Genomic DNA, 537,045 nt, shown 5'->3' with positions numbered 1-537,045 from the left:
GACTTCCTGTTTGTCCATATGTGCGGCATATCTTTCGTGTTAACAACAGTAATATCCCACTTTACTACTTCTTAAATCTCAAATGAAATGAATGCCATGCGGAATAGAATATTTGTTGACTGCGTCTCTTCTTGTTTCCATCCCTACTAACATATTTATTAAGACTCGTGGTAATCATGACATTCTATATGTATGCTGCAAAAGATTGCACGTGGACACATTTGACATCGAGGTGCAAAGTGTTTGATATCTTACATTATATTCAATTAAAATAAGCTTTCGATTTATTTTTACTTTGTTTGTATTTTGAGATGATTTTGAACTTTACGGAAAATTATCTCACATGCTTTATGCTGAATGAGAAACACTGAATCATCCGTTTTGCTTTCCCTGCGTTGTAATGATATAATGTCGGCGTCAACAGCCTTCTTCCACGCCGGAATCTGAAACTTAATTAATTCTGGATTAATGATAATTGAATGCCTCAAATGTATACATAGCCCACAAGGTGACGTCAGAAACTATCAGGGGAGAACGCCGCATAAAAACCAAATGTGTGCGCATGTCTCCCCTCTGAAGAACCGTACCAGACAATCACGACAAGCATTTCGCTAAAGAGCTGTCTCGTAAGAGAGTTGAGAATTGGCAGCGTCGTTGCAAGTATTTGTCAACACTGTGAGAGTGCATTTACTTCCGGGTGTAGCCCGGCATTACGTCGCCAAATTCACTTGGAATTCTTTTTTCACATCGAAGACTCATACGATATAATCCACTGTAAGATGAGACACTTACAAAGTATATTTAATTTCTGGACTCCAGGAACGGCATTCTTCACATAAGTAACACCTGTTTGTGTGTTTAATGTTGCGTTTTGAGGCTCAGGCAATATCGCAATGACTATAGTCCGCCTGTTGCCGCCAGTGTGTCGTTAGCTCAGTGATTCCCTTATGCGTTGCGATGCTGGTGCTATATGAAATGGCAGTTCCAATCTTGGTGAAGGCCGGTGAACACAACGTTTTATTTTCCGTTTTAACTAATGGAGTTGCAAACTGCTAAATCTGAAGAATGCCTTTACACACAAATATTCTTGCAATTTCGACTTAGTAAATTATGTTAATATCATGAATGTCTGTTTTGCAAGTGCCAAGGTGCTTCATTGTAAAATAGTCTCCGAAAAGATTCAGACCTAATGTCAACGATTCGAATTTGAGCTTTGTTCGTCATATAGGTCTAACATTTCAAGAGGTTGTTTATGAAGTGAACATGTAGATAAATATAGTTCCTCTCTTCTAAATTTTGCAATAGCATTTAACTGTAGACGTTTGCTGACACCAGCGTTAGTAATTCCTTTCCATTCTATGAAACCTCAAAATCGATAACTTTTTCTGGTTTAAATCTGATGACCTCAACTGTCACTTCCGATCAACGTTAAATACTTCCTGAATCCATACATGGAACTCCAAATGTGCAGTGTTCCTGCACTGCTACAGAGCATGCATTGCAAGGTATTCACACAGTTTATCGCATAGACTTACCATAAGGAATGAAACAAAAACTGTAATACACTTTACACCACAGACGCTCACTCTGGCTTGACGAAAACATCCGAATATTGGCCAAAAGTTGCACAAATAATGGCCTTTGAAAGGAAAAGAAACAGGTATGAAACATTTATATATTCATTGAATGTAGTGAGGTGGTTTAATTTCGTCAAGTCTGTCAAATTAAATTCGGACCATACGCAGCTCTTGCCGATTAATGTAATACAGTCTTGGACTGTGCGGCTGGTCCTGGCGGAAGTTCGAGTCCTCCCTCGGGCATGGGTGTGTGTGTTTGTCCTTCGGATTATTTAGATTACGTAGTGTGTAAGCTTAGGGACTGATGAACTTAGCAGCAAAGTCCCATAAGATTTCACACACATTTGAACATTTTTGTATGTAACACAGTACTCATCTACTAATCACGGCGTCGGTCTATGTTGCTTTCGAGCGTGAATGGAAATCGTAGAAATCTTCTATCGAGCAACATTTAATAATAATAATAATAATAATAAAGCGTTCTAAATTATCAAAAGCGATGAGCGGTAGCAGGCGCTTTCGATAAAGAACGGCGCTAATGACCATAGCAGTTTTGCGCCATAAAAAAAAACGAAAAACGATAAAGAACGGGGGAGTGCTGCGCCGCTGCTGTCACCACGGCCGCTGCCAGTAGCCAGCTAATGGAAACCGGAGCTTTGCCACGTGCGACGTCCAGAGGAGGACACTCTGCAAGAAATCTGCTGCAAAATGGTTACTGGATAAAAGTTTGTTATCGGTGTGATAGAAAGTGAAATAGATTGAATCTGCATTACCATTACATTCATGTCTTCAGCATTCAGTTGGAAGAGGCTATAAAAATTTTTTTGCGCCAACTAGTTTCGATCCACAGGCTTTGTAGACAGAAACAACGCACGGTACCGCTATACCACGGGCGTATACACTGCATGGTTTCTCTTATATGGGACAAGACTTCCTCCAGGAAGTGCCGCAGTCTACAGTGTTGCCAGATTGTGCAGATTGCTGGACTTAGAGAATTAGCGAGTTGGCCAGTTTATTTGTTCCATGTCGCGATCGGCGCGGACTTAGCCTCTGCAGCGGCCGGCCGCCGGTCAAGTTTTATGTCAAAGAGTGTACATAATATAATTAATAGCTAGTAGAGTTTTCAAATGAGTCATTGAGAATGTAAAGAGTTGTACACCTATATACATATATCTGGCAACACTGTAGACTGCGGCACTTCTTGGAGGAAATCTTGTCCCATATAACAGAAACCATGCAGTGTATACGCCCGTGGTATAGCGGTACCGTGCGTTGTTTCTGTCTACAAAGCCTGTGGATCGAAACCAGTTGGCGCATAAAAATCAGATCTGTCCTGCACAATACATTATTATATGTGTCACAGTGGTGGTCATTAATTTTTTTCCTACTTTTTGTAATGTATATAACAAATCTGCAGTTGGCTGATGGACAATAAATCAGTGGTATCTATTGTAAGTGTTACCAGCAATCAATTTTTGCAAGGGAATCATAGATTGGTTTGTATATAACATGGATGGCCCATCTCTAAGCTTCATGGTGCTTCGCCATTTTAATGTAGAATCTGGTGATGTTTAGGCACAGCATTGAGAATTTGAATCACATTCATGACCTTTTGTGAAACTAGCAGCTGTCACCACACTTCATAGCTCAAATGACAACCAGAAAAATGTGCAACAAAGGCTGGTGAGAACATAACAAAGAAGGCTGTGTCTTTTCACTCTTCTTAAATATGGAAAGTATAGGAGCAATTCACTGATTTACATATTTAGGAAACAAGATCACAAACACAATGGCTCCAGCAAAAAGTGTCTTCAATAAATAGATGATTATATTTGACTTCTAAAAGAAACCCAATACAAATCAGGAAATTGAGTATAATGTTTTATGGCTGGAAGACCTCCACTCTGGGCACTGAGGAAAGGAAAAAGACTTAATTTGACGTATGTAGTTAAATGCATTTAAATGCATTCTGAAAATCAAGTGGACTGATAAGAGAACAAATGAAGAGCTCTTTAAAACAGTGAGAGAGGAGCTTACGGAAGACTATCATGAAACACATAATTTCTGATCTGTGCACCCCAGAGAAGGCAATGAAATCTTTGGGGTGGATCTTATAAAAATAATTTGAGCCATGGAGTAGAGATAGGAACAGAGAAAAAAACTTTAGACTTTTTATTGTTCTCCAAGACTTTCCCAGTGTTTCAGTATGCAATGTCTAATTATTAACTAACGTCATTGTTTTTGTACAGCTCAGAATCTTCACATAATTAATTTGAAATACATTAGCTTAATTGTGCAGTTTGATACAATGGTGGTGATAAATTATTTGTGCGCACTTCTCTCCAGTGGTGGAAATGAACTCTAAAAGATGGCTGCACTTTGTCCTCTGTGGAAGACAAAACATAAGAAGGTAGGCAGAGATGTATATTTGATCCTTATCTGTGACTATGTAATCTTGGGTTGAAGCTGCCTGTTGAATTACTGCTTAATATTTTATTAAAACATATGATGTAGTTTCTTGTGTGATGGAAAGCATAAAATAAATCTTATTACAACTACTGTAAAAAATGAAGAGTTATGATCATTGGTCATCTAGTGAGTCAAGAGGGGCTCTGAAAAACAATCGTAGAGGTATGTTTTAATGTTGTAAGAACCAGAGAAACACCATGACTGATATAAATAGATCATATCAAAGTTATGGTTTGTCAGTAAACATCAGTACATGAGCCATTATCAAAGTACACTTCAAAATCAGCAATTTCCTTAGGCATTTATTCACAAAAGTTATATGCAGTTTCTTGTACTATGCATCTTATTTCTATTTGTAGAGCTATTTACATACAGAATATTTATACAGTTATAACCAACATTTTTGACTGCCTTATTCGTTTTGTTGAGGCACTGATATCAGAGGTATCAAGTCATCATCAGGTGAATGGAATTCAAATCTTGGTGAGAGCATCTGTTTATTTACCATGGCCTTCTTATTGGCAACAGTGATACATTTGAACAGTAGCTAAATTCTAAGAAAATGTTTTGCATTTTTCATGGCACAGTGATGTGAATTAATAAAAGTTTGTTGGTGAACTGCTTTAAATTGTTAAAAATCCGTTCTTCTGCCCATGTTGTTCTCACCTTTATAATGCATCGTGATTGTCATTTGCTTATGGAATCGGTACTGGGTAGGTGTACTAAAATTTTTGAAACTAATTTTATTGATAATATCAAAAAGAGAATCCACTTGGGGGAGCTGTAAAATTAAAAGGAAACAGAGTGGCTGGCCAGTACGAGTACCACTGATAGACACATTTAAAGTAGGAGAAAGCTGGGAGGAGACTTTAAAAAGTAAGTTACACATTATTATGGCAGGCCAAGTGACTTCTATTGAATGCTGCACTACACTTCAAAGTACATTGATACATGGCACAACTTTTCATTGTCGTCACCAAGTCCTTGTAAACAACAGTTGTACATTCTGCCAGTCATTCAGTTCTTCAACAATAAAATTCTGCTCTTTGGCTTATAGAGCCATTGGAGAACATTTTGTGAATGTCTTCTTCGTTGGAAATCTCTCTTCCCCCCAGACATTCTTTCAGCTTGACAAAAAGATGGAAATTGCGTGATCTGGGCTTCCTGATCAACAGCGTCCATATCTGTGGGGCCTCGATCAAATTGTTGGCACCATTTCACTGCGGTTGGACAGTACACTGTATTTGTTTCATATACTGCCAATATTTCATGGTGGGTCTGTGTGTTTTTTAAACACTTTATTCAAAAGAATCATACTGTCCTGCGTACTTCAGCTTTGGAGTACATTTCCAGTTGATGTTCCATTTCAAACACCCGCTGTGATGTTATCCGTACTGCAGCTGACCTGTGTCTACACGAAACCCAGAACATGTACACTCTTACTTTCTTCTGACAAACCATTACAATTGTTGTGCAGTGGTCTTAGCATGGGATGACATGCATAATTTACTCTCTGAAGTCCTTATGTATTACATAACTTGTGGAACTGTTAGTTCCTTCTGCATTGAGAGAAGAGGGATCAGTTCGGGAAGGAGGGCCAGATCACTTTTGTTACAGGTTGAGAAGGACCCACCTCTTATGCTAGTGCTAGTCCTGCTGGGCATGCAAGAGAGCTTCTGTGAAGTTTGGATAGTAGGAGAGGGGTATTGACAGAATTGAAGCTATGAAGATGGGTTGTGAGTCATGCCTCAGATGGTAAAAGAGTACAACACTCCCCTTACATTGATAAGTACTGCCATGGCATCTATTTGTAGTAAACTGACTGTACATGTGAGAGCTGTGTTTGGAGATGTACAGATCTGTCACACCTCACCAAGAATGTCTATAGAGGTCTCGTACCTGATGTCATTTGTAGATGATGTCTCTTTCACAGTAGTTGATGGGACCAGACCGTGGACTTGTTGATACATTGAGACATCGGAGTACTATTAAGTGAAAATTGTGGGATAGTGAGGAACATGACTTCAGTACTGAACACTTTAAGTAAATTTTAGGGATGCCAGCTTTAATAACTGGCTGAAGACAGTATTGAAACAATTTTTTTAATCATTGCTACCACAGCACGTAAATCCAAGTGATGTTCTTGGCCTCAAACTATTTGGGCAACCAGGGGCCTACATTTTTCATTTGCTTATATATGTTATGGATGCTTTCAGGCAATAGCTAGAGTGGACATTGTTCCCAGTTGGGTGACACCACGCCACATCAGCAACTGCCATGCTGGAAGCTCCATGTCATCAAAACACCATCTTGTCCTTCTGCCCAGACTGAAGGTCTTGGACAGTATTGCCCCACATAAGAAACCCAATTAACGTAACTGTTAAAGAGAATTTACTGACAAAGGCAATGTTCTGAGTACAAGTTTCAAAATTGTGTACAGACAGCTACAGAGTGACGACTATATCCCTGACGCCTACCCACTATATTCATCACCACATATGTTTTTCCTTTGTTCTCATTATCTAGTTTAGTATGATCCATATCTCACGTACACAACAATTCGTTATGGAGAACAAGTCTGTATTTTACAGATTAAGTATATAAAAATTACATTTCTTAACAGAACATGAACCATGGACCTTGCCGTTGGTGGGGAGGCTTGCGTGCCTCAGCGACACAGATAGCCGTACTGTAGGTGCAACCACAACGGAGGGGTATCTGTTGAGAGGCCAGACAAACGTGTGGTTCCTGAAGAGGGGCAGCAGCCTTTTCAGTAGTTGCAAGGGCAACAGTCTGGATGATTGACTGATCTGGCCTTGTAACAATAACCAAAATGGCTTTGCTGTGCTGGTACTGTGAACGGCTGAAAGCAAGGGGAGACTACAGCCGTAATTTTTCCCGAGGGCATGCAGCTTTACTGTTTGATTAAATGATGATGGCGTCCTCTTGGGTAAAATATTCCGGAGGTAAAATAGTACCCCATTCGGATCTCTGGGCGGGGACTACTCAAGAGGATGTCGTTATCAGGAGGAAGAAAACTGGCGTTCTACGGATCGGAGCGTGGAATGTCAGATCCCTGAATCGGGCAGGTAGGTTAGAAAATTTAAAAAGGGAAATGGATAGGTTAAAGTTAGATATAGTGGGAATTAGTGAAGTTCGGTGGCAGGAGGAACAAGACTTCTGGTCAGGTGACTACAGGGTTATAAACACAAAATCAAATAGGGGTAATGCAGGAGTAGGTTTAATAATGAATAAAAAAAATAGGAGTGCGGGTAAGCTACTACAAACAGCATAGTGAATGCACTATTGTGGCCAAGATAGACACGAAGCCCACACCTACTACAGTAGTACAAGTTTATATGGCAACTAGCTCGGCAGATGACGAAGAAATTGAAGAAATGTATGATGAAATAAAAGAAATTATTCAGATAGTGAAGGGTGACGAAAATTTAATAGTCGTGGGTGACTGGATTTGGTAGTAGGAAAAGGGAGAGGAGGAAACATAGTAGGTGAATATGGATTGGGGCTAAGAAATGAAAGAGAAAGCCGCCTGGTAGAATTTTGCACAGAGCACAACTTAATCATGGCAAACACTTGGTTTAAGAATCATGGAAGAAGGTTGTATACATGGAAGAAACCTGGAGACACTAAAAGGTATCAGATAGATTATATAATGGTAAGACAGAGATTTAGGAACCAGGTTTTAAATTGTAAGACATTTCCAGGGGCAGATGTGGACTCTGACCACAATCTATTGGCTATGACCTGTAGATTAAAACTGAAGAAACTGCAAAAAGGTGGGAATTTAAGGAGATGGGACCTGGATAAACTGAAAGAACCAGAGGTTGTAGAGAGTTTCAGGGAGAGCATAAGGGAACAATTGACAGGAATGGGGGAAAGAAATACAGTAGAAGACGAATGGGTAGCTTTGAGGGATGAAGTAGTGAAGGCAGCAGAGGATCAAGTAGGTAAAAGGACGAGGGCTAGTAGAAATCCTTGGGTAACAGAAGAAATATTAAATTTAATTGATGAAAGGAGAAAATATAAAAATGCAGTAAATGAAGCAGGCAAAAAGGAATACAAACGTCTCAAAAATGAGATCGACAGGAAGTGCAAAATGGCTAAGCAGGGATGGCTAGAGGACAAATGTAAGGATGTAGAGGCTTATCTCACTAGGGGTAAGATAGATACAGCCTACAGGAAAATTAGAGAGACCTTTGGAGATAAGAGAACCACTTGTATGAACATTAAGAGCTCAGATGGAAACCCAGTTCTAAGCAAAGAGGGGAAAGCAGAAAGGTGGAAGGAGTATATAGAGTGTCTATACAAGGGCTATGTACTTGAGGACAATATTATGGAAATGGAAGAGGATGTAGATGAAGATGAAATGGGAGATACGATACTGCGTGAAGAGTTTGACAGAGCACTGAAAGACCTGAGACAAAACAAGGCCCCCAGAGTAGACAACTTTCCATTGGAACTACTGACGGCCTTGGGAGAGCCAGTCATGACAGAACTGTACCATCTGGTGAGCAAGATGTATGAAACAGGCGAAATACCCTCAGACTCAAGAAGAATATAATAATCCCAATCCCAAAGAAAGCAGGTGTTGACAGATGTGAAAATTACCGAACAATCAGTTTAATAAGCTGTAAAATACTAGCACGAATTCTTTACAGACGAATGGAAAAACTAGTAGAAGCCGACCTCGGGGAAGATCAGTTTGGATTCCGTAGAAATACTGGAACACGTGAGACAATACTGACCTTATGACTTATCTTAAAAGAAAGATTAAGGAAAGGCAAACCTACATTTCTAGCATTTGTAGACTTAGAGAAAGCTTTTGACAATGTTGACTGGAATACTCTCTTTCAAATTCTAAAGGTGGCAGGGGTAAAATACAGAGAGCGAAAGGCTATTTACAATTTGTACAGAAACCAGATGGCAGTTATAAGAGTCAAGGGACATGAAAGGGAAGCAGTGGTTGGGAAGGGAGTAAGACAGGGGTGTAGCCTCTCCCCGATGTTATTCAATCTGTATATTGAGCAAGCAGTAAAGGAAACAAAGGAAAAGTTCGGAGTAGGTATTAAAATCCATGGAGAAGAAATAAAAACTTTGAGGTTTGCCGATGACATTGTAATTCTGCCAGAGACAGCAAAGGACTTGGAAGAGCAGTTGAACGGAATGGACAGTGTCTTGAAAGGAGGATATAAGATGAACATCAACAAAAGCGAAACGAGGATAATGGAATGTAGTCGAATGAAGTCGGGTGATGCTGAAGGAATTAGATTGGGAAATGAGACACTTAAAGTAGTAAAGGAGTTTTGCTATTTGGGGAGCAAAATAACTGATGATGGTCGAAGTAGAGAGGATATAAAATGGCAAGGAAAGCGTTTCTGAAGAAGAGAAATTTGTTAACATCGAGTATGCATTTAAGTGTCAGGAAGTCATTTCTGAAAGTATTTGTATGGAGTGTATGTATGGAAGCGAAACATGGACGATAAACAGTTTGGACAAGAAGAGAATAGAAGCTTTCGAAATGTGGTGCTACAGAAGAATGCTGAAGATTAGATGGGTAGATCACATAACTAATGAGGAGGTATTGAATAGGATTGGGGAGAAGAGAAGTTTGTGACACAACTTGACCAGAAGAAGGGATCGGTTGGTAGGACATGTTCTGAGGCCTCAAGGGATTACCAATTTAGTATTGGAGGGCAGCGTGGAGGGTAAAAATCGTAGAGGGAGACCAAGAGATGAATACACTAAGCAGATTCAGAAGGATGTAGGTTGCAGTGGGTACTGGGAGATAAAGAAGCTTGCACAGGATAGAGTAGCATGGAGAGCTGCATCAAACCAGTCTCAGGACTGAAGACCACCACAACAACAACAACAATGATTAATTTGTGCGTCAGGGAAGTGTTATTCCAAAATATTGTGCTGTAGGTTATTAATGAATTGAATTAGACAAACTAAGTTAATGACAGTATTATGAAAAGGATAGATCAAGTAAGCTTTTGGCCAAAAGGCATTCTTCTGAAATGGTCAGCAAACAACACATTCATGGAAACACAACTGGCACACTCATGATCACTGTCTCTGGCCACCTCGACCTTCTCGCAAGTTTCGAGAAGAGCTTCTGTGAAGTTTGAAAGATAGAAGATGAGGTACTGGCAGAAGTAAAGCTGTGAGGGTGGGTCATGAGTCGTGCTTTAGAAGCTCAGTCAGCAGAGCACTTACCTGCGAAAGGCAGAAGTCCCGAATTCAAGTCTCAGTCCAGCACACAGTTTTAATCACCTAGGAAGTTTCATATGATTGCACACTCCGCTGCAGAGTGAAATTTCAGTTTGATTCTTCCTGTTTTGCTCATAGCAAGATAATCATAATAACTAGAAAGTCTGGATGTAAAACACGTAGCTAAGGTTGCTTTGAGTGTTGAAGTCAGTAGTTTCTCTTCAGCAAAAATGTGATAAATGGTCTGAGTGAAAGGAAGTGAAGCATAAAGATAAGGTTTTAGCTGCAAATAAGCTACCATACTTTGCAAAGCATGTAAATTTCCAAATAAAAACTGATATGTTTGACATTCAGATGATTGAACTTACAACAATGGATGGGTGGAAAATGAATGTTCATTATGGAAATAAAGATAGGAAATTGAGACAATTAAATGAAAACTACAATGTGTTTTCCGTAACAGTCAGTCATGGTGGAAAACTGTCTACCATGTTCCAAGAGAGAAATCAAAACATTGAAGTGATGAGAGTGAAGTAACACAGCGTGGGAATTAAAAATGTAGAGTCTGATCTTTGTACAAAAATATTGCAGAAAATGAGCCCAAATATAGTTGTGAAAAAAGGCAAATTTTTGCTTGAAGTTTAGAACAGAATAAACCAAGAAATATAATACTTAAAACAGTGCCTCATAGACACAGTCCACTCTGCCATTTGTGTATCAGTAGGGAAATTTGAGAAATAAGCATTAAAATCAAGAAACTTTGTTCCAAGTATGCAAAATTTGCTTTAGTGGATATAAGTAAGCAGTATCATAATCTACATCCCAAGCATGGGATGCACTCAGAAGCAGATTTAGGTCAGTTGAGGCCCCGAGTGAAGCAAATAGCATGGTGCTCTGCCCTCCTTCAAATAACAGAAGGGACTCTGTGTGTGTGTGTGTGTGTGTGTGTGTGTGTGTGTGTGTGTCATTTCCATTATTGTTGTAAGAAGTAAGAGTACATGTTAACCATATTTCTAGATGAATGAAAAATGCTTTATTTCAATTAAAATTTTAATTTGATGTGTGTAATCTTTCCCTTTCCATTATCTGCCGTACTTTAGAGCAGTCTCCTCCTGTTTGTTCATTATCCCACAATTTTTAGCATCACAGTCTGCAAACCGCCACGAACTGCATGGTAGAAGCTACTCCTCACTGTATCATGTATTAAGGTTTGTTCCTGTTCCATTCATGCATGGAACATAGTGAGAATGACTACATAAATTCTACTATGTATGCTACAATTAGTCTAATCTTGTTTCTACAGTCCCTGCAGGAGTAGTGTGTGAGGTTAGTAGAATGTTTCTAGATTCCTGATGTAATGCTGTTTCTTAAAGAAGCTTTGGTGGAACAGTTGGCATGTATCTTCAAGTGTCTGCCAATTTAGGTTTTCTGCATCTTAATAGCATTGTCCCATGGGTCAAACAAATCTGTGATCCTTTGTGCTGACCTTTCTTGTATCCATAGTGTGTCAAGCCAGCTCTTCCTTAATTAATAATGGCATATTAATAATCAAAACGTTTTGGAGTAACAGTTTAATGTAAAACAGATATCTAAAAATCTGATACATTTTTTATGCAGCTTGAGTTCTTTGCTTGTATGTATAGTTTGTTGTATAGCATGCTTTTGTTGTCAAAATCTGAATTATCCAAGTGTGTGTTTCTACAACTGGAATGTTTGTCAAACATTATTTTATGTAGAGAATTTCACACAGTGGCCTATTGACTGAGCTACCCAAGCATGACTTAAAACCCAGCCCCACAGCCTTACTTCTACCATACCTCATCTCCTACCTTCCAAGTCCGGCAGTGATGGCGGGTTGTGAGTTGTGCTTGGATAGTTCAGTTGGTAGAGCACTTGCTCGTGAAAGACGAAGGTTCCAGGTTTGAGTCCTAGTCTGGCATACAGTTTAATCTATCAAAAAGCTTCAGTTGGTGCGTGCTCTGCTGCAAAGTGAAAATTCATTCTGGATTGTTTATACAATATTTATAAAGTTATGAGTTTGCTGCATGTTCTTTGAAGGTGTTCTGAATGCTGTAGTAGTCTAGTTTTAAACCAATGAGCAACCACCACTGGCAGCAGTACCTAGTACATATGCAGCATTTAGTTTAGTCATTTTCATACATATTTGTGTAAAGACATGAACAGTAACTGTCCATGTATGTTGTGGGACTGTTAATTAATTTTTAGAAGGTTATGTTTAGCTAGTGTCGATGTCGCATGAACTGATTTTGTAGTGCAGTGCTCTAGAGTTTGGGGGGGGGGGGGGGGGGGTTGTAGCCAGAAGTAGAAGTAGCAGCAACAATGCTTAGTTTGTGTAGAGTGCCTAGTTCAGTCATTTTATGAGGGTCTTCTGCTGGGAAATGATCCATAGCTGTTTTATTTGTCTGCTGTGAGCAGTGTTTGTTATTTCTCTAATTGCCTACCTTTTTTGTGAATTATAGTGTAACATTATCAGGAAATAAGGGATCTATCAGTACTTGTCCACTTGACTGTGAGTGGTAGGGCTGGGTGCATGTACAGAGAACATGAAGAACAGGTTGTTACACCATTCCCCTAGTTAACAAGTTTGATTTGCATCACCCACTGAAACCAAAACTGACCCAGTAAGACTCACTTGACCTGTTGAGAAACCTGCTGTGTCCTGTATCAAGAAGAAGCAATCAAAAAAGGTAAGGAGTCTTGCGGTATATTGATAATTTTTACTTTTTGGACTGTCTGACTACAACTGAAAGAAACACAATTTTCGTGCCATATGCATTTCGCCTTTATTCTCTGCAAGGCATCGGGAGCTCTAACTTCAGTTGCATTATGCAGCCCCTTAGAGAAATAGTGTTCTGGGCCAGAAAGAATGCAAGTGTGTACTCGATATGTCTGCTGAAGCCCCTTATCTGAGATGGGGAGGAGGCCTTCCTGCTGCTGTCAAGTATTCAGGGTGCAGTAATCTGCAAGTTGTGGCTCAAACTGGCACTAATGATGGCTTTTGCATGGTTAATATGGCTGTCTTCATTTCATATGAAGAGCTGTTGGAAGTGGTGAAAGCTGCTAGCTTTACACGCGGGTTGCAAACAGAGCTCTCAGTTAGAAGCATTGTTTGATGGTTTGGGTCTCTTGGTTTTGAGGTTAGAGGAGGGTATCATCCAAAGACTTTGTTAACACTGTGATAGTCTTGGCTGCAGATTTCTGAGCCTACATTATAGAGAGGAGAATTGTAAGACTCCCCAGGATAGGTCAGGGGTGCACTACACAAAAGAAGCAGCTGTTCATTTAGCTAAGCACTTGTGGAAGGCACACAGAGTGGATTGAGGTACTCTGATGAACACTCGCCAGCCAACATGCAGATAGTGAAATTGGACTGTGTTCAGAGTAAAGATACTTTGACTGTCAAAATTTTTTCAAAAAAATGATGAATTATTTGTAACAAAGTACCCTAATTTACTGCCGTCCAGGAAATTTCTTACACTCACATTAATATAGTGACTGAAAATGGCCAAAACCTGAAGTACAAAGTTCTGCAATATTTAGAGAGTCATCAAATATCTATCAGAAAGACAGATTAAATGCCATAGGAGAGGGAGTGTTCATTACAGGTGACAAAAATATTGTCTTTATGGAGGTCAAATTTGATTGTGACAATAAATTTATCTGGTCACATATACCAAGTCTAGGTGAAACCGGGTTAATTGTTGGATGGTCTTACCAGCAACCCAATTGTGCTGTGATAGTTTTAGATCATACAAAGAAAGCCTACAGTCAGTAGTGCAGAAATACCCACATCATGCAGTATTAGTTGGAGGCGACAGTAATCTACAGAGTATAGACTGGGATGTCTATAGATTAACTGCAGGGGATATAGACAGACAATCTTGCAAGGTACTTTTGAACATGTTTTCCAAAACCTGTCAGTAGCAGCTATTTCAGACATTGTAGCTACAAACAGGCCTTACCTTACCAATGGTGTCAGTACAGAGACAGAGATTAGTGATAATGATGTCACCATAGTGATGATAGTTACTAAAGTTAATGAATCAGTCAAGAAGGCTAGGAGAGTATTTTCACTGGAAAGAGCAGATAAGCAGCTTTTAGCATCGCACTCGGATGATTAATGGACATCGTTTAGTTCCATTATGATGAACTTAGAAGAATTATGGAAAAAGGTTAAACACATTATAAATCATACCATGAACAAGTGTGTGCAGAGTAATTGGATTAAGGACAGAAAAGATCTCCCATGGTTTATCAACAACATTTGGAAAATGATGAGGTTCAAAAGAGAACATGCAAATGATGACAGGCAAAGTTAGTAGAGATTATTGTGTCAGTAAAAAGACAGATGCATGAAGCATGTAACAACTTCCACTGTTATACCTTAGAAAAAGATCTTGCCAAGAACCCAAGAAAATTATAGTCCTATGTAAAATAGCTAAATGGGTCAAAGGTTTCTATCTAGTCACAAAATGACGAGTGTGGAGTGGCAGCAGAAGATATCAAAAGGAAAGCTGAAGTTTTAAATTTTGCATTTAATAAATGCAAGAGAATCATACAAACATAACATTGTTTGACTTTTTCACAGACTACAGTAAGGAGGACATAGTGAAATGACTGAAAGAGTTGGAAACAAATAAGTCACCAGGTTTATATGGAATCCCAATTCGATTTTACAAAGAGGACTCTGCAGTAATGGCCCCAACTTAGCTGCCATTTTTTACAAATCTCCAACCAGTGCAAAGTAAAGTGACTGGAGAAAAGGCAGGTGATAACTGTATATAAGAATGGTAAAATAATAGATCCACAAAATTACCGACAGATATCCTCCTTAACATTGGTTTGCTGCAGACTTCTTGAACATATTCCCAATTCGAATATAATACACTACTGGCCATTAAAATTGCTACACCACGAAGATGACGTGCTACAGACACAAAATTTAACCGACAGGATGAAGATGCTGTGATATGCGAATGATTAGCTTTTCAGAGCATTCACAAAAGATTGTCGGCGGTGGTGACACCTACAACGTGCTGACATGAGGGAAGTTTCCGACTGATTTCTCATACACAAATAGCAGTTGACTGGCGTTGCCTGGTGAAATGTTGTTGTGATGCCTCGTGTAAGGAGGAGAAATGCATACCATCACGTTTCCGACTTTGATAAAGGTCGGATTATAGCCTATCGCGATTGTGGTTTATCGTATCGTGACATTGCTGCTCACGTTGGTTGAGATCCAATGACTGTTAGCAGGATATAGAATTGGGTTCAGGAGGGTAATACGGAACACTGTGCTGGATCCCAACGGCCTTGTATCAATAGTAGTCAAGATGACGGGCATCTTATCCGCATGGCTGTAACGGATCGTGCAGCCACGTCTCGATCCCTGAGTCAACAGATGGGGACATTTGCAAGACGACAGCCATCTGCATGAACAGTTTGATGACGTTTACAGCAGCATGGACTATCAGCTCGGAGGCCATGGCTGCGGTTACCCTTGACGCTGCATTACAGACAGGAGCACCTGCGACAGTGTACTCAGCGACAAACCTGGGTGCACGAATGGCAAAATGTAATTTTTTCGGATGAATCCAGGTTCTGTTTACAGCACTATGATGGTCGCATCCGTGTTAGGCGACATCGCGGTGAACGCACATTGGAAGCGTGTATTCGTCATCGCCATACTGGCGTATCACCTGGCGTGATAGTATGGGGTGCCATTGTTTAAACGTCTCGGTCACCTCTTGTTCACATTGATGGTACTTTGAACAGTGGCCGTTACATTTCAGATGTGTTACAACTTGTGGCTCTAACCTTCATTTGATCCCTGCGAAACCCTATGTTTCAGCAGGATGATGCACAACCGCACATTACAGGTCTTGTATGGGCCTTTCTGGATGCAGAAAATGTTCGACTGCTGCCCTGGCCAGCACATTCTCCAGATCTGTCACCAATTGAAAATGAAAATGTCTGGTCAATGGTGGCCGAGCAACTGGTTCGTCACAATACACCAGTCACTACTCTTGATGTACTGTGGAATCGTGTTGAAGTTGCATGGGCAGCTGTACCTGTACATGCCATCCAAGCTCTGTTTGACTCAATGCCCAGTCGTATCAAGGCTGTTATTACGGTCAGAGGTGGTTGTTCTGGGTACTGATTTCTCAGGATCTATGCACCCAAATTGCGTGAAAATGTAATCTTATGTCAGTTCTAGTATAATATATTTGTCCAATGAATGCCCGTTTATCATCTGCATTTCTTCTTGGTGCAGCAATTTTAATGGCCAGTGGTGTAAATTTCCTTGAGATAGAAAAGATTCTGTGCACAAATCAGCACGGTTTTAGAAAACATCACGCATGCGAAACTCAGATTGTCCTTCTCTCACATGATATACTGTGAACTATGAATGAGGGGCAACAGGCAAGATTCCAAAATCTTGGATTTCCAAAAAGAATTTGACATGGTGCCCCACTGTTAAATACAGGATGACTTAGACAAAATTTCTAATTGGTGTGATGCGTGACCGCTAGCTCTAAATGTAAAAAAAAAAAAATAAGTTAATGTAGATGAGTTGGAAAAACAATCCCAAAATGTTTGAATATGGGATTAGTAGTGTGCTACTTGACACAATGAAGTCATTTAAATTCTGGGCATAACATTGCAAAGCAATAAGAAATAGAATTAGCATGTAAGGATTGTAGTAGGGAGGCTGAGTGGTTGACTTTGGTTTATTGGGAGAATTTCAGGAAATGTGGTTCATTTGTAAAAGGACACCACATATAGGACACTAGCGTGACTCGTTCTGGAGTATTGCTTGAGTGTTTGAGATCCGCACCAGGTCAAACTGGAGGAAGACATCAAAGCAATTCACAGGCAGGCTGCTAGCTTTGTTACTTGTAGGTTTGAACAACATGCTGGTGTTATGGAGACACTCAAATGGGAATCCTTGGAGGGAAGATGGCTTTCTTCTCGAGGAACACTACTGAGAAAATTTAGTGAACCAGCATTTGAAGCTGACTGAGGAACGATTCTACTGCCGCCAATGTAAATTTCGCATAAAGACTGTGAAGTTAAGATTAGAGAGATTAGGGCTTGTATGGAGGCTTGTAGACTGTCATTCTCCTCTCTCTCTTTGCGAGAGGAACAGGAAAGGAAATGACTAGTAGTGGCACGCGGTACCCTCTGCCACGTACCATACAGTGATTTGCAGAGTATGTATGTAGATGTATAAATAACACAACCAAGCAGCTGTACATCCAGTATGGGTTACAGGAAGACAACACTTAGCAAGTAACCTCCTAGGGAGATACTAGAGGAGATATCACCAGGCTGGTAACTCCAATGAATGTGCATAATTCTATGAATCAGGGTCTGCCAAGAAAAGAATTCATCAGATTGGCAAAGGTCAGTGCTGCTCAGGAGCTACTCCGAATGAGGAATTACGGAGAGGTTGGTACAATTGCCCACCGTAACTTCTGACAATATCTAACTTCTCGGAGTTCATGCACTGGTCTAAGTGCTGCTGAGGGAGAAATTGTCTTGTGCTGGCTGTGGCTCCTGTTGTCAATGGAAATGCCTCCAGACAGTGAGAGTAGCACTTGCAGTAGTGGCATTCTGAGTTCCGGTGATAACTAGTCATGTTGTTGTTGTTGTTGTTGTTGTTGTCATCACTGTCACCGTCATCATAACTGGCTTGGAGAAGCCTCTACTTATAACGGGTGATAAATGAGGCTAAGCCACCCGTGAGACAAGAGCGTGTTTGCGAATGCAGCCCTGTCAGAGAGTAGCAGATACTGCACATGTCACCTTATGTTACGTGGGATTGCCATTTTGCATTACATGGTCTTTTTCTGTGGCACTCATTCAAAGGTGAACACATGAATTGTATTGTGATGTAATTTTAATTGTTAGGTTTAATTTAACTGAATATTGATTGGAAATTCAGTAGTTTGTTGCCATTCAGTATATTAAAAATGTTTTAAACAACCTATGTTTCTGTGTAAACTCCAAAATATTTGTAAAGATGCTCCCCCTAAATTACCCACCTTTTTACAGTTAGGATTTTTGCCACAATCAAGGACATCCTATTGTAAGACATGCCCATAATGCATCCTCTGTGCCTGCCATACCATTGTTACAGATGACTGCAGTCATTGTTTGTGATTCCCAACTCCTGCATGCCACTACAGCCCCTCTGCCCTGGAGTTCCATGGCCCATGTATGGCTCCACCACCCCCAGGAACAATCCACACCAGTTGCACCAAATTTTAAAGAAGAAGGGGAAAAAAGGATTTTTTTGTGACAACCATTGTAAATTTTGCTTAACTGGCTTGAAAATCTCAATACAGATTTTACCCATTAATACCAAACCCCCTTATAAACATTCTTGCATGTAATGTAATGTAATGTTCAGTTCCCATAGTCTTTAAGTTCCCTATCTGGACAACCTGCCTCTCCACAGAATTGTGTGGCACAACTAGACATTCTGGGCACAAGCCACCACCCACTGAACTGATTAACAGGAATTTGTTAGCAGTTTACTGGAAGTTGAGAATTATCTTCCCTGTTCAGTATAAACAACCATACTTGATACATTTTCCATGCTTACATGGCAGAGCCATCCTGTATTTCAGATCAGATCAGATATGATTAGAACCACAGACAGGCTCACTGTGTGAAGGGTGTCTCCAGCAACCAATACGAAGTGTGGTAGAGTGCAGTACTGGGGGTTGCAAACTGGAGGAGCTGCCCTCTCTCTGTCTGCTCACATGTTCCAGACTTGCAGCATGCATTTCTCCTCCCTGCTCCTACCCTACGTTTTGGACTTTGATCCACCTTGTATCAACCTGCAATGGCTCCTCTAGATGGTTTGTGGCATGTACGCCTGTTGCTAGGTTGCACCCCATGGAACCCATTTCAGAAAGTGTATTACAGTCTTACCCACTAAAATGTTTTCTTGTTTAAACAGTATACAGATGCTCCCCTAATTTTCTGCATTCTGGCATTATTATCCTTACTCAGCCTCCTTTTTACTGTACATAAGACTAAACGGGGATATTGAACATTTGCTGCCCTCTGGCAATGCAACAGCCCATCTTTCCCCCCACTGCTCTCCTATTTTTTTCCCTCCACTCCTCCCTGCCCATCAACCTTCTATTGCTGAGGCTGTTGGCAGTCTAGTCCCTTCACCCTGTATACTGCTATCCCTTCCACTTCCCCTACCCTGCCTGCTTCAGACTGCTGCTTCCCCTACCCTGCCTGCTTCAGACTGCTGCTTCCCCTACCCTGCCTGCTTCAGACTGATGCTTCCATTCCACATGATAGTTGCATTCTGGTCCAAGCTGCCAGAGTTGGCAGTAATGTTTGCATGAGGTATGCTTGCTTGTGTGAATGAATGGTGTGTTTTGAAGTCTGCAACCAAAAACTTATGTGTAAGTCTCTTTCAATTGTACCTGTCTGCAACCTAACTTGTCATCTTTACAGTGAGTAGCAACCTGTCTTTTCCTACATTGTGGATATTGAACATATACGGAAAAGGGCAGCACATACAGTCTCGGATTTGTTTCATCCATGGGAGAGTACCATGGAGGTGCTGAAGAAACTTACCTGCAGATACTTCAAGATAGACAAAAAGAAGATGAGACTCAAATGTCTTGAGGAAAATTTAATTATATCCACCTTACAAAGCTTCAAGAACCAGCATTAAATGATGAATCTTGGGATACACTACAATTCCTGATTTATAGGTCCCATAGTGATTGCAGGACAGGATTTGATTAGTTACAACATTCGCAGAGTTGTTCAAACTTTCATTCTCCCCACAGTCCATTTGTGAATGGAACGGGAAGAAGCCCTAATAACTAGTACAATGGGAAGTATGGACGTAGATTAGTTTATCTGACTTTGCAATGTAGTTTGACTCTGACAAAGTGTGCCACATTCATTTGACTCAATTTGAATTGGTGGCCATTCCAGATAGTCAGTATTGCTCCAGTCCTTGATGAGTGACTGATAATCAAAAGCAATGTGTGAATACCACCAGAAGTAGATGGTATATAGTGATTGCTTGAGCTAGAAGTGCATTTCTTGTTGTGTAAATGAACATAGGTAAAGATGGATAGTGATTGCATCTGTTCTGAATGGGTGCAGTGGGAACTGGCTACTGTCTGAAACAGTTGAAAACTGTTATGGTCACAGTGGGCAGACTACAGGCTGCTACTGTAGATTTGCTGATGTGACAACAATTGTGGTACCTCTGGTGCCTGTAGTGTCACTTGGGATACCTGATGTCACAGCACCTTCTGCTACAGCTGACTTGGCCAGTTTACACTCACCAGAGAGCTTACAGCAAACATTGGTGTCGTAAATCTGTAGACAGAAAGCAAAAGTCGGTATTGGCTGCACAGTAGTCACCTTACACCTTCAAACATATCTCAGAGAGGCAACTAGAAATCGGCATGCGCTATTCATGTCTCACGTGACTGAAGCTTTACAAACTCCACGTTTTGCAATTGTTGACATAATACTTATCTTAATACTTGATATTGAACTCCAGGTTATAATTTCCTCCATGCCATTCTTGCATAAAATGGACCTGTCTTGTCATAAATAGAAGCACTGGCCATATAATTCAATTGAAGTCTTTTTTATTTATTAAATCAACCGGTTCACTCTAACTTAGTATGATAAATCATTCACCACAAAGGTACTGTTGTGCAGAAAATCATGTGACATAAACTCATGTTTGCACTGTGTCACATGTGAACCACTACTGTCCCCCTTGCATCTCAGTGACAGACACGGCAGACATAGTCGAAAGCCAAATAAGCAATTACATTTTATGTCCTTATGCAGATGACAAAATGGAAGTCAATATATGTGATAAAACTAAACAAGGATTGGTTTTCTTTTATTGAATAATTCTACATTTATGTAATGAGCATTAATTCTAGAAACATAATTTGTAGTTCCTATGTTTAACTGTGTCATGCATTTTGCAAATATCACTGTCATTATGGTTCATTAAAAACTTCTTTTCTTTGCTAACTGTAAGACTATAATCTGAAAATTATGACATTGTACAAGTAAAGTTATCAAAGATAGTATTCCATGTTTAGCGTAATGTATCATTTTGGTTAAGTGATGGCATTGCACAACTGACTAGTGATGATCGCCTCTATAAAAATTTCATTTTCTTAATGAATTAGCTAATCTACTGTTTGAATGTATATTTTATTTATATATCATGAAATGCTTGGATGTAGTGTATCTGCAGGCCTGGATGATGATAAACATCATGTCAAGTACCACATTTGTGGTACCTGGTGTTTGGGTTATTTATTCCGTGTCATCGGGTCCTGCATTGGAGATATGGTGCATGTGATAGACGAAGAGTGGCCACAACAATGCATATGGCATCGTGGGGACAAGAGAAAACTTAATATTCATTCCCTCAATTGGAATCTGTTAAATAAGACACACTGTCTGTGCACTTAATCCTTATCAATGCAATTGTCGTGTTCAAAATTTGAAACAATTTTGTAAGTAATGGTGAATTGGTGACTGTACACACGAGGACAATGTATGAAATGCTGATTATCAGAAGCAATGTATTTATTTTGAGAATTGGACATTGTATTTGTACTCATAACTTCAAGGAGTAAGTGCAGTACTTTGAGAAGTGAGGTTTGGCCAGAAGAGGTTGGTGAGTGTGCTGAAATAGTAAGGTGAGGAAGATTGAATGATAGGAGCTTTTATCTCCTGATCAGACTTTACTTTGCCATCCAGTATCATGATAAAGAACCAGCAGATAATTGCACAAAGTTTATTATTAAAATTATGAATTTTATAGATTGAGAGCTGAGTGTGGAAAATAAGTAAAGGACCTTATCAATAGCAACAGGTAATGAATGCACTCTTCGATATCTAAGTGGATTCTTTATTGAAATAACTAATACCTACCCTAAAACATTATGGCCTCAAAAACAGATCTGAGGTCAAGAGCATTGCTGTGAGTACATTTGAGGCAGTACAAAACACCTCAGTTGGAGAGGCTGGGACCTATCCCCCTTGAAGGCTCTGGAGAAGTGCAGAGGGTAGGCTTTCTGGTCACTGGGAGCACCTGGTCGGTGACAGCCTGTACAATTATGGCTCATGTTGGTACAAATGAAGCCTCCATTGATAGTCCATCCTTAGTTCCTACAGGTAACAGGCTGAATTGGTGAAGACAGCTGGGCTCACTCACAGGGTCAAAGATAAGTTAGCATTTTGCAGCATTGTTTCCATAACTGAGTGCAGTCATTTGGTTTGGAGCCAGGTGGAGGGCTTAAAACAGGATCAGGCTATACTGTGACAAGTTTGGATGTTTAGTTTTTGACCTCTGCTATTGCATAAAGAATTGGAACCCCATCCCTGTGTGTCCCCCTTTCCTTAATAGGTCAGGTGTACACAAAGTGCAGGAAGTGGCTACTAGTGTAGCAGAGTACACGTGATGAGTACTTTTTTGAGGAAATAGAGAAATGCCCCTATAGATCTAGTAACAAATTGTATATGAATATTGAACTGAGTTGACTACAGAGGGCAGTATATATTATTTAGGTTTAGACTAAGGAAAAAAATGTTGATATACTATCTGTTTACTTCAGAAGCATACATGTAAAACAGTCTGAAGGGAGAAGTGTATAGCGGTAGAATTATTGATGCCAATTGGATTGTGTATTGCACAATTAGGATGGACACCAGTTGTGGATGCATGTTTGTAGCTGTAAATAATACAATAAAATCTGGTGAAGTTAGTACAGAATTTGAATGCAAAGTAATATGGGTGAAGTTAAGTTTTAAAGTTGGATCAAACATTGCCATCGAGTGCCTTTATAGGCTCACTGCCATTTCTAAAACCTGTAGAAGGTTCCGCATAAATTTCCTGTTCATGTTATTATATTGGGGGAGCCTCCAAGTTACCAGCTATAGACTGGGAGATGCAGGTGGTAGAAGTCCGCCTGCTTAGCAGAGTGGTAACATGATTGCCTACCACATAGCGGCCCTGGGTTCAATTCCTGGCCAGGTTGGAGATTTTCCCCACTCATGGACTGGATGTTGTGTTGTCCTCATCATTACCGACATGCAAGTCACCCAATGTGGCGTCACCTGAAATAAGACTTGCAACGCAGTGGCCGAACTTCCCTGGATGGGGCCTCCTGACCATCAGTGCCACATCATGATCATTTCTTCTTCTTCCCTTTTTTTTTTTCCCAGGTGGGAGAGATCAGTAGCGGATACATATGGGGGGGTGTCCCCCCCCCCCGTGTGGGGCTGCCCGCATTGCCACCCGCGCCACCCTCGCCAGTCAGCCCACAACCTATTCGTTCGTTTCTTTCATCAGCAGACAAAGACACAGGGAAAACTGCAATCATAATGATGATGCTATGACATATTGGAAAAGAACTGTTTTTATTCCAACACTGGACCACGTTACGACTGACTTGGGAGAACGTTACACTGAAGAAAATATTTATCATTTAAAATTCAACATACTTTTGCCCTCACAACTACTGAAACATGACTGTAATGATCTAGCACATAAATTGAATCAGTGCTTAACTGAACTACCGTTCATTGAAAAAGTGTCACTCATTGTGATTAAAAAGAGACTAATGGAAGAGATTCTTCAATACAAGCAAACAACCATAAACAGCCTCAGTGATCATGGTTATGTTATGCAAGTATTGTCTGTTTCTCCTAGATCTGACTAACTTACTTTGCACACGCTGTACAAAATATTTGCTTGTAGTAGAAAGAAGTTTTTCAACATTGCAACATACAAAAACATGGCTGAGGTCAACAATGGAGGAGGATCGACATAATGGCTTAGCTCTGTTGAGCACTCACCCTGACACTGATTGTCCTATTGACGATGTAATTAATCAATTGGCCAGGAAGAATAGACACATAGATTTCATCATATAACTGGACATGAATGAGGTGAGACATTGTTACATCAGCTATGAGGTGGGTATGAGATACCCAATACACTGATGACGAATTTTTGATACTTTAACCCTATATTAAGTATCATTTTACTTGGGAAATTAATAATGGTGTCTATTAAACAAGATGAGTATGTAAAATACTGTATTTCAGATATAAAACCTTCTTTTTTGGGTGAAATAATGAAGTGTGTATATTTTCTCAGAAAAAGTACAAGTTTCAGAAGTTTAACAGTTTTCATACAAAATTCGACAAAATTAGTTTCTTTGATTAATTAACATAATGATATTATAATACCTTTTATGCCTGGAGAATTGGTAATAATATTCTCTAAACAAATACAAACACTTTGGCTAGGACAATCCTTCATCCATTTTATACCATCTTTGGCTGTATAAAAAAATCACATGTACCTCAGGTGATCAACTAGGAGCTGCTAACGCACATTGTGGCTCTCTCAAATCATACAAAATATGCTCTTGCACGAAATCACTTTCTTCACCTCCTTGAGAAACTGTGTCAGTCTCTTCTTGGCACTCGGAGTCACAGGAACTAATATTTGAACAGTTTTCTAAAACTACTGCTAGTAGTTCTTGTAGCTGATGTACATTTTCTTCACAAGGCTTCTTGAGAAATATAAACTCTAAAAATAAATGAAAGAATACTATAAATCAGGGCTTCCCAACGTGTGGTCCGCCGACCTCTTAGGGGTCCGCCGGCTCTTTCTAGGGGGTCCGCAGCCACCTTTAACCAAATCGTGTGTAATAATGAGTAAAATTATTGAATAAATATGTGAAAATCAAATTCATCACTACTTTTTTTCGTGTGAAAAACGTGTACTTTTATGTCAGGTCATATTCCCAAGCAGCCTTTGCGGTTCCTAAGTGAGAACGCATACACAGTTTAGTGCCGGAGAATGCGGCTTCTCTGATCGACTGTTTCCCAACAATACGCGTAACGTTTGTGCGCAGGCTCACAGTGCTAGATGCGCTGAAACCTTTTACGCATGCGCGGAGTGAGCTTTGTCGACCAATCACAGCGCTTGTTGGCACGTATGCGGCCCCAGGCATCGTTAAATGTTAAACTTGCTTTGTCAGTGCACTACTTATTTCATAAGTCGATTTTTGACCAGTTTATTACTTCTAACATGGATCGGTGGCTGAAGTCAGGATCATTGAAGAAGGGCACAGTTTCTCCATCGCCTTCACAACAAGGGAAGTTTCCAGTTGTAATGAATGAGGAGGGAGGATGACCAAAGGAAGAACAATCACAAGAAGCTCCACAGCCAGATTTATTATGTGAAATGGCTGCAAGTACTCCTTTGGTTGCAATATCCTGTGGAAGTGGAATAACCAAGAAGCGTAAGTACAATGAAAACTATTTAGAAATGGGCTATGGAGAGAAAGGAGGGTAAAGCTCAGTGTGTAATTTGTGCGCGAGTCCTTCCGAACAGTTCAATGGTTCCAGTTAAATTGTGCCGTCATTTTTAAGGTACTCACCCGGATTTCCAGGCTAAAGAAATCCATTTTTTCAAAAGGAGGGGTGCTGAACTAGCTGCTTTGCAGCATTGCATGACAACTCATGCAAAAACAATTAATGAAAATTCATTAAAAGCTTCTTTCTTGGTTAGTTATTGAGTGGCAAAAACAGGCAAAGTTCATACAGTTGCAGAAAATCTCATAAAGCTGTGTGTTAAAGATATTGTTTCTTGCATGCTAGACGAAAAGGCAGTAAAGCTTGTATCTTCGGTGCTATTATTAAACAGTACTGTCAATAGACGCATTGTTGACATGTCAAATGATGTGAAAGACACTCTTGTTTCTCGCATCCAACACAATTCATTTTCGCTGCAGATAGATGAATCCACTGATGTTGCAGGATTAGCGATTTTATTGGCTTTTGTCCGTTATGAATATTCTGGATGTTTTGAGGAGGATCTCTTATTGTGCAGACCACTACCTGCCAACACAACACATGCTGAAATATTCCGTCTACTGTATGATTTTTTAAGGACTAACGAAGTTTCATGATCTAATTGCATAGATGTGTGCACAGATGGTGCAAGAGCTATGACGGGTCCTACAGTTGGAGCAATAACGAAAATAAAAGAAAACGCCAAGAATTGCAGCAGTAGTCATTGTGCTCTCCACAGATACGCTTTAGCTACGGAACAAATGCCAGTTTCATTCAAGAAAGTTTTAGGCAAATCCATTCAAATCATTAACTACATAAAATCAAGGCCGTTGAAGTCAAGACTTTTCACAATACTGTGTGAAGATATGGGAAGACTTCATCATTCCCTGCTTCTCCACACAGAAGTGAGGTGGCTCTCTCACGTGGGGATGCACTCTCACGGTTGTACGAATTAAGATTGGAAGTCTTAGCTTTCCTTTTGGAGCATAACACCAAAGTAGCAGACTTTATTAATGACGAAAATTGGCAGTGTATACTTGCCTAGTTGTCAGATATTTTCTCCAAAATGAACGAAATGAATATTTCACTCCAAGGGCAAAGTGAAACGAAGGTCACTGCTATCGACGAAGTTCGAGCATTCAAGCGGAAAATCAATTTTTGGGCATAGAGTGTCGAGGAGGGGGAGGTCGAGTGTTTTCCTCTTCTCGAGGAGGTTTTGAAAAACAAAACATTGGCGCTTGGGAAGAATTTGTTTCATCAAATCCTGGAACATCTCCGAAGCTTGATGTCATTGTTGGAGCATTATTTCCCAACAGCTGAAGATGAGAATCTGCAGAAATACAAATGGGTGGTCAAACCATTCACTGTATCCAAAAAGCCGAACATTCTATCATCAAATGAATATGAGTTGTTGATAGAAATTGCCACAGACCCTACCTTGAAATCAAGTTTTGACATTGATGGTTACTCACAATTTTGGATCCTTTTGGATAACAAGAAATACTACCCCCTTGTTGAAAAGGCAAAACGTGTACTTCTTCCGTTTGCCACAACATACATGTGTGAATCTGGATTCTCGATCCATGCTGCCCACAAAACTAAGTACCGAAGCTGTCTAGATGCAGAAGCAGACATCCGTCTCCAGTTGTCAAGAAATGAACCCAACTTTTCAAAATTGTGTCAGCAGAAGCACCCTCAACCATGACATTAGGATTCCATTATTATTCCTACAGACTCATCTATAGTAGGTGCTCAGTGAACATACCTGAAATGTAACTCTGCAGGAATTTTGTTTCTGTCTTCTATCATTTACAAAATAATTATAAATTGAATTCTGTTGGCATTGATATTTTTGTTACGAAAATTTAAATGATCTCTAAAGCTTATTTCTTTTCTTTACAATATATTCCGTCCTCTCAGTTAAAAATATGGCCTGCCTATATTTCAATTACAATTACTTGCTATTACTCTGACACCATATTGTGGCAACTGGCTGCGAGTGTAAACAAATCAAGTCTTATGTTCTGTGAAATACTTTGTCTTCTTATATAGAAATAAGAGAGTCTGTTTGTTTGTTTTCCTAATTCGTTTACAGTTGAGGCTGACTGCCACGATATAGTGTCCAAGTAGTAGTTGAAGTTGTCAGCTGTGGCTAAATTGTTGCCACGCCGCCTGCCAATTGCCAGCTACCAACTGATAGTAGACTGTTGCAACACCGCCTGCTAGCTGCCGGCTGTGGACTGGCAGCTGCTGTTCAGTTGATACGCAGAGACGTAAAAATAACTAGACTTTCCGAGGTGGTTACATGGGCACGAAAATCGATTGTGGAACTGGAAAACGGATTTATAAAAGCAGATTTCCAGAATCGATTTTGAAGTATTTAGCTGACCAACCGAAAGCGGAACTGGGACATTGGCTTATGAAACCTGGTTTTGGAAACGCATGTAAACTGGGTGAATGTATTCCAACACATTGCAAAACAGGTGTCACAGTAGTCCTTTAAAGGCAATTCCTTGGCCTCTTTTCTTCACAGCTGCGAGGAATGGCCGCGCAGACTAAGGCACCATGTCGTCGTGGATTGCGCGGCCGCTCCCACCGGAGGTTTGAGTCCTCCCTCGGGCATGTGCGTGCGTGCGTGCGTGCGTGCGTGCGCACCCGTGTGTGTGTGTGTGTGTGTGTGTGTGTGTGTGTGTGTGTGTGTGTGTGTGTGTGTTGTCCTTAGTGGAAGTTAAACTTAGGTTAATAGTGTGTAAGACTAGGGACTGATGACCTCAGCAGTTAAGTCCCGTAGACTTTACATACATTTGAACATTTTTCTTTGGATTTCACAAAAAACTACACACACACACACACACACACACACACACACACGACTGTTACGAAATATGCATGCTCCTTACACAACAGTAGCCAAACAGTGGAAGTGAACAGACCACAAGCGGCGGCTAGTCAACACCGAACAGTTTGGACGTGACGTTGATTGCTCTTGGAGGAAGGCAACTCCAATGCGTGAAATGTCAATCACCAAGAAATTTTAATCAGGCTATAGTGTTTTGAACAAAGGGAGTAAATCTACTAGTAAGTGTCTGGATATAGTGGGAATTCAAATTCGATCATTAATTTCAAGTTAAGTTGTTTTCATTCATCTCTAAACCAAAGACTATTGCTACTTCGGGGGAAAGGGGGGGGGGGGGGAGAGAGGTTGGGGAGCTGAGGTCATTGGGAACAAGGCACTTGCATTAAGAAGGTTTCAGTTCCCAATGGGTTTCGCTCTGAAATTTAAAGTTACTGTGCTCTTGACTGACTAGGGGTCCGCCATGTATTTTCGACTGAAGAAGGGGTCCAGCAGCTGAAAAGGTTGGGAAGCCCTGCTAAAAATAGATATCATAAACTTGCTGACAGCCAAAAATGTAACACTATGAGGTTGGGTATGACGTACCCTAGCCACCTCTGCACACGTGTATCTCCCTCTGATGCTAGCACAACAATAAACTCAACACTGCATCTTGCCCCCCTCTCCCTTACCTCCAGTTATGGTGACAGCAAGATTTGTGTGGCAACAACGATAGTCAATAATCAGCACTTCAAAACACCTTGGGTATGACATATCTGAACTCACTCACACTGGAAGAGAACCACAATTGTAACTTTTGTTATTTCATAAGATGGCATTGTCTTGTATATGTGAATAATTAGTTTAAATGTCCGCCCTCGGTAGCTGAGTGGTCAGCGTGACAGACTGTCAATCCTAAGGGCCTGGGTTCAATTCCTGGCTGGGTCGAAAATTTTCTCCGCTCAGGGACTGGGTGTTGTGTTGTCCTAATCATCATCATTTCATCCCCATCGACGAGCAGGTCGCCAAAGTGGCGTCAAGTCGAAAGACCTGCACCAGGCAAACGGTCTACCCGACGGGAGGCCCTAGCCACACGACATTTCAGTTCATTTCATTAGTTTAAATAAAACTTTCTTCAACTTTGCATGTGACTTGATTATTTTTTATTATAGTAAAAGTAAAGGTAGCTCAAGATATCTTTAGCACTCCCTCCTTGAGGTTTTCATGTATCCACCAGGTTTCATGTGATATTGTTCTAAATGGTTTATCCAAAAATTACCTTGAGCAATGTTCAAAGAATGACTGCTGGAGACAAAGTCTTGGATCTCAAGGATACACACAGGCCAGAAGTTTTTGATTCACTTAACAAAGCAGGGAATCAGTTATAAGGGGGTTAAAGCATCACTGTGAGTGTCAGTATGAATGTTAAGAAAGGTAGGAAGAAACTTTTGCATAGTGTGACAAGAAACAGATTTCAGGTTACCTAAACAGTCAGCATCAAACATTCTTTTTGAGATTAGAAATGTTGAGTACAGGTGGACAAAATTCAAGAGTACTGTACAATATGCCCCGGACAGGTGCACGTTTACGAAGTTGTGAAGGATGGGAAAGGCCTGCTGTAGTTTTACAGCACTGTTAGAAAGTTGCTCTGAAAACTGGGAGATTTAAACAGCCAAAGAACTGAATTAAGCCAGGATGAGTTCAAGGAGAGATCCATGATTTTTTTTGTTCTACAAATTTGAAAGTAAGACCTAATCTGCTGGTTTGACAAACAATTCTGAGAAGTTTTGGTCTTACTTTAAGTGAGTAAACAGATGTAAACCACATATGCAGTGACTCTTATATTACTGGCACAAGAATGGAGAATGACAGAAGACTGAAACACTAAATTCCTTTTCCCAAAATTGTTTTAGTGAGAAATGTGGTACCACAGTTCCCCCTGTCAGTCATGCATTAACACCAAAATACATATCTCAGAAATTAACAGTGGGATAGAACATGAATTAAAATTGTTCAGCAAAGGAAAGGGGTCTAGATCTGACACAATACCATATGATTCTACATACAGAACACAAATGAAGCTGCTGCCCTTTCAGCAACAGTTGCTGGAGGCTGCTGCCACCTTGTGAAACCCAACTCATTCTTTTCATCCAAGAGACTTTTTTAGTCATCAATCTTCTGACTGGTTCAACATGGTCCACCCCACATTCCTGTCTAGTGGAAACCTCTTCATCTCAGAACAACAAGTGCGTACAACTTCCCCAGTTATTTGTGTGATACGTTTCAGTGTCTGTCTTCCTTTAACATTATTACCCTCTACAGCTTGTTCTCGTTCTGATGTCTTAACACATATCTTACCATCCTGTCCCATCATGTAGTCAGTGTTTTCCACATGGTCCTTTCTTCTGTGATTCGGTGGAGAATCTCCTCATTTCTTATTTTATCAGTTTACCTAATTTTCAACATTCTTCTATAGCACCACATCTTAAACATTCAGATTCTTTTCTTTTTCAACTTTCCCACAGTCCATGTTTCACTACCATACAATGCCGTGCTCCAAGAATACAGTCTCATAGATTTCTTCCTCAGATTAAGGCTAATAATGATATTTGCAGACTTCTCTTCTCCAGGAATGCCCTCTTCACTAGCACTAATCTGTTTTTTACGTCTTCCTTGCTTCGTCCGTCATGTTTTATTTTTCTTTGATGGTAGCAGAATTCCTTTATTTTGTCTACTGCATAGTCCTCAATTTTGATGTTAAGTTTTTATTGGCACTCTCATTTCTGTGCTACCCCTTTCATTAATTTCATATTTCTTGAGTTTACTCACCATATACTGTATTCATTAGACCGTTCATCCTATTCAACACATCCAGTAATTTTTCTTCACTTCAGTGAGGATGTCAATGCCATCAGTGAATCTTATCATTGATATCATTTTACCCTGAATTTTAATCCCACTCTTGAATCTTCCTTTTATATCTGTATTGCTTCTTCAGTGTACAGATTAAGAAATTTACATCCCTATCTTACACCATTTCTCATAAGAGCACATCATTCTTTTTCTCTAATTCTAATTGTTCCCTCTTGTTCTTGTACATATTGTATTTTGTCCATTTCTCCCTGTAGCTTACTGCTGATTTTCAAAGTCTTGCTTTCATTACTAGTTGAAATGTCATCTTCATATGTGGTGCCCTTACCTTTCTGAAAGCCAAACTGATCATCATCTTACAGACCCTCAGTTTTATTTTCCATTATTCTGTATATTATTCTTGTCAGCAACTTGAATGCATGAGTCGTTAACCTGATTGTGCTGTCTTTGGGATTGAGGGGTTGGTATTTTTCTGAAACTCTGATGGGATGTCTGCAGACTGAGATTCTACACACGAACTTGAATAGTTGCTTGATTCCCATTTCCTCCATGCCCCAGGGGGCTCACCACTCTTTGGTGGGTTTGTGCTTGGCTACCAAGGGGCCCAGCCTTTGCAGCATCTTTTCCCTTCCGTGCTGCATGTCTATCCTCTCTTGTTATTCTCCCTCCCCCCCCCCCCTCCCCTCTCACCCCTCCCCCCTCCCTTGGGGAACATGTCTGGAGTGTTATTGGGAATGTTCCGCATTGTCTGTCACTGACATAAGAGCAGTCTCACCACTGTTTTTCGTTCTCTTTTCCTCTCTTTGTTTCCCTAGTCCTCTTGTTCCTCCGCTCCAGTATTTGAGGTTCCTCTTTATCTTCTTTCTCCCTGTGTGCTCCTGATGGCTGGCCCATGCATCTGACATATAAGAGGTGACAGGGTAACGCGTAATTCCCAGTCACGGGTTGACAGGTAAGGTTAGCACACACCCCCTGGTACAGGCCAGGCACAGGGAGGGGTGATTGCCTGAGCTGTTACCTTCCCAAATTGCCGATTGGTCCCTCTGTCAGGAGTTCGGGAGGCGTGACCTGAGGTGTGAAGAAGAAGGGCCCCCCAGTTGGAAGCAGTGCGCCATCAGAGATGCTGGCAATGATGGGGGAGAGCCTTGCAATGAGCCAATCATCTTCCTAATCAACATGTACAAAATGTAAATGGAATGAGGCTAACAATTCAAAGACCCTTCCAGCTGCACCACAGTTCCTCGTGGTTATATTATCCAGAAAGTTGTTTATTCCATTGCTGGCCCTGTGAAATCCTGCTCTCGTTTATGGAATGGCACTTTGCTTTTGGAGACTACTTCTGGTTCTCAAGCACAGCAACTGCTTGCCGTCTGACTTCTCCATGGCTATCCTGTTCGTGTCGAGGCCCATACAACTCAGAATTCTTCCCATGGTGTTATTTACACTAGGTTGCTTGACGGACTGACCAAAGCTGAAATCCAGTCTTACCTCTGTGATCAGGGTGTCATTGCTGTCCATCGGATGATGAAAAAGGTAGATTCCTCCGTAGTGCCCACCCGCACTCTTTTTCTCACCTTTGATAGAGTGGTGCTTCCATCCAAGATCAAAGCAGGCTATGAAATTATCACAGTCTGACCATACATACTGACCTGATGCACTGCTACCTGTGTCATTGTTTCAGTCACACGAGAACGTCTTGACAACACCCAGCCAAATGCAAACCTGTGGTGAGGATGAGCATGAGAGCAATTCTCTGCCTCCTCCTCCCCACTGTATCAATTGCAATGGCAGCCATGCCTCTTCCTCATGGTATTTTTCTACGTGTCTTGATGAGCGCCCTGTCCAGGAGATCTGGGTAAAGGAAAAAGTGCCTTACCCAGTCACTTGCAAGTTATTGGCTAGTCGCAAATCTTGTGTTCTCACATCTGGCACTTGTAGTTCTGTTCTTGTTAACTCTCACTCCATGAAGGACAAGGCCACACTGACATGCAACCTCAAGTTCAGCTCTGACGTTGTGAAATCAACCAGTGTCTCAAGGTAACATCGCCATCCTCCCCTTCCAGCTGTGCACCAAGTCATCAAACTCTCGCCACAAGGGGCGAAGCTACCAGCTACACAACTAGCATGCTGGAAAAGACAGGACGAGCATTCCCCTGAACACTTCCTACATCCCTCCAGCCAAACATCATCTGGGTCCTCCTCTGCTAACTGGAAAGGATGGAAGAAGTCCAGCAGAGGCAAACACTCGTCTTCTTCTTCTTCTCCTTCTCCTTCTCCGCTGACTCGTTGATCCTCTTCGACGGTTTTGCCATGTGATACCTTAGCCTTGTGAGCCTCTGTGTTGCTGGTGTGCACCACCAACCGGTTTTCTGCGTTGGAATCCACAGACTGGCAGCACAAGCAAGCTGATGCTTCTGTGGACCTTCTGCTTCTGTGCCCTGTAGCAGCGAGTCTTCACAGGCTCTCACTCGGCATCCACTGAGGTGACACCCCTTCGTTTCTTCCTCATCATGACTCTCCTCCAATGGGATGTTCGAGGCCTTTGGACCCACAAAGAGAATTTACAGCTGCTTTTAGCATAGCAGCATCCCTTTTTCCCGTTTTATTCTGCCTTCAGGAAACAAAATTGCGTCCTCAGGACCGTTTTGAGCTTCCACATTTCTTCCCGGTTTGCTTTGACTTCCCCCCTGAGATAGGCATTCCCTCTCACGGGGGCATCATGTTGCTCATCAGGATGATGTTCATAGTCAGTCCATCTCCCTGACTATCCATCTTCAGGCAGTTGCAGTTCGTCTTTTCCTTCCTCACCTGATATTTTCCCTCTGTACCATTTATGTCCCTCCATCATTCGATGTCGCCAGAGCAGACCCCCTTCAGCTTATTGGGCAGCTGCCTCCCTCATTTCTGCTACTCTGTGACTTTAATGTGCATCATCCCCTCTGGGGTTCCCCCTAATCCTTTCAGAGAGTGATCTTCTTAATCAATGCAACTCTTCTGCCTTAACACTGGAACACCCACATTCCTTTCTGAGTCCTTGCACACCTATTCCAATTTGGACCTATCCTGCTGCACTGCCCAGCTTGCCCATCGTCTTGAGTGGTCCGTTCTTTCTGACACCTACTCGAGTGACCATTTCCCATGTGCTATCCGGTTGCTGACACTCCTACCCCATCTGCGTGCACTCCCAAATGGCAACTTACGAGGGTAAGTCAATTATTATCTGCAAAGTACTTATAAAATTGTATTGTAATCAAATAGTAAACTTACAAGAACATCATTTTTCGACATAGTCTCCTTGCATTTCAACGCACTCGGTCCACTGTTGGACAAGCTTCATGGTGTCCTCATAAAAGAAGGTTCTTGGTTGAGCTGCGAGCTAGGAATGCACCGCTTCTTTCACTGCTTCGTCCGAGACAAATCGACGGCCCCTTAATGCCTGTTTGAGTGGACCAAACAAGTGATAGTCAGAAGGGGCAAGATCAGGACTATATGGAGGATGATCCAGTACTTAAAATTTGAGTTTCTGGAGCATTTCAGCTGTGTGGGCAGCAGTTGTGGACGGGAATTGTCGTGCAACAACACACCACCTTTTGACAGCAATCCTCAGTGTTTGCTTCGAACAGCAGGCTTTAGCCTGGCAGTAAGCATATCACTGTAAAGTACACTGTTTATTGTTGTGCCCCTTTCCCCATAACATTCCAGTACAGGACCTTGTGCGTCCCAAAAAACCGTATTCTTCAGGATGGTAAAAAAGCTAGCTGGATTTCAGTCACTGGAACTTTTAACAGTTCCACCCCTTCCTCTGTCTTGTGAGCCAACCTCCCATGGCTCTCTGGGACAAAGATCCATTCACCAGTTTCTGGCCTGACAGTAGCAGACGATATCATTGTTGACCCTAATGCTATCCGCAACACCTTGGGCTGCCATTTTGTGGAAATTTCGAGCTCTTCCCACTATCATCCTGCCTTCCTCCATCGGAAACAAGTGGAGGAGGTATGGGCAATACATTTTTCTTCTCAGAATCATGAGTGCTACAATACCGTGTTTACTATGAAGGAACTTGATCAAGCTCTCAGTTTATCCTGATCCTCCACCTGAGAACCAGACACTGTCCACACTCAAATGTTGCAGCACCTTTTTCTTGTGGGCAAGCATTTTTTGCTTAATACGTACAACCGCATCTGGGCAGTCATACCCATACCTAAGCCCAGCAAGGACAAAAACCTTCCTTCTAGCTACCGCCCCATCTCTCTCACCAGCTGTGTTTGCAGGATGATGGAACGTATGATTCATGCCCGGCTGGTATGGTGTCTCTACTCTCGTAATTTACTAATGACTGCACAGTGTGGATTTCAAAGGCACCATTCTGCAGTTGACCATCTTGTTACTTTGTCCACCCATGTCATGAATGGTTTTCTGCAGAAATTCCAGACTGGCCATGTTTTTCAATTTAGAGAAGGCCTACGACACGTGCTGGAGAACTGGTATCCTCTGTACTCTTTACACGTTGGGCTTCTGTGGCTGTCTGCCCTGTTTCCTTCAGGAATTTTTAAAAGACCGAGTTTTCAAGGTGCATGTGGGTTCTGCCTTGTCAGAACACCCAACCGGTGTACCTCATAGTTCCATCCTGAGTGTCATCCTCACCATTAACCCTATAATGGCCTGCCTTCCTCCGGGCATCTCCGGCTCCCTTTTTGTTGATGATTTCACCATCTGTTGCAGTTCTCCACAGACCTGTCTCATTGAGTAGCGTTTTTAGCAGTGTCTCGATCATCTTTACTCCTGGAGCATCGATAATGGTTTTTGTTTTTCAGTTGAGAAAACCATCCGTATGAATTTCTGGTGGCGCAATTGGTTTCTCCTACCATTTTTTAATGCTCTTCCATTTGTTGAAACTACAAAATTCCTGGGGCTCATGCTCAGTAGGAAACTCTCATGGTCCTCCCATGTGTGTTACCTGGCAGCCCACTGTATGCAGTCCCTCAGTGTCCTAAATGTCCTCAATGGTGGGTTCGTGTGTCTACGCATCCTTCCATCTTATACCATCTCAACACAATTTACCATTGTGGCATCTGTTTGGCCACTGGTACCTTTTACACTAGCCCAGTTGAGAATCTGTGTGCTGAAGCTGCTGAACTACCACTGTCCTACCGCCGTGACTTTCTCCTCAGCAGGTATGCATGCTGTTTGTCTGTCATGTGTGACCACTCATCCTATGCCTGCTTCCTTCTTTGATGATTCCTTTGATCACCAGTATGGGGAATATTCTTTTCCTCTGTTACCTTCTGGAGTCCGCTTTTGGCACTTGCTCCAGCAGCTTTACTTACTTCACACTACCTGCAGCTTTCCTGGTGGGTGTGAACTCTTCACCACCTTGGCTTCGTGCAGTGGCCCGTGTTAACCTTAGCCTTCATTCGCTTCCTAAGGTCACTACTCCAGCCTTACCCTATCTCCTTCGGTGTCACAATCTTCATATGGAACTTTGCGATAGTGCCTTTTTTTACACTGATGGCTGTCATATTGACTGTGGTGTCGGGTGTGCCTTTGTAATTGTCGCCCATGTCTTTCAATATCGGCTTCTGGCACACTGCTCAGTATTTACAGCCAAGATCTTCGCCCTGTATCAGGCCATGGAGTACATTCGGCAACACAGGCTTTCCAATTGTGTCCTCTGTTCAGACACTCTGTGTCCTTCAAAGTCTATGTGTACTGTACACTGCCCGTTCCTTAGTGCAACGGGTCCAGGAAAACTGTCACTTGCTCATTCTTGATGGAACCACTGTGAAGTTTATGTGGGTTCCCGGTCATGTCGATATGCCAGGAAACGAGGCCGCTGACGCTGCTGCCAAGGCTGAAGTTCCGTACCTCAGACCACTGTTTCCTATATTCCCTCCCATGATCTCTGTGTTGCCATCTGTTAGGAGGTGGTGTTCCTTTGGCATTGCCATTGGCCCTCCCTTCATGGGAATAAACTCTGCATTATTAAGCCTCTCCCAGCGGCTTGGACAACCTCCTCTCAGCCCTACTGCTGGGAAGAGATCATTTTAACTAGATTGCATATTGGGCACTGCCTTTTTAGCCATTGTCATTTGTTAAGTGGCACTCCCCCGCCACTTTGTACGCATTGCGCCCAAGTTGTAACTGTCTGCCACTTCCTGACGGAATGCCCATTTTTTAACTATTTACTTTCCCTCTTGGGTTTGCCATCTGAGTTATCGACCGTTTTAGCAAATGACGTGGGGGCTGTTGACTGTGTTTTACTTTTTATCTGTCAAAGCAATATAGCAAAGGCCATTTAATTTTTAGTTTTGGATCTCTCTTTTTTTTTATGGTGTCCTCTGTAGCCCTTTCTCCACATCCCTGGTTTTAGCTGTCTACTCTTCTGTCAATTGGGACTGACGCATAGTCGTTTTTGTACTTCTCTCTGTCTTCATGTTCTGTAGTTTTGACTTGGGTGCGTTTGATGACTGCACTTGCTTTTGCGCCCTAAAACAAAACAAACAAACCCACTTTTGCCAGTGATTTTAGAAATTTCACAAGAGTGTTATCTATCCCTTTTGCCTTATTTGGTCGCAAGTCTTCCAGAGCTCTGTTAAAGTCCGACTAATACTGGATCCTGTCTTATGTATTGACTCCCATTTCTTCCTCAGTCACATCACCAAACAAGTCCTCTTCCTCATAGAAGCATTTAATGTACTCTTTTCATCTTTATGCTCCCTCCTCTGCATGTAGCATTGGAATTGCCATTGCACTCTTAATGCAGAATCCCTTGTTTTTAATTTCATGGAAGGTTATTTTGACTTTTAGTATATAAGCTGAATCAGACCTTCCGACAACCATTTCTTTTTAGATTTCTTCACATTTTGGTGCAATCATTTTGCCTTGTTCTCCCTGATCTTCCTATTTATTTCATTACTGAGTGACTCATATTTCTGTATTCCTGAATTTTCTTGAACATATCTGTACTTCTTTTGTTGATGAGTTGAAGTATTTCTTCTTTTACCCAAGGTTTCTTTGCAGTTACCTTCCTTGTACCTATGTTTCTATCCCTGAATTCTGTGCTGGCCCTTTTTAGAGATGTCCATTCCTCTTCACCTGAACAGCCTTTCATAGTATTAATCATTCAGTATCTAACTGCTTAAGAACTTCAGTACCCCACTTCTGTGCACAGTGATTCTTCTGACTTTTGGATGACTTCATCATCTTGAACTATTGTTGCTGGTATTCTTTTGCTGTCTATTTTTATGAAGACAACTCTCTCACTGAACTGTCATATTAACTCAAACTCTGCCCTACCTTCCTGTTAATAAAGAATCACACTTGTGTTATACAATTTACTGCTGCTGCTACTGATGTTGTTGATATTATCCTATATTCATCTCACCAGAAATACTTACTTCTTTCCATTTCAGTTCACTGACCCCGATTATATCTAGACTGAGCCTTTGCATTTCACTTTTAAGATTTTCTAGCTTCCCTAACATGTTCAAACCTGTTACATTCCATGCTCCAACCATTTCATTGGTTGTCCAGTCTTTTTCTTGTGGTTACGTTCCATTGGGAAACCCTTCATGGAGTTCTGAATTGAGGACTCATCCAGAATATTTTGCCAATGGAAAGATCATTGTGACACTTTTCAATTACAAGCTCATTTCCTGTAAATACGTATTATGTATCTTTAATGCAGTGGTTTCCATTGCCTTTTCTATACCTCATGTCATTGACCATTGCTGGTTCTTCCACCTTTTAGGGGCAGTTTCCCATACTAAATGCAAGATTTTACCATGAAACTCTTTCTGCTCCCTCTCTCTCTTTGACAAGGCCCTGGGCAGAATAAGGGTGACTTGTTATACTGGGTTAAGGTCCATTGCTATATATTTTTATTCAAAATTTAAGTAGTGGACGGGTTCAAACCACAGGACCCAAGGTATTTTGATTACTAGTAGAGATGCTGCTGCTACATCATGGATCTTATCCAAATCCAGAAGGCAGTAAATGCCACCACCCACATTGATGCCATGTTCCTTGCCTTCCAGAAGGTGTTTGATAGTTCTGCACTGATACATAATGAATGAGATAAAAGTGTACAGGGTATCAGACCAGCCTTGTGACTGGATTGTAGAATTCATGGTAGATATAGGGTTAGCAAGTTTGTCAGATTTCAAAGCTCTGTTTATTTACAAACATACAATGCACAAAGATGTGTGATATATGAAAAGATAGACACACTTACCAAGTTTCTGATACACTCTACAAATGTTCAATGTGCGCCCTTGGTTACCCGGCATGCATCCAAATAGTAATCCATTTCTGTCCATATATTCACTAGTGTGTTTCTGTCAATGTCTGTCACAACAGCAGTGAGGTGTTCCTGCAGTTCTTGCAACATTGTTGGCACTGGGCATACAAGAATTTTGTCTTTAACATAACCCCACAGGAAGAAATCACATGGCATGACATATGGCAACCTGGAGGACCAAGAGTTTCAACTCTTTGCCTTTACATATGTCTGCTTGTGTCTGTACATGTGCGGATGAATATATATATGTGTGTGTGTGTGTGTGTGTATACGCGTGTGTGTGTGTGTGTGTGTGTGTATACGCGTCCTTTTTTCCCCCTAAGGTAAGTCTTTCCGCTCCCGCGATTGGAATGACTCCTTACCCTCTCCCTTAAAACCCACATCCTTTCATCTTTCCCTCTCCTTCCCTCTTTCCTGATGAAGCAACCATGGGTTGCGAAAGATTGAATTTTGTGTGTGTGTTTGTGTTTGTTTGTGTGTCTATCAACATACCAACGCTTTCGTTTTGTAAGTTACAAAATCTTTGTCATTATATATACAAAGATGATGTAACTTACCAAACGAAAGCATTGGTACGTTGATTGAAACAATAACAAACACAAGCACACATACAAATTTCAATCTTTTGCAACCCATGATTGCTTCATCAGGAAATAGGGGAGGAGAGGGAAAGATGAAAGGATGTGGGTTTGAAGGGAGAGGGTAAGGAGTCATCCCAATCCCGGGAGTGGAAAGACTTACCGTGGGGGGGAAAGAGGGACAGGTATACACCCGCGCGCGCGCACACACACACACACACACACACACACACACACACACACACGCACACACATCCATCCGCACATAACAGACACAACAAGCAAAGGCAAAGAGTTTGGGTCTGCAGACATATGTCTGCCTGTGCCTGTATATGTGCGGATGGATATGTGTGTGTGTGTGTGTGTGTGTGTGTGTGTGTGTGTGTGTGTGTGTGTGTGTGTGTAGAAGACCAACTGGTGAGTGGCGTAGTGGCGCCAGTGACACCAAGGAGTCTGACCACCAGTATCATGTTGTACAGGTGGTGGAGCGCGGCTGCGGAACCTGCTGCACGTGCACGCCTGCGTGGCAGACCTGCTGGTTTGTGGCGTGGTATGTTGATAGAGACACAAACAAACACACACACAAAATTCAAGCTTTTGCAACCCACGGTTGCTTCATCAGGAAAGAGAGGGAAAGACAAAAGGATGTGGGTTTTAAGGGAGAGGGCAAGGAGTCATTCCAATCCCAGGAGCGGAAAGACTTACCTTAGGGGGAAAAAAAGGACAGGTATACACTCTCTCGCGCATGCACCCACACCCACACACACACACACACACACACACACACATCCATGCACATATATACAGACACAAGCAGACATACCTGCTTGTGTCCTAAGGAGAAAACATTAAAACCTAGAACAGAAGTCATTATCTGTGGTGATTGCAGTATAGGAAAGCAGATACTGATGAACGTGTTCCAAGAACATTTTTTCAATCTCACAAGACCATTGAATTTACTGTGTACAAACTGCAGTCCCATGTGGAGTAATGATTGTTCAGATAATATTAATCTTCGAAAGATATGTGTGATGTCAGACTTGCTGGTTGAGCTAGTGCATTTCATGTATCATTACTTTTCACTGTATATTGTGAACAACATTCTGAGTCAGACACATCAGTTAACACTAAACCTAATGTGACATGGATAAGATGGCAGAAGGAAGAATATATTAATTAATTTATTGTCAGAGTAGCAGATGTAATCTGGGATTTCTTTTGTAACATGGAAACTGGGATAGTTGGTGGTGCACACAGTTTTTTTGATAATTTCAATTTATTGCTCATAACATGTAATTTTACACGCATGTGCATTTTAAGCTAAGTATAAAGTTTTTACAATTACAATTTCTTTTAGTTTACATTATTTGTTATTACATTACAATTCATGATAAATTCAGGTTGTTATGGCATTTTTGGATATGCCACTGCTTGACTTGCTTTTTAAAAGTATCCCCTGCCAATATATTAACTTCATTTGGTTGTTGTTGTTGTTGTTGTTGTTGTGGTCTTCAGTCCTGAGACTGGTTTGATGCAGCTCTCCATGCTACTCTATCCTGTGCAAGCTTTTTCATCTCCCAGTACCTACTGCAACCTACATCCTTCTGAATCTGCTTAGTGTATTCATCTCTTTGTCTCCCTCTACGATTTTTACCCTCCACGCTGCCCTCCAATACTAAATTGGTGATCCCTTGATGCCTCAGAACATGTCCTACCAACCAATCCCTTCTTCTGGTCAAGTTGTGCCACAAACTTCTCTTCTCCCCAATCCTATTCAATACTTCCTCATTAGTTATGTGATCTACCCATCTAATCTTCAGCATTCTTCTGTAGCACCACATTTCGAAAGCTTCTATTCTCTTCTTGTCCAAACTGGTTATCATCCATGTTTCACTTCCATACATGGCTACACTCCACACAAATACTTTGAGAAATGACTTACTGACACTTAAATCCATACTCGATGTTAGCAAATTTCTCTTCTTCAGAAACGCTTTCCTTGCCATTTTATATCCTCTCTACTTCGACCATCATCAGTTATTTTGCTCCCCAAATAGCAAAACTCCTTTACTACTTTAAGTGCCTCATTTCCTAATCTAATTCCCTCAGCATCACCCGACTTAATTAGACTACATTCCATTATCCTTGTTTTACTTTTGTTGATGTTCATCTTATACCCTCCTTTCAAGACACGATCCATTCCATTCAACTGCTCTTCCAAGTCCTTTGCTGTCTCTGACAGAATTACAATGTCATCGGCAAACCTCAAAGTTTTTATTTCTTCTCCATGAATTTTAATACCTACTCCGAATTTTTCTTTTGTTTCCTTTACTGCTTGCTCAATATACAGATTGAACAACATCGGGGAGAGGCTACAACCCTGTCTTACTCCCTTCCCAACCACTGCTTCCCTTTCATGTCCCTCGACTCTTATAACTGCCATCTGGTTTCTGTACAAATTGTAAATAGCCTTTCACTCCCTGTATTTTACCCCTGCCACCTTTAGAATTTGAAAGAGAGTATTCCAGTCAACATTGTCAAAAGCTTTCTCTAAGTCTACAAATGCTAGAAATGTAGGTTTGCCTTTCCTTAATCTTTCTTCTAAGGTAAGCTATTAAGCTGATAGTTCGGTAATTTTCACATCTGTCAACACCTGCTTTCTTTGGGATTGGAATTATTATATTCTTCTTGAAGTCTGAGGGTATTTCGCCTGTTTCACACATCTTGCTCACCAGATGGTAGAGTTTTGTCAGGACTGGCTCTCCCAAGGCCGTCAGTAGTTCCAATGGAATGTTGTCTACTCCGGGGGCCTTGTTTCGACTCAGGTCTTTCAGTGCTCTGTCAAACTCTTCACGCAGTATCATATCTCCTATTTCTTCTTCATCTACATCCTCTTCCATTTCCATAATATTGTCCTCAAGTACATCGCCCTTGTATAGACCCTCTATATACTCATTCCACCTTTCTGCTTTCCCTTCTTTGCTCAGAACTGGGTTTCCATCTGAGCTCTTGATATTCATGCAAGTGGTTCTCCTTTCTCCAAAGGTATCTTTAATTTTCCTGTAGGCAGTGTCTATCTTACCCCTAGTGACATAAGCCTCTACATCCTTACATTTGTCCTCTAGCCATGCCTGCTTAGCCATTTTGCACTTCCAGTCGATATCATTTTTGAGACGTTTGTATTCCTTTACTGCATTTTTATATTTTCTCCTTTCATCAATTAAATTCTATATTTCTTCTGTTACCTAAGGATTTCTACTAGCCCTCGTCTTTTTACCTACTTGATCCTCTGCTGCCTTCGCTACTTCGTCCCTCAAAGCTACCCATTCTTCTTCTACTGTATTTCTTTCCCCCATTCCTGTCAATTGCTCCCTTATGCTCTCCCTGAAACTCTGTACAACCTCTGGTTCTTTCAGTTTATCCAGGTCCCATCTCCTTAAATTCCCACCTTTTTGCAGTTTCTTCACTTTTAATCTACAGGTCATAACCAATTGATTGTGGTCAGAGTCCACATCTGCCCCTGGAAATGTCTTACAATTTAAAACCTGGTTCCTAAATCTCTGTCTTACCATTATATAATCTATCTGATACCTTTTAGTATCTCCAGGGTTCTTCCATGTATACAACCTTCTTTCATGATTCTTAAACCAAGTGTTAGTTATGATTATGTTGTGCTTTGTGCAAAATTCTACCTACTGCATTACCCCTATTTGATTTTGTGTTTATAACCCTGTAGTCACCTGACCAGAAGTCTTGTTCCTCCTGCCACCGAACTTCACTAATTCCCACTATATCTAACTTCAACCTATCCATTTCCCTTTTTAAATTTTCTAACCTACCTGCCCGATTAAGGGATCTGACATTCCACGCTCCGATCCGTAGAACGCCAGTTTTCTTTCTTCTGATAACGACATCCTCTTGAGTAGTCCCCGCCCGGAGATCCGAATGGGGTACTATTTTACCTCCGGAATATTTTACCCAAGAGGACACCATCATCATTTAATCATACAGTAAAGCTACATGCCCTCGGGAAAAATTACGGCTGTAGTTTCCCCTTGCTTTCAGCCGTTCGCAGTACCAGCACAGCAAGGCCGTTTTGGTTATTGTTACAAGGCCAGATCAGTCAATCATCCAGACTGTTGCCCTTGCAACTACTGAAAAGGCTGCTGCCCCTCTTCATTTGGTAACAAGTTATTAAAAACAGCTCCTTGTACATAGGGGATTTTCACTGTTAAAATTAACAATCTTTTAATCATTTGAAAGTCTATTCTATGCCTTGTTTCATAGTTGTGAATATTCATGTTTCTTTTTGTGAACTTAGTGTCTTCTTCCAGTAGTATTATAGTTTCTAGTATATAGATGGCACAGATGGTAAGAATAATCCATAATATACAGTCCGTAGGGTTTCAGAATTAAGATTTGGTGATACCCTTCTTAATGCATATAGGCTGGGTGTAATTTTTTTACAGACATAATCAGTTTGCTGGTTCCATGTAAATCAATCATCTATGCATAAACTCAAGAATTTACACTCTGTACAGGTTTTTGGTAGAATTTCATCAATCACAGTATTTTGTCTGTTTGGACCACTTGGTTTAAAATGAAAAGTATTAGTTTTTTTCTATGTTTACTTTTAGGTTGTCTCTTTCAAAGTGAGCTGATGGCTTTTCAATAAAGTTATGTATCTGTTCAACTAGGCTGGGCTGACTTGCTGCATACCAGACACCAGATGTTTCATTTTCATACATAATAATCAATTGCTTACTGTCAAGAGAACTTGGGAGCTCATTTACGTAGCATATGAATAGGACTGGACCTAAAATGGAGCCCTGAGGAACAACAAAATGTATATCTTCTGGTAAACCTTCCGGGATGTAAGGTCGTGGTCCATGAAACTCTTCAGCTCCTAACGTTTTGTCCAGAGCTGCGCTGGACATCTTCAGATAGGTGTATCTCCTCCGGTGAGTCTTGCCGACTTGACAGAGCCAGACGGATTTGCACGCCGGAGTACCTAGATGCCGAATTAAAACATCTGAAGCATGCTTTTGAGAAAAATGGCTACTCAAAGAAAGAAGTAAGCAGAATTCTGCACCCAAACAACAAAAAGCCTAAGGACAAGCCCGAAAAACGATGGAAGAATACAGTCTCTCTCCCTTTTATAAAGAAAGTAACGGATCAGATTGGAAAGATTTTAAGTAAACATGATATTAGACCTGTTTTTAGACCAACGAAGAAAATTTGTCATGTTCCCCGGTCTGTAAAAGTTAAATGCGCTCCTCTATCAGCCAGTGGCGTTTATAAAATTCCGTGTACATGTGGTAAAGTCTATATTGGAACAACAAAAAGAAGCGTAAATACACGGTTGAAGGAACGCAGAAGTCTTTGCCGATTAGGAAAAACAGATAAATCAGCTGTAGCAGAATACGCTTTTCAGTCAGCAATTCATCAAGTGAAGTTTTCCGAAACAAAAATTTTATCTACGACGACGAACTATTACCCACGGCTTTGTAGAGAAGCGATTGAAATATATAAACATAAGGATAATTTTAATCGGAAAGAAGAGACCATAAAACTTAGTGATATTTGGACAGTAGCACTACAGAATTGCTAGACAGTTTTATCCGTGACGAGATTATGATCGATAGTTAAGTTTTATCTCTGACAAAGATTATCTCTGCATATCACATGTAACTCTGGCCGCGCCCACTTTCTACGATATATAAGTCGCTCTCAGACGTCCGATCCGTCAGTCAGCAAGACTTACCGGAGGAGATACACCCATCTGAAGATGTCCAGCGCAGCTCTGGACGAAACGTTAGGAGCTGAAGAGTTTCATGGACCATGACCTTACATCCTGGAAGGTTTACCAGAAGATATGTCATCCGGTCGTGAAAGCCTTCATACTAGTTTATAAATGTTATATATGTACATGTTTTTATCTTGTATTGTATGATCTTTTGACATGAATAAATAAAATAACCTGAAGATACTGAGTGTTGTAAACCTGTATATCTTTACAGCATTACTTTGTGCTGAAAGCAGCTTCAGAGATATTAGTACCAAAGAAAACATACACCATTACAAATTAGAAGCAAACTGGATTTCATCATATCAGAACACAAACCAGCAAAGACTGGAACTCTCACAAAAAAATGTGAAAGTTTTTTTTAATATATAGGGCGAGTCACGAGATTTTTCCCCAGTTGCTGGAGGTTATTCCTTAGGTTATTTGGAACAAAAAGCATACGTACAGTAATGTGATCAGATCCATAATTAAAGAGCTAAAACAGAGTTCCGAAACATGCCACATCATATGGAGTGCTACATTTGTGTTCATAGGACACACGATCAGTCTTAGATAGACGTTCAATAATCTACCACTAAAATTCAAAAATCTTAGCAGTAATCCACATGCTTTCAAATCTAAGCTGAAGAGTTTCCTCATGGGTCACTCCTTCTATTCTGTTGAGGAGTTGCTTGAAAAATTAAGCTGATTATTATTGTATTGTTGATTGTGTTTACTTAAATGTATGAAGTGACTTTTTTTGGTTTCATAAACATTTATTTTTTTATGTGTTACTACTTTTATGTTGCAATTTCATGTACTGACACATCCCATGACCTCAGAGTTTTGCTCCTCAATTTGGTCCTACAGAACTTGACGTGTAAATAAAAAATAAAAAATCAAGTGCAGCGAGTGGTACATTTGCATAACAACCATGTTGTTGATACTGCAGTCAGTGTTTAATGTTATTGTTTCCAGTGTGCAGTACACTTTGCGATGCCGCACAAGTATTCATCATAGCGGTATGGAGAGATGGTAATGTGAAACTGCTGTTGGTATCCTAATTGTAGGATTCCGAGTGCCAAAACATTTAGTGGAATGTATTGAACATTGCTAGAAACTGGTACTCTTCCCAGTATTCATATTCACTTCAAAAGACATTGTGACTGTCAAGAAGAGGAAAACATTCTTAATTCAGTAGAGCACAGTCCTTGTTCAAGTACAAGACACCTAGCTATCCAACTGAACGTTTCACTGTCTAAGGTATGTAGGATTCTTCATGAGCAAGGACTGTATCATTTTCACGTGCAGGAAGTTCACCACTTAGAGCCACATAATTGTGCGAACTGTTTGCACTTTTGTAACAGATTAAATGGAAATAGGCAGCTCTATCACTTCATAGTGTTCAATGATGAGGCAACCGTTACAAGAGATGGTGTCAACAACAGACGTAAATCCCCATGCCACAGTAGTGTCTCAATTTCAATGCAGATTCAGTGTCAATGTCTGGTGTGGTGTGGTGTTGTGTTGTGTGTGACCAATTACTAGGGCCATATATTCTCCCGGGAAATTTAAATGGTCATATGTATGGTAACTTTTTGCAAGAAGACTTACTGCAGCTTCTTGAAGATGTTCCTCTGGAAACAAGACACCACATGTACATCCAACATGACGGGGCACCTGCACACTTCCACCACGTGGTAACAGCTTATCTTAATCAGCAATTCCCTCATCGATGGATAGGTCACTGGGGCACTATCATCTGGCCTGCCAGATCCCCATTTAACACCCCTAGGTTACTGCATCTGGGGGTGGATGAAAGACATCATGTATGAAATTAAGATGGAAACATGAGAAGAATTGATGCTACGCATTTTCGATGTTGCAACGTCAATAAGGAACGAGCATGTGAAATTACGAAATGCTTCTTGCGTGGTTTACTCCCACGTGAATATTTGCCTTCAAAATGCAAGGAGGAAATTTTGAACACTTGCTTTAAATCCACTGTGAATGCAAGAGACTGCTACAAAATGGTTTAAATTCATTATTATGCACATTTTTGAAAGTGAAATCCTACAATAAATTTTTTTTTGCCATTTTCCTGAGACTTTCAATTACTGTAGCTACTTAATTATGGATCTGATCCCATTACTTCATTCACATTTTTTGTTCCAAATAATGTAAGGAATACCCCCAGAAACCAGGGGGGAAGGGGGGGGGGCGGAATCTCATTACTCACCCTGTATCTCACAAAACTGCTTGATCATACCTCTACATTGTTTTTAAAGTTAAGATGCTACAAGGTAACAGATCTTTTTTGAAATGAAACGTCAATTTTAGATTTTATAGATACTGATAAAAATACTTTAAAAATACTTTTGTTATCAATAGTATATTAATGACTAAACTTATTCTGCTGTAAATGGTCTAAGGTTGATACAGAATTGGTTTCATGTTGATAAGTGTCACGGATAGAAAAGATCATATTTTCTTCAATCACTGTAATTACCTATGAAGGGCCTCTGGTAAAGGAAAAGCGAGATACAGTGGTAGACAAATTAATATAAAGCCCACCCTATTTGGCAAACGCTGACATCCAAAACTAGCAAAACAAGACATTCTGCACAAATTTTGGTTGCAAGCCCAGTGATATTTTCAATGTCTTTTTCAAAATTCTGCCCAAAAGTTGATCTTTCATTATCACTGCCAGTTACAGTAGGACAGCCTAACTGACTTTCAAAGGTAGTTAATTTGATATGTTTGTTTGCTTATGCTAACTGCTCAAGATGTTTATGGACCTTCTGTAAGAACAACATGGATCAGCATGTGGAAAAACCACCTATGTTCCATCTAAATTTGTTCTGTTAAGTGCATTTCCTATCCAGTAAAATAGTTCTTGCACTTCCTCTGCAACTTCAATAAAAGTCATTTATCATACTCAATTGCACACAGTATTTGGTAAATTTGTATCAGAATTTAATGTCTTTGAAGGCCAACTAATCATATCTGTCACTGTTCCACATAGCAGTACAAACATATGAGTAGAGAGAATAAGGTGAGAGGAGGAGTTGCCATATATGTCAAAAATTATCACTGTGTAAAAAGCTTAGATACAAAAAAGTTTTGTCTAGAGCAACATATAGAAGCATGTGCCTGTCAACTTAAACTGAAGGAGGGTTCTTTTATAATTGTAACAGTAATAGGTCCCCTTCAGGAATCTTTCATTTATTCCTGGAAAAACTTGGATGCCTTGTTGTGCTGTCTGTCAGATAGGGGAAAGCAAATTATAATTTGTAGGGACTGATTCACTGAAAGAGTGTAATAGGAAGAATGACCTGGAAGTCTTGCTCGGTTCTTTCAATTTGACATCTGTCATTGATTTTCCTACTTGGGTAGTAAAGGACAGGAGCACATTGATAGATAACACTTTTATAGACCAAGATAAGTTTAAAAACAAATTCTTGTCCTGTTGAGAATGGCCTTTCTGATCATGGTGCTCAGCTAGTTACAGTGTATGACCTAGCTCCACTCAGTAATTCAAAATTACCCTCCAAAGTTATGCATTCAATTAATGACTCAACAATTACAAATTTCAGGGAAAATCTTTGGCATTTAGACTGGGATGAGGTGTACAAGGAACACAATTCTAATTTAAAATATAACTTATTTCATGATACACTTGTAAGAGAATTTGAAAACTGTTTCCCGAGAAAGTAGTTAAATCTAATTATAAGAAACCATGCAAAAACCGTGGCTTACTAAAGGAATAAAAATATCTTGTAACCACAAAAGGGAACTGTATCTAACAACAAGAAAGGTTAATGACTCAGAAACAGCCAAATAATATAAAACCTACTGTGCTACATTAAGAAAGGTCCTTAAAAAGTCCAGAAGCATGTGCATCATATCTGAGATTAATACCTCTGACAACAAAATCAAAACAATTTGGAATATTATTACAAGGGAGACAGGGCAACCAAGAGTACAGGACGATGGCATTACCGTCAAAGCAAATGGAAACTTGACGAACAACAAAAGGCGGAAGTCAAAAACATTTTGAATAATCATTTTTGAAATGTTGTAGAGATAATAGGATCTAAATGTTCATTAGAAGAAGCAAGGCAGTTAATGGAAGAGGCCTTACCCACACAATTTGATACGATTGAAATTCCACCCACCTCTCCTTCCGAAATTAGGAAGATAATAAGCTCACATGGAATTGATGGCATTTCCAGCAGGATAATAAAAGCTTGTTCCCAAGAGATAAGTGGGATTCTTAGCCACATATGTAATAGCTCTCTGAAGCAGGGTGTTTCCCAGATAGACTGAAGTATGCCATTGTTAAACCATTGCATAAAAAAGGGGATACACCTGATGTCAACAACTACCACCCAATCTCTTTTCTGACTGCCATATCCAAAATACTTGAAAAAGTAATGTATTGTACAGTAGCTTCACACCTTTGTAAAAATAAAGTTTTAACAAAATGTCAGTTTGGTTTCCAAAAAGGTTTTTCAATGGAAAATGCTATATATACTTTCACTAATGAAATATTAAATGCTCTGAGTAACCGGAAGTCACCCGTAGGGATTTTTTGTGATCTCTCAAAGGCTTTTGATTGTGTAAATCATGGAATACTTCTAGATAAGCTCAAATACTGTGGTATGAATGGGACAGCACTCAAATGGTTTAAATCATACCTAACTGGAAGAGTGCAGAAAGTTGAAATAAGCAGTTCGCATAATATGCAAAAACTGGTGATTTCTCAAACTGGGGAACAATCAAGAATGGGGTGCTGAAAGGTTTGGTCTTGGGTCCTCTGCTGTTCTTAATCTATATTAATGACTTGCTATTCTATATTCATGAAGATGCAAAGCTGGTACTTTTTGCCGATGATACAAGTATAGCTATCACACCAAATCATTAAGTGGTTCTCTGCAAATGGGCTCTCATTAAACTTTGACAAAACACAGTATATACAGCTCCACACAGTAAATGGAATGAAACCATTAATAAATATAGACTTCGATCAGAAATTGGTAGCTAAGGTAGAATATTCAAAATTTCTAGGTGTGTGCACCAATGAGGGGTTGAACTGGAAAAAAACACGCTGAAGATCTGCTGAAACATTTGAGTTCAGCTACTTATGTTATTAGGGTCGAACGGTCTACCCAACGGGAGGCCCACGTCACACGACATTTCATTTCATTTCAAGGTCATTGTAAACTTTGGCGATATACATCTCAGTAAATTAGCTTACCACGCCTATTTTCATTCTCTGCTTTCGTATGGCATCATATTCTGGGGTAACTCATCATTGAGTAAAAGTGTGTTCATTGTACAAAAGTGTGTAATCAGAATAGTTGCTGGAGCTCATCCAAGATCATGCTATGCTTCAGACACTTATTTAAAGAGCTAGGGATCTTCACTGTAGCCTCACTATATATAAAGGAAACATTCCACGTGGGAAAAATTATATATAAAAACAAAGATGAGGTGACTTACCGAACAAAAGCGCTGGCAGGTCGATAGACACACAAACAAACACAAACATACACACAAAATTCAAGCTTTCGCAACAAACTGTTGCCTCATCAGGAAAGAGGGAAGGAGAGGGGAAGACGAAAGGAAGTGGGTTTTAAGGGAGAGGGTAAGGAGTCATTCCAATCCCGGGAGCGGAAAGACTTACCTTAGGGGGAAAAAGGACAGGTATACACTCGCACACACGCACATATCCATACACACATACAGACACAAGCAGACATATTTGTCTGCTTGTGTCTGTATGTGTGGATGGATATGTGCGTGTGTGCGAGTGTATAGGGTTTACTTCAGTAGGCCACAGTAGTTTCACAGCTCTTATGATGGCTATTGTAATTATTAGGATTTATTTATTCACAAGTAGACCTGAGCTTCTCACTCATTCGGTAATTTATAGGAATAAAGTATCCTGGAAATTTTTATACAGGTATTTTTCTGTAGCCTCTTTATTTCTTTTGAAAATTAGTCCTTTTACTCTGAATAGTTTATAGTGAGTGGTAAATGTCTGTTCTACTACCAGCACAAATGTGACAAGAATAATATCTATTGACACAAAATTTCGTTTCTCTTTGTGGGGGGGGGGGGGGGGGGTGTGTGTGATGAACTGCTACACTCTCGTATGAATGAGAGTGCTTTTGAAGTGGAATGCGAAGGACTCCTATCTAGTGAAAGAGAGATCACAAGAATGGGCAAAGACACAAATCCTGTGGATACAACTTACGGGAAAGTATGGAGCTTTTATTAATAAAAACATGGGCCATCACATTTTAAAATATGTGTCTTATGTTTTATAAGTGTTGCATAATGTTAAAATTGTGTTTGCGGGAAACAAACAGAGTTGATATTTTATTGTCCCTAAAATATTTTATTTTTCTGTTTAAAATACAAGCTTGAATATAAAAGTTGTTCACATAATAATGTAGTTTTTTTTTTGTTTACTTCATACACATTTTTATGCTACAATTAGGAACAAGACTGTTTCTGTCTAAAGTAAAAGTTATTGAACTACAATATGTATACCAACACCAGTATATATAATTTGTTTACACTGTCTGCAAAGATGCAGGTAAGTCTTTGACATCTTTCCTCTATTTTCAGTTACTGTTAAGAACCCTTCTCATGTTTCAGTATTTCAATAGTGATTTAAATGATTATTATTTCAGACATTTTACAATATATTCGGTTACAGATTTTATATAGGAGTTCTACTTCTTTGTAGTAACAGAAACAAACATTGAGTCAAATTTACATGGTTTTTGTAAACATCTGGCTCTAAATGGCTCTTTTCTGTAGTTGTAAGCTACAATAAACTAATACTCTCAAATGACAAAATTTTGCAGAAATAGTCTTTAATTAATGAAAAATTTGCCTCACAATAAGAAATAATCAAGACTTTAAAAAACTGATTAAGAATATATATATGAATCATCTTCATGGTTATGCATATTTCATCTCCTCATAACATTAGCTTTTGTGATTTTCATTTTTATCTGATTCCAATACTTTTTGACTTTTATGTTTTGCATACCATATTAGCTTTTAAGTTTACTGGCATGATCAGAATTGGTATTAGTTCTTCACATCCATACACTAAGCACAATTTTGTGTAAGTATATTATTCGTTAACCTCCATATTTACCATACATATTTATCTTTCTCTGTGAATATTAAATTAATCAGATAACTTATTTAAAATTACAGTAATATTCACTGTGGTTCTTATAAACATATACTCATGAAATACATCACCTCAAAACTCTTTCTAAAAGTAGCTGAGATCATTTAAAAAAATAAAATGACTTCGTAATTCAAAGTTGGCAATACTTTGAAATCATTGTGAGAATTTTGTCGAAGCTAGTTTTCATGGTCGAAATAATCATTATGGCACACACATGTTAATTTCACAATCACATTCAAGCTTTAAGCTACTATTACACTTGTCTCAGGTGTATTTTGGTGAGGGTATAGAACAAGGATTTTCATTTTATTACTGGTATTGCCACAGTTGCTTTTGATGAATATCAGGTGTGATACAGTAAATTATTTCTGAAATCATTCTTTCACTCTACATATAGTGAAGAAAAAATAATTAAGTAATTGACCACATTTTAGATTAAACTGCAATAAAGTACAGAGTGAGGACAGTGGCTACTGAATAGACAAGAAAATTTTTTACATATCGAAGACAAAGCAACTATTTGGTTGGTGTGTGTTTAGATTATGGTCCTAAAACACAGTCATACTCTGACTATGGAACAAGAGTCATCTAGCACATTTATTGTGGCTGCTTAGTAATGGTTGCACCCCTGCCAAGGTTTAGTCTGCAGTCTAAGGTTCCTAACTACATATTTAACATGTCAATTACCACCTGTAGATCTGAACATAATTTAACCACAGTATGAATAACTGCATGAATTTTTACAAAAAGGACATTATCTCATATAAATATGACATGTTAGACCAGAAAATGACAAGAAAATATGACAGTTTGAAGAGTCTAAGTTCACAGTCCTTTATATTAAATGTAGCTACAAAACTATGGGCCTATAATTAAACATTTTAATGAAAATATGATTTTACATTATTGGAGGTAATTATTATGTAGGAGCTATATCAGTATGAATCTTATACTGATGTAATTTTGCAGAGCTTGTATTTGTCATTTGTTTTAGTTAATGGATTTACCTGTAGATATTTCTGAATTCTGTTGCTTGAGTGTGTGAAACATTCAGTTTTAATCTAATAAGAATTCCTGCAACAATTTTGACATGTCTGGTCAAAAAAAAAAAAAAAAAAAAAAAAGTATTTTCATGCACCTAATCAAAATTTTTAGCCAATTATTAACAAAAGAATAAATTATGTAAATTATGTTTTACAGATGTACTTGTTATTGAATTGCAGCCTTTTAATATTTTAGTACAGATAAGTTTACATGAGCTTTTAATGACATTTATCGACGCCGTGCCCCGACCTTCCCTGCACTGGTTCTAGCAGCAGGTGCAGGTTTCTTATTATGCTGCATGTTGGCACATCGGGGGATGTGCCGTTCAGCAGCAGCCTCATTAAACCGCCGCTGGCAGTGAGGGCACTGGATGTAGTCAGATGTGTCAAGTGGTGGTGGTGGAGGCAAATCTGACAGCTTCCCTCCAGCTGCCAAATGTGCCTTCATCTCCTTTGCTGCACGAATTGTTGCAATGAATTCCTCATGCTTTTTTCTCCAGTCTGGCTTTTTTGCTTGAGTTTCCTGAAAGAGAGGCATTTCCAAGTTGTTGTAGTCTAAGTAATTTATCATTTATCTGAATGAACCACACTTAAAAGTAAATAGAAAGAAAAGAGCAACCATAGCAAATGTTCAGTTAAGTCATATTGAAGGGGTTAGTCATACTAAAAGTTCATCTAATGGGAGCAGGTAAGACAGTGGCACAAGAAGAATGCATTAAAAGTCCATCCTGTTTGCAAAACATTTGGAGGAGGGATGGTTATAAGGTAACAAAAAAGAAAATTAAAAAAAAAATTAGCATATATACAGGGTAGCAAGAAGCAATGTAGTGCAACACATGGGCAGAAGAGGATGGTTAAAATGTAGGAGTGGTTTACAAAATTCAGAACATCAACAATAAAGAAAGTGTAGTAAGAGAACACTATTTGGAGATGGGATGGTGTGGAGGGAGCAGAAGATAAGAATTGTGACAAGAAACCCTCACTTGTGAACTCCCAAAGCACTGTGAAAACTGATACAAAACTTTTCACTGACACAAAAAAGGGAAACCCCCCATCACACCCCCTCATATTTAGTAGTGAGATTGCCCAGTAGATAGCCCTTAAAAAACTGAACCGAGATCAAGCATTAAAACAGGAAGAATGTGTGCTGAACTGTGAAGAAGAAGCAAAATAGAAACAGAGAATGGTCCACGCTCAAGATATGCAACCTTAAGGGAATAACAAGAACTAGGGCATTGTGGTTGTGTGGTCACTGTGTTGAACTACAAAGCCGGAGATCTGAACATGAATCTCCTTCATGCCCCCCTTTTCCATGTGATCATTGACATATCTGTTCACTGTGTTCAAATTTGCGTGAGTAATGATGTAATGTCTATTTGGAACACCAAGGTGTAACAAAGGGACCTCCAAAAGTATTTACCTCATATTTGTTCTACACAGGTACCACATGTTACGACTCATGTGTTCTGTTTTGGATGTTTTGACTCTTAAATCCCTTTGTTGTAACATAGTTCACACCCGTTTATGTGTTGTTTTCATTTCTGTGAGAGGTCTTGCCTGCTCTCACTTTTCATTACATTTACGTGCAGTGCTAATATATTCTTACCATATAACTCATATTCTATAATCAATTGACTATTGCCAAGATTACAGAAGGAGAGCAGATATGTCAGTGACTGAGTGGACAATTCATAAATTTGTGGGGAAAGGGGGCGGGGAGGGGGGGGGGGGGAGGCATGAATTGGATTTGAACACGGATCTCCCAGTTTGCAGTCCAACACCATGACCACACAACCATGATGACATGGTTCTTGCTATTCTCTCAATGTTGCATATCTTGAGCTTGGACCATTCACTGTATTTTTCTTCTTTTTTCATCATTCAGTACACATTCTTCATGTTTTCATGCTTGATCTGTGTTCAGTTTTTCAGGGCTATCTGCTGGGCCTTTCACCACTAAATCTGAGGGGGTGCAATGGGGAGTTTCCCTTTTAAGTATTCAGGCCATCAACGAAGTGTTGCATAACAAGGTAAACATTTGGAGTTTTAGAATATACAAAAGTAAACCATGACAATAAGAAGCTCAGACAAGAAGAAAATCTTTAGAAATGTGGTGCTATGGAAGAATGGTGAAGATCAAATGATTAGACTGAATAACTAATGATGATATACTGAACTGAATTCGAGAGAAAAGAAATTTATGGCACAGCTTGTCTAAAAGAAGAAATTGGTTGACAGGGTATATCTTGAGGCATCAAGGAATTGTGTTGGATAATGACAGGAATTGTGGGGAGTACAAATTGTAGAGGGAGATTAAGGCCTGACTGCAGTAAGCAAGCAGAAATGGATTTAGGTTGCAATTTAGTCTTGTACGTGTTAAGAGGTCTGCGAAGGATAAATTGCAGTGGAAGGCTATTATTTGGAATGAAAACTATACAAACAACAAATTGATTTTTTCAGTAGTTCAAAGATATTTTATTTAGCAAGAAATTCTACTTTGAATCCTCAACACTCTGGAGACCAAGACTGAGCATAGCTCAGACCACAACTCTGTGTTAAAGAGACCGTGTTGGAGTAAAGGTCGAGCTATGTTGTCTTGACGCACGGGTTACCTAATGCTCGAAAACTGGACTAATTTCATATGAGAATGATGTAGGGACATCTTGCTACCTGTCTCTTGACTGATGCTGTCATCTGTTGTCAATTTCTACAACTATTTTGAAAGAAACATTAGTGAATGTAACAGCTGCTGTTGCGAATGGCTGAGCCAGTATCATTGGATTTCATGTGTGTACTGTAATTCTGCTCCAAATGCATCACATTTGGTTGAGCAAGAAAGGAAGTCAGGAAGCTCAAGAGTAGGAAACTGCTCGACAGCTGATATTGCACTTTTATCTTGGGAAAATACACTCCTGGAAATGGAAAAAAGAACACATTGACACCGGTGTGTCAGACCCACCATACTTGCTCCGGACACTGCGAGAGGGCTGTACAAGCAATGATCACACGCACGGCACAGCGGACACACCAGGAACCGCGGTGTTGGCCGTCGAATGGCGCTAGCTGCGCAGCATTTGTGCACCGCCGCCGTCAGTGTCAGCCAGTTTGCCGTGGCATACGGAGCTCCATCGCAGTCTTTAACACTGGTAGCATGCCGCGACAGCGTGGACGTGAACCGTATGTGCAGTTGACGGACTTTGAGCGAGGGCGTATAGTGGGCATGCGGGAGGCCGGGTGGACGTACCGCCGAATTGCTCAACACGTGGGGCGTGAGGTCTCCACAGTACATCGATGTTGTCGCCAGTGGTCGGCGGAAGGTGCACGTGCCCGTCGACCTGGGACCGGACCGCAGCGACGCACGGATGCACGCCAAGACAGTAGGATCCTACGCAGTGCCGTAGGGGACCGCACCGCCACTTCCCAGCAAATTAGGGACTCTGTTGCTCCTGGGTTATCGGCGAGGACCATTCGCAACCGTCTCCATGAAGCTGGGCTACGGTCCCGCACACCTTTAGGCCGTCTTCCGCTCACGCCCCAACATCGTGCAGCCCGCCTCCAGTGGTGTCGCGACAGGCGTGAATGGAGGGACGAATGGAGACGTGTCGTCTTCAGCGATGAGAGTCGCTTCTGCCTTGGTGCCAATGATGGTCGTATGCGTGTTTGGCGCCGTGCAGGTGAGCACCACAATCAGGACTGCATACGACCGAGGCACACAAGGCCAACACCCGGCATCATGGTGTGGGGAGCGATCTCCTACACTGGCCGTACACCACTGGTGATCATCGAGGGGACACTGAATAGTGCACGGTACATCCAAACCGTCATCGAACCTATCGTTCTACCATTCCTAGACCGGCAAGGGAACTTGCTGTTCCAACAGGACAATGCACGTCCGCATGTATCCCGTGCCACCCAACGTGCTCTAGAAGGTGTAAGTCAACTACCCTGGCCAGCAAGATCTCCGGATCTGTCCCCCATTGAGCATGTTTGGGACTGGATGAAGCGTCGTCTCACGCGGTCTGCACGTCCAGCACGAACGCTGGTCCAACTGAGGTGCCAGGTGGAAATGGCATGGCAAGCCGTTCCACAGGACTACATCCAGCATCTCTACGATCGTCTCCATGGGAGAATAGCAGCCTGCATTGCTGCGAAAGGTGGATATACACTGTACTAGTGCCGACATTGTGCATGCTCTGTTGCCTGTGTCTATGTGCCTGTGGTTCTGTCAGTGTGATCATGTGATGTATCTGACCCCAGGAATGTGTCAATAAAGTTTCCCCTTCCTGGGACAATGAATTCACGGTGTTCTTATTTCAATTTCCAGGAGTGTAATTATACTTTCTGTTATTATTTTAAAATTTGTAATCTATCAAAGCACTAAAGTAAATATGAAAAATAAATCTTGAAGATTTGTCCTTTTTATTATGTATGTCTCTTGAAGATACATCAATTACATATGTGCCAATAATTATTTAAAGAACAGGATAAATGGCTGATTTCCTGGGTTCATTAGTCTTCTAATCGGCTGGTCTTTGAAATGTTAATCCTGCCCACTTCCATAAAACTTGTATGAAGTGCGTCCTATAATATTTAACCAATTTTGCATACAATTTTATTTAAATTAGAGATCTGAAAGAAAGATGCGTGTCAAAAGTAACCTTTTTTCTCTGGTGTGTTGGCTCAAGTATAGAAGACACCAGTACTTTGTGCACGACATTGACAAAAAGTTCACTATAATTTAATAGTTATTGTACCAGACTCAACATTGTTCTCAGTTGGATTTTCATGAATGAGCTTCTTTTACACCCCAAAAACAAAATGATCTGCAGTGTCAAGAAATTTAACAAAGCATATTGACATGCAAGATGGGTTGTCTGAAAGTGTTTGCCTGAAAGGAATGAGGTAAACTAAGCATTGTGTGATAAGATCATTCGATTCATTACTCAGATAAGTTTCTCTGCTCATTCACATTATTCACAGAAGTTTGGTGTGTGACATATCAATTCCTATATATTTTTGGTTGTAGAATCAAAATTGAAACTTAGAAATGTGGTATCATGTAAAGCTTGAGATATTTAAAATTTCATTTTATTTTAACCCTTAAGTAAATTCTGTAATTCTATTTTTTATATATGTAAAGTATAAAAACTGTCACTAGGAAGTGGTTTTTTTTGCATTATGAAGTGTCAGTTTTAAAAAGAGTCCTTAGGTGAAAATTGAATTCTTTCGCCAGAGCATTCTGAGGCAACAATGGCATTTTGTATTGAAAGCTGAATTCAGTGGCTAAGAAAGAAAAATGTGAAAGCGTGTTTTTGGTACTGGAGGCCATGAAATTTAAAGATTTGCTGTGATATAAAAGTTGTTATGTTACATACAGGTTTACAGGCTAGTTTCACAAAATCCTATTGTTTTCTATGCTTGCTGGACAGGTGATACATCAAAATCAGTTTTAATGCCAAGATATAGCATATGAGAAAATGGAGTCATACTGCCTCCACTTCATATTAAGTAAGACCCGAGAAAGTTAAAAAAAGAGTGAAGTTTTCAAATATTTCGAAGAACATGTTTAATGTTGTTGTTTTGTAAAACCTGAGTTGTTGTTAACATAATAGTAATGATTGTTAGGTTAGGACCAACTGTACCCAACTGAATAAAGGCAATCCTTGTTCCATTAACATGGTGAAGTTTGTGTCCTATGCTGAAAAATGTGTGTAATGCTAGAGGTAGAAAAACAGTTTTATCACTAGTACAGCAAGAGCACATATAGAATAATATCTCTCACACAATCACTGATAAAGCCTTAAAAAATGAGATGAAATGTGTCTAGCAAAATAAATACACAAATAAATTGCCTTTATTCAGCTGAGAGTTCTAATCTAAAAATCATTAATATAACATTTTCAAAGAAGCTTTTCCCAAAATCAGCTAGGACATGTTGAAAGAAGATGTGCTTACTAGACCACAAATCAGAAAAACTTTTGAGAGGTGAGACCTTCAATGCTAAACTCATGGATGTTGAGTTATATGTTTGAACTTATTTCAGAGCCTCTGTTCATTGCTTTCTGGACAAGACTATGTTTCTACAGAGACTGATCTGTTGGTAGTGCAGCTGATGTGGCATGGACTCAACAAGTCATTGGAAGCCCCCACTGCCTTCACAGCCATCCATAATCACTAAAGTGTTGCCGGTGCAGGATTTTGTGCATGAAATGACCCCTCTATTATGTCTCATAAAAGTTCAATGGGATTCTTGGCAGGTGATCTGGGTGGCCAAGTCATTCACTTTAATTGCCCAGGCTGTTCTTCAAACTAGTCATGAACAATTTCAGCCTGGTGACATAGTGTACTGTCACTCATAAAAATTCCATCGTTGTTTGGGAACATGAAGTCCTTGAGTGACTGCAAATTGTCTCCAGGTAGCTGAACATATTCATTTCCAGTCAAAGGTTTGTTCAGTTGGACCAGAAGGTCAAGCCCACGCCCATTCCATGTAAACAAGCCCACACCATTATGGAACCACCACCAGCTTGCACAGTGCCTTGTTGACAACTTGGGTCCTTGTCTTCATGGGGGTCTGCACCACACTTCAGCCATACCATCAGCTTGTACCAACTGAAATAAGGATTCATCTGACCAGGGCACGGTTTACCAGTCGTCAAGTGTCCGACCTATAAGGTCACGAGCCCAGGAGAGGTGCTGCAGGCGATGTCATGCTGTTAGCAAAGGCACCCGAGATGGTTGCGTGCTGCCATAGCCTATTAACACCAAATTTCTCCACACTGGCCTAATGGATACATTAGTCTTAAGCCCCACAGTTATTTCTGTGGTTACTTCATGCAGTGTTGTTTGTCTGTTGGCACTTACAACTCTATGCAAATGCCACTGATCTCAGTTGTTTAGTGAAGACTGTTGCCTACTGCATAGTATGTGGTGAGACGTAATGCCTTAAATGCACCCTCTTGACACCGTGGATCTCTGAATACGAATTCCATAATGATTTCAGAAATGGAATGTCTCATACACCTGCCTCCAACTACCATTCCGCATTCGAAGTCTTAATTCCAGTTGTGCAGTCATAATCACTTTGGTAACCTTTTCACATGTATCACCTGAAGACAAATAACAGCTCCACCACTGCACTACTCTCTTACTCTTTGTGTAAATGGTGCTACCACCAACTATATATATGCATATAGCTGTTGCAGGACTTCTGTCACCATAATGTAAATGGGGTGTAGAATTTCTGTAAAATAAACTTTCTACATTTGCACACAGATTTTTTTCCTGCAAACCTTTGTAGCTGTTAGCAATCAACTGAGTTAAAGCTTCAAGCAGACATTCTTACTGTGGAACATTAGAATTTCTTGTTTAGAGAGACTGATGAGATACCTTACGAAAGAAAAGCATCCTCATACCATTTCAGTAAATAAAGTGACATGAAAATGGATTTTAAATATTTTTCAATGTAGTACTCGGATAAAAAGTTCTCAGTTAATGTGTTGCAACAATTTAACCGAGATTTTTTAATCAAAATGAATCAATTTTGTAATGTGTTATCATTTCTTTTATGATTATTGTTTTGATGAAAAAGTAATATGATTATTTTGATATTTGGAGCAAATGTTTGATTAATGTTACAGTGAGGTGAGAAAACTCATGAGACAGTTATAGGCACTTCCACAGGACAGGCAGTAGTACTGCATGCTCAACGTATAAATGGGCAGTGCATTAGTGGAGCTGTCATTTGTACTGAGGTGAGGTTTTCAACGTGACTATGGCCGCATGATGAAAATTAAGGAATGGTAGTTGGAGCTAGACACATAGGACATTCTAGTTTGGAAATTGTTAGGGAATTCAATATTTTGAGATCCACTGGTGAGTGTGCTGTGAACACCAAATTTCAGGCATTACCTCTCACCACAGACAATGCACTGGCTGATGTCCTCCACTTAATGACCGAGAGCACCGGCGTTTTCTTAGAGTGTGGGGCATATGACAAACCTTCTGCTAGCATAGTGCAATGAAATTTGGCATTAACGGGTTACGGCAGCAGACGGCTGATGCAAGTGCTTTGCCAAGAGCACGACATTGCCTGCAGTGCCTCTCCTAGACTCTTGACATATCGATTGGGCTCTAGATGACTGGAAAACCGTGGCCCAGTCAGATGAGTCCCGATGTCAGTTGGTAAGAGCTAATGGTAGGGTTTGAGAGTGGTGCAGACCTCACAAAAACCGTAGACTCAAGTTGTCAAGAGGGTACTGAGCAAACTAGTGGTGGCTCCTTAATGTTCTTTACATGAAATGGACCAAGTCCTCTAATCAAACTGAGCCAATTGTTGGCTGGAAGGGGTTACCTTCAGCTACCTGGAGACTATTTACAGGGATTCGTGGAGTACACGTTCCCAAACTACAATGTTATGTCACCGGGCCACAATTATCTGTGATCGGTTTGAAGAACATTCCAGACAGTTCGAGTGAACAACCAAATCACCCGACACGAATCCCGTCGAACATTTGCGGGGACATAATTGAGAGGTCAGTTCGTGCTCAAAATCTCAGACGTGCAACACTTTCGCAATTACGAATGGCTGCAGAGGCGGCACGGCTCGACATTTCTGCAGGCACTTCTGACGACTTGTCGAGTCTGGGCCTCGCCGAGTTGCAGCACCGTGTCGCGGAAAATGAGGTCAGACACGATGTTAGGATGTTTCGGTTTTATTGATATTCACTACATATTGAAAATAAAATCAGTAAGAGTTTATTATTGTTTTGTATCTCAGAAATGCGACGTGGTAGAGAAAATCTCGTAGCCTCTCTGAATTCGACATCTGAAAATTAGGGAAATCCACGCACTTAGAAGTCTGATTCAGAAAAACGTTAGTTACCTTCTTTGCTGGCGGGCCCTTGAGCAGCATCTTCCTGACGAAAGTCTCTGCCTCGGTGCCCTTGACGCGCTGCTTGACCGGGTCGAACACCTTGCGCTTCTTGGTGGTGGTGCGCCGGCAGATCTCCTCGTGCTTGGCGACACGGTCCGTGGCGAAGTGGCGGCCGCAGTTAGAGCACGCGACCAGGTCGTCCCGCGGCGGCGCCGACGCCACGGCGCGGAGGGACCCGCCGCCGCGCTGGCGGCCGCTGCCCGACGACGACGAGGCGGCCGACGGCGTCGGCGTCGGAGGCTTCTGCCGGCACGACGAACAGGCCACTAGTCATTCGCGCAGGCTTTATTGTTCGAGCAAAGTCGGAATTTTCTGGGAACTGACATCTATAAACGTGTGTTTGCACGGTGGTCACTTCGTTAGTATTAGGTTGGCGCATAAGTTTGCAGCGATTTTGTACTGCATGTTGCTATGGGCTTATTTATCGATTGTCCTTTTTTGTACTTCATAGTTGCTATTTGAATTTGCATATTGTCTCTTAGAGATAGTGAGTTGAGCTAGAAAATGGAGTGCCAAATGGAGAAATCGGAACATTTCCGACATATTCTTCTGTTTGAGTCCAGTAGAGGGGTGACAGCAGCGGAGACAGCCGGAAAGATTTGTGGTGTGTAGCAATAACGCCATTCGACAGAGCACGACAGCAGAATGGTTTTCTCGTTTTAAGGACTCTCCACGTTCAGGAAGATCTACTGGGATTGATGAAGATCCTTTACATGTATTAATCCACAATGATCAACGCCATTGTACTCGAGAGCTGGCAAATGTGATGAACTGTGATCATTCCACCATCGTGCGACATTTTCATGCAGTGGGCAAGATTAAAAAATCAAGTATATGGGTACCGCAAGCTCCAAGCCAAAATCACAAAAATCTCCGAGTGGCCAAATGCGCATCTCAGACTGCTCGTCATCAATTGGCTCGTGGAAAACACTGACCATTCCTATACCATATCGTTACTCATGACGAGAAATGGAGTCTTTATGCTAACTTGAGGAAAAGAAAAGAATGGCTGAGCCCAAACAAAGCAGCAACCCCCCATACAAATACCTGTGCGCATCTACAAAAAAATATATTATGTATCTGGTGGCACAGCGACGGTATGGTGCTTCCGCGAGATGTAGCCATCATTGCTGACATTTATTCTCAACAACTGAGACGTCTTGCAGACCCAGTCCAAGAACAACGACCAGGAGGGCTGCATGAAGTCGCTGCAGCTTAGTCGCATTCAAAACACTTATACCAATGTTTACCAGAGGCAGTTCACCCATAGCACATGCTTGCTACGGGTCTCGTGTTGCCAGGAGCCTTGCATGGTACTGCCTATTTTTTCTGGGGGAACATTAAACCTAAGCAGTTTTAATTTGTATACAATATGTGCGCACAATTGTGCAGTGATCTTTGAAGCACTGGAAACAATAGCCACTCACATGAACTTGCATATTTTCGAGCGTTTAAAGAATGCATTCGGAACAATTTTATTTTATCAAACCACATTTCACATATTACAAACTGACTCTAGAGTTTTATTTACATATTCTGTTCCACCATAATCTGCTGTTCATTATTACGAACTTGTGCCAAAATATTGCCATTACAGATTTTTTGCGTTACACTGTTAATGGACTTAGTCTCAAAATGTTTCTTGATATGTCCTCGCGCCATACTGCCACTCACTGAAACAGTCTCACAGCCAACATACTGTCGAAGTCTGTCAGATTTTCGTTTCAATTACAGATGATAATATAGCTCACGCTGTACTGTTTTTGTGGTCCTGGTTTCATGTCCTTTTCATAAATTCTGAGTTCAGACCGAGTGTCTTTACGGTGACTTTGTTGGTAAGACTTATTACTGGTAAACGGCGAGTTTTCTTATATGTAAGAAAGTAATAAGAGTCAACTGTGACGTGTACTTTTAGTGTCTTCTGTGTTGATCATATTGCTCAGAGAACGGTTCAAAATTGATTGTGCATAAAATCTGTTACTGCTGAATTTAGTAAAATAAAATGTCGTTAGGCTATCCATTTATTCATACACACTATCAGTTCACGTGACATGTTCCCTGGTTATCTGCAACAGGTTTCTTAAACACGTTATAATGATATTACATAAGTATTTGTGATACTATGTTTAGATGGTTCAAATGGCTCTGAGCAATATGCGACTTAACTTCTTAGGTCATCAGTCACCTAGAACTTAGAACTAATTAAACCTAACTAACCTAAGGACATCACACACATCCATGCCCGAGGCAGGATTCCAACCTACGACCGTAGCGGTCGCTCGGTTCCAGATGCAGCGCCTAGAACCTCACGGCCACTCCGGCCGGCACTATGTTTAGAAATTTATGACATTTCAGCTTTGTATACTATACTATACTACTACTACTACTACTACTACTACTACTAATAGTAATAATAATAATAATAATAATAATAATAATAATAATAATACATGAAAAAGGTATAATGACTGGAAGAAAAGATAAGAAATTCCAGCAATTATACGCAAATATAAAGTACAAGTATACTGTGTGTACCTCCTAAGAAGCGTTAGGCGCATTTTCTCCCATATTTCGGCAAATATTTACAACTTTGTTTTTGCAGTGAGTGGTTGGAATCAGTCCAAACAAATACTGCTCATCATGTCTTTCGTGCGACGCACTGTGTCAACGGAAAGCGTCTTGTTTGTTTCCCTTTGCAAAAAGATAAAAAACCGGAATTTTAAGTGTCAATAAAGCGGTCCCAGATTAGTCTAGTGTTATATTCGTTTTATGTTATGTATTAACGGGGACAGTGAAACACGAAGAATAACCAGTACTCTGTTAGCGACAGCACCGCCATGCAGCAGCGCTGCTCAGTGGCTGCTGGACTACTGGTTATTGTTGGTATTTTACAGTCGCTGTTCATACACATCGATAAAACGAATATTGCACTAGATCAAACTGGGTCTGCTCAATCGAATGGACACTTAAAATTTCGTTTAAAAAAATCTTTTTGTAATAGGAAACAAAACGATGCTTTACGTTGAATCTGGGTGTCGCGTGAAAGATTTGATGAGCAGGATTTGTTTGGACTGATTCCAACCACTCACTGCAGAAACAAAGTTGCCGAAATATAAGAGAACATGCGCTTGACGACGCTTAGGAGGGACACGCGGTATACACACATCTTTATCATTTCTCAATAGAATTCTAACTCTAACCGTATTATACATCAGATCCGTTCGGGTCTCAGTAAAACTCTAGCCACAGCACGCTCTGTGCGTGATAACAATTTCAATTTCCACATGAAGTCCTATGCTTTTGTGGGACTCCGTAGGACTCGAGACACCGCCTCGCATGTTGGTTACCAGTTATTTAGTTATATGGTCTACAGCATGAACGAAATTTATGAAGTAAATAGGACTTATTGCGTCTTTTAAGTCTCTCTACAGTAAAAATAAACAACATCTATACGAACTAAAAAACGTAATATAAGATATAAAAGCCTGCTCAGCGTATGTTCTTAATATATTAGGCAATAATAGTAGTTCTTACTGTTATCTGAAAATGTGACTACAGTAACTTTTGAGGTGCTTGACGCTTTAGCTGTATGCATTCTTTATGCCCTGAACCTTGGAAGTTCCCTGTCGGATTTTTGTTTAGAATATTTCTAGTTGCCCAGGAATCAGGGTTTCTTGATACAAGTCCATCTACAGCGATGTTGCCCCCGCTATCACTGTTTAGAAAACTATGTAGTACAATATCAGGTGAACAGATTTCTACATTCGCATCTGATTGAGGTTTGCCTATTCTATGCAGCCAGCCGGGGTATGGTCCACATCCAATTATGAGATGGATAATGCCTCTACTTGGGCTCATACAATGCAGTTTCTTCCTTTCTCGAATGTCATCGAACAGTTGATACATACGACGTCAGTGCCTTGTCCCAGGTCCTCTGCCATGTATTGGTTCTGCAGGTCCTAAGTTGTTGGATTCCCCAGTGATCTGCCTTACTTGTCAAGGTCCACTTTCCGCAACCAGTAGCACGTAGCTCTGTAGCTGATGATTATTTTTGCAAAATATGTTCGCAAAATTACCAAAAGTGCTACTATTGGTGTTATACCAAGGGCTCCCGTAAGTCTTGGTTGCATGCTTTCCTGCATACGTCTTAGGTTTGGTTTCAAACGATGATAGCGTAGCGCACCCGCTGGGCCCACACCCAACAATGCCACAAAGATGGCAATATGATACAGTTTCATTGCTGAGAAAGATAATTACTAAGCCACAGCCCCAAGCCGGGTCAGCTCGTGCACGATTTTGCAGTCTTTCTCGATGACTTTACTGAGATGAGCTGAGAAATTTCGTTTTTCCGTCTAGGTTCGATCCAAAAGATCTACACACATGAGTTCTGTGGATATAATTTGCTCCTAATTTGAGAGTAGCAGCAAAAAAGCTTTCTTGTGGGCAGCTGTTTTGAGTTCTTCGTTAACGCACCATAGCTGCAACCGTGATAGAACTCTTGATTTTGCCTCCGGTTTTGCCCAACTACTAGAACGTCGTCCGCATCGCTACGACACTATCTACATGAGAAGTAGTCAAACTTTTTTTACCTGCAGCTCCTTTTAGCTTCTCCGTTAGCAGTAAAATTTTCTAACCGCTCAATCCTTTCTAATAAGGGGAAATCCCCGTTGCACCCCATCAGATTTAATGGTAAGATGGCCCAGTGGATATCCCGTCAGAAACTGAACATAGATCAAGCATGGAAACAAGGAGGCGGTGTACTGAACTGTGAAAAAAAAGCAAACGGAAACAATGAACCGTCAAGCTCAAGATGTGCAACATCGAACGAAAATGAGTAGCCATGGCGTCGTGGTTATGTGATTAGGCTATTGGACTGCAAAGTGGGAGATCCAGGTTCCGATCTCCTTCGTGAGCCATATATATATTCACAACGTTATTAACTGTCCGTCCGGTTATTGACTTATCTGTTCGCTATGTCCAATTTTGTGTCGTGGTGTAACGTCCGTTTGCAACAGCGACGTGTATCGAAGGGACCTCCATGCGTACGTACCTCCTATTTGTACTACACAAGTACCCCATGTTATGACACTTAACGTTCCGTTTTGAAAGTTTTGACTCTTGAATTGCTTTGTTGTAATATAGTTCACACCCGTTTATTTGTTGTTCGCATCTCGCCTGCTCTCACTATTCATCACATTTACTTGCGACGATAATACACTCTTACGACTTGACTCATTCTATACCGAATATATAGTATGACAACTGTAAAGACTACTATTGCCAGGATAATTTGTAGAAATAAAAAAATATAATAATTCATTACACCTTCTTCCAGTTTTCATTCTTGATCTGTGTTCAGTTTTTGTCGTACTATCCACTTACCATTAAATTTGCGGGGTGTGTGTGTGTGGGAGGGGGGGGGGCGATGGGGGAATTTCCCTTGCAAGTAAAGGTGATTTAGTAAAGTAGGGAAGTAACTTTACCTTTCGAAATTTATGAAGCAGAGTTGCAGCAAATTAAAGCTTATAATAATAATTAGTTACCACATACTTAAAGTCAAATTTTATGAAAACTCAGTGGAAATGTTTTAAAAATCCTACCGTTTGCCGCCCACCATGAAAGCTAGAACGCGCATTAGTGGGCGGTAGTGACCAGGCTGAATACCACTGATCTGCATCATCCTTCCTATCCGTTACGGCTAGCAAGGGCACACTGGTTAGATTTTTAAAAAATTGGGACATTATCTTCACATATTACAAGAAAGTATAATATATTTAAAATCTTACGTGCAATTACAACATATTTAAAACCTCAGTAAATATTGCTAAAATAACGGCTATGGGCCCCACGCGGCCTTAAACTGGCCCTATTGATCACAGAACAGAAGAACACGTTTCGAGTTTCCGTGTTCTGATGGAGGTAGAACAAGTAACCATTTGGTAGCATTTGTACACAGTTGAGCAAGTCACACGCAGTGTTACTGTGAGTACTCCAGCGTGGAATTATTGCTAGAAGGCTGGAGTGGTATTAAGTGATCGGGACAAACAGTTTACGCAAAGACGCAGCCTGGTTGGCAAGTGAGAGTTGTGATGGGACAGGTAAAGGGCTAGAAGTGGACGACTCAAGTAGGGCAAGGTCTTTCGTCCAGCATATTTTGTACAGAGTGTAACGAAAATGATACCGACAATCTTCGAGTAATTGTAGAGGACATCTTGAACAAATTGAAGACAGAAACCCATGTTCAGAAACGTTGCCCAATGACGCCGCACAGCTACTGGGAACCCGTACAAGACATGTCTGAGCTTGTACATTGATGGACGGCAAGCAGTGTCGTCGTTACAGGCGAGGATGCGTTCCAGTCCATCTAATATCCTGAGTGGCATCAGGCCTATCGCTAGGAGGTCAGTACTCAGTCCGTTAGTGCAAAAAATTATGCGTCGTGACCTATCGGCAGGCGCGTACAGGCGCTCGAAGTCCGTCGGCATCGCTTTGTACTATCCTGTGTTGTGACATGAGTCACGAAGGAGATTTGAGCGCGGAACTCCCACTTTGCAGTCCAATAGCGTAATCATATAACCACGAGGCCAGGCGTACTCATTTTCGTTCGATGTTGTACATCTTGAGCTTGACGGTTCATTGTTTTTATTTGCTTCTTTTTTCACAGTTCAGTACACCACCTCCTCGTTTCCATGTTTGATCCATGTTCAGTTTCTGACAGGCTATCCACTGGGCCATCTTACCATTAAATCTGAGAGGGTGCAATGCGGATTTCCCCTTTTTGGAAAGGATTGACCGGTTAGAAAATTTTACTGCTAACGGAGATACTAAAACGAGCAGCAGATTAAAAAGGTTGACTACTCCCCATGTAGACACTGTCGCAGCGATGCTGACGACATTCTGGTAGTTGTCTCAGAAGACACTAGGGCAAAATTGGAGTCCTTAAAGTGCGATATGAAGTCGCGCACGGGCCTGCGACCATGACATGAACTTGAAGAGACTTATGCCGCTGTTGAATAGGTCACTGGAATAACTAGTCACCTGCTTTTCAAAAATTCTTATTTATTGACGCGTTTCTCAACTTGATTTCTGATATTGAAGGCTTATTTATTGACGCGTTTCTCAACTTGATTTCTGATATTGAAGGCTGATACATATAAATATGATCTGAACTAAGACCTTTATGATGCTCTCACAATGGGCTGTGACTGAAACGCATCAATAAATAAGAATTTTTGTATAGCAAGTAACCAGTTATTCTAGCGACTTACTCAACAGTTCCGGCCGTGGTGGCCGAGCGGTTCTAGGCACTTCAGTCTGGAACCGTGCGACTGCTACGGTCGCAGGTTCGAATTCTGCTTCGGGCATGGATGCGTGTGATGTGCTTAGGTTATTTAGGTTTAAGTCGTTCTAAGTTCTAGGGGACTGATGACCTCAGATGTTAAGTCCCATGGTGCTCAGAGCCATTTGAACCATTTTTTTACTCAACAGTGGCGTAAGTCTCCTAACGTGTATGAGTGAGTAGTTTCGGTGAGAATATAAGTCGAATGGATGGCGTGAAAAATTAGGAAAGCAGAGACAAAGAGTGAAATATTAAGAAGGAAATGAAACTGGATAGGACAAATTAAGGAAGATGGAGGGGCTGATAAAACGTGTTAGAGGGGTTTGCGGAAGGGAAGAGGAGACGAGGAAGAATGATATATCAGATCCTTGACGATGTGCCGTAAGGCAGCACATACAGCAGCATTAAGAAGGAAGAGGGAGATAGCCCGAAATTGAGACCGAAAGGACTCGCTAACACAATAGCAAAGTTATTTTTAAGGCCATCGTATTCACCGTTGCCTGTAGAAATTATTTATTCCACACTTTCGGTGTAATCAAGCAATAGCGATAGTTTTTGCTCCAGCAAATGTCAGACTTAAAATCTTCCGACATGTATACATGTCATCGCCTTCGATGAGTGTCGTCTCATACCAGCAGCAGAACTTGACAGTGCCTCATCATGCATGCCCCCCGTTCCCCAACGTCGCATGTGATAAGGAAGCACTTGGGTGAAATTTGAGCCAATTTTGATGGCCTGCTAAAGGAATGTTTATGCAGTACTTACATTAAAAGAAAAAACTCATTTTCACGATCACTAGATTTAATTTTAAGATTCTTGGCAAAAGGGAAGAGTCGGAGGCAAGGGAACTAATGTCCGAGGGAAGCGAGGGGCCGGCCGTGGTGGCCGTGCGGTTCTAGGCGCTCCAGTCCGGAGCCGCGCTGCTGCTACGGTCGCAGGTTCGAATCCTGCCTCGGGCATGGGTGTGTGTGATGTCCTTAGGTTAGTTAGGTTTAAGTAGTTCTAAGTTCTAGGGGACTGATGACCACAGCAGTTGAGTCCCATAGTGCTCAGAGCCATTTGAACCATTTTTGAAGCGAGGGGGGCGGGGGCACCAAATGCAATGCCGCCATTGTGGAAGATATTCTCGAACCGGCCGTGGCGGTGGAAGCTCACCTTGGCTGCGGGCGTAGTCTTGCTGGCGGTGGAGGCGTTGGAGGCGGTGCGGGTGGCGGTGGTCTGGTGCTGGGGGCTGGTGACGCTGCCGCCGCTGGCCCGCGACGTCGAGGAACGCTTCGAGCCCGTCGAAGCGTTGGACGCGGCTGCCGGCGGAGTCGCCTTCACCTGTGCACACCCGCCTCTTTCAGGGAACGTCCACAAAACGTTTTATCATCGCACGTTGCGAGACATTTTGTCGCAATTTGTGTAATTCCGCGAGAGAACTCATTTTCCTGCGTAATCTGTTTCTGTTTTGAATAATCACTTCATTTCACGATTTAGCTATTAGCTAAATTCGTCCTGTGATGCAAGTCACGGAGGTAGCTTGAAAAAGTTGAAAGGAAACGAAATGAGCTAAAAGTTAATCCTGAAATAATGTCATTATTTCAAAATAAAAGCAGCCTTACGCAGGAAAATAATTGCCCTCAAGAAAAGAATTCACAGCAGTTTTGGGCGCATGAATACAAAAGACTACTGATATAAATTCTTAGTGGCGTCTGGCTGGAAGACTGACGTACAATTTCACACGTGCGAGCTCGGCCGCCACTTTTGGCGGTAGCCCAGCCTCCAGAAGTAGGTGGCTTTGGTACAAGTAACAGCTAGTTGAGAGTTTTAGCCTAAGGAATGGAGTCAGCTAGCTTTAACTGAAATTACAATAAACTGTGAGATGGTTTTTCGAAAATTAATGTACTTCTGTTCATGTGATTGTGGGCTCTCTTGTTCCTGAAGATTATCTTGAGACTTCACAATCCAAACATTCAAGGTCGTTGACTGAAGTCAGTTAGCAGTTATCTGAAGTCGAGAAGAGGCATTTAATTCCCTGTCTAATAGTCACATTACAGTGTTTGGGTGCAGTCACACAATAACAGCGCAAAAATCAGAGCTGCAGGTTAACGGGAGGCTGACGAATAATGTGCATACTGGTCATCGTCTAGATAGTGGAGACTGTGGCAACAAGTGCTCTTTGTCGATCACGTGGAAGGAAGTGATATTTCCTACAAAATCGAAGAAATTATCAAATAAACATTTTCAGTTTCATATATATACAGGAACTATCAGACGTGCCACTGTTATAACAGTTTTGTAGCAGTTGTGTGGTACTGCTGGTCACACTGTGGTCAGTATGATCTCCAATGCCGTTACGCACGTGAAGGTCCGATGTTCAATGGGACTGATGTTTCATAAGTCTGGGGGGCACTCACGATGATGAAAACTAAAGCTATATTCTTCGAAGTGTTTCTTCAGAAGACGTTCGCGAGGTGGTTAAATGTATTGTAGTCTTTCAAACTCCCAGTGTGTGTCTGCAAAAGTGCACATTGCCACATGCACCCAGTCTGCAGCCCTTTATTGATGCCAGTTTTGTGCGCAGTACCTTTTGTGAAAATGCGTATCATCTGTGAAGTATTTATAATTAGAATCAAACATCATTTCTGAAATTTAAGGACGGATACTGCCTCTATGTTTGCGAAATTGTTACCGACATAACAAAACAACATACGATAAAGACAGTTTATGCAGCAGAGCAATCGTCACGTGTTGACAACAGAAAGTTTTTTACTCACCCGACTATCACAGTTTACAATAATTACATCACTGTAAGCATTCGGGCTTGCCTTTGCACGCAAATGTTATTGCTACAGCTGCACGATCCTTCCTTCCTTTGCCATTTCAGTCATATTGCAGAATGCTGCATCTGAGATCGCTGTCTGCATTACCTTTGACTCAATATGTAATTTTGCTTGAGGTTTATTCATAATCTTCCACAATCTTGAAAATCAGTAACAACCTAATTTTAGTGACTCAAAATTTTAAACAAAAATAGACTACTGCCTCTGGCGTTGAGATTTTGATCAAAGAGCATTAATATAACACGAATAAAATGAAAGAAATTTACATTTATGCGGATCTTTCACCCAACATCGTTGATTTCCTTTTATTTATATAAATTAACAATTTTATGATGTAATACAATTCATTTGTGTTTTATTTCTGGCAAAGGTTTGGATACTGATTGCATCTACTCAAAAAATCAGAAAAATATCATGCGTCTGTATCTGACAGCACGAATGTAACTGAGAATGGACAAAAAACTAATTTTATTTGGACTGCTGAGGTGGCGATGGGTCAGCTGGTTAACTTTCACTAACAAATGAAATTTCAAGATTCCATAGGCTACCACTAAATACGAAGCTATCAGAAATAAAAATATTGCAATTAGTTTAGAGCACATTCATCCTACGGTGATGGTTCGTTCTGTTAAAAAATATAATTAAAAGTGACTACTTCAAAAAACTGTTACAGGTAAATGTTTTGAATAAGGTAAGGGAAAGATATCATCAAAAAGATGATTAGTTTATCTGTGTTAAATTATAACTCTGTATCAGTTTCTGACTAACTTTTAGCTCTTCCTTGGACAGTTTCACACGTTTGAAGACACTTAAGCCAGAATTAAGGCTAAGCCGTAATCTGCAGAGGCAAAGATTCCGCATGCGCTCTTATTGATTTATCTTCGTTTGAAAGCGCTGTAATGCGCCCAACATTGTTAGCCCACATTAAATATATTCTATTGCCTACTGTGCCATATTCCTTACTGGTGTGTGATCCAAGACGTCGCTCTTAACTTACTATACAGAAAAAACTGTAACTGCTTTCCCAGCTTGATAACTTTGCCGGATGTTCTGTTGGAACTCGAAGCTAACTGATATATTATTTCAGCGGTTCAGTTGGCCGCCATATTTGCCAAATTGATCGGCTCAACAACCTCACCTGAACTTAGCTGTCTGCTGGATCGTTGAAATATTAAGTCAGTTTAATTTTAGGATCCATCTGTAAACCCAACAAAACTAGCCTTTCCCACAGGATAATTGTTCGTGAAGGTAAATATGAACAAACAACTATCGCAATCCGCACAAAGTGTCGCCATGAAGTAAAATAAGAACAAATGACAGTTTTATCGCTTTCTGCTTAGTCGACACCTACTACTGCGTTAAGTACAGAGTGCCCGGTGAAAGTGTGTCTTACTTCACACAACAATCTCGCCTGAACTTAGCTGTCTGCTGGATTGTTGAAATATTAAGTCAGTTTAATTTTAGGATCCATCTGTAAACCCAACAAAACTAGATTTTCCCACAGGATAACTGTTCGTGAAGGTAAATATGAATAAACAACTATCGCAATCCGCACAAAGTGTCGCCATAAAGTAAAATAAGAACAAATGACAGTTTTATCGCTTTCTGCTTAGTCGACACCTACTACTTCGTAAGTACAGAGTGCCCGGTGAAAGAGTGTCTTACTTCAAAATTAAATACCTCGAAAACTAAGATCGAGAGACGAGTGCAACTAACCGTATGTCTATTGCGAAAGCTGTAAAAAAAAAAAAAAAAAAAATTATACAGAAGTTTCGAAATAGTTCGAAAAGATGTTAACAGATAGCGCTGTAATCGCAATACGTATTGCCTATAAATAGTGCGCCGCAGCTCAGGGCTATCAGTACATCGATCACATTTGCAAGACTGCCACCCTCCTGCTTCACCAGACGTATCCGCATATCAAAAGTCATTCTCTCACCATCAGGACTAAAATTTGTATATACGTAGTTTTACTACTCCCCAAAATCACTTACGCCTCCGAAACCTGGTCCCTGGCAGCAAACACTAACTTCAAGAAAATACAAATCATCCGGAACAAATTTCTCTGAACAGCAATTAACGCGCCCCGTTCTCCATCAAACTCAGTCATTCATGTATGCCTTCAAATTCCAAAAACACGTAACATTATTCAACACCAAGTCCAAAAATTTTATGATAAAACTCCTTCTCCGCCCTCTCTTCTCATTCGCTCATTAGGTCAAATCCCCTCCCCCCCACCGATACCTCATTCAAATTTTCCCAGGATGATACTGGACCGACAATTCGACTTCTAATGCTCGCTCATTTCGACTTCTTACGATCCCCTCATTTCAAAGACAAACACTCCCCGGTGCCTAACTTGCTCGCTTCGAAACCCCAGCCTCAGACGTTATTGTTCCGGTCCTTTGACAAACTAGTTCTAGCGCCCTTCACAACGCGGCTCGGTTCGTCTTAGAGCGATCAGTTCTACCGTTGAAACGTGAAGGGAGGTTAGAGTACTGAAAAAGAAAGAGGTTGAAATCACGTATTCCATTGAACAACATGTTTTTCTTGTCTGGAATACCACAGGTCAGAACACAATCCCACGGCAACAAGGAGCAGTTTTCAAACACGATTTAACGTTCTAAAAGGAATCGATGCGAAAACCATTCGCAAGCTCTTTGCCAAATATCAGCAGAAAGGTAGCGTCGCGTACGATCTAGCGGGGAGTGTTGGCTCCAGGCAAACGGTAGTTACTCCTCAAAGTGTCGCCACGGTTTCTGGAATTACTCAGCAAAATCCAAGGAAATCCGTCCGAAGAATTGCAGCAGAGACTGATTTGAAGCGTTCTAGAACGCAGAAAATGCTAATGAGAGCCTACACGTTTCCATTCAAAATGTAAAGCCACCAGGCCACACCTGTACGAACTGTGCGACAGAGTTCTGACTTTGCCGACAAGATTTGAGGTTGGCTTCATCTGGTTCACAGATGAAGCACATTTCCACCTGAATGGATCTGGTTCACAGATGAAGCACATTTCCACCTGAATGGAATCGCGAATAAACAAAACTGGCTGTTTTGGGGTTCCGAAAAGCCCATTTTGTGTGAAACGAAGAGTTGCTGTTTGGGCTGTAGTATGCAGCGTAGGCACTTATTGGTCCTTTTTTCATGCGAGAAACGATCACTAGTGAATGTTAAGTTGCAATTTTGGAACAATTTGTCGTCACACAGTTAGCGTTGGAGGATCGACAAGGCAACGAGTTGTTCATGCAAGATGGGGCCAGATCACATTGCAGAAAACAGGTGCTGGGCATTCTAGATAAATACATCGGGGGCAGAGTATCTGCGTTGGATTATTGCAAATTAAATGGCGCAGGGATGGACTGGCCTTCATATTTGCGCGACGTGACACCTTGTGACTTCTTTTTATGGGGCACATTGAAAGAAACATCTACCGGACCCATCCCCCCCCCCCTCCCACCACGGTTGACAAACTGGAATTGGCGATTTGTATGGTATCTGACCCATGTCCGTTGAGACACTATAGGATGTGATGGAAAACTTCACTGTTCGTTTGTTCCATCTCCGTACTGCCAGTGTCGGACATTTCAAAAAGATTGTGTTGTGATTGAAAAAACTGCTTGCAGAGGATGAATTATGCACGCGGATACAGTACGAGCTGCACAGCTTAGAGCACCATCTGTTAGCAGTTTTTCGAACTATTTCGAAACTTCTGTATAATTTATGTGTAAAATTCTTACAGTTTTCACAATACACATACCTTTCGTTGCACTCGTCTATCGATCTTAGTTTTCTAGATACTTAATTTTGAAATAATTTATAATGAAGCAGCATCAAAATTTTAACCAAAGGGCGTCACTTAACATACACACATCAACAAAAGTTTTTCATTACCCCAGTTCCCAGAACTCCTGAAGATAGTCGTTGACTGTGACACAGTCCCTTTGATTGTTCAGAGATGTAACTAAACCTGCCCGAAGATGTAAACAATCATGCGCAAGCAGCGCCTATTAGACGGAGGGGGTCCGACAGCCCATCAGTTCCAGTCATTCCACCAGGAAGGAGGCACACGGTTCGTGTTGACCGTAGTTCAACCATGCCTAGATGGTCAATACAGCGGTTCGATCGCGTCAGCGTTGTTACTTTGTGCCAGGAAAGGCTCTCAACAAGGGAAGTGTCCAGGCGTCTCGTAGAGAACCAAAACGATGTTGTTCGGAGGTGGAGGAGATACAGAGAGACAGGAACTGTTGATGACATGCCTCGCTCAGGCCGCCCAACGGCTACTACTGCAGTGGATGACAGCTACCTACGGATTACGGCTCGGAGGAACCCTGACAGCAACGCTACCATGTTGAATAATGCTTTTTGTGCAGCCACAGGACGTCGCGTTACGACTAAAACTGTGCGCAATAGGCTGCATGATGCGCAACTTCTCTCCCGACGTCCATGGCGAGGTCCATCTTTGTAACCATGACACCATGCAGCGCGGTACAGATGGGCCCAACAACATGCCGAATGGACCGCTCAGGACTGTCATCACGTTCTCCTCACCGGTAAGTGTCGCATATGTTTTCCACCAGACAATCGTCGGAGACGTGTTTGGAGGCAACCCGGCCAGACTGAACGCCTTAGACACACTGTCCAGCAAGTGCAGCAAGGTGGAGGTTCCCTGATGTTTTGGAGTGGCATTGTGTGGGGCCGACGTACGCTGCTGGTGGTCATGGAAGGCGCCGTAACGGCTGTATGATAGGTGAATGCCATCCTCCGACCGATAGTGCAACCATATCGGCAACATATTGGCGAGGCATTCGTCTTCATGGACGATAAAAATGGTTCAAATGGCTCTGAGCACTATGGGACTCAACATCTGTGGTCATCAGTCCCCTAGAACTTAGTACTACTTAAACCTAACTAGCCTATGGACATCACACACATCCATGCCCGAGGCAGGATTCGAACCTGCGACCGTAGCAGTCCCGCGGTTCCGGACTGAGCGCCTAGAACCGCTAGACCACCGCGGCCGGCCATGGACGATAATTTGCGCCTCCATCGTGCACATCTTGTGAATTACTTCCTTCAGGATGACGACAAAGCTCGACTAAAGTGGCCAGGAACTTTATCGAACAAGTCTGAGATAGACTGAAAAGGGCTATTTATGGACGACGTGACCCACCAACCACTCTGAGGGATCTACGCCGAACGGCCGTTGAGGAGTGGGACAATCTGGACCGTTAGTGCCTTGATGAACTTGTGGATAGTATGCCACGACGAATATAGACACGCATAATGCAAGAGGACGTGCTACTAGGTATTAGAGGTAGCGGTGTGTGCAGCAATCTGGACCACCACCTCTGAAGGTCTCGCTGTATGGTGGTACAACATGCAATGTGTGGTTTTCATGAGCAATAAAATGGGCGGAAATGATATTTATGTTGATCTGTATTCCAATTTTCAATACAGGTTCCGGAACTCTAACCGAGGCGATGCAAAACTTTTTGATGTGTGTAGAATAGTGTTCGATAATGAAGATTTTTGCTTTCCTTAGGCTCTGTGTGTAATATGCAGTTTGCGTATCGAAGCGACACGAATATGCAGCACTAGTGAGAACGGAATCAATATGCGCAAGAGTTAATGAGGGCCAATAACACAGGTCTGCGAGTTTTTTCCGTCATAATGAGCTTATCGCCTTTTCATTTTATAAAAAACACAATGAATGTGTCGGTACACAGACATTTATATTTTGTTACTCCTATAGTGTCAGTTTATTGCATGTTTGCTGAAATTTTCTTTCAGTTTATCATGTAGTGTAATCCGCTGGAACGAGTCCACTTTCTGACTGAACTATCGTTACTCTTATATACAGGCGAACTAGGGCTTGGTTTGTAGGCTACTTTTCACACTCATATGGGTGACTAGCGGGTCATTCCTGACCCCAGCACACAAACGGTTGGTACACAAAAGAAAGAACAGATGGGCAGACTGACAGCGTGCACCTTAGAATAAAATGCGTTGTGCCGAGGAAGGGCATTGGGTCATAGAAACAATTTTCAGATCCACTGCGATTAAAGCAGACCACAAAGTAGTAGTTGTTGTTGTTGTTTACGACAGTTACCGAGAACTTAACTGAAGCAGTGAGGAAGAACTATGACTAACTCTTCTAGATCTGAAACATCTAGATCTAGACATTCAACACAGTCCGAGAAACGACCCGGAACATAGGTGGCGATTGGAGTCTGGCTTTCTATTATTGGTACATGTATAACGTTGGATGACACGAGAGAGAGAGAGAGAGAGAGAATATGAGTGTTTTGTACTTTATAATGGGATTATTAGCATTTAATTGCTCTCTTGAATTATTAACATAGGTAGGGCTGGTGTAAGGCTCAAGCAGCACAAGTCGTCGCTTCAGGCACCAAGCTGAGAGGGGCGCCAGAGACGTCATAACTGTAAGATTTCTATGCAGGACGTTATCACAATAGTCTAATAGTACCGGCCGCTTGGGGACTTAAATGCAGTACATATCACAATTACTAGCGCAAACTGAGGACGATGAAAATGTACGAGGAAAATGGTGGGGGCGGGAGGTGGAGGGGAGGGCGGAGCGCCGCCAAATGATAAGTTGCTTTTGTAGAACCGGTTTTGACCATGACTGTCATTATGTCTCGCAGATAATTTTGTCAGAACACTTAAGCCGTATGTTTTCTATCCCGTGGTCCTATTTAAGAGGTCATATCCACATCAACAGCATGTTTCAGTTATGCGTTGTACATAATTGTAGACTGTTATTAAGATAAGTTTTAGTGTAGCATATCACTGACTTTTCACTGTACGTCTAGGCATTTCCTTTATGATGCAACGCAATTAACAAAAATTTTAAGCATGATTGTGCTATATTCTTTGATGTTACCATGCAAATTTCGTCGTTATATAGTACTAGCTTTCACTGATGTTGTTGGGTGTATTTCGCAATAAATTTTCCTGGACTTCCATTTCCGTTGAATTTTAGGTAACTACTCAACTCTTCACGCGAAATTTTTGTTTGCTCCGGCCGTCAATGGATTGTTTTGGATTTTGTTCAGTACTTTACTGTGAGTGTATATTTTTTGCAACATGGTTCAAATGGCTCTGAGCACTATGCGACTTAACTTCTGAGGTCATCAGTCGCCTAGAACTTAGAACTAATTAAACCTAACTAACCTAAGGACATCACACACATCCATGCCCGAGGCAGGATTCGAACCTGCGACCGTAGCGGTCACGCGGTTCCAGACTGAAGCGCCTTTAACCGCACGGCCACACCGGCCGGCTTTTGCAACATATTAGACAGCTAAGAGACATAATCCAAATTTTAACTATCGCGTAGAAAAAAAGTAAAGTTCTGTTACTAATTAGGGTTCCGTGCCTCAATCTGTGAAAAACAGAAGTCTTCTAGGATCGCTTTGTTGCCCATCTGTTTATCTGTCTGTCTCTGTCTGTCCAGCTGTTAAGAACCCTTCTTCTCAGGAATTGGTATAGGTATCAAGTTCAGATTTATGTCACGTATTAAGGTCCATGGTCCCTTGGCAGTACTGACATTTTAAGCCTCCATGTCAATGTGTTATAGTCGGCGCACGAGCGATGGGACAAAGCATCTTCGCCGGCCGGTGTGGCCGAGCGGTTCTAGACGCTTCAGTGTGGAACCGCGCGACCGCTACGGTCGCAGGTTCGAATCCTGCCTCGGGCATGGATGTGTGTGATGTCCTTAGGTTAGTTAGGTTTACGTAGTTCTAAGTTCTAGGGGACTGATGCCCTGAGATGTTAAGTCCCATAGTGCTCAGAGCCATTTGAACCATTTTGAACAAAGCTGCTTCTAGGTAGCGATGAAGTGAGGACTTTCCCATACGACCATTTCCCGAGTGTGCCGTGAATATCAAGAATCAGGCAAAACATCAAACCCCCAAATCGCTGCGGCCGGATAAAGATCCTGCAAGAACGGGACCAACGACGACTGAAGAGAATCGTTCAACGTGACAGAAGTGCAAACCTTCCGTAAATTGCTGCGGATTTGAATGATGGGCCATCAAAAAGTGTCATCGTGCGAACCATTCAACGAAACATTATCGATATGGACTTTCGGAGGCAAAGTACTTGATGACTGCATGACACAAAGCTTTACGCCTCGCGTGGGTCCGTCAACACCGACATTGGACTGTTGATGACTGGATACATGTTGTCTGGTCGGACGAGTTTCGTTTCAAATTGTGTGGTGCGGATGGACGTGTATGGGTATGGAGACAACCTCATGAACCCATGAACCCTCCATGTCAGCAGTCTGGTGGAGGCTCTGTAATGGTGTGGGCCGTGAGCAGTTTGTATGATATGGGACCTCTGATACGTCTAGATACGACTCTGACAGGTGACACGTACGTAAGCATCCTGTCTTATCAGCTGTATCCATTAATGTCCGTTGTGCATTCCAATGAACTTGGGCAAATCCAGCAGCGCAATGCGACAAGCCACATGTTCAGAATTGCAACAGAGTGGCTTCTGAGTAAACACTTCCGCTGGCCACCGAATTTCCCAGACATAAAAATTTTTGAGCACATCTGGGATGCCTTGCAACGTGCTGTTCAGAAGAGATCTCCACCCGCTCGTACTCTTACTGATTTATTGACAGCCCTGCACGACTCATGGTGTCAGTTCCCTCCAGCACTACTTCAGACATTAGTCGAGTCCATGCCATGTCGTGATGCGGCTCTTCTGCATGCTCGCAGGCGCCCTACGCGATATTAGGTAGATGTACCAGTTTCTTTGGCTCGTACATCTACATCTACATTTATACTCCGCAAGCCACCCAACGGTGAGTGGCGGAGGGCAATTTACGTGCCACCGTCATTACCTTCCTTTCCTGTTCCAGTCGCGTATGGTTCGCGGGAAGAACGACTGCCGGAAAGGCTCTGTGCGCGCTCGAATCTCTCTAATTCTACATTCGTGATCTCCTCGGGAGGTATAAGTAGGGGGAAGCAATATATTCGATACCTCGTCCAGAAACGCACCCTCTCGAAACCTGGACAGCAAGCTACACCGCGATGCAGAGCACCTCTCTTGCAGAGTCTGCCACTTGAGTTTGCTAACCATTTCCGTAACACTATCACGCTAACCAAATAACCCTGTGACGAAACGCGCCGCTCTTCTTTGGATCTTCTCTACCTCCTGTGTCAACCCGACCTAGTACGGATCCTACATTGATGAGCAATACTCAAGTATAGGTCGAACGAGTGTATTGTAAGCCACCTCCTTTGTTGATGGACTTCATTTTCTAAGGACTCTCCCAATGAATCTCAACCTGGCACCCGCCTTACCAACAATTAATTTTATATGATCATTCCACTTCAAATCGTTCCGTACGCATACTTCCAGATATTTTACAGAAGTAACTGCTACCAGTGTTTGTTCCGCTATCATACACTACTGGCCATTAAAAATGCTACACCACGAAGATGGCGTGCTATAGGCGCGAAATTTAACCGACAAGAAGACGATGCTGTGATATGCAAATGATTAGCTTTTCAGAGAATTCAAACAAGGTTGGCGCCGGTGGCGACACCTACAATGTGCTGACATGAGGAAAGTTTCCAACCGATTTCTCATACACAAACACCAGTTGACCGGCGTTGCCTGGTGAAACGTTGTTGTGATGCCTCGTCTAAGGAGGAGAAATGCGCACCATCACGTTTCCGACTTTGGTAAAGGTCGGATTGTAGCCTATCGCGATTGCGGTTTATCGTATTGCGACATTACTGCTCGCGTTGGTCGAGATCCAATGACTGTTAGCAGAATATGGAATCGGTGGGTTCAGGAGGGTAATACGGAACGCCGTGCTGGATCCCAACGGCCTCGTATCACTAGTAGTCGAAATGACAGGCATCTTATCCGCATGGCTGCAACGGATACGTTTGCAAGGCAACAACCACCTGCACGAACAGTTCGACAAGGTTTGCAGCAGCATGGACTATCAGCTCGGAGACCACGGCTGCGGTTACCCTTGACGCTGCATCACAGACAGGAGCTCCTGCGATGGTGTACTCACGAATGTCAAAACGTCATTTTTTCGGACGAATCCAGGTTCTGCTTACAGCATCAGGATGGTCGCGTCCGTGTTTGGCGACATCGCGGTGAACGCACATTGGAAGCGTGTATTCGTCATCACCTTAGTGGCGTATTACCCGGCGTGATGGTATGGGGTGCCATTGGTTACACGTCTCGGTCACCTCCTGTTCGGATTGACGGCACTTTGAACAGTGGACGTTACATTTCAGATGTGTTACGACCCGTGGCTCTACCCTTCATTCGATACATGCGAAACCCTACATTTCAGCAGGATAATGCACGACCGCATGTTGCAGGACTTGTACGGGCCTTTCTGGATACAGAAAATGTTCGACTGCTGCCCTGGCCAGCACGTTCTCCAGATCTCTGACGAATTGAAAACGTCTGGCCGAGCAACTGGCTCGTCACAATACGCGAGTCACTACTCTTGACGAACTGTGGTATCGTTTTGAAGCTGCATGGGAGCTGTACCTGTACACGCCATCCAAGCTCTGTTTGACTCAATGCCCAGGCGTATCAAGGCCGTTATTACGGTCAGAGGTGGTTGTTCTGGGTACTGATTTCTGAGGATCTATGCACCCAAATTGCGTGAAAATGTAATCACATGTCAGTTCTAGTATAATATATTTGTCCAATGAGTACCCGTTTACCATCTGCGTTTCTTCTTTGTGTAGCAATTTTAATGGCCAGGAGTGTATAATCATAAATAAAGGATCCATCTTTCTATGTATTGCGAACAGTGGAAAGCGAGCAGTAGTCAGTGCTTTGGTACAGTGAGAGCCGCGAAGCGACAGAGTGCGTGGTGCATACCGACCTCGGACCTGCGGACGGTGGTCTTGGCCGGCTGCGACCTGCGCGCCGCCGGAGCCGCTGCAGCCGCCCCCTTGGGCCTGGCCCCCGGCGCCGCCCCCGGCTTGCCCGCGGCGTACGTCTTGAAGCGGTCGGGCCGCTCCTCGGCGAGCTGCACCGGCGCGCGCGCCGGGCCGCCCACGTTGGGCAGCTTCTGGAACACGAACGACGTGCTGGCGTCCACGGCGGCGTCCAGCTCCGCCCCGGCCTCGGGCTCTCCCTCGTCCGGCTCGTCGTCGAAGGGCGGCGGCGTCGCCGGCGGCGAGAAGTCGTCCAGGTAGCGCTGCAGCTCGGCGTCCTGCGCCTCCGCCGTGTCTGCGGCCTGTGGCTCCGGCTCCGGTTCTGGCTCTGGCTCTGGAGGGGGGCTGGGCGCCTGCGGCGGCGGCGGGGGCGGCCGCGCCTGGCTCTTGGCCCTGCGCAGCGGCTGGTGCGCCTGCGGGGGCGGCGCCGCGGCTCTGTGGCCCAATCCGGCGCCGGCGCCGTTGCGGTCCAGGCTCACCGCGCCGCGAGACTTGGACACCGTCTTGTGTGCTGCTGCGTTCCTGCCACGCAGTAATAATAATGAAAACCTCCTATTAGGAACACCTCGTACACTTTAATATTACTGTCAAACAAAAAGAGAAATACACCGTGTGTCAGAAATATAGTGTTGCACTGCAATGATGAAGCACCGCAAATAATGAAAATTTACATCCAGTTTAATTCAGGAGGAACATCACACACACTGGTGTCCAAAATTAAAGCGACAGACGGGAATTTTTCAAGGTTGCTTTTATTTTGGCACAAAACAGTATAAACATGTGATAGTAATGTAGAAACAATGTGAAGAACACAGATGTAAGCAACTGCAACATGAAACTCCCTGGCTAATTAAAACTGTGTGCCGTACCGAGACTCGAACTAGAGATCTTTGCCTGTCGCGGGGAAGTCCTCTACCAACTGAGCTACCCAAGCAAGGCAGGAGACGAGGTACCGGCAGAAGTAAAGCTGAGGACGGGGCGTGAGTCATGCTTGGGTATCTCAGTTGGTAGAGCACTTGCCCGCGAAAAGCAGAGTTCGAGTCTCGGTCCGGCACACAGTTTTAATCTGCCAGGAAGTTTCATATCCGTGCACACTCCGCTGCAGAGTGAAAATCTCATTCTGGAAACATCCCCCAGGCTGTGGCTAAGCCATGTCTCCGCAATATCCTTTCTTTCAGGAGTGCTAGTTCTGCAAGGTTCGCAGGAGAGCTTCTGTAAAGTTTGGAAGGTAGGAGACGAGATACTGGCAGAAGTAAAGCTGCGAGGACGGGGCGTGAGTCGTGCTTGGGTAGCTCAGTTGGTGTGTGTTACAGTTGGTGCAGTGGATAGAGTTTTTAGCTACCCTCTGTAATAAAAAAAACTGAACGGATAAAAGAACAACCTGAACGGGTGTCATGAGACGTCCTCCCCGAATATATACAACGAACAAAATAAAACAAAATGAGATCAACAAAAAATTTAAAAAACAAAATTGGTAGAGCACTTGTCCGCGAAAGGCAAAGGTCCCGGGTTCGAGTCTCGGTCCGGCATACAGTTTTAATCTGCCAGGAAGTTTCATATCAACGCGCACTCCGCTGCAGAGTGAAAATCTCATTCTGGAAACTGCAACATGCATAACGGTAGACAGAAACGTTCTTTGTTTTTCTCCAACTTAGCGGCCGCGCGGGATAGCCGCGGGCTTCAAGGCGCCTTGCCACGGTTCGCGCAGCTCCCCCGTCGCAAGTTCAAGTCCTCCCTCGGGCATGGGTATGTGTGTTGTCCTTGGTTTAAGTTAGGTTAAGCAGTGTGTAAACCTAGGGACCAATGACCTCAGCAGTCTGGTTCCACAGGAACTCACCACTACCACCAACTTAACGGATTTGTACACAAATTCTGACAACTGGTGTGTGTACTCATTATGGGTTGTGACCACCTCTGGCAGCAATGGAGACCTGAAGACGACGGGGCATACTGTCAATGATGTCATAAACCTCATGTTGAGGCAATAACGCCCGTCCTTCCTGCAGAACTGCTCGCAACTCTCAGAGAATGGTTGCTGAGTGATGACGTGATGGAACCTGTCTCCGTACTGCATCGCAGACATGCTCTATGGGATTCAAATTGGGAGAGCGAGCAGGCCACGCCATGCGTGCAGCATCTTCCACTTTCAAGAAAACATCAACCAACCGTGCTCATGAGGTCGAGCATTATCGCTCATCAGTACGAAGTCCGGGTCCACAGCACCTCGTGACAACTGCACATCATGTCCGAAGATCTCGTCACAATACCTGACAGCAGTTAAACCTTGCCAACTCGTACAATTTCACGAAGAGGTGATCGACCTGTCAACACAATCCCACAACAAAAATTCAAATGCCTCCAAGCACTATGGGACTTAACATCTGAGGTCATCAGACCTCTAGACTTAGAACTACTTAAACGTAACAACCTAAGGACATCACACACAACCATGCCCGAGGCACGATTCGAACCTGCGACCGTAGCAGCAGCGCGGTTCCGGACTGAAGCGCCTAGAACCGCTCGGCCACCGCGGCCGGCCCAGCCCACAACATTAGGGATTCTTCTCGATATTGGTGTCTTCCACAATGTTTGGGTCCCAAAATCGGGTTCCTTAGGATGTTAATCCGTCGAGAATCACTCTCCAGACGAAATCGGGACTCATCTGTGAAAAAAACATTGGTCCACTGTTCGACCGTTCAGGTGGCATATTGACGACTCCACTCTTAGACGTTCCCTTCTGTGAAGACGCGTCAGAGGTACACATGCAGTACGTCTCCAACAATAAAGGCCACTCTGCCGAAGCCTTCTGTAACTATTTGCCTCGATGCAACACGTCCAGTGAATGCTGCAATCAGACGTCAGTTGCCTTGCAGTACTACGGCGGTACCGTCGTGCTCTTACGGCCAAAGACGGTTCTCTCTTTCTGACGTTACACGTGGTCGACCCTGCCCTGGTCTTCGGGAAACAGCTTCGGTCGCTATAAAATGTCGCCACATCTGAGAAACAACTGCACGATTCACATTAAACCATCGGACACCAGTTTGCGACTGTCCTGTTTCCATTCTCCCTATGGCCTTCCACCGCAGTGTGTCTGGTAGCAGTCTTCTCTGTGCCATACTGCACAGTCTGTGACGGTATACACAGCGATTCCCGATGTGGGACTACCTGGCAAACGTTACCCTGTCTGACAGGTGCCCTGATGTCATCGTTGGCATGGTTCCCCATTGACCAGAACGCAATCTTCCGGACAGAAAACGACCGTACTGACGTCTGTTGAGAGTCTGTATGATTACATCGTGAATTAGACACGGAACGGGGAAATAGCGGTTTGTTGCTTTAATTTAGGACACCAGTGTAATTTGTGAGGTTACACTTCAAGCAAAAATAAACCGAAAAAGTCCTATGAACATATGTCCGATTTTCGATCGTTAAGGAACTGGAGCAGACTGAAGACTACACACATCCATGATTGATTATGAAACCAAATGTTAATATTACTTACCGAAATGCTGCGTAGGCGCTATGGTGGACAGAATGATGGTAGAACAGATGACTGACCCATCCTGCAAGAGGTATTCAAAATGTCCCCCTCCCAACTCAATGCACTTGTCAACGCGTTGGCTGGTGTGTTGTGTTACACATCGATCATCATTTCGGCGGTTCGCCATTAATGCGGGAAACAGTGTCGGGATGCGAGCGACAAGTTCTTCATGTGCAACCACCTTCGTAGCGTACACATCCTCCTTTAACCAGTCCCACGACTAGAAGTGTTGTGGCGTTACGTCGGGTCATCTGACAGACCAGTTAATGGGTCCGCAACGGCCAATCCACTGTTGAGGGAATATGTTATTCAGATTCTGGGATACTTGCTGGTACAGTGAATCGGTGATCTATCATGTTGCTCACAAATTTTCCGTCGTTGCTCTAATGTCACGTCTTACGTAAGTGCGTGTAGGCCTTCTATGAGGAAATGTGTGTATGTTGCAGCTGTCATGCGATTTGGGACGAGCACAGGCCCTAGCATCAAGTCATCAATCATATCACACCAGACGTTCACTGAGAACCTAACGTGGAATCTTGTTTCCTTAGTGTCATGTGGGGTCTCCATCACTCATGTATGATAACTGCGGGTGTTCATAATAGCACTGCATGTAAATGTAGCCTCACCTATAAAAAAAATTGTACCGCACGACGTCTGTGTACAACCAACCATTCACAAAATTGTTGCCTGCTTACTGAGTACCTGGATGCAGATGTTGCACAGGCTACACATGGCATGCGTACAAGCCATCGGAATGTAAAGTAGCCACATTCGCGTTTGTGGATATAGAGTTGACGGCCAGTGCGCCGTGCACTGCTGTGGGACCCCATTGTATTTTTGTAATAATGCCTCTCCTTTGCTTAACTTACTGGACCGCCTCACATTCTGATGTTACGTGTTCACTGGGTAGCTTCCTAGATTTAGGTAATGTCTGAAAAAGCCTGGGAAATACCCTGGCATAGCGGATTCGACAATCAGGGAAACCACTCCGATCACAGCCCCGCATGCACTGCCATTACAATACCCAGCCACAAACATGTCTGCGTATTCTGCATGGATGAACGTATTCTTATTCATAGACACAATGGACTTGTTCAATTAAACAACACTCTAGCACGACACGCACACGACTCACGACTGCTCCAACCCATAATTGTACGTACAATGGATGCGCTTGCCGCTGTTACCTCGGTGCGACCTCACAGCGCTGCTATCTGTTGGAGAACCCCCACACCTCTTGCAGGATGGATCAGTCATCTGTCACCGCACTATTCTGTCCACCACAGCAAAATAGTTCAAATGTCTCTGAGCACTATGGGACTTAACTTCTGAGGTCGTCAGTCCCCTAGAACTCGGAACTACTTAAACCTAACTAACCTAAGGAGATCACACACATCCATGCCCGAGGCAGGATTCGAACCTACGACCGTAGCAGTCGCGCGGTTCCAGATTGTAGCGCCTAGAACCGCTCGGCCACCCCAGCCGGCCCACCACAGCACCTATACAGCATTTCGGTAAGTAATATTCACACTAATCTTCATAATCATTCATGGACGTGTGCAATCTTCAACCTGCTCCAGTTTCATAGTGGTTGAAAATTTGACACATATTCATAGGACTTTTGCGGTTTATTTTTACATGTAGACTCACTTCACAAATTATGGGAGATTCAGGAGGAATCACCCTGTGTTGTGCGTACACAGTATAGTAGGAACAATAGGCCATAATCTTTTCAGGTGGTCGTCAAAGTGCGGCCCGCGAGCCGCATGTGGCCCGAATCGAATATTCTTGCGATCCGCTGCTCTCAGCTGTATTTTATACAAAACATTCATCTAGCAACTGACAGCAGAATCCAAAAACATCAACCAACACTACGAGTTTCTTTTACGTGTGTAGTTTTCCTGCTCATTAACAAACAAAAATACTGAAAGAGACTAATATTTTAAGATGTGCTTAATTTTTAATTGGTGCTAGCGGATTCGACCGTGACCTACGTGTAGTTGGCCGCTCACTTCACCGGCTGAGGGATAAGTAGCGCGGCCATAGCGAGGTTAGACAAGGCGGAATGTCTTAACGTTTGACCTCCAGTACTGACAACTCGTGCGTGCGCGACGCTTACAAATCTGTTCCTATGGTGTAAGTTTTGACACAGAAGCAGCATGGATTCGTGAATGGTTATTATAGAGACGTCTTCCTCAAATGCGGTACATACTTGCAGCATTATGCAACATGAAATTACATTAAATTAAGGCTGTTGTAACACAACGCACAGAGTAGAAGAAAAATGACATTCAAAACATTTATGATCGTGTCTCATTTTGAGTAACCTATTTGAGTATATGTACAGTTACTGCTATTAATCATCTGCTCACACAATCAACAACAACAGCAGCACTTTATCCGTCAGTTACAGTGTCACGGCTTTGGGAACGTTGAGAGTGGCAGCAATACGAAACAGAGAACACTCGACACGAAGTGTTCCGAATGATATCGACTTTTAACGATCAGTCCTTGGGGGCTGGTAGCCAACTTTTCGCGTCCTTGCGACAGCTAATCTATTGTGGACTCATAACATACTACTTTATGTAGATTACCAATGAATAATAAGATCGGTTTAACATCGAGTATAGATTTAAGTGTCAGGAAGTCGTTTCTGAAAGTACACTTCTGGAAATTGAAATAAGAACACCGTGAATTCATTGTCCCAGGAAGGGGAAACTTTATTGACACATTCCTGGGGTCAGATACATCACATGATCACACTGGCAGAACCACAGGCACATAGACACAGGCAACAGAGCATGCACAATGTCGGCACTAGTACAGTGTATATCCACCTTTCGCAGCAATGCAGGCTGCTATTCTCCCATGGAGATGATCGTAGAGATTCTGGATGTAGTCCTGTGGAACGGCTTGCCATGCCATTTCCACCTGGCGCCTCAGTTGGACCAGCGTTCATGCTGGACGTGCAGACCGCGTGAGACGACGCTTCATCCAGTCCCAAACATGCTCAATGGGGGACAGATCCGGAGATCTTGCTGGCCAGGGTAGTTGACTTACACCTTCTAGAGCACGTTGGGTGGCACGGGATACATGCGGATGTGCATTGTCCTGTTGGAACAGCAAGTTCCCTTGCCGGTCTAGGAATGGTAGAACGATGGGTTCGATGACGGTTTGGATGTACCGTGCACTATTCAGTGTCCCCTCGACGATCACCAGTGGTGTACGGCCAGTGTAGGAGATCGCTCCCCACACCATGATGCCGGGTGTTGGCCCTGTGTGCCTCGGTCGTATGCAGTCCTGATTGTGGCGCTCACCTGCACGGCGCCAAACACGCATACGACCGTCATTGGCACCAAGGCAGAAGCGACTCTCATCGCTGAAGACGACACGTCTCCATTCGTCACTCCATTCACGCCTGTCGCGACACCACTGGAGGTGGGCTGCACGATGTTGGGGCGTGAGCGGAAGATGGCCTAACGGTGTGCGGGACCGTAGCCCAGCTTCATGGAGACAGTTGCGAATGGTCCTCGCTGATACCCCAGGAGCAACAGTATCCCTAATTTGCTGGGAAGTGGCGGTGCGGTCCCCTATGGCACTGCGTAGGATCCTACGGTCTTGGCGTGCATCCGTGCGTCGCTGCGGTCCGGTCCCAGGTCGACGGGCACGTGCACCTTCCGCCGACCACTGGCGACAACATCGATGTACTGTGGAGACCTCACGCCCCACGTGTTGAGCAATTCGGCGGTACGTCTACCCGGCCTCCCGCATGCCCACTATACGCCCTCGCTCAAAGTCCGTCAACTGCACATACGGTTCACGTCCACGCTGTCGCGGCATGCTACCAGTGTTAAAGACTGCGATGGAGCTCTGTATGCCACGGCAAACTGGCTGACACTGACGGCGGCGGTGCACAAATGCTGCGCAGCTAGCGCCATTCGACGGCCAACACCGCGGTTCCTGGTGTGTCCGCTGTGCCGTGCATGTGATCATTGCTTGTACAGCCCTCTCGCAGTGTCCGGAGCAAGTATGGTGGGTCTGACACACCGGTGTCAATGTGTTCTTTTTTCCATTTCCAGGAGTGTATTTGTATGGAGTATAGCCATGTATGGAAGTGAAACGTGGACGATATTAGTTTAGACAAGAAGAGAATAGAAGCTTTCGAAATGTAGTGCTACAGAAGAATGCTGAAGATTAGATGGGTAGATCACATAACTGAGGAGGAGGTATTGAACAGAATTGGGGAGAAGGGCAATTTGTGGCACAACTTGACTAGAAGAAGGGATCGGTTGGTAGGACATGTTCTGAGGCATCAAGGGATCACCAATTTAGTATTGGAAGGCACCATGGAGGGTAAAAATCGTAGAGGGAGACAAAAAAGAGATGAATACACTAAACAGATTTAGAAGGATGTAGGTTGCAGTAGGTAAAGGGAGATGAAGCTAACACAGGACAGAGTAGCATGGAGAGCTGCATCAAACCAGTCTCTGGACTGAAGACCACAACAACAACAACAACAATAAGATCGGTACGTATGCGGTCCGAGGGCCTGCCCGACATTTTCGGTACTGCCTCCTGACCCAAAAAATTTGATGATCGCTGCTTTAGAATATACAGGCTGCCCCAGGAGCAGTGGTCAATATTCAGAAATATGACAGGAACGATCATTTGAAGCAAAAAATTTAGTATGGACATATGCCCTATTCAGACTGGTTTCCAATATACAAGACATTTAATAAACATTGTTATTTATTTTCTGTATTATTCAGTACAGTGTCAGCTTTACACATGTACAACAGTAAACATTACAAAGGGATTTTTACAAAGCATCAATTGAAAAACACGTATTTTCAACAGCTTCAGCTCTAAGATTATCGTACGTATCTTATTACAGCTGTTTTACAGTTCAATATAAGTGTTCGAATATCCTACCGTCAACTTCACTGTATTTGTGAGCCCTAGGGTAAACTGAGTCCCTCTTAACGCTTCCTAAAAAGGGAACAACGTCCGTGATGCGACCAAGTAGTTCATCTCGAGCACTCACCTTTCGTTCGTACACCTCAATCTTCATCCAAACCCATAAACAAAAACCTAATGGTGTAAGGTCTGGTGATCTTTGCGGCCAGTAAATTGTATTACCTCGACAAATTCAGCCATTATATCAGTGTGGTCAAGATGTTCCCATCACACGTCCGGGAAAATGTGGAGGGTCTCCGTTATGTAGGAAGTACACTGCAGTCCCCTTGGTCAAAGGAACGTCGTTAAGGTGTTGAACTAGCGAATTTTGCAAAAAAGTGAGTAATTCTCTCCCGTCATTCGTTCTTCTAAAATCACTCGACCTATCAACATGTTACCGATCATGCCGCACCAAATATTGATCGAAAAACCAACTTAGAAACTGATTTCCCTTCGATCATCGCTAATTGTTAGGTGTGTTGTTGATTCCATAACGTGTGAGCGTGGCTTCATCAGTGAATATTATCAATGAGACGGAATGGCGCTTGTCATAGAAGTAGTGACAAAATTTAAGTCCTATGGCATTGGTACCAATGTTAAGCTTGTGGACACGCTGTATCAAATGGGTACAAGCCCTTCGCGCGTAATGTTCGCCATACACGTGTTCGTGGTAGAAGGACTACGCTACATCGTTTCAACAATGAGTTGCTGTTGCTACCCAAGGTTAACTCTCGAATTTCTCGGTGTAAAGAGCACTCCATGTCAAATCAGATCAGCACAGCTTTAACGGAGAAGAAATGTAACGACTCACAAGATCAACAAGAGAAACAGTGAGTCGTTCAAGTCCAGAGCGTTTCTCCCATACGATGGGAATATTTCATCAAAATTAGGCAGAATCTTAAGGAAATATCATGTCAAAGTAATCTTCCTCCCACATACAAAGACTTGTGCTCTTCTCAGTTCGGCAAAGGACGGTCTGTATTTTCAGAGGGCTGGAACGTACAGAATACCTTGCCAGTTTGACAAAGCCTACATCGATCAGACGACGCGCGCAGTGCGTGAAAGATGCGTTGAACGTGATCGGCCGGGAGGAGTGGCCGAGCTGTTCTAGGCGCTACAGTCTGGAACCGCGCCACTGCTACTGTCGCAGGTTCGAATCCTGCCTCGGGCATGGATGTGTGTGATGTCCTTAGGATAGTTAGGTTTAAGTAGTTCTAAGTTCTAGGGGACTGATGACCTCAGAATTTAATCTCATGGTGCTCAGAGCCATTTTTTTTTTTTTTTTTTTTAACGTGGTCGGCACACACTCATTTCGCCGCCCAGTAAGTCAGCCGTAACCGTGCATTTTATCTGCACAGGACATACCATGGGTTATTCTGCCCCTTAAATCTTGGTCTCCACGAGATCCTTCTGGGATTCAGTTACTAAGGAATAGTTGGAAATACATTTGGCGGAAGATCTTATTAATCGTGATGCTGGCTTTCAACTGGATAAGGCTTGGAATCCGGTGATTTCTTTAATTTCTTCAGAAAGCAAACATTTTTGTGACTAATGAGCGAGCGAGGTGGCGCAGTGGCTAGCACACTGGACTCGCATTCGGGAGGACGACGGTTCAATCCCGCGTCCGGCCATCCTGATTTAGGTTTTCCGTGATTTCCCTAAATCGCTCCAGGCAAATGCCGGGATGGTTCCTTTGAAAGGGCACGGCCGACTTCCTTCCCCGTCCCTCCCTAATCCGATGAGACCGATGACCTCGCAGTTTGGTCTCTTCCCCCAAACAACTCAACTCGTGACTAATGACACGTCTAGTGAGTCACTTTGATCTATTTTGACATCTGAATCTTAACTCTGCGAATATCACCATTGCCATATTCGAAGAGGGCGCGAAATTCGACGGAGGTCGTTTATGTAGCGGCTGCCTCCGCGCATGCGTCTCCAAGTCAATATTTGGTATACAGTTAGCGATGTGGACTAGCAATGTCCAGTGCAAAAGACAGCTGGATATGGCTGAATGGCTGTCAGCCGAAACATCGTGGCAAAGAGTCAACTTAATCGGGCTGCAATCCCGAAACTTCATGGAACGCTATACAGGTTGTTGAACTGCACGTTCAGAAAAATATGGCAACTTGAAAAAAATGGCTATGAGCACTATGCGACTTAACTTCTGAGGTCATCAGTCGCCTAGAACTTAGAACTAATTAAACCTAACTAACCTAAGGACATCACACACATCCATGCCCGAGGCAGGATTCGAACCTGCGACCGTAGCGGTCACGCGGTTCCAGACTGAAGCGCCTTTAACCGCACGACCACACCGGCCGGCGGAACTTGAGAGAATACCTGTTTCAGGCAATGTGCTGTAAAGTCTGGTAAAAACTCAACGATCGGGAATTCTACGTATCGGAAAGCACCGACAGTATTCTTCGACAGCAGAAGGAGCACTACCATCGCAGAAGGCGTATTCATACACCATATCTTCATTTTCTTCATTAGTGTGCATGTGTGATATTTTAGCTAGCGAATGTAGACTGCTAGCCGATGCTGCTCTCTGATACACTGTCAGTCCCTCGAACTACTACTCTTACAAAACACCATTGGCAGTTGCGTGTTCAACGGGCTAGGTTAATGGCCCAAAGACATCCCGAGCAAAGAGGTTGAAAACAACGAGGTAGGTTGGGCTAAAAACGTCAGAGATTAGGTGGGTAAGACACATACGTATGTACATAAAACATTCTATCGCTGAAACTATTCGGAGTAAGGCAAATGTCCATATGAAGTGTATTTGCTTCAGATGAGCGTTCCTGTCATATCCCTCAGTACTGATCATTCCTCCTGGATCACGCTGTATAAAGTGCGAAATACAGTACACAGAGCTGCCATCCCTGGGAGCAACAATTCTACTGAGCTTTGGTGGCAGGAGTGCATACGTTATTCCATGCTACTTTGGGTCTTTCCCCTAGTTCATGAACTTGTTGGGTGGCGGATGGTGGTGGTGGTGGTGGTGGTGTGCTAGTCTCTAGACAACGCATGACCAGATGCTTTCAGTGGGTGAATGATCTGAAGGATGTGCTGGCCAGTGCGACAGTTTAACACCCTTTGTATCGAAGTGGCTGGGGACAGCAAAGGTAACGTCCAGTCTCGCCTTTTCTTGCTGAAAGACCTCTAAGACAGGGTGCAGACACTGACCTTGACACATCACAAATTTAACAGTTGCTGTCCAGATTCCTGGTTATGTGAACAAATGTGATCGTGCTGTGTACCCAATGGTACCACACACAATTAAGCGTGGTGCTGGACCTTGATGACATTGGCTAATGCCATTTGGCAACGTTCCTTCCCCTCCGAGTCTCCAGACACGACTATGTCTGTTGCGATCTTGTACGAAGAATCGAGACCTATCTAAGAAGACACCGTGATGCCTGTCCTGTGTCCATTGTTGTCGTTAGGCGCAACATTGTCCTCCCACTTCGCCTTTCCACTGCCTGAAGGGAAGCTGCTGCAATGGTTGCCAGGCTGATAGTCCGTGGTGCTTCAGACGCTGTCGCAGTCTCGTTAAGGATACTCTTCTTGCTGAGAACTTGTCCATTTACTGACACAATGTACGTGACTTGACTGTCGATCCTGCATTTTCAAGCAGACAGTATGTCTGTTCTTCTGGGCGCTACTCACGTGGAACTGTTGAGATCCTGTTGTAAGTAGGCTGTTTAGGTTTTTTTATTGGTAACGCCACCTCTGTATGAAAATCACTGGCTGTGCTGTGGGCAGTCTGTGTCTGCTTTGCATTGTTGTAATACTCGCCATTGTAGTGTTAGGCAGCTGGCTGTGAACAGCGCGTAGCGTTGCGCAGTTGGAGGTGAGCCGCCAGCAGTGGTGGATGTGGGGGGAGAGATGGCGGAGTTTTGAAATTTGTCATGAACTGCTATATTTATATATGATGATATCAAGGTAAATACATTGTTTGTTCTCTATTAATATCTTTCATTTGCTAACTATACCTATCAGTAGTTAGTGCCTTCCATAGTTTGAATCTTTTATTTAGCTGGCAGTAGTGGCGCTCGCTGTATTGCAGTAGCTTGAGCAGCGAAGATTTTTGTGAGGTAAGTGATTTGTGAAAGGTATAGTTTAATGTTAGTCAGGGCCATTCTTTTGTAGGGAATTTTGAAAGTCAGATTGCGTTGCGCTAACAAAATATTGTGTGTCAGTTTAAGCACAGTCATGTATAATTCTTCAAAGGGGACGTTTCACTGTATAATGTTGATAATGCTCGTATTGGTATATTATGCCAGCCTGTCTTCTGACATCTGTCACTTGATGTCTGTCCGTTGACATCTGTATGTTCTTATACGACGAACATAAAATAGTTGTTAAGTTAACGGTACTTCTAAGCGTGCTTACACAAGAAGTATAAAGTGTTAATAATTCGTCAAGAGAAAGTTTACTGTTAAGACAAAGAAATTTTATAATATTAGCGGGAGAATTATTTCAATTTCCGAGTTGCTTTTAGGTCGATAACATATACAAAATGTAAAACAAAATATAAAACAAACATGGAGATAAAAATTTTTATCGTAACGTAAACAAGCTTCAGGGAGATACATAATCCGTTGCCGCTTGCTGTGAAAAGTAGCAATTTTAGAAGAACAACTGAAGGATACTTTTCCCAATCCAGTGTCTTTCTGATATTAAGAATCTACTAATTGAACAAAGAGAGAATTTAACGAGAAAGCAATATTTAGTCCTGGCTGAAAGAAATCCGAACATGGTCGAACTGATTAATTGAAAATTCAAATATCTTAAAACTTGGAACTTCGTAGCCGGACCGCAACGCCGCATTGGGATATCCTGAAGGTTCGGTTCAGCCGCCCAAGTGGAAACGTTTTCTTCCTTAGTGCTCGCTGGAACGTTTCCTTCGAAAAATGAGTGTTGCGCAGTAAGTGCGTCTGTTGAATGTAGGTGTTAAAAATGTGTGTGTGTATATATACCGTGGTGCAATCTCGGTGAAGTATGACAATGAGAGAAGGCAAAAGGATGACACTTGGGGATGGGGGGACACTAAGCGTTCGTCAGAGCTTTACATTCCTCTCAGATGGATCGCCATTAACATTGCCACATCATGCACTCCATGAGGCAGCGTACAGGAGTTTGTGTTTTAACCCAGGACATGGTGTACAGCCTGTGACCGTCACACTTTATTCTCTAACGGCCAGTTAGCAACGATGGAAATTTCGCCCATCGCCAGGATTTGAACTGTCTTCCACGTAGTCGTAGGTGAGTGTTAGTGACCTCTCCTCTCCAAGGCGGGTGCGTTTGTACGTAAAATTCGTCAGCGTAAGTTTGTAACCTATAACTACTTTTCTTTCTGTTAAACTATCGAGTGATGTCTGACGTCTGCTGATTCATTCATTATATCGTCGATGGCGAAGTTTTTCTGTAGAGACGTATTTAATTTGACATTTGTGAACGCTTGACGTTAGCGTACCGTTGCGCGTGTGTAGTAATTGTGAGTTAGCGTGAGAGAACATTCATTTCTTGAACAACAGATACAATTTTTATACACAGCCGCGTAAATGGTAATTGGTGGGACGCTGTACGACTATCAAAACCAGTATCCAGGCAGGAGACACTCGACTCACGCAATCTTTGTTGTATATCGTGATATCTGTAGCACCACGCACGATGGATCGAGGTAGACTACGATTCGCTTGTAACCTAGGACAGGAAGAACACATTTTGTCCTTTGTCATTACAAGCGTAACATGTACATCTCATAGTAGCGCATGGAAAGTACTTTAAGGCCTTTCGTGCATGCGTATTATCTTCAAAGTCTACAGGTTGTTTTGCCCGCCCACCATCGACAGTGGGAGAACTGTAGCTTATTGTTGGTTGCATATCTGCTATTTATATCTTCAGTATTGTTTACAGATGTGTCAGCATTCAGGAGAAATAGAATACAAAATTTCCACAACTGGGGTATGTGGGCAGATGATAATCCTTACGGCACAATACTGGTAAGGTGCCACCTGTAGTATACGATTAATACGAGAGCTGGCATCTTAGACGGCGATCTGGAAAGTTCTTAAGTACTCCTGTTACAGAAAAATTGTGTGTGGTAGCTTGTCACTTAGACAGAAAGTAATAATTGCAGGAAAGCGTGTTCACTCACGCACAGCATGTCTCTTCAAGAAGCTCGACATTTTAACTGCGCCGTCACAATACATATTTTCGCTAATGAAATCCGTCAAAAATATCCATCACGATTTGACACTTACTCATCCATTGTGGATGTGGGACAGCGGTTGGTCAAATATTTAACAAATAAATTCGTCAAACAGCCGTGCAAACTGAGAAGTTATTTTATTGTATTTTCGCTACCAGTTTCTGCAGTTCAATAGGCCATCTTCACGCCCCATATGCAGCTCTCAAAAATTATAGATATTGGCATGCTGGCGCCATCTGTTTCTAGATGATGTGAATTCTCAGTGCTTTATTCGAAAACTTGACTCAAAGAGTGACTCAAGGCACCACCTTGTACAACATGTACAAGAGTGAATCAAATCTTCGAAGGAAACACTTGAGAGTTCACGACATCAGAAACAGATGGTCCCAGTATGGCAATATTGATGATTTTTGAGAAGTGCATATGGGGCCTGAAGATGGCATATTGAATTACCGAAACTGATAGCGAAAATAAAATAACTTCTCAGTTTGCTGGATTGTCTGGCGAATTTCTTTGTTAGATAACACAAAATGTTTGACAGCGAATCAAGTCTTAAGCCCAATTTAAAATCATTTCTCGTGGACAACCCCTTCTATTCCATTGACCAATTTTTACTTAGAAATTGGTATCCAGCAGCACTAACAATGTATACATATCATGTAAACGCTTTCCACATCGTTTCTATAACAGAATCGTTCAAATGTCTATGGAATATTTAACTAATTAACTAACTAGCTATCCCTCTTCAAGGCGCGCAATTTGACCATAACGTCTATTTCCGTACCTTACCGTACTGTAATACTCACTTCCCTAAACCTAGAAGAAAGCTTGTCCAACTTGACAAACAAGAAGACAGAAAAGAAGGGAAGAAGTAGATACTGCAGCCTTCTTCCCGTGATTTACAAGATAGTCAATAAAATCATCATAAAATTGCATAAAAGATATATTGACTTAATCTTGCGAAGGAACAAAGTGACTTTAAAGGTACAGGTAGCACAATGGATCACTTGTAAATTGTGAAAGACATTATAGAAGCGAGAAATGAGTGTCGATTGCCGCTTTGTCTGGCATTCAAAGAGTTCTAGGAAGCTTTTAACTAATCTGCAACAACATGCGTTGTAACAGGCTTAGTGAAACAAGGCCCTGATTCAGCTTACGTAAACATAGTGAAAATGTTTGTTGCCTGACAAAGAAAGTGAACCATCCAGAAGGCGAAGAGGAAACGAAACCAAACTTCACGGCAGAAAGGAAGTATCATGTTATCTAGTCCTTCATTACATACATATGACAGTTGGAAAGATTTGACGTCCGACCTGGTCCCACACACGTTTAATCGGGGACAAATTTCAGTGCCTTGCTGGCCTTCAACATCATGAAGATAGTTCTCACAGAATCGTGATGTGAGCATTGTTATGTTGAAAAATGGCATCACAGTACTGTTGTATGAGATGTAAAACATGGAGAAGAAGGATGCTGGTGATGTCAGAGTTCCCTCGAACACAACCCGCTGTGAGCTGAAGTCATACCCAACTGCTCTCCACACCACGATGCCAGGTGGAAAACGGCTGTGCCCCTTCCAAATTCTGGAAGTATGGGACCCGTCAGCACGTCTCCTCCGTACTCGTCGACGATGGTCATCCAGGGTCGTGCAGAACCACGACTCATCTGAACACAATGTGACGCCATTCATCACCAGTCCACGCTCTCCAGTCACAGTACCACTTCAACCGCAGCCGTTTGCGTTGTTGTGTCATCTGCTGCCTACGCATGGCACAGTAATTCACTGGTCTGGCTGCTACTGATCTCCGACCAGATGGCAAAAAATGTAGCAGGGAGTCCATTAATGTTTCTCATATGGCAGAGACAGATGGGAAGGGGTTACGATGAGCCTGGTGCACAACACGGTGATCCTCCGTTGTGATGGTCAGACGAGGTCGACTGGAACCTTGCCGACGAGAATGCCCGCCCTTACGTTCCCATGCGATCCAACGTTGGGCCACAGTCGCACACGAGTACCCCACAAATTTGGATATTGCACAATTCGACCAGCCGGCGAAACTGGGACCCACAATGAGGACCCATTAAAAATGTCAGCTGCTGATAACGTCTCGTCTCAGTACGCGGCATTCCATGTCCTTCACAGTCATCTGACGCTGGCCGTTATCAGGCCTGGTAACGACAGTAAACTCTAACAGCAATAATGCTGTTCTACTTGTCACAGACAACTGCAACTCTAATCATTTATATACTCGCTGGTGGCGTAAACATTTACGAAGTTAACGTTGACATCTGTCCATGTATTCTCGGTGCTTCACATTTTCTGTCAGGCTGTGTATTTGTCAAAAGCAATTGTTAAAATGTGTGATGTGTGTGATATCTTATGGGACTTAACTGCTAAGGTCATCAGTCCGTAAGCTTACACACTATTTAACCTAAATTATCCGAAGGACAAACATACACACCCATGCCCGAGGGAGGACTCAAACCTCCGCCGGGACCAGCCGCACTGTCCATGACTGCAGCGCAACAGACCGCTCGGCTAATCCCGCGCGGCCAAAAGCAATTTTTTTATCAGATTTCGTCAGGGTTGTGAGTAATTACGGAGTGAGGAGTCATACAAGGAGATTACATATAACCAAAACTATTCTCAACAGCTCTAAAAGCAGTTTTCAGATCCCCAAACTAGAAAAGAAGGTGTATATATATGAATGGAACGTACACCTGGACCACTTTCGTTTTGCTGCTAACGTGCAGAAGAACGAAATAGAGCAAGTTTGAATGTGGGCACAAAAATCAGTTGTTGTGAGACTAGAGTATAAGTGACTAGTAGAGATGAAAGCGATATAAATTAAAAATGAAGTCATAGAATAAATTGACTATTATTGTATCTAGAGCAGCAAAATAAATAAGCAGAGAAGTAATGATGACACTGGATGCTTTTGATTACTTTCTTATGGCTCGTGTTCACAACTGTGTAGAACTTTTTTTAAAGACATTTTCGGCACTGACTGTAGATTGCAATTTCCGCCTTGATGCCATTATCAGGTGGTCCGCTGCAGATGACTGTGCTTCAGAACACGTCAAACTTAATAAAAATGCACCGACATGTACACAAGTCCTGGCTCTCTTATCCTTAGCTATTTGATCTTATACGATGAAACTGCAGCATTGTTACCAGATTCAGATACGATGATGACGTGTGCCTCGGAAAGTTGTCAAACTTAGACGTAGCCGCGCGGTCCAGGGCGCCTTGTCACGGTCCGTGCCGCTCCTCATGTCGGAGGTTCGAGTGCTCCCTCGGGCCTGGGTGTGTGTGTCATCGATAGCGTAACTTAGTTTAAGTTAGATTAAGTAGTGTGTAGGCTTAGGACCCGATGACCTCAGCAGTTTGGTCCCATAAGACCTTACCACAAATATCCTTTGACATGTGATGAAGCACATTCGTTTGTAGCACACCACTTGATAATGCCTCTAAGGCCGAAATTGCATTTGTGAAAATCGTTTCTACAGACAGTGGCGAAAATAATGTCATTAAAAAAAGAGTGCTTTTGTTAAATTTAATTGCGTTGTGGAGAGTCAGCCCCCTCTCATATTTCTATCTTAGTCTGAGTAATTCGATCTTCCTCTCTAATTGCATGCGGTGAAAAGTCGCTATTCCTTCACACGCGGACTTCCCACGCAGCGTCTCTCGTCACCCGGGTGGTCCGGTGACAGGCGGGCTCTGCCGATCTTGAAAGGGTTAAGCCGACGGGTGTGAGGGAGTCGAGTGAATGCTTTCCAGACGCCGACATTGTCAAAAGACACGCCCGCAGAGGCCTGAAGGAGCGGCTGGGCTAGAGATTCCGTTACTTCGCAGAAACTTAGCGAAAATGCTTTATGGCGGGCTACCAGCGAGGCGTGGGAATGACTTGCGTTCCCAGGCAGTTCCCGCGTTTTCTGCAAAATCATAACTGTGATTGGCTTGCTCAGGGCATAGCTCCATGACGTAGCAAAATTGGCGCAGAAATTGGCGCCAAGAATCTCCATTGGTGGAATGGTAGTGCTTCGGCAATAGAGTGGAATTTTCCTCCGGTTTTCGAGTTTCTGATTGGAACGTTTAACCACAGCCACTGCGTGGGGGCGGGAATGTTCTGTGTTCGGTTTGTACGGGTGCTCTTGTGGGAGTCAGCTCTCGCCTTTTGGTCGGAGTAGGTTACAAGACTGAGCTCTCGCTGCTCTGGACAGCCTGCCTTCCGTTGGCTGTCTAATATACTTTTATTTGATTGTAACTGTTTAACGAAGTTGCTGAAGTTTCGACTTCAACGTAACTTTCCGAATACAGTTGGCAATTGAGCGTTCTGTGGACAAGCGGCCTATGTTCTCTGTCTTGGGCAGTTTTGGCTATAGTTGACTGTATCAGAGTTACTGTGTGACTTTGCTTGTTAAAATCAATCACTGTACCGTTAGTGATTGTGTGGCGAGCCTCCTTCATCTCCCTCAGAGGCGCATTTGTGGTGATAGGAAGTCTTTAGTCTGGAACAACCAGACCAGGACAATTTGTTTCGGGCTATACTCGCGACATTATCATCACCACGACGGGACGTCGAAGCAACCAGCCATCGCTTCCGGTACGCCAGATCGTGTCCTTGCAGTTAAGAAGACAGCTTGGTAATGTATGTCCGCAGCACCAGCAGATTAGGGAATTTGCACTGTGATAATCAGAGCTCAGCAGAGCGCGCCTGTTCGTCTTTTTCTAACTTTGTTCTGTCTTGGGTGTTCATTGTCTGAGTTCTCACTACTGTAGCAGCAATTAATGTTGGGTTGGTTGTGTGTTTCTCTTAAGATTTGAGTTGCAAGGGATTGGCTCCACGTATCACTTCGTCATAAATGTCACAATCTAGTTTATGGACAACTTCACCTTCACAGCATTTATTTGAGTATCCAATTTGATCCATTTTGATGTATTGTAAATGTTTCATGTTTTTTGTTGATGATTTTGAGTTTAGTCATAATAAATCAAATTGTTATTTTGGACAGAACTTTCATTCTGTTAATCGGTAGAACAACCCTTTCATTTCTCACTACGTTACTGAAACTTTCCTGTATTTAATTGATGTCTATCAAATTAAATTATTGCAGGTGCCAAACTCTTTTCTACTCCACTTGCAGGGTCGATTACAGTCAGTTCACGTTTCTTCTTAATCCATGTGCAACAGCAAAAGTAGGAGTTAGAAAAGCGGGGGCTTAGAGCATCATTTCCATATGAAGATTCGAGAAGAATTTAGTGTTAAATACACTGCTAGCCCCGGCACCTCGCAAGGTTTACAGTGGACATTACTAATTATGACTCATGAGAGTCAGACTTGAACTTTCAATGGGAAAACCATTACAAAAATTAGGGTTGCCGATAAACACATGCTGAGAATTACTAAAACTGGCAGGAAAACATGTAAATGGATCAGAGAACAAAACGACTGCAGTGAAAATGAAAGTTAGGATGGCAGGGCGTGCAGCAGGAAGGAATGAAGGAGGAAAGGAAGAATGGGAGAAAGAAGGAAAGAATGGAAGAAATAAGGAAAGAATGGAAGAAATAAGGAAAGAATGGAAGAAATAAGGAAAGAATGGAAGAAATAAGGAAAGAATGGAAGAAATAAGGAAAGAATGGAAGAAATAAGGAAAGAATGGAACAAAAAAGAAAAGAATGGAACAAAAAAGAAAAGAATAGAACAAAAAAGGAAAGAATAGAACAAAAAAGGAAAGAATGGAAGAAAAAAGAAAATAATGGAACAAGAAGGAAAGAATGGAAGAAAAAGGAAAGAATGGAAGAAAAAGGAAAGAATGGAGGAAAGAATGGAAGAATGGAGGAAAGAATGGAGGAAAGAAGAAAAGAATGGAAGAAAGACGAAAAGAATGGAAGAAAGACGAAAAGAACAGAAAAAAGACGAAAAGAACAGAAAAAAGAAGGAAAGAACAGAAGAAAGAAGGAAAGAATGGAAGAAAGAAGGAAAGAATGGAAGAAAGAAGGAAAAAATGGAAGAAGGAAGGAAAGAATGGAAGAAGGAACGAATGGAAGAAGGACGGAAAGAATGGAAGGAAGAAGGAAAGAATGGAAGAAAAAAGAAAAGAATGGAACAAGAAGGAAAGAATGCAAGAAAAAAGGAATGAATGGAAGAAAAAAGGAAAGAATGGAGGAAAGAAGAAAAGAATGGAAGAAAGACAAAAAGAACAGAACAAAGAAGGAAAGAATGGAAGAAAGAGGGAAAGAATGGGAGAAAGAGGGAAAGAATGGGAGAAAGGAGGAAAGAATCGAATAAAGAAGGAAAGAATGGAAGAAAGAAGGAAAGAATTGAACAAAAAAGAAAAGAATGGAACAATAAAGGAAAGAATGGAAGAAAAAAGGAAAGAATGGAAGAAAAAAGGAAAGTATGGAAGAAAAAAGGAAAGAATGTAAGAAAAAAGGAAAGAATGGAAGAAAGAAATAAAGAATGGAGGAAAGAAGAAAAGAATGGAAGAAAGACGAACAGAACAGAAGAAAGAAGGAAAGAATGGAAGAAAGAAGGAAAGAATGGGAGAAAGAAGGAAAGAATGGGAGAAAGAAGGAAAGAATGGGAGAAAGAAGGAAAGAATGGGAGAAAGAAGGAAAGAATGGGAGAAAGAAGGAAAGAATGGGAGAAAGAAGGAAAGAATGGGAGAAAGAAGGAAAGAATCGAAGAAAGAAGGAAAGAATGGAACAAAAAATAAAAGAATGGAACAAAAAAGAAAAGAATGGAAGAAAAAAGAAAAGAATGGAAGAAAGAAAGAAACAATGGAGGAAAGAAGAAAAGAATGGAAGAAAGACGAAAAGAACAGAAGAAAGAAGGAAAGAACAGAAGAAAGAAGGAAAGAACAGAAGAAAGATGGAAAGAACAGAAGAAAGAAGGAAAGAACAGAAGAAAGAAGGAAACAATGGAGGTAAGAAGAAAAGAACAGAAGAAAGAAAGAAAGAACGGAAGAAAGAAGGAAAGAATGGAAGAAAGAAGGAAGATTGGAAGAAAAAAAGGAAAGAATGGAAGAAAGAAGGAAACTAAGGAGGAAAGAAGAAAAGAACGGAAGAAAGAAGAAAAGAACGGAAGAAAGAGGAAAAGAACAGAAGAAAGAAGGAAAAAACGGAAGAAAGAAGGAAAGAATGGAAGAAGGAAGGAAAGAATGGAAGAAGGAAGGAAAGAATGGAAGAAGGAAGGAAAGAATGGAAGAAGGAAGGAAAGAATGGAAGAAGGAAGGAAAGAATGGAAGAAGGAAGGAAAGATTGGAAGAAAAAAGGAAAGAATGGAACAAAAAAGGAAAGAATGGAACAAAAAAGGAAAGAATGGAACAAAAAAGGAAAGAATGGAAGAAAGAAGGAAAGAACAGAAGAAAGAAGGAAAGAACGGAAGAAAGAAGGAAAGAACGGAAGAAAGAAGGAAAGAATGGAAGAAAGAAGGAAAGAACAGAAGATAGAAGGAAAGAACGGAAGATAGAAGGAAAGAACGGAAGATAGAAGGAAAGAATGGAAGAAAGAAGGAAAGAATGGAGGAAAGAAGAAAAGAACAGAAGAAAGACGAAAAGAATGGAAGAAAGAAGGAAAGAACGGAAGAAAGAAGGAAAGAATGGAAGAAAGAAGGAAAGAATGGAAGAAAGAAGGAAAGAATGGAAGAAGGAAGGAAAGAATGGAGAAGGAAGGAAAGAATGGAGAAGGAAGGAATGGAAGAAGGAAGGAAAGAAAGAAAAGAAAGAAAAGAATGGAAGAATGGATGAATGTTTGTATTGACCGATTGACGCTGGATGGATGGATATTTTAATCGATTGATGCTGGACGGATATATTAAATGAAGAATGCTGGATGGATAGATGGATGATATGGTTGAATGATGATGGATCGATTGGATGACGGATCCTATAAAAATGGTGACCCTCATTATGTCTTGTAGATACAGAATATCTACAAATGATAGGACTTTTGAGACGTACTTGTTGATGGGTTCCAGCGGGTAGCTGCGGTCCCAGCCGGGAGCGGCGGGCGCCGAGTTGTTCGGCTTGCGGCGCTCGTCGAACATCTGGCGCACGCGGCCGCCGCCAACGGCGCCGTTATTGTTGTTGATGCCGTTGCTGAGGCTGGTGCGTACGCTGTTGTTGTTGGTGGTGGTGAGTGTGCTGAAGGCGGCGGTGCTGAGGCTGGAGCTGAGCGAGGTGGAGCGCGTGACGACGCGGTCGAGGGCGCGCTGCTGCTGGCTCTCGTACAGCTGCAGCAGCTTCTGCTCCTTCTCCTGCAGCTGCCGCTGCTGGATGCGAGCCTGCGAACACAGGGCAGCCGTCGTACAGCGTAATAAGAATCCTCACAAACACACCACGGCTCTAAGCGTTTTATATTTCTTACATTTAAGTGGGATTAGTTGCCGACGACGAGAGAACCAAATATATGATCATCTCACACCGACATGATTTCCCTACCACTATCAATACACATGGACACAGTTTTAACAAAATGTCAGTTTGGTTTCCAGAAGGGTTTTTCAACGGAAAGTGCTATACAGGAAACATTCCTCACACACAAATAAAGAAAAGATGTTATGTGGACATGTGTCCGGAAACGCTTAATTTCCATGTTAGAGCTCATTTTAGTTTCGTCAGTATTTACTGCACTTCCTCGATTCACCGCCAGTTGGCCCAATTGAAGGAAGGTAATGTTGACTTCGGTGCTTGTGTTGACATGCGACTCATTGCTCTACAGTACTAGCATCAAGAACATCAGTACGTAGCATCAAGAGGTTAGTGTTTATCACGAACGTGGTTTTGCAGTCAGTGCAATTTTTACAAATGCGGAGTTGGCAGATGCCCATTTGATGTACGGATTAGCTTGGGCCAATAGCCGTGGTGCGGTGCGTTTGTATCGAGACAGATTTCCAGAACGAAGGTGTCCCGACAGGAAGACGTTCGAACCAATAGATCGTCGTCTTAGGGAGCACGGAACATTCCAGCCTATGACTCGCGACTGGGGAAGACCTAGAACGACGAGGACACCTGCAATGGACGAGGCAATTCTTCGTGCAGTTGACGATAACCCAAATGTAAGCGTCAGAGAAGTTGCTGCTGTACAAGGTAAAGTTGACCACGTCACTGTATGGAGAGTGCTACGGGTGAACCAGTTGTTTCCGTACCATGTACAGCGTGTGCAGGCACCATCAGCAGCTGATTGGCCTCCACGGGTACACTTCTGCGAATGGTTCATCCAACAATGTGTCAATCCTCATTTCAGTGCAAATGTTCTCTTTACGGATGAGGCTTCATTCCAACGTGATCAAATTGTAAATTTTCACAATCAACATGTGTGGGCTGACGAGAATCCGCACGCAATCTGCATCTACATCTAAATCTACATGATTACTCTGCAATTCACATTTAAGTGCTTGGCAGAGGGTTCATCGAACCAAAATCATACTGTCTCTCTACCATTCCACTCCCGAACAAATGGCTCAAATGGCTCTGAGCACTATGCGACTTAACTTCTGAGGTCATCAGTCGCCTAGAACTTAGAACTAATTAAACCTAACTAACCTAAGGACATCACACACATCCATGCCCGAGGCAGGATTCGAACCTGCGACCGTAGCGGTCGCTCGGCTCCAGACTGTACCACCCAGAACCGCACGGTCACTCCGGCCGGCCACTCCCGAACAGCGCGCGGGAAAAACGAACACCTAAACCTTTCTGTTAGAGCTCTGATTTCTCGTATTTTATTTTGATGATCATTCCTACCTATGCAGGTTGGGCTCAACAAAATATTTTCGCATTCGGAAGAGAAAGTTAGTGACTGAAATTTCGTAAATAGATCTCGCCGCGACGAAAAACGTCTTTGCTTTAATGACTTCCATCCCAACTCGCGTATCATATCTGCCACACTCTCTCCCCTATTACGTGATAATACAAAACGAGCTGCCCTTTTCTGCACCCTTTCGATGTCCTCCGTCAATCCCACCTGGTAAGGATCCCACACCGCGCAGCAATATTCTAACAAAGGACGAACGAGTGTAGCGTAAGCTGTCTCTTTAGTGGACTTGTTGCATCTTCTAAGTGTCCTGCCAATGAAACGCAACCTTTGGCTCGCCTTCCCCACAATATTATCTATGTGGTCTTTCCAACTGAAGTTGTTCGTTATTTTAACACCCAGGTACTTAGTTGAATTGACAGCCTTGAGAATTGTACTATTTATCTAGTAATCGAATTCCAACGGATTTCTTTTGGAACTCATGTGGATCACCTTAGACTTTTCGTTATTTAGCGTCAACTGCCACCTGCCACACCATACAGCAATCTTTTCTAACTCGCTTTGCAACTGATACTGGTCTTCGGATGACCCTACTAGACGGTAAATTACAGCATCATCTGCGAACAACCTAAGAGAACTGCTCAGATTGTCACCCAGGTCATTTATATGGATCAGGAACAGCAGAGGTCCCAGAACGCTTCCCTGGGGAGCACCTGATATCACTTCAGTTGTGCAGTCACGTCATCAACACAGATTTTCTGTGAACGTTTGGGCAGGCATTGTTGGTGATGTCTTGATTGGGCCCCATGTTCTTCCACCTACGCTCAATGGAGCACGTTATCATGATTTCATATGGGATACTCTACCTGTGCTGCTAGAACATGTGCCTTCACAAGTACGACACAACATGTGGTTCATGCACGATGGAGCTCCTGCACATTTCAGTCGAAGTGTTCGTACGCTTCTCAACAACAGATTCGGCGACCGATGTATTGGTAGAGGCGGACCAATTCCATGGCCTCCACGCTCTCCTGACCTGAACCCTCTTGACTTTCATTTATGGGGGCATTTGAAAGCTCTTGTCTACGCAACCCCGGTACCAAATGTAGGGACTCTTCGTGCTCGTATTGTGGCGGCTGTGATACAATACGCCATTCTCCAGGGCTGCATCAGCGCATCAGGGATTCCATGCGACGGGGGGTGGATGCATGTATCCTCGCTAACGGAGGACATTTTGAACATTTCCTGTAACAAAGTGTTTGAAGTCACGCTGGTACGTTCTGTTGCTGTGTGTTTCTATTCCATGATTAATGTGATTTGAAGAGAAGTAATAAAATGAGATCTAACATGGAAAGTAAGCGTTTCCGGACACATGTCCACATAACAAATTTTCTTTCTTTGTCTGTGAGGAATGTTTCCTGAAAGTTTGGCCGTACCTTTTTGTAACACCCTGTATATACTTTCACTAATGAAATATTAAATGCTCTCAGTAACCGGAAGTCACCCGTTGGGATTTTTTTGTGATCTATCAATGGCTTTTGATTGTGTAAATCATGGAATACTTCTAGATAACCTCAAGTACTGTGGTATGAATGGGACAGTGCTCAAATGGTTTAAATCATACCTAACTGGAAGAGTGCAGAAAGTTGAAATAAACAGTTCACATAATATGCAAAAAACTGGTGATTTCTCAAACTGGGGAACAATCAAGAATGGGGAGCCGCAAGGTTCGGTCTTGGGTCCTCTGCTGTTCTTAATATACACTCCTGGAAATTGAAATAAGAACACCGTGAATTCATTGTCCCAGGAAGGGGAAACTTTATTGACACATTCCTGGGGTCAGACACATCACATGATCACACTGACAGAACCACAGGCACATAGACACAGGCAACAGAGCATGCACAATGTCGGCACTAGTACAGTGTATATCCACCTTTCGCAGCAATGCAGGCTGCTATTCTCCCATGGAGACGATCGTAGAGATGCTGGATGTAGTCCTGTGGAACGGCTTGCCATGCCATTTCCACCTGGCGCCTCAGTTGGACCAGCGTTCGTGCTGGACGTGCAGACCGCGTGAGACAACGCTTCATCCAGTCCCAAACATGCTCAATGGGGGACAGATCCGGAGATCTTGCTGGCCAGGGTAGTTGACTTACACCTTCTAGAGCACGTTGGGTGGCACGAGATACATGCGGACGTGCATTGTCCTGTTGGAACAGCAAGTTCCCTTGCCGTTCTAGGAATGGTAGAACGATGGGTTCGATGACGGTTTGGATGTACCGTGCACTATTCAGTGTCCCCTCGACGATCACCAGTGGTGTACGGCCAGTGTAGGAGATCACTCCCCACACCATGATGCCGGGTGTTGGCCCTGTGTGCCTCGGTCGTATGCAGTCCTGATTGTGGCGCTCACCTGCACGGCGCCAAACACGCATACGACCATCATTGGCACCAAGGCAGAAGCGACTCTCATCGCTGAAGACGACACGTCTCCATTCGTCCCTCCATTCACGCCTGTCGCGACACCACTGGAGGCGGGCTGCACGATGTTGGGGCGTGAGCGGAAGACGGCCTAACGGTGTGCGCGACCGTAGCCCAGCTTCATGGAGACGGTTGCGAATGGTCCTCGCCGATACCCCAGGAGCAACAGTGTCCCTAATTTGCTGGGAAGTGGCGGTGCGGTCCCCTACGGCACTGCGTAGGATCCTACGGTCTTGGCGTGCATCCGTGCGTCGCTGCGGTCCGGTCCCAGGTCGACGGGCACGTGCACCTTCCGCCGACCACTGGCGACAACATCGATGTACTGTGGAGACCTCACGCCCCACGTGTTGAGCAATTCGGCGGTACGTCCACCCGGCCTCCCGCATGCCCACTATACGCCCTCGCTCAAAGTCCGTCAACTGCACATACGGTTCACGTCCACGCTGTCGCGGCATGCTACCAGTGTTAAAGACTGCGATGGAGCTCCGTATGCCACGGCAAACTGGCTGACACTGACGGCGGCGGTGCACAAATGCTGCGCAGCTAGCGCCATTCGACGGCCAACACCGCGGTTCCTGGTGTGTCCGCTGTGCCGTGCGTGTGATCATTGCTTGTACAGCCCTCTCGCAGTATCCGGAGCAAGTATGGTGGGTCTGACACACCGGTGTCAATGTGTTCTTTTTTCCATTTCCAGGAGTGTATATTAATGACTTGCCATTCTATATTCACGAAGATGCAAAGCTGGTACTTTGCCGATGATACAAGTATAGCTATCACACCCAACAGACAAGAATTAACTGGTGAAATTGTGAAGGATGTTTTTCAGAAAATCAAGTGGTTCTCCGCAAATTGGCTCTCATTAAACTTTGACAAAATACAGTACGTACAGTTCCACACAGTATTGGAATGACACCATTAATAAATATAGACTTCGATCAGAAATCGGTAGCTAAGGTAGAGTATTCAAAATTTCTAGGTGTATGCATTGATGAGGGGTTGAACTGGAAAAAACACACTGAGGATCTGCTGAAACGTTTGAGGTCAGCTACTTATGCTATTAGGGTTCTTGCAAATTTTGGTGATATACATCTGAGGAAATTAGCTTACCACGCCTATTTTCATTCTCTGCTTTCGTATGGCATTATATTCTGGGGTAACTCATCATTCAGTAAAAGAGTAGTCATTGCCCAAAAGCGTCTAATCAGAGTAATTGCTGGAGCTCATCCAAGTCATCCTGCAGACACTTATTTAAAGAGCTAGGGATATTCACTGTAGCCTCACAATATATATATTCACTTATGACATTTGTTATTAAAAATCCGAAAGGATTCAAAAGTAATAGCAGTTATATGGCTACAACACCAGGAGAAAGGATTGTCTTCACTACTCAAGGCTAAATCTAACTTTGGCTCAGAAGGGGGTATATTATGCTGTCACAAAAGTCTTTGATCACTTACCCAATAGCATCAAAAGTCTGACAGATAGCCATATAACATTTAAAAGGAAATTAAAAGAATTACTTAATGGCAACTCCTTCTAGTCATTAGATGAATTGTTGGATATAGTAAGTGGGTAATTTCCCCAACCCCCACGAAAAAAAATAATTAATAAAACTAAGTGTCATGTAATATTTTGTGAAATGTAATATCTTGTATAGACACCTATTATTAACCTGACACGTTCCACATCATTACGAAGTGTCGTATTCATGATCTATGGAACAAGTACTAATCTAATCTGATCTAACGAGTAGAGAAATTTAAGTACCTGGGATCGATTCTTTCTAATAAAAGCGAGGTTGAGAAAGAGATTCAACAGAGACTAATTAATGCCAATCATCCCTTCTTTAGTCTCAATAACTTATTCATGTCACGCTTGGTCTCACAAAACAGCAAGATCGAACCTTACATGGCACTGGTAAAACCGGTTCTGTTATACGGCTGCGAGACATGTGTGACTTCACAAACAATTTAAGAGCGCATTTGCGCATTTGAAATGAAAGTGCTCAGGAAGATCTATGGGCCTACATTCAACAGAGAAAATGGAAAATGGGAAAGGAGGCAAAAAAAGGACTTGTACCAACGCTTTGGGAAATCTGGCGTTTGTACGGCCATCATAGGACGACGACTCCAGTGGTTGGGACATGTCTTTATGAGCTGGAAAATCTATCTCCAACAGAGTGTTCAATCCCAGCTGATTGGAAGACGCCCAAGAGGTCGTCGAAGGACTAGGTGGAAAGACAGGGTGATGAGGACGTTGCAGAAAGCAGAACCAACAGCATCCCTGGAAGATGCAATGGACAGAAGAAAGTGGAACAACATCTGCCGGAAATACCTGCAACTGTGATCAGGACAATGCTCCTTCCTGTGTCACTGATTGTGTTATTGATCTTTGTATAGTGTGTTATTCTGGTTTGTAATATTTCTTTTGCTTTCTGTCATGGGCCTTTATGGCCTGTTATGTGCAATAAATGACGATGATTACATTTAACTTTTAAGTACCCCAATAACTGGCTGGAAATGCAGGCATTTCATTAGCTCTCACTAATAGAACTCTTCAGGAAGGTACACATATAAAATACAGTGTCAGCCAGAAGAGTTATTTCATCCTCTAGACCAGGCACGGACAACCTTGGTGACCTGAGGCCTGATTCACAAACTTACTTAAGCTTGCTGACCACCTGATCACGATGCGACAGGAACACTCTTAGCGATAAAGTCAAAACTGTAGCGTCTGTGGCTTTAATGTTGATGGGGTAGCGCACTGATATGAATGGCAATCCTTTCCTAATTCACGTCAACAAACGATCGCAACCAATTCCGGGCCAGACGCAGCCCGCGAGCTTCAGAGGTGGCGGTCCAGATTGCTGTACACATCGGTACCTCTAAAACCCAGTAGCACGTCGAGACACTGTTGGTCCAGATTGTCCCACTCCTCAACGGCGATTCGGCGTAGATCCTTCAGAGTGGTTGCTGGGACACTTCGTCCATAAACAGCCCTTTTCAATCTATCCTAGTCATGTTCGATAGGGTTCATGTCTGCAGAACACGCTCGCCACTCTAGTCGAGCGATGTCGTTATCCTGAAGAAAGTCATTCACAAGATGTGCACCATGGGAGCGCGAATTGTCGTACATGAAGACGAATGCCTCGCCAATATGCTGCAGATATGGTTGCACTATCGGTCGGAGGATGGCATTCACGTATCGTACAGTTGGTATGGCGCCTTCCATGACCACCAGCGGCGTACGTCGGCCCCACATAATGCCACCCCAAAACAGCAGGGAACCTCCACCTTGCTGCAGTCGCTGGACTGCGTGTCTAAGGCGTTCAACCTGACCAGGTTGCCTCCAAACACGTCTCCGACGACTGTCTGGATGTATGCTAATGCGACATTCATCGGTGAAGAGAGCGTGATGCCAATCGTGAGTGGTCCATTCGGCATGTTGTTGGGCCCATCCTGTGGCTGCACGAAAAGCATTATTCAATATGGTGACGTTGCTGTCAGGGTTCCTCCGAGCCATAAACCGTAGGTAACAGTCATCCATTGCAGTAGTAACCCTTAGCCGGCATGAGCGAGGCATGTCATCGACAGTTCCTCTCTCTCTGTGTCTCCTCCATGTCCTAACAACATCGCTTTGGTTCTCTCCGAGACGCCTGGACACTTCCCTTGTTATGAGCCCTTCCTGGCACAAAGTAAAAATGTGGGCGCGATCGAACCGCGATATTGGCCGTCTAGGCATGGTTGAGCTATAGACAACATGAGCCGTGTACCTCCTTTCTGGTGGAATGACTGGAACTGATCGGCTGTCTTACCTCTTCTGTCTTATAGGCGCTGCTAGTGTATGGTTGTTTACATCTTTTGGCGGATTTAGTGACATCTCTGAACAGTCAAAGGGACTGTGTCTGTGATACAATATCCACAGTCAACGTCTGTCTTCAGGAGTTCTGGGAACCGGGATGATATAAAACTTTTTTCTGATTGTCAATTTAAGTCTGATTGTCAATTTAAGTCTGACGATGGCACTATAAGCTGAAAACCGATAACGAAATAAATTGATACTGTAGAACATCCACAATTTTGTGATTTTCATTTCTGAATATGAAGTAGTAGCGACGAAAGTATCAGTCTCTTCATTAGGAACTCTATCTACCCAAATAATTTTCAGCATTTTTCTGTAGCACCCCATTTCGCAAGCTCCTTATCTGTATTATACTGTTCATCGTTCACGTTTCATTTCCATGTAAGGCTACACAGCAAACACATACTTTCAGACAAGGCTTCCTAACACTAAAATTTATACAAGTTAATCCTCTATAGAAAGTACAACACCCTATCACTCTTAATAAGTAAGCGTAATATGTAAGCATAACATACACAATATAGTCAGAAAAAATAGCGCTTTACGAGGAGCATTCAAGTTCTAAGGCCTCCGATTTTTTTCCTAATTAACTACTCACCCGAAATCGATGAAACTGGCGTTACTTCTCGACGTAATCGCCCTGCAGACGTACACATTTTTCACAACGCTGACGCCATGATTCCATGGCAACGGCGAAGGCTTCTTTAGGAGTCTGTTTTGACCACTGGAAAATCGCTGAGGCAATAGCAGCACGGCTGGTGAATGTGCGGCCACAGAGAGTGTCTTTCATTGTTGGAAAAAGCCAAAAGTCACTAGGAGCCAGGTCAGCTGAGTAGGGAGCATGAGGAATCACTTCAAAGTTGTTATCACGAAGAAACTGTTGCGTAACGTTAGCTCGATGTGCGGGTGCGTTGTCTTGGTGAAACAGCACATGCGCAGCCCTTCCCGGACGTTTTTGTTGCAGTGCAGGAAGGAATTTGTTCTTCAAAACATTTTCGTAGGATGCAACTGTTACCGTAATGCCCTTTGGAACGCAATGGGTAAGGATTACGCCCTCGCTGTCCCAGAACATGGACACCATCATTTTTTCAGCACTGGCGGTTACCCGAAATTTTTTTGGTGGCTGTGAATCTGTGTGCTTCCATTGAGCTGACTGGCGCTTTGTTTCTGGATTGAAAAAATGGCATCCACGTCTCATCCATTGTCACAACTGACGAAAAGAAAGTCCCATTCATGCTGTCGTTGCGTGTCGACATTGCTTGGCAACATGCCACATGGGAAGCCATGTGGTCGTCCGTCAGCATTCGTGGCACCCACCTGGATGACACTTTTCGCATTTTCAGGACGTCATGCAGGATTGTGTGCACAGAACCCGCAGAAATGCCAACTCTGGAGGCGATCTGTTCAACAGTCATTCGGCGATCCCCCAAAACAATTCTCTCCACTTTCTCGATCATGTCGTCAGACCGGCTTGTGCGAGCCCGAGGTTGTTTCGGTTTGTTGTCACACGATGTTCTGCCTTCATTAAACTGTCGCACCCACAAACGCACTTTCGACACATCCATAACTCCATCACCACATGTCTCCTTCAACTGTCGACGAATTTCAATTGGTTTCACACCACGCAAATTCAGAAAACGAATGTTTGCACGCTGTTCAAGTGAGGAAAACGTCGTCATTTTAAGTATTTAAAACAGTTCTCATTCTCGCCGCTGGCGGTAAAATTCCAAATGCCGTACGGTGCTGCCATCTCTGGGACGTATTGACAATGAACGCGGCCTCATTTTAAAACAATGCGCATGTTTCTATCTCTTTCCAGTCCGGAGAAAAAAAATCGGAGGCCTTAGAACTTGAATGCACCTCGTACTGCTTTCGAGGTGTATGAACAGTAGGCCGTTTATTTTTTCCTTTATCGTATGCTGCACAAAAGATGTCCTCGCCTTCCGAATTTATTAGGGGTGGTGGTTCCACTGAAAGTCCTGCCCCCCCCCCCCCCCCGCCCCACCACCACCACCCCAGCAAACTTACCTAGCAAGGTGGTGCAGTGGTTAGCACACTGGACGACGACGATTCGAACCCGCGTCCGCTCATCCAGATTTAGATTTTCCGTGTTTTCGCTAAACAGCTCCAGCAAATGCCGGGATGGCTCCTTTCAAAAGACGCAGCCGATTTCCTTCCCCATCCTCGACACAATCCGAGCTTGTACTCCGTGTCTAATGAGTTCCATGTCGACGGGACAGTAAACCCAGTCTTCCTTCCTTCATTTTCCCAAGAAACTTTCGCCACAACTAGAAACCGCCGATACGTTGGGTGTAACAAATTAAAATTCTCGAAGTAGTTTTACAGTTACATTATTTTCTATTCTTATTTACGTCCGTTTCTTTGCTCCTAGTTTCGGGTAGAAGCTCCATTCTGAACAACCCCATAAAATACAGAACAGTTTGAGCATAAAGACACAAAGTTTGGTAAATTATAACAGCGTTATAGGCTATTCATTTATGTAAAATACAAAAGAAATGTTCAAGAGTGGGATTAGAATTTAGGGTGAAAGGATATCAGTGGTAAGATTCGGTGATGACGTTACTATCCTCAATGAAAGTGAAGAAAAATTACGGGATCCACTGAATGATATGAATCGTATAATGAGTATAGAGTACGGACTAAAATTAAAGAAAGACGAAAGTAGTGAGAAGCAGCAAAATGAGAACAGCGAGAAACTGAGCATCAGAACTGGAGATTGCAAAGTGGACTAAGTAAAGAAATTCCGCTAACTAGACGGCAAAATAACCCATGAAGGACGGAACAAGGAGGACATAAAACGCAGACAAGCACAAACAAAAAGGGGCATTCCTGATCAAAAGAAGTCTGCTCATACGAAACATAGGTCTTAATCTGAGGGAGAAATTTCTGAGAATGTACGTTCGGAGTACAGCGTTGTATGGTAGTGAAACAAGGAGTGCGGGAAAACCGGAACAGAAGAGAATCGAAGCCTTCGAGATGTTATGCTACAGAAGAATACTGAAAATTAGGCGTACTGATAAGGTAACGAATGAGGAGATCCTCCGGAGAATCAGTGAGGAAAGGACATATGGAAGACGCTAACAAGAAGAAGAGACAGGATGGGAGGACATCGGGTAAGACATTACGGCCGGAGTGGCCGAGTGGTTCTAGGCGCTACAGTCTGGAACCGAACGACCGCTACGGTCGCAGGTTCGAATCCTGCCTCGGGATGGATGTGTGTGATGTCCTTAGGTTAGTTAGGTTTAAGTAGTTCTACGTTCTAGGGGATGATGACCTTAGCAGTTAAGTCCCATAGTACTCAGAGCCATTTGAACCAAGACATTACGAAATAACTTCCATGGTAGTAGAGGGTGCAGTAGAGGGAATATACCGTAGAGGAAGACAGAGATTGGAATGCATCCAGCAAATAATTGAGGACGTAGGTTGCAAGTGTTACTCTGAGACGAAGAGGTTGGCACCAGAGAGGAATTCGTCGCGGGCCGCATTTGTTCAAATGGTTCAAATGGCTCTGAGCACTATGGGACTTAACTTCCGAGGTCATCAGTCCCCTAGAACTTAGAACTACTTAAACCTAACTAACCTAAGGACGACACACACATCCATGCCCGAGGCAGGATTTGAACCTGCGACCGTAGCGGTCGCGCGGCTCCAGACTGTAGCGCCTAGAACCGCTCGGCCACGCAGGTTGGCCCGCATTTGTTGTTCAGAGCAGAAATGCCCATGGACTTCTATTTTATACAACTCTAAAAATCGCGGAATACATCGTATGTCCAGGCTTAACATTAATTACAAGAATGTAATGATGGTATGCTTGTGCGGAACCGGTCAAGTAAATCTGCGAATATTGTTTGAGTAATTGGATGACGCAGAATGAAGAGAATGAAAACGAAAAGAATAAAAATACATACTTTATCAGTCACAGATCCACACATAAAAAAATGGAGAAGATAATGGAAAATGAAACAGAATAGTCCTCTGATGATTAAGACGTCTGTTCGAAACCGTTAACGGTGTTATTTGTTTGTAATATATAGCATTATTACAGCGGGTCGTTGCTTGTTTTTCAAAAATGGTTCAAATGGCTCTGAGCACTATGGGACTTAACATCTGTGGTCATCAGTCCCCTAGAACTTAGAACTACTTAAACCTAACTAACCTAAGGACATCACACACATCCATGCCCGAGGCAGGATTCGAACCTGCGACCGTAGCAGTCGCGCAGTTCCGGACTGAGCGCCTAGAACCGCTAGACCACCGCGGCCGGCTTGCTTGTTTTTACTTGTAATAATTAACCCATATCTTTACACAGCTATCGGCTCGCCACAAAATAGCAGTTAAACTCATGTTCACTGTTGACGTATTTTTTTGTTTCATGACAGCTTTTCTTGCCGTTTCCAGTCCGCATTTTTATCTACTATTTTTGCACTGGTTTTCTACTGCAGCAGCAAATCTCACCACCTTGCCACAGCACGAAAACGATCTCGACTATTTTTTTGCGATTACAGATGCCGAATCTGCCCGCGTGTCCACAGCCGTATTCCCGGTACTGCCGCTGCGCTTGACCTATATCGAGTAGTTTGGTTTGTGTCTCCTTGCGTCCCACGGTCGTCCCACACCTGAGACCTGCGCCAATAGGGTTCTCGCAACCGTAACGGGTTTGGCCCGAGACGGAGCAGGCAGCGTGGGCAACTCCAGGACGTGGGACGGAAGCATCACCTTGAATCGACGGCTCCCCGAAATGCAGTCCGAAGCGCTCCTGGAACGCCCGTCTATATTGCTTTATTGCTGTCAGGGGGTCTCGCAGCCGCGAATCGCTTCACAAAACTGTGACCCACTTTCTATGTAGGGCAAGGCCCGACGTACAAATTCCAAATAAAACTCCGGACTGCCCGAATGGTGGTCTGCTGTTTCTCTTACGATTAAACGGAACTGCAAGTCACGAAAGAAACTGATTCATTAGCATCCATTAGCAAGTCAAAACTGAACGAAGAGACCTCCAAAATTAGATTATTTATTTATTTACTTACTACTATTTATGAGACGCTCTTCAGTTACGTCGAGACAATTTCCGTCTTACGACAAAGAGATTTTTCAACGTTTTCTTTCCATAAAGAAGAAGATCAGAGACAGAACTCCTATCATATTCGATTAGGAAGGAAGTCGGAAATGACGCTGTGCGCACAGCTGTTCTGCATTTGATTCTACTATGTGTGCCAAATTTTATTATAATCAACAATCTGTAGGTCACTGAAAACTGTCTGAAAAAGGATGATTTTTATCGTACGACAGGATAATGTTTCCTCTATTTTCATTCGCACATGGACTGGGAAAAGGTGACTGCTTGCATGAATCTGTACTACTTGCTATTAGACTTCGTGTTCTACATAGGGCATACATGTGAGAGTCTTAATAACATAAGTATATTTAATTCAGACAACCGTTTTAGGAGTTCTCTGTGCGAAATTTCTCGAGATATAAGACGTTGTTCTTAAAGTGTCCGCCGGTTCGGATTTTCCACAACCTTTCGCTACACGCCCTCGAGTCAAATTTGTCTAGTCATTTGCACTACGCATCTTCGTACACGCATTACGTTCATCCTTATAACAAGATGATATGTATCGTACATCCTCTAGGTGCAGTCTACGACAACATGTGCCTTCGTGGACGTTCCACTTCACATCCTACCGCCCTCGGCCCTATGAACTGTTATTCGCGAGTACATGTCAAACATGTGTGATTGCAGCTGTAACTTGTTAATCTTGTAGCAGAAGCTGGTAAATCTATCTACAAACTGCATAAGCAACTGCACAGTGCATGCCGAAGGGTATTTTGTACCACTGTAAATCATTCCGTTTCTAGTTGCACAAACAAATGAAGAAACGTAAAAATAATCGCGTGTGTGCCTTTGTGCAAGTCCTAATCCACCTTGTTTGCTCATCGCAGTTCTTAAGCGAAACAAACTCTGGAGCAAATAATATCTTTCAGCAGTCTGTCGGAAACTGTGGTACTCTAAACTTCAATAGTGTTTCGCGAAAAGATTATCTTTTGCCCTCTCTGTTCCCATCCAAGCTCAAGATGCATTTCCGTAACACTTTTTACCAGTTCAACCGACTGGTAACAAATCTAACTGTTGATTTTCTTCGATTTACTCCTTCACTCCGACCTAGTAGCGATCCAAACTATAGTGTAGCGCTCAGTACTGGACCGCACAAAGATTCTGTACGCCGTCTTTTTTTTAGTGTTATTTTTATAAGCGAACAGGTACGGTCCTACCACACTTTGCTGGGGCTCCCCTCGCGTTACATTTTTACGTATCGTGAAATACACGTCTTTAAATTTGTACTGATTACCACCTATTCGAAAATCTTGCACCAAGCTGATACTGCCGCAGGCTGCAATGCATGCAGTGTGGTATAGTGATTAGGGCAACGCCACCTAGTTGGTGTTGGTTAGAGGCGCTAGCTGACGTGTGTGGGCCTCGAGTTCAAATCCGATCACCAACAATTGTTTGTTATTTAGCATTAAATATTTCTGGAAGATTCTTGAAATATCTTATGTTTGCAATGTTTGTACGAGGGCTGCCCAGAAAATAATGCATTGCATTTTTTTTGTCAGCCGAAAACAATGCTACGAATGTGAAACGTTACGTATGTATTATCTGAAGTCTCCTGAGTGAGCGCGCCAAGTTTCCGTCACTTCCGACAGATAGCGTAGCTGCAAGACAGTTTCAAAATGGCTTCTGTAGGTGATGTACGCCACAAGCAACGACCAGTCATTGAATTTCTCATTTCAGAGAAAGAAACTGTGGGGAACATTCACGAACGCTTGTGCAAAGTCTATGGAGCATCTGCTGTCGACAGAAGAACAGTTAGTCGCTGGGTACTTAGGGCGAGGCCATCAGAAGGCGGTTCGGTGAAGCTTCACGATTTGCAGCGGTCGGAGAGACCATCCACGGCTGTTACACCTGACACGTTGCAGCGAGCTGATGTCATTCGGGAGGACAGATTCATTACGACTCGGCAGTCGGCGCTGCACCTGTCAATAAACAAAGGAAATGTGGATGCAGTTATCGGCACTCTTGGATATTCAAAAGTGTGTGCAAGATGGATCCCGCGGTGTCTAACGGTGGATCACAAATCGCACAGAAAAAGCATTTGTCTTGATTTGTTGCAACCTTTTGAAGTTGAGGGGGGGGGGGGCCGTCTTGTCCCGGATTGTGACGGGTGATGAAACCTGAGTTCACCAGTTTGAGCCCGAAACGAAACGACAGTGGATGAAATGACGCCATTCCCACTCCCCACAGAAGAAAAAATTGAAAGCAACTGCTTCCGCCGCTAATGTAATGATCACCATGTTCTGGGACTGTGAAGGTGTGAGTCTCATTGATGTGATGCCAAGAGGCGGTACCATTAATTCAGAAGCATATATCAACACATGAACTCAAGACGCGCTTCCGGCGACTTCGGCGCCACAGCAACCCGGCAGATGTTTTGCTGCAACACGATAACGCTCGGCCCCAAGCAAGTCTGAGGACTGCTCGACATGTCGCAAACCAAGGTTGGACAGCGTTACTCCTTCCACCCTACAGCCCTGACATAGCCCCCTCGGACTTCCACTTGTTTGGGGCACTGAAGGATGCCATTGGTGGAAGGCATTTTGAGGACGACCTGGAGGTGATTCACGCAGTGAAGCACTGGCTCCGCCACCAAGACAAGGATTGGTACCGACAGGGCATACACACCCTTGTTTCGCGCTGGAGGAAGGCCATAGAACGGGATGGAGATTACGTGGAAAAATAGTGTGGGTGGATAAAACATTCTTTCGTGTGTGTAATTCGCATTATGTTCAATAAAGAATTGAAGGAAAAAATGCGGTGCATTACTTTCTGGGCAATCCTTGTATAGTCTGGAATAATAGGTGCTTCTATAAGTAACAGCATTCTGGAATATCCGACGCTTCTATAAATAGCTTCATCCTCCGTGCAGGAGGTCCGTTCTGTTCTGGACGTATTTTCGTATCATTGATAAACGTCCTTTCAGTTCTAAGCTTTTTATTTCATTGAACGATCCTGCCTTTGAATCTGGACTCTAGTGTTGTGCCGGCGTGAGAATTTTCTATCACGATGTGATTCGATATCACTGTAATTTTTAATCGGATAGTCTGACTTCTAGATAACTATCCCACGGTTGGAAACCCTTGAAACTGCAAATAATATATGCCCATACCATTAAGTACTGATTATGGCTGTGAGTCACGAGACGTTTATATGTTTACTGAAAATAGTAGTTAAGCTCTGTAGGTCAGAAACAGTTAGAACCCTAGCTGCGAGGAAGTCACGTTTAGTATGGGATTTGAAGAAAATCTTCATTAGACTTTTCATTTGCTGCATTTTACAATGGTTCACAGCTTGTTACGCAAAGTGTTCAAAGCCTGAATACGGGCTGCAACTCGTCGCCGCAAAGAGTTTACTTTTTCATTCTCTAGGTACAGCGAGCTGTTCGAATAACTACCTACCGAAGAGTCACGGACGTTTTAACCAAATGGCGGGCAAGATGGTAGTGAGGCGTAGGTAGACGTTTGCGAATCTGTGGATATCATCCACAGTAACAATTATGTGGATATCCGGGGGTATATCTACATATATCAGAAAAAGCAGTTAATTACTTTGTGGTTGAAAGTTAAATGATAGCGTCAATATTACGATTTTCGTCTGTTTATATTATATACGATCGAGAATGGTAGTCATTCTTTTAAATCACTGTTATTACCCATTCGTGGTCTAATGCGCCACTTTCTTGGCTGGAATGCACTGTGTTTCTGCAATGACAGAGTTGTAGTTGATATCTGAAAGTACTGAAGATGGCCTTCCCGTCTTTTTTCTTTCCTACGCAGTGTCACGTACATCCTATTTCGAGTCCATCAACAGTTGTGACCTTACATAATTACCGAGCGCTGCCACGAAGGAGCATGAAGGCTATTCTAGAATATTCTATTATTTGGACTCTCCCATCCGTGATCTGACTCACGTTTGTTTTTCACATGCGACAAATAACGTACTACATAAATCAGTGAATCAACATTTTCTCTTAAACATATTTCTAAGTTCACACTGTAACTCTTATTATTCTAAGAAGTGTAGAGCGTTAACGGATTTAATATTCTGTTGAATTACTGTTAATTTGATAAACGAACTGAAGTATGAAGCATGGGACAGTATGCACCATGTAACAACTTTTAACGACGTCATTTGGAAATGCTCCGCATATAAAGTCAAAAACTCAGTTTCCTTATTACGGACAGGAGACACCAACTTACGGGATGTATCCAGAATATGAGAGACCATGTTGGCGTAACTCCCGTCTTCTTCAGTTGAGCTCCCATGTAACGTATTCAAAACATCTGAGAAACTGGTAATATGTCTAAACCGATAACTGTACTATTTGTATGATCTGAGGTAGAAATATATAATTTAAAAAAATCAAAAGACGGTTTCCCCAAGAAAACATGATAAGTTTATGTTAGTATCAAAATGGTTCAAATGGCTCTGAGCACTATGGGACTTAACTTCTGAGGTCATCAGTCCCCTAGAACTCAGAACTACTTAAACCTAACTAACCTAAGGACATCACACACATTCATGCCCGAGTCAGGATTCGAACCTGCGACGTAGCGGACGCGCGGTTCCAGACTGTAGCGCCTAGAACCGCTCGGCCACTCCAGCCGGCTATGTTAGTATCAAAGTAATTTCAAGTGTGCATCACCACCATACGTTTACCTCTTCCATGCAATTCTATTGAGTGTGCAACGTTAAGAGGAAGCGAAGTTCAAAGTTGTTTCTGCATTGAGAGTAGATCACATGGATGGCACGGAGTGTCCGCCAGCTGTTCTTCAGGAAGCACTGCAGCTAATGGTAACTACCATTTCCCTCACTGCTTAGGCACCAGCAAGGTTGATGCGTTTCCTTGAGAAGGTGTACCTTGAATTGGTAATGAATGTGTACGATGGTCACCCGTAATTTGAGCCGCACCCCCCCACCGCTCCCCCCCCCCCCCCCAAAAAGAGAGAAAAATTTCGAAATGTATGCAGCTCTTTAACATGCTTACAGTTCTCGCGGTGTCCGTTGCCACCCCCTGTTTCTGAGTGTATCTGGCCTAACATATTCGCGTTTCACCTGCGAACTTGCGATTGCACTATTAGTCCAAACCCCTGATTTAAATGTTTGATGGTCTTTCTCCTGCCCCTCACTAGTAGCACAGGTCGCATCGGTCGCGAAGGGCAACTGGGCACCACGCAGCCGACTGCTACAGCCCACGAGAGTCATCTCTTAATTAGCTACAGTCGAAGCTAGTAGTCTCTGCACTGTTACAGGGATACCTCGGCCTTGACGTGGTGTTTCCCCATCGGTCGCCCTCTCTTCGGATGGTCTGTCACATAAGTGTTCTCACTATACCTTTCCCATATGTCCTCGACATTGCTTTTTGGGTAACCCCTAGGATGCGTAATGTTGCTCCCAATGTAAGTCCGCCCTGAATCAATTCCACAGTTCTGGTCAGGCCGGGAAATAAGTATTGCAAATTAAAGCTAAACATTAGCTCGAAGTCTTACAGCACTCTATGCATTAATGTCAGAGCCAGCAAGTGAAATTGTTATAGATGTGTCACCATCCCCTCCCACACTCTCACTGTGTCACCTGTTGTACCGTAAACAAGAAATTACGTCACCACCACCACCACCACCACCACCACCACCACCACCACCACCTACTATATACTCCTACACGCCTAGTCACGCAACATACCTAATTCCACAACATTACAAAAAATCTTTGTGTTTAATTTGTATGGTATAATGGCTTCGTTTACAAAACAGCTGTTTCTCGTTTGTTACGTGTGAGAAACTTTCAACATTTTCTGAATTTTAGTTACATTACACGACTTAATAATTCCGTCAACCAGTTTCAAAAGGTTATTTCTCTGAAAGTTCACTTGAGTCTTACAATTTACACCAAATAGCGATGGGTACAAACATTTGCGACAAGTTATACATTCTTCGATGTCTTGCTCAGATTTTCGGGATATGGAACGACTGTGTTTTATCTGGAATGTATTATGCCCCGTCCAAGAGGGCAATTGTAAGATATTGATGTCACGGTGTGCTGCTTTGAATACCAATGCGCCACTTAAATCATCGCTACCATCTGAGGACGCTTCAGCAAGTATTTAATTGACGATGCAACGAGCCGACCTTTCCCTGAGATCAGCTGTGGTTGGCAATGTGTGTGTCCTGAATTACACTAAGTGTTCTACGGGCATCCTACTAAAAGCGACTTGTCTAATGTCAGATTACATATCAGAAGGTAATGCAGCAAGTATGGGTACATTCTATCTACATCAGAGACATGTTTTCTGATAGCGAAGGCCGACGGAGAGACAAGAGGTACATGTCTCCTGGTCCACCGTTAGCGATTTTATTGTGAACTGGAGATAACAAGAAAGAAGAAAACCGAGCAATGACTTTGACAGGACTAACAAATTAACAGATAAAACCGCTTGGCTCTAAAGTGTACTCTACCTCTACGAACCAATCATCGATGAACATTCTTCTCAAGTGTAGTAACCTTTGGAGAGAAGTCAGTAATCCGGCCGCTGTGGTCGAGCGGTTCTACGGGCTTCAGTCCGGAACCGCGCTGCTGCTACGGTCGCAGGTTGGAATCCTGCCTCGGGCATGGATGTGTGAGATGTCCTTAGGTCAGTTAGGTTTAAATAGTTCTAAGTCTAGGGGACTGATGATCTCAGATGTTAAGTCCCATAGTCCTTAGATGGTTCAAATGGCTCTGAGCACTATGGGACTTAACGTCTATGTTCATCAGTCCCCTAGAACTTAGAACTACTTAAACCTAACTAACCTAAGGACATCACACAACACTCACACAACACCCAGTCATCACGAGGCATAGAAAATCCCTGACCCCGCCGGGAATCGAACCCGGAAACCCGGGCGTGCATAGTGCTCAGAGCCATTTGAGAAGTCGGTAATGGGCCCATACCTCGACAAGCTATAGGGCTGTCGTCACGGTCGTGCTGCCACCGAAGGAATGTACGAAGTCCTTTAGTGCTACGAACAACGATGTGGTTCATTTGTAGAAATTACTGTGGAGAGACGAGTCGTCATACACAACGCGGCAGCAGGCGCTTGTACAGAAGTGGTGACAGGGGGGAGCAGTGCTATGTGGTCACGATCTCTTCCCCATAAAAAAGGGCACTGTATTAACAACTATGTAAACAAGATTTTAGGATTATATTTTAACATTTTATTAACATTTTATATATTTAATTGTTACTTATATCAAAATCTTACACATCTCTGCCACGTTAAATGTGAGGAGACGACACAGCAAAAAACTGGTACGCTGTGAGATCGGTCTATTCTATGGCGTGGAAGCTGCAGCGGTTCTTTAATCTGCTCCGTGCCTCTTCACGCAGCACAGTCGCCAAGGCTCGGGGGATTATCATTTCTTGGGAGAAAGGAGAAAAACGCTGTCAGCATCCCCGCCCCCCTCCTGAACCCTTCATCAGAACAGATTAAAACAAATGTTTCCTTCTCTTTTCTTCAATGTTGCTCCTTCAGTACTGTAATCCGCAAGTAACTTATTGCGCGAGATTGCAGTGTTGCAGTTTAAGGCTTCATTTTCCGCTGATCTTATGTGTTGCAACATAACTATGTTTTATTATTATTCATTGGCCTAGACTTCCCCACAAAAGAATTTAAAAGCTATATCACTCGATAAATCGTGAAAAACTCTTTTTAACGCCCTACGAAAGAGTGATAATGAATACCCCTCGAAATTTCATCAGCGTGACACAATCGCAAATTTATTTTGTTTTTGATCTCAAGTTAAGTAGCCGAAAAATTCCCGATGCTTACATTTGATTGAGTTTTTCGATTCATAGCGATTGCAACACCTTTACACTACGCAAACCATTATTAAGTGCACGACAGAGGGTAATTTTTATTTCACTGTATGCTAAAGTTTCTTGTTGTGGGAAGAATGATCCCACGCATCTTCTTTCCGAGTGGCGATTTTCTTTATTTTACCTTAATGACATTTGCTAAAGTGATACATATGTACTAGGTTTAAGGATATTCGCAGATACCGCCGTGAAAAACGATTCTTGAAATTTTCTAATGTACTCCTGTCTTCTAATGCCATTTCTGTTCACTCTCGTCAGCTAAACAAGCGTCTGATTATTCACACCACCTACTGTAGTACACTCTATACCTTTAGTTAGTCTGATCTGATAAATATTTTGATAAAGATATCCCATGCCTCAGCAATAGCCCAGGGTGGACTGAGAGAGTGTTTACATAGCGATGTCTTTTGTAGAGTAGAGAGCTGCATTAATCTTGTACTAGTAATAGTTAACTTTACCTAAGAATGGGTCTATGTGGTGATGATAAATCCACTCCATGTCTTCAGACACTTTCATTTCCAGATATTTGACATTATTGACTATGATTGTGGGCGATTCGTTTAGTCAAAGGTTACTACACTTTTACATTTTGTGCAATGCAAATTTCACATGTAGTAAAGTGACAGAATAAATGAAGGTCAGTTTCGCACCTTACATAAGAACTTTGTACATCGCAACGGGAAGGTGAATATGACACCTAACTTAATTCGGCGGTAATGAGCAAATTTACCTATCAGTATGTAATGCAGAAAGGGATGACATAACACTCAATGAACAGTATTAACACACCGATCCAATACAACGCATGTCTATGAGCAGAAGGTGAACAAGCAACGAGAGGAAACATTTTGGTTTGGAAGCAAGGATGAGATGAGGCGAATGCTGCACCACAGGGGGTACCATGGAAACCACTTAAGGGGCGTCCCAGGCAGGAGTCAATGACCGACGGACCAGGTGACTCAGATGGGAGAGAGAGTAACAGGCCGGGCCACCAGGCAGAGGACAGAAAAAGCTTTAGAAAACTGCGTTTCAGAATTCCAAATGGATACCAACGAAACCAGTAACGCATTCAATCACATCGACTGTGAGTGGTACACATGTGATAGACACATGTAACTTTTTAGATGTCAGCAGCAGGCACAAAACGTCCGATTGGCCGAAACTCAGTGGAAAAGAGTAAAGTGCCAAGATTTCGAGGCAGTTTAATGGTAGTACCCTTGCAATTGGTAGAGAGAGTTCCCACAAAATAAGAGGAATGCTCCTATTGGTCAAAAAATCCGTGATGTGGAGAACGAAAGAACCCAGGTGGGGAGACAGTTCCTCTACGAGAAAGACAAGATGGAAATTTTCAGGGTCTCTTCTCTGAACGGGCGTCTAGGGCAGAATGGGACGCATAACGCTCTGTATGACACAGAGGAGAAATTTGTGTGAACGCTGCATTCGCAGCAGCTGACATCCAGCTAGAAATTAGCTGTACAATCGTTGAGCTCCAACTGTGGAGAAACGAACCAGCCACTTAGTTAATTGTTCTTGAGAGAACTGAGAGGGCATTACAATATGCACGCTACTCCAGCCATGCGCGTGTATATCGCCATAGTCTGACACTAGGGATGAGTTCATGTTTTCTCGCATATCGAGAAACATAGGGAGAGTTTCTGCTGGAAAATTCAGAAAAGGTTTAATTAGTTTTATATAAATTTCAGAGGGTGAGAGGAGCCAGACAGACGAGAGCTTATCGCAGCAAAGGTAAATACCGCGTCCAGAAGTGTAAACTTGTTGACTCACCAGCTTGCGTTCGCGGTAGACCCGAGTGACCTTGGTTAATCTTTTGCTGAACTGGTCACAAAACTAACCATACTCTGTAGACTTAATTGTCATTCTAAGAATAGTGCCAAACGTTGAACCGGAATCTGATGATTTATCGTAGTACTGGCCAACATCATAATTTAATCTAAGAATAATTTTGTAACCAAACTTCTAGTTAAAATTTAATATGTTGTGTTTAGGATTATTTAACTTTCTGAGAGTTTCAATTTAATACTGTAGTGTTTAGGTTTAGTTCACTTTCAGAGGATGCGATGCGTCATTTTGACAACTGTCTTAACATTATCACCTTGTAAACTGTGTAAAAGCGTGTATTTTCGTAACAAGATTGCAATATTGAACAATGTCATTACAGCTTACAAGGTGTATACATTAAGTGTTAGTTACCAGTCTTGCCATCGGATGATTCTGTGTCAAAATCTAATTCGGTATTACTAGAGTTTTTCAAGAGATAATTCTACTCATAGACAACTGTGTCGTATGCGTAAAGTCTGCTGATACAGCTTATACTGATCGTTACTTAGTGGTAGCGAAGTAGATGAAGCAATTCTGCTAATTACGAAGCAAAATATTGCATGACTAAATATGGACGGATTAAAAAAAGAGGACTAGCATTGGTAGCAGGAGCATTTGTCGCCAAAGGAAGTCACCTGGTATCAAATTAATTTGGGAAAGAAGTTTTTGAGAATGTACTTCTGGAGTACAGCGTTGTATGGAAGTGATTCATGAACAATTAGAAAATAAAAAAGAACTGAAACGTTTAGGATGTGGTGTTAGAGAAGGTTAAGATAAGAAATGAGGAGGTTCTCGACAGAACTGGCGAGGTAAGGGATGTGTGGAAACACGAACTAGAAGGAGTGATAAGAGGATAAGAGACGTATTAAAACAAATGGTTCAAATGGCTCTGAGCACTATGGGACTTAACATCGGAGATCATCAGTCCCCTAGAACTTAGAACTACTTAAACCTAACTAACGCAAGGATATCAAACACATCAATGCCCAAGGCAGGACTCGAACCTGCGACCGTAGCAGTCGCGCGGTTCCGTACTGAAGCGCCTAGAACCGCTCGGCCACCGCGGGGAATAACTGCCATGATGTAGAGAGAGGTGTAGGAAAATAATAATAATAATAGAGGTAGATAAAAAAAATACTTAAGGACATTGGGCGCTCGTGGGAGATGAAGAGGTTGGTACATGAGAGGGAATCTTGACGGGCCGCACCCAACCAGAAAAAAAACATGGGGAGGGAGGGAGGGGAGGGGAAAGTGATGCGCGACAAGATACGTAGATATGCAGCCGGAATATGATGGCGCAATTTCCAAATTGCTACTCTCACTTGGAACTAATACAATCGTGAATGGACTTGATGTGGTTTCTTGGTTTAAATTTTATGATGGCAACAAAAGGAATGGCTATCCTCAGCCAGACACTTAAGATTGTTTACAGTATATCCATGTAGATTTAGACAGATTACTGCAGCTGAACGTTCAAATAATTCCTGAGTGTCATGAAAAAGTTAGAGAGATTTATAATCAAAGGGCCCAGTAGAAAATCGCGTCCCTAATTACGTATAATTATACATTTAACCAATACTTTAGCAATTATAACAACCTTTTGGCAAAACCGATGGTAATTACTAAATACTTCCAAGTAAGGATTACCAGACCGAAGCAATAGTAAGAAACTAGTGGTTTGGCCATGGGTAATTAGTGAAGGCTACAACTACATTTCTTGTAGCACTGGTTTAGTCTGACAGTTTAGGAAAGCTATGCGTGTTTTCCAAAAGCAGTGACAAACATATTTGCGATGAGTATCGAAACTTTACGCTGATATTTGGGCAGCATATTAAGCTACAAAACATTATTCCTTTCATTTGAAGCAACAAAAACATAATCCGCTTTAATATCAAGAAAGCTTCTGAAATGAAGATTTTTTTATTGCCTTGCTCGCATGTGTGTACACTGGATTACTAGTTTCGACAGGACCAAGCTGCCATCTTCAGATCCACAGTGTATACGTTACGAAATCAAGCTGTGCGCTAAACCGCACGTTTGGTTTCGTACCATCGTAACGGGCTCATAATAAAAAGAGAGAACAACATTAAAAATTATAGCTGTGTCTTCATGGCAAGGCAGAGTCATACAACTGTAGATCATCTAGATGCGCCGCATGTGTCTGTGTTGGCTGCAGGCTAAATACTCAGAATAGTCTTCAATGGCTTCTGTAGCAGAATATTATCAAACTATGAAATGGAATGAGCATGCGATAACTGTGGTAGGGAAGGCGAATGGTCGCCTTCTGTTTATTGGGAAAATTTTAGGAAAAGGTCGTTCATCTGTAAAGGAGACTGCATACAGGACACTAATGCGACCGATTCTTGAGTACTACTCGAGTGTTTGGGATCTGTACCAGGTCGGATTAAAGGGAGACACCGACTGTTTGGGATCCGTACCAGGTCTGATTAAAGGAAGAGGCGGGCTGCTAGATGTGTTACAGTTAGGTTCGAACAACACCCAAGTGTTACGGAGATGCAAACGGAATACCTGGAGGAAAGGCGACGCTCTTTCGAGGAACACTGTCGATAGAATTTAGAGAACAAGTATTTGAAACCGACTGCAGGGCAATTCTCCTAACGCTGACATACATTGCGCGTAAGTAACAAGGAGATAAGATACAAGACAGCATGGCCGATAAGGAGGCACATAGACAGTCGTTTTTCCCTCGCTTTATTTGCGAGTGGAACAGGAAAAGAAGTGGCAAGTAGTGGTACAGTGAACCCACCGCCACGCGACGTATGGTGGCTTGAGGAGTATCTGTGTAGATGTAGACCATCAATCTGGTAATGGAAAGAAGTGTAGGGAGTAAAAAATTATACAGTGAGATCAAGTATCGACGTATAGTAAGCAGCTTCAAATGGACGTAGATCGCAGTAGATCTAGACATGAGGAGGCTTGTCTCGGATAGACTAGACTGAACAGCTCCATCTAAGTGTTGGCATTTCAGAAAAAGTGAAAACACTCGAGAAGTAAATTACAACTTACGCTCTGGTATGGCCTGTGAGAGGTGGTGGATCTTTAAAGTAAAAATAATGTAAACATGTTTGCTGAAGCTTTTGCTCTCTGCGTAACTCAGTAACCGGTAATTTCGCGTTCATTTGTGTGTATATGTGTGTGTCAACACCTTGTAAATCAGTAAACACGCCCCTAACAGTGTGGCAAATCGTACAGATGCACAAACACCAGCACAGGAACTGCGTGAAGATGGTCGCCCCGCTAAGCAACTTTCACTAGAGACGGATGTACGGTTGTTATTCACGTACTGCTTAAAGGAGAGGTCCATAGCGGTGCGATCGACTTTTTGACACTATCTATACGGTGACGTAGATTAAAATACCGGGTATCACACACTGCAACCAGTCACCTTGGTGGGCCCTCGTTTGCGAGTGACTGACGTAAGAAACAAAAAAGGTTCAGAATTCTGTCTGACAGTCAGTACTGTTAAAATAGTTGCGTTATGTGGTATCGTTGCCTGGTGTAATGAATAGGATAACAGTTTCACATGCAGGAGGTTACGAGTTCGAATCTTAACAGGAGCATAAAATTCTTCTTTTAATTTTTAAATCTTTATCAAAATTACTTTGGTCGTTATTTTTATTCAGTTAATTGGTTTAATTGTAATTTTATTTATTTCTGTTCCTTTATTACATTTTAATTATCATATGAACTTTTTCATTGTTTCATTTGCCTTCATATCATTCTTTTTCCATATGGAATTTTTGTGAATATGAATTTAATTATATTTACCAATTATAATATTCAATTATTTGAAAACTCCTATCAGCTAACAAACAAAAGACAAAAATCTATTTATATTTGTACAGTGGTGTGAAAAATGTATTTTTGTTACCTGTAGTGCAACTTTTTGCTCGGTATTCGTCAAACAAACATTTAAAACATAACTTAAATACCTATTGCACCATGGAAAAAATAACGCAGATGAATATTCAAACATTATGAGAAATAGATATAATGAACGCAATAATGTGGAAGAAAAATCAGGGTAATAAAAGAAATTGAATCGAAAAACGAATTAAAAATCCATAAACAAAGACTTTAAGTGGAGAAAGAATGCTAGGAAGAAAAAGTGAGAGCAAATGAAGAAGTTGATATTATGATTGTCACAATTTTAAAGGAATGTAGTTAACTGACTAAAAATGATGATCTAAGTCATGTCGATAAAAATTTAAAAATAAAAACTTACTGTACCTGACAACTTTTTTTAACTCTGTTGCTCATTCGGAGTTAAGATCCTTTAGGGTTACGAATGGTCATCACCGCAGAAAGTCTACAGATGGAATCTAAAGTTTACAAATGGTATAACCTTTAACTCTTATATTATTATATAGAGGTCTAAATAGGTTAACGAAGTTATACTTTTTTGAGCGGCCATCCCCCTAATTATTACTCATTATTGATGTTGAAGTAGTGATGTATATGTGCAGTAACGGCTGATTAATAAGTACAAAAACATGATCGGGAAGTAATGAACTAATGTGATAAATATACGCGAAAATTCGTGACTGACGTTGAACTTTTTGGTGACCATAAAGTTATTTGCGTCTGGAATTGTACTTCGGAAAAATGCTTGGACTGTGCCGACTTTACGAGTGTACGTAAACTGTAGTAAAGCATATGGTGTAGCAAAGCGTATGATGTCTAATGAACAGTGTGCTTTAAACGACTTCTTATTTGCTGCTGGTTATGGACAGCGCGGAGTGGCATTAAAAAAAAAACACACACAACCTATATATATGATGGCTCGCCGTAAAATTCTATAGCTGTTTTAATAAAAGTGGAGGTCAACTGATACTTTGATGATAATATTCGTCGAATATCTCAGAACGACAAGATTTCAGTGTTGATCTGTGAAAATCGGTAGGCAGACTCTTCTGCGGGCAGTCAGGAAGTTTGTAAGCTTTTTCTGAAAAGTGGTTCAGCTTTGTAACACGAATGACAATAAATTACATTGCCGAAAATGATTACACGACTCACCCAGATTCTTCCATTGAGATATAGCACTTACGAGTCATGGTTATCGCATGACAGACGCGCTATGATCCCAGTAGCTAGCTGCAAGTGTTATTACTGTGGCCGAAGGGTGTTTGCTTCTTACGGACTATGAAATTATCAAGTAGTTAAAAGATATTTTGGAAACAAAACTGTAGTTATTGTGATTCTTACGACTGTCATTAATTATTCCTAATTTGTTTATTCATGTTAATGATGTTGTGAATGGAAAGTAAGATATTAAACGAACATTGTTATGTTTATTAACTGAGTACACATTAGCGTGAGAACTGTGACTGTACAGAGAAAGTAGATTATACTCTCAGGGGAATTTTGGAATGTACAATTAGACAGTTTACAGGATAGGCAATACAATAAGCATTTTACGATAATTCTGTTATTAAAAGATAGAGTTATTTCGCTATTTGTTCATTTAGTAAACTGTTCATGAAAGGTATTAAAGTGCGATTAGTCAAATGTAAATGAAGCGGGATTACGCGGTTTAGTAGTAATATCGGCTTGGCTGTGATGTGTATTAGCCAATCAGAGGACAGTACGTTCGAACATATTTTGTGGCTACAGGTTTGTTTTGAGAAGTCTGTTATGACTTTAGCCATCATTGTGTTCAGATGCGGATATAACGAGCTCTAAACAGATGTGATAATTTTGCAAAATAATGATTAAAACTTGACCGTGGAGTGCTGCAAAGTAGATGCGAACGTGTGATTCCAATTTTAATATATATTTTTGAATAAAGAACACGTAAAATTCCATTTTTAATGTGTGTTTCTGAATAAGCAAAATTCGCGTGACGTGTTATACAAGCTGTGACCATAAACGGAACATTCGTAGTGGTCAAATTGCGTAACATTTGAGCGAGCACTTTGTCGCAGATAATCTGTTTGGTAATCCTTCTGGTAATGGATTCGGTTTACTACCATAAGCTGGCTATGGTGAGTGACTGTGACTGACTGCATGTGAGTACTGACGCTAGAACTTGTGATTAGCAACGTTTTTGTATCAAACAAGTGCCAAAATATCAAAATTTTCGCTCACAAATTGACTGTCAATCAATCGCTCCGTTAATCTGATTCTGAAAAACCACTTGTTGCAACCGTTGGATTCGTACGACGAGACTGGTTCTAGTACAGATTTTTCAGTAGTGGATCATCATTCGTTTTTAATAGGCGAGGCGTGTGGACCGGACTGCAGAAGAAGATATGATCGCAAGGTGAGTGAACATCATTCCTGTACCACGAGCACATAGTAAACGCAACACTGAACCATGGTATACTTAATATGTGTGACGGAATGGTCACCGTCAGCTAAGTGAAAAGCAAAAGTTGACCTACTCAGAATTTTAAACCATAGTGCGTTTAGACTGTCTTTGTATCTGTAGCAACATGTTAAACAGGCTACGGAGAAAATCACGGAGAACAAAATGCAGCAGTGAAGATAAGCCGTTGGCACATGGTGGTGGTACTACATGAAGATGTCAATGCTGGGCATCTGTGGGAAAGTGAGCCGACGCGACGGTCACTTGACTGTGTGACTCCCATCTGCGCCACGCACGGGATACGCCCACGCAGTGCCTGGCACGCCACACGCCGTGGCGCAATCGATGAGGACCGCGTAATTAGAGCTTTTTAGCGCGACTTTGCGCCACCTTCATCTGATATCCCGAACTCCGCCATCCACGTGCCCATGTGGAGACCAGATCTCAACACGTTCGTCACCGAGCTGCTGTCAAAGTCATCTCGCTAACTCAATACAGCGTGATCACTACTAGTGTCGTACTGAAAGTCATTGCAGTCCTTTGTTACAACCGAAAATACGCCAGTCTTATAAAAAAAACGATGCATTATTGTTATCTGCAGATACTGCAATGTCAGTTTAGAAATCGTGACACCATTAATGACCACAATTTACATTTATAATACAAAGTGAGTGATGTTCCGTTTCACCAGCACGGAGTCGTTGAATTGAATTCCTTGTCAAAGAGGAAAATTTGCTGCTGTAATTCATCTCGGACTTTGGAGACAAGTGGAGATGTATGCATGAGCACCTTAAGTGTCAAGAGATAAGTGAGGCATTTCAAACAAGGGGATGCGAATAACCAAGATGGGTCGCCCTGGAATTACCCCTACGTTAAGCGACAAACAAAGAGTTGACGAGTTCATTAGAGACGACAGATTTTTCATAGTAAATGAAATCATATCAGATTTACTATAGGACGTAGTGCAGTGCCGGCTATGATCCAAACCTTGCTATATCCCAAATCTTCTGCTCAATGTATCCTATATTTATTGACCAAGACCGTTATGTTCAGTGAAGTGCCATCATGCAAAACCTTGTTCAGAGATTTCTGGAGACGATTTTTGTTGTGTAATGTGACTGGCAATGAAAGCCTGGTTCATCATTATGAGTCGGAAATAAAACGCTAGAGTACAGAATGGCTCCATTTGGATTCGCCACCAAAAAATAAGTCAAGGAGACATATGATTCAAATTGGCTCCGAGCACTATGGGACTCAACATTTGAGGTCATCAGTCCCCTAGAACTTAGAACTACTTAAACCTAAATAACCTAAGGACATCACACTCATCCATGCCCGAGGCAGGATTCGAACCTGCGACCGTAGCGGTCGCGCGGTTCCAGACTGAAGCACCTAGAACCACTCGGCTACACCGGCCGGCAAGGTGAGATATCTTCTGGGAAATTTATGACCAGCATTTTCTGGTAAAGAAAGTTGAATTCTGGAGATTTTCTTTAACCTGCACACTGCTGTTCACTACTTCCAAATATTGGGTAGCTCTGTCGTGATTTGCACAGTAAAGGCTTTGAGAAGAATATCCCACTGTACGATAACGAGCAGACTCATACGGCTCAAGTAAGTGTGGAGAAAATTTGTACTTTTGGATGGAAAAGCCTTCCGCATATTTCTTGTTGCTCTGACTTAGCATGCAATGACAATAGTATTTTTTGGTAGGTGAAAGATTTATTGTGAGTCCATCTCTACGGAATGCTGAACGAAATAGAAACAGTGGTGCGTCAGTGTCTTCAGCCAGTAAAAACAGACTACACCCACAAAGTGAATTTAGACTTATACACAGCCTGACAAAAAAAGTGACGCACCCAAGGGGAGGGGGGAGGAAATGAAACGGAACTTCGTGTGTTCAGACAACATGTGATGTTATTTCAGTGATTACAACATGCGGTCAAAATATAAAAAACTTGGCAGTATCAGTCCACTTATCAGGATGACGTTGCTATTGTATCCTCTCCTGAGGCCACTGTTTTAAGTGGTCCTTGATATCCTGGACACTGCCACTGGGGTGGACTTTATGTGCGATCTGGTCCCACATCTGTTCCATCGGAGACAGATCTGGGAATCTTGCTGGGCTCTGAGGCACCTCAGTATCACCCAGACAGTTGATAGAAACTTGCGGCCTGTATAGACGAACATTATTCTGTTGGAAACTGGCATAAGAAACCTATCACACGAGAGGTAACACATGAAGACGTAGGATGCCCGTGGCCTACCGTTGCGCCGTCACAATTCCCTAGGTCACTAACAGCCAAGATCTGAAGTCATACCTGATGGTTCTCCATGCTATGGCACCTATGTGCCTATACAAAATATTGGAAGAAGTCCCCACCACACTAGTCGACGATGGTCATCCGGGATAGTGCAGAACAATGAGTTATCGTTTAAGGAAACGTGACAGGCTTCTCGGCTGCGGCAACACTCCGAATGCAGCCGTGTGTGTTGCGATGTTATTGGCAGCCTAGTCATGATACGGTAATACTCTAGTCCGGCTGCTCCTAGTCTCCGTCCAATAGTGCTGGACGCCACACAAAGTTGCAGGAAGTCCATAACGTGCCACGGATGGCAAGAGCAGGTGTGAAAGATTGGTGCACAATACGCCCTGTGTTGTGAGACGTGGTAGACCGGAACCATGACGACCAATATATCTCCCACGCAGTCCAACATTGGACTACTATCTCATTCAAATGACCCACAAATCTGGATAATCGACCAGCCGGCCAAATGGCGACTCACAATGAGGCCCCGTTAAAACACCGTTCGGCGCTGATAAAAAAAAAATGGTTCAAATGGCTCTGAGCATTATGGGACTTAACATCTGAGGGCATCAGTCCCCTAGAACTTAGAACTACTTAAACCTAACTAACCTAAGGACATCACATACATCCATGCCCGAGGCAGGATTCGAACCTGCGACCGTAGCGGTCGCGCGGTTCCAGACTGAAGCGTCTAGAGCCGCTCGGCCCCACCGGCCGGCGGTGCTGATAAAAGCTGTCTCACAAAAGTATGCGGCATCTCCATGTATTTCAACAGTTTCCACTCAACATCTAACGCTGTCCACTCACATTACATGTTCTAGCACGCCTGGTAACAACATCAAACGCTGACAACACTAATGCACTCTGGTGGCCGTTCTACTTGTCACAGAGAATTGGAAATTTAATCAGTTACATACCCATCGACGGTGCGTGCGTGTACGAAGTTGTCATATCCTCTGGGTGCTTGTCTTTCTTTTTATATATCAGGCAGAATGGAACGATGGGGAAAATGTGTGGATATAAGTGAAGGCTGTGTTAAAAAGAGTGACAGAAAAGTCGGTAGTTGGTGCACAAGGTTTTCACACAAGATAAAAATTAATATCGACGTTGACTTGCTCAAGACTTACGGTATGATTCGAGTATATTAGGACCGTCTCGCTGAAACATAATCTTGGTGGCGTATCCACTAGCCATAGTAATTGGGGCACGCAGTCGACAAAATGTACGAAATATTCAGAGAGATTAAAACTGTGTGGTTGAAGTATAGACGTACATCGATCAGCCAAAGTATTATGACCACCTAATTAATAGACAGTACGTCCACCTTTGGCACGGATAACAACGGCGATGCGTCGTGGCATGGAAGCGATGAGGCCTGCGTAGGTCACTGGTGGAAGCTGGCACCAAATCTGCACACCGAAGTCACCTAATTCCCGTAAATTTCGGGGAGGTAGGCCGACGGGCTCTGATGCCATGTCCAGTCACATCTAAATGTGTTCGATGCGGTTCATGGCTGCCGAGCCGGGGGACCAGCACATCAATTGGACCTCACTACTGTGTTCCTCGAACAGCTCCATTGCACCTCTGGCTTTGTGACATGGCGCATTATCTTGTTGAAAAATTCCACTGCCGTCGGGAAACATGACCGTCATGAAGGGTTGCCAAATGTGTTCAAATGTGTGTGAAATCTTATGGGACTTAACTGATGAGGTCATCAGTCCCTAAGCTTACACACTACTTAACCTAAATTATCCTAAGGACAAACACACACACCCGTGCCCGAGGGAGGACTCGAACCTTGACTGTCTTGCTGCCTTGTAGAGCTCCACTGGATCCATGGATGCCCACGTGAATGTTTCCAGAGCATAATGGAGCCGCCGCTAGCTTGTCTCCATCCTACAAAACAGGTGTCAAGGAGCTCTCTTGGAAGACGATGCAGTTGTGCCCTTCCATCAGCATGATGAAGACATCGGAACTCACCAAACCGTGCAACGCTCTTCCACTACGCCAACGTCCAGTGTCAATGATCACGCGCCAACTTGAGTCATAGCTGCCGATGTCGTGGTGTTAACATTCCCATCGTTATGAATATTCGTTGCCTTGTGTGTTCAGATACACTTTTGTGGTTCAATTGGTTCCAATGGCTCTGAGCACTATGGGACTTAACGTCTAAGGTCATCAGTCCCCTAGAACTTAGAATTACTTAAACCTAACTAACCTAAGGACATCACACACATCCATGCCCGAGGCACGATTCGAACCTGCGACCGTAACGGTCGCGCGGTTCCAAACTGTAGCGCCTAGAACCGCTCGGCCACCCCGGCCGGCACACACTTTTACTCCGCCCAGAAAGTCTGACGTCATAGGCTGGGCAGACTGGTGAAACAGGACAGGCGATGAACTGTGGCGAAATTAACATCAGACATCTGTAATGAAAGGTACCGCTCATTTCGATGACAGCCCAACGTTGTTTCACCTTGGTTTCGCCACGTGTTGAAGTCACTCACCACAACACTCCTCGAATACCCAGTAAGTCGAGCAGTTTCCGAATTGGTGGTGCCGAGTCTCCGGACCATCACAATCTGCTCTCAGTCAAACGCAGATAGATCACGCTTCTTTCCCATTCTACATGCGGACAGCACGCTCACTCATACTACATGCACCGTGCGTCTGTCTCACCAGGCGACGTTGCTATCGGCTGATGAATGTATACCGGCCGCGGTGGCCGAGCGGTTCGAGGCGCTTCAGCTCGGAACCGAGCGACTGCTACGGTCGCAGGTTCGAATCCTGCCTCGGGCGTGGATGTGTGTGATGTCCTTAGGTTAGTTAGGTTTAAGCATTTCTAAGTTCTAGGGGACTGATGACCTCAGATGTTAAGTCCCATAGTGCTCAGAGCCATTTGAACCATTTTTTTGATAAATGTATACTCCGAAGTACAGTTATCACCATAAGCAGAAGTGAGTAGAGCCCTGGTGCAGGAGAAAAATGGCGTCAAGCTGGTAACCTCGCTCAGTACAGTGCTTTCCGCAGAACATGCTCGCTACGAGTTGTTTACATGGGTACAGCGTATCAGTTTCGGTGCTGGGTCATGAGACGGCGCTGCCTTCGTGGTGTTGCTCGACCGCTCCTTGTCCACGTCGCTGTGCACTGCTGTGGAGTGGAGTGGGGCGGCGCGACCGCAGGATCCGGCTCCACAAACTCGCCTGCGGTTTTCCGCGTCGCCTCCTTACGTCACGCGGAGCGCACAGTTTTGGTTTCAGTGTCACCGAACCAGCTCTGGATCCTCCGTTCTCATTCCCAGCAGCTCACGGAACACCGGCTACTGCTCCCCACTCCTTTCCAAATCCTTCAGACCCCCACTTACCTCGCTTACACCTTTTAACTACCGATGTTTTCGCTTTAGATCTCTAACACATGTTAAGCTGTGGCCATCGTCAAAATCAAGTATGTGTGTTTTGCTAGAGAGAAGGCTGCGGGGTATCTGAACCTCCGCATTTCTTAGCAATGAAACCTGCTGCAGTAAAAGCGCGCCGAATGTAGCGCATTGAAAGACCTGGAAGCGGAATGAGCGCCTCGATACTGATAGCCCTAGATATGCCATGTGATTGTTCTCCTTATTGGTGCTAACTGGAGGGCTAAACACAGGGTGATCAGAAAGTCTGAAAAGCTTGTAAGATTGTTGCGGGGTAAACATGTGCTGAGAAATAATTGTTACGAAATAAATTCCATACGTTTTGCTGTTTCCGAATTATTTAGCAATGAAGTTATGTGGCACGCAAATTTAAGCGGCTTGCCAGAAACAGTCTCAGTGTAGATGATAGTGCAATGGACTGTTCACCTTTGGCTCGGGTTCATCCCACGCCCAACGTTTGTATCGCTCACTCGTTCGGTTTTGGGAAATCAAACAAGAAGACGTTTGGCGACACCGTTTCTGGCGTGCCGCTTGAATTTACGCGCGCAACGGACTGACTGGCTAACTTCAATGTTAATTAACTCGGAAACGGTGCAACACATCTAATTTTTTTCGTAACAGTTATTTCTCAGCACAATCTACCCAGCAACACCCTTCCAAGCTTTTCCCACTGTTTCTGACCACGCCGTATGATCGTGGATTTCGTAAGTGTCAATTTCCAAGGTGAAAACAATGTTTCGGTGCATTACTTTGCATAGTCAGTAGATACTTGGCCTCGAGGAACTTGCAGCGGGACAATGAAAAAAGATCACGTAGTTACGGGGACAGCTTCCCGATGGGACTTTCACGTGCCTTCCGACACCATTATAAATTGCAATTCCTCGAAGAGGGTGTTAATGCGCTATGTCATAAATATGTCAGTCCAGTTTTATTTGTTATACGGACAGTGGTTAATTTTTGAATACTAACCTTAAAAATTTTCGGAACTATTAAATATATTAAAACAGTGTCCGAAAGTGATAATACGATTGCCCAGAATAAATTTTTCACTCTGCAGAGGAGAGTAGGCTGTTATAAGACTGCTGGCAGATACATTTAACGAAATGGTGTAGACAATAGTAGTTCTTTTGTGGTGATTTTGTTATCAATTCTGTAGTCAACAATATGTTTGTGATGCCCAAAACGGAAAACTACTATCCTTATGGATTTAAGAAAATTTCGAGTAAGTGAAGCGGTGAAGCACGATGTATGAACTTCCTTTGTTTATGGTTTACTATACTAGCAAAGAATAATCTCGCAGCTGCAAATTTCCAATGCTTTAAGCACGAGAGAACAAATAGTAGCTTTGTAACACATTCTTGTAATCACTTTCTTTCTAAAAACACTGTACCGGGTGATTAAAAAAGAAAGACCGGATTACAAGCGTTGATTACAAACTACAAAAGTTAGAAACACTTTGCGCATGTCACTGGATACAGGGAGGTTTGAAGCATTGACACAGCTGCGATGTAGCAACATGGGGACTGCACCACAAGAGAAATCATTTTGTGTTGGAATTTGGGCAAAGTCACTGTGTTGTTCAAATAGAGCGTGCATCCCGCCATCGGCTCAGCAAGCAGAATTATGACTGGCATACAAAATTCTTGGAAGTTGATTGCATATGCAAAGTGAAGAGTGATGTGTTGGTAACTGTGCCAACACCTTGTGGATATAGGAGGCCGAAATGCACGCTATCTAACGCAGACGGGCGTGAATTCTGGAACAGGATAAGTAGTGAATTCTAACAAGAAAAGTATGCTCCTCGAATACTTATCTTTATTCCATCCTTGTGGTACATCGCTCTTGATAACACAAATAAGACTATCTTCAGATACGGTTAATGGCGCCTTGCTAGGTCGTAGCCATGGACTTAGCTGAAGGCTATTCTAACTGTCTCTCGGCAAATGAGAGAAAGGCTTCGTCAGTGTAGTCGCTAGCAAAGTCGTCGTACAACTGGGGCGAGTGCTAGTCCGTATATCGAGACCTGCCTTGTGGTGGCGCTCGGTCTGCGATCACACAGTGGCGACACGCGGGTCCGACATGTACTACATGGACCGCGGCCGATTTAAGCTACCACCTAGCAAATGTGGTGTCTGGCGGTGACACCACAAAGAGCACTGCTCACTTTCAACTTGAGGTGCGGCGTTATCTCAACAACACCATTGCACAACGTTGGATTTGGAAGACCTGGACAAGATCTTGTTCGTTGCTTTTGGCCTCCCAAGTCAACAGGCCTCACACCTTGCAATTTTTTTCTGTGGGGAGTACATAAAAATCTTTGTCCCACCTACTGCAGCTACTATTCAAGAGCTGAGAAATGAAACGGATGAAGCTGTCGGTTCAATAAACAGGGACTTGTCGATTCGTGTTTGGAATGTAAAGGACTAACGTTTCAATGTCTCTCGAGCAACGATTGGTGCTAATGTTGAGTGTGTGTTGTAACGTCTGTGTGAACAAAAAACTCTGAACCTTCCTCTATGGCCGGCCGAAGTGGCCATGCGGTTAAAGGCGCTGCAGTCTGGAACCGCAAGACCGCTACGGTCGCAGGTTCGAATCCTGCCTCGGGCATGGATGTTTGTGATGTCCTTAGGTTAGTTAGGTTTAACTAGTTCTAAGTTCTAGGGGACTAATGACCTCAGAAGTTGAGTCCCATAGTGCTCAGAGCCATTTGAACCTCTATGCAGTGATATGCCGTCATGTGATTCCATCTTGCATTATTTGTCTGCGATAAATAATTGAAAGCTGTTCTTTCTTTTTGAATCACGCTGTAAGTGAATTCAATTGATGACAGAACTGAACGGGAAAATCTACCATTTTTCTCACTCCAGATTTCATCTCCATGATCTGTCATCCATCAGTAGGAAGCTGTCTTTACTTTGGGAGATCCAAGTTATTTCTAGAGTCTATCAGTGCCACGATCACTTTTAAGAGATCGCGGCCGTTCGCCTAATAAGTTGATTACTCGAGCCCGAATTTTCCCCGACCCTCTGGCAGGAAGAGCTCATACGTGTCCTGTGTTCTATTTGTCTCCGGGGTATCTCAGAACTAGTCGTAGCCGAATAGCCCCTGAGCGCCTTAGCGCAAGCAGGGCACGAGGCGTGACGAACGTTGCGTAGGGCGTCTCTGTGTAGGGCGCTGCCATCCATCGGCAGGCACTCTTTCTTTGTTCGCCTTCTGGAGGCGCCGAGTGTTGAACTCTGTTGGCGGCACCGGATGTGGCGTAACGCCTCGGGCGGAAGCTGACCCGGCCCCCGTTTCGCCTGCGGCTGTGTCTCCGGCTTTCTAGGCGCTCCTCTGGCCCCCAGCCCCTCCTGTCACGTCCCTCATTGTTACCTAGATCGTGGCCCACTTAGGACGTCAAGGAACTGCTTGCCTCGGGAATGGCAAATTTCCCATTACCCGATATGGAGCGTCTGCCTTCTACCGAATCTTGTCAGCGACTGAGTTGTTGCCGTACACTAAGATGCAGCTCCACACATTAGTCTAACCCGTGTAAGTTTCCATCTCTGATAACTACTGCAAACTAGGTCCACTTGGAACTGCTTACTGTAAGCAAGCGTCTCTACCCCCCTCCCCGGCCCCCCCCACCCCAAACACAAACACACACCGTCAATTACACAATTCTTTTAGACAAGTTCTGCAATGAAATTCCCCAGATGTATTCAGTTCTTCTTGTTCCGTTATCTCATCTTATCAGCAGCACTGATTTATAGCACCACATTTCAGATCCACTCTTGTCTTTTATGTACTGTTTATCATTTACATTGCCTTGTATCAACTGTATATTGTATAAAATCACCATACGATTAAATAAATAAATCATTTACATTTCACTTCCTTATAAGGCTACACGAGTAATAAGTCAAAAAAAAAACATACTTCCAAGCAGTGAAATTTAAATTACATGTTAACGTACTTTTCTCAAAAGTTTTTATGCTGTTGCCAGTCTACATTTTATTTTTTTCTCATCCCCTAGTTATTCGCCCAAATAGCCAAACTCGTCTACGAAGGAACTTCAGAAAGGAAGTTATAGATTACTATGGCAAGCCAATTAAAATTTGTTGAGCGCTGCACTAGATTTTATAGTGGCAGATATATGACACTATTTGTCAACATAACCACGAAGTCTCTCTGAATAGAAGTCTGGAAGTTCTATAACTTGTGCAATTCCTCGACGATAGAAATCCGCTCCTTGGTCACGTACTTGACTGAAATCCAGTCTGCATTTGGATCGGACTTCCTTAACTGTTGTGCAGAAAGGTGTGCACTATACTGCTGCATCCATTTTCCCTAAGCTATCACTAGAATTCAAAAATCTTAGCAGTAATCCACGCGCTTTCAAATCGAAACTGAAGAGTTTCCTCTTATTTTCTTGAGGCGTTCCCTGAAATATTAAGCTGATTCTTATATTGTTATTTGCGTTTACTTAAACTGTAGCTTGACTTTTGTTGGGTTCACAAACATTTTATTTTGATCTGTTATTACTTTTATGTTGTAATTTCATGTAGGCTACTGAAGCATTTCATGACCTTGCAGATTTGCTCCTCAATTTGGTCCTATGGAACTTTACGTGTAAATGAATAAAAAATAACATGCTTCGTACTGTCCCACAGACTTCAACTATGCAGTATATTACATTTACACGCGTCATTTCACTCCCACGCCGTGATCAAATTATTATCAGTAACGCAGCAAGGCTGTGTCTGCAGAAAACTCAAAAGATGTACTCTCTCCATGCAATACACCATTCATATTGCGCAGTGGTCTTGAGCTAGAACAACATGTATAACTTAATTTTTGAAGTCCTCTCGTAGTACTTTCAGAGTCACTTCCTGATTTAACTCCCTCAGCATCACCTGATACATTTCGATTACATACCATTAAGCTTATTTACATTTTACGGGCTCTTTTAAAGTCATTGTTCATTCCTATCCATTGCAAGTCATTTGTAATTTCTGGCAGAATTACGAGGACCTGTTAAAAGTATGCCCCGAATTTATGTGAAAACTCTTATGGCTTTTTAAATAAAACAAACATTACAAACATTCTACGTCTTTATTCTTCATGTCTACATATTTGCAGCCCTCTGCCGGTACAAGGCTCCGAATTGTAGCGTGTTGCATGGCGGTGTGTAAAGTAACTATGTGGTGCGTGAGAAAGAGCGATCTGTAATCGAGTTCCGAATTAGAAGAGTTTGTTCACACTTGGAGCACTGTCACCTCCAGCATGACAATGTCAGATCACACACGAGCGCTGCGACTTCTGCAACAATCCAACGCCTTGAGTTCACTGTCATCCATCATCATCCATACAGTACCGGCTTGGCTCCATCCTATTTTCATTTGTTTCACAAAATTAAATAACACCTTCGAGCACTTCATTTTGATAGTGATGAAACGGTGCAAGCAAGGAGATGGTTATGGTTCCGCCAACGAGGTTAAACATGAAACTTCCTGGCGGATTAAAACTGTGTGCCGGACCGAGACTCGAACTCGGGACTTTTGCCTTTCGCGGGCAAGTGCTCTACCAACTGAGCTACCCAAACACGACTCACGCCCCCTCCTCACAGCTTTACTTCTGCCAGTATCTCGTCTCCTACCTTCCAAACTTTACAGAAGCTCTCCTGCGAACCTTGCAGAACTAGCACTCCTGAAAGAAAGGAAACATCCCCCAGGCTGTGGCTAAGCCATGTCGCCGCAATATCCTTTCTTTCAGGAGTGCTAGTTCTGCAAGGTTCGCAGGAGAGCTTCTGTAAAGTTTGGAAGGTAGGAGACAAGGTACTGGCAGAAGTAAAGCTGTGAGGACGGGGCGTGAGTCGTGCTTGGGTAGCTCAGTTGGTAGAGCACTTGCCCGCGAAAGGCAATGGTCCCGAGTTCGAGTCTCGGTCCGGCACACAGTTTTAATCTTCCAGGAAGTTTTATATCAGCGCACATTCCGCTGCAAAGTGAAAATCTCATTCTGGAGGTCAAACATTTTGCACTGGCGGTATCGTTAGGAGAAATGTGAGAAGGTGACTAAGGTGAGAAATAAATATTTACACATGAAGAATGTTGTTGTTGTGGTCTTCAGTCCAGAGACTGGTTTGATGCAGCTCTCCATGCTACTCTACGCTCTGCAAGCTTCTTCATCTCCCAGTACCTACTGCAACCTACATCCTCCTGAATATGCTTAATGCATTCATCTCTTGGTCTCCCTCTACGATTTTTCCCTCCAATACATGAAGAATAAAGATGTAAAATATGAATATCGTTCGTATTATGTACAAAGCTTTAAGAGTTTTCACATAAATAGTTCGGAGGCATTACTTTTCAACACGCCTTCGTACAATGCCATCGGCAAAACTTCGAAAGTTAAAGTATTTATTTTATCTCCCGGAACTTCAATTACCGTTGCAAATTTCTCCTAAATTTCCTTTACTGGTTGCTCAGCGTATAGAGGGATACGCTATAAGCCTGCCTCATTCTCTTATCTATTCCTGCCTCTCATCCATATCCCTCGACTCTCGTAACTGCAGTCCAGTTACTGTTCAGTGATTTCTTGTCAGTCTGGAACACATATCTGGTAGGATTTATAGCAGATATGGAGAAGATTCGAAAGAGGACGGCGCGTTTCGTCAAGGGTTACTCAGCACGCACGAGAGAGTCACTCGACACGTGAAGGTTTACTTTTGAAATTTCGAGAACAGACAAGTCAGATGACGTATTTGTTTCTTTGATGCATTTCTCCGCGGAATAACCATGCAGTGAAAATCTTAGAAATTCGAGTTCATACAGAGAGATAGTCTTTCTTCGCCGGCTGCCGTGGTCTCGCGGTTCTAGGCGCTCAGTCCGGAGCCGCGCAACTGCTACGGTCGCAGGTTCGAATCCTGCCTCGGGCATGGATGTGTGTGATGTCCTTAGGTTAGTTAGGTTTAAGTAGTTCTAAGTTCTAGGGGACTGATGGCCACAGATGTTAAGTCCCATAGTGCTCAGAGCCATTTGAACCATTTTGAAGTCTTTCTTCCCGCACATCATTCGCAGTTTTAACCAAAAATGGGGTAAATAATACTCGCACATGTGTTGAAGGTCGCTCTACACAACAGTGAATGTCAAATGGTTGTGGATGACAACGCCCTGTTCACATTTTATTCCATGTAAAGCACTTATATGTAGACCACAGGACGCCATTTTGCTACTGACATGGAAAGCGCCAGTAATGTTAAGAAAGAACTGGCTCACGCGGAAAGTGTTACTTTGGTTTAGTGGAGCACTTAACCAACAGCTCTAATCCAGACTGGACTGTCTGTTCAGAGAAATTCCTGATACCATATGCGTACCTACAGCAAGTACCATCCATCTGAGCACGCATGCTGAATTCGGGCATTGGTTCCCCTATACATTATTTACCGCACAATACTTCCCACCATTATCACACTATTACTTGATGACGCAGGACGTGTCCTACCAACGGATCCTTTCTTTTGATCAGTTTGGTTCATAAGATTCTTTTCTCCATATTTAGAGTTAATACTTCGTGATTATCTGAGCGATCTACGTCTACATTGTGATTCTTCAATTTCTCCAGGTATATTTTATGACGAAATAAATCTCGGGTGAACAGCGTGGTATGAGCGTGCATAGGACACAATATGTCGGCAATCGTCCACGTTGCCATCATCAGGTGCGCGGGACGTATATGGAGGAAGTAATATGCTGCCAGACTCTTCTTCGATTGTACACAATCGAATTTTCATTACTAAATCGCCGAAGGAGTTTTTTGAGCATCTCCTTGACGCTCTTGCGTTTACTAAACGATCCACTGACGAGACGTACTGCTCTTTATTTTATCTCATATCTCTTCCATTAATACAATTTGGTGGGGGCCCTAGACTGATGAGAAGCGCTCGAGAATCGGCTCACAAGTATGTTGTCAGCCACTCCTCTCCTGGATGAATTGCACTTCCGCAAGATTCTTGCAATGAGTCTCAGGCTGGTATCTGCTTTTTTTACTATTAGTTTAATATAGTTAATTCCACTTTTGGTCGCTCCGGACAGTTACTCCTAAGTATTTTACGGTTGTTACGGTTTCCAACGATTTTTCGCCAATAGCGTAACCGAGCAACAATGCACTCTTCTCTCACGCTCAGTAGGCCACATTTATTTAAGTCCACTTTCAACTCTCAGTCCATGCTCCAATGATCAATCCTCCACAGATGTTCCTGCATTTCGCTACGGTCTTCCGCTATTGCATGCTTTGCACAGACAGTAGCATTGCCTGTTAACAACCTCATGCAGATTCCGACGTTATCCACTAGAGCAGTTACGTATGTTACACGGTCCAGCCAGATTAATGTGATCACCTTCAACGTACAATAACCACTCACAGGATGCAGGTGGCAGCACTAGCTGCTGAGGGTACATAAAGCGTGTCGAGGGGATGAGGAAAACAGCGCAGTCATTGTCGTAATACAGGAACAGGCGTCCAAAAGGCATTTGCGCCAAGTGCGGGAGCATTTCCGAGACGGATATGTTTGTAAACCGTTCGCATAGTGCCGTGGTTAAAGTACAAGGTGATTCTAAAGTCGCTACACATTTCAGTGATATAGTAAGGGAACATTTGTTTCTTGCAGGTACTACGACAGAGTGCTAATCAGAGAAGAAGGAATCGCTGTTTTTTCTGCTCGTCTTCGTGGAATGATGTATGAACAGGCGCGAACAGACTTTGCCCATCGATTCCGGAAAACAGGCCCCACCAGGTTTGCTATCAAGACCCTAGTCAATAAATTCCAGCGTACTGGTAGCGTTGCAGATGAAGAACTTCCAGGGAGGCCGGCCATAACGCCAGACACCGTGCAAAGTGTGCAGGGTGCGATCACACTTAGCCCTTCTACATCTACCAGGGTACTTAGTAGGGAGCTTGGTATTCCCCAAACCACTGTATGGATAGTTCTTCGTAACAAGCTGCACAAACTTGCGTACCATATCCAGGTCGTACATAAGCTTGAAGCGTAGGACTACGCAGCCAGACAAGCTATGTGTCATGACCTGCTACAAGCTGTGGAAAATGATAATTTGATGCAAAATGTCTTGTTCAGTGATGAAGCTACATTTCATACCTGTGGACATGCGAACAGACACAACTGTAGGATCTCGACAGACGAACAACCAAGTGCGCTGCTCGAGTGGCAACGGGACACAGCAAAAGTAATTGTGTGGTTAGGAATAACGAGGTCAACAGTGTACGGGCCTTTCTTCTTCGCAGGCCAAACCGTTACTGGAACCACATACCTAGATATGTTGGAACAGTTTTTGCAGCCTCAGTTGATATCTGATGGGATTATGGATATTGTTGTTTTTGAACAGGTTGGTGCGCCACCACATTTTGCCCTCGTTGGTGGGGATTATCTGAATCAAGCATTTCCCGGCAGATGGATTGGTCGTGGCTCTCCACGGGTGTGGGCATCCCGCTCTCCTGACTTTGACACCCTTAGACTTTTTTGCATGGGGGTTTATCAAGTCTAAGGTATACCAGTTGAAGATCCGCAGCACTAAACACTTAACACAGCGGATATGCTCCGGAAGGTATTTCGGTCTACAGTGGAGCGCAGGGGGTTGTGCCTAGCCATGCAAGGCGGTCGCACTGAAATGTACTGAAATTATGCCATTACATGTTGGTTAATAAAATTTGTTGAAGTACAAAATGTACAGTGACTTTAGAATCACCCTGCATACCGTGCATGACAAAATGGGCTCTATCCAAACCCGGCGCCGACGTACCTGCGGCGCACCACGGGCCGTATAAGACAGGGGTGAACGACAGTTGAGGAGATGAGTCCCGGCAAATAGGACGTGCAACTCTTCAAGCAACTGACCTCCCAGATGAACCAAGGGGACTACCAACACTGTCTCAGCGACCGTTCAGCGAACGTTGCTGCTTATACGCGTCTACAACAGAAGCCTGGTTTATGAACCCATGGTGACTGCTGTTCATCTGCAATGACAGCTATTGGACATCCACAGATTGCCGACAGATGGCCTTTGTTATGGTCTGGGGAATATTTTGCTGAAATTCCCTGGTCGATCTCTTCATTCTGGAAGACACCACGGATCAACACAAATATGCACCTATCCTTGGGGACCATGTCCACCACTACACGCAGTTTTTTTTTCCTCGGCACGATGGCACCTACCAGCAAGCGAATGAAAGGTGTCACAGAGTTCGCAGTGTACGTGCGTGGTTCTAAGAGTACCAGCATGAGTTTGCCGTACGCACCTGGACACAAAACATCCCGGATTTAAACCCAACGGAGAATCTGTGGGACCAGCTCGATCGGGATGTTCGCCTAATGGATTCTCAACCGAGAAACATGGTCACGGCTCCGGGGTCTGCATAGCTCCACATCCCTCTCGACACCTTCCAGAAACTCTGACAGTAACAGCACGTTTCTAAGCGATCAGCGCCACGAAAGGTCGTTATTCAGGCTTTCGACACATGGTCGCATTAATGTGACTAGACAGTGTACAAGTAGTAACGAGCCTGTAACAATCCCTTGGAGTTCTTTCGATTTTATCTTTATGTCTATTTCGTCCCCCCACCTAATCTTCAGCAGTCTTCTATGTCATATTGAAAAAATTTCCATTCTCTTCATATGCGTACCGTTCATCACCAACGTTTCACTTCCGTGTAAGACAACGCCGATGCCAAATCTCTTAGAAACGAATCCTTTACACTTAAGGGGAGGTTTACTATCTTTTGGTTCAAAAAACTGATTTTTTTAAATTGCATTTTTGGATCCATAAAAAGTGTTTAGAATCCACCCCTGAAACGGTTCTTCCGAATACGCAACGAAATGAAACTTTCTGGAAGATTAAAACTGTGTCCCGGACCGAGACTCGAGCTTGGGACCTTCGCCTTTCGCGGGCAAGTGCTCTACCAACTGAGCTACCCAAGCACGACTCACACCCCGTCCCCACAGCCTTAATTCCGCCACTACCTTGTCTCCTACCTCCCCAACTTCGCAGAAGTTCTCCCGCGAAACCTTGCAGAACTAGCACTCCTGGAAGAAAGGATATTGCGGAGACATGGCTTAGCCACAGCCTGGGGCATGTTTCTAGAATGACATTTTCACTCTACAGCGGAGAGTGCGCTGATATGAGAGGAGAGCTTCTGTGAAGTTTGGAAAGTAGGAGACGAGGTACTGGCGGAATTAAAGCTGTGAGGACGGGGCGTGAGTCGTGCTTGGGTAGCTCAGTTGGTAGAACACTTGCCCGCGAAAGGCAAAGGTCCCAAGTTCGAGTCGCGGTCCGGCACACAGTTTTAATCTGTCAGAAAGTTTCATATCAGCGCACAATCCGCTGTAGAGTGAAAATTTCATTCTACGGAACGAAATGTTTGCTATTCGCGGTTGAACAAAAAAATGCACCTGCCTGAAATCGGCATTTTTCACGCACCAGTTTTTTTTTCTTTCGGAGGACGAGTTATTGTACCGGTGCTTGGGAGGAAACACACAAAATTCAAATGAACGTTTGAACGCTTGTGTTTGGAAGTTAGCCCCCAAGCATTTGCATTCTGGTGCGAAGACTGCGGAGATTGGGACTTTCCTGGCAGTGAGCAGCTTCAACGAAGAGTATTCAGCAATTCTGAAGACCATAACAACGATGGACGTCACCCTAGGACTCTATTAGACGCAGTTCGCCAAGCATTCGGACGACTACCGGATTCAAGCGGCCGAAAACCGCTTGTCACCGGCCGTACGAGCGGCTCTGGAGCAGCGCAGGATGGCCCAGATCGAGCAGAACGCCCTCTATGAGGAAGAGGGAGGGCTAGTTTGTCGACCCGGAGTAGCATATTGAACGTAAGTTGCATGATATTGCATTTATATGTAGTCAAAATTTCAAACGCGTTTTCCTCGACATGATTTTTTTTTCGCGCAGTATGGTAACTTCAAATCTACTGAACCGATTGGCATTATTCTTTGTTTCCGACGAAGCTAATTAAATTGTCTAGGAGTTTTACCACTTTTATTCCGATTCATCAATTATAAATATTTTTACTTGCCCGACGAATCGAAAAATTGACGAGAAACCTCTATTTTTTTTCAAATGGCCGCCATTTTGTTTCCTATGGTCCAAATAACTTAAGCGAGGTACAACTCGTAAAGAATCTTATATACTGCGCTAACGTCAACTCAAGTTTGATTTGAGACGAGCCGGCTGACCTGTGGCATACCGCACGTGGATGTCTACATCGAAATTTTGGCCGGCCGGGGTGGCCGAGCGGTTATAGGCGCTACAGTCTGGAACCGCGCAATCGCTACCGTCGCAGGTTCGAATCCTGCCTCGGACATGGATGTGTGTGATGTCCTTAGGTTAGTTAGGTTTAATTAGTTCTAAGTTCTAGGGGACTGATGACCTCAAAAGTCAAGTCCAATAGTGCTCAGAGCCATTTGAACCATTCGAAATTTTGTTTCGTTCCGACGGCACTTCCGCCTTTCCTCTTCGACACTTCCGGTCGAAAAATTTCCAGTTTGTAGAGGAAATATCATTAAACATTTTGACCAAATTTGACATTAATATCTATAATACATCCAGAGAAAAACAAATTCTCAAAGATCATAATTTTTCGGGCCAAAAAGAGTAAACCTCCCCTTAAGTTTATATTCGACGTAACATATTTCTCTCGTCTACTGCTTTTAGTGTCTCATTTGGTATCTAATTCCATCAGCTTCACCTGATTTAATCCGACTACATTCCATTACCCTTGTTGTATTATCGTTTACATTCGTGTCATAACTTCTTTGCAAGACACTGTCCATTTCGTTCAACCGCTCCTCCGAGTCTTATCACCTCCGATAATTACAATGTCATCGGCAAACCTCAGATTTTAACTACTACTCGCTGAATTTTAATTCACTTTGCAAATTTCTCCTTAGCGTCCCTTAATGCTTGCACTATGTACAGATTGAATACATGAAGGCACAGGCTACAACCCCTTCTCACCCCTTTAATTGTCAGCTCCCTTTCATGCCTTGCCGGCCCTCAGAACTGCAGTCTGGTTTCTGGAGAATTCACAGGCAGCAGTAAAAGGCGGCTTCCCCGACGCGGCTGATTCATTACTTTGGAAACGTCAGACGGCGATTAAGAGCGGACCCCTGCCGTGCAGGGAGCTTTCGGGGAAGAAGCGAGCCGACCTTGCCGGTGTGCGGAGGCCCCGGTGGCTGTGGCGCGGCTGACCACAAATAGCCGCGTGGCGCCCCCAATGCGGGTATTAGCCTCGGGTCGGCCATCGACAGAATTATGGGCTCCGCCGGCCAGCCTTATGCTAATGGAGTCGCGCCCACCCACGGCCCCTCCTGCTTTCCCGACTTCTGGGTCACGGGGCGACACGCCCCCAACTCAGCACTGCAGCCCAATCTTTGGCAACAGTTCCGCATCGTCACCGAACAAGGTAAGCGCCATCTACGACATTTGTACATCTCAGCAGTAAACTCGTGATGTAGAGAACGCTACTGCTTAGCTACTTTAAGAAATTTTCCCATCTCTGTTCACCAGCTTCGCATCTCTTACTTGCAGCAGCACATACTGTTAAGTCTCGTCATTTTTATTATATTCCAGATGTGTTACCTTCGAGGGCAAGAACAAAATTTCTCAGCCTGGTTTTTGTCGTCAAAGAATCATTTATTTTTCATGTAGACTAGGCTTGGATCCAAAGAGGGTCATGACCTCCACCTCTCAAAAACTACACAAACTTTAGTAAAAGTGCGTGTTTTTTTACGTGTATGCTTCTATAGTTACAGCTAAATTTAGAAGTGTAAAGTAACTCCAAAACTAAGGGTCTCGCAAATTGTAAGTTATTCCAGTCAGTTTCGAGCGATTTTCAAAACTAAAATGATGTACAAAGAACTGGTGTAAACAATATACCGGGTGATCAAAAAGTCAGTATAAATTTGAAAACTGAATAAATCACGAAATAATGTATAGAGAGGTACAAATTGACACACATGCTTGGAATGACATGGGGTTTTATTAGAACCAAAAAAAATACGGAAGATCAAAAATGTCCGACAGATGGCGCTCCATCTGATAAGAATAGCAATAATTAGCATAACAAAGTAAGGCCGGCCGAAGTGGCCGTGCGGTTAAAGGCGCTGCAGTCTGGAACCGCAAGACCGCTACGGTCGCAGCTTCGAATCCTGCCTCGGGCATGGATGTTTGTGGTGTCTTTAGGTTAGTTAGGTTTAACTAGTTCTAAGTTCTAGGGGACTAATGACCCCAGCAGTTGAGTCCCATAGTGCTCAGAGCCATTTGAACCATAACAAAGTAAGACAAAACAAAGATGATGTTCTTTACAGGAAATGCTCAATATGTCCACCATCATTCCTCAACAATAATTGTAGTTGAGGAATAATGTTGTGAACTCACTGTAAAGCGTGTCCGGAGCTATGGTGAGGCATGTTGTCTTTCAGCATCCCTAGAGATGTCGGACGATCACGATACACTTGCGACTTCAGGTAACCCCAAAGCCAATAATCGCACGGACTGAGGTCTGGGGACCTGGGAGGCCAAGCATGACGAAAGTGGCGGCTGAGCACACGATCATCACCAAACGACGCGCGCAACAGATCTTTCACGCGTCTAGCAATATGGGGTGGAGCGCCATCCTGCATAAACATCGTACGTTCCAGCAGGTGTTTATCAGCCAGGCTGGGGATGATGCGATTCTGTAGCATATCGGCGTACCTCTCACCCATCACGGTAGCAGCTACTGACGTTTTGCTGTCCAGCGCCATCCGTCGGACATTTTGTGAAATTTTTTTTTTTTTGTTCTAATGAAACCCCATGTCATTCCAAGCATGTGTGTCATTTTTTACCTCTCTATCTACATTATTCCGTGGTTTATTAAGTTTTCAAATTTATACTGACTTTTTGATCACCCTGTATATCTACATTTCGTTTCGCCCTCTGAGGAGAACGTGGAAAAATTCCCTAGCACCGGCTTTCTTGTTGTTCTTATCTTGCCAAAATTCCTCACCCTTTCACTTTGGGCATGTCTTCTTTCGTGCTTCCATGCGTCTTCAAGCTTCAAATTCCTTCTTGTTGGGTTCTTGGGTATGAAGTTATGTATACCGATTTTCTGCCGGTATGTAGTCCGCATTGTCGCCAGTGGTCAACACCGATTTTTGTGAGGCCACTGCGGGTGTCTACCAGGAGACGTGTTTTGGATTATCGCGTTCCGCTGATGACGTGGAAGATTTTATTGGTCAAGCGAGAGCGGGTGGGGTCCCGGCGAGTTCAGTTCGCCAGACTGGGCTGCGAAGGACGGGGGTGGATCTTACAAACTGACTCCTCTACTCGCCCCCCTCCCCCCCAGACCCTAAAAAAAGAATTGCCTCCACATACGTTCTTATAAGGTAACAGCTCTGAATATTAGTGGTCTGCTATTTTCGTTTGCTATTGCATTGATTGTAAACACGTTTTAGGGCATAAGGTGGCGCGCTATGTATGTGTATATGTATGCAATGATCCAGACGCAGCTGTCGTGCAGTGGGATGCTAAAATGACTCACTGAAGAGGTTTTACATCGGGCAACTGCCACCAAGTTGGGTCTATTAAGCCCGCAGCGGTAGCGGAAACGGTGACAGCGTACAAAACATCGTCAATGGCAAGTGGTAGAGCAAGCAGGAAACTTAAGAGAATTTTTCCGTAGAACCATGTAGCCAATTGAATACTGATGTCAGAGTTCAGTCAGCCTCGGTCACAATCTGACGAGTAACCACAGACAGACAAACTGCCTTAGCACAACATGCCCTCGCAGGCTACAGTCTCCTAACATCTGATAGCCTGTCTTTTTCCGTGTGATAGCCCGTCGACGTGTTGTAGTAGTTGTCCGAGGTGGACTAGTCACTTGCTCCAGAAAGTAGAAAAATATCCGCTAAACTCGGGCCACTGAATACCGGTCCTAGAAACACACCTAGTAGCCTAATAACACGGGTAATTTCACCTTCATTTAATGATCGTGTCGTAGAACATACACGTCAAGATATGCCTGAAATGGTACAGGTATAATAACAAAATGAATTCTTTTGAAAAACATGTGTATTAAAAATCTTTGGTATAGTCGTTCTTCGAAGATACAGAGAGAGAGAGAACACAGCGCATTGTTAAGAACATAGTCCAACGGCCCAACTGCCACTTAATCTACCACGATAACCATGATTAGTATTCCTTACACGTGCTTTATTTGCCAAAAAACAATAGAACGTGTAGGAAAAATGAAAATATCAAACAAGCGCGATGAAGACATTGCATGTGATGATACCACCTGGTCGTAAATGGAAAAAAATTCAAAATACTTATACCCAAACAGTCTATGGATTTTTATCAGGGGAGTGCGAGAGAGAAATTACATTGGGCAACTGCAATAAGTGCAACTAGTGTTTTATTATCTGCCCATATTTGGTGTTGTGCCTGTTTATCTGTGTTCAACGACGGGATATTCTCCTCCCTCGAATCAGCGATTAACTACACGAAATCATAGAGCTTTTTTTTTTTCAAAATAAACTTAGCTTCTTATGAATTCAAGCCTTAGGTGGCTAATCACGATGACCAGTGACAGCAACGTATTTGTTACTTAAGGTCTGCACTGAACTCAACTGGATCTATCACAGAGCTAGTAACACAGGACGAAGAAGCAGAATAAAGGTGAGTACACCGCGCCCGTCACTCATATAAGTCTCACAGTGAAAGTAAACAGCAAACAGACAATCCAAAAATACAATTTCGTGTTACAAACATGACTGCTATCTACAAGAAAAACGTCGCCCTCGCTGAGTCCTCTGGTTTTTCAAGCGGAAAGTAGTAAAAAGTTGCCACTTCTGTATTTCCTTGCCACCAAGAAGCGTCAGGGCAAAGAGTTTCACTGTGCCCAACTGGGAAGACATAGAGACTTAACGGATAACTGCTATTTTAATCAAAATAATGAATTGAAAAACTGAAATTAACATCATTAAGCAAATTACATGGTCTGCCAACACGTTAATTAAAGAATACTTTATTTTATCTGTCTGCTATCAGTTTAAGATAAAAAGTAATTAAAAAGCATTTTAAATTAGGAAAGAAACCAGTTTCAAAAATTTTCAAATGTGTGTGAAATCTTATGGGACTTAACTGCTAAGGTCATCCAGTCCCTAAGCTTACGCGCTACTTAACCTAAATTATCCTAAGGACAAACACACACACCTCCGCCGGGATCAGCCGCACAGTCCATGACTGCAGCGCCTTAGACCGCTTTTTTGTTTTTTGTTTTTTTGCATTTTGTTCGTTATTGATCGTTGTGTTTGGTCGTTGCGGACGTCGCAAGACATCCTGTTCAAGTTCGGTGGGTGATCATTTTTTTTTTTGTTCGCTTTTGTTCGTTGCATCTGCTCGGAGCGGACGTCGTAAAACATCCATTTAAATTCGTTGTTGATCGATTAACTCAGTTTTTTTATTACAGAGGGCAGCTAACCCTCTGACCGAACACGCTGAGTTGCCGTGCCGGCCAGACCGCTCGGCTAATCCCGCGCGGCGGAAACCAGTTTTATTCGTAGCAAAGACTGAACAATCAGTCTGGATTAAATCAGTACAAAAATGATTAATCAGTCATGGCAGATCATATAACTGTCCAGAGTGTAGCGTTACAAATAAGCTGTTGCAGGAAAAAACGGTGTAGAGACTCGCAAAATAAAAAAAAAAAAAAAATGGTTCAAATGGCTTTGAGCACTATGCGACTTAACTTCTGAGGTCATCAGTCGCCTAGAACTTAGAACTAATTAAACCTAACTAACCTAAGGACATCACACACATCCATGCCCGAGGCAGGATTCGAACCTGCGACCGTAGCGGTCACGCGGTTCCAGACTGAAGCGCCTTTAACCGCACGGCCACACCGCCCGGCACTCGCGAAATCGACCAGCTGCGATTGATGTAGAGTAATGTAGTCCAATGGGGAAAAGCTCAGCCTATCTCCAACAAACGATCAGAATGTGATACCGAAAGCGGCGTATGTATAGTACTACTAACTTTCTATCGTCAAAAATGACGAAATCCATTGCTCCTGTTACTGATCTCCGAAGATGAATTGTGGCCAAGGACAACGTGGGCACTCCAGTTTAAGTACGAGGGTGATGCGAACGAAAAATACCTCCACCACCACCACCACGCAATAAGGTAATACGGAAAAATTACAGGTGCTTCATTTTTCGACATAGTCCTCATGATGTGTAATGCACGGATTCCACCGTTTCGGAACCGCAGAGATACCGCGAGTCAAGAGTTCTTTTAGCTGTGAATGCAGCCACTCTAGTACCGCGATTTTCCCCCTCTATTGCTTCTATACTACTTGTCTCAAATAGTTCAAATGGCTCTGAGCACTATGGGACTTAACATCTGAGGTCATCAGTCCCCTAGAACTTAGAGCTACTTAAACGTAACTAACCTAAGGACATCACAGACATCCATGCCCGAACCAGGATTCGAACCTGCGACCGTAGCGGTCGCGCGGTTCCACACTGAAGCGCCTAGAACCGCTCGGTCACAACGGCCGGCTACTTGTCTCCTAGCACTTTTTTGAGTCTTCCGAACACATGAAAGTCACTCGAGGAGAGGTCTGGTGAGTAATGTGTGTGTTCGTGACATTCCAGTTTCATATCCTGCGTTGTAACTATAGATGAGCGGGCAGCGTGGGGTCGACTAGTCAGAAGTACTCGTCTTTTATTTCTGATTGCAGCGCGTAGGTGATATTGTAGCAGACGTATGAATTACTTGTCAATAGTAAACCCATTTACATTTAATGCTCCTAACTTCCCGCATTTGTATCTCAAACAAGAGTGAACATGGCTTTTCCTGCCAATATTTGACAGTCGATTGTTTTTTGTTTTGGCGAAGAGCTATGACGCCAACCCTTGATCGATTTTTTCGTTTTAGGTTGGTGATAGTGCATCCAGAAGTTCCTCACAGGCATGGTATCTCAATTTCGCAGTCAGCTCACGTGACACCAATGTTGCGGACAATTAATTGAATTGCAGCTGATCGTGGAAAATTTTGTGTGCTGAACCAACAGTAATATCCAAAATGATGGTTTTTTTTTCTTTTTTTTACAGTAATACTCCTGTTTTCCTTCACAAGCTCTTCCACTGTAGCAATTTTTTTTTTTTCGCCAATACGTGGTGTGCCTAGTCCGGGTGTGGAGCGTCTCCCAAGGAAGTTAATCTCTTAAAATTTCTTTTCCACTCCTACTCCTGCTGCAGGGACGCACACGAATCATCGTACTGTGATTTCATCCTGCGATGAATTTCCACAGTTTTAACAACTTCACTACTCAAAAACGGTATCACAGATAGCTGCTCCAAAGCAGTGCAAGTCGACAATAACACTGTCATCTTTGCACGGACACTGCCTCCATTTCTGCGGTGCAAGAAAAGGCTGACAACTGTTTATCGTTTATAGAAGTGCAAGGATAACGCTTATCAACTACCAAATCGGTAGCACAACTCTTAAGAATTTTATTGTACTTTTAAGGTTTTAATTCTGATCACCCTCGTATATCATACAGACACATTTGCCGTTTTTCAGCATAGAAACACCTCACTTTAGATAGCTCTGTTAAGGCGCGGCTCGATGTGCAGATGAAATACATGGCTATTAAAAATGATTCATTCATTTTCAGAGCTTTATATTTTCCAAAGTACTATATGTACAAATATGACATGCGTGAATAGAGCCGTAAAATAGCCAAATTTGGATTTTTCACTTCATAAATGTTCTATTAATGCCTGTCTGACTACACGACACACGTCCAAGCGGTAGTCCTGTTAGTTCCATACATTATGTAGCAACATCCTGTCAGTAGCCACCATAACAACAATGATGCATTCTCTGAACTGTTCTATTGTTCTTGGCAGTCGGGGTACGTAAACAACTTAATTAATGTACCCGCCCCCCTCCTATCCTCCCCCAATGGGAAAAAAAATCGCAAGTCGTTATGTCAGACGACTTGAAGGGCCAAGGGAACAGAGCCACATCATCTTCACCACCGCGCCCCATCCAGCAACGCACAAGTTCATCGTTTAGTTAGAGACGCACATCGGTGCTCCAGTGAGTGGATGCCCTGTTGTTGGAAGATGAAGTTCTCGGAATCACCAGTCAGTTGTGGAAACGACCACAACTATAACATTTCAAGTTAAGTGCTATCCGTCACAGTCTTCTCACAGAAGAAAAACGCACGTACAGCTTCGTCTGTGACACTGCACAGAAAACATTAAACTTCGGTGAATCTCGTTCACGGGCCACAATATTTTGGGAATTTTCCGGGCTCCACACTCTCAGTGTGGCGATTAACCTTTCCATTTAAATGGAAGGCTGCTTCGTGGCTGAATATCAGCCTCGAGACGAAACATTCATCCCTCAAAGTAATGCAAAATTCAAGGCTCCGGCCATAATCTCCCGGTTTTAATTGTTGCACGAGCTGCGGGCGGTACAATTCGAAACGGAACAGCCGTCGCAAAATCTTCCACAGAGTTTGCCCCGGTATTCTAAGTTCGTGGCTTGCGCGGACCGTTGATTTTTTGGGCAGCGTACGAATCTTTCCCTCACCCTCTTCGCTGTGGCATCTAAAACCTTGGTCGACAGGTACTTATGTGCTTACAGAGATAACCAGTGTCTCAAAGTTGTCGATACCAACGCACAATGCTCCGTTTACACGAAGGATTATTTTCATAATTCCTTCTGAATGCACGCTGCACTGTTGTAGCAGGTAAACATCTCGCATACTCCGACACACAAAAACTCTTGCTTTGGCGCCATTTTGTCTAGGCACTGCATTCGTAACGCCAGCTGGTGGACACAACGCAAACTCGTCGAGTTTACGGTTCTATTCATGCACCAATCACATTTGTATCTGTAGTACTGTGGAAAATGCAGAACTCTGAAAACTTATTAATCATTCGTAGCACCCACGTACAACGGATTTCTTAGCACGTCCAACCTCTCGACTTTGACATTCGTGAAGAGCTGTGTTCGTTTTTATAGCAGGGAATCCTCCACTATCATTGCTGACAGAACTAACGCCAATTCAAAAGTTGTACTGACCCATTTCAGTGCAAATCGCAGGTGGGTGACAGGGTAGAGGCACTTCTGCGCGTGACAATGTCTGCTTATTCGTTTCGATTATTTTGACAGAAATGCGTAACTCACTACGTATTAAAAAAAGTTGTTCAAGAGGCAAGGACACAGTACATGGACACAATACATGGACAATGTAACGGTCTAGATAGCTCTGTGACAGCTGTCATGGTATCGGACCGCGGTATTGATGTTATAATGCGCGTTGCGTCACGCTGACCTAGAGACACGCCAAGGCTTTCCTCACCGTCGGTGGTTGATCATTTATTCAGACCTGCCGACACGTCCCAGAAGTATAACTCAATATTTCGAAGCACCACGAATCGTGGTTTTCTGTTTGTGTTAGGCCTCTGTAAAGTGTATTTACGACATTCCTTCACGATAATGGTCTTTAAGGATGTGTTAAGTGTTCAGAGACAAGGTCAGTTTATTAAACGATTTCGTGGCTCTGCTGCACGATATTTACGTTTGTCGGTAACTGAAATATATTTAGGGGCTGATAGTTTTGGCTGTATATTGATGAACCTTAATTCATATTAAAATTTCAGGGAACTACAAGACTGCTTAATTTTTAAGAAGAAGTTCTCTTAATTTCGCGCGCGCACACGCAAACAAGAACAAATATTAATCCCTCAGTATTTGTCTAAATATCTCTGAAAACGTCTATAGATTGTGGGTGAGTAAGTGGGACAGCGGGAAAGCAGTCAAGAAGTAAAGCAATCACAAGCTTCTGTTCCCTATAAATATTCCGACAGAACCTTACATGAAAACGTACGCAGTCTTGTCTGACCCCATCGGTTAATAAAGACTTAGCTTTATTTCTAGCCAATGTCATTGCAGTTCCAATATTAAGAAGATGTTGAAGAGAAAGGTGTATTTTATCTTATTACTGACCAGACTACTGTGGGTTGTGGCAACTATTCTGGTATAAGCGGCTGTGAACCAGGGCAAATGTACAGTGAAATACACTTTGTGGCTGTGATATGTTGTTATCAACTATCTTATAAATGATTTTTCCACAGTCAATTACATATTTCTACTAAAACTCTCTTTTCCTTTGAAGTCGCAACAAATCGAACACAAACACACGTACGTACCCGGTGGTTATAATTAAACTGACGGGGTTCTGAGTACTGCACAGCGCAGGACGCTGGTACATCGCGGATATTTTCATTAATCGGTGCGGTGCTGAAAAAATTACTAGTTCCACATTCTGCCAAAAGGTGAAAATATGACACTTTAAGCAGTCAGAACGTGGCGTGGATGCAGGAAAAGGGGAGGGAGGACCGGAAACATTATAACTGTGGTTCTGGCCCGTTTATTAGGATATCGTCCCAAGTTACAACATGGGTTCAATATCGACTCCCGACCCAGCAACGTGCAGCATCCGAACACGACATGGTCGAAAGTTCAAATGGATCAAATGGCTCTGAGCACTATGGGACTTAACTTCTGAGGTCATCAGTCCCCTAGAACTTAGAACTACTTAAACCTAACTAACCTAAGGAGATGACACACATTCATGCCCGAGGCAGGATTCGAACCCGCGACCTAGCGGTCGCGCGGTTCCAGACTGTAACGCGTAGAACCGCTCGGCCACCCCGGCCGGCGTCGAAAGTTCCTTGCAGCATATTCAGAGTAATCAGATTGATAAGTCATTATATGCTATCCATCAGATGAGGAAGAGACCGGCTACATCGCTGAAAGACACGATTTTTCAGATATTCCCACAACCAGAAGTCACATGGATTTAAGTGGGGAGATGTGGAAGGTCATACATTTTGAAATTGCCTACAGATGATGCGGTCGTCACAGAAGGTTTCTTGAAGCAGATCTTTCACCTGGGAAGCGACATGTGGTGTCGCACCATCTTGTATGAAAATACTGCTGTGGACACGTTGCATTCTTGCAAAGCTGCAATCACATGTTAACTAGGGAGGTCATTACAACGTCCAGATGTCAGCACACACCTAACAGAACCACGAGGTGTCATCTTCTCGAAGAAAAAAGGACCGAGAATGAAGGGGCTTGTGAAACCACACTATATAGTCACGTAAGCTGAGGGCGTTGGATGTTCCTGCACAGTAAGTGGCGGAGTAGAATCAGTTCTGCGCATTCACGCCACCTCGTTCATCCAAAGAATATTTCCGGGCCATATGTTATCCATTTCTGTGCGTGTCGAAAGACGAAGAGCAAAGTCACGGGATTGGAGCATACCTTCAGGCTTCATCTGTTGCACATTCCGAGTCTTTTAGGGATACCAATGTAAAATGCGGTGAAAAATCTTTTGAATTGTTGACCAGGGGGAAGAGAATTCCCGTGCCACAGTTCGAGCACTGGCCGCAGAATTTGAGGCATGAACAGCACCTTCAGCTGTAGCTATAGCAACGTCAACCACAACTGTCACGAGAATGGGGCACCTCTCCCTCACTGCTGCACCACTTAATTCAGCGGTTCCTTCAAAATTCTCGATCATATTCTGTAACTCATTTATTGGGGCCTCTCCGCAGCTGTTCTGTCGCCGGTATTCCCGCAATACATCGCTGTCATTACTGCTGTTATGATAAAGCAACCTTACCATCAGTACAGGGATTTCTTCTCAATAGCCGTTACGTTTAGTACCGAAAACTTCGACCTTCTTAACCCTTTACCAACAGTCACTTAGAAATCAGCATGCGTTGCCAAGCGACAAACAGTAAACTGACTTGCAAATAGAAACATTTCACAAAAAAATGGTTCAAATGGCTCTGAGCACTATGGGACTTAACATCTATGGTCATCAGTCCCCTAGAACTTAGAACTACTTAAACCTAACTAACCTAAGGACATCACACACATCCATGCCCGAGGCAGGATTCGAACCTGCGACCGTAGCAGTCGCGCGGTAAACATTTCACATTTGGATTGCTTACAGCATGTAATATATATAAAAGAGTTTTTGGAAAAATGAGTAGGAATATGGTTGCGTTGTTAAAATGTTTGTGTGTTATGGTATTCTTTTTGGCATCGCATTTCCTTACATTTTTTGTTGAAGCTGTGGGCGGCGGACTCAGGGACACCGGCGCTTGTCGTAATCACGAAAATTCTCTTCCTGTAATTTTCCTCTTCACTTACTCCAATAAATAAAATGCTTGATACGGCTCTTTAACATTATATTATTCACACACACATACATACAATACATCGAAATTACAATACTTCATCTCTAAAATCGCGCATCCTCATCGTCCTTCTACATACGAGAGAGTTTGACTGTGTCTAAAACAAAAAACTGTACAACAAATTGAATGGGAAAATGTTTTCGCTTGTCTGCGCCTTACCGCGCATTCATAATTAACGTCTCTGGCTACTCGGTGGTTCAATTTTTTGTTTTTTAATAACTCTTAATTTTACGGCATCCGGGGGGCCTTTCATCATGTACTTATACAAGCACCATATTTTCGCCTGGTAGCAGAATGTGGAACCACTGCTTTCTTCAGCACACTTCGCGAGCGCACCAGTTAATGAACACACCTATGATGTTTCAGCAGCGTGTTAGTGTACAGCCCGCACTGCAACACTCAGAACACCGTCTGTTTAATTATAACCGTAAGGTATAATCGCACAATAGGATATCCAATGCTATGTACAGCAGTGCTCGTCCTCCCCCATGAGGTGGCTTATGGAGTATATATGTACAGGGTGTAACCAAGAACTACGTGTATTAAATTTTAGATTGTTTAGAGGAGATAAAAAAATTATTTTATCTGATAAGAATGTCACAGGTGCATCGCTTCCGTACTAGGGCTCCTTGAAGGATTTTATTCTGCACTTCCCTTAGGCCAACTTTCGCAATTGATTTCGCTGCTTCGTACACAACAGGTTCACATTAGAGTGTGATATATAACACAATTACATCTTACTGTTAGGAAGGGTAAATTTTGTGTCAGCTCGCATTGTTCACGACGACCTGATTGTACCTTCCGCTAAACAAGCTCAGTGGAGGAAATAACCGTATGTTTCTCCGTGAAGTATTAACGGAAATGTTCAAGGATGGTCCTCTAGCAGTTGGGCAACGATCGTGGTTGCAGCCTGACGGGGCTCTGCAATACTTCGCTATTGATGTCAAAACATTTAGACAATGTGTTCCCCAACTGCTCGATTGGGAGAGGTGGGCCAATACCGTGACCAACACATTCTTCCGACCATACTCCCAAGAATTTGTTTTTATTGGGGAAGGAGAAGGAGAAGGGGAAGGGTAGGCGTAAATGAAGTGTTTGGTGTACGAGACATCGATAGACATTCCAGAAAATTTGCTTGCCCCTTTGACTGACTCTGAAGTTATTATTCGTGGAACACCTAAATCATTATTCGTGGAACACCTGATTGTTTCGGCCATATTAGACACCATTAGCATGCAGATGCAGGGTGTGCATTAATGAAAATAGACGAATTTTAAGCAACATATTTAAAACTGTATTAATCACAAGACAGTTTGAACACCGTCTCTGAAACTCACCGGCGTCAAAACCTTCACAGACAAACGGTGGAGAAATGGTGCACCTATAACACTTGTCACAGGAAAAAGGTGTTTCCTTTTAACTCCTCTTAACACTCTAAAACTTTGTATCTGGCTTTTTTTTTTCATCATGTACATTGCTCTAATCGATTGTTCCATCCGAGAAACCAAGATGTACAAAAAGAAAAATAATTGCAAAGAAATAAAACTTTTGAGTCGTGTCGCTAACATGTTTATAGTTTTCATAACTGATATTATTTTAACAGTTGTATGGATTGTTTGTTGCGTTACTTCACATGCACAAGTGTAAATACAAATTATATTTCTGTATAGTAACTAAAAATGAGAATATAATCACTCACTGAACAGATTTCTTTGGTTTCCTTTCAACAAATCTTCAAGAACATGTAATTCAAAAATTTTGGAAGCGTAATTTACAGAACTTTACAATACACACACAAACACACACGCACACACACACACACACACACACACACACACACACACACACACACACACACACACACACACACACACACTACTTTAAAGGGAAAATATTCAATGTTGTATCAGTAAAGACGATTTTACGTAAGAATTTTCCTCCTTTCCTGGATTTAATGTTTGCTCTTTTTCGATTGGAGATATGTAAACAGTAATTCTTCGAACTTTTCATCCATGAAAGGAACTTAAAGTAACTATAATACGCTGTACAAAACAGTACCCCCCGCCCCTCCCTCCCCCCTCCCCCCCATCATACATCTTACAGTTATCTGCAGAATACAGATGCGTGCAGGTTCTAAAACGCACTGAGTGCACATGCGGTGTTTTAAAACCTTAAAGGAACAAACTAGTCCTGTGTAGAAGTTATCATAACAACATAATATTGCATATTATATACTGTATATATTATATAATGATATAATAAAATGTAATAACATTATAACACATAAAACATCATAACATTCCTTTTTCTAAACTGTAACTAGGAATGTCTTAAATTTCAGCTGCTTATGACAGAAGCATGACACAGATCGGTGATTTTTTTGTGTTTTTCTTTCGGACGTTCAACAATGTGTTGATCACACAATATGCTCAGATCGATGTCAATCGAATGAGGATGACAGATATGAAGTGAAGGCGACGGAAGACCAATTAATAACAAAGTTATACATTTCTATTCATTATGATGAGTAGAAATTAAGTTACAAACACAGAGCAAACTTTTCGTCACCAATAATAATAACACTTTTGCCTGGAATTTGCTGATGATTTTGCTCTACAGTCTGCAGGTCTAACATGGAAGCGATGTAAATGTAGACCATGGAGGAAGTACCTAAAGAACAGGTTTAACAAATTCCACAGAAAAAAATGTGAACATAAAATCTCCAACACCTTTAATAATAGATATTGGTCAAACAGAAAAAAAGTGGAAAACCTCAAATATTTGAGATAAATAACTGAAGCAAATTTCAAGAAAACTATTCTGCGGGGGAAAGGACAAGCAAGATGGAAAAAGTCTGGTATCACGGAGTAATACTTACCACACAAGTATCTGTCACCTTAAAATAAAGAACTGCAACGGTAGTGGGATACAGGCTGACTTAGACAAAATTTCTAGTTGGTGTGATGAATGGCAACTAGCTCCTCTCAAGGAAGAAAGGAAAAAAAGGAAAAGATGGAAACGAACCATCAGATTCAATGTGGACCGGGGTGAGAAGGGAAAATATTAAACGATGAAAGAATAATGGACGTGAAAGAATGCGAGTTAACAGAATGTGAAGAACCGACGTTGGTGCGTGGTCCTATCAAGATATCAAAGGCGGATTAAGATTACATTGTTGCCTTATTACAAGCGAAATTTTTTCAGACACATCTTTAGTCTTGCAAATACACATATAATGATACAGGGTGTACATAAAGTCCGTAAACACTTTTAATTATTTATTGCACAATACTAAACCTTGTACAGATGTCACACATATAGCATTTTGAAGAGAAACTCTTTTAAAAAAAAAATTCGACAGGCGACCCAGGAGTGACCCGGCAGACGTCAATACGGTAATCGAATTCTTGCCATACACGTCCCAGTGTGGCATCGTCGACTGTGGCAGTCGCTTCCCGTATTCTCTCCCGGAGCTCTGCTACATCACGTGATAGAGGCGGTACATACACCAGATCTTTAATGTGTCCCCACAGAAAAAAGTCACACGGAGTGAGATCTGGTGATCGGAGAAGCCATTTCATGAAACAGCTGTCCCCCTCTGTAGCGTGGCCGATCCATCGATGCGGCAGCTCCGTGTTCAGGTACCCACGAACTTCGCGATGAAAATGGGGTAGAGCCCCATCCTGCTGAGAGATGAACGGAGAGTCCGATTGCATTTCAGGTATAAGCCATAGCTGCAACATGTCCAAGTAGGAACATCCATTGACAGTTCTCTCGGCGAAGAAGATTGGCCCGAACAGTTTTCGACGTGACAAGGTACAAAAAACATTTACCTTTGAGGAATCACGCTCAAATTCAGTGCATTCGTGTGGATGCTTTGTGCCCAAGACTCGACAATTATGCCTGTTCACTTTCCCATTAGTGTGAAAAGTGGCTTCGTCGCTAAAAATTAAGCGATTAACAATGACATCCCCGTCCTCATTCAAATGTTGTAACTACGAACAAAACTCAAAACGCTTCTCTTTGTCGTCGTCATTGAGTTTCTGCACTAGCTCCAATTTGAATGGTTTCATAGACAGCTTCTGTAGCAGGACTTTCTACACAGTCATTGGAGCCTTTTCGAGTTCACGAGATGCACGATGCATAGATTTCTTTGGACTTCTTATGAATGTGTCTCGTACGCGCTCCACATTCACTACACTCACACTGGGACCTCCGCTTCTCTTTGCTGCGCACAAGCAACCCGCCGCAACAAATTTGTGGTGCCAGTGGTGAATGGCCTTCCTTGTTGGTGGGTTCTTACCATACTTGGTTCTAAACATCCGTTGAACAAAATGGTTCAAATGGCCCTGAGCACTATGGGACTTAACTTCTGAGGTCATCAGTCCCCTAGAACTTAGAACTACTTAAACCTAACTAACCTAAGGACATCACACACATCCATGCCCGAGGCAGGATTCGAACCTGCGAGCCGGCCGGAGTGGCCGAGCGGTTCTGGGCGCTCCAGTCTGGAACCACGCGACCGCTACGGTCGCAGGTTCGAATCCTGCCTCGGGCATGGATGTGTGTGATGTCTTTAGGTTAGTTAGGTTTAAGTAGTTCTAAGTTCTAGGGGACTTATGACCACAGCAGTTGAGTCCCATAGTGCTCAGAACCATTTGAACCATTTTTGAACCTGCGACCGTAGTGGTCGCGCGGTTCCAGACTGTAGCGCCTACAACCGCTCGGCCACTCAGGCCGGCTCCGTTGAACAGCTGTAGCACACTTGTTTTTGTCGAACTCAGAAAGCTCGCTCCGCACCTGAACTCGCCTTGTTTGCGACTAGCGTTAACTATCGAAAAATTACCAAAGTACGCTGAGCGGTATAAATGAAAAGAAAAACTTTCAGGATTTCTCTTCAAAATGACATATGTATGATATCTGTACAATGTTTGGCTCTTGTGTAATAAATAATTGAAAGTGTACCCGGACTTTATGTACACCCTGCATTACGTCTATAATTCTCATCACTACATCTATTTTTAATTAGTCGAAAGTATTTCCCCTGGAAAGATGTCATGGCGTAGAACTGGCGTCGATTCAGGTAGAGACCGCGTCTGCGGAGAGTCGACCTCATTTTGAGCTTATTCGCCAGGATGATAAATTATGTAGAGGTTAACGCCCCCATGAGTTAAAGGGGGCGCGAAGGAAACGTTTCATTTGATTCCGCGCTGTCAAAGCAGGTTCTCTCTATCAAGCGCCAGTTATCGAGCCTCTAATTTTGTGGGAACGGCGCGTGATATTATACGCCAGGGTTCGCTGAATTTCCTTCGATAATGAACAGCTGCCGTGACAAGGCCTGTGGAATGCTGCGTGCTGCAGAATATATCAGCGTATCCTGCGGATAGCTTCCCAACGCCCGAGGTGAGTACTGGACGCTGCAGTTTTCTGCCCTCCGTCTCAGAATATATACATCTTATATGAAAAAGACTCATCCGATTAAAAAAAAAAATCACAACTATTGTGTTATTTGACACATGTGCGTGAACAACGTAGTGTTGGAAACAGCAAACTATCGAGTTTTACAGTTTTCCCGCTAGGTAGCAGCAGTGTGCATCCACTTCACTATATATATATATATATATATATATATATATATATATATATATGGTAAAAATGATGTCAGGACAAAAGAAAGCGTTTTGTGTTCTACGTTTTGTGCAGTGCGGGTAAGTAATAACCGTTCAGCGTGACTAGGTATGGTGTGGATCCTCCTACAGCACAGAGCATTAGACGATGGCATGAACAAATCGGAGAAACAGGTTTTTCGTATAAAGGCAAATTGCCGGTCGGTCCCCGAGTGTCTGACACAGACGTCGAACGCTTCCGCTATAGTTTCACAAGGAGTCCGCAGAAATCCGTTCGCAGTGCGGCTCTACAGTTAACATGCTCCCGATATCCGTCTGGCGTGTGTTGCGTCGCCGTTTACACGTGAAACATACAAAATTCAGTAACTGCAACCTCTTCGTGAAAGTGACAAACAACAACGCGTTGAGTTCTCCAATTTCGTTCTTGGCAAGATGCAGGATGACAGTTTTCTCCCACGTTTAGTGTTTAGTGACGAGGCAACATTCCATTTAAACGGAATTATTTAAACTTTGTAAGGTTCAGTCTTTAGGTTGTATTTGGTACCGACAGATTTTGTCTCTGGTAACATACGGAAGACTATTTAACATTGATCACGATAGCAACAATTTTATCGATTGTTACGCTGTATTGCTGTAGGTGTGAAACTAAAATTTTACTGGTGAAGAGTAAAAATAAACTACGCAGCCTGAGCAGTTTAATTTGGAAATTTACCGTGGTTTATTGGAAGTTCTGAAAGACTGTTAATGAAACGAAACGTTTTACACACTTACGAAATATGAAGTAGGTAAAGATAACATATTGCTGTACTTTCAACCTCTTTGTGTACAACGTGTATACTACTGGCGCCGGCCGGGGTGGCCAAGCGGTTAAAGGCGCTACAGTCTGGAACCGCGCGATCGCTACGGTCGCAGGTTCGAATCCTGCCCCGGGCATGGATGTGTGTGATGTCCTTAGGTTAGTTAGGTTTAAGTAGTTCTAAGTTCTAGGGGACTGATGACCTTGGAAGTTAAGTCCCATAGTGCTCAGAGCCATTTTTTTATACTACTGGTCATTAAAACTGCTACACCACGAAGATGACGTGCTACAGACGCGAAATTTAACCGACAGGAAGAAGATGATGTGATATGCAAACGATTAGCTTTTGAGAGCGTTTATACAAGGGCGACACCAACAAGAAGCTGACATGAGGAAATTTTCCAAACGATTTCTCATACACAAACAGCAGTTGACTGGCGTTTCCTGGTGAAACGTTGTTGTGATGCCTCGTGCAAGGAGGAAAAATGCGTACCATCACGTTTCCGACTTTGATAAAGGTCGGATTGTAGCCTATCGCGATTGCGGTTTATCGTATCGCGACACTGCTGCTCGCGTTCTTCGAGATCCAATGACTGTTAGCAGAATATGGCATCGGAGGGTTCAGAAGGGTAATACGGAACGCCGTGTTGGATCCCAAACGGCCTCGTATCACTAGCATGGGCAGCTGTACCTGTACACGCCATCCGAGTTCTGTTTGACTCAATGCCCAGGCGTATCAAGGCCGTTATTACGGCCAGAGGTAGTTGTTCTGGATACTGATTTCTCAGGATCTATGCACCCAGATTGCGTGAAAATGTAATCAAATGTCAGTTCTAGTATAATATATTTGTCCAATGAATACCCGTTTATCATCAACATTTCTTCTTGGTGTACCAATTTTTATGGCCATATATATAATCTGAAATTTTGTACAAAGGGCAGAATTCGAACTCAGGTCTCCTGCTCACTAGGCAGAGATGCGCTAACTACTACGCCACCGTGGCACAGTGGCTTTGCACAACTGCACGGACTATTCTAGAATGCCTCACTCCTCAGTCCAAAGTCCCATTCACACCTATGCCCACTTTTGGATTTTAGGGGGAATATCGAGTGGTCTGAGGCGTGAACGGGGTTTGTACTGCAGTTGTGCAAAGCCCCTGTGCCAGGGAGGTGCAGTGTTTAGTGAATCCGCCTAGTGACCAGGAGACCGGGTTCGAGTCCCAGCCTTGGTACAAATTTTCCATTAGTTGGTTCAGTCTTCATGCATACAACACTGATGTTTGAGACTTGGATAGACTTCAGGAACCACACAGTTTCATTTGATAAGAATAAAACAATGGTAAGGGAAAGTTGTCTAGAGTTGGAATGATATACAGAAAGTTGCAGACAACTGCTGTTATTTGGACAGGAAAACAACTAGCGACAAAAATAAACAGGATATAAAATGCTGACTGGCACAACCAAGAAAAGCCTTTCTGAAAAAGAGAACTGTTCTAACATCGAAATACAATATTAGTATTAAGAATTTTTTTCTGAAAGTACTTGTCTGGATTTTAGTCTTATATGTAAGTGAAATGTGGAAGATAAACAGTAAAGATTAGAAGAAAATTGAAGCTGTTGCAATGTGGTGCTACAGAAGAATGGTGAATTTTAGATGGACGGATTGATCAGAAAGCTTATAAAGAAATACTGCATCGAAACTGCGAAAAAATTGTCACAATTTGACTGAAAGAAGGGATAGCTAGCTGTAGGGGATAAAAACGGATGAAGGCGAAGGCTTGACTACCATAAGGAGGATTCAGTGGGTGTGGGCTCCAGTAGATACGTAGAAATGAAGAGACTTTTACGGTCTAGCGTGGCGAGTTGTATGAGCCAGTATTCGGACTGAAGACGACAATATATTGGTTAGCAATCGCAGCTTTATGTCCGATCGTTAAGAGGCCATCACGTAACAGTCGAGGCACTTTGGGGTGGACTTACAAGAAAATTAGAGGTCTGTTTTGAATTTTGATAGCTTACGTTTAATGCGTAGCTTTACGGTTTTGTTCTTCACGAACCAATGACAGCGCCTACTGAGGTTTGCAAGCAACCACGAAATCACATTGATGAAACCTGCTGGATGCTGATATTTTAGGAAATAATTCGAGTTGCGATAATGTATTTTTATAATTTTTATAATTTTTGTGGTCGGCGTTTAGCAGTTGCTAATTTTTTTAATTTCATGGTTGTATCATTCAGTTGTTGTAAGATCCGCCCCTCCTTTTTGTGAACTACAATTTACATTCTGTGCGCCCCAGAAAAAAGCAATTAAGTGTGGGGCAGATTTTAAAAAACGATTTCGACTTGCGGAGTTGAAACGGGATCTTGGAACAACTTTAAACGGGCTAGTGTGATTTATAAAGTAATAATAACAGAAAAGTACTATATTTTTATTATTTCCAAGACTAGCACCACAAAGTTTTGAGTAAGCAACGTCTAATCTCTTATCATAAATTTAACCAGTTTAATTCTGCAGTTCGATGCAGTGGCGACTATAGACCATTTGAATGTGTTTCTCTTTAGCGGCGGAATCTAACTCCCTGTCAAAAAATAAATCCACATCGTCATTACCTAGAAAAGGGAAAACTTAAGGTAACCAGAGATGGACATTTGATCTTTACCCGTAACTTTACTTAATATCAGGTAGTTGTTACTCACTGATTTTCTACCGACGATGAACGGCGGGAAACATACGCGATATTACAGTGTTTAGACGAAATAATCTTCATTACATAAGCGGTTGTGCAACAGGGACTGTTTTATCTGAAAATCAGAGTGATACAATCATGAAATAAAGAAAAAGTTTTAGTTACGTGCAAAATAAGTTGACTGTGTATTGGGTTCCAAGTGAGATTAATTTTTACGACACGAAATATTAAACATGTGTTACGGACCAAGAAAGGTAGCGGAAAATAATCATCGTCGGATCCTTGATATATTCGGCACACCTCCCACACAAAAGTTAACGAATACCGTGACTTAATGCTCACACGTTTACACAGAGGTGGTATGAACATGGCATGATTTCTGTCACTTTTGTGATAGGCATAAGCTGTCACTGATGTGGACATCCAATACATATACGAAGTATTTAAGACGTCTACAATTAAAGTCTTTGGTTCCAACGAATTGATAAAAATTTCCTTTAAGTGTAATCTTTGAACTGCTTTGAACATATATCGCGGTGTACACTAAATTTTCGTACTTCCTCTACGTCACCATAGTAGTGCTGTAGATGGTTTATGCAGAACAGCGCAAAGCTTTGTTCGGATTTCTGAGGTTACGGCAAAGGACATTTCATCGCTTGTATCAAAGGCAGCATCCAATAAAATATTTCCAAACTATGGTTAAGGAAACCTTTAGAGGACGCGATAAAAGATCGCAGTTTCGTTTCTGGCAAGCAATAGAAGATCCTGGCGGGGCATTCAGTCGCTGTGTTTTCAGGAAATGTTGATATGACAAGCAACTTTTATGCACACATGTTACACGGTCTGCAGAAGCTACGACCATATGGCAGACATGCTAATACAACTTTCTACGTGAGTAGAACCATGAATACTCGTGTGTATTACTTCTGGAACATCCGTTTATTTGTCCATGTCAGAGCTTCACGCGCCTAGTTAGGTTGGTTGTGGCCAGACACGTTACGTGAGTAACACGCGCCACGTGTACTTCAGCGGCTCCTTAGTGCGCATGCACCCAGTACCTCGCATGCGAGTTATGTACCCATCATTTCACCATAAATTAAATACAAGGTCTCAGCTACCTAGTATCCCAGCTACAAGAAACTGAAGCACCTCCTTCTGTCACTCTCGTAAAGTTACATCAAAAACTACCTTCTATAACACGCTTTCCCCTCTTCCGAACAGTAAAACAAATGCTCTCTAGTTACGTCACCTTCTCTCTTCATTTCTCAATCACTCACGTCCCTTTCTTTTCTTCTTTCCTCATTAATTGTGCTTTATCACTTCCGCATTCTCTCGCTCTTTACCATTTCTCACATATCCACTGCTGCTAGCTCTCATAGTTTAAATCTGTCTTCCTGTGATTTATGTTTATTGCTTTACCACTCATAAATGAATGTAAGCTGTGTCTCTTCCCGTACTATAGTAATTTCTAAATGTTGTATTGTACTTTAGATATAACTTATAACATGCTTATCGCAATGTATATGATGTAAAATTCAATGACGAAAGAAAATCGAAACACCAGAAAGTAATTAATGTAGAGTGATGAAGTTGCATGAATAAATTTCTCTAGAAAATATGTAAGTTCCGGCCATGGTGGCCGAGCGGTTCTAGGCGCTTCAGTCCGGAACCGCGCGACTGCTACGGTCGCAGGTTCGAATCCTGCTTCGGGCATGGATGTGTGTGATGACCTTAGGTTAGTTAGGTTTAAGTGGTTCTAAGTTCTAGGGGACTGATGACCTCAGCTGTTAAGTCCCATAGTGCTCAGAGCCATTTGAACCATTTTTTTATATGCAAGTAATTAACTTTGCAAGATCACAGGTTAATGTAAGCGAGAGATAAGCCATCCCAAATGTGAAATACTGGTGCATTAATAACCGGTGCTGAATGCAAGAATGCAAACGCGCATGAATTCTGTTGTACAGGTGCCGGATATCAGTTTGTGGTGTGGAGTTCCATGACTGTTGCACGTGGTCCGTCAATACAGGGATGGTTAATGCTGTATGAGGATAATGCTGGAGTTTTAGTCCGACATTGTTCCATATATGATTGAATGGAGACAGATCTGGTGATCGAGCAGGCCAAGTGCAATATGTCGACACTCTGTATAGCATTTTCCATTACAACAGCGCTATGTGGGAGAGCGCGATCCTAGAATGCTGTTCATGAATGGCGGCACAGCAGGTCGAATCACCGGTCTAACGAACAAATTTGCAGTCATGGTGCGTGGGATAACCACGAGAGTGCTCCTGCTGACATACGAAATCGCACTCCAGACTATAACTCCAGGTGTAGGTCCAGTGTGCCCCGGAACGCAGACAGATTTTCTGCAGGCCCTCAACTGACCTACTCCTAGCCAAACTGCGGCCATCACTGGCACCAAGCTAGTAGCAGCTTTCTTCAGAAAACACACAAAATGCGATGGTCTTCCCTCTCGGTGGTGCCACGTGGCCGTACGTTCGCGTGACCACCGCTGCCAGCATGATGTACAGTGGCCAAGTCTCTTTCATTATCGCAAAAGGAACATCCAGCTTCTCATAGCCCTATTACACGACCTTCTTCAAACACGGTGAGGTGTTGATAATGCAGTTTTTGTCACCTTAAAGGCATTATTGACTAACATCAACTCACCGGTCTTAGGTAACTAACGATCATGACCGTTACATCGTGTACCTAAGGCAAGCGCTATTAGCACCACTGTTTTGCGACTGGCGAGAAATTTTAATAGACGCTTTTCAAATGCAGAAACAAGCGCAACAACTTTCGTTTCTCTCGCAAAACTCCTTCTTTGTGTTCCGATTTGCGATTTTTTTCGGTCAGTGTATTTGGAATGGCTGGTTAGATGTAAGGGAGATACTGATGGTCCTAATCTTCAATAAATAAATAAACGTTATCGCAGCAAATCGCCTAGGAATCAATTTACGACAACGACGACGACGTTCCTCGCAACAATGGTTGGAACAGATTGTTCCACGTAGCTGTTGCCACATTACGTGGTATTTTCGAAATACCTGGAACAGAGACCGCAACTATTCTTCAGAGGATGCAATATCACTAATTTTCTTAGCTGACCGAAGGCCGTGGACACTATTTGAACAGTTTCCCAGCGCTGTTCCGAACATCATCCGAATACTGACTTGTTTGAGTAGACATTTTCATCAATACCTGAATACTTAATGGTGTGTGGCGGAGGGTGCTTTTGGTACTACTTACTGACTCCCTTCCCTTTCCCTATACCAATCGCGAATGACGCATGGGGCGAAGGTTGTCGATAAGCCTCTGTATTAGCTCTAATTTCTCATATTTTCTCGTCGTGGTCTTTTAGTGAGAGGTATGTCGGAGGAAGTAATGTGTTGTCTGGCTCTTCCCAGAAAGATCTCTCGAAATTTCAATACACTGCGTGATGCACAACACCTCTCTTGTAAAGTCTGCCGTTGGAGTTTGTTAAGCATCTCTATAAGCCTTTCGCGCCAACTAAACGATCCCATGACGAAATGTGACACTCTTCGTATGATCTCCGTATCTTCTCTATCAATCCCACTTGGTAAGGATCCCAGATAAATGATTAATACTCAAGTATCAGTGGAACATGCGCCTTGTATGTCAGTTCCTTCGTGGATGAGTTACATTTCTTTAAGACTCTTCCTATGAATCTCAGTCTGACTTCTGCTTTTCCTACCATTTGTTTTATATGGTCATACCACTTGAGGTCGCTCTGGATAGCTACTCTTATATATTTAACAGTAGATACGGTTTCCAACAATTTGTAATCGATAGTGTAACTGTGCAGTAGTGGATTTCTTTTCCTATGTGTGCGCAATATGATACGTTTATTGACGTACAGAGTCAACTGCCAGAACCTGCACCGTTCATCAAACCTCCGCAAGTCATTCTCTGTCTTCTGGTGTTGTTAATTTCTTATGGACAATCCAATCATCTGCGAACAGTATTAAACAGCTTCCGACCTTTTCTACTACATCATTCATATACGTTGTAAACAGTACCGGTCCTATTAAACTCCCTTGGAGTACTCCGGAAATTACGTTTACAGTTGTCGATTCTATTCCTTTAAGAGCAACATGTTGAGATCTGTCTGCAAAGAAGTCTTGAATCCAGTCGCAAATCTATAGATAACCTGCACTACTACATCATTTACACGTGTGAAATTCCATTACTTCTGTGGCAGCTGACGATGACAGTGGTGAACATGGTCGAAATCTGATTTTTATAAGGAATTAACAACAACAATGCACTGCGAATTTGTAATACGAGAACAACACATTAGGCGCAACGTGAATTTTTTACTGTGAAGATATTTACGATAATTGCTCATACTGCAGATGCTAACAACTGTGTTAGTGATTTTGGTACTGGTTTATTTTACTGCAGTTAGGTTTGTCGCTGAAAAAATCGTCACATTGCAAATCAGTGGCTACTAGGAACAGGAGTGGAACAAATGTAGGCTTGTTTTCACTCTCGTGTTGTACATCATATGAACGATCGAATGTATGTGCTGATACGACTGCCAATGTGATTGTCACTTCGTTTCAGTTTATTGTTTTCATGTATATTCTAGTTGATATTTAATGAGCGGTGCTATGAACGGTGTTGGTTCAAATGGTTCAAATGGCTCTGAGCACTATGGGACTTAACATCTTAGGTCATCAGTCCCCTAGAACTTAGAACTACTTAAACCTAACTAACCTAAGGACATCACACACATCCATGCCCGAGGCAGGATTCGAACCTGCGACCGTAGCAGTCGCGCGGTTCCGGACTGAGCGCCTTAACCGCGAGACCACCGCGGCCGGCTGAACGGTGTTGTCCTATTTTTACTTTGTGTTGTGCTTAGTAAGATGTAATGACAAGGAACTAAATATGTTGGTATATTGAGATTGTGACTATGCATTACCGATTCTTTTTTCCACTGTAACACGTGCACCGTCCAATTTAACTGTAACGAATCTCGCTGTGATACTCTTGATAACCTGAATGGTTACAAATTTTGTTGTGCCATACGTCGAAGTGATTAATTACTCAAATCTATGTAGTAGTTGTGAAAAACACTCAAATTTGAAAGAAACGTGCGCCGAGGACGGCATGAGTTGGGGTGCTGGTATTACGCGGTTTGGGGTTGAAGGCAGTCGTCTTGTTTTACAACTGAAGTGGCGTCTGGTGCAGAGGTACCCAGTACGAATCCGGTAATGGAAGAAACTCTTGTTACAATTATTTGACGGCAAGAGAAAAAGACAGCTTCGCCAGACGGTGCTCTAACGCCTTCGATTAGATTACATACCTACCCATTGCTTCTCATTGAGTAAAAACATGTGAGGCTGCAATGTTATCAGTCCATAGGTTGGTGACGAACTCGATAGTTCCCTCCGGTTCTGTGCTGCACAGGAAAAAATGGTTCAAATGGCTCTGAGCACTATGGGATTTAGCATCTGAGGTCATCAGTCCCCTAGAACGTAAAACTACTTAAACCTAACTAACCTAAGGACATCACACACATCCATGCCCGAGGCAGGATTCGAACCTGCGACCGTAGCGGTCGCGCGGTTCCAGACTGAAGCGCCTAGAACCGCTCGGCCACACCGTCCGGCTGCACAGGAAAAGCCTTAGTGTTGACAAAGAGTTGGGATGCACACTTGACACTTCATAACAGGTCTGGGTAAGGCAAATGCAAATGCCCTCCATCAGGACCTTGTCAGTGATAGGGTTTCATGGTTCCCACATTATACTGGCGGGTGAGAGGGTTGTCTGATATTTCCTGTCCCTGTCTGGCTGCAGCTCGAGGCATTGAGCTCCGAAACGAAATGGCGCCTTAAATTTGTCGATTTTCGTGGCAAGTTGGCGAAGAGAGAACGTAAATGTTCGGGATAGATAGCAGGAATGAATACGTGTATATAGCGTGTGAGGCTTCCTTTGATGCTGTCAACGAAAGTTTTAGTAGTTTGAAGCAGTCCTGGTCGAGCAAGTTGGCTTTTCCGGCCAAAATGGAGCTGAACAGATCAGCTTCTGTCGTTCACCACGTACATCAAGGCAGGATTTCAAAGGAAACTTAAAACCACACCTACATTCATTGAGCTATCAGCGGCCTTCGATAGTGTCTGGGAAAAGGCGTGACAGGTAAGCTTCTTCGCATAATTCTTTGCGAACGAGTTTTCCAAGTTGTCACGGGATCCTAAATCAGTTTCTCAAAACATTAAAGAGCGGTCTACCACAGGGATCAGTTGTTTCTCCACTTCTCTTCAGCTTGTACATTGCAGACGCTGAAAGCAAAATTAGGGAACTTTTGTTACGCCGACGACTGGGGATTAGCAACAACGTGTAGCTTAACTGAACTATCAGAAGAAATCCTAGCGCTAGACCCCTATGCAGTGCGGAAGTATGTTCACAAGTGGAGACTTCAACCAAACGCCGGCAAAACAAATATTTTTGTGAACTGTGCAATAAACTCACTGGAAGATGAGTAAACACACAGTTTGAAAACACAGCACTTACTATAAAAGATCTTCCAATTGCTGTGTCGTACAGCCTAGGGAGCATCGGGACGTACCTTGCGCTCTTCTGCTCAGGGACTTGACTTCTCAGCCGCTGAATATTTCGTCCCCTTTTGGCTTGGCAGGCAATAAACACAAAAAATAGACGTCAAGCTAAATAACACAATGAGAATGACTGGAGGTGTCAATGCTAAACAGAATTAGAATGCAACATAGCCGATATTTTATTTCTCGACTATAAAGTCGATCGATTACATAAATAACCTAGATGTTTGTAAAGTTTTTTTATTGGCCTCTATAATCTATATATTTTTCAGTATGTCATAAAGCCATGCGATAAATAAATAAATAAATAAATAAGTAGTGAAAGGTGAAGTTTAATATCGATATGTAGCTGCGTGATGTAGACGCTACATTCGAGATACGAATCACGGAGTATACGATCCGTAGTACCGTGTGGCTTTAGGACGATAGCCAACACATCTCCGTAGCTCAGGGACACCAGATCGACTGTGAAGTCGGAGAGAACGGACTTCACAAAGAAGAATTTCTGAAAAGGTAATTAGCGACAGAGTAGGTGGTCAAACGAAGAGTTAGTAATCACGCCACTGGCGACCGCATGACGTCATCCTCCTGCACTGCCGGTAAAACACACTGTCGCCGGTTCGATACAGCAGCAACGTGCAGCGGGGACACACGTCCGGATATCGGAGCCCGCTGTCGCGAACTGCCCCACGCGTTGCGTGCCAGCCCAGCCAGGACCTAAGTGGGTCGTCGATAGCGCTTTGTGTGTGTCTGCTGCCCGCATCACTATGGCTACAACCGGCACCATTCCCGTATCTCCGAGTCGTCACCGCTGTCCGTTAGATTGGAGTGCTCAAGCCGCCGACCCGTACCCTTCAAAACAGGCATCTTGCAAAGCATGCCTCACTCTAGGCTGTTGATACACTAGCCAGAAGACTTCTGTGACGTCGGACTAAAAAAGTTTCTACCAAAGCGGCGATATTTATGTGAAATAGATAACTAACAGTATTTCCTCAGACTAAATGAAGTTAATAGGAAAATGCAACCGAACTAGCAGTTTAATAAGTCACAGCTGGAAAATACTAACGCGAATTCTTTACAGACGAGTGGAAAAACTGGTAGAAGCCGACCTCGGGGAAGGTCAGTTTGGATTCCGTAAAAATGTTGGAACACGTGAGGCAATACTGACCCTACGACTTATCTTAGAAGAAAGATTAAGGAAAGGCAAACCTACGTTTCTAGCATTTGTAGACTTAGATAAAGCTTTTGACAATGTTGACTGGAATACTCTTTCAAATTCTGAAGGTGGCAGGGGTAAAATACAGGGAGCGAAAGGCTATTTGCAGTTTGTACAGAAAGCAGATGGCAGTTATAAGAGTCGAGGGACATGAAAGAGAGGCAGTGGTTGGGAAGGGAGTGAGACAGGGTTGTAGCCTCTCCCCGTTGCTATTCAATCTATATATTGAGCAAGCAGCAAAGGAAATAAAAGAAAAGTTCGGAGTAGGTATTAAAATCCATGGAGAAGAAATAAAAACTTTGAGGTTCGCCGATGACATTGTAATTCTGTCAGAGATAGCAAAGGACTTGGAAGAGCAATTGAACGGAATGGACAGTGTCTTGAAAGGAGGGTATAAGATGAACATCAACAAAAGCTAAACAAGGATAATGGAATGTAGACGAATTAAGTCGGGTGATGCTGAGGGAATTAGATTAGGAAATGAGACATTTGAAGTAGTAAAGGAGTTTTGCTATTTGGGGAGCAAAATAACTGATGATGGTCGAAGTAGAGAGGATATAAAATGTAGACTGGCAATGGCAAGGAAAGCGTTTCTGAAGAAGAGAAATTTGTTAACATCGAGTATAGATTTAAGTGTCAGGAAGTTGTTTCTGAAAGTATTTGTATGGAGTGTAGCAATGTATGGAAGTGATACATGGACGATAAATAGTTTAGACAAGAAGACAATAGAAGCTTTCGAAATGTTGTATTATAGAAGAATGCTGAAGATTACATGGATAGATCGCATAACTAATGAGGAGGTAATGAATAGAATTAGGGAGAAGAGGAGTTTGTGGCACAACTTGACTACCAGAAGGGATCGGTTGGTAGGACATGTTCTGAGGCGTCAAGTGATCACCAATTTAGTACTGGAGGGCAGCGTGGAGGGTAAAAATCGTAGAGGGAGACCAAGGTATGAATACACTAAGCAGATTCTGAAGGATGTAGGCTGGGAGATGAAGAAGCTTGCACAGGATAGAGTGCCATGGAGAGCTGCATGAAACCAGTATCAGGGCTGAAGACCACAACAACAACGAAAATGCAGCGATTCCAAAATATTTGATATACTTTGCGCTTTTGTTTTGTGATTCAATCTGCAAATTTCACTTTACTGTATTCAAACAAACAGAACAACGGGTCGGATAGTTATCAAAATTTATGAAAAAAAACACTTTGTTCAGTTTGCCAATCACACTATGATTTCACACTCACTGGCTTCCAGCACTGTCGGCCATCTTCGGATTCGTAGTTACAGTAACGTGTCCTACAGAAACACCAGCTGTTTCAATTTTTATATAAAAAGTTTTATCAGTTTACAGAGAGAACTGAAACAGGTGAAAGTACATGGTAACAGAAGCAAAAACTTTCCAGTAAGCTAGGGTCCGCAAATGTACCGTTTTCGACGTAATTTTGATTTTGTGATTGCGAGATGTCATCAAATACTGTACTAGTTAGTACAAATGTATTTGAACATAAATCCATGTAACCGTATAAAATCTAATGTAAACGCTCATGCTGTTCATGTGTTATCACACGAACAAAGTTTCTTATTGAGTGAGTGGTTACACGGGTGCTCGTCTCATTGGGCCATATATTTTTCCAAGTAAATCACATGGACGTAGGTATCTTCGCATTCTGCAGCAGGATCTTCCAGGACGGTCTGATATTCCCATTGCGCAGGGTTGGGGAATATACTTCGTATATGACACGACAGAGGCGCATTTTATTGCTGATACAAGACGGTATCTGCCGCACCACTCTGGTCCGTAATGGATAGAGCAGAGCCGTTTTCACCTAGGCCCGTGAGATCACTGAGGACTGGTTTGCAGACATACATGTACTACTTGAAATAATAAACAGCGGTCAGCGGTTAGCTTTCGTAGAAATAAGGATCATGGGTCACATCTTACCGCAGCGTATGAAAGAATATACAGTTCTCTGTTCCTCGAACCACTCCATCACACTCCCACCTTGTGACATGGCGAACTATCTTGTTGATGAAGCGTATGAAGCCACTGCCATCGGAGAACATGATCGTCATGAAGTGATGTAGGTGGTCTGCAACCAGTATACGATACTCCTTGGCCGTCACGATGCCTTGCACGAGCTCCACTGGACCCATGGACGCCGACGTATATGTTCTTCAGAGCATAATGGAGCCACCGCCAGCTTGTCTCCATCCCGCATTACAGGTGTCAACGAAATGTTCCCCTTGATGTATACGTATTCCAGCCTCCCATCGGCATGATGAAGATGATGTCGGGATTCATTAGACCATGCAAAGCTCTGACACTGCGCCAACGTTCAGTGCCGATGGTCACGTGCCCATTTCAGTCGTAGTTGCCGATGTCGTGTTGTCAACAATGACACATACATGGGTTTTCGGCTGCTGAGGCCCATCGTTAGGAGTGTTCGGTGCACTGTGTGTTCAGACACACTTTTACTCTGCCCAGCATTAAAATCTGCTGTTAGTTCCGCCAAAGTTCGCCGACTGTTCTGTTTTACCAGTCTGCCCAGCCTACGTCGTCAGACATCTGTAGTGAGCGGTGACCGCCCAACCCAATGATGTCTGGACGTGGTTTCATCTCTGTTCCGCCACATGTTGCAGAGACTCACCACAGCACTCCTCGCACGCAAGTCGTGCAGTTTCCAAAATGTTCGTGCCGAGCCTCTGAGCCATCACAGTCTGCTCTTGGTCAAACTTAGATAGATCGTGCGCCTTTCCCATTCTACATACGTTCAGGACGCTCACTGATACTACATGCACCGCGTGTATACCTGACTGTCATTCCTCGCCAGGTGACGCTGCTATCGCCTGAACGGGTTTATATCGATAGTGGGTCGGAGGTCATTATGCTCTGGCTGATCAGTGTAAGGAGTAATTTTCCCTCGCTCTGTTTGCGGGTGGAACGGGGAAGAAAATGACTAGTAGCGGTATAGGATACGCTCACCCATACACTGTGCGCTGGTTGGCGGAGTATGCATGTACATGTAGAAAAGGGGGGGGGGGATGAAAAGGCTGTTTCTAAGGTGAGAAGATCGTGGGTAATGTTGCTACGAGGGTGAGTCAAATGAAAACCTTTAATATTTTTTTTAAGTATTATTTATTTTGCAGAAGTGGTACGAAGCTGTATCATTTTTCAACATACTCTTCCCCACGCTCAATGCAAGTCCTCCAGCTCTTACAAAATGTATAAATTTGTTTAGAAAAAAGTTCTTTTGGTAGTCCGCGCAACCACTCATGGACCACGTGGCGTACCTCTTCATCAGAACGGAACTTCTTTCCTCCCATTGCGTCTTTGAATGGTCCAAACATATGGAAATCACTTGGGGCAAGGTCTGGTGAGTATGGTGGATGAGGAAGACACTCAAAATGCAGGTCTGTGATTGTTGCAACTGTTGTACGGGCAGTGTGGGGCCTTGCATTGTCATGTTGCAAAAGGACACCTGCTGACAGCAATCCACGTCGCTTTGATTTGATTGCAGGCCGCAGACGATTTTTTAGGAAATCTGTATATGATGCACTGGTGACAGTGGTCTCTCTAGCATGTAACGCTCCAAAATGACGCGTTTTTCATCCCAAAAGAGACTCAGCATAACCTTCCCCGCTGACGGTTCTGTTCGAAACTTCTTTGGTTTTGGCTACGAGGAATGGTGACATTCCTTGCTCGCTCTCTTCGTTTCCGGTTGGTGGAAGTGAACCGAGGTTTCGTCTCCAGTAAAGATTCTTGCAAGGAAGCCATCACCTTCTCGTTCAAAGCGCCGAAGAAGTTCTTCACAAGCATCAACACGTCGTTCTCTCATTTCAGGAGTCAGCTGCCGTGGCACCCATCTTGCAGACACTTTGTGAAACTAGAGTACATCATGCACAATGTGGTGTGCTGACCCGTGACTAATCTGTAAACATGCTGCAATGTAATTCAGTGTCACTCGGCGGTTTTCCTTCATTATGGCTTCAACTGCTGCAATGTTCTGTAGAGTCACAACTCGTTTTGCCTGACCTGGACGAGGAGCATCTTCCACTGAAGTCACACCATTTGCCAACTTCCAACTCCATTCGTAGACTTCCTGCTGTGACAAACATGCATCACCATACTAAACGATGATTTCAATAGGTTTGACACCTTCAGTACGCAAAAACCGAATAACAGAACGCTGTTCTTCCCTGGTGCAAGTCGCAAGTGGGGCGGCCATCTTTATACTGATACTGCGCCGGCCGGAGTGGCCGTGCGGTTCTAGGCGCTACAATCTAGAGCCGAGCGACCGCTACGGTCGCAGGTTCGCATCCTGCATCGGGCATGGATGTGTGTGATGTCCTTAGGTTAGTTAGGTTTAATTAGCTCTAAGTTCTAGGCGACTGATGACCTCAGAAATTAAGTCGCATAGTGCTCAGAGCCATTTTGAACTGATACTGCGACGGTATGTGTGCATCTGCACTATGCTACCATTCTGCAAGCTGTTTGTAGCACGCTTACCAACTTACAGGATAACGGTGCGGTATTTCGATTTATTATTACAAGTTCAAGGTTTTCATTTGACTCACCCTCGTACTTTAAGAGGCAAAAAATATTGCCCTGTTTTGTTAAGGACTAATAACGCCGGATATTATCAACTCCTTCGGCAGAGCCACAAAGCTGGTCTCTGAAGTTCGACTGGTATCGTTAGCGCGCCCTCACCGTTCTTAAGAAGCACAAAGGAAAATCCCGCGCTGGCTATAAACTGCACCCTTAGCGCAAGTCGCCAGGTCCCTCGCTCATTATCCCGGCAGAGGCCCGCCGTAATTGCTCGCCGTTGTCGTTGCAGGCCTGCCCGCCTTTCCGGAGGCTGCCTGCGCTGCCCTGCTCAGTAGACGCTCAAGCCGTGCCCTGCAGCCGAGGTCAGAGGCGCCCTCTCCTCCCCGCCGTGACCTCGCATACTGCACGGCTGCGCCACGCTACGCGGAGGTGTACTGCGGACCAGCATCAGCCGCAATGGGAAATGGCGCCTTGCTTCAGTGCACAGCATACAGCAGAACTACACTATTCGAACAGATTCTACATTCTAAGTCACCAGTGTGAAGCTCTGGGCCATGATTAAGCCGTGATTAGCGTACGGCGTACAGTGTTTCCCGTACGGCAGCGCAGGAACCAGATCTGCCGTAGCAAAGCTCCGATCGCGTGACTCTCCTGCTCGTTCTTCGGACTGTACCAGGTGGGTTACCAATTTTGCCAGAAGACGAGCAGCCTTGGAAAGAGGATCTACCGTAACCACCCTACCCTCAGACACCTCTTACAAGGGGGAACTCCCCATCGTATCCCCATCAGATTTAGTGGTAAAATGGTCCATTGGACAGCCCATCAAAAACTGAACACAGCTCAGGCATGGGAACAGGAAAAAGCTGTACTGAATTGTGAAAAAAGAAGCAAACTAGAAACAGTGAACGGTCCAAGCTCTAGATGTGCAACATCGAGCGAAAGGAAAGAACGGCGGCGTCGTGGTTATGTGACCACGGTGTTGGACTGCAAAGCAGGAGATTCGTGTTCAAATCTCCCTCGTGCCCCATTTTTTCATAAAATTATTAACTTTCTGTCTGGTCATTGACGTGTCTGATCTCCCCCTGTAGGCATGGCAATTGTAATACTATACATTGATTATGGAATATGAATCAAGTGGTAAAAATATATTACCGTCGCAAGTAAATGTGATCAGTACTGAGAACAGTCGAGATGACGCATAGACCTCTCACAGAAATGAAAACAAATATACAGGTGTGAACTTTGTTGAAACAAAAGAATTCAAGACTCAAAACTTCCGAAACGAAACTCAAGAGTCATAACATGTGGTATCATAACATGTGGCGTCCGCCCTCGGTAGCTGAATGGTCAGCGTGATGGACTGTCAATCCTCTGGGTCCGGGTTCGATTCCCGGCTCGGTCGGGGAATTTTCTCCACCCAGGGACTGGGTGTTGTGCTGTCATCATCATCATCATCATCATCATCATCATCATCATCATCCTCATCGACTGCAGGTCGCCGAAGTGGCGTCAAATTGAAAGACCGGCACCTGGCGAACGGCCTGCCCATACGGGGGACCCTAGCCATACGACTAAATACACTCCTGGAAATTGAAATAAGAACACCGTGAATTCATTGTCCCAGGAAGGGGAAACTTTATTGACACATTCCTGGGGTCAGATACATCACATGATCACACTGACAGAACCACAGGCACATAGACACAGGCAACAGAGCATGCACAATGTCGGCACTAGTACAGTGTATATCCACGTTTCGTAGCAATGCAGGCTGCTATTCTCCCATGGAGACGATCGTAGAGATGCTGGATGTAGTCCTGTGGAACGGCTTGCCATGCCATTTCCACCTGGCGCCTCAGTTGGACCAGCGTTCGTGCTGGACGTGCAGACCGCGTGAGACGACGCTTCATCCAGTCCCAAACATGCTCAATGGGGGACAGATCCGGTGATCTTGCTGGCCAGGGTAGTTGACTTACATCTTCTAGAGCACGTTGGGTGGCACGGGATACATGCGGACGTGCATTGTCCTGTTGGAACAGCAAGTTCCCTTGCCGGTCTAGGAATGGTAGAACGATGGGTTCGATGACGGTTTGGATGCACCGTGCACTATTCAGTGTCCCCTCGACGATCACCAGTGGTGTACGGCCAGTGTAGGAGATAGCTCCCCACACCATGATGCCGGGTGTTGGCCCTGTGTGCCTCGGTCGTATGCAGTCCTGATTGTGGCGCTCACCTGCACGGCGCCAAACACGCATACGACCATCATTGGCACCAAGGCAGAAGCGACTCTCATCGCTGAAGACGACACGTCTCCATTCGTCCCTCCATTCACGCCTGTCGCGACACCACTGGAGGCGGGCTGCACGATGTTGGGGCGTGAGCGGAAGACGGCCTAACGGTGTGCGGGACCGTAGCCCAGCTTCATGGAGACGGTTGCGAATGGTCCTCGCCGATACCCCAGGAGCAACAGTGTCCCTAATTTGCTGCGAAGTGGCGGTGCGGTCCCCTACGGCACTGCGTAGGATCCTACGGTCTTGGCGTGCATCCGTGCGTCGCTGCGGTCCGGTCCCAGGTCGACGGGCACGTGCACCTTCCGCCGACCACTGGCGACAACATCGATGTACTGTGGGGACCTCACGCACCACGTGTTGAGCAATTCGGCGGTACGTCCACCCGGCCTCCCGCATGCCCACTATACGCCCTCGCTCAAAGTCCGTCAACTGCACATACGGTTCACGTCCACGCTGTCGCGGCATGCTACCAGTGTTAAAGACTGCGATGGAGCTCCGTATGCCACGGGAAACTGGCTGACACTGACGGCGGCGGTGCACAAATGCTGCGCAGCTAGCGCCATTCGACGCCCAACACTGCGGTTCCTGGTGTGTCCGCTGTGCCGTGCGTGTGATCATTGCTTGTACAGCCCTCTCGCAGTGTCCGGAGCAAGTATGGTGGGTCTGACACACCGGTGTCAATGTGTTCTTTTTTCCATTTCCAGGAGTGTAAATAAATCATAACATGTGGTGCTTAGAATAAATATGAGGTAAGCACGTCTGGATTTCCCTTCCTTACTTCGCTGTTGCAAAAGCACATTATACCACCACACAGACACAAATTTGAATACAGCAAACAGACGCGTCAATGACCAGACGGACAGTTCTTAATTGTGTAGGGAAAAAATTAGGGCACGAGGGAGAGTTGAACATGGATCTCCCCCTTCGCAGTCCAACACCGGGACAACATAACCACGACGGCGCTATTGACAAACGCTCTCTGTGGCACATTTTGAGATTGGACCGTTCACCGATCTGTTTTGCTTCTTTTTTCACGGTTCGATGCACTTTCTTCCTGTTTTAATGCTTGGTCTGTTTTGAATTTTGATGGGCTATCCACTAGGTCATCTTACCACTAAATCTGAGAGGGGTGCGATACGGAGTTTCCCTCGTTAGTACTATAATAGATGCATCGGCAGTGTGTGTTCTTGCAATATCCTGTAAGTCATTTGGCTGGAGTCTTGCTTTGGTGGGAAAAGCTAGGAACAATAATTCCTGTCGCACTAACTGCACATCACACTCCTCTTTTCACGTGGTACAGAGGCTCTTGATGCAATTGACGAGGATTTTCAAACCTTCAGCGCTAACTTATCTTCGACTCCACGTATTCTGATAGATGAAGCCATGCTTCACAAGGAAAAAAATTGGGGCCAATCTCAATCATGTACAGATGCAGTAGCCAACAGTGTCTGAATTGGTCAATCAGTGCACTCGGTCAGTGCACCACGGTTACTTTGTAATGTTTGTACACAGCTCCGTGAATAGATACTCCTGATACACTAGCCTGGAGCGCTAAATGGCGAAACGAGTATCTCAGGAGTTCTTTCCAGAGCCGCTCCTATCTCGTCAAGTTTATTTTCCAACCAAAACCCAGACACCATATACCATAGCCAGAACAACGGTCCAGAAGGTCACCGAACACACCGGTCATGTCGCACCTGATATAACGTCATTTTAAAAAATAATTTGGAGATTTTTAAATTTTATTGTGAACAAAGTTAAACACTCAACATCTGTAGAAGAAATTTGAGCCTATTGTGTATTTATTTGATGCACGAAAGCCAAAAGCCATGAAATCTGCGGAAATAAATGGCAAAAAAGAGAAAAAAGTAATGTTTTTTGACTACGCCACGATGTTCGCTCTTCCACGCTTTTATGTTATGTTGCAAGAGAGGAAGATTTCAGTTTAACTTTCATCGATGACGATTGGAGACGGGGAACAAACAGGAAGAAACAAGTATTGGGAAGAATATAGACGTGTCCCTTGCCAAGAATCCATCCCGATAATGACCTTAATCGATTTAGGGAAACCACAGGAAACCTTAATCCGGAGCGTCAAACAGGGATTTGAACCCAACTCCTCCCGAATGAAAGTCCAGGGTCTTAACCACAGTTATACGTGCCTCGCTCCATTACATCATGTTGACTAATCTTAACTGATAGATGGAAAGCAATTGTGACGTAATATGCGATCATTCCTTTTCCCGTCACCGTCCCAAATGGACCAGTGCTATAAACCGAACACACACTGCAGTTAAGCGGCAGCTATCCGAACATTTACAAAGTATGATGCAGCTTTTGAAGGTACACTAAACAAGTTGTCATACCGGAGCCAAGGTAGCCCTTGAGGACCGGCAACCCATATAACACCACAGAGGACGAGGTTGTCTAAGCCCCAGGGCGTACCCAAATGCACCATGGTAAACACCGGCTATTTACATTTAAGGTAATGGAAACAGACGTTGCGAGCACTACTTCCTGCAGGGGGAGCTCGAGCCACAGCCTGCAGGAAGTATCACTACGCCAAAACCTGATTGGCTGGAGACAGCTATTTAGGGGCTAGAATCAGGCCCAAAGTTCAGTTCACGCCGGATGCCGGCCTTGTGTACTGCGACTGTGGAAGATTACGTCTTCTTCTCGGAACTGGACTGTTACTAGTGTGTGAGAGTGTTACCACGAACCTTTGTGGAAAATTAGAAGTGAACGTTTGTTTGCCTCAATTAGGAGACTTTTTCGTTATTGTTACCTTTCTCGTTTGTATGTTCAGTCATCAACCTTGTGAACTTACATCAATAAAAGTTCTGTTTGTGAAAAATTGCGAATTGTCAGTCACAAACACAAATGTTACGTGTGGTACTACAACATTTTTTAAAACAATAAAAAATGAAATCTGCTCTTCCTTTTAATCCTCCTTTACAAGTTAATGTTATTAGCTTTAGTGACTAAGTTAGGCATAACAGATACTGAAAAGAATTTAAGCCTTATTAATAAAGCCCGTCTGCTGTCTTTTCAATAGTGAAAGACGTACTTTGTAATGTCAATGCTACAGGAACTTTCATCTTAGAATTTTGGTGCTGAAAGCAACCCAGTTTCTATGGTGTTGACACTACAACGAAGAAATGTGGTAGTCTACAAAGGGCCTGAAAATGAACCTGCGCTTCAAAATGAAACTCCGGCGAATGAAATACTCTATTGAAAAGACAGCACTTCTCCACGCCCTATAATGTTAGAAATGATCATTCTGAAGTGATTACAATCTGACGACTTTTCTGTCCAAGTCCGATGCGAAAGCGGAAGCCACAAACAGAGAATTAGTCACCATAAGCATACCATTAGCGAAAGCAAGACAGTCCGGTAACTAAGCAGGGTTGTTGTAGTCGCAGCAATATTAGGATAGACCGAGTACTTCAGACAGTACAGCAAAACAGCAGAATGTTGGCCGACAGGTTGCCCTAGCCCTGGACGAGATGCGCGGGCCAAGTGACACTCCGGCACCGCCCCCTGTAGCCACAGGCAGGGATTGTCGTAGTGAATAGTAGCATCTCTGCATCGCTATCGAAACCTGCTGTAGGCATAGCTATTAAAATGACATTCAAGTCTTTTTCCATTTTGAAACTGCACAAGAGCTCTTTGTTCTAAACCAGTGTTGTGGTGCAGTGGTTAAGAATCCTGATTTGCATTTGGAGCAGGTTTCAAAAAACCACATCTTGCCACCCAGCTTTAGATCTCCAATGGTTACCCTACATTGATTAAGATATGATTCTTTTGTGAAGGACACGATCCATTTCCTTCTCCACCTTTCTCCAACCCAAGTATGTGCCCAGTCTCTAATGACGTTATCGTCAATGTGACGTTAGGTGCTAATCCTCCTTTACTTCACCCGTGTTCTTTCACATTTAATTCCTCAAAATATATCCCCCCCCCCGTCCCCTCCTCCTCAATCCTTGTTTTATGGTGGATAACGGCTAGGGAATGACATGTTCAAAAGTTTTTGAAAGCATCACGTGTCGAAGTTCGCGATCACGGAACACGGAACGGAGTTACGGCCAAGTTTACGGCTGGCATTGAAATTCACTGGAGTGTATCGACCCCACCGCGCTTGCTTCAATTGTGGAAGCCTTCTGCTAACATTTCTTTGTAGCGGCATCGCTCCTTTGTTTCTTATGTGCCTTTCACGTACAGCAAATCGAGGGCGCTGTGAACGTGATGAATAACGCTGCGGAGAACTGCCTATCAACAGCTTGTCCTACACGGTTCGCATAGTAAAGATTTATTTCCTGTCCCAGTATTTATTATGTGATTCTGACAAGGATTTCTCATGAACAATGGACTTCTATGCGATTCTGCAGATAGCAGTTACTCTAAACGCAACTACTATTAACGATTTATGTAATAAAGTATTTCACCACCTACGAATTTTCAAGAAATGTTCCCAGTTAAAATTCTGTGATAGGAAACAATAGTGTTGGATGTAATGTCTGCGTGTGTTTTGTTCAACCTCTCTTATCATGCAGCGACTTTTTTATGTTTTTACTGCATTCGAATAACAGATCTTTGCGTTTAGATGCTGATATTTTTGGATAGTATTTTTTTGTTTTCTGCTTACAGGAGTTGTGCCTCCCCGTCACGCAAAAATTCACATATATCTACATCTACGTGGATACTCTGAAAATAACATTTAAATGCTGGCAGAGGGTTCATCGAACCACCTTCACACTTCTCTATTATTCCAATCTCGTATAGCGCGCGGAAAGAATGAACACCTATATCTTTCCGTACGAGCCCTGATCTCCCTTATTTTATCGTGGTGATCGTTCTGCCCTAAGTAGGTCGGTGTCAACAAAATATTTTCGCATTCGGAGGAGAAAGTTGGTGATTGGAATTTCGTGAGAAGATTCCTTCGGAACGAAAAACGCCTTTCTTTTAATGATTTCCAGCCCAAATCCTGTCTCATTTCTGTGACACTCTTTCCCATATTTCGCAACAATACGAAACGTGATGCTTTTCTTTGAACTTTTTCGTCGTACTCCGTCAGTCCTATCTGGTAAGGATCCCACACCGCGCAGCAGTATCCTAAAGAGGAGGACAAGTGTAGTGTAGGCAGTCTCCTTAGTAGGTCTGTTACATTTGCTAAGTGTCCTGCCCACAAAACGCAATCTTTGGTTAGCCTTCCCCACAACATTTTCTATGTGTTCCTTCCAATTTAAGTTGTTCGTAATATGCACAAACAATTCCCAGTATTCGTTTACGTTAAATCGTAACATGGTATAAATATATGGCGACGGAGTTGCTCGCAAGTATCAAATTTTTGTCAAGCACTATAAACTCAGTACAGTATTTCTTATCTGCCAGTTAAACATCACTGAATTAGAAACTAAGGATGAAGAACTGCAACAGAACTTTTAGTTCCTTTCTGGTTATGAAAACTGAGGGAACCCGAATCGACGAAGTGAGAAGGGGCAAGCAAGAGAGAGGATACTTATTGAAGCACACCCAGAGCGAAAAGCACAAATCAAGGCACTGTAATAATAGTAGAATTTCCCAAAAAAGACTTAAACTTGATAGCTGTAAACAAGGGAGATGGAAGTAAGGCACCAGCAAGGATTACAATAACGCGGCCATCCACTGACTGGGAACAATAAAGGATACAATGACCTAGGAGTCTTTCGAGGCGATATTCATCATATAACAACAGTAGCATCCCCTTATGGCGACTGATGAAATTACGTATCTCTTTGGCTGTAACAATACTTACGTGACAAGGAAAGCGGTCCAAGAGTCCCAACTCCGCCGCGAAAATCGGTTAACAGGAGCCGTAAGTTCCAGGTATCCATGTTGTATTTTGGTTGTTTTCCTTTGTTTTCTTGTAAAAGATTATTTTGATCTGTCAGAGGAAGAATGAACGAATTTAAGCCTTGTTTGAAGCCCCTATTTAGATATCCAGTAAAATTTTCTTATCTAGCTTCTGTTCAACTTACTTTATTATGCATTGTACTTAATGTCGTGTTAACTAATTTCGTGCGATTAGACCAGTGTGTCTGATATTTGTTTTGACACGTAGTTCAGGTTTTAGATTATGTCAGTTCCTGATAGAACATTTGGTTAAGGATTTTTCATTAGCCCAAGAGCAGGCTGTAGCTAGAAATGGATAGTGTTTTTTGTTGAAGAGCGGCATTTTTCACGGCCCTAGTTGACAAATACTCACAACAAACGCAACAAATATTATATTTGCGTCTACTGGCACATCTGCTCGGGTAAACTGCATTGCGGGTAAAACGTGTTGCGCTATGCATCGATTTCGACTGGTTTCAACCTCAAACGGCATGTGCTTTAAAACCCGACGAGTGTTTGGTTGAATGAGACGGCAATTTAAAATTGCAAGAGAGAATTCTAATTAGTAAGTACCACATTAGTTGTCTCATCTTCAAAGTGCGATTCTAATTTACTATTGTTCTTCTTCTTATTATTATTATTATTATGCCAGTTTGGCATTAAGGTATAGCTTTTTGATATTGATTCTTGGTTTACTGTACTCTGAAAAAATTTTTAACTTAAATGACAGATTCTTGGCTACTTTTCATTGCTTTTTGATATTGATTCTTGGTTTACTATACTCTGAAAAGATTTTTAATTTAAATGACAGATTCTTGGCTACTTTTCACACATCCTGCCTATGCATATTTCTGTTCTTCCAGTATCTGCCTCACTTTTAAGAGCCCTTTACCGTTTGTTCTTGTGGGCAAGTACAGACTGTCGACGTCACTGCACAGGTGGACTGTTTGGTGAATTGTCGCGAGTTTTCTTGTTTTCATGTCCACATTATTCAATTTATTTGCGTCCAGTTCACAATGCCTACAGTGTAGATATTGACGAGTATGGCCCTTGCATTGAGTGCCTTTTCAGTTATTGCCACATTTCAGTTTGCTTTTCAAAATTTTTCTGGTCCTCTGGGTGTACTCTTTGCTAGCCAAATTTTTTACATGTCCACCCTGTTCAACTGTAAAAGCCCTAGGTATTTGTAGGTTTCGGGCTGATGACACTTCTGGTTTGTCTATTTGGCGTTTTGATACCTTCACTTTCTGAGGTTTTGCCCTTCTTTAGTGCATAGAGCGCATTTGTCTAAGTCGAATTCCACGATCATGTCATTGCTGAAGATTTTGACTATTCGTAAGAACCCGGATTTCAATTTCAGATTTTCCGTAGAGCTTCCGGTAATCCATGTACGGCAGGTAGGATATTTTCTGAGAATTTCTCTCTGTTTGACTGCCCACATTCCTTTTCTGTAAGACGGTTGACAGTGGAATCAGTGCAATGATGAGCAAGATCATTCTCCTCCTCCTCCTCCTCCTCCTCATTTGGGCCTACAGAAGACCACGGGGCTCGTTTTGACGCTTCACACGGGTCTCCTGCCTATTTCTTCTTAGGCAAGAAAGCTTTTATTTTCTAACATGGGGAAGCTTCCTTTTTTCTGTCCACTTCGGTCTGTTGGTTCTTCTGTCCTTTTCGCTGGTAAGGGACAGTGGGAATTCCATAGTGATCTGTAGGTATTTGAACCGGTTTTGCAGGGCTTCTAGTACAGTTTCAAGTTACGCCGGGTCTGATTTCACTGTGGTGATCCTTTTGTTCTTGAAGTCTTTCCTTCCGCATGTCGTGGGGATGATCCTGTTCGTGAGTCTGCAAGTGTACATAGAACCACTCAGCTTTACGTCGTAGATGCGATTATGCCTTCTTGGAGATGGTGCGGCTCACTGTTGTGTCTGATCCTGTTGGCGCCTTCGTCTTCTGTTTGGTCCTAGTATTTTCCCTAGGATTTTCCATTCCTTGAGCCCTTGACTCCTGAGTGGTCCCCTCCTGTTACTCGACAGCCGCAGAATACGGAATCCCTTATCACTGAATGTTTAAGTTTAAGGTTCTTGGAAAGGGAATTGGAGATGTAAATGTTCTTGCAGGAATGGTAGACCCTCACCAACTTTTATGTACATGGTGTCTACTGTCAAGTCCTCACTCTCATTTGCTGAAATCCACTCTCTTAAATACTTGACTGCAACGTAACGAATGATTTTGCCTTCTAGTGGAAATGCAGATGGGCCTCACTATATGTTCATAACGTACTCAGTGTTTTGTACACTGGTCCTCAAAACGATCTTAAATGCTGTGCTGCAGAGGCTCTGTACTTGGTGAGTGGCTTCCTCTATATTGTTGGCTAACAAGACAAGGTCATATGCCTCAATTAGAAACTTCCATTGGGTATTGGGGCGTTGTGTAAAGAGCATGCTAGTAGCCACTCTTATCTGATGGAGTGGCAGCTATCGCCATCAACTTTGCATAAATATCTCTTACTGCAGAGTCAAATATCAGCACTAATGTCAATTTCCGTAGAATGATTTTTAATATGTTTTTCCTTGTGCAGAAATTACACACATTGTTACTGTATGGTGATCTACGGAACAAGAGAAATACGTTTAAAAGTAGGTGTACCATGTTGCATAAGTAATACAATAAAAACACCTCGAAATAACGAAATAAATTGTATAACTGAATATTTCAAACTTTCTGCAAGATAGAATTGAGTGCTGAACCAGGAACTCCAAGATGATACACTTCGCATTTCGCGGGCGATGCCCTTACCGATTAAGATACCCAACCGTGACTCACGACCTGTCGTCATAGCTCCAGTTCTGTCGGCGTGTTTTTTTACCTTCTTTCCAAGTGAACGAGACATATAGGAAACAGTCACTAGGCTATAGCTGAACTATTTCTCTACGACGTCCTTCATTTCAGCACTGCTAGCACAGTAACTTTCGAACTTGAAGAGAGAGAGAGTGAGAGAGAGAGAGAGAGAGAGAGAGAGGGGGGGGGGGGAGGGGAAGGGAGAGAGAGAGGGGGGAGACAATACTAGAGCTGAAAACGAACCAAGAAACGTGTCTGGATAGCTCAGACGGAAAGAAAATTGCCCACAAATGGCAGGTTTGAGGTTCGAGTCCCAGCCCGGCACGCACTTTTAATCCGCCAGGAAGTTTGAAAGCAGCGCAGTCTCCACCACAGAGTAAAAGATTAATTCTGGAAACAGCGTTTTTCATTTCTGATTGAACGATTTGTCTTTTTAACAGAATTATGGAAGTAAAACATGGACGATAAATAGTTTAGACAAGAAGAGAATAGAAGCTTTCGAAATGTGGTGCTACAGAAGAATGCTGAAGATTAGATGGGTAAATCACACAACTAATGAGGAGGTATTGAATAGAATTGGGGAGGAGTTTGTGGCATAACTTGACTAGAAGAAGGGATCAGTTGATAGGACATGTTCTGAGGCATCAAGGGATCACCAATTTAGTACTGGAGGGCAGCGTGGAGGGTAAAAATCGTAGAGGGAGACCAAGAGATGAATACACTAAGCAGATTCAGAAGGATGTAGGCTGCAGTAGGTACTAGGAGATGAAGAGGCTTGCACAGGATAGAGTAGCATGGAGAGCTGCATCAAACCAGTCTCAGGACTGAAGACCATAACAACAACAACAACAACAACAGAATTAGACAGACCCTATAAACAGTATGTAGTATACTGATTGTCAGCGAAATCTGTTAAACATTTCGCAAAAAACAGGCAGGAAGCTAGCTAAATGTGGAACGAAGCCTCAGGGGAAAAAGACAGGTTCTGCCCGTTACGCAATATTTGTTTGTCGATGTACACGTCGTACCTACAGACTTTAGCGTGATAATTTGCATTGATCCCTGCTGTATCTGCGATATGTTTAACTGCAAGCATTAAAATATACAGATCACTACATTTCTCGCTTCGGAAGCTGTGGAAGGCCTTTAAATTAACTACATTTTTTCCATTATAAACCTTAAAATTGGATTAACGTGACGCTCTTGATAGTATCTTCTGTTCATAAGCTGGGTCCGTCACTGCAAGTTCACCATTCCCAGCCTTGCTGTTTTCCCGCCATCCTTTTCGTAGTACAGTGTGATGCTTTCATTTTTATGTCGTCGGTTAACTGGTGTTACTCCTACCTCTGATCCTCTTCCCAGTCACCATCCCTTTTAGTACATCCTTTGTCATGGAGTCTCTTCTCACCCAGTGTTCTAGCCAACTTCATTTCCTGTTTTCAGTTGTTTGAAGTATTTTTCTTTTGTCATTCGCCCTCTGTAACACAACCTCATTCCAAAATTTCTCAGTCCATTTCACATCTTCGACTCTTCTCGAAGTCACATCTGAAAAACCTCTAAGCGTTATCCGTCTCTCTGCCTCAGTGTCCCTGTTTCGGCACCATACAGGGCAACACACCATATAAAAACACTTCACTAGTCTTTTCAGTTTATTTTTTATTTAATGGACCACAGGATATAGTCTTCCTTTTGTAACATTTATTTTGCAGCAGCTCTCATAGTTATTATTTCTTGATTACATTTGATGTTACTGGTTATTTTGCATCCAGGGTATCTAGAGTTTAGAACTTGATCCACTGATTTATCACAAAGTTTCGCTTTTATCTGCCTTGACTGCCTTGCAAGAACCATCGCCTTAGTCTTTCACGAACTTATCTTCACTCAGTTGGTGTTCAGTTTCTTTAACATTTTATTAATTATCTTTTCATTTTCACATTTTAATTACATATCATCAGCATATCTCATACATGAGATAGTCTTTTCGTCTATTACACCACTCTTTTGTTGGAAGAATTTTTATATAAATTACGCAAAGAATTACAAACAGATTAGGTGAAAGACAACAGACTTGTGCTGCCGCTCTTCTAGTTTTAATTCCTTCTGGCATCTCATCTCCGTCAACATTTTGGTTCATGAAAACGCTTACTAGAAAAGTTACGAATATTAACCACAAATGAAATATTCATCTCTTCGCTTCCTATCGAAAACCAAAATACCTTTTTCACATATACAAGCGCTTATGAAATTCAAGGGTGAATACTTCGTGACGGAAATTTTGCGTCATCATGGGAATGGGTTGTTGGAAAGGTAATTAATTATTCGATCCAGATTTCAGCCCCGGGAATAATTTTACGTGCTTTAACTGCGGTGCGTCAACCGCTGTAGTTGATACGTGATCGTAGCTCGGCGGCATTTGAGAAAATCGTTCCGAAACGCAAGAAAGCAGAAATACTTTGTCGGCAGCCTTAGGACAATGATGATCAGTTGTTTAGGGGCTAAACGGCGAGGTCATCAGAGTCCGGCGACGGGAAGATATTTCCCAAATATGAGGTTACATGTGGCATTGGGGAATACTTTCACTGCACGGTTTCCGGTAAACCCACACAACGTTCCTGTCCATTCGTTGAATGTCGTTACGAATTTGGTGCTGTTAGCTATATAAGGGTCTGAAACAATGACAATGCCCGTGGAATCATATGTACAAGTATTCTGCATCTGCTGCGCTAATTGTCTAAGAAGAAATGGTTCAAATGGCTCTGAGCACTATGGGACTTAAGTTCTGAGGTCATCAGAACTACTTAAACCTAACTAACTTAAGGACATCACACAAACATCCATGCCTCGGGCATGGATGTTTGTGTGATTCTATGGGACGAGTTGGAACTTTGACTTCGCTCCTGACCCCGAGTCCAACATTACTAATTTCTCTGGTTTTGGGCCTTGAGGAAGAATAGATTGCCACTCCTCCACAGACATTCAGACACCTACTGAAAGTGTTCACAGCAGATTTCAAGCCGACATTAAGGAGATGGGTGGAGACACCGCACATTAATGTCCACTAATAGGCGTTCAGATACTTTCGATCAGACAGATAGCACCGTGCGATCAGTGTGTTACGTGCGGCTGGGGCGTATTCATTTGTTTGATAGGTGTTATGTAACAGTGCACTGCCGAACGCCGACTCGTCACATTACACAAGTAGTGCCAGCATTCCGTCGCGGAAACTGAATCAGGTTTACAGCTCCTTGTGTCTTGATCGTAGTCCCCTATTTGCATTATCCAAGTATGACACGCTGTGTGAAAGTTACGTATCAACATTTGTCATTCACCTGTGTGTAGCTGAGTGTAGTTGTCAACAATGAATAACAATGTAGTTATCTGTGGGGATATTTTTGGGTTAGAGGCACAAGTAACATAATAACAACGTGCGATATTTTTGATCGAATATTAAGTTCCAAAACGATTGTGGGTAACCTAAGAAAATACGGAGTGTTCAGAAATTCTCGTTACAGACTTCTAAGACTTGTAGAGCGGAGTGAGTAGATTATACTTTGAACTGGAGTTCATATCTGGAAACGTTCCTTTCCCGTGCTACAACCATTTGAAAACATGTTGGTAACGCAGCCACTTTCACAAGTTAGGCGTGACCCAGTACAATTCCACTCATTAATAGCCAAGGATATTGCTCTTTTTCTCGTTGACGGGCTCTCTTCAACGTGTTGCAGTGCGGCCTCTTGCAATACTGGAGTTTGGCGTCTTCTTGGGGCACCACAGTCACGACTGCTGACGGTGAAGATACCGTTCCTCGAAGTCGTTGCGTAATTGTGACGAAAAGGGCAAATGATGGCGTCGGACGGTGTGGGGAATGATCTTTGCAAAGGCGAAGAGTAGCTCTTCCGTTACCGTGAACTTCGTCAGACAGAAAGATCGTGTCTGTGTATTCTGCAAACGTTTATTTAATCATTGTCATATACTGACGACATAAGAATTTGTGCGTTGTTACGCTTCAGGCTGTTTGGGGCCATCAAGGGCGCTCCAGAGACACAATGCCGACAGGAGGCAAAAGTGGTAGCATTTAGGTTACCAGAGATAAAAAGTAACACTAGAGCTGTGCAAATTGCAGACTGACCTTAAACCGCCTGTCTTCCCTCTATCCTACTTCAGGACACGACACCATGTCGCTGTAACACTTGTAAGTAGGCTCTTTTGGTTTTTATGTTGGTAACGCCACGTAGCGCTCTGTATGAAAATCGCTGACAGCACTGTGAGCAGTCTGTGGCTGGTTGGACTCATAATTGGTATATTCGCTGGTGTAGCGTTGGGCAGTTGGATATGAACAGCGCCTAGCGTTGGGCAGTTGGAGGTGAGCCGCCAGCAGTGGTGGATGTGGAGAGAGAGATGCCAGGGTTTTGAGAGGTTACTATAAGCGGACGATCTGGACGTGTGTCCGCCAGAAAAAGGAAATTTGTAAAGATGGATGTCATGAATTGATATATATAGAATAACTTTTGAGTATTATTAAGGTAAATACATTGTTTGTTCTCTAACAAAATTTTTCATTTGCTAACTATGCCTATCAGTAGTTAGTGCCTTCAGTAGTTAGAGCCTTTTATTTAGCTGGCAGTATTGGCGCTCGCTGTATTGCAGTAGTTCGAGTAACGAAGATTTTTGTGAGGTACGTGATTCTTGAAGGTATAGGTTATTGTTAGTCAGGGCCATTCTTTTGTAGGGATTATTGAAAGTCAGACTACGTTGCGCTAAAAAAATATTGTGTGTCAGTTTAGTGATGATCAGAATAAGTAAAGAGAGAACTGTCTGAGTACGCTGAGTTTTGCTCAGCTGTTTGAAAATCAGATAACGTAAGAGGTTTACCAGCACAGTAATTTAATAATTTTGCAAATGGGACGTTTCACACTCACAGGCATTTGAATGAGGTTAAAAAAAATGGTTCAAATGGCTCTGAGCACTATGGGACTCAACTTCTGAGGTCATCAGTCCCCTAGAACTTAGACCTAATTAAACCTAATTAACCTAAGGAGATCACACACATCCATGCCAGAGGCAGGATTCGAACCTGCGACCATATCAGTCGCGCGGTTCTAGACTGTAGCGCCTAGAGCCGCTCGGCCACCCCGGCCGGCTTGAATGAGGTTCGGACCAGGTCAGAGAGGTAGGGCAGACGTCAAATGACATCAGCTGATCCGACGTATCTATCCCCCATCATGACTACCCTGTTGCGTACCTACCTAGCAAACATGTTGTAGCACGGGAACGTTAAGTTTCCAGACGTGGGTTCCTATTCAAAATAATATTTACACACTCTCCTCTATAAATCCTAGAAGTCTGTAACTGGAATTTCCGAATACCCTGAATATGAAATGACGGTATTCAACGACTAGTTTATGAATTCCCAGAGAGTTTCGTTTGTTCCAGTGTTGTCACGGCCGACATGGAACTTTGGTACTGGAACTTCGTCAACTGAATACTGGTATTTAATACAGGGTGGCGCACGAAATGTGTTACCAATTTTTTCTTTCAGAATGTACGACGCACATTAGATATCCCGCTGGGATCTCTACAACAGTACCAGCAGAGCTTGGAAAAACAAATGAGTTACGAAATTGTAAGTAGGCTGTTTATGTTTTCTTATTGGCAACGTTACGTAGAGCTCTGTATGAAAATCACTGGCTGTGCTGTGTGCAGTCTGTGGCCAGTTTGCATTGTTGTCTGCCATTGTAGTGTTGGGCAGCTGGATGTGAACAGCGCGTAGCGTTGCGCAGTTGGAGGTGAGCCGCCAGCAGTGGTGGATGTGGGGAGAGAGATGGCGGAGCTTTGAAATTTGTAAGACTGGATGTCGTGAACTGCTATATACATTATGACTTTTGAACACTATTGAGGTAAATACATTGTTCTCTATCAAAATCTTTCATTTGCTAACTATGCCTATTAGTAGTTAGTGCCTTCAGTAGTTTGAATCTTTTATTTAGCTGGCAGTAGTGGCGCTCGCTGTATTGCAGTAGTTCGAGTAACGAAGATTTTTGGTGAGGTAAGTGATTTGTGAAAGGTATAGGTTAATGTTAGTCAGGGCCATTCTTTTGTAGGGATTTTTGAAAGTCAGATTGCGTTGCGCTAAAAAACATTGTGTGTCAGTTTAAGCCCAGTCACGTATATAATTGTCCTAAGGGGACGTTTCAAAATGACGTGTAAATCACGATAATGCCACTAGGAGACAAGTGAGCAGCAATGGTTGACAATGGAAGACTGACGACACAGCAAAGATCGGCAATTGTGTTACTATCCCATGAAACGGAAGTCTTGTTGTGACTCAGAGGCATTTTCGACAACAATTTAACACACGATGGGTCCCTTGCAAGAAGACCATTCACAGGTTGTACGATAAATCTGTACAGGAAGGAACAGTATTGGAAGCGAAGCGACCTCGGCCTAAGCCTGTTTGTTCGCCGGAAAATATTGAAGCGGTACGAATTGCTGTACAGAGAAGTCCCGGGAAATCGTGTAGAAAGGCAGCAGTGCAACTGGGAATATCCAGACGCTCCGTTCAACGCATTCTTAAAAGCGACCTGCATATGTACCCATACAAGATGACCTGTGCACAGAAGCTCACTGAAGAACACAAGCAGCACAGACTACTGTTTGTTCAGTGGGCGGAGGATAGGGAAGAAACTCTCAACAACGTTTGGTTTTCAGACGAGGCGCATTTTCACTTAGATGGTGTGGTTAACAAACAAAATTTACGCTTTTGGGTCACTGAAAACCCACAAGTGCTTCATGAACGACAACATTATGCTCCGAGGATTACAGCGTGGGCAGCAATTTCCAGTCACGGACTTATTGGACCCTTTTTCTTTGAAGAAACTGTGAACTGCGAGCGTTATTTGAGCATGCTTCGCAATAGCTTCATTCCACAGCTTCTTGCTACTGCTTGCCCTTCAACATGTAGTGGTTCATGCAAGATGGAGCAAGGAGTCTTGGGAGGTAGAAGAGGCTGGACGCAGAACTTTCCAGTTCATATCTAATGTAAGGGAACACCTGGAATTGAAATACTTTGAGCCCACACGAGGACTGATCCATTTTCTCACTGGCCATGGACCCTACCCGACACACTTATGTCGATTTGGGAAGAGGGCTACACCAGCGTGTGACTGTGGCGATCCGGAGGGTACACCCGAACATGTAGTTTACGAATGCCCCCACTTCAATGATGTTGCGAACACACTACGAGACAGACTACCAAACTATGACACATATCAACTACTTAGACGAGAGGAAACTTTTCAGACCTTAAACACATTGGCTAACGAGGTATCACGAAAAGTTTTGACTGAATACTTAAGAGAGATAAACTAAATAACCAAGACAACAACCACTGACTGCGTCCAGAGCCCTATTCCCATGCTGCCTGTGCGTGGACTGGCCGACTTTTCGTCTTATTTGGAATCCGGCACGCGCAGGATTAGGGGGAGTAGGGGTCAACACCACCGATAATGATACGCACCTGAAATGACGTAGGATAAGTTGGTTTGTAAGACTTAGTTTTTAGGTAACTACGTTGGGAACTGCAGTGAATTAACATCGAGGCCTGCCCAGTGCCAGGGGCACGCTCTTCGGGATTAGCTCGAAGAGCAAGGAAGTTTAAAAGTAGGTTTATATCTTTCACTGGCACACATGTAACGCTGCAGAATATAGAAATTAGTTATAGGAATTAGATATAAACTGTAGATATCAGAAATTAGATGCTCATTGTATGTTAAAATCAACTGTAGCTCACTCAAAAACTGAAATAGCTGCGAATTAAGTATAAATGTACAAGTATTATACCGAGCGAGGTGGCGCAGTGGTTAGCACACTGGACTCGCATTCGGGAGGACGACGGTTCAATCCCGTCTCCAGCCATCCTGATTTAGGTTTTCCGTGATTTCCCTAAATCGTTTCAGGCAAATGCCGGGATGGTTCCTTTGAAAGGGCACGGCCGATTTCCTCCCCAATCCTTCCCTAACCCGAGCTTGCGCTCCGTCTCTAATGACCTCGTTGTCTACGGGACGTTAAACACTAACCACCACCACCACCACCACCACAAGTATTATGACCCACTAATGAAATAAGGAAGTGGGTTAACTTTGTATAATTATAATGGTTTGTTAATAAAGAATTTTTTTTTAAAAAAAAGAAAAAAGATGGAACAAGGCCACATACTGCAAACACTGTGTTGGAGTTTCTACACGAGCATTTCGACATGCGGATCATTTCACTCAGGTTACTAGATCGCTTCAATGACGGACAAAATTAGCCCCCCAATAGTCCAGACCTCAATCCGTGTGACTTTTTTCTTTGGGGGCACCTAAAGGAAAAAATTTTCCCGAAACGTCCACGTGATTTAATGGAGCTCAGAAGACTTATTCTTCGAGCTCGCAGTGAAATTACGGAAAACATGTGCCGTAGGGTAATCACTAACTTCAGTGTTCGTTTGAAGGAAGTTAGGGAACGAAATGGTGGACGTATTGAGCATGTGCTGAGTTAGAACAAATCTCGATGGACGGCTCTTCATTGTAGTATATGTTCCTTTCAGATTGTGTTGACAATAAAGTTTATATTCAAAAACAAAATGGTAACACATTTCGTGCGCCACCCTGTAGTTTAGGGCAGGCCACCCCCGGTACGCACCCAGGCGTGTCGCTCCTGCAGCGACTCGTTGAGGTAGTCGCGGTCGCGCTGCCCGTAGCAGCCGGCGGCCCACGTGGAGGCCAGGCCGTGGGCAGGCACGTGGACGGGCGGCACGGCTATGGGCATGCTGACGCTCATGCTCGAGGTGAGCGGCGGCCCGCGGTTCCTCCGCATGCCCCCTGCGCAGCGCCACGCCGACAAGACGCGCTGACGCGACGCACCGCCCGCACCAGCCACCGACCACTGTGTCCGCACTGCGCGCCACTCGCACGTCGCACGTCCACCTTGTTGTGGCCGCTCTGCGCACGCGTCGCGCCGCGCCGCGCCCGCTACAAGTTCACTGCCACCCGTACGTTCGATCGGAACTCTGCAGAGGTGCCGAACGACTCCCATTGACAAAGACTGCTCGTAAATTGCTCGGCTCCACAGTGCCCGGCGCATTTGACTCTTACCTCGGGTCGCCGTCCGTCACACATCGCCTGGGATCGGCAGCGGCATGCCCACACGTAATAAAGAAAATTAGTCATCCTCAGAAGACATGAAGGTAACAGCGTGTCACACCGCATCTAACATTGATAATATTCTCAGTTCGGGACCAGTTGGATGACAGTTCACTAGTTTTCTAGGTATGCGATGTCCACGTGGAGCCATGCTATCGGCAATAAGTGTAAATGGAAATATCGTATGGCATTGTTGGCTAAGAGATTTCACAGCGTGGGTTCAGTCGCCTAGCAGGAAGTGTGTTCTTCGTCCGCGCACATTGACTCATCTCCTTGTGAATATGAGAGCGTTGTATCGTACCTGTATTTGTAGAGAGCAGTTGAGTGTAAAGGATGCGTGTACACTGTAAGTCCGATGCCGGCGTATAGTCTATTATTCCCGAACAGCACAAAGTGGGCCTCCAAGCTTAATGTCCCCACCACGGGCAGATCACCATAAAAAGCGTCACGTGCAACCAGTTCATGAGATACTGCGGAGGGGCTTCGAATTTACTCCGGAACACCGGGGCAAAGGCTGGTGATGTCCTTACGTTACCATCTCTCGTCCCTTTGGCGGACAGAACTAACAGTTATAAATACATCCATCACCGGGATTCGAAACGGCACACTTCTAAGTAGAATGCAACCGTGCAGGCGACCTCAGCTACGAAAGCGGATAAACTGCTATCCCGTAGACTGAGCAGATGTTGATGGCTACGTTTCCTCAGCAGTCCCAAATAGCATTGAAAATAGGTGATTTAGCTGACCAGTCGAGGTTCGACAGGGTGTCTGGGTGTTTGTCAAAGTAGCAGCGTTTTAATGCAGCACTGTGAAGATAATTATCTTGCAACAAGTGTTCAAATGGTTCTGAGCACTATGAGACTTAACATCTGAGGTCATCAGTCCCATAGAATTCAGAACTACTTAAACCTATCTAACCTAAGGATATCACACACATCCATGCCCGAGGCAGGAGTCGAACCTGCGACTGTAGCGGTCGCGCGGTTCCAGACTGAAGCGCCTAGAACCGCTCGGCCACACCGGCCGGCGCAACAAGTGTGCCCACCGCATATTCGTCAAGAAGATGAAGAACATTTGGACGCCGAAAATGTCGAAATAAACATCGTCACAGGCGCTAACAGTAACCTGAATGTGCGCGCCTGAGTCATGTTACGATTAAAACACTCCAAAACATTACAGAAACACCTCCAGCCTGAACTAAATCCTCCACACTTTGCGAGCTTAGCTTCTCATTGGGCCGTCTGTGTACTCATCGTCTTCCATCACTTGAAAAGACGCGAAATTACGTCTCATCAGGGCACACTACACGCCTCCAACCTTCTACTAACCAGTTTCTGTCTTTTGATCTGTTCAGGGAGCGGCACTTCACATGCCGCTGTGAGCAATAGTCTTCTGTGAGCTAAATTACAAATGTTCATTCTGTACTGTTTCCGTCCCCATGTTTGCTTGGAAACTACTGCTATAGATCTCCATTCACTGCCACCGACAATTTACGTGGGATTTGAAACTGATCATCACTGACGGGGTATGGCACTCGTCCCTGGTCCCAGTCGCTTACGACATTGCTGCGACTACTCATATTACGCTTTGTTAAATGGTTGCGAGTGGCGCACCATTCTTGTTGACACGTTAGAGTGTCCGCGTTGATTAGAGACTCCGCGTTGATTAGAGTGTCCGCGTTGATACACTCTCAAATGGAGCAATTTCATTCGACAGTGTTGTCATGGGCATATTCAAAATCGACAGCCATAATGTCACATCTTCCGTCTATCAATCTTAATGCAGTGATTCCCCACAACAGACTGCCACATACACACTGCTTCACTGCCATGACGTACATCGGCGGTGTGAGGCCATAGTGTGTTATATACAGGGCGTCGCAGGAGGAATGCTCTATATTCAGGTGTGTGGTAGGAACAATCATTCGAAGCTGAAGTCTAGTAAAGATGATCTCTAAAATGAATACCACAAGAGGTATGAACTCTTGTTCAGTGGAAGAGATGTGTTTCACATAAGCGAAGATGTACCAGTGCTCATAACTCTTGAGGTATGCACTACAGAGCCCATGTTTACCTGACTTTTTTTCTTGTTTTGGTCCGTACTACCATATAGCAAAATACGGAAAGCAAAGAGCATGGACGAGAAGAGATTTGTTTCACAGTATCGAAGATGATACGCTCGTGGCCTTACCTTAAGAAGTATGCATTTCAAAGCCCATAATTACTACACTTTCTGCTACGAATGGTTGCTCCTATCATGTCCCTGAATATTGACCACCTAAATCTACATGGCTACTCTGCAAAATCACACTTAAGTGTCTGCCAGAGGGTTCATCGAACCGCCTTCCTCCACGATAATTCTCTATTATTCCGCTCTCGAACAGCGCGTGGAAAAAACTAACACCTATATCTTTCCTTCCGAGCTCCAATTTCCCTTACTTTCTTATGATGATCGTTTTGATTATGTAGGTCGGCGTCAACAAAATATTTTCGCATTTAAGGAAAAATCTGGTGATTGAAATTTCGTGACAAGATCCCGCCGCAACGAGAAAAGCCTTTGTTTCCACGTCCTTTATCATGTCAGTGACACTCTCTTCCCTATTTCTCGATAATAAAAAACATGCTGCTCTTCTCTGAACTTTCTCGATGTACTCCATTAATCGTACCTGGTAAGGATTCCACACCGCGCAGCAATACTCCAAAAGAGGACGGACGGACGTAGTGTAAGCAGTCTCTTTGCCAGATCTGTTGCATCTTCTAAGTGTTCTGCCAATAAAACGCAATCTTTGGTTCGCCTTCCCCACAGCATTTTCTATGTGTTCTTTCCAATTTATGTTATTCGCAAATTTAATTCCTAGATATTTATTGAATTTACGGCCTTCGGATTTGATTAATTTATCATGTAATCGAAGTTTAAACTGATTCCTTTTACCACTCTTGTGGATGACTTCACACTTTTCATTATTTAGGGTCAATTGCCAATTTTTGCACGATACTGATATCTTTTCTGAATCTCTCTGCATTTTTTTGTCTTCGGATGACTTAATTACACGATAAACGGCAGCATCATCTGCATACAACCTAAGACGACTGCTCAGATTGTCTCCTGAATCCTTTATATAGATAAGGAACAGCAGAGAGCCTATAACACTATCTTGGTGTACGCCAGAAATCACTTCTATTTTACTCGATTACTTTTCGTTAATTACTACGAACTGTGACGTCTCAGACGAGAAATCACGAATCCAGTCGTAACTGAGACGATATTCCATAAGCACGAAATTTGATTACGAGCCGCTTTTGAGGTTCAGTGCGGAAAGCCTCCTGGAAATCTATAAATACGGAATCAATTTGAAATCCCTTGTCAATAGCATTCAACGCTTCGTGTGAGTAAAGAGCTAGTTATGTTTCACAAGAACCATTCCTCCTGGGTCACCCTCTATAGCACCTCGAAGCGACAGAACTCATAAAGGGGTTTCCAGTATTCTGTAGTCGTACTTATTTCCTGTTTGAGGAAACTCTGCTGGACAATAACCCCCCATACCCTGCGTAGCTGCCTGATGTATAAAATGCTACACTCACGCACGGCATTATGAGCGGCTGATGGGAAAACATTCGCTAATTCTGTACTCAGTGGTATGAATATCTTTTTTAGTTTTGCTATTATTTAGTTATTACCGAGTTTATTATTGAATCATAGAGCCAGTAACTCGATACAAACACAGAACATTTGTACAGGGAAATCACAACATAAAAAGTCCAAACAAAGATTTCAACTTATTTAACTCTACATAGGGAGAATACTTATAGCTAAGGAAACTCAACTTACTAACAGAGACAAAATCGAAATTAAAAAGAATCTGACAGCGCTGTGGAAGCGTACACCTAGAGCTTATAATATTAATGCCACCATGGATAGAACCCCAAATTTCGGGCACACACATTACAGTCTCGTAGAACACAAAAGTGGGGTTTGTATATTTGAGGATCTTCACGACATAACAAAACAGGAGCACTTGCTGTAACGGACACTTTCAATTTCACAATGTTTTGCGGTGAACTATTTTGCTCTACTTCGAAGAAACTGTAGGAAAACAGCAAGAGGGTGACATAACGTTCGTCTTTCTTCTTATAGAGATAGAAGGAAATATCCTTAATATCGATGCGATACAAGTGGAAAGAAATTGAACCGTGCTTTGTACGCTCTCGTACAAAAGTGGTTATCAGCTTCCTGTTCACCTGAAATTTGAAACCAGAGAGTGACTGTGGTTACTGGTTGGATCGCAGCGTAGTACTGATCTTTACAGGAGACAAAGGCGCCTATACCTTGCCCATTCTTCCTGTGCCATTTGCCGCATTCAGAACTTGAAACAGGAGGATGACAGACGGACGTTCATCACACGACCAGAAATGCTGGCCTACATCGCCAACTGATCTGCCTTGTCATTGCAGACCTGTCCTACATGAGCTGGGGTCCATATGGACGTCTTCACTCATCCACAAGGTATTTCGCCATTCCACTTCTGAGAATGTTTGAGTACAATATTGATCAGCGATCACTTGCACCTTTTTTCCGCAACGCAAGTGATCTAGATGGTTGTAATAAAACAGTTTCGCACGCATTAATTGGCTTGGACAAAATTTTTAAACGTCTCTTCTTGAAAAATATCATTCTATCAGTTTACAGACATCTACAAGGAAATCTTTCTCTCTTTACTACAAATGTTATGAAAACCTGGGAACATCACTTCCTCACGGCAAAGAAATGAAAGCTGATTTACAGACATCATTCGAACGAAGAACCTACAGTATTACAACAGATATTTGATGCTGCTAGCAAAATCGATTCAGTTAGAACATCTAAACACAGTGAAAACGGGCTTTCGAGATGCGATGTTGATGCTCCGCATGTAAAGTCTCATGTAAACGTAGTTTGCATGGCTCTCTCTCGTTACCGCTTGAGCGTACATATCTGCAGGCGACAGTTCTTCGTTACTGGTGAGCTTTGTTACTAATTTTGTTCTAAAAAACGTGGTATGGTATTAGACATAGGAACAATTTCAGAAAGTAGTTATTCGATCGCAGAAGAGATAGACACTGGCCGGCCGCGGTGGCCGTGCGCTTCTAGGCGCTACAGTCCGGAACCGCTCTGCTGCTACGGTCGCAGGTTCGAATCCTGCCTCGGGCATGGATGTGTGTGATGTCCTTAGGTTAGTTAGGTTTAAGTAGTTCTAAGTGACTGATGACCTAAGATGTTAAGTCCCATAGTGCTCAGAACCAGCCAGATAGACACTGATAAGCGAGACGTGTGAATATCTATGGACCTTGTTTGTGACAAACACGTTCGTACATGCGTAGAGTTCGTCAGGCAATGCCAATGCTGGCAAATATATTCCTTCAGTGCTTCACACGGTATAAAACTGTTCGTAGATCACAGATATCGAAGTCTCGTTAAGTGGTACTAGGTAAGATGGGTTTTCATGACGTCTTCAAGGGTTCATCTGCTGCAACGGTAAAAATCCTGCAATTTGTGCAGTAGCTGCCTTTTCTCTGACCTACGGATGTTCCATTATATCACCTAAACCGAAAGACAGAATTAAGGGTTTTCTGTCGAATAACTTGAGACCATTCGAAACCCTTAGAGAATACTTACCAACATGGTGAAGGTTGCAATTAATGTGAATGCATTTTCTGCGTCTGTCAGAATAAAGAAACTGCTGCTCCATCCAACAACAGTGTCTGGGGCGTGCCTTATTAAGTATTGCTGTACGCTGGCACTATTATAGCCTGAGCTGTGAAGTGCTTGAGCGGAAAAACAGCAGTGTAGATCTTGTTGGGGCCTTCCATCAGAAATAAAAGACTTTGTGCATAACATGAATACATCCCAACTTTCTTACCACCATTTAGCACTTCAAGGTGGATACACATCGGGTGAAGAATTATCGTCAGCCAAGACCTTAGGTACTTCGGTATACAGGGTGTCCCAGGAGGAATGGTCAATATTCAGGAATGTGACAGGAACGATCATTCAAAGCAAAGAAATCTAGTAAACATGGGCCTTAAAATGCATATCACATGAGCTGAGAGCACTTGTTGAGTAGAAGAGATGAGTTTTACAAGAGCGAAGATGACCAAGTGCTCACAACTGTTAAGGTATGCGTTTTAGAGATCGTGTTTACTAGACTTTTTTTGCTTCGAATGATCTTTCCTGTCATATCCACGACTATTCACCATTCCCTGTGCATCCAAACCTCAACGCATTTCCTACTCCCTAGCTACAAGGGAAAAAATGAGGAAGATAAGGATATAGCGTCCCGTCGACGACGTTTTCGTTAGAGATAGTGAAGATGAGTACCTTTTGACAAAGGAATTAAAATGATCCCAGTGTTAAACAGTTTAACGAAACCAAGATAAACCTAGATTAGGGTGATTGGACGGTGAACTGAACCGCCATTCTTACCAAGTACGAAATCAATATCTATCAACCACGACACCTCTGTCACTAAGACTTAGATAAGAATAAATGAAAACATGCATAACAGTGAAAGTTCTCGCCTTCAAATCATTGTTGAAGAGGTACACAGAAGTTCATAATATCTAAATAGTTGTCTGATCAATCAAAATCGGTCACCTTTGTACATATTTGCGATCAACACAAAATTTTATATATGATATCTGTGTTCTGTAAGCTTGTCTCGATTTGTCGAACATGTGCTCCTCTCTGCGCATGGCTATCAGGCATAATGTTGACAGCGTAGAAGATATGAGGGAAACTGTATGGGCAGTTTTGTTTCGTTTCTCTTAAACAGACGATAAACCCATTGTTAACCTATGGCCTCCAGAAAGAGATTCATGGTGCAAATACAACAAAGCACAGCAAAACGGCGAGGAATATTTTCACAAATCAGCTATACCGTTTGCCATTGTGGAGGTCTTAAAAGAAACTTTCAAATATTTGTCGGATGTAAGACTATTGAAGAAATATCTTCACGGCCGCACCCAGAATCCTAACGAGTCCATCAACAGCGGAATCTCGGCCAGAGTTCCCAAAACGGTGGCAACTTTCAATGCAGGAAATTTTGCAAGATGTGAAATCCTGAAAAGGCTGCTACAAACTGTTGGTCGTCTCACAGAAAAAAAAGTTAAATTTAGATAAAGTAAGATTTAGGGCATCAGATAGAGTGCTTAAAGACCTTAAAACAAGGGCAAGACAGTGCAGATGAGCAGGAAAAAGGAAATTGCAAGATGAGATGGATGCAGACAACACATCATATGGAGCTAGCACTGATAAATTAAAAGGCTGTTTTTCGCAAGCTGTATATTTTAAGAATAGAGTTTACTTTTTCTCAGCATCTACGTGCCGGAATTAGTTCAAACTTATAGGGTATACTCTTTGGAGTATTGTGCATATTTTAACACAGGATTTTTCTTATTTTGTAAATCTTAAAGAAAAGAGTAGACACTTTATTTTTATGGCAATTTTTTTACAAAAATAATTATTATCTTTAAACTAATCAACATCCTTCCGTTAAAAGTGGTTAGGAATGGGCAACCTACAAGTCATATATTTGTTCTAATTTTTATTCCAAATAGTTTTTGACAAAAGGTAGGTTTTATATGACTAAGTTTTACATTGTTTAATATGTGGATTCTCAAACCTGTCCGGAGCCCCTTTACACTGCCTTGCTTTTAGGCGTGATCCTATTGGAGGGTATGTACTTTCTCTCCCTCGCTTTATAAACTGACATATTCAGTCCGTGAGAGTGCAATGTGAGTAGTGACAAAGAAAGGCCCTAAAACCGATAGGGTATGGTTATCCAAATTTTAAACTTATGGTTTCAAAATTGCCTCTGGAATGACGCAATATGTGATCTACTGTCTTTGTATTCGTGAGTAGGAACACCGTGAAACTGTCTACTTAGTACGGAATGGCGGTTTGTTCAATGACGAGTCGACATTGATGCTGAAAGAAAAATCAAGATTGGGGTTTAACGTCCCGTTGACGACGAGTTTAAGAGGTGGAGCACAAGATCGGATTGACGAAAGGTGTGGTAAGAAATCGGTCATGTCATTTTACAAGAACCAATCTGATATTCACATCAAGCAATTTTAGAAAGTCGGTATCTGGATGACCGAACAGAGATTTAAACCGCTGTCCTTCAGAATAGGAGTCAAGTGTGATACCACTGTCCCATATCACTCGGCGCCGTTAAATGTGTGCGCGCAGCGCGGGTTGCAGCGCCATTTTATTTTTACTCTCTGAAGATAAAAGAAAACCTCCAACAAATAGTGCCTAAGGCTGGCTTGCACACGTCGTAGACGAAAATATATGGGAAGCTTACGACAGTATAGTTATTAAGCTCAGCTAAAGATGTAATACAGGGTAACTTCACAAGGATCCTCCTCCAAACACACTTTGGAGCGGTCATTCTGTTATCTGGATTGCACAAGGGGCTCTACATAGAAAGCCCGCCCCCCCCCCCCCCCAATTCATAGAAAAGTATGCAGAGTAGCATGGAGTTACTACCAAAATGAGGTTTATCACCTATTTTAATGAAGCAGTTATTGTACCTGAAGCTTTATAGTATGAGAAACTATATCCCTTCGAAATCAGTGGAAATTTCTAGAAACTGGGAATTAAGAACGGAAATTTCGCAGGAAAATACATACCCTGACCGAAAAAATGGACTATGAGCGAAACACAGTACAGGTCACTTTATTAATTGCAATAACCGGTTTTGGTCTAGTTAAGCCATATTCAAAATGTGAGTTCTAAAGACGCGCATCAGCTAACTGCTGCCGTAACAACCGTATATTAGATCTGAAGTTGGTATAAACTTGACCGAAACCAGTTACTACAGTTTTAAAAAAATGTGATATAGACTGTGTAATGTTGACAAAGCTGTAAAACAGACGATTTATCTTCTGCGGCACAGTGAAGACTTTCTGAAAAAAAGGAATTTGGTTCAGTACGAGAACAGCATAATGCCGTAGTTTACTGCAAAGATTTTAATTGTCGTGGATAAAATTAATTTCTATGTGCTTATCTACGCAATGGATGAAACGCTCACGAAAAGGCTGTTTAAGGTAATGAGTTTCAAAAAAATAATAAAAGCAATTACTTACAAGAAACTAATGAGGATTTACAAGCAATGAACATCACAGAAGAGTTTGTAAGAGATAATACGGCCTTTGGAAAATTATCATCAATACCATATTCACAGAACGACATAGGAAGAATACTTACAAGGAACATTTGCAAGAGGATAAGAAATAAGTGAGTTTACAAAGATTTTAGAAGGATATGCTGTTTGCTGATGACGCTGTGATGTACAGGCAGGTGTCTTCGATGGGTGACTTAGACAAAAGTTCTTTTCTAAATGTAGAAAACTAAGTTAGTACGGATGAGTAGGAAACACGGTCCTGCAACGTTAGAGTACGGCCTTAGTAGGGTGCAGTTTGACACAGTCACTTCGATTAAATATGAAGGCGTAGCGTTGCACAGCGACATGAGACAGAATGAGCACGTCACATTGGTAACAGGGAAGGCGAAACTTTCGACTTCAGTTTTATTGGGAGAATTTAGAGAAGATGAAGCTCATCGATAAAGAAGAGGGCGTATAGAACGCTAGTATGACGCAATCTCGAGTGCTGTTCGAGTGTTGGGGATCCACACCAGATCGGAGTACGGGAAGACAACGACCCAGTTAAGAGGCAGGCTCTAGATCTGTTACCGGTAGGTTCGATCAGCACGCAAGTATTACGCAGATGCTCCGTGAACTAAGATGGGAATCCCCAGGGGGAAGACGATGCTCTTTCCGCAAGGCACTATTGTATAAATTTAGAGAACTGGCATCTGAGGCCGACTGCAGAACAATTCCACCGCCACCAACGAACATTTCACGTAAGAACAATGAAGATAAGGTGGGAGAGATTGGGGCACGTACGGAGGGATATAGAGCGCCGCTTTTCCCTCACTTTATTTGCGAATGGAACAGCAAAAGAAATGACTAGTAGTGGTACAGGATACCCTCTGCCATGCACCGTACAGTGGTTTGCGGAGTATGAATGTAGATGTAGATATAAACCATCAGATCACCTGGCACGTTCATCGCTCAGGTAAAACGAAGAAGGAAGAACTTGAGTTGTAAATAATAAAGTAGGCTACAGGGTATCAAGAGAGATCGTTCCTCCTAAGGTCCCAGTAGAGAGCAGAAACGAAATTTCTTCTGAAGTCCCTCTTCGCGCATTGGTATATTTCAGGAGAGCCTGCAGGGAACTGGAAACGGCGATCCGCAACGCGGGCGCCGCTATCCCGTTGGAAAGACGGATGGCTTCCGCCGCATCGGCTCCGCTACGGAGAGAAGGTCCAGCCGGTGCTGGCGCCAGGTCAGTGACCGATAAAAATGAAGGAGCAGAGCTAAGCGCTGGCTGAACAGGCGCCGTGGTGGGGGACGCGGAGGCCAGATAACTCCGTGCTGGAGGCCGGCTGCAACTGCTGTACCTCCTGAAAGCGAACACTGCGCACGCTGGTTCGGGACGCAGCTGACGAGGGAAGGAAAGCATCCTTTTTATCCTGACATTTATTAGTTGCGCTCGTGGGACTTCCGTAAGGACGCAGTAGGCAGCACTCTCTTCAACAGTTCGGTTTTTGCATAGTATGAAGGAACTAATGCTAGTATGGAAGGGTTTTCTATAGACTATATCTAGTGACAAAATTTGTTGACTTATTTAAATTATTTAATGAAGCAACACGTTTCGAGATACAAGCCTCATCTCCAGACTAAAATGGGGCCACAGCAGAAGCGTCCACGTCGCGGCCCTGGGAGGACTACTTGTAGTCCTGCTGATTCTGCTACCACCAAGCCATTACAAGAAAGAACAAAATGCATGACGACTCTCATAATCGGTCCTTCTTAAGACCACATTTGACTATCATCTCCATAAATATGGAGGGATTATCACCTGCCGAACAGGATATACTGGCTGATTTGTGCAGATCGAACGAATGTCACGTCCTACGCCTACAGGAAACGCACCGAGGGCCAAACAGCAATAGACCTAAAATTGCGGGCATGAAACTGGCAATCGAACGGCCTGACGATCAATACGGAAGTGCAGTTTTCATACGAGAGGGAATAGCCTACGATGGGTTTCAACTTTCAGACATAAACAACATTGAACTTCTCAGAGTTGAGACTAATCATATGGCAATAACATCAATATATAAGCCTCCAAATACGCCATTCGAATATGACCTGCCGCGCAATAATCCCCTTCCCACGGGCAGTTTTGTAATGGGTGACTTCAATAGTCATTATACACGCTGGGGATACAATGAATGTAATGAAGATGGACTCAAGGTGGAGACATGGGCAGATGCTGAATCACTCTGTCTCATACACGACACCAAACTCCTCCATCTTTTAACAGCGGCAGGTGGCAAAGGGGATACAACCCTGACCTCGTGTTCGTCAGCCAGAACTTGGTAACTGAGTGCGTGAAATATGTCCTGGGTCCTATTCCACACTCCCAACATAGACCCATCAAACTCACAGTTACTTCAGCAGTGGTGCCAGTGCGGATTCCATTTCGACGAAGATTTAATTTCAAGAGGGCAAACTGGGAAGGTTTCGCAATTGGAATCGACGAAAAGCTGCAAACTCTAGAACCAACACCCAGCAGCTACGATAAGTTCATAGAAATCGTCCAGAATGTATCAAGAAAGTCTATCCCTAGGGGCTGCAGAACGGAGTTTGTACCGGGCCTAACGAAAGACAGCCGGCAACTATACGATGCATATAAGGAAAAGTATGAGGAGAACCCATTCTCTGAAGAAACTCTTGAACTTGCAAATGCACTTACCGACCAGCTAATCGAGAAGCGCCGAGAAGAATGGCACCATCTAATTGAAGGTGAAGACATGAAACATTCTAGCCGGATTGCCTGGAAGACAATAACGAGCTAAATAATGACCCTAAGCAGCAAACGGAAGCACCAAGAGTAGCAGCCAACCAAATAGCGTACCAACTCGTTCATTGGGAAAACGAAGACTCCAGCAAAAACCATCCCAATAAGAAGTGGCGAAAGTGACACGAACTACTACAGCCGTCCATTTACCATCGAAGAGCTAGAGTCAGCACTTAAATCTCTGAAACCTGGCAAAGCAGCAGGGCTAGACGACCTTAGGAATGAACAGATCCTTAAATTTGGCGAGTACACGAAAAACTGGCTGCTCCTACTTTTCAATACCTGTATCCGGCTAAACAACATCCCGAAAACCTGGAGAAAGGGCAAGGTCATAGCCATTCCAAAACCCGGCAAACCATTGGACGAGCCAAAAAATTTCAGACCGGTAACATTACTTTTCTGCTTGTACAAGGTGTTCGAGCGCATGCTGCTGAATCGACTTGTGCCTAACATTGATCATCAGATAATTCCGGAACAGGCGGGGTTTCGCCCTGGGAAAACTTGCACTGGACAGGTCTTGAATCTTACCCAATTCATAGAGCATGGGTACGAGAACCGTCTAATTACTGGTGCCGTACTTGTCGACCTCTCATCCGCATTCGACACTGTAAATCACAAACTGCTGCTCACTAAAATATACGCTATGACTAATGATTTCGGGCTGATACAAATTATATCAACTCTTCTCAGCAACGGACGATTCATAGTAAACCTAGGAGGGAAGCGAAGCCGATGGCGTATCCAGAAAAATGGACTACCCCAAGGCAGTGTCCTCGCACCCACTCTTTTCAACATACATGTGAATGATCAACCAGTTGCACCAGGGACTAGGAGCTTTGCTTACGCGGACGATCTTGCAATAGCCGTGCAGGGTCGGAACTTTAACGACATAGAAATTAGCCTTACGAATGCCCTCAACGATCTAGCGCCATACTACGAAGCCAACTGCCTATGCCCAAACGCAGCATAAACATTATCCTGCCTATTCCATATTCGAAACCGAGACGCCAAACATACCCTAAACATCAAGTGGAACAACCAACGGATCGCGTTCAGCAGCACTCCTTGTTATTTAGGCGTCACCCTTCATCGCACACTTACTTACAGACGTCACGTAGACAAGGTCAGGGGCAAACTATCAACAAGAAACAACCTCCTGAGTAAGCTCACCTCCACAAAATGGGGTGCCGACCCACATACTTTACGTACGTCGGCACTTGCGCTCTGCTACTCGGTTGCTGAATACGCTGCCCCAGTTTGGGAAAGATCAGCGCTTGCGAAACGAGTGGATCCTCTGCTGAATGATGCCTGTCGCGTAATCACGGGATGCCTAAGACCCACCCCAGTTAGCCAACTTTATTTGCTTAGTGGCATAGCTCCACCCAACATCAGACGAGCTATAGCAAGCGAAGCAGAGCGCCTCAAGCAGCTGCGCGACCGGCGCCATCCTCTCTTCGGACAAAACCCTCCACACACACGTCTAAAATCAAGACGGAGTTTCCTCACCTCAGTTCAACCGATCGAAACCTCAAAACAAAAGGCCAGACTGTCAAAATGGCAAGCAACACTGCCAACGGGAGACCAGGCACCTCTAATCTCACCCAATGAACAATTGGCCTCTGGAAATGAACTAAAATGGCCATTATGGAAAACCCTCAACCGCCTACGAACTGGGGTGGGCAGATGAAACGTAAACATGTGTAAATGGGGATACCGAGACGGGACGGACACGTGCCAGTGCGGACAGACCCAAACAATGGACCACCTCCTGGAATGCAGCAACATGGGGGAAGTGTGCAGGAAAGAAGATCTGGCAAACGCTACGGCAGTGGCAGTGGCAGTTAAATGCGCTGAATTTTGGCGGGACGTGATATGAGATATATACTATGTCTTTATATTGTAATGTGACTCCCCATTTTGGGTTTGTTTTATTTATACATATGTGTATTGTATTTGTATTTATGTATATATGTAATATGTGGGTTGTCTATGGCTTGGACACGATTAGATAAATAAATAATCTCCAGACTAAAATGGAAATACAAAAACATTTTGCTAAATCATACATAGACGCTGAAGCTATATTTTTTACCATGTGCTATGGTCATACTGCAGACGAAGATAAGGAAAATCTAACACGAGGTAATATCCACTTCGTTTCTTCGTCTGCTGTTCACGTTAATTGAATATTCATTCCCTTCAGTATTTCGTCCATAAAGAGGTCTGCGACTGATGGTAAATACTGGATTGGTGCATAAGTTCTAGCGTTTCTCCATAAGTTTAATAAAGACAACAGATACACATAGCAAACACTTTAGTCACCAATAATATATTCTCCTCCGCTGTTTATAACAGTCTGCCAACGCTAGGCTAACTTTTCGATTCGGCGAGAATAGAAATTAGGTGGTTTTCAGGCGAAGAACTCTTCCAACCATGTTCGGAACGCATTTTAATCCAGAATGGAAGTATGTTGAAGGTGAAAATTTGAAGGCGCAAGATGAGTTAAATAAGGTGGATGCGGAACGATTTCAACCTAATTCCTGTATAATGTTTTTGTCAGTCTAGCAGAATGCGAACGGTCGTTACCGTGGAGTATCATAACTTCACGCACCTTTCCTGCTCGGAGTTCTCGGATTGAGTCTGTAGGACGTCTCAGTTGTTGTCAATAAATATCAGGAGTGATGGTTACAGCTCTAGGAAGTAATTCATAGTACACTAAACCGTCGCTATTCCACCAGATGCATAATATTTTTTGTGGATGTGCGCAGGTCTTGTACGGGCTGTTGCTTCTTTATTTGGATTCAACCATTCCTTTCTTTTTCCTTATGTTAACTTGATGACATTATTTATCGACACCATCAACGACACCATTATCGACACGAGGTTGGAATGGACGGTGTTGTTCACGAGTCAGCCGATGAAGAGCAGGTAGAGATACCACCCGCAGATTTTTTTGATTTTGGCTAGAGCATGCGGCAGCCAAACATACGATTTTTGGGCCTTCCCCAATTGCATGAAAATGTCACAAGATGATGGAATGATCACATTGCCTGTTCTCGACTACACTGACGTGGAATATTGTGAATCAATGCGTTTAAATCACCTTCATCAAAACCTGTAGGTCTTCCTTAACGTGTAGAGTCACTACCGTCAAAACGATCATCCTTAAATGAGGAAACCATTTTGCTGTCGTGCTCTGTCCAGTGGCATTATCTTCATGCAAGCCGCAAATGTTTCTGGCTCCCTCCGATGCTGTCACCTCTCTACTAACCTCAAACAATAGAATATGTCAGAAATGTTCCGATTTCTTCACTTGGCACTCCACTTTCTAGCGCCCACAGCTGTGATTCTCTTGTTTTCCGGCAAAAGAAACTGAATGACAGCTCTCTGCTTGGAACGCATCTCCGTAATAGATGATATCCTGAAGGCTACGTATAGTGCAGCCATCTATCGGATATTCATGAAACTAGAGGGGCTAAAACGGAAATTATCCACGATGCTCCACAACAAATTCCGCTCTTTTTTTTTTTCAAGCGAAACTGGCAGAGAAAAAAACTTACTGAACGCCCCTTTATTTTCCTTATCGCGTTGTATGCCTGCGGAGGCAGTATGGACCACTCAGTTTCGTTATGGGCACTGTCAGTGTTTTAGACCATCAACGCATACTGCAATAATATTACAAGTATTTCTTGTCAATGGCGCTGATGACATGAGAAGACATTTTCCTTCCCTACTTTAGCAACAGACAAAGAATCGTAGTTAACGTCCCTTACTTTGGTCTGCGTGCTCCCGCCAATAACAGTTGTGTGGTGTCACCGCCAGACACCACACTTGCTAGGTGATAGCCTTTAAACCGTCCGCGGTCCGTTGATATATGTCGGACCCGCGTGTCGCCACTGTCAGTGATTGCAGACCGAGCGCCGCCACACAGCAGGTCTAGAGAGACTTCCTAGCACTCGCCCCAGTTGTACAGCCGACTTTGCTAGCGATGGTTCACTGACAAATTGCGCTCTCATTTGCTGAGACGATAGTTAGCATAGCCTTCAGCTACGTCATTTGCTACGACCTAGCAACGCGCCATTATCATTTGCTATTTATCTTGTGATGCATGTACCGTCAGACCGATGTTCACCAACTATGGATTAAAGTTAAGTATTCCAACTGCTACGTAAGTTATTGGCTATATTAATTACCTTGTCCAGTTCCAGAGCTCACGCCAGCCTGCGTGAGCTTAAACGCGTGCCTTTCGGCTTCCTCTCCTAGTGGCTTGGCTGTCTTGCCAAGTCACAAGTTGCTTCGGAACTGTGTTGCGTACAGTTCAGTATTGTTATTGATGCAATACAGAACACATTTTCCAGATACTAAAGAAAAGCAGTCGCCAGCCTGAGAAATCGTGGTTGCATTACAGTCTTTTAAACTAAGTTCATGACATGTAACTCAAGTGTGGTACTTCCAAGAAGTGTTCCTGAGGTATTCATAGAACGCTTCTCGCATTGCTCATTACGCTCATTTTGGCTTCGTTCTGCATTTGTTAGCCAACAAGGTTTGAGCTTTCTTAAATCTATGACGAAATACTTTTTGTTTTCGTTGCGACTTTCTAACATCGCTACTGAAACACAGCGCGTCGTGTGAATTCATCATAACATTATTCGGTGGGTATACACTTATCAGCCATAACATATGACCCCCGACCTAATATCGAAATAAACCCGTGCAGGAGATAGCTGCGTCGCCTGGCGATGAATGACTGCTAGTCAGACACAAGCACGGTGCATGTAGAAACAGTGAGTGTGCTGTCCGTGTGTAGAATGAGGAAGTTGCGCAGTCTATGTGAGTTTGACCAAGGGCAGACTCTGATGGCCCGGAGGCTCGGCACGAGCATTTCGGAAACTGCACGACTTGTCGGCTGTTCGAGGAAAGCTGTGGTGAGCGTCTTCAACACGTGGCGAAAACCAAGTGAACCCACGTCCAGACGTCGTGGAGTTGGGCGGACTGGTAAAACTAGATTGTGGCGTAACTAAAATCAAACTTTAATGCTGGGCAGAGTGCAAGTGTATCTGAACACACGGTGCACCGAACACTCCTAACAACGGGCCTCCACAACCGACGATTCATGCATGTGCCAACGTTAACACCACGACATCGGCAACTACGAATGAAATGGGCACATGGTCATCAGCACTGAACGCTGGCGCAATGGCTGAGCGTTGTATGGTCTGACCAATCCTGATACCTTCATCATCCCGATGGGAGGGCGCGAATCCGTCGTCATCCAGGAGGAACGGCTCCTTGACACCTGTACTGCGATACGGAGACAGGGTGGCAGCGACTCCATCATGCTCTGGGGAAGATTCACGTGGGCATCCATTGGTCCAGTGGCGCTCGTGCAAGGCACCACGACGGCCGAGGAGTATCTGACACTGGTTGCAGCCCACACACACCCCTTCATGACGTTCATGTTTCCCGACAGCAGTGGCATTTCTCAACAAGATAATGCGCCATGTCACAGGAGCAAGACTGTGATAGAGTGGTTCGAGGAGGACAGTGGCGTGCAGTTGATGTGCTGGCCTCTCAACTCACCAGATCTGAACCCGATCGAACACATCTGGGATGTGAGTGAAGTGACATCAGGGCTCATCGCCCCCATCCACAGAGTTTACGAGAATTAGGTTCCTTTTGTTTTAGGGCGCTAAAACAACTAGGGCCATACGCGCCCTCGGCAAAATTGTGAACACGAAGACAAAGAGGAGTTAAAAACGACTATACACCAGTCCCAAACGACGGAAGATAAGACAGCTAAAAAAGGAGAAAGGTCTATAAAATACGCCATAGAGGAACGGAGGTCCAGAACTAAAAATTAAATGGCCTTCACCATACTGCTACGACGAATAAAAGTGAAATGCAGCTGACAGCCCGCGCGTCGTTCGCCAAAAAGGCCGATAACTCAGACGATAAACACAAACGGGAACGGGAACGGTTAAAAAAGGAGCATTTCATCTGGAAATGGCGGATAGTTAAAAGCTGGTCGCAATTTGCACAAAATGGTGGGGGGAGCACCACTTAACTAATGACGATGGCTAAAAAGGCAGTGCCCGGGAATTAGGTGACTTGTGTGGCTTGCAGAGTACCTGTTGTGTAGACGCTAAATAGATTTGGCGCTTAAATGGTTCTCTGCTTTCGAAAGCCCAGACTGTTTAACGGAAGACTAGGTTCAGAGTCTTTCATCTCTGCTGCAGAATGGTCAGCGCGTCCGACTCATTGCGCGCCCCGAGTTGAATTCCTGGCACTGCCATGGATTTTTTCTTGGCGTGAGGATTGGAACGGGATGCATCCAAACTCGAGATGTCAGTTGGGGAGTTACTTGTATGAGAAGTAGTGGCTACAACGTCTGAAAGTAGAGGGCTCTACATCTAAATGGCTACTTTGCAAATCATACTTAAGTGCCTGGCAGAGGACTCACTGAATCACCTTCACAATAGCACTTTTATTCCTATCACGAACAGCGCACGGAAAAAAACGGAAACCTGTATCTTTTCGTGCCAGGTCTGATATCTCTTATTTTATTATGATGATCGCTTCTCCCTGCGTAGGTCGGCGTCAACATATTTCCGCATTCGAAAGAGAAAGCTAGTGATTGAAATTACGTGAGAAGATTCCGCCGCAACGAAAAATGCCTTTGTTCTAATAATCTTCACCCCAAGTCCTGTATCATGTCTGCGTCACTTCCTTCCCTATTTCTCGATAATACAAACGTGCTGCTCTTCTTTGAACTTGCTAGATATACTACGTTAATCCTATTTGATAAGGATTCCACACCGCGCAGCAGTACTCCATAAGAGGACGGACATGGGTAATGTAGGCCAGTTTCTTTAGTGCATCTGCTGAATCTTCTAAGAATTCTGCCAATAAAACGCTTTCCCCAGAATATTTTTGATGCGTTCTTTCCAATTTAAGTTATTCGTAATCGTAAATCCTAGGTATTTAGTTGAATTTACGGCCTTTAGTGTTGACTGATTTATCGTGTAATCGAAGCTTAACGGATTCCTTTTAGCATTCACGTGGATGATCTCACACTATTTATTATTTGGAGGTAAACTGTCAATTTTCGCACCTTTCAGATACCTTTTCTAATACGTTTTGCTATTTGTTTTGGTCTCCTGATGACTTTACTAGACGATATGCGACAGAACCTTCTCGATGAACGGCAGGGAGAGCGGTGCACTGTACCTGTGCCCGTCCATACCGCATCTGCATGTCGCTGCATAGCAGAGGACGACACGGCTGGCGGTCGTCACCACGCGGTCTTCAGGGCCTGATCGCGGAGTTTCGTTTAGTTTTTAGGTTCTCAGTTTGGTGGAAGACGAGCCCACTGCACAGGGAGCACAAGCTCCTATAGAGCAAGGACCCGGAAGAAAATTAACCGTGTTCTTTTCACTGGAACCATTTTGGAATTTTCCCTACTGCTTATAGCTAAACGCAGGAAACTTATTGTCAGTGGCGTGAAAGCGGGTCCAGTGTGTTACCCACTTCGTCACATGATCATGTGATTGAGCATCATCGCATGACATCGCTGGAAGTAGTATTTCGTAAGCCTTGATACCCTGCGAGGAACAACAAGTTAGGTAATAAAAATCGAAAGTGACAGTGCACTGTAATTCCATTTTGAAAGTCTATTTTGCTGTATGAACGTTGTGAAAAACATTGAGCTACATCGGTTTTTTCGATTTTCACTACTTTCCTTCGTTCCAGCAGGTTTTAAGTCCTGTGGAGAGAATTGCCTTTGCTTGTTTCAAACTAAATGTTAAATCTACTTCTAGCTGATAGACGTGCTTCAGATTTGTTTTATTGTAAGGGCTCTCTCGTCTTTCAGTCCCTCAGAATTTAATAAAAATCGCTGAGTGTATATTAATCTTCGTGCAGATGACTGCTCCATCACGATTTCGATCAAGGGCATGCTAGCTGATAGCCAAACAGATGATGGACCGTAAATGTTAATGATTCGGTCTTTCCTTCGTCTCGTCGAATATCAGGAGAGTGAGTTTTAGCAAGACTATACCTCTTCACAGGAATAGGGCTTCGACGCTACTAATAACGCACCAATGGTTCAAGAGGTCCAAAAGTTTTCGATAAATGGTTATACTCAAAGGGCTATTTGATTACTACTCTTAACTTCTTTTTATCTCCATGGACATTAAAGCTACTTCTCTCATGTCATTTGAGAGCTCTTAAAAGGACTATAATGCGTCAATGCTTCATAATTTCTGCAATAAAACTCATCACTAAGGAAGCAGGAAATAATGAGACCAAAGCTAACGATTAAGCTTCCGTTCCATTAAACCATGTTATCATGACAAAAGGTTGACATTAGCATATACGGTGTCTTTTTTCAGGAAAGGTACTACCGAAAGCATTATGAAGTGTTAGATCACAGTATCACAATTTGCAAAAACTTTAGAAAGCCATTACAAGAGCAGAATTCGCAGTTTCCTCAATTTCTCAATAGCTGAAGAGATTTTAAGTGTTGAAGATACAGTAGAACAGCAGGCTATTGGTGTGCTATTAGCTGTCGAAAACCGTTTCAGTACCATAGGTCTTTTAGGAAACTTAAGCGATCTCTACGTAGCAAGTGGCATCTTGCCTATAAATACACATATATACATTAATGGTAGCAGTTACTTGCGTTGTAATTTTTGTGAAACGATCATGTGTTTTTACTTTTCACTGATGCCCACGAAAATCTAAATTATTCCATCGTTCATGGCTGTATTAGCCAGTAGCTCTGACAAGGGGTACTCTGAGGCCAAACTTATTCCTTAGACTTCCATACTTTCCCATGATTTGAAAGAAAATAAATCACCATGTCCGGATGGAATCCAAATTTGGTTTTACAAAGAGTACATTGGCCCCTTCTCTAGCTTGCATTTACTTGAATCTCTCGCTTAGCACAGAGTCCCAATGACTGCAAAAAAGCGGAGGTGACCCCAGTAAAGGAGAAGGGTAAAAGAGCGGACTTGCAAAATTACAAACCAATATCCCTAACTTCGGCTTGCTGCAGAATACTTGAACATAATCTCTGTTCGAATATATTAAACTTTCTTGAGACAGAGAAGTGTTCGTCCACAAAGCAGCATGGTTTTAGAAAGCATCGCTTGTGCTAAACTCAGCTTACCCTTTTCTCACATGATATACTGCGAACTGTGGATTAAGGGTAATAGGCAGATTCCACATTTCTAGATTTCCGGAAAGAATTTGACACTGTGCCCCATTGCAGGCATTTAATGAAGATACGAGCATATGGAATAAGGTCCCAGATACGTGGGTGGCTCGAAGACTACTTAAGTAATAGAACTCAGTAGGTTTTCCTCGACGGCAGGTGTATCGTCAGAGACAGGGATATCTTCAGAGAAAGGGGTATTGTCAGGAGTGCCCCAGGTAAGTGTGATAGGACCGCTGTTGTTCTCTGTATATATAAATAATTTGGTGGACAGGGTGGGTAGCAATCTGCGTGTGTTTGCTGATGATGCTGAGATGTACGGTAACGTGCTGAAGTTGAGTGACTGTAGGAAGATACAAGACGACGTAGACAAAATTTCTAGTTGCTATAATGAATGGCAGCTAGCTTTAAATAGGGAGAAACTTAAGTTAACGAGGATGAGTAGGTAGAACGAACCTGTAATGTTCGGATAGAGTATTACTAGTGCCCTGCTTGACACAGTCAAGTCATTTAAGTATCTGAGGGTAACGTTGCAAAGCGATATGAAATGGAACGAGCATGTCAGAACTGTGGTAGGGAAGACGAATTGTCGACTTCGGCTCATTGGGAGAATTTTTTGTTCAAATGGCTCTGAGCACTAAGGGACTTAACTTCTGAGGTCATCAGTCCCCTAGAACTTAGAACTACTTAAACCTAACTAACCCAAGGACATCACACACATCCATGCCCGACGCAGGATTCGAACCTGCGACCGTAGCGGTTGCGCGGTTCCAGACTGTAGCGCCTAGAACCGCTCGGCCACGCCGGAAGACAGAGTTTTGGGAAGGAGAGGTTCACCGGTACAGGAGACCGCATATAGGACGCTGGTACGATCTTTTCTTGAATTCTGCTCAAGTGTTTGGGAGCCGTACTAGGTCAGATTGAAGGAAGACATCGAAGCAATTCAGAGGTGGGCTGCTAGAATTGTTACCGATAGATTCCAACAATACGTAAGTGTTATGGGGATGCTTCCGGAATTCCAGTGGGGATCCCTGGAGGGAAGGCGACATTCTTTTCGAGAAACACTATTGAAAAATTCAGAGAATCGGCATTTGAAGCTGACTGCCACACGATTCTGCTGCCGCCAACATACATTCCATGTAAGGACGATGAAGATAAGATACGAGAAATTAGAGATCATACGGAGGCATAGAGATAGTCGCTTTTCCCTCTCTTTACTGAACATCAACAAAAGCAAAACGAGGATAATGGAATGTAGTCGAATTACGTCGGGTGATGATGTGGGAATTAGATTAGCAAATGAGACACTTAAAGTAGTAAAGGAGTTTTGCTATTTGGGGAGCAAAATAACTGATGATGGTCGAAGTAGAGAGGATATAAAATGTAGACTGGCAATGGCAAGGAAAGCGTTTCTGAAGAAGAGAAATTTGTTAACTTCGAGTATAGATTTAAGTGTGAGGAAGTCGTTTCTGAAAGTATTTCTATGGAGTGTAGCCAGGTATGGAAGTGAAACGTGGACGATAAATAGTTTGGACAAGAAGAGAATAGAAGCTTTCGAAATGTGGTGCTACAGAAGAATGCTGAAGATTAGATGGGTAGATCACATAATTAATTATGAGGTATTGAATAGAATTGGGGAGAAGAGGAGTTTGTGGCACAACTTGGCTAGAAGAAGAGATCGGTTGGTAGGACATGTTCTGAGGCATCAAGGGATCCCCGATTTAGTATTGGAGGGCAGCGTGGAGGGTAAAAATCGTAGAGGGAGACCAAGAGATGGATACACTAAACAGATTCAGAAGGATGTAGGTTGCAGTAGGTTCTGGGAGATGACGTTTGCACAGGATAGAGTAGCATGGAGAGCTGCATCAAACCAGTCTCAGGACTGAAGACCACAACAACAACAACATTGGAGCGTAGAACTGGAAAGGTAATGACTGGCAGTGGTACAGAGTATCCTCCGCCACGCACCGTACAGTGGCTTGCGGAGTATGTACGTAGATGTAGGTGTAGATGATACAGCGAGGCGAATCTCCAAACACAGCGTAGTAAGTAATTGGTGAACTGTACGAACCCACAGTGTATTACGCTACGAGTGAATGTACGCATACTATCTCACTAGTTCATACGCTGTGCGATACGAGCTTTCACTGTCTGATGCACTTTGTTGTCGTCTTGGGAGTAAGAAGTTTGGTTGTGGTTGACGGCGCGGGGGGTGAGGATGATTGGTGGAGGGACAGGCGTCTAGAGCTGTGGAGTGTTGCAGTGTACGCGGGTCCCGAGGGCGCCACGCTATGCAACACTGGGGCGCAGGTTGTGCGCGACGTGCCCCAGATTAATAGAGCGAGACTGCGAGAAGTACTCGCGGTAGAAGTGGAGGCGGCGGGCTTTGGCGTGCAGACCCTCTGGTGTCTGCTGGGTTCCGCGTGGCGGACCGTGCGGCGTTGCCGACTCCGCGGTACCAGCCTGCCACCAGCACTGCCGTTTCTGCTTGACGCGTCATTAAAGGGAACTACAAGAAATGCCGCACTTGATGCTGGCGTTTCCAGCGACGTGGACCGGTGATAGTATACTTGACCGTAATATCGAACTCACCAATAAGAACACTGCTAAAAGTCGAGAGAGCCAGAGGACGATAGTTGCTGATTGTGGTGATTTCAGAACGCTTCGAGTATCGATAAAAGCAGCACGCTATTAAATTGTTTATAGGGGCAGCAGTCTCGTCGAAGTGCAGAATTAATGGAAGATTGTCTTAGATCTCTAAATTGTGGTAGTAACAGAAGTGGTGGTAATACACTACTGGCCATTAAAATTGCTACACCAAGAAGAAATGCAGATGATAAACGGGTATTCATTGGACAAATATACTATACTACAACTGACATGTGATTACATCTTCACGCAATTTGGGTGCATAGATACTGAGAAATCAGTACCCAGAACAATCACCTCTGGCCGTAATAACGGCCTTGATACGCCTGGGCATTGAGTCAAACAGAGCTTGGATGGCGTGTACAGGTACAGCTGCCCATGCAGCTTCAACACGATACCACAGTTTATCGAAAGTAGTGACTGGCGTATTGTGACGAGTCAGTTGCTAGGCCACCACTGACCAGACGTTTTCAGTTGGTGAGAGATCTGGAGAATGTGCTGGCCAGGGCAGCAGTCTAACATTTTCTGTATCCAGAAAGACCCGTACAGGACCTGCAACATGCGGTCGTGCATTATCCTGCTGAAATGTAGGGTTTCACAGGGATCGAATGAGGGGGAGACCCACGGGTCGTAACACATCTGAAATGTGACGTCCACTGTTCAAAGTGCCATCAATGCGAACAAGAGGTGGCCGAGACGTGTAACCAATGGCACCCCATACCATCACGCCGAGTGATACGCCAGTATGGCGATGACGAATAAACGCTTCCAATGTGCGTTCACCGCGATATCGCCAAACACGGATGCGACCATCATGATGCTGTAAACAGAACCTGGATTCATCCGAAAAAATGACGTTTTGCCATTCGTGCACCCAGGTTCGTCGTTGAGTACACCATCGCAGGCGCTCCTGTCTGTGATGCAGCGTCGAGGGTAGCCGCAGCTATAGTCTCCGAGCCGTTAGTCCATGCTGCTGTAAACGTCGTCGAACTGTTTGTGCAGATGGTTATTGTCTTGCAAACGTCCCCATCTGTTGACTCAGGGATCGAGACGTGGCTGCACGATCCGTTACAGCCATGCGGATAAGATGCCTGTCATCTCGACTGCTAGAGATACGAGGCCGTCGGGATTCAGCACGGCGTTCCGTATTACCCTCCTGAACCCACCGATTCCATATTCTGCTAACATTAATTGGATCTCGATCAACGCGAGCAATAATGTCGCGATACGATAAACCGCGATAGGCTACAATCCGACCTTTATCAAAGTCAGAAACGTGATGGTACGCATTTCTCCTCCTTACACGAGGCATCACAACGTCGTTTCACCAGGCAACGCCGGTCAACTGCTGTTTGAGAATGAGAAATCGGTTGGAAACTTTCCTCATGTCACCACGTTGTAGGTGTCGCCACCGACACCAACCTTGTGTGAATGGTCTGAAAAGCTAACCATTTGCATATCACAGCATCTTCTTCTTGTCGTTTAAATTTCGCGTCTGTAGCACGTCATCTTCGTGGTGTAGCAATTTTAATGGCCAGTAGTGTACGAAAATCTGTTACGTAATAGACAAAACGGGGGTGGTGGTAGTGGTGATGGTAGTGAAGGAACTCAGGGCAGAACGAGATAGCGAAGGACAGGGGGATTGTGTTGTTTTCTAAACTGGAGAGGGCTGCAACCTACTGTAGTGACGCGTAACGATGCCTCTGAATAGAAGGAAAGGTGCGACAGCCGTTATGACGTCGTTTGGAGTACGACTTGTAAGGAGCGGTTGTCTTTCACGTTTACTGTTGAGTTTTTATAATTTTTGGTGAATTTTAACGAAAGATAAGTCGTTAACTATTAATTCTACGTCCTTAAGTGACATGTAATCTTAAATGAATGCCACTGACTGTATGCTAGTTATATAATATGTTTGAATGCGACAGTTCTTATGCTCCGTAAAAGTTATGAAGCTGAAACGTGATCTTCGTGCAGAACGGGACGGGGCAGAATGAGGTAGCCCAGTCAGTTTTTGATGCGACTAGATTTCAGGCTATATATTTCTTTTTTTCCCTTGCTTTTCCGGATGGTGTGAACTCACGCTAGAAAGACAGACAGCAATCGGATATCAGATCATATGGGAATGGGAGTTTCAGTCGTTTTATCTTCTGAAATAGGATTTTTAGAAGCATCTAAGGAGTTCAAATTAACCAGTCAACGCTGGAAAGAAATGTTTGTAAAGCTAAGAATAATCCCAACGACAGGGCTTACAAATCGGATGGCTAGTTTAAAAGTGTGCTGCAGAACAAGAAAACAGGCTGGCAGTATACCTGTGGTCAGTGAAGAGCAGACTCTTTAGTACAACGGTGAAACATCTTATTGTCAGATTATTAACCTGTCAACTAGCAGGAGGAAAGTGTTTACCACTCAGATTTGACAAAGAAACTTGTATAGCTGGGCATGACTGTGTTATAGGATTTAATACTACGATCCTACGTTGTCTATTCGAAAGGCAGAAAATACATTTGCTGCACGAGCGATGAGATTCAGTGAAGTAGCAGTAACTTGGTATTAAACATTAAAAGTAACAGTATTTTTCAAAATGACATTACAATATTTTCTTATCGTTAGTGATTTTTTGAAGATACCATATTCTTTAGTCTGAACAGTTCATTAAACAACTTTATGTCTTAGTTTTGAGATGAAATTCCCAATACTTTCGACGTTTATGCAATAATTTTAGGAAAAAATAGCCTTATCCCAGCGGGAAATATACAAGCATTTTTTTTTGAAAAAAGTAAAAATATACGTAATGTACAATTTTAAGTGATTTTCAAGTAACGTACTTATACTACAAGATCATTTTTTAATACTTTAAGAAACGTTTTCTTGTTTCCCTTTACTTTACAAAAATTGTTAAACATCAAGTATCCTGTTCTGCCCCGAGTTCCCGCATTAGTAGTAGTAATAGTAGTAAAAGCAGCAATGTATTAATACTAGTTTTTGCAAATGAAGCAATGGCTATCGTACAAAAATATGGAGCACATCATTGTGATACGTGTGAGGTACGGAAACTGAGGAAGAAGTAGCATCAGTTCTGTTACGAAGTTCAACTAAAGCCAGTAGGCGATCAAACTGCCTATTTTACTGATGTTGATTATTAGCCTATAACTGTGGAATGGTGTCTACAGGTTGCCGCAGTTAATTCCGGCGGAGGTTCGAGTTCTCCCTCGGGCAGGGGTGTGTGTGTTTGTTCTCAGGATAATTTAGGTTAAGTACAGTAATGTGTACGCTTAGGGACTGATGACCTTAGTAGTAAAGTCCCATAAGATTTCACACAAATTTGAATTTGAATTTTGTTGCCGCAGTTAAAAGTAGCCCGCCTCCCCTTTGAATGCGAAAGTAATATTTCGTCTTCCGAAACCGAGTAAACAGCTACAGCAATGGGCAGTTTTATGCAGTAATCGATTGTTAGCATTCTTCTGTCAGAATTTCAGTATTTCATCAGTGACGTTAGATGTTTATTTTTGTGGTCTGTAAAAGATTTTTTTCGATCGAGGAATTGAAATTGTGGAAGGATATGTGAAAATAGATTCCATTTAGGAAATTCGCGAAATTTTCGGAGTCAAATATCCGGAGAGAGGGCTACCAGCGAAGAGAGCAATACAGATTCTGTATAAAAACTGGCGCACCTACGGATCTGTGCAAAATGTAAAACGACAAAAAAAGTCCTTCAGTTCGCACACCAGAAGCTATTGCAGACATTCGCCGAAGAATTATTCCGAGCCCAAAGAAGTCTACAAATAAATTGACCCTACAGGCGCATGTAAGTAGGAGGAGCTGCCAACAGATACTGGAAAGTCTTAATGTGAAGCCATATAGTTTGACGGTTGTGCAGTAGTTACGGGAGAATGACATTCAGAAGTATGTGGATTACTGCACGTGGCTTTTGAACAACATCAATGATAATTTGTTAGATCCTTTCATGACGTCATGAGCGATTAAGCATTTCTTCATCTTTCCGGTCAAGTGAATTCACAGAATACGAGGTACTGGGCAACGTGGATTCCTAACATTGTGTGTCAAGAACCACTCCATGATGAAAAAATAAGCTTTTGATGCGATGTAACAGTGATGCGCGCCATTGGACCGATATTTTTTGACGCTACCCTCAACACTGTTGCATAAATGGAAATTTTTGCTATTTTTTATGTTCAGCCTACTGAATAATGAAGACAGTACTGCTTCTTCCAGCAAGATGGGCAACGTATCACACGTCTGAGGTATCCCTGGAACGAGTCCATGATGTCTTCACTGAGGAATGAACTGTGAGCAAACATTTTTGGCCACCAAGTTCGCCGGATCTAACAGCATGTGATTTTTTCCCTGTCGGAACACTGGAAGAACGAGACCTATGATACACATCCACACAAAATACAGGAACTGAGAGACAACATCAGCCGTGAAGCTACTACCATCGATGCCCGACCTTTACGGCGGGTGTCTCTGAAGGTCCTTAGACGTACACTGCTGTGTATTGATGTAGCAGGGGAGCCATTTTCATCATCATCTGTAGATGTATTTTTCACTGTATTTTTCATTGTAAACAAAAGGTAAGTCCCTTTCAGCTCCATTTCTGTAATTTCGCTGCATTTCCTATATATGTACACGGGATACTTTTATTTGCGCCACCCGTTGTGGACGACATTAGCAGCCATTCGATAGAGAACATACGCGTATGTCAGAATGTAAAGGAAATATGAATTGATAAGTTTCTAAAAGGCAGACAATTGTTGACCAACACATAAATGACTTTCACATCTTTCCATAAACCTGTGGTACAGCCACGACTCTCACATTTTTCGCGGATTCTGCAGTTGCCTGTGTTGCGTTACTCGATAAAGATTGCTCTAATATCCAGCCATCTCTCGACGGAATAGAGAGGTAGCTCAAACGATTAAATGGTAACTATCACTCCATTGCAGTTCCGTAGAATTAGGGAGGTGAAATTTTCAAGGTAGAAACACTGGTCCCTCCGAAAAAAGGCTAGGGTTTAATATTCCGCCGACGACATCGTTGGAGAAGTCGTGCAAGCTCTCGGGAAGGATGGGAGCGGATGAGGAAGGAAGTCGGCCAGCCACCTCCTTTTCAAAGGAATCATCCCGGTATTCACATTCAACAATTTGTGGAAACCACGGAAAATCTGTATCTGATTGGGTTGATGGGAATTTGAGAGCTGTCGTCCTGAATGCGAGTGCAGTGTCTTATCGCTACGCCGGTCGCTGTGAACGAGCGGTTGTAGGCGCTTCAGTCCAGAACCGCGCGCCTGTTACGGTCGCAGGTTCGAATCCTGCCCCGGGCATGGATGTGTGTGATATCCTTAGGTTAGTTAGGTTTAAGTAGGGCTAATTCTAAGGGACTGATGACCTCAGATGTTGAGTCCCATAGAGCTTAGAGTCATTTGAACCATTTTTCTTATAGCTACGTCAGCTCACTCGCTTCGATCCTTTGGAGAAGTCAATGCATGACGCATACGATTTATGCACTGCAGCCACGTTTGTTCCCATGAACTAAATACTGATCATTTGGTTATCATACAATTTTTCCTCGTATGCAACACCCTTGTTACCAACTCAGTTTATACTTTCCACTGCAAATGATTCATCAATCGTCCAAACAGATTATACGTCGGGAAACTGTGCTGTTTGTGGTAACTCAAGTATGTAGTATGTGTTCTTGCAGTAGCTTGTACAACTTTATGTCTGCCTCTTCTAGCTCTGGTTTCTAGGTTTGTTCAGCTTTTTTCGAGAGCTGACAAAATCCTCCTTTTATAATGATCGTTCCATGTTCTAGAAAGTCCACAAAGACCACACCTACCTGTGACTGCAAAAGAATGCTGCCATCAATTTCTCGTGTGGCACAGCAAGTCGAAGCATCTTAGGAAGCTGAGATTCCGTATGTTTTTATTTACTTTCATTGACTGCCTTTTGCTTTCAGGATTGAAACGAAACAGCCAGTTTTCATCATATTCGATAACCAGTGTAGCATTGTGGATAACAACTTGATAAATTTCGCAGGATATTATCCCAAACTACTCTTTCCAATTTGTACCCTATGCTTTGTAAAAACGCACGGAACTCTGCGAACACAAAACATTGCGTGACCCAGCCGTTCGAGTAACGTCAACACGGCTCATTTTATCTTACTTGGGTGCTGAACGATTGGTCTTAGTGATTTAAGTGTCATTTTTGACGACTCAATGAGCGCCTGATGCTTTTTCACTGTTCGTGACTAGACCTGGAAACTGTGGTCGCCATGCCTGAGTATCTGAACCCAACGAAAAATTACTTTGATTTACGTTGCTGTACCTACAGACTGGAAGCACTTTACTATAAATTGATATTTCGGTGGAATTCCAGCACTGCATGTTGGCGTAGCAGGATGTCGGGATGATCATCCACGGTGATTTACCTGAAACAACAGAAAACAAAAATTAGATGTAGCTCGGAGACACAAAACCAATGTGTCTACAAATAAAATTTCCTTTCCCTAGAGCTTGCCATTACAGTGTTGCAATGGACTGTGTGTTACTTTTTGACCGACCTTTACGTGAGCCCAGTGCAAGGACTAGCAATTACTAAATCTTAATGGAGACGTGTGTAAAGCTGTGTACTTGATGAAACGCGAAAGTGTTATAGGCTTTGACTCTACAGTTAATCAGCCACAAACAGAGGCAGCCATGGCATAGCATTGAGAACAACCGGCGGCCGCGGTGGTCGTGCGGTTCTAGGCGATGCAGTCCGGAACCGCGGGACTGCTACGGTCGCAGGTTCGAATCCTGCCTCGGGCATGGAAGTGTGTCATGTCCTTAGGTTAGTTAGGTTTAAGTAGTTCTAAGTTCTAGGGGACTGATGACCTAAGATGTTAAGTCCCATAGTGCTCAGAGCCATTTTTGAGAACAACCACATACACTTCGTTCTAAGTAAAGAAATGGGAAGTTTTTATTAATTCGTTCGAATCTAGAAAGCTGCAGTACCCCGAACAAAGATACGGCCCATAACACACTTGTTCGGCCAGTACTGGAAATTCTTTTACATTGCAACGATGTCTGGCTTGCGTCTACAAACAGCACTGTCAACGCCAGAGTGTAATGTAACTCGTGGGAAGGGGGAAGTGGGAGGAACGTAGACATTCGGCAGAATTTCTGACGCCAAGTGACGATAGACGCCTTTAACTTAAAAAAAAAAAAAATTCAAATGTGTGTGAAATCTTATGGGACTTAACTGCTAAGGTCATCAGTCCCTAAGCTTACAAACTACTTAACCTAAATTATCCATGCCCGAAGGAGGACTCGAACCTCCGCCTTTAACTGAGTGAATTATAAATTTCGGAGAGCTGATTATCAGGGCAGAATCACAAAAATTCTTCAGCTTCTCGCGTATTTCTCCGGTGGAGATCAGGAAGGTAAAAACGCGTTTAAAGATTTGTATCGGCAATCTTTTCCAGGTTGCATTTCTACTCTGCAGAAGAGTATGTGAAATCTTCCTGAGACACAACTGTGGGATCGAATCCGGACCATTTCATTTCGAGGGGGGCGCTCATGTCGCATGAGCCGTCGAGAAATAAGCAACCGTCACAGCTTCGATTCTGCACAGTGCCTGTTTCCTGCTTTCCATCTTCACAGGAACTCTCCTGCGTACCTCTCTGGACTAGGAGTCTGGGACAAATGTACCTGTAGACTGTGGCTAAACTATTCTGCACGGTTCCTTTCTTCCGCGAGTGGCAGCCCTGCAAGGTTTCTTACGTGCAATCGGGAAAGTAGGGGCAGCAGTGACGGAACTGAAGCTGTACGGCGGTGGTTAGTCATGGCTGCACAGCTCAGGCTGTAATGGCCAGGGGCTGGAGTCGAGTAGGGTCCGATATACACACCACTTTATATGTAGGGCAACCACAGCCGGAATGTTCCACGATTTGAATAAACAAGGCCGCTGCGACTGTTAGAATTCTTTATTAGTAAACACGACCGGTTTCGCAAATCAAATTTGCATCTTGGGGTTCTTCAATAGAAAGATTAAAGATTCTGTTTAAACCGGACAAAACCATACCCAACATTTATATCCAGGTATATAAAATTTATGACTCACGAATGTGCGAGCTTCTATGGTAAAACCTCTATCAGCGGTTAGTTGGCGCCGGTAACAGCAGGGCTTCCTCACCAGGCTGTCAACAATAGAGGTTGAGGATGGCCTTAGCGACCAATACCTTTTGTCATGGGCGCTCCCACATTCGTGAGTCATAAGTTTTAAATACCTGGATATAAATGTTGTGAATGGCTTTATCCGGTTTAGATAGAATCTTTAATCTTCTGACTTGAAGCACCTGAAGATACAAATTTTATTTGCGAAACCGGTCGTGTTCTCCAATAAAGAATTTAACAGTCGCAGCGGTCTTCTTTATTAAAAGCATCGATATACGGCCTCAGTCTGTTTGCAATTCTCCTAAGCAGTTAGTCTTCGAATTATCAACCAGTGAATGGGACGAGTGCAGTCCGTAATGCGAGGTACACTGTCAAGCATTTTCCAGTACGCCATTGAGACGATTGGCGCAGCTTTTGCAGAGTGATCGCTACGACGATCTTTCACGATATTTTAAAGTTCTGGAGCGCACTAGGATACTTCGTTTCAGCAGATCGTGCTCTTTCAATTTGTGCATCTAAGGTGGCATCAGATACCGGAACATGCTTATAGATGTTGACTCTGAAATTATTGGTATATCGGACCACCGCTTAAATAATTTGACAATTCAGAGACTTCCTTTAACAGGATACAGATTAGGTGGCTGTTTCTCAAGGAGTTCCTTGCAGGGTGGGGGAGTGGCTATGTACTAGAAAACCGTTTTCCATTTGAGTCCATAGACATATCACGAGACTGCACTGACAGACATTTGGATGTTGTGCAGGGGCAGTTGAATTTAGTGAAACTGAATTTCTAATTGTTGTTGTTTATAGGTCCTCTAACTCTGACTTCAGAGCATTTCTGCTCGAGCTGGAGAGGGTTCCTGATTCACTTTGTAGGACGCACCAGAAATTAATTGTATGTGGTGACTTCAATATAAATTTTGTATATGATGGTGCAAGAAAAAGGATTGACCTATGTCAAACTACATGCACCGTTCATGAGAGATGTGTAGAGCATCGAAGTTACACACGCTTTTACAGCCAGACAAGTCAGCTGTGGCCGAACATTGTATTGATACAGGGCATTCCATGAATTACCGTGATGTGAAGATTTTAACATCAACATCTTCCTTTTGGGAATCTGTCTTCAAGGAAGCTATAGAGATTAGATTAGCTAATAACTTAATAAATAGAGATAATGGTTTTAACTTGGACAAAGCATGGAATCCGGCTCTTAGTGTAATTAAACAGCAGAGAAGTCGTCATGGTGTCACCGCCGCCGCCGCCGATCATACATCGATAAGCGAATCTAATGTCTGTACGCCTTCGCCACAGGCAGCGCATGTGTAAGCGCATTTTTGTGCAGCATCTGTCACCCGTATGAGCAGTACCGCCGCGGTGAGGCATATAAGGCCGCGCTTGGCATCTTGTCAGTCTTGTGACTCACTCTGAGGATGGCCGGACAATACGCGGCCGAAATATCAGTGGAGGAAATTTTATTTGCGCCGCTGCATGCCCGAAATTTAATGGACTACGTTAGAAGTAGTCACAACCAGGCTACAGTAGCCCATTACAAACAGTGCTTAAAAATGTTATTAGGAAGGCAAAGAGTATGTGGTATGCAAATACACTCCTGGAAATTGAAATAAGAACACCGTGAATTCATTGTCCCAGGAAGGGGAAACTTTATTGACACATTCCTGGGGTCAGATACATCACATGATCACACTGACAGAACCACAGGCACATAGACACAGGCAACAGAGCATGCAAAATGTCGGCACTAGTACAGTGTATATCCACCTTTCGCAGCAATGCAGGCTGCTATTCTCCCATGGAGACGATCGTAGAGATGCTGGATGTAGTCCTGTGGAGCGGCTTGCCATGCCATTTCCACCTGGCGCCTCAGTTGGACCAGCGTTCGTGCTGGACGTGCAGACCGCGTGAGGCGACGCTTCATCCAGTCCCAAACATGCTCAATGGGGGACAGATCCGGAGATCTTGCTGGCCAGGGTAGTTGACTTACACCTTCTAGAGCACGTTGGGTGGCACGGGATACATGCGGACGTGCATTGTCCTGTTGGAACAGCAAGTTCCCTTGCCGGTCTAGGAATGGTAGAACGATGGGTTCGATGACGGTTTGGATGTACCGTGCACTATTCAGTGTCCCCTCGACGATCACCAGTGGTGTACGGCCAGTGTAGGAGATCGCTCCCCACACCATGATGCCGGGTGTTGGCCCTGTGTGCCTCGGTCGTATGCAGTCCTGATTGTGGCGCTCACCTGCACGGCGCCAAACACGCATACGACCATCATTGGCACCAAGGCAGAAGCGACTCTCATCTCTGAAGACGACACGTCTCCATTCGCCCCTCCATTCACGCCTGTCGCGACACCACTGGAGGCGGGCTGCACGATGTTGGGGCGTGAGCGGAAGACGGCCTAACTGTGTGCGGGACCGTAGCCCAGCTTCATGGAGACGGTTGCGAATGGTCCTCGCCGATACCCCAGGAGCAACAGTGTCCCTAATTTGCTGGGAAGTGGCGGTGCGGTCCCCTAAGGCACTGCGTAGGATCCTACGGTCTTGGCGTGCATCCGTGCGTCGCTGCGGTCCGGTCCCAGGTCGACGGGCACGTGCACCTTCCGCCGACCACTGGCGACAACATCGATGTACTGTGGAGACCTCACGCCCCACGTGTTGAGCAATTCGGCGGTACGTCCACCCGGCCTCCCGCATGCCCACTATACGCCCTCGCTCAAAGTCCGTCAGCTGCACATACGGTTCACGTCCACGCTGTCGCGGTATGCTACCAGTGTTAAAGATTGCGATGGAGCTCCGTATGCCACGGCAAACTGGCTGACACTGACGGCGGCGGTGCACAAATGCTGCGCAGCTAGCGCCATTCGACGGCCAACACCGCGGTTTCTGGTGTGTCTGCTGTGCCGTGCGTGTGATCATTGCTTGTACAGCCCTCTCGCAGTGTCCGGAGCAAGTATAGTGGGTCTGACACACCGGTGTCAATGTGTTCTTTTTTCCATTTCCAGGAGTGTAGATATGAGGGGAGATTGAGTCAGTAGCTAAATCACTGAGGACTAAGGACTCTCATGGATATGATGGAGTGCCTAGCAGAATATTAAAGTACTGTGCTCCACATGTTAGCCTTGTATTTAGCCATATTTGTAATTTTTCCTTTAGGATTGGTCAGTTTCCTGAACAATTAAAGCACTCAGTAGTAAAGCCGCTTTATAAAAAGGGATAAAAGGGTAATGTAGACAATTTTAGACCTATTTCTATGCCATCAGTGTTTTCAGAAGTTACTGAAAAGGCTGTGTATGTAATGATAATTGATCATTTTATATCATGCGATTTGCTGTCAAATACACAGTTCGGTTCTAGAAGTCATTTAACAATTGAAAATGGTATATTCTCATTTCTCTGTGAGGTACTGGATGGGTTAAACAAAAAGTTTTGAATGATAGGCATATTTTTTGATTTAACTAAGGCATTTGATTGTGTTGATCACAAAATACTGCTCTAGAAGTTGGGCCATTACGGAATATGGGGACTAGCTCACAATTGATTCACCTCTTACTTTAGCAACAGACAGCAAAAGGTCATTATTCACAATGTTGAGAATGTCTGTGATGTAGTGTCTGAGTGGGGTACAGTCAAGTAGGGGGTACCCCAGGGATCAGTGTTGGGGCCACTCTTGTTCCTTATTTATATAAATGATATGCCTTCTAGTATTACGGGTGACTCTAAAATATTTCTGTTTGCTGATGATGTAGTAAGGGATGTTGTGTGCAACATTGGCTTGGTTTCAAATAGTGCAGTTCATGACCTACGTTCATGGATTGTACAAAATAAACTGACGCTAAATCGCAGTAAGACTAGTTTTTACAGTTTCTAACACACAATTCAACAAAAGCTGACGGTTTAATTTCACAGAATGGGCTTATGATTAGTGAAACTGAACAGTTCAAATTTCTAGGTGTTCAGATAGATAGTACACTGTCGTGAAAAGCCCACGTTCAGGATCTTGTTCAAAGACTTAATTCTGCCATTTTTACTATTCGAACGGTATCTGAAGTGAGTGATCATTCGACACGAAAATTATTCTACTTAGCTTATTTTCATTCGCTTATGTCGTACGGTATTATATTTTGGGGTAACTCTTCCCATTATAAAAGGATATCTTTGGCCCAGAAACAGGCGGTTCGGGCAATAAGTAGTGTTAGTTAACGAACCTCTTGTCGACCTCTGTTCACGAGTCTTGGTATTTTGAGAGTGGCCTCTCAATATGCAGGGTGGTCCATTGACAGTGACCAGGCCAAATATCTCACGAAATAAGCATCAAACGAAAAAAGAACGAAACTCGTTTAGCTTGAAGGGGGAAATCAGATGGCGCTATGGTTGGCCCGCTAGATGGCGGTGCCATAGGTCAAACGGATATCAACTGCGTTTTTTAAAAAATAGGAACCCCTATTTTTTATTACATATTCGTGTAGTACGTAAAGAAATATGAATGTTTTAATTGGACCACTTTTTTCGCTTTGTGATAGAAGGCACTGTAATAGTCACAAACATGTAAGTACGTGGTATCACGCAACATTCCGCCAGTGCGGACGGTATTTGCTTCGTGATACATTACCCGCGTTAAAATGGACCATTTACCAATTGCGGAAAAGGTCGATAAAGTATTGATGTATGGCTATTGTGATCAAAATGCCCAACGGGCGTGTGCTATGTATGCTGCTCGGTATCCTGGACGACATCATCCAAGTGTCGGGACCGTTCGCCGGATAGGTACGTTATTTAAGGAAACAGGAAGTGTTCAGCCACATGTGAAACGTCAACCACGACCTGCAACAAATTATGATGCCCAAGTAGGTTTTTTAGCTGCTGTCGCGGCTAATCGGCACATCAGTAGCAGAAAAATTGCGCGACAATCGGGAATCTCAAAAACGTCGGTGTTGAGAATGCTACATCAATATCGATTGCACCCGTACATATTTCTATGCACCAGGAATTGCATGGCGACGACTTTGAATGTCGTGTACAGTTGTGCCACTGGGCACAAGAGAAATTACGGGACGATGACAGATTTTTTTGCGCGCGTTATATTTAGCGACGAAGCGTCATTCACCAACAGCGGTAACGTAAACCGAACTAAAATGCACTATTGGGCAACGGAAAATCCACGATGGCTGCGACAAGAGGAACATCAGCGACCTTGACGGGTTAATGTATGGTGCGGCATTATGGGAGGAAGGATAATTGACCCCCATTTTATCGATGGCAATCTAAATGGTGTAATGTGTGCTGATCTCCTACGCAATGTTCTACCGATGTTACTACAAGATGTTTCACTGCATGACAGAATGGCGATGTACTACCAACATGATGGATGTCCGGCACATAGCTCGCGTGCGGTTGAAGCGGTATTGAATAGCATATTTCATGAGAGGTGGATTGTTCGTCGAAGCACCATACGATGGCCCGCACGTTCACCGGATCTGACGTCCCCGGATTTCTTTCTGTGGGGAAAGTTGAAGGATATTTGCTGTCGTGATCCACCGACAACGCCTGACAACATGCGTCAGCGCATTGTCAATGCATGTGCGAACATTACGGAAGGCGAACTACTCGCTGTTGAGAGGAATGTCGTTACACGTATTGCCAAATGCACTGAGGTTGACGGACATCATTTTGAGAATTTATTGCATTAATGTGGTATTTACAGGTAATCACGCTGTAACAGCATGCGTTCTCAGAAATAAGTTCACAAAGGTACATGTATCACATTGGAACAACCGAAATAAAAAGGTTCAAACGTACCTACGTTCTGTATTTTAATTTAAAAAACCTACCTGTTATCAACCGTTCGTCTAAAATTGTGAGTCATATGCTTGTGACTATTACAGCGCCGTCTATCACAAAGCGAAGAAAGTGGTTCAACTAAAACATTCGTATTTCTTTACGTACTACACGAATATGTAATAAAAAGTGGGGGTTCCTATTTTAAAAAACGCAATTGATATTCGTTTGACCTATGGCAGCGCCATCTAGCGGACCAACTATAGCGCCATCTGGTTTCCCCCTTCAAGCTAGACAGGTTTCGTTCTTTGTAGTTTTTTCGTTTGACGCTTATTTCGTGAGATATTTGGCATGGTCACGATCAATGGACCACCCTGTATATAATCCTTACTGTCATTTCTTGTTAACAATATTAGCTTATTCCCAAGAACAAGCATTTTTCACTCAGTTGATACTAGGCAGTAATCCAACCTGGATTTGCATCGCACTTCCTTGACTCTTGTGCAGAAAGGTGTGCAGTATACTGCTGCATCCATTTTCAATAAGCTCCCACTCGAATTCAAAAATCTTAGCAGTAATCTACGCGCTTTCAAATCGAAACTGAATAGTTTCCTCATGAGGTCACTCCTATTCTGTCGAGGAGTTCCTTGAAGAATTAAGCTGATTCTTGTTGTGTTGTTGATTGAGTTTTCTTGAACTTATGGATTGACTTTTTGGGTTCATAAACATTTTATTTTTATCTCTTATTGCTTTTATGTTGTAATTTCATGTACTGACATGTTCCATGACCTTGAAGATTTGCTCCTCAATTTGGTCCTACGGGACTTGACGTGTAAATAAATAATAAATGAAACCGTGATACTAGGGTCTTGGGCAGCGGGGGAAGCCATGCACTACTGGCGAGGAAATTTAATCGACTTACTGGTTTGTGATTTACCGGGAACATTTGTTGCCTGACCCGGGTTAATTATCTACACTGCCATACTATTAAAGCCACTCTAAATAAGGGCCGCCGGTCTCGCCTTGACTTGCGAGAGAGTATTGAGCTTCTCACTACTCCGAAGTCAATAACTGAAGCCCTTCAGCTATTTAAGAAAGATTCCGAGACCACTCGAGTGCATGAACTATCAGTTCATACATTGTCTCCAGCTGGCTTCTAGCAGATTCGGCCAACAATTTAAAAAACCGGATCGAAGTCAACAGATTAAAAAAGAAAAGAAACACAAAAATACTGCACTCCAAGTTTCAACGGAAGCGACCACCACCACCACCACCACCACCACCACCACCACCACCACCACTTCAAGCCATGAGGCCATTTTTTGTTTTGCCTGTTACGGCACCTATTGCTTCCTCAGTCTTCCCTGACTACTTCTCCCAACTGGCTTAAATCTTACCTGGAGAGGTAATCTTTCTCCACTCATTCTTTGAAGATGTTCACTCCAGTTTCTTCTTTTTTCTTGAAGCTTATTGAGGATGTTACATATATTGAGCTCTTCCCTAATATTCGAATTTCTAGATCTTTCGGCCCTTCTGCGTCTCTTTACTGCTCTTAGAAATCTCACCTCCATTGCTTGCATGCGAGGTACTTATCGTTTAGTTGAAATGCCAGTGTGTTGTAAAATCCCAGTCTTGTTTCTTTCCTCGTTTTATTTTTTAGACATCTTAATTGTTCCACATATATTCCTAAAATTTGCTGATTTATTCTTTCTGTCTGCGTCATACTTGTTTGTAACGTCGCAACTTTTTTCAAACCTGTTCTATTGTTGAACAATTTTTGTCTGTACGGGATATTTCCCTTTGAAAGACAATGATTTTGTCTTCTTTTCTGAAATCGACAAATCGTACTCTTCACCATTTCTAAGTCATCGTTCCCATTGTAAGTCATCGTTCCCATTGTAAGTCATCGTTCCCATTGTAAGTCATCGTTCCCATTGTAAGTCATCGTTCCCATTGTAAGTCATCGTTCCCATTGTAAGTCATCGTTCCCATTGTAAGTCATCGTTCCCATTGTAAGTCATCGTTCCCATTGTAAGTCATCGTCCCCATTGTAAGTCATCGTCCCCATTGTAAGTCATCGTCCCCATTGTAAGTCATCGTCCCCATTGTAAGTCATCGTCCCCATTGTAAGTCATCGTCCCCATTGTAAGTCATCGTCCCCATTGTAAGTCATCGTCCCCATTGTAAGTCATCGTCCCCATTGTAAGTCATCGTCCCCACAAAGTGGATACCGCCGTTACGGAGCGCTGTCCCTATGGGGGACGAGCTTTTGCGTGCTCTGGATCTGGAGGGCTATGCTGACGGTATCTTAGCTGCCAGAAGGGTCACCCAAGCCGGAAAGGCCGAAGGAGAGGAAACGTACTAAGTGTGTCCCACAACGGCCTACTAGTCCCTTTCTTCTATTCTAAGCCTCTCTTTCCCATGTCTCTTTTGCTATCGTCTCCAGTTACGAGTAGTGTGTAGGGAGGACTCATACACGGAGGGAGGCGAGCCTCCCTAGGGGAGTACACCCTTAAAAGAAAATGAAGCAGGTTGGAAGGCCGCTAAGTGACAGCCCCACTCTCGAACTATACTTGCAAAGCCCTCGTAAGGTGGCCAGGTGAATTTTCCCAATTATTGCTAGTATCCACGGAAACAAATGTGACTTATTGACTTCATTTGGACCAAAAAAAGTCGTCTCGTTCTTTAAACTCCACCGACCAGCTAGGTATAGATTGCTCGCTCTGATATGAGGCTCCTTCCCACCCAGCGTGTGCACGTTCACCAAATTTCACCGACACTCATGTGGAAAACGGGAACCTGACTTGCACAATTCTACGTTGCCTGTTAGTAACGGTCACTAATTCCCTATTCGTGGGACGTCAGAGCCTTCAAAAAATCCGCTCTGCCCTGGACGTACAGGACTCGCCTCCTACACTAGCGAGGGCTGCCAGCTGACTCAACCTAGCGAGCTCCCAGCCGCCGCATTAACTTGTCTATCATTCAGCCCTTCCAGTAAATCAGCAGCAGGATGGAGACTTTTCACTGGCCATTTCCTGCCGCCAATAAAAGCTGTCCTCTGCATTGTGTTGTTTAATGCCTATATTATTCTGAACAGGAGTTGGAAAGCACCTACCTTCAGGGCAAACGCACCAGCTCTTAAGCCAGCGAAGCGGGTTCCGAGCACAAACCACTCTAGAAGTCCAGATCTTCATTTCCAACCTGGTCAAAGCCCCCCCCCCCCTCCCACCTGCCGCTCCATTACTGGATGCCGATATTTGGCTCTGGGGATCTCAACTGTCAAGTGTATGACGCTACTGCATGGACAGGAATGATACGCTATATTATAAATACTCGTGTGCCTGAAGAGGAATTCATTTCATCAAATAAATATACTACACTGGCTTTAGTGGGAAGCCACTACTGAAGACCAGAAGTGAAGAGCGGGGATCCGCATTTTGTCTTTGTTACCCCTGTTACAGTTCGAAATTCCGAACGTTGTAGGGGTAAAATACAGTGAGCGAAGGGTTATAATAGCTTGTACAGAAATCAGACCGCAGTTACAAGGCGCTAAGGCCACAAAAGAGAAGAAGCAGTTGAAGTAGTTGGGGAGGGAGTGAGACAGAGTTGTAGCCTATCTCCTACGTTATTCCATCTCTACGTTGAGCAAGCAGTAAAGGAAATCAAAGAAAAAGTATAGAGAAGGAATTACAGTTGAGGAATAAGAAATAAAAACTTGGAGATTTGCCACTGACATCTTAATTCTGCCAGAGACAGCAAAGGACTTTGAAGAGCAGCTGAACAGAACGGTCAGTGTCTTGAAAGGAGGATACAACGAGTAACAGCCACAGCAAAAAAAAAAAAAAAAAAAAAAAAGTTTTAATCAGATTAAATCAGGAGACACTGTGGCAATTTGATTACGAAATGATATGCTAAAAGTAGACGAGTTTTGCTATTCACGTAGCAAAAAACTTATGATGGGCGACGTAAAGACGATATAAAATGTAGACTGGCAATAACGAGAAAAGAAGTTTTGAAAAAGAGGACTTTTAAATGTTAGAAAGTCTTTTCTGAAGGTATTTGTCTCAAGTATTGTGTTATACGCTAGTGAAACGTGGATGACAAGCAGTTGCGGCCAGAGAATAATAAAAGCTTCTGAAATGTGGGCTATAGAAAAATACTGAGGATTAAATGAGTATATCGAATAACAAATCAGGAGATACTGAAGCGGATTGTGAAAAAAGAAATTCATGGCACAACTTGACTAAATGAAGGAATTGATAGGTATGACCCATTCTAAGGCATCAAGGAATTGTCAATCTGGTATAGATGGGAAGGTTATGTGGGTGTAGAGTTGTCGATGGAGACCGAAGGATGAATACAGTAATCAGGTTCAAACGGATAAGTGTAACATATGGCGAGGATATAATAAATGGATGGTAACCTCAAAATTCTTGAAGTTCCATACTGATGAGAATTTAAAGTGGAAGCAGCACATGTTGGGACTAAAACAACTTAGTGCAGTGACATTTACTCTTGGAATCATTGCAGGACTTGGGGAGAGACGAATCAGTAAGTTGACATACGCCCTAAAACAAAATAAACGACGCACCACTGAGTTATGCAAATTGGTCACAACTTAATATTCATACAGGTATCGATGGAAAATGCAAAACTGTAAACTTTGTGGCCGATGAACGCTGCAACGCAATTTCATCGCGCAGCTGGCAAGAATAGTATGTATAGGGGTATGTCAATACCGGGACATGAAGCCTTTGGGTATTTCGTTCTGTATACTCAGATGGACAGTAACTATGCGTCGAAAACAGGCGGGTGAACAGTATAAGCAGATGTCAGCATTCGAGAGGGGACGCGTAGTTGGGCTCATAGAAGCCTGTTTAAGTGATCTGCGAATCACTCGACATTTGAATAGAAGTGATGCCACTATTCGACGATGTTGGCAGCAGTGGATGAACCACGGCCAAACACAGCATCAGGAAGGAAGCGGTCGGCCTGCAGAGAGGACAGCTCTCAGAGCCCTGCATTCAGCATCGTCGTCGTCTTCGTTGTCATCTGCATCATCATCGTCATCGGCATCGTCATCGATCCGACGTGCAACTGTTGCTTCAGTGAGTGCAAGGGCCATTAATAGGCGTCTCACAGAAAGGAGGCCGAGTGCACGGAGCCCATGGCCATTGCCCTCTGTACGTCTCTAATTCCGTTTGCAGTGGTGTCGGCCACATTCGGCCTGGAATCTCATTGACAGGAATAGAACTGTTTTCAGTGATGAATCCCGCTTCGAATGCGCCACTATGATCAGCGAGGAGCGTCTAGAGACGCCCCAGACAGCGGTGGGATACCAACCTAAGTGTGGCCCACCATACGACCTGACAACGAGTGATGGTCTGGGATGGCATTTCTTCTCATAGGAGGACTCCTCCGGTTGTCATCTGCGGCATCCTTACAGCAAAGTGATACGTCGACGGTATTCAACGCCCCGATTTGTTGCCCTTCACGGGAAGCCATCCTGGGCTTACCTTTCAGCAAGATAATGCCCGCCCGCACTGCTTGTCTCCGTTCTCGCCAAACCGTACTTTGGCCAGCGAAGTCGCCGTATCTCTTCCAAATGAGAATTTCTGGAGCATTACGGGCAAGGCCCTCCAACCAGCGCGGGATTTTAACGACCTAATGCGCCAATTGGACAGAATTTGGCACTATATCCGCCAGGAGGACAGCCCACAACTATCAATTCCAAGCCGAATAAATGCTTGCATAAGGGCCAGAGGTGGACCAACGCGTTGTTCACTTGCTAAATTTGTGAAGCTGTTTCTTCTAAGTAAATCAGCCAATTCCTCTGAAATTGTAATGATTTGTGTGTTTGTACATGTATATCACATTTACCGATTTCGTACCACTCTGATAATTCATTCGTGGTGCGTCTTTTTTGTGTTAATGTGTATTTAGTATATTTTTATTCAATAATGTGATATGGAATAATGTTCTGGGTAACTCATCTTGTAGGAACAAAGTTTTCACGTTTTACGAGCTGTAAGAATAATGTGTGGTGCTCACCCACGATCACTTGTAGACACCTGTTTAACGAATTGGACAGTGTGATTTCTGCTTCACAATATATTTTTTTCTCTCATCAAGTTTGTTGTTAATAGCCCACTGAAGCGCAAGAGGAACAAGGATGTACATAATTACAATATCAAAAGGAAAAATGACATTCATTACAGCACATTAAGGTTGTCTTAAACACAAAAAGGGGTGCACAATGTTGCAACAAAAATTTTTAGTCACTGACAGCAAAGCATAATTTGAAAAAAAAAAAAAAAAACTGAAAAACCTCTCCCTGACAAGTCATTCTCTTCCGCAGAAGAAATAATGTATAAAAAGTGGTGGGTATAAAATTACTAACTCTCATCTGTGTATTAAAATAAAATCGGCAAGCTGTGAACAGAACTTGAGCATTAAGGTTCCGTACAAACTTAATTGTATATATAGGCTATTCATCTGTTACAGGAACAGAGAGTCTCGGCCATTTTTGTCTGTTATCGGCATTCATGCTGACAGGATACCGTTCCCATGGATTCCACGATTTACGAGAACGTTTTAATTTCAAATTTGACGTCTGATAGCAAATGACAAAAGATATTTGTTCGTCTGATATAATTGCAAATTAAAAATTTTGGCATTTTTTCCTTTGGTTGTAATGTAAAAGCTTGTTATTGCAAATTTTCATGATTGTGGAACAAGGACAAGTATCCTGTATGTTTTGAGGAGTGAGCTAGCGAGTCTGAAAATGTGTTACACAAAGGGTCGTATCGTTTCATTGCACATACATAGAGCTTCAATTTCTTACGCTGCCAAGGGACCGTAGGCCTTAGTGCGTGACATAAATTTCAACTTGATATGTCCACTCGTTCCTGATAAAAACGGTTTCTAAGAGTCGGACTGATAGGCAGCCAGCCAACAAAGTGATCCTTTAAGGGTTCCGTTTTTACCAACTGAGGTACGGAATCCTAAAAAGAATGTAGTCATATTTACGAATTAATTCGCAATGTGAATACAAAATGAATCGTTCCACATCATTATGATTTACCGTGCAAAACGATCCATGGAAGATGAAACTAACAGATGTAGGCGGCAGCAGTTACTCGGGGATGAAGAGGCTTGCACAGCACAGACTCGCGTCGGAGTTGCATCAAACCAGTCTTCGGATCGAAGCCCACGACAACAAAAACAACCACCCCCGCCGTAGCCGAGGTCACCGTTGCTCGGCCGAACCGGAGGTAACCGGTTCGAGCCCTGGACGCGGAGCGAATCACCACCATCAAAGGCTGGAGGGGAGATAGAGTACAGTTTTTCGTCTTCTGATTTTGTTCCATCATCATAGGTGCTTTCAGAATTTCTAAACAGTGTCTTTGTTGTTCGAGCCATGAGTTTATTATAAATGATTACTGATGGTGATACGTTTGCCTCATCAACTACCTTTCACTAACTCACCATCAACGCAAAGAAGACCACACATAAAACGCGTTGTGGCGATGATAGTACATTGAGGTGACAAAAGTTGCGCGAAAGAGAAACAGACATATACAGCTGTCACTTGTGCTCAGGTAATCCACCTGAAAACGTTTCCTACGCTATTATGGCCGCACGAAGGGAATTAACAGACTTTGAATGCGGAATGGTAGTTGGAGCTAGCTAGACCCATGAGGCATTCCATTTCGGAAATTGTTAGGGAATTCAATATTCCCGATGCACAGCGTCAAGAGCGTGCCGAGAATACCGAATTTCAGGCATTACCTCTCGTCATGGCCAATGTAACTGCCTACGGCGTTCACTTAACGATTGTGAGCAGCGGTGTTTGCCTAGAATTATCGGTGCTAACAGACAAGCAGCACTGAGTGAAATAACCGCAGAAATCTGTGTAGGACGTAGGAAGAATGCATCCGTTAAGACAGTACGATGAAATACGGCGTTAATGGACAGCGACAGCAGAGACCGACTCGAGTGCCTTTGCTAACAGCACGGCATCGCCTGTAACGCCTCTCCTGGGTTCGTGACGATATCGGTTGGACGATACACTGGAAAACCGTGGCTGGTCAGATCAGTACCGATTTCAATTGATAAGAGCTAATGGTAGGTTTCGAATGTGACGCAGACCCACGAAGCAATGAACCGAACTTATCAATAATGGCTCCATAATGGTGTGGGCTGTTTACATGGAATGGACTGGGTCCTCTGGTTAAACTGAACCGATAATTGACTGAAAATGGTTATATTTGGCTACTTATTCCCAAACAATGATGGAATTTTTTGGATGACAATGCATCATGTCACCGGGCCACAGTTCTTCGTGACTGGTTTGAAGAAAATTTTGGACAATTCGAGCAAACAGCCCGACATGAGTCCAATAGAGCGAGGTGTCAGTTCGTGTACAACATCCTGCACTGCTAACACTTTCGCAATTGTGGACAGCCAGAGAGACAACATGATTCAGTATCTCTGCAGAGGACTTCCAAAGACTTGTGTCCATGGGGCGTCGAGCTGCTGCACTATGGCTGGTGAAAGGACGTCCGCCGGCCGGTGTGGCCGAGCGGTTCTAGGCGCTTCAGTCTGGAACCACGCGAACGCTACGGTCGCAGGTTCGAATCCCGCCTCGGGCATGGATGTGTGTGATGTCCTTAGGTTAGTTAGGTTTAAGTAGTTCTAAGTTCTAGGGGACTGATGACCTCAGATGTCAAGTCCCATGGTGCTCAGAGCCATTTGAACCATTTTTGAAAGGACGTCCGACACTACATTAAGTTGTTACATTAAGCAGCTACAGTTAGAACATGACCCTCACTGCTCGCGGGAAAAAGGTGCTAATGCGCAAGAAATATCAACAGTTTTCCAATCAAGCGTCTGAATAACACCTCATTCTCTCTCAGCCAACAGTTGCCAACACGACGTGAGATTTTCTCCTCGGCTGCCTGTTATGGCGAACAGACTCCCAGCGAACGAACGTTTACAATGTTAGTCTTTCAGACAATACTTTGAGACAGAGCCGTTATCACGTAAGGGAGACCGTCTAGTTGTACCCAGACAGTCGCTGGCTGTGTGTCCGGCCTCTCCGTTGGTCAGCTTTTCTGCACAAGGTGTCGTCACGGCTGAGCGGCACAATGGAGCGCCAAGTGAGTGCGGAGTACGCCGGGTTGAACGACCCGGCCGCCGTTTCCGTAAGGAGCAAACAGGTTGGGCCGGTGATTCAGCGCGCGGTCTCGCGATGCATCCGCCGGCCAGCGGGAACTGCAGGCAGCCTCCGGGTCAGACACAGACTCCCCAGGAACACACGAGTCACGCTCGGGAAATCAGAGGTCACGGGGAACAGCGTCTCGGCGAGTCCCTTTGGGACGCTGTGGAGGAGCCGTAATTCTGACTGAACTCTACCTCTTATGAAAGTCTACCATATATTCCGTGTGACTTACACTGACAGAAAAAAACCGCAACACCAAGGAGGAGTCGTGCGACGTAAACGAAAGTTGGTAGGCGTATTTCTACATCTGGAAGGTGATGTCTGTTTAAATTTCGCACCAGTCGCATAAGAGTGCCGCTAGTAGCTTTGCTTTAAATAAACGCTATAATGCTCGTGAGCGTTAGTTACCCTTGAAATTGGAAGTCACACTACATCTACATCTACATACATACTCCGCAATCCACCATACGGTGCGTGGCGGAGGGTACCTCGTACCACAACTAGCATCTTCTCTCCCTGTTCCACTCCCAAACAGAACAAGGGAAAAATGACTGCCTATATGCCTCTGTACGAGCCCTAATCTCTCTTATCTTTGTGGTCTTTCCGCGAAATGTAACTTGGTGGCAGTAAAATTGTACTGCAGTCAGCCTCAAATGCTGGTTCTCTAAATTTTCTCAGCAGCGATTCACGAAAAGAACGTCTCCTTTCCTCTAGAGACTCCCACCCGAGTTCCTGAAGCATTTCCGTAACACTCGCGTGATGATCAAATCTAGCAGCCCGCCTCTGAATTGCTTCTATGTCCTCCCTCAATCCGACCTGATAGGGGTCCCAAACGCTCGAGCAGTACTCAAGAATAGGTCGTATTAGTGTTTTATAAGCGGTCTCCTTTACAGATGAACCACATCTTCTCAAAATTCTACCAATGAACCGAAGACGGCTATCCGCCTTCCCCACAACTGCCGTTACATGCTTGTCCCACTTCATATCGCTCTTCAATGTTACGCCCAAATATTTAATCGACGTGACTGTGTCAAGCGCTACACTAATGGAGTATTCAAACATTAAAGGATTCTTTTTCCTACTCATCTGCATTAAATTACATTTATCTATATTTAGAGTTAGCTGCCATTCTTTACACCAATCACAAATTCTGTCCAAGTCATCTTGTATCCTCCTACAGTCACTCAACGACGACACCTTCCCTTACACCACAGCATCGGCAGCAAACAGCCGCATATTGCTATCCACCCTATCCAAAAGATTATTTATGTAGATAGAAAACAACAGCGGACCTACCGCACTTCCTTGGGGCACTCCAGATGATACCCTCACCCCCAATGAACCCTCACCATCGAGGACAACGTACTGGGTTCTATTACTTACGAAGTCTTCGAGCCACTCAGATACTTGGGAACCAATCCCATATGCTCGTACCTTAGTTAGGAGTCTGCAGTGGGGCACCGAGTCAAACGCTTTCCGGAAGTCAAGGAATATGGCATCCGTCTGGACGTGGTGAACTGACGTTAGTCAAATGGTCTGAAAGTCGACGAAGAAGCCATTAGCAGACCTCACTGAGTTAAGGTCGTGTAATAGGGCTATGACAAGCTGGGTGTTCCTTCTGTGATATTGCAGAAAGACTTGGCAGGAATGTAGTTACTGTATACGATGGCTGACAGCGGTGGCCACGAGTATGTGTGGTCCCAAGAAGACCGGACTCAGGACCGACTATCGAGAGGAAAGACCATCGTGTTCGGAGTATGGCTCTGGTGCATCGTACCGCGCCTGCAGCAGCAATTTGAGCTGTTGGTACCATAGTGACACAACAAACTGTTACAAATCGGTTACTTCAAGCACAGCTGAGAGTCAGACGTCGTGTAGTGTACATTACACTGATCGAAAACCAGAGTCGTTTGCAATTTCAGCGGTGTCAAGCGAGAGTTCATTGGAGGGCAGGGTGGAGCCTTGCGTTTTCTGACGAAAGCTGGTTATATCTCGGTTCCAGCGATGGCCATGTGTTGGGATAGGAGGCCAGGTGAGCGCCTGAAACCAGCTTGTCTGCGTGTTAGACACACTGGATCTACACCTGGAGTTATGGTCTGGGGTGCGATTTCATGTGACAGCAGGAGCACTCTCGTGGTTACCCCACACACCCTGACTGCAAATTTGTCAGTCTGGTCATTCAACCTCTTGTGCTGCCATTCATGAAGAGAGTTTTTCTTCCAACAGGACAATCCTAGCCCACATAGCGCTGTTGTAACCCAACATGCTCTACTAGGATTCGACATGTTCCCTTCGCGTACTCGGTTGCCAAACCTATCTCCAGTCGAGCACATATGGGACATCATCGGATGACAACCCCAGCTTCATCCACAAGCAGCATTAACCGTGCCTGTATTGACCGACCAAGTGCTACAGGCGTAGAACTTCAACCCACAAACTGACATCCAGCGACTGTACGACACAATGCAGGCACGTTTGCGCGCTTGCATTTAACAGTCTGGCGGTTACAACGGTTATTAATTTAGCAGCAGTTCAAATTTGTACAGGCTTATCTCGCGCTTACATTAACCTGCGATCTTGCAACGTTAATCATTTAAATGTGTTACCCACACGAAACTTCATTACTGTAATTATTTTTTGGTATTGCGTTCTTTTTTCTGTTTGTGTATTTTGGAGTTAGAGCCGATGCGCAGTGACCAATGTTCGTCCAAAGCGCTGGGCGAGTTTATTCGTTTGTTCGGAAGAAAAGATCGACCATCTGCCACCATTCGGCCGGTCGGCGGTGACAGAATCGAGGCGCAAGCCCTGCGATCTTTCTCAAACGGTTTTACAACAACTATGCAGTAAAAAATTTCGTTTTCGCTTTATTTGTAATTTTATATGCCACGTTCATGATGGTGTGTCCTTCATTTCGTTAATGATCATAGTTATTGTCATATTTACGTGGATGTAAAACACTGTGAGAAATTCGAAAAAGTTTTCAATGAAAAATAGGGGGTCGCTACGATTTTGCGTTTGGTGCATATTACACAATATGTTGCTGTGTATGAAATTTAGCCAATATATTGAAGTTTTCTTTAGGCTTGGGTCGAAGTCTCTATCTGTCACCAACCTCGAGAAAATTGATCTGACATAGCACACTTATCTGCGATTGCGTCACCCTATCGAGAAAGCCGGAATGATACATCCACAACATTCCTCATGTTTCACAAACAGATTGAGATATCAAAACAAGATTTTGGAAAATGATAGCAAGCAAAGAGGAGAGTGTTTTTCCGTGTGGTTATTATGAAAAACTTCATTATCTAACATGTCACCCACTAACTACAGACTTTTTTGATGAAAGAATGTAATGTTTAAGGGTCATCGATAGCTTGTGAAACGAGAAATACTGTAAGTTTTGGAACAACGTAAGTGATGACATCGCATCACTTATTCAGTACCGAGTATGTGCTTTTTAATAAAATACTGACCTTACTTTTCCTCGGTTCCTCTCTTAATAAACCACTGTCTTAGAATTCTCTCGCAACTGCATCTGCACAACATTTTAGTGATGTGAGATTGTGTAAACTCCGCTGCATTTTGGCAAAAGGAGCAGATTGTAACATAACAGAAATGTGTAGACGTCATTCAAAATCGGTCATTCATGATGATTCTCTGAAAGTTAAAAATCGTTAACAAATCAGGCGAAAATAAATCGCTGCATTTTTGACGGAATTCTTTTTGGATACTAACCAAAGCAGAGGTGACAAATCTTTTTTGAGTGGTCACCGTGCAAACCTGTGCGTTGAAGAGCCCCACTTAATATTTACAAAAAAAGTAAGTGTAGGCTTTAGTTTAGAACTGCACTTCCCCTCTAGCGGTCAGCATTTCCCCTGAAAAGCCTTCCTGCAACCCCCACCACGCATGCTGTGCCATCTGCCCATCTACCGGCCATGGTATTCTGTGCAGACTACTATGGACACAGACTTCACAGTAATAAATTATCGAGTTGCTTTTTTTAAACTAACCAGTGATTTTTACATACCAGTTCATTATAATTAAAGTGCAGCTACTGATGTTGGTTCAGTGTGGGATGTAATTATCGCGAGGCAGCGAAATTTGGTAAATATGCTAATGCGTTAATGTGGAACCCATTTATGCCGGGAAAAAATTAGTTCAAATTTTGACCACCAGGTGCAACTCTGGTGCTATACCATGTTTGTATGATGGTATGACATCCACGCTGTCATTTGACAAGCTATAAAGTGAGTGTGTAACGTCCCCTTAGAAAAATTATGCAGGACTGTGCTTAATCTGACACACAATATTTTTAGCGCAACGCAATCTGACTTTCAATAACCCTACAAAAGAATGGCCCTGACTAACATTAACCTGTACCTTTCACAAATCGCTTACCTCACAAAAATCTTGGTTACTCGAACTACTGCAATACAGCGAGCGCCACTACTGCCAGCTAAATAAAAGATTCAAACTACTGAAGGCACTAACTACTGATAGGGATAGTTAGCAAATGAAAGATATTAATAGAGAACAAACAATGTATTTACCTTGATATCATCATATATAAATATAGCAGTTCATGACAAATTTCAAAACTCCGCCATCTCTCTCCCCACATCCACCACTGCTGGCGGCTCACCTCCAACTGCGCAACGCTACGCGCTGTTCACAGCCAGCTGCCTAACACTACAATGGCGAGTATTACAACAATGCAAAGCAGCCACAGACTGCACACAGCACAGCCAGTGATTTTGATACAGAGGTGGCGTTACCAATAAAAAACCTAAACAGCCTACTTACAAGTGAACTGTATTGCTAGTGGGCAGAAACCATGCTCTGTTGGTGAAACTTTTATGTGAACGGCAGCAATTACAGTGCTGCATTAACTGAGTACCGCCAACTGAAGGGTCTGATGATGATGATGATGATGATGTTTGGTTTGGGGGGGGCGTTCAACTGCGCGGTTATCAGCGCCCGTACAAATTCCCAACCTTTTCTCAGCCCAATGTCGCCACTTTCATGAATGAGGATGAAATGGTGAGGACAACACAAACACCCAGTCATCTCGAGGCAGGTGAAAATTCCTGACCTCGCCGGGAATCGAACCCGGGACCCCGTGCTCGGGAAGCGAGAACGCGACCGTGAGACCCCGAGCTGCGGGAAAGGTCTGAGGAGAGGCCTGATGTCACTGAATGGTTTAAAGAAGATGATAGTGAAATTTGAAAACAGGTGTGCTTGGTGTGGGACCTGGGGGAGGAAGGCGTCCTGTCCCAGTGGAAGTTACTGGCGACGTTGCTGTTGCTGTAACTGACCATGCAGCACGTGCCCCGGCTAGAGCTAGTGCTCGTGGAATGTCACGAGAATTTTCCATCCTATGGTGAACAGTATGGAAAGTTTTGCAGTCCATTTTACAATGTTACCGATTCAAGACCCAGACGGTGCAGCAACTGAAACCTCGTGATCCGCAGCAATGTTCTGAATTTGCTTTCTGGCAGAGGTCGAAGTTGATGAAGTGTGGCTGGACAACATTCTATGGAGTGACGAGGCACATTTTACACTACAGAGTCTAGAGAATAAACAGAACTGCCGAATTCATGGCACTGTCAAACCGTGTATTGTGCACGAAGAGCCATTGCACTCGCCGCATGAGAGACTGTGGTGTGAATTCACAAGTACCTTTGTTCTCGATACGTTCCTCTTTGAAGAATACACCCAGAGGGTCTGTCACGTGTACCGTGACGTTGTCGCGTTATCGAGATCTCTTTGTGCAGGATTCCTGCTTTGGAAGAGCGCAACTGTGTGGAAACTGTTTTCTTAGAAGATGGGACAACACTTCATGTCGCTCGCCCAGTAAGATATATGCTTAATGTAACCTTCCACGAAGGTGTTGTCTCTAGAGCTTTTCCAGATGCAAGATCACCTGATCTGAAGCCATTCGACTTTTGGCTTTGGGGATAATTAAAACGCACTGGTCACACCAATATTCAAGAAAGGTAGTATGAGTAATCCACTAAATTACAGACCCATATCGTAAACGACGATATGTAGCAGGATTTTGGAACATATATTATGTTCAGACATTGTGAATTACCTCGAAGGAAACGGCCTATTGACACACAGTCAACATGGGTTTAGAAAACATCGTTCCTGTGAAACACAACTAACTCTTTATCCACAGGAAGTGTTGAGTGTTATTGACAAGGGATTTCAAAAAAATGGTTCAAATGGCTCTGAGCACTATGGGACTTAACTTCGGAGGTCATCAGTCCCCTAGTACTTAGAACTACTTAAACCTAACTAACCTAAGGACATCACACACATCGATGCCCGAGGCAGGATTCGAACCTGCGACCGTAGCGGTCGCGCGGTGCCACACTGTAGCGCCTAGGACCGCTCGGCCACCCCGGCCGGCCAAGGGATTTCAGATCGATTTCGTATTTCTGGATTTCCGGAAGGCTTTTGACACTGTGCCACACAAGCGCCTCGTATTGAAATTGCGTGCTTATGGAGTATCGTCTCAGTTATGTGACTGAATTTGTAATTTCCTGTCAGAGAGTTCACAGTTCGTAGTAATTGACGGAAAGTCATCTTGTAAAACAGATGTGATTTCTGGCGTTCCCCAAGGTAGTGTTATAGGCCCTCTGCTGTTCCTTATCTATATAAACGATTTGGGAGACAATCTGAGCAGCCGTCTTCGGTTGTTTGTAGCTGACGCTGTCGTTTATCGACTAATAAAGTCGTCAGAAGATCAAAACAAACTGCAAAAAGATTTAGAAAAAATATCTGAATGGAGCGAAAAGTGGCAGTTGACCCTGAATAACGAAAAGTGTGAGGTCATCCACATGAGTGCTAAAAGGAACTCATTAAACTTCGGTTACATGATAAATCAGTCTAATCTAAAAGCCGTAAATTCAACTAAATACCTAGGTATTACAATTACGAACAACTTAAATTGGAAGGAACACATAGAAAATGTTGTGGGGCAGGCTAACCAAAGACTGCGTTTTATTGGCAGGACACTTAGAAAATGTAACAGACCTACTAAGGAGATTGCCTACATTATGCTTGTCCGTCCTCTTTTAGAATACTGCTGTGCGGTGCGGGATCCTTACCAGATAGGACTGACGGAGTACATCGAAAAAGTTCAAAGAAAGGCAGTACGTTTTGTATTATCGCGAAATATGGGAGACAATGTCACAGAAAGGATACAGCATTTGGGCTGGAAATGGTTAAAGGAAAGGCCTTTTTTTGCGACGGAATCTTCTCACGAAATTCCAATCACCAACTTTCTCCTCCGAATGCGAAAATATTTTCTTGACACCGGCCTACATAGGGAGGAACGATCACCACGAAAAAATAAGGGAAATAAGAGCTCGTACGGAAAGATATAGGTGTTCATTCTTTCCGCGCGCTATACGAGATTGGAATAATAGAGAATTGTGAAGGTGGTTCGATGAACCCTCTCCCAGGCACTTAAATGTGATTTGCAGAGTATCCATGTAGATGTAGGTGTAGATGTAGAAAGCGTTTCCCAGGGATACGTTCGGTATCCACGTGATCAGAAGACTCGTATCAGGACACGTTGCTCAGATTCCACCAGAAATGCTGCTAGCAATTGATGTTTACGTCGTTTTATAGATGCAGCATCTCGTCGACGTCTCCGGTGCTCATATTGAACAAACTGTGTAAGTGGCAGTTAATAATACACTCATGGAAATTGAAATAAGAACACCGTGAATTCATTGTCCCAGGAAGGGGAAACTTTATTGACACATTCCTGGGGTCAGATACATCACATGATCACACTGACAGAACCACAGGCACATAGACACAGGCAACAGAGCATGCACAATGTCGGCACTAGTACAGTGTATATCCACCTTTCGCAGCAATGCAGGCTGCTATTCTCCCATGGAGACGATCGTAGAGATGCTGGATGTAGTCCTGTGGAACGGCTTGCCATGCCATTTCCACCTGGCGCCTCAGTTGGACCAGCGTTCGTGCTGGACGTGCAGACCGCGTGAGACGACGCTTCATCCAGTCCCAAAAATGCTCAATGGGGGACAGATCCGGAGATCTTGCTGGCCAGGGTAGTTGACTTACACCTTCTAGAGCACGTTGGGTGGCACGGGATACATGCGGACGTGCATTGTCCTGTTGGAACAGCAAGTTCCCTTGCCGGTCTAGGAATGGTAGAACGATGGGTTCGATGACGGTTTGGATGTACCGTGCACTATTCAGTGTCCCCTCGACGATCACCAGTGGTGTACGGCCAGTGTAGGAGATCGCTCCCCACACCATGATGCCGGGTGTTGGCCCTGTGTGCCTCGGTCGTATGCAGTCCTGATTGTGGCGCTCACCTGCACGGCGCCAAACACGCATACGACCATCATTGGCACCAAGGCAGAAGCGACTCTCATCGCTGAAGACGACACGACTCCATTCGTCCCTCCATTCACGCCTGTCGCGACACCACTGGAGGCGGGCTGCACGATGTTGGGGCGTGAGCGGAAGACGGCCTAACGGTGTGCGGGACCGTAGCCCAGCTTCATGGAGACGGTTGCGAATGGTCCTCGCCGATACCCCAGGAGCAACAGTGTCCCTAATTTGCTGGGAAGTGGCGGTGCGGTCCCCTACGGCACTGCATAGGATCCTACGGTCGTGGCGTGCATCCGTGCGTCGCTGCGGTCCGGTCTCAGGTCGACGGGCACGTGCACCTTCCGCCGACCACTGGCGACAACATCGATGTACTGTGGAGACCTCACGCCCCACGTGTTGAGCAATTCGGCGGTACGTCCACCCGGCCTCCCGCATGCCCACTATACGCCCTCGCTCAAAGTCCGTCAACTGCACATACGGTTCACATCCACACTGTCGCGGCATGCTACCAGTGTTAAAGACTGCGATGGAGCTCCGTATGCCACGGCAAACTGGCTGACACTGACGGCGGCGGTGCACAAATGCTGCGCAGCTAGCGCCATTCGACGGCCAACACCGCGGTTCCTGGTGTGTCCGCTGTGCCGTGCGTGTGATCATTGCTTGTACAGCCCTCTCGCAGTGTCCGGAGCAAGTATGGTGGGTCTGACACACCGGTGTCAATGTGTTCTTTTTTCCATTTCCAGGAGTGTAAAATGAACTCTACGCCTTCTCCCTTGTTTGGCCTTTTATGCCCACGTACGGTTCCTCATCCATTAAATGTAGAAACATTTCTATACGTGTATCTTGCAGCCACAGCGCCATATTTGCACCTAGTGGCCAAATTGGAACTGGTTTTTCCCAGCGTAAATCGGTTCGGCATTGAAGCATTAGAATATCTACCAAGTTTTGCTGCCATACGATAATTACAGGTCACACTGGACCTCTGCGAATAGCTGCACTTTAATTGTAACCACCCGCTGCATTACATATGGTGCCTTGAGGCCTCCGTAACCGGGAAATGGGTTTTTACCGCCCGGAAGACAGCGACTAGTGGGTAAGGAGATTTTTCCGCCGAGTTTGCAGGAGTCGGCGCACCGTCATGACTGTCCTCCATTGTAGCCGTTGGCTAGTGAATGGATAAGCGACCTCTAGCCAGAGGAAGAAAGGAACGAAAATGAGGTCATAAGTGACTGAGTAAAAAATGATTGGTCGAAAACCGGAAAACGTGCCTTTCTAAAAAAAATCCGGAATTTGCCTTCATCTATTTGTATGTTGTTGTTGTGGATGATGATGATGATGAATGTTGTCGGCTCCATGAAATCTGTCTTTAGCGCCCTTACGAAAATATTTCAGGGACTAGTCTATTTAAAAGACCCATAAAATCATTGACATGAATGAAACATACCAGGTCCCTGTTCCACAGCCCGCAGTTGAGGCCTCCGTCCATTCCACCCATTGACACATGAATTCGTAGCCCAATAACGTTAAGGGAAGTGGGGCATTGTTCAGCTCTGACACCCATACAGGCCTCCTTGGCCGCTCCAGCAGCCAGCTCGTTTCCAGTTATTCATAAACACCAAGGTACCCAGCAAAATACCTCCACCTTTGCATGTTGTTACAGAAAGAGAAGAGCATGTTGCACAGCTTGGCTGATGTTTGAGAAGTGGGAAAATAAACAAAACAGGACTGAAGTTTGAACAACCATGCTGGAGGTCGAGGGATCAGGACTTACACTACTGGCCATTAAAATTGCTACACCAAGAAGAAATGCAGATGATAAACGGGTATTCATTGGACAAATATATTATACTAGAACTGGCATGTGATTACATTTTCATGCAATCTGGGTGCATAGATCCTGAGAAATCAGTACCCAGAACAACCACCTCTGGCAGTAACAACTGCCTTGATACGCCTCGGCATTGAGTCAAACAGAGCTTGGATGGCGTGTACAGGTACAGCTGCCCATGCAGCTTCAACACGTTACCACAGCTCATCAAGAGTAGTGACTGGCGTATTGTGACGAGCCAGTTGCTTGGCCACCATTGACCAGACGTTTTCAATTGATGAGAGGTCTGGACAATGTGCTGACAGGGCAGCATCGAACATTTTCTGTATCCAGAAAGGCCCGTACAGGACCTGCAACATGCGGTCGTGCACTATCCTGCTAAAATGTAGGGTTTTGCAGGGATCAAATGGTTCAAATTGCTCTGAGCACTATGGGACTCAACATCTTAGGTCATAAGTCCCCTAGAACTTAGAACTACTTAAACCTAACTAACCTAGGGACATCACACACACCCATGTCCGAGGCAGGATTCGAACCTGCGACCGTAGCAGCCTCGCGGTTCCGGACTGCAGCGCCAGAACCGCACGGTCACCGTGGCCGGCTTTTGCAGGGATCGAATGAAGGGTAGAGCCACGGCTTGTAACACATCTGAAATGTAACGTCCACTGTTCAAAGTGCCGTCAGTGCGAACAAGAGGAGACCGGGACGTGTAACCAATGGCACCCCATACCATCACGCCGGGTGATACGCCAGTGTGGCGATAACGAATACACGCTTCCAATGTGCGTTCACCGCGATGTCGCCAAACACGGATGCGACCATCATGATGCTGTAAACAGAACATGGATTCATACGAAAAAATGAGGTTTTGCCATTCGTGCACCCAGGTTCGTCGTTGAGTACACCATCGCAGGCGCTCCTGTCTGTGATGCAGCGTCAAAGGTAACCGCAGCCATGGACTCCGAGCTGATAGTCCATGCTGCTGCAAACGTCGTCGAACTGTTCGTGCAGACGGTTGTTGTCTTGCAAACGTCCCCATCTGTTGACTCGGGGATCGAGACGTGGCTGCACGATCCGTTACAGCCGTGCGGATAAGATGCCTTTCATCTCGACTGCTAGTGATACGAGTCCGTTGGGATCCAGCACGGCGTTCCGTATTACCCTCCTGAACCCACCGATTCAATATTCTGCTAACAGTCATTGGATCTCTACCAACGCGAGCAGCAATGTTGCAATACGATAAACCGCAATCGGGATAGGCTACAATCCGACCTTTATCAAAGTCGGAAACGTGATGGTACGCATTTCTCCTCCTTACACGAGGCATCACAACAACGTTTAACCGGGCAATGCCGGTCAACTGCTGTTTATGTATGAGAAATCGGTTGGAAACCTTCCTCATGTCAGCACGTTGTAGGTGTCGTCACCGGCGCCAACCTTGTGTGAATGCTCTGAAAAGCTAATCATTTGCAAATCACACCATCTTCTTCCTGTCGGTTAAATTTCGCGTCTGTAGCATGCCATTGTCGTGGTGTAGCAATTTTAATGTCCGGTAGTGTAATAGGTGGGCGTGATGTAGATTTTTAAAGGTAATAGGCAATCTGGTCAAAACAGTGTATACTTCAGTACTAGGGGAACATATACTCTGAGTGATCAAAACTATCCGGACACATCCAAAAACATACTTTTTTCGTATTACATGCATTGTGCTGCCACCTACTGCCAGGTACTCCATATCAGCGAGCTGAACAGTGATTAGACATTGGGAGAGAGTACAGTGAGGTGCTCCGCAGAACCTCACGGACTTTGAGCGTGATCAGGTGATTGGGTGTCACTTTTGTCGTACGTCTGTACGCGAGATTTCCACACTCCTAAACATCCGTAGGTCCATTGTTTCAGATGTGATAGTGAAGTGGAGACGTGAAGGGACACGTACAGCACAAAAGCGTAAAGGCCGACCTCGTCTGTTGACTGATAGAGACCGCCGACAGTTGAAAAGGGTCGATTGTGTAAAAGGCAGACATCTATCGAGACCATCACACAGAAATTCTAAACTGCATCAGGATCCAGGCGGGATTTTGGCTTAAACTAGAGTAGCAGTTTTAGAGGGAGGTATGTTCTGTTGGCTGTGGTGCTCAGTCCAGTGGCTTAGCATTTTGTTCATACATTTCATCTGGCCACTAACTCAAACCTAAGTTAGCTGAACAATGAGCAATTTTTCGAAATGATTCCGTATTTACACGAGCAGTTGTCACAGTGGTTTCACTAACACCCAGACAACGCTAAATGTCAATAATGCATTGAAATGGAAAGTTCTCTATCCTGTTTTTTAATAAATACGACCATCGAACATGCTTCTCTTCCTCGACATGCGCACTTACTTTCCTTCTACCCTACATTTTCAATATGCATCCTGTCAAGTGCGACTTCACAGCCCTACTAAACAGAACTGACAAATCGCGTCTCAACAAACACGACAGAAGATGTGCTTTGCGATGCGTTAAAGAAGCATTACTGCTTCCGCTTGCTGCTAAGAGATGGTAGCAACAGGCTTAAAGCTAAAATCGCGTATATGCGAAAACGCAAATAACGAATCCGCATATAACAAAGTCTACCTATAGCCATGCGACTCACGAAGATGGTGCAAAACATTTTTCTGAGCAATTAATGACATGAAAACGTCACTTAGAGACCTAATAGCAATTCAGGGCAGAAAAAATACAAGCTTTCGATAAAAATTTAGTTGCAAATGGTTCAAATGGCTCTGAGCACTATGAGACTTAACTTCTGAAGTCATCAGTCCCCTAGATTTAGAACTACTTAAACCTAACTAACCTAAGGACATCACACACATCCATGCCAGCGGCAGGATTCGAACCTGCGACCGTAGCGGTCGCGCGGCTCCAGACTGAAGCGCCTAGAACCGCTCGGCCACTCATGCCGGCATTTAGTTGTATTTGTTGAAACATTTTGCAGCCACTAGGCATCCGAAGGCACATATTTCATGTTTAATACTTGCTACAAAACAGTTCTCGCGCTGCGAGGATCAAGATACTTGTAAGTAGGCTGTTTAGGTTTCTATGTTGGTAACGCCACGTAGCGCTCTGTATGAAAATCACTGGCTGTGCTGTGTGCAGTCTGTGGCTGGTTGGTATTGTTGGAATATTCGCTATTGTAGTGTTGGCCAGTTGGATGTGAACAGCGCGTAGCGTTGCGCAGTTGGAGGTGAGCCGCCAGCAGTGGTATATGCAGGGTTATTACAAATGATTTAAGCGATTTCACAGCTCTACAATAACTTTATTATCTGAGATATTTTCACAATGCTTTGCACACACATACAAAAACTCAAAAAGTTTTTTTAGGCATTTACAAATGTTCGATATGTGCCCCTTTAGTGATTCGGCAGACATCAAGCTGATAATCAAGTTCCTCCCATACTCGGCGCAGCATGTCCCCATCAATGAGTTCGAAAGCATCGTTGATGCGAGCTCGCAGTTCTGGCACATTGTGTTTGTTCACTTCACAATTAAGCAAAAATGTTGCTTCATCACTGAAAACAAGTTTCGCACTGAACGCATCCTCTTCCATGAGCTGTTGCAACCGCGCCGGAAATTCAAAGCGTTTGACTTTGTCATCGGTTGTCAGGGCTTGTAGCAATTGTAAACGGTAAGGCTTCTGCTTTAGCCTTTATCGTAAGATTTTACAAACCATCGGCTGTGGTACGTTTAGCTCCCTGCTTGCTTTATTCGTCGACTTCCGCGGGCTACGCGTGAAACTTGCCCTCACGCGTTCAACCGTTTCTTCGCTCACTGCAGGCCGACCCGTTGATTTCCCCTTACAGAGGCATCCAGAAGCTTTAAACTGCGCATACCGTCGCCAAATGCAGTTAGCAGTTGGTGGATCTTTGTTGAACTTCGTCCTGAAGTGTCGTTGCACTGTTATGACTGACTGATGTGAGTGCATTTCAAGCACGACATACGCTTTCTCGGCTTCTGTCGTCATTTTGTCTCACTGCGCTATCGAGCGCTCTGGCGGCAGAAACCTGAAGTGCGGCTTCAGCCGAACAAAACTTACGAGTTTTTCTACGTATCTGTAGTGTGTCGTGACCATATGTCAATGAATGGAGCTACAGTGAATTTATGAAATCGCTTCAATCATTTGTAATAGCTCTGTATATAATGACTTTTGAACACTATTAAGGTAAATACAATGTTTGTTCTCTATCAAAATCTTTCATTTGCTAACTATGCGTATCAGTAGTTCGTGCCTTCAGTAGTTAGAATCTTTTATTTAGCTGGCAGTATTGGCGCTCGCTGTATTGCAGTAGTTCGAGTAACGAAGATTTTTGTGAGGTAAGTGATTCATGAAAGGTATAGGTTATTGTTATTCAGTGCCATTCTTTTGTAGGGATTATTGAAAGTCAGATTACGTTGCGCTAAAAACATTGTGTGTCAGTTTAGTGATGATTAGAATAAGTAAAGAGAAAACTGTTTGAGTACGTTGAGTGTTGCTCAGCTGTTTGAAAATCAAATAACGTAAGAGGTTTTCCAGAACAGTGATTCATAAAATTTCCCTAAGGGGACGTTACATACTGATTGACCGAGGCGTTCGACTGTTTACCTCGCGCTTGTCTTCGGAAGTCGCTCAGAACTTCCAGCAGTTTTGTAAGGCACCGCTTCACGCGGCTGTCGCCACTGCGTTTCCATTCTCGGCGCGCCGACGATAGCGCCTTTCCCGGAAACCTGGAAGTGTCAGCACGTACCGAGTGGGGGGGCTGCGAAAACACGCACCTCCAGCGCTAGAACATCCAAGCGGCGAGCTAGCGCTGCCGAAATTATACACCTCTTCTAAGCAGACACTCCTGTTCTCAGAAACCATTAAGAGGCACAGCAGGGCGTTGTTCTAAAAGGAGACTCATCAACCATACAGAGAAGTATCTTTGGCTCTGCATCACGAAAGGTGCAGCCACTACTAATGCTTACGTTGTCTACATTGACAAAATAAAGTATTTCATACTACGAAAATGCAGTTCGGCTAGTACAATTAGGTCTGCGCAGTCCGATCGGTTAGACTGAAGGATGTCCTGCGTATAAGCCACTGCAGTCTTATCCACCCTGGTATCTCTGAATGCGGGACCTCCCAGTAGCTACAGAGCACAGTGGCAAAACACTGGACTCTCATTCGGGAATGTGGCGTTTCAAGTCCCCGACTGACTATCCAGATTTGGTTCAAAAAATTGTTCTGAGCACTATGGGACTTAACATCTATGGTCATCAGTCCCCTAGAACTTAGAACTACTTAAACCCAACTAACCTAAGGACAGCACACAACACCCAGTCATCACGAGGCAGAGAAAATCCCTGACCCCACCGGGAATCGAACCCGGGCGCGGGAAGCGAGAACGCTACCGCACGACCATGACCTGCGGACCCAGATTTGGGTTTTCCACGATTTCCCAAAAACCGCTTAAGGCAAATACCAGGATGGATCCTGGCGGATTTCCTATCCTATCCTTTCTCTGCCTTAAATCGTCGGCACAGGGGACAAGTCAGCTAACCCTAACATGGCGTTCTACGAGTTTTGTGACGGCACTTCATTTCACTTTGAGGAGCCATTTCGTCACGCGAGACAAATTCTGCTATATCTCGGCGACGTGTCACAGTTAGTAGAAACAATAAGAGGCAAGAAAGTTGTCTACGTCACAAGCAGAAAGGTTGAGGCCCACAGAAAGCAAGGCACCATAACGTGTTTGTTTGAATATCTCGAGAACGAAGTGTTACTGATACTATTTGTTGTAAAACGATGGTAAACGCCGTATTGGCCAAAGAATTTTCGTATTTATTTATTATCGCGGTACAACTTGCGTGTCGTGAGAGTAAGAAAGGCGACGCAGGCACGGAATACCTCGGACGAGGATAACAATCAGTAGGACGATCCACAAGAAGCGCGGCGCTGCAGGGATAGGACTAATTGCTGTGAAGAACCAGTTAGATATCTCGCTGCCAGTCTGACAGCTTAAGTACTCTAGGCTTGCTCAAATCACAATGGCCACCTTACTGATAATGGAACTTGGCGACAGCGTTTGAACAGCAACGAACGTTACCTACGCAGTGTCAATCGATACTTTCCATTACGCTATCGCAACACTTGCAGGAAAAGATAATCTTGTCGGCACAGCGACACCTCAAAGCAGCTGTTTTACAGATTCAAGTAGGCATTTAATTGATATACGAGCCAATTTTGTAACGACATATTACTAATAGATTCTTAAACCTTTCTTTGATAGCAAATTTATTTTCTCAGGTCCTGTGCCCTAAACATCTTTTAAATTATGTTTTTGAGGGTTTAATTTTAGTATCAGATTTACTATTTTTGGTTTCAAGGTACCACTGACAGTGTCGTTACCCGATCCAGACGTATAACATTTCGAAATGATGCGTGTTGAAACAAGCGCGAGATTGCTGACGAACTTAAGCCTTCATTCGTTTTAATATTTACGGGAGCTACAGAAAATATCAATTAGAATGACCTACGGCTCTGGACGTCTCCTCCTTGGACAGTAGGTTCCTTATTTTACTACAATCTACACTCGTTAGTGATACTGTACGTGCAGTGAGAGCAGAGAGCTGAAATAAAATTGTGGTTGGAATCATCATCTTGTGTGTGTCCCATTTGGCTCTACGTCTGGTGTCTCAGTACGAAATAGCAAAACTTTTAAGAAATGTAGACAGGACACACAGGCACAGCTGCAATAACTCCGTGGCAATTTGTGACAGATTACTGAGCAGCGTACTGCATAGGTTAAGGCTCGGGAACTGTACTGGGGGGTCATGACCGCTTAACTGTATTCAAAACTCCTCCCAGTCAACAGATCTTTGTTTCTTATATCCAGTTAGATGAATGCTAGGACTGTTCGTTTTAAGAGTGTACTACCGGTTACCCACTACATCCTCATCCAATACTAACTTTTGTTCTGTCGGTTGTGACCTCATTGCCGACAGGAAGAAATTCCGCCATCTCCATTCCTTATACTTTAAAATAATGAACTCGTTTGCTTAATTACATGCATGTTATGAAGCTACTATAAAAGTCGACAAAATTACTATAAGAAAACGAAACACCAACAGCCATTCTTATGATGTCATTTATTGTGTAGCTACCAGCTTCGGCGCTTTAGTGCACTATCTTGAGGCACTAGTTGATGCTAAAGGGATTATCACGATCCATATATACGATGCATCAGCGGCCAACATAACTGGTTTACGCAGACTACCTGTAACTGTGATGTCGTCTCTCAAACCATCAACTGTCAGTTCAGCAACGATGTCAACAGAAATGAGCAACAAACACATGGCATTAGAATTGTTATAGCATTGCTGAGACAATAACGTCTCCGTTGCCATGAGTCTTGACTTAAGATACGCGTGTACGTGTAGCATGCAAGATATGCCCCCACCTGGTCTTCATGGTGTAAGGTGTCAGGCAAATCCAACACCTTCCATGAAAACCCTGACATGATACGCAAATCCAGTAGTATGTCACATAGCTCCGAATAAATCGTGACATTAAATTAACCAAAGTAATACGAGTAACGAGTGAGCAAACGGAATACCACAGACTAGCACAAGAATGCCTAAATGCATGTCATACCTTCCCACCGTGAGAGAGACGCAGTTCCGAGGGGAGAAACGAGAACAGAAGCCGAGAGCAGAACCGTGTTAAGTTAGAAGGCCCTACGATAAGGGACTGACACCCACGTCGCCAGCTAACCGTTAGGACCACCCCCAGCCCATGTTAAAAGCTAGAGCCTTAGTGTGAGACTTTTTCGCGTCTCTGTCACGTCAGGACCACCCCCCCCCAGCCCACGTTAAAAGATAGAGCCCTCCAGAAGAACAGTATAGATCTTACGATAACACAAAAAGGGCCAACCCCCAGCCGCAAGTTTTAGCGTGAGACTTTTTCGCGTCTCTGTTATATTAGGACCACCCCCCAGCCCATGTTAAAAGATAGAGCCCTCCAGAAGAACAGTATAGATCTTACGATAACACTAAAGAACCACACCAGCTGCAAGTTTTGGCGTGAGACTTTTTCGCGTCTCTGTTACATTGCAAACTTTAAAAACATTGCCCCACCACGAAAAGTATAACGTTTCTCATTGGATAGACAGATTTTTTGTAGGCGGAGTTTAAGGTTAACATTGAGACCATGATTGGTCAGATGAAAACACAGCCAGATAATTTTTTTTAAACCAACTTCGGTAAATTGTAGTAAGGAGAAGTGAGGAGAGAGTTGCTTCCGAGACGGCAAGGTGAGCGGAGCTGTGCTTTCCGCCGCCCCCTGACGAACACCGACAAGGTAATGAATGCACGGAATGCCACATAACAGCGCATAAAGCTTCACTCAGAACTGCAGAAGTCTCATCTGTTACACTCCCTTTTTGCGTAATACTAGTGTCGATCGTCAATTAAAGCTCGTGGTGTTCACATTTGCCACTTGAAGTAAAAATCTGAAACGCGATGATTTTTCTATTATATAGTCAATGAGAAGCCACTTCAGCCACTGTAATTTACGACAAGTTAGATAAGTAATCAAAGATAATTGAGGGTCACTGTAGACCATTTTGATAGTTTTCTCTTTTGTGAAACTTAATTTAAACCTAGATTATAGATGTGATATGGCATAGGTCATCCTTTGATCCATTGTAGAACTTGGAAACCCATTCAGGGAATATTCGTTCACTTTTTTTGTTGAACGCAGTTGGTTTTTACCATCCTGTATTAAAACATTTCCTTTTTATCAATAGTGCAATTTATAAACAATGTTTTGTGAGTAGAATAAAATTTCCAAAGGTAAACTTAACTGCTTTTTCGACGTTATTTTACCAGCTAACTAAAAATAGGAAAGCCTTGAACCCCTTCCACTAAATTTAGTTAGAATTAAGATTCTTTTACAGGGAGTGCAGTGGAGCTGACGCTGAAATCATTACGTATTTGGTTATATCATCGCTAGTCTCACTGAACTCTTCTGAATTCTACATGTCATGTGTGGTCTGGCGTCTCCTTACCAGCAACAGGTCCCAGGTTCAAACTAGTCAATTCCCTAAAAAACACGCTCAGAGCGTCGTTGCGCGAAAGTGGTAGGGAGACACGATACAGAACAAACAGACACCACGCAGAATGTTAGGAAATGGCGACCCTGCCAGGATGGTAAAATACCATGATTGAAGGTCAACCACATGCCTAACTAGATCAGAAAAATATCCTGTTGAAAAATTTTCGTAATAAAAAAAAATTTTTTTTTGAACGTTATAAATAGTCGAAAACAGTAACTGCAGTGATAGATAGTAAGAAAGTATTCAATAGAAGTGAAACATTCTGGCAGAGATAATAGCATAATTAAGTTACGAATTTTAATATTGTTAGAATTAAGTTTTCTCTCCAATGCAAACGCACAGGTGGCGGATACATCGTTGACAAGTTGGTTCTGACCCAACAAGTAAGTGAATTGATTGTCAAGTCATGTGTGCAAAAAGTTTATGAAACGCGTGAGACCGTATGAGCGCATGTTGACTCGAAGTAGGGCGCGTGAATTGCTTTTAAAACAGAAAATAAGGGATTCGGAAAGATTAGCAATGGCAGATCGAGACCTTGACCGAATTGAGGTAGAGACCCAGCATGAAAATGGACAGAGAATAGCTGTGCGAGAAACTAGATATAAATTTAAACTACGAAAAGGCTTGATTCCGCAGCGCGTCCAGTGGAAAACCTGTCAAAATATCTACGATTCAGTTCGGTATTTGTGTGAGATCTGGGTGAAAATGAGGTTGTACAATTCCATCTTTCAGCTTGCATGTTTTGAATACAGAATCTAAAGTTTCGATTTTCTCTTTGGTCGCAGATGGATCAAATGGCTCTGAGCACTATGCGACTTAACTTCTGAGGTCATCAGTCGCCTAGGACTTAGAACTAATTAAACCTAACTAACCTAAGGACATCACACACATCCATGCCCGAGGCAGGATTCGAACCTGCGACCGTAGCGGTCGCTCGGCTCCAGACTGTAGCGCCTAGAACCGCACGGCCACTCCGGCCGGCTCATTGGTCTCTTTCGACACTAAACACACCAACGAAAGATTACATAGAAGTTCCCGATCTGCTAAACGACTCTACATACCATATCTTTTACAAGGATATTGGACATGTCATGATATCACAATTTAAGAACAAGAAAAATAAAGTAATTCAAATATACATTTACGTACTTAGAGGTCTAATATGACAAAGGTGGGACAGGTATTCGACCGTGGCCCTATACTCGTAATATGAGCCATCCGGGCATTTACCTGACGTAATTTAGGAAAACCACGGAAAACGTAAATCAGAATGGCCTGACGAAGACTAGAGCCTCCACCGTCCCGAAAACAAAGCCACTCTGTTTAAAACCGTGTTATCTTAGTGTATTTGGTTTACAGATAAGTTATTTCCTAATGCTACACTGACTATCCATTCCTCACTCCCAGTCACAACGCACCCCATACACACATTGTTTCGCCACACTATACACACTATCAGTTGATGTCAGGAACATTTTGTGCACCGCACCGAAACTTTCCATTAGCTAGCCTGAAAAGTGAGTCTTCATCCCTCTATACTGAGTGAGATGTTAGAACTTAGAGAGTGAGTTGTTGGTGTTATACGCCGCATAGCTTTTGGAGTAAGTTTTTGCAGAGAAGAAAAAAAAAGAAGGAAAAAATATACTGTTGAAGTGTTACGTGGAATATTAGATGTTTCATTATCGTTACTATTATTTGTATTACATTTTTTACCAAATCGCTATTCTGTATTATCTAAGTAATGTTACACTTTACAGAATATATTGCTTAAAAGGTATTTTTTAACTGCCTTTTCAAGTGAGTGAGTTCTGACAATTTCTTTCATCTCGTTGTACGATATATCGTGAAGTCTATTCCTTGATAGAAAACGAGTTATGTTTATTCGTTCTTGGTAGATATAAGTTCAATATAGAGCCTGTTCCATGATCTGTACAGCGCTGTTTGTGCAGTAATTATCAATGCTATTTTTGATGTGTACAACTGACCGATAAATGCACAAGTATTCACATGGTACAGTTAAAATTCCCATCGTTTTGAACGGATCTTTACAATCAGATCGACTGCTATTTTTTGTTATTATTCTTAAGGCATTTTCTGCAGTGTGAAAACTATGTTCGTATTTTTTCCACTTGTTCCCCAGAAAAGAATGCCATAGCTAAGAGCTTGGGTCAACTGAAGAGTGGGATACAACCCATCGCCTTTGACCAATGACATCATCGTTTATTCAGAGATATTAATGTCTTTATTTTCGAGCCTTAGGTAATACATCGGTTGTCTTCTGTGTCGAGGAGTCATCATTGTAAATTGGAGCAAATAAATGTTTTTTTAAAGGACAGGGCTAGGCATTGTGTACGTTTTTTGTCGCTTGTAGTAATTTAAATCATTTGTTCGTTCCAATTCATTCGGTACTTATTTTCATTCTTTGTGACTTTGAGGTATTTTGGAAGAACTGGTTTTCATTCTGGACAATTTTTACTTTTTGATTTTCATTTGTAGGTATGGATTTATTCATACCTATGAATATGGAAGAGTTGAAGCAGAGTTCGTCAACTGCAGTACGGAATACAAATTTTACAGTTGTCGCTATTTTTCGACTTCGCTAGCGCATGTATTCTATTCTTCAGTTGACCTATTTAGGTCAACAAATTTTACTTATGTAGGTCTTTTCGTCTTCACCAATACTAGTATCAGTTCAAGAATAGGATGCTAGTAGTAGCGAAGGCGAAAAAAGTAACACCTGTAAAAAAATGGTTCAAATGGCTCTGAGCACTATGGGACTCAACATCTTAGGTCATAAGTCCCCTAGAACTTAGAACTACTTAAACCTAACTAACCTAAGGACATCACACACACCCATGCCCGAGGCAGGATTCGAACCTGCGACCGTAGCAGTCCCGCGGTTCCGGACTGCAGCGCCAGAACCGCTAGACCACCGCGGCCGGCTAACACCTGTAAAATTTGTATCTCGTACTTCAGTTGATCGACATAGATCAACTGAAGAATAGGATACTAGTGCTGACGAAGGCGAAAAAGTCGACTACGTTAAATTTGTATCCCGTATTGCAGTCAATCTATACAGATCAGCTAAAGATCGGGATACAGCTCACATGTTAACTGAGGTACCCCATGCTAATATTACTACTTCAGTCCTTTATTTTTGGACTTAGAGAAGCGATACACTTAACGTTATGTTCGAAATATGAATGTACGTGATATATGTCTACCATCTGTTTTCTCTGTCCTGCATTCTTTTGTTTCTCAACATTTCGTCTTTGCTCTTAACTCTGTGCAATACATCATCTGTGGTATCTTCTGACATCATTGGTCAACGCCGAAGGGTTGAATCCCATTCTTCAGTAATCCACAGGAATTTAGGGGCATAACAGTCTGGTGACATCATGTTTGTAGACTTCTTTGTGTCTTTCGGTCTAGCTCCGTGCAGCTGCCAAGTTCGTGTACTGCATCTGTCCACATTCCACCCAGCAGTGTGTGAACGCTTCGCTTGTCCCTGGTGTGCAGACGTACGCCCACGCCTGCAGCTGAGGGTTGTGACTCACCTACTGCGGCGACTGTGCGTTCCGCGAACCCATCGACTTGTGCTGCCAAGTCTCGTGCACCGTATAAGGGATATCAGCCCTTTCCTCGCTTGGACGTGTCCAGCATGCCTCGTAGACTGCACAACGCATTCGTGGCGTCGGTGACAGATAACGCGCACTCTCCGCGACGTATACAAACCGTAGCAACGGAACAGACTTTGGACGAAGGCAACGCACTAAATAATCAGGAACACGTGCTGTAGTGCCAGTCAGTCAAAAAATGCTTTCTGTCAGAAAACTTGTATCATTTCGCAATTGAAAATATAGACCACTAATGTAATTTTCGCATTTCACTCATTTTTTTATACATTTACTTCATCTTCACGGCACCCGCTCCTGTTGTTCTTGGCTTAAGATATCTTCGGTATTCTGTATCGTCTTTATATAAATCCCCCTAATCGATGCAGAGACGATTAGCATACTAATGTGTAACAGACCATGGCCAGGGGATCTGAGATAATGAAGCGTATTATACCGATCTTATATTTCTAATAACGAACCCGATCCACGAAGCTAAAATGTCAAACTACGTAAATTTCAGGTTTGTGTATGATATTTGACAACCAAACGTAAAGTCAACAGATAATATCCATCCTATTAATTGTACACTGAAACAGTCTAAGGAACATTAGCATGACAAAACGACTAATTTACTTTTAAGATAATAATATTTAGGTTCAAAGAAAACACGTGTGCTTATGGATTTCAAAATCTGTTCCGTAATGTTTCCAGTAATTCGATAGTTAAGATGAGATCACCTGATTATAAAAACGTCCGTAACTTCACTAAAAATTTTGTCATACAAAAAATTTACTTTTTCAAAATTTAATCAAAATTTGAGTCAAATATCGTGAACATTCATTGGTATTCTGGTGTTATGTAAACTTTTTACTATCACAAATATGATTTACAGACTTTTTAAGAACAAATAGTGTATCTTGTTCCTTTATTTTCACTGTTTGTAATTAATGGATATTAAATACGTAAATTAATTTGATAACATTATTCGAGAATATTCTACAACAAAGCAATTTATTATATAGACTAGCACTTGGCTCCAAAGAGTCAGTCCTAATCTTTGACAGTCGTTATGCAGATCTCTGTTGTACTATGTATTCATCCGAATGAAAGGGTCTGTTAAACTGTGTTATCTTCTATACGCTCTTGGAAAGCTGAGGAAGTGCTTTGGAAAAGATGTTATGGAAAATGGCGGGAGTAATACTGTTGTGACGTTTTCATTTGCACGTCTGAATAATTCTGAAAATAATCACGTGATAGTTTTGTCATTTGCTGCCAGTATCACTTGAGGACCTCGTGAATCACGATGAAGAACGACTGTCACAAAAATATTCTAATGAGATGAATATTTTATTTTCTCCGTTGGAATGGTACACTTCACCATGTCAATAGATGCACAAGATCTTAGTTGCTATACTGAGGAAGTGCATGATAAACATCGATTTAAACTTTCTGTATTCAAACAGCTGGTAAAGAGTGCATTTCAAGTGGTACACTTAAGACAGAACGTTGGTGAGCTGCCAACGCCGATCCGCCATATTCTGCAGCTGTCGTTTATTATTGTAATGAATGAAGTTAGTCAGATTGGCTTGTATGATACATTTTAGGATCAATTCCCTAAGGACATAAAAGATTAATGAAACGAATCTATTTAAATATACAGTTAAAAGTATCTGTTAACTAATACAGTCTATAGGTGAAGTATTACTTAGGTATCAAAGAGCAGCGGTTGGTAAAAAATGTAACAAATAAAAGACAGTAATAATAAAACGTCCGTCATTTCACAGCAGACATTCGTACTATAAAGTTTCTTTTTCTTTCCCGAAAAATCTTTCTTCGAAGTTCTGCGATAGATAACAATAACATCTAATCCTCTTTCTGAGATCAAAATCTTACTCATTGTGGCGGGATGCTGAACTTTTGTTTCAGGCTAGCAACTGGAAAATTGCATTGCACAGTCCTGAAGCCTGATATCGTCGCCGTGGTCCTGATTCCAGCTAATGGTGTGTGTAGTGTTCTATTATGAAATAATGTATGTACAGTGTGTGTTGTGATCTGAACCTAGAAATTAATGAACAGAATAGCCTTAGCTCTTCACATTCTTAAACTATTTCATCGCAAAACAGTAATTTATACTAGGGATAAACCGAATGTAGTTATGCTGATTTGCGCAGCCTGGCCTTGAAATCTGGAGAATGGACATGTCATGCTTTTTGTTCTTAAACTCTAATACGATGACATGTCCAGTGGCCAGTGGCCTCTTGAAAGTCATCCACAGGTAAATAAAAACAACAACAACAACAACAGCTACTACTACTACTACTACTTCTACTACTACTACTATTTGGATCTTTAGGAGTCTCAATCTGAACCCAACTCGGGGTCAAACTCGTTTCTGTCATGTATGCCAACTTCAAATATGCCGTTAGTGTCTGTGTACTCCATACTTGTACGACTTAACTATGTTTGCTTTGCATCACAGCTGAAATGTGAACTGAAACAAAAAAAAATATTTATCAGTGTGAGGTGTAAACAGAAAGGTGACAGCATGCAAAGTACTTGCAATGACTGCATGTCCTAACATTAAAATAAAGAAAGTTCCTCAGCAGTAATGTATGAGAACTTGCTTACTCAGTTACTATCAGACTCCAGTTCAAATGACCAAACATGAATCGATTGATGGAATATCCAAAACTCTTATCGTTACCAGAAACGCGTTAGGAAGGTTAGAGTTTATTCATCATATTTTCCTTAGCAAAGATATTTGACGTGGCGCAAATAGGGGTATTACCACAGACATACATTCCTAAACTGGTAATACCATATACAATATCATTGGTGGCACTTTAGAGTAGCAATACGGCGGCGAGCGCAAAGGACGTATTATAAACAGCTGTTTACTTACTTATAAACCAGTCATAATAAACGGAAATAAACTGATGTAACTACGTTACGTTTCAAGTTTTGTCATAATGTGTCGTTTTCTACAATTTTCCGTACAGCAAGGAAAGGAACAAGTCTCAACGCAAGCATGCCTAGAAACGTATTTTTGCTTTCGTACTGTATGTAAACCCAAATAATTACATTGCAGATTGTCTTATCTGAAATACCGGCAGTGTTTAACTAGTTTATGTACATTTAAAGTGGTTTAATAAATCGAGTGTTAACAGACGTAGCTTAATGATGGCATAAGACTGTTCTACAGTGTATGTGTTAAACATCAACTAGTATGCAAATATTTACTCAACAAGGACTTGGTTGAACCACCTCGTGAAGCTTACAGCGTTATTTAGTTTGAGAAAATCGTAATATACCACACACAAATTTTCTAACGACTCCGTCTTGCTTCACCAAACGTCTGGCTACTTTGCCAGTTTAGTAATTTACTATAAGCGCAGGCTTAGGTTGACATTCGGCACGGTGGTTGGTGGGTGCGACCATAAAGGCATTTCCCATTCATAGTCGCCCCCATCAGCCATTGCGTCGAGTGTCAACTTAATTTCCCCGCATATTAAGTCTGGTTATTACATTGTCATCACATTTTCTTTGATAAAGATCTTTGCCGTCACAGTTTCTTCAGAGTGCCCGACGAAGACTTATTACTGCACTCTGCAGTTGTGTGTACCACAATTGCATTGCGTTTAAATTTGGAAGAGCAGCAGAAGAAAAAAATTACTTGGTTGAAGCCGTGGCTTCCACGGCGAGATGCTGAAAGCATCCAACAAAACCTGTTATGGTAGCTGCAAAGTCGGGGACGTAGAGTTGTACAAAATTACTTGCGAATGGACGAGATATGTGCTCTGTAAAGTGGCTCCTCATCTTGCGAATCTTAACACTCACCTCAGAAATATTACACTGCTGGCCACCGTAAATGCAACACCCTGATGGAAGCATCCGAATCAAGTGACATTTACACCATAAGTTTGCAGCGATGAGATATGCAACTGATTAGAATTTCACCGCAGACGCACATCACGCGCGCCTGTGGCGCCACCTCATAGCGCCATTTAAGGCTTGGCGATTTCGACGAGTGTACGTTCGGCACGTGTGTTTACCTTGTGGTTGTTTCACAAGACGATCAGTTATGCCTCGTAGACAACAGCGAACATCTTTTGATCAAGTATCCGAGTTCGACAGAGGAAGGATAGTGGCTTACCGAGATTGTGGATTATCATACAGAGAAATCGCCAGTCGCGTTGGACGAAACCAAACAACTGTAATGCGGATATGTGACCGTTGGATGCAGGAGGGTACGACGGACCGACGTGGTCAATCGCATTCACCTCGGTGCACCACTGCACGTGCTGATAGGCAAATTGTGCGAATGGCAGTGACGGATCGCTCAGTGACATCCCGAACCATAGCACAGCACATTGCGTCTGTAACGCATCATCCAGTGTCTGCGCGTACCATTCGACGCCGTTTACAGCAGAGTGGTCTGTCCGCAAGACGTCCATTGCTTCGTCTACCATTGACGCAGAACCACAGACGTCTCCGTCGCCAATGGTGTGATGACAGACGGATGTGGACGGCAGAATGGAATGACGTTGTCTTTACTGACGGGGCACGCTTCTGTCTGCAGCACCACGATGGTCGGATTCGAGTGTGGAGACACCGTGGAGAGAGGATGCTGGACAGCTGCATGATGCACCGCCACACTGGTCTTGCACCGGGTATTATGGTATGGGGCGGTATTGGATATTACTCTCGCACGCCTCTAGTACGCATTGCCGGTACTTTAAATAGCTGGCGCTACATATCCGAGGTGCTGGAGCCAGTTGTCCTTCCTTACCTTCAGGGCTCGGCCACAGCCATATTTCAACAGGATAATGCGCGACCACACGTGTCACGCATTGTCCAAAGGTTCTTCGTCAATAACCAGATTGAATTGCTTCCCTGGCCGGCTCGCTCTCCGGATCTTTCACCGATAGAAAACATGTGGTCCATGGTTGCTCAACGAGTGACCCAGATTACATCCCCAGCTGCCACACCAGATGATCTTTGGCAACGTGTGGAAGCTGCTTGGGCTGCTGTACCCCAGGAACACATCCAACGTCTCTTTGACTCAATGCCGAGACGTGTGGCAGCGGTGATCTCCAACAATGGCGGCTACTCTGGCTACTGATTCTGGCAGGAACCACATGTCACAGACGTCTGTAAACGTAATTATTTGATACTTGGTCAACATGTTATCTACAAAATAAATTTTGTTGTGCTACCTCTTGTCTTTCTTGGTGTTGCATTTACGGTGGCCAGCAGTGTATATCCGCAAAAGACAGACTTGCCATAACAATGCAATTTCTTGCAATAGGGGAAAGCTACCGCTGCTCTAGTTTACTGTGGAGCACCCAAATAACGCACTACACATTGACGAAAATAATACCAGAAACGTTTGAAGCACTTTATAAAGCACAGATAGAGGAAAATCTGCAGCAAATAACTGTCTAGTACATACCGTAGTCATTAAGAAATTTTTGTTTCTACAAGAGTTGTAGATATTCTCCTTTACATGCTCTGGGGTACGTCCTGGCCCTACTTCATGGCTAATGGCTTCTGCATTTTCTTTAAATAGCTCTCGCTGCTTCTTAGTCTATTTTTGTATTCGAGATGCCACAAGTTATACAGTGCTTCATCTGGTACGTACATTTCTACCAATTTCGTTGTAGATGCGACACACCATATAAATTTCGAAGCCATGTTGATAACAGTAATTATCAGATAGCTGTAGCGATGCTAGCGCTCCAAGCGGTGACATTTCTCCATGAAGTAAACTGAAGACGAACGATTTCTTTGATAAACTTTGTCGAAGTAAATATGATAGCGTAATATCGGCCAAAGCAACATTTACCTGACGTGATATAGGGGAAACCAAGAAAACCTAAATCACGACGGTAGGATAGGATTTAAACAAATGGTTTCCAAATACAATTCCAGTGCTTCAACGACCTTGTTACATCGCTCAGTATGAAGGGATGTAGATGCTGCTGGTAAAATATGACACGAAAATACGATGGTTCTGATGAGTCGTCCAAGCTCACTAATGTTATTCCTGAACAGATTATTATTTTCCAGTAAGCAATGCCGTATTTCTGACGACTGTGTTTCGACGTCAGTACTATAACGCGCAATCTCCTGTCCCTCTTGCACTTCCCTTTACAGAAGATGTTGGCTTACGGGGTGGACATGCAACAGGCGAACTCGACCGCCATTAATAATAATTTCCTTCGTCAATGGCGCATGATGCGCAACAGAGACTCGCAAACTTTTCCTAACGATTCAGAATCAGAAAGTGATATAAATAATATTCTGTCCATGCGAGTGGTATAGCAATCAGCAAGTAGTTTTATGTACGAGACTAAACGAACTGAAACACTGGTTAACCGCTAATATTAACCATTTCCTAGGTCCAGAAAATACGAACAACCACGGAATATTTAAGTGACTGTAATCACGCATGTAATTATGAGGTACTGCATAATCTGCACGTATTAACCGTTTTTTTTTTCAATCACTACTTCTAATGTACTATATGTAGAGCTGGCCGCGTGGTATGTACGTCAGATACCAACAAAATAAAACGGAAAAACTGCGACACACAAATAAATTCGACTCATTATGAGATACTTTATGATTTCATAATAACGTATTCAGTGTATGATGATATGGACACTGGCAAACGGAATGAACTACTGAGTAGTGTAAAAAACAAAAATAAAAAATTAAATACTCGTACTTCCTTCGAAACCAATTCAGGAGTTGCAGACCATCCATAACACTGCTGAATGCAACATTAAATACGTTCATTGTTTCCATTTATTTCTTATTTAACAAAAAGCGACCGTACAAGACAGAAGTAAGGACACTGATTAAGAAAATGAAAGAATTGGCTCGACTTGACGAAAATGATGCGACGGAGAAGCTGCTCGAAAACCATAATAATGGATAGGGTAAAAAATGAAGACATCAGGCGAATCGTGGATCAACATTAGTAAAGTGGTTGGAAAGGAAGCACAACGGTGTGGCCACAAGAGACTTATGTTAGTAATAAGGATACCCCAGGAAGTACGGGCGTGGAAACCTTCAAGACGGCGGAATAAAAAGATCTAGCAAGGACTGGAGGGCAGGAATTGCAGCGGTCATACAGCTGGTAGAAGATACTTGCACACATAAAGAGGTATGGAGACTAGTTTTGCGTGTTTTGGTAGAGGGCCAATGATGCTGTAAAACAACTGCTGCAACAAACGAGGAGTAAATTATCACCACGAAAAGCTAAACGTATATAATGAAATTTTAGTTTACTTACACCGGCTGGTTATAATTAAAATGCAGGTATTCAACAGAAGTCCAGTGTGGGCTATTGTTATCGTACGGCAGTGAAACTTATATTACTGAGGAACCAATTTGCACTGGAAAAAATTATATCCAATTTGGCCACCAGGTGCAAGATAGATGTATGGAAATGTTTCCAAATGGTTCAAATGGCTCTGAGCACTATGGGACTTAACATCTGAGGCCATGAGTCCCCTAGAACTTAGAACTACTTAAACCTAACTAACCTAGGGATATCACACACATCCATGCCCGAGGTAGGATTCGAATCTGCGACGTAGCGGTCGCGCGGCTCCAGACTGTAGCGCCTTGAACCCCTCGGCCACACCGGCCGGCCAAATTTTCCACATGTAATGATTTAGGAACTGGAAGTGGGCACAAAAAGTCAAACGAGAAATGGGTAACTATTTTATTAGTAACTGAGCTTACACAGTTTGTTCATATCAATATGAGCACCAGAGACGTCGAGGAGTTGCTATACAGCGCCAGATTTGCACCTGGTGACTAAAATTGGAACTATTTTTTTATCAAGCGTATATCAGTTCCGCTTTAGCTCATTAGCAAGTTTCGCTGCCATACGATAATTACAGCGCACACTGGACCTCCGTAAGTAATCGCACTTTAACTATAACCACCCAGGATGCATGGAGTGTTTTTGAAAATTTCGCTTCCCTTAGGTGAGACATAATAAAATGGAGCAGCCCATCTCCACTCTGTCGATGGGCTGCACAAATTTGTTTTTGCCCAGTAACGGCGCGCTATTGTGGTTAGGAGATTTCAGCATGTACAAGAATAGCAGATATGTACCCGAAAACACATAAAAAATTAATTGGAAGCCTTGTACGTTTCCATTAGTGTAGTAACTGCTGGCAGCGTTACGAAAACTACTTGCTGGGATTCTTTCGGATCGATCGGCGGCTGAAAATCATAGGTAGTGATGCGTTCTTCCCTTCTTCACGGCAGCTGGCGTGCCAGTAATGTGTGTACAGCCGCAGACGGCGTCGCTTCGCTGGCTGGCAGGTGCCGGAGCGGCCAGGACACAAAAGAAAGTAATTACGGCTTCCTGCGGCCTTGGCGACGCGTCGCAGCAGACGCCGCCCGTGTCCGCCTTGCCTACATCCGCCACAGCCACAGACACCGCCCGGAGCCATCTTTCACCACCGTCTTGTCCCAGCGGACGTCGGCACAGCACCGAGCCGCAGCGGGAGGGACGGTTGGTCCGAGGCTCGAAGAGGGGGGACTGCCTTAACAGCGCGTAATCTGGCTGCTTGCTGCATCTGGCTAAACATTATATTTCAGCGGTCTGCTTGGTCGTCTCTCTCAAATAAGTTTTTGTTGTAAACTGATTATACAAAAGCAATCTTTAATTGTGAAAATCGAAAATAACTTACAGAAATGTTTCATACAGCACTGAATACAGTGTAGCTTCATGTCTTATTCCCACATTTGTAGTTTCCGACGCTCCTAGGTGGCGTCACGAATGAGTTATTCAAATGGTTCAAATGGCTCTGAGCACTATGGGACTTAACATCTGAGGTCATCAGTCCCGTAGAACTTAGAACTACCGGGTGATCAAAAAGTCAGTATAAATTTGAAAACTGAATAAATCACGGAATAATGTAGATAGAGAGGTACAAATTGACACACATGCTTGGAATGATATGGGGTTTTATTAGAACCAAAAAAAAGAGAAAAGTTCAAAAAATGTCCGACAGATGGCGCTTCATCTGATCAGAATAGCAATAATTAGCATAAGAAAGTAAGACAAAGGAAAGATGATGTTCTTTACAGGAAATGCTCTACATGCCCACCATCATTCCTCAGCAATAGCTGTAGTCGAGGAATAATGTCGTGAACAGCACTGTAAAGCATGTCCGGAGTTATGGTGAGACATTGGCGTCAGATATTGTCTTTCAGCATCCCTAGAGATGTCGGTCGATCACGACACACTTGCGACTTCAGGTAACCCCAAAGCAAATAATCGCACGGACTGAGGTCTGGGGCTACGGTCACAGGTTCGAATCCTGCCTCGGGCATGGATGTGTGTGATGTCCTTAGGTTAGTTAGGTTTAAGTAGTTCTAAGTTCTAGGGGACTGATGACCACAGATGTTGAGTCCCATAGTGCTCAGAGCCATTTTTTGAGGTCTGGGGACCTGGGAGGCCAAGCATGATGAAAGTGGCGGCTGAGCACACGATCTCACCAAACGACGCGCGCAAGGGATCTTTCACGCGTCTAGCAATATGGGGTGTTTTCTTTTGTTCTAATTAAACCCCATGTCATTCCAAGCATGTGTGTCAATTTTTACCTCTCTATGTACATTATTCCGTGGTTTATTATGTTTTCAAATTTATACGGACTTTTTGATCACCCGGTGTATTAAGCCATCACCTCAAAGACAAACTGTTGTAATTGGTACAACCGTTTCACTGAAACTGGCTGTGTACCACATATGGCCGACCAGCCGTCCCTCACGCAGCAATTGAACAAGTTCAGCAGTCTTATATTCGTAGTCCAGGTAAGTCAACGAGACGTGCCAGCCCAGAATTGACATGCTTAGTGTTGCAAAGTGGAAGGTATTACAGAAACGCGGATCATTCAGACCCTACAAACTGGAACTGTAGGAAGCTTTAAGATAAAGTGATAATGAAAAACGAGCTGTGTTGTGTAGAAATGTTTAACAAACTGCAGACTGAAGATGATTTTCTTAGTAAAATTGTGTTCAGTGACGAATCCACCTTCCATACCTTCAGTAAAGTGAATCGGCATAATGCTCGGATACGGAGTGAGCAGAAACCACGTAACGTAATCGAACATGTACACCACTTGCGTCAGGTGAATGTTTTTTTTTTTTAACAAGATTTACAGTCCTTTCTTTTTTACCGAGTCATATTATACCTGGCATGTTACACAATGGTGTCTGGCTCGGAGTAACCGGTTTGTAATAGTTCGTTGTGTCACTATGGTACCAACTGCTGCTCAAATTGCTATCACAATAAAAGTGTCACGCTGGAATTCATTCGTGACCGAGAGAGAGAGAGAGAGAGAGAGAGAGAGAGAGAGAGAGAGAGAGAGAGAGAGAGGGGGAGAGAGAGAGAGAGAGAGAGAGAGCGCTAGCTCTTCATCCCATCAGACAGCAACAGGTTTCTCGTAAAGGGCAGATTGCGGACACCACGCAGCGGCCCAGAAATCTGTCTGTCTGTCTGGTGTCTGCTCGCCTCTATACCGACACTTAGCGAAACCTACATGTGGGCAAGTTCGTCATATAATGTATGCTGGAGGAACGCAAAGTGTCAGCCCCTAAAGACAGACGGACAACATACTTGTATGGGGATCTGATAAACGGGCGGCGAAGGTGTGGGATTTTTACGCGCCGTGTTGTGGACAGGGAAGGCATCCTTAGCATGAAAAAGCTACGCCTAGCCCGTAACAACTGCGTTTTAGAATTGTAACAGCTGTAGTTTCCTTTGACTTTCAGTCCTTCGCAGAACCAACACGGCAAAGCCAGATCTGTCAATCATCCAGACTGTTGCCCTTTCAACTACTGTCTGTAGGTATATGATCCTGTGGCAAGTAACTTGTTCAACCTACGTCCTGTCTGAGACCCTTCATATGAAATAACTGACATCTAAGGCTGATTTTTCATTTTCCACTATTGTAATAGAGATGAGGTTAAGAATATCTTTTTACTTTTCAGACAGATGTGGTGTGCAAGAAGAGTTGTGAAGCTTCTTTTTGAAAGCTAGCTTCATCACGACGAGAAAAATATATAATTTATTCGAGAAATCTTTGGCGCCATTTGAAGATAGTCTTTGTCCCATAACTGGGTTAATGAATTGTTTCTTAAAGGATATCATCTAAACACCATGAGCTGCACATAAAATATTTCATAGCCAAAGTGGTATTTGGGTGTATAACCCATCGTCAGTAGCAACTGATGTAGAGGGCAACAAACAATTTAATGAACGTCGATATCTACAACATAATAGTTTTATACAGAACAGCAGGAACGTAAATCTGCTTACATTATGTATCTCCATGTCAATAACATGCGTGTAACTTATAAATTTTTTGCGATATTCAACTTCATGTTCATTTAGAAAGCAAACAACCATGTGGACAACTAGAACCCAATTACAACCACGTCTATGTTAATATGTTAGGATATGAAATCTGTCCTACCTCAAACTACACAGGTTGTCGTTTATGCTACTGCTGTCAGTTCTTAAGGAGCAACATTTCTTGGCCAAATTTGACGTAACTGTCACAGTGTGTAAACATAGAGCTGACAGAAAGGCCGAAGGGTATGTGTCCTTTGCTATTTCTGAGATCAAATTGATATGCATCTCCAAAATACATATGTTTCAAGTACAATATTTGGACAATTAGTATGTAATTGTAGAATTTCTTCTTCTTCTTGTTCATTTGTCCTGCATCGGTGTAGGGTCTGTTATGGCGTAAAGTCAAGTGCCGGCACACCAGGCGGAAGCGAGGGAGGAGAGAGGACTGTGAAGAAGAGGTCAGCCAATTGCATGCTGACCTATCAGTCTCCAGGACGACAACGCAATGGTAGTGGTCTCTATGTGAAGAGTACATAAGCGCCGCCCTGCATGGTCGTGGCCCAGTTCAGCAGAAGCCTCAAGGCTAGCGACCTGAATTGAAGTGCCAGCCATATTATTTCACTTATATTAAGAGTTGTATATACTGAAGAGATTTCTTATTTTGTGTGTCACCCTTTGTTTGCAACACATCTATGTACTTCTCACAGTTAAGTACTGCCATTTATCTTATTGTAATAAAAACTCATTATTACGATTTGTTTGAATGTTGTCTAGCAATCCGAGAAAGCAGGTTTCCTAGACTCCCAAGAGTTGATGACTTGGCAAGATTCAACAGGGTCGGCATGGTTATTGACAGATTTGGTATGGTTAACTTAAAGGGTGACAGATGACCTTCCTGTGTTCGTCCTATTACCCCTGGGATGGATGTATATCCCAACCGCCTGCATTCTTAACCGAGCGGTCTGAGGCGCTGCAGTCATGGACTGTGCGGCTGATCCCGGCGGAGGTTCGAGTCCTCCCTTGGGCATGGGTGTGTGTGTGTGTGTGTTTGTCCTTAGGATAATTTAGGTTAAGTAGCGTGTAAGCTTAGAGACTGATGACCTTAGCAATTAAGTTCCACAAGATTTCACACACACACTGTCTGTGTTCAATGTTACTCGTGTGAAAGTGAACGAAAATTTTCTAAACGTTGGGGAATTGCATAACGGTGTGGGAATCAAGTTTCAACGCGGTATTCACCTTGTGGGATGTGGGAAACTGCCTAGAAACCACATCCAGACTGTCTGGCATCGTCGTCGTTAATCCTCTGGGCACATTCGATCCGGTGCCGGCGCACCTCCCCCGTCCCGGAAACTGTGTTTTTTCGCGCACGGCTATCCATGCGGGTATCTAAGTGTAGAACATACAAAATTATAAAAGTATACCATATTGGGATCACATTTCCGATAAAATAAGACGTCCGTTTCGAAAAACTAGGCTGAAAATTGGCTTCGGGACAGAAAACATTGAAACATACGCAACGCAGATAAGAGGCAAGCATATAACATTTCCGGGTATATAAAATAACACGGTGAATGTGATAATTTTAATGTTGGATAAACAGGGAGAAACTTCGGAAGGAGATTTAGAGAACATATTAAAGTTAGTGAAGCCAATCCCTCAGCATTCAGTGTGAAACACTCCCAATTAATATGATGTCGACTGTTATTAATCGAAGCAGCAGACTAGCTTCAGTCTTGATGTGAGCATGGCGTAATAGACAAATGTTAATCGGATTCAGCTGCTTCGGGCGTCTTTTACAATCAGGGTGCGGCTGCTCAATAATGTTCTCACAATGATAAAGGGTGTGCAATAACCAATACCACTGTTTGAGTGAGACAGTCTGATTAAACAGAACATGAGGCAGAAACTACTTTCATCTGACATTTCTAATTACGTTTAATCTCATCACAGCTCAATATTTTTGGTACTGCGTCACACGTTACACACAGTCCTCGCTGCAATTCAATTTGCGGCTGACGCTAATACGGATATTCGGCCCACTGTAAGCATTTAAGAAACTTGTCACAATATAATTTGCCACGAATTTGCAACGTTTTGCTGAGAGTCGGTCACTCAGTCGATATGACACGGCACGTGGGCCACGGCTCTCCCCGCACTCGACTGATTCCAGACACTACGGACTGACTAACCAATTCATTCACGTAGAGCTAGCTGCAAGGTTCGTAGGAGAGCTTCTGTGAAGTTTGGAAGGTAGGAGACGAGATACTGGCAGAAGCAAAGCTGTGATGAGGGGGCGTGAATCGTGCTCAGGTAGCTCAGTCGGTAGAGCACTTGCTCGCGAAAGGCAAAGGTCCCGAGTTCGAGTCTAGGTCCGGCACACAGTTTTAGTCTGCCAGGAAGTTTCATATCAGCGCACACTGCGCTGCAGAGTAAAAATCTCATTCTGGGAACTTTAACATTGTTTCAAAAGAATAAGTTCGGTTTGGAGTGTCTCCATCTCCTGAATGAAAAATTGTCTATTTTAACATGATATGTTGGATCATCATTGAATCCAAGTCCGAACTGACAACCCATGTTATACGTCAGACACAGATTTTCCATTAAGGGCAGCTTACTCAACGTGTAGTTCATGACAATTAACATCAGTTCTGTTTTTATATGTTCACTCAAGAGCCAGAGAAACAGGTACACTTGCCATATGTCGTGTAGGGCCCTCGCTAGCATGCAGAAGTGTCGCAACACGAAGTGGCATGGACTCGACTAATGTCTGAAGTAGTGCTGGAGGGAATTAACGCTATGAATCCTGCAGGCCTGTCCATAAATCCGTAAGAGTACAAGGGGGTGGAGATCTCTTCTGAAAAGCACGTTGCAAGGCATCGCAGATATGCTCAATGTTCATATCTGGAGAGTCTGATAGCCAGTGGAAGTGTTTAAGATTAGGAGATTGTTTCTGGAGCCACTCTGTATCAATTCTGGACGAGTGGGGTGTCGTATTGTCCTACTGAAATTGCCAAGTCCGTCGGAATGCACGGTGGACATGAATGGTTGCAGGCGATCAGACAGGATGTTTACGTATGTGTCACCTGTCGGAGTGGTATCTAGACGTATCAGGGGTCCAGGATCACTCCAACTGCACAGAGCCTCCACCAGCTTGAACAGTACGAGGTGCATTCAAGTTCTAAGGCCTCCAATTTTTTTTCTCCGGACTGGAAAGAGATAGAAACATTCGCATTGTTTTAAAATGAGGCCGCGTTCATTGTCAATACGTCCCAGAGATGGCAGCACCGTATGGCAGATGGAATTTTACCGCCAGCGGCGAGAATGAGAACTGTTTTAAATACTTAAAATGGCGACATTTTCCTTACTTGAAGGGTGTGCAATCATTCGTTTTCTGAATTTGCGTGGTGTGAAACCAATTGAAATTCATCGACAGTTGAAGGAGACATGTGGTGATGGAGTTATGAATGTGTCGAAAGTGCGTTCGTGGGTGCGACAGTTTAATGAAGGCAGAACATTGTGTGACAACAAACCGAAACAACCTCGGGCTCACACAAGCCGGTCTGACGACATGATCGAGAAAGTGGAGAGAATTGTTTTGGGGGATCGCCGAACGACTGTTGAACAGATCGCTTCCAGAGTTGGCATTTCTGTGGGTTCTGTGCACACAATCCTGCATGACGACCTGAAAATGCGAAAAGTGTCATCCAGGTGGGTGCCACGAATGCTGACTGACGACCACATGGCTGCCCGTGTGGCATGTTGCCAAGCAATGTTGACGCGCAACAACAGCATGAATGGGACTTTCTTTTCGTCGGTTGTGACAATGGATGAGACGTGGATGCCATTTTTCAATCCAGAAACAAAGCACCAGTCAGCTCAATGGAAGCACACAGATTCACCGCCACCAAAAAAATTTCGGGTAACCGCCAGTGCTGAAAAAATGATGGTGTCCATGTTCTGGGACAGCGAGGGTGTAATCCTTACCCATTGCGTTCCAAAGGGCACTACGGTAACAGGTGCATCCTACGAAAATGTTTTGAAGGACAAATTCCTTCCTGCACTGCAACAAAAACGTCCAGGAAGGGCTGTGCGTGTGCTGTTTCACCAAGACAATGCACCCGCACATCGAACTAACGTTATGCAACAGTTTCTTCGTGATAACAACTTTGAAGTGATTCCTCATGCTCCCTACTCACCTGACGTGGCTCCTACTGATTTTTGGCTTTTTCCAACAATGAAAGACACTCTCCGTGGCCGCACATTCACCAGCCGTGCTGCTATTGCCTCAGCGATTTTCCAGTGGTCAAAACAGACTACTAAAGAAGCCTTCGCCGCTGCCATGGGATCATGGCGTCAGCGTTGTGAAAAATGTGTACGTCTGCAGAGCGATTACGTCGAGAAGTAACGCCAGTTTCATCGATTTCGGGTGAGTAGTTAATTAGAACATGCAGGGTCCATGGATTCATAAAGTTTTCTCCATACCCGTACACGTCCAACCACGTGATACAATTTGAAATGGAACTCGTCCGACCAGGCGACATGTTTTCAGTCATCAACTGTCCAGTGTTGCTGTTGACAGGCCCAGGGAGGCGTAAAGCTTTGCGTCGTGCCGTCATCAAGGGTACACGAGAAGGCCTTTGGGTCCGAAAGCCCATATAGATGATGTTTCGTTGAATGGTTCGCACGCTGACGCTTGTTGATGGCCTAGCATTGAAATCTGCATCAATTTTCGGAAGGGTTGCACTTCTGTCACGTTGAACGATTCTGTGCAGTCGTCGTTGGTCCTGCTCTTGCAGGATCTTTTTCCGGCCGCAGCGATTTCATAGATTTGATGTTTTGCCTGATTCTTGATATTCACGGTACACTCGGGAAATGTTCGTATAGGAAAATCCCCACTTCATCGCTACCTCGGAGATGCTGTGTCCCATCGCTAGTGCACCGACTATAACACCACGTTAAAACTCACTTAAATCTTGATAACCTGCCATTGTAGCAGCAGTAACCGATCAAACAACTGCGCGACACTTGTCTTATATAGGCGTTTCCGTCCGCAGTGCCCTGTTCTGCCTGTTTACATATCGCTATATTTGAATACGCTTGTCTATACCAGTTTCTTTGGTATATTCTACATTTAGATACAGACTGTCCGTATACAGTATTTGACATATGTAAGTGCATCTCATGCTGTTCAGAAGCCGTCCTTCAACAAATATTTACAACCTACAGATCATCATGCATTCAAAGTTTTTAAATAAATAGTTCATTCAACGAAATTGTGACTAACTGTAATTTTTTTTTCTTTTTTCTAGTCATTACAATCTTGGACAGGCAGTTCTTCGATGACCACCGTCAAACAAATTCAGTAGGTATAATTATTGCAGGAGCCAGTATATAGGCGTCTTTACGTTGTCAGCCGGAAGACCACCAAAGGCCAGCCGGTGACAAAGGAAATCAATCCACGCGATACCTTGGGGAAATGAGCCTCGGGATTGTCCGCGCATTGTTAGAGAGCTCTTTCTTCCGTGTCAGATGGACTATTAGCAGGCCAGCAGTTACTGGAATGAGGATAACAGCCGCCAACTGCTGCTGTCGTGTCTCCGCTCCCTGCCGGAGGGACAGGCAAACCGGCAATTATGTGAGCGTCAGGAAACCGCACGAAACCTCGGCCGCCTAGAGGCACCATCTCTGCTGCTTTATGATGCGTTCAGGAGCCAGACCGCCGATGAAAAAGAAAGACATTGCATGTGAGCAGCTCTGTACCTAAGCTCAGCGCTATCTGTTGTCACCATGTGCACGAAACAGGGAACAGGAGGCTGAAGAAGGTAGCGATGACAACGACTAAAACTAAACAAGACTGAGTTCATTTGGAAATAAATCTGAAACGTGCCAGATTTTTGGATTACAAATTTTGGAGTTAATGTGAAAAAATTTGAGTTTATTGTAAAGCCCTGGAAAAGAACTGCAAGTTCGAAATTTACAGCAGTTAAAGAGCTGAACTGAATCTTCCTAGCAGATTAACACTGTTTCTCAAACCTGATTCTTAGCCAGCGCGGATAATGCTCGATGGCCTGAACAACCCGTGTGTGCTGTACTAACCGACTCGGCACAACTCCCCTGATTACAGTGGTTGGATGACTAAACAGTATTCTTCTGGTTAGCTATGACATCCTTTGGTTGGCTATACCATCAATGCCATAAAACGTCAGATATATAGGAATATTTACGAAAGATGATGATGTTGCTGAGGTGGGATCCTATTCGGATACATCAGCTTCTCAAAAATTTTTGAAAATGTCAGTAGTGGAACAGGTCGATAGTTACTGACATCTCCCTTATCACCTTTCTTATAGAGTGGTGTAACAGTGGCGTATTTCGGTATCTCTGAAAAAATGCCTTGAGTAAGTGGTGCACTACGTACTTCAGATAAGACATGGATTATTATACCGGAACAAATCCTTAGTACTCTGTTGGAAACACAATCAATCCCACGTGAGCTTTTTTTTTTTTTCCTTAATTGCCGAGGGAGAAGTTGGTGATATTTTCATATGACAGGATTTTATGAAAATTGCTTTTTCAGCAAACTGCTCTGCTTTGCCGCTATGTTTTCTACTATATTCAACAAATAATAGTAAACGCATTTGCTACCTGTGAGTCATCATTTATAACCCTTCCATTAAAGGCAATAGTGATGTTATTCTGTTCTTTGGCTGCTTGCTCTGTCTTGTTTCACTGCGTTCCATACAGCCTTAAGTCTTTTGTCGGTATTACCGACTAGTGACATAATGTGCGTATCCTTTTGTTTAACAACTTTTAACAACTTTTCTTAGTAATTCTGATTAGTTTTTGTGGTATGTAGCTACTGCAGAATCCTTACTTATTATTGCCAACAGATACAATCCCCTTTTCCTTTCACAAGATACTTTAATCCCTCTACTGATCCACAGTTTTTTACATGGCCATTTGACGTCCTTTCCGATTAGTTTAAGAGGAATGCTATTTTCAAATAATGATATGAATTTATTATGGTACAGATTAAATTTTATGTCAGTGTTTGGTACATTATAAATTTAATTTCAGGCCGTCTCTTCTAAATTATTCTTAAAAACATTTATTCTGCAGTCAATTATTCCAACTGATTTCCGCTATCTCATTTATCCTAATTGTATATCATGGTCAAAGAGCATTTGTTACTGAATATATGGTTATTTGCTTGCTTAGATTCATCAAACAAAATATTATCTGTTACGGTCCTACTGTCTTTATCGGCCCGTGTTGGAAAGTTACTGAAAATCTACATTGAAATCACATCATACTATTAACTGCTTGCTGCTGTCTGACAGATAGCGTAGTCACGAATCCAAATTTCTCATAAACTGTTCAAAATGTCCCAGTGGGGATTTATATGTAGTTACAATTAAAAACGAATTATGTTTGAGTATTAATTCACAAGCACACACTTTTGTGTGCAGATCGCTACAAAATCTACTTGTCTCAACATTTTTGAACCTATGTTCTATCTTAATACAGGATTATTCAAAATGATCGAGGCGCATTCAGGTGACTGTAAAAAATGTTTGTATGAGGTAAGGTATTATATGTATGAATACAATAACTCCAGAAGTTTTTTGGTTACAGACCAACGGAAAAGGCGAGTCCGTAAGTCTACAGCATTGGAAATTCAGGACCACATCTAACAAGATTCCACCTACCAGACATTCCATTTGCGAATGAGTACAGAAGCTTAAGGGAACAGGAAGTTTCTGTAAAGGCGGACGTCAAGGCAGCTGTGACTAACATCGATGCGGATAGCTTGGGGCAACAATGAGCCGACCTGAACGATATACTGGACGTGTACAGTGCGACTAAAGATTCATACATTGAATATTTGTGAACGCGACACAAAAATTTTCTTGAATTGCTGTTTCTATACACGTAATCTTATGTAATATCTTACCTGAATACAAACATTTTTATAGTCTTTTGAAAGTATCTCTATCATTTTGAATAAGCCTGTATATGTAATAACTCCTTTTCCCAGGTTAGTTATACACGAGTAAGTGCTAGAGGGTAACTTTTTATACTTTACTTCTCTAATCATGTAGTTATTTGGTGATCAGGTAAGCACAGGATGACTATCTTTTCATAGAACTCTAAATTTTCTAAACAGACAACAAGCTGTTCTACCTTGTTATTCACTCCTCTAACATTCTGATGAAATAAGTTCACGTTACTTTTCCTTGCATGTAGCAAATAATTCGAAACATGAAGGCAGCGGTAAACTTTTCTTTATTCCACAATTTGGAGATAATTTTACGGGAATCCTTGATGTTATAGTAACGAGGAAAACGAAGAAGGCATTGGTGCTTTCGCATTGAGCTATATACGAGAATTCAGAAGAGTGAGCAAAAGTTTTACATAGGAGACTTTGACGTTCCAGTTACATATTTAACTGACAACTTGTAGCTCGTGACGACTAGAGGAGGTCGAGGACGAAGCTTTAAGTGAGAACTTAGTACAACTCCATGCGTCATTACTACCTGAAAGGTGATGCCGTGGGCTGGTCGTCACAGTCAAATATTTCACATGGGTGTTACACGTGAACAAGTGTGCTTGATGTATATGTGTTCTTTCAGCTCACCTTGTATCTTTATAAGTTGTATCCCTTAGGCAGAAGATATCGCAAGGTCTTAGGTGCGATGACGGCACTCACCTTGACAGTAAAGAGGATCGCTAGAAGTTTCAAGGAATGCTCGGCTACAGACAATTTGTGTTTAAATTATTTAGGGATGCCACGATACTTTTTACTTGTCCTATGAATTATCCTTGCGGAATGTGGACCACTCGTAATCTCAAGCACTTTGAAAATAATGACACGCACAGAATAAAACACACACTTGCATTACGTATGTCTTTCTCCATGCGTATGCTCCCTCTGACTAACGCCACCCCTTCGTTCTGGAGTCTCTGATTTCAAAAACTAGCAAATCCGACGTCAGAAAAGGCAACGCTTCTTTCCAAGTACGTGCTTTGAACAGCCAATGCAAAACGAGAAAACTTATTTCCAGTCTTTTCACATGAGCGAACACACACCTAGAGCGTGATCACGACGCAATGTGTCACTCAGGTAATTTAATACCGTGATGTACAAAATTATTGTGTACCTCATTGACTGGCTGCCATAACTATCTTGCAGTAAACCAATATGATTGAGATTTGGCAGATCTCAGAATAAGCACACAAGGGAGACTTAATTCATTTTTGTCTGCCTCGAAGAAATCGGAAAAAAGTATCCGATTGTTTGCGTTATGTACTGAACAAAAGACAGGCGTCCATTTGTTCCACTACAAACTCCTTGTTAAAAGTTTATTTGGCCTTCGTAATAACACCAGGATGGGTCAGGTGACGAGTGAACGCTGAAAGGCAGTTTAGCGGTGCCTGGAGACCCGGAATCTGTGGCGGCTGTCTCGTAATTGGCTGGGCGCGGTAACTGGCCCACGAAAGAGGAGCAAGGCTGGGAGCAGCCTCACAGCCCACTTACCGACAGGGCAGGGCCCCGTATCCTCTGCTAGCGGACATCCACGAAAAGCGAAACTACGGCATTCGTTCCAGTATTCCGAAGACTGAGCCAGAAATGACCGAATTACAGACGTGGACAGGTAGATTTCTTTGTTGTTGTTGTTGTTGTTGTTTCAAACCAGTAGCCCCATATGTGCAGTTGGGGAGGGGGGGGGGGGTGGCAAGGGGGGGGGGGGCTGTCATGATACTGATTTTTCTCTTTGCAGCCTGTAACGGAACTGGCCAGTAACGGTTTTTTAATACACGGTGTTCATTTGCACTGAGAACATAAAAATATCTCGAAAACTACACATAGGATCTAAAACGTTATAATTCCAGTTTGTTTGTCTCGGAGGGAGACATCCAGCGATACCATACTTGACCCAACACCCCATCTTTGGTAAGCGGGTGGGGTGGCTGGGGGCAACTTTGAAATTTTCAATGAGAATCCCCGTTTTTGACTGCAGGTAGCGATTCCACGAAAAAATCTACAAACATACGTTTTGTCTCAAGCATTTTTTTCGTTTCGCCACAGACGGCGCTGTAATCGGAGGAACAGAAATGGGTACACAATCGTAATTTACAGCATCTACTCAATGGCCCTTTAATATCCAATGGCACGTAGGACCCCACCTATACGTTGCGAGGATAGGAAACGCCAGCATTTCATAACTTTTAATTGGAATTGTATTCCCACGACATGTCGAACAGGGGACTTCTCGACGCGCCACCGTGGCCATGTAGCGGAGCTCACATATCATGCAGACGTAGAACAGACAGCGGCTCTAAACACTACAATATTTGCGCAGTGTTTATTGACTGCACCCCTATATATCATTTTGGGACTAGACGTGCAAGTGGACGATGGATGTTGCAACCACAGAAGAAAAAAATTGAAATGATCCTGATTTACGGAGAATGTAGGAGAAATGTTGAGGTTGCTGTTGTCTGGCATGCCGAGCGTTTTCCTAGAAAGTTCGCTCTCCTTCGTTCGCTTTTACAACTAAGATCCTCAATGTCGGAGGCTGCCAATACGGGAAAAAACGCAAAGGAAAGACATAACGACAAGGGCAGACGAAGAAATGGATTGAGCGGTGAGAAGTTGAAGGGATTACCGAAAAAAGTGAAAAAACAAAACACGAACTGAAATCTCTACGTGAACCCCATTGGTGAGTACGAAGGTAAGACGAAAAAGTAAAAGAATGCTATTTACGATCGTGTGTGCCACTGACGTTTACAGATGATATAGGCGCCTGAAAAACTGCTACGAATGAGCGAAACCTGCCCCTCCAGTCGCCCTCCAGCCTGGTGTCCGTCTACGGAACACAATCGGCGGAAGGCCATAGCGAGAAGGCAGCGAAGCGACTGTTACGGTAGCAAGTAATTCCAGAAACGCGCTCGAACTGCGGCGTTGAATTTAAAGGGAGTGCGACAGACAATGGCGGCGACTCGGGTCCCGGGGAATTCGGTGGGTGCGCCTACCTGTGCCTCGGTCAGCCACGCCCCCTCAACGCCCTCACAGGCAGACACCAGAGACGGACAGACTGCTGTTTACGTGGCCGCTGGAGCGGATAATGGTCCGACAGGTGCGTGTCATGGCTGTGGCTGGCCCCGGAAAGAGTTTCTCACAGCCTGACACAGGTTGGAGGTGGCTCCTTTGTCTTCTCCAGAGCTCTCTCCTTTGTGTCTGCGACCCATATTTAAGAACGTCTCTGAGTGTAATCTCACTTTTTTTGATTTGTCAACTCATCCATCATGTAGGACAAAATCATATCAGACGTACTCAACGAAATCTCTAGCTCATTTTCGCCACTAGACGTGTACATTCATAACTGAAAAAATTTAAAATTGCACTAACTTCTCTTCATGGATCATTATCCGTGTTTTTAACATCTGTAGATGGTCTTCTCTGTGATAACGACCAGTAAGTGGAAAGTTGTGCGATCATATGAACTGATGTGCAAAATTTAAGAGCGGAAGTAACTTTTTCATGCTGTGTCATTTTCAAGTAACGTAGCTCGACGAAAGACCATACACAGAAAGAACTGCTGGAGTATATAAGAGGGTAAGTCAATTATTATCAGCGATTTAGTTATATTTTTGTTTATTTTGGTAGTACTGTCGTTTTACGTTGACGACTCATGCTTTGTTGTTGTATCTTTGCAATTTTCAAGCTGCTAGGTTAGTTTCGTTAACGCTGCCGTTCTGTTAATCATGACTGCTCGGCTGTCTATTTGCACCAAAGAAGAGCAACGTTCAGTGATCCATTTTTGTGGTCGGAAGGCGTATCAGGGGCCGAAATTCATCGAAGACTTTCGGTACAGTACGGGAACAGCGGTTTGCCACAACGGAGTGCCTACGAGTGGATTGAAAAATTCCGAAATCGTCGCACAAGTGTTACGCACGGTTAAGGAGCCGGACGACCGTTTACCGCCACAAATGGAGAAACAATTGAGCGTTCAGGTGAAATGATTCTCTTAGACAGACGATTAACTATTGACGAAGTGGCATATCGTCTGCATATTAGTCACGGTTATGCCTACGAAATCATCCACAACAGACTTGGGTTTCATAAAGTTTGTGCAAGATGGGTCCCGAAACAACTCATAAACAGTTGCATAAACAAACGCGCTCGGACATCTGCAAAAAACATTTGGATCGCTATGGTAACAAAGGGGACAACTTCTTAGACAGGATCATTACTGGTGACGAAACGTGGATCAATCATTACGAGCCGGAGAGTAAACGGCAGAGAATGGAATGGAAACATCCAAATTTGCCGTGCAATAAAAAGTTCAAGACCCAACCGTCTGCAGGAAAACTGATGCTTACGGTTTTTTGGGACGCACAAGGTCCAGTACTGGAACATCATGGGGTATAGGGCACAACAATAAACAGTGTACGTTGTAGAGTTGTGGTGATTCGTGAATGAGTCGTTCATTTGAACGTCTCTAAATAAAGAATCGAATCGTGATACGGACGAATCGTCGTTCAAAAGAACCGTAAGATCGATTGCGTGTTTCCGAGTCGTGACGATTCCAAGTTTCAACGATTCATCGATTCTTAGTACGCTATGCTTCGAAGGCAACTTCCGAATCATGCCGAGTCGTGCCGAATGATTACGACCGCCAGATGGCAGTCAAGTGGAGGATGTGTGTGAACAAAGGAAGCTCGGAACGAACAAACGAAGTTCGTGGGCCGTAATATTACTCGACTGAAAACCAAGCCGACACTTAGCGGTGGCTGACTGGAACGAGCGTAAAGGCATTTCCCTTTTACTATCGCTACCATCAGCCACCGCGCCGACGTTAGCTTAGTTTGCGCGAGTAATACACGAACTAGTGATGACAGAAACGATATACAGCGAGTACACAGCTCCCAATACACACGATTAAAACCAAGAAATCCAATTATGATGAATAAATACGTACCTCTTATTTGTTGCAGATGCAATGCAAAACACACACACCTTCTTTACACACGAGCAATAGCGCTTGGATTATGTATTATATTTCGCGTATCTCGAAAACAGCCCTAACGATTTGGATGAAATTTTGTATTTAGACTGGTTTTTGCTTTTTGAGTTCACCTACATAGTTCCATTCTTTCGTAAAACGTCAGTTTTACAATATATATATCCTACATAGTTCCATTCGTAAAAACACAATTTTATATTATAAAAACGCTTTTTCACATGTTTTCATAACGCCTTCTCGTAAAACTTTGTTAGTATGCATTGAATGTAGTTAAGGTTTTGGTTTTTATGTTTATCTTTATATAAGTGTCTTTCCTAACAGCACGCGATTTTACACAAAAGAATTTTTTAAATAAAAACGCGAATTTCGTATTTCTTGGGAAGAACGTCTTTAAGAGTTTGGACAAAATTTTATATTTAGATTCGGATTTTGATTTTTAAGTTTATCTATATTGGTGTGTTTCCTGAAAAAACTCGATTTTACACAATAAGTATTTTATATCGCAATTTCGTAAATCTTTGTTACTATTGGATGTTACAATAGAGGTGTATCAAAATTTTGTGAGATGGCGGTATAACATTATCCGAATACGAACACGTTGGACTTGCCGTACATCCAATAGTAACAATGTTTTAGGTTAAACATGATTTCCACTGATCGCTGGTATCTCGGAAATGAAAATTTGCGCTCAACTTTATTTGAATAAGTCGCTTCTCCCAAAAAATACGATTTTACAAAAAGAAACAGAGCTAAGCTCGGTCTTCCACACATTATGGTAATAACACACTTGTAACGTCATATGCATGTTTACTCATAAATAAGCTATTTCTGGCATATCTTATGACATAGTTCGATTCTAACCCCATCGACAATTTCAGACATGTCCTACCATGTGTGAGTAAGATGTAGAATTTCTTGCAATCCGTAAGAATCGTGCCATCGCAGACCAGAATGAATCGTGAAAGAATCATGAACGAATCGTAGGAATCGATTCGCAATGTGAGATTGAATCGTAAGAATCGAATCGGGAAAAAGAATCGTGTTGCCCAACTCTAGTACGTTGCAGTGAGATACTTACTGCCAGGCTAAAGCCTGCAATTCGAAGCAAATGCCGAGGATTGTTGTCGAAAGGTGTCGTGTTGTTGCACGACAATGCCCGTCCGCATACTGCTGCCCACGCTGCTGAAACGCTCCAGAAACTCAAATTTAAGGTACTGGATCATCCTCCATATAGTCCCGATCTTGCCCCCTTCTGACTAACACTTGTTTGGTCCACTCAAACAGGCATTAAGGGGCCGTCGATTTGCCTCGGACAAAGCAGGGAAAGAAGCGGTGCATTCCTGGCTCGCAGCTCAACAGGGAATCTTCTTTTATGAGGGCATCAGGAAGCTTGTACAACGATGGGCCAAGTGCGTTGAAATACAAGGAGACTGCGTCGAAAAATGATGTTCTTGTAAGTTTCCTATTTGATTACAATAAAATTTTATAACTACTTTGCGGATAATAATTGACTAACCCTCGTAGTGAAGAAAGTAAAAAAGATGTACGCAGTGAGACCAACAGAAATTACACGTTCATTCAACGACAATAATTAAACTGAAGTCACGCCATTCATGATATTCTCCAGCACATTAGAAAAGGGGGAGACGGTTGTTACTAGGGTGTATTTTGCAAGCTTTCTAATAAATGATGAAATGAGGTGTTGGTGTGGTGGGCCTCAACTACGTACCCTCTGACTCAGAGTTGAAATATTAAAAGTTTTGACTGGTTTCGTTGTCTAGGAGCTGGGATACGTAGTTGCCGCATTACAAGCCGAGTCTACAGTATACAATATGAATACACATATGAATCGAATAGTCGCAGGTTCCTATCACTCGGCAATTGCGAATTAATATAGAAATTTATAAACGAAAGGTTGCAATTAAATAAAATCTGCTGGTACTATTTTAACGACTTTAAATGATGAGTACGATAGCAGAACTACTTTTGAGAATGCCGTATATTTCTGCAAAACACTTATTGGTGTCGATGGTCCACAGTTAAATAAAATATAAGTCGAATAACAGGGAAACAATAGATTCCCACTGCACGTAATTAGTTATGAACAACAACATAATTCGCGAGATACTCACTTCTAAACGCACACTACGTCTTTACTGCAGAAGCCACGGAAATCACACAAGAGCACAAGTCGGCACTGCGAAATATTTATATCTTCCGCGAACACGCACAAATTGCTCCACTGTCCAAGTCTTTCCAGCGACTGAACGTCCGTCGCGCCGGAACGTCCAGCTTCCCCGTGTCCTGAGCGACTGTCCCTCGCGCCGCTCCGTTCCGAACTTCCATCGAGTCTCCCCATTCACGAGCGCTGTGATTGGCTACAGCGCTTCCGCCATGTCTTCAAGCCAATGCACACTTACAAACATAAAACACTTTCAAAATACGAATAAATATTCCTACTGCTGGACCATAAACACGCTCTAACATATATTATTAAATACATAAACAAACTAAATAAACGTATCAAGGGAATAGCAAGCAAAAGTAGGCCAGTAGCCTAATGTCTCTGTGCTTTCTAAAACACAGTAAATATTTGACCAATTTCTTCATGAATAGTATAAATCGGATATAAACAAAGACATAGACGAATAAATATATTGTTAATCATGCTGCTACCGTTTTTTCGTGTAATTGTGGAGTACTTACGGTCTGACGCGATCGATAGTAATCGGCCACTTTGACCTCCAATAATTCATGTGCTATTCAAGTTAAATGCCTGTAATTTATACCAATTTAGTTTTACACTAATAGCTTTCTAAAGACACGACGATCGAGAAAATCGGATCAAGCGTTTAGATTTGGAAATTCGTTGCTGGGTGTCACTTGCGTAATTTACAGCCAGATACTAAACTTTAAACTAATAAAGATATTGAAAAGCTGATTACACCATCAGAATCGTCATGCAAATAATGGTAATGTACACGATTCTTCTTGAGGTATCATTCATCTGGCTACTATTAATGTCTATACGAACTGTGAAATCACTGCTATTATGGTTTCACAAAGTCCGCCATCTTTGGCACTCCCGGCATAGACGTCTCCTTCATCGACACAATGCACAGTCCTTATCTCAGCGTCAACATGGAACTCCCAGCCATGCGATCGGGCTGGACCCTTCTTGCTTCGGCCAATGTCTGGCACCACGTAGTCAGCCTGCCGAGAGGCCCGCCCCCGCCCAGCGGCCCGCGTGGCCGCGCCGACTCCGAACTTAGCATATTTTCAGGGCGCCACAATTCGCCCATTACCTCACAGTTATAGCCACGGGCAGTAGTCCATGCTCTGCACATACTCTCATGCTAGCCCAAGTTTGCTAAGTAGTTCTCGTGCTAAAGTGTTGCACTCCTCCAGCAGTGAGGTTGACGACTGCTGAATTGTCGCTGGTGTATGTGGTCATGCTGCAGTACGTCTCCCCAACGAATCCCACTCGCGCTCTGTGGATTTAAGTCACGGGGAATGGGCAGGCCAGTCCATTTGCCGCATATCCTCCAGTTGCAAGTGCTGCTCCACCTGGACTGTTCCATGTGGTCGGACACCGTCAAAATTAAGTGAGGACTGAGTGCGCCCGTGAAAACACGTACATGGACAAGGAACACAACGTCACAATTTTGACGAGTGAGTGTCCGTATTCAAAGATTTGGAGGTTACTGCGCCCATGCAACATTACGCCTCCACACACCGTACGCCTCCACACACCGTAACACCTAAATCACCATGCTCGACAATGCTACACGTGCTCTCAAATGGCTCTGAACTCTATGGGACAGACTGAAGCGCCTAGAACCACTCGGCCACACCGGCCGGCACACATACTCTCATATCGCGAGAGGTGGCAACAAGTAATACATTTAGGAAGATCTTCAAATGTGATTGTTTTTGGGGTTCATGTGTTACGAGGCATCATATTGCAAGGGCGTACTGAATCCTAGATCTTTGAATACAGTGCGCTCAGCAGTCAACGTTATTGTGGCACTGTGGTCATCTCCATGTACATCTTTTCAGGGATGCATTCGACCCCGACTTATTTTTTATGGATTACAGTGCGCGACCGCCCTTAAAGCGCAGGTGGAGGAACGCTAGGAACGAGAGTATACTCGTTGTTCGAGAACGTGTGGGATGTGTTGCAGCACGTCCGCATGCACTAACGACCATCCGGCAGTTCTCAGCCGCGCTGGTGAAGGAATGGGAAGTACTACCACAAGAATTCTTTGCCAAGCTTGTGTCCAGCAGCAGAGCACGTGGCAGAGCATGCATTGCTGTCTGTGGTGATCACACATCCTATTAAAAAGTATGTCCGTCTGTTATAAGCAGGGGGCTCTCATGAATCGGACCATATGAATCATGCTGACTTCAGCGTAAGCACCATCTTTGAATAAAAGTGTCATTTCTGTTCACCTCATTGCGTATTTCTTTCGGTTACTTTCTGTACCATACTGTAGCGTCTCTTCCTATATATGGTGCAAGTTCCATCGAGCGATGTTATCGGTAGTGACACGTCATGCGAAAGTTACGAATACTTTCGTCCTTAAGTTTTACACACCAGCGAATTAATGTTCTTGCTGTCGTTTTCAGTCCAAAGACTGATTTGATGCAGCTCTCCATGTCAGTCTATGCTGTGCAAGCCCTCTTCATCTCCGTGTAAATACTCCAACTTACACACTTCTGAATCTGTTTACTCTGTTCATCTCTGGGTCTCCTCCTACGACTTTTACCCCCATACTTGACTCCATACTTGATTTCTTTGAATGTGTCTTATCAACGAATTCTTCTTCCAGTCGGGGTGTGTCACAAATTCTTCTCTCCCCAATTCTATTCAGTACCTCCTCATTTGTTATGTGATCTACCTATCTAATCTTCAGCATTCTTCTGTAGCACCACATTTCAAAAGCTCCTATTCTTTTCTTGTCTAATCTCTTTATCGTCCATGTTTCACTTCTACAGGGTGTTACAAAAAGGTACGGCCAAACTTTCAGGAAACATTCCTCACACACAAAGAAAGAAAATATGTTATGTGGACATGTGTCCGAAAACGCTTACTTTCCATGTTAGAGCTCATTTTATTACTTATCTTCAAATCACATTAATCATGGAATGGAAACACACAGCAACAGAACGTACCAGCGTGACTTCAAACACTTTGTTACAGGAAATGTTCAAAATGTCCTCCGTTAGCGAGGATACATGCATCCAACCTCCGTCGCATGGAATCCCTGATGCGCTGATGCAGCACTGGAGAATGGCGTCTTGTATCACAGCCGTCCACAATACGAGCACGAAGAGTCTCTACATTTGGTACCGGGGTTGCATAGACAAGAGCTTTCAAATGCCCCCATAAATGAAAGTCAAGAGGGTTGAGGTCAGGAGAGCGTGGAGGCCATGGAATTGGTCCGCCTCTACCAATCCATCAGTCACCGAATCTGTTGTTGAGAAGCGTACGAACACTTCGACTGAAATGTGCAGGAGCTCCATCGTGCATGAACCACATGTTGTGTCGTACGTGTAAAGGCACATATTCTAGCAGCACAGGTAGAGTACCCCGTACGAAATCATGATAACGTGCTCCATTGAGCGTAGGTGGAAGAACATGGGGCCCAATCAAGACATCACCAACAATGCCTGCCCAAACGTTCACAGAAAATCTGTGTTGATGACGTGATTGCACAATTGCGTGCGGATTCTCGTCAGCCCACACATGTTGACTGTGAAAATTTACAATTTGATCACGTTGGAATGAAGCCACATCCGTAAAGAGAACATTTGCACTGAAATGAGGATTGACACATTGTTGGATGAATCATTCGCAGAAGTGTACCCGTGGAGGCCAATCAGCTGCTGATAGTGCCTGCACACGCTGTACATGGTACGGAAACAACTGGTTCTCCCGTAGCACTCTCCATACAGTGACGTGGTCAACGTTACCTTGTACAGTAGCAACTTCTCTGACGCTGACATTAGGGTTATCGTCAACTACACGAAGAATTGCCTCGTCCTTTGCAGGTGTCCTCGTCGTTCTAGGTCTTCGCCAGTCGCGAGTCATAGGCTGGAATGTTCCGTGCTCACTAAGACGCCGATCAATTGCTTCGAACGTCTTTCTGTCGGGACACCTTCGTTCTGGAAATCTGTCTCGATACAAACGTACAGCGCCACGGCTATTGCCCCGTGCTAATCCATACATCAAATGGGCATCTGCCAACTCCGCATTTGTAAACATTGCACTGGCTGCAAAACCACGTTCGTGATGAACACTAACCTGTTGATGCTACGTACTGATGTGCTTGATGCTAGTACTGTAGAGCAATGAGTCGCATGTCAACACAAGCACCGAAGTCAACATTACCTTCCTTCAATTGGGCCAACTGGCGGTGAATCGAAGAAGTACAGTCCATACTGACGAAACTAAAATGAGCTCTAACAAGGAAACTAAGCGTTTCCGGACACATGTCCACATAACATCTTTTCTTTATTTGTGTGTGAGGAATGTTTCCTGAAAGTTTGGCCGTAGCGTTTTGTAACACCCTGTATACATGGCTACACTGCTATACATATTTTAGAAGACATCCTGACAAATCTATAATCGAAGTTAACAACTGTCTCTCCTTTAGAAACACCTCTCTTCTCATTGCCAGTCTATGTTTTATATCCTCTCTACTTCGGCCATCATTAGTTATTTTGCTGCCCAAATAGCAAAACTCATTTACTACTTTAAGTGTCTCGTTTCCTAATCTAATTCCCTAGCCATCGCCTGATTTGACTACATTTCATTATCCTTGTTTTGCTTTTGTTGATGTTCACCTTATATACTCCATTCAAGACACTGTCGATTCAGTTCAGTTGCTCTTCCAAGTCCTTTGCTGTCTCTGACAGAATTACAATGACATCTTCAAACCTTAAAGTTTTTATTTCTTCTCCCTGAATTTTAGTTCTTTCTCCAGATATTTCTTTGGTTTCCTTTAATGCTTTCTCAATGTATGGATTGAAGAAAATCGGGAATTGGCTGCAACTCTGTCTCACTTCCTTATGAATCACTGCTTCCCTTTCATGTCCTTCAACTATCATAATTATCTATCATAATTAATATTCTGAGTATTTCAAGAATATGAAAATGACATCACAAAATTTTGTCTTCTAAATAAATGAAAATAAAAACTTGGGATGAATTTTAACGTATGGAGACTAAAGGTTTACCTTGGCCTCAGTTTTAAGGTGAAGGTTCGAGTGGTTGCTCGCTCTCTCATTGCCAAATGTGCAGCGAATCGACATGGTAACAACACAGAAAAAAAGTGCGTTTCGCGTTCTCCGTTTCAACAACTGCAATTCAGTTGCAACTCTGCGTCGTGGTTTTCTCCGAGAATACGGAACTGTGCGTCCCACAGCGAAAGGACGCATGAATCTCGCACTGGACCACTCAACTCCAAGATCACCTGATCTCATGGTACGTAACTTTTTTTGTGTTGGTCTGTGAAAGACTCCGTAAATGTGTTTCCTGCTCCGTTACCTGTGACGTCGCAACATGCTCGTAAATATGTGGGGCGAGTTTGGACTATTGACTGGATGAAACTTCCTCAGATTAAAACTCCGTGCCGGACCTAGACTCTAACTCGGGAACTTTGCTTTTTGTGGGCAAGTGCTCTACCGACTGAGCTATCCACACATGACTCACGACACGGAGGATATGAGATACGTGAGGACAGTGAACATTTCTGAATGATAAAACTTCGATCTTAAATGTAATTGTAATAAGTACCCCTACGTTATATGTGCATACATCTGAAAGATATATCCTTGTAAACTGGAATTATTGTTATGACAAGAATAATTTTGGTTAAAATTTACCATAGTTCCAATCTTCTTTCAAATGGAAGATTTTGTCTCGTGAAATCGAAAGAAGCACGCTGTATACCTAAAACCTAGAAAGGAAACAGTCACTGGTTGCAGTTTGATGTAAAAGAGTGGACTGTAAATCTGATGAGAAGTTATTCCTTCTGCAAGAGTTAGGTTAGGCTGCGTGTCGTACAAAAGGCTTAGATGAGAGAGTTTTTGTTTGTCAGTTACTTGAATTTGCGAAAGTCATAAAAATACGGCTGTACTGTTCAGGTGTCTGTCTGCTGAAATACCCAATGTTGTGCTATGTTCTCGTTTGGCGAAACAGCAGACTCTGCTGGCTGAGCGAGAAGAGGTCGTAGAACGAGTGAGACTGGACGCCTTAACATTTAGGTGTCCTTTCACAGGGAGACGTATTCAGCACACTGACATTACGGAAGTCTCTGGCCGAAGCTACTGAAAGAAGGTGCGATACCATTACCGTTGAAACCATCCGTAATTATTTAAAATCCGCATGGAAACTTGTGACTTTGCATCTCTGAGAATAATGGAATTCAGATTGAGATAAAAAAGAAACAAATTAATTACTCTTCCTACAAATTATAAAGAAATCAGTTCTCAAGTATCTGACTGCGAATTTTAAAATATTCTCTTACAATTCCTAACAACTGTTCTGGAATGCCCCTGTACGCAATGGACAATTACCTTGTCTTGCCGCTACAACTGCATGATCAGCAACACGCTAAAAATATTTCAAAAGCAATACTGCGATCCACAGAGAGTGCAATGCATGGTCTTAATAATTGCAATAACTACTGCCACATATATATTTTTAACAGAAATTGAATGATCAGGAGGGGCTCGCTCAGCTACCCTTAAACGGCGTAAAGAAAATGAAAGAAACAAATAAAGACTTCAATTAACTATATTTACAAAATAGATTTAAAAACTGACAAACTTCACGCAGACCTTAATTATTCCACAGTATCTGTACTCAATAAACAAGTCTCTGGTCACGACAAAGATACGAATATTACTCTCAATGTATGCACACACAAATCTGACAAAATCCCCCCATTGTGCAAGCAAGCAAGCAACAACTACGTGCAACAAGAAAGCAAATTACCAAAAATCCTCAAATAATACCCAAGTCTCCTCCGGCGCTACCAGCAAGATCGCGACAGGCTGTGACCTCTCATGTCGTGCGGCTTCTTTCCACCGCAGTCTGCGTCCGCCCACTTCCAACTTCCCTAACAACCGTTCGCTCGTACTACTCGCGATAATAATACCTCACAGTCTGAGTTTGTGTATGCACACCACAGCAGAATCTTTTGTCAACTCTGCAAAAAAGTATTTACGTCCAACTTTCACAGTACTGCCAAGGCTGTAACGTTGCTGACAGGACGGGAAGCTGGGGGCAATGGTGTCACGGATGCTCAGCAGTCGCACTTTGGGCATCGATTTTTTTTTTTAATGTGAATTAGAGGGCGAAACCGCTACCCTTTCAAAAACAACAGCAGGCCAGTCTCGCATATATACTGTCAGTTCCAGGCAAGCATCATACAGTCACTACAGCCAGCTACGAGGTGAGTTCCAGGCTGGTCTATGATTCGAAATGTGTCAGTAAGCTGCCACTGTCGGACCCTACCTCCGGTGGCAGCAGGACAAGGGGAGGCCGCCAATTGTGAAATTCAGATTCGATTCATACTGCGCATAACAAGAGCTCATGGCCAGAGGTGTAATGTGGCAAAGCACCAAGATGCACTTCTCAGCCGTTGTCGAGAAAATCGACAGTTAAAAGAAACCGTTGCGGTGAAATACTCTCTACGATTAATAGTTCTCTACAGCGTCGTGGCGCAGCGGTAAGCCCTCGGGTTCGTAATCCGAAGGTCGCCAGATCGTATCTCGAGCCATGCAATTTTTTTTTATTATTAGTTTTTTGTAATTCAAATATGTTGTTGTTGTGGTCTTCAGTCCTGAGACTGGTTTGATGCAGCTCTCCATGCTACTCTATCCTGTGCGAGCTTTTTCATCTCCCAGTACCTACTGCAACCTACATCCTTCTGAATCTGCTTAGTGTATTCATCTCTTGGTCTCCCTCTACGATTTTTACCCTCCACGCTGCCCTCCAATACTAAATTGGTGATCCCTTGATGCCTCAGAACATGTCCTACCAACCGATCCCTTCTTCTGGTCAAGTTGTGCCACAAACTTCTCTTCTCCCCAATCCTATTCAATACTTCCTCATTAGTTATGTGATCTACCCATCTAATCTTCAGCATTCTTCTGTAGCACCACATTTCGAAAGCTTCTATTCTCTTCTTGTCCAAACTATTTATCGTCCATGTTTCACTTCCATACATGGCTACACTCCATACGAATACCTTCAGAAATGACTTCCTGACACTTAAATCAATACTGGATGTTAACAAATTTCTCTTCTTCAGAAACGCTTTCCTTGCCATTGCCAGCCTACATTTTATATCCTCTCTACTTCGACCATCATCAGTTATTTTGCTCCCCAAATAGCAAAACTCCTTTACTACTTTAAGTGCCTCATTTCCTAATCTAATTCCCTCAGCATCACCCGACTTAATTAGAGTACATTCTATTATCCTTGTTTTGCTTTTGTTGATGTTCATCTTATATCCTCCTTTCAAGACACTGTCCATTCCATTCAACTGCTCTTCCAAGTCCTTTGCTGTCTCTGACAGAATTACAATGTCATCGGCGAACCTCAAAGTTTTTATTTCTTCTCCATGAATTTTAATACCTACTCCGAATTTTTCTTTTGTTTCCTTTACTGCTTGCTCAATATACAGATTGAACAACATCGGGGAGAGGCTACAACCCTGTCTTACTCCCTTCCCAACCACTGCTTCCCTTTCATGTCCCTCGACTCTTATAACTGCCATCTGGTTTCTGTACAAATTGTAAATAGCCTTTCGCTCCCTGTATTTTACCCCTGCCACCTTTAGAATTTGAAAGAGAGTATTCCAGTCAACATTGTCAAAAGCTTTCTCTAAGTCTACAAATGCTAGAAACGTAGGTTTGCCTTTCCTTAATCTTTCTTCCAAGATAAGTCGTAAGGTCAGTATTGCCTCACGTGTTCCAGTGTTTCTACGGAATCCAAACTGATCTTCCCCGAGGTTGGCTTCTACTAGTTTTTCCATTCGTCTGTAAACAATTCGTGTTAGTATTTTGCAGCTGTGACTTATTAAGCTGATAGTTCGGTAATTTTCACATCTGTCAACACCTGCTTTCTTTGGGATTGGAATTATTATATTCTTCTTGAAGTCTGAGGGTATTTTGCCTGTTTCATACATCTTGCTCACCAGATGGTAGAGTTTTGTCAGGACTGGCTCTCCCACGGCCGTCAGTAGTTCCAATGGAATATTGTCTACTCCGGGGGCCTTGTTTCGACTCAGGTCTTTCAGTGCTCTGTCAAACTCTTCACGCAATATCATATCTCCCATTTCATCTTCATCTACATCCTCTTCCATTTCCATAATATTGTCCTCAAGTACATCGCCCATGTATAGACCCTCTATATACTCCTTCCACCTTTCTGCTTTCCCTTCTTTGCTTAGAATTGGGTTTCCATCTGAGCTCTTGATATTCATACAAGTCGTTCTCTTATCTCCAAAGGTCTCTTTAATTTTCCTGTAGGCGGTATCTATCTTACCCCTAGTGAGATAGGCCTCTACATCCTTACATTTGTCCTCTAGCCATCCCTGCTTAGCCATTTTGCACTTCCTGTCGATCTCATTTTTGAGACGTTTGTATTCCTTTTTGCCTGCTTCATTTACTGCATTTTTATATTTTCTCCTTTCATCAATTAAATTCAATATTTCTTCTGTTACCCAAGGATTTCTACTAGCCCTCGTCTTTTTACCTACTTGATCCTCTGCTGCCTTCACTACTTCATCCCTCAAAGCTACCCATTCTTCTTCTACTGTATTTATTTCCCCCATTCCTGTCAATTGCTCCCTTATGCTCTCCCTGAATCTCTGTACAACCTCTGGTTCTTTTAGTTTACCCAGGTCCCATCTCCTTAAATTCCCACCTTTTTGCAGTTTCTTCAGTTTTAATCTACAGGTCATAACCAATAGATTGTGGTCAGAGTCCACATCTGCCCCTGGAAATGTCTTACAATTTAAAACCTGGTTCCTAAATCTCTGTCTTACCATTATATAATCTATCTGATACCTTTTAGTATCTCCAGGGTTCTTCCATGTATACAACCTTCTTTCATGATTCTTAAACCAAGTGTTAGTTATGATTATGTTGTGCTCTGTGCAAAATTCTACCAGGCGGCTTCCTCTTTCATTTCTGTCCCCCAATCCATATTCACCTACTATGTTTCCTTCTCTCCCTTTTCCTACACTCGAATTCCAGTCACCCATGACTATTAAATTTTCGTTTCCCTTCACAATCTTAATAATTTCTTTTATTTCATCATACATTTCTTCAATTTCTTCGTCATCTGCAGAGCTAGTTGGCATATAAACTTGTACTACTGTAGTAGGCGTGGGCTTCGTATCTATCTTGGCCACAATAATGCGTTCACTATGCTGTTTGTAGTAGCTTACCCGCATTCCTATTTTCCTATTCATTATTAAACCTACTCCTGCATTACCCCTATTTGATTTTGTGTTTATAACCCTGTAGTCACCTGACCAGAAGTCTTGTTCCTCCTGCCACCGAACTTCACTAATTCCCACTATATCTAACTTCAACCTATCCATTTCCCTTTTTAAATTTTCTAACCTACCTGCCCGATTAAGGGATCTGACATTCCACGCTCCGATCCGTAGAACGCCAGTTTTCTTTCTCCTGATAACGACATCCTCTTGAGTAGTCCCCGCCCGGAGATCCGAATGGGGGACTATTTTACCTCCGGAATATTTTACCCAAGAGGACGCCATCATCATGTAATCATACAGTAAAGCTGCATGCCCTCGGGAAAAATTACGGCTGTAGTTTCCCCTTGCTTTCAGCCGTTCGCAGTACCAGCACAGCAAGGCCGTTTTGGTTATTGTTACAAGGCCAGATCAGTCAATCATCCAGACTGTTGCCCTTGCAACTACTGAAAAGGCTGCTGCCCCTCTTCAGGAACCACACGTTTGTCTGGCCTCTCAACAGATACCCCTCCGTTGTGGTTGCACCTACGGTACGGCTATCTGTATCGCTGAGGCACGCAAGCCTCCCCACCAACGGCAAGGTCCATGGTTCATATATATATATATATATATATAAGTATTAGTAAATTGCTTATGCATGTTGGTGAAGGCGGATCGCTCTCCAATTGTACCGCCTCCATTTTTCCGTTTTTTTTTAACAGGGTGTACCAAAGCTCTCCCGTCCGCACTGATTTTCGACAATGTTATAAGTTGCGCTAGGGACCGCATCTACCTTCTTTCGAAGTTAGCAGGCAACTACGCTGTTATGCGGCGGCTCGTTTCGGTCCATTCAACATCTGTCATTCAAGTGTAACGAGCGAGTAACGGAGTCTATATTTCATACCTGCCACAGCAAATTTGTTTTCGTGGGGTCTCTATTCTAATTCGAACGTTTGACCTACGCTATACGTATTCGTTTCGGAATATCGTTTCTACGTCTTCCGTTAACTATACGTGGTTAACATTGTGAAGACAATAACATTTGTGAAATACAACTTTGTTTGCGGAAAACATAATGATGTTCGAAGTCGCCAGTTTTTCCACGATAAACGACTTTTCAACAACTTATTATATGCATAATTGTTGCAACTGATTGCCGGGATTTATATATATATATATATATATATATATATATATATATATATATATATATATATTTGAATTATAAAAACAAATACTAAAAAAAGGGTTGCATAACGCGAGATTCGATCCGGCGACCTTCGGATTATGAACCCCAGCGCTTACCGCTGCGCCACGACGCTGTAGGGAATTATTAATCGTAGAGAGTATTTCACCGCAACGGTTTCTTTTAACTCGATTTTCTCGACAACGGCTGAGAAGTGCATCTTGGTGCTTTGCCACATTACACCTCTGGCCATGAGCTTTTATTATGCACAGTATGAATCGAATCTGAATTTCACAATTGGCGGCCTCCCCTTGTAAGCCTAAATACTGCCCACTTGGCAGATGAAAACCGATGGGCCAACCGCTGGTTAACTTTCATTTCTGTTGGAGACTGATTCCGGAGGTACACGGTTCACACCTAGGCTATATTGCTGCTGCTTGCCTTCTCCTGTGAGGGCTAACGTTGCTGCCTTCCATCAACGCCTATATGGGCACACTTCAACGCCACAAGACGCTGACGGCGCCGTCCATGCCGAGGTCCGCATTTCGACTCTACACGCCTTGAGGAAGGAGACCACCAAATCCGTCGTCCTCTTTGCTGACGGGAGACGCTGCCGCTACAGCTCACTTACCCAACAGCCTACCGTGCCGCCCAGGTTGCTTGCAGAGACGAGCACCTCCAGTGCTTACCCACACCAACACCTGACTCCTGATACGGATCGCGACTTCAACAATATTGTACTTTTTGATGCAGAATAAATGAGTTTATTATGCTACGGACACAGGTTCAAATTCTGCCTCGGGCATGGATGTGTGTGATGTCCTTAGGTTAGTCAGGTTTAAGTAGTTCTAAGTCTAGGGGACTGATGACCTCAGATGTTAAGTCCCATAGTGCTTAGAGCCTTTTGAACCATTTTTGAGTCAATGAAATTGCTGTTTCCATGATGAAATTCTGGACAGCCAGCCAGTAACCACCTGCCACACCAGTGCCACAGCACCTAGCATGATGAGTTGCAGGCTGTCCTGACAACTAGCAGACCAGTTCAACCACCTACCATAGAGGTCATTCACTGAAGACAGTTGCACTGAGAATTCTGAAACTTATCATTCTTAGCTCTTTTTGCTGCATATTCAAAACTAATGTTTCCTGATAAACAAAGTTATACAACGATATTAAGGACAATATAATATACAATAATAGTATACAGTAAAAATTATAATGACTGGGAGTTAGGGCAAACGTTTTCCCTTCTTGGTATGTATATAACAGAAAATCAGAAATGTATAACTTACTGAAACTGCAAGAAAGTGATTGACAAATGGATCCGTGGCTGTAAATGTGAAATAAAAATGGGCAAGAAATCTGAACAAATCACCTTCATATAGGCATCGCCATATCCAACAAAATTTTCGAACTACCTACAGTAACAAGAAGGCCCAATATAGTGGTCTCACAAATCAAATAAAAGCTAAAAGGACACGAAAGTGTTGCACGTCATAGCAATGGACAGGGCATAAATCGTTGGACCAGAACCCTCTCTGTCCCACTACTGAGGGACACGTAGGCATGAAAACATACAAGGATGTTCATATGGGTGTAGACTGCAATAATTATTCAGAGATGAAGAGGCTTGTACAGGATGGACCAGCATGGAGAGCTAACAGTTCTTCCTCGACAACATTTTTTTCCCCCATGAGCATGGCACTTTTACGAGATTTAGTTTTCTCAGTTTATACCATTTATAACTTTGCAATGTCGGTAACTAGGTAATGTATAGTGTTACGACTTTGCTTTCGTGTACGATTGTAGTAAACAAAGGAACGACGTGTCCTACATCTCTCTCTCTCTCTCTCTCTCTCTCTCTCTCTCTCTCTCTCTCTAAAAAAAAAAAAGTAGATTGCTTGTGCAGACCCTAGAGAAAGTATCTCCTGCTCTTTCACAAAATTCTGTGGCCACGATCGGGATTTAACTTCTGACATTAGCGATTAATGCAGTGATAAGTAAGTGGGATTTGGATATCTAGATCTTGTTCTAGCGTCACTTAGGGGTGCTTATCTGGAAGCTAGGCAAGTAGCTCCACACAATTGTTCATTTTCTGTCGGGCCGAACATGAATGAGAGACACGAAACAGGGAAATAGGTGAAACGGCCAGTTTTGTATTCACGATATATTATAAAAAAGGAAAAATGCGAAGACCCAATAAATGTTGCGGACGTTACAGCGAATGCATGAAAGCATGACGTTCATTTCAACTTTAGAGAACTTGCTAAACGCAAAGGAAAATGTGTTCCTTAACAGATCGCTCTCTCTCCTTCGTGAGAGTATTCACTGTTTAGAACTCTGCGCGCTAATTTGTACGAGAGATGGAGATGGCACATGGAAGCTGAGTGCGTTCGTCGTTCCGCTGCAGTGAAGCCGCAGCAGAGTTTTAATTACCGTGGGCACCGCTGCCGCTGCTGCTGATGAAACAGTCGAGTGGTGCACAAAAAGCACAGTCGTTGGGCATTGGTTTTTGCGTAGCAGAGGACTGACTCACGGGAACGACATCTTAACCCCACCCTCAGCGGCCTGGGAGATAGAGCTGCGCTCTCGCGGCCACAACGGAACAGTCACCAATGTGGTGGTTACCGAAAAGGTTCCGGTTGTAAGCAGTACCTAAGAACAACTACGGCGCTTATCGGCGATCGTTTCGTACGTGTGTGAGTGTCACTTCAAATAGAAGAGTTCATATAACTCTAACCACACACAATTTTTACCCTTTTTTATGTTTGTTTTATCAAGCTTTTGTTAACTTGACACTATTGTAGAAAACTGCATGCTGTTATACCATAATAATAAATATCTCTGCTATATTATGAAACAACAAAGTAAAACAAAATTATTTTTTCGTCAACGGCCTGAAGTTTGTACGACTCTTGTGGTTCTCGTTGTACTGCGCGTGAGCTAACTGGTGTTCAGCGGTCAGTTGTGCAAGCAGCCTGCCACACTCACGAACTCAGCACGCAAATAACTAAACAGGCGATTTAATGCTCGTCAGATAGAATCTAACACAATCGTACAAATGTTAAATTGATAAGTTCAAAATGTGTGTGAAATCTTATGGGACTTAACTGCTAAGGTCATCAGTCCCTAAGCTTACACACTACTTAACCTAAATTATCCTAAGGACAAACACACACACCCATACCCGAGGGAGGACTCGAACCTCCGCCGGGACCAGCCGCACAGTCCATGACTGCAGCGCCTGATACCGAAATTGATAAGTATTCACGCTGCTAAGTGCTAATGCAGCAGGGGTTTCGTTATCCACGGAATTGTTAATTCAATCCACGTAATTAAAAAGAATGCAGCTAACTTTCCAGATTAAAATAAAAGAATATGTTTCTGGTAATGGCGCCCATATTACAATGGAAACACTGTCACAGGGAGTCTGCAGTTCAGTGGGCAAGAATTCTCTGATGATATTTATTTTTCGTGGAAAGGGCCGCCTCATCAGAACGTTGTGGGAGGATATGACGGAATGAGAAAAAATGATCTCAAAAATACTAATTTGTTTGCTCTCAGGCAACGTTGTTAAAGTTGCATTGATTTACAATTAGTTTCATCAAAAAGTGTAAATATCAATATATGTACAATGTTAAGATTTTTCTGAATTACCAACGTGATAATATCCAGACTTATAAACAATGTATCTGTGCAGAAGGCATCAAAATGCTCTCTAAGGGATCGTAAATTGAGATGCAAATCACTTTCCAAAGTCTGGAAACTTACAAAAGGGACATATACTTGGTAGCATCGACTGTTGAACCCAGTATAATAGAGAGCTAATGATAACAAGCAGTCCCAAGTTGTGAAACAGACTCGGAAACTGTGTGTTTGCACTGCAGGGTACCGAAGAGAGACTCTCCAAAAATATGACATGAACCGCCACCGTGTGCCCATCTCAAAATCGACTGCTGGCTGCCTATCCTGACACACTACAATTACCGTAGGAGGAGACGAAATCAAAAGGTCTGCCACAGTGACAACTGAAAATTTCCCTCTCTCTTTCTGCACGCAGGGAAAACTTCCAGAGTTTGCTCTGTCAGACAGAAATCTGGCAGTGTGCTGGCCCTCGCCTATGTTGTTAGAACGATGCCTGGGCGTGTGAATGCGGCTCCCTTCCCGTGCTGTTTACAGAAACGTAGCAGTGGCTGTGTTCTCTGCTTCTACTGTTTCGACAACCTGTGGGCTTTTGTTGACATCCCTTGGCAGTTCACATGACTCGCACTGCTCTGAAGAGCGCTTCTGAAGTACTGTAGTTAAGAGGCACCCAAAGCGGCTTACTCGCACAACTGCTCTAGGGAGCTGCTGGTGGAAAACCACCTGAGTTGCTGCCATTGTTTACCCACGGCCAAGAACTTGCAGGTGGTGCGTCTCGCCATTCCAATATTGGGAGGAACGTTACATTCAGAAAGTTTGCGAGATTGTAACATACAATGGTTATATATTTTGTCTCTTAGTGACATGACACAAACCAGTGTCATCACATCACAAGCCTTTTGGCTGGTCTAATGCAATCCACCATGATGTCTTCTCACCTGCCAATATCTTTACTCAGAGTAGTACCATCATATCCCTATGTAGACAACATTAAAATTTCTCTTCTTCTGTAAGGCTTAATAATGGCCAAGGAAAGGCGAAACTAAGCGCGAACAATCCTGCCATTCACATCAAATGATTTCTGAAGCTCCACATCGTAATGACTGGATAACGTAATCATACCCGAATCGTCGTTACAAGAACTACTTTTCCTACACAACAGCTCATTTTAGTAAATCGCTGTAACCCAATCAACTCGATGTAAAATGGTTCAAATGACTCTGAGCACTATGGGACTTAACATCTGAGGTCATCAGTCCTCTAGAACTTAGAACTACTCAAACCTAACTAACCGAAGGACATCACATACATCCATGCCCGAGGCAGGATCCGAACCTGGGACTATAGCGGTCGCGCGATTCCAGACTGAAGCGCCTAGAACCGCTCGGCCACACCGGCCGGCTAACTCAATGTAGACTACTTATACAGAGTGATTCTGTGATGATATTACAAACTTTCAGGGATGTTAGAGTAGGGAAAATGTATTAATTTACGGTAAGGGACCCTGGTCCTAAAACGACTAAGTGGAAAGTTATAAGCGAAAATCGTTCTGGTACCTTTGATGGTGCTAGCGTTGTTGTTGCTAACTTTGTAGAGTAGGTAAGTTCGAAATGTGGTACTATGGACCAAAACAAGAAAAAAGTCTGGTGAACACTGGCTGTAACATGCATAACTTGAGAGCTATGAGCAACATTTTTTTTCTTGTTTTGATTCATCGTAACATCTCTCAAAGTTGCCTACCTTACTATATTAGTGAGAACAGTACCAGTACTGTAAGAGGTATCAGAACGATAACTTTCGAATCTGTCGTTTGTGGGCCAGGGCCCCTTCTCTCAAATTGGTACATTTACGTTTCTCCATCATCCCTGAAAGTTTTTATCATTATCACGGCATCACTATCAATATAAACACTATTAGTTACTATAGCATTAATTTTTCGCGCAACGGAGTTCAATACACTTACGATTATAGAAGAGGCAGTCAAATGAAAACCGGATACCCAACATAACAGGAGCATAGAATTTTTCCATTCAAAAGTAATCACTACACGCGTTAAGACATTCAGCCCACTGGGACAGACGAGACGGTCAGTTCCTGTTTTGTAGAGCGCAGTCGGCCTCTGACGGATCCACAATCACAACATTCTTGCTCTGCCTCGTCCGACGGAAACCTAAGTCCATCGTTGTCTTTCTTCTGGTCACTAAACATGTGAAAATTACACAGTTAAGGGCCCAGGCTATACGCAGCTGCTACGGTCACAGGTTCGAATCCTGCCTCGGGCATGGATGTGTGTGATGTCCTTGGGTTAAAGGTTTAAGTAGCTCTAAGTTCTAGGGGACTGATGACCTCAGCTGTTAAGGCCCATAGTGCTTAGAGCCATTTGAACTCCAGAAATTACGTTTACATCTGTCGATTTCATCCCAATAAGAACGTGTCGTCCAGCCACATATCTGGGCTGTTACATGCTAGGCTGTTATTATGCTGACCTAGCGACACAGCAAAATTGTAGCGAATGTCCTCCGGAAGTGAAAGAACTCGGTATCAAGCTCGGCGCTCTTATCTCGTGTCGTAAATATTCCTTCCAGATGCAATATTATTACTGGGTATTACAGTTAGGTTTCCGACCACCTGTGATTGGAAAATTTGATAGAAATTGACTTCGAAATATGTACACTGACGCTTACGCTGGCGTGACTAAAGCTGCTCTGGTGTTATAATGCTGATAAAGTTACTATGAGTATAGGTGTTATACATGAACTTTCAAATGTCACGCCGCGTGTAATTAGCCGAGCGGTCTACGGCGCTTCAGTCATGGACTGTGCGGCTGATCCCAGCGGAGGTTCGAGTCCTCCCTCGGGCATGGGTGTGCATGTTTGTCCTTAGGGTAATTTAGGTTAAGTAGTGTTAAGCTTAGGGAAGGATGACCTTAGCAGTTAAGTCCCATAAGATTTCACACACATCTGAACATCAAATGTCACATTAGAACCAATTATTTAAACTATTTTGGAAAATGTGCTATGCCCAGTCCGCCAGAGATACACCAAATATACGATATGTACTTTTCAGTTTTCGTCATATAGTTTATAAATTATGTAAGCCAAAAAATTGATGTAATTTCATTTCTGTTAAATTACCCGATCGTAGATGACATTTCGCCACCTAGCCTAACTGACATAACCAGAAAAAACATTGCTTCTGGTAAGAACGTGTGCAAAATATGGTAATATAGTGCAGTTATTTCTTTGTTGCTGAAGAAGGCAGCATGGAACCGAAACATGTCGTGAAGGCAAATTTTGCACAAAAAATATAAGAAAGTAACTTAAGTTGGAAAGTTGTATGTTCAAAGAAATATCGGATATCTCTAACAAACTGCAGACAGTCTTCAACAATTTGTGCGGAAGATTGCAGAGAGCAATGACATTGTCAGTTGGAATTGGAGTTTCAGCCGCAAAGGCATTCTGAACACTACAGTGCATTACTAGTCATGGTCCTATGGAGGATGCCTTTCTGCCACTTAAAAGGATAGCCTACAGTTTAAAATCTTATTTAAGGCAGTGTGTAACTAGATCTGCATTTTTCAAATACACAAAAGCGTGACTGAGTTAAATTGACAGTCTGAAACAAATCCTCAGACTGACAGGAAAGCGATTCCTAAACATCGAAAGTTGTGCAGTCATCGAGCAACCGACAAATGACGTATCATGCTTAAATAACCTTGACAGTTTCCTTGATGTTCTTTGCGAGACTCTTCTGCGACTTAGCGCCACACTCGACTCTCCAGAGCCGAGGAATTTCTCGATAATCAGCTCCTAGCAGCCGTAGTTCGTTCTTCGGCCGCCAGGCAGCGTCCACTGCCACTAGGCTGGCTGGATTGCCTCTGCCTTTCCGGTCTGCAGCGCGCTTCGGAAGTTCCACAGTGGAAGGCCGCTGGCTGTAGTCTACGCCTGCTCTTCACGCTCCCTGGTCTTCACACCTCAACTCCACAGTCCCGTTTTTAGTTCGTCTTTCGTGAAACTAATTTGTCCATCGCACAGCTCCGCCGCAATGCCCAAGTTTTATGCATATTCCTCAGTTCCTAAGAATTATTTCTCCACATAAGGGATATTATTATGTTAGTGATTTAGAGAGCAATAGAATTGAGCTGTGTATCGATTCTTCCGCTCATTTACAAGTGGCAAGCTAGTGGACTCAAACTTAATCTGATTTTACAAAGGTCAGTCAAAAGCTAATGTACTGTATGCTGTAGCTCCGCACTAGCGAAATAAAATCGGGAAAAATGCCATTTTGTAGTCGAGATAGTAACTGACATTTATATTGTACACGTAAAACTTTGTTTGGCTCCATCACAGAAAATATTTTATATTGTTCATCAGTATGGACAACCATCAGAACTTTAAAATGAAAAGAATAACTATTTTACTTTGTCAAATTTACGAATACGGGACAACATGAAAAAGTAGGACGGAAATTACTTTTCATACCGATTCAAATCACCATCAGATAGTTGCCAAGTAACGTTTTGTCAGACTGTGTAAATCTAGGGTTGCAAGAAGTACATATGCTCCAATACTACTCTTCTTATGCGCATACTTTTCACTTTATGTTGTACCATATGAGTTAAGTTGTCAAAGTGAAATAAATGTTCTTTTTTCTTTTATAGTTCTGATGTTCTACAATGGCGGAATACGGAAATTCACGTAATTTGATACCCATTTGATTCAACTGATCTACCTTTGTTTCATGACAACACGTAATACTATTGACACACCGGGTAAGATCTCTAATTTTTCCTCTCAAGCGACTGCGCAATGGTCCCAGTTCGAAATGAAACAGTTGGGTTTCACAATACAGCGACAGAAAAAAATTGCAAAGCCAAGAAGGAATTGTGCGACATAAACAAAAGTTGGTACTCGTGTTTCTACATCTGAAAGATGATGTGTACTCAGATTTCGCGCCATTCGCATGAGGATGGTGCTAGTAGAGGATGCAATCAAGTTTGATTTAAATACACGCTGTAACGGTTGTGGGCGTTAGTTGTCTTTCCGACTGGCGTAGTGAGTTGATGTTAGTCAACAACGTCTTTAAGGCAACAATGAGGCCTGGTCAGCGAATTTGAATGAGGTCGTGTAGTAGGGCAACAAGAAACTGCATGTTTCTTCCGCAATATTGCAGAAAGACTTGGCTGACATTTAGCCACTGTACGTGACTGCTGACAGCGATGATCACGAGAATGGATGATTGCAAGAAGACCGGGCTCCGGACGGTCACGCGGCAATACCAAGAGGGAAGACAATTTACATTCCGCCTCCCTCTCTGTCGCATAGTACTGCATTTGCAACAGTAATCTGAACAGCAGTTGCCAACACTGTGATACAACGAACTGTTACAAATTTATCACTTCAAGGATAGCTCCAAGCCACAGACGCCCTGTAGAGTGCATTTCACTGACCTCAAACCACGACCGTTTGCTACAGCAGCGGTGTCAAGAGAGATCTCTCTCGAAGGCGAAATGGAGGTCTGTTGTGTTTCCTGATGGAGCGGCGCGGGATTAGCCGAGCGGACTTAGGCGCTGCAGTCATGGACTGTGCGGCTCTTCCCGGCGGAGGTTCGAGTCCTCCCTCAGGCATGGGTGTGTGTGTTTGTCCTTAGGGTAATTTAGGTTAAGTAGTGCGTAAGCTTAGGGACTGATGACCTTAGCAGTTAAGTCCCATAAGATTTCACACACATTTGAACATTTTTTTTTCCTGATGGAAACCAGTTCTGCCTCGGTGCCACTGATGGCCCTGTGTTTCTTAGGAGGAGGCCAAGTGAGCGCCTACAACCAACCTGTCTCCGTGCTAGACATCTGGACCTACACTTGGAGTTAGGGTCTGCGGTGCGATTTCATATGACAGCAGGAGCAGCCTCGCGATTATCCTACACTTGCTGACTGCCAATTTGTACGTCAATCTGGTAATACCATCTGTTGTGCTGCCATTCATGAGCATCATTCAAGGGCGTGTTTTCCAACAAGATTACGTTCGCTCACATACCGCTGTTGTAACCCAACAAGCTCTACAGAGTGTCGACATGTTGTCTTCGCCTCCTCGATCACCAGATCTGTCTCCAGTCGAGCACGCATGAGATATCATCGGACGACAATTTCGGAGTCATCCACAACCAGCATTAACTGTCTCTGTATTTGCAGACCAAGTGCAACAGGCATGGAACTCCATCCAGCAAACTAACATCCGTCACCTGTATAAAACAATGCACGCCCGTTTGGATGTTTGCATTCAACACTCTGGCGGTTACACCGGTTGTTAGTGTACCAGCATTTCACATTTGCATTGGCTTATCTCGTGCTTACTTTAACCTGTCATCTTCCAATGTTAATCACATAAATATGTTACTTAGACAAATGTATCCCAAAAATTCCATTAACCTACATTAATTCATTTTTGGTACTGCGATTTTTTTCGTCAGTGTACTTAGCTAATTAATGGAAACATTGCAGATAATCCCCACAGAAACTTTTTAGATCATCGCCACAAAAATTTAACTAGAGCCGTTGGATCAAGAGAGAACAAATGTTTCAAAATCGTTGTAATTAAATTATTAGTGTTGATACAAATGTATTTGACAGACCTGTGTGCGCCATGATGTGTTATTTTGGTCAGTTCATTAGTTACAGAAATGCTTTCATCAGTTCTCCTGCGTTTTCCTGTCATCTACTTCTGTTAAGTCGTCATGCCGCTCTATTTCTATTCCTGAGCCCTGATTTGTTCCGTCTATTCGCCTGGCTACGTGTCTCGTTCACCTCCTTTTCACGATCATTAAACCAATCCAGTTTGCTACCTGAGCCATTAATTTGTTTTATTTTTTCCTTAGTAATTCCTGTTATTTCCCCATTGCTAGACGAGCGATTCTTAAAAGCCTTTTCATTGAATGTCCATGTCTCATTACCGTAACTCAAAACTGACAAAGCACCCTAATCTGTTTTTAGCATAATGGAAGTTTTTAAATTGAACTGTTTACTTTACCGTATTACCCACGGATTTATAGAGGAAATAGATCACTGCAGTTAGCGTCAACGGCGGCTTACCTGAAACAATAGGAAAGAGACATTAAAAATAGGATAGGTGGCAGGGACACGCACTACCTCCTACAAAAACATTATTTTTGTCAGGGCTTATTGTTACTGGAGTGGGGCACGTTAAGCATTACTGATATTGGTATTTCCAACAACAAATGAACCATGCAGTAGAGTTTCATGTAAAGAAAAACTTGAAAAGAAACATTCAAACCAGATCTGCCGCGTGCGATTAGCCGAGCGGTCTGAGGCGCTGCAGTCACGGACTGTGCGGCTGGTCCCGGCGGAGGTTCGAGTCCTCCCTCCGGCATGGGTGTGTGTGTTTATCCTTAGGATAATTTAGGTTAAGTAGTGTGTAAGCTTAGGGACTGATGACCTTAGCAGTTAAGTCCCATAAGATTTCACACTCATTTGAACCAGATCTGTAAATAATACCATACCAAGGAACACCCAGTACTTTATTTTTTATTACTTCTTTTAACATATTTCCTTTAAGCGTAAACTGCAGGGGTTTATTTTTTTCTTTGAGCTGATTGATCGTATGTAGGCCTACCTAACAAAAGATAGCCCTCTTAACTGGGAACTGGAATACACTGAAAAGTATTTCTAATTGTACTGAATACAACTTAAAGCAATGGTTTACAATCATGTATGCCCTGCAGCTGAAACAGACAATGCTAAAATGTAATTAACACTGAGATTAAATTGATTCACAACACGTAAATCAACAATTTACAATTTTATACATTTAATACATAATAATTCAGTTTACTGAGGCTGCATTTTGAATACGCTTGGTCATAATGTTCAAGAAAGGCAGTTTTAAAACTGTCACACAAATTCGCTTGACTAACAATATTAAAATTACAAGAATAAATTAAATATGGTTTATTTAATTTATGCCATATTTAGACAGTTGGGCACAATCTTAACCAAATTCTTTTAAAATTAACAAAAATTGTTTAACAGTTGCCACAATGAGTACTTGCAAATTATTAGCCAATTTTGTTACTGAAAAACGAATTGTAGCTAATGTCTTTTTAGAGTAGAATATAAACAGGTGCCGCACGTGGAGTTCGAGGCAGCCGTGTTTTGGAAGTGACACTTCGAGACTCTCGTGGATGATGTTCCACCTACACTTTTTTGCTGATAGCTGGGTAGTAGAAGGTGACCTTTTAGGCACTCGTCTCGTGCAGTTATTGTGGTCAATAAAACACTGTACACCATCATGTAAATCCGTTTCGAAACACACGCTATCTGATCGAAAGTATCAGGACACCAATTAGCGTCTGCAGCAGAGTTAAAGCTGTCATAAAGGCGAAGTGTGGACCACTTTCATTTGTGTGTCCGAACGGCTGGAGGAACGGCAGTTCGTTCCTCCTCGCGTGCTGAAACCAGGCAAGTAATAATGTTGGACACTGCGGCCTGGAATGAATTCGACGATTTAAGCCATTCCAGAGGTGTTCTATTGGTTTTACGGCGGGACTCTGGGAAGAGCAGTACATTTCGGGAATGTTATTGTCCACAGACCATTGCCTCAAACACGCTTCTTTATGACAAGATTATTCGTGCTGATACGAACATTATCTCCGATCTGTTCCTCTATGCACGCAGTACACAGAGCTGTAAAATGTATTTATATCCTTGCGCATTTAGTGTCTTCTTAAGTGAAATAAGTGGGCTACATCCTAACCACGAAGAACATCCCTACAATATAACAGCACCTCCTCCATACTTCGCTTTTGACACTTCGTATGACGGCAGGCAACGCTCTCGAGGCATTCGCCAAAGCCAAACCCATCCATCTAATTCTGACAGGGTGTAGTGCGATTCCACTCCAGATCACTCGTTTCCAGTCATCCACTGACCAGTGGCGTCACTGTTTACATCGCCATAAGCGTCGCTTAGCACTGACTACAAAAATGTTTGGCTTATGAGGAGCTGCTCGAGCAACGTACCTCAGTATTTTTAACTTGCTACGCTCCATCACTGTGCTAGCTGGGCAGCTGGTAGCACTTTGGAACACACGAGTGATTCCTTCCACTGATATCACGCGATTTCGCGTCCTCCCATTTCACAGTCACACCATCAACAGTAAATCTGACTACTTTAAACGTGTTTATATGTCCCTGATTGACTTGTTACTCAATTGACGTCTAATGACTAGTCCACGTTCGAAGTCACTAAGCTCTGCTGACCGCTGTTGCTGCTCCTCCGCTAACACACTACTCCCCGCCTCCTTTTATAGCTGCAGGTCCGCCTCTCGTGACATCTGGTAGTCAATTCAGCATTGCATAGGGGTGCCCTGCTGATTTTGATCACATAGCGTACATAAAGCTGTGCGAGGTATAGCAGTGGTACAATACTGGACTGTTATTCGAAATGACGGCGCTTTAAATACTTGTCCGTCAAAAATTTTCAAATTATCCTAAGGACAAACACACACATCCATGTCCGAGGGAGGACTCGAACCTCCGCCGGGACCAGCCGCACAGTCCGTGACTGCAGCGCCTGAGACCGCTCGGCTAATCCCGCGCGGCACTTGTCCGTCGACCCAGATTCAGAAATTCCATAATTTCGAGAAAATGCTTAAGGAGAATGCCGAGACAGTTCTCCAGTCCGAGCTAGTGCTCCATCTCTAATAACCTCGTCATCGACGAGAGGTTAAGCCCTCTCTTACTTCCTTTCACGCCATCAACCAAGCCCCCTATAGGATGGCGACAAGACGTAAATAGACACAGGCTGATACTCGTTCCAGCGAAGAACATATTTACTCTTAGAACGACAGTTTTCTATTTATTCACACTTGGGCATCTGACGTTGCTTAGGGGAAAATATAAGAAACCTAAACCAAAATGTTGATACTAGGTTAGAGCTATTAGCAGGGAAGGCTTCTTGTCTTCAGTGTTACGCCAGCGGTGGCGAATTATCTTCTTACGAAAGTCAGACCACAATGCTATCCTTTTCTCATTCAGAACAGATTTGTTTTGCCAGGTTCTGCACTAACCTAATGTTCAGATGTCAAAAATGGTTCAAATGGCTCTAAGCACTATGGGACTTAACATCTGAAGTCATCAGTTTCCTAGACTTAGAACTACTTAAATCTAACTAACCTAAGGAATCACACACATTCATGCCCGAGGCAGGATTCAAATTTGCGACCGCAGCAGTACCGCAGTTCCGGACTGAAGCTCCTAGAACCACTCGGCCACAGCGGCCGACTGTTCAGATGTCACTTCGCGATGTGTCGCCACTTTAACATCAGTCAGGTTTTCCTGGCTGTCTTGATTCTCACTTGTAGTGCTACGCTATGAGCATAAATGGTGACCAACAAGGAAGTATGACAGCTGATTCGATATCTACTGATGGCTAAAAGTTATTCTGTACTCAAAACTGCATGAGGCTACCTCATTAGGGTGTCTCATGAGATGAAATCAAAGAATGTTGTGTATTTATAGAATTCCGCTGGAAGAAAACACAGTTTGCTGATAGTTAAAAAGTACTACTCACTCTTTGTGCTCGTCGTAATACCCGTCGATTGATTTGCAATGAAAATGTAAAATATTATCCTCGTAGACGCTTCGACCTTATCGCAATGATACATAATTTATATGGATATTGCGACCCGACGTTTTATACTGTAATTGTTCTCTGGCGTAAATAAACAAAAAAAGTAACATTAGTTTAGGTTTTAAAACATTTACTTGCCTGCTGACCAACTTTCGAGTCACCGCAGGCTCATCGTACCAGTTGATGAGTATTTACAGATACTTTCATCCGTAAGAATTTCATCGTTGTTTCGGAACATGAAGTCCATGAATGGCTGCAACTGTTCTCCAGATAGCCGAACATGACCATTTCCAATCGATGATCCGTTCTGTTGTACTAGAGGACCCAGCTCATTCCATGTAAACACAGTCCACACCATTATGGAGCCACGACCAGCTTGTACAGTGCCTTGTTGACAACTTCAGTTTGTAGAATATACGGGCGCTTCTGACACCAATTGTAAATGTATACAAGGTTTGGGAAAGGGGGGAGGCGGTTGTTACATGTGCCTCGCGACGACAGTGTGCAGGAGGTCGAGCGGTCAGGATAAGAGAGTGGGCATCCAGGGCTGCCGTTAAATGACAAAACAAGAAATTAAGTACAATAAAGAGGATATATTTCAATATACGGAGTACAAAGGGCGTACCTAGGGTCGGAAGTTAGCAGGTTTAGGCCAGTCTAGGAGGTCGAACAATTAAATGAAATGGGCAACGGAAGGGCAAGCGGTTCATGTTGACTTACGTTGGTGGCTGGTCGCGAAGAGCAAAGCCAGAGGCTCTGCCTTCCAAGAAGACGTCTGTGCTCCTCGAAGTCTGGATTCCAAGAGAGAGAAGCAAGTCTGTTCTGCACCGCGGAACACTCCAGCGTCCACATATGTGATCGGTATCCCGCGCACGCTATTGGCTAAAACCAATGGCGTGAATTCGCTAGCAGGGCTCAGGGCGTCTCCTGTCAGCAGCTTTAACTGGACAGAACCGCCTCGGTTTTGAAAGAAAAGCTACTTATGTCACGTAGACACGGTGTGAATTACACTTGGAGAAAACTTGTAGAGATTACACTGGGCCTCTGAAACCAATTTTTTAAACTAATTCCCTAAAATATTCCTTGACTGGCTGCCATCCTGTACAGGTTCATGGCTTTGTCGGATCTGTACCACGTACTAATCCTCCATCAGATCTTCAATCGGGACTCGTCTGACCAGGCCACTGTTTTCCAGACGTCTGGGGTCCAACGGGTATGATCAACGGGCGCAGAAGAGACGCTGCAGGGGATGTCATGCTGTTAGCAAGGACACTCCCGTCGCTCGTGTGCTGCCACATCTCGTTACAGCCAAATTTCGAAGCACTCTCCTAACTGATACGTTCGTCGTACATCCCACATCGATATCTGTGGTTATTTCACGCGGTGTTGCTTGTCTGTTAGCACTGACAACTCTACTCAAACGCCACTACTCTAGTTCTTTAAGTGAAGGCCATCGGCCACTGCGTTGCCGTGGTGAGCGGCAATGCCTAAAATCTTGTATTCCCGGGAAGCTCTCGACACTGTGGGTCTCGGAGTATTGAATTCTCTAACGATTTCAGAGATGGAATGTGCCATGCGTCTAGCTCCAACTACAATTCTTAATTCCCGACGTGCGGCCATAATCACGTCGGAAACCTTTTCATATGAATCACCTGAGTACAACTGACAGCGCCGACAATGCACTGCCCTTTTATGCTACCGCCATCTGTATATGTGCGTATCGCTATCGCGTAACCTGTCTCACTTCAATGTGTATTTTGTACCTGGTGCAGCCAGGCGCTGGGAGGTACAACTTGCCACTTGTTGCGATTTCCATACAACTCAGACAACATTTTAATCACTGTCACCGTGTTCCTCGAGCCAATTGGTAAGACAAACATAGAAAGTAGAGTTCAGTGGTGTAGACTATTTGTAGCTACTACAGTTCAGTTACTTAAATAGAACGACGAGAAGTACACTACTGGCCATTAAAATTGCTACACCACGAAGATGACGTGCTACATACGCGAAATTTAACAGACAGGAAGAAGATGCTGTGATATGCAAATGATTAGCTTTTCAGAGTATTCACACAAGGTTGGCGCCGGTGGCAACACCTACTACGTGCTGACATGAGGAAAGTTTCCAACTGATTGCTCATACTCAAACAGCAGTTGACCGGCGTTGCCTGGTGAAACCTTGTGATGCCTCGTGTAAGGAGAAGAAATGCGTACCACCACGTTTCCGACATTGATAAAGGTCGGATTGTAGCTTATCGCTATTGCGGTTTATCGTATCGCGACATTGCTGCTCGCGTTGGTCGAGATACAATGACTGTTAGCAGAATATGAAATCGGTGGGGTCAGGAGGGTAATACGGAACGCCGTGCTAGATCCCAACGGCCTCGTATCACTAGCAGTCGAGATGACAGGCGTCTTATCCGCATGGCTGTAACGGATCGTGCAACCACGTCTCGATCCCTGAGTCAACAGATGGAGACGTTTGCAAGACAACGACCATCTGCACGAACAGTTCGACGACGTTTGCAGCAGCATGGACTATCAGCTCGGAGACCATGGCTGCGGTTACCCTTGACGCTGCATCACAGACAGGAGCGCCTGCGATGGTGTACTCAACGACGAACCTGGGTGCACGAATGGCAGAACCCCTTTTTTCTGCAGGATAATGCACGACCGCACGTTGCAGGTCCTGTACGGGCCTTTCTGGATACGGAAAATGTTCGACTGCTGCCCTGGCCGGCACATTCTTCAGATCTCTCACCAATTGTCAATGGTGGCCGAGGAACTGGCTCGTCACAATACGCCAGTCACTACTCTTGATGAACTGTGGTATCGTGTTGGAGCTGCATGGGGAGCTGTACCTGTACACGCCATCCAAGCTCTGTTTGACTCAATGCCCAGGCGTATCAAGGCCGTTATTACGGCCAGAGGTGGTTGTTCTGGGTACTGATTTCTCAGGATCTATGCACCCAAATTGTGTGAAAATGTAATCACATTTCAGTTCTAGTGTAATATATTTGTCCAATGTATACCCGTTTATCATCTGTATTTCTTCTTGGTGTAGCAATTTTAATGGCCAGTAGTGTATATGCTAAAAGATTATGGCGACGGTTTCAAGGAAGACGTAGGATGTTGTAGAGACTGTAATCACCGTGCAGGACGGCCAGAAGAAGAATGGGAGATTTCCGTACTGTGTGCTCTCAGCTTAACACCTCCTACACAGGGGCTCATTGTGTGCAAGAAGGCCCATTCACACTCCACAACGAAAGGAGCTCCTTGTCTACAACCTCTCCTGGTCGGGGAGCGGCGAGACTACATTATTCTTCTCCCGAGCTGGCCTACATTTTCCTGGGATAGGGATTAAGGAGCAAGTACCGTCTAAGAATGGGCTCCTTGAAATTAATGTAGGACATTCAGAGAAACGTCTCTGGTCCAAAATACCCAGTTTTTTATCGACAAGAGCAATTCTGTAACAATATGACAGAGAAAGCATCTGTATTTGATTGCTATGCTTCAAACGAAACCAGCAGATGTACATTATGAAGTTCGCTTGATGCGCAACATCTTCGATATTTATGAAATGGTATGTACCTTACAGGACCGCAATATTTAAGATTCCATTCCTTGTTCAGCGCACAACTTTAACTTGCCACATTCTGTTACAACAAAGCATTCCTCTACCATAACACAAAGTTCCACTTCAATGTATGGATGTTACCACTGCATCAAAGTGTACAGTTCGAAGGGTCGAAGTTTGCATGTGAATGGGTATCATTTAGTGGGAAAATAGCAGATAGTTTCGTAAGAATATGGCGACTTTCCTCAACAATTGTAACTCGTGTGAGCTCGAATACCCACAGAGACAATGTTGTTCCGGTTCGAGGGATATGTAGAAAACTTTTGTCAGTTTGTATATCCTGTGACGCAAGTTCGAAGGCGGTATGAATAAGTTTGAGGGTGACGCTTGTGGTGTAACACATGACTTCGTTAAAGTGATGCGTCACCCAGCGTCTACTTAACCGACGAATGATTATCCCACCTGTGCGACACACTTTTATTAGTTAAATAGTTTAGAACTGCTAACAGTTTATAGATTTTTGTGACAGATTGCGCATGTGAACGGATACTGCTGAATGAAGTGCGTCTTCAGGGGGGGGGGGGGGGGGCAGCGTGATTACGATTTACCACGAGTGGTTTTGCTTTTGCGCATGGCGTTTGTTCCACGCTTTGACGTCTCGGCTTTGAGAAGCAGAATGCATCACCGAATAAAGGGTGCGCTGTGACAATGATCATTATGATTACGTCACTGCCGACAAAAATCTAGAGTTAAGCGACTACTGCAGTCTTCCTTCTGAGGAAATATTAATATGAAGTTTACTATATTTGAGAGCAAGATCTGGAGGTGATGTCCGAGCTTTTTAGTATTTACGGTCAAGAAGAAATGAAAAGGTGAGTTAAGAAATATCTAGTAATAATAGCTCATGAGAAAATTATTCATCTACGTTGGGGAACACAGCATGCTATATCAGTCATTAAGAAACAGGGAGAGTTGGTAATCTACGAACAGCTGAAGATACAGTGGACAAGTGCGCTTTTCTTTTTATTGCAGAAAACCTTGTGAAATCTAGTTTATCCAATGCGAATGGAAGCAAATACAATCTGACAATTTCATGAGATTCACTACATTTTGCTTCTATCTATGAACGTGTTTACTGCAGAGGAAAGGGAAGAACACAAGACACGAGATAACGAGTATAGCCTGTGATTACTACGTTACTGATTTTTAGCGCTACTAATCGGCATACAGGGTACAGCACTATACAGCCACAACGCAAAACTTTCATATATATTCAGAAAGGATTATTTTACATAGAGCACACACTATTTTTGACAAGTAGGCAAAATAGTGTAGGAAAACAAGAATATAGGTGCCTGAATTTGTAAGCAAGCCTGAAGTGTATGGAAGTGTTGCACTTAACACTAAATTGCAACTCCAGCTTTTCTTAACATTATTCCAAAATTTTGAACCTATGTCAGATGATGCTTTTAGCTGGATTTTCATTACAATTGAGGAAAAAATTACGAGTAAAGTCAGAACACTGATTACCGATGATAGCATAACTGAAAAAAGGCTGACATTTATACTCTGGTTATTAGCAACCAGCTGAATGCTATTTGATAAAATCTGCCATGTAGTTTGTTAGAGGTCAGATATCGCGATCGTCAGCAAAACACTTTTAAATTTCATCAAAAATCTTTAACACAACAGTGATACATCAGCCATGTTATACAGCTACCATGAACGTAAGCTACGAGAATTATCAAGTTTTTTACACACTATTTTTAATTTCAGTCAGCCGAGTACATACATAATTGCACTTGTTTACATTCAAGATATTTTAATGAGTTTTTACTTTGTGGCAAAAAGAAATACAAGGCTTGTGCTTATCTACCATGTTACCTGTCTGATGCAAGCAACTAATGAATTTATCATCTTTCTCACGTTCCCAGTTGGACCTTTGAATGCTTCAGCGAATTTCTACCAGTCATATATCTTTTCCTTTGGAATTTGTGCAGTGAATCTCTTGGATCCCAGAAGCGCCTACGGTAATCTACATTCTTGTCAGCAGTCTACCACTCTCAACTCTCTTCATACCACTTTATTGCCTACACATTTCATGTCAATAACAAAGTAGACAAGACAGCAGATTGGCTGGTTGGTTGACAAGAGGGGGGAAGGGACCAAATTACGAGGTCACCGCTCCTTCTCCTAATAAAACAAGGCCGAAGGTGTGAGAATAAAACAGACGAGAGCAATAACACAAAACGGAAAGAAAGGAAAAACCACAAGAACGAAGGAAAGACAACGAACACTAAGAGGAACAAAAGATGACAAGAAAACAACAGAGAGACGCTAGAAACAGAAGAGAGTAACACAAGAAAGCAGGTTACAGTGGCTGGCCGACCACGAGAATAAAAAGGAAGATCCAGCCACTGTGCAACACATTAAAAACCTCCACCCTAAAAGCACTAGGGTGGAGGACACAGAGGGACAAAGGACATGCGCTAAAACTTAGAACAAATGATAAAACCCCCCTCACGAATAAAACGTAAAAGTAAGTGAGCCAATGAGGTGTTGTCAGATAAAATGAGCGGCAACGTGTCCGGTAACCCAAGATTTCGTCGCTGGGCAGTCAGAGTGGGACAGTGCGCCAGAATATGGGCCACTGTCAACCGGGCGCCCCACCGACACTGAGGTGGGTCTTCACGGCGCACGAGGTAACCGTGGGCCCCCCAAGCGTGGCCAATGCGGAGACGGCAGAGGACAACTGATTCCCTACGAGAGGCTCGGAATGAAGACTTCCACACATTCAAGACAGACAGCAAACCAAAGCATTTTGTAGTGCTAGCACTGAAGCGTGGGTGGCTCGCTTGCCTAATAGATCGACAACCAGTGGAACGCTTGCCGGACTCCGGCGAATGCAGCTTGCTCATGCTCGTCTACCATTTACGCCAGTGAGAAATCTCGTACACCTGTGTCTACTTCGTTATAAAGCAGTCGTGGCAGTAACGTTAACGGTTTGAGGTTAATGATTTTGAAAAAGGACATTATATGTGATAATTTAATGCAAATTAAATTAAGGTTTGCGAGAAATAATTATGTGCTATAGTTACACGTTTAATTTACTGAAAAACCAATAAGTGAGTATGACACGCATTTCTTTTCAAAAGAGAATTTCACAGAATGTGTATATCTGTCCAATGGAAATTGTTCATTTCACGGCATCACAGCCGCAATGTACGTGTCTACCCATGCTCTCGACGCTGCACCAGTCTGCTGAGAGCTGCATTTTGAAGCGCAACGGAAGGGCAGCCAAATGATGTTGCAGTGGAGACGTGATAGCCGCAAAAGAATTTAACACTTAACTGCTCATAAACCTGGTGAATCAAATCAGCTTTTCCGTACCCTACTGGGTATAAAAATGAAAATTTGAATTAACTTGTTTTCAGTTTCTTTCTATCCCACTGTCATTGATCCACTCCTAGCTTTTGTTGAATGTTAGTATTTTAATCGATATGAGAATACTGATATAAGAGTAAATATTTAAATCTCACTAAAAGAAAGAGGCGACAGAATGTGCAATAGTGGTTTGCTATTACTAATAGCACCATATTAATATGTCCAGTTTTCTTTCTTTCATGCAGATGGCAACGATATGTTGTCTTAATAACCACTGCTGCAGAAAAAATAGACTAAAAAGATCACACAGTGACCGGTAACCAGTCTACATTTATCAGAGCTACTTATCTTTGCCAGAGACTAGTGTGATATAACTGGCTTAATTAGAAAGTTCATTTCATACAGTAGGCTAAACCCAGTTATATGTTGCTAACGTACTTTGTTGACAATAAGAAGTGTAGTTATCTATGTATACGTAGATTAAAGTATATATCCTTTGAAGTTATGATTTCCGATCAAATTAATCTTATCACTATGTAAAAAACTTAACATTGTAATTACGCTGTAATTTTATCGATGAAACCACGTTCTCGATAACATTAGCTTCACAGCCATTTATTACAACCTCTTGCTTTATTTTTGACAATAATTTTCTATATCGATTGAAAATTACTTATTTTCTGCCTCAAAGGTTATTTCTAGATGTGCTACTAACAAGTTTTGGAAAAGTAGAAAATCTTTGTGATACATTAGTAGGTTTTATGAAAAACTGGGGTTTAGAATTATTTGCAAATTATAATAGGGGATTATCAGGTAACTAGACAGCTGCGTTATAATATGGCATCATATTTTATTTGACTGCATAAATGCTTTATAAAGTAACTATTGTTTATATATTTTACAAATTTTTTAAATGTGGAAAATGCACCAGTTAAAAAATCTGCATCCGGGTTTGAAGCAGTTCTTAAATTCAGTAAGGCCAGCATCTCTCGTCCAAGCCGAACTATAATAAGTAATGTTAGTTCTTGGAGAGGTTAACTTTATTTAGATTTTATCAAATAATATATATTAAAAACTCAATACATGTAAGGAACAATTTATTGCAACTCAATTCGGCAAAATCTCAAGTACCTAAATTCAGATAAACAGGAGAAGTCATCCAGTCCTCAGTATTAAATTCTGAAAAAAACAGAGATAATCTCTTAATTAAAAAAAGATTATAGAGTGACCGCGAACAGATAACAAAAAATCAGGGTCCAGGGACACACAAACTCAGTATTTAAACTGCAAACATATTGTGCATCGTAACCCTTTGTAATTGGACGTAGGTCTAATTTAAGAGTTAGAGAGACACGAAATAAAAATTCTAGGGAAAAGCTGATGCCTCAATTCGCATACTTGAATTTGAATGAAAAGGAAATTTCAGGAGCTGTATTGGCATATTAAGAAAATCTTACACTTTCGGAAGATTAAACTTTTATTTTTATAGTGTCAGAACGTACGAGAGGGGGTTGACCAAACAACATTTATCTCATTTCATAAAAATTAAGAATAACTGGATGCTTGAAATGAAACATCTTAAGGAAATTGGGATCACAAACGACAAGGCGCAGGATGGACTTACATTCAAAGCATTTCTTGAGAATTATAAATTTGCAGACAATCCGAGAACTGGAACCAACAGGATTTCGACGGAAGAACGGAAGAGAAACTTCGGCAATAGCATGGGATTTTCATAGATGGAGAAAACTAACTTGACAGGTAAACGAGTTCGATAGCCGTGCCAACAAAAGTAAAACAAGGGTAAGGCAATATTTTAGAATTAAATCGGTCAATGCTGCAGGAATTAGATTAGGAATTAAATGTCTTGTGACTAGGGCCTCCCGTCGGGTAGACCGTTCGCCGGGTGCAAGTCTTTCGATTTGACGCCACTTCGGCGACTTGCGCGTCGATGGGGATGAAATGATAATGATTAGGACAACACAACACCAAGTCCCTGAGCGGAGAAAATCTTCGACCGGTAATCGAACCCGGGCCCTTAGGATTGACATTCTGTCGCGCTGACCACTCAGTTACCGGCGGCGGACAATTAGGAATTGAGAAGGTAGAAGTAATCAATGAGTTGTTATCTGAGTAGCAAAATAACTGTAGATGACTGTATTAATGAGGATATAAAATGCATAGTGGCAACAATAAGGAAAACATTTATGAAATAGAAACTTGTTAAGGTCTATTAGAAATTTAACCGCTAGGAAGTCTTTTCTGTGAAAGTATTTGTCTGTGGGGTATCCTTGTACGAAAGTGAAAAAGTAGACGATATACAGCAGACACCAGAAGGAAATAGCAACTTTCAAATTAGGTGCTACAGAAGAATGTTGAAAATTAGATAGGTAGATCGAGTAGCTAATGTGATGGTACTGAATCGAATTGGGAGAAATGAGAAATTTTTGACACGGAAGTAACGGATTTGTTAACTGGCCACGTCCTGAGGCATCAGGGAGTCGTCAGTTTGGAGGGGAAGGGGGGGGGGGGGGGGAGTTGGGGTACAAAGTGTAGAGGGAAACAACAAGGCTTGAAAATAGCTAGCATCTTCGAATAGGTGTAGGAGGCAATTGTTAAGCAAAGATGAACAGCCTTGCAGCAAATGGACTATAGGAAAGAACCGCATTGAATTTCTCCGGACTGAAGGTAACAACATCAACATCCCTCAGTTGAGCGTAACGATTCAGTATATAATGTATTTTAAAATTCTCTTCATAGCAACTTCCGCCTTTTTGGGTAGTTAGTTATGGGCATCATATCACCTTCAGAGTGGTAGTGTGGTCTCAGGTATTATTTATTGTATAAAATTTATTTGCTGGTTGATCAGGGTACGTTAAGTCACATAGGCGATCCCTCCGTGGCTGCTGCATTTCCATGAGAAGCGGCAGCTGCAGGCTGCAGCATCGACCGGCCTGCAGCATCCCCGCCCCTTTGCCACCTGCACCCACCCCGCATTTCCCACCCCCTTCACCAAAGCAAAGCCAGAAAGCAGAGAGGAGCAGAGGCGCGGCCCTCGTCAGCAGTAATTAGTGAGCCCTCGCGACCGCCACTCGAGAACCGGCAAGTACTTCCCCACCGTCGCAATCTCCGCTTTACTGCCGCTGCCCTCGCCTGTTAGCGCTTCATTTCGCTGCGGCGGGTTAAACGATCCCCCCTCCTATTTCAAACGAGATGGAAGGCGAACCGCTGTAGCTCTCCTGTCTGTATCAGATAGGGGAAAAAGTCGATTTTCGTTTCAGTCTGCTAGTGCTCCGGGGACTGGAATTCGGAATCTTGAACGAATATGTGTGAGCACAGCCCAGGTACACCGTAACTTCTCGCTGATATTTTAATAGGTGGATCTGATTTATTCAATCACTTCGCAACGCCTTCCACTTTTGACGCGCATAACTGTTTACTTGAAACAGAAATTTCATTGAAGTGTCGTGTTAAATGAAAAAAGTAGTTTACTGTTACCAGTCACCGTTTTATTTATTTCCACGACGCGTTTCAAAGGTTTAAACCTCCATCATCGGGTGGATTTAAATTAGTTAGTATAACATTTGTGTGTGTGTTGTGTTACGAGTTTTTTGGAGGAACTTGTGGCACTGTCTCCAGTGGTCACAGGTTCCTTTCGCTGTCGTAGCACATCACATGTGTACTGTCATATTTGTAAACAAATATGTCGTCTGGAATCCAAGTTTTTCAGAAGTAAAATAGGTCGGACGGAGCAATGGTCTTCCCAAGCCGTACACAGTCACGTCATACGGACCTTTCTTTCTTTTTTTTCCTTCCTGTGCTTAATTGCTGACACTTACCTTCTGTTTCTGTACGTACGTACTCTATTTTAATTAGCGACTACCACGTTTCGATCCATATTCATAATGAGATACAAACTGAAGACAGTGCTCTAGTTTAGCTTGAGACTCATTTGTGACAATTATAGCAATACGTATTTGATAATGACTAGGCCAAAATATGTCATGTGGCGGGTATTAAGTTAAAGGGGATACTCTAGAAGGAAATCGACCAGAAAAATGTTCGCCGACTCGTATCGGTTTTATTTCATTCATTGTACATATGTAAGTTATATGGCTCTGAGCACTACGGGACTTAACTTCTGAGGTTATCAGTCCCCTAGAACTTAGAACTACTTAAACCTAACTAACCTAAGGACATCACACACATCCATGCCCGGGGCAGGATTCGAACCTGCGACCGATGCGGCCGCGCGGCTCCAGACTGTGTAAGTTATATCTTTTGAATAAACAAAGTCAGGCGTATTTCAAAACCAAGTCTTTGCTCTATCCCTCACTTTATCCTACAATGGAACAAAGAGCCGATTCAAGAGTGCCAACAGTAAAGCAGTAAGTTGATACTTAAACTCCTAATGTTCCTTCCTTGCCTGTATTCTAGCCGAATACCAGACATGGTTTCACTGATGAAAATCCAAACAATCTAAGAAGAAAAATACAATTTGTATCATACAGATCTAACGCAAAAAGGAAACAAATGAAACGCTAGGTAAATGTCTGTGGCACATCCAGTAACCCCTACTGGTACAGCAAGACATCGATCGAGACGTGTCTGCATCTACGTAAATATTGTACAAGATACTGTGTAGCGCATGGCGGAGGGCACCTGGCGCCAATTTATCAGTTTTATTTCCTATTCTATTCGCTTATTGAGAAACTGAAGAACGACTCTCTGAATTCCTCCATACATGCCCTAATCTCACTCATACTTTCCTTATGATCCCAACGCGAATTGTTGGCAGAGTAAAGGACACGCAGTCAGCACCGAAACTGTTTTTGTAAATTTACGAAACAGTTTTTGCGAGATCTGTCGCCTTTCTTCCAAGGATTGTCTTACGTAGTAACCTGAAGCCAAGCGTTACGGCCAGAAGACGATGTGAACAGGGTTATGCCTCAAGAACGGTTCTCCAAAACACATGAGACATAACGAGAACTAGATGACTGCCGCCAAGAACAGAAAAAGCTGCGCCCCAACGCCACTGCAGCTAACACAACTGGAAGAGTGGTAGGAAAGTGTCATACAACTCAACTTCAATAAATAAGTACACTACTACAGGAGAGGTAACATCTGAAATGTACGCGTGACATGTCTCGACATGTTCAACATGTAACATCCCTATCTACATCGAGTGGACAAAAATATGGTAACACGAAATACATAATGCATTACCATGCCTAATGCCGTACAGACACTACTGGCCATTAAAATTGCTACACCACGAAGATGACGTGCTACAGACGCGAAATTTAACCGACCGGAAGAAGATACCGTGATACGCAAATGATTAGCTTTTCAGAGCATCCACACAAGGTTGGCGCCGGTGGCGACACCTACAAAGTGCTGATATGAGGAAAGCTTCCAACCGATTTCTCGTACACAAACGGCAGTTGACGGGCGTTGCCTGGTGTTTTTTTTTTATAGTATCGCGACATTGCTGCTCACGTTGGTCGAGATCCAATGACTGTTAGCAGAATATGGAATCAGTGGGTTCAGGAGGGTAACACGGAACGCCGTTCTGGATCCCAACGGCCTCGTATCACTAGCAGTCGAGATGACAGGCATCTTATCCGCATGGATGTAACGGATCGTGCAGCCACGTCTCGATCCCCGAGTCAACAGATGGGGACGTTTGTAAGACAACAACAATCTGCACCAACAGTTCGACGACGTTTGCAGCAGCATGGACTATCAGCTCGGAGACCACGGCTGCGGTTACCATTGACGCTGCATCACAGACAGGAGCGCCTGCGATGGTGTACTCAACGACGAACCTGGGTGCACGAATGGCAAAACGTCATATTTTCGGATGAATCCAGGTTCTGTTTACAGCATGATGATGGTCGCTTCCTTGTTTGGCGACATCGCGGTGAACGCACATTGGAAGCGTGTATTCGTCATCGCCGTACTGGCGTATCACCCGGCGTGATGGTATGGGGTGCCATTGGTTACACGTTTCGGTCACCTCTTGTTGACATTGATGGCACTTTGAACAGTGATCGTTACATTTCAGATGTGTTACGACCCGTGACTCTACCCTTCATTCGATCCCTGTGAAACCCTACTGCGAAACCCTACTTTCAGCAGCATAATGCACGACGGCATGTTGCAGGTCCTGTACGGGCCTTTCTGGATACAGAAAATGTTCGACTGCTGCCCTGGCCAGCACATTCTCTAGATCTCTCACCAATCGAAAACGTCTGGTCAATGGTGGCCGAGCAACTGGCTCGTCACAATACGCCAGTCACTACTCTTGATGAACTGTGGTATCGTGTTGAAGCTGTATGGGCAGCTGTACCTGTACACGCCATCCAAGCTCTGTTTGACTCAATGTCCAGGCGTATCAAGGCCGTTATTACGGCCAGAGGTGCTTGTTCTGGGTACTGATTTCTCAGGATCTATGTACCCAATTGCGTGAAAATGTAATCACATGTCAGTTCTAGTATAATATATTTGTCCAACGAATACCCGTTTATCATCTGCATTTCTTGTAGGTGTAGCAATTTTAATGGCCAATAGTGTATAAAACGTTGGCATCAAGTCGCCTCGAAATGGATAAATGCGGGTTCTGTATATATTTAATGGGATTCTTATTCCATTCTTCCTCCAAAGTAGTGGAACGTTCAGGTAACGATGTCGGCGATGGCTAGCGACCACGCACCATTCCCTCCAAAGCAGACCACGAAGGCTCAGTAATATAGAGATCTGGTGACTAAGGTAGCCAGGGGAGATGCGGAAATTAATCCTCATGTTCTCAAAACCACTCCTGGAAAATGCGAGCTGTGCGAAAGGCGTCCTCTCACCTAGGGATACATCATCAGCATTGGTAAAGAAACATTGTACGCTATATGGACCTGATTTGCCAAAATGGTCAGATAATCCTTAGCAGTAAAACCACCTGCAAGCAGAGCAGCATCTGCTTTTATGTTCGAGCTTGCATTTCTCGCGTTGTTTCCGTATTTTTATCTGACCCGTGTATCTATATTACTAAAGAGATGAAAAGAGCAGCCCTTCATAACGGGACTAGTTGCAGGCTGCCTATCTAATTGCTTCCAAGAGCTACAATAATTTGATTATCAGTATTTCATATCATTATTTCCCGAATTTAAAAGTTTAAAATTCTGTCATAATCTACTCTTAACAGGTGCAGTCTTATGTTAAACCTTTCATAACAACACAAATATTACAGTTAGAAACTGCGGATGTGTCATGAAGCAGCGTGACTCACGCTGCGCAAATTATCCAGACTATATTCATCCAGTATTTGACAATCAGAGCACTTAGCTACTTCCAACAAACTTTACATACATTTTCAAATCTTTATGAAATTTCTTCTCGATTACAGTCCCAAAAAAAAAAAAATGAAAGTTTTGGTTTCCACCTTTTCATTAGGGGTAATCCTAATCTAATAAAACCAATGTAAATTGGATTTTGTCATCATCCTTAAAATATGTAAATAATGCAACATCATATATTTAACAGTCCGCCCCAGTAGCTGAGCGGTCAGCGCGACAGACTGTCAATCCTCAGGGCCCGGGTTCGATTCCCGGCTGGGTCGGAGATTTTCTCCGTCAGGGGCTGGGTGTTGTGTTGTTCTAATCATCATCATTTGATCCCCATCGACGTGCAAGTCGCCGAAGTGGCGTCAAATCGAAAGACTTGCACCAGGCGAGCGGTCTACCCGACGGGAGGCCCTCGTCACACGCCATTATTATACCGGTGATCAAAAAGTCAGTATAAATTTGAAAAACTTAATAAACCAGAGAATAATGTAGATAGAGAGGTAAAAATTGACACACATGCTTGGAATGACATGGGGTTTTATTAGAACAAAAAAAAAATTGCTGGACGCGTGAAAGATCTCTTGCGCGCGTCGTTTGATGATGATCGTGTGCTCAGCCGCCACTTCCGTCTTGCTTGGTCTCCCAGGTCCCCAGACCTCAGTCCGTGCGATTATTGGCTTTGGGGTTACCTGAAGTCACAAGTGTATCGTGATTGACCGACATCTCTAGGGATGCTGAAAGACAACATCCGACGCAAATGCCTCACCATAACTCCGGACATGCTTTACAGTGCTGTTCACAACGCTATTCCTCGACTACAGCGCCAGCCGGAGTGGCCGTGCGGTTCTAGGCGCTACAGTGTGGAGCCGCGTGACCGCTACGGTCGCAGGTTCGAATCCTCTCTTGGGCATGGATGTGTGTAATGTCCTTAGGTTAGTTAGGTTTAAGTAGTTCTAAGTTCTAGGGGACTGATGACCACAGCAGTTAAGTCCCATAGTGCTCAGAGCCATTTGAACTCGACTACACTATTGTTGAGGAACGATGGTGGATATATTGAGCATTTCCTGTAAAGAACATGATCTTTGCTTTGTCTTACTTTGTTATGCTAATTAATGCTGTTCTCATCAGATGAAGCGCCATCTGTCGGACATTTTTTGAACGTTTGTATTTCTTGGTTCTAATAAAACCCCATGTCATTCCAAGCATGTGTGTCAATTTGTACCTCTCTATCTACATTATTCCGTGATTTATTCAGTTTTCAAATTTATACTGACTTTTTGATCACCCGGTATATTTAACACACCAACTCATCTGTAAAGTAATCAGATGTTTGAAGTTGTTTTACACAGAGTCTTTAGAGAATCGCGCGCGGTTGATTACTGGTCTAGACCAAAATAATTTGCCAGAGTCAACGATCTTTTTTCCATAATAATACTCAAGGTTTCTTGTTATGTGACAGCTCTTTTCTGGTAAATTGTAAATATGAGTGCAGGTTAGATTAAACTGAAAAATTAGAATGGTATGAATGAAGATGCCAAAAAGGAAATGTTATAAATGAAAATAAAAACTGATGTGACGAGACAGACTTTTTGTGGCCCGTTATTAGGCCTCGTAAAATGAAGCAAAGGCTTACATCGTAATCATTATCGTCGTCGACATTATTTCCCTTCTTTCTTTATAGTGCCGGAATTTCTAAATGTGCAGCTTAGTGACTATATCTGAGACTATAAATACTTATGTCTAGTGTTCAATCCTCAGCCATTTCCAAGCTCTTTTTTGTGTCAGTTACTGATTCATTCACTTCTGCCAGTTTAGAGTGAACGTCTACTGGGTCAAATCAATTCTCACAACTAAAGAGTGGAGTGTGGACCCGTGGAGCGTGGATGAGTCATAAAACGCGCCAACAGTCCACTACAAGCAAGAGGATATTGAGTGTCCAAATACTTGGTTAATTCCACTGTAGGAGTAAGACTCCTCATTGCTGTATGAAAAAGTGCAAAGTATTTAACCATTTCAATGCGTTGCCAACACAAGGAAGTATTGCGTAACAGGACTTCAGGCATGTTGTGCGCTGCGCTATATTTCGGTGCGAATCGGCTTCCACTGTTGTCGGAGATCGACTGGGAGCCACAGAACTAAGTTGGCCGGTGACCAGAGCAGCTTTACTTTGTGTAAGAACGAGGAAAGATCATTTCGTCTGAAGCTCGTTCACTTCGTGAAGAACTGGCCGAGGGAACAACCTCATAGGAAGTAGTAGTCATAGCTTCTGGCAATATGTGGGTCAGGATCGTTGTAGAATGTAAACTGGTTACTAGCTCAATGCTGCTCTAGTTTACTAGAGCAGCAGTTTACTATTTCGTTAAAGCTCTGTAGACTTACACTAGTTACGCTTGGTTATAGCCCTACATGCTTGAGTAACGGAGCCGTCCGGAGTGGCCGTGCGGTTCTAGGCCCTACAGTCTGGAGCCTAGCGACCGCTACGGTCGCAGGTTCGAATCCTGCCTCGGGCATGGATGTGTGTAATGTCCTTAGGTTAGTTAGGTTTAATTAGTTCTAAGTTCTAGGCGACTGATGACCTCAGAAGTTAAGTCGCATAGTGCTCAGAGCCATTTGAACCATTTTTTGAGTAACGGAGATCGACCCTTCAGACCGATGGGAGAAAGCCGCAATTGAAATCTTACTTTTCCGTCTACTTCTTTGATAGGAACTATCATCTGGTTGATATCGGATAATAATGTGTCCACACAGAGTATGGTGGCGACTCTTTACAGTTGCCGAGTGCTACCGCGTTTAATTTTCAAGGACTGGTTTCTGTCTCAATCCGTTGCATTACAGGGACGGGTGACGGCTCTAGGAGGAGTATGTGGGACAGAGGCACAAACAACTCACATACAAAGTTTCGTAACAGCGGACAGTGGTTTGGGAATGTAAGAAATGCGATGGTACACATTGATTTGGAGTCTGTGTTAAACTACAGTCACTCTTGTAACTAGCTGGGTAAGTCAATATAACGGCTACAGAAAGCGAAGGACATATCGCCTCCAATAGAGCCGTGTTAGTAAAGCACTTCTACACTGAAGAGCCAAAGAAACTGGTACACCTGCCTAATATCGTGTAGGGCCCCCGTGAGCATGCGGAAGTGCTGCAACACGACGTGACGGACTCGACTAACGTCTGAAGTAGTGCTGGAGGGAATTGATACTATGAATCCTGATGGACTGTCCATAAAGCCGTAAGAGTACGAGGGGGTGGAGATCTCTTCTGAACAGCACGTTGCAAGGCATACCAGATATGCTCAATGATCATATCTGGAGAGTCTGGTGGCCAGAGGAAGTGCTTAAACTCAGAAGAGTGTTCCTGCAGCCATTCTGTAGAAATTCTGGACGTATGTGCTATCGCATTGTCCTGCTGGAATTGCCCAAGTCCGTCTGAAAGCACAATGGGCATGAATGGATGCAGGTGATCAGAGAAGATGCTTACATATGTGTCACCTGCCAGAGTCGTATCTAGACGTTTCGGGGGTCCACATCACTGTAACTGCATACGCCACACACCATTACAGAGCCTCCACCAGCTTGGACAGTCCCCTGCTGACATGAAGGGACCATGGATTCATGAGGTTGTCTCCATACCCGTACACGTTCATCCACTCGATACAATTTGAAACGAGTCTCGTCGGACGAGGCATCATGTTTCAAGTCATCGACAGTCCAATGCCGGTGTTGACAGGCCCAGGCGAGGCGTAAAACAGTGTCGTGCAGTCATCAAGGGTACACGAGTGGTCCTTGGTCCTTCGGCTCCGAAAGCCCATATCGATGATGTATCGTTGAGTGGTTTGCACGCTGACACTTGATGGCCTCCGGGTAGTGATCTGTCACTGACGAAGTCCGACAAAATAAGATAAAAGAAAAGAGAAGGACATTGCCTACATCAGTGAAGCGTTGAACCTGCTGCTCACTGTCTCGTATGCGATAGTGTCGGTGGGGATGGCAGTGACGAACACAGCGGCTAGTACACAGGTTAGAGATCCCGCACACAACTGTGGGGCGGCATCGCAGCGGTCTGCCCGTGACCGCTCCGCGTATGGGCATGTGTGCCAAGAGCCGAGGCGAGGACAAGCTAGGCTGGCTTTCTGGCTTTCCCTGGCGGCGCGGAAGCTGCCTCTGCCCAGTGCCTACATACACTCCACTCCCTCCTCGGGACTTGAGCCGTGTGCTCCGTGAGTCACCAGCTGCAGCAACCTTCCTCGCTTATATAGCAGAGTGCGCGTGCGGATCAAGTAGTAAGGGAGCTTTTTGCGTGGCATCTCACATACATTTCGCTAACCGCAAAACGGCCTTCTATTCCTTCAAGGGGACCGCGCCTACTATTCGCCACCGATTACGTACAAGTTTATGGTGTATGAGGGTTTGGCCAGAAGTGAAAGTGGCAAGTGGGATCTCCAGATGGCGAAGCGCTTAGAAAAATAAAAATAATATTTTTGACGCGGGTCGGACAAGGCACGATCTATTTATATTATCGTAGTTTCCAGGCAGCGGTTGGTGCAGCGGTCCCGAAGCCTCTGACGGTAATTATTATTATAGAAAGGGTCGCCTCATCAGGATGTTGTGTGAGGAAATGACGGAGTAAGAAAAATTTATCTTCAAAATACTAATTTATTTGCCCTCAGTCATTCCTGTTCAAGTTGAGGTTTGACTAATTTATAATTACTTTCATCGAAAAGGTAAATATTAGTATGCGCAACAAGATTTCTTTTGAATCGCCAGCGTGATACTGCTCGAATTCAAAAACACTGTATCTGTGCAGAAGGCACCTGAATACTCTCGGGAAGAGTGTAAACTGAGATGAAAGCCCCGTTCCAAAGTCTGAAAACGCGCAAAAGGCGCATACCCTGGATAGCATCGACTCTTGCTCCCAGTATGATAGAGGACTATTGAGAAAAAGCGGTTACAAGTTGCCAAGTAGACTCGCAAATTGTGAGGTATGCACTGCAAAGGCAACGTAAGTTCCATACGCCACACTTATTCCAAAAAAAGTTACAGAGGCTTCTACCACACTGAATTGTTGTCTCACTGTGACGGTGTTGCCAATGGAATACAGGTGCCATTATGAGAAACGTTCTTTGCTTTTAATCTAGAAAATTAGCTGTTTTCTTTTCTATTACAAAAATTTAATTAAATTTGTCTTGTTGATTATGAAACTTGAGCTGCATCAGCACTTAGCAGCGTGAATAATTATCATTGCAAGAGGTGTACAACTATTGGTTGGTTTGATGGATGATTACAAAGGACCGAACTACTAGGTCAATAGTCTCTTTTTCCTCGAACAGACAGGTCTACATGACTGTGGATAAGAGAGCCTACCGCGCAAAACCCAAGGGAAGAAAACCCCAAGGTCTACGAAAGGTCAACGAAGGCGAGATAATGGACGAAAAGGAGAGAAAGAGAGAGAGAGAGAGAGAGAGAGAGAGAGAGAGAGAGAGAGAGAGAGAGAGAGAAAGGCAGGCAAGGTGCCCTATCTAGGGAGCAGCCGGAGCCCCCAAAAGCAGAGTACAACGAGAGGACATTCCAGTACATCCCACAGCCTCCTCCACTTATCAGAGGTACCTCACTCAGAAATTGACGAGGGAGGACTAGCAAGAGAAGCACAGAGAGATAAAAGATGAACCAGTCCAACAGACCACGCGAGGGGGGAATATACGATTGTATTGTATACTACCAAAGCATATAGTTGCTTGTTTAGTCATTTGTGTGTTGAGTTCGCAACTGTGGCATGCAGCTTGCGCGATCGATTGCTGAATCCCGGTCGACTCGCATACCACACAAGACAAACGTACGGAGAGACAATATTTAACACCACACGGTGAACGTTTCCCTGCATTTTCCAGTGCAGTGTTTGGAACTCGGTATCTTTTTGAAAGTAGGATGCTGCAGGGCGTTTTAGTGGTACGGGATTAGTGACAGTATTAACCCTGCCTAGCCGGTCAAAGCGAGACTGGCGACCGTTGTTTAGGCTTATTTTGCAGGTGTAGCAGAGCGGGAGATTAAGCCGGGCCCACCACCAAACGTTTCCGAGAAAATCTGCGCTGTAGTACCCCGTGCCGAACTATAACTAACAGTCCCTTCAACAAACTCGCTAGTTATTAACTGTGTGCGCATGACAGCATAAGCCACTATCTACGACGATTTCGACTGCAGCTAAATGCAAACGAGGTAACTTTACACGCTTCATTACTCAGGAACAAAATCGTCTAGGTCACAGAATTATACAGACACGCTAGGACACAGACAGTGTCACCTGCGCCTAGCTGTCACTTAATGCAACGAGAATCGTAGTAGCAAAACAAGCAAGCAAGCGAGGAAAACGCGGAGCTGTGCCAACCTGCTGCTTGTTATTCACATAAATTCTCCGTTTTGCTCTGAACGTCGAGTGTAGCAGGTTCCACATATTTCCATCATGGTAAGTTTGGTCGCCACAAGTAATCACGCGGCGACCACCACCAGCGTCCAGCAAAGAAGCAGTCGATGTAACGAAGCAGAGGATCTGAGTTTTATTACTTCGACAAGCTGCTTAAGAACTGACAATTTCAGAACAGGGCTATATTCTTTATTTACTTTGATAAAATTTTCATGAAAGTGTGTGTTAACTTGATGCAACCTCGCCTTAAATGTTGACAAGATGGGTCTCATAAGCTTTCTCCATGCACATTTCAATGCAAGCTAGGTTGTGCCTTCTGACCAACAGACGTGTAAAAAAAAAAAAAAAAAAAAAAAAAAAAAAAAAAACAGCCAGGTCTTCTTTCGGGAAACCATTCCATTATTTGATTTACGAGATTTATGGAAACTACGTAAAACTTAAAGCTGGATGGACGGAAGGGGATTTGAAACGCAAAGAACGGAGTGATAAAAATATTTTCCCAAAATGCAGGAGAAGAGCTGGAAGATTACTCTGAAGAAAACATGGAAGGAATGATCCTGTATAATGTTTCAGTGACATCAGGTCATCAGAGCTGCAGCGCTGGCTCATTCGGATAACGATAGAAAGAAACTCGGCCGTTAACTTGTTTGACGAAATTTAACGACCCATCCTGGGATTCTATTGCAGTCATTGATTTGAATCCCAGCCCTCCACAACACCAGTCGAATTCCTTACGCCCCGCGTTATCATACTAGAGGAGATATGCTTTTGTCTGCCTTTGCTCTTAGAAGCAAGTAAGGCATTTAGTAAGTTGGGTTGCTATTTGACATGTGATCTAACCCACAGTGGTTCTCGGAATTTTTCAGATTTACACCTACATCTACACGATTACTCTGTAATTCAGAATTAAGTTCCTCGCAGAGGGTTCACGGTATTTCCTTCAAGCTATTTCTGCACTGTTCCACTCTCTAACGTCGCGTGGGAAAAACCAGCGCTTAAATCTTACTGTGCAAGCTCCGCTTTCTCTTATTTTATCGTGCTGATCATTTCTGCCTATGTAGGTGGGCGCGAATAGAACTATTCTTACTCAGAGGAGGAAGTAGGTGATTGAAATTTCACGAGAAGATCCTGCGGCAACGAAAAACGCCTTTGTTTTCATGATTGCCACACCAATTCACGCAGCATGTCCGTGGCACTCTTCCCCCCATTTCGCGATAGTACAAAAAGAGCTCCTCTTCTTTGAACTTTCTCGATGTCCTCTGTCAGTTCCATCCAATGCCGATCCCACATCGCACAGCAATACTCCAGAAGAGGGCGATAAGCGTAGTGAAAACAGTCTCCCCAGTAGAACTATTGCACTGTCTGTGTGTTTTGCCAATAAATGGCAGTCTTTGGTTTGCTTTCCCTACAACATTATCAACGTCATCATTGCCGTTTAAGTTGTTTGTAACTTTAGATTTGTGTGATTTATCGGGTAACAGAAATTAGTGGACTTCTTTTAGTACTCATGTGAATGACTTCACACTTTTCATTGTTTAGAGTGAACTGCCACTTTTCGCGCCATATAGATATCGTGTATAAATCATTTAGTAAAGTTATCAGATGATCAAAACCGATTACAAAGCAGTAAATGAGATCTTCTCAGATTGTTTCCTACATCGCTTATGTGGAACAGGAACAACAGAGGGCGAACAAAACTTCCTTGGGGAACAACAGGTGTTACTTCTGTTTTATTCGATGACTTTCCGTGAATTACTACAAACTGTGTCTTTTCTGGCAGACACTCACGAATCCAGCCATACAGCTGAAGCGATACTCCATAGGTACGCAATTTAATTAGAAGAAGCTTGTAAGGAACGGTGTCAAAAGCTTTCTGGAAATATAAAAATTTGGAATCTATTTGACATTACATGTCGATAGGTGTCATTACTTAGTGCAAGACAGAAGCGCAAGAGTGATGTCTCTGAAACACCAGAAAAAAGAGAACTAACCTACGACCCACTGATTATTTGAATTTGAGAGTTTGGGCTTGTGTGTGAGCCCAATTAACCGACTTTATATCTCATGTTGACTTGTAATCAGCTAGTGTACATAGTCCCTGTACTTAGTGTATATTTACGGATTTATTTTTAAACGAGAGCCTTGTGCCTGTTTAATGCAATAGCATGGTTCCTACAGCGCATTGTGAGATGACCACATATTCGGAAGTCACCATTTCATTCACAATTTTATTAATCGCAAAATAAACTGCTGTATACGTCAAAAGCACACACTCAACGCCATTTTCTGTAGCAGTTTGATAAGATAAAGCACTGTAAGAAAAGGAAATTGTTTAGAAGTATGTTGTACTCATTGGTACGTTGGCCGGTGTGGCCGAGCGGTTTTAGACCGCAACGGTCGCAGGTTCGAAACCTGCCTCGGGCATGAATGTGTGTGATGTAGTTAGGTTTAAGTAGTTCTAAGTTCTAGGGGACTGATGACCTCAGATGTTAAGTCCCATAGTGCTCAGAGCCATTTGAACCATATTTTTTGTACTCATCGGTGGTGCAATCGATGGAAAGCAGAACGACAGACATAATGAAGATAAATCGCTGGCCAGGGGACGCCAGGGCAACGTCGGTAGCAGGCGAGGAACAGAGGGGCGAAGCACGGCGAGCGAAAGAGTGACGACAGTGAAACATACGGGGTTACTATAGCTGTATTGACACATCTGACGGTTTTAGAGATAATACTCAGCGCATAAGATCGGAGGAGTATTGAGTAAGAAAATTGTAGGGCAAATTTTGTTTTTACGAAGTGAGGAACAGAATGAAATAATGTGGTGCAACCAATGGTAAGGATGTACGACAAAAACTGATACCAAGAAACAAGCTGGTAATAAAATGTCATAGCTCAAAAGGTAATCACCTGCCTACAAACCACCTTCAAGACAAAATCGACACAATCTGAGCTCGCCATCATCTTAAAGGTAATACAAAGATTATACGTGCTTGTAGCAGAGTAGCCCTTCCAAGAAACTGACTCGGGAATTTCAGTGGAACGAATTAAAAGTATGCAAGCAGGAGATTCTTTTCGTAATACTGCGCAACGGATTACATCATACGAACAAATGTAAAAATCTGTTGCACAAATAAGCATTTAAAGAAAAAGTCCACGAACAGTTTAATGAAGTACCTGACATGACGTCTGGCTTCCCATGGCAGGAGCGATAAAACGCAAACGTCTTATTTGGCTTCATATGCCAGGATTGTGACAGAAACAGTGCGAACGGTTTACACCGAGGTGACAATGGTCATGGGATGCCTCCTAATATTGCGTCAGAACACCTTTTGCCCGGCGTAGTGCAGCAGCTCGGTGTGGCATGGACTTAACAAGCTGTTGAAAGTCCCCTGCAGAAATATGGAGCCATGCTGCTGCTATAGCCGCCCATAACTGCCTAAGTGTTGCCAGTGCAGGATTTTGCGGACGAACTGGCCTCTCGATTATGTCCCATAAATGTTCGATGGGATTCATGTCAGGCGATCTGAACAGCCAAATAATTCGCTCCATTTGTCCACAATGTCCTTCGAACCAATCGCTAACAATTGTTGTACGGTGTCATGGCGCATTGTCATCCATAAAAATTCCATCGTTGTTCGGGAATATGAAGTACATGAATGGCTGCAAACGATCTCCAAGCAACAGAACATGACCACTTCCAGTCAATGATTGGTTTAGTTCAACCAGAGGACACAGCCCACACCATTATGGATTGACCACCAGCTTGCACAGTGTCTTGTTGACAACCTGGGTCCATGGCTTCGTAGGGTCTGCACTACACTAGCTCTACCATCAGCTCCTACTAAGGAAATCGGGACTTACGTGACCAGGCCACGGTATTCCAGTCGTCTAGGATCGAACAGTTATATTCACGAGCACAAGAGAGGCGGTGCGGGAAATGCCATAGCGTCAGCAAAGGCAGTCGCGTCGGTCGTTTTCGGCCGTCGCCCATTAACGCATAATTTCTCTGAACTGTCCTGAAGGAGACGTTCCATCGTACGTCCCATATAGATTTCTGCGGTTGTTTCGCACAGTACTGCTTGTCTGTTAGCACTCACAGCTGCACGCAAACGCCGTTGCTCTCGGTCGTTAAGTGAAGGCCGTCGGCCACTGCGTTGTCCGTGGTGAGACGTAATGACTGAATTTTAGTATTCTCGTCACACTCTTGACACTGTGCGTCTCGGAATACTGAATTCCCTAACGATTTCCGAAATGGAATGTCCCATGTGCCTAACTCCCATTCCGCGTTTAAAGCATGTTAATTCCCGCCGTGAGGTCAGAAATAAGTCGAAAACCTTTTCACATGAATCACCCGAATAGAAATGACAGCTCCGCCAATGCATTACCCTTTTGTAACTTGCGTACGCGACACTACCGCCATCTGTACATGTCCATATCGCTATCCCATGACACCTCAGGGTACAATCAAAGGGCACGTTGGAATCTGGCGTTTTCTGCATTAGCATGATAATGTACAAAGTAAAGGACATTCTATTGTGCGTTGAAGATAAACAAGTGGATTAACTGAAGTTATATGCATAACGTCACGAGCTGACTCCCATAAAACATTTTTGCGCAGAATCAAAGTAACTGTTGCGACTCAGATGAATCTTGCAATTATCTTAGCAACAAGTATTCTATGTGCTCTAGGAAGAATGAAAGAAGGAAGATTTGGGTTTAATGTCCCACTGGTCCGTCTCCATAGCTGAATGGTCAGCGGCAGCGGAATGCCATGTGAGGGGCCTGCTTTGATTCCTCGCAAGGTCGCAGATTTTCTCTGCTCGGAGACTAGGTGCTGTGTTGTCTTCATCATTACTTCATCTTCATCGACACGCGAGTTGAAGTTTTGTCAACTAAAAACACTAGACCAGGCGGCTGGGTTCCCCGCGTGTGTGGCTCCCCGCCTCGCCACTCGACGACACCACCACCACCACCACCACCACCACCACCACAACCGATGTCCCAAATGGTTCAAATGTCTCTAAGCACTGTGGGACTTAACATCTGATGTCATCAGTCCCCTAGAACTTAGAACTACTTAAACCTAACTAACCAGGGACATCACACACTTCCATGCCCGAGGCAGGATTCAATCCTGCGACCGTAGCAGCAGCGCTGTTCCAGACTGAAGCGCCTAGAACCGCTCGGTCACAGCAGCTGGCATCAATGTCCCATCGATGGAGAACTCAATGGAGATGGAGTTCAAGTTCAGACAGACAATATGGGAGAGGGAAATCGGTCTTAGACATTCACCTTCATCGATTAGCCGTCACTGGAACAGGTAGGCCGTCTTTGGAAGAAAACAGCACTGGTGATCGGGAGAACTTTCACAGCACGGAGAGAGATCTTTTTATAGCAGGAGAGTGTCTGCGGCTAGATGAGTGAGCGCGCAGAGGTCGGCTGAAGGCCAGCCAGCAGCGAGCAGCCAGCCTGGCCAGGTGGGCCGCGCCACCGCCACCGCCGGCCTTGTTGGGCGCCGGGCGCCGCGCTGCGCTGCAGGCTGACTCACGGGTGGGCCGCAGCCTCCTCCGCGCTGACTCACCAGCCGCCTCCAGTTCCACCTCCAGCTCCAGTCCAGTCCAGCCCAGGACCCTCGCCAACTGACACGCGCTTGCCCACAGCGCGCCTCCCCTCCCACTGCGCCGCCATCGTACCGTCCGCTGTTAACCTATCCGCCTCCCTCTCTCCAAAAATGGGAAGGCAAAGCTCCGTGACTCTGCTTTGTTGACTTTCTGACAGTGCGCTTTCGTTATCAGCTATTTAAAATCGAAGCCGACTGATCTCTAGAGAGCCGCGTGGGATTAGCCGAGCGGTCTAGGGCGCTGCAGTCATGGACTGTGCTGCTGATCCCGGCGGAGGTTCGAGTCCTCCCTCGGGCATGGGTGTCTGTGTTTGTCCTTAGGATAATTTAGGTTACGTAGTGTGTAAGCTTAGGTACTGATGACCTTATCAGTGAAGTCCCATAAGATTTCACACACATTTGAACATTTTTGATCTCTGGAGTGCATCTTCCACTAGTAAGTTAAGTTCTACATGAGATGAGATTTCCTGACAGCTAGCCAGATTTGAACTCTAAACCAAATCCTTGTGCACCATTGCCTGGAAACATCTGATGATTCTGCTTAGTTCTTCTCTGCATATTAGTGTCTTCCACGAGGTTTAGAGCGAACATGGATTCCTGCAGAGCCTTTAGTTGGGAAAGCAGGAGAGGGAATGGCGCACCAGTTATATGGAAGACCTTAAGATGTGCCTGGATAGGTCAGTCGATATGAGCTGCTGCAACCGATAGGTAACAGTCCAAGACAGTGATCCAGTCCAAAAAAGGTCTTAATCTGTCGAAGTCTTAGTGCAATGTACACATCATAGCAGAGCAGAAAATTAATCTGTAATCAACATATGCTCCATAAATAAACCATTCTCAGCCATATATTTGCTCTCAGGGATGTAAGCTAACCAAGACAACCACTGTAAATAGGTTTGCTGATTGGGGATTAAGGGAATAAACCACAAGATTATCAGGGGTAGTTCGTCCAAAGTAAGTGATGTCCGCAAAGTACATTGTCTGATGATGGAAGTACTTAGGAGTGGTGACACCTAGCCACTGAAGGCAATACTGATGCCAGAACTGAGAAAACATTTACGGAGAGGAGTCTCTATCAGGCTGGTACGTAGGTCAGAGCAGACAAGGGGTCTCGCAGGGCTCGTCCATTGGCGAGAGAACATCTCATCACTGCCACAAAGATAACACCTTATATGTGAAAATAAAAAACCCCTTCATGGAGAAAAATGGTTGAAATGGCTCTGAGCACTATGGGACTTAACATCAGAGGTCATCAGTCCCCTAGAACTTAGAACTACTTAAACCTAACTAACCTAAGGACATCACACACTTCCATGCCCGAGCCAGGAGCTCCATGGAGAAAATGAAGAACCAGTTCAAACGTCCATGAATCGCCTGCCAACGTTTGAGGCTAAAAATTCAGAAGGTCATGCTTAGAATGGCGGAGCAGGAGGAGGTCGCATTCCACCAAGATATGAGGAACTATCTGTAAGGTTCCACAGCTACAATGCGGACGTGGAGAGCCACTTTGTAGAGTTTAGAAGAGAGGGAGCTGTTGAGACACTGTAGCTTTGACACGTGCGACAAGGCACGTTGAGGTGCCTTGTCACACGCATCAGAGCTCCAATGTCTCAAAAGCAGATTAACGCATTACCTGTAGAAGCCTTGTATTCTGTTGAGCCGATGCGTTTATCTTATTCTAAGATTGTAAAATGCCGGTCAAGCCCATAGCTGCCGGGACATGTTGCACCTGATGAATGAGGAAGCCGCCACAGGAGAGGCTTCAAGTGCCACTGTCGGAATGGATGAGGAAGCTGCGCATTCAGCACGTGTTTCAGCTGTCTACATGGATGCACACATCTGAAGAATACGTGCTTGTCGAACAGGGCTGACAAACGGACACGCAGCACGAAGTTTGTAGCTACAGGAGAAATAGAACCTAAATCGCGATGCTGAAAAATGATTTCAGAAATGAAATTTCATGGAGTGCATGTTATTTAGTCTTCGGGCAGAAGGTGTTATAGAACAAAGCTTTTTTCAAATAATTCTGGTGGCTAAACAAAGAACCCTAGATGGTCAATCAGATATATGGAAACATTCACAGAAAACTTTACACAGCACAAGGGCGAGACTACAGTGCGAGCTCTCATGGGAGACGTTGCTAGGGCTTTAAACTTTAACTAATGCTCAGGGGACGCTCAGGACTTTCCCTCGGTGCCCATCGACAGTCAGTAGGAGTCACAGCTGCCGACAACGGCAGTCACTCCCCATTGGAACGTGAACGGGCTGGCGCTACCACGCAGGCACCATCTTCGCGCAGCCAAAAAAAAAAAAAAAACTCAAATGGCTCTGAGCACTATGGGACTTTACATCTATGGTCATTAGTCCCCTAGAACTTAGAACTACTTAAACCTAACTAACCTAAGGACATCACACAACACCCAGTCATCACGAGGCAGAGAAAATCCCTGACCCCGCCGGGAATCGAACCCGGGAACCCGGGCGCGGGAAGCGAGAACGCTACCGCACGACCACGAGCTGCGGACTCGCGCAGCCAGCTGACACTATCAAGAGAGCAATCACGGCCTGCTAATGACAACACATTCGGCATACTCCACTTGCCAATATTCCATCTGTTCCCTACTAATAAACCTAGAAATTTTTTATTAATGTGCACTCGTAATTTTTGATTTGTTTCAATCCTCATGACAGAAAAGTATTTTTTTGTAATTATGGTTTGAGTTGGTTGGTTCAAATGGCTCTGGGCAGAATGGGACTTAACTTCTGAGGTCATCAGTCCCCTAGAACTTCTTAAACCTAACTAACCTAAGGACATCACACACATCCATGCCCGAGGCAGGATTCGAGCCTGCGACCGTAGCGGTCACGCGATTCCAGACTGAAGCGCCTATAACCGCACGGCCACACCGGCCGGCGTTTGAGTTGGTTAACTGGAATTAGTTAGCCATGGTCTGAATAGGATGTTTTATGAAAATGAAACAATAGTAATATATTTACGTTGCTGCAAGCTGTTTATTAAAATAATTACAAATGCCGCACTCTTTACCTTACATTAGTCTTATTCCACGGGTACCACAGAGAATGATCTCTGGAATGGGAAACAACTTAAACATGTAAATTTCACTTAATTTAAGTGTAATGATTTTACCTTGTTCTATTACAGTGAGAATTATAATTAAAAAGTAAACGTCATAAACGGAAAAATTAAGTTTCAGAGTTTGTGTGAAGATACTCCTCTCAGTGGAGTAAGAGAAATTGAGCATAAGAAAGTGCATTAATTCAGTCTTAAACTCCAGTACGTTGTTTACATGGCATTTAGTGTGCTCTGGTAGGTTGCAGAATACATGTGTACCGAAGTACTGTATCTGTCTCCTTTTTGTACGAACGTTAATTCCTTGAAGTCATTGTAGAGGTCGTTTTTGATCCTAGTGTTATATCCATGTTTCCGCTATTGGTAATGAAAAAGGAAATTGCATCGTGTAATTATCTTCGACACTGCGAAACAAATCTATTCTGTTACGAGGTCTTTGCTTTCGATATTTTGGGAGGAGGTATATGGACTAAAAAAAGAAAAAATCTGGAAACTTGGGATATAAAATGCATACCTTAAGAGTTATGAGCACTCTTTTAGTTGACGATATGCTTCACAGTAGCGAAGATGAACAATTGCTCATAGCTCCCAAGGCATGCAGTTTAGGGCCCGAGTTTACTAGACTTTTTTGATTCGACCTATCGGTCCTGTCACATCTCTGAAAACGGGCCCCTCCTCTGGGATACCTGTGTGTATAGAGTATTGATATACCATCCATCCAAAAAGTTCCGTGAATTATTTTTTTTCTGGTATACAAGTGAAGTCAGCGCAGTAACTATGGCGATAGCTTGAACTAACGAGTACCGGTACCGTAAAGAAACGTGCACTTGACCAGACTCTTGTGAACAGGCAGTGTACGTGTGACAGTAGTGTAAGACCGTTGTGTCACAAATTTCAACGAAGCAACATCTCTAAAGCAAGGGTTCAAGAAATTCTTTAGAAATTTTTGAAGAAGAGAAACGTGTTGTGCCAAGTTTTTCCCTCATACCTTGACTGTCGAACGAGAACAGGTGATGAGACGGTGTGTCATCAATACGAACCTGCCACAAAACGTCGCAGTGCAGAATGGGTCTCTGTTTCTCCGCCTAGACCGAACAAGTGACAATCTGACGGACGAGTTGAACAACATACCAAAGGAGGACCGATCTGGTAGTTTCGGATGGTTGTATGTACGTAACAATAATCAAGCGTACTACAAAAAGGGAGATTCAACTGCTGTCGTGTAATAATCGATAGCTGCAATCAACATTAGTTATCTTAACAATGTGAGGCTAATGAAATCCATCGCTACAATAAATGGTGCCCACCTGGGGGCTATCAAATTCCACTGCCATAAAGACGATTAACGGGTAGCCATTTTTGAAAACTTTTTTGGCTTAAAATCTAATCTATTGTAGAGTTCATCCCAAGTTCGCGAGAAATTCACTTACCGAGTTACAAGGCTATTTGTGAAAAAGTGTCTCCGTAAACAATTCACAGCGCAAAAAGAAAAAAAAAGTCGACATCGAGGCCAATGTTGAAGCGCATAATTTCGGCGACAACGTAACAGGCATTGCGAAAATTATGAACGTGCTCGAGTTTGAGATCAGACCAGCCTGTTAAACTTCTGCACAAAAGCGAACGAAAAGCCTATCGAGCTAACAGAGCAGCAGATGACAGAAGCTGCCACAGAGGCCCACAGGACAAACATGACCACGAAGAAGATGGAGAAGGACCTCCTTTGGGATCTGCAAGGATTGCCGTATGGTTCAGGGATCGCTGACTAGAGGTATGTTTAACTCAACTAAAGATAATAAAACCCAAAAGTTTAAAAGCGTTTTTCTCGAAACCATATTTTTAAAATTGGTGGGAAACATAACTTGCCAACGGTACATAAGCTTTTGATCTGAATACTAAAAGCCGGCCGAAGTGGCCGTGCGGTTAAAGGCGCTGCAGTCTGGAACCGCAAGACCGCTACGGTCGCAGGTTCGAATCCTGCCTCGGGCATGGATGTTTGTGATGTCCTGAGGTTATTTAGGTTTAACTAGTTCTAAGTTCTAGGGGACTAATGACCTCAGCAGTTGAGTCCCATAGTGCTCAGAGCCGTTTGAACCATTTTTTTTCGTTTGAATACTAAATTGAATACTCTTTGCGCGTACGTAGCTATTTTGAGATATCTGCAAAAGTTTCTTTTTGGTGCACGCTTTTGCCTCGATTCTGAGAGCGAAGAAAATTACTTTTGTTTCAAAACGTTACCATTTTGTTAGAACTTAATATTTTTCAAATACAGTATGTATGCTGATAGAAAATACATTGGAAAAGGCTTTTACAAAATTATTTTGTTACACGTCCGATAGGAGGGCATCGGGAATTTTCACCAATGACCAATGTTTCAGTTGCAGAGGTAGTCCGATTTGGACAAAGTATTTATTGAAGACAGAAGTTAAAGGAATAAAACTTATCATCAGATGTAGCATTACTTTTTATTTTACTTGAAAAAAAAAACACGAAAATCAGATATTTTTAATGATTTCAAAGAGAGCTACCTAGTTCCTTAAGCTATGAAAAGTGCGTATCAGTGCCGGGGTGCGTTGTACAAAACCTTTGCTGGAGGCTGCGTGCACTAATGGTGTCGTATACGACGAGGCCACAGGAGCACGCCCTTAGCACCAGCGAAAGCGGACCACTTGCTGGAGGCGCGCACCCAGCAACGCAGCGCGTGTGCATCGCCTGGCGACGCCGAGCCGGCGCACGGCCGTGGCTGTGCAGGAGGAATAGCGTCCTTGAACTTGGCGTGCAGACTGGCCTCGGCCCGTCACGCGACGCCACTCACTCACCTCGCTGCAAGGCAAAGCCAATACGTCTTCCGCAGGACACCATTATCCCTCTTCCCCGTTTCCAGGAAACCACTTATTTACGAAATGCCAGAACTCTGTGCTGGGCTGTCCGATGGCAAACACCGGCACTTGGCCAGTAGGCCTTCAAATCTCACCTGCATTCACCAGTAGATCTCGAGCCGATCTTCCATCTAACAGACTCGCGGTAAACAACGTTCAGTTTTGTAATTTGCTCCGAGACGAATAATAAATCCACCATCTTTGTTCATTAATTCATCTGTCTGAAACCGTCCAAGTTACTAGAACTCGTTAGGGACCTTATTTTCAATACTTAACAACGTGCAACACAGAGGATCACTTTTCGAAATTCGGTAATTTACACCTGTTGCATCGCTTATGTCTGAAATTTGGATCAAAGGCGCGTACAACTTTCCTCTGTAACAGAGCAAAAGCGTGGCGTCCTGCGACTTCACCGTCGGGCTCGACGGAGCTTCAAATAACCAGGCGTCGACATATGGAAGAGCTCGGAAATTCATATGATGTGTAAGGGTGGGTTAATGATGTCACGTTGGCACTGAACTTCACCACTGTTGAGCTCAACGCCACCGTAGATGTGTCACACATCCTTTGTCACCTCAGTGATGGAGATCAGAGCACCGACGCCCAGTGTTGAAATCACGCAGCTTTCTTATAAATGGCTGAGGAGAACATTCCAGACACACCGCCGCTCAAATTGACTCGAAAAAGCCACCAGGTCCTGAATGAAGCCATCCCTTTCCCTGGGACGTTGATTCCCGCACATTTTGCGGTCGAAAACGACAGTTCACAATGCGATAAGAGCAGCAGGAAGCCGTTCTTGACAGTCTTTGACGCTGCTAACACCCTCTGACGTTTCAACATTATTGTAAGAACATAGTGGGTCTGCATCCCCGTCGAACGTCATCGTATCTGTTTGTAGCAAGTGCGACGGCAACTTTTGCTCTTGTGTACAGGGAGCAACCACTACAGACCGTACAAGACCATTCGACGAAATTTGAACGTGGTCCGAAGCAGCTAAGGGTACTTACGCTTCTTCAGCGCTCCTATTTTTTGTCGTCATGTTGCATGATCACGGGAGGGGGTGAGGTGGGGGGGGGGGTATGAGACATTGATACATCCATGAAAAGGCAAAGGGTCTCTAAGATCGCCCAGTCTGGCAAAACCCTCGTTGTCACTCGTCCACCTTTATTGAGAATTTTGAAGGGCGGGGCGCCTGCAGGGCGGCAACCCTTTCGACGTACTCCGATTGCGGATGGACTACTATCAGACGCAAGAATCGCAGTTTAGCCTACCTGCACGTGCCTGGTACTTTCGCTACAGTTATGCTTGTAAAGTCGGCAGCTCGTGGTCTTGCGGTAGCGCTCTCGCTTCCCGCGCACGGGGTCCCGGGTTAGATTCCCGGCGGGGTCAGGGATTTTTCCTCATTCACCCCCATTACGGTCGGAGGAAGGCAATGGCAAACCACCTCCACTAGGACCTTGCCTAGTACAGCGGTGCGGGTCTCCTGCATCGTTCCCTACGCTCCTCGGCGTATGGGACCTCATCATCATCATCATCATCATCATCATCATCATCATGCTCTTACAAGTATAATCTTAAGGTGCTCAACAAATGCAGGTGGGTGGCACCGACGGTTTAGCCGAATGTCACATCATCACCCCCTCCCCCTGTGCTCACGCCACAGGAAGTCAGACAATGGGGGCGCCGCCAAAGCGTAAGTACCCTTAGCTGCTTAGGAACACGTTCAAATTTCGTCGAATGGTTTTGAATGGTCCCTAGTGGTTCCAACCTGTACACGACTGCAAAAGCGGCGGTCATTCCGCGCTCCAAACGTGTGCGATCACGTTCAGTGGGGCTGCAGCCGCACAGTGTCCTTAGAGAAGAGTTGAAACGGCCGAGGGTGTCAGCAGTGTCAGCGGTTGTGAAGAAACTATCGTTTTCGACTGCGAAATGTGTGGGAATCAACGCCCCAGGGAAAGGGGTGGTTTCATTGACGCCCTTTACGCCACCTCCTGTCGTCTGTTTGTGCCGATTGTGAGCGGTGGTGTATCTGGAATGTTTCCCTTTGTCACTCATAAGAAAACTGCGTGAGTCGAACAATGAGCGTAGCGATTCTGACCTACATCGCAGAGGCCTCAAAAGAAGGGGTGAAATGGGGTTGAGAGGAAGCGTGACGACTTTCGATCCTGTGACACGTCCGAGCCTGTATTGTGAAGAACTTTGGTGCAATTTGGTGTCAGTATGACGTGATTAACACACCTTACGAGTCACATGAACTTCTGAGGTGTGACCTTTCTTTCGCATGTGTCGATAACTTGCTGTTTGTAGCGTCACCGACCCTGAGGGGGTACGTCGCAGGGAGCCACGTTTTTGCCCCATTACAGACGAAGGTTTTACGTCCCTTTGAGCCAAATTGGGTGGAAATCTCGGGATTTCGAAAACTTTTTCCTTCTGTTGGGCAGTGTAATTCTCTCACAAGGAAACATCTATACAGGGTGTTCATTTTAACTAAAGACATTAAAATAGCTCTAAACTGCACATCAGAACAAAAACAGTTACGATTTCAATTTGTTTGCCTTTAAGGGGTACTTGCAATGATACCGCGCTCGACCCCCACTCCATCCCATGCGTGGATCGCGGGGGCAATTTTGAAATCTTCAATGGGTATCCCCATTTTTTATTGCAAATTACGATTCTACGCAAGTTTTACATACGTTTTGTCTGAAGCGTTTCCTTTGTTTCGCCATAGATGGCGCTATAATCTGAGGAATAGAAGCGGGTACACAATCTTAGTTTACGACATGCTACTCAATGGCCGTGGAACTCTACCTCCATGCTGCGAGGATAGGGCAGGCCAGTGTTTCATAATATCTAACTGGAAACTCCATTCGCAACGTTGTATTCCTCCGACACGTCGAATATGGGACTACTTTAAGCACCACTTTTCTAATTAAAGTACGTGTTCAAACGCAGTACCGCCAATTTCTATAAACAGTGAGACGCTTTTCAAACGACCGTACACAGGACAGAAACATATCTGCGGGAATGTCAGCAAAGGTGTTTATCATGCGGACGACCATGTCTTCACGACCTGTTCGCACTTGTTGGTACACCTTATCTTTTGAAAATCCCACAGAAATAAACCCAGCGATATCAAATCCGGTAACATAGCGGGCCAGTTAACGGGGGGACGTCTGCCGATCCACCGACCGGTGTAGAAACGGTCTAATACCTCCCATGTTTCAGTTGCTTAAGGCGCTGGGCAACAGTCATGCTGAAACCACATACGTTATCGAACGTGCAGGGCAACATGCTGCAGCAGTACCGGTAGTTCCTGTTTCAAATACGTTCGATATTTGCGCCCATTTAACGTGCCGTCGATAAAATACGAACCGATGAGTTTGTTCTCCATGATGCCACACCATGCGTTAACCGATCAAGGGCGTTGATTGACAAACTGCCGTAACCAGGTGAGGGGGTTGTCTACACTCCAATAATGTATGTTATGCCGGTTAACGCTATCATGGTTTGTGGATGTAGACTTATCGGAAAGTAGTACCTCGGCAAAGAATGTGGATGTCGTTTGCAGTTGTTGACATGCCCATTCACAAAACACTACTCGGTTATGGAAATCGGTGCCATGAAGTAGTTCATCGTGTCCCACGTGGTTTGAAAGATACTTACGACGATAGATACTATATCAATTCAACATACGGACATACCGGAATGGCGGTGTAATTGCCGGGCGCTTATCTTTGGGTTGCGGTGTACTGTCGGTACCACAGCTATTGCATTAGCTTCTCCTGTAACTTGGTTGCTTCGTTCTTGTTTGCTTCGTTTCCTTTTAGCGATTATAGGCTGCCATCAGACACAAAGGTGATCACAACCTTGCAAAATAACGAACGAACAAGAACTAGTTTTCTCTGGAAAACGCTAGGCCTACAAGGCAACAGCAGCCCCGACGTTTCTTCTACATTCTCCGTAAATCAGGATCGTTGAAATTATTTCTTTTATGATTGCAACACTGATCTTCCAGTTGCACGTCTGTTCTCCAAATGATAGATAGGTGTGCAGACAATAAACAGTGCGTAAATATTATAATGTTTAGAGCTGCTGTCTGTTTTACGTCTGCACGATACGCGAGCTCCGTCCGCAGTGTACTGCCTGTTATGGTACGTCATAGTTCGCCACGGTGGCATGTCGAGTAGTCTCCTGTTCGATATGTCGGAGCAATACAGTGTTGCGAATGGAGTTTACAGCCAGAAGTTATGAAATACTGGCCTGTGGCAGTGGATATTCAAGAGCCATTGAGTATCATGCCAAATTACGATTGTGTGCTCATTCCAATTCCTCCGGTTACAGCGTCATCTGTGGCGAAACGAAGAAAATGCTTCAGACAAAATGTTTGTAGGTTTTGCCGTAGAATCGTAATCCGCAATAAAAAACAGGGATTCACCTTGAAGACTTCAAAGTTACTCCGCGCCACGAACGCACGGAGTGGGAAGGCGGATCGAATATGGTATCATTGGATGTCCCCATCCGAGACAAATAAATCGGAATTACAACTTTTCTTGACCCGATGTGTAGTTTTCGAGATATTTCAATGTCTTCGCTTAAAATGAACTCCCTATATAGTTGTCTCAGATTAAGTTCTTGCACCGCTTTTGTCACTAGTACTCATACTTCCGCTGTTCGATAGCACTACATATTTAGAAGTTCAACAATATACACTCTTTTGCAAAAATATACCTTTTTTACCAGTTAACTCAGTCAGTCACCTCATCGCTACTAACGTCTTTTCTAATAGTCACACTTTCGGCCACTCTGCGTCAACGCCTCTGTAAGAAGAGAAGCACTTTGCCCGAGGTTTTTCTCCCAGCTTTATACGCACTCGATGGCGAAATAGTTGTGTAAGCTTCACGATGAGGCGAAAATGTGCTGCACTGTACGAAGAAAAGAAAAAATCAACAATGAAACCAGCTTATTCTTGAAGTTGAAAACTAAATAGCACACATTTTTTGAACGAACATAACAGTCTGCTCAAACGTATACAGAGCAACCTCGTCTATAGTTGACAGTGAGGTCCTCACAACATTAAAGGCAAGTCCAGAGCAAATCTCCCACTCTGTACAGATTAAAGCATCCTGCGGGACCGGCGCAACTGGTGTATTAATAACGTTATTACTAGCCATTTGGTGTGTAAGTATTGATATAATGCAAGTATGTTTGCCCAATTGCAAATGAAAGTCGATATGATCGGATGAAATCGATATTTAAACGATCTGTTGAAAGGAATGGGCAACATAGTTTGCAAAGAATATGGCTGACAAATAATCAAACCAAAGACGACAGTGGTGACTAGTAGTAGAAAGGAGAATAAGAAATTACTTAACGTCAGATGTGGTGATGGCAGAGTAGTGGAAGAAATATGTTTAGGAATCAAGTTTACACAGAATGCGCGAAGCAAGGAAATAGACAGGGAGAGTTGCAACAAAGCTTTCTTCAGTAAATCAACATCACAGTTACCGGATATTGATATGGAAATGATGAAGTTGTTGTAAATGTACGTCAGTAGCATAGTACTGAGTGAAAGCCTGTCCCGGAGCATCAGAAATGCGGAGAAGTAGAAACCGGAAGAATCGAGGAGATAAAGCGCGAAATTAAGAACTCCTAAAAAGAGCAGATGAGGGAAATCTTTGGGACACTCTTGCCAGAAGAAGGTAAAGGTTAGTGGGCCATCTGCTGTGGCATGCAGTAATAGAGTTAACGACACTGGAAAGAGTAATAGGCCTACTGTACACTGACGGGCGAGGAGGATGGTGGGGGGGGGGGGGGGGGGGCACAGTAGCGACAACGTCAGACGAGGATTAGAATATGCTAAATAGATCATAGAGGATGTTGGATGTGGTAGTTGCGTACAGATGAGACGATTACCACAAAATAGGAAAACATGGTCGCCTTGAAACCTTGGGTATCGTTGGTAGCGTGAAAGAAAGGGAAGACAGTGTTTTCGTCTCGTTGACAGCCGAATCATTAAAGACGGTGCGCCGTCTCATTTGGAGTCTGAATGAATCGGCTGTGGTTTGTAGAAAAACGAAACCGGAGTTTTCATGAAGTGGTTTCCAGAAACTGCTGGGACCACAGCTCACAGTGGCCAAATGGAGATTTGAACTCTACTAGCGAGAGACATATATTTTCCTTATTCGGACTATTTCGGACATAATCGACAACTTTCATTATCTTTTCGCTTATACTGCACAATACAGAACCTTCAGAAAGAACACTGTTCTTTATAGGTTCACAGAAAAAGTAAGCCACTAACGACTGAATAGGATCCGGAAGCGTTGGCGCAGTATAGGCCCTTCTCCACGAATCTAAAGAATTTTTTAACGAAATAGAAACTGAAAGAGAGAAATGAGGCATTCTGTTAACAATTACCTCTCCCAATTTTGGGAAAGCCAACTTTTCTGTGTGCAGGTATTTACAACTGTGTTTTCTACAGGCAAAAATTACAAAGATTTTTGAAGAATTCATCAAAACACCATACTTTATCTTTTGATGGAATTACGGTGGAACTGATATACCTCATTTGTTTGGTCTAAACTCCAAATGTAGCGATTTACTCATGTTAATACTAAAGCTGTTAACTCTTTGAAAATCTCTTCTTGAAAACGGATCATTCATCTTCCATAACATGTTCCCAAATTCGGCGCTATTGATGTGGTCAGTTTCTCTGATTCCGTCACAGAGGCGAAATTGATTTCGTGTAATTGCAGTCTCTTTCGCATAACGTTAAGGCAGTTGATTTATTTAGGGAGTGAAATATCTAGGGATGGAAGAATAACTGACGAAATTAATAGGAGGTTACAGAAGGGAGGCAATTTCTACCAAACAATAAAACACCTGATTTGGAATAAGGAAATTTTAGAAAAAGCAAAACTCCTTATGTGTAAGAATTATTACTTCCCTATTGTCACCTGTGGTGGAGAATCATGGACAATAACAGAAAGGGATCGGAGCAGACCGCAAACAGAGGAAATTAAAGTTCTCGGAGGAGTTAAGGGGAAAACAAGAATGGACAGAGTGAGGAATGTACAGATTAGAAAGGACCTTCATCAAGAAAGCATGAGAGAAGAAATTGAAAAAAGAGATTAAGATGGTATGTGCATGTTAAGAGGATGCATGGGGAGAGACTCCCCAAAATTATGGAACAACTGAAGATGGAAGAAAAAAGACCTAGGGGTGCCCAAGAACACGGTGGAAAATGGGAGTCAGAATATCTGTGGAAAGGAGAGGTGTGACCTGGCACCAAGTAGAGGAAGAAAAGTGGTGGGAGGACCGAGCCAAATGGAGAGGACTCGTCAGCACCCAGACTCGGCAGTAGCTGGAGCAGGATCCGGATATAGATAGATAGATATATTTCACGCTGTAAACAACTGAGGGTAGTGGATTCATTTGGATTCTAAATGCATGACACCCTCTTGATCCAGACAGATTACGTATTATCGACAGTACAGACTTCCTTAAACGTGACCGCGTGACCGCTACGGTCGCAGGTTCGAATCCTGCCTCAGGCATGGATGTGTGTGATGTCCTTAGGTTAGTTAGGTTTAAGTTGTTCTAAGTTCTAGGGGACTGATGACCACAGATGTTAAGTCCCATAGTGCTCAGAGCCATTTGAACCAACCTTAAACATGCGAAACCATGTTCTTGTGTTGGTGCTGTTCGACCATTCATTTTTCTGATCCAGACTGGACTGCTACGAAAATATAAGCTTATCTAAATATAAGTCATACTCCGCTTTACTTGTAGAGAACATTAACAGATTGTCAGTGCCATGACACCGTACATGGGTAACTACATGGCACCGATATCAATATCATAATCTCTAACACAAAAACCCCGCATATTCCTCAGCTTTCTACTGAAGAGGTAGTCGTTCTCTTTTGGAACCCCTGTACATGGGCCGCTCAATGATGACAGCGGCAGGACTTTGTGTGTGGACAGAGGGGCGTCTGAATGAGTCAGGAGCCATCTAATCAGCGGCCGTTCTTTGTGCAACAGGGTCGTGCAAGTATTGATCGACGTCCGTGACATTATGGGGACACGCCCATCGTCGCTGCTGGAGGCCGTCCGTACAGAGCACGTGGTAAAAGTTTAACCCGGCGATGGCCACCGGAGAAGTTATGGTTTCGACGACGGGAACACGAAATTCTTGAGGTCATCGTCAGCTGCCAACAGCAAGCGTCTCTTCAAATATTTGGGCGCGTTCGACCCTGAGTTACGACAGCACGACTGTGGTATTCATAGGGTTATACCGCAGTTCATCTCAAGCGGACAGGCACGCTTCCACGAGATTCTAGACATGCAACGTTAGTGATATCTACCACACGTTAGAGTGAGAGACTACTATGGATCTAGGCACTAATTACATAGCAACACACACTGACTGATAAGGAAGTTATTCGTATGTAATAATCTTAATCTCTGTACCTGAAAGGCAGTGCCCTGACTGACTGAATCATCTTCGCCTAGCTCTTATGCTACAAGCATCGTTTAAGAAGGGATTGTCCGAAATTCCACTCCTAAGGGGGTGAAATAGGGGATGAAAGGCTTTTTGAAGGTATGTTGCTGCTAAGGAAATTCTGAAGCTAGAACCATAAAAACTGGTATTTGGTTTCTCAGTCATAATATAAAAAATACATGTTTCATAATTTTCGGAAATTCAGCCACTAAGGGGGCAAAAAACTGCTTGAAAGTTTTTTGAAAATGAATAATTACTAAAGAACTACTAAAGTATCTTTAATGGAACATCTATGACAACTGGCATACGGCTTCTCGGTTAGAAACAAAAAAAAGAAAAAAAACGTGATTCTGGAAATTCGACCCCTAAGGGAATGCAACAGGGGTGACATTTAAGAAAGTTAAAGCTAAATTTATGAAAATTTGTATTTCACTCCTCTGTTAGACACACTATGTGATCAAAAGTATCCGGACACCACCAAAAACATACGTTTTTTATAGTAGGTGTATTGTGCAGCCACCTACTGCCAGGTACTCCATGTCAGCGACCTCAGTAGTCGTTAGACATCGAGAGAGAGCAGAATGGTGCGCTACGCGGAACTCACGGGCTTCGGACGTAGTCAGGTGATTGGATGTCACTTGTGTCATGTGCCTGTACGCGAGATTTCCACACTCCTAAACATCCCTAGATCCACTGCTCCCGATGTGATAGTGAAGTGGAAACGTGAAGGGACATGTACAGAACAATAGTGTACAGGCCGACATCGTCTGTTGACTGACGGAGACCGCCGACAGTTGAAGAGGGTCGTAATATGTAATAGGCAGACATCTATCCAGACCATGACACATGAATTCCAGACTGCGTCAGGATCCTCTGCAAATACTATGACAGTTAGGCAGGACGTGAGAAAACTTGGATTTCATGGTCGAGCGGCTGCTCATAAGCCACATATCACGCCGGTACATGCCAAACGACGGCTCGCTGGTGTAAGAAGCGTAAACATTGGACGATTGAACAGTGAAAAAACATTGTGTGGAGTGACGAATCACGGTACACTACGTGGCGATCCGATGGCAGGGTGTCGGTATGGAGAATGTCCGGTGAACGTCACCTACCAGCGTGTGTAGTGCCAACAGTAAAATTCGGAGGCGGTGGTGTTATGGTGTGGTCGTGTTTTTCATGGAGGGAGCTTGCATCCCTTGTTGTTTTGCGTGGCAGTATCACAGTACAGGCCTACACTGATTTTTTTAAGCTCTTTCTTGCTTCCCACTGTTGAAGAGTAATTCAGGGATGGTGATTGCATCTTTCAACACGATCGAGTACCTGTTCATAATGCAGTCCTGTGGCGGAGTGGTTACACGACAATAACCCTGTAATGGACTGGCCTGCATAGCGTCCTGACCTGAATCGTATAGAAAACCTTTGGGATGTTTTGGAACGCAAACTTCGTGCCAGGCCTCACCGACCGACATCGATACCTCTCCTCAGTGCAGCACTCCGTGAAGAATGGGCTGCCTTTCCCCAAGAAACGTTACAACACCTGACTGAACGTATGCCTGCAAGAGTGGAAGCCGTCATCAAGGCTAAGGGTGGGCCAACACCATATTTAATTCCAGCATTAGCGATGGAGGGCGGCCTGAATTTGTACGTAATTTTCAGCCAGGTGTCCGGATACTTTTGATCACATAGTGTACAAAGAAATATTTGTTAGGGGTGAAAGTTGCTATGGAAATATCTCCAAAAGATCGCAAAAGGCATGTATAACAAAAAGTTTTGACTCCAGCTACCAGAATCACTTTATGGTCAGAAGTACATTCGGAAAACACCACACCTATAAGGCTTTAATTAGCGTGAAAAGCATAGGAGGTGTTTCAATTTGTGAAGAAAATAAAATTCTGATTAAATAAAAAGAAAACAAATATATTTGCAGGCCGTACAATCTACGTGAGCGAAGCAGCGGGCGCTGAGCTACTTTATAAATATTTCTTACAGACTGTCTGAATTATGAAGAATTAAAGTTAAGTTTTGAAAACGATTCCACTGTCACCTAGCGAACAGCCGCTGTGACACGAGAGAGCTGCAGTGCCCGGAGAACGTAGTAAGCAGAACCTAATTCGCATCTGATATACCGGCCTAGCGATAGACGTGTGGCTGAAACTGGAAGACTGTGGGACCGATTCGTGGCTGGGACACTTTCTTTCACACTGCCTTTTAACCTAGCATGCACCATCAATGATTTGGAGATATGACGATGGTTTCAGGCTGACACTGTCTGCTTCCCTCAGATTATCTATGACAAATCGCAATGTTAATTCAACAGAAATCTTTCAAACAACAGGAACTGAGTTACACAACTTTGAATTATAGTAATAAATATGTCCAATAACGAAACGATAACCACATCATCAGGCTGTGATGTGAGTCTCACAATCAAATATTTTCAGCCAATTGATTCCCCACGTTTTCGGAAAACTTCTTTGTTTTGCTTACATACAATATGTTCTTTCAGCGGCACAGTAGATGAATCAACTTTCAGCTTTTTGCCTTCTTTAAATGAAACCTAGATGTGGACACGATTCTTTGCGTGTCATGGCGAAGAAGTCGGGCATAAAGTGTCCACGCGACAAAGAATTGCGGCGTTGAGTCCCAACAACGCATCACAGTGCTTACTAAGCTTCACAAGAAGCGTGCAGTAACACGACCTAAACACGTATATCATGCGTGTTTTTTTCTTATTTTTGTTTTATTTGTGCCACTTCGGCCGGTCCCTGATACGTACTGAACCACTCACACATAGAAACACCTACGATTCGCATACGGTATTTACATCGATAGTAAACATATTACTTACATCGCGATGCGCTCCAGTCTTTGCCACGCGATGTCACTCCAGACCCAGTTCAATACGGGGAGCAACAACATTCATGTCTCCGGACAACTTCCCTGCAGTGCGCCACTAAAATCTCTTACGTTATATGAAAGTGATTATATTCAGTTGCTTAACGTCGTTCTCTGGAATTTATTAGCAATCGCAAATAGTGGCCCACAAACAAAATACGCTACGCGACGCAAGTCGTTTGGCGTAGATACCCGTACGAAGCTGTTTTTTTTTTTTTTTTTTTTTTTTTTAAAAAAAAAAGAAAGAAAGGACATGCGCAGAGATTTGCGCATTCAAATGCTGCCGCGAGCCTGTGACTGGGTTGCCCTTCTTTACACGGCGTAGATGTCCCTACCCTCATAAGGATATCACAGATTTGAGAATTATTGCAGAATTGTGCAGAAAAGGGGGATGGGAGTTTTATAGACTATTTCTCTTGCGAACAAACTGCATCTCTCTAGCACACAACTGTGTCGTTCTTTTAATTATAACGGATAATACGTGAGCACTGGATGGCATATCATTACTCCGAAGTATTTCTGTGCACCTATTGACTCCAGTTGGCCGGCCGGAGTGGCCGAGCGGTTCTAGGCGCTTCAGTCTGGAACTACGCGACCGCTACGTCGCAGGTTCGAATCCTGCCTCGGGCATGGATATGTGTGATGTCCTTAGGATAGTTAGGTTTAAGTAGTTCTAAGTTCTAGGGGACTGATGACCTGAGATGTTAAGTCCCATGGTGCTCAGAGCCATTTGACTCCAGTTGTGAATGATTAGTAATGTTGTTTGTAACTGATCGCCTATTGTACCTGTCAAGTTTTGTTTTGATTCCTAAGTTCGTGGTCAGATAAAAACAAATAAATAAAAAACATTGCTGCCGACAAGTAAACCGTCTACATGTACGGGGAATTTTATGTCTGCTAATACTGGTGAAAATGTTGAAGTATTTCATTTGCACGAGCCGCGCTCTCCTCGACGCTGTCGGTGGACTGACAATAGCGTGCGCCACGATAGCGAGGCTATAATGCAACGTCAACCTATAGAATCCGACTGTCCGAAAATGAAAGCAGTTTGCTAACGATATCTGTTCAGTTCTTTTTTGAATTGCGTCGAGTCGAGACATATGCGCCTGGCCTATATTGGTGATTGCTGGTTGAGATTAAGCTGGATTAAAAGTTAGAAAGGAAAATATGGCGCAGCCACTGTAATATTTAATGAAGCATACGTATATCTGAATTTTAGCAGAATTCCTGTAGTCTCCTTGTAGCTAGAGTTTATGAGAGTGCTTTGAAATGCTATTTTGTCAAAAACTGAGATTTTGAGCCCGTGGCTGTGTACAAAATATAGGTTGACTCTTACACAGAATATTACATCAACCAGCCACTTTTCACAATGCTATTTATTTTATTTACACAGCGCCGTTACCGGTTTCGAACCGACAGGTTCCTCTTCAGACAGCTCGCTCACGTTTTACATTAGATTTCACCTTTTGTTTCCCCACCTGACGAAGTTCCCTTGGGGTTGTAGTGCCGACATATATATATGATGTACTGCCCTTTTTATACCTACTGTTGTCTGGAGACGCCGTTGCAACATATCCAAGCCTATAAGGAATATATAATGTACAGCACCACTCACACACTAAGAAGTTTCATCACATGGAGGTATGAGGTATGTATACAAAAACCCGCCGGTTCGAAACCGGTATCGGCGCTGTTTAAATATAGAAACAGCATTGTAAAAACTGGCTGGTTGCTGTAATCTTCTGTGTGAGAGTCAACCTACATAGCGTATGAGTATTTATTCTAGTGACTGAGTTTTACGAAAACTGACTAGTAATTATTTGCATCTTATATAAGTTCCGTGAGTGGGTAGTTTGAGATTTCGGCATTAGTGTGTAAGCGCAGTCTCGAACTTTAAACTCTACTCAGTCACATACAAGGAGACTTGTCAGGACTTATACCTATTGAATATACACTGATTGACAGTTGCTAAGGAACAAATCATTATTAAACAGGAATAATCACAGGCAATGATAGACGACATGAAATCCAGTATATCATTGTTAGAGGTGGAGTGGTATAGTTATAGCGAAAGATAATACAGATTTCGCCATATGGGAGAGCAGGATAACGACCAGAATAATGTCCACGTTTGACACAGGTAAATTTCCAAAATGAAGGTCGCTATCGGACTGTCGGAAAGGAATATGCCCTCCTCGGACACTGATGAACATTTTGTATCTGTTATTCGTGCTGGCTGCCACACTGTTGAAGAGGCCTCGGGGGATATTGTCACACTCCTCTCTCTCTCTGCTTGATGTTCTTGAATCGCTCGGGCGTGGTGTGTTCGTTGAGAAATACATACGCCAAGAGCATCATTCCCATTCTATAGGGTTTATGTCCGGGAGAGTGCGTAAGCCACGTTCGACATATTATCTTTCCAGTATGTCCGACGCCTCAGCGATACTGTGTGGGCAGGCACTGCCGTCCACAAACAGAAAGCCGGGCCCTCACGCACCCCTGAACAGACGAATATGATCCAGAATAATCTCTCTTCAATACTGCTGTGCTGTAACGGTGCCTCAAGCAAAGATATGCAGCGGTGCCCAGTCATTGTGCAAAATGCCTGCCCACACCATAACTCCCAGGCCACAACGATGACGTTCATGAACATTGTGTGGTTTGTAACATGTTCCCTCGCTCTACACACTAACTGGTGGCCAGACTCACTTGGGGAATTTGTCGGTTAATATCACTCTGGATCACTGTTGCTGACGCCAACCAACATGCTCCCTGCACCAACGAATTCTTTATCGACGAAGTCGTAATTGAAGTGGGATGCTTTTTACAGGCTTCAGAGCATACGAACCGGCCTGATGGCGAAATGGTCCTGGCAGAGACATATGTATCCGTAGAGGTTGCGATGTCTGCAGCGGTCTGCCTAGTAGTCAGATGTCTGTTCGCTATCGGCTCTACGGCTATGTTCAAATGGCTCTGAGCACTATGGGACTTAACATCTGAGGTCATCAGTCCCTTGAACTTAGAACTACTTAAACCTAACTAACCTAAGGACACCACACACATCCATGCCCGAGGCAGGATTCGAACCTGCGCCGTAGCGGTCGCACGGTTCCAGACTGAAATGCCTAGAACCGCTCGGCCACACCGGCCGGCTAGGGCTATGTATCGATCCTCTTGCAATGTGGTTGTCCGTCTAGGATCACCGGCATGCTTTCGTGTATCATTTCTGCCTTCAGCGGCTTTTTTTTTTTTTTTTTAATCACGAGAAGACACTTTTGGACACATCCATTACTGTGGCCACGGTAGTGTCACTTTGAACGGCTTCGAGCCGTCCAAATGCGCGTCCACGATCGTAAGCACTCCAGTGATATCTTGCAGACATGTTACCGTATCAAATGGAATGTCGCATTAATCAGTTCCACAACAACCTTCGTCAAACACCGTACGGCATGAACAGTCGAGTGCCTACACAGAGTTCGTACATAGGGTTCGCTGCAGTTAACACGTTCCGCCCTTTAGATCTTCTTTTACTATCATTGGTCGGGTGATCCGTAGCAATTGGCGGTTGTTCCGTAGCCATTTGGAGTTGTTCCTTAGGAAGTGTCACATGTTCCTTAGCAACTTTCAAGCAGTGTAGCATTATCAGGTGATTTAATTTAGCCCCCCCCCCCCCCCTCCCCTCTGTGGCATCTCCATAGGTCAGTTTAAGAACTTTCACGTATCCAGGTTCAGGAAGGCAGGAAGGTGGACTTTCGAACTATCACTCAGTATAATTAAAATCTTTCGCCATAGGAGAGGCGCAACAAACTAAAGATTACGTCGTTTTTATGTTCTGTATGGCACACAGTTTTCCTGTCCTCTACATTTGGTGTAAGTAAAACACAGTTGTGTTGCTGTATCTTGCGTCAGTAACACGGAAAAACAAAGTTATGATTGTTTTTCATAGTGCCATTAAATATATTTCCCCAATTTATGACTCACCCTGTACAGTATGCAAAAAGGTAACTCTCAAACCCCTTAATTTGAATTGGTACGCAGTGGTGGCAGGGAATGTGCATTGGAAATGCCTGATTTATGTTCTTGATGCTGACTGGTCGGAAGGGCTAAATGTTAAATAATTCGTGGAGCTGTTTGAAACTCGTGGAAAATGGCAGTTGGTCTGCGTACCTCGCAAAGTTAAGAAATGAAGCTTGGGCCTTAGGCCTATGGGGCGGAAGTGATATTTTAATTGTTGAAGTTATCGAGTCGGAAGTGAGTGGTCATCAATGATCAATAAAACTGTTTTTTTTCTGTACGTTAAGCTTTGAAAAGTTTCGCAATGCGTTCCCAGCGCAGGCGTGGAACTATGCTATAGCACTTCTCAGTTTTCAAGGCGAGTATGGCGGTTTTAAGAGCTTGCACGCGCTCAGTAGGCATCGCGAATCCAGTTGCTTAGTTGTGGGTGATATTTCATGAAAGTGGAAGAATTTACGAGGTTTAGTTAAAACAAACCCCATTTTGCAAAAACAGACATAATGTCTGATAGGATAACCGCAATCAGTGGTTTTACAATGTTACTTATAATCCGTCTTGATTACAAAAATGTTTATGCGCATGACCGGTTTCGGTTCATCTAAAACCATCTTCAGATCTGTAACGATAATGATACTAATTTACTATTTCACGAATGTAAACCTTTTTCATTCTACCCAGTCAACATCTAATGTGCCAGAACGTACCTGCAATTTCGGTTACTGGAGTAACCCGTCCACACACAGCAACCTTCACATGCTGCGCCACATAAAAATGATTGGCAGAATGCACGTCATTTATATTAATTATAACACTATTACCGACAAATGGCGTCTGGTACATTAGTTACATTACATATGCACGTACTGTATGAAGTAGATTTTTGTAATTTACTTTTATCTCTAAAAATACTTCATTAAAATCTGTAGAAATCAAGGTTAAAATCTGTACTTGTCAAAATTAAGATACACAGTAAAATTATCATTTTTATATGATCTAAAACCAAAGGACGATTTTTATGTCCATGGCGCTGGTGTAGACTTGTTTTTCTCCATGGCCTGCTCCGCCAATAACCATTACCGAATAAATCGCAGCGGTAAAACGTCACATAATTTGTCTAGCGTTCAGGACATAGAAAATCGTATGTGAATACGGAGAGTGGGCGCTTTTGGGACTTCGCACAATGCCACGTAAACACTAAAGACGGACGACAGTAACTTTTTACCTGGCAACCCTGCCAGGATTTGATCGTATAATGTGCAAGAAGCTAACCCGCAAATCTTTATACTTTTGATGGTAAGGTGCGTTCCAAAACGTCGCTATCTCCTTGTCATACGGCCTGAAGCTTTCCAGTCCGCCGCCAGCTGCTGTGTGGCGGAGCCTCCAACTTTTTGAAATAAAAGCCACGCCCGCAGGCGACGCTGGTCCGCCGCCGCAGGTGTGCGCGCTGTTGGGGCCGGCTTCCACAGCAGTCCAGGGAGAAGCCGGCAATAAAAGCGGACTTCTTTAAGCTTCGGCTCTGACAGAGTGGCCATAAACTAAACAAAGCGAGCGCACTCGCAATGCAAGTCTCCACCGCCATACAAAGCACCGCCCGGCAACCACTGTTCTCTGAAACACAGAATTTTCTGGAGAAACTCCTCGTAAAAAGTGATCGTGCAACAGAGACCTGAGGGATGGAGGAACAATTCCGGCACATGCTGCCCTCTGCGTCGCTAGCGGTACAGAACGGTTGCGGCGGGTTCCTGGTACCGGAACTGTTTAGAATCTGCAGTAACACACAACTGGGGTACCAAAGGAAACTGCTACAACCAGTCAAAAAACAATAAATCAGCTTGGATCAAGGCGTTTCGCGACACAGTATATCATTAGGAACACATTTTTATCCGCAATGTGCGAACTTAGCACCCTTTTTTAGAATTTGGTTCTGTAGGTACTCAAACAAATAGGTAATGAGAGAAAAGTTTCTGGAGATGCTGTTACACTGGAAGTGAGCACGGAAAAGTAATAAAAAAGGAGGTTGCAAAATTATTTAAAGGAAGTCTAATGAGTAAAACAGTTCTTCAAAACTGGAACAACGCTGTTATTGGTTTATTTCACACGAAGAGAAATACGCTCTACAAGGCCTATCAGGCTCCTGTGCTTCTACATGGACATTCTTACTCAACAAGTCATCATTCGGTGTCTGGTGGAACTATTTATTTATTTATTTATTGCCTCTTTCAGACCTACTCCCTCTCTGTGTGTATATGTAACAGGCCGCATTTTTTTTAAAAAAGTTGTTACACGTTTTGATTGATTACAAAGATGTCTCAGCATAAAAATACGAATAATAACAATAAATAGTATTTACATATCAAGTCTAAATTTTCAGACTTTCTTAGCGCCCTTATCAAAAATGACATTATTTTCTTTCTGAAACGCAATTTAAAACCACCTCACACTAACACACAAAAATCATTTTCAGTATGTTCATCTACATTCTAAATAGCCTCTGACTCATCTAAATCGGAAGAATCTGATGGTGTTATAGTAAGTTCAGTTTCCCCGATTGATTTCCTTACATGAAAATTCTTTATAGGTGAAGTGTTCTCGCTAGGCGCTTGATTTTAATTTGAAGTGCCACACCGTTTTGCAATATAGCCTTTTTCTGTCACAATTTCTTTAAACATCGTCTTAAATTCCTCGGCACAACGATGCGAAAGCCACAACGAAGCTTGAAGCGATCAAACCAATCTGAGCTGGCAGAGAAACATGTTGGTTCGTTGTCGTCTTCTGTTAGGAGGGAAACCACATTAGGAGGTTAAAAAATCCGATTTTTTTACTGCATAAATCGTTAGCTTAACTATCCAAGAATATGCTGTCAAAATTTCAAAGCGAAATTTGCATTCGTTTAGTTTTTATGAGCGGGGATTTGAATCGTATTTTGATGATCATCAAGTTTTAAAAAGCGAATGTATAGGTCACGTCCAGAAGAGAATAGTGACTCGACTCCGAAACATTCGAAAAACTAAAAAGCTTGGTGCAAAAGGCAAACTCACAGAGTCATTAGTGTAAAAGCTCAGCACACTTATTATGTACATAGTGTGCAACACATGAAAAAGCAGTTATGGCGACATACTATCATATGATTTCCACGGATGAAAATCATCGACACGAGTACTGCCCAGAGGGAGAAGACAGCTGGTGCGAGTGACAGAAACGAACAGGCCTTGGAATGAAACATGAACCGCACCCTACGGCATTGCAACCTGACGTACGGGAGGAAATTCTTCCAATATATGAAGACTTATCGAGGGATGAATTACTGGAGGGATGTTTTCGTGGCCACACACAAAATGCGAATGAAAGTTTTGATTCCACTATTTGGCGACTAGCTCCTAAACAATTGCGCTGAAATTCATCGCTTCTGATGGTCATGAACGCGGCAGGAACTGTTGTAGGCACGCAAAGCTTCAGTTATGCCGAACAAATGGATAACCAGCGCATGAGCAGGCAGAATCGACGTAGTTCATTGGAATCGAAGGAAGGTCGGAAAGCACTATTGCAAACGCAAAATGAAGCGTATGAGGAAGAAATGGTGCTCGAATCGCAGATTAATCGGTAAGCATTTTACATTGTTGTTACCTTCAATGAATTTCTAGTTTCCGAGAATTTCTTCTTCAAACGTGTTTATCTCGAAATGACTTTCTTCACATTTGTTTGCAGTCTAATTCAAAATGTACAGAACCGATCATTATGAAAATTGATAGTATGATTCTTTATAAAATTACGAATTATATGAACCAACTTGTGAGATGATATCATGATTTTAAGAGCATTTTTCTATACGTAATTAGAGAAAAAAATCGTAAAAATCGAAGTAAATTGTTCCAACGTCAGGAAAATATTTATTTATTCTTTTTAATCTGAACTAAGGTTCATATTCTTAGAAAATAAGTTATTAACGTAAAATCAAAACCTTTTTGATTTCAAGTGAAAATCGGAATGGCTACACTGCACGCAATTGGAGAACTATATTCACATCCTTCAACGGACATCAGAGTGTAACTTTGCTATTTTTGGATGAAATTATTCAAAAAATTCAGAAAAAGCTGTTCGAAATATGAATGAAATGTCAATATTTGATTAAATTCTCATTAATTCTTTCCACCCAAAAAATCTCAAAAAATCAGTGTCAAACAGCCTCCTAATGTGGTTTCCCCCCTTAAATCTGTATGCAGGCTCTTGGCTTTAGGTTGAATAGCAGCTCCAGAAAGAGGCATGTGCTGTTGGTTGTGGTACTCAATCCTATGATTTAGCATTTATTTCGTTCTTACCATCGCATTCATGCGACGTTTAGTCAACTTGTCTTGCTTCAGACTGTTAAAGGTTGAACAGTTTTTCTAACTCTTTCCGAATTGTCAGGAGCAGTTCTCACAGTAGATTCACAAAGTCTCAACGCACTCTGAATGTTAACAGTGCTTTGTCATAGTGATCCAAAAATTTCGTTGGTTTCTTTTCTTTTATCCGACATTTTTAGTACAAACCCTGTCAAGCGCAGGTTCACAACTCTACTGACCTGAACTGACGATTCACGGCAAACAGAAGATAATCGTCGTGATACGTTAACGCTTTACTGCTTCCGCTGCTATTAACAGACGACAGCACAAGACTGAAAAAACTAAAATAGTTTATGTGCGAAATCGCTGATAAAGAAGTTGTGTATACCCGTGTAAGTGACAGTGTGAGTGCAGCGGCGGATGGTACTGAAAGTGGAGCAGCGAGTGTTCGTCGTGAAAAGTTACGTGCCAACAAACTCATGGAAACAGTGTGGTCAGTTAGTCCGAAAATAGCGCCATACATGATCTTTTTTTAGCAAATCAAATTCCTAAATGTGCACACATACCAGAAAATGCGCATTACATTGACACTTTGAAACCATTTGTGGCAGCATTTACGGAGGAGAGAAACATCTACTGTTATTTACAATGGAGCAACTGCCCATACAGCCGGCCGAACCTTGGAGAACATTTACACAATCCATACGCGTGACAGAGCCGATAGCAAAGGTCAGTCTGGTCGCGGTCTTAGCTGGCCACCCAGGTCACCTGGTCTGACAGTCTAGGTGTATCGCAACAACGGTCAGTCTTCAAAAACAGCAGCAGAACATTTCGGATGAGTCTGCAGCAGTTCCAGCAGTTTAGCTTCCATTCGTCTTCAGCAACTTACTGATCAGGCCTAAAAGTGCCGAGTGATGATTGGTGGTTACCTTCAACATCTGGTATAGTCAGGTTAGTACATTATTTCCTTTCCTCTGCTTTGTTTCTTTGTACCCTGGAACTCTGTTCACCAGTCCACTTTTATTTGTCCCACAGTGTATATTCATGAACGTATTTTGTGTCAATAACAATATTGGCGCATAAATGTGAATATGCTGTGGAGGTGGAGAATGCAATCTGTGCCGTATACATATCTCCTGCTAGATTAAAACTGTGTGCCGGATCGAGACTGGAACCCTGGACCTTTGCCTTCCGCGGGCAAGTGCTCCACCGACCGCGTTATCCAACGAGTCACGACCCTCCATCACAGCTTCATTTCTTCCGCTACCTCATCTCTCACCTTCTAAACCATACAGCTGTTAGCCGGCCGGAGTGGCAGAGCGGTTCTAGGCGCTTCAGTCTGGAACCGCGCGACCGCTACGGTCGCAGGTTCGAATCCTGTCTCGGGCATGGATGTGTGTGATGTCCTTATGTTAGGTTTAAGTAGGTCTAAGTTCTAGGGGACTGATGACCTCCGCTGTTAAGTCCCATAGTGCTCAGAGCCATTTGACTATCACACAAATGTTATTCCGCGTACCTTCCGGGACTAGCGCTCTTGAAAGAAAGTATATTGTGTAGACATCGCTTAGTCACAGTTCGGGGCATTTTTTCCAGAATGCAATATACCTTCTTCCAGGAGTCCTAGTCCTGCAAGGTGCACATGAGAATTTCTAAGATTTTGAAAGTTAGGAGATCAGGTACTGACAGAAGCAAAGCTGTGAGGATGGGTCATGAGTCTTGTTCGGTTAGAGCACTTGCCAGCGGAAGGCAAAGGTCCCAGGTTCGAGTCCCCGTCCGACACACACTTTTAATCTGACAGGAACTTTCACTTCAGCGCACTCCCTACTGCAGAATGAAAACTCATTCTGCACCACTATCGCTTTGCCCTTTTCCGTTGGGTTTCCGGATAAGACTGTCGTACGCCTCTGTATTTCTTTAATTTCCGCATCGCGGTCTTTACGCGAGATCAATACTGGAGGGAAGCAGTATGTGCGGCTTTTGCCTCCTTTGAGTAATGCTCTCCGCTATGCAAATAGTTTCTCTTCTAACGCCGTCCACTACAGTTTAGCATTTCAGTTGCACGCTCATGCCGAATAAATCCGTGACGATTCGTGCCGTTGATTTTTTGAAAGTGAGATTTCAATTTTTTTGTAAGAATGCATTTTTTTATTTATTTGATTCACTTTAAACCATTTCCGCGCATTCAGTTCACGTAAGAACGAATTTTACGTGTTACATTTAGTTCGACTTTAAACCATCATACCTCGACAACGAATAAAGATTATTGGATAAAAAATTTCGTTTTGACTTTATCCATTATCTACACCTTCGTGAAAAGTTTGAACCGATTCGTACAAGTTTAAAGTACAGAAATGGAGCACTTCAAAACCTCTCAGGAAAACGCTTTTTGCAATTAAAATTTAGAGGAAGCAAGATGTTTTTCAAACCGTCAAAACTTATCTTAGACCAGGGTCCGATACACCGATGGACCAAATTTGAAGCATCAGCCTCGCTCCATACCGGAGTTATTTAAGGGCGACCGTTTTTGCATGTAAAATTCGAAAGGTATGCATACAAATGGTGCCGTTAACTGTGCATTAAATTCACCCCTGTTAAAATCTTTAGCAAAAGGAATTAATCGATTCGGACAGTTTGCCTGTGAGCCAGCTCCGGTTTGTCGTTCAAACCTTACTTACCACACTATAACATAGCCATAGTAAGACAGCTGATCAAATGCTATACAAATGGCTACTGGTCCGGACTAAACGAAAAGCTTTTTACCCGCATCTTCCTAGCTCAAACAGATGCGAGCACCAAGAAGCCAACCGCAATTCTGCGCGCGGCCTTTTCATACACTACTGGCCATTAAAATTGCTACACCATGAAGAAATGCACATAATAAACGGGTATTCATTGGACAAATATATTATACTAGAACTGACATGTGATTACATTTTCATGCAATTTGGGTGCATGGATCCTGAGAAACCAGTACCCAGAACAACCACCTCTAGCTGTAATAATGGCCATGATACGGCTGGGCCTTGAGTCAACCAGAGCTTGGATGGCGTGTACAGGTACAGCTGCCCATGCAGCTTCAACACGATACCACACTTCAGCAAGACGACTGGCGTCTTGTGACGAGCCAGTTGCTCGGCCACCATTACCAGACGTTTTCAAAGTTGAGAGATCTGGAGAATGTACTGGCCAGGGCAGCAGTCGAACGGTTTCTGTATCCAGAAACGCCCGTACAGGACCTGCAACATGCGGTCGTGCATCCTGCTTAAATATAGGGTTTCGAGCGATTGAATGAAGGGTAGAGCCACGGGTCGTAACACATCTGAAATGTAACGTCCACTGTTCAAAGTGCCGTCAATGTGAAGAAGAGGTGACCGAGACGTGTAACCAATGGCACCCCATACCATCACGCCGGGTGATACCCCAGTATGGCGATGACGAATACGCGCTTCCAATGTGCGTTCATGACGGTGTCGCCAAACACGGATGCGACCATCATGATGCTGTAAACAGAACTTGGATTCATGCGAAAAATGCCGTTTTGCCATTCGTGCACCCGGTTCGTCGTTGAGTACACCATCACAGGCGCTCCTGTCTGTGATGCAGCCTCAAGCGTAACCGCAGCCATGGTCTCCGAGCTGATAGTCCATGTTGTTGCAAACATCGTCGAACTGTTCGTGCAGATGGTTGTTGTCTTGCAAACGTCCCCATCTGTTGACTCAGGGGTCGAGACGTGGCTGCACGATCCGTTACAGCCATGCGGATAAGATGCCTTTCATCTCGACTGCTAATGATTACTAGGCCGTTGGCATCCAGCACGACGTTCGGTATTACCCTCCTGAACCCACCGATTCCATATTCTGCTAACAGTCATTGGATCTCGACCAACGCGAGCATCAATGTCGCGATACGATAAACCGCAATCGCGATAGGCTACAATCCGACCTTTATCAAAGTCGGAAACGTGATGGTACGCATTTCTCCTCCTTACACGAGGCATCACAACAACCAGGCAACGCCGGTCAATTGCTGTTTGTGTATGAGAAATCGGTTGGAAACTTTCCTCATGTCAGCACATTGTAGGTGTCGCCACCGGCACCAACCTTCTGTGAATGCTCTGAAAGGCTAATCGTATGCATATCACAGCATCTTCTTCCAGTCAGTTAAATTTCACGTCTGTAGCACGTCATCTTCGTGGTGTAGCAATTTTAATGGCCAGTAGTGTATATATTTGTTATAGCGGTTTTTTCGCGCTGTACTGATTTGTAAATTTATATATTACATGTATTAAAATATACATCCTATGCCTTTCTCAATGTTTATTAGAGCACCGTGCAAAAATTTGAAGTTAATCGGTAAATAACTTTTCGTGATATTTGGTAACAAAGTTGAACAACGTCTTGCGTTTATATGGTAGTATAGATAATTGGCACAATGGGCAATGTGTTTGTTATGCAGTTACGAATTCAAATCCAAATATATAAGGCTACCTAGAGTATGTCAATGAAGAGCATTTTTATTCAGAGAAGCGTCCTAAACATCAGCAAAGTTTCCAGAGATATTTAATTATCCTTTTAAATCCAGAATGATATTTCAGTTTATGATTTTTCTTCTCAAAGCAGCACTGCTTCTTAAGTACGAGTACTTACCAAAACTATTTTTGCCTTCATGAGTATATTAAATTTTTCACTTTGACGAGAACATAATTATTTTTGGTTTCACGAACGTATAATAGGTACACTGCAAATGTAGCTCAGTGTGCGAAGGGTCAGGGTATGGATTCGCGTGCTGGTCCGGCACACTGCTTTTAGCTACCAGGGTGTTTCAAAACACAGGATACGGCAAAGATCACACAAAGGAATAACCTGGTTTTGGGAGTTGCTATAACACAACTGACAATTATTAAGTCCTGAAGAAAATTTTAGAACGGAACGCGAATTACGTTCCACAATTCCGATTTCCAGAAAGCTTTAGACACAATCTTAACAAAATCAGTGCTGAGAGTTGTTCAGAGACAAACTGATTAATCCTGTTGCAAAATGCTAAATAATACGTAAATTGCTGCTGCAGGTTCCATTACCCTTCAACAAGATAGTGGGAAATTCAGATTTGAAAGAGAAATCAGGTAATGAGTTATCACTCAAACTATGCTCAGATGCCCCAGAAGTAGTTTTCAGATTTATAAGCTAAAAAAAGGGGAGTACTAATTAATGGAAGATCTCAACCACAATCTTTTTCTGTAGTATCGTCAACTAATGGAAGAACTTAATTGGGGAAGTTTGAAAGTAAGATTGAAAATCAGCTGCAGTCAGACTAAAAATTTATAGTCAACACATCAAATTAAAAAAACTGTACCTGTAAAATGTCGTCACCGAATCAGCTGTTGATATTTTGTATTTAAAGCAACTAAAGGCAGGGAATGAAATACAGAAAAGAGCAAAATTGACCCAGAGGGCTTTTGGTGATCTAAACAGTTCTTAATTGCTAGTTTCGACTAATGGCTGTGAGACGTGGGAACAGAAAGGTGAACAGTCTAGAGGAGACCTTCATCCAGCAACTGATGATGGACGACATCGTAATGTTTGCAAACCAAAAATACTGGGGCAAATTTGTTTTATTTTTGGGGGCGCTAAGCACTAGTGTATTACTTCACTCTGTTCTATAACGCTTTAAGATACGAATATAGAGATGACACTTGTGATAATTTTAGAGATAATTCTCGCGAAGCCTTGCAGTCAGTGCGATAATAGTCAAGCTGAAGGTCATATGTGCAACCCAGATTCTCTATCGTTGGCACGTAAACAGACGACAAGGCTGAAACTGCTGAATAGCAGATACAGTTTCCACTCTTAACAATTCGGAGGGCTTCTCTCTTTAAACTTTACGCTTCAAGGATTAACAAGCTCCTCTTCTCAACAGCTTTCGACTACTGTCAGCTACGGAACATTATTTTCCTCGGTTGCAATGTAATAATCTCACTAACTCTTGAAAGGAAACAGTTACGAGTTACCTATGGAGAAACTCACATGTTCCTTTGAATAGCACCCCTTGTCAAGTATACTGTTTATCCTTAACCATCTGTAAAACATCCGGTTACACCGAAGCTACCGTAAGAGAATACCATGCCATACGCTTTAAGGGGAGACTATGCGTGCCACATGAATGAAGTACGTGACTCAACGCAGAATATACGCAGATAAGAATCTCTCGTGCGAGATGAAACTGAGTGACTGACGTAAATAGAACACAGGGCGTGGTTGCAGCAGCACCACTTCATTCATGGGAGCGAACACGGCCAGAGAGAGAGAGAGAGAGAGAGAGAGAGAGAGAGAGAGAGAGAGAACATTACAATGAAGCATACTTTTCGTTTACAGTATTTCGTTTTAGAGCTGTATGTGATCCAAGAAGAGAAGGCATAACATTAATAACAGACAACAACGGGCCTTTATGAGCGTTAGGAAAACGCCTAAACACGCGCCCATCATTTCTTCATGCGATACAGTGAAACAGAAGCTATCTCCACTTCCCTACGATAGTCCGAATAAACACTCTTACGGGGAAAACTGTGAGGATGTAGTACATGATTCGTAAAATTAATTTGTATATCAGTGGACATTGGAGTATTTAGACCTTCACCGAATGGAAAATAATATTTCCCTTATAAGGTATTCCTTGTAGATGATTAGCCTTGTAAAAACCATTTTACATCTGACCGGACAATCTAGTCTCAAATCTCCGCCCATTCAGTCTTGCTGTAATCGATTGTGCCAAAAGAATACTAATGGCCAGTTAGCACGCGAGTTTTATTAGCGGTCTCTTTCAGGGACAGTTTTTGCTGCGATTTTAATATAGCGAGGCTAAATTTTGACCTTCGCTACTGAATTTATGAGTGTCACTTCTGAACACACAGAAGCTTAAGCGACATTATGGTCAGCAATGGCGTGCAGTGTAACCATTACCATCACAAGCTTTCCGGCATTACACTTCGGCATTCTTGTCAAACTATTCTAGAAACAGAACCAGTGCTTCGCTCTTCCACGAGACAGACAGAGAGCGGAGCGTCAGGATCCAACGTCTATATCAAGAACTCTTCCAGGCCCTATATCGCATGAAGCAAGTTATGGAGTAATTTCACTGTACTGCTTTACTGGCCAGCAATCGAGACACAGCTTACAGTGACGGCCGTGAATATCTTATGTCCAAAGGAGACAGTCATCGATGTAACCGATAAAAAATAAATCGTCCATAATTTCTACGTCATGTTCATCTCACTTGGTCGTAATTTCAAACTATAATCTAAAAGGTGATACGCAAAAAGCAATGTCTTTTAATAATGAGTTTATTGAAAACAAACTAAAATCTACTGGAATTTTTTGGAACAAAATAATTTCAAGATTTGTTAAAATATTATATACTCTAAATTTTTGTAAGTAACGACAAGCCAAATGTTTCCTTTGTTGGTTTGATTTTATTTCCAAGCAATTCTGTTACAGAATACTTAAAAGTTGTCAGTTTCCTCGTTTCTGCAACTTCCACTTATTTAACAAAAAATTTAATGGAATAACGAAATAAGTAGTAGAAATGAAAATCATTATGATGGTTAAAATAAGAGCAAAATACAGGGAAATTGTGAAAATTAGAAATTAGTTTAAACTACAGTAGTTTGAAGCGCAGCAATGCGATTTTTCTTACTTATATGAGGCTGTTTTGGAAAATATAAAATATTGCTGATTTTTCGCATGTTCTGATGTTTTTAATTTGTGAATTTTTAATGCAGGACTATTCAGACTTTTTGAGGATTGTTTAGAATTTGGGAAAAAATTTATGCAATCTAGTTCTGTTTTCAGAGTACAGGGGCAGTTTTTAATGAAACGAGTAAAAACTCAGCTCAAGTGCGCTAACCTCTAAGATACGCGTGTGGTATATGTACACTGGGTATAACCAGTTTAACGACGCAAATATTCGGAAATGTATAACCAGAATGAAAATAATGAAACAATCTCAGTAACTCACCGTAACAGATTTTTCACTTCTGTTCAGTGCATACTGATTCTGGAAACTAGCAGTTCAGAATGTTGACCAGAACATACGTGCCCATCAGCAAATCAGATAATCCTACATAAGCAGAATGATATTTTAGGTGGTGCCCAGGCTAACGACGTATAGGAACACCATGACTGCAATTATTTCCCCAAGTTTCGCGTAAAGGAAATTATAGAAACATTAGGTATGCAGAATTAATTTCGCCAATTTTTTGCACTGGTATGCAGGCTGCGTAACTTCCAGTCAGTTTCGAAGACTATTACCGGCGCGTTATGACGAATGTAAAATATTGAAATGTAACCTACAGCAGCACTTTCAGATTGGCTCAGGAGATAGAGTAGCGGAAGCATGCCAGAAACATTCGAGATCACTCAGTACATTCGAGAAACATGATAATTCACAGCTACACAAGTATGTGATCTAGCAACGACTCATGTGTCTACCTCGGATGCGTCAGCTTACAAACTCGTATGCAAGAACTGGTTTAGTTCGTGTAACGAAACAAATTTTATTTAACTGAAGGAAACCGTAGCTGTTTCACAAGACAAAGGGAAACAAATTAATTAAGAATTAAACTTATCAGTTACAAATTCGGCATGAAACTACGCAAGTGGTATCATCATCGGTCTCAGGTTATTATCAAGTCTTCCTCAAATCTGTTTACATACCGACGTTACAATGTTCTCTACAGCGAACATCAAAACATCTGCTCCTGTGGTCTACGTAAACTTTCAGGTAGGTGCCACATTTTGTTGTACGTTTACGAGAACATTCTAACTTTGGTTGTAATAACACCGCTTTTGGTTCCAGACGTAAGCATGGATCAACACTTTCATTTCTGTCGTTATGTACCTAAAGAATGCCATTTGAACACACTTTAAGAGTCTGAAATTTTTACAGATTAAAAAATGTTAAATGAATGAAGGATTTCTGTAACCGCCTTTTTCGTTGTTTTTTCTGATCATTGACGATGTCTCTCTTCCCTATTATTTGTCCTTTCCCTTTGTGCGTATTCCTTTTACTTGTCAGCTAGCACGTATCAATTCTCTCATTTTGATTTTTTGTGTGCACTTTCGACAAGCAGCTATTGGTTTTCTCTACTCGACGGTCCCGTCTGCAGGTGGGGAATCATCTATCCCGCTATAATGATGCACGTCTAGTTGATCTACACCAGTGGTACAGTCATTTTTAAAACTAATTTTTTTTTGAGAAAGGCTTCTCTCAGTATCAGTTTTACTTCGCAAATATACTTAGCCTTATATTTACGATTTACGAGTTGGCAAATTATGCTATCTCGCAGCTCACTGTTGCATTCAGTCACGGCAATCAGAACGCAGATGCGTTTCCGTTGTGGGCACCTACACAGACCTCTTCTGTTCAAGTGCGTATTGTTGTGCACAGAAGCTAGTGTCTACATCTGCATTCACATGATTACTCTGCGGTTCACATTTAAGTTTTTGGCCAATGGTTCACAGAACAGTTTTCCAACTATTTCCCTACAGTTTCGCTCCCGATTAGCGTTTGGGAATAATGAACACCTAAATATTTCCATGCGAGTTACGATTTATCTTATTTTATTAGCATGGTGATTTCTCCCTATGTAGGTGGGAGCCAATAAAATATATCGGCATTCGGAGGAGAAAGTTGCCAATTGAAATTTCATGAAAAGATCTTGCCGATATGAAAAACGCCCATTTTTAACGATTACTGCCTCACGCACTACCTACACACTCTTCCGTGTTTCGCGACAATACACAACGGGCTGCCTTTCTTTGAACCCACTTGATGTAGGATCCTTACTACAGAGTAATGACGGAGAACAACACGCAGCAGTACTCAAAACGGACGGACAAGCGTAGTGCAGACAGTCTCTTTAGTAGACCTGTTGCATCTTTTAAGTGTTGCGGCAATAAATCGCAACCTTTGGTTGCCTTTCTTTTAAAGAAATTTGTTGTACTTTTATTGAGTATCCTGCTCATTTTATTGTTTAGGGTCAATTGCCACCTTCCGCACCTTGTGGATATCTTGTCTTACTTTGCATTTCGTTTTATTCTTCTGGTTTTTTTAACTAGAAAGACACAGCTACAAATAAAGACAGAGGTCTGCTCAGACCCTCTCCTAACTAATTTATAAAGGCTGAGAGCAGATAGGGCCTCTATTGCTTCCTCGAGGAAACCGAATTATAGCTTCCGTTCTTCTAGATAACATCCCATCAATTACTACGAATTAGGACATTTCTGACAGGGAATCACTAATCCAGTCACACAGGTCAGACGGTATTTCATAGGAACACAATTATATGATTTACACTACTAGCCATTAGAATTGCTACACAAAGAAGAAATGCAGATGATAAACGGGTATTCATTAGACAAATATATTATACTAGAACTGACATGTGATTACATTTTCACGCAATTTGGATGCATAGATCCTGAGAAATCAGCACCCAGAACAACCACCTCTTGCTGTAATAACGGCCTTGATACGCCTGGGCATTGAGTCAAACAGAGCTTGGATGGCGTGTACAGGTACAGCTGCCCATGCAGCTTCAACACGATACCACAGTTCATCAAGAGTAGTGAGAGGTGTATCGAGACGAGTCAGTTGCTCGGCCACCACTGTATCCAGAAAGGCCCGTACAGGACCTGCAACATGTGGTCGTGCATTATTCTGCTGAAATGTAGGGTTTCGAAGGGATCGAATGACGGGTAGAGTCACGGGTCGTAACACATCTGAAATGTAACGTCCACTGTTCAAAGTGCCGTCAGTGCGAACAAGGGATGACCGAGACGTGCAACCAATGGCACCCCATACCATCACGCCGGGTGATACGCCAGTATGGCGATGACGAATACGCGCTTCCAATGTGCGTTCACCGCGATGTCGCAAAACACGGATGCGACCACCATGATGCTGTAAACAGAACCTGGATTCATCCGAAAAAATAACGTTTTGCCATTCGTGCACCCAGGTTCGTCGTTGAGCACACCATCGCAGGCGTTCCTGTCTGTGATGCAGCGTCAAGTGTAACCGCAGCCATGGTCTCCGAGCTGATTGTCCATGCTGCTGCAAACGTCGTCGAACTGTTCGTGCAGATGGTTGTTGTCTTGCAAACATCCCCATCTGTTGACTCAGGGATCGAGACGTGGCTCCACGATCCGTTACAGCCATGTGGATAAGATGCCTGTCATCTCGACGGCTAGTGATACGAGGCCGTTGGGACCCAGCACGGCGTTCCGTATTACCCTCCTGAACCCACCGATTCCATATTCTGCTAACAGTCATTAGATCTCGACGAACGCGGCCATTAATGTTTCGATACGATAAACCACAATCGCGATAGGCTACAATCGGACTTTTATCAAAGTTGGAAACCTTATGGTACGCATTTCTCCTCCTTACACGAGGCATCAGAGCAACGTTTCACCAGGCAACGACGGTCAGCTGCTGTTTGTGCATGAGAAGTCGGTTGGAAACTTTCTTCATGTCAACACGTTGTAGGTGTCGCCACCGGCGCCAGCCTTGTGTGAATGCTCTGTAAAGCTAATCATTTGCATGTCACACCATCTTCTTCCTGTCGGTTAAATTTCGCGTCTGGAGCAAGTCATCTTCGTGGTGTAGTAGTTTTAATGGCCAGTAGTGTACTTTCCCAATATTTTACTATCTCCTTTTCGTTCTTTTTTAAACAAATCATCTGATGACGATTTGACAATAAGTCGAAAGCGTTGTGTGACCTGCGGTTGAAGTATGAAATTAAAAAATTACAAAGTGGTTCAAAAAAATGGTTCATATGGCTCTGAGCACTATGGGACTTAACATCTGAGGTCATCAGTCCCCTAGAACTTAGAACTACTTAAACCTAACTAACCTAAGGACCTCACACACATCCATGCCCGAGGCAAGATTCGAACCTGCGACCGTAGCAGTCGCGCGGCTCTATTCTGAAGCGCCTAGAACCGCTCGGTCACAACGGCCGGCTACAAGGTGGTCATTGTTTCGCTTAAGTAGTGTATAAAAATGCCACGGTTCAGTAGCAAGTGACCAAAACACTGGCTGACGTTGTTGCTAGGAGCAGCAGCAGCAGCGGTGGCGGCACGGCCCGCCAGGTGCGCGGCGTGGCGTTGCGGAAGGCCGGCTCGCTGCCACGTGGGCGGCGCCGCCCAGCCACTCGCTGCTGCGGCTGCCGCAGCCCACGTGCTCCGCGGCCCACGGCCCAGCCAGGCTTGTTTTGACAGATAGCGAGAACCGGCCGCCGCCCAGCGCCCAGAACGCCGCCCACGCCCGCGTCAGTATTCCGCAACTCGCGCAGCCACTGCTGGAAACTGACTGACTCACGTACTGCGCGCCGTCTCTCCGTTCCACCACCTCAACGCAGCCAACACGTCGCCTTTTAGCCACCCTCCACCCTCTTAGATGTTGATCTCACCATTGTTGTTACCTTTGGCTTCTCTGCGGCATGCTGCTGCAGTGTATTTTACGAGGGGGAGTTAGAAAATAAGTTTCCCCTGTCGATTGTGTCGAGAGTAGTGTGATATGGGCGAAAGACGACAAGGCAGGTGAACGCGCACGTGCAAGACACCGATACACCATTGGGCAGAGGTCGACCGCAATCAAGCAGATGGCGCTGTCGCAGTGCCTGCGCAAAGTGGAGGCCAGCCGCTCAGTCTTTTCCCGGAGCTGTGGAGAAAAGGTGCATTTTGAAGTCGTGGTCAAAGGCGGAAGTGAGAGCTGTTATCCCCTATGAATGGGCACGTGGAGTATCAGGCACAGAAATCATAACCGTCTTGTTGAGGTGTATGGGTCAGGTGTGACATCGAGGCACATGGTGCGGAGATGGGTGCCAGCAATTCAGTGATGGGTGTCAGCAAGTGCAGGACATACCTAGACCTGGACGGACGCACACGGCGACTACAGATGCAAATGTCAGGAAGGTGGATGAAATGATTAAAGCGAACCGGCGTTTCACCATGAATGGAGTAGCGGCAGAACTTGGAATGAGACATGAGCGAGCTCACAAGATCATCCACGACATTCTTCGATACAGGAAGGTGTCAGCACGATGGGTGCCCCGCCAACTGACCCAGACACACGTGGAACAACATATGGCGTTCTGCCTGGAACAGCTCGTGCGTTACCATGAATCTGGCAATGACCTTCTGTTTCGGATTGTGACGGGGGATGAAACGTGGATCCACCGTTACATGCCCGAATCGAAGGCCTCATCCTTGGAGTGGAAACACCCGTCATCACCTGCCCGAAACAGGTTTAAAAGCACTCCGTCTGCGGGTAAAGTGCTACTCACCGTTTTCTGGGACGCCAAAAGAGTTTTGCTGCTGGACTTTCTGGAGGATGCAACCAGCAATGCTGCGCGGTACTGTACCACTCTGTCGAAATTGAAAGATGTGATTCGGAAAAAGCGGCCTGGCCTTCACAGATCTGGCGTTCTGGTGTTGGATGGCAATGCGAGACCACACACGGCGACGGCAACGCAAAACCATATTTCAACTCTACGTTGGGAGCGCCTACACGATCTGCCGTACAGTCCGGATCTCGCACCAAGCGACTTCCATCTGTTTCCTGCTTTGAAGAAGACTCTCGGCGAAAGGCGCTTTGGCAGCTATGCTGACGTCAAACAAGCCGTTCAACGCTTCTTCCGTATGCAACGCCCTGATTTTTTCCTGGAAGGCTTTTTGAAGCTTATAAAGCGGTATGACAAATGTCTCAATGTACTTGCAAATTATGTAGAAAAATGAAGATATGTCTTATCTTTAATGTCTCATTCTCTTCTTTTTTTCCTTTCACACACAACTCTGACCACAGTCGACAGGGGAAACTATTTTCCAACTCCCCCACGTACTTTTGTTGATGTTAAAGACTTCTTCAGGCTCGAGACTGAGAAACTTATGTCCACGAATCAGCATGGTTTTAGAAAGCATCGCTCGTGCGAAACTCAGCTTGCCCTTTTCTCACATGATATACTGCCAACTATGGATTAAGGGCAGCAGGCAGAGTCCATATTTCTAGATTGCCGGAAACTGACACGACGCCCAGCTGCAGACTTCAACGAAAGTACGACCGTATGGAATACATTCGCAGATATGTGAGTGACTCGAAGACTTCTTAACTAACAGAATCCAGCACCTTGTCCTCGACGGCGAGTGTTCATTAGAGAGAAGGGTATCGTCAGGTGTGCCCCAGGGAAGTGTGATGGGACCGCTGTTGTTCTCTATAAACGTAAATGACTTGGCGGACAGGATGGGCAGTAATCTGCGGTTGTTTGCTGATCATGCTTTGGTGTACGGAAAGGTGTCGAAGTTCAGTGACTGTAAAGATACAAGATGACTTAGACAAATATCTAGTTGGTGTGATGAATGATAGCTACCTCTCAACGTGGGAAAATTCAGTTTAGTGCGGATGAGTAGGAGAAACAAACCTGTATTGTTCGTATACATCAGTAGTGCACTGGTTGACACATTCACGTAGTTTAAATATCTGGGGTAACGTTGTAGAGCGATATGAAATGGAACGAACATGTAAGGACTGTGGTAGGGAAGGGTGAATAGTCGACTTCGGTTGATTGGTAGAATTTTGCGAAAGTGTGGTTCACATGTGAAGGAGACCACTTGTAGGACGCTAGTGTGACCTATTCTTGGATACTGCTCGAGTGTTTGGGATCCGTACTAGACCGGACTGGAGGAGGACATCGAGGCAATTCAGAGGCGGGCAGCCAGATTTGTTGCCGGCAGGTCAGATCAACACGTAAGCGTTACGAAGATGCTTTGGGAACTTGAGAAAATGTAGAGAACCGGCATTTGAATCTGGCTGCCGAATGATCCTACTGCCACCGACATTCACTGCGCTTGAGTACCACGAAGATACGACATAATAAATTTGGATTTATACGGAGGCATACAGACAGTCGTTCTTACCTCGCTCTATTTGCGAGTGGAACGTGAAAGGAAATGACAATTAGTGGTACAGTGTGCCACGTACCGTACGGTGGCTTGCAAAGTATCGATGTACACAAAATGGTTCAAATGGCTCTGAGCACTATGGAACTTAACATCTGATGTCATCAGTCCCCTAGAACTTAGAACTACTTAAACCTAACTAACCTAGGACATCACACACATCCATGCTCGCTGCAGGATTCGAGCCTGCGACCGTAGCGGTCGCGCGTTTCCAGACTGAAGCGCCTAGAACCGCTCGGCCACACAAGCCAGCATCGATGTAGATGTGGATGTGGATGTAATTTATTGATGTTAGTTTTTCAGGCCACATAGTGATCGATTTCAGAGTATATGAGACACTTGCGAAAGCAAGTTCCGTCATTGTTTTTCACACGGAAACTTTACAGCCAAAAACAAATACACCATGTCATCTGGAACTATACATCGTGCACTACTTTTTCGGCGTAGTCACCACCGACACAGACATTTGTCGTTGCGTGCAACGAGTTTGAAGAAACCTCTTTGGTAAAACTGTGCACTGTGACACAAAGAGCTGTCTCGTATCCTGCTCCACATCAACATTCGTTCGGAAGTGACATCCAGAGACTGCGGCTTTCAATGCAGCTGAAAGCCCGATGGGGGCAGGATACGGGCTGCAGGCCGCGTGATCCAATCTCTCATCCGAAGCGACGAATCTGATCCTGTGAGAGCCTTCCTGTGTGTGGTTTTGCGCTGTCGTCTAGCAGCACCACCTTCACTCAGGAGCCCTCGTGGACCTGAGTTTGGTGAGGCTGCCTCAGTATCGCCCCGCTTTGATGGTCCCTTGCTGGAGGAAATCAAAGAGAATCGCATTTCGTGTGTGGCCATACTCTTTCCTACAGAAGGTGATACTTGAATTTTTTCCTCACTGCTGATCTGGGATGCACCTATATCTCATCGCCTGTAATGGTTATGAACTTGTAGGAATTTGTTTCCTTCGTACGCGTACCACAGCAAGTGATCGAGGCTGATTTCCTTTCTTACATTCTTGCGATCCGGGGTCAAGTTTCTCGGCACCCCTCTTGCAGACACTTGTCGGTAGCCCAATACATCATGGCCTGAGTACAGTCAATATGCTACGCCTGTCCACTAACACAATGTCCTGTCCTCTAGCAATGTTTTTATTCGTGGATGTGGAAAGACGCCCACTTCGACCTTTATCCTCTGTACTCTGCCTTTCTTCTCTAAATATGCAAAGCCAGCGACCAACCATTTGACGAGACATGACCTCTTCACCGTACACGGTCTGTAGGCGTTCATGGATGACAGACGCACAAGTCCCAAGCGCCCATTCTTATCAGATTACAGCGCGCACTTCCATTGGAGACCACGTTGCCTGTTCACGTCCGTCCGTCATCGTTATTTGTACTCTAATAATCTCTGACACGCCGGTCTGTTGCTACTCTCTCTCTCGTCTTCGACACATCCGTCATTCCTTCTCTGCTGACGTCCCTTTCGTCGTAGAACCAGCAACATGTGTGGATTCACATGGCATTTTTTGCGACATCTAGTGTACCATCTTCTCTTTCAAAAACGATGATGAAATTTACTTTCGAAAGTTCTCTCGTACATTCCATCAGCTGTATCTATGTGACTTATCACGTCTATATCGATCTAGTGAAATTAGTCAATGCCCGATATCTGATGACCACTTGATATTCTGGCATACCCCTTAGGAAAGTCGCGCAAAGCTTTTTTGAAAATATACGAAACCCAAACTAACTCTGCAGCGTGGCAATTTTTTTTGTTTTTTTTTGTTTTGCACAAGTCATAGGTCTTTTCCACTACTTAAATATATTTATAATTTCACCCTTCTGTGTGACAACGTTTTGTGTGTAGATTCTGGTAGAGTGTTATCTAGTAAGGGTGTAACAGCAGCATACGTTACTGAGTCATCAAGAGGGGTTAGTGAGATCGCTAAGACTATGAGAACATTTTATCAGCTATATCGCGGGCAACCTAGATAACTCTCGTGGAAACGAAAGGAACCTGAGGCAAAAAGGCAGCTCTCTCACTCATCTCGTCAGGCGAGATCTGAGGTCTGACATTCCTCCTCCTTGTGCTGTTCAGACCGAAGACTGGTCTGACAGAACTCTTCACGCTACTCTCTCCGGTACAAGTCTCCAGCTCTGCATGACAACTGCAACCTGTATCCTTTTTAATCTGCTTACAGTGTCCCTCTACAATTTTATCCACACAGTTCCTCCCATTACCAACCCGACTATTCCTTAAGGTCTCAGGATGAGTCAACAAACCTATACCACCAGCGTTTTGTTTATAAAGTCGGTGAGCAGAACGCTGTTTTTAACCAAATACAAACAAAAATGTACAAATTTATGTATGTCATTTACAGAATAAACACGGAAGATGCTTTATAAATCAAAGCGAAACGTCTCTGATGTAATTCTTTTTAATTAAACTGCACTCATGTTCAGAAAAAACTGAACACCTAGAACGACTGGAAATAAGACTTTCATATTCACAGTGTAGTGGGACGAAATTAAGCGTCACCCATCCACCAAAGTCAGCCCAGTTTGCAGGTGACTATAAGTTTAATTTAGTTTTGTTTATGTGTTTTCTTATTATTTGTAATAAATGTGAATTATCTAAAAGTTTGTATTTTTTTATGTGTTTCATGTACGGAGAGGTCGGCGCAACGAACGGGGACAGCATCTTCGTTGCCGCGACCAGAGAGGAAATTGCTGGCCGCTATACGTCGCGGGTCGACAGCCAAGGAGCAACAGAAGATCCTGGAACCGAGTTGTTGCGTCGTGCTTCTAAAAATTAAAAATGAAGTTTTATACTCTTTTTGTACAACAATGACATCATGTAGATCTTAATCTTATTGAAATGTTAGTCACTGTCTGTCAACGCTCAAGTTCACATCTGTATGTGGAGGAAGCTAATAAAATAGTGTATGCTACTAAAGTTGAAACACGTGTCTTGAAGATTTATTTATGAAGAGTTATGTGAACGGATTAATAATATATTTTGACAAGATTATTGATTCAGACAGCGTTGGCCGAAACTTTGAGTCTAAAAAAAAAAAAAAAGTTTATTTAATGTGTGATTCTGATATCGATTAGCTCAAGATAACGTGTGTCGATATAATTTTCTGAGGAGAAACAAACGAAATTTAAATTGGGAAAAAGTTACGAAAACCAATTGGCCCAAGTGATGTAATTCTCTGCACACGACTCAACTGATGTTTTACAGTTTCGTTCAAGAACCATCCTATGACAATTTAAAAAGAATATAAATTATTTTTTGAAGTGAGTGTAACTGACGTAGGTGACGAAGTCTGCACATGGTCATACATATATCAAACGCAAAACTAAATACGTCGTTACACCACACCGTGGCGACCTTAGAAACAGGACTTGTGTGCAACTAAGGCACACAGGTACGAAACAAAACATCGAGAGTCCTTCGGAAGTCAACGCGAGTTTTCGTGGAGCCTTCACCAGCCAGCGGCGACTTCGTGGGTGTGGGCATCTGACGGAGCCGCAGCCAAGCAGTACGGTCACGCAGTTGTTCCACGAGAAGGCGCATCTGTTGGGCAGCAGCTGAACGCTGCAAACCCCGACAACCTTTTTTCTCCCTAAACTAATAGGCCCAGTACGTCAGCTGCGGGGCGTTCCTCCGGCTGGTATTAGAGGTGTTGCTGAGGGCTTCGCCTGTCTACGGCGGTGCCGGGCGTGGTTGCAGCTAGCGACGTTTCCGGTGTTCGACTCAGCGTCCGGCCGGTTGCGGAAGCGGGGTCGCAGCATCTCAGCGGCTGCATCGACGGCTGTTACATCTGCAGCCCATAGCAGCACACTGATCATCGAGAACTACAAATTACAATATTAAGTGTCCGGTGAGTTTGTTTCAAGTTGGAAGTGGAGTGTTGTATATAGGGAGTGTGCTTTTATAGGATTGTTGATTACAAGTCTGCGTGCGTAAATAGTTAATATCTTACAATAATGTCGGGAAGTGAAATGTCAGACGAAGAGCAATCTATGTCCGATAGGAGCATGAGATCCCTTTTTAGGGCGATCGCTAAATTGAAACAATCTAACGAAGAATCTACTGCTAGATTAAAAGAGGAATTAAAACAGGCTAACGAAGAATCTATGGCTAGATTAAAACAGTCTAACGAGGAATCTACTGCTAGACTTAAAGGGGAGCTAATAAAATCAACAGACAGGTTGCAGGAATATCTTAATGAAACCAGTCGAGAATTAAGTGATAAAATAGAGTCTTCTAAAGTTGAAATGCAGGAAAAATTAGTAGGACTTAGTAATAAGATTGCTGATAATTGTAAAAGGTTAGAAGAACATATCCAGGAATCGCGCGAGGAAAAAGCTCGCATGCGAAACGATATCACTGACTTAACCGAGAGACTAGATAGTGTCAATATCTTAGTTGTAAATGAAATACAGAAAAATAACGATATGTTACGAGATGAATTTTCTATGCAAACAGAAACTGTTCGCAGAGAATTATTGAAATCTATTAAAGAGGTCTCTACCAAACCTGTAGAGATTTCTTCAATAGATAATGTAGAATTAGAGACATTAACTCATCAAGTAGAAAAGGACCATACCGAAATCGAAAACATGAAATTTTTAATTACTGAAATATGCAATAATCTTGAGACTGCCAAAGATAATAATATTGACGAAGGTATAGAGCGTTCACATCGTGAACACAGTGAAGAATCGATATTAGCTAATCGCGTATCCAATACAGAAATGCGGATACAGGAAATTACTAAACGGTTATCGGAATTAGATAATAACGAGAACATTTCAGGTATCAGAGGTAATAACATAATCAGAGACAACAGTCGCATCGAATTTGCTAGCACGGACGACAACAATATGAATAAGGCAATCACGGCAAGCCAATCCGATGCAACTCCGTCTCTGCCAGCTAAACAAAATCCGACTATTTCTCTCGCAGAATGTCTGGATGACATAACAACAAATTCAAATGTAGCAAGTCGATTTCCTGTATTCAAACCAGGAGGCGAACTTTATCCTATAATCTTTATAAAAGCTTTTGAAACATCATTATCTTCTAAATGGAGTAGTGAAAAACGCATTCAATTTGTAATAGGACATTTAGAAGCAGAAGCTACGGAGTGGGCAGTACTGCATAGAAATGAATTCAGGGATTGGGATGATTTTGTTAAGCAGTTTAAACAAAATTATTGGTCAAGACGAAAACAACAACACTTAACTTTAGAGTTGTTAGCCCCTCCTCCATATTCTAAACGGTGGAGAGGTTATAGGAATTATTTTGAATGGCATTTAAACCGTGCTAAATTAATTGAAGAACCAATTATTGAAAGTCATTTAATACGAGTCCTAATTAGTAGGTTACCGTATTACATAAAGGAAAGAAAAATGTTATTCTACGAATCATACAAAACCTTAATAATGGGGACGAAACAGTTAACACCCGGGGTGTGTGGTTATATTTTAACGACTTGTTGTATTGGAAGGCACAGAGGGAACACCAGAGATGGAAAATCTGCATTCCGAAAACTGTTGTGGACGAGTTAATTACTTATATTCATGAAGGTTACGGGCATTTTGGAATTCATAAATGTATTAAACATCTAATGAAGTATTATTATTTCAAAAATATGTCACGTATTGTGAGAAGTATTATTAGGGCTTGTGAAACCTGTCAAAAGGTTAAAGTTAATAACAAATCCAAGCGTTATAAATTATATGCTGTAATTCCTCGAGGTTTGTGGGATCTACTATCATTAGATTTTTTCGGCCCTCTGCCTCGGAGTTCAGGAGGATTAACATATGTGTTTGTTGTAATGGAATGTTGGTCCAAACATGTGAAACTGTATACTTTGAAACGAGCGAATACAGCAAGCGTTATACGCTGCCTCACCCGAAATTACTTTGTTAACTGGGGCATTCCTAAACGACTTATGTCTGACAACGGTAGTGCCTTTATTAGTCAAAGATTTCAAGATATGATAAGACAATATGGAATCAAACATATCTTAATTTCGAAATATCACCCTCAAAGTAATTTAGTAGAAAGAGTCATGAAAGAATTAGGACGATTATGTAGAACTTATTGTGCACATAAACATACTCGGTGGGCCAAACTAATGCCTGAATTCGAAAAGATATTAAATGAATTGCCTCACCTAACGACGGGATTATCACCTATAGAAATTTTAGGCAAACGAATTATAGGTGAGCCTTTACTAGCTGCTTTACCTTGGCCACCAGTAAATGAGATACAACAAGATATTCCAGACGAAAAAGTTTGCGAACAGATTGTAAAAAATGCCGAACGGAGAATTAAAAGTTATAATCAACAGGCTGTAGAACCCTCATTTCAGGTAGGAGATCTTGTGTTAGTACGATCTCATCCTAAAAGTTCTAAGATCGGTAAGGAATGTAGAAAATTCTTCTTTATCTTTGAAGGTCCATATGTTGTACATAAGATTGTACATCCCAAAGCATTACTTCTTATGGAACCTTCATCAGGTGTAATTAAAGGATTATATAGTGTTGATCAAATGAAACTCTTCATTTCTAAATAAGTTAATATTTAGTATATGTTACATACGGAAGAGCGTTCATAGTTTATTCATGTGAAGTTTTCGTGATAGTTACGTATTATTTTAAAGAATAGAACAGAAAGCTTAAACAAGTGTTCTACAATAATCTACTGGTACTTCAAAAAGAGAAAGATAACCCAAAGGGGGATTTATATGGAAGAAATTTTGCTCTTAGGTCAAAAGGAATTTTGCATATTTTAAATTTACTCGGATAGTAGGAACCAAAGGGGATGGTTAATAGTTTTAGGGACCATGGGCGTCCAGAGCTATATGGCTCACGAGAACATAGCAGAGTGCCTTTAATAGAGGTTTGCAATAGTGTTAATATAGAACACACCAAACGGGGCTCTCTCGCTTGTTTCTCCTAAATAAATGGCCATTACCCATCAAGGTGTCCGAAGGTAAAGAAAGCCGTGCCGAGATTCTAAAGAGAGTTTTGCTTGATTTCTTCTTGACCTCAGGCATAAATAAGGCATTAGGGAAGAGAATGACGTAAAGTAAATAGTACTATTAGTTATTGTGAGAAACTTATTAGTAATATACATTCTTGAAAAGAATAACTCTTGTAAATAAATGAAACTGAAACTAATCTATCACAATTTGAACGCTCTGTCCTAATGTACAACGTTAAAGAACGTACTAAATTAGTATTTATTAGCAACTATTAACTGAAGAGGAGCAATCTCCCTATATTCGTTTACGAATTACCATAATAGCACAATTAAGAGTAAATGACAAATAGTCACAACAATATCGTATTAAAAGGATTAAATCTATCTAATAGCAAGGACTCTAGGTTACGTAAAATGTGAGGAAAATGTATTAACAGTTAAATATTGTATATTGAAAAGTTTTAATTTCGGTTAAAACCTGACAAACTGAGCTTGTGGGTGGGGTATGTAGTGGGACGAAATTAAGCGTCACCCATCCACCAAAGTCAGCCCAGTTTGCAGGTGACTATAAGTTTAATTTAGTTTTGTTTATGTGTTTTCTTATTATTTGTAATAAATGTGAATTATCTAAAAGTTTGTATTTTTTTATGTGTTTCATGTACGGAGAGGTCGGCGCAACGAACGGGGACAGCATCTTCGTTGCCGCGACCAGAGAGGAAATTGCTGGCCGCTATACGTCGCGGGTCGACAGCCAAGGAGCAACAGAAGATCCTGGAACCGAGTTGTTGCGTCGTGCTTCTAAAAATTAAAAATGAAGTTTTATACTCTTTTTGTACAACAATGACATCATGTAGATCTTAATCTTATTGAAATGTTAGTCACTGTCTGTCAACGCTCAAGTTCACATCTGTATGTGGAGGAAGCTAATAAAATAGTGTATGCTACTAAAGTTGAAACACGTGTCTTGAAGATTTATTTATGAAGAGTTATGTGAACGGATTAATAATATATTTTGACAAGATTATTGATTCAGACAGCGTTGGCCGAAACTTTGAGTCTAAAAAAAAAAAAAAAGTTTATTTAATGTGTGATTCTGATATCGATTAGATCAAGATAACGTGTGTCGATATAATTTTCTGAGGAGAAACAAACGAAATTTAAATTGGGAAAAAGTTACGAAAACCAATTGGCCCAAGTGATGTAATTCTCTGCACACGACTCAACTGATGTTTTACAGTTTCGTTCAAGAACCATCCTATGACAATTTAAAAGAATATGAATCATTTTTGAAAGTGGGTTGTAACGGACGTAGGTGACGAAGTCTGCACATGGTCATATACCAAACGAAAATAAATACGTCGTTACACCACAACAGGACATGTACAGTACTATAAACTCCAGAAACTGTTAGCATTTGAACCATGTCGGTCCGCAGGTTCAAGGTCAACATAGATATCGCGGCGCAATACCGTCTATCAGTAAAATGTGCCTGCGGCTCTCGTCGTCGCTATAAACCGAACGTAATGGATGAGTGTGACTTCAGCAGACGTGCAGGATGCCTCGCAGACGTATGCGCGAACCGTGTCATAAAATCCGTGGCGTTGAAAGAGGCCGCACCGAGGAGATCGACACCTCATCCGAATGGCACTGCAGGACAGATCTGCGTCCTCGACTCTGGCGCAACAGTGGAACACTGTAACACATCTTATACACTAATGGCCATTAAAGATTACGAAGATGACGTGCTACAGACGCGAAATTTAACCGACAGCAAGAAGATGCTGTGATATGCAAATGATTAGCTTTTCAGAGCATCCACACAAGGTTGGCGCCGGTGGCGACACCTACAAAGTGCTGACATGAGGAAAGCTCCCAACCGATTTCTCGTACACAAACGGCAGTTGACCGGCGTTGCCTGGTGAATCGTTGTTATGATGCCTCGTGTAAGGAGGAGAAATGCGTACCATCACGTTTCCGACTTTGACAAAGGTCGGATTGTAGCCTATCACGATTGCGGTTTATAGTATCGCGACATTGTTGCTCGTGTTGGTCGAGATCCAATGACTGTTAGCAGAATATGGAATCGGTGGGTTCAGGAGGGTAATACGAAACGCCGTGCTGGATCCCAACGGCCTCGTATCACTAGCCCTTGCATGGCTGTAACGGATCGTGCAGCCACGTCTCGATCCCTGAGTCAACAGATGGGGACCTTTGCAAGACAACAACCATCTGCACGAACAGTTCGACGACGTTTGCAGCAGCATGGACTATCAGCTCGGAGACCACGGCTGCGGTTACCCTTGCCGCTGCATCACAGACAGGAACGCCTGCGATGGTGTACTCAACGACGAACCTGGGTGCACGAATGGCAAAACCTCATTTTTTTCGGATGGATCCAGGTTCTGTTTACAGCATCATGATGGTCGCATCCGTGTTTGGCGACATCGCGGCGAACGCACATTTGAAGCGTGTATTTGTCATCGCCATACTGGCATATCACCCGGCGTGATGGTATGGGATGCCATTGGTTACACGTCTCGGTCACCTCTTGTTCGCATTGTCGGCACTTTGAACAGTGGACGTTACATTTCAGATGTGTTGCGACCCGTGGCTCTACCCTTCATTCGATCCCTGCGAAACCCTACATTTCAGTAGGATAATGCACGAGCGCATATTGCAGGTCCTGTACGGGCCTTTCTGGGTACAGAAAAAGTTCGACTGGTGCCATGGCCAGCACATTCTCCAGATCTCTCACGAATTGAAAACGTCTGGTCAATGGTGGCCGAGCAACTGGCTCGTCACGATACGCCAGTCACTACTCTTGATGAACTGTGGTATCGTGTCGAAGCTGCATGGGCAGCTGTACCTGTACAAGCCATCCAAGTTCTGTTTGACTCAATGCCCAGGCGTATCAAGGCCGTTATTACGGCCAGAGTTGGTTGTTCTGGGTAGTGATTTCTCAGGATCTACGCACCCAAATTGCGTGAAAATGTAATAACATGTCAGTTCTAGTATAATATATTTGTCCAATGGATACCTGTTTATCATCTGCATTTCCTTCTTGGTGTAGCAATTTTAATGGCCAGCAGTGTATTATCAGGAGTGGCAGTCCGTCGCCGTTTATTACGTAATGGTTACGTACGCGTCGTCCACTTGTCTACTTTTGACGAATGTGGAGAAACATGCTAGACGGCAATGGTGTATAGAACGACGTCACTGGGGACAGGAATCGCATCAGATGAATCCAGATTCTGTTAGAAAATGACGGCCGCTCTTTGGTTCGCCACAGACAGGGAGACTGGCTTCACAGTGACTTCATTCAACTCAATGCCGTATGGTTTAGGGTGTTATTTGGTACAACCGCAAATCACAGTTGGTGCATGTCCAGGGCACTGAGACAAGCGTGGCTTATGTGGACGACATTCTGCGACGCGTAGCCATACCTTTTCTGCACAATAATTCGGATGTCATTTTTCAGCAAGACAATGCACGACCAACTGTTGCTGCATGAACACGTTTTACATTTCTAAAGGTAGCAGGGGTAAGGTACAGGAGCCGAAATGTTATTTGCCTACCCCGATGTTATTCAATCTGTACAATGAGCAAGAAGTAAAGGAAGCCGAAGAAATATTTGGAGAACTATTTCAAGTTTAGGGAGGAAAAACAAAAGCTTTGAGGTTTGCCGAGACATTGTAATTCTGAAAGAGACGGCAAATGACATGGAAGAGGGGTTTAATGGAATGGATGTCTTGAAAGGAGGATATGAGATGAACATCAAAAAAGGCGATACAAGGATAATGGAATGTTGTCACATTAAATCAGGTGTTGCTGAGAGAATTAGATCAGGAAACGAGACACCCGAAGTATTAAATGAGTTTTACTAATTGGGCGTTAAAATAACTGAGGACTGTAGAAGCAGAGAGGTTATAAAATGTACTATGGCAATAGCAAGAATAGCGTTTCTGAAGAAGATAAATTTGTTAACACTGAATATGAATTTGAGTGGAGCTTTTTACGGAAGTGAAACATGGATGTTTAACAGTTCAGACAAGACGAGAACAGAAGCTTTTAAAATGTGTTGCAACAGAAGAGATTAGTCGGATAGATCACTTAACTAATGAGGAGGTATTGAATGGAATCTGGGAGGGAAGAAATTTGTGGCATAACTTAACTAAAAGAAGGGATCAATTGATAGAACCCATTCTGGAATGTCAGAGAATAGTCAGTTTAGTATTAGGGGAAGAGTGAAGGTAAAAATTGCAGAGGCAGGTCAAGACACGAGTACAGTAAGCAGGTTCAAATGAGTTGCAGTAGTTATTCGGAGACGAAAAGGCTTGCGCAGGACAGGTCAGCGTGGGAAATCTACATCAAACCAGTTGTCGGACAGAAGACCACGACAACATTGCCGCGGTTGTGTAACGAATTTTTTATTTATTGGTAAAGTATTCTGCAGACAAAACATGTCCACAAAACATTTGTATACTGAAGACGATTATATTTCTGATTTCTGGAACAACGATTATACTGATGTCTGGAACCTACATCAGGTCGTTATAGCAGTGGGCAATGACAGAATAGAAACAAGAGATCCGCGGAAGGTCGCTGGTTTATTCGCCGAAAGTAACAGAGAAGCTGTTAAACCTGAAAGTCTCCGAAACTTTCGAGAAACTAAACTTACCTGTTAAATCAGTTGCGCTAGAAGTTTCATAATCCCGTTAATACGTTAAGATAATAAACTGAAATACAGAGACAGTGCTGCAGGAAGACAATCGACATGCTCTACATTAAGTGCAATATTCCTAACAGTAAAATGTGGTTTAATTTTTGCTGATTTATGGAGAGCGTGAACGATCGTTTGTTTATTCTAATATTTAGATTAAATACTGTTTTTAGGTAAAGTATCCAATTTCTACAGTAAATGGTCGTAATTTCTGCCTACAAGATCTCTACGAAGTTGACATACCCAAATAAATGATTGGCTCACTTTCTCGGAAGTTCATGGTTTTTGGCGGATGACTGTCGCATCCTCAAAAAGCTTGCGAACAGCTTATCACGAGTATTGGCGTCCGCGCACTCATTTGTCGTTACCTGACGGCTTATTTCCGGCCCGTTGTTATGTGTCAAGTTGTTCTTCATCCGGCGTCCCTTACGCTGATCTGAAATAATTATTTTTTTAATCCGGAACCTTGAAAACTAGTAGCTGGTGTACGGAGTTAATGAAACATACTTTCCGACAGTAACATATAAGCATAATCTAGTGGGAAAGGGCTGTCAGAAATGTGGCGAATTTAATCGAGAAGGAGACTCAATGGACGAGGCGACTCAAATGATGAAACTGTGCAAACGTGTAATCCTTTGAATTAAGCTTTAGTGGTTAAAATTTATTTTACATACATTTGGAAACAAAATGTCGAAAACTATCTTCCGTTATGGCCAACAATACAGTTCTGCAATGAAAATTTTTTTAGTTTCTGGTTTTGAAAATCGGGGAGGTGGGACACATGCGTCCCATGACTGTAACAGTTTCCATATAATGATGTGAACCTAGATTTTCAACGTTAGATCTTTGTTCCTAGAGTGATTTTATCAGGACGGCAAGTATGGAAAAACTTTAACAGACCAGTACTAAACTTTTATTTTTGTGACAGCAAAAACATGAAATATCACAAATTTCCAACATAAAATTTGAAAATAGTTTCGACGTATCATATACCTATATTTTCTACATTCTATGGAGTTTGATGGGGAACTTACAGATTATGTACATACAAGCAGAATTACGGAGGAGTGTAATAATGTTTCAAAAACATGTTTATGGAAAAATACAGTTACTTACTTCAGTTATACTTGGGACGGAGAAGATTGTGATATGACCCAATTTTCGTGAAAGAGTCCACTGTTCCAGTTGTAAACATGCCATTTTGATCGCTCGCAGCCTTCTGTATGTCCACCCCTTGGTCCGTACTGTTTTTCCCAAGTTCCGACAGTTGGATGGTAACGTTAGACAGATATGGGATACAGACGTTCCAACGCTCAAAATTGCGTATACCGTTAGCAGGACATGTGCCCTATCAACCATTAAATGTTCAACATCTGTGGCAGTAATCTGAACACTGTTTCCGTAAAATTGTTTCTATCTTCACATTTGAATTTTACGTGGAGGACAATGTAATCAGCTGCAAGGCCACTTTTGTTAGCAACATATAAATTTCGTGGAAGAGATGGCCCTATAAGAGAAACAGCTTATATTTATTTCGCTGCTCTGCTTACAGCTTCAGTCAAAAGTAGTGTGTGTGTGTGTGTGTGTGTGTGTGTGTGTGTGTGTGTGTGTGTGTGTGTGTGTGTGTGTGTTTGATGTAGGCTTGCTCTGAGGTCTTACTCCAGGTTTACTTGACTACTGTGAATGATAAACCGATTCACCAAGTTTAAGCGATGTTTTTTGCCGTGACAGGCAGTGCATATAGTCTGTCAAATAATAAAACTTACAGTATCACACTCACGTAAGTTTCCTGCATCTCATTCTGCATAGTGACCAATACGATTACAACGTCTGTACACTCACGAAAACATCGTTAAGAATAGAAGCATGCCATTACGCTGATGGAGGTTTCGTAGCTTCAACAAGCTATTATTATGTAATGTCATACATTTCGGTTATCTCATACAGAACTAGTCAGCTACTTGCATTTGGCGGGGATGTAATTTTCTTAAGAGCTTTGGGATAACTTGCGTTTATCTGTTTTGGACTTTTCACGGACGAGGTAAGTATGGAACTACCTCGCACACTATCGATTTCCGTTCCATAAATGTCTGCAAGGTGGAGGGCGGTTCCATGTGGAGTCAAGGTCTCGGGTGACGTATGCAGCAGCGGTTGGCGAAATCCCCGCACTTACGTACGCGTTTCTCTCCACTGTCCACAGTGACGAGTGGAGCAATATTAATGAAATTCATCAGCACTCTATTTTATATGTAGTTTTACTTTCATTCGTGACAAATTTTTAGGAAACTGTTGTTCAATGAAAATTAGCCAGTTACGAAAAGCACGCGCGTTTCAGTGATTGGTGTATTGCGTACCTTATGCGTTCAAAGTAAGTGTAAACGAATTTCTTGTTTGGGTCGACTTTAACGGGGGAAGTTGCATGATTAAATATTCTTCTGTAAGGTTGGCGTAAAAAATACCACAGGAACTGAAATTTATATAGAATTCTTCGCCTGAGAGTGGTGAAGGGGGGGTAGTGGGCAGGTGTGACTGCTTCACACTGTTGAATGAACTGACCAATCATCATCCGCGTCAAAGCGTCAAATAGATCTAAATGCTTTTTTCGTAAACGTTGTTTTACTTGTTCGGCGATATTGCAGTTGCTGGCATAATACAATAATGTGATAACTTCAAGCTTTTCTCAAATAACTGCTACCAACTGTTGTTCCTACCGAAGACAGCATAACAGGTTATAACTGACGTTAAAACAATATTTTATTTGACATAAAGTGGATCGATTGCTATGAATTTGTTCCATAATGCACCACAGTTATCCAACATTGCTATCTTGTAAAGTTGAAATCATTTTGGAAGGGCCAGTGAAAAAAAAAAAAACATTTTGTACTGTGGCGATCGAAAAAGTGGCTACTCCACGACGATAACACTACCAGATTACACGACGTTGTGTTTAGAAGGTTCTGGGAAAAAAAACAACGGTTTTGCAAGCACCCTATACATTCTGTCTGGTCCTTGTATGAATTAGGCCTGTTGCGCTGAATGAGACCAGACCTACAATACAACAGTTTTATGATACAGGACCTCTGTCGAAACCGCGAAACACATTTCACGAAAACAAACACTACGGTATGAATGTAAGGGGACTAATTGTTTCAAGACCGAGTTGGAAAGGCAACTACAAGAAAGACGCCTCAATAACACCGGTCTACCCACAGGAAAGAAATTCTAATCACTATTGGAGTTCCTCTCGTAATTATTTCATTTCAGTTTATCTAACTGTATATTGGGACAAACGGAATCCTATCTCGTCAACTACTGAAGGGTGTGGCAGAAATATTGGAGGAGTGAGGGCAGACAGACAGAGGAAATGAAATTTGGTGTAGCATTTTCTGGTGAGAAAAAGTGATAATGGTTGGGAGACGCTTTACAAACAAATCGCCAAGCCACCTAATCGAAAAGGCTCTGCATGTAACTATCATGAATGAGAGTAGAGTAGCGATAAAAAATTTTCCATTGTGAGGAGTAGAGTTTGCTGCGCCCGAATCAAGCGCTATCGCAGAGATGTGCATCAGCGAACTCTGTTAGCCTCGCAGGTTTCTTGTAGATGCTCAACCTATAACGAAACATCCACTATTCGTCTGAAATATGCGGGTTGGCCTTTGTGTCTGTATTATTAATATCGTTTACTGTAACATCTCTAGAACCTGGACACTTGGCTTGGAGAGCTCAACAGTGGAGGCCATCGCTTTAATTTCACTTCGAAGAGTGAACATCCGCGTCGCTCGTTGTCTTTCCATTCAAATTGCACGAAAACCCTCGCAGCAAGCTTTGAGACTAGCACTTTAATTATTCATTTATTTTATTGTTTTATTTTTTCATTCTCTACTTTGAAATGTAGACCCAGGCTCTTAGATATCTGGGCCATTGTATGGCTTTTCTATTTTCAGTCAGCTCGCTGAGCATAGTGGCAGAGGGCCCCAATTGGAAATAATTTGGAGAGGTTACCAGTTCCGGTACTTGCCTTACAACGAAAGGAGACCTTCGAAAAATCTTAGAATCAGAGTTTGAACAATTTTTGTTTTGATTCTTGGGCCATGACTGCTAGATAAAAATGTGAAAATTAAGCGGCGTAGCGTTCGGAAACAATTTATAACAATTCTTTCTCTATAGTAACGTTCGCTTTTGTCGCTCTTCATCCAAGATGGTTCCACTTCGCGCTGTAGTCTACAAAACGAGAGGTGAGAATGAATAGTTGCTGTTGTTGTGTGAGGTGTTACTTGTGGATATTAAGCTAATACAGGACCTGTCCTTGCAGCTGTTTAGCGCCAGGCTGGGGAATATTCGGGGTGACGCGGGCAGCGATAAGCGAGGAACATTAAGCAGCTGGGGAATGTGGCGGGCACCCGCTAAAGCAGTTAGTTAGAGCGTGACGTCAGAGCAGCCGGAGCTTGGGCTGTGACTCATTTGCCGTGTCTTCTTCACAGTGCACCCAACTCCCCAAGTGGGGAACAGCAAACACGCTGTCAACATTGTGGTTCGTCTTTATCTACTCACACTCTCCGTTCTGAGTAACGACGTGGGAAATACGGCCTGGCTGGTTTTGTTCCGGTACTTGAACAAAGTAGCAAAACTTGTAAAAACTCAACTTGTCAAATGAGTTTAATTTCTTTCTCGTTGACCAACGGAGCAACGGTCGTTGTTGATAGTGTGGGCAATCTTCCTATTGCATCTCATTCGCATCTAAAGAAAGTACAATGATTTCAGAATAAAACTGACTTCTGAAGTTTTTACTATTTACGAGCCGTGGTAATTTAATACCACCACCACTTGTATGGTGCCTGTTCCTGATAGAAGTGAGAGCAGCAGTTTAAAAGTTCGGAAACAATGGCCAGAACGACCGCCACGGTTGCAGGTTCGAATCCTGCCTCGGGCATGGGTGTGTGTGATGTCCTTAGGTTAGTTAGGTGTAAGTAGGTCTAAGTTCTAGGGCACTGATGACATCAGAAGTTAAGCCCCATAGTGCTCAGAGCCATTTGAACCATTTTTTGAATGGCCAGAACAGATGTAATTTGCGCTTGCTCAAATGTCACTGTTAAATGATCTGCAAGTAATCCCAGGGAGGCGCTTTACTTGTAGCAGAATGAAAACAATGATTGGACTCGAATTGCATTCGGCATATTGTATCTTCAAATGGTTCAAATGGCTCTGAGCACTATGGGACTTAACATCTGTGGTCATCAGTTGCCTAGAACTTAGAACTACTTAAACCTAACTAACCTAAGGACATCACACACATCCATGCCCGAGGAGGTTCGAACCTGCGACCGTAGCAGCAGCGCGGTTCCTGACTGAAGCGCCTAGAACCGCTCGGCCACAGACGCCGGCCGATAAATTTACAGTGCATGTACCTTTTATTCTGTTTTTACAGACAACATCAAATATTACTTGAATAAAAGAAAGCACATTACTTTGAAATACTTTATACATAAAAAGAGAGGGCCTTCTTCAAGTAATGGCTTAAGCCCCACAAGTACACAGAGATGTATACTTATATGACTTCAAACCGCGGAGCGACTTTGCACTTTTCACAGTTACAAGTCTTTGTCAGAAGTTTAAGAAACTATAATACTGCAGAAATAAATGCAGAGCATACTTTTCTTTTCGGTCCTCAGTCCACTGACTTGTTTGATGCCGCCCACCGCGAATTCCTCTCCTGTGTCAATCTCTCTATCTCACAGTAGCATTTGCACTTCAATTACTTCAGTTACTTGTTATATTCCAATGTCTTCCCTTACAAGTTTTACCCTCTACAGCTACCTCAGATACCATAGAAATTATTCCCTGATGTTTGAACAAACTTCCTGTCACGCTGCCCCTTCTTGTCAGTGTTTCCCATATGTTCCTTTCTTCGCCGATTCTTTCTTAGCTCCCCATATCGAACGGTTATATTCTCTTCTTTTTCACCGAGCGGGATAGCGCAGTGATTGGCGCACTGGGCTCGCATTCGGGAGGACGTCGGTTCAAACCCGCGTTCAGCCATCCTGATTTAGGTTTCCCGTGATTTCCGTAAGTCGCTTGACGCAAATGCTGGGATGGTTCTTTCGAAAAAAGCACGGCCGCTTTCCTTCTCCGTCCTTTCCTATTCCGAGCTTGTGCTCCGTCTTTTATGACCTCGTTGTCGACGCGGCGTTAAACACTGATCTCCTCCTCTTCTTTTTCGGCTTTCCCACAGCCCTCAAGTCATTTCAGTGCGGTGTTGTTCTGCAAACCTAGACTCTCAAATACATCTTCCTCCAATGAAAGTCTATGTTCGACACGACAAGACTTCTTTTGGCCAGGAATGCCCTATTTGCCTGCTGCTTCGGCCATGTGTAATTTTGCTTTCAAAGCAGCAGAATTCATTCTCTTCCTCTGCTTCCTGGTCCCTTATTTTCATGTAAAATTTCTTGCTAACCTGCTTTCTGCTGCTAGTAATTACCTTAGTCTTTCTTTGGTTCTCTCTCGGCCCTTAATGTGTATTCATTAGACTGTCCACATGTATGAAGAGAATACAGACAGTTCAACCAACGCCACCCCTTGCCTGACTGTGTGCACATTAGTTTTCATACGGAAGTAAAGCGGTTTGACATTTGTTGCTGATAAGTTCTTGTAGTTTCGAGAAACAGGATGTTGATTACGGAGCGGCAATAAGGCGCCATTTGTTCAAACATTCCACACGAGTAAATAGTTTGTTCCGGTTCATCGAACAGATTGAGTATCGTCGACTCTGAAAACAAACCGCGCGCACGTGGCTATACTAGCGAGTGAAACATCCCTGCTGCCAGATGCCATACACAAATGATCTCAACAGTGGGCACAAAATTTTGAGCCTTCGTCCTTTCATACGTAGAACAAACTTATCTACCAGAAAGAACCGGAAGACACAGTCTGCGGGGTGGTGCACAGTGAGAGTGAGATGACCCGTGATTGGGAGGCGCGAAACAAGGATGCCAGGGTGTGAACGAGAGGCCGCTGGTCGCGAACAGCCTGTTGCGGCCAGAGCAAGGGGCATCATATCCGGTTACAATAACAGGATGAGAAGATTTGCTATGATCGAAAACTGCTACGTAACGTATTTTCTGTGGATAGTTTCTAAACTGAGAAGCCGTTGATGAACTGCTGCCCCGTCCTGCCTGTTCAATTATTAAAATGTCCAGTGGGACCCTACTTTTTTCGGGACGACCGACATTATTTGCTCAACTTATCTGCTTAGCGATTTAGCAGCAGATTTAGGTATGTGCGCCAAACAAGGACATAGTCCCCAGTAAGGCATGCCCCCTTTACTTTACAAACGACCTGTCAAATCAGTCAGATAGCAGCACCTACACGACCGGAAATGGCGTCCTGGCTACAAAAGACAAGTCGAGGCACCAAGTTCTAAGTTTTTCAGTTGCAGACGTGAGTCTTTGGTTTTGGACGGTTTTAGCTAAGCTACTAAGTAAGTTTTTCCTAAACTCTGGAGCAATTAATTTTTGTGGCTGCTTTACGAACTGCTGATTCTTTTGATGCACTTTCGTAGTAGATTTAAAACCGACGAGTTATTTTAAGATGAGTTTTAGAAATGGCAAATTGCGCGGGAAGGACGAAACGTTGTGTGCAGACCAATAAGACCACTTCCAGGAAAAGTTCTTAAGCATGCCCCAGTACCTCAAAACCGGATGAATCTACGACTTGGTATTGTTTCATCGGCACTGAGAATTTGTCAGAGAATACGATTCTTTGTCCACTCTGTGAACTATACGTTCACGAGCTCTGTACCAGGGTCGACGAAAGAGACAGTGTTAAGAATTATATGTGTCCCCTACTGTGAAATAGTATTGTTCAAGTATCAATGCGAAAATCTGAAGTTTTCTTACCGCTTTTCTCTTGACTGCTTATTCAGAATTTTACTGTCTCCTATAAATCATTTCCTAAACATGCCTTATTGCGGTTCATGGGGTGGCTTATTGGGCATCCAATTTATACCCCAAATAGGTCATTTACAACGTTTTTGAAATTTCAGTTTAGAACATACTCAAATGACTTGAGTAACCAGACTTTTTTTCCTTATTAGCTCGAGAGCTATTCAAAAGGCATGTGAAGTTTCAAGTTAACTAGCTGTGAAGTTTGGCGTTGAGAAATAAGGTGGCCTTATTTGGCGCACCTACCTTACAATAAATCTAGCAACACCAAAGAAACGAAAGGAAGGAAGGAAGATTAGGTTTTAACGTGCCATCAACAATGCGGTCATCAGAGACGGAGCACAAAATCCGATTCGATAAGAAATGCAAAGAAAATCCGTGGTGCCCTTTCAGAGGAACTATCCTGACATTTGTGTTAAATAGTTTGGAAAAATGGTGGAAAACCTTAATCTGGATGTCCAGGCAGGGATCTGAACCGTCGTCCTCCGGAATGCGAGTCCATTGTGTATGAACACTGTGCAACCTCGCTCGGGTTCAGCAACAGCAGTGGCTTCGACTTGACCACACGAATTCATGACCTCAGAAAGTCAACACAGCCTCCAGCTGCATCTGTAGGTCGCGCTTGTTTCTGCGGATTGGCAAAATTGACCGTATATTCTCCTCTCCTATACAAGATGGTCAGAAACAGTCTGAAAAGCTTTCAGGGTGTGGGAGGAGAGGCTGTGCAGAGAAATAATCGCTAAGAAAAAATTCTATACGTTGTGCCATTTCTGACTTATTTAGCAATGGCGTTAGTCAATCAGATCGTTGTGCACGAAAATTCAAGTATTTGCACGCTTTAAATTGCGGTAATTCACAGACATACCTGAGTCTGTGAGTTAGCATTTGTCGAAATGCTCGTTACCAGTTAAAATGTGCCTTTTTCGGAAGTGATAGGTTTAAGCTAGGTTAGCAAAAGCTCCGTTTTTTCTGTCTGAGGAAACCAAACGGAGAACAAGTTTGGCGACACCGTCTCTGGCAAGCTGCTTGAATTTGCGCGGGCGACGGCCTGATTGGCTTCATAGCCCGAGTATGGTGAAAGTTACGGTGATTCTCGTGTATGACTGTGATGGTGTTATCCTAACGCATTACGTTACTCCACAGCAGACCGTCAATGCACAGTATTACTGTTCGTATTTGGAGCATCACGTACGATCAGCTTAGCGAAAGAAGCGGCGACACTTTCTGCACAACCCACCCATCATTTTGCACGACAATGCGCGGGCGCATAGAGCGCAACCTGTGGCTGCTCTGTTCGGTCGATGGGACTGGGAAGTACTGTACCATCCACCATACTCCCCGGACTTAAACCCTTACTTTGATTTGATTCCGAAGATGAAGGAACCACTTCGTGGCATTCGCCTCAGAATTGTTCCACAGGCAGTAGACCTCTCCACTCGCGCCATCAACAGAACAGGCTATGTTAACGATATATTACGTATTCCACATTGCTGACAACGGGTTCTACCCAACGCTGGCGACTACATTGAAGGACAGTAACAGGTGCAAATATGTAACTCTTTTGTATCGGATGTGAATAAATAGTTGCCACTATTTAAGTTCCAACCCTCGTATAATCGCCGAACTGTTTCAACTCGTCTTAAGTCAAGGAAGATTAAGAACAGGAGTCACAAAATGCAGAGTGAACGTGGTTAAGTGGGGTTACTCTGAAAATGACCAGCGTGAATTCGGAGAAAAACGATTGAACATGCTTTTATGCCCAATGATGGAGTTTGTTTGCACACTGGAGGTATACTCGTACTTTTATAGACTGACAAGACCATTAAAGCTGCAGAGTTATGGAAGAAGAAAGGTTAGACGTTCTCGCCCGGACACAGAAAGTAAAGTAAGTAAATACGGACTCTAATCTTTTATTTTCCCGTTGTGATCCTTTCTCGAGATGTGTGTGGAAGGAAATATTTTAGTATGTCTCTTCTTGGATTGTACACACTCTAAATTTTAACGGTTAACCTCTCTGTGATGGTCAACCAACCAGTCACTGGACTAGTAAATGTATCAGCGACGAAACGCGCCGCCCTTCATTGGACGTTTTCTAGTAATCTTACTTGGTGAGGGTCTTAGGTTGACGGGCAATACTCTACAATCTGCCGACTAAGGATTTTGTATGCTACCTCTTTCGTCCAGTCACATTAATGTGATCACCTGCCAAAAGCCTGAATAAACATATTTTGCACCGCGGGCCACTGCGTGATATGCGGGAAGAGAACCATTGAGGTTCTGGAAGGTACACACAGGGATGTGGAGCCATGCCGAAGCCAGTGCTCTAAGTTTCTCGGTCGAGGATTCATGGCGCGTACATCCTGATCGAGGTGGTCCTACAGATTCTCTACTGGGTGTAAATCCGGAGAGTTTGACTGCGGGAGTAAGGTAAAATCCTGCTGCTCTTCGAACCACACACGTACACTTCGAACTGTGCGACACGTTTCATTGCCCTGATGTTAGATGCCATTGTGGCGAAATCCATGTAAGGTTGTACAGCGTCCCCCAGGATAGTCTTACTTCTGTAGATCCCGCCGTAGCGTTCTCGCTTCCCGCGCACGGGGTCCCGGGTTCGATTCCCGGCGGTGTCAGGGATTTTCACCTGCCTCGAAATGACCGGGTGGTGTTGTGTTGTCTTCATCATCACTATTATTCACCCCCCATTACCATCGGAGGGAGGCAACGGTAAACCACCTCCACTAGGACCTTGCCCAGTACGGCGGTGCGGGTCTCTCGCATCGTTCCCCTACGCTCTGTCACGGAATATGGGACTTCATCGTCATCATCTTTAGATCCATTGTGCCTTCCAGAAAGACGAAAGTGATCCCCACGCCATAAGGCTTCCTCCTCCGGTTTGGATCCTTCCGACGATTGTTGTAAGGTGTTTGTTTTAAGGCCTTTTACGTAGTATTCGGAAACGACCATCTTTCCGAAAGAGGATAAAACGTAATTCATCTGAAAAGGCCACCTGTCGCCCCTCAGTGGACGTCTAGTTACGGTACTGGCCTGCAAATTCCACCCTTCGTCACCGACGAACGAGAGTCAGCACTGGTGCATGAACGAGGCGCCTGCTGAACTGCCATTGATTGAAGGGACACTGTTGGTAGCCCCTTGGTTCATCTGGGCAGTCTGCTGCTCACCGCTGCACGTTTGTTCGCCCATTCAGATCTCCACAGCCGTCTTTCACTCCTGTTATCAATGGCCCGTGTTGCTATACTTTTACCTTGACGCCGGGTTTGGACAGCACACTAACGGTTTATAGACTTATCCGTTTCGGAAATGCTCCCGCCCTTTGGCCCGAAAACAAATGATCATGCTCTTATGGATGTCAGATAAATCGCCCTATTTCCGGTTTGCGACAACGACTGCACTGTTTTCCGCGCCTCCCCGACACGCCTTATATATCTTCCGCTGATGGTGTTACCATCTGCCGTCTGTGAGTGATTACTTCACGTTGATGTCGAACATAGGCGGTAATGAGGTTACTGTGATTGGAATGCGTATTTTCTTAGTACTCTTCCAATGAATTTCCTTTCTAATCTCAGCATCTTCTCTTCCTCTTTTGGCCGGTCGTTGTGGCCGAGCGGTTCTAGGCGCTCCAGTCCAGATGCGCGCTGCTGCTACGGTCGCAGGTTCGAATCCTGCCTCAGGTATGGGTTTGTGTGATGTCCTTAGGTTAGTTAGGTTTAAGTAGTTCTAGGGGACTGATGACCTCAAATGTTAGGTCCCATAGTGTGCAGAGCCATTTGAAACATTTCTTCCTCTTTTGCGCGATCGTTCCACTTTACGTCGCTTCGGCCAGCTACTTCCAGATGTTTTACAACTGTTACTGTTTCATGTGAACTTAACAGTAAGGGGGTCTTTCTCCCCATTTATGCGTAAATCATCACACATTTACTTACACTGAGGATCAACTGCCAGTTCCGGGACTATATGTCGATCAGCCCTCGTTCTTCCTGGATTCCGCTTTCTCGTATATAACAGTATCATCCGCGAACAGCCTCGTGAAGTTTTCGACGTTGCCCACCCGTTAGTTTAAATACGCCTATATCTTGAACAGCAAGGAATCCATCAGGATAGCTGAGTGAGTTAAGTCACCGCTTCCGGGATACAGGGAGTCGAGCCTGCCCAGGATCAAATCCACTCCGCGGATCGACGACGAGACCTGGTGAGCCGGTCAGCTTGGATGTGGTTTAGAGGTGGTTTCTGGCATCCGACTAGGTGGATACCAGGCTGGCGCCCACGTCCCATCTCTGACACACGCTACGCTAACGTCCAGAAAACGTTCTCCCTCTTGCACACAGATTTACTCTAGACACAGACATTTGGGATAAACGATATCATATTTCGCGGCGAATGGTGGCGTCAGGAAAAGCATCCGGCCACCAACACTAACATTGCCTCCTCTGACATGACGCTGACCACATGTAAGAAACGGTGGGAGGAAGAGGAGAAGAAAATCATGAACAGCAAGCGCCATGTAACACTCCACTGGCCTACTGCCTAAATGTTTCCCATCGAGACCTGCACCCCATTGTGATGCTACATTTATTATTTTTTTTGGTTTTTGTTTGTTTGTTTGTTTCAGTGGTTGCTCTCAAAAGTGCGAAAGTTGTAGGAAAGGGCATTAATGACCCTGTAGTCGAGTGCTCTAAAATCAAATTCCAGTCTATCATCAAGGAGGGTGACAATTATTGAGCTATACGAAAAAAAAAAACGTAAATTAGTTACAAATTATGGGGTGCACACTCTTTATTCATCATGTAAACGTCACTACAAAATGGTTCAAATGGCTCTGAGCACTATGGGACTTAACATCTTAGGTCATCAGTCTCTTAGAACTTAGAACTACTTAAACCTAACTAACCTAAGGACAGCACACACATCTATGCCCGATCGAGGATTCGAACCTGCGACCGTAGCAGTCCCGCGGTTCCGGACTGCAGCCCCTAGAACCGCATGGCCACCACGGCCGGCAAACGTCACTATAGATATTCGGATTTAGGTTATGAAATATTCGATATGCCTACCATCATCGGCAATGACATGGCTCAGACGAATAGCGAAATTCTGCTTGACCCGCTGAAGTGCCGGAATATCGATGCTGTCGATGTCCTGAATCGCTGTTTTTCGCTCACAATGGTTTTGCAGTTATTGCTGTACACCTTGTCTTTAATATAACCCCACAAAACTAGTCGCATGTGTTCAGATCCGGGGAATATGGCGGCCAATCTAGGCCGATGCCAGTGGCCTCTGGATACCCCAGAGCCAGAATGCGGTCCCCAGAGTGCTCCTCCAGGACATCAAACACTCTCCTGCTTCGTCTAGCATGAACCACACCTAGTCGAAATCAGGGTCACTTTGGATAATGGGGACGAAATCATCTTCCAAAACCTTCGCATAGCGTTCGGTAGTCACCTTGTCACCAAGGAATATCGCACCGATTATTCAGTGACTGGACATTGCACCCCACAAAGTCACCTGTTGAGGGTTGAAGAGACTTCTCGATTGCGAAATGAGGATTCTCAGTCCCCCCAACGCGCTAATTTTGCTTATTTACGAACCCATCCGAATGACAGTGGGCTTCATCGCTAAACCATGCCCATACTAATTCCCATCACGCCCTGCGGCCAAACTTGTAGTTTGAGCGTCCTAACCCAAACCTAACTAAGTGGCAAAACTGTCACCACAGCATGAATGTAATAATGGTGCTTCATCTTTATGTAAGTACAGATATATTTTCGTCAAATGCTGCCTTGCCACTTATAATTGTCCCACTTGCATCTGTATAGTCACCAGCAAATAATTTTTTGTATTTATACAGTGATCTCCAATAAGTGCAAACATGTACATGAATGTATAAACACCTGAAGATGGGCGCAAGCCCGAAACCGGTCGTGTGAAAATAAATAAAATGGTTCAAATGGCTCTGAGCACTATGGGACTTAACATCTGTGGTCATCAGTCCCCTAGAACTTAGAACTACTTAAACCTAACTAACCTAAGGACATCACACACATCCATGCCCGAGGCAGGATTCGAACCTGCGACCATAGCAGTCACGCGGCTCCGGACTGAGCGCCTAGAACCGCGAGACCACCGCGGCCGGCGAAAATAAATAACCTTTTATTGTGACTGGTAGCGGATATTTTTCTACACGCCATAAAGGAACAGTCACGGAGTTCGACAGCATTCACTATGGATGAAATTCATCCAACCCAAACCGTTCAGATGTTTTAACGATTTTATTTCATGTGGTTCAATAATTGTCACCCCGCATACGAAATATATAATCAGGACTTATTTTAGTAGTTTTTGCTTGAGTAATCCAAATTAGAATGTAATCGAGTCAGTTGTGCGGAATGAAGTGCAATGCGCTTCAGAAAACAATGTGTGATAGAGTTGTGAATACATGAGGGACTTATTGCCGATCGCAGGCTCGCGAGGATTTTGCACGAACTTACCGTAATGCAAATGTTCAGAGTCGAATCACGAAGTGTATTTCAACTGCAAAGAAGCGCTATGCGGCTCCCTGTGGCTGGGGCGTCGCCAAGCGGCCCGCGACTCGAGTGGCCGACCGCCTCCCAATAAGGCAAGGCCGTGGCTCAGGGCGAGGGTCCGGCTGCCGTCTGCACACCGGACGTCATTGGCTGCCGAGAAAGGCGTGTTGTCGACGTGCGCAAGGTTCTCCCCATTCTATTTACACTCGCCAGAGCGCGATTTATGAGACATCTCGACGAGAAACGTACGTATCTATGAAAGTTCTCTCGGTTTCTGCAGGTCACGTCAGAAAGCAACGAGCTGCGGTCTAACATAGATTAGCGCTTTCAGGAAAAAATTGTAATGATTACTTCTTTATCATTTTTCTACATGGTCACCAATATCCAAAAACCCTTTCGATACCGTGGAGCAGTCATAACTCATCCACGCACAAAATTCGACTTTTGCGACCAGCATGGGATCTCCTGAGTCCGCAGCTTCGGTGTTTGTGTGTCGCAACGGTCGCTGCTGGGGCCTACCTTCTTTATTGTTTTCACTGGCTCGTTCACCGATCTCTTCAAGACGCGAGCGATCGCGTAAACACCTGGACACTGAAGTGAAGCCTGGTTTGTAACGGAGACAAAAGCCATGTAAACTAAAGCAATACTGCGCTTACCTCTGCGTCTTGTTGGACAAACTATTAACGTGATGACCACATGTACCGTAACTACGACAGAAGGCTCCCGGTATCCTCAAATGCCTTTAGCCGCTACTAAGACATCAACATTACCGGAACGCCTTGGCTTCATAGGGTAAATAGAAGGGAGATGACTCATTTTTCGAAAACACTATCTAAATCCGGTAAAAGCGCATATGTAAAAGTATAAGTATTTGCCACAGATTTCTCCTCTTTGGAAAACATATCGCTTCTTTAAAAACAATGTGAACAGTAGCTAAACTAGACTATTTTACCATCTCTCCTCCTACGATAGGTAAGATGACGTACCGTGTGTAGGAGAGATGCCTCATGATTGTACTTCGAAACTAGTTTGTTTGATTATAAAGCCAAGTCTAGCCTACTGGACTACAACTGGCATAAGAAGCTTCTGTCAAAATTTCAAGCCAATAACGACAATGAAGGAGTCAGAATAACGTTTAACTATAATAAAAGTATGTCGTAACTGATACAAATGTAAAAACTAAATGAAATTCTTCATAAATAGGTAACAACACAAACAAAGAAATTACAAGATAGGAGGTATTATTCTTCTCTTGTATAACTAATTTTTGCCTGTTTTTCTTTACCTTCCTTCCACAAAATACACATATGTTGTAAATTAAGCAATTTACATGTAAACACCGTTTGCACACTACACATTATAACCAATTAGCTTTATAATCACATTTTGATAGAACCGAAGGGCGATCTGGTTAATTGTTAAAAAGCATTTAAAAGCCAAGATCGCTTAGAATATTTTTTTTATTGAAGACAACCGGTTTCAACAGACCATGCTGTCACCATCAGGTCTGTAAGAAAGTGTATGTACGTGGGATATGTCTCTTAAGATGCAACGTTAGATATAAAGATTTTATATTGGCGTTATAAAAACCGGAAGTGAACCTGTACATTTACGTAACTTAAAATCTAAAATAAACTTGTTTTACAGCAAAAGATTTTAAGGTATGTAACTGTACTGATCCACTTTCGGTTTTTGTAATGTCAATATAAAACCTTTGTATCAAATGTTGCATCTTAACTTACGAGACATATCCCACGTACATGCATTTTCTGACAGACCTGAAGGTGACAGCATAGACTGTTGAAACTGGCTGTGTTCAATAAAAAATATTTTACGCGATTGATTTACATGTTTGTGGGACAAAAGTCCCGTAATTGGTAGTTTTTGTATGTAATCGTGTATAGCAAGTAAATATTCCGTTTCGGTGCAGATGCATCATAAATATAATCAAAAGACGCGTATTCTTTGGCACGAAAATGTCAGAGGAAGAGAAGTCGCTCTAGCGTAAGGTAACCAAAAATGCAAGGAAAAGTTACGATATCTAAATTAATAACAAGAATCTTTGGTCAACTCGACAGCTAAATAGCAATATTCATTTGTTGTTCACGCTTGCTCACCAGTGTATCTTCTTTCCATGATATCAGTTTCAGGGATTGGGGGTGGGGGGTGCAGCTGTGACATTTCCAGATGCTCTGCTACTGCTACAATGATCAAACAGAATTCTTTATTTTTGTGCAGAAGTCATTAACAAGCCGCCAACGGTTGTTGGGTCGTGAACTTGTAAGAAACATGTGTCGTGCGTTAATCATAGGCTAGTACAACCTCTGCTACCATTCCTTCTGTAGGTTAAATGGCGTTCTACATATGAATTGCGTCCGTTAGAAATCAATGTAGACACGTACTCCGTAAAATAAGCTGCTAATGTACCTCACATAAACGTAGCAACAGGCACATATATATATATATATATACAGAAACTTGAAACTACTACGTGAACAGCAACTAAATAATGGTATCGGAAAATCAGCCGTTTTTATAGTGGCTACATTACTAATTGTAAGTGTAGTGAGAGCTATCCATTTCAGAACTTCACTTTAATCTGGACACATCCCTCATGGTGCAGAGCGAGTGAAGTATTTCAACCTATTCCTGTTTACAGTTCCAGCCACTGTTACTTCATTTCGATCTTCTCACGACTTCCTCGGCTTTGTCACTTCCTTCTCACTTTAACCCAACAAGAGAACTTCAGACATGTCCTTTCAGCTGCTGGTCTTTCGTCTTCTGTAGAGACTTTGCGCTTCTTGTTCACAAATGACAGTTCCGTTGACCGTCCTCTCCATGTATTTAATTCCGAGAGGTTTGTCATCTCTGATACTTAAATTTGGTTTTTCTTTTCTTACTGCACAGGAGTCTCATCTACGGCTCAGATTTGAGATACAGGCAGATATACATAATATTTTCGATTTCTCTCGTTACTATGTAGTGTTACTATGTTTCACCAATTTCCGTCAATCAAGCAGACTCCCGCTGCCACTCTTTTCCCAATTTCAGGTTGCATCTTCCCATTAGAACTAGTGTGTCTATTCGATTTACTAACTGAAATGGATTGAAATGTCGTGTCGCTAACTATTCTAATAACTTTAATCGTTTAATCGATATAGCGTAAATATAACTAGTTTCTAACGCTAGTCAGAATACGGATGTCGTTTATGGTGCAAACCGTTAACTGTTGATATTTCACTTTTTAGATCAGAAATTCGGAAGCTACCTTTTTACTCCAGAATTGTCTCTACATAAACCATCGATACATCGTTGTCGAGATTTGGCTAGTGTTTGGTATGAAAAGCCTGCAATTCCAGCTTCAAATACACGCAAAAATACGACTGAAACCATACGTCCTGGCAAAAGGCTTCACTATGTAATGTTAGAGTACCTAGTACGTCATCAAATGTTCGTGCGTGCAATTACGTATAGGCCCTATACAAAAGTGGTTAATGATGACTGTTCTTTCTCTCGCAGCTTCTCAGTATATAACTGATTTATAGCCATTTTAATTATCTACAGCCATAACGACATATTTCTCCTGTGCCCTGAGTCTGTCCAGGTGTAAGACGTGTATATTTCTATTGTCAAACCACAATTTATGAAAGATGTTTATATTTTATTAATAGGATTAAGTAGGAATAATTAATATTTGTCATTTTGGAAATAATTGTGGTAGCAGGGAATGTCTGCACCAAAGTATTGTTGGTGGGAGAGACCGCACATTGATATAATTTTAAAAAGGGCGGGAGAGACCACGTATGGATACATTTTAAGAAACGAGCGGGAAAGACTGCGCATTGATACATTTTGTAATGGTAGCAGGGATGTCTACTCCAGAAAGCATTGTTGGCGGGAGAGACCGCACTTTAGCGTTCGTAGGAAGTCAATAGTAAGCGAGATGTTAAGCGAGTCGGTAGCAGATTTGAAGCGAGAGGTTGAGAGGAGTGGTGTGCCTGCCAGCCACCAGCTATGATTTACAAGAGATTATAAAAGTATGTACAGAGACATCAGCTAACTATTATCATAAGAGGAACTAATATTATTGAATTATATTTTTTTGTTGAGAAACTCAAGACTACTGAAGGTATGTTTGCGCAATGCTAGTTGTAAGATTATTGTAAAAAGTAAGTCCCATTTTAACGTTTGTAAAATCATTTCATTAAATATTTGAAGAAATGATTTCAGAATATAATTAATTTTTGCCAGCAATGTTGCATTACTGATTATAATCCATCCCAAAAACCATCAACGTAAAACTTTGCAAAATTTTATTGTTGTCAAGAAAAAGTTTAACCATGAATTACGTAACTTCAGTCAACTTAATTAAAGAATAACGTCAGCTTTGCTATTAAAGAATAACGTCAGCTTTGGCAATAAATACAGCCACTTATTATGACAGCCCACCAGCAGCTAATAGAGTATAGTAAAACAGAGTAAGTATATTCATGTCGCAGTTCGATGTAGCAGTCAGATGGCGATCCAGTAACAGTAAAAAAGGTAAGGAACGGTTTTGGGTTATTGCAGGTAACGACTGAGGGCCACGACGACGACACATTCTATGTTTCGTCGAAATAATCAGCAAATCACTTTTAATAAGCAACATTTACATTTGTATGCGAAGATTGCACTTATCATTATTGAGAAAGAGAATTAATTTCAAAGGGAAGATTTCATTTGTTATTGTTAAGCAAGAGATAGAAATCCTAAGGGAAGGTTTCATGGGTTATTGTAGAAGGGAAGGTTGCGTAACAAAAGAGATATAGAGAAGACATGAAGGTTTCACAGGTACCATTAATTCTGAATCAAGATACGGCATCGTTGTACAAGCACCAGGAAGACCGCTCTATGAATTCATGCGGTACTAAAATTTCCCGACAAGTCATATTGTAGGCGGAGAATGTACAAACTGGAAGCGGCCTACCCACTTCTCTACACGTATTCATCATTTGCAATTAAGGGAACTCAGCTAGCAGGACTAGATGTCTTCTGCCCTGTAAGAGGAGTGTTATTAATATACCACGCACCATAATCCAACGACGCAGTGGTATTGTTGCTGCCGCCGCCGCAAATGTACCTGCGCTCATTTAATATTCATTGCAGCCCTGCGGAGGAATGCTGTCAGATTCATGAGGTTCTCTGTACAGTTTCGTCGCTCATTCAATTCAAATAACAGAGCCTGTCCCAGCCCACAGCGGTTCGCGGGCACAGCGCCAACACGTCTGCAGTCTCTCTCTAGCGGAGTGTTGCCTAGCGAATCCAATAAAGGCCAACCAGAGTCCAGCAGCTGTACGCTACCGAAAGGGCCCGCGACCGCACACTTTGTGCAGTGAACTGCGGGAGTAGGTCGTGATTGTCAAATGTCGACATGAGCAAGACAGGGGCTGGCAGAGCGCAGTGTTCCTCCGAACATCCTAGGCGTTCGCGTCGACCATACGGAAACTGTAACCCGCAATTAGATACCGAGATCCGGGCTTAAGGAAGATACAAAAGCCACGAGCGGAAAGGCACACAGCAAATCAGAAACAAGTAAACGACTTTGTTGTCTTACACCCACAAAGTCATACTCAAATATGTACTGGGCCTTAATATTTTTGTCTGGATCACATTGTCCCAGAAATAAAAACGTTTCTAGTTGCCCGGTTCCAACCAATGTGCCACGGAAGTTTCTCTTGGTGGTGAGGCAAATCCCTTCCTAAATATTCCCAACTAGGAAACCGTGGCCGGCCGAAGTGGCCGAGCGGTTCTAGGCGCTGCAGTCTGGAACCGCTGGACCGCTACGGTCGCAGGTTCGAATCCTGCCTCGGGCATGGATGTGTGTGATATCCTTAGGTTAGTTAGGTTTAAGTAGTTCTAAGTTCTAGGGGACTAATGTCCTCAGAAGTTGAGTCCCATAGTGCTCAGAGCCATTTAGGAAACCCTGTGACCCACTACCGGCTAGCCAGGAATTTGCCTGAAAGCAACTGAGCTGTACATTGGACAGAGAAGGAAATGTGTTTGAAAAAATATCCCAGTACTATCATAGGTAACGCTGTCAGTAATCTTTACTAGGCATTGTACTCGTGGAGGTTGTGCGCCGTTGCCTCCTCCGGACCTCTGAAGTGACTTACGCAACCGATGAGGTTGAAGATTGACATTGAACCTTTGTGCGATTCGGCACATTGACAAACATTTCCATGTGTGAGAAAATGATAAGTAATGTATAAAAATCCTAGGTGCTACAGGCGGCCGAACCCAAGACATCTGCATCTGTAGTCTTCTTTTGAATGTATAAAACTTGCTATACACTCTAAGGCAAAAATAAAAAATAAAAAAAAACAACGAACCACCAAGGATTTGTGCAAATGTAACGGGAATCAGTAGATGTGATGTACATAAATAAACAAATAATTACAATTTCAACAAAATTGTATGTTTTATTCAACAGAAAGAGATTCACAAATTGAGCAAGTCCATAAAATGTTGGCCCACATCTGGCCCTTGTGCAAGCAGTTATTCGGCTTTGCATTGCCTGATGTCCTCCTGAGGGATAGCGTGCCAAATTCTATCCAATTGGGGCGATAGATCGTCAAAATCCCAAGCTGAGTCGAGGGCACTGCCCATTATGCCCCAAACGATCTCATTTGGCTAGAAATCCGGTGACCTTGTTGGCCAAGGTAGGGTATGGCAAGCACGAAGACAAGCGGAAGAAACTGCCGCCGTTTGCGAGTGGACATTATCTCGCCGAAATGTAAGCCCAGGCTCGCCTGTTCGGTTTGCTTGTATCAGTCAAACACAGCACAGTGAGTGCGAATCCACACAAACCTACGTCCATCGATAAAACAGTTTTATATCAATTTGTGATGGTTATTTCTTACTATTTCGTGAAATGAAGTTTAAAAAAATCGTATCAAATTACATGTCCATTCACTTATTATTGAGGATGTGCCTGGAGTCGCTGATTATGGACCAATGATCAGAATACTGATGAAAACTTGAGTAGATTTTTTACATCTAAAATGAACGCGTTGGCTAGTGGGCGTTGTTTCTATCACTTAATCCGTGGTGGTTTGGTGCGAGCAATTCTTTCAAGAAATGTCAATAACTAGTACTAAGTTTTCCTTTGCCTTCCAGCGGTGGCCCAGGAAAACTGTTACAATACTATTACCTGTTTCTGAAGTGGAGCGCAAGTCCAGTCTGCTTGCTGGTGGTAACGTAAAACAGTTATCACTTAGTGGCAACGAGAGGAAATAGCCAGGTTCATACTACGATCCACGCGGCTCCAAAATGGTTCAAATGGCTCTAAGCACTATGGGACTTAACATCAGTGCCCTAGAACTTAGAACTACTTAAACCTAACTAAGCTAAGGACATCACACATATCCGTGCCCGAGGTAGGATTCGAACCTGTGACCGTAGCAGCAGCGCGGGTGTCTCCGTCGGAGGTTCGAGTCCTCCCTCGGGCATGGGTGTGTGTGTGTTGTCCTTAGCGTAAGCTAGTTTAAGTTAGACTAAGTAGAGCGTAAGCTTAGGGACCGATGACGTCAGCAGTTTGGTCCCGTAAGACCTTACCACAAATTTCCAAATTTTCATACTACGAGTACCATTGCATGAAAGTGACAAAAGTCATGGAATAGCGTTATGCCCATTTACAGATGGTGGTAGTATCGCCTACTCAGGGTATAAAAGGACAGTGCATTGGTGGAGCTGTTGTTAGTACTCAGGTGATTCATGCGAAAATGTTTCCGACGTGGTTATGACCGCAAAACGAGATTTAGCAGCCTTTGAGCGCGGATTGGTAGTTGGAGCTAAATGCACTGGACATTCCATTTCTGAAGTCGTTACCGAATTCAATATTCCGACATCCACAGTATTAAGAGCGTTCCAGGAATACCAAATTTCAGGCATTTCCTCTCACAACGGACAACGCAGTGGCCGACGGCCTTCACTTAACGACCGAGAGCAGCAGCGTTTGCATAGAGTTGTCAGTGTGAACAGATGAGTAACACTGCGTGAAATAAGCGCAGAAGTCAATGTGGGACGTATCCGTTAGGACTGTGCAAAATCTGGCGTTGCCTATGGCAACAAATGACCGACGCGAATGCCTTTGCTAACAGCACGACGTCAACTGCAGTGCTTTTCCTGGGCTGCTGATCATATCGGTTGGACGCTAGAGGACTGGAAAACAATGGCCCGGTCAGATGAGTTCCAATTTCAGTTGGTAAGAGCTGATGGTAGGGATCGAGTGTGGCGCAGACCCCCATGAAGCCCTGGGCCCTAATTGTCAATAAGGCACCGTGCAAGCTGGTGATGGCTCCATAATGGTGTGTGCTGTGTTTACATGGACTGGACTAAGTCCTCTTTTTCAACTGAACCGATCACTGACTGGAAATGGTTACGTTCGGCTACTTGCAGCCCTGCAGCCTTTCATGGACTTCATGTTCCCAAACATGCGCCATGTCAGGACATTCTGGACAATTCAAGCGAATGATTTGGCCCCACATGAATCCCATAGAACATTTATGGCACATAATCGAGAGGTCAGTTCGTGCACTAAATTCTGCCCTAGCAACACTTTCGAAATTATGGACAGCTATAGAGGCAGCACGATTCAGTATTTCTGCAGGGGTCTTCTGAAGACTTGTTGAGTCGAGCTCCGACACGATATTATGAGGTATCCCATAAGTTTTGTCAGATCTGTGTATATGAGAATTTTTTCTTTTTTCGGTAAACGTCACTCTTGAAATTTCCTAGGTATCAGTGGAGTACAGTGTTATCTTTAAGCGACCTTTCGAAACTGAAGATGACAAGTAGAATACTTGTCGAAATATCTGCTTGTAGATAATGTAGTTTGTCAGTCGCTGACAATTTGTGACTTTTCTTACCTTTGTGAACCATAACCTACTTGTAAAGTTGATGCGCTAATGGAAGAACCCGCCATGATGTGGTTACTCACGGAGGGGCCGGCAACAGAAAGTGTCGGAGGCGAGTTTCACTTTCAAACGGTCGCCAGAGCAGCCGCGTCGTGCCTGCTTTGTTTAATCGCCACGAGCGGCCGGCCGTTACTGATTGTGAGTCACACAGCAGTCGCCGTCCGCCTGTGACGTCACGAGGCGGGCCGTTGAGCGCGCATTCAGCATTCCTCGCTCGTCTACTGCTGCAGTGCTGTCTCTGTTCCAGCAACATCCAATGCCCCGCACTTCCAGCAGGGCCATATTTGACTTATCTCGGGAACATGATGCAGACATTGGCTGCTCTAACCCGGACGCCTTTGAACATGCCATCGACGACGAGGTCATTAGTGAATACAATCGATCTCTGAATTGGAGATTAAAATTACCCGCATCGTTTTCGTAGGAAACAACTTAGCATTTAGCTTAAGTGATTTAAGAAACCACGGAAAACCTGTCTAACGTAGCGCATTCTTTTTCCATTTTGAGACTCCTTACTTTGTGCTCCCTGAATTATAACGTAGTTGTGTACAATAATGGTGGAACGACCACGGTTTTCTCAAAATTTCAGTTGTTATGAAACGGAGGCAATCTTGGGAAAAACAAAAATGGGACGCTGTGGCTGATGAAATGTGAAGATAACGTTTGTGCTTTATGCAGAGAACTGAATTTGTTGAGTTTCTAGCCTGAGCATATGGTTACGCTATGGTACTGGAACGTTCCTTTCGTCCCTACCTGGAAGCTACCGTAGCGTCGCGCGATATGACAGTCGCGGCCTCGGCTAGAACCCACACCCACTTTAGTGAACGTTTATGCTGCACCTCGATGCACGCTGCTGGCACATGGCACCTTGCGGCTTGCCGGGTGCCTCGTTCATTTACGCTGCCTACCGGGAGAAGTTACACCGCAGTCGTTCACGTATCGAGTAGAGTGCTAGCAGAGTCCAACGCGGCGCCGCTGCAATAATACTAAAGCGCGAAATGCAAACCAACTTGATATCCAGAATGAGATTTTCACTCTGCAGCGGAATGTGCGCTGATATGAAACTTTTTGGCAGATTAAAACTGTGTGCCGGACCGAGACTCGAACTCGGGACCTTTGCAAAGATCCCGAGTTCGAGTCTCGGTCCGGCACACAGTTTTAATCTCCCAGAAAGTTTCAGCTTGATATCATCACCTGGGGAGGATCGCAGCGAGCAACGACGGTGCTCTAGGCTCTATGAACAAGAACGAGTAACAGCCGCGCGTGCTCGCAGCGAGATAGCGGCGGCATCGCAAAGGTAATCGCGAGCAGCAGTACTGGTGTAAGTAGGCTGTTTAGGTTTTTATGTTGGTAACGCCATGTAGCGCTCTATATGAAAATCACTGACTGTGCTGTGTGCAGTCGGTGGCTGGTTGACATTGTTGTAATATTCGCTATTGTAGTGTTGGGCAGATGGCTGTTAACAGCGCGTAGCGTTGCGCAGTTGGAGGTGAGCCGCCAGTAGTGGTGGATGTGGGGAGTGAGATAGCCGAGTTTTGAGAGTGGATGATCTGGACGTGTGTCCATCAGAGACAGTAAATTTGTAAGACTGGATGTCATGAACTGATATATATATGACTTTTGAACACTATTAAGGTAAATACATTGTTTGTTCTTTATCAAAATCTTTCATTTGCTAACCATGCCCATCAGTGACTTCGGTAATTAGAATCTTTTATTTAGTTGGCAGTATTGGCGCTCGCTGTATTGCAGTAGTTTGAGTAACGAAGATTTTTGTGAGGTGAGTGATTCATGAAAGGTATAGGTTATTGTTAGTCAGGGCCATTCTTTTGTAGGGATTTTTGAAAGTCAGATTGCGTTGCGCTAAAAATATTGTGTGTAAGCACAGTCATTTATAATTTTTCTAAGGGGACGTTTCACTGGGTCGGAAGCCAACGAGTAGGCACGTGGGCGGAAGAAAGCACGCAGTGTTTGCTTATTTCATTTATGAATATATTAAGAAACGAAACAGAAGGTTTTCGATTCAAACTGTAGTTAGTTCATGGCTGCTCAAAGGAGCGTTTGCGACACTGTTTATAGGTGTATGAGGAGATGAAAATAATTTCCTTTTTTCCGAATGCATATACAGTCGTTTGATGAATTAACAGTAAAGTGACAGCTGTTTCCTCAAGTTTTCATCTTTTCCAGATATCTGGAAAGTGGCTGCACTCTAATCTGTATCATCAATACAGAATAGGCGACTTAACACTGTAAAATAGTAGTGTTTGTAAATCTGTGTAGGAGGTCTTGCACATAACAAAATTCACAAAAGGAATGTGGCTGAAACTGCAACGGTATTTGAAAAGCATGCTACGTGATCTGGACAATGAAATCCCATAACCCACACACACAGTTCACGCAACAGTAGAGGAAAAGTTATCCCTGATTTCTTTATAGACAATGCTGGAAATGCACCACGGCAATACAAATGTATCTAAATCAAATCCGTAATATTTTTCGTGAACACTGAATTAATTTAACCACGAAACTCAAAGACCATTCATTTTATATCACTACTTAAATGTGGACAACTACTCATTTTGTGGCTGCAATACAATAAAAGATTGATTTCATGGAAGCGGCTGAAGTAACAGAATTTACTTTAAATTATTATTGTTAATTGGAGACGAAAGGGCTCTCGCCAGGGGGCAAAGCTTTTGCTGCTTACAGCTATTTCATGTTTTAAATGGCCAAACTCGAGTAACAATGCCATCTCTTGAACACAGAAGAAAATAGTTCAACAGTGATGCTTAAATGCGGGTCTCTTCTTAATCCTATCTTGATACTGCTCTCAAGGTGTGTCCTATATTTCATGGTATTTTTCATCACTTCAATGAAAAATTCCACATCCAAAGCGGCTGAATCCATTGCAGGCTGACGGTGGCAGCTGCAGCTGGGGCTGCGAACGTGTGTGTGTGTGTGTGTATTCACCCATTCATTTAGCCTACTACGACTGCTGCTTTACAGCGATCGCCGAGACCGTTGCGCCCGCATCTCGTGGTCTTGCGGTAGCGTTCTCGCTTCCCACGCCCGGGTTCGATTCCCGGCGGGGTCAGGGATTTTCTCTGCCTCGTGATGGCTGGGTGTTGTGTGATGTCCTTAGGTTAGTTAGGTTTAAGTAGTTCTAGGGGACTGATGACCATAGATGTTAAGTCCCATAGTGCTCAGAGCCATTTGAACCATTTTTGAGACCGTTGCAATGCAGCATCGGCTGGTGAACACTATCCTTCCGCCGCCTTCTCGTAGCTCAGCATCACCGCTGTAGTGTGCGCGGCTGCATTGGTTCACACCCTATGCTAAAACGCGCGACAAAGTCTCTGCAAGCTCGCGACAATAAATCGATTGTGTGCATTGAGCCTTAACGGTGCCAGGCGCACGCGAGACAAATTACGCAGCGTCCTGCTCCGCAGACGTAATGGGAAATGTTTATTGGTGGACCTGAATTAATTCTCTGCACTGCTACACACGCCCAACCAATCAAAATAAGGGTCTTCAGCTCCGTTTTGACCGGCGTGACCTGGTTTAACGTCTCAATACTCCAAAGTCGACATTTAATGCCCCAGTAGTTTTCTAACTACTTTCAGGAGAGATTCGGAGATCCGAACACTCTAATGAAAGATGTTCTAGTGAACAGTTCAGAACACTGCCCCCAACTATACACTAGTAACTCCAGCCGATCACCACAACTACAAACCAGGAATACGTCCAAAGTCAGTAGCCAAAGGTCACACGAAACACCGCACTCCAATTTGCAAGAAAACAATTTTATTTGTTTCTGTTAAATTTAGTCCAACCCGTCCCTTTTTTTCCAACACCATCTCGAGCTAGTTAACACCCCCACGCTCTGCTCGGAGACAAATTTCTATCGAACAAGTACACGTTCAGCAATCCGCGACATTCGGCGAGCAAAAAAGCGTAGTTCCTGAGCAGAATTCGACTCCTAAGCATTGGAACACACTGTGGACTTTCCTTACCGAAAAAGCAAGCTAACTGATCGCGAAGGATCACCAATTCCACACTTCCCAAATGATAACCGCTTCAAAACACACACAAAAAAATGCCCCACATGGTCCACGACTCTCATCTCAACCCAAGCATGACACCGTCACAAGACTTCGCTCTAAAAGACACTAACTTTTTCGACCTCTACTGTGGCGGCAGGTACAATCGCTAACCAGTAATGCCACAAGCTCAGCTGCACTCTTGTATTATTTAACACACATCACTTGTTTACGGCCTTCCATGTTTCTGAAAAGGGTCCTTTCACTCAGATATACTAAGGATTAAATGATAAATATTCACAAATGTCAAGTCAGCTCAGTATTAGACAGCGTGTTAAAAGAAGTGTTCCATATTTTGATAGGCGTTAGTGTGGACCAAAACACGACAAAAATTTTCTGTACAAATGAGCTGTAAAACGTGTATCTTAACGGCTATGAGCACTTGCTCATCTTCACTATTATGAAACATTTTTTTCTACCACAAGCTCTTTGCTATTACGAACGATCTACAGAACGTAGTAGACAAATGTGGACACATTCCTTTGTTACTGTCCATGGATACAGCATGCAGTAAACATCTGTTAGTGTTGTTACTTTAAACCATATTCGGAGCCTGTGTAAGTGCAGCGCATATGTTAGTTTTAATCGAACCAGGCCGTACTATAATAGGTTTGTCAAATAACTTTACCTCGTAGTCTTGTAAGAGGCGATCAAAAAGTTTCCGTTCGAAAGCCGTACAGTCCAGAATCTGTATGCCAGTCACGCAAAATCGCCATGAGCATTGAGGCAGTCATCCTACCGACGCACCAGTCTGATGATACCCGTTTGATAGAACACCGCGGGAAGGGGTCCGTAACTGCCTGCTGCTCATTCTCGTCCCACAGGAATGGTCGACCCTTCAACGCCTTTTTTTAAGGGACCGAAGGCGTGATAGTCGCGTGGGGAGAGATCAGGGCTATAGGGCGGGTGCTCGATTGTCTCTCACTTGAATTGGCGTAACTGTTGCGTTATGACATTTGCGATTTGGGGACGTGGGTTATCATGAAGCAGCAGCACCCCTTGATGCATTTTTTGATAGACATTCCGTCCCATACACATTCTTCATTGTCCGAGATATGTCTACCGGTGTTCGTCCTTCGGCAGCGAAGAAAAGAATAACAGCACATTGGTCTTGTTCGGGCTCATTTGGTAATAATGACGTCCTAGTTCACGTTTCCGCATTTACCGCACGCATGTCGGAAAGACACGAATGCTACACTGATCCCCTGCCTATATGTCATTGCTTATATACCCGCATCGGAGTCACGCATTATATGGTAAATGCACTTACCACCATAGTGGAAGCGTATTATTATTTTCCAGCATGCAGGACATAGGATTGATAGCTGCTTCAATTTGTCATACTATAAAATAAGATCGGCAAAGGTCTCGCTGCAGTGATATCACCGATTCCCGTCAAGTGACCGAAGTTAAGTGCTGTGGAGCTTGAATAACACTTGGATAAATCACCGGCCGGGTCTGCCGAAAGCTATTGGCAAGCGGGGTGTACTCAGCTCTTGTGAGGTCAGTTGAGGAGCTACTTGACTGAGAAGTAGCGACACCGGTCACGAAAACTGACAGCTGCCGGGAAAGCCGTGTGCTGACCACATGCCCCGCCGTATCCTCATCCGGAGAGGCGTAAGGGCTGCGGATGACATGGCGGCCGGTAGGTTCCATTGGGCCTTCATGGCCTGTTCAGACGGTGTTTGTATAATATCATGACTGCAATTTCCAGTGTGGAATAATACGCATTCATTATGGTGGGAAATACAAAGAGAGGACCACAATGTGAAACTATTTGAAAAAGTAATCAAAACACAGACTGATTCCATTAGAAGCAACGTATACGCTGCATATACTCAGACCTGTTAACACGGTTTACAGTAACTGCATGCTTTACCCACGGGCAACAGAGGAATGCACACTAATTTGTTTACCGCATTCTGTAGTTCGCTTTTAATCGGAAACAGCTTGCAGTAGAAGATATGTTCCACAGTATCGAAGAACTCACAGCTCTGAAGGAATACATTTTAGAGACCCTGTTTACGGGAGTTTTCGTCTTGTTGTGGATCATACTCAGGGCCGTTGCTAGGTGTTTTGATTCCCTAGGAGAAAATTGAAAAAATGACGTCGACCTCCACCACCACCACCACCACCACCACCACCACCACCACCACCATCCAATGGCAGAGCAATACAGATCTATTACACTTTTAATCATTAAACTAAAGTGACCAGCCGTCCTCATTTTCTGGGGACAGTCCTCATTTCAACTAATACACGACAAATGATCTGCACAGACAAAAACAAAAAAGAGGGACTGAGGGAGGTATGGTATCAATGCATAACATGACCAGAAGCCAGCGCAGGACTACCGCACCAACGCTTAGTACAGATGGATGAAGGTCATATTTGGTTTATTTCCATTTTCTACTCACAATTAGAAGCGGCTGCTTTATTTTTGAGGTTGGCTGAGGCAATGTGTTCACTTTCGTCAAAGCCAGTTAAGTAACTGTTCGATATGCTTTTGGAAACAATTCGGTGTTTTAATTTTTCCTCTTTTTTTCATTTTTACTTCAAATGGTTTAAATGGCTCTGAGCACTATGGGAGTTAACATCTGAGGTCATCAGTCCCCTAGAACTTAGAACTACTAAAACCTAACTAACCTAAGGACATCACACACACCCATGCCCGAGGCAGGATCCGAACCTGCGACCGTAGCGGTCGCACGGTTCCACACTGAAGCGCCTAGAACCGCTCGGCCACACCGGCAGCCATTTTTACTTCTCATTTGATGTTTTTTTTCTGTTCGATTTGAAATAAATTTTTTCTGCCCTATGCTGCCCCTAATTTTTGCCACCCTAGTCGTCTGCCTAGTACTGCCTAATGGAAAAAATGGCGCTGACCGTACTACCACCCCTCAAAATATAGATACACTATTTTAACACCTCGAATAATTTTCTGTTTGTTACTCATATATCGGTGTACAAAACTGTGACAAATATTACGTGGTACTATTTCAAAAAAATGTGTATACAATCTGATACAGAAATTTCGATGTGTTAGTATCCTTATAAGTGAATATGTGCTGAATAATAACAAGTTGCGCCAGACCACGGGCGAACCCAGAATAGCTGCTTTTCGCGACCGGTTTCCTATTGAGCTGAGTACGTCTCCAGGGTTGACTCAAACTTCGTCATTGTTTTCAGGTTCGAGCCGCAGCCTGGCACACATTTTCAACAGTCGTCACGTATATCTCACTCCAGTTTCAGCACTTGTGACCTCCTTTCGCTTATGTCATTTCTTGTGATTGTGTCTTTTTGATTTAACGCCCAGCCATCCGTTTGATTTAAGAGACTCTGACGCCCCTGTAGGGTCAACAGCAGAGCCCGGGATCCCCCGCCGTGTCACTGCCCCGTGCCTCGCCATCGACGCGTCAGCGCGGTCAGGCCAGCGGTGGGCGGACACGCCTCTGGTGTGGCACGGAGGCGACGCCCGGCTGCCACGCCGCCGCAGAGGCACGTCCCCACGCAGCTGCTGCAGTGTCAGCATCGCTTCCGGGAACAGCGCCGCCGCAAGCGGAGACCGCAAGCATCCGCAGGCCGCAGCCGCGCCTGTTGCCCAAGCTCACACACACCGCTGTTCCTGCCGACTGGATTCGGTCTGGTGTCACGCGCGCGTAGTTGTGGTGGTGGGGTAGAGGTGGTGGTACCATACCTACTCCCCATCCCTCCCACCAAACATATACACTGCTGGCCATTAAAATTGCTACACCACGAAGATGACGTGCTACATACGCGAAATTTAACCGACACGAAGAAGATGCTGTGAAATGCAAATGACTGGCTTTTCAGAGCATTCACACCAGGTTGGCGCCGGTGGCGACACCTACAACGTGCTGACATGAGGAAAGTTTCCAACCAATTTCTCATACACAAACAGCAGTTGACCGGCGTTGCCTGGTGAAACGTTGTTGTGATGCCTCGTGTAAGGAGGAGAAATGCGTACCATGTTTCTGACTTTGATAAAGGTCGGATTGTAGCCTATCGCGATTGCGGTTTATCGTATCGCGACATTGCTGCTCACGTTGGTCGAGATCAAATGACTGTTAGCAGAATATGAAATTGGTGGGTTCAGGAGGGTAATACGGAACTCCGTGCTGGAACCCAACGGCCTCGTATCACTAGCAGTCGAGATGAAAGGCATCTTATCCGCATGGCTGTAACGGATCGTGGAGCCACGTCTCGATCCCTGAGTCAACAGATGGGGACGTTTGCAAGACAACAACCATCTGCACGAACAGTTCGACGACGTCTCCAGCAGCATGGATTATAAGCTCGGAGACCATGGCTGCGGTTACCCTTGACGCTGCATCACAGACAGGAGCGCCTGCGATGGTGTACTCAACGACGAACCTGGGTGCACGAATGAATCCAGGTTCTGTTTACAGCGTCATGATGGTCGCATCCGTGTTTGGCGACAACGCGGTGAACGCTCATTGGAAGCGTGTATTTGTCATTGCCATACTGGCGTATCACCCGGCGTGATGGTATGGGGTGCCATTGGTTACACGTCTCGGTCACCTCTTGTTCGCACTGAAGGCACTTTGAACAGTGGACGTATTTCAGATGCGTTACGACCCGTGGATCTACCGTTCATTCGATCCCTGCGAAACCCTACATTTCATCAGGATAATGCACTACCGCATGTTGCAGGTCCTTTACGGGCCTTTCTGGATACAGAAAATGTTCGACTGCTGTCCTGGCCAGCACATTCTCCAGATCTCTCACCAATTGAAAACTTCTGGTCAATGGTGGCCGAGCAACTGGCTCGTCACAATACGCCAGTCACTACTCTTGATGAACTGTGGTATCGTGTTGAAGCTGCATGGGCAGCTGTACCTGTACACGCCATCCAAGCTCTGTTTGACTCAATGCCCAGGCGTATCAAGGCCGTTATTACGGCCAGAGGAGGTTGTTCTGCGTACTGATGTCTCAGGATCTATGCACCCAAAATGCGTAAAAATGTAATCACATATCACTTCTAGTATAATATATTTGTCAAATGGATACCCGTTTATCATCTGCATTTCTTCTTGGTGTAGCAATTTTAGTGGCCAGTAGTGTAATATATAGACTATACACTACCGGAAAAAATTAGTATACCCTTTGGAGGTTTCCAATTCACACAAGACTTATTACTGCAACAGTGCATATGCAGTACATGAAATCATCACATTTACAGATCAATAACACAAGCGATTCTGAAGTACCAGGTGTCGACTCGTGCTGAAATATCCATATTAGTACGTGGTGTAGCCTCCATGTCCGACAATACAGGAGCTGACACTGACACCCAGTCGATCGTGCGGATGGCGAGTACTGTCCCGGGATACGTTTGCCATGCTTATGCGATCTGTTCAAGTAATTCTCTGGGACTTGGTGGTTGACGAGTCGCACGAGTCACTTTTCGTCCCATCGTATCCCACACGTGTTGGATTGGAGCCAGGTCTGGAGATCGTGCTGGCCAGTGAAGTTGCTGCACGTCTCCAAGAGCACGTTCAGTTTCACGGGCAGTGTGTGGGCGAGCATTATCCTGTTGGAACAACACATCACCTTCCCGTTGCAAGAGCGGCAAAAGAACGGGTCTAACAACATTCTGCACGTACCGAGAGCTGGTTAGCGTCCCTTCCAAAATCACCGAACGTGAGTGAGTGTTGCAGCTTGTCGCACACCAGACCATAAGATGGTGGCGCCATTGTGTCTTGAATGAATGGACTAAGAGACAGTGCTCACTAGGCCTAAGTTGGACGCGAAAATGACCATCACTGGCTTGCAGTCAGCTTTCACTGCTGGAAACAATAGCACGTCATTCCATCTTCCAAGTGATTCTCTGGCGGGACCAGTCGATCCGTGCATGTCGATGGTGTCGCGTGAGTGGAGGACGGGCTAGAGGGGTGCGTGGCCGTAGTCCCACTGCTAATAACCGATTCGCAACGGTTCGTGTTGGCAAGTCTGGACTCACAAATCCTCTTATCTGTGCTATGCTAACTGTACGATTTGCCACTGCTGCCTTTACAATACGACGATGCTGGAGAACTTCTGTGCTGCGTGTATGGTCAGAACCCGTCTACGGATGTGTGGATGTTCATGTGACCACCGATAACAGCATCGTTGTGTAACTGACGCCGCACGTCCAACTTCGTGGCAATTCCTCCGAAAGGACCATCCCGCCACTGGGAAGGCCACAGTTAAACCTCTTTCAAATTCGCTCAGTTGGCTGTAGAAAGCACGAGTGCGTCCCTGCTTCGCACGTTTGCACCACACTGAGCATTCCCTATTAAAGGGTAGACATAGATGGCGGTCTGGTAGTTATGTCACTATGCTATCTGTTGGCGAACGAGGTTGAAACTATTATCAGTACATCTACCATACCCCAGGTGGCATATGCTTCCATCGGATCAAAATGGTAAATAGTTATATTAACTACAAGCTACCCGTAACACGGTACACTCTTCAGTTGGCTGTGTGAGCTCCTGTTCACACTGATGGGCTTGCGGCGTGATCCGCAACATTGTAGTCAGGTAAAGGCGAATATTCACAAGCTGACCGCATCTGCTATCAACAACAAATCCGGCTGTTCGTAGGTCCACAAGTGGAACGGGCAAACGACGGAAAGTTGAGGAAGAAAAGAGGAAGGGGAAAACCCTCTACTAAGGAAAAAAGTAACGGAAATACTGGCTTCCCAGACGACTGAAAGAAACAGTATTTCTTTCCATTACACGTTCAAATAAGCAGAATGTGTGTTTATACTCGTAGTGCTAAGTGAAATACTGATAGTAATGGGCCAAAAATTCTCTTTTACGCTGTGTGCAAGCCACCTGTGTGAATCGTGGAAACTTTGATCAGTGTATGGTAGTACTTTAACGGTTTGCATATCGTCTTTTTTGAGCCAGAAATTGGGGATCAGCGCAGCATTGGTCTAAATGAGCGAGGGAAGTCGCCTAAGATCCCACATTCATACTGAGCGGTGCACCAGCCACAGTCGTTAATCCGTAGCACTGATTCGATCTTGGTCTCAGTTCCCTTCGTCACCCGCAAGCTAGAGTGCTGTGCGTTAGGCAGTGTGAACAAGTAGTTTGTTACCAATACAGTTTTTAAGTTAACTGCATGACATGTTTTCAAATTTTTGGACGAACGCTTTTCAAGTATTTCTCTAAATTCCACTTTCTTGGAAGTTGCGCCAAACCGAAATATTGAGTACTGATATAAACAGATTATTATTGTCATATTAAAATATAGTTCGTATATTTTATTGTTATTACTATTAAAAATGAAGTATCTGTGGCAAGTAAAAAGTGTGGATGATCGCAAGTAACATTTTCAGGGAACAGGAAGGGGGTAGTGGAGGGTCACAAGAAATTTTAGGGGAGGGGGCAAGTTCGGAGATTCTCTTGATGCCGTTGGCTGCGCAGTAGCACCCGATTACACTCTCCGCCACTCTCCGCCTCTTTCTTATTCTTTACACTGCACTACTCTCCAAATGCACTCATGACGTATTTGGACGAGTTAAATTTAAGACTCTTCTCACGCACTTCGAAATGAGAGTCAGATGGTTGCAAATAAAGAAAGTATTCGTGATGTAGGTTACTGAACTCCGAGGAAAACATTCTAGCGTGGACTGCTGTACGTCAATTCTAAAATGATCACACATTCTTAACATTACGCAGCTCAGTTATTCATCACAGTTACTCACTCCACACATCGTCACACCTGACTCTAAGTAGGAAGGGCCCCATCATTTTAATACGTCCCACGAATGCTTGCGAGAACGAAAGAACTTCAGCCTTCGAAAGAAGGAATGGCTGTCTACTGGAAAATTCTTAACGTATGAAGAGAGGCACAACTCCTCGGTTTGGCTGAATAATTTTCAGTGAATAATTATAGCGTTAATGCGAACCACAGTAAATCGAATGCTATGTCCATTTCGACAGTAGTCTACAGTATTCACTTCTATCCGAGATACTAAGCCAATAAATTACAGGAGATATATTAATGCTAGTGCAAGCAAAATTCCTTCCAGGTCCACCTGTGTGAATTCGTTTATTAAATTACAATATCACTTACGCAAACACAAAATACTACAGATAATGTTTTGCCTTAATCCATTATAAAACTTATTTTCTGAAAAGCCAAAGATTTCATTGTAGAACAAAATTCATGTTTCTCTCAATAACGATTTTCATCTATTCAACACATGACAAGTATCGGAAAATTACACATATTTTCACAGTTCGGCACCTTAAATGCGATACTTGCTACGCTTAAACGATATAGCAGACCACTTAAAGCGGGCATAGCGTTTGAAATATTTCAGTACAATTTTTAAGAATGATAGACATCAGATGAACCGGTGTAGTAGATAGGAATGACGTACTAGAAGGAATAGATAACTAGCCCTTGGAAAACACTAGGCGCAGACACAATAGTTGAAGATGTGCTAGTGACGCCAGAAATGATAAACTTGCTACTGGAAGAAGCTGTAGAAGACAAATAGTGCCGAACCAGCTAAACATTATAAGATGTAAGGCAGATTGTCGGGGTCCTGATTAAAACAGCACTGATCCTCAAACGAATGAATCCGGGTTTTGGTCGCGGAGTGACACAGTTTAAACCCACCAGAGATAGCCAATATTTCTTATTTTTCTCCTCAAGTAAATGCAGTTAAAGGTAATTTCAACGACAGTCTTAATACTGCATTTAATGTTACTACGACATTTAATGAAGAAGATTTGTTGTGCTAAACACTGTAATGGTACTTTGACTACCGCGCCTCCGCCAATACAAAGATATAATTTACGATCGCGCACGCAGAAGAGCGCTGCGCCAGCGACCGATTTTTATAAATAATTTTGTTCGTTTATTTTTTTTTTACTTTTGCGTAGGTTTTTGTTTTTAACAACTAATTGATTACACTCTCTCTCTTGTCTTCATACGAAAGACGTGTATTTTTCGGCGATGTGTTGAATGTGCTTTTGGGTGGAAATTAAAATTACATTATAAAGCGAGGTTGTTTCAATAGTGATTCGAGGTGGTTATCATCAAATTTGTAAATTGATCATGACAGTGACAACTTGAAGAAGTTTTCAACAGACCGAGGAAAGTGAAAGACGGGTCGTCCTACAAGAGAAGTTAGGAGGACAGCCATGAAGACTACATCGTAATTAATACTGCGTATCTAACAAGATTATAAGGTAAATTTCAATTAGTTTCTGATGCTATTTCCGTACAGTCGCTTTTTGTAGTGTTGCCGACCCGATCTGCCATGCACGGTCAAATTACAGCACGATCTCAATCAATAATACGAAGTCCGCCTTATCCGTAACTGAAACCACCAAAATTCCAAACCCAATCAGATTTTCTATTTTATATTTTTCACGGCAGAACCCCGAGGAGAAGGGTACACTACAACGCACCAGTCTCTTAATTCCCTGACAGCTGAAAGGAAACATGCAATTTGAGGTAAGACAGCTTTTCTCTTATCTGTTACTAGATGTTTCCGGTCGCTGTGTAACCGGCAACATGGGCGTCGGCCGTTACGAGGCAGACAGACGGTCAGCGGCTATCACGGCCAACCATCTCCACCACTTTACGTGCACTCCACTCAGCAGAAAGAAGCCTTTCTCAGGGTATAAACATCCCTCGGATGAACAACAGATTCAGATCTAGCACTCTACATATGCAGAGTGTACTTGCAAGAAAATAGGGATATCTTTGGGGCACTCGTTGATCTGAATAATTATGAAGGTAATTCACAATACAAATACACTGCTGGCCATTAAAATTTACTACACCACGAAGATAATGTGCTAAAGACGCGAAAATTAACCGACAGGAAGAAGATGCTGTGATATGCAAATGATAGCTTTTCAGAGCATTCACACAAGGTTGGCGCCGATGCGACACCTACAACGTGCAAACAGCAGCTGACCGGCGTTGCCTGGCGAAACGTTGTTGTGGTGCCTCGTGTAAGGAGGAGAAAAGCGTACCATCACGTCTCCGACTTTGATAAAGGTCGAATTGTAGCCTATCGCGATTGCGGTTTATCGTATCGCGACATTGCTGCTCGCGTTGGTCGACATCCAACGACTGTTAGCAGAATATGGAATCGGTGGGTTCAGGAGGGTAATACGGAACGTCGTGCTGGATCCCAACGGCCTCGTATCACAAGCAGTCGAGATGACAGGCATCTTATCCGCATGGCTGTAACTGATCGTGCAGCCACGTCTCGATCCCTGAGTCAACAGATGGGGACGTTTGCAAGACAATAACCATCTGCACGAACAGTTCGACGACGTTTGCAGCAGCACGGACTGTCAGCTCGGAGACCATGGCTGCGGTTACCCTTGACGCTGCATCACAGACAGGAGCGCCTGCGATGGTGTACTCAACGACGAACCTGGGTGCACGAATGGCAAAACGTCATTTTTTCGGAGGAATCCAGGTACAGCATCATGATGGTCGCATGCGTGTTTGCCGACATCGCGGGAACGCACATTGGAAGCGTGTATTCGTCATCATCATACTGGCGTATCACCCGGCGTGATGGTGTGGGGTGCCATTGATTACACGTCTCGGTCACCTCTTGTTCACATTGACGGCACTTTGAACAGTGGACGTTGCATTTCAGATGTGTTTCGACCCGTGGCTCTAACCTTCATTCGATACCTGCGAAACCCTACATTTCAGCAGGATAATGCACAACCGGATGTTGCAGGTCCTGTACGGGCATAACTGGATACAGAAAATGTTCGACTGCTGCCCTGGTCAGCACATTCTCCCGATCTGTCACCAACTGAAAATGTCTGGTCAATGGCGACCAAGCAACTGGCTCTTCACAATACGCCAGTCACTACTCTTGATGAACTGTGGTATCGTGTTGAAGCTGCATGGGCAGCTGTACCTGTACACGCCATCCAAGCTCTGTTTGACCTAATGTCCAGGCGTATCAAGGCCGTTATTACGGCCAGAGGTGGTTGTTCTGTGTACTGATTTCTCAGCATCTATGCACCCAAACTGCGTGGAAATGTAATCACATGTCAGTTCTAGTATAATATATTTGTCCAATGAATACCCGTTTATCATCTGCATTTCTTCTTAGTGTAGCAATTTTAATGGCCAGTAGTGTAAATATAAACTCTTGTGTCAAAGGCTGCAGACAGACAGCTGCCGAAAAGGACTTGTTTGCCATTTCGGTCCTTGCTGTAATCGACTGACGATTAAACTGTAGTTAAAGCCTGAAGTGTACACATGCAAAAAAGTATAAATCGGAGAACACTTTACGTGTTGTCTTATAGCCATCGGTTTTTCAGTACTATATTCTGACGCCCCGCCAGCAAGAGTGGGTAACACTGTCAGAGATTCACATCTATTGCAGTATTGAGTGGAGCCAGCGACCGGATGTTACACACTGAGGTGACAAAAGTCATAGGATAGAGATACGCACGCACACTCTCTGATCAGTCGAAGTATTATGACCACTGGCCATCGCGACGTTGCATGCTGCCTGGTGGCGTTGTGGGCAGGTGACGCGGACTACAAGAGTATGTAAGCGTTGCACACACGGACGGGGGAAGATACGAGCTGCAAATGGGGAAATCCAACGAGGTAAGCGACTTTAACAAAGGGCAGATTATTGAAACGCAGAACCTTTGAAACAAGTATCTCAAAAACGGAGCAGCTGTTCGAATCTTCACGCGCTACTGTCGAGAACAGCTACAGAAAGACAGACGAGCAGTGAAACCACGACTAGGCGCTAAATGGTTGGACGTCTACGACTCTTCACAGAACATGGCGTTCGGAGGCATGTCTGCTCCGTGAAATACGATAGTTAGTGATCCGTAGCATCTCTGCCGAAAGAGCGCATTGCTGGTGCACGCATAAGTGTTTCGGAGCACACCATTCATCGCACATTTCTGAACATGGAGCTCCGCAGCCGGCCACCCCTACATGTTCACATGTTGGCCCAATGACATCATCAATACGATTATAATGGGCACGGGACCACGAGGATTCGACCGTCGATCAACGGAAACGTGCCGGCTCTTCGGGTGAATGGCATTTTTGTTACAAGAGGTCGCTGGTCGTCTCCACAAACGCCGCCATCGAAGTGAACGGCGACTCGAAACGAGCAGCTGATGAGAGCAGTATTATGCTATGGGAGACATTCTCCTGCACTTGAAAGCGACCTGTGGTAGTAATCGAAGACACGCTGACAGCTGCGAAACACTTGCATCCGTTCATGCTTTATGTCTTTCAGCAGTGGAATTGTCCATGAGTCTCAGCCAGAACCACGCTAAAGTGGTTTGAGTAGCATTACAGTGAACTCACGTTGATATGTCGGCCACCAAAGTCGCCTGATTTGAATGTTATGGAATCCATCTGGGTTGCTATCGGGTGCCATTACCGCGTACTCAAATCTGCGGCCCGTCGTTTACCGAATTACATGACCAGTGGGTAGACATCTAATACCACATGCGACCACAAACGTACCAACAAACTGTCGGAGCCGGCCGGAGTGGCCTAGCGGTTCTAGGCGCTACAGTCTGGAACCGCGCAACCGCTACGGTCGCAGGTTCGAATCCTGCCTCGGGCATGGATGTGTTTGATGTCCTTAGGTTAGTCAGGTTTAAGTTGTTGTAAGTTCTAGGGGACTGACGACCTCAACAGTTAAGTCCCATAGTGCTCAGAGCCATTTCATTTTCAAACTGTCGGATTCCTGATACACAGAATCAGTGATGTACAGTATTTCGTCCCAAAGACGGACAAACAAGCTGTTAAGCAGGTGGTCGTAATGATTTGGCTCAGTGTATACAGATGGCGGCAGTATCGTGTATACAACATATAAAAGGGTAGTGTATTAGTGGGGCTGTCAGCTGTACTCAGGTGATTCATGTGGAAAGGTTTCCTACGTGATTATGGCCGCACGACGAGAGCTAAGAGATTTTAAAAGTGGAATGGTAGTTGGAGCTAGACGCATGGGACATTCCGTTTCGTAAATCGTTAGGGAATTCAATATTCAGATACCTACAGTGTCAAGAGTGTGACGAGAATACCGCATTACTGACATAACCTCTCACCAAGGACACCTTCACTTAAAGACCGACAGCAGCAGCATTTGCATAGTGTCGTCAGTACTAACAGACAAACAACACTGCATGACATAACCGCAAAAATCAATACGGATCGTACAGCGATCGTATCCGTAAGGATAATGCGACGAAATTTGGCGTTAACAGTCTATGGCAACAGACGATTCACTGGAGTGCCTTTGGTAACAGGAACTGGTCAAATGAATCCCGTTTCCATTTGGTAAGAGCTGACTAGGGTTCGAGTGTGACGCAGACACCATGACGCCATTAACCCAAGTTGTCAACAAGGCACTGTGCAAGCTGGTGGTGACTTCATAATGGTGTGGGCCATGTTTACATGGATTGGACTGGGTCCTCTCGTCCAGCTGGACTGGTTATTGACTGGAAATGGCTGTTTGTCTACTTGGAGGCCATCAGCAGCCATTCATGGACTTCATGTTCCCCAACAAAAAATGGCTCTGAGCACTATGGAACTTAACGTCTTCGGTCATCAGTCCCTCACTAGACTTAGAACTACTTAAACCGAACTAACCTAAGGACATCACACACATCCGTGCCCGAGGCAGGATTCGAATCTGCGACCATAGCAGTCACGCGGTTCTGGACTGAAGCGCCTAGAACCGCTCGGCCACCGCGGTCGGCTGTTCCCGAACAATTACGACATTTTTGTGGATGACAATATGCCATGTCCGAAGATTCTGGACAGTTCGAGCGAATAATTTGGTCACCCAGATTGCCCGCCATGAATCCCTTCGAACATCTATCGGACATAATCGAGAGGTCAGTTCGTGCACAATATCCTGCAACGGTCACACTTTCGCAATTATGGCTAGTTATAGAGGCAGCATGGCTCAATATTTCCAAAAAATTGTTGAGTGCACGTTACATCGAGTTGCTGCACAACGCCGAGCAAAAGGACGTCGACATGATATTAGGAAGTATCCGATGACTTTTGTCACCTCAGTCTACACCCATGGTGAAGCACACACTGCAGGAGAGCTTCTGTAAAGTTTGGAAGGTAGGAGACGAGGTACTGGCAGAAGTAAAGCTGTGAGGACGGGGCGAGAGTCGTGCTTGGGTAGTTCAGTTGGTAGAGCACTTGCTCGCGAAAGGCAAAGGTCCCGAGTTCGAGTCTCGCTCCGGCACACAGTTTTAATCTGTCAGGAAGTTTCATATCAGCGCACACTCCGCTGCAGAGTGAAAATCTCATTCCACACTCCGAGTGTTTCTCAACTTATATATGAAAATCCCGGTTTTCCCAGTAATTTCTAACTTCCAGAAGTCGATTGAAAATCATCCACATGCAAATGTTTTCTCTCTCTTTTAGTGCCGCGCGGGGTAGCCACGCGGTCTGGGGGGCCTTGTCACGCTCCGCGCGGCTTCCACCCTTCGGAGGTTCGATTCCTCCCTCGGGCATAAGTGTGTGTGTGTTGTCTTAGCGTAAGTTAGTTTAAGCTAGATTAAGTAGGTTGTAGGCCTAGGGACCGATGACCTCAGAAGTTTGGTCCCATAGTCCTTACCACAAATTTCCAAATTCTGTTTTAGCGTCAAGAGTTCTTCAGTTCCACTTTAATCAGCCTATGTTATAAGAGACAGATCCCATTACGAAGTATATACACAGCAATAACTAAGCTGGAATCCCGAGATGCTTTTTCAGAGTTGCCTCGTTTGCTGTTATTGGCTCGCCATCTAAGCTCGTGATGTTCATATACATTCTCTTTGCTTCGAAGGCACCTAATTTTCTCCGCCCCTCTAGTCGTGCAAGCTTTTCCTGTGTTTTATTTTTCCTCCAACCATTGGAATTAATGACATGAAAAAATAAGCAAAGTATAGAGGCTTCACTCAGTGTGAGAGAGTGGAGATAATTCTTCTGCTGAAGACAGCAGCAACCAGATTTTTTATTTGATACTTTGAAAGCTTCCTGGATGCTTTTAACCATAAGAAATTAAAATTAGAATATTTACTTCCGTTTGTTATATTGATAAGCTCGACAAACTGCAGTGAAGGACGACATAAGAGGGATTTTGCATTGCAGGAAGGCTTACTCAGATAATTTCAAGAATACACTTTCCAGAATGACTCAGGAAACATCTACCTCCTCCATAATACATCTCTCGTAGCTACCATAACGATATGAGCATAATTATGGCCTTTGTGGAAGGATAATAGCTGTATAAATGATCTGAGTGGAATGAGATGAGTCAGGTACACTATGAAACCTCCGCCAAACACCACATCGTGACTTGCGGAGTACTTACCTACTGCTTAAGGTTGTAGAGATTTTTATAATATTTTAGGCAACAACTTCTTAGACATATTTGAATACACTGGCGTAGCAAGGAACTGGACTTCGATCTTCGTTATTATCGTTCAGAGGCTGCTGAAAACGGTTGATTTCTTCCGCTATTGTGGATGAAGCGTTACGAAACAGTTCGTTTCATTTATGAAGCCATGTGAATGCAAAGAGTGTTTCATTTTTTGCTAAAATGAACCATAATTATTACAATAATGGTCGAATGTGTTCGGGACAATAAGTGTTCACAACTATGAAATGCACGCCGTTAACGTTGATACATTGCAAGCATAAAGACAGCTTGCATTCTCTGCCCTGCTGGTAGGGCGCGGTAAAGCTTGAGTTGCTGCTCACCTGCATCTGCGCCAGCCTCGACACGGGGGCGGCGGGGGCGGTGGTGGTGGCGGCACCTGGCAGACCGGGCTGCACCAGCGCCATCTCGCGTCCTCTCGTCCTGCAACACGACATCATGGTAGGTAAAATGTAGCTGCAACCAAGTAAAATGCAGTTTTAACACATGCCTCTACATTAGCCAGGCAATACAGATAAAGGTCGAACAACACACCCTTTCAAACAGTGCCTAAAATCGTGGAATGCCTGAGGATGGGCAGGGTCAGCACCAGTGGGAGAAATGAGTGTTTTTGATAGGACACACGTGCACGTCTCTTAACCATAATATGAGCGTGAGCACGTTTTCCTAGAGCACGGTGCTATCGTGTGTTATGAAATAGAATTGGTTACATAGTGAGATTTACACTATTATGTGGGTTTGGTGTTTCGGGTATGCACTTTACGGTCGCATGCAGGTCAGTGTCTGTGTGAATGCGTTTTCCACAGCACAGTGATATCAAGTCTTCGGAAATCCAGTTGTTTGAGTGTGTTATTTCCACAACTACGTGAGCTGTGTTTTGGTGCTGTACGTTTAGTGTCGCATGCAATCAGCCTGATAGCCCAGTTGCTAGTTGCGTTGTCCGTTAGTTGCATTTGTCAGTGTGAACCCTCCGCTATTAATTGATGATGATGTATCATTGACATTGGCGTCAGAGAACGATGATATTTTATTGTGGTAGTTGTGAGTTCTGTGGAGGCTGTCTGTCGGTGAAGAGGTCTCCTGCATGCTGTGCAAGGGGAACGTCATGATCTGTTGGTTGTTATTATTTTGAGAAACTAACAACGTTCCGGGTGTTGTCACACAACCGTTGCTCTTCAGCGCAAGTGGTCCCTGCCTGTTGTCTGAGAGAGGTGCATTGTGAATGCTACGTCTCAGGAACGTGAGGTGGGTTAGATTCTGTTTTAAGTAGCTTGGTTTCTTGTTTCGACTTGTTTTATCTAATTTGTCATAAGAAACTATACATCTGTGGCTGGAAAAAATTATTATTGTCTGGATGTGATTGCTTAGTTTGCTGCAGTTAGTCCGTTCTCAGTAAAAAATTTCTCGAACTGTACTCGACGGTGTGTTACATATGGCATATAATAGTTGCCGTGGTTAGTTCCTACTGTATGTTATGAAGCAGGTACTGCAGCACAAATGGTTTGCCAGTAGCGAATTGCGTTAGTATGCTGACTAGTGTCTAGTTCCAATGAAGGTTATACTTCAAGAATTATTCTACTCATACTAAGGTCGGTGTGGGAAGAGAGAAGCTAATTCCCACCGTTAACGAAAGTAAAATTAGTATCGCACACTAGTGCCGCCTTAGAATAAACGGGTTAGTGCCCAATAACATGCGTAAAAATATTAACGGTTAGTGCTGAATGTTTAGAGATATTTAGTATTAAGCTTAGAACTATTTTAAGCGGGCTATAGGTTTTGTTTCAGCTATGTTACGATTCCGCGATAATTAATTGTGTGAGCTCCGTACACTTTGCTGGGAGCGGAAAGTATTAGATTTCTCGTCTGAAGGTAGTGGGTCTTGAGTCCTCGGCAGTCCTGTACCGTCGGCAGACGGCTTTTCACAGCCCTTAAAAGTAGGGAACAGCTTCTCCTCGAAGACAGCTAATTTTCCCGGAAACTGGTGCTGTTTCCCGCAATGCTAATTGTAAATAGTCCCTGGCGCTAATTCGCTTGCTACAGGCAAGGCGCGGCCGGTCGCTTCAGTTTTCCCCTGAAGGCACTTGAGGGTGAAATTTGCTTCTCTCACCGGATATCAAAGACGAGGTCGCCTACCAGTGCCTCCCTGACGTGAAGAAGCTCTTTGCTTCCCTCCAAAATTGCAGACTGTTGGATCTGAAGTAACGCTCCTGCCATTAGGCGCGGCGAGAGCAGTGATGACCAATGCAGAGAAACTGTTCTAAACAAGTACCAACCATATTGAACCACTTTGAAGCTTTTTGCAAGGTTGAATGGAAAGTTTCTGGTGCTTTCCCCGGTTTTTACGTAAAATAGGGAACATTTTCGTCCATCAGACTGGCAGCAGCTATCAATCTCCCCTCCAAGTGGAGCTTGGGGATTATGAGAATTGAAATGAGAACTTAAGAGTGGAGAGGATTCGCTTCCCAGCTAAAATCTAGTACAGACTGGCGTCTTCTCTCTGTAGTTTAACGTATGTTCAGCTCCGGCAGAGCGTAAACCATTTTGTGTGCAGCTCACATTTAATTCATTTGGTTGTACATCTTTAACACTAAATTATCTAGATAAATATTTGTTTCATTTATCTTGTTTTTGCGAGCAGCTCACACGTGGAAGTCTTATTTTTATCTTGCAGTCTTCCCGTTAAACACGAGTCCAAAGAGGTTTAGAGTTATTTTATCTCTGTTTGCTTCTGTTTTCAGAAGATTTCTCTGTATTATTCATTGTCAGTTGTTCACAAGATTAGATTAAATAAAAGTTTTGTATTCTCGATACAAGTTACATTTTGTGATCCCTAATGTCCTACAACTTCCCTATGGTTAGGAGACCCTTAAATGATAAATATAATCAGCTATATTTCTAGAATATCTGCGCCAGTGTGACGAGTTTCCGCTGTGTACAGTCACCAAGCACTCTTTTTAAAGATATAAGAGATACCAACGAATGTCGAACACTCTTATTTTTGTAACGGAAGTAGTTGGTGCAAAAGCTATTGATCCTTATTTCTGTCTCTTTCAGGTCCGTTTAACTGTGTGTTAATTGTGTCATGCATCCTACATACAAAATTTTTTTCGCATTTAATTTCTATGAACTCTATATCAGCTAACTATGCGATGGTATATGTCTTCTTTACAACGTGAGGTACGCCATTCTCAATATAATTCTAAAACCGAGAACATATAGTACATGTGAACAGCAAAAATAAAGACAGCCTATTGGAACCTGTTAAACACATATTCTAAACTTTTTAATATCAACTCTGCCCAATGGTACCCTACTCCTAAAGCTTAAACGCCGTCAGGAATGTCACTTACCGGGACAGCACCCCTCAACACTATGGATTTGATGTTAATATTACTAGTTTTCGATTATTCTTACTTACCTTCTAATCACTCACGTGCTAACAGCATTTTTTTTTCAGTTAGTAAGCTGTGTCGTATCTTGTCTATTATATATCGTCAGGTGAGATAAGGAGTTCATAAGTATGTAAATGAACCAGAAGTAAGAAACGTAAAGAAGGATCTGCGATTTATAACGCAGTATTTACTTAAAATCTTTAGCAACTGTTAGTCTTAGACGAAAACAGCATTATTGTTTTTAACTATTTACTGCGCCGCAAGTGTTATGTGGGCAATAAGTCTTAGTGCTTTCACTGTCACAGTTTCCTCCGAGCACATCTGAAGTTGGATACTAAACAGGAGAAAATATGACAATACTTCAAAGCCTGCACGAAGCAGGACAGAGAGACAGCATCGTTTGGGAAGAACGCTGTGGCTGCCCCGTTGGCCGTGAGAGCTCAAGCTGATAGTCCTTGGGCAGGTTCTCGGCCCACGTCACACCTACGTTGAACGAGACAGGAAAATGTCGCATTAATAAGCGGCTATGGACTGACACCATTTTCAGCCCACGCTCGCCTCCGGCGGCAGGTAGAACGATTTTCCGTTACGTTTCTTGCTGCGCTCCAGTGTCTCTAATTTGCAGCGCGTGCAGACATTTTTTTCTGTTTCTGTTAGACACGCTTGTCGTCTCCCGTCACAGAGAGAAAGCTTTTACGACAGTATCCGTGACAGCTGGACATCGACAATAACCCTGTTTACGACGACTGTTGTATGTAAGCATCACTCACGCCCCGCTCGAAGCTGACGACATCCAGTGGCCGTTCTACGAGGTTTCACCCGCAGAAGCTGCATCGTTATTAAAATCTGCGGTGCGTAGCCGGCTCTAATTGCGTTGGATGAGGTCGCGGTGACATTTTCGCTGCCGCCTCCTCGGTCGTTCCTCTGACCGCACCTCGGCTGGACGCAAACAGCACACCGGCGTCACGTTACGTGCTGCCTTTCCCCTCCTCTGTTGTTGCTGTCCTCTCTGCTGAACGTGATGCTCATCACAGATTCCATTATTTATACCTGAATTTAGTTTTGTTGGGACTCGCTGCATTCCTAAAGATTTTAACTCCTCTTTACAACATACGAGGGTAAGTCAACTATTATCCGCAAAGTAGTTATAAAATTTTATAGTAATCAAATAGGAAACTTACAAGAACATCATTTTTCGACGTAGTCTCCTTGTATTTCAACGCACTTGGCCCATCGTTGTACAAGCTTCCTGAAGTCCCCATAAAAGAAGATTCCCTGTTGAGCTGCGAGCCAGGAATGCACCGCTTCTTTCACTGCTTTGACCGAGGCAAATCGACGGCCTCTTAATCCCTGTTTGAGTGGACCAAACAAGTGATAGTCAGAAGGAGCAAGTAGGGACTATATGGAGGATGATCCAGTACTTCAAATTTGAGTTTCTGAAGCGTTTCAGCAGTGTGGGCAGCAGTATGCGGACGGGCATTGTTGTGCAACAACACAACACTTTTTGACAGCAATCCTCGGCGTTTGCTTCGAATTGCAGCAAGCCTATTACTGTAACATACACTGTTTATTGTTGTGCCCCTTTCCCCATAACCTTCCAGTACTGGATTTTGTGCGTCCCAAAAAACTATAAGCATCATTTTTCTTGCGGGCGGTTGAGTCTCGAACTTTTTCTTGCACGGCGAATTTGGATAAACATCCAAACATTCCATACTCTGCCGTTTACTCTCCGGCTCGTAATGATGGATCCATGTTTCGTAACCAGTAATGATCCTGTCTAAGAAGTTGTCCCCTTCGTTACCATAGCGATCCAAATGTTTTTTGCAGATGTCCAAGCGCGTTTGTTTATGCAACTGTGTGAATTGTTTTGCGACCCATGTTGCGCAAACTTCATGAATCCCAAGTCTGTTGTGGATGATTTCGTAGGCAGAACCGCGACTAATTTGCAGACGATGTGCCACTTCGTCAACAGTTAATCGTCTGTCTGAGAGAATCATTTCACGTGAACGCTCAATGGTTTCTTCATTTGTGGCGGTAAACGGTCGTCCGGCTCCTTCAGCGCGCATAACACTTGTGCGACCATTTCCGAATTTTTTAATCCATTCGTAGAGACTGCGTTGTGGCAAAACACTGTTCCCGTACTGTACCGAAAATCTTCGAAGAATTTCGGCCCCTGATACAACTTCTGACCACAAAAAACGGATCACTGAACGTTGCTCTTCTTTGCTGCAAATAGACAGCGGAGCAGCCATCGTTAACAGCACGGCAGCGATAACGAAACTAACCTAACAGCTTGAAAATTGCAAAGATGTAACAACAAATAAACAAAACGTGCGCCATCAACGTAAAACGACAGTACTACCAAAATAAACAAAAATATAACTAAATTGCGAATAGTAATTGACTTACCCTCGTACATACTGATACGAATGCCGACACATTCTTTTTCCTTTCTCCCCAAGGTGTCTTTTAGCTTCTTAGTATCGGTTTGAAATTGCCCCTAAGGCGCTAAACATCAGGTTTTCAACAAAAAGCTTGCAGAGCCGGAGGAACCGTGGCTTCAAGGTTTAAAACGTTCGTGGCGTCTATGGAGTCTAACGTAATGAAGTTTGTTAAATTTAAGAGTGTTTATCGACGTAAATTACTTCGTAACAGCATTTCACATAAATACGGTACCGACCGTTATAAACAATGTGTTTATCCAGTGTAGCTGCTGTAGTCATGTCGTTAAGCCATTCTGTTCAAAATATTTAGTAGGCAAGTTTCTAGGTCGAGTTCACCCATCGTGCATTCTGATCAGTTCACATCACGTCAGTTCGTTGTTATTCGGCCATTTATACCCCCTCGCCAGCCATCATTTCACCAGACTAAATGCAGCAATATCGTGCTATAGTAAACCGTTTAAAAATACACACTCTAGACATAATGTGTAAAGGTAACACTCGCCGTCACATAAAAAAATATTTTATTGTAGTTTTCGATCTTGAGAATCACAAACAGTATGGCAATCTGTTCACATCATCTGACGACGACTAGTAAAAAGGTACAAAGCCGTTTAATGTTGTTTGTGTTCCAAGGATTGAAAAATATAATACAAGAATTTAATTTCAAAATAGTTTCCAACTAACGGGGAAAACACGGCAAGTGCCATAACCCGATTTTCCAGAAACTTTCCTCAGTGGAAGGGGAGCCATAATAAGCGTACACGTGTTTCTGCTTATCCGTAGACACTCGGCCGTTTCTGAGAGATCGACCGTCAAAGTTTTAGAAATAATTTAGATGCCTTTTATCGTGCCACCTGCTCAGCTGAAATGGTGGCGAAACTGTACTACTGTTTTTAAGTTTTTCATTTATCTTCCAATGTCGTTAGACGGTTACTACACGAATGTTTTTATCGTTAGGGGGTACAAGACCGTTATATTAACTGTAAAATTACAGCTGGGTTTCACAATAAGTGTCATACATTTATTATATAATATATGTGTGTATGGTATTTTCAGGGGTTACAATCCTTTTTAAATTCTCATATTCCTGTGTTTCAGTCTCATATCAGTTCTTATATTTTATTCTTACATTTATTTTTCAGGAAGATTTGATGCAATTCCTTCGATGATACCAACCATAGAAACATTCGAAACGTAGAAATTCAGAACACTACGAACATCGCACGAAGGTATGTTTGCCACAGTGGCATTTCTTCGTATGAATCTCACCCGGCAAAGAGTGTCGTTAACACTGCTGAAGATTTCATGTGTTGGCAATAATTTCGATGTAAACCACACATAACTGATCACTTTTCCCAAAACTGATGATGTTTGCAACTGATTATGAATCAAGATACACTAAAGGAATTTCACCAAAAACAACTTCAAATAATTTTTCAATTCATTTATTGTTTCTTCTCTTTAATTCATTCAGAAGACACTCAGATAGTAGAAGAATAAAGAAAACGTTATTTCAATATACATTTGAAAACATCTGTTTAATAATCTACGGAAATAGGTAGATAAATGAATAATAATAATAATAATAATAATAATAATGGTCGAGGAAGTCAAGTACATGTGGCATCAGGATAAAGTTGACATTATACCAATTATACTATCAACTACAGGAGTCATACCACACAATATCCACCAGTACATCAACGCAATACAGCTACATCCAAACGTATATATACAACTACAGCCGGCCGGAGTGGCCGAGCGGTTAAAGGCGCTACAGTCTGGAACCGCACGACCGCTACGGTCGCAGGTTCGAATCCTGCCTCGGGCATGGATGTGTGTGATGTCCTTAGGTTAGTTAGGTTTAAGTAGTTCTAAGTTCTAGGGGACTTATGACCACAGCAGTTGAGTCCCATAGTGCTCAGAGCCATATACAACTACAGAAATCTGTAATTATTGATACATGTTCAATTACCCGAAAGTTTCTAAATGCAATGTAACATATACCGTACAGTTAAAAGGAAGTCACGCTTGATCAAGGTCCACGTCACTTTCCATTTTTAACCAGACATACCGTCTGAGAAAGGAAAGAAATAATAATAATAATAATAGGGTTTCGAACACGGGGCGCGAAAGTGTGAGGCTGCGACGCTAGCCACTGGGCGACCACTTCAGCTGAACTAGCTGCTCGCTAAAAAGCACACATTACCCGAAAACGTTGACCGTCGTTTTCTCAAAAATGTTCAAACATGTGCGGATAAGCCGAAACATGCGTTCGCCTATTCTGGCCGCTTGTCCACTGAACGAAGTTTCTGGGAAATCGGGCTATTGTGCTTTCCTCGTTAGTGAAATCGCTAGTAGAGTCGAAGCCTTCGTACAAAATCCCGTATGGAGGACATAGAAATAGGCATCCCTGGCTATGAAAAGCAGCTGAAAGAGCTGGAAACAAAGAAGACGCCAGGTCCAGACGGAACTCCATTTTTCGACACTGGTCCCATACGTAGGTCGCATTTCTCGCGAATCTCTTGCCCAGCGGAACGTCCTAAGAGACTGGATGATGGGATATTAGGGACTAAGCATGTTGGCTATTAGTCCCTCGTTCCACTGGAAATTCACGGAAAATGTGTAGTAACGCGAAGAGAAGAACGGTCAGTTCGAGGGTCTTTGACCTTGTGGTCCAGGTTGAAAACCTGCGGAGCAGTATCTTAAGTCGATGGTTAGAACTGAGTGGAGTTGTACACTACCGTAGGCTACCGTACACTACCGTAAGTAAATATAGACCATGCAGTTTTCCTAGTAGCTTTGGTCAGTTAAGGTTGTACCTGAGCTACCTCTACATTGAGTGTGCTGCATACCTATTGGGCGTTACCTCTTAACTATCGCTTTCTTACGTGTGTGATCAGTGTATTACTAGATTCCAGGAGCAGTGAACCGTCTAGAAACTGACTACCTCTACATTGAGTGTGCTGCATACCTATTGGGCGTTACCTCTTAACTATCGCTTTCTTACGTGTGTGATCAGTGTATTACTAGATTCCAGGAGCAGTGAACCGTCTAGAAACTGAGCGAGGTTATATAAACGGCTGGATAACCTGTGGAACATTTTCTTCTACATAGTTATCTTCCTGTCTGTTGTGTATTGTGTGTGTATTGAACTGCGGACCTAGGAACTACGGAGAGGCTTCGTCCCGCCGTAGCCCTCAGTGGTTCACAACCCCACAACAAGCCACAGCAGTCCACCCACCCCACCCCACCGCGGTTCGGACGGACCACAGTGTATCCCCCCCCCCCTCCCCTCCCCTCCCCGAGAACGTCTCATACCAGACTAGTGTAACCCCAGACGTTTGCGTGGTAGGGTAATTATGGTGTACGCGTACGTGGACACAGTGTTTGCGCAACAATCGCCGGCATAGTGTAACTGAAGTGGAATAAGGGGAACCAGCCCCCATTCGGCGAGACAGATGGAAAACCGCCTTAAAAACCATCCACAGACTGGCCGGCACACCGGACCCCGACACTAATCCGCCGGGAGGATTCGTGCCGGGGACCGGCACGCCTTCCCGCTCGGGAAGCAGCGCTTTAGACCGCGCGGCTAGCTGGGCGGGCTTCCTTTCTGTTACTTAAGAATAAACAGTATTTATAGCAAGACTGAAAATGTCAATATTTAATTCAGATTTTCTTCGAATTTGTTGATTTATAACATGAGGGATGTTGTTGTAAAAATATAATTTCTTCAACAAAAAGGTAAAACAAAGAAAAGCCTCAATCTAAAAATATATCAAACGCCGTTTTAATACTGTGTCGAACTTATATAAAACAACTACCGCAGACTTCCGCGATCGTATTCTAATTATAACGTCCACTTAGAAACTTCTAAAAATCTTTTCAGTGAAGAAATGATTATTCTGCAGTCCCTTGCGTATAGATTAATACCAGAGGCGTATCAAGTAATAATAGTAATAATAACAAAAATAATAATAAGAAATTAATTCCCACGCTCAACCTACATGCATATCTAACCTCTGCAAACAACAGAATGTCATGACAGAACACCGTCCACTGAACAGCGTGTTTGGGCTTCTTCCCGTTGTATTCGTGTATATAACCAAGAAGATGACTGCTAAATGACTGTGCGCGTTGTAATTAGCCTAATACTGTTTTTGCGATCCCTCCCACATTGATATGTAAGGGGTTGTAGTATATTTCTCGATTCATCATTTAGAACTGGTTGTCGAAACTTTGTAAGTCGGCTTTCTGATGACAGTTTGCGTCATCTTCAAGCATCTGCCAGTTCAGCTTCGTCATCATCATCATCGTTATATTCTGCATTGGTGAAATAAACCTGTGACCACCCTTTGTGCTACCCTTCTCTGTATTCGTTCAGTATCCATTCACTCTTATCTAGTACGGATCTTTCTCACACTTTAGTAATGTTCTAGGATGGGTCGAACGAGAATTTTATAATTATTTTCAGCCATAATGGCTATGTTTGTGAACCGTGACTGTGTGGGATGGTTATTTATTTAAAGTTTCTGCTACCAGTCACTGATAGAGAATTTTATAAGCAAATCATTTGTAGGCTGACTGCATTTTTACTAGTATCCTGACAAAGAACCGAAGTCTGTCGCCTGCTTTACTTACGACTGAACTTGCGTGATAATTCCATTTCATACTTGATCAGAATTTTACACTCACATTTTTGAACTGGCCGACTGCAACTGGGACTCACTGATATTTTAGTGATGGGATACTATTTTTTGTTTCAGGTCCCATGAATATAAGGGACTGAAATTATAACATATGATGTAGAGAAAAGTAATTTTCGCCAGAATCGCTTTGTTGTCCGTACGTCCGACTGTTAAGTTTATGTCACATATTTTGAAACTTGCAAACTCGCTCATTAAAACGCATAGGGTACTTCCCGTTGAGTAGAATGATGAAATTTGGTAGAAACCATCGTTTCACAGAACAAGCAAAGTAAACAAAACTCAATTGTTATACCACATAAAAGTCTCTTCTTTGTCATTAGAATGTACATTGAATTCTTCCTCCGTCAAAAGCATAATTGCTTGCAAACATAAAATGTAAGTAAAAATAAAAATATTTTATTAAATCTTCTACATCTACGTATACACACTTAATTCCTCTGCTGACTTCCTTTTCTATGTCCAGGCTAGTCTGAGGAACTACTGTAGAGATTTTGATACAGTCTTGGAACATCCCGTACCGATATCGTGCCAGCATCTATATCGAAAACGGGCAGAAATCGGTCGGATCCTCGATTCCCAGGATGTATGAACTACACATATAAACAATTAAGTTTGCACGGAGCCCTCAGTGAGTAGGACTCGCACCTGGCCAATTTTTTAGTCATTGAGAGAATATAGTATTCGATGTGGATGAAGACAGTGACGCTTAAAGCATATTTATCGGGCCGGCCGGAGTGGCCGAGCGGTTAAAGGCGCTACAGTCTGGAACCGCACGACCGCTACGGTCTCAGGTTCGAATCCTGCCTGGGGCATGGATGTGTGTGATGTCCTTAGGTTAGTTAGGTTTAAGTAGTTCTAAGTTCTAGGGGACTTATGACCACAGCAGTTGAGTCCCATAGTGCTCAGAGCCATTTGAACCATATTTATCGGAAAGTACTGGGCTGAGGATGATTTAGGTGTACAGCTGCTCTTCTGGTTTGTTTTCCGTGGAAATTATGACCACTTTTGCTACAAAGTACGTCTTTATTCCCGTAGTGAACGACTGGACTCAAACTCAACAAATGCTAAAATGGACACCACAAAAATCAGTACCGCTCCTCTACACGCCATCCACCTAAAATACATCTCATTTATTTGTATTCGCTGTATTATTGAGCAATCAAGTCGCACATTTATCACATCTGTTTCAGCCGGTAAATTACCGGTATTCTGTGCGCACGAAAGCGATATTGCGCTTTGGCAATATCAGCAACACCAGTGTACCCGTTATAAACGTAAAATTAATAGACACATATTAAAATCACGCTAAGATTTTAATAGTATAATCATGTAAGGTCATCCTTGGACGCCAGCTGCGAAAGTAATAGCTTGGAACATTCTCGGTATGTTACGACCTAATCGTTCAAGTGCGCAACCATCGGCGCAGCTTGTGGTGGTATGCTTATGTAGGTCAGCTGCATCGACCGCCGTGCGTTCGCGAGGTGTGAAGTGTTTCCTTGAGCCTAACGATTACCGAACCCGCGGGAAGATAGGTAGAGCCGTGGGGTGCGGGCGCACCGAAATCTGGTGTAGCCGAGGGGGAGTGCGACAAGCCTTCGACGCGCCGCTGGCGGACGGGTTGCGTCTCCAGCATACTCAGAGGTCCTCCCCTGATATCTGCTGCAGAGAAGCAACGACTGATCGGCTACTAGCGTGCCTCTCTGAGTCTAGCACTGCCGTCGTCTAACCCAGCTATATAGTTCTCTTCACTTTTAAGCTCCACCTCTTTTGGTGCCTTACCAATGTACACACACATTTTAGCGCACATAGCAGCAAATTAGTACTACTCTGTGGACATTCTCTGGCAGCTGAAACCCAATGAAATTTAAGAAGATTGGCTGCCAAAAACTTTTCTGAATCGTCGTTCCTTAAGAGTGAGGAACTGAAAACATCTTTCTGAGCCAATAACACTAAGGCAGCAAGTGTGTTTTTTTAGACTGGTTCTCGAGCTCTGTTAAGGGATTATACGAAAATTTAAGATTAACGTGCTATACAGAGTACTTTCTGTTATTCAAAATGGATGCTAGGTATTATGATTAGGTATTAGGTATTATGATCAGAAAAATAGTTTTAGCCCCAACCTATCTCTCTCTCTCTCTCTCTCTCTCTCTCTCTCTCTCTCAAAAATGGGGGGAGGGTAGACAGAAGTTTGGAAATCACTTCCTTGGGGTGGAAATGGTTTTAAAGAGGAGATTGAGGAAAACGGTTCTATCCTAAAAAGAAGAGGAACATAATGGCTTTAGCAGGGATCGTGTACCGACTATGCTATATTCATAAAAAGAAAGCAAGCTGAAAACTGAGATCTTCAGAACAATCTAGAAATAGTATTCTCTGACAAATAAAAGCATTATTTCAGAATTAAGAGAGGACAATACGTACCACAAGACGTGATCGACAGAAATTAAGATGCTATGAAAGGAATCCTACAGTTGTTTTCAAACAGAAAATTATCGATCAGAATAATCAAAGATAGCGCTTTCGTTCACAACAGCTACTGAATGCATTAAAGAAAATATATAAAAAATCTGTTAATGGCTGAAAAACCATAGTATGAGAGAGCCAGAAAAATTACAAGACTCGCTTGATATTTGCAACAATACATTCAAAGCTTAAATGAAACAGCAAATCCAAAGCAATAATGACGACTTTCGAAAATGACGCACGATTTGAACATCCGTTAGTCTCCTATCTTTGAAGTGTCCCATTAAAGCACAACGCGAGAAGACAGAAAATTCAAATGGCTCTGAGCACTATGCGACTCAACTGCTGTGGTCATCAGTCCCCTAGAACTTAGAACTACTTAAACCTAACTAACCTAAGGACATCACACACATCCATGCCCGAGGCAGGATTCGAACCTGCGACCGTAGCAGTCGCACGGTTCCGGACTGCGCGCCTAGAACCGCGAGACCACCGCGGCCGGCGACAGAAAATTCTCACGAATGTAATTCACAAAGCATTAAACTCAACCCGTGAACGAGCTTCCGGCTTGCCTGCATGTTGAGTGCAGCCTTCGGTTCACCGCGGCGGTAGGAGGGGAGGGTGGCAAGACCAATACCCCTGTCGCCATTTACCCCCGATAAGGATCGCCGGTACTCAGTTTGATAGCGTGCTGAGTTCACCTGTGGCCATCCTGGAGGGACTAGAAACAGGGAAAATCGTGGCCCCACCCGGATTGAACCCACGACCTCAACTGCCACAGTCTATGGTTCTACCCGACAGACCATCAAAACCACAAAATACTACGAGAAGGAGAAACTAATGCTGTTGGAAACTCATTCCGCCTCGCCTAGTTTTTTTTCAACCAGTTTGTCCTATCAGAGGTTTTGGTCCCTCCCCAGCTACCTCTCAGTCTAAGGGAGTGACAGACATTAACCTACCTTCCTTTGTAGCTGTCACCTGCCGGCCGCGGTGGTCTAGCGGTTCTAGGCGCTCAGTCCGGAACCGCGAGACTGCTACGGTCGCAGGTTCGAATCCTGCCTCGGGCATGGATGTGTGTGATGTCCTTAGGGTTAGTTAGGCTTAAGTAGTTCTAAGTCCTAGGGGACTGATGACCACAGATGTTGAGTCCCATTGTGCTCAGAGCCATTTGAACCAATTTTGTAGCTGTCACCGCAAAATAAAAGTCTGTAGCTGCTTTCGCTCTAGTATAGTAGTCAGCAAGAGCGACAGCCCGACGACGTCGTGAACGCAGCAAGGGAATTCAGTTTTCGCTGCCGGACCGGTAACGGATATGACGCAGCACAGCTGCCTACCACTGACAGCCAAGGTGCCACTGTACGCTGTCCCAGATGACGTCAGGACTTCCAAGATTCTCACGGGCGGTCCTGTTACTGTGGGATGTTCACACTGCTGGACGGGTGTACTGAAGTTATTTCGACAGCATCCCTCACAAAAACTGCAACCTAGAAAGTATAATTGAGTCAAATCCCAAACTAATATTTCATAGTAAAGAGAAACATCGTCTATTTGACGAATATATTTGTTGACGTCATAAAATTGTATTTGTGTTTTTTTTGAAGGGCTTTATTCGGAGTTATAGTCTTCAATAAAGATCTGCACATTACCGATATTGTTAGTCGAGATTAGTAATACTGAAAATGTACTTGATAAAGATCTGTGTCATTTGTTTTCGACCCACTTCGTTATATGTTATCAGGTATACAATATCTACAGGCATGCGTTGACCCCAGTTCATAGTGCTATAAAAACTAAAAAAAAAAAATTGTTCAAATGCCTCTCAGCACTATGGGACTTAACATCTGTGGTCATCAGTACCCTAGAACTTAGAACTACTTGAACCTAACTAACCTAAGGACATCACACACATCCATGCCCGAGGCAGGATTCGAACTTGCGACCGTAGCGGTCACGCGGTTCCAGACTGAAGCGCCTAGAGCCGCACGGCCACTGCGGTCGGCATGTAAAAACTGAGGAACACCGAATATGAGAGACAAGATTTCTGTAAGGTGGATGAAAGTCCGGCTCTTTTAGTTCTTTTCGACCGTCCAGCTCACTGCGACAGAACCCCAGTGTGTTCAGTTTTTGACTGGAGAACTATTTAAAATGACGAAGCTCTTATGATCCATTCCCTCGTATTGTACTTCTTTTGATGCGAAAAAGGTTTTTCGAAAAATGGCACTCATCTGTTGCAGGTTTCTTCGGCTGCAATTATTTTAGAGAGTCAGTGCTTGTCTCTAATTTAACGCGGAATGAAAGATTAATACTTGTGAAGTTATGGTATAGAAACAGCTTAGTTTCATGGAGCACAGATGCAGAGCAGCAGAGAAAAAAGACTCAGAGAGGTGGCGCAGCGGTTAGCACATTGGAATCTCATTCGGAAGAACTCCTGTTCAACTTCCCGTCCGGCTACCCAGATACAGATTTTCTGAGGTCTTCCTAAATGGCTTCAGCCTAGTTCCGGGATGAATCGCTGCCGACGTTTTCTCTTCCATCACCCGATCGCAACCTGTGTTTAATCTGTAATGACACTGTTAACGAGACGTTAAATTTTACTGTTTCTCCCTTCCTTTTATAAGCTGTGCGTCCGGTGTGGGAATTACGGAATGAACATGAAACTAACGTAACAGCAGCAGTCATTTGATGAATGAGAAATTGTAGATCTTTGCCCGCAAATCACACAATAAGAAGTAGTACCCACAGATAATTTTGTGACCTAACAAAGTGTGGTTTCAGTTATAGTTTCAGTAATATGTTGAAGACTGCGTTTAAAGTTGTAGAGACGCGTTTGTCATCACAAATCTTTCAAGAGACGTATACATAAGAATTGATGAAATATCGTCTTAACGCCTTGAGCTGCTGGTAAAATGCTTTATTTATACAACCACTTTCAGTCGTCTGATATCATTAGGTTCACATATACCAAATGAAATAATACATAAATAACATTACAGACTCTGACTGTCACGAATCTGATAACTGATGTAAATTTTAATACCAACACACGTAATGGGCTTCCACATTCGTCCATAAAAATATTTAAAGCGTAATATAAAATCGTTATCGTCAGGCGATAAAACCATGAACAATACACGGAAAATAGAAATATACCATAACATTCATCACGAAAACCACACATCATCAAGACGTAAATAATTCACATTTGTACACAGTCACCTATCGCCACATCGTAATACAAATTAAGTCATCAATTTATAAAAACTGTGTTATGGGGTGTACACATTTATACTGGAACTGTAATCGGTGTTAACTCTGAACAGATTCATACTACGCAGAGGCGACTCAGCAGCTTATCACTGGATCGAATTTGGTACGCGAGCTCTACACACATCCTTAGTGACTGGAATTTTACGATTACTAAGCTGCGTGTCGTCTGCTACGATAAGTAGATGCGATAGTCCTAACAGATGTTCTATATGTTGCATCTAATAGCAGCTTGCACTTGTTACAATCACAATTACGGTGACAGAAAACAAAATGCATAGACGTAATAGCTTGCACGCACTCATAGGCGCTAATGTGAAACATTCGTACGTGCGTTACTTTCATCGTACAGAAACTTTTATGGACCAGGCCGTACAGATACATACAACTTACGCGTAGCCGGCTTATCTAAATGTATATATTATAACATTGTAACAAGCTCGATTTCATGGACAAATAGTTATGTCAGCATCTCACATAACACACTAAAGCGGCAGTTGCGTGTAATGCATGGCCAATCGAAGATTTTTACAGAGACATATGTGGACTGAAATCTGTTGTATGAAGTGTTCAGCTGATATAAGTTCACTAATTGTAATATTTCATATTACAACATATACACTGAAGAGCCAAAGAAAATGGTACACCTGACTGACATCGTATGGGGCCCCCGCGAAGGGGCTGAAGTGCCGCAACACGACGTGGCATGGATTCGACTAATGTACGAAGTAGTGCTGAAGGGAACTGGCACCATGAAACCTGTAGGGCTGCCCATAAGCCCGTAAGAGTACGAGGGGGTTGAGAACTCTTCTGAATAGCAAGTTGCAAGGCATCCCAGATATGATCAATAATGTTCATTTCTGGGGAGTTTGGTGGCCAGCAGAAGTGTTTAAATGGAGGAGAGTGTTCCTGGAGCCACTATGTAGCAATTCTGGACGTGTGGGGTGTCGCATACCCTGCTGGAATTGCCCAAGTCCGTCGGAATGCACAATGGACATGAATGGATGCAGGTGATCAGACTGGATGCTTACGTACGCGTCACGTGTCAGAATCGTATGTAGGCGTATCAGGAGTCTCATATCACTCCAAATGCACACTCTCCACACCATTACAGAGCCTCCACCAGCCTTAACAGTCCGCTGCTGACATGCAGAGTCCATGGATTCATGAGTTTGTTTTCACACCCGTACACGTCCATAAGCTCGATACGATTTGAAACGAGACTCGTCCGACCAGGCGATATTTTTCCAGTCATCAAGAGTCTAATGTCGGTGTTGATGGACCCAGGCGAGGCGTAAAGCTTTGTGTAGTGCAGTCAGCAACGGTACACGAATGGGCATTCCGCTCCGAAAGCCCATATCGATAATGTTTCGTTGAATGGTTTGCATGCTGACACTTGATGGTCCAGCATTGAAATCTGCAGCAATCTGCGGGAGGGTTGCACTTCTGTCACGTCGAACTATTCTCTTCAGTCTTCACGGTACACTCATAATATGATCGTACGGGAAAATCCCCACTTCATCGCTACCTCGGATATGCTGTGTGCCACTGCTCATGCGTCGTCTATAACTCACTTAAATCTTGATAACCTGCCATTGTAGCAGCAGTAACTGATGTAACAACTGCGCCAGACACTTGTTTCTTATATAGGCATTGCTGACCGCAGTGCCGAGTTCTGCCTGCTTACATATCTCTGTATTTGAATACACATGCCCATACCAGTTTCTATGGCACTTCAGTTTGTAAGCTCTTATGTAGACAGAAATGTCAGCAGGACGTTAGACACAAGCATATAAGCCTAACTACGTTTAACTTGTATGCATTGAGGTAACGTAGTGTTACACATATAGCAGCTTCGTTTACAGACGTATAAAAAGAATAAATAACAGTACTGCCGCTATTTAACAGACATCAGCTTTTTACAAACTTTATAACATAGGTAAAAACAAAGATATATTGTTTATTGTTCTTACAACAGGTCATTGAGCATACCGCGTGGAAAAATAGTTGAGTAATTTGGTACTAATATACAGGGCTATTACAAATGATTGAAGCGATTTTATAAATTCACTGTAGCTCCATTCATTGACATATGGTCACGACACACTACAGATACGTAGAAAAACTCATAAAGTTTTGTTCGGCTGAAGCCGCACTTCAGGTTTCTGCCGCCAGAGCGCTCGAGAGCGCAGTGAGACAAAATGGCGACAGGAGCCGAGAAAGCATATGTCGTGCTTGAAATGCACTCACATCAGTCAGTCATAACAGTGCTACGACACTTCAGGACGAAGTTCAACAAAGATCCACCAACTGCTAACTCCATTCGGCTATGGTATGCGCAGTTTAAAGCTTCTGGATGCCTCTGTAAGGGGAAATCAACGGGTCGGCCTGCAGTGAGCGAAGAAAAGGTTGAACGCGTGCGGGCAAGTTTCACGCGTAGCCCGCGGAAGTCGACGATTAAAGCAAGCAGGGAGCTAAACGTACCACAGCCGACGGTTTGGAAAATCTTACGGAAAAGGCTAAAGCAGAAGCCTTACCGTTTACAATTGCTACAAACCCTGACACCCGATGACAAAGTCAAACGCTTTGAATTTTCGGCGCGGTTGCAACAGCTCATGGAAGAGGATGCGTTCAGTGCGAAACTTGTTTTCAGTGATGAAGCAACATTTTTTCTTAATGGTGAAGTGAACAGACACAATGTGCGAATCTGGGCGGTAGAGAATCCTCACGCATTCGTGCAACAAATTCGCAATTCACCAAAAGTTAACGTGTTTTGTGCAATCTCACGGTTTAAAGTTTACGGCCCCTTTTTCTTCTGCGAAAAAAAACGTTACAGGACACGTGTATCTGGACATGCTGGAAAATTGGCTCATGCCACAACTGGAGACCGACAGCGCCGACTTCATCTTTCAACAGGATGGTGCTCCACCGCACTTCCATCATAATGTTCGGCATTTCTTAAACAGGAGATTGGAAAGCCGATGGATCGGTCGTGGTGGAGATCATGATCAGCAATTCATGTCATGGCCTCCACGCTCTCCCGACTTAACCCCATGCGATTTCTTTTTGTGGGGTTATGTGAAAGATTCAGTGTTTAAACCTCCTCTACCAAGAAACGTGCCAGAACTGCGAGCTCGCATCAACGATGCTTTCGAACTCATTGATGGGGACATGCTGCGCCGAGTGTGGGAGGAACTTGATTATCGGCTTGATGTCTACCGAATCACTAAAGGGGCACATATCGAACATTTGTGAATGCCTAAAAAAACTTTTTGAGTTTTTGTATGTGTGTGCAAAGCATTGTGAAAATATCTCAAATAATAAAGTTATTGTAGAGCTGTGAAATCGCTTCAATCATTTGTAATAACCCTGTATAAATAAGGTCAAGCATATTGATATCTCTATTGGAATAATAACATGGTCTGTAAAATTTTGATGAAATTCCTATTTATTGGGCCAGTCTTTTTAATTAAAATAGTACAAGGGCTTTCTAAAAAAATATGTGCAAATTTCCCGTTCTTCTAGTAGTATTGTACAGTGGCAGCAGTGAACGTATGAATGTGACTATAACTCGTTCCACAATAGTGGCTGTGATACGTGCATCCCATTACTTCTATGGACTGTTTTCTGCCACTGCAACTGTGATTGTAACAAGTGCAGGTTACTATTAGATCCAGCATATAGAACACCTGTTAGAACTGTCATATGTACTTATCGTCGCAGACGACACACAGTACCTTAAGATTCTAGTAACTACGTGATCAAAAGTATCCGGGCACATGGCTGAAAATGACTTACAAGTTCGTGGCGCCCTCCATCTGTAATGCTGGAGTTCAATATAGTGTTGGCCCACCCCTAGTCTTGATGACAGACTCCACTCTCGCAGGCATAAGTTCAATCAGGTGCTGGAAGGTTTCTTGGCAGCCCATTCTTCACGGAGTGCTGCACTGAGAAGAGGTATTAATGTCGGTCGGTGACGCCTGGCACGAAGTCGGCGTTCCAGAACATCCCAAAGGTATTCTATAGGATTCAGGTCAGGACTTTGTGCAGGTCAGTCCATTACAGGGATGTAATTGTCGTGTAACTACTCCGCCACAGGCCGTGCATTATGAACAGGTGCTCGATCGTATTGAACAAAGCAATCGCCCTCCCCGAATTGATTTTGAACAGTGGGAAGCAAGAAGGTGCTTAAAACATCAATGTAGGCCTGTGCTGTGATAGTGCCACACAAAACAACAAGGGGTGCAAGCCCCTCCATGAAAAGCACGACCACACCATAACACCACCGCCACCGAATTTTACTATTGGCACTATACACTCTGGAAGATGACGTTCATCCGTCATTCGCCATACCCACACCCCGCCATCGGATCGCCACATTGTGTGCAGTGATTCGTCATTCCACACGTTTCTCCACTGTTCAATCGTCCAATGCTTACGCTCCTTAGACCAAGCTAGGCGTCGTTTGGCATTTACTGGCGTGATGTATGGCTTATGAGCAGCCGCTCGACCACGAAATCAAGTTCCCACACCTCCCGCCTAACTGTCATAGTACTTGCAGAGGATCCTGATGCAGTTTGGAATTCATGTGTGCTGGTCTGGATAGTTGTCTGCCTATTACACATTACGACCCTCTTCAACTGTCGGCGGTCTCCGTCAGTCAACAGACGTGGTCGGCCTGTACGCTTTTGTACTGTACGTGTCCCTTCACGTTTCCACTTCACTATCACTTCGGAAACAGTGGGCCTAGTGATGTCTGGGAGTGTGGAAATCTCGCTTACAAACGTATGACACAAGTGACACCCAATCTCCTGACCACGTTCGAAGTCAGTGAGTTGCTCGGAGCGCCCCATTCTGCTCTCTCACGATGTCTAATGACTACTGAGGTCGCTGATATGGAGTATCATCACAATGCACCTAATATGAAAAACGTATGTTTTTGGGGGTGTCCGGATAGTTTTGATCACATAGCGTATGTAGCTCTCTATGACCATCTTTGGCTCTACCAGTAAAAAAATGGTTCAAATGGCGCTGAGCACTATGGGACTTAACTTCTGAGGTCATCAGTCCCCTAGAACATAGAACGACTTAAACCTAACTAACCTAAGGACACCACACACATCCATGCCCGTGGCAGGATTCAAACCTGCGACCGTAGCGGTCGCGCGGTTCCAGACTGTAGCGCCCAGAACCGCTCGGCCACTCTGGTCGGCCTACCAGTAAATAGTGGTCATCTGTTGAGTCGTTTCTGCGTACTATGAATCTATCCACAGATTACAGTTTTAACATAAATGTTGCTTGGGAGGTTCCATGGTACTATAACTGCACGCAGGTTTTTGAGAGTGACGACTTAATTTATATCACGATATGATGACAGGTAACTCTGTACAAATGTGAACCATTTACGTCAGTGTATTACGTAGTTTTCGAACTGAATCAGATGACATAAATGTATAATGGTGTACTTTAATTTTTAGTGTTTTGATCATGGTTTTATCACCTGACGATAGGTATTTTATATTTCGCCTAACATGATGCTGTGAATACTTTTATGTATGTAACATTCCATTGCGTATGTCTTGGTGTTAACATGTACATCAGTTAGCAGATTCGAGACAGTCTGAGCCTGTAATGTTATTTGTGTACTAGCTGAGAAGCCCGGCGTGCCCCGGGTATTTATTTATTCCAGTCTTCTATTAGTCCATCTCTTCCTCCCTCCTCTCTCTCTATCCAACTCCTCCTATCCCCTCTCTCTGTCCACCTCCTAGGGACCGATGGCCCTTGTAGTCTGGTCCCTTCAATCCCACAAACCAACCAACCTCTGTCCACCTCCTCCTGCCCCTTCTCTACCAATCCCCCCTCTCTCTACCCACCTCTCAACTCTCCTCTCTGTATCCATCCCCCCTGTCCCTGTCTATCACCTCCACCCCGCCCCCTCTCTATCCATCTGCACCACCACCACCACTACCACCTCCTTTCTTTGTCTGCCTAATAAGTCCCCAATGTCTGTCCATCTCCTGCTGCCCCTCTCTCTGTCCATCTTCTCCTCCTACATCTTTGTTATCTCCTCCCCCCCTCCCTCTCTCCCCCCTCTCTCTCTCTCTCTCTCTCTCTCTCTCTCTCTCTCTCTCTCTCTCTCTCTCTCTCTCTCTCTCTTTGTGCCTTCCTCTTTCCTTTCTCTGTTCTTTCCCCCTCCCTTATTTGTGTCTATCTCCTCCTCTCCTCCTCTTCCTATCTGTACCTTTCTCCTTCGTCCCCCTCGCTTTATTATTATATCCTCGTCCTCCCTTCTTTCTCCAAGTTATCACACTCTCCCGAGTAAGACCGCTGGCATTTCTTACCCTTACACTATTTTCTCCCGGACTGAAATTGATGTGTGTACCAAATTTGAAATCGTTACAGAAATTTAGGATGAGTTTCTTCCCCCTGGTTTTGCTCGCATACAAAAATCAAGACCATTGGCGAATTCCAGAACATACCAAAAAGGCTTCGAATAGTCCACAATGTTCCAGAACTCCAGACCACTCAGTAGTGTTCTGGAATGTTCCAAAATGACATGGGATGTGCTGGGATGTTGCCGAACATTCTGGAATCTTCCCGAACGTTCCAGACTATTCTCGAGCATTCAAGAACATCTAGGAACATTCTGGAATGCTGTCGAATGCTCTCGAATGTTCTGGAATATTCTCGAATAGTCTCTAAGATTCTGGAACGTTCTAGAAATTTCTAGTGGGTGAAACTTCCCAGTCCTCTTATCTTCAATGCATGCCTTTCAGTTAAAAACGGGGAACCTGCTTCATGGATGGGAGATAGAGGGCTACCACACCATATAACTCTCTTTATAGTACTGGGACTCGTTTCTGAATTTTAGCAGCACGCACATTGTACATTTAGTTTTATAATATAATATTGGTTATTTTATTTGGCGTATAGGAACCTAAAGATAAACCACTGAAAGTGGTTGTACAAAAAGTATTTTACCAACAGCTCAAGGCGGTAACATAACTTTTTTTTTTCAAATATATATTATATGTGGGGCACCACCTCCAGAAAATAAGGTTATATGTTAACATCGAAACTACACATGAATTTTATTCAAAAAAGAGCTAAGAAGTATATATAAATGAAAAAGTGTATATAGAAGGGAAATTCGACATTTTATCTCTATGCTGGTCATCCGCACTTATCTAACAAACTACCGTCTCTGTCGGCGAGATTAATATTTGCGATATTTGTATATCTAGTTGACATAATTAGCTGCGTTAGAGCGAGGATATTCGTGCCAAGTATCTCAATTTCCTCGATTGGCCTACAGAATATTGGTTTGGCGAGGTTCCATGGCGCTGTAACTGCACGCATTAACTGGTAGCAGTGTATTTTATGAGACCATTTTTGCGGAGTTGCTGCAGATCCCTAATCGTTCCAACGAATGGAAATCTGCCGCTTGTCTTGCCTTTAATTCGACTCTCCTTGCCTTCGCACTTCCTACGGCACATGTCCCATTGGGAGATGTGACTTCCTGCTGGGAATAATTAAGTTCCTACTGAATGCACATAGGCACTTAAATTCTTTTCCTATACAGTTGAAAGTAGTCGTTCTTTCAATACGACCATATAGGTAACTGGTAATCTGGATGTATGACCTTCCGAACCATTCCATAAACTGCACCACGTTTTATTGTTTGAAGTCCGACAGAGAACAAAGACTTGCTGGCTGATATTACGATTCCATAAGACTGTATTCCAGATTCTTTGTTTCTTATACGAAGCTAGAGCACAATTTTAATTATTCAATTCGCGCGAATTAAAAGACATTTGATTATAACAGTTTCACTATGTTTTATTCACGCAGCCCCGACTTTCCCGTTTTCTGCTTATGTGTTTTAAACTTATCATTTGTGGAAGCGCTCTTCTTAGTTGGTGTTAGCTGTTTACTTGTCGTTTAGTTACCACAATGATGCCAGTCTTTCTAATCAACCAATTCTGGCGACTGGCCCGTCATTGTCACTCTCACGAAGTTGAGCAGATCACACTCCGGAACTTCACCGATAAAATAAGGGGTTCGGGGATGACCACCCAGGGCCGTCGCAACAATCGATAGTCAACAACGCAAATCACCGAGCCATGGAGATAATCTCTTACACCGGCTTCTGTCGCCAAGTTTAGTGTTCTTGCTGCTATACTGTACAGTAAACATAATTCTCCCATTATCACAGTACGAGTATGTGGTCATGACACTAACCTCAGTACAAGGGCTATCCAGAAAGTAACAGACGTTTTGGTCTATCGCGGCGGTGGGTGGGGCTACAGCTGTCATCTTGGTGTCATAACGTTCCTACACTCAGTACGCATCCAGCGGTGGTAGCGTGTGGTATTTTTGTGCTACTTTGCATTCTGTGCCGTGTTAAAATTTGCGTTGCATAGAAAATCCCGCCATTTGTGAGTTGCATTTTGTGATTAGGTTTCTGTTGGCAAAAAAATGGCAAACCAGTTGAAATTTTTAGCGGGTTTTGATAGGAATACGAGAAAGGAATAATGAGTGAAAGCCGAATGAGGCAATGGTACACTTATTTTAAGAATGGTCGTACTAATCACGATGAGGACAGCCTGTCCTAGTGACTGACGAACTGGTGACGAAATTCAGCGACAAAATTCGTGAAAATCGCCGTTTCACGATTACGGAACTTTTGCAACATTTTTCCCAAATTTCATGTAGTTTAGTGCATGAAACTGTGGCGAAGAAGCTCGGTTACCACAAATTTCGTGCCAGGTGGTTTCTCAAAATCCTAATGGAAGACCACATAAAGCAGACTGGCTGCAGCACTGACCTTCCTCGAAGATTAGAAGAAAAACGGTAACAAAATTATAGATGGTATCTTAACTGGGGACGAGACTTGGATGAAGCATGACAGATGTGAAACAAAAAGGCCGTCGGTTTAATGGGAACACACAAAATCTACCAATAAAGCAAAACATAGCTCACTACACAATGCTTTGCTACTGACGCCCAACTGCATACCAGCATAAACCAGTGATTGCAATCTTAGCGAAAGATTTCTACAGAGACGGTATTGAAAAACTTGTGCCACAATATGACAAGTGCCTCAATTTGAAGGGCTGTTATGAAGAAAAATAGCTTAGGAGTGTACCTTTAAGATTTGTGCAATAAAATTTGGTTTTGCCATATTGTCAATTTTTTATTTCAAAACGTCTGTTACTTTCTGGATAGTCTTCGTACATTGACTACTATGGTCGCCAGGGTTTCAAATTTTAGAGTACAATGGAGCAATTAAACGCTGCATATTTGCACTAGAGTGTTCATGTTATTTTGTCCAACTCTTGTAAGATTGAGTATCTCTCATATCCCTCATCACCCGTCAGTCATCTCTAATTTCGTTAGAGCGCTACATTGATGACTACACTTCTGTCGAGATGGTGTTTAGAGAGAGTGGTGTAAGACTGTTACTCATGCTGACCGCTGCGTCTATGAGGCCATCTTCACTTCGTTAAGCATACAACAAAATAAAAACACTTCTTTGGTACAAATCCTTTACTTCTTTTTCTCAAGTATACACCTGCAAAATTCATATACTTTAGAATGTGTTCGAACCAATTCTGGAAACATTTTCCATTCCATAAAATCGTTGTCCATCGTTGTCCACGCATATTTCTTTATTTTTTTGACATACGGAAACAAAGATGTCGTTAGCCAGTAAGTAAGGCGGGACACGGGGAATGAGTGTGGCTCTGCTGGTTAGTGGTAAAGCGCCAACTACAGATCCAAAGATCTCAGGTGCGATTACCGGTCTGTCCCAGGATTTTTATCTGTCACTTATCACTTCTTTAACCTGTGACAATGTTCGTTAATATGAAAAATGTCTAGCTGCTCCCTATAACTATTTGGGTAAGTCAGTTCAAAGGTCGGAGGAAGGCGACAGCATACCACCTGCAACAGTATCATGCCTTCTATGTAACGCACTGTGGTGTTAAAATCAATCTTCGTACTGGTGACCGCTTTACTGCGTAACAGCTACCATTGTTTTGACCAGGAATTATGCTACATTTTCGGATGTTTTTCCTAATTTCACAGATGAATTTTGACAAATAAAGTGTTAGATATCATTCAGCATCAAATGTACTTCGCTCTTCTAAAGCTATTCACTGAGAAACCAAGTATAGTCATAGAAACAAGTTATTTTCTTGGATGTTCTTCACGAAAAAACTACTATTTTGGTTTTGATTTTTGCTTAGTTCTGGCTCGTACAAATATACGGAAAATTAGGTTCCTGTTATGCTGTTGTATACGGATTGTGTTTTGTCTGGAGAACTTTGAGCATTTCCTCATACCAAACGGTAAGATCCTGTTTTTGAGTTTCCTTCAAATTATGCGAAATCCGACAGGTCCAAATCTTTTCCATAGCTAAATGTCCACGGAAAATCTAAATGTACTGCAGTGTTCTGTCCGCCTTACGCTGCCAGTCTGACGGAAAACTACATGCGGATGCACTTCAATTATGTTGCGCAGTCTATATACGCTTTTTGGAATAACCGTCAATTTTGGTCATTTTCAGAAACTTACAGTTGACAGGAACAGAACCGCGACAAAATTCTGCAAATCAATATTAAACAGTGTTTTTCGTATGTGACTGATTACTAAAAGCTGAGCGAAATTATGTTACTATTTTTGTTATGCTTCATGAAATTTCCATTTTTAAACTCGCAAATTCTTTAAAACTCTCACTGCAACCAAAACGCTCGAAATTTTGAGCTATCTTTAACAGTAAGACATGTCAAATTGTAAAATACTAATGTCACATCTCAACAGTGCCAGCTACAGTACGTTTGCGAAAACTTGAATAGTCATCCCGTTGTAAGGGATCTGATAATATCTGTTGGTGTGCTGCGTTCCGGTATTATCCACCTGCCATACAAGTCGTACAAAACCACTTGGCAAAGCTACAACATGCAGTGTGATTCGAAAGAGATGCAGCAAGCGTGAGTTAATTACGAGGCGTGTCAGTGAGTCACGCTGTGGTGACGTGGAGCAGCCAACAGTCGACAACCGCCTGCCACCCGCATGTGGTATGTCGTTAACGGCAGACAGCGGGTGGCCGAAAAGCGGTCTCTTATGTAGTGTATACGATACTCCGAAACACCAGCCAAGCCAGCTGTTGACGCTGGACTTCGGTGTCACCGGTGAAAGGCAGTGTACATGAGCGGGTACCGTGTCTCACTGTTCGATGCTCTGTGCGCGCTTCGGGCCAAGTTTTGGCTTCAGTGGGAAGATGGAAACGCAGCTCGCTTATCCTTGTGGCAATAGTTGAGCTTCTTTAACGCCAAGTAGCGTATGCAGTTCCAAAACCTGAATTAACGGCTGCGGGAGCCGTGTGTGACCGGGCGCCTTTCCAGTATTCTCGTTGGTGATTCCAATGCCGGAGGGTGGAGCATGCCTGCAGCGGACGCGCTGTGGATTTTGTCTAAAAAAAATCCAATATCTGATTCAGATTGCATGGGCCCGTATCCATCTTCCCACGCATTTTGATTTTTTAAAGTAGCCTAGCTGCGGTCTCATCTCGTAAATTTCGTGTCAGTTCTCTCTCCCAGTACTCATAATTACGTCACTTCCCTTAAAAGTTTCACTTTCTGGTTCTTGCTCTATGATGTGTCTTCTTGTCAATGACATCTTTAGAAGTATATCATACGCAGTCCTATCTAACAACCCGTATTTATTTCCCACTATCATATAAAATAAGCTCTTGAACGCGTGTGTTTTCTGTTTTTGTTTGAGCGTACGGGCACTCAATGCCGAGGTTATCAGGGAGCCCTTACATATATTACAAGAAATGAATGTGGATAAAACGTCTAAATTTTCTGTCACACAATGAAAATGAAACATATACAAGAACGGACATTCATTCACTTCCATCCCACTCACTTTGATCCTCACAATCACTGTCTCACGGGCCTTAATACAACGCAGAAGGGTGAAGGGTTCTGTGTCTGGGGGTTAAAACAGAAGTAAAACCACAGAAGAGCTAAAAGAAAAGGACAGGGATATGTGACTGGCTGATCACTTAACAAAAAGCATGGGTTAGCCAGTTACTTAACACATTAAGAGTATCCCACTAAAGTTTTTGGAGACAAGTTGGACACATCACAAAATCTTAAAACTCTTACCACACTCGTTTCACTGTCGCTTAAAAGAGATGGCAGATCTGCCGGAAAATCTGCTGCTGCCCTCCGGTCCGAAAATAAAACACAGTCTAATAAAATGTGGTGCATACTGATTTGTACGCCACAGGCACCATGCATTTGAAAATTCTATCGCCGGAATAAGAACCCACGCGACCTAGGGCTGTGGCCTATGCGAAGACGAGTAAGCAGGACCTCATCCAGTGTTCATGCCCGAAAGGAGGTAAGCCACGGCCGCGTTGTGGGTTTTACTAGACACAACTTATCGTCAGTCACTTCCAGCCACTCGTCTTCCTATTGACACATGATTCTGTACGTCAACAGCGACACGAGTGCATGCACGGGAATGGCACATTGAGCTAACCGAGGATCAAGATAAGCCTCCTTGGCTACTACATCTGTCCTTTCGTTTCCTGCAATGCCCATGTGTCCCGACACCCAGCAGCACACCACCTAGCCCAGCTGTTGTAGCCGGAGGAGGGCATCCTGAATATCCTGACCTTCTGTATCAGTTGGTTGCAAGGTTTGCAGAGATTCAAGGGCACTCAGGGAGTCTAAACAGACTAGGAATTCAGCATACATGGCACATCGCATCTGCTCCAGCTCTCTCAAGATTGCAGATAATTCGGCATCAAATACAATGAATTCTGGAGGCAACATTACCTTGATGACACGATCTGGGAAAACAATGGAGCAACCAACAGTTCCCATGATTCGACCCATCCGCAAAGACAGCTGTCGAGTCGTGGTACTCATTTAAAATATAAAATAATGTGTTAAAGACATATGCTGGAGTGCAATCTATCCTGTAATGCATCAAATATAAAATTATCCTGGGCCTCTGCAGTAACCAGGGCGGCAAACGGTTTTGACACTGGATTTGGGGTGGTTCAAATGGTTCAAATGGCTCTGAGCACTATGGAACTTACCATCTGAGGTCATCAGTCCCCTAGAACTTAGAACTACTTAAACCTAACTAACCTAAGGACATCACACACATCCATGCCCGAGGCAGGATTCGAACCTGCGACCGTAGCACTCGCGCGGTTCCGGACTACAGATTTGGGGTGGCTGCTCCTCCAGCACATGCTACACTCGGATCCCAAATGGCCTTGTTGCCCATGGACGATTGTAAAAAAGGCGTCTCAGAGGCGGACGAGCAACAATATGGTATGCAGGTGAATTCGGAGCTGACGCACTATGAGTACTTGCCGTCGGAACGGAAGTGGAGGTTCACTAGCCTCCGCACAGAAAATGTGTATGCGGCTGGTGCTATTAACATCCATGGGCGGCGTAATCCCTTCATGGTGGGCAGTGTGAATGATCTTCAGATATGAAGGCCTCGCTGATCCGTAAACCGTAGTCTAGCCGCGAAGGCACGAAAACCTTCAAAATTGGAGCAAATGTGCCCTGTCTGCTCCCCAACACCAGTGGCTAATGAACTTTACGATGTTCAGTGCCTCCAGGGTTCTGGCTTCGAGGTCCCACAGGACTGTGTGGACGCGCCCGCTGCATCAGGACCGAGACTCGAGAAAGAGCGCAGAGTAAGGCCCGCTATCGGACGCGATGTATGAAACTGAGTAAGCGTCGTAACGCATTGCGAGGCATTGTCTGAACCACAAGAACTTCTGTTCTATGTACAAACCATTAACAAAGGTAAGAAAGCGCTCCTTCCATATGCTCTGTGAAAAACTAAATTAACTTTCGAAAGATGTAAATCTTGTTAGACTTATCGTATGATGTGTGACTACCATACAAGGACGGATGTGAGTAGAATGAACAGTGTACTAGCGTGGGCGAAACCAGTCATTCAGACAACTGCTACATGGCAGGTAAGCAAGCAGGAGACTTAATTGCATTTTATTCTGATGAAGTGTAATCTTCTGCTAGTTTTATACACCAACACTCATTCTTTGACCAACCTTTTAATACTAACAAGCTACACTTAGTAACGATATTATAGTGGTCAACATTGAACTTAGATATCAATTCTGGTCCAAGCAAAACCTGAGGATATACGATAGGCTACCTACACCAGTAAACAACAAATTGTAACTACATTTTACTGCGATCAAGATCACTAAAATTTATAATAAATAATAAAGACAGCTTTGTCTCCCACACCCTACGATGTCAGGTGTCACAAAAAGCTGATGATCAGAGGATGGGAAGTGACGTCAACTGATCAAGAAAGGGAAATGCACCTTGTGGTACGATGGGCACAAAATGGTTGATAATAAGCGGTGAGTGGTTGATAATATGTGCATTTAACACAGCCTCCTCTGCTAATGCATGTCATGTTGAAGATCGCAATTGATAGTTCAGTTACTCAAAGGAATTATTTAAAGTCAGTAGTCAACCCATCGTTAGAGGCAATTTTTCTGTAGCGATGTGCGATATACAAAAGATTAGCAAAGTTAGAGAAGTGCTCGTTGCTTTTTCACTGTGACAAACGAGATTACAGAGAATTAACAATTAAACCAACTAAGCTGGAAGAACTGTAACACCATTAATTTATTAAATTAGTAAACTGCACTACAGAAGACTGCTGTGTAGTGATAATTGGTAGGATTTTGCAATGAAAATTGACGGCCACGTGTTTTAATTACTGCGAAAACTGGGAGAGCATGAATGAAGTTTTATTTTAACGATAACTCCACATCTGCGGACAAAGAGTGGTGATAAAATTAGGACGGGTACGAGTAGGACTGGCGCACTGAGGGATCCATACAGATTAATTACGTATATAGACTGATCGTCCATTGTCGAAAACGAGAATCTCGGCGATATTTGCGTGATATCTACATTGATAGTCGCAAGATATCAGTCCCAGGGATTCCAAATCTTTCGAGAATATTTTAATTTCAAATCTGAAGTCAGATAACAAATGGCAAAAGAAATATTTTCATAGTGTGATTTAATTGCAGATTTGCAATTTTTTAATTTTTTGCCTTTACGTGTACTGTAAAACCATGCTTCTTTCCAAATTTCATTATTCTAGACCAAAGGAAAGTACCGTCCCTATAGGTTTGGACGAGTGAGTTTGCGAGTATCACATATGTCATATAAATGGCTGTATCTTTCGAGGGCACTGAGTTAGAAGTTAACGTTTATTATACCGCCAAGGAACCATGGACCTTAGTATGTGACTTTAATTTCAACTTTATACGTCTAGACGTTCTTGAGAAAAAGGGGTCTTAAGGGACGGACAGAGAGTCCAATAACAAACATTTTTTCGTGTGCTATAATTACAAATTAACAATTTTCGGAATTTTTGCTTTGATTATACTACGAAACCTTGTTTCTTGCCAAACCCCATGATTCTAGGTCTACGGGAAGGACCCTATAATTGTTGATGCGCGAGTTTGCAAGTATCAGGAATGTGTGACGTAAGTGGGATGAGGACGTCGGTGGGTTGAGAGGGCGCTCGACATCATGGTCATCAGCGCCCTGACGAAAAGTCAGCATGCAGATCTCATATGTGGGGACGAAGGCTGTCGCCACATGCACAGCAGTTTATAATGTATTAAAGTCTGCCGCTCTTCCCTATCAATTTAGGGATGAGGCCTGACAGTTCACATAATTTCACCACCCATGTAACACTGGAATCGGTATCTGCGAGAATGGTGGGCAGATCTCCAGCGAGACTGAGGGCTGCCCTAATATAAGGATATAGGAGACACGTAGCTGCAATCTGCTGAACTGAATCCTACTCAACGAAAGATTCAAATGTAGAAATGTAGCAGATTTGAGTAATGGATTACTGTAAACTGGTATCTGTCACTTCAGATGAAAGTCTGGTATTAACAATGTGTAGGGATATGAAGTGTAGCATCCATCTGGGTTCAGAAATGTGCAAACGTATTTTATGAGGTAGGTTAATGGCAAGCGGCATCTCATATTCGGAAGAAATTTTGTTATAAAACTCACGTACAATCAGTCTCGAAATACGATGTTTTGTGATATCCGTATCGAGCTATAATAAAAGAAACTAGCAGTTTATGTAGAGCTGTGTAAAGGGTAACATCAGTGTTGCAGATCTTAGGACAACTATCGCAATTATCTCGTGGAAACATACATACAACGGAAACTTTAATTACAAATTTTGGCTTCAGTCCACACGAACGGTTTCCTAGTCGGTCTCGCCTTTCAAGCAAGTTATCAGATCTCTTTTTAAAAGCAGAAAAGAGATAGCAAAAAACCACGAGACTAAATTACGAAGTCAAACTATTTCTGACTTCGCGATTTTTGCAAGTGTAGGTAATTATGTATAGATTGGATTTTATAATTTATTTTCCTAGTACTTCAATACCCCCTTTTAATTCGTTTTGAAACAGAATATATGACGACTTGCTAAGAAGTCAGGACCAGTGTGAAACTTTCTGTGTGTCCTGAGGGTGGAAAATACAATAAAAAATTTCCTTGGTATTAGGACTCAAAGGGAAACAGAGAAAATGCAAAGACGTTTGTGTTTGCGGAGATGAGCGTATGTTGTAAGTTTGTGAAGTGTGCGGATGAGACGAGGTAGTCTGAACGGATAGCGTGGCAAAGTTCAAAGCTTTGGGGATAGCGGAAATTTGCAGAAGTGTAGGTCCATGCTATATTTGTAAAGATCTTTTATCTGTGGATTATGTTCATGCGACGGCCCTCCCCCCCCCCCCCCCCCCCCCAAAAAAAATTTCTTTGAAGAGTCTAGTTCTTATGAATAAAAGATCTCCAGAGGTCTGTTTTCTAAACGGATGAAAATCGATGAATATAGACTGGATACGTGATTACGTTGCCTCACGATATACAGTTTCTTACTTTAATGCGTGACTTGCTCTGTTAAGTTATACCACTTAAATATTATATTATGACACACTTTAAATTCGATCAATAATTATATGGAACACTGAAAATCAAATTCCATGCCCCTGGGAGCTGCAAGATAGGCAACCCGCAACTGGGCCGGATGGCCATTTACCCATTTAGTAATACAGATTATTTTATGGGTTTTATTTATGGTAAGTAGGTGGGAAGTACCAGCTAATTTTCTATCGATTGTGTTTCTTGGGTATTTAGGTGTTTTGGTTAGATGAATTGCACGGTTATAGATTTTTAGGTGCAAGTTTGGGAAAAAAGCAACCGTGGTTTATCCTATAACTATTGACTGACTTATCAGGCTTGATGGAGAGGTACCAACGGTTACACCAGCAGTTCAAATTGTTGAGATGGTGTTAGAGGGATCGTTGGGATGAATCTAAGACATGGTGGATGGCAAGGAAGTCCGTATCGTCAGTTTATTGGAGTAGGTGCACAGGAGTTATCAGCTGTGTACAGGGAAAAAAAGGAGCGGTGACAAGACGAATCCTTGGCGAACGCCAGCAGATGGATGGGAAATACGGAAGTGGATGTAGGCAGATAGGCGGATGTAATTGACTGAAAGCGCATTCCAGTAGAGTTTGAAAAGGGAGGACAGAATGCCATAGGTTTTGTTTTGTTTTGTTATTTGCGTAGGGGGTTGACTAGGTGTAGCAGATCATTCGCGGAAAATTTCGGAAGAAATCCACACTAATCGTGAGAGAGAGGACTATGTAGCCAACTACTTATATCTATGTATTTCTCTATGCGTTTGTAGAGCAAGTATACGCTACAGCGCACAACACACAAATGCAGTTGTGATGTGGATAGCGAACATGAAACCTGGTTCAGTTTCTGCGTAAGGTGCACTTCACGTACCTCTTCTCACGTTCGTTTCTTGAAGGAAACCTATAGGCCACTTCGTTCAGTGATTTATGAAACAGAAAGAAATATACGTGTAGGTCCACTCACCGCAGTGAGCGTGTCTACGGCGGTAACTCGGCTTTAAAGGCGCCCTTGACACAGCTAGTGCGACAACAAAGATTATGCATTTCATTTACAGATGGTACTGGAACTTGTTTCCTGCGTAACGACGGTATCAGAGAGATTATCTATCTGTGAGGACCTTGCCCTCGATGGCACGTAAACGCAAATGGAGACTCGACTTTCACAGCCCAGGTCTCGTGTTGGCGTTACCAGCACGCGATGAGCTAACATCTGCCGCTGTGGTCACGAGAGAAGCGACGATGCACTAACTAGCGAGTGGTCTTTCTTTGTGCACGACGGCAATGTACGAGGGTCGTTCAATAAGTAATAACCCCTTTTTTTAAAAAAAGTCATTAATATACATAGACAAACGTCCTTGTTGGTGCTTCACATCTGACGTTTGTTCTGTGCGCCGGTGAAGTTTCGAACCGTTCTGGCAGATGGCAGAGCCGTAGTACAGCGTCATAATGGCGTCTACATACAACTTAAGTTACAAGCAGCGTGCTGTTACTGAATTCTTGTTCGCAGATAAAGGAACCGTGGTGAACATCCATAAACGTTTGTATGCAGTGTTTGGCGATGCTGCAATTGATAGGAGTACACTTGGGGGTGGGTAAAGAAAGTTACAGCCTCAGGAAATGCAAAAAGAGAGCTCCACGATCAGCCACGGGGCGTCTTACCACAACCACTGCTTCTAACAAGCTGAATCGTGTGGATGCTATTATTCGTGCCGGCCGGCGCATCATAACTCAACAATTGGCTCAACAGTTGTCGGTCAGAATTGGAAGTGCGTCTCCAATGATCGAGACTCTCAGATATTCAAAGAGGTGCTCACGATAGCTTCCATGAATGTTCACAGCGGACCACAAGATTCAGAGAAAGGCCATTTCTTCTGAATTGTTGGAGCGTTTTGAGATCGATGGAGAGGCCTTTCTGTCACGGATCGTAATGGAGGACGAAAGCTGGGTGCACCATTTTGCGACGAAAACAAAAGGGCTGTCCATGGAGTGACATCACCCTCATTCACCACAAAAGAAGAAATTCAAGACAACCCCTTCTGCCGGAAATAGTCATGGTGACAGTCTTCTGAGATTGTGATGGCGTCAGTCTCGTGGATGTGATGCCAAGAGGGTCAACCATCAATTTAGAGGTGTACCTGAAGACTCTGGATAAACTCAAGAACATTTCAGACATGTTCGATAGGACAAGAATCCAGCAGAAATCTTGCCGCCACACAAGTCTGAGAACTCGGGAACACATCGCCAAATTGGGTTGGACATCATTGCCCCACCCACCCTACAGTCCGGACCTGGCCCCCTTTGACTTCCATCTCTTTGGGCCGCTTACAGATCCTCTACGGGGAACACACTTTGAAGATGAAGAGATAGTCAGTCATGCAGTGAAAACATAGTTACGCCTACAGCACAAGAGCTTTTACCAACAGGGAATACATACTCTTCCATAACGTTGGCGCACGGCTATAGAACATGATGGAGACCACGTAGTAAAATAGGACATGGACAAGACATGTTTATGTATATTGTCACAAAATTCTGCCTTAACAATAAATACGTTCTGAGAAAAAAAGTGGGGCATTACTTATTGAACGACCCTCGTGCCATACGACTGGCGACACTCATTCTAAATTACATTCTATCTTTCCCAAACAGATTTTAACTTACTTGATAATTGAAAATTTTCAGCATTTGAGAGGAATGTCGTGAAAAATACCCTTATGATGACAAATTATGCCAGGACTAGTGATCAGTCCTGGAATGATGTGATACTACATTAACAGGAAGTAAGCAAGAAGCTGGTCCTATGAGGTCATTTTAGGTTAATGATACGAATGAGTGAAACGATGCAGCGGTCGAAAACTGTACTCATAAGGAGGTAAATTGCAAACCTAATGTCGGTGCTTCCATACCATGTTATTCTTCCCGTGGTATCATTCAAGTGTTTGTCCCGGGAGCCAAGGCGTGGTCCTTAGGTGTAAACAGATGAGGGAGCTTTATGGCATTACCTGGAAAAAGGATTTGTTTGACGCATTAACACTGGATATTGCTGTTACATGAATCTAGATGTTTCTTTGGCATGCAGACCAGAGCTAGTATATATCTCATTAAGCTTATCCATTACGGTTATTTCAGAACCCGTAACTTAACTGAATAGGCCTACATGAAACTGTAACCACTCACTTTTTTGAATAGTTACTTATTATTCCATGAACCGGTTTTCGAACCTTTTCAGGTTGATCTACAGATGGTTTTCTGGAAGTTACATCACTATTTCTTGCACAATCCTGGGTGTTGGCTTGCGACAGTATGGGCGGCTTTTTTCTGTTAGTGCCCATCTGTCTGCTTCCATTTTGATGACCAGCTGGTACATCACTTCACACACTTTTACACAATATGTATGCATTGGCACTGTGATAGCGAAACTTTGCCATCATCCAGCATGCCTTGTTTGTTACGAAAATCTTGGAAAAAAGAAGCAAAAAACTTTGTAATAAATAGTAGTTATGCATCACATGCTATGACAGTGTCAATGCACACAGATTGTGTGAAAGTGTGTGAAGTGATGTACCAACTGGCCATCAAAATGGAAGCAGACAGATGGGCACTAACAGAAAAATTCCGCTCATACTGTCGCAACCCAACACTCAGCATTGTGCTAGAAATAGTGATGTAACTTCCAGAAAATCATCTGAAGACAATCCTGAAAAGGTTCGAAAACAGGTTTATGGAATAATAAATAACTATTCAAAAAAGTAACTGGTTGCAGTTTTATGTATCTGCGTAATATATATCTGATATTGTGAAATTATCGACCCTTGTTTCTTAGGATTTACGTACTTTCATCGATCCCACCTAGTGTAAAGTACGAGTTCAGCTGCAGCTGTTATATGCAGTTCTTTCATTTAAGTGCTTACTGCATCCTCCTCTGCAGCAGACACAACGCACACTTATACCGTGGTGCTCTCCCTGGAGGGAGATGCTTCAAATCTTGGTTTTGAAAGTAATTTTCATGGATAGACAATGTCGTCGTCTCAAAGATGAATCAACAACTCGTAAAAGCATTCAACTCCGCCACCTACACTCAACAGGTGTATTTTAAACACTCACACATCGCGAAGGTAGCCCCACAGGAAAACAATATTCTCGGTGTAGTCTCCCAGCCAACAGTGCTAAACGGATAACTGTAGTGCAAATTCTTAAAAGTGGTCTTTTCTCGGGGGATGTATGTGTGCGCAATTGCGCGTGAATAACGTAACACTTCCGTCTAGCTTGTATTAAACTACGAATATAAAACGTACTAGTTCGACAACCATTTATGTACACACGTCATACACGCGAGGGCTTTTTCTTTTCCGATCTCCGATCGTTCGCGAAACTAAAACAACAGTGGAAATCCCTTGAAGCTTTGCGCAGACGTGTTGCGCAGCATCTGTAGTACGACCGTCAATTGCGTCATGTCGCATTTTTCAGCTCTCTGTGCACAGAGAGCACATAAAGATGTTTAGAACAATAGTGTCTCCCGCGAAGTATGAAATGCCTCCTAAGGCTATTTTCATGCAGCCCACATTACGTAAATGTCATGTGTTCCCTTCTTTACGACAGTGCTCGGCTCTGCCGCACACTGCAGGTGCGACGAAGACGCTGTTTTAGAGTTGTCAGTAGGAAATGTTTGATACCCGCCATGCGCCCTGGACTTGGCTGTTTGATTTTAATCTCTTTGTTCAGATGAATCGCTGAGTATGAAGACAGCAGTTTGGCGCAGAAAAAGAGCTGCAGACCAGAACAGGATATTGGCGGTAAGCAAAGGCGATTATCTTCTTTCATGAGGATATTTAGAAAATTGATATCGCACTACGACAAATGTGTACATCGGAGTAGCTACTATGTAGAGAATTAGCTGGAAGGCGTAACTAATATTCCAAAGAAAACATTTTTGATTTCATGCTGTTTTCCATTTTGCAGTCGATCAGAGGTTGGAAAAAAATGCAGACCTCGTATGTTTTAAAACACAGAAAATAGCTAAGATAATAAGTCAAACTGGTGTAACTTATTCTAACCATGTTCGTTGTTTTTCCGTCCCCTGTATCCCACCGACAGCAAAAGACGACTTTCTAAGAATTATTGAGGAAACTAATACTGTGTTAAGTGAGATTGAGGCGCAGTATTCCTGTAAGGTTAGAGCGAGACGCGCCTACTTCCGTGCCTTCGATGTAAAATAAGCAGGATACCCTTAGCTCCGAGGCGCACTGCAGAATACGTCTGCTGGAAGACGAAACCGGTTGTGGCATCCACGTATGGACGTATGTACGTCGAAAGCGAACAGACGCTACCACTCAGCCCAAATGGAGGGCTGCGCAGAATACGGCTGGCTCGGAAAAAGGAAGCGATGCGCTCTGGCAGCGAACCCACGCCCGCCTCCGCTGGAAATGCCATGAAAGCATCAGCCTAATGGATGCTGCAGCGCTCTGACCAACGAGGTAACAGTCCACGTTCACGTATTGTCAGTTCTGTGCTGGCCTTCTGTTAGTCTTCCAGTGCTCCGCTGTCAGGACCAGTAAAATGGAGAAACAGCAGAATGAACTGAGCATGTTGCACGTTCTTTTAGGCATTTATTGAAGTATGAGGACAATAAATGACTTATTCTAGTATATTGGCGGTAGCAATAAGACGATCTCCACACCATTCGTCACGCCATTTGCTGTTGGACATTCAAACAATTTAAATAACTATAAGGATTCAGTTTTTGGAAGTATAGGGATGGGAAGCGCAGTTTTATGCGTACTGTGTGTGAAAACGTCTTTATAACCGGAAACATAAAATGTAATACAAATTTCAGGTTTCATTAATATTTAAATCCATCTTCTGTCATTCTAAACTGTTCTGTGTGTATCATGTTTTTCCAAAACTCTGACTTCTTAGTGATTCGACAAGTGCACCCAGTCAATTACCACAACAAATTCCATCGCAAAGAGCTTTATAGTTATGTTCCTCTCTTTTGAGGTGCTGACATCTTCAAGACTTTTCTAACACGTTTCTCGACAAAGAGATACGGTTTGTTACGTCGCCTTTGCGATATTTTTGCTGATGTGTTGCTATGTCGTCCATATTCTATAAGAGGGAATCAAATGGAAACGAGATAGATGTAAAAACTAAGTACACTTATTTTAAAAGTAATCACAAGAACTTTTAATGCATTTATCCCACTGTGAGACAAGACGGTCAATGACTCCATGGAAAAATGTCCTCCGTTGTCTGCGGAAACAGGATTTACCCAGGTGTGCACCTTTTCGTCCGAAGCCAAGTGACAGTCACAAATGCCTCTCTTCAGGGCTCCAAATATATGGGAATCGCATGGGGAAAGTTTTCCCAGCAAAACTTCTGCAGTGTAGTCTAATAAAGCTTGGCAACATGTGGGCGGGTATTATCCTGCTACAGAATGCAGTCCATCAACATACCTGCGCGTTTCGACTTTATAGCGTGCTTCAGTCTTTGCTAAGTATCCGCGTACAGCTGTACGTTAATTGTGGCGCCGTGTTCCAGAAAGTGCGAGAGCAGGGGGCCTCGAAGTCAAAGTAAAACGTCGTCATGTCTTTGTCGGAGCTGGCGTGCCTGTTATTTCGACTACGCTGCAGAATTTCTCTGGAAAGCTCTTGCACATCCTCCATACAGTCCCTGTCTCTCCCCATGCGATTCCCTTATTTTTTGGAGCTCTGAAGAAAAACATTCGTTGCTATCACTTTGCTTCGGACGAAAAGATGCACGCCTGGGTACAAACATGATTCCTTAGGTAACCGTGAACATTTCTCCATGGAGGCACTGACCGTCTTGTCTCACAGTGGGATAAATGTGTTAAAATTACGGCGATTACTTTTGAAACAACAGTTACATACCTTTTTCTCCATCGGTCTTGTTTTCGTTTCATTGAGCTCCTCTCGATGAGGCTTCTGTTTACAGTCATGTCACCGTAAAGTGGAAGGCGTGTGACAGAGGCTCGATTCGCACTCCAGACGAAAGAGGAATTAGTCGTAGGTCACTGTCTGAACAGACAGCCGTGTGACTGTTATACCTACGTGTAGAACTTTTTAATGTCAATCATTTGGCTGGAGCGTAGTCTGATAACGTTCGTAATTCAAATTTCACGATCAACAAAATATTATAAATGTATTATTATTATTATTATTATTATTATTATTATTAGCAAGCTTCACAAGCTATGATAGCTCTTCGCTGCTGGCGTCACCATATTTAGAGGGCAATTCTATCTTGCCATTTAATTCCCAGTTCATCACATGTAAAATTTTCGTATTTTCTCTGACGTTATCGAAGTAGCGAGGTCTTCTTACTTGATGTTCTGTACATGCTTTACATATTTTTCCTTCTTCTGGCGCTCTAAGTGCGTGTTTAATCCAAAGAAGTCTGCTAGCTTTATTTTTGGATAAGATGTTCTTCATGTAGATAATATACTTCTTTGTCAATATTCTCCATTCCGCTGTTCTATTCCTTAAAATTTTCCTTCAAAGATTTTCTTCTTCTGATTTTGTTAATGCGATATTTTACAACAGATATGGCAGGGGTTTTGTGTATCAGAATCTTTGATTTCTTAGAATTAGTTGTCTTTTTAACGTGTCCAGTAGTGCGAAAAATATCTATTTGAGTTTCGTATTCTGATATTTATTTCTTTTTTTAATATTGCTGTCTCTAGTTAGCAATGTTCCAAGATAAGTGAACCGAGTCACTGTTTAGATTTTCTCTGTGCCCATACTGAAGGTATGATCTGCTCTAGTTCGCCGTGATACAGTCAAGTATTTGGTTTTGCTGGTATTAATTTATAGATCTGTTCCACGTAAGCTGTTACATAATACTCTTCTGTGCTGAGTGAATTACTTTCTTGTTTATTTTCTCCCAAGATTACGATGCCATGCGCATATGCCAGTGTGTGTTAAAAGTGAGATGCGCTAGAAGTAGTGGGAAGAGACTTCAGCTAACAATGAAGAGTCCATAGAAAGAAATAAGAGAAAGACCATGTCCGTGGAAGTAATGAGACGCTTACAGGCAGCAGGGGAAAGCCACAAACTTGGGACAAATTGCGTTTTCTGCGCTTAGCGGCGAGCTCAAGCGCAAACATCGGAAAAGCTGTTGCCCAATCGAACATTGGTCATACCTGAACGATCCTTAGGTGTAAACCGCTTGCGTCGCACTTCTCCTGTCATAATTTAATATTCAACGAGGCCACTATATGGCTCAGTTCTACATTTCCATACATTCAATTTTTTTTATCTTTGTAAGGAATTTAGTCAGATTCAAAAAAAATTTTTCTTTCACATTTCCACCACCATGAGGTTCCGCTAAAAGAAGCTTCAATGGTATCTAACTCGATTTACTCACGTTTTTATCATCAACCTGCGTTGAACGTTTAGATTAGCCAACTATGAACCTTCCTATGACTTCACTGCTTGCCATACCGGGACTGATACACATACTTTCACTGTGTCTCGAATCCCAACCTAAGAGACAGTTTCCAATTGTTAGCAAAGTTTATTATATAATACTTTCGTGACGACGTCGAAATTTTGACCAGAGTGTGGATACAACGCATACTAATGGCAGGTTCTGTTACAATTTGAAATTATCTTCATGCATTGGTCGTCGCAGTCGAAGTTAATCTAAGTTACGAGGGCGTGCTAAAAAATAATGCCTCCGAATTTATGTCAAAACTCTTAAAAGCTTTTTCAATGAAACATACCTTATTAATATTCTACATCTTTATTCTTCATGTTTACATATTTATATCTTAACAGTTACCCGGTCGACGAACACGTTTCTCCCAACGAGAAACCAGTTTGCTGATACCGTCAGTGTAGAATGTTTGACTCTGTTGACGGAGTCACAACCAGACCTCTGCCCGCACGGCTTCATCACTATCAAGAAGTCCTTGGAGGTGTTCTTTAAGTTTTGGAAACACTCCGAGCTCTGTCACACACGTTGAGTTTAGCATCAACGTTTCGTTCAATTACGAGCACGAGAAACCCAACGTCTCAGACCACAGATGTCGATCAATCATCACAGTACACAGCTTTCATTCGTCTGTGGGTTTCAAATGGAGGCAAGTTTTCTGCGGTTAGAAACTCGATTACAGCACTCTGTTTCCCTTGCACTGACATAGATGCGTTACACATCGCCATGTTACATGCTACATTTCGGAGCCCTCTAGCTGCAGATTGCGTCAACGTTGCAGGAAAGCCGATCGAGTAATATGCGTGACATGTAATTCCTCAACCGATAGTGAGAACAGAGTAAAAAATTCGGATACTTTACTATTCACCACGCCCTCGTAATTGTTCCTCAACATGACCGTCATAGTCAGTTTTATACACGCTGTGCATGTGGTATTGAGTGAGGTCTGTTAACTCTTTGAAGGGCGAGCATCATTGTAAGCGACCATATATATATATGCTTTGAAAGTGTGGTGGTGACTGTAGCTAACCACATATTTTTCTCAGTTTACCGACCACAGGCGGTAGTTCTCTCAACTAATCAATTAACCGTTGACTGAAGTTTCACTATACGGCACGAGAATCATAGTGCAGTACTTTTACTTACGACATGAACTGATATTTGATGCGTCGGTGTTATTCCTGGAGGTGTTGTGCATTTCTCTCTGCAGCTCTTTCTTATACGGATATTTTTTATTGTAATTGTTCATATTTATGTGTTAACCTTCCATAAATCTACATGTAATATAACTTTTTATACGTATAAAATTATCTATACTTCAGAAACGGTTTTCTGTGTGGTTAGTAGCATTAACCACCGCCCTTCTTCCCTGTCTAGTATACATCGCAAAAAAAATGAGAATAGAGGAAGAATGTTACCAAGTATTATTTGATGAAATTGCTGCTGGTGACAATGTTTACAGTAATGAAAGTGATAAAAATGACCAAACATTCACTTTCATCGAGAGGTGTAAAAAAGTTTGTTGGCTCCAAAAATAGTTTTAATGGCTGCTGCTTCATCCTCTGTATACAAAAATAATTTATCATCTCAGATCAAGGCACACAAAACTTACGTAGACGAAAGTATTCGCCACGAAAGTAGTAAAAATCAGCCTATACTCATCATCTAGAAGACGTGCAATTTACAGTTCAAGAAAAACCTTTGTACAAACTGAGTGAACGTGTTCAAATTGCGAAGTATCTTTCTATCCCAGAGCGGACAAGAACTGCTTCAAGAGATACCACGAAAATTAAAAGAAAATTATACCAAAGCTGAACCACCAACTTACGAACTTTTATACTGTAATGGAGTGATGGTTAGATGTGGTGACCACATTTAATGCTAATATTTTGTTGTTGTTAAGGAGAATTTCTACAAACCTATTGTAGAAAACATGTCACAATAATAATACTAAAGTATTAAATGTGGTTCAGATTTAAAATATGCAAATTATTGTTCACGCCCCTATAGGGTGAACTTTTATGACGTTTACCAGCCCCTTAAAAAGTTTCTATCCAAAACTCAGAAAATTTTACTTGCATTTCAAATAATTATTAGAAGATCTCGGGACATTGTCTGGGAACGAAATTTAGTTTCACCACTAGGATTTAGGCAGTAACCTGTTAGTTTACTCGCTGACATACTAACGAGTGGCGAGGTGGACGATAGTGTTACTCAAACTCAAAAAGATAACGCAGGAAAATGTACGACTCTCTTGGCGTTCTCGACTTTTATAGATTACAAACACGAAACAATGCAGCACTGCTCCTTCTATGAACATCGACACTAAATTGTTTCTGAATCTTCAGTATTTTGTTTCGGTAATGTTTGAGAACAAGGTGTAAATGCTGTTCATAATGTGTAGTTACAAAATGTTTTATTGAATTTAGTACATTAGGCACAAAGTCTATATGCGAAATGTTTTCTGATGTAGGATTTATTTCACTGCTTGTATAAGGTGAAATGTACTAATAGTGCGTAAGAGAGAAAAAACTTACCGCCGTAAACGCAACGTCATCTCAATCGAAACGATTGCAAGTAAGAACGTGAAAAGACTAAATAAGGGGAGATAGTTTTCCATTACTCTAGCCTTATCATAAACATAACATTATTTTTCTCACAGCGACGCATCTATAGTCAGCGAGCACCTTTATGGTGTGCGGCGGAGCGTACTTCTCGTGTCACTCTCCTTTCCCCCTTTTTCTGTCTCATTCGCGAATGGTACGCCATGAGGGAGGCGATGGATAAACCCCGTATGAGCTCTCATTTCCTTGATTCTATCGTCATCAGTTCGTGAGACATGTTAAAGGAAGTAATATACACTGTCGAAAAAAAAGTACACCCTTTTAGAAGTTTCCATTTCACTAGGGATTTTTTAAAGAATAAACCGGCATTCGATTGTGTATTACTGTATTTATCTTCTGCACTAGCTAGAGTTCGGCTTTTATGCCATTATCCAGTGCAATGCTCAAAGTTCTTATACCATGAACACGTCATATCTGTTAAGACAGTCCAAAGCATATAAACAAGACGTGTTAATGCTCTACGAACTTCTTGCACTGCACTCGATAATGGCATAAAAGCCATGATCTTTGTAGTACAGAAGATAAATACATTAATAGACAGTCAAATGACGATTTATTCTTGCCGAAAGTATTGCATGACTGTAGCTCAGCACACAGATCACTGAAGATTTATTGTTGCTACAGTGCATATGGAGTTCACGAAATGATTACATTTACAGGTCAGTAGCACAAGCTCTTCTGAAGTACCAGGTATCAACCCATGCTGAAACACGCATATTGGTACGTAGTGTAACCTCCACGGGCGGCAAAGTCTATATAGATCATACAGATGGCGAATACTGCCCCGGGATACGTTATTCAATGCCTTCTCGAACTGTTCACGTGGTTCTGTAAGAGTTGCTGATTGACGGGTCGCACGAGTCATTTCTCGTCTCATAATATCCCACATGTGCCGCGATTGGAGCCAAGTCTGGAGATCGTGCTGTCCAGAAAAGTTGTTACGTCTTGCAGAGCAGCTTGAGTTTCACGGGCAGTTTGCGGGCAAGCATTATCGAGTTGGAACAACACATCACCGAGAACGGCAAACTAAAGCGTTTAGCAACATTCTGCAGGTACCGAGCGCTGGTTAACGTCCTCTCTAGAAACACCCAAGGTGAACGAGAGTCGTTGCCTGAGGTGCGGCCAATGCGTCTTTGACGAAAGCACTCTGCGAGACAGCGCTCACCAGGACTACATCGTGCATGCAAAAGACCACCACTTACGTGCAGACAGAATCTGCTTTCACTGCTGAAGACGACGGCGCGCCATTCCATCTTCCAAGTAATCCTCTGATGGCACTAGTCGAGCCGTGCACGTCGATGCTGAGGGGTGAGTCAAAGACGGGTTAGTGGCGTGCGTGATGTAGTCCCATTACTAATAACCGGTTCGCAACAGTTCGTGTTGACACGTCTGGACTCACAAACCCTCTGAACTGTCCTGTGGTAGCTGTACGATCTGCCACTCGTGCCCCTACAATACGAAGATCCTGGCGGGCGTCCCTGTTGCGTGGACGTCCACACCCTCGCCTACGAATGTGTGAGAATGTTCACATAACAACTGATACCATCATCGTTGCACAACTGACACAGCACGTCCAACTTTGGGAAAATTTTCCGAAAGGACCATCCCTCCACTCTGAAGACCACAACCTGACCTCTTTCAAACTCTCTCAGTCGGCAGTAGGAAGCTCAAGTGCGGCTCTGTGGCACGGTTTCCTGTTTACTTCACACGTTTGCATTATGCTGAGGTTTCTGGCTGTGAGAATTCCCTGTTAAAGGGTAGAGACAGATGGCGCTCTGGTAGCTATACCACTACGCTATCTGTAGGACGACGGTGAAACGATCATCATTACATCTACTATACACAGGTGGTATATGCAGTCATCGGAACAAAATCTACGTCTCAAGAGGTGTACAACTTTTTTTCGGTAATGCATTTGCGAACTCTTCTTCAAACGTGCTGTCTCAGAATTTTTACGGTAAACAACTCGACGATGTTCTGTGCCTGGCTTCCAGTGTCCAACAGTGGTGTGTGATGAACTTCTCTACAAGGCTTTCGGGGTTACAAAACTATCACCTGTCCACACACATCGTCCTTGTTTGTATCTTGCCTACACCTTCTCGGTTAATCTGATCGGATAAGGATCCTTAATCGAAAAATAATGTCCAAGGAACGGCCAGACGAAGGTTTTGCAAGCGACCTCCATCGTGGTTCGATTTCATCTCTTCAGTAATATTCTTCTGGCATCCACCTTTCTTACACCTAATTGAATGTAACAGACATATAACGATTGGTACTGTTCCCAGTGATTGCTGAGTAATAGTGCAATAAAATAAGATGGATTGTTTATGTTGAGTCAATTGTCTGATCCTACACGAAGTGCCAATTCCCTGTGAAAAGGACTGTGGCAAAGCGTTACGTGGGATTTACGAGATAATCAACGAAGGTGGTATGTACACTAGGAGGCCCACACCCGCGGCGGCAGTTAAATCAGTGCGTCCAAGGCACCTTCCGCCGTGGCGACCACCAGCACAGCACGCTGTAGCAGAGCCGGGAAGTGTCCGTTATTTGAACTCTCAGAATTAGTTCTGGCTTCCTCGCTGCAATTAACGAGGCGTGAACTTCAAAAGGCGAGGCGAGGAGTGCCGCTGCGGCCTGCAGCAGCCGCGTGTGAAGGAGCTGCTGGCTAGCTAGCAGCTACACTGCACGAGACCAAGGGCAAGCGGAACAGGCTGCGTCTACTCAAGCCACGCCGACTGCCCGCCTCATATCCTCCTACGCAAACAATCTCTCCAATAAAATTTAGTTTATTGTGCGGAAGGTGAATGAGAGAGGCGAGACTATAATTAGTAAGATTTGGTATTATCAGGCGATGGCGATAAGACATCTAAGTATCGTATGTCTAACTTTTAAAATATATTATAAAAGCTTTTAATTATCTTGATCGTAAAAATGTTACATTAAAACTAAATACTAGCTGCAGTTGCAAAACAACCTTCTTCTGATCTGTAGAAGTAAAAAGAAACAGAAACATGACTTAGGTTATGTAGACTTCAACACTCATAAAGAATATACACTATCTCAAAGTCATGAATAAATTCACGATAAAGACTGTGTCTACGTACACAGCAGGCTAGAATGCCATCGTTCGATAGTATATCTTGGATCTATGTAAATAAATGGAAAGTGCCTATCACGTCAATGTGAATAAATATACAGTACTGAGGTATTACGGAAATATACAAATAGAAATAATGACAACATACTATGCTCACTAATGAGCCAGGTTTCAGTACAGTGTTGGTTGCACCAGCAGTGTATACACTGTTGGTACATTATAATAATACACTGTTGGTTATTCAGTCACGATCGTAACAGTAATGTACACACATATCTTCTGATGAAGCACTGTAATTTTCAAGACTGGATTCACCGAAAATCCATCACACTGACAATCCGAAATAGTCGACGTACAGTGTAGATCAACATTTCACCATACGTTGGTGCCGGCCGTTGTGGCCGAGAGGTTCTAGGCGTTCCAGTCCGGAACCACGCTGCTGCTACGGTCTCAGGATCGAATCCTGCCTCGGGCGTGGGTGTGTGTGATGTCGTTATGTTAGTTAGGTCTAAGTAGTTCTAAGTCTAGGGGACTGATGACCTCAGATATTAAGTCCCATTGTGCTCAGAGCCATTTGAACCATACGTTGGTACATTTGATACAGACAGCTAAAGCTAAATGAAATGAAATAATTACAATTGTTACAATAAGAATGCAGTTCGTAATACGGAGGAAGACGAGGGGGAGGAGAGAGGAGTAGTTCCTGGGAATCGTCTGGAGAGACAGTGAAAGGCAGCATTTTCGCGGCGAGCGCGTGTCATAAATCGCGGAACTGTGATCAGCGAAAGTCGCTTGCTGATTCAGTCAAGAGGCCCCCCTGTCCGCGAGCGAGACGTATCCTTGCAAAAACAAAGCTTGGACCTGAACTGGCCAATCAGATCGCTAGGAGCACAGTGTTTTTTAAATTCCGTCTTACGTTTGAAATACAAAGCCACTCTCGTTCACCCTTCGTCATGGTCAGTTGGCAGTAGCAAGCAGTATTCAGACGTTTGTCTTGTGTTTGATATGGACCAGCAACCTTTGGTGTGATGGTGAGATTGAAGCAAGCAGCGAGCATTTCACCTATCCTCATCATTAAGATCCATGATGATATTCAAGATAGATAAAATCGTGTCTTTTTCGCATTGTCTTTTACATGAGGACTTCATATACAGAATGCTGGTCTTCGTTCCTTTTTTTCAATTGGTCAGAACATGTGCCTATCGGAACTCACCTCTCTGCTAGGGATCTGTAAACTGAAATGACTTACCAACAGTTTTTCTCACTCGCTTTATGATTCTAAACCACTTGTACACCTTTTTTTATAAATCTGTTTCTATGATGTTTCGAAGGGATGTTAGGTACGCTGACTTTGTTCATTCATAGCCACTATATCTAACCTGTACACCTAATCTGCTTGTCTGTTACATTGAGTTTCTTATACATTTCGACTTTACATATTCATTCCATTATAACTTTTTCCTTAAACTACCATTTTCACCACGTGTATATTGCTTCTATAATTGACTCTTTAAGTTTGGTTTCATGGTAAACGTGTTCCATATTCTTACGTTCATTTTGAGTAGGAAGCACACCCGTGTCCCTATTTTATACATTTTTCGAAAGAAATTTTCAGCAATTCAGTTCTCCGAGATATCCTGCGGCGAAGGTGACGAAATTGCAAATCATTACATTCGCCATACAAGCTTTACGTTTTCAAGTTGCTAGGCAGCGTAAATAACAGATGACAAAAATACTTTATTGACAAATGCACGAATTGGATCTCTAAGGTACTATTCCTGATATTTTTGAGGTGTGTATTATGTGCTTTATATGTTCAATGTTCACATCTGTTACTTCTGAGTAACTCTCCCCTCCATATCCCTCCCTCTAGCTGCGCTTTGCGTAATCTCTGTCATCTTCTATTGTTGTTCAAAATTTAGATCATGTTATCAGTCTGCCATAGTCATTGTCTGGTGGTGGATTGCAGGGTATAATTCGTATTTATAAACACTCGAGGGCAGTTTTAAAAGGACTGTGAACTTTCAACTATGTGGTATTATCTACTTAAGCACCAGTAACTTTGTTGTCCAGACCAGGTAATGAGGTTACTGAATAAAAGAGACACTGGATACAACCTGACCAAGATGTGGGCTCTGAACTGGCCATGCTGAAACGACGCCCCTCCATAGAGATGATGCACAAAGAGGACCAAGAAACCTCCATATTATTGAGAGACAGGACAACCAACCATAGAACAAGACAACGTCATCATTGAACTCAATAGACGGACTAAAAGTCATCTGTAGAAAATGCATTTAATAATCATTTATTAATTATAGTAGATAGCATTGGGACAAGCAATTCAAGAGCAAACTCACAGCAGTATGTTTAAAATGTAACTTTCACAAAATTCAATCATACGACTGTATCACAAACTTCTCATACTGAAATTAAGAAAATTATACATTCTCTCAAAAATAAAAGCTTTTCTGGTTTTGATTGTATTTGCGGTGGAGTACTAAACATTTGTTGCAATGTAATAAGCCCTGTCTTATCTGAAATATACAGTGCATCAATAAATCGAGGCATTTTTCCAGAGAGACTGAAATATGTTATTTTTAAACCCATCTTTAAGAAAGGCGATATAGATGTCTTTAACTACGGACCTGTTTCACTGCTAATAATTCTCCAAAGTTTTTGAGAAGATGATGTATTCTAAAATTGTATCTCATTTTGGCAACAAAAGCATCCTTAGCAAATCACAGATCGGGCTTCAGAAAGGTTGCTCTACTGAGAATGCCATTTGCGCGTTCACTCACCAGATTTTACAAGCATTTAATAATAAAATAGCAGCAGCTGGTATTTTCTGCAACTTCCCTAAGGCATTTTGACTGTGTGAATCACAGTATTCTCCCAGATAAATTGGCGTTTAACTGGATTGATGGTCGTAGTCAACCAATGGACGCCATATGTAACCAAAAGAATCCAGGGTAATAATTCTGACTGGGGAGAAATCAAGTATGAGGTTTCCAAGGTTCAATCTTAAGTCCACTGCTGCTCCTCACATACGTAAACGATCTTCCGTCTAGTATAAAACAAGCAGAATTATTCTTTTTACAGGTGACAGCAGTTTTGTAATCAATCGAAGCATACATACAGAAACAGAAGAAATGGTAAACAAAGTTCTTAAATGTATCATTGACTGGTTTTCTGCGAATGGTCTCACCTCGATTTTAAAGAGAGAACATAGTCAGTTCTGCACATCTGGAGGTGCTACACCAATGATAAGTATAACAGAAGGTGAGGAAAAAATAAATATGGTGGAAACTTCCAAATTCTTAGGGGTTCATATTGACGAGAATTTAAATAGGAAAAAACACATTTTCAACTAATAAAACAATGTAGTTCAGCCACACTTGCAAATCTTGGGGAGAAATAAATATGTCAGTTAATAGATTTTGCATATTTTCATTCAATATAGTCTTGTGGAATATGGAATCATCTTTAAGAAAGAAAATCTTCATTGCGCGAAATGTTGCTGTAAGAATAATATGGGGTGCTCACCCAAGATCATCTTGTAGGCATCTGTTTAAGGAGTTGGACATTCTGACTACTGTTTCACAATATATTTATTTGCTCATGAAGTTAATAAACCTCTACAGTTCAAAAGAAACAATGAGGTAAATAATTACTAAACGAGGGTGAAAATGACATTCATTACTCCATATTAAGGTTCTCTTTAGCACACATGAAGTGCACAGTGCTGCAACAAAAATTTTTAATAATTTACCTAGTGATATCAAATGTCTAGCAGACAGCAACGTAAAATTTGATAAAGTAAGAAAGTTTCTCCCTGAAAACTCCTATTCCGTAGAATTTCTATTACTGTAATGTGTAAAGGCGGTGGGTAAGAATTACTGACGGCATCCTAGATATGCCCAATAATGTTCATGTCTGGGGAGTTTGGGTGCCAGTAGAAGTGTTTAAATTCAGCAGAGTGTTCCTGGAGCCACTCTGTAGCAATTCTGGACGTGTGGCGTGTCGCATTATCATACTGTAAATGACCAAGTCCATCGGAATGTACAATGGACATGAATGGATGCACGTGATCAGGCAGGTTGCTTACGTACGTGTCACCTGTCAGACTCGTATTTAAAAGTATCAGGGATGCACGTCCGACACCATTATAGAGCCTCCACCAGCTTGAACAGTCCCCTGCTGACATGCAGGGTCGGCGGATTCATGAGGTTGTCTCCATACCTGTACACGTCCATCCGCTCGATACAATTTGAAACGAGACTCCTCCGTCCAGGTAACATGTTTCCAGTCATCAACAGTCCAACGTCGGTATTGACCGGCCCAGGCGAGGCGTAAAGCATTGCGTCGTGCAGTCATCGAGGGTATACGAGTGGGTCTTCGGCTCCGAAAGCCCAATCGATGATGTTTCGTTGAATGGTTCGCAGGGTGACACTTGATGATGGTCCACCATTTAAATCTGCAGCAATTTGCGGAAGGGTTGCACTTCCGTCGAGTAGAACGATTCTCTTCAGTCGTCGTTGGCCCTGACCGCAGCGATGTCGGAAATTTGAAGTTTTATCGGATTCCTGAGATTCACGGTACACTCGTGGGATGATCGTACAGGAAAATCTCGACTCTATCGCTACCTCTGAGATTCTGTGTCCCTTCGCTCGTGCGCCGACTGTAGCACCACGTTCAAACTCACTTTAATCTTGATAACTGCCATTGTAGCAGCAGTTACCGATCTAACTAATCCACCAGACACTTGTCTTATATAGGCGTTGCCAACCACAGTGCCGCATTCTGCCTGTTTACGTATCTGCTTATTTGAATACGCATACCTATACCAGTTTCTTTGGCGCTTCAGTATATGTATTTGGTAAAGAAAAAAGCACCTTATAAATGTCCAGAATGTAACAGTATGTACTAATTAACTTGCGATGTGAATGTAAAATGGCCGCATCATTATGATCTATCGTGCAAAATGATCCATGAAAAATGTAACTAGCTAACAGCACGCCGGTCTCAGGCTACAGAGCTGAGAACCACCGAACTTGTATGATCCCTCAGGTTTCGCCACTGCAATTGGCGCTCTGCAGCGGTCACCTGCGATCAGTGCACAACACATGAAGAGAACGTGCGATGCAATTTCCTTGGCGAAAATCGTAAGAGTTTTCGGAGTTCCATACGATGACTTCAGAAACGTTATGCATTTTGAAAACCCTGAGTGCCAAATAGAGCTAATTTTGGTTTGCATTCCATACGACAGTGGCTACTGGTGCTCAAATAAGTATGAATTTCCGTTAACACGCAGATGATTAGTTCTTAAATACCTCTAATCATCATACTCTGCTTACTTACAGCCATCTTACTAGGCATGAATTTATGTAACTCTCGTTTATGAATCTCAAAAGAGCCTTAAGAATCTTTTCATTGCTTGGAGGACTAGTTATGGCACCTTCTTCCAGTAAATTTATTTGAATGTTGTCAATCAGTTGGTGGCTTAAATGGTCCTACCGAACTGTTATGTGAGATTTAATCCGCTTTGATCTCCGCAGTATATTCTCACGGTAGTCAACTTACCGGGGAAGAATGCAATACAGTTTTAGACTTGTCACACTAATACACCTCATCATCAGATTTCGTCTCATATTTACTTTATTTGTATATACCAGGGTTCTGAGTGGAGTAATACATTGACCGGAGCGGATTAAAAAAAATCTTCTCAACTAGTTTCTTACAAACATTTAGCCGAATGTTATGTTCTTGGAAGAGATCTCTGCTGCCTTTAAGATTAAAACCAGGATGAGACAAGCAGGTGGGCTCATCAATAACGTTCACCTGTGTCCCGGAAAAGGTAAGTACATTTTGGGGCTTCCGTCCACGGCGAGATCACTAGAGACGGAGCACATCTTCAGAATGGAAAATGATAGCAGAAGACATCGTTCGCGTTCTGTCCAAAAAATCATCATGGCACTTACCGTAAGTGACTTCAGAAATCGACGAAAGTCTTAAATCTGCACGGCCGGATGGAGATTCGAACCTCATTCCTCCCAAATGCGAGTTGGGTGCCTGGAAGAGCTGATGAGAGAATGAGGGAGCGAATCCTGGATAAAGAATCTTCCCGGATTGGAGGAGGAAAGGATGTTACAAGGGCAGATAGTATAGTATAAGAAGACAATGTGACGTTGTTCGCCAGTGATTTTGAAACAGCAAAGGAAAGATCTTAACAGCGCCAAACGATAGAAAAATCACAGTGTACAAATTTCGTACGATAAGGGTTTATGATCAACACCAGAGATGGAGTTAGGAGAGGGGAAAGTAAAGAGATTAAGTAACTATAAGCTCTTAGGGTGCTACCTAAGGACATCTGTAGCAAATAGATTCTGTAAGGGTGTAACAAACAGTGTGCGTTACCTGAGCGCGTGTACACATTTGAAACAGGGAAGTGTCTGGAATGAGAGGTGTAAAGACGTTAGGCAAGAAAGAGGACATTACTTTCAAACATGAAATGTGAAAACAGCAGCTTTAGACTTCTGAGAACTTCACCAATAGGACAAAAGGAGCGGCTGAACCGGTGGAACATTGAAAATTAGTTTTGTAACATTAAGTAAGAATGGATTACGCTAGAATAACGAAGAGATATTCAAGCTCTTTTCCGAAAGTTTAAGGGAGACAAAATGGTTTCAGAAAGAGAGAATTTATCTCCCTGAGTTAAGAATATAAAAGACAGCAAACTAAACAGAAGTTAATTTAGACATAGGTGAGCAAGTTCGGGATCTTCCAGGAGAATGATGAACTGGTAAAGTTGGAAAGATCCTTAAAGTATACCTGAGAGGCCTGAACAACTGAGGAGAGTAAAGTAAATTTCTCTTTTATTTTGTGTATCACTTTCTGCAGCCTTCAGAGACAAGCCTGCTGTTTGAATAGGGATTTGAGTTGGAAGTCCGGTGTAGGCTCCAAGACAGCCAAGATCTGTTAACTGTGTCAATGAAATTCGTTGTTTAATAATTAAAGCTGTGACATTCGAGCTCTTCGTGTATGACTGGCAGGACCTAACTGGATACAAACTGCCACAATTAAAATATTAGTATGTTATTTTTATAGTAAATAATTATTCCACTGTTATTACAACAGTCAGCCATTATCAGCAGCATACCACCAGTTTAGAAGTTAACTTGCCTTCAGGAGAGCCAATATTTTACACCCTGAGACATGGTGAACTGGCAACACACATACATGATTCACTTGTCGATGTCCTGCTCCGTCGCCGATACGCGACCTACATAAGACAGTGCAAAGCATGCCTTTCTCGTCCAAGGTTCCCTTGTTCCAACTTATCTTTGCGTGAGGTCACCGCGATATGCCTCGTCTGCAGTTCAAATAAAAGAGGCAGATGAGATGCCTAGGATACTGTCAACAAGTGCTCGTGGTCTTGTCTATAAACATATTGACCCTCTTTATCAAAACGTATAGTATGGGTTTTGACACATTGCTACGAAACGTATTCTATAAACAGATTCCACACACATTTGCTAAGGCAATCGACAGGCTTTATTTCGTTTCCAGTCGGATGTTTTTGGAAGTACAGTGGGCTTTATACGTAACTAAATTGCTCTATTTCTCTGGGTACCGTGTCCTGCAAGAAAGTTAGTGAGTATAGTGGAATATTTTTCCAAATTGTCAGCCTTTCTAATTAATCCGATAATATTGGAAACTCTGCTACCATGGAACTCTTACTCAGCCATTTTTATGTTTCTCTTCTGCTTTTCCGTCAATAATAGCTACATGAAGCCGCACTTTCTATCTCCAAAAGATGAGACCAAAACAGGTTTTCTCTGGTAGTTACAGTTTAAACAGTTTTACTAGCACAGCGAATTTGTTCATGAATGGAAAGGTTTGTGGAAGGGTACTCTGTGTTCTCGGCAGAAAAGTGCTAGCATCAGCATCAGCACTTCTTTCTGTCTTTTTCTAGTATAGATAAGACAATTATACATATTATATTCTGAGGACAGTGGCATCAGTAGTTCCAGGAACAACTTGCCGGGGCCAGTTGGTGGGGGGGGGGGGAGGGAGGTGGAGAGAGGGAGGAGGAGGAGGAGGAGGAGGAGGAGGAGGGAGGGGATGGGATCTGAACTCATGTCATATTGGCATCAGCACTGTCTTATCTCCTGAGCCATTCCAGGAGCCATGACATTGGCTGCAGCACAGACAGCCACATACCAGGGGGAGGGGGAGGCCCCCATGTCCCTCCAGTGTCCCTTCTGGGTAACCAAAGTATCAGAATTGCCAAAAGTTTTATCAGTTAAGTTTGCATACTGACTTCCAGAAATTCGTTCAAGGACTGGCTCAACAGTCACATTTGTAAACTTCATTTAAAGCTATATATCATTCATGAGGGAGTGTTGGAACAAGTAGATAGCATATTTCTCTATCAATAATTAAAAACCAACATTTTCATGTAAAATAGAAATAATGAATTAGGAATTCTTAATTGTTGAAAATGAGTTTTGCCTTCAATACTGTTGACAAACCCTGAAAATACGAAATAAAATGAGGTCTTTTTTCACATCCCAATTGCTCCTGTCACCAGCAGATGGCTCTACTGAAGAAAATGAGTGCTCTCATCACCAGCAGATGGCTGCAATGTAGAAAATGAGCAACGTTCGCTCTTTGTACCACGATTTCTTTGAGTTTATTACTGCCACCAATAGGCAGCTACACAGCAGAAACGTGGACGGTTCGTTATTTGAAGTATGAATAGTAGTTCCCACTGTCACCCCAGATGGCTCCACTGTTAAAAAAACGCAACAGAGTCAAATTATTTTCACCATCTAAAAGGCTGAAAAATTCTAAAATGTCTGCAAAATACATAGGCAACGCAGTAAGTGCTTTGGTTACACCAAATATCCAGGACCTAGTTGAAGTTAATACATGAAAAAGACGGTTTACTACTCAAATCAATTAATGTGATGTCACAATATTGCAAATTCATCTGCAAGTTAATTTCCACAAATGTGTATATTCGTCAATTTCTGCCCAAAACTCTGAAGTATGAACTCAAATGCTAGTTTTCCACATCTAATAACAGTTGATATTTCAGTAGTTGGCCTAAGAATTCACTTTCATAAAACTAGCCTGACGAAGGTTATAATGTGCGTTAGCTAATAATTACGCTAAGCAGGCAAGCACACAAGCAAATAGACTGAAATAAAACTTCCTGGCAGATCAAAACTGTGTGCCAGACCGAGAATCGAACGCAGGACCTTTGCCTTTCATGGGCAAGTGCTCTACCAACAACATTCTGGAAAGAGACTGAAGTCGGTATTGCAGAAATAGCTGGTAACATTTTTATCAGTTCAGGTGCTCTACTGTAGTTGGCTGCTGAGCAGGCACATGGGGTGGTGTGGATTGTGGGGGGCCGGCCGCGGTGGCCGTGCGGTTCTAGGCGCTCCAGTCCGGAACCGCGCTGCCGCTACGGTCGCAGTTTCGAATCCTGCCTCGGGCATGGGTGTGTGTGATGTCGTTAGGTTAGTAAGGTTTAAGTAGTTCTAAGTTCTAGGGGACTGATGACCACAGCAGTTGAGTCCCATAGTGCTCAGAACCATTTGAACCATTTGATTGGGGGGGGGGGGGGGGGGGCGGGGGCGCCCTTTCGCATGTAGCTGGATGTACTGCAGCTGATATCATGTTTCCTGGAGTGACCTTGGAGATAAGATAAAACGAATGCTGATATTATTCTGTGTCCCCTCCTTTCCCTCGGCACGATTCCCAAAATGATAAAGAAGTGCTGATGCTACTGTCAGCAGAATATAATATGCACAATTGTCTCAGCGGTAATATGACACTGGGAAAAAAAACCTGCTGATACTGATGTCAACACTTCTCTGCCCAGGACCTGCATTGCCCTACTACTAAGATTGTCCAGCCATGAAATTCACACATCTTTAATCTCTCTGTGGATGTTAGAGGAAGGAAAGATATACATACCACTTGCTCTTCATCAGCAACTTTTCGAAGTCGAAGGAATGCTGAAAAGTTATTTAGAAGTCTTGTACAAATGTAGGTGTCCCCTATAAACAAATTCACCAGGAATTCTATTTCATGAAGTTGTCTTTCGATTTTATTCCTCAAAACACGTTCAGTCTTTTCTTTGTATTCTCTTTAAGCTACAAATTGTGTCATGCCAATTTTTCTAGCATTTGCAGCTGTAAGGATGTGTGACGAAAATTATTAAATCATCTTGCAGTTGCTTCCTACTGTGTTATTTCGATACAGATTTCTTTTGTTTGTAACAAGTTATCGGCGTTATCTTACAATAAATCCAAGCCGAATTTACATCTAATTTTCAAATGCCTTCAGCCTGTTCACGGACGAAGTCTCGAGTATTCAAGCTGCGATTCCATACAACATATGACTCCGTACCAAACCAGTGATTATTAACAAAAGTACGATCATACGAGATATCAAACAAAATTTGTGTCTGTATTATGGTTTTCTTATAAGTGTTTTATCTTGGCTGGCGAGTCACTGACAAAAGCAGGAGTATCCCATTGTGTTGGAATCTTTGTTGTGCACGTTGTATACAAAATAACCTAGCAGACAATATTAGCAGTAAACTCAGATTTCCTGCAGATGCTGCAATTATCTGTAATGTACCACCTGAAAAATGTTCTCAAAGTTCAAGTCAATTCTTGATAACATTTCGAAGTGGTGCAAAAACTCTCAACGTGCTTTAAATGTTCAAAAGCGTAAAACTGTGCACTGTACAGAGTGCAGAAAAGAAGTGTGATATGAGTAAGGTGTCAATGCGTGACAACGGGATTCAGTCAAGTCGTACATATATTTTGTGGATTTTGAATAGAGTAAAAACGTAGGCTCAGTAATAGGTAAAGTAGATGGCAGATTTCGGTTAATTGGTAGGAAACTGGGAAGATGCAGTCAATCTACAAAGGAGGCAGCTTCCAAAACGCTCGTGACACCTATCCTATAAGTGTACGGGACTTATACCTAACAGCGGATATTAAATGTAAGCAAAGGAGAGAAGTATTAGTGGTCGCAGGTTTCCTTGAAGCAGGGAAGTGTGTTACGGAAATGCCTGATTTGTGAACTGGCAGACGCCTTAAGATAGGCGTCAACTATCCCGAGAAAAAGCCTACGCGCATAGTTTGAAAAAAAAAAGTATTAAGTGAAGACTCTAGGAATATACTTCAGCCCCCATACGTATCGGTCGCGTAGAGAGCTATAGACAAGATTAGATTGATACAATGCCTACAGATACGTTTAAGCAGTCATTCTTCCCGCGTTCCAAACGTGCATTAAAAGGTAAAAATCCATAACATGTGGTGCAATGCTATGTACTCATTGTCATGGGTTTCAGTGATTTGCTAACGCATACCACTTTACCACTTGCCAGCATGAGCATGTGTTCAGCAATGGATCACGATTACATGTGAGATGCTATAGTTTTCGATATTTTAGACGAATAATTCCAATCCCAATGAAAGCAGGTGCTGACAGATGTGAAAATTACCGAGCTATCAGTTTAATAAGTCACGGATGCAAAATACTAACGCGAATTCTTTACAGACGAATGGAAAAACTGGTAGAAGCTGACCTCGGGGAAGATCAGTTTGGATTCCGTAGAAATATTGGAACACGGGAGGCAATACTGACCCTACGGCTTATCTTAGAAGCTAGATTAAGGAAACACAAACCTACCTTTCTAGCATTTGTAGACTTAGAGAAAGCTTTTGACAATGTTGACTGGAATACTCTCTTTCAAATTCTGAAGGTGGCAGGGGTGAAATACAGGGAGCGAAAGGCTACTTACAATTTGTACAGAAACCAGGTGGCAGTTATAAGAGTCGAGGGACATGAAAGGGAAGCAGTGGTTGCGAAGGGAGTGAGACAGGGCTGTAGCCTCTCCCCGATGTTATTCAATCTGTATATTGAGCAAGCAGTGAAGGAAACAAAAGAAAAGTTCGGAGTAGGTATTAAAATCCATGGAGAAGAAATAAAAACTTTGAGGTTCGCCGATGACATTGTAATCCTGTCAGAGACAGCAAAGGACTTGGAAGAGGAGTTGAACGGAATGGACAGTGTCTTGAAAGGAGGATATAAGATGAACATCAACAAAAGCAAAACGAGGTTAATGGAATGTAGTCGAATTAAGTCGGGTAATGCTGAGGGAATTAGATTAGGAAATGAGACACTTAAAGTAGTAAAGGATTTTGCTACTTGGGGAGCAAAAAAACTGATGATGGTCAAAGTAGAGAGGATATAAAATGTAGACTGGCAATGGCAAGGAAAGCGTTTCTGAAGAAGAGAAATTTGTAAACATCGAGTATAGATTTAAGTGTCAGGAAGTCATTTCTGAAAGTATTTGTATGGAGTGTAGCCATGTATGGAAGTGAAACATGGACGATAACTAGTTTGGACACGAAGAGAATAGAAGCTTTCAAAATGTGGTGCTACAGAAGAATGCTGAAGATTAGATGGGTATATCATATAACTAATGAGGAGGTATTGAATAGGAGTGGGGAGAAGAGACGTTTGTAGCACAATTTGACTAGAAGAAGGGATTGGCTGGTAGGACATGTTCTGAGGCATCAAGGGATCACAAATTTAGTATTGGAGGGTAGCGTGGAGGGTAAAAATCGTAGAGGGAGACCAAGAGATCAAATACACTAAACAGATACAGAAGGATGTAGGTTGCAGAACGTACTGGGAGATGAAGAAGCTTGCACAGGATAGAGTAGCATGGAGAGTTGCATCAAACCAGTCTCAGGACTGAAGACCACAACAACAGACGAACATCAAATTAAAAAATAAATTTTATTCACTTCAGATATTTCTGATAACTATCCGATGTAGCCGCTCTGCCTTGTGCGGACGAGTGCCTTCAGAACACTTTGCCATCCGCTTCCAACTGATGAATGACTCCGTCTTCTATTGGGATTCCTTTGTCTCGTCGCATCGTGAGAACGTGCGGTGCTTCAAATTAAAACTGAATCACAAAACTGGCTCTGAGCACTATGGGACTTAACTTCTGAGGTCATCAGTCCCCTAGAACTTAGAACTACTTTAACCTAATCAACCTAAGGACATCACACACATCTATGCCCAAGGCAGGAATCGAACCTGCGACCGTAGCGGTCACGCGGTTCCAAACTGGAGCACCTAGAACAGCTCGGCCACTTCGGCCGGCGAAACTGAATCACCTCACACTCATATTACCGCAGTTTTTCCAGTCATTCTTACTTATCTAAATTCATGTGATGATACTAAAAATCAGAATAACAGTTTCTAAAGGGAGATGAGCTGATCTGCAAGGTGTGGCTGCATTACAGGTACTGCTTCAATCACACTTGCAAGGCCTTTCGTTGTGGCTATAATCCCTGTGGAATTCTGGGGAAGCGCATCTAATGGACTCACTTGTGTATTAAGTTGGTGTTCTGATGACCATTGTTATTGCAGCCGAGCGTGATTCTAGTTGGCGAAGTGTGTCAAAAGGTGAACGCTGACAATATTGCCCAACCCCTCACTACGTAACATACATCACAATGGCTCTGTGGTTCCGGGTCGCAAGTTTCCTTACAAGAAAACAGACCTTGGGAAAAATACGTATAAAACAGTCAACGCGAAGGCTGAGTAGGCTTTCCATCTTATTTTGCTTCCTAGTGGACGACGTTTGTACGTTCGCCGAAAAGCCATAAACTAAGGTACACATGTGGCTGCCAGCTGGTTATGGACTGTCTCGCCAAATACTCCAAGCACAGGTCCCTGGCAGCGTGAACACCGCTCGTGCCGGCAAGCAGAGAGTGGCAATTTCACCAGTGTTGCCAGAAGAGTGACACGTTGGTGGCGGCGACAAAAAAGAGTTAGCCCTGGTCGCTAAGGTGACTAGCGCAGGGCCTGCCTCACTAGTGAGCATTGTGCACTTCGAGACATTTTACGTGGGTAACTCGAGAATCTATCGTTCAGTCCACAATAACGCTGCGCTGTCGAAGTAGAATGTTTTGTCGTAAAGTGATAATAAGAAACCTGCAAAGGAAGCCTAGGGTAGCTCCTGGGGCCTGTAATCTACCCTACAAAAATAAGAAATCCTGTATTTCGCTCACATTCTGCAGCTAGGTAATAAAGAATGACCAGTAACACAGTTTCCGCAGTTATGGATTTCTTTTAAATCCGGGTGTATAAAGCAGTAGATATTAAAAATGTAGGGGAAGATACCTTCTTTAGAACTGCATTTTACTCCATGGGTTTCTCCTCGAAATTTTCGAATTGAAATTTATGCAGAAGAACTTCCGTGCAGTTTTCTCGATTATCACAGGGATGTTGCCGCCAATTTTGAGGCTACCAGCGGCGAATGCTCATATAGCTCCATTAGTAGGATGTTGTCATTGGAAGATAAAGTGTTCTAAACCTGGTCTAAGTTTCTAAGTCAGTCGAGGTCTGATGACATCACAGTCACATTCCATGTTGATCTGATGAAATAGCTGATAAGAGCATCTTTCCATCATGATGGCAATCTACAGCTAAGTTATTCATTAATGTGATTTCAACACGAAATACCAAAATTAAACAAAAACGTACGTATGAGTAGTATCGTCACTTTCTTTTAAAATTATTTTTCTTTTTCAACGTGAATAAAAGTATGATTCTGAAAGATTTCTAAATAATGAGAATCGGCAGTTTTATTTGTTACATTTGCCAAATAGAGCGTCTTTCGATATCTAAACACCTAGGTCACAGATATGGATTACTAGAATGGCAAAGACGAAGCTTTTACTGAAGCCAGACATTTGATGAGGTAAGATGGCGGCGTCAGGAAGTTCGTGTGCAGTACTAATACTATTTTCAAAAAAGAAATGAAATGGTAAGCTTTATGACGTGGTTTGAAGAATTTCTGCAATTGTGCAAATATTTGCGTACTAGTTGTGTTTAACATATACAATGTAGAATCGTGTTAAGAGAAGTGCATCAAGTACATATACACTTAAAGCAGACTATAGTTTTCGTGAGAACACTCAAATGAGTAAAGACACGTTTTATCAACGACAAATAGAACGTTCTACTTATAGGAGCACTTTCATAACGCGTATACTATTCAAAGAAAACCCGAAGTTGATCAGAACTGGTTACAAGCACACTAGATTATTAAACGCCCTAAAATATACATAAACCATTTAAATAGTGCCAATATTTCGGGTAAGACAAACTAATGTGATTATTTAGGCTTACATAAAGCACAAAAGTAAAAATATGTAAGATGTTTGTAGTTATGCCTGTATTGAGACATGTTCCTTTCCTTGCATCATCCGTCTGCTGCACTAAAAATTACAGCCAAACACGACGTATTTACTGCCCATTATGTCAAAACTCTAAAGGTAACGTAGTTATATCAGTTTATTCCCATTTCGTACGAGTATTTAATCAGAAAATAAACAGCTGTTTACATGTCCTTTACGCTCGCCGCCACATTGCTATTCTAAACTGCTAGCTTCAGTGTCACCATGATATTGTATACGGTATTGCCAGTCTAGTAATGTGTGTCTGTGACCCAGGTGATATGTAACTCTCTGGTTATCACAGATTGTGTTAGTGGCACATGACGTACTGTCTGTCTGTAGCGAACATGAGTCTTGTGACTTTAATGGGTTTCACAATAATATTCAGTACCCATCAGGTATGGACTCATACAAACGTGTTTGTTGTGACGCCATCTTCGCATTAATCTTTTTAAAGAAAATCACACTAATTCACTATCAGAATCGATTTAGACCTTGCGCTAGTTTCCTGAGAGTCATTGGAAGCTGTCTCGTTTCACGAAAGTTCACCCAGGGCAGTCCCTAAGTCTAAAATTTGTCGCCTCCCTGACTCCAGACAAAGGGATAGTAAATAAATAATTTCAGCTTGGCCCCCACATTAACACACTATCCTGTTTGGGTGACACTGACAGACTCCAGATTTTGAAGACTGCAGCGGAGTTATTAATTTCCAAATACTTTTTCAAGATGCTTTCCCAGATGTAAGTAGGCTGTTTAGGTTTTCTTATTGCTAACGCCACGTAGCGCTCTGTATGAAAATCACTAGCTGTGCTGTGTGCAGTGTGTGGCTAGTTTGCGTTGTTGTCTGCCATTGTAGTGTTGGGCAGCTGGATGTTAACAGCGCGTAGCGTTGCGCATTGGAGGTGAGCAGCCAGCAGTGGTGGATGCGGGGAGAGAAATGGCGGAGTTTTGAAATTTGTAAGACTGGATGTCATGAACTGCTATGTATATTATGATTTTTCAACACTATTAAGGTAAATACATTGTTTGTTCTCTATTAAAATCTTTCATTTGCCAACTATGCCTATCAGTAGTTAGTGCCTTCCGTAGTTTGAATCTTTTATTTAGCTGGCAGTAGTGGCGCTCGCTGTACTGCAGTAGTTCGAGTAACGAAGATTTTTGTGAGGTAAGTGATTTGTGAAAGGTATAGGTTAATGTTAGTCAGGGCCATTCTTTTGTAGGGATTTTTGAAAGTCAGATTGCGTTGCGCTAAAAATATTGTGTGTCAGTTTAAACACAGGCATGTATAATTTTTCAAAGGGGACGTTTCACAGAATACTCGAAAAATTGGGCTTCAAATGTAGATTTTTCTCTGGAATGAAACTAGAATATTTTCTCGATGTGTAATTCCAAAAGGAACCGTGTGCACCATGACCGTATTATTGTCAATATTTATTTTTGGATAAATGGCAGTCTCGGTCGTAAGTACTGGAATCGTTTAATTTACAGATCGATTTCGGTCCTTGGGTGACCATTTTCAGCGCAAATTATTCGAACCATTAAGACCCGTATCAAAATAGCACAACATTTTCTACGAGGTGTAACATGTACTGTGATAATTACTTCCAACAAATATCTTCAGTTTTACTGCATACAATAACTTTTTTTTAATTTACAGAAGAGCCCATATTGTAGCCTTAGCAGTTGGCGAGCCAACGTACAGCAAGCACTGCTGAGGTTAACAAAAGGGCGCATAGTTCAAAAATATACATCCGATGCAAGTACCCTAAGAAATCAGTTATCGCCACGCTCTGCCTCGTCTGTTGACACTGTATGGGGAATGCGGACTTCAGTTCTGGTGCAATTAGTGGCAGCTTGCTTTAAATGTGCGAAAATGTTACTTATTTGGGATGGATAGGAGAAACGTTCTAAATTTTAATGCAGTGTTAATAGTATGCTGCCATTAAATATATGGGCGTAACGACATGAAATGGAAGGAGCACAGAGCTTAGCCATTGGGAGGGCGAATGGCAGACTACGGTATGTTGGGAAAGTTCTACAAAAGTGTAGCGGACCTACGAGCATCAAAAAAAGTTTTTCATCACCCCGGTTCCCAGAACTGCTGAAGATAGACGTTGACCGTGGATATTGTATCACAGACAGTCCATTTGACTGTCCATAGATGTCACTAAACTCGCCCAAAGATGTAAACAACCATGCCTGAGCAGCGCCTATTAGACGGAGGGGGTCCGACAGCCGATCAGTTCCAGTCATTCCGTCAGGAAGAAGGTACACGGCTCGTGTTGTCTGTAGTTCAATCTTTCCTAGATGGCCAATACTCTGGTTCGATCGCGTCCGCATTGTTACTATCTGCCAGGAAGGGCTCTCAACAAGGAAAGTGTACAGGCATCTCTGAGTGAACCGAACAGATGTTTTTCGTACATGGAGGAGATACAGAGAGACAGGAACTGTTGATGACATGCCTCGCTGAGGCCGCCCAAGGGCTACTACTGCAGTGGATGACTGCTACCTACGGATTATGGCTCGGAGGAACCCTGACAGCAACGCCACCATGTTGAATAATGCTTTTCGTGCAGCCACAGGACGCCGTGTTACGACTGAAACTGTGCGCAATAGGCTGAATGATGCACAACTTCACTCCTGAAGTCCATCGAGAGGTCCATCTTTGCAACCACGACAACATGCAGCGCGGTACAGATGGGCCCAACAACATGCCGAATGGACTGCTCAGGACTGGCATCACGGTCTCTTCACCGATGAGTGTCGCATATTCCTACAACCAACCAATCGTCGGAGACGTGTTTGGAGGCAACCCGGGTAGGCTAAACGCCTTAGACACACTGTCCAGCGGGTGCAGCAAGGTGGAGGTTCCCTGCTGTTCTGGGGTGGAATTATGTGGGGCCGACGTACGCCGCTGGTGGTCATGGAAGGCGCCGTGATGGCTGTACGCTACGTGAATGCCATCCTCTGACCGATAGTGCAACCATATTGGCAGCATATTGGCGAGGCATTCGTCTTCACGAACGACAATTACCGCTCTCATCGTGCACATCTTGCGAATGACTTGCTTCAGGATAACGACATCGCTCGACTAGATGGCCAGCATGTTCTCCAGACATGAACCCCATCGAACATGCCTGGGATAGACTGAAAAGGGCTGTTTATGAACGACGTGACCTACCGATCACTCTGAGGGATCGACGCCCAATCGCAGTTGAAGAGTGGGACAATCTGGACCAACAGTTCCTTGATGAACTTGTGGATAGTATGCCAGAGATACCGGTGTGTATAGAAATCTGGAGCTCCACCTCTGAAGGTCTCGCTGTATGGTGGTACAACATGCAATGTGTGGTTTTCATGAGCAATAAAAAGGGCGGAAATGATGTTTATGTTGATCCGTATTCCAGTTTTCTGTACAAGTTCCGGAACTCTCGGAACCGAGGTGATGCAAAACTCTTTTTGGTGTGTGTATAAAGGAAATCGTATACGTGACGTTGGTACGACCTTTTCTTGAGTTCTTTTTGAGTGTTTGGGATCCCTGTCACGCCCAATTGAAGGAAGATTAGAAGCAGTACGGAGGTGCGCTGCTAGATTTTTTTTACCGACCTGTTCGATCACTATGACAGTTACTGAAATTGTCCGTGATGTTGGATGGAAATGTTTGGAGGATAACATTTCCGCGAAGCGCTGTTGGGCACGTTTAAAGAACTATAATTTGCGATAGAATGCAGAACGATCCTGCTGCTGCATCGTTCACCTCGCTTAAGGGCCATAAGAACGAAATAAGAGAGGCTGCTAGTGCGGAAGGAAAGGAAACTACTAGCATCTGTACATAATACCCTCCGCCATTCTCTGTTCACTGGATTGCGGAATATATTTATAGATGACGCCGAAGAGGAGTGCGTGGCAACAGCTCCGAACTTGCGAGACAAATGAGTTAAAATTTGATGAATAAATAGTGAGTTTTTTAATTTCGGTGAAGTGTGGGTTCCGGCACTGGATTTCTTTAGAACTCATTGAAAATCTTCTCAGTTGAGTACAAAGAACTTCCCGGAACACCACTGTCGGTGATAGAAAAAGTAACTAATATAAAAGATGACATCTGAGTACTAACCTTCGTGAAACTACATGCATCTTAGACTAGTTAGGAGGTACCGCACGTCTAGATCACATGTTTTGTTACGAGTCCAAGCAGCGCGAAATAGAAGTCTGCGCTCGACACACCTGCGGCAACCAACCAGTGAGTATCTCGTACATTTTTGTCGAATGCAATGGAAACAAAAGAACGAGTTTAATAAATACACCAGAGCGTCATTTTCATATGTGTGGTTTGCAACCCTGATGTTAATGGACGTGACGGAAGCGTAGTATTTACTGACAATCTTTAAAGTTTTCTATATTTCCTAGATCGGCGGTCATATAAAATATGGATTTAATTGTAGACGATAGGTTAACTTGATTAACATTCCTCCTAATCTTGTTCCGCTTGGACTGTGCGTCTTTGTCTTCTTTAAAAATGTACTGGTTATTACGGGACACATTACTTTGCAACCTTTGTGTCTGAACATAGGAAAGCTGAACATACTTCACACAGAGTGGGAAATAGCTTCAGAGCCTCACGCAATGTTATTCTGAAGTTTACTTCGTCTCTTGGTTCCCCAGCCTGTTGAACTGTCACTTAGAGGACTTCTGTCCTCCACAATTTGCTGCAGCTGTTTTGCCTGTTAACTTGAGAAGTGAAATGCGGACAGACTGATCAATGGACGACGATACTGCGCAACCGATACCGAACACAACACCGCTTGTCTCGGGTTACGTTATTGAGAGCTCGATGCGGTACTTCCAAACCGTGACGATTCGGATCACGACACATTACTTTTTATAGAGGGCGCATTCAGGAGCACCAGAGTTTCTTACTTTAATCTTGTCTAATCATCCAAACTGCTTCTCAATATACAGTGCACAACCACTGCAACTTACTGCACAGTGCATTAGTGCACAGCTGGGAGGAGATCCTAGGTTGCATTTCTATAGTAATGGCGAAATGTATGAAAATCTTTAATGAATAGAAATAGAATTGATAGGCCAGAGCTGATTTTCAATAAAACTGTATTTATCAATCACAGTGCCAGTCTTCTTTACACTACTGTTAGCGATATCGACAGAAGCTCGATCTTACTGCAGCCTTTAACTCCACTGGTTTCACAAAAACCAGTCTTGTATTATGGTCACGTGGAAGTAAACATCCAGATGTACTTGAAACCAGTGGAGTGGACAAAGCCAACGGCCTTGCCGCAGTGGTAACACCGGTTCCCGTCAGATCACCGTAGTTAAGCACTGTCGGGCTGGGCTAGCACTTGGATGGGTGACCATCCGGTCTTCGCTATTAGCAAGCGAGGTACACTCAGCCCTTGTGAGGCAAACTGAGGAGCTACTTGATTGAGAAGTAGCGGCTCCGGTCTCGGAAACTGATATACGGCCGGGACAGCGGTGTACTGACCACATGCCCCTCCATATCCGCATCCAGTGACGCCTGGGGGTGAGGATGACACGGCGGTCGGTCGGTACGTTCGGGTCATCCAAGGCCTGCTCGGACGGAGTTTTATTTTTTTTAACGGAGGCTCATTAAAGAAGTAATTTTCCTGGGTGAAGCTTCTATTTTATTATTTTAAACTGCTCCCAGTTCAGCATTATCAAACGAGAGCCCTCAAAAATTGCGTTATATTCTTCCATTTGTCAAGATCTCGCGGCTCACGCAATAGTATCGAAAGAGCAACGTGAGCATGGATTTAAATCAATGAGGAAAGTCGAAAATTTGTGCCGGGCGAGGATTCGAACCCGGATATCCTGCTTTCTGGGCAGATGCGCTGACCACTGCGCCATCCGACACAGTGGTCATCGAAACTGCACAGACTACACTAGCACGCCTTCCGTCAGACCCGAATTCTCAACTTATCTCCATACTGCTAATTTTGTGCCACTTGCCCATTATTCTGATTACTCGCGGCATTTCTCCGATTCCTGTAAGAGTTCGAGTCCAGTATGCATCCGCACTGAAGAGATCATTGTCCGTCCTCGCCTTAATTATAGGTACGTGATGTCTGTTCTTTCAGACATGTCCGAAGTGAGCAGGAGAACCAGTTCAGATATTGGACAGTGCAATGGTTAAGACTCCAGATTCCTATTCGTGATGAGTGCAATTCTTAATCCCTATCCAGTCACCTTGTTTTGTCCTTACGAAATTTCCGTAACTTGATACAGATGGCAGTATTGTTTCAGACAGTCCTGCATTGTATCTTCTGCGTCCGCGTTGACCCCGACGGTTCGTGCAACAATTGGCTTCCTTTCATCGATAGACAGGCGCTTAAGTCGAGTGCAGCGACGGGAACGGGTGAGAAGTGACGAAACACTTGCTCTGTGCGCGCCCTGACCTTGGCAGAGTTGAGGACGGCACAAAAAAGGAAGCGAACTGCGCTCTCACCTGGCGACGCGACGCGACTGGTCTGCTTCGCGCCTGGACCCAGGGTCTCGCTGGCAAGAGACGGAGAAAGAGAGAGAGAGAGAGAGAGAGAGAGAGAGAGACGTTTAGCTCGGGGCGCTGCCTGCCCCGTCTGATCTGCAAACTGCCGGCCGTTTCCTGCACTGCACTGATGCAAAACCAGCTTTCTGGATCGTAATGTCTACGTTCGAAACCATAGTATTTTTCCCTATTTACATGAAGATGTTGGTTGGAGATTTAGTAAAGAGGTGACAGTTCTGAGTATACCTGTTGGGCGGCTGAATTGTGCACCAAAACAATCTTAACATTATGCAACGGCTATTGAACGTACTGGTGAGGATTTCCTGACGAGTAAGGCTGTGTGTTGTCTAAGCTCACACGCTCCCGGTCCGGCTGAACCAGGCTTCTGAGAGACGGCAACGTGACCATCCGCATGTTCAGACGTTACTACTCTGGAAGATTCCACTCACGAGCAAGAGAAAATCTGTATACGTAAAAGTGTAGGCTCTGTTTAGGGTGCAGAACCTGAACTGGTAAAACCGGATCACTTTGTCTGTCCGTCTGTCTGTCTGTCTGTCCGTCCGTCCGACTTTTAAAAAGCCTTTTTCTCAGGAACGGGTGGATGTATAGTAAGGTCTACCGTCCCTTGGCGTTGCAGTAAATGTAAGCTAAAGCCGGCCTGAGTGGCCGTGCGGTTCTAGGCGCTACAGTCTGGAACCGAGCGACCTCTGCGGTCTCAGGTTCGAATCCTGCCTCGGGCATGGATGTGTGTGATGTCCTTAGGTTAGTTAGGTTTAATTAGTTCTAAGTTAAGTCGCATAGTGCTCAGAGCCATTTGAACCATTTTTTTGTAAGCTAAGTCAATGCAATCGAAATGTCAAATATTTCGACACTCGCAAACTCATTCATCAAAACGTATAGGGTACTTCCTGTTGACCTAGAATCATGAAATCTGGCAGCAAGCAAGGTTCCACGGTACAAGTAAACTAAAAATTCCGAAAACGTTTGCTTTGCATTTATATAACACAAAAATATTATTTTGTCATTCTCAGAAGTCTTTGAATACCCAAGAGCAATATCTTTCCAGTATAGATATCAATAAAAGGCAAAAATCGTAGAAATTCTCGGTTCCCAGGATGCACGGAATCCTCGGTGTGCGAGGATTTTCGTTAATATTGTTCTGACATGACGAACTTTTAATTTCTACTTTCACGGCTAACCAAAGTTGCGATGGTAGAATTCTCCTGCACCGCCAGACACCACACTTGCTAGGTGGTAGCCTTTAAATCGGCCGCGGTCCGTTAGTATACGTCGGACCCGCGTGTCGCCACTATCAGTGATTGCAGACCGAGCGCCGCACACGGCAGGTCTAGAGAGACTTCCTAGCACTCGCCCCAGTTGTACAGCCGACTTTGCTAGCGATGGTTCACTGATAAAATACGGTCTCGTTTGCCGAGACGATAGTTAGCATAGCCTTCAGCTACGTCATTTGCTACGACCTAGCAAGGTGCCATTACCAGTTACTATTGATGCTGTAAAACATGTACCGTCAAGAGCGATGTTCACCAATTATGGATTAAAGTTAAGTATTCCAGCAGCTACGTACGTTTTTTGTTAGTCTCATTTCCTTGACCTGTTCCAGGCCTCACGCCAGCCTGCGTGAGCTAAAACGCGTGCCTTTCGGCTTCCTCTCGTAGTGGGTTGGCTGTCTTGCCAATCCACAACACTATCTTTCAGTTAAACAGTGTTTCACGGTGTATGGACACATTTTCAGTAATTTTTCGATGATCTTTGTTATCTACATTACACAGGTTGTAATGGATCTAAGTGCAGATATTTCTATTGTTGGATGAGGACGGTGTTCTGAATAACGTTTTGTAGTATTGTAAATTATTGATAGTGCTGGAGCCAGTGCCTTGGAGTTTCCTGTGGCGCTGCAAGCAGGGCTTTGAACATCGCCACCGATGAACTTCCAGGCCGCCGACCAATGAAGACCAGTGGGGCTGCATTACAAGTGGCGGACACCTAGGCAGCAGTCTTTTAGTACAAGCTTACTTTCGTGTCGCTAGTTCGTACCGAACTTTACACCACGTCGTTGATAGTTAGCTTTACGGGCAAACATTCACTGTATTTACACGCCCTTGTTAGGCCTCTGCTCATAGCTGGCCTCAACTGCCGAAAGTTGTGAACAGTGTAGCAGTCCTTTCACACAATATCAGTAAATTACATTTATTTATAGTGCGCTTAAGTCAACTAATCTTTTGCTTGTCTGTCCAGCCTCATACAGCGATAGTTCCCTTTGGTTATCTTCCATCCATTCATCATTACCAACGAGGACATAACATTTGGCTGCTCGGAACATAGCGGTTGCCGACTCGCATCAGAACACATTACAACAGTATTTAAGTCATTTACAGACTAATAATTATAGCTATTTCAAGTCATATGTTTTAGATTGGTTATTATCTCCAGATATAGGTGAAAATCGCAAGTCCTTAATGCTTATTTTCCCCTGGGTAGCAGGTCAGTTGTCGAAGTGTGGATGCGTGGACACAATACAGTTGGTCTATACTGACAGGAGAAGTATACATAGTGGCGCAGGAAACATCAAGTCGTAAGGTTTCTGATGTGCTTCTGAGGAGACTGTTCAACATAGAAAAAACAGCCAACGCACTGATGTGTGCACGTATTAAAGTACCACATACAAAAATTTCGGCACTTGTACCCTTTACACCCACTATTGTGACGAAATGCTGCAAACACTTTCCAGTCCAGTTTTCTTCTGCTCACTGACCACATATTTTAAACCGTAATGTCTGCACATATAAACAAAATTAAATAAGAAATCAACAAAAATCTTCCTTCAAATGCCAGTAAAGAAAAAATGAAAGATTAGGGTTTACCATCCCATCGGCAATGATGTCATTGGAGATTTATCACAAGCTCTGATTGAGGAAGGAGCCATCCTGGCGTTGCCCTTAAGTGATAAGACATTAAACTGTGTGGCCAGACAAGGAATTTAACAAAAGTCTTCACGAAAGCAATTCTAGTGGCTCACCACCCAACCACTGCATTAGGTTTAAAAAATTCGTGTTTCATTTCATGAGTCATTTCGGGCCTATCACCAGATGTAGGCTGGCTTCTTTGCATTATTTCCCTTTCGTTTGAGTTAGTCGACTTTCTGAAAAAGTATTGCTGTCATGAGAAATTCAGTCGGAATATGAAAACAAGGAGATAAAAGTGTAAATAATTTTTTTAGTCAAGCTCAATGATCATATTTCATCACTTAAGAAGCAATATCCTGTATATCTACCAGTTCTTTGAAGAAACAATGGAATGATAACGAAGAAATGGACAGTTTGTGACATACAGAACAGAAAACTTTCTTTATTTGATCCTCAAAGTTACATATTCTGATGAAGATCATAACTTTGGTTCACAATTTTAAATTATGGGACTGTCTACAAACCGTAAGAATTTTCTAGAAACTCTGAGTGCGTCAGTCTACGGACATTTATCCACTTTGTGGATTACTGGATTAATTTGAAGGTCTATGGGACAGTGCACTCCATCTACATGGTTTTAAACTGTTCGCTCAGATCCGTACATGAGGTATAGAACATCAAAAATAAATATATTTCGATAAGGAACGTATGGTCTGACGTCGACTTGCAATCACAGCGAACATATTGTTAGCAGTGCTAACGTGAGATGGGTCAGTGTCACTGACGCAATGTTTACTGAAATTCAAGACTGCTCTCTGTACAAATGGTTGGCTCTGAGGTCTGCTTACAAATAAACCGATTCCTTCACAGCACCACGGCCTTGCGACAACACCGTTGATATGTTAGTTGGACCATACATTCATTTGTTCCGTCTCAACGGACGGAGGCATCGCAACTTCGTAAAGAATGGGTTGTCAGAACTGCAGGAGGTTGTACTTCTAAATGTTAGACAAGAGACGCACTTCCAGCACGATGGGGTGCCAGCGCATCTGAAGAGCCACCTTCGGGAAGAGATGGATCGGCCGAGCTGCTGGCCCTGTGGTCTGGCCACCCAGGTCACCTAACCTCACGCGTCTGGACTTCATCCTCTGGAGGCATATGAAGCAGCTGGTGCACGAAGACCTCGTCGCTAGAACTGCCGTCGGTACTCGTACCACTGTGGACATGTTAGGAATCTTCCAACGGATACGACGATCAATGGTCCGACGATGTACCGTGTGCACGAAGACAATGGTCGCGCATTCGAGGAGTTCCTGTGAACGCCACTGCTGTAATTGTCATGCTAAACTTCCTTCTGTGTAAATTGTTCCTACCATCAGAAATTGCCACCAGGAACCATGTGTACCATAATTGAATATATTTGTCTTTATGTTCTTTACCTCCTATATTTGAACGAATAATATCGGAACACCCCATGTAAAGCAAATTGCGTACAAATATCTGGTGCTAACATTTCTGCAGTGCTGTTACAATGTTTGAAGTCCTTGTGAAGTAGGCATCTAGTATCATAGCACGTCGGTATAGCCGATACGAAAGTGTAATTGATACTCGGGGAACTTAAATGGCAATCCTTGGAAGATGTACGACGTAGTTTTTCGCGAAATTTTGTCGGGTAACTTTAGGGAGCCTGTATTTGAAGAAGGCTGCGCGATCATTAGCCTACCACTATTGTATACAAAGTTTGCGTTGTAGTCGAAATCAGTGAAATACGATAATGCGCCGGTGAAGGCATATTTCTTCCAGAGCGAAATGTTCGCCATAAATCGCTTCGATATCGCCCCACAGCAAACAGGGCCACCATACACCGTCGCTTCTCATGGAGATCAGTTACATCGATAATGGCATGGAAACATCTTGACTGGATCGCACAAAACTGCAGATGAATCGTTGGTAAATAAATTAAGCTTGTTGTTTTGTCACATTAGTTCCAGACTCAGAATACTCCCTCTCTGTAGAGGACATGCCCCAAAGCATGCAACACCGGAACCAGTATTACACTGTGCCTAAAGGTATCGGGAGGAAGGCTAGTGATAGTTACAGAAGAAACGGTGAAAAAAAAATGGTTCAAATGGCTCTGAGCACTATGGGACTCAACATCTTAGGTCATAAGTCCCCTAGAACTTAGAACTACTTAAACCTAACTAACCTAAGGACATCACACACACCCATGCCCGAGGCAGGATTCGAACCTTCGACCGTAGCAGTCCCGCGGTTCCGGACTGCAGCGCCAGAACCGCTAGACCACCGCGGCCGGCTGAAGAAACAGTGACAACTGGACTATATGAACTGTCTGCTTTGTCACAACACGTACCTGCTGTTGTACCTAAAGGCAGATGATGCGCCGACGACCATACGAGGCTATTTTATATGATAACGATATAATGACTACGACGAGTTTAAAAAGAGAAAAAAATCGATGGTAATCAGCCTCTTATTCATCCCCAGGACAGGATCTGTATTTTCAGTGTCTGAGTCTAGAATAAATACCATGTATAAGTTTGAGAATGTTCTCCGACTGTCTGCGTAGAGTGTTTCTCAGGTGGGACAGACACTAGTTCAGTATTTAGCCAGTGAGATGCGGGGAAACCGCCTAAAACCCATATGTAAGCTGGCCGGCTCATTACATCTCATAGACACCGGTGTCACCATCATGGAACAGACACGTCATGGTGCAAAACTCAGAGTTCACTATCCAGCTGATGGTAGCCTACAAATTTGCACGACCTGTGCGTGAACATCTGGTGTCGTACTGCCGGCCATGCGCCAAGGATATTGTAATGCATGTCACGGTGAACTGAGACTGTATTGCGCACAGGAGGAGGACCAACATGGTAGCAGAATGTCCTTCTTTACACTTCTTGCTACAGAAACAGGATACGGACACTGCCTTTGACTCACTGCACCCTGCTCATTTGATGGGTATCACGGCTCCTTTCTGTGTACATGATTTGACGGCACTGTTTAGGGATTAAGCGTCGGTTTCTGACAGTCACTTTTCTGATTTCAGAATAATGAAGAAGTAAATTAACATTTGAACTGATTTTTGTTACTCTAAGCTCAGAAAATAATGTGTATACTGAAGTATAACAGGAATAAGGTCACGACAGGGTAGGATGAAAGAGCCACAGTATAGCGCCGAAATTATCTTCAATAATCGATCAGCATTTGGTTGGCTCCAGCGGCTAGGCAGGTAGCTGTAGTGGGAAGGAGTGTAGCTCAAACTGTAACCCACACGGGGAAGTTGAAATGTTAACGAGTCTACGTGTATGCACGTGTAAACATCAGCTGACCATGTTACTGTTACATAAAATAACTGCAGACTATTGGTAACTTTGCTTTATGTTGCTTGTTTTTTTAAGTTTACTGGCTTTATAAGATGTTTATAAAAAATATCATAGATACTTTCCGCTTTAAACTAAGGCAGTCTAATTTTTGCGAAATGTTCTCTACGTTTCGGGCGATATCATCATGCCATTATTCATTAGAGAATGAGAAATGGATCTCATTCGCGTGCTGAATTCATGAGACTTAAGAATTCATGTCTCTTCGATTACGGGTTCATCAGAGCTGAAAAACACTATCAGTTTCCGCAAGTAGTATGCTGGCTTCACTTGAAACATTTACAAAATTTGCTTTGAACTATTTAGAGAAACTGCGGAAAACCTTTTCCTGAGTGACCGAATAGGGTCCTAATATTCACTGTTTCGGATCAACTCCATCGCTCCAGATACGAATCTGCTCATTCTGTCATCAGCTTTTCTGTCTAAAAGCGAATTGCAAGTTGAGGTTCCAGTGGTGTCAGAAAATACAAATCTCAGCTACTACTCTATATGACGGGAATCGTGTAGCTAGTCAGATAAAGATAAATGGATCCGGCCGAAAAGTGCGTCGAAGAGGTCATAGCACTACAATATCTTAAGGAACAAAGTAGTTTACCTAAGTGATGTCGCTGAAGTCCGCTCCCTCAGGGGATTTTTAGGAACTGCTGTAAGATCAACCTGGTAGAAAATAGTTAACGCATGTATCGGAAATTGAGAAATGCAGAGAGTGTAATCTTATCGAGGTCCTGTAACATAGATACCATTGCGGACAGAACAACGTCATATGGGAATGGTTTATAAAGAATCTATCTCCTTTTCATATGCTGAAGTGCAAGCCAGCCGCTCAAACTTACATTGCTGCTACAGTAGGACGAAAACTACCATCTCACAACCAAGAAAAATACCTAGCGGTGACTGGCAGGACATACTCTGCATTACTTAACCAGTGAACAGATAGAGCGATCGTATCCGGGCAATAAAGTATACACTGAACCCAGGCACAGTTACTTGTACTAAAGAAAGATGCTAAATATACGCAAAACTATATCTCAGCGCTGGAAATAATGTAAATGTGAAGTGCAAGAAAAGAACAAGATGAAGACATAGAAATCAGAATGCTGCTATTGCAGTTTTTGTCCGGTTGGCTGCTGTGGTGGTTTCCTCGAACGAATTTGATGTTCTTGCCCCAGCTAATGGATAGTGTCTACAACGATATGCTGCCCGGAAAACAAATGAAGCGTCTGAGGTGCCTGGTCACTTTCCTAAGTTAAGGTATCTTCTCCGTAACCCAGTGGCACCGATAACTAAGAGCAGCTATCCATTGAATCTGGGATGAGGACAAGGGTCCATGTTCTTCAACATTACACAGTGAACAGATAAAAACCAGAAGAGATTGCTGAGAGAAACCTCGTCTCACAAACTGTGCTACTTGATGTGAACGAATATTATGTTGGTAGATTACTTACTTTTAATAAAATATTTTAAAGATGGCACGTCATCTAGAAGAATGAAACATGGTCAGCGTTTGGTCCGTTAAGAAGGAAAAGGATGTGGTATCGTTTCCTGATCAGAATGTGCCCGAGTTTCCCGGATTAAATTCCAGGCCTCTCTGGGAAGCCTCCATGGGTGAAGGCATGTGACACTTTGTTGCTCATCTGGGCAGTCCAGCGATGTGGACCATGTTTCAGTCTCATCGTTCTCCTACAGTCCTCGATACAAAGTACACAACACACGCCGTCACCACTCCTAACAGGCCTCGGGAGACCTAGTGGCATCGACCGACCGCCGTGTCATCAGCGGATGAACGTTACTGGATGCGGATACGGAGCATCAGCTCGCCCGGCTGTTGTCAGTTTTCGTGACCGGAACCGCTACTTATCAACCTCACAAGGGCTGAGTGCACCTCGCTTGCCAACAGCACTCGTCAGAGCCGGAAAGTCAATCATCCGAGTGGTAGCCAAGCCCGAGAGCGCTCAAGTTCTATGAAATTGTCTTACAACTTGTTTATTAAAGAAAGTGGCATTTTCAAGCTCAAGTCTACATATTTCTAGTGGACAATAAATGTGAAGTTAAACGAATAACTCTTCAGCTCAAAAGTAGTTACTCGTTAGTTATCTGGTCGGAACAATAAGGAGCTGGCCCTTCTAGGGAATTAAAACTATTGTTTCGGGGACAGCAAGTCTTTGTAGTCCCGAAACACATTACGTTAAATGAGTCACACATTTTGCACAACTGATACGTGATAATCTCCGTACTGGAGTAATGCCTGTTTGAGTAATAGTATATTTGGCATAGATCAGATAATAGGCAACTTATAGGCAAAGTGAAAAGCAGAGGTAGATTCCAATGCGATGTGTGACGGTGGTTACGATGGAGCGCCAACCTCCAACTAACCCTATATTTTCTTCCATTGTCACAGTTTTAACTGTGGAGCGTGCTGTACTTAAAATGAAAGGTAATCTGTTCCAACATTTTTTTCTAAGCCCGTTTTAGATACTGTGAACTACAGGCTGTGGCAAAGCCACGACCCCGTAATATCCTTTCTTCCAGGAGTGCTAGTTCTACAAGGTTCGCAGGAGAGCTTCTGTGAAGTTTGGAAGGTAGGAGACGAGGTACTGGCGGAATTAAAGCTGTGAGGACGGGGCGTGAGTCGTGCTTGGGTAGCTCAGATGGTAGAGCACTTGCCCGAGTTCGAGTCTCGGTCCGGCACACAGTTTTAATCTGCCAGGACGTTACAGAATTCTATTTTAAAATATGGAATGTATTCGCAGTTGCAAATATGAACCACCCACAGCTGTACAATGGAATGACGACAATGAAGATTTGTGCCCGACCGGGACTAGAACCCATAATTCCCTCTTTAGGCGAGCAGTCGCCTTAACGGCTTTGGCTATCCAAGCACGACCCACTATCAAAACCAAATTTCCAGATGTCGTCTTCCATGTGTCATACCTGTACTCGTAAATCCCGTTAATGTCACTCCCGTACAGGGGAGATATTTTATTTGCAAGTCACAAACCCGGTATCGGCCGTTAAATACGAAGTTGCAGTGCCTGCGTTTTGAAGAAGTACGCTGCAATGTCCCTTCGGACACATTTTAAGACGGTTTTATTATGTGCCACTTGCCGCAGACTGATATCAATAAAAGATAGCCACATTTTCAATTTCCAAGTAAAAGTTCAATGTCACATTACTAAAATATGAGCTGCCTCAGCCACTAAATGTCAAGCTACCTACTAAGTCGCTAATTTTTATCGAAATAACTCTTCAGGAATAGCTTACACCGCATAGATACTAAAAGTAACTGCTGTAATCACGAATTTGTACTGATAAAAACACGCCACATTTGAGGTGAACAGTGGTCACATCAGAATAAACACAGCGCTTAGTTCTTATGCCGCCCACGTATTTACATGCTGACAGGTGGCTTTATGTATAGATTTGGCGATATTTTGGCAAAATCCAGCAGCGTAATGCGCTTAGTACAATGCACTTTACAAGGCAGTAGTTACTCAATGGAGACAGCTTCCAGCCCCCTATCAACAATCTGCTAGAATGAAGTTTAAACATGCACCTGTAATTAACAATTTAATTTGCAAATCTTGTTGCTTTTTTGTATTGCTCCTCATGAATTCAAAAGTAAGCACTGCTTAATTTACTATGTAGTCAGAACACTAAGGAGCCGGTACCCCCAGTGCAGTTCAGACTCGACTATTTATATCAATTTAATTTGTGGCTTAAGTGCTTATTTTTGCTCTTCAGTAAATTTAGTGAGTGACGGAGCGCTCTCTACCATACTCGTTACCGTTTAATGACGGATAAACGTAAACAAACTCGCATCCCTGAAAGCAAACCTTGGCGAGCAAAGTTTGTTTGGGGAGGCATCGCTTACCTGTCTGGTGTGCGGTAGGGTGTAGCGCTGCGCTGCGTGGGCGTCTCAGAAGCGCATGCCGGGCCCGGGCGGGCTGCGAGCTTTGCGGTGCTGTGTGGACGGGACGAGCGCGGAGCTGCGGCTTGCAATACGGAGTGGTCGATGCGCGCTGCGCGGGAGGCGGGCGGCTACTGGCGTTGCCGGGCAGCGGGCGGCAGAGGGGGCCGGCTCCCCCACCACGACGCTCCACACACGCGCTGCAGCCACCTGCACCGCGGCCGGCTGCACCGCTCTGTAGTCTATATACAGGCTCTCTACACTGCAAGCGTACTTGACCGCACCAACTTATTGGCCGACCGACCGACCAATTTCGTGGCAAGCCTTCAGACGTCCCGATCGACTGCACTCAGCGATTGCTGTGTTCAATTTCACTGTTTTATGTTCTACGAGATCCCGCGTGGTTTAGACCCGCCAGGATAGCCGAGAGCGCTAACGCGCTGCTTTCTGGACTCGGGTAGGCGCGCCGGCCCAGCCTGGATGTGGTTTTTAGGCGGTTTTCCACACCCCGCTAGGTGAGTACCGGGCTGGTCCCCACGTTCCGCCTCAGTTACACGGCTCGCCGACATCTGAACACGTTCGCACTCTTCCATGAATTACACTAGATGCAGACAGCTGGGATGGCGGCAGGAAGGGCATCCGACCATCCCTTCATCCTCACCTTGCCAAATCCGTTCCTAACGATGCCGACCCTCCATCGGTGCGGGACATGGCACCAGCGAAATAAAGAAAGATCCCGTTTGGTTTTACACAGAAACAATAACGCGGGGTTTGCCTTGCCTGTTTTTAGAGGTAACAAGAGCAAACAGAGACGAGAGAAAGCTGTGAGCAAACAAGGAAAGAAATTTACACACGTTCTGTTACTTAAGGATCTGGGAGCTGATGGTTCAAATGGCTCTGAGCACTATGAGACTTAACATATGAAGTCATCAGTCCCCTAGAACTTAGAACTACTTAAACCTAACTAACCTAAAGACATCATACACACAGCCATGCCCGAGGCAGTATTCGAACCTGCGACCGCAGCAGCAGCGCGGTTCCGGACTGAAGCGCCTAGAAACGCTCGGCCACCGCGGCCGGCGGGAGCCGATTATATCCGTAATTATCTAAGAATTGATGAAACATGCATTTCTTAGCTTCTGAAAATCGTCAAAACATTCTTAACGAGAAAGAATACAGAAATGAGGGAGGCTGTAAGCTGCAAGGAGAGGCTGCTAGCTACATTACAACTTCTAGCCACTAGCAGAAGTTAAGTGGACCTCGCTGTTACATCCCCACTGTTATTATCTAAAACCATTCCTGAAACCTGCAGTGTGATTTGTAGTTACTTGAGAAAATACATCCTAGTAAAGCAAAATAAGTAAAACAAAACATGTCCATGTAAACTCATTTCAAATGAGGAGAAGAAATACTAGAGGTGGTGGTGGCGCACATTATCTAATAAATACAACAGACATAAACGAAATGAAGTATTTAGCAACTGTTACTGGCCTGTAAAAACATTCGTTTTGTAAGCAAAACAACCTTTTATTGCTGCAATATATTTTATTTTTTCCAGGTGCGTTTCGTCTTTTGCTTTAAGGCATCTTCAATGGACTTTAGAATGATACAGTTTTGTTTCGATATGCGATATTCGTAGATTATAAAACAGTTCATGTTTTCTCAAGTATATCAAAACAAAACTATATCACTCTAGATTCCACTGAAGATACCTTAAAATAAAATGCGAAACGCGTCTGGAAGAAATAAAATACATTGCAGCGAGAAAAGGAGGTTTTTATTTACAAAACGAATATTTCACTACTTGCCATGGATGATGGCCACGCAGACAAACTTACTGTCCCCCACTTTGCTCTTCGTAACAGAAGGCTTGGATATGGACTGGACTTTTATAATACTTAAAACAATGAAGCAAGTATGTTTTGTGAATAAACATCAACTGACTGTCTACATTTCGGTTTTTAGGCTTTACTTCCGACACGTATATGAAATTAAATCTAAGATCTAATCTTTCAGTATTTCGGTTTTTAGATTTTATTTCCGATAGGTACCAGAAATGGAACTTAAAAATCGAAATACAGAAGGGCGAAGAACATTTACTCAAAAAAAAATATTCTATGTGCCACATAAACCATTACGGAAAGTTTAAAAGAATGAAACGAGTGCTTCATTTCTTGCATCTCTATCACTATACCCTCCAACGAAAACGTCTACAAGCTTTAAATTTCTTCAGAAACTCCGTCAAAATGTCGTCTTCGCGCTCTGTAGAACAACATTTGATCCAGCGCTGAGTGACAAAGAACGAACTCCGGGCGGTTGGCGCGACGGCACTATACACGGTACAATTTGTTGGATGGGATGGATGGGTTGCGGATTGGCTGTCGGGTGGTCCTACCAGCCCGATACCTTGACAACGAAATTCGTCGGTCGTTCAAAACTCCTATATACGAGGGTCACTCCAAAAGAAATGCACACTATTTTTTTAAATCCATTTTTATTCTACATGTTTTAAAGTTTTACAGTGTGTAGACACATCCTTTAGGAACAATATTTTCATTTCTCCACATAATTTCCATTCCTCTCAACTGCCTTACGCCATCATGGAACCAGCACCTGTGTATCTGCACGGTAAAATTCTGGACCAACCTCTTGGAGCCACTGTTTGGCAGCGTGCACAAGGGAGTTATCATCTTCAAACCTTGTTCTGAGAAGAGAGCCTTTCAGTTTCCCAGAGAGATGATAGTCAAATGGAGCCAGGTCAGGACTGTAAGGCGGGTGTTTCAGAGTTGTCCATCCGAGTTTTGTGATCGCTTCCATGGTTTTTTGACTGACATGTGGCCGTGCATTGTCGTGCAACAGCAAAACATCCTGCTTTTGCCGATGTGGTCGAACACGACTCAGTCGAGCTTGAAGTTTCTTCAGTGTCGTCACAATGCATCAGAATTTATGGTGATTCCACTTGGCATGATGTCCACAAGCAAGGGTCCTTCAGAATCGAAAAACACCGTAGCCATAATTTTTCCAGCAGAAGGTGTGGTTTTGAATTTTTTTTTTCTTGGGTGAATTTGCATGATGCCACTCCATTGATTGCCTCTTCGTCTCTGGTGAAAAATGATGGAGCCATGTTTCATCACCTGTCATAATTCTTCCAAGAAACTCATCTCCACCATTCTCGTACTGTTCCAAAAGTTCGCTGCATACCGTTTTTCTTGTTTCTTTGTGAGCCACTGTCAACATCCTGGGAACCCACCTGGCACAAATCTTTTGTAGCGCCAACACTTCCAGTATTCTGCAAACACTTCCTTCCCCTATCTCAACGTAGCGTGACAATTCGTTCACTGTGTTGCGTCTGTCAGCAGCCACCAATTCGTTAACTCTCTGCACATTGTCTGGAGTGTGTGCAGCACGAGGCCTGCCGCTGCGAGGACAATCCTCAATCTTGCCGTGCCCACTTTCATCATGACGAAACCTGCTTGCAGCCGGCCGGTGTGGCCGAGCGGTTCTAGGCGCTACAGTCTGGAACCGCGCGACCGCTACGGCCGCAGGTTCGAATCCTGCCTCGGGCATGGATGTGTGTGATGTCTTTAGGTTAGTTGGGTTTAAGTAGTTCTAAGTTCTAGGGGACTGATGACCTCAGATGTTAAGTCCCATAGTGCTCAGAGCCACTTGAACCATTTTTTAACCTGCTTGCCTACCGACTAACTGTACTGAGATCGACAGCAACATCTCCATACACCTTTTTGAACCTCTTGTGGATGTTTCCCACTGCCTCGTTTTCACAGCACAGGAATTCTATGACAGCACGTTGCTTCTGACGAAAGTCAAGTGTAGCAGTCATCTTGAAGACATGCTGTGACGGCGCCACTCACGGGAACAGGTTGAACTAAGTTTGAAAACAAGCGGGAAGGATGTATCTACACACTGTAAATCTTTCACACATGCAGAATGTAAACAGTATTTTTACAAAAATAGTGTGCATTTCTTTTGGAGTGACCCTCGTACGTCCAATTTGTTGGTCCGTCGATCGGTCGGTTGGTGGGTGTGTAGGATCCATAAGTACTGTGAACTCATAGTGTCAACTGCCGGCCGCGGTAGCGTGGAAATAGGTAGTTGGGAGGTGTGAGTCTGCGCGTGGGCAACCAGTAAACTGACCCCGTACATGTCTATTTACACCTGTCCTCATTCTACCGGGTACTGTCACCAGAGGGCTTTACGGCTACGACTGTCGTAGAGTCGGGCAGTCTGAGAAGTGAGAACTTCTCTAATCCAATAAGTCCTCAAGATCTGAGGTAGGGTCCTACATACGCACCGACCGACCGACGGACCGACAAACTGGGTGTGTGTATAGGCGTTTTGAGCGAGCGAGCGACGAACAACCCTTGTCGGGATGATGGGCGGGTAGGACCATCCGACAGCCGAGCCCCCTTCCCCACTAAACCCAACAAACTGTGCGGTGTGTAGCGCTGTCGAGCGAAGCTCCCGACAAAAGTACGTCTTTTGTCACTGCGTGCGGGATTAAATGTCGTTCTAATATAAAAGACAGGGTGCGAGGCCGAAGCAACTGTAAGTAAAGAGTTTCTGGAGAAATTTAAAGGCTGCAGATGTTCGTGGGACACGTCATACGAGGAGTAGAGCAACATAAATGCACGAAATGAAGCACTTTTTTCATTTTTCAAACGAATCAATAATGGTTTCGGTGGAACTTGGAGAGAATAAAAGTCTGTAGATCTTCTATATTTCTGTTTCTGTGTTTTATTTCACATTCTTATCGGAAATGAAATGTAAAAATCAATATATCGAGATTCAATGGATGTTAATTCTTAAAATATACTTGCTTCATTGCTATACGTGCTAAAAGAAGTCCATACTTCATCCAAGCCCTCCGCTATGAAGAGCAAAGTGTGGGATTTTTTTCACAGGTCTAACCGCTGCTAAGTGCTTCATTTCTTATGTGTCTTTTGTTGTATATATTGGATGATGTGCTCCGCCGCCGTACATAGGCTTTCTTGTTCGAATTTGAAATGAGTTTCTTAAACTTGCAGGTCATCTTTTATGCTATGTATATAAATAAATTAATAACGTTTACGTCAATGTATTTGGTTTTATTTATTTTGCTTTAGCATGCTGTATTGCCTCAGTCAACTATAAATAACGTTGCAGGTTTCAGGGATCATTTTAGTTAATAGTTGTGGGTCTACAACAGCACCGAATTTGAGGTCGACTTAACTTCTGTCAGATGCTAGAAATCTAAACCAACAGCCTCTCCTCCCAGACGACAGCCCCCCTCATGACTGCAGTCTTTTCGTTAAGAATGATTTGACAACGTTCAGCAGCTCCGGAGTGCATGTT

The 537,045-nt window shown here is 43.3% G+C and overlaps 1 protein-coding gene across 1 annotated transcript; it reads right to left on the bottom strand.

The window, feature by feature from the left end:
* Nucleotides 1-54,474: 54,474 nt before the first annotated feature.
* LOC126482337 (serine/arginine repetitive matrix protein 1-like) lies at nt 54,475-531,847 on the bottom strand. The gene is made up of 7 exons (XM_050106408.1): nt 531,661-531,847; nt 452,496-452,595; nt 107,065-107,387; nt 84,331-84,907; nt 71,758-71,925; nt 63,213-63,506; nt 54,475-54,851 (listed from the first exon to the last, which is right to left on the bottom strand). Exons 2-7 carry the CDS (start codon nt 452,577-452,579, stop codon nt 54,558-54,560), a joined length of 1,740 nt encoding a protein of 579 aa, XP_049962365.1. The 5' UTR covers nt 452,580-452,595; nt 531,661-531,847; the 3' UTR covers nt 54,475-54,557.
* Nucleotides 531,848-537,045: the final 5,198 nt, after the last annotated feature.

This window comes from Schistocerca serialis, chromosome 5 (assembly GCF_023864345.2).
Source record: "Schistocerca serialis cubense isolate TAMUIC-IGC-003099 chromosome 5, iqSchSeri2.2, whole genome shotgun sequence".
In the NCBI taxonomy this organism is placed as follows: Eukaryota; Metazoa; Arthropoda; class Insecta; order Orthoptera; family Acrididae; genus Schistocerca; species Schistocerca serialis.
This window is presented reverse-complemented; position numbering and strand designations above follow the sequence as displayed.

Bases quoted from the DNA above. Each gene is read 5' to 3' on its own strand.
- LOC126482337 (XM_050106408.1), bottom strand. From the start codon at position 452,579: ATGGCGCTGGTGCAGCCCGGTCTGCCAGGTGCCGCCACCACCACCGCC. The intron at 107,388-452,495 runs GTGAGCAGCAAC...CTGTGTTCGCAG, and splicing joins CGAGGCTGGCGCAGATGCAG to GCTCGCATCCAGCAGCGGCA. The intron at 54,852-63,212 runs GTAACTAACGTT...CCTCTCTTTCAG, and splicing joins AGGGCCCGCCAGCAAAGAAG to GAAACTCAAGCAAAAAAGCC.